This window comes from Struthio camelus, chromosome 1 (assembly GCF_040807025.1).
Source record: "Struthio camelus isolate bStrCam1 chromosome 1, bStrCam1.hap1, whole genome shotgun sequence".
Lineage (NCBI taxonomy): Eukaryota > Metazoa > Chordata > Aves > Struthioniformes > Struthionidae > Struthio > Struthio camelus.
Genome location: NC_090942.1, coordinates 39,483,724 through 40,055,174, shown reverse-complemented (window position 1 = coordinate 40,055,174; position 571,451 = coordinate 39,483,724). Strand labels below are relative to the sequence as shown.

Here is a 571,451-nt window from a genome sequence, read left to right as displayed (position 1 = left end):
TCAAGCTAGGGTGAGGGAAACCGGGGAGGGGGGAGTGTTTTCCACACTATAGAAGGTGCTTTACGGAGTGCACTGCTTTGAATTCTTGATTTGTCGGTTTGAACGTCATTGCTACCAAAAATAGATGTATGAACATTTGCTCGGCTTGGGACAGAGTTGAAATGAACTCGCCTACCTAAGCTCAACCCCTTTTTTGAAATGTGTACAGAACATGCACATTTTCCTTTTTGAAACAGCTGGTAGATGCGTAGACAAACCTCCCTTCATCCCCTGCCATAGCAAAAGACAGAAAAATAAATCTCCCCTTTTCCAATGCCTAGGCAAAAAAGTAAAAAAAAAAAAATCCAGGTCACATTTTCAGTCCTGCTGCCAGGATAAAGACTTTGCCTCTTTCACTGCCACAGATACATGCATAAACAAAGACGTTTCCTGTACTGGTACAAAGAAATAAACAATTTCCCTAACCCCTCCTGTACTGGTACAAAGAAATAAACAATTTCCCTAACCCCTCCTGTCACACAAAGAAAACAATCATACCTTTTCCCGCCCACACCCACCTAATCTTTTCCCTTCACTGCAACAGAAAGCAAGGTCTATCTTCCACAGTGTTCCCCCAGATATACATAGGCACTCCAAATGTCCCTTCCCATTCATTGCCAGGCGTATAAATACTGATTTCTGATTACTTAGTATTTTCCTATCATTTTCACAAGCAGCACATGCATGTGGAAAGCATCTGATGACAAGCATTGTAAGAATATTACTGTTCTTTGTAAGATGCCTTAAATGTTCAAAGACTGGTCCAGAAAAAGACACTTTTCTAGCATAAGGAAGGGGAGGGGGAAGCAAATTGTTCACTTTCAATCCAGATAAGAAAAATGGAAGTTGATACCAATTAATCTTTTCAAAGGGCTAGCAAGAGTTCTGACTGCATCATCATATGAAGTATCTTCTTGGTCAAAGTCACAGATGGCTTCATGCATGTTCTGCCATTTGGTACACCTAAACATCTACACAACAGAAAGCCTGGAAGCATCCTGTTTCAACCCCTTTTCCAGTCAGCTATACCATTCACAGTCTATCTTCCACCGTTTCTTCAAATAATCTTGGAGTACTATGCAAACTGCCTGAAAAATTCAGTTAGTCCATCATGCAATAAGTAATCTGTTAGTTCAGTCGACAGGAACCCATATTGCATTGGAACCTACACAGCTATTCCTATCTGAAACTGTGTACGCTACAATGTTGCAGCACTAGTTCTTAAGCTTTAGAATGGATTTGGGCCTAGAAGTCTCAGATCCTCTCTTTCTCAGTCTTTCTTTCCCCATCTGCAACCCATCCTGACAGCTGCTATCAAGGATATTACTTCTTCAGACCGAAAAAACTGAAACTCAAGAGGAGGGCAAGCCTGTCTTGATTCCAGCTGAATGCAAGACAAGAAACTTCTGTTCAATAGCCTCTTTTTTTTGCAGGATTTAGATTGACAAAGAGGAGGAACATGCTGATACAATTGTACATCTTGGCTGCAAATGGCAATGCCTTTAACAGCCTTCTCTAAAAAACCTTAGGTACAGACCTGCAAAGAAATAAAAAAAAAAGGCAAAGCCTAAATACTCACAGACACAGCAAAGATTAAATTATTTCATGCCAAGCATTACACTCAGGAATCTGAACTATGTCCCACTGAGCGGCCACAAAACTTTCTCCTTTCTGATACTGGCCAACTGAACATATTAGCACTTTCCACAGCAGTCTCCACATAGACGAGACCAACAGAATTCAGTTCCCAGCACAGAAATATATATTAGGCACCTGAGGGCAGAAAATATACGGTGCACAGAAATTAGAGGGCACAGTGAATCCAGGTTTTTCTTGATTTGTTTTCCTGCTCCCTCGGCTTTTATTACCTAGGAGTGTGGCTTGACCCCTCATGACAGAAGATGAGACTTCCCATTCTTGCAAACTGAGTATTCATGAGTGCTTGCAAGGGGCTCTGTAAAGTACTGTCATCAAAGCTTTTGTTTTTTTGAGAGAAATATCTGAAAACTTTTTTTCCAGATGATCTGTTGTCATTTGTGATTTAGGGCACCCCAACAATGCTGCACACTGGAAAGTGCCCACTCAATGGCACTCGATCAGTACTGATTCTGCACCACAGCAGCCACCTAAGGATGGTGGGGAAGAGGTCAGCAGCTGCAAATGCAGGTGCTGCAAGAAGGTTACTTGCTGTGATGGAAAAGCAAGAGAGTATCTTGTTGAGGCATAGGCTGGGCTGTTGCAGATATCATCCTGTCATAAACAGTACATAGCCTTCTCAAACATGACTTAGCAACTGTTGGAACAAATAAATGATTAAATCACAACTATTAAATAAGAAAATTAAAATTCAATTAAAAAAACAGAACTAGAATAATCTAGATTAAAACACCTCATCTGTAAAACCTTACCTAAAAGTAATTCTGCCCACATAATACATTAAAATGCATTATTGAAGATAATATGCTAGTACAGTGAGGAGAGATACAGAGCATGCTGTTTCATGAACCATTCTGTCAAGGCCCTGTCCTGTGACAGAGTCAGAGAGGTGGAAATTAATTCCAAGCAAATTCTGAGCGGCTGCTGAGGTCCATTGTGGCAGGGTGCTTTGGGACCCAGGTCATACCTAATTGTCCTGTTAAAGCAGTGTGCCTCCTTAGCATCACTGTGAAATCTCCCATGCCAGTCCTTTTACCTCTCCAAGGTGGATGCTGGGTAGACGTTAATTACCTGAGGATTTTGGTGTGCACTTGTAGGGCGAGAAAAGTTGGCTTATCGGTCACACAGCATCTCTGCCTCCATCGTATTAGCAGGTGCTCGTGCGGTTGGCTACCAAGGAATTCCTGAGAAGCCATGCATGCCCGAAGCCGAGATGATGACATAGGGGCTCCCATAGCGATGGGCGCAGCGGGTGCTCAGCACCTTGCTGTGCTCTGACCATTCTCAGCTGGCTTAGCAAGCTATTCTGACTGTAGATAGATGCCCATTAGACGGAGCAAATTCAAAGCTACTCTAACGTACAATGGGGATGGAGGAAGTGGGAAAAGGACAAGTAAGACAAGCCTAGAATAGAGAAAGTAAAAATGTGGCTTATTGTTACCTTTTAATCATCCTCCCATACTAAGCAGAGTTCACATAAGGAGGATAATCTATACTCACTCTTGATATTGCCTTTAAATTGTTTTAAGACCTAATCTATTTAAATATGTATGATTTTTCCCATTGTTTTTGTGAAGCAGGCCTTACATTCTCAGCTTGAGACATTGAAACACTTAGCATATGTCTCACCGTCAATCAAACACAGGTCCAAGCCTGTTCTCGCAGCCAGCAATCTGTATTTTAAAAGAAAACCCTTAAGCCCAGTAAGTGGTTGCCTCAGGAGGGCCTGAACGCAGTCAGCACCAGGGTCTCATTAATGTGTTGTAGATAATTTAGGCATGAATAGGACTGAGTACACTACAGTCCAGTCTTTCAGCAGAGCTTGCTAAGCACAGTGCAGGCACTTCAAAACCACACTGTAAGGAAAGCACTAATGCTATCAATGAAGATGGAAAGCACACAGGTCAGGACTCAGCCAGCTCTTGAACACACACTTCGTTTTGTGGTACATATGTAAGGTTTGTGTCTCCTCCCTCTCTCTACCATCCCCAGGAAAAAAAAAATCCCAGTAGAGCATCACCTGTAGCTTAGGGTAAAATAATATTTCAATACAATTATAAAAAATGAGATTATACATTCCAAGCAAGAGTGCAGGGAACTGTTGCCACAGATCAGTTCGATGATACATGTTCATATTGGCATAAGGCTATAGGCAGCTAAACTGGCTTGCCAGGTTCAGATGTTTGTTGATCTTTATTCCAGTGTGTGTTCTGTTTAGGGTAAGCTTGATTTTGAGTTCAAGGGATTGTTCTTGCTGCTGTTTAAGAACATGTAAGCCACCACTTTTATTACAGTACTAAGATAAAACGAAGGATATTTTATTGGTCCATGAGTACACCCTGAAGAGATACTGTGAGATTCTATGAGAGACTGCAAGCATGCAAGTCATTCCTTTATCCTTGCATTATTACAGATGTTTTGTGGGAGATTATCTCACAATGTATTTTTATTTTAGTGATGGCCAATTATACGTTAAGGAAAATGCTTTCCCTTTTCACTAAATCATGCCAATGTTTCTAATTATCTACATTGTATCTTTGCTATATAATTTCTGGATTCGTTTAACATTAATATTCATTAGAACATTAGGCTTATTCTTTTCTGTAAACTCCCAGCATGGGAAGTAACATGAGGAGAAAGGGTCCTATTTTCCTCTCAGATGCAGCAGAAGCAATCCTGATGGAGCCAGTGAAGTAGCGTTAACATAAAATTAGTCTCAGGGAAAAACTAGTGGTAGCTGATTTTTTTCAGTTGCTGACACATCCTTCCACCTGAACTTAGAAAAAAATGAACCTGTGGAACAGGAAAAAGGGAAATGATACCTGTTCCATCAGTTCTTCTTCTTCTGTGGCCTCTTCCCATCCCATCTGTGAAGCCCCAGCTATGCAAACAGGGCACACACGTTATCTGCAATGGCATCATTTAAAACTACTGGTTCTCATGGCACTTGAGTGTTGACCTTTTCTTTAAAAGTCCTATAAAATAACGGTTGCAGAGAGGTTAATATGCAGACGGTAATTAGAATTTCTACCAAAATATTTCAGGGAGAAACCACAAGCTTGTTAAATCCTTTGTCAATATAGAAACTCAGAGTAATCTTTCTTATACCCACTGTGCAGACAACTCACTTTTAAAACCAACTTTTTACACACAGGGCGAGTCCCAGCTATAAAAACCCTTGTAATCTTTGCTCATCCAACTCCACATGTAAAACTGAAAGAATGTTAACATTAAACGGTATACGGGAGTCAGTTACTCTCCACAGCACTGTTTTGTAGAAGCTGAGTTTTAATTCTGCTGGGTGCTGAGAGCTTTCAGCTCCCTTGAATGAGGGAGCCTGGCATCTTCAGGATGCACTGAAATTGTGAAATTACATATGTCACTCACTTGTGATAAAGCTCATTAACATCATTAAAATCACCACCCTACAAAAGTACAAAAGGGAGATATAATTAAAAGATAATGGGTCAGAGGAACCCCGAATTCAGAAAGAACTTAAACCAAGTTCTTTTCCTCACCCAGACTTTCTTTGGGCAGAATTTATTAATAATAAAGCAAAAATGAATCATTAAATTTAAGTCCCAGAGCCTGAATGTTGTATTATTAACTGATGTAATCCACTTTCAGGATTTACATGGAGACTTTTGAGTCAAACCATGAGCCACCCACTGAAAGGCACATTTAAGTCCCCACGCTGGGAAAGAGCTTCCTCATTAAAATATAATCAAGGTTTTTATTAGGGCAACATGAAAAGAATCAAGCTGATATACTGAGTTAAACTGACCCCTGCTCAAGGTGGGAATTGAGGCTGTCAGGAAGCTATGGGGAGTTCTTCAGCTCTCCATTTCACAGGGCATAAGTCCTATGTTCACTTACTGTGGAAAGCCCTCAGGAATCCCAGACCCTGGAGACCAGGGAGAAAGTCTAGAGAAAGGAAGATTTTCCCTTGGTGGAGGAGGATTGGGTTAGAGATCATTTAGGCAAACTTGATACCCATAAGTCCATGGGCCCTAATTGGCTTCACCCATGAGTGCTGAGAGAGTTGGCAGACATCATTGCTACGCAACTCTCGATCATCCTTGAAAGGTCATGGAGATCAGGAGAGGTGCCTGAGGACTGGAAGAAAGCCAATGTCACGCCAGTCTTCAAAAAGGGCAAGAAGGAGGAGCCAGGAAACTACAGGCCTGTCAGCCTCCCCTCCATCCCTGGAAAGGTGATGGAGCAGCTCATCCTGGAGGTCATCTCTAAGCATGTGGAGGACAAGAAGGTGATCGGGAGTAGTCAGCATGGATCCACCAAAGGGAAATCATGCTTAGCCAACCTGATAGCTTTCTGTGATGGGACAACTGACTGGGTAGATGAGGGGAGAGTAGTGGATGTTGTCTACCTGGACTTCAGCAAGGCTTTTGACACTGTCTCCCATCACATCCTCCTAGGTAAGCTCAGGAAGTGTGGGCTGGATGAGTGGACAATGAGGTGATTTGAGAACTGGCTAATTGGCAGGGCTCTACAGGTTGTGATCAGCGGCACAGAGTCTAATTGGAGGCCTGTAGTTAGTGGTATCCCTCAGGGGTCAGTACTGGGTCCGATATTGTTTCACTCATTCATCAATGACCTGGAGGAAGGGACAGAGTGCACCCTCAGCAAGTTTGCTGATGATACTAAACTGGCAGGAGTGGCTGACACACCAGAAGACTGTGCTGCCATTCAGAGGGACCTGGACAGGCTGGTGAGTTGGGCGGAGAGGAACCTCATGAATTCAACAAAATGCAGGGTCCTGCACCTAGGGAGGAATAACCCCAGGCACCAGTACAGGCTGGGGGCTGACCTGCTGGAAAGCAGCTCTGCAGAGGAGGACCTGGGAGTGCTGGTGGACACCAAGTTGAGCATGAGGCAGCAGTGTGCCCTTGTGACCAAGAAGGCAAATGGTCTCCTGGGGTGCATTAGGCAGTGTTGCCAGCAGGTCGAGGGAGGTGATCTCCCCCTCTACTCAGCCCTGGTGAGGCCTCACCTGGAGTACTGTGTCCAATTCTGAGCTCCCCAGTACAAGAGACACATGGAGCTCCTGGAGAGAGTCCAGCGGAGGGCTACAAAGATGGTGAGGGGACTGGAGCATCTCTCCTATGAGGAAAGGCTGAGAGAGCTGGGCCTGTTTAGCCTGGAGAAGAGAAGACTGAGAGGCGGTCTCATCAATGTATACAAACATCTAAAGGGAGGGTGTCAAGAGGATGGGGCCAGACTCTTCTCCATGGTGCCCAGCGATAGGACAAGAGGCAATGGGCACAAACTGAACCACACGAAGTTCCATCTGAACCTGAGAAAAAACTTCTTTATAGTGAAGGTGACAGAGCCCTGGAACAGGTTTCCCAGAGAGGTGGTGGAGTCTCCTTCTATGGAGATATTGAAATACCATCTGGACACAATCCTGGGCAACATGCTTTAGGTGACCCTGCTTGAGTAGAGGGAGCTGGACCAGAGGTCCCTTCCAACCTCAGCCATTCTGTGATTCTGTGAAAGCACAAGACTATATCTGTTGAATAGGCATTGTAAGAGCCCCTACCCAAATTTCCTAAGGATGGTATGTGTGAAAGATACAATACTATTACTTCAATAATGAGCCCTCTTATGCTTTTCTTTTTCTCTTAGGAGTGTAAAAAGTATTTTAAGTGATTGTGGTTGGGCTGATACTTGGTAAGAAGAAGAGATGTGCAAGCATATGCTTACATTGGGAAGGGAAAGTTAAGAGGGTGAACTCCCTTATCCCTACTGCAGTAACCCTTACTGCTGGTCCTTTGGTGTGGAAGTGCCCTAAGCTGCCCAGCCTCTCATTGAGATTGCTGTGCGAGAGGTTGGTGGATGCATGTGTATTCAGATGTGAAGAGGGAGGGAAGAGAAACAGCAAATACGTGGTGTGAAAATGGAATGCAAGCTTTAATCCACTATCAGAATTTGTGATCTTCTAAAATAATAAATGTGCACAATAACATGCAAACAATCTACAATCAATTCAGAAAACTGCAACATAAAATCATTGTATAATTTGGAAAATTAAGTAAATGAAGGAGAATTGCTACAGATGTTCTACAAATAGAGAAAAATTAAAAGGAGGCCCAAGGGAACACCTCAGGATGTGTGCTACCTTACTGGTGAAATTAATCCCAGTGTTTTCAAGAGGATCACTCACATGGTTACATCTGTGATTAGGAGCCAGGCTTTAAATCATGGAATACGTTATTTGCTCAGCAGTGATTTTTTCTTTTCCTTTTAGTTTGCAGAAAGAGGGAGGTTACTAACTAGAGGTTACTTCCTATAAACTGAGATTTGGTTGTGTGTGAAATGCATAATCTTATATATCTGGGATTAGGTCTAATGTATGGCTAGCAGCGAAAAGGTAATCTCTTGTCGCAGAAAGATAGGTGTCAGTGCTCTTTCCAGTACTTGGGGGAGTGTGTTGCAAAATGATGTCAAAGCAGACAAACACAAACCAGCGATACATCTGAGTAATACCTCTGAGATTTCACCCTCCAGCCTACATAGGCTGGTCAGCTCAAGAACATCTGTTGAAGATGTCTGCATAGTCTTAAAAAAAAAAAAGGAGTCACTGCTATCATAGAGTCCCTACTCTGTACAATAAACTAATGGTGAAAGCAGTCTTTTTTTTCAAGCCTTCAACCTCTGAAGGTGCGCAACACACCACAGGCTACTGAAGCTGCAAAGAAGAATTCATGACTCACTGGGCCAGAAAGACAATGAGTTAGAGAAGAGAAGGTAAAGAAGCAAAGAAGAAAAACACTTTCTTTTGCTGTGCAGTTAGGGGAAATCTTGAAGTGTTTTTTTGAATGCTGTATACAACACAGTCATGTTCTGCCTCCCCAGTCATGTAGTGTGCAAAGTCTTTGTCAATATTTGGAATCGGAATAAGATGAGTATTTTCACATAGAGTTTAACTTCAGTTTGTGAAAGTTAATGATTTATTCTGGAAATAGAAAACACACTAAAAAACAGGCAATACATAGCTAAGAGGCAGCAAAGGAAGACAATATATAGTAGGAAAGATAACGTGAAAAAGATTATGGAAAGCCACGTAGAAAGAGTAAAGAGGATGAAGCTGAGAAGCAAAAATATAATCATCTTTTATTTTCTGGCAGTCACTTCCTGGTGGTGTGACCTTTGTCTTTTTCTGTGTCTCCATTCAGTGCTGCTTTCACTTGTGCTCTCCTGTTTTAAGTCAACTTTTCGTCTCTGTCTCCTAGTCTTTGTTTGCTCTCTTAGCATTGTCTTTCAGGCTTTTCTCTCAGTGTCTAAAAAACAATGATGTGTGATGTTACAGTGTGCATGAAGAATGTCTTCTCTAGCCTCCATTTTATGATGCAGTTTCTCCAATATCATTAATTTTCAGCAATGAAAGGAAGACACACAGGAACGTATGAATGCTGCAGCAATGGGTTCAAACACAGATATTAACAACTCACTGTTTCTGCAGTTTATTTCCTGAGAGCATTGTGCTAGTCCTACCCCTCTATGCCCCAAAACTTGTACTCGGGGTACTTCAGCCCACAAGAGCAGCTGTAGCACAAGGAAGCATAGGGAAATAGATACTCAGCTGGTGGTGGCATATGGGTGAGGGAACTTGGCCCCACACCTAGTAAGTAAACAAAAAAATGAAGTTTTCTAAGACAGTGATGTTTTTGAAAGCTCATTAATTTCAAATTAGTCAATTTTCGCTAAATCTTTATGTCATTTTATCCCATTTTTTCATCTGCTTCCAGCTACTTCCTCCCCTTCCCACAACTTGATAGATTTATCCAGTCTGCAACTGCAGGGTCCATTTCTTCCCATATGCTCTTCCACAGTTGTGCTTTTTATAGTCTTGGAGGACTATAAAATGAATGGTCCCCTGACAGCTAGGTGTCTGTGGTTGCAATGACATCTTGGCAATTACCTTTCTGGATAAGATTTTCACCCTACACTTCAATTACTCATTAAGACACAGCAAACCTCTTGTCAGCGTGAGATAACCTGTAGCATGACTGTCTCCGCATTCTCAAAAAGTGCTTTATTTCAAGTTCACATGAAATTCAGAGCCTCTGAATGCGATGGCACCTCAAAATTGCATGATCGAAAGACTGAATTCCTTAACTGCTGGATACATAAAGATTCATTCAGCCAGCAAAAAGGTTCTGTGTGTCTGAAAAAAGTGTATATCTTCTGGAAGTTTTAATGGGATGCCAAATGGACAACAGTCACTAAAATGGAGCTTGAAGAGTATCTGCTAGCTGCTCTGTTTTTGAGAGGTAACACAAGGCCTGCAATGTGAGTTTACAGGACAGATCTGGCTCAGACATCCTCAGCAAACTGGGAAGTACTGCTGAATGTAACAGAGAGACAATATATATTGCTGAAAAGATAGTTAAAACATTTTTTTTCACAGTGAATGCTCCTCTCAGGCTGTTTAATGAGGTAATTCAGGATAAATTTGTGTGACTAACTCATATTTTTGTTTTAGAGATGAAAGTCTGTGTTGGTGAGCTGCCAGAACCATGGGAAGTGAACTGAAGTACTAGGGGCACAGTCCTTGTGGAGGAGGAACGGAATGGAGGAAAAGAGCATACTTCTAAGGATGGCTGCAAATTTTTCTTTTTTTATTATTTTCCTGTTTTGACTTTTAGCAAAAGTTGTAGTTGCTGCTTCCAAGACTTAAAGTGGAAATGCCATATGTCTTTTCTACACAACTTTTCCCAAATCCTGGAAAAAACCTGAATCTTCTGTTCCATCTCTGGTCCAAGGGCTTTCCCATGACATTCAGTCTAAAAGAGGTCTTTCTTTTCAGGCTGAAAGCTAGAATGCAAAGAAGCACCCAAAGAGGAAAATTATTACTTCATATACTTACATATTTATTTTTTAAATGGAAAGATGAACCATCAAAACATATTGATACCTTGAGAAGATAAGGCTTCAGAGTAGATATTCATATATCGCAGCATCAGGAGTGACGTAACAACATCAGCTGCATATAATAGACACCACACGCTGACTTCTAGGGAACTGATAGCAGTGGAGAGGAACTTCTTTGACAGGAAGGCCATTCAAAATGGCCATCATCATACTGGCAGACAGTGAATAATCCTTAGGGGGAAATAGGCATGGCATCTCACTGCTTCATATTCTAGACAAAGTCATAAATGTTTAGAAGTTCACTAGGCAAACTAACACGGAGAGATAAAGAAACTTCCTCCATTTATTTCGGCAAACCCTTATAAGAATTTAAACACTTCCTTTGTTACTGGGGAGTAAAATCCCCCAAAATCTACATGAGAGGATAACTGCAGGATTGACAGAACATCTTAGCCATGAAATATGACAATCTTTGGACAGATATCCAGTTGAGAAGAAACACTGGTTTGAGAAAAAAAGTATATAACCCTAAGCAATCAAATCTCCCACAAGGATGCCCTTTCATTTCCCATCTTCCCCATGCACTGTGATGTGAGGTCTTTGAAACGACGGTAACTGCAAAATAATAACGAGCTAGTGCAGGCTAAGACAGAGAACATGCCCTAGGTAGATGCGGTAGTTCCAGAAACTCTGAGGAAGACATCAACTCACAAAACAGCACCTAGTGCAGCACCTCTGCCTTGAACAGCACATGGAAGAAGAAGATAGACGTAATTCACAAAAATCCAGCTATCTACAGTCAATGAAGTTATCATTACCCTCTGTAAGAACATCTATCAGTTGCATAAAGGTTGTTCATACAATTCACTGATTAAAACAAAATTGCTTTGGCTATTCATCTATAAGCATAAAGCATTTTACAGTGAGCCAGCTACCTTCCTAAACTCTAGGGGGTGGCATGTTTGTTCTCACACATTGCTCTCTCTTTTGATTATTAGATATTTTAATCTGAAGATAATATTGAGGTGCATTTTTCTTTAAGAGCAGATTTAGAATATGACAACTTCTACTTTTGAAAGTAGATTGCTTTAGACACCTCTGGGCCTTGCTCTAAATATAAATCACCCATGCAGTATGTTTGTCAGCTTAGTCCAGACATGTCATACAAGGGTTGGTTGGTTTTTGTTTTTTGGGTTTTTCTTCCTCCTAGACATGAGCAAACCTTACTATAGAAACTTGAAAAACAATCAGACTACTGTCATCTTCACTTCAGAGAAAGAAACAGAAGCACTATGCTTAAGCCCTTCTTTCCCATATGGCTCATAACATGTCAGGACTGCCTTTTTCTTCTCCCAAAGTGAATTTGTGGGTAATTTCTATTTTGATACAGAATCCCAGGGAAGTAGATGTAACATCCTGACATGACTTCACTCACAGCAGAAGAAGGAACTGGTAGGACACTGACTCACAAGAACAAGACGTTATGGCAAATACAGAATTCCCCACACTCTGAGTGGGAATGCTCAGTACTGGCACATGCCTCTCAAAAGGGGAATAATGAACAGCCCTGGGCATCATTTCTAGGAAAACGTAAAATTCTTCAGTTATTGTTTGAAAAAGAAAAGAACTGAATGTGGTCCATACAGGTGGTGACTGAAGAACTACGTTGGTTAGATAACATGAAATCAGTCAGTTATCTCCATGCAGGTACTAGTGCATATAGTGCCACCTGAATTACAGTCCTCGGTAGAAAAGCCAGGGTATAGGACCTGACTTAAAGTCTGTATGGTCAAAGACGCTCACTGAAACAAGGTATCAACATTCCCTTTGCTCAAAGGAAACTTTGGACTTGTTTTGGTGGTCTCTGGATTGTCCCTGCAGAGATGAAACTGCCTCTGAAGTGAACTTTCCAGCTTTGATTAGGGGTATACTGAGGAAGAGCTGGATATCTTATGCTTCTGTTGCTTGCATGTGCTTATATTCCGCGAAATAAAAAGGCCTTTGCTCTTCAGGGCCGTCAGTGTGATGCCTTCAACCTCATCAATTGCATTTAGAAGTACAGGGACAAAAGTAGTAAGGAAAAGGGAAAAAAAATAGCTATGTTTGTTTTGTTTTGTTGATTTCAATCATTGGAAGAGGAAAACAAGAATAAACAGTGACCTTGTGTGCAACCAGTTTTTTAAACAAATGTGATCTGCCTCCAGCTCTAATTAGGACATATGACTTTGTTGTGCTTTTCCCAGTGGTGTGGCATAAAATCAACAGAGGGGTCCCTACCTTAAAAAGCTGCATGATTGAAATCTATTTCAAATCGAGCATATGATGTCTGCTTCTTTGTTGGTTCATAGCACATACATCTGTGTTTGTAAAAAATTCAGGATTATACCTTTAAAGGTTGCATGTTTCCTATGAGACTGACATTAATTTCTGCAGGGCCTTGGGCAAAAATAACGTGAGTGCTGCCAGCCTCCATGGGACTCCCTCCTCAGCAGTGGTGCAGGGAGAGCATCTCTGCACATCTGTGACAAGCCCTAACCTTTCCTCCCACCCTCGCCTGCCTGTGACTTTGCCCCTCAGGCTGTGACTGCCCCATCCTTCCATTTTATGAGGCTGTGCAGTTTTTGATGCTCATATAAGCAGTGCTGGAAGCCAGGAGCGGGGGAAGGATGTGGTAAGGAGAAGGATGCGATGAGGCTGAGGGAAATTAGGGAATTCATTGTCTGCCATGGCCTGCCACTGCCAAGTCAGAGCACAGCGTGGAGAGGGAGCTGGGGACTGAAGTGATAGATGTACGTGCTTGTGGAGCAGAACCTTGGGAACAGGGGCTCTCTGTAGCTAAATAGACTGGGTACTACCTTTAAAGCATCTTATTCCATTTAGTACTAGCAAGGAATCTTTATTGGCTTCTGCACACATTCTCAGAACATATGGGGCGCCCTTTTCAGATGCAGCATGAAAGAACAAGGCAGCCACAAACAACTTCTGCTAAAAGAAATGATGACCTTGACTGCACAAGAAGTGGTTGATATCACAGGCTCTGTAAGCTGTGAGAATGGGCCCATGAGACTCATTCTCACTTTTGACATGAAGGAAATGAGCTCTCTGGAGTTCCTGGAATCTCCAGTCACATGAGAGTGACATACAGAGTTGACAGCTCTGTTTGGTAATTCAAATCTTCCTGTAGGTTTTGTCTTTCCAGATAATCTGTGGAAAAAATACAAAAGCCTCACATCTGGGTAGCAAGATGGTGAAGGGGAAGCAGTTACAGCTGTAGATAAGAACTAGTCAAGACTGCGCTACCTGGTAACTCTGATCTCCTCTATGTTACCATTTCTTTCACCTTGCAGACTTCCCTAATCAGTGCCCTTTTATCAGAGTCTTGTCCTTGTTCTGTATTTGAAGATCAGCTGAGATATCTTCAGTGTAACCAATCTATCAGCTGGATCTAGATTAATCATTCCATTTTCAGCCCACAGGCATTTTTCTTGTTAGACAGCTGAAGAGCGGCTTCCAAATCTAGTCTGCCCCTTCAAAGTTCACCTTGCACAACAGTATCTCAACTGCAAGCTAGAGAAAAGGATGTCAGAAAATACAGCTATTGTCAAAAATGGAGAGAATTACAAAGTACTCAAGAGAGTATTCTATAGCAGAAGCTCTAAATCTAGGAGATGGGTCAAAATGTAAATTATGCCAGCACTCTCAGCATCTACCTAGGACAAGTAGCCATCTGTGTCCTAATTTTCAAAGCTGTTTCAACATGCAGATCCATAGATTTTAAGTTCAGATGGGTCTATGATGATCACCCAGTCTGAAATCCTATATGATACAGGCCTTAGGACTTACTAAAGAAAATTCTTTCCTCAGACCCCACATCAGCGCTTGAAATAGAGCATATCTTCTAAAAAAAAATCATGATTTCAGTGGTGAAGAATTCATCATAAGCTTTGTGTGTTGTACTTCAGTGTTTATTCATATTGTTAAAACATTTTGATTTTATTTCTAGTCTAAATTTGTCTAGCCTCAATATCTAGCAATTAGTTCTTGCCTGAAGCAATTTGTTTCTGATTTGAGAGCCTTCTATTATCAAATTTCTGCTCCTCACATAAGTAATCAAAGGCTCAGGCTCCCCCTGCATACCTATTGCATATTATTTGCATGTGGTCTGTAGTTAGAAAGTAATATTTACAATGCTTAGATTCATTAAAAATAATAAATTTTAGAAGATCAATTAATAAAATAGTACAGAAAGTATTTTTTTTTCAGAATGGACATTAAGACTCCTTGTTCCCAGAGTGCACATCATCAAAATTTGACCATGGCCTGCAATTTGCATTGTGATTACGGCTGTGTAGGACAACCTGACAATCTTCCACTCAATCAAAAAATTGCTTTGTTTCAATGCTAGATAAAAATGGCACATGCAAAAAAAATACAAAAACCACCAACCTCAAACCTCATTAAAACTGCCTGACTTCACCACCCATAGCAGAAAGTGTGTAGCTCAGAAAGCAATGATGAACACAGACCTTATGTCCTAAAGCTATTAGCCATTTATTCCTGAGCATAACTTCATCTATTTTTTTATCTCTTACCTTAATTTCAAGAGAAACCTATGATATTACAGCCAATTTACTCCTGAAATCAGTGCTAACATCTTGCCTTTACATAGAGTACCATTTAGCTGGAAAAGATTCTTTTGTTCAGATACAGTTATGGCAAAAGTAGTAATAATATTTTGTCTGTACGCAGGATGTTTTCACTGCAACTTAGAACCAACTTATTTCATTCTATGCTTCACATTTTTCAGATATGATCCTACTGTACTGCATTTTACTATGTTAGAGATACTATGCTAGTGTTTCTAATCACACCAACATTGTGGATACTACATTAAAATACTCCCAGGCAACAGTGGAAGTACTTCCCAGACTCGATCAGACACCTAAACAGCTAGAAAAATACAAGGCAGAGTAAAAACAGGCCCAGTAGCATTATTTGGGCAACTATGTTAACAGCATCACCCTTCTGAAGTGCCTTTGGATTCTTTTGGATGGAGCACATTATGCTCAGGTGTATGTAACTTAAGAGTGTGAAACTATTTGTTTTCTGGGTGACTCCAAAATGCTTTTGGCGCTATGATGGTAAATTAAAAAGTGAGTGAATCCTCTTGTTTGGTGTTCAGGGCTGAGGTGAAAAATGCGTGAGTTCTATATTGCCCAGATTAGAGTTTACATGTGTGTTTCTTTAAATCAGTGCTTATTGCGCCAATCTTTGTTTATACAGAAATTCAATATCTGTTTAATATCTATTTTATATTATATTTAATATAGCACAGCTGCAATACAAAGCTGTTGAGAGAAAAGTCAAACAAATATGTAATGTACATGATGTAACTGTGTATAATTAGATGATGTATATTCAACAAATTCCAGACAAAGAGAGGCAAGCAAATATTTTTAAACAGTACAAGGCCCACAAAAACACAATTCAGAAACTCAGAATGCGTTTAAGTAGGTAGCGTGACTGTTTTTTTCCATTGCTCTGTTTAGAAAAATCTCTCTGAAGTTTAACACTGAGGTAGTCTTAGGCAAATATAAATACCAGGAGACATAAAAAAAATTTTCCGTAGGTTTATATGAACTAATATCAATCAAAAGGAGCGATAACAACCAATACAGTGAGCATTTCCTCTTCCGTGTTTCCAGAGGCATTTTTTAATGCAGAAAAAAAGAAGAGGGAAATTCAAAGCCAAGTGCTTCACAGGTGAAAAATATATTAACACACCGATATTGCTTGTCAGTGCTTCAGGATCTGAATGGGACCAGATTCCTATGTACACTGAGGACACTTCACATGATTTCACAGAATTGACCGTATTAAGCCCCTTCCTCACAGCAGAAGGGAGGTTAATATAAATGAGAATTAGGCTTGCAATTATCCACAGGAAAATCGGGGGAAATGAATTGAAATAAGATATGCAAAAAAAAAAAAGAAACTAGTCTGCATAATACAAAAATTGCAAATAATTTCACAGCAGTTGCAAAATAATAACACGGTATAGAGTATTCAGGCATTTATTGGGAAACAAAGGAAAATATCCTGATCATTCAAGCTGCTTCTTTTCATATACCCTGGTGGGTGTCAGCAGAGTGCCCAGACCTCAAAGGCCCCAGGAGGTGTGAGATTGCCTGCCACAGCCTCCCGCATCCCAGGGCACAGTTAGCAGCTGGAGCCGAGCGTGCAAAGGTACCAAGTGGGTCTCCAGCGAGGACCTCAAGCTGGGGGCACACCAGGGCCATTGCCCTTCTTACCCAGAGGTACATGGAAGTTGCTTGCCTGGGCTCTGCTGGCTGGTGTTCAGGTAGAGATAGGCTCTGCTCTTCTTCTGTCATTCTGCCTTGTAGTGTTGAGTAGGAAGACCAGCAGTTCTGCTTAGCATTGGATTAGTCCTAGAGACTTGGGCCTGGTGCACTTGTAAATCATCCATATAAGAAGTAGGTGCAGTGTGACCCTAAAATTAGGGAAGCATAGGATAGACATCTGAGTACTGCAGTTCAGAATGGAAAGGATCTTGAAAGCACACTAATGGTATTAGTGATCACCAAGAAATCACTTCAACTTCATATTAACTTCATGTTAAAAACTTCATTATTAACTTTGTTCAGTGAGGGGAACTAGCCGTACCAAGGATAAAGTCTGTCTGACGGAGCTATCACAGATACAGTAATCACAATTCAGCTTTAGGTTAATGGCTGTCAAATCTCAAGACAGATTTGTCTCAAAATTGCTGACTGTGGGTCGTCTTCCTCCTTGGATCTTCTGGTGCCAAAGTCTGTCAAGGTGGATCAGCACAAAATGGCACGGCTACAAGAACTAGCGTGACTGGCTGGAGCGTGATAGTAGATTTGTCTTTGGAAAGAGCCTGTTTGGGTAATAAGTGAAACCAGTTGTATAAAACAAAAATATTTAGCCCTTCTCAGTACGAAGAGGTGGGTATAAACATCTAAAAATGCAGCCTGGTAACTTTATGCAGCTGCTTTCTAGGGAAGGTCACAGTCACAGGCTGTAGATAGATGCAATCTACTGAGAACCGGGTTGTGTCCAAGTTCTTCTGCAGGAAATCATTTTATTTTGATTGTTTCCGGGTTGTTGCACAACACTGCAAAATCCTGCACAGAGGGTACTCTCGATCTGCCTGATATAGAACCAGGGAAGCCTACGCTGGGCATAGTAGTGCTCTCTGCTAACGTCAGCCATCTAAGTGTGATACCTAGTATAAATTAACCTTCTGTTTTCCTCCTCTCATCAAGGAAGAGACATAGGCATTTCATAGGGCATAGTATACTCTGTCTTGGAAGCTTGTCCTAGGAACAAGTCAATCTTTCTTTGTTGATTTAGAAGGGGCCAGGTCTGCTTTCATCTGGCACTCACATTTTAGATAGCTAAAGATGAGTAGAAAAAATCCTCCTCTTCTTCCCCAGTGCCTATTTCTTATTTATGCTGTTTTTTTTTTCACTTTTATCTCCAGCATTTCAATTGGTTAAAATCAGATAACTTCCCTTATAGTGAACAGACTATGCTATTTCTGTTGGCTAGCCCTGAAAGAGCAATCAGTGAGGACAGTTCAAACAGCAGTTTGAAGGAAAAGGTTGTGTTACTTTTGTTTAGGACAGGGGTATTTTCTTGCTTGTGCTTCTTGGATGACATAACATAGATTGTCTGCAAGTAGCTCAAAAATGTTTCCAAATATAGCTCTGCTATTGGCTTGGAGGATGCTCGTGACACTAGAAAACGGTACTGCTTCCAGCAGTATATGGATGACGCAGTGAAATGTCTCCCAGCTGAAAAGTTAGCAGTTCCTCACAGAATTAAATCTTCCAAACTAGAACAAGTTTAGCAATCCTTTTGTAGAATGAAACAGTTCTTAGCATACAGCCTTGATAAAATTGTACATTTTTTAAGCTAATGGGACGTCTTCGACAGGCTAGCCTGGGAGCTTGATATCTGAGTGTATATTTAGCTGCATGGATTTTCTTCAGTAAAGCTGCCAGTTTGTTCATTAACCCTGCATTGGTGAATGAGCAGTGATTTCTTTGACTTTCTATTTTTGCTTAGGAAGCCTCTGCCAAAGTTTCTGAAGATTGTTTTTATCTCTCATCCATGTTTTTCAGGCTAGGCACATTGCATCTACAATTTGAGCTAGGTTTTCTGGGACAACATATCTGGGACGTTTCATTTCATTTACACTCACTCCTCCAGTCTCATTCTCTTGTACAATAACATGTAAATACTTAATAACAGTGCTATATACATAAGCATAATATCATCAGCCATTTCCTTATTGTAATACCCATTTGGTAAAAGCCAGTTCTCCAGGCTAATTAGCCTGTGATCAATATTTAAATGTGCTCCAATTGCAGGCTGCAATGCACATTCATCACTTCTATGCATTGTTTCAGTTCACAGGCTTGTTACTGCTTCAGAGCAGCTGGTCATGCATGATTATAAGCAAATATAGCTCTGCTTTCATCCTGTCTTCAGTCTCGATGTATCTGTCCACTGCTGAAAATGGGTAAAGCAGTTTCATGAAAATTCAAGCACTATCACACGGTGTTAACAAGGCCTTCATAGCACCATCAGGAGGAAATGTGTTGACGCTCTGTTTACAACCATCCACAGTGAGCATCAAGAACTGACTCTCCTTTCGCTCACACCTATTTTATATTGATGAGATTCCACTGACTTTACAGGTACTTTTCCTTGATAGCCATCTGGGAAGAGAATCTGACCCTTTGTTAGCCAGATCTGTCTGTTCTGAGGTTGATTGTTAGCTCAAGATCTCAGACTTTCAGAACATTTTGAATGCCTTTGTGTGTGATTGCTTTAAATGTGCCAGTGTAAGCACAATAGTGTAGCTTTAAACTAAAAAAAAATTTTAGATGTGCAAGTGTAAGCATAATAAAGTGCAAGCATGATACTGATGTGAACAAACTTTTTTTTCATCCCTGAGTGCTTAGGGCTAGCAACCTGATCTGGCCTTTAAATATGGATTAATGGACTGAAATTTGGGCCCCTGATATGTAGTGTTTTTAGACTGAGACTTAAGAGAAATTTTATTTTTTCTTCATGTTTAACAAGTATTCTATTTTTTAAGTATTAACATATGGGTGAGATACCTGTAGAAGTAAGCAGCAAAAATATAAACTCTATGAGGGCATGCCTGGTTTCACTTCCATCACAATCTCTGGCCTCAGAAGCTTCAACATCCATCAAGCCATCCCCAGGTACCTGTTAACCACCAGCCTACTCCCTTTGACTCCTCGGCTGCTCCTGGCCAGACTGGTGGGACTCACTTAACAGATTTAAATACTATTCCCACTCCAGCTTTTACAGTTTCTGTCTTTTCTTCCTGACATCATGTTCTCTGGTCACAAGAAACCATGACTCTCTACTGTCAGTACACTCCTCTCTCTCTTATTTGACTTGACAGAGTCCTTCTACTCCTCTCATGCCTTTGGTTTTCACTCCTCTTCTGTCATCAAGTCTATTCCTCTGCGGATATTCCTCCTCCACTCCTATTCCCCCCCTCTTGCTCCTTTTTTTTTTTTTTTTTTTTCAATCATGACCATCCATGTCTCTGCTGCTGTATGGCTCTGGAGAGAAATCCCACGACCTCATGGATTGCAACTATTTCAGTTTTGTCCTGTCCTCCTCCTGGCCTGTTGTACACCCAGAAGCAATCGCCTGGGCTCTCTGCTCCCACAGCGTCTCCTGTATTGAAGCCTTGCTGAAACACTTCCCAGTCCCTCACTCCTCCCCACAGGTGTCTCTCGACTCTCAATTGAAAATAAATTGGCAGAAGGCAAAGATTGGCAGCTGAACTGTGGTCCCTACCAGCGTGAATTCACTGGCCTCATCTTTTCTGCACTGTGATACGCCTATTATTCTCATCTGACTCATCATGTTCAGATCATCTTCCTTGCACGTTTTCCCAACCTCGTCATCCCTCAGTAAGATCCCTGATATGTGTTTCCCTCCCCTTTCATTCCATCGAGTTAGAGCTCCTTGATTTTGCTGTCAAAGCGCTTCAGCGCGCCCTCTCCTCTTGTGTTTCAGTTTACACCATCTCTCATCAATCTTCGCTAGTGGTGTAGTCAAGAGGAAACGAAGGCCACCAGCTCGTACTTCGAGAAAAAAAGAGGTTTTCTACTTCTCACTGCCCAGCCAGGAATGCTGAGCCGAGGAATTTGCACAGCTCTTAGTGCACCCTTCTGCTCCCGCCTCCAGCAGCCGCAGCCACCGTCACCTCCTCGCCTGCTCCTCCTCCACCCCCCAGCGTTGCCACGCAGGATAGGATGGCTCCCCATGCCTCTGAAACTCCTCACTGCCCTCGGGCCTCGCAACCTGCAATTCAGGATGGCTCAAGGGATGGAAAATGTCTGTTTACATATAAATATGTGCACACACGCATACACATATATATGTATATACATATTTCCGTGTGTGCATGTTATTTCCATGTATTTGTATGCATATGTATGTGCATATGCATATGCAAATGTATGTTTATACACTCTCACATAGAAACAGCTGAAGTCCTGCTTCTCTGCTGTTTACCTCCATAAATGTTAGCGTACTTGCTTGAAGTGCTGATACGGCACACTAGTTTTATCAGCCTATTTAAAGTCTCTGTTGGGGAAAAATTGTGCTTTTGTATGTGAGTGTGTCTGTATGTATGCAGATCAAACTCCTTCTATGTTATGTATCTCTCTCAGTCCTTACATTCTTTGAGCGAAGGCTTGGCTTTTCATATGTGTGGTCAGCCCCAGACAGGCTCCAAACCCTCCTCGTGCTGGCAGAATATAAATATTGTAATAATAAAATGTTCCTAAAAATATGAACCTCAAGAAAAAGTAATGTGGATAGCTTCTGGGATCCCAGCATTTTCAGAACACTCACTAATAGGTGGGGGAAAAAAAAAGCCCAGCTGAATGTACTAACAAGTGTGTTAAAACTGTTTTAGACTTTTTAAACTTAAGCTTTAAAACTGTTACACCTCAGCCAACATGCTGTAATTTCTCACAGGCGCTGCTGTGCTATGGGAAAGGAGGAGAGCACGGATGAGCATTGCTTTGTGCAGGAGGCCGGTGGGTGTTACTCGGTCCTTCAGGCTGCTCGCTCGCAAGATTGCCTCCTTGCCTGCGGCTGGTAAGAGGCAAGTCTCCCTCTCTTGCATTTCTCTCTTTCTGTCTCTCCCACATCACTACGAACCCACTGAAGAGCTCCACCCCTGCGTTCTCACGCTTCTTAATGGGACTATAAACGGCACCTTGTTCTCTGCCAAATACAGTTAGCTGCATAGGTCATTTCAGCCTAACTCTTGTGCCAATCCCATTTTAATTCAGCCAGAATACTGGCAGCAGTCTTTTCCTTTCCTTGGATTGCAAGAATACTGCCCAAAATTTATCTGCTATTTCAGAAACAAGAAATGACTTAATGCTAGAAGCCTGATCTCTAAAGGGATGCCTACAGTGGGGAAATTGCTTGTGTTTCCCCTTTGGCTGCACAGGCTTTGTCTCCACTGGATCATAAGGCAGCAGTGTCAAGGTTTCCTTCCAAATTCCCTTGTGTAGAAACAATTCATATCATGACTGACATTGCTTTTCATTGACCAAAATCTCAAGATAGACTAAGACTTTCCTAGGACAACATATTAGAAGCCTGTACTGGGGACACTTAACTATGAAAGCCAGAGGAAGAAAGAAAACTCTGTCTTAAATAAAGACCAGTTCAGCTCTCCTGGATATAAAGCTTGCAGATACAATCCTGTCATAACTGAAGATTTCCTGCGTCTTCAAAAAAGCCCTGAGAAGCAAATTGACTCATCCCTGTTAGCTGCAGAACAGCCCTGCCATTAACAGAGGTTCTACCTTTTGGCAGTGGCAACTGTATTGTCATGGTTTTGTAACTGAGACCTACTCCTGCCCTCCAAAAACAGCATAGCCAGGGGAACTCCAGGTAACAGGCAGCTGTATGAGTACACAAGTATCTAAGACTTCCAAACTAGCCTGGGCATTGGGCAGGCAATTGTGTGTTTGAACACATGCAGTTGAGGCTGGCACTTCAGTGCCTTGATCACACCACCGAGATGCTCCAGTTCAGCTCCTCTATCCTTACCCACTCCTGCTCATTGCTACGTTTTCTCCCTTTGCATCTGCCATCCCTGTTTTAAATGTGTTGCCAGCCATGAGTGCCCATTGTCTGAGTTTCCTTACAAAGGTCTCTACCTTTCATACAGCCGTTTCATAAGGAGTCCAACCCAGATGGCTGCTGCCCATTCTTTGTAGATCCAATCCACCGTTGCAAGTAATTAAAGAGAATCTGCTAATGGCAGTCGGGGATAGTTCAGATCACCATTTCTCCAATATTTTTAAGTTTTCAAATAATTATCGTTAACTTGTCCAGTCAATTCTCCTTTGTCATTTCTCTACCCTCTCCAGCTTTGTCATGTGCTTCCCTTCTTCAAGATCATTGAAAAGCCCTTGCTGGGGCACCATACTTTCTCACTATTTTTTTGGTATCCAGTTCAGAGCAAGGGATTCTGACTATGACCGAGGCTTGTGGGCATGCTCTTACAATGCAAGAAAGTCAGACAAAGCTGAACTGCTAATAACAATGAACAGTTCAGAGGATCAGAGAGAGCCAGTGGTGGTCTCTGAGTGATATGTTGGAAGTTTTTACTTTCAGATATGAACAATCTGAAGGCACGAAACAGTTACAAAGTAATAATTTCAAGTCATGAAGGGATAGCGCAGTGAGAACTCTAATAAAGCATCTTTCCAGGATTTTTTAACAGCGACGACCCAGCCCAGCCAGGAGGCGGCAGGAATACGCAGGCATTTCTTGTACCCTCAACAGGAAAACACTGTCATCTGCAGGAAGCTGCTGCTGCGAGGAAAGTTAGAAACAGCGCACAAAGATGGCAAATGAAGAAGAAAAAGGATTATTTCAGGTACTGGTGCATTTAAGCTTTCTTCAAGGCTCAAATATGATAAAACATAGATGAGCTTAATTTTTGGACTCTGACAGGCTGCTTCAGATAGAAGCCACCAGTATGACCTTTTTTGAACTCATTGTCTAGCCATATTGCACTCTGTGTACTCTTGAAGTGTTGTATAGGTATGCAATAAATCAAGGAGTCTCAGGTCTTACGCTTGGCTTCAGAACAACTACCCTGGCCTCTCATAGTTCAAATGACTGAAATACAGTTACATTTTAAGGCTCAGCAATAAAGAACCAAAACCTATGTATTGTTTGGATTACAGTGCTGGGTGTTAGAGTCTCGGATTACAGGACTGATATTTTAGCGATACTCTAAAGAAGGCAAGAATTAAGTAAAATGGAAAGAGATTACTGTTCAGTGAGTGTGACTGATAGAATTAACACCAGCAACAAGGAACAGAAACAAATTGGAGTAGGAAAATGGCAGGTTAGAAAGTAATTGGATAAACTGGATGTCTTCAGATTGGCTGGGCATGGTAAAATACGCCCTAGAGTACTTAAGGAATTGGCTGAGACAATCCTGAAGCTGTTTTCAATTGTTCTGAAAGAACTGTGGTATATAAGTGAGGTTCCACGAGATGGAAAAGGGGCAAGCATAATGCCTACTCTGAGAAAGAGGAAAGCAAGCCACTGGACTATCAGACTGGAAAAATGAACAATCAATCAGACTATTTGCGACCATGTCAAAGAATACAAAGTGGTAAGTAACAGCCAGTATGGATTTGAACAGGTCTAATCCAATCCAGACTAAACAATCTAATTTCACCTCATGAAAAGTGATCAGATTCCTGCAGTTTCTCAAGTCACTGTCAGCTGAGGCAAGTAACATATGCTTGGCCCACTCCATTTTCAAAGGAAGTATTTGTGTATAGTTAAATGTATTAATGATTCAGGATTGATTCCGAATTGTTGAGGGGTAAAAGGGTACAAAGAGAACATTTATTTAGATTTTTTTTTAATTTAGGGAAGATTAGCCTAAATGTAGAAGAGCAAAGAGGAAGCGAATACCCTGATCTCCACACGAACTATTAAAAACATAAGAATAGGCAAGATCATAAGACTTAACCTGCAGCAACAACAGCAAAAATCAGTTTATACAGTATAAAACTGTCTTATCTTAAGGATAATTTAGCATTAGACTAGACTGTGCAATTGCCATCATTTGAACTCTTTAAGAACCGTGAGACAAACAACTGCCAGGAATCATACAGCTATTCCTGATCTTTCCAGTGCTATTTTCTGTGGGTTTCTATGATTTAGAAAGTTTCATGGCTTCTTCTAGCACTGGTAAAATAAATAAAACATCTTCTAGTCGAGGAGTAAGGTGCCACGTAGCTTGGGGAAACTGTAGATGTCGAGACAGATTTCCCAAACTGGGTTGCCCTGCCATGTTTCCCAGGTTCAGCTCCCAGCTGTAGGCAGCTCAGCTTCCCAGGCCTTTTTACTGTAATCTCTGCGATGTCTAAATCTGTGGTGTCTCGGCAGCCCCACATCATGCACAGCACTCCAGTTAGAGCCGTTCTCCGATGCTGGTGTTACAATGAACAGGGCTGCAGGTCGAGGGGTTGAATGCCCTGTAACACCTGGGGGATGCAGCACGCCATCAGCTCAGGACAGGCCTCCTCGGATGCACCAGTCATCTCCCCACGTGCCCAGCAAAGGTTGGCTGTCCGAAGCGCTCCTTGTGCGCTGCACAAGTGCTGCTGGTGGAGCAAGGCAGCTCCTGCCAGGCACTGAGCCCTGCGCAGCAGCTCTACATCCTCACATCGCTGTCAGCATCAGCCACTTTAAGACCTCTCGTTAAGCCAACACAGCTAATGAACAATCTGTCATGTAAAGAATAAAGCCAAGACAGCTCTAGAGACTGAGTAAGCAATTTGTTTAGTCCAATATCAATTTTTCCCCCCATTATGAATGACTTTGTCACTCCCCGCCAAGGTTAGTGTACTGTTTTCCATGGAGCAACAGGCTCAGCTGGAGGCAAAGACTCAGACAAGGGATGATAGGAGCCTCTGGGGGACAAGCATAACAGAGAAATGTGTGTGGCAAAAACTTGACCTTTGCATCTATCCTCTATTTTGCTGGGCAAATCTTTGCAACATCAAATCCACTCTACAGGATTAGCTAGAAACAGTCTCTAGAGCTGAAGTGCTTGAATGTCCCACAGGAAATTTCTACTGAAAGCCATGCAACTTGTTTCCTACCAATTTCGACTGGAAATCAGATTGTAAAACAAGTAATCCATTTAAAATTAGTCTTTGCAGATTGGTCTTCCAGCAGAAAATAATAGAAGCAGCAGTAATCCATAGAGAGCAGCAAAGATTCCTATGGAGTCTATTGGAATTTCCATTAAAGAGATGATGACTGCCCTGAATTAGCAAGCACTGTTTGTGGCAGGGAGAAGGTCATTTTACAGATACAACCCTATCAGCTACCATGCAGCTGATTCAAAAAGAGGGGTTAGTGACTGACATTTGGGTGAAAAGTGGCTTCAAGTAAGCTGGATAGAGGTCCTTTACGGGGGAGAAATTGAAAATACCAAACAGAGTGTGCCAAAGAGAAAACCTGAAACAGGCAGTTCTAATCGGCACTGGGCAGAAATAATGACTTGCAGAGAGCATGCAGTACAGAGTGGGGGACATGCCAAGGAGCACATTAATTTTCCATTACTTGAAGCATACCTGCCAAAGGACAGCCTCAGTATCCCCTCCAGGCCCTTATATGTTCCCAGGTAACATTAAACTTTCCCCTCTGAACTTGTTCACTGCCTTTGAGATCCATCTCTTCTTCTTTCCTTCTGTCTTTTAAATTGTTTTCAAAAGCTTTCCCTGAAGGGTGCTCAATCTATCATCAGTGTCATTTATAATATCTACAGGGAATACCAGAGTGCTAACAGCTGCTTCCACTCGTGATAAGCTCCTTCTGCTCATGACCTCTACAGTACATGTGTTGAAATCTAAAATATTTATACATTGGGGTGACACTGTTCTTCTAATTAGTGCAAATGATGTTCCATGTCTTTCACATGATCTCCTCTGAGACAGAATATGTGATCAGATGTAGTAATAAATTGGCTTGCTCTACCTCTGCCTTTCCTTCTCTCTCTCTTCATGCCATGCTTAAAGTCAGCTTTATTCTTGGCTAGAAACCCTTCTATTTAGCACTGTCACATTTACTGAGCATCTTGAAGTAAAACTTGATCATGTTCTCTCCAGGGAAGCAAGCAAATGTCTTTATAGTAACAGTATTGCTAAAGCACGAGGAATAATGCACTACCCTCAACCGTGTTAAGGCTGAAGTCACGCTCTTGAGTTTATTTAGGATGCCACATCTCAGATGTCATTCTTCCAAATGATCTGTACAACACTGAGTAGGCCCAGTTGGAAGGAAAAGCAGCATGAGCTATTATGTTAGGGCTCATGCTTTGGAAGGAGCTCAAAGCCCAGTGTTGATTTGGCATTTCATGAGCTGGAGTTTGATCTTTCTCCCTGGCTGTGACTCAGAGTCTGGCTGAACTCTCTCACTTCTGGCAGATCAGAGCTTTGTTCTTCCTTGGGCCCCTACAAATCGCAAGATCATCCCTGAATAAAATGAACATTTGCTTAACACTGCCTGGTATCATGGGTAATATTAAATTGTCATATAACCCTCCAAAACGCTAAGAGAGAAAATAAGCAGATCTGAAATGGATGCCATTCCAGCTGTTCATTGAAAAGCATTGTGTAAATATGAAATCATTCTGCCAATAACCCTTAGAGGGAGCTAAATATTCTTCCACCCAGATGAGTAAATTGAGGCACAGAGAAGTAAGGTGAGAAGGAGGGGCAATATGGGAAGACAGCTCAGCAGTCTTCCTCCAGTTACCTGCTCTGAGCACCCCACACCATAAGCTCTACCCGTGGGAGCCTCTAGTAGCTCAGTGTGAGGGACAGGAAGGCAAAGTGGGATTTCAATCAGCTTCATCATCTGGGCTCTGGGATGGCACAGCTTAACGCAGCTCTGTAGCCCTTTCAAATTGCAGCAGCTTTCCACTGCCTTCAGAAGGGCAATTCTGGGACGACGGGAAGGGGCTGCCATCCCACGGCAGCGAGGTGCTCTGGAGCCTTGCTGCTCTAGCTCAATGCTATAACAGCACAGAAGGTGCTGCTTGCTGCTTCCAGATCCTCAGTTCTGGTCTGGCATAAGTCTCTGGGTGATCGGGAAGGCTGATTTATAAGCCACACAACTTCAGAAAAGTCCATTTAATGGCTCCAGTCAAAATGGCTAACGTAAGTCAGCCAGAATTTTGTCTATGGTCTCATTTCTATCAAATTTGACCTACTTGGAGATTTCTCAGGAAATTCAGTCAAGCTTTTTGTGTTTCAGATCTTTCAAATCCTGCACTCGTATGTGCTGACTGTGCCTTCAGAAATAAGGTCGTGTGCTACTTTACCAAGGTAGAGGGTAGCAATGTACTTTTTCAGGAATAATGTTTGGGTGATAATAATTTGTCCACAATGCAACATTTAATAAAGTTTTCTAATGATCCTCCGTGTGCCTCAGCGGTCCTGAGGAAAGTTTTCCTTTCATTGCTCTATTCCACTTTTTTTCCCCTCCCTTGACACATCTATCTGTTAGCTTGTGAATTCAGTCCATGTGCAAGAAGCCAGACTAAAATCCCAGACAGACGCACGACGGGCAGCACCAGCGATGGCTTCCTTGCACGCAGCCGTGCTAGGTCGGCTGGAGGACACCGGCTGGAGCGAGCAGCCAGGGCTCAGCCGTGCCTGGCTGACAAGGAGCTGTCGCCGAGGCCATCTGCGCTGAGGCCACGGCAGGCCGGCGGCTCCGGCCAGGCCGACGCGGCTGATCCAGCAACAGCTGGGCCACGGTGGTGACTTTTTGGCTGCTGCCAACCCAGGCCACATTTCATTCGGGTGTCCCGTGGGCGGGTTTGGATGGTGTTACGGCTCTCTTGAGCTGCGACTTTCCCTTTGTCGTATAAATTGGGATTTATTCTGCTTGGTGGGTGGTGCCGGTCCTGGCCCTTCCTGGTGCTGGCTAATAGCGACTTGGCTTTCACCCGGCGAGCCAGAGGCTGAGCTAACCAGCCCTGCAGGTTGTAACCTGCGAATGCCGGCACCTGCGCCAGTACCTGGGAAGTACAAACAGGAGGGTGTGTGCAGCAGCTACTCTAAACCACATCCCTGTTCATCCCTGTTCATCGTACTGCCGGTTGCAAAGGTCACAGAGCGTGCAGATAAACGCTACTTCTCGTTATTCTCCCAGTTACAACAAAAATCCCCCACAAGCAGTCATCCACGCAGAAATGCACGACGGAAAACGCATCCTGTATGAAGCAGCAGCAGCTTTGTGGATTAACTTGACTTTGCGTGTGTGTGTGCACGGGTGTGTATAAGTGCATATGTATACACACATATATATATGTGTGTAACATTTGCTGGAAAATGCTCTTTCCGTTAGAAGTGAAATTATTCATGAATCTGGTTTGAGTTTAGCTAATCGTTCCCGATTAAGAAAGGAAGGGAAGTTTCCAGTAGGTTCAAATATTTTACTTGGACATTTTCAGAAATAAAAGTTTCAGCTTCTTATTTCAGAAGAAAATTTTTGTTCAGTTATCGGTCTATATTTTTTCCTTAAAAAAAGGGGAGAGGAGGGAAGAAAAGGTTTAAAGGGAAGAAAAAGTACACTGAAAAGTAAAAAGGAAGCAACTGACCTAAAACTAAATTTATCAGAAATTCTAAATTTGGCCGTCTGACTGAATGAATCCATCTTTCCTGCAGCCCTTTCTGAGAAGAGATGACGTGTGATCTAGTGATTCAGGGTGAGTCTTTCACTCAAAACTTGTCTGCTGAAGAAATCTCGGCGTACCACAGAGATGAAAGTAGGCCAGTCTGTGTCCTTCAGCTAGGCACCTGAAGCTGTATCACTGAGGATTAAAATCTTCTGGGACTCTCTCCTCCAGGATGGACAGATGGCAACTCCACATAACAATAAAAACATCCTTGCAAAATAAATTAACAGCAATTAGTCACCTCCTGCATATCAGGAGACCCTAATCTAGGCAGCAAGCATTTGATGGGGATTTGCAAGTTATCAAACAAGCTGCTCTTAAGCTAAACTTTTTCTACAACATACGGAGGGTAGACTTTAGGGCTGTGCAAATACAGTACTTTTTTATTTTTGATCCTGAAACTGAATGAGAAAGAAATTACAATTTGGAATGACTTCTAGAATTTCATCTTTTTTTTTTCTCATGGTAACAAGACTAACAAAAAATTATGTATTCACAACAGATCTCAAACGTTTCATTTCACTTCTAGCCACTTGGTAAAAAAGTGATGCAAATACATGGTTCCATTAAGAAAACGCTGTTGATATCCCTCTCTCATCCTAACGTCAACAGTTACAATATCACTCAGGATGTACAGTTCCAATATTTAATTTCCTATCTACCAGATGGTCTTTCAGCCCACTTTCCCTGAACAAGGACTCTTTCTGCGAGGGTGTGCTGTGGCCCCAAGCCCAGCAGGGAGGGTACCCGAGCTGCTGGGACAGGAGCCATGGCCCCGGTGTCCTAAGGACATGCCCAAGCTGTGACGGCAGGAACCTGCCTGGAGCCTGCCCACACAGAGCACTGCAGCCCCAGCATGTCAAGCTCTGCTTTAGGTTTTAAAATAAAACCTTCCTAGGACATGGGTAACTGCTATCAGAAAAGGCAATCTGTGTTTTCTCATTTAAAAATATGGGAAGGAGGCCAAGCACTAAACGTGGGCTTGGGAAAGCAGAGAAGAACAGAGCAATAGTTTAATTCTTGCAGAAAATAACATGATTTTTCAGAAGCAAGCATAGAAGTCAGTGCCCACTATTTTCTGTATTGCTAGCTATCTTTGGGGCCCGCTTCTTCAGGTTTCCACCGATGTCTCTGGACAGAGTATAACTTCTTTGGGACGCTTAGCTTTCCTGCTTCCACTGAGGAATTTCCAGCTGCAGCATCGGGAAGCAGCTCACAGGGGAGCTCCTTAGTGCTGCAGGAGGGAGCTGGACCTGCCAGGATCGCCCACTGCTCCGTGACTGGGCATGCTGCAGAGCTGACCTGGCCTTGTGTCACCCATGAGCTGCCGGGTCTTGACGGAGGCATATTCTCATCTTCTGGCTTTTGGAGCCACCATTACCATGCCTGATACCCGCCTGAAAATGCAGCTTCAGGAGCCCAGCACCTTTGGCAGCCATTTTATTCCTCCACCGTATTCATCTTTCCGTAGCCTCCTCCCTTTCACCCTTTCCAGCCAGACCAAAGCTCTGCCACTGAAACCACCTCCGTTTCAAATATCTGGCTGCACTATACTGATAACCAACTTGGGCTCTCAGAGGCACCTGCATTGGGTTCATCGAGTCCATGCACTGGCTGCAAACCTCTCTGCAGTTTGCACCCTGTGGCCGTACCCAGCCCTCACGGCTTCGGCTGGGCCCTGCCTAGGTTTTACTTTCACATTGCCGGCCAGGTCCTTCCCATGCCATGGTCCCTGCTCGTCTCCATCTCTCTTTCCCGTAAGGGACACGAGGCCGCCCTGCCCTCAGTACCGTCTCTCACGCAGTTGAAGAGCCGCTCTTGCCCCAGGAAGCCCTCCGAAAATCCCTTCCCGAGAGCCAGATCCTTCCTGCGATTGGTCACAGGCAGGACAGTACTGGCAGAAGGCTTTGAATTTGTATTTCTTTCAGCAGGCAAACCGGGATTTTTACTCAACCCTTCTGTGAGAAGTGTCTGCTTTCCTCATATCATAATAATCATAATTACAGCGCTAATTCTGTAAAAATAATGACAACTCTCAAACTTTCTGTCCTGTCTAACAACTGAAAAGTTAATAAGGTTTTTACTTTTGACTGAAACAAACTTTTGACTGGCAATAGCAATACATGTGAAAGCATATTTCCATTTGTGACGTTATCTTTCTTTTAGGGGAAGAGGGGCTGCTTGTGGCTCAGGTGATTTGGATCCTGCCCGTCATAGTGCCCTGACCAAGGGCAATTTTGCACCAACTTCCTTAGCAAAATTCATGAGTGCATGACTTCTCCTCTCCACCTTTCTTCCCTTCCCAGCTCCTGACTATTCAGCCTGCAAACTTGCTGGGATCATTTCTTAGTACAGCGTCTGGCACAAAGGGACTCTGAACTGCACGGATCTAACCTCAGCTGTATCGATAACTAACTAATTAAAGTTTCTTCAGGAAGGAGTTTAGGACCCTAATCATCCTTTTATGGACAGTACTGTGAAACTGCAGTGACTGGAGAATTAGGCTCAGTAATATTAAAAAGCAACCAACCAGACTGAACATATCAAACCGTTTCTGACCTGTTCCACTTTGCCTCCCTTATCTGAACTGCAGGGGTGGAATTTAGCTCCTCTATTTTTATCCCTTTCGCTCAGACGTTGACCTCTTTATTGCAGTCACCCTGCGTTCCCTCTGCGATCAAAGGAGAGAGAGGCGCTTCCAGGGTGCAGTTTGCTTGGCCTACTTTTGGGGGTCTGCTTTAGGGCAAGATGAAAGGCACCCCAGAAATGCCTACCTCTCTTCCCTGACTATAAAGGGAGTCTTGATAGTTATGCCACGTGCCTACCATGACAAACAAAATCCAGCCAAAGTGTCCTGAGATGCAGTTGTTGCACTGTTGTGCACAGACAGCTCTGAATAAATGTGTGTTAATCATAGCATGTGTAGCACGTTGTATGTTATATACAATACACATACATATAAACACATGCATCTATAAAAGCATGTCCCTGCATGCATGTGCGTGTGTATTATTAGTAGGCTAATTGAACAGCTGTAGCTATCATTGCAACATTTTTCTTACATTTCTAGAAGAGAGCTCCTCCTTCAAACCATCCAAAACCTCTAAACCATTCAAAGCAGTATTCTTGCTGCTTAGACCAGAACACAAAGGCTGTCGGTTTGCTAGGACCTCATTCTTGGTGATTCTTTGCATTTCCAGTAGTGTCCCTCCAGTGCTAGTCATAAAGCTGCACCCAGGGAATCTGGCTCATTGTGTTTCTTTAGGTCTTAACAGGACTGCACAGCACAGCACCTTGCGGCGGGGAGGACTGCTGGAATAAGAATTAATGAGTACTTTTAGGAACAGCCATGAATTAATTCCTTACCTGGGCAAAACTCCCACTGAAACCTTTGGGAGCAAGGGCTTGTGTCAGTGTGAGAAACCAGACTTCCCCACTCTTTTGCCCCAAAAGACCAGAATGAGATCTGGAAAATTCAATCTACACCCAAAGTAAAGGTAAAGGATCATATTAAAGCTATATCTCCTAAGTTTAGGAGAACAAGAAACAATTTGGTCTGGATCTCATCCTGGGCTGCTAGCCATTGGTCAATGTGCAGTTGATGGAGATGAGTACTAAAGCATCTGCCCATGCCAAGATGCTCTGGAGCACAGGTAGCAAGGTCACCTGAAGCTGAGACCCATCATATGCAAATTAATAATCCACCCATGCCACTGCATCCGCCTGAAGGATGCCGTTATCCACACACTACCTTGCAGCCTGTCCAAAATTTGAATCGTCACTTACAGGAAGAAAAGTTTTAATAAAACACTCAAAATGGTACATCCTAGGAGAACTAACCTTGCAGAAGACAAGAGGGTTTTTCAGGGGGCAGGCCACATATGCCTTCTTGTGTATGCCCAAACACTAGCTCTCAAGAAAGTTTTTATTTCAAGAAGTTCAAAACACTCTGAAAGGAAGTAATTATTTAAAGTTTTTTTTTTCTTTTAACTTCACTATGTACCTGAGAAGAGCAGGTATCAGTCAGTCCCAGCAGGGGACACGGGACTAATTGCATAGATAAAGGGAGATATATGTTAGTACATATAAACTAGATACGTATGTCCTGGGAGCACATTCTGACATCACTAGTTCATTTACCCGATATACAAGATAATGGAAAAGAATGGAAAGGAATAATCTGCTGCTGCCACTTTTCAGCAACTGCAAGTTATTCAGTCTTGGGCACAAATATTACAGTTGTGCCACTTGGTACAAACACCATTTGGGGACAGATAATTCCTTTTATTTCCTTGAATTGAAATTCCAGTTAAAATTGCTAGTGGTCTTCCTGTCAAAGATTACTTGCTACCTCTGTGGGCAAAACTGTATTTAAACACCCTTCAGAGCCAGTAGCATTTCATTGATTAGATTTATAAAAGGAATATAACCAGGAAAAATATCTTCCTGTCACCTTCTCACCTAGGAAAATAACCTGATAAGCAGATTCTTAAGTGGATCAGTCTTTTGGTAATGGGTCTTACTCTCTGAATGGCAAATGAAAGTATTATGAACAATATCTCTTTTCAGTAATGGATTGCATTAAAAATCCATGGCAAAATATTTTCACTTTATTCTTAAGAGACAGTGGGTTTGTTTTGTTTTATGCTTGATGAAGCCTGCAGCAGCTATCCTGCTCTCCTTTATGCGCTGCAGTCCTGGCACTCTCATGTACCTTTACAAGAAATTGACCCCACTGTACTACATTTCTTATTGAAAGCCCCAGAAATCAGTATGCTCCTGGAGCACTCTCTGAAAACGAGCCCAAACCATTGATCAATTGCCCACTGCATTTAGGAAGTGGGTTTCTCTTTAGGACACATACATCTGGCTTTATGCCTGGTCTGTGGAAGATGAATAGTTGGTATTTCTACCTGAATCACTCTGAAATACTGAGCTGCAGCAAAATCTGTTCCAAGGCAATTCGCGCTTAGGTATTAGGGCCACTGCTTGCTGACTACTGTACAGAGCAGCACCGGTTGGCGCAGAGTAACCCAGTATGCAGAGCTAATAACAAGCAGATATGTCACTTCACTGTCAGATAGATCGTTGGCCGAACACATGCATTTTAAATCACAAAGGTCTCAGTGAAAAACTGTGTGATAAATCCTAGTGATGGGGAGAGCTATGTACTAAGTATTACAGCTGAAAACAGGCAGGACTCTGATTAAACTGGCTAAAGTCCCTAGAAGTTAACAGACGCGCAGAGATGGGCTCTGGGACCTCTGGAGCAGGGTTCATCTTCATTCTGCAGCAGCACTGCAGCTCATGAAGTGTCTTCCAGGGTGACAGGGGATCAGGTAGCTCCTGGCCTGGCATGCTGGGAAAGCAAAGCAGCACCGGGCACCTGCATGGCTGCATCTGTGCCGTGAGCCCAGTGACTGTTGAAGTTTACAGCAGGGCGCTCAGCAGTGCAGGTCATCAGGCCCATGGTGACATTTTCAGGACCATGATATGATCAAGAAGGCGCTCGCTCCACAGCTGTTGCATTCAACACGCATCTATGCAACTGAACCTGCGTGCTCTCATGGAGTGAGCTCTGCGTGAGTGTATAGACAGGTTGCTGCCATCTAGGGAGCTTGGTTGGTGGCTTTACACAGGTGTTTTGGCTTGCCCACCCACTTCCCAACTTAGCACAAGCACGAAAGCAGAAAGGGTGCAACTGGCGGCCTTGGCCGAGCACCAGGGCTGCAGGTCGTGCAGGCTGGGCTGGCTCTCGGGGAAGGCGTGTGAGCAGGAGAAGCAACCCAAAGGAGCCCATGCGGCGCTGTTTCGTTCTTGGAAACAATTAGCCGCTATTAGAACGAACAATACGTTTGTGCGTGAGCCCAGGCAAACGCTTCCCAGAGCAGCGGGGGAACGAGGGCAGGCAGCAGTGTGAGCTGCCTGGTGCCAGCAGCCTGCCCTGACAGACAGCTGATGTAAACACAATCCTCCTGCTGCAATTTAAAAAGCTGTTGAAATATAAATGAAAAGGAGTCACCTTTTAGGGGACTGGACTGGGGTCAAGCTATCAGGATTCACTAAGAGGAAAAGCAACTTTACGGCTGCTCTGACTGCTGCTCAGCTTCCCAGTCAACTTTGCTCACCGAAGCACAAGGATGCCCCACCTATATTAGATAAAATTTGCATGCAGGTACTCTGAGGGCAACTCAGAGGATTTTGCACTGCTCAGAGATTTGCAGCACCTTCAGAGAGCCAGTGTTACGGCCCTTTACAACATCTAAGCAACATGGGGTCCTCAGAGCAAAGGTCGGAGCTGAAGTCTGTTGTTTTCCCAGCGCAGCAAGTGTGATTACGGTTCTTAGCTGGCCATCAGCGACGCAGACTATAGATGGGTGCGTCTGGGTAACAGCTGTTATCACGCCTGGGATCAATACGTGCCCGCCGCAGCTCAGTGTTTGGGGAAGTGCAAGGCGAAGGCACAGAGGGCCGCATGTATGGGATGTGGCCTCTCCTCGTACACCGGTGGTGATAATAGGTTTCTGGTTTATTCTAACAGCTGATGCATTCGGGTTAATCCACTAGAAATCAATCAGATCAGCCGGGAATGGGCATCCAGTGATGACAGATTGAGTTAATGGTCTTTATCGCTGGTTCAATGACAAAGGTCTAAGCCCGGTCTTTCTGCCCTGACACTCAGAACGAAGCACACGTGTGAACGTACAGAGACAGGCGAGGTGAGCACAAAACGTTTGTAGCTTCTCATTTCTTAAGATCTGTTCGTACGAATGGGCTGGCTCTAGCATAAATGCTTTCACTGCCTTGGCTGTAGAAGGTCAGGACCAAGAGTCTAATGTTTCTACCTTCCCCTGCACTGGTAACATTAATGACTTACGAATACCTATTTCCTCATCAAGATACATACCTTTTAATTATAGAGAAGCTCAAGGCTCAATTTTGGCTCCAAATATTTGAAAGCTTTCACATTGTCACGGGTATCTAAATACCAGCAACACCAGAGCTTGGTACTGTTCTATTCTGGGTTTTCATGTTATCTAGTGTTAAGTGGTAAAGCAAAAGTTATTCAAACTAAATGTTTAATTTAATTTTTTCTTCTTGAGCACTTTCGTCTTTGTGAAAAATGGGGTAGAGAAATACAATCTGCATTTTCCACTGTAGGCTTCCACTATGGGCTAACACTCCCCAAAAATGGAAGGGGAAAATTTCTGAGTCCCAGTTGTGGATGTCTTGAATTTTGACTTTTTATGGGAAGTTAGGAAAATCCAACCTCTGTCAGCTTCTGGTGGGTTTTTTTGTTGGACACCCAAGAACATGGACATTCAAAATCACAAGTCATCCCTTAAAGACTGGATCATTTCCATGCTGCTTTACCTGTAGTTTATCCTCACAGCTATTAGCCTTCTCTAAAATAGGCCTTTTCCCATGGATGCATGAAATATCAATGACATTGCTGATATGGAAAAGGTAGCAGGATCAGACCTCAATATTTTCCATCAAATCCTATGAATATTGTGTTTATTAGGTCCCATATGCTCTCCTAATTCCTGCTTTGTTTGTAATCTGTGGCTTATATTTTAGGATTAGGTTTAGAATAGCAAATGACTGTTCAACAAACAACATGCAAAAATGGCCTTGCCTAACAGCTAGAAATGGCTTCTTCTGCTGGGCTTATGAAAAAGTATTTATCCTGCTCAACATCTAAGTAATTAAAACTCTCCACAATGGAAGTTTCAGCCTCCTAATGAACCTCACTTGTTTACAAAAGCATTTCCTGATCTACCCTCCCAAATCGCTCTGCAGCCGTGCAGTAATCTGCGAGAAGCTCCTGACAGCACAAGTTGGCCAGAAGCGTTACCCCAAGTGTCTGCTGCACCTGCCAAAATATTTACCTCCTGCGTCCCCGCAGACTCAGTGCTCCTGTCCTGCTCTGCTATGCCTCCAGCTTCTCTCGTTTTGAACCCCTTTTAAGCATATCCTGAAAATAACCTACTGGGCTCTTGGATACACTGAGAAAGAGCAAGAACACAGTTATCAAACACAGGTGAGATGTGAGAGCATATGAAGCGTTGGTTCATTTACACATCAATTAATTAGTTCATTTTGTCCTCTGCCATGTTCATTGCACACCCCGGCAGCCGTTTAAATGCTGGAGTTTATCCTTTCTCTTCATTGCTTGCAGCAGAATTTTTCTTTGTGCTTGGTTATTTGGATTCACTGCTCTAAGGTCAAAATGGATTTGAACTGTTCAGTGGTCCCATGACCCATTTTCTTCCTTGCCTGGAAGATCCTAGCAGGCAGCCTGAGGGGGCTGCCATCTGTGCCCCTCACAGATCTCAGACAAATCTTCCCCTAAAACAGCCATCACCCTAATAAACAAGAAAGAAGAAAAATGCTAGAATCAAAACTATGCCAGCCACGAAGCCACTGCTTCAAATAAACCCAAATAAACGTGGTTAATTAGGGTGGATCACAACATCAATTTATTAGTCTATAAATTAATAGGAAATTATTTGAGCTGACTAGAAGCTTTCTTGCCGTCCATAATTCTGGAATTCATGACCGAACCTCCTTCTGCTGCAGGGCGGTAATCGGCACGAAACGACTCCCCGTCAAGCAGTTCCCTCCCTGTATACGTTTCTTTTTCCGTTTCCTACCTTCTGCTTCGCCTTGTCTTTCCACCTTCTCAGGTTCCCTCTTTTCTGCTTTTTCCTTGTCCGTCTCTAGAAATTCTTTCCTAGTCCAAAGCAGCTTTAATCTGGAGCCCAAACGCAGACATGTTCTGGAGACTAAGGCTCATACCTGGAACACCGCTAGTTCCAGCAATTATAAAAATCGTTTTCATCTGTGCTGAAAGATATTGAGGGCAAACACGCAGGCCAAACATTTGGCCAGGGAGGACCTTCAGAAAGATCCTCTGCAACGTGGCTGCCTGAAACCTGGGCTCTGCCACAGGCTGGACCTTGCTGCCCACCCGACAGCGGCCGGGGGACATCGCTGCCAGGGGGACGCTCCCCAGACGGGTGCACGGCAGCACCTGCTCTGGTGCACCTTCCCCCAGGGCTGCTCCTGACATTTGGGACTCTCTCCATTTAACTCAAGTCTCGTCCATTGCTTGGCTCTTTTCTGCCGCTGTAGAATAATGAATTATGGAAGAATTCCAGGTTGCACTGAGAATGGACAGATCTGTGGCTTTCAGGGAGAGCAGTAAGAATCTCCACAATAGCCAAAGGCAAGGAAAAAAGGTGCCAGGATGTATTTTTTTTTCAATCTCGTGGTTTTTAAGCAAAACCTGATTGGTTTTCAATCAGTACATTGGAGTAAACCTATCCTTAGACTATTGCCTTTAATGCGATGCTTAGATTTCTTTTAAAGATGTGCACACCTATACACGGCAAGTTTAAGTCCGACGGAGTAACGAGAACGATAATTGAGGAGAATTTGCAAGCTTTCTCCTCGGTTCCCATTTATATTACCGCTTTCCCCAGGCACAAAGCTGCCTGCTTGGACTCTCACCTTAATTTGCAGTTTGAAAGACACTTGATTCCTGCATCAAATCTGTGAGGAGTCTACCGTGGCCTTGTTAAAAAGGAACCACTTGGTATGGGAGCTTCATTTTCTGGTTTGAATATTTGTTGACTTCAAAGCTTTAAACAATGATTAAAGTATTCTAATATCATGTAATTCAGCTGGTGACAGAGGAATTTGGATTAAAATTGAGCTAAGGGATTTTATTATTTTACCCAAAGGACAGACAAATTAAGTTAAATCACAAAGTGTCTGCTGTAGTTAAAAAAAAAAAAAAACAGAAATCAGCCTCATCTTGAAATCTTATAAATTATACATGTAACATGGCAGTAGGGCCTAGTGAATACGTTAACTTTTCATCCTTGTACAGCTAAATGTTGATGCACAAGGGCTGCCCAAAAAATCACATATTTGCAGCGTGACGTAGCAGCAATCGAATTGAGCAGCATTTCTTTTCAGTTATCCCTTTGCTGCCCTCCTCGTGACCCGCGATTAACATTTCCCCTTGTCGTTAGTGGGCGGCAGGATGGAGCGAGGCTCCCCGATGAAAACCCGCCCAGCCGTGCTCCTCAAAGAAGAATCGTAAGGAAGCAGGCAGGGAGGCCGGCGGAGGGTCTGCCCGGGGTTGGGGGCTGGCCGGCAGCCCCGAAGCTTCGTCGGGGGGGAGCTGAGCCCGAGCTGGGCCCCGCGCAGGGCCAGCGCCGCAGCACGGCTTGCGGAGCGGCTCGGCCCTCCCGTAGCGGCAGGTTTGCGGCCAGCACGTGGGGGCCCCGCGCTGGGCTCAGGGCAGTGCCGGACTGCATGGCGCTGTGCCGGTCGGGCTCGCCTCCGGGTCAGCATCCTGGCAGCGAAATGGCCCAGGGAAAGCGTGAGCCCCCCAAGCTCGTTTCCTGGTCCCGTGCATCCGATAAAACCCCAAAGCAACTCGCTCGGACTGTTGCTGTTCTGTGCGACTTTGCTTTGGCTGCACGGCAGGAATGGGCGCTGCGCTGGGAAATCGCACGCTGTTCCTCTCCGCTTCCCCCTCGCTTTTTTCCATAATTTAAAGCCACTGGCTTTTTGCAGCACTTCTATCGCTTGTGAAAGGCTCCTGTTTCTGGCTGGTGGCAGATGGAGTCTCCCTTGCACAAACGAGACGCGGGGATAAAGAGCACCAGCCGCTGTCAGCTGGGACCCTGGCGCCTACCCCAGGTCTAATCCGCTTCAAGGCTGTCGAAATCCAACCTACTGCCCGATTATCCTCCTCACAAACCTTTTTATTATTATTTCCAAAGCTTCCTGCCTTGACTCCCCAGAGGTTTCTGCTCCAGCCTTTCCCATCTCGGCGTGCCTTACCCAGGGCTGAGCAGCGAAGGGCAGCGGCTGCCAGCAGGGCCACCTCTGCACGTGCCACCCCAGCTGGCGAGGTGCCCTGCTGCAGGCCTCCGCACCGGCCGCTTGGCTCCGCAGCACGGCTCTCCACCGCTTCGCTTGTGCTCGATCGGCTGCTTCGGCAGCCACGGTGCTAGCTGAAGGGTAGATAGCTTAGGCAGGAAAAAAATTTAAATCGTTTGCTGGTTATGCTTAGAAGGCAACAGCAGTGGCCCCCCTTGATCAGCTCCAGAACTCAAACTATAGCTATCTAATCTATATATATAATCTATATAGAATCTGCAATCTACATAATCTGTATCTATACATAATCTATAATCTATATAACCTCTTCTATAACTATCTATCACCCATGACCAGGGTATTTGCTCCATATGAATTCAGTCCCTGATTGCCCTACAAGGTGCTCCTAAGGGATGCCTGAACAATTGCATTTGTGTGTTTTATTTCCTTTCTGTGTAGAAAATATATGGAGGCAATGGGAAAGTTTCATACCCAGCAGCCAACCCCTGGGAACCACTTTCAGTCTCAGCTGACCAGGACAGGATTTCAAATAATCGTTATTGCGTTTGTTGAAGGGACGATTAGCACAGCAGATTGCATTCGGTCAGTCTGAGTATTTGTATGCCATGACCCCATGAGTATTAGCACTACTAGCCTCTTTAGGCTGATGAGCTAGATTTCTTCGTATTAAGCATTAATGAAAATATGCTGCATTACTACTGGGAAAGAAGGATTATAGACTTGCTGAGGCTTAATATCGGAAGGCTAAGGTTTAACTTGTATTTTCTTCCTTGGCTAATATTCATATGCAGGAAAGTGAGCTATAACCGTTATACATAAAGTCACTCCTACCTGAGAATCACAAAATCCCAATGGCGATCACACTGCATGCATAAATCTCTATATTGCACAAGCAGCAGGTGCAGATATTTTGCTACAGGCCAAAGGGTAAGAACTTCGATGGGTGCCCCTCTTACCAAAATTCAGACACAGCAGGAATCAGCATCTGAGCCAGTAGCTCTGGATTCCCTTCAAAATCAGTGGAGAGGAATGGACACTTTTAGGACACGGTTCATCCGACCTGTGTTAGAGACCTCCTTTAAGATAATGAGCCCCACAAGTATCAACGTGTCTCCAGTGACCCTAGCGGCACTGTAGTAAGCCCAGGGACAGAGCCCACTGTAAATGTCTGACTTCAGTTAGGTGAACCTCACCCCAGGTGACAAAAGACTTCCAGTCCTGATAGTATAAAACAGGGAGAAGAAAGGAAGGTAGGAAGGGGGGTGAGATTTGTCAACGCTCCTCCAAGGCCTCTTGCGGTTGGTTTGCCCAGCTCCGTTTGTGTCAAACACAACAAGCCTTCAGTGCCCTGAAAAACAGTGTGTTCTCCAGCAGGAGGCAGCAAGAACAGGAGGTGCCACAAAGTCCCTGCTGCTGATGCATTTTTTGTTGTAAACCCCCAGACTGCCCCCCCCCTCCACTCATTGCAGGTAGTTTTCATGAGATTTTAAGCCCAGGCACACCACAGGCAGGAAAGCTGGGTCATGAACTTGGCAGGTATTTGCAGACAACCTCAGGCCTTGCTTCAGGGGCTGCTGTTCAAGATCTCCCCACTGCTGGCTCAAGCAGGACCAGCGTCCTTGGCTTTCTAAGGCTTGGGCAGTACTTGAGCAATTATTATTTTTCCCCTTGGACCCAGCAGCCTTTTTTTAAAATAGGCTTTTAAAAATAAATTCTTCTCTCAGTGCAACTGCTCCGGTCCTCCGATTTGCAGGCCTCGGCCCCTGATCTCACTGTCTCAGGACAGATTCCCCCCTGCCGAATACCTGTAATTGAAGCTTTTGATTTTCCCAGCAGGGCATCATTTCTGCAAATGAGTATAATGAAACTTCAAGAAGTTCACACAGGGATGCAGAGCAGTCATATAGGCAAAGAGCTCTCAAGTGAAATGCTGTGCCAAGAAAGGTTTAATTGAAGTTACCGTACAATACGAAAAAGAAAGAAAGAAAGTAAAAAAACCCTGCAGGAACAGGCTGTTTTCATCTCCCAGCAATGGCACAACAGTGAGCCTACCTCAGTGCTCAGCAAGCTCCCGGCGGCACCGGTTTCTGAGCCGAGGAGCCGAGGCCTGAGCAGTGGCAGGTGCTGACCTGCTCCCTCGCCCCTGCATGCAGCTGCCCACAGAGAGCGGAGCGAGGGAGCAGATCCTCTCGGGATCCTGCAAAAGGATTTTTTAGATATGAAGAAAACACGTGTGCGCACAGGCGCCCTGCTATCAGCTGGGGAGTCACGCCAGGAACGCGAGCGCAGGTAGCAGCGTTGTGATGTTGAGGGACACCTCCTCCCTCAGCAAAGGAAGCGTGTAGGTACCTGCATTGCTTGGAGCGTTCCCTTCAGTGCTTCCTTCAGCGGGGGCCCGAAGGAGCGCGTGAGCTCCTTCCTGGCTTCCTGACTAACGGCATCCAGGGTGACCACAGGGCTTTCTCATCCCAACCTTTGCACTGGTATTTTCCACCTTTCTTATTTCCTATTAACCTTCCTTTCTCTCTTGCTGTTTGCCTCTGCATTTGCTTCTCTTGTCCCAGAGCAGAGCATAGAGCTTCTCACGTGAATGTGAAGTTACTACTTTGTCTTGCATGCATCTTTAATTAGCACCACCCATTTTCTTCACTAGTCCAGAGACCAAACCAGTCCCCTGTCTATGCCTTGTCTTTGCCAAATGGTAGCCTGTCCTGGGGAGATGTCTAGCACAGTGACTTCATGAAGAAGCTGGAGAATTTTAGGAAAGAAGAATAAAGTTAGGAGCTTTCCTATTTTGTTTATTCTTCTGATTTCTTGAAACAAAAATTAACTGAGAGGAAAGAGCTGATACAGCTTCTGCTGGGTTCCCCTATTACTTATATTGCAAATAAGCCTGACTCTCTCACTGTAGGACTATGGATTGAGTTTTTCCCTCAGGCACTTCTGATTCCCATTTACTTCAGGGGGAAGTATTTACCATTTATTGGGTACTTTATCTATTCAAGGTATTTTCAGGATATATTAAGATATTTCCAAGAGTTAACTAGGTGTTGACAGTAGACTGAGCATTTTTCATTGATTTAGAAATGCTAACTGCAGATAGACCCTCGAACCCCAACCATAAAAGAGGCTTATTTGAAACTCACTAAGGGTTTTGATGTTCTTTCTATTAACTTCCGTAGGTTTTAGAGCATGCCCTGCTATATGAGTAACAAAATGGGCCCAGCAGGATTTCAGCCCTACCTTTAGGGAGGGAAAGGGAATGGTGACCAGCAAGGCCACTCAGTCTTCCCTCTGCGGCTCCTTTTTTTACACAGGTTCAACCACCCTTGGGCTATATCTCCCCTTTATGAAAAAAAAAATGGTAAAGCAGGAGATGGACTCTGTGAGTGACAGGCAGGGTAACAAGGTAGAACATGTATAGCAGAGTCATTGTTGAAACTGGCTGCAAACTTTCAATCCAAGTTGCTTTCCAATAGCAACCTGGGCTTTTGGAAGCAACAACATCATGCGTGCAGAAGCACTCTATCAAAAATGTCAGTCTGTTGCCAAATATTTTCCAGCCAAATCTAGGTTTAGTTTTTGACAAAAAAAAAAAAAAAGTTCTCAAGACTAAAATTTATCACTGCAATAGCTCTGCGTAGTTGCTGGAAATGCATACTTACATATGCAGGATTTCTTGCTATGTACAATAGTACAAGTAACTTTGTGAATGCATCAGTAATAAAAATGCCTGTACTGTAACACAAAATTCCTGCAGCAAGCCAGAGGAAGAAGAGCAAATCTGATTGCCCACCAGTAAGTAAGCATTTTATTTTTGTATGAAAATGAGCATTTCCATTCCTAATGACTATGCAAGCAAAAGTGCTGATACAAAAGAGGCTTCTCAGTGCTGGACAGTTGGTAGGGCAGGGAAACTATTTTGCATGAATTAACATTTGTCTGTATGCCTAATATTTTAGATGAATGGAAGGGAAGTACCTTTAAAAAGATGGCCTAGGTATCGTAGCAGTGAAGGACCAGTTCAAAAGCAGGCAATGAGATCTAATTTGTCCTCTTTGTGGCTCACTGTTCGTAATCGCTAGCTCTAATCTTAGCCCTCCCAAAGAGTTGCTATATAGTCATAGGTAAGTCATATAGCATTGAATACTGGCTGAGGGCAACGTGTCCTGCTTGGGCCACTCTTTTATAAGAGCTAGAGAGTCCCAGGTGGGAAGGTGCCTGGCCCAGAGGTGCAGCGAGTGACTGGGAGTGCTGGGCACCTGCCTTATTCGGGACCCTCAGAGAAAACAAATGAACCTCGGGCAGAGACCAGGCTCCTGATGCCTGGAGGCGGCCTCTGGTCCCCAGCAGCACTGGCAGTATTTAAAGGGAGGTCAGTCTCCCCCTTCCCTCCATCTGCACTGTCTCTCGGGAAGCTCTGCCCTGGCTCCTCAGGCAGGAGCAGGGCTGAGCCTCCCTGCTGGAGCCCAGCTGGCAGATAATGCCCTGGCTCACCCTCGCTCACTCCCACCGACCTAGCCCCAAGGAGAGAGACGCTCAACAATTTTGTACCCTAGACCAGTTAAGTGCCTCCAAGAAGGTTTAAGGTGCTGTCTTCAGGCCTCTGATCTGGGATGTCTGTGCTTTAGTTCAGATATGGCATGTGGGAAAAAATACTAAATAAGCAATAACTGCTTCATAGTTATATTAACTGTGCTGGCAAGTTGTATTTTGACTTTAAAATTGATAGTAAACATGTGCAATAAATAAGGGTAATCATGTATTACATGTCCATGAAAGTAGATGGTACCAAGGCTATTAAACAGTATCAATCAGGCACTGAAGATGGTTTATATTTAGCACATCCAGTTTTAGATTAAACAGACTCTGCTCTCAATTACTTGGTAATTACATAGAGGCATAAAGGCATGTACACAAAGCTACAGCAAAGCAACTGTAAGCACTGGCTTGCTTTGCTGTTGGTAAACTTCATTTTGTCAGGATTAATCGGTGAAAAGGCTGGTGATGAACACATGACAAGCACAACATTCAATAATGCTTTAATAAAGTGACAGAAGCAAATGTTTTCCATCAAACCTCTTCAGCACAGGAAATGTGATTAATTAAGCACATTCATCTAATTACTGCATGAATTCTCAGGAGGTAAACCTATACTCCAAGGCAAATATTCTGGGTATGATTCCAGGGGCTGGATTCAATTCTTTCTTTTTTATGTTGCATTTGTATGTAAACATGAAATAAGGTCTCTTTTTAAGGACAGAGCCTACCTTTGATCTGTTTCCAGCATCGGATCAAGGCTCATCCTGATCAGCAGCATTCATCAGAGCTAATGAAAGCTCTTCCTTCCGAATGACTATCTTGCTCCTCTAATACCTCTAGTGTGACAGAGTTATAAAAAAAATGCGACAACTAAAATGCTTATGGAATGATAGCTGTGTTTTAGCAACCTTCTGCCATCCTTTACATGAATAGCATTTGGCTGTACAGTTTTGGAGTAGCTTTTCTAATTCATATCAGGAGATATGTGTTACGAGGGTTCAAACGGTATCCAGAAGAGCATTAACACTCAGCATTGCCTAGGGGACAAGCCTTTTCAAATGCTGGAGCCACAGTATTACTCTCCTTTATCCACATATAGGTACCTATATAAACACTCTCATTTTCAAAAGCACTGAAAACCCAATCGTCTTTGTTGGAGCTGGCAGGAGCACCGAGCACGTGGGTTGCCTGAGCCCAGCGGGTGAAGCCCTGCAGGCAGGGCATTTTGTGACGGTCCCGGGGCCAGTAGCAGCCCAGGTGTCCCATCTCCAGGCCACGGGGCTCCCCAGCCAGAGCCGCTCAAAATTTTTCCTTTGACAACACAAATCCTCACTTTGGCTGGGGGAAGAGAGACAGCAATTGTACAAACAGTTTGGCCCAGGGCTGCTGTCCCAGCCCTGGCACAGCCTCGGGCTGCTGAGGAGACTTACCCAGGGCCCATGCAGTCCCCCTGTACCAGCAAACTGAGGCCAAATCCTCCTATCACCTCAGGTGGGACAAGGCTGAAGGGGACAGGACATGCAACACAAACAGATACGCAGTTGCAGTCATGGCTTTCCATGGCTTTGGGTAGAATCCCTAAATAATTGGTGGAGTGAAACCGGAAAGAGGGAGACCGTGGGAAAAGACATCTTAAATCCCCAGCACCACTACTACCACCACTTCCGCCTCATCCCCCTCTCCCTTCTCCAGGGGAAAACCCATGCCTGGTGTCTATAACCTTAAAAAGATCGTTGCCAGTCTATAAATATCCAGCCATCTATTAACCGCGTAAATACCCACAGTTCAGAGAGCTTTCCTTTCGCTCCATTAATGTAAGTAACATCAACACTGCTCACCATCATGAACCCCACCATATTTGTCTCATTAAACCCAACAGTGCCTTGGTCTTTACCCATGAATTCATTTTAGTGGCTTACAGCAACCTAGTCCACAGTGCATTTAAAGTCAATAGAGAGACTCTCCCTGACTTCTGCAGGCTTGGATCACTTCCAAGGCAAATATTTTCCTACTTAAGTAACTCTAAAACAAGACGATCACACCAACAAAAAAAAACGTGGAATGGTTCTTTTAAAAATATGTTGTTGACAACAGAGAGCAAAGTAATCCTAGCACTGGGGATATATTTTTAAAGTTGCTTCAATCAAATACCTCAGAATAATGAAATACTTGCAAAATAGACCTGTTTGCATTTATGCCATACCTTCCCAGCTATGGCTTGATGGGGGAAGCACTGAGAATGTCTGGTCCAAAGGAAACAACTAAGGAAAGCAAAAGCTTTCTCAGGAAGTCTGGCAACTTGCTAGCTTTCCTGAGGGGGGGAAAGAGGGCGGAGGATGGGGGAAGCCCCATGGTATGAGCAGGCAGGACCTCTCTTTACTGTCATGTAACACTTCAGTATCTGGCTGCCTTATATGATCTAACTCACCGCAGTAGCAGCTCTTATAAAAGAGCTAGAAATCTTCCAAGCATTTCAGGCACAGCCATAAGGACAGAGTAATTAGGTGGATAAAGTAGAGGTGGAGTCACTACAGAAGAAGTTGAGACTCTGTTTGGCCTCCACTTGCTGATGGCAACCTTGGGAGGTTCCCACGCACTGTAAATAGCTCATTGCAGCATTGCTAATGTGCTGCAGGTGTACACAGCAGGAGCAGGTGAATATACCTGTGGGGAGGCATATATCCGAGATGGTTCCCATAATCATCATTACAATGTAATCAGTACTCTACCCTGCACTTTATACTTACCTCATTTCATAACGCTGAGGGACTAATTAGTGCCACTTCAGCACAGGGAGCCCAGACACACCGCGTGTCAGATCAGCCAGCTGACTCATTTTGGCTGTGAGTTGGTTTATGCTGACGATAGCCTGTCCGCGTGATGAGACGCTTTGCGTTACTCACCCAGAAGGGTTGAAGCTGTGTGCTCGGGACAGGCCGATGCTAGTCTGGAAGTACTCAGGGGTGGACGAAGCTTGGAGGAACATCAGTGAGATCCAAGATTGTGCAAGTATCACAAGACATTTAACTACTAGGATTATTGTTTAGGTTGACCATACAACCCAAGAAAGGGGTCACATGGACCCTGGAGAACCTGAAGTCCTCTCTCAGTTCTCAGGAAAAGGAGAGGTCTACCATCAGCTTGTCCACCCTGCCTCATAAATCAAACCCATACATAAGTCTCTCTCATGGTGGTTAAATTGGTGCCTTCCACTGTGGTGGGTGCATGTTTGTTTTGGCTGTGATTTAGGATACCAGATCTCTGCGCATACTGCCGGTATATGCAAACCCTGTGATATCTTTGCCATAAAAATAAGCCAGAACTGCTGCTTACCGTAATGTTGGGCTATTTACTGGTTTGGGTTGTACTCTCTGTCTGGTGGTGGTGGCATTTCATCTGTGGCTAGAGTCTGTAAAGCACTCAGAGCTAACTGTATGGGCTACCAAGGAAACAACCCAACCCTGCATGACAGACCGGCAATCAACACCCCACCAAAGTATAGTGAAGGGGCAAGTGAAACTGTGGGCCATCAGTATGATGTGTGAATAGGACATGCTGAACTTTTTAAACTCATTATGCCGTTCATTCATACACTGTTTTTTCCCCTACCACCAGCGCTCATCTGCCTCCGTATTTGGCTCTACACGTCTCAGTATTTATTTATGGACCATACTGACAGCAGAGGAAGCAGAGAGGGATATGTGGGTGGGCATAATGACAACAGCTCGAGCCACACAATGAAGAGATGAACTGTAAAGCAATTTTGTGGTTTTTCATCAGGTTAGGAAGGGAAATCCCCAAGTTTGCCTCCTGGGAACCGACGTACAACAATGCACAAACAGCTCTAATCTCCCAGCATGCATTTGAGGTGCTGATACCAAGGAAACCAATCTGCCTTTCTCAAAGCCAGCATGGTAAATAATGCTTTGTGATAAATCTTGGGCAAGTACTGTCTGCCTAGGACCTATGTTCTTCCCCTCCTTTGTGGCCAAACCTGGCTTACGAGAAGTTGCCTGTATGTTTAGCTGTCCCCATTAAAGAAACTGAAAAGCATACAGCATCACTGTCAAAAAAATTAGGACCGTGTCCTGTTGAGCATGTAGTAGTATTGGGGGAAAATAATAGGTCAAGCTCTGGAGAACTTGAAAAAATCCAGATGTAGCAGTTGCCCTTCTCCTTCCTGCCAGTTCTGCCAGGGGGAGTTAGGTGCATTCGTGGGTATGAAGGACTGCTTGAGGAGGGGCAGCCTTGGACGTGGCCCTGGCAACATTTCTGAGAAGGGAGACAACCTGCACACTCGGCCAGCAGAGACCAGCAGGTCTCCTGCAGCTGAGACCCAGGGAAAAGTCACTGAGGAAAAGAAGAACCATCAGTGAGGAACGCGAGCATCTGTGTGAAAACCAAAAATATAATACAAGATACCCACCCAGGTCCTGTGGGGCTCTCCTCACTCCTTCCTCACCTACGCAGCTGAAACATGATGCACACTATTACGGGTACAGAGGCCAGGGCTGGCAGCGTGTGGGCCAGACTGTGGCAGCAGCAGGCTCCTGCCCTGGACCCAGCTGAGATCAAACGCCAGTGGGGAGATGAGGCGCTTTGCATTCGGGACCAGAATTCACATTTCACCAATTTGCCTCAGTTTTGCTGACACACCACAAATGCTAGTACAGATCAGTCCTTCATACTAGAGAAAATACCCCCATGCACCTTCTCGAGAGCCTCTGCTCTCAATTGTCCATATCCAACTGCCACAGGCTTTGAAATATACACCAGCATATGGGCAAAATGCCATCTGATGAAAGAGAATAATACACAGGAGGGCTGTGACCTGAAATCAAGCAGAGTGCAGGGCTTTGGAATAACTGGAATATCCAGCAGAGGAAGGATTAATAGACTCTACCCATGCTCTTTCTCAGAGGAGTAAAGCAGCACGTTATTTTCACTGCATTGCTAAAGCATATTACTTGTCAATGGTATCCTATCATTTATATAAAGTGAGAAATGGCTAGAAATGCGTGTGTTTTCAGAGCACTGGTCTGAACGAAATAGAAACAGTTTTTCATTAAAAACAAGTCAGATATGTCTCAGAGTGTCTGAAAACCAGATTTATCCTAAAATTAATTGTGGACTGCCCAGGGCAGACACCTACTTTTTATCTCCTGTTTTGTACAGTGCTGAGCATAACAGGGTCCAGACCTTCGACAGAAGATCTGAGATACTGCAGTAGCAGTAGAATTAATGGACTATAATTTGGCAAGGATTTTGAGAAAGCCACCAGGAGCCCAGCTGACCAAATCCAATGGCACTTTTGAGGACCCTAGTCAACAATGTTAATTCTGATAGACAGTTACAGAATAGTGTCTGCATCTAGTGTAGTGCAAATCCCACATCGCTCAGGGAGTCCTTGCACCGTACAAAAACGAGTAGTAATGTACTTCCCTGTTAATGTCAGAACGTCCATTTGTGGCTCAGGGGATCGCAGATTTCTCATTTAAGTGTCAAACACTGCTGTCTTCAGGCTTTTCTCTGAGAAACCACACACTTCAAGAGACCTGTCTTTCATCTGTAATGCTGATACAAAAGAGGAGTGATTCAGCTGTCACCAGGATCTGTGTGGCATCGCACTCGGGAATGGTAAAAAACAGATGCTAGTTTAGAGAAGTTCAAGGTGGAGCAAATATTTAGTGAACAATTAATAAATACAGAGCTCAGGGTAGCGGGATAAGATATACATGGGGTGAACTACTTTAACATCCTGGGGACTCTTCTGATTCAAAAGGCGACAATGAGTTGTCAGGGCATCCTACACCCATAATTTCAGAAGTGCAGTGATTCATTTCCAGCCCAGCAGCTCAAAGCCGAAGGTGCGCTAAGCTGGCTTCTTGACATTTGAAAGCAGAAGCTGCCTCGACCTGCACAAGAAACAAGAGTAGCCTTTTCAGATTAGAAGGAAAATACTAGTGAAGCTCCAGAGAGCTCAGTATGGGATCTTTCTAATAGCCACAGACTTGGACGATGATGTTGCTGCCAAGTTTAGAAAGGAAAATGGATGAAGTATTAATTTACTCATTGTTTAAGTGCCTCAGCTGATGGTGAAATACTGTTTGGGCTAGACTGCTATAAAGCAAGGATTCTTAGAACAAGGTCATGATACGCAGCATCTAATAGAAGTATCTAATAGAATAAAAAGAGGGTTTTAAATTGCCGCATAAAAATTTCCGAAGCCTTCTGCTAAGCGCATCTGCAAGAATAGGAAACATGAAACTGGGATGCAGTGACCAGGCCCATAGGAGAGAAGGGGACCCTATTGCTCATATCAGATGTATCTCACAAGGGATATAGTACTTAGGCAAAGAGTCTGTTCTCATTTGCAGACCTGCTAGTGATCAGAAGACAGATTTTCTTCGCAACTGGGGCCTTTTCTACTGATTCAATATTTTGCTGTTTTACCTACTGCCAGACCTTAAACTAACTGAAGGCCGATTTCCTGTGAGACCGCAGAGTTGCTTGTGTGTATTAAGCACGAGCTCTGGTGTTACATTGATCTCTTCTGTTTTTTTCTTTTAATTATTTCATAAACAAATTCACTCAGGAGCAGATATCTTGATACCTTCCACAGTGTAGTTTTAAGGCACATGCACTGCCCAAGCCCAATGTCTCTGTACTTTTCATCTATCAATTTTAATTTTTTTGTTCAGCAGAGGACAGCAGAAACTCTATGCTGGAAAGTTAATCCAGCAAATACTACTCCATTGGAGCAGGGCCAGACGGCTCTGCACTGCTTTGCCCCAAGCCCTAGAGAAGGGGCATTTGAAATTTGCCGTTTGAAAATGCGGGTTCACAGCACCATGCACTGCATGGGGACGTTTCGTTCCCCGTCCTGCGGCGCCTGCGGGCCTCCCCTTGGCGAGCCAGACCGCTGCGGGGGGCGGCTCGGCTGTGCCCCTTCGCTGCAGTGCAGCTACACTGCTCAAACGTGGGATGAGAGCATAGGGCTTGCGTATGACACTCCCAGCTTTTCAAGTTCAACTAGTAAACAAAAAATAAAAACCCCCAAAACCAAGAATCTGAACTGTTTTGGCTTACCGAACTGTGGAAATAGATTAAAAAAACAGTATCAGGCATCCAGGAAGATGAATAGCAATGTGCAGACTTCCCGGAGCGCCTGCTGTCCTCCCCGCAAAAGCTGCCCCAGTCTGACATAATACTGTACATTTGTGGTGACTCTTGTTCTTCGCAGAACAGAAAAAACATATGAAAGAAGCGCTACTGGATTTGAAATAAGCTATAAATAAGTTCAGATGACTACCAGTTGTGCGCTGCCTATGCATGAGCAGTTTGTGGCCTCTCTGCTTGTGGCCTGGGCAGGCTGGAGCTGCCGCACTTCCCGTGGGCGTACGGGAGACTGAGGCGCTGGGCTCTCCAGCAACCAGTTTACAACAGGATCTTTTATTGTCATCACTTAACGATATGTTAGCAGTACTTTTGCCCTGGCAATAGGGCTGTTGGTGCCAGCCCTCTCTGTAGAGTTGCCAGCTGACATGCTTCCTTGGCAGCTTTCCCGTTTCACTCCACTTTCTGAGGGCTTCAGGTATCCAAGCTAAGCCTGCCTGCTGTGCTCACATCTCATGCTTTACACTTTTTGTGACTGACCACTAAAAGACACTTGACAGGGTTCCTTATTTTTTTCTGGGAATTGATTTCAGCAGAATTTCACCTATTGCCTCACATATGCATTTATTTAATGTAGCTTAGAACCATATTCCATCTGTTTGGTTTTTTGGCCAAAATAAGAAGTAATTTTTTTTTTTTTTTTTTAGGAATCAGGGTCAGTTCTGCTTTTTCTCTTTCAAATATAGATCTATCTCCAAACTTCAAATAACCAAGTTATCTCATGTTATGGCAAGACGTCACTGGATTGGATTTCTCTCTTCTCCCCTAGTTTGGCTCTTTCCTCCCTGGAGAATAACCCAGGTGTCTCCTGGCCTTTGATAAGAAAGCAAGCTTTAAATCAACAGGTAGCATTTAGGATCTGTGGATCACCGATAACATGACTTTCATGTTGTTTCTAATGATACTGAGAGCCTTGACATTCTGCGGTCTCCTCACGATGCCATAAACCAGCTGGGAGCCTGGGAAGCCACAAGCGATAAGAGGGACTAGTACAAATACAGCACCTGCCTGGGAGTTTTGACGATGTCAGCTCTTAGAGTCATGGTTTTATTGCTCAAAACAGCATGAAAAAGCTGGTCAAAAACCTTCTGACAGCTTTTTCCTTTTTGTAAATATCACTTAATCATAACTGAAATGTCTGAAGACACCACTCTTGAATAAATTTCTTCTGAAAAGCATATAAAAACAAAGTATTGCAATAAGATCACGGTGGAAATCTATCAGAACAGAACATTTCAATCTAACATTTTCAAATGCTTTGGAACTGGAAATGCAATATAAGAAAATCAGAGCTAGAATGAAACAGTTGATTTTAGATGATTCTATCTGATCCAGAACAACACCTACACCCAAATGTAATGTTACCAGAAACTCCAAAATTACATGCTTTATTATGGTTTGAATTTTTAAAAATTTGAAAATCTCAGGAAACAGCTCTCAAGCTGGTCATTCAGTAACCTCTTTGCAAGGAAAATAAAAAAAAACATTTCTCTCTTAGTCATTTTGATTTATTCTATTTTCCTCTTGCACACAGAAGGTTCTTATTTTCCATACTTAACAGTGTATTTAAATTGTAGACGTTTACAAGAAAACTTACAAAAATAAAGATAATTTTAGATAGAGACATAATGTGAGAAAATTGACTTTCCTTAAGAACGGTTTTTTTCTCATCATATTTACTTCAATTACCACGCTAGTAAAATAGAAAAAGTACAGCATGACAACACATTTGAAGTATAGCAGTTTCAAATAATCTCCAAATTACCTCCTCCTCATGGAATTTGCCTTTGTTTTTCAATGCCTAGAGAAGAAAAGAAATTTGACAACATGAGTAAGTGCTAAAACATGATAAAATGAACTTTGAAAAAATGAACTATGATAGCACAATTTGTATGTTACTAAAACCATGGTCTGCTGTACCAAGGGTTTCACAGCAGTAGGATCCGCCACATAACATACCTTAGCCAGGGAGGGTGGTATCTGCTTTTACCCCCAGGATGTCAGCACAGGCTGATGTATTGATCCCGGCTGCCGCAGTGTGGCTTGGGGATCAAATTAGTAGGGGGAAACGAAGCTGATACGTAAGCATGTAATGAATGCTGGAATTTATGAACACTGCGTAGGACCAGGTCACGAAAGGGCTGTTATTACACAGGAAATATACTTCTTGCAAGTTTCAGTACTACTCTTACTGAAGAAAATTAAAAAAATTCAGCGCCCCTATGACATTTTTCATCCCGCCATCCCACTCCGCTGTTTGTGCAAGTTATAGCTGTGTAAGGAAGAGGGGTGATACAGAAACCGAGCCCCTCCAGGAGCTGAGACGATCTGGCTTCACGTGCAGCTGTGTGCAGAGGGACGCATCAGCTGCCCCGTGACAGGCACGTGCCAGGAGCTGGTAGGACGGATGCAGGGAAAAGACGGCAGTGATGCAGCCGGCACACGCCACGTGCAGCCCAGCGCCCGCTGCCCAGCCGGAGCAACCTGCTTCGTGATCCGCTCGGCTCCTGGCTGGTAGGAAGGGGAGGACAGACCCAGCTTTATCCCTGTGGCCTGTTCCCTGTGGTCCTAACAGTACATAAATGGGGAAAACGAGACTATTTTGGATCATAAGCAGTGCTGGTTCTTCTTCCAAGACCCTCCTTTGGTGTTTTTTATTCACTAGGATGGTTCGGCCTGACGTAGAGAAGGAGCATCCAAGTTGTTGGGGCAGAAGGATGGCAGTGGGGAAAAAAACTCAAACTACTGATAAGATGCTAGGCTGAGGAAAGGCATGCTGGGTCTCTCTCTTAGAAATGATTTAAGTCTCCAGGTTACCCCTATGCCACCTCTGTCCTTGCACTAGGGTGATCCCTGGTGCTGCCCATCCCTGCTCCGCTCGCGAGCGCAGAGCAGGAGCGCTGGGCAGCGCGACTGCAGGGGAGCGTGTCAGGTTTTATTTTTCAATGCTTTACAAGATGTACTCTCTCTCCAACGTACCAGCTGCCAGCTCATGGCTTTTCTCATCCGTTCAGTTCACTGCTACTGGAATGATATCCTCCATGCTACCTCGGATCCACATCAGTAGAATTATCCCTGCCTGACAGCTGGGCAGCGGGTCACGTGAAACTCCAGCCGTCCGGCAGTGTTCGTGCTAGGAGCAAGTCCTCAGACTCAGAGCGCCCCATAACTAAAAATTGACTGAAGGGATTTTATTCAGGCTTTGGCAGGAGCTGAAGTGCATGCTTTGAGGCACACAGCAAGCAAGGGAAAATTCAGGTGGAAGACAAAAAAGCCATGCAAACTTATAGCACCAAATACAGACCACCTAGTTTTTCAGCCAATACAGATGCAGCTGCAGAAAGCAAGAAACTAGCTGCTTGCAGATGTTTCAGCAAGTAGGTGAGTGCCTAGATCATGTTTGTGCTGTGAAATGATCATTTGACAAACCTGCTTTCGTATCTATTTCTAGATCACACACAGTAAAAGTGTTAACAAAGGAAAAAAAAACCGATGGTATTTCAATCTGCCTACATACATTTAGAAGGACAATTACAAAATAAATGGACAGTTTATCAAATCCACACTGTTGGACTGATCCCTCTGCTGTTGCTGCACATTCACCATGACATTTGGGACCAGAATTGATTAGCTGTGCCTTACCACTTAAGCACAGTTTGCTTGTCTCACGCTGACCCGTTATTTTCTCAGTAATTTCCTCCGTGTGCCTTAGTCACAAGAAAACAAGCAGAAATCAGCCATTTACTGCCACTACGGAGCACAGATAGCATTCAGGTCCACACACACGTCTTAGTGAGTTAGCTTTTTGAGTGTGTGAACGAAATAAAGGTTTCTAGGGGCAAGTCTTGCACAAAATCGCACTATGGTCCTCATGAAGTTTCATCCCCTACTTGGATCCCGTGGGTCTGTGGTCTCCCACATCTGATCCCACCCTGGCAGCACTGCCACCCCTTCCCCTTGGGGCTCCTCAGCAGCACCTCAGCTCAGGGGTGCAGCTACTGAAACAGGTTTCAATCGAAGCAACGTCAAAGCCAAGAGGTGGCCATTCATATCCACCCATTCTGCTAAAACTTTTTCTTCTTTTGTAGAAGTTCTCGTCCGCGTATCCCCTATGGTGGCCTCCCTCTTCCTCTGTACTTGGCAAATGTGGCCGTTGATGTGTTTGTACTGATCCGGAGTGCCACTGCTGAAGCAGTTTTGCTGGCAAAGCCCTCCTCTGCATCCCTCCAGAAGCTTCACCTTTCCTTCTTTAACAAGTGCTAGCAACAGATCTTAACTTTCAAGGCCCTTCTGAGGTGCTAGCCCACAGTTTAATAAGCATGTAAGGAACGCACAGCTTCTTTAAAAGCCATATACATACATAAGTGCTTCCCTCTGTTGAAGTGAAGACACATCCTGGCATTTATTTTACAGCTAGTTCCCAAGGAAAGGCTTCAGAAGTGGCTTGTTGCCACCAGACTCCAAAGAGGAATATGGTAACTCTCATTTTCACCCTCAATGACAGCACATTTAATAAGCTGCCCCTTTCTCCTTCTCCCCAAATCTGGGGAGATTTGGAAGGCTGGCCACCAAAAATGAACAGCATGAGATGCCATACCCCTCTCAGGCAACTAAGTACCTATCACCATTAAGAATTTTTGGTTATGAACCATCTCTTGGACTAAAGCACCAGAGTCAGACCAATCTCTTCGTGCTGGAAAAAAGGAGACCACAAAGGGCTTCATATCCAGTAGTAAGTGATGACAATAGGTACAGAAGAAGGGAATGACCCAGGCTCAAATCCCACACTCTTCCTGATCTGAAGCAAGGGTTTGAACCCCTATCTCCCTGGAAAATACTCTAATCACTAGACTATTGGATGGATTTTTATTAAGGATAAATTTTCCATGGCAGTTATTTCACTGGCCATGAAAGACATAACTGCATATCAAGCTGTAAGCAAAGTAGAAGGGCTTTACAGCTGGACATTAAACTCATTCAGCTGGAGTGGCAGAGTCAAAAGTCTTTGCCATCCTAGTGAGAAGTGTGCACCACCAAATTGTTTCTGGGAGGTGAGGGACCTTCACCCTCCCAAAAAGAGACACTAACTTTTATGGTAACGCCTCATTTCCTCCATCACAATCAACTTCTTTTTTTTTTTCTCTAGCACAAAGTTTAGATACAAAAAACAAGTCCCTTCCATAATAAAGAAATAATATAATACCTTTCTCCCTGCAAATTCAATATGAAAATACCTTGGCCAGCTAGAACAACCAATCTGAGCATCATGTCCACAGCCACTAGTGACCTTATAAATAACCAGCAGCTCAGTGGAAGTCAAGAAAGACCATGGTGAAGATTCTAATGGTATTTCATTATTATGATATGATTTAATAAGCATAGTGAAGAGCAAAGTTTGGAAAGTTCAGAAAAATTGGGCTCTTCAGCTTATTTGAATTATTCTCATACGTTATGTCCATGCCCCTAGGGTCAGTCCTTCTCTGATCTACGCTCTCCCTCAGAAGTGTCCAGGGAGCATCACTGTGCTTTTTCTCAGCACACCCATCTTTTGGCTTATGGCAAAATCTCTGCACTTGCCTCCCACTGCCAAGGAGAGATCCAGCACTGTCCCCGATCAGATTCTGGACAACACAGATTGGTAGGACTTCTACCTGGTTCATTCAGAAATAAGCAAAGCCATAAAACAGTCATTTTAGCCAGAAAATGACTGGCTGGTTTATCAAGATTGAAAAACCAGAGAGCCAAACTCACCTTTCCACCAAAGGCAGAGGAGGAGGGCAAGGAGAGTGAAACCTACAGAGGCAGAAATTGCCAGCACTATCAATCTCAAGTGTCATCTCCAGTCCCCAGCATCACCCTTCCTATTCCTAGCCCAGCCTTAATCACAATTCCCTTTGCAAAAATAAACTTTAATGAGTGGTTATAAAAGCATAGTAGCCTCAGCTAAAATGCAAGTAGTTTGGCCATTGCTATTCTTAGCCAGCTGGGTAGTCATCTTTCAGGCGGAGAGGCAGAGCTCACAGGCGCTGGCTGCACTAATGCCGCAGGACTCATGTTCCCAGTATAGGGCGACCTCTCCTCCGCACTGCTGGGTGGTGTGACATTACATATCCAGGCACGCCACTTGTCATTTTGGTGTCAGCCAGCTCAGCATTTCTAGCAGGGAGGGAGCAAGGGGGAAACCTGCCAGTTTGCCTTCTAACGTGTCCATCACTGCGCACGAGCTAGGATCCACCAGCGCTAATCATGTTCCCAGGGTCCTGGCAATATCAATGCAAATAAATACTCCAAAAGCAGAGAGTGAAAATAGGAGCAATGCTCAAAGTGCTTGTATCACTGGGTTTGCTTCCTTCCTTTTCTTCCTTTTTTATGTTTGGAAAAAAAAAAAAACTTACACCTGTAAAAATTATTTTCCTTGAAGGCTCAAAACAAAGATGACCTTACCAGAATGGGTCTAAGGGCCAACTTTTCAAAAAACCGCTCTGTATTTGCAGTTCCTGTTTAGAGTGCAGTCATTTCTGCTGACAAAAAGCAGGCTAGAGCCCACAAGCATGCAGCACGCCGCAGCAGATACGGGGCCCTTCTGCCTGCCACCGTCAAGCCTCCCTGCCTGTGAGCAGCCAGCCCAAGGAAGTTTCCCCATTGTTTTAGTTGTCAGCATCCCCAGTGAGGAGGGTGGTAGTTAGGGATCAGGAAATCAGTCCCAGTCCTTAAACAGCCTGCAAAAAGCCAATATATTAAGCAGAACTGCCTGGGAAAATCATTTTCTAGCATCCCTTAACTGTTTAGCAGAGGCAGTTAGTGCCAAGAGTCCTTAATGAGAGGCACTCTGCCCCAAAATCTCAGTGCAGCTTCAGCTATGAAAAAAGCAGACAACAGGAAGACAGAGAGTGCCTTGTTCTGATAGTTTGAAGTGCTAAGATTTTTTTACTTTGAATCATTCAGTTTTATAAAAATACAGAGAGAAATTTAAAAAGGTAACAAATTCTCACTTAACCACATTTCTAATATCCAAGTGGAAAAGTTGCTTATTTTAATAAGAACTAATGCTTTTATGAGATAAAAGATGAACAACAAAGCCATTCAGACAAAATCCAGTTCTTCATAAGGTAAATTTTCCAGCCCATATCTTTGGTCAGTTCTTCTGCAAAGGAAAACAATATGTACGTAAACAAAACTGGTAGATGTAGATAAGCTTAGTCAAATCCTTCATCTTTTATGGAAATAATAATGGCAAAATTGCAGACTCATAATAAAGGGCATTTTTTTGGCAGACTGAAGCAGTAGGCTATACCACAGAGACTCTACTGTCTATTTGAAGGCTGGGAAACATATTAAATAAAACCAGTAAGGTGTTTTCCTCTCTATGCATAAATCAGCATCACTGATCCCAGCGTCTTGAAACTGTTGATGAATTCATCCCTGCAATGGCCCAACTGAAATCCCATTAAATTAAAGGAAAATTTTCAGGACCTGTTGGATCATTCCCCATGCAACAGGGAAATATTATTAATGTTTTATAGACAGCAAACTAACTTGTTCAAGGCTACGGAAGAAACTGTAGAAAACTCCCCAAGATGCAGTCTGGTACATCTAATCCTTCTTTTTGAAGTCCCCGAAATATCTCTCCCAAGATATACAGTAATGTTTCCATGGCCAGTTTACAAAATAACATATTTTGAAACTCCCAGGTCTTTGGGCACAAGGCCTAAAATACTGAACAGCTCTCTTCTCAGCACGGTTACTGAGTGCTGTACGATTTTGAACGGGGTGTGATTTTCCTGGAACGCCCTTTCCCCATTCTAAAATGTGAATAACAATATTTACGTACCTCACAGGTATGACAGCAGAGTTAAGACAGGATTTATTAAGCATTTCAAGGTCCTTGAAGTGCAGGAATTACAGACCTACGTGCTGATATTGTATTAGGTAGAACTTTTTTTTTAGGATAACAAAACAAGTCGCTCTGTGTTATGGCTGAGCAGCAGAACTCAACTAAGATGCTCTGAAAGCATGAAATTCAGCACATTTCTCGCCTAACAAAAGTCTCTTTATCAAAGGATCTTAAAAGGCTGGTTGGCTTTAACCAGAGCATGAGATAAGACAACAGTTATGGGCTATGAGCTTATCTCAGAATTTCCTTGGATTAATGAGGTTAAGTCAGGACTGGAAATGCTTTTGGATGTGGGTGTGCAGAAGTGTGTGCCTGCTGGTCAGGAAAAGAAAACTTCGTGGTAGCTGCCAGTATCTAGCTGACAACCCAGCATACAGGGTATGTTGTGACTGATTCATAGTCTTGCACAATAAGTTTATTTGGGGTTAAAAGAAGGTGGAAAAGAAAAACTCCACTGAAACTGTGTTCTATGAGCCCATGGACAAGGGCCTTAGTTTTGCTGTACATATAGCTGGCAGGCAACGCTGCAGATTTATTTGCAGGGTGTCATTTGAGGTTTGCTCTGACATACACCACAGCATACCCACTGGGGTAATTTTGCTAGGGGTTTGCTCTTTCCAGCTGCCTTTAGCTTTCTTCAGCTGCTCAGGAAAGAAAGATTTCCTAAAGACAACTTATTCTTACATTGCACCATGCTTGAAAATTTCTGGTCTTCTTTCCTTCACTGCTCTCTCTTAAACCTTGACTGACTAAGCAAATAAGTAGGACGCTCAAATATGATCTTATGTACATGCATACCAATGAAAATACATGGCAATTCACCCAAGACCAACACCACCCCGCTCCTGGGAAGACCTGCAGGCTGTGAACTTTGCTTTGCTGAGTGAGTCCGATATCCGCTTATATTACACGCTTGTTGAATGTTTCTCATAAAGCTACATTTGCAGTTATGTAGCATGTAAGAAATCAGTTGTTCTCACTTAGCCTGAGATTCCAGCCAGGCAGACAACATCCGTCAAAAAATGTCTTTGATCTCTGCTTGCTGAATCAGTGATTGAGCCTTGGAGGACTGGGGGGATCCTCTACCGACAGAGAGACTTTCAGAGTCACAAAACCTTCATAAATAAAAGTTAAACACTGGTGATGACACAATCTGTTCATGCTTTATATGCCCAGCATTAAGTACTGCAAAGAAATGTCATTGATGCACGATGATGATTTTGTGGCTTTCCCACAGGAGGCAGCATAGTCAGCTGTGACCACTACCACATCAGTTGCTGCAAATTCCCTCAGGGTAAAAGAACCACGTCTCACAATCTGATGTGGCCATATGGGTTCCACAAGTCTCTCCTGTTACCTGTAGGAGAGACCAATGCCAACAGCATGAGAGAGAAGAGAAGGCAAAACTTGAGCTCCTGATCCCTTTCTTCCTTGTCCTGGGCTGCTAGAAAGACAAGCCTTACTTCTCTTCTCTCCCTTCTTCCCTGATGTGGGCTGCAGTTAATCAGCTGTAAAGATGTTCTTGTGGCCATCTCTCAGGTAATGGCCTGGACCCCTCGTACTGCAAGAGAGACGGGGCAGGATAGTGGTGACAGGGAAGGAAGGATCAACAACGTAACTCCAAAACACACACGTAAGAACCATCTCTTGAGCGTCAGAAAAACAGTCCACGCTCATACGACTAAAGCCATAATGCATGGGCAGCTGAAGTATTACTGTGAGCTAGTCTCAATTGCTGCACTCCCAACTCTTGAGCATTATCATTCTTTCAGCATCGTTTGCAAGCACATATACTAAATAATTTTCTATAAAGTAGCATGTATTTTTGTTTTTTGTTTTTGTTTTTTAAACAAGCCTCTTGTGGACCTTCTGTTGAAATGCACAAGTAATCACTTCTGGCCAACTCCTCTAACAGTTATGACAACAATTATTTGCATTTCTATAACCCTTGTTACTTGAAGGTAGCAGGGGTACAGTCCATGATTGATGGTTAAGAACAGTCCTGTTCAGTAGGTCATGAAGTTCTGCAGGGAAAACATGCCTGAGCCGATCTCAGTCGGACAGAGACAAATCTAAAATTTTAGCAGATCCCATCTTATCTCTGTAAAGCTTCCACATTCTCCCCAATTACTGACAGAGAGAGAAAGTATTTATCCAATGGAAAAAGGGATTCATTTATATTGATTGGCCTTTCACTACTGACATCATACACAATGTGTAACATCAGAGTACACTTCTTACACATCAGTAACTCTTGGCCCTGCTGCAGTCTAAGTGCTCTTCCCTATTTAATTATTCAGGATGTCAGGATGGGCAACCAGCTTAAAAAGAAAACGCAGAATGATCTAAAAAGAAATGAATAGTTTTGTCTTATACAGGAGCCTTGATGCTATTTTTATTTAGAAAGATCCAACTTCAGCAACACTAGCTCAGATGTTTCACTAGATAGAAGCCTATAAAAGAAATCAGTGACATCAACATATAGGTTAATGCCAATTTTTTCTTTAGAAATCAGTCCTGCTTGCTGAAACTGAGATTAGAAACAGAAGTGTGAACTACAAGTTATTTTAATATGTGGAAATGGAAGTGAAGTATGAGGTGGAACAATAAGTTAGTTACTCTAAAAAAAAAAAAACAAGGGAAGGAGATCACTATCTTAGTCTCCTGGTCACGTAATCCCCTAGTTGTTTTAAGCAAATTAAAGCAGGCTGCTTTCTTTCTGTGCATTCTAGTAAAACAGAGTTTTCAGCCAGCAGATATTCAATTTTCCTGGCTAGATTTTGGATTCCGGCCACGTGTGATTAGTGACCTATTTCACTGCAATGAGATCAGCTATGTTTGCAGGACCCTGAATCAGCAGATCTGTCCTTATTCCCAGCACTGTGTGCTGGAGCACGCAGCCAGCCCAGCGTCTGGGAGCGCGTGGCCTAGCCGCCCCTCCGCGCACGGGGCTGCCAAGAGCAGCCTTTGGCCACAACGCAGCCGCGCTGGGACCCATCCGATCAGGACCGTTGGCCTCCACCATACGCAGCAGCTGATGCTGCTGAGCGTGAAGCTCTCTTTGTCTAATTAAAAGGGCCTAAAAATAGAAGGAGCTTGTGCTGTTTCTGGAAATTATAATCCTTCCTGGATAATGATGTTAGAAAAAAATAGAAGGAGCAGAAAGAGCAGCCAGAGAAGGATCCTGGGGCTTTAGCTTCAGACCTGTAACAGTTCTAGTCACAGACACCTGTGGTAGACATTTATGCCCATGGAAAATGTGTATCCTATGCCGGTTTGTCAGCACTGTGCTAACTGGCATTTCCTAATGCGATCTTGAGGTCACCTCCCAAGTCTTTGGCTGCTGTTTGCCACCAGGGCCCAATACAGTGTCTGTGTAAGTTTGCCAGTGCTACTCAGACCTACCCATACCTGGGTGGTCACAGCCTCCTCGGACAGCTGAGGCTGGAGGGGACCATGCTGGTCATCAGGTCCAGCTCCCCACTTGGAGCAGGGACAACGGAGACTGGGTGGTTCAGGCACCAGTTCTGGTGACTCGGGGTTAAGTATGACACGTCCAGGAACTGTCCTCCTGGGAAGAAATCTGTTTTAATTAATATTTTTAAAGATCTTCTTTAAAGATGGATTTAAAAGATATCATATATGTATGGGGCAGTAAAGGAGACCAGAAATCTTCACCCAGCCCCATGCCTGTTGGAGGAGGTGAACAGGGCGGTGGTCAGAATCTGTCCCCAGTGAGCAGCCAAGATCCAGGGATGAGAAAGAAATAAAGAAACACGGTTTCCCCTCCCAGCAGTGAGGAAAAGGACAGAGATGAGCAATAGTTCACTTCCTGCCTTCATTTACTTCTTATCCCGTGGCTGTTGTCACAAAGAGACGCTTCATCTAGATTAGAGCACTGCTCACCTCGTCATTTAAATCCAGGGGAGCGCCTCAGGGATGAAGTGATGTAAGAAGGGCCGAATTTGGTCACGTGGTCTCCAGTGAAAATTACCGCCGTGCATCACCTGAAACATCCTTGCAGCGCTCGTACCGCAGCTTAGCTCAAGGGACGGTGAGGAAGCATCATCACCCGGCAACGTTTGGATTTCGGCCCACCGCGGTTTTGTGACCCAAGCCTCCCTGGCCACGGAGCCTCCATCTCATCCTTTGAGGTTAAAATAATCGACTCTGTTAACAAAGTTCGAAACAGCTCGGATGAATGCTGTTTACCTGACGGGCTTTTACTGGAATCTCGCGGTGAGTTAAAACAATTGATTTCTGTGAATTTCATACAACGATAAAGATAATTTTGTGAAAATCATCTGCCTGACATGGTGCCTTCTTTCCTTCCCCTCTGCGGTTCTTGCTTGTAACCCTTCTTTTCCGCACCCGCCCCGCAGTGATCCTGAGAGGCCATTAAAATGCCAAAGATATGAGTGCGAAGTGTAAAGGGCTGATGTCTCTGCCAGTATAACTTCACAGACGCCAGTAGCCCGGGGAATTTAGCTACGCTAGGAAAGCATCTAAGATGTTTAAGTTCATGCTGCGTCCCCTCAGTGCCGGCGACGTGCTCGTTTGGCTTTCGCAGTGAATGACAAGTTGAAATGCCTGCCCTCAGGCAGGTGACAAGAATATGGGACACTGTGAAAAGCCCAGCTCCTTCAGAAACTACAGGAATGATTTCATTACGTTAAAATCCCCAGGGACTCATTTAAGCAGATACAGCAGTGAGAAAGGCAAAAGCCATTATGTAGCAGAGACGTCGTGGACAGTAAAATATAACCACAGTCGGGCAGCCGGTGAATGCAGCACTGTTTAAGCATTTGAGCTCTCCTGTGCCAGTTCACCTTCCTGCTGCCACAGACCTTGAGGAATGTCCTTGAGTCTCCGCGTGCATTTTACAGATAGCTTTGCAGTGACTGAGCGCTCCGGCTTTCCTTTGGGATCTGGCATTACTGCATTTTAGCAATTTCTTTGTTGTCTGCTGCCTCCAACAGGATTGCTGGAATATTTTCCTCTGTAAGTGGCAAAAGACGGGCAACAGTAAGAACAGCTGCCGTTTTTACTCACAAAGGAGGGCAGAATGACCCTGAGAAAAAAAGTCGAGAGATTTGCAGAAAAGTCAAGTAGAAGTTACCACAACTCCAAATTGGAAAGTATCTCCCTTCACGGTTGTTTAATTATTAACGAAAGCTCTATTTAAATGATAATGAATAACAGCCGCCCCTTAAAAAACAATTGCTTTTTTAAAATAAGACAGTGCTTTCATTCCTCCAAGGGCGTTCTTTTTTTCTATGAAAGAGCGGAGACGGTGGGAGGGGATTGCTGTGGGTCACCTCTCGGGTCGAACCTCCAAGCACGACATAATCTGTCTCCATATCCTTACGCATCTACTAGCACGGCTTCTTTGAACCCCAAGTGCAGAGTCTTAGGCACAAGGTTCCCTAGAACTAATGAAATTTGAGCTTAAGTCTAAACTTACAAGGCAGGTTAGACACATTCCTGGGTGCTAGAAATGTAACAGAGCGGTCCTTACCTTGGAGGGGTGCAACCGCCAAGCACGAGCTCAGGTGTGAAAGGGTTCACGCACACAGACACACAGACACAGACAGACAGACAGACAGACACACACACACACACACACACACACTCACACACACACACAGACGGGGGAAATGGAAGAAAATACTCAAAGCAAGGGAACGTGGGACACTCATCATTTTCCTTGAGGGAGAAAAAGCAAACAGATAAAACAAAAAGGGATTTCTCGGGAGAGGAATATGAGCCCTGGCCCGGGGACAGACTAGGGCAGCCACGAGGCTCAGCCTGAGCCACCACCATCTCTACCGCCCCAGAGCATGGCCCCTTGGCTCGTAAGACCCATCAGCTGCTGCAACGATTTTCTTTCCAAAAAAGTATTACATGGAGACCAGCAAGATCAGCAAGGGGATCTGAAAGGCCCAATGTATGAGTTATTCTTTGTTTCTGTATTCAGCTCTGATTTTCCATTGGGTGAGCAAACTTGAATCTAGAGACACCTACTGATCTCAGTATTAAGGTGCCCAAGAGCTGTATGTTTAGATTAAAACTTTATAATCTCTTAACATAAACTAAGCTAAAAATAGCATTGAGCACGTATTTTTTATCACAGCAAAAGCTATTGCGACAAGCTCCTTTCCACCTGGAATCACACCTTGTTGCTCGCTATTATGTCACATAGTACCAATATTCAGTCAGTACCAAAAACACTTTTTTTCAAGTGAGACAGGAAATGAAGGTTTAACAGCAGCTCCAAAATCTCCAAGAAGTCCACAAAGGAGCATATGCAGAGTAAATGCCATAGCAGACAGATACAAACCAGAGATCGAGCCCAGGGCCCTGATGCCCAGGGAGAGGATGGTGAATGATGGGAATACCCTCTTTTGGGGATAAGCAAAGATTTTTTTCAGTCCCTAGCACAAGCTGAAGACCCCTCAAGGTCTATTCTCACTGCTCCACTCAGCAGATGATGGGGTGTGAAGACAACAGCAGTCACATGCCACATCCTGGCTGTGCTCTGATCCATCGCGCTGGGGGCTGGGGTCCAGGTGAAGAGCCCTTGTAGCAGACATGAAGATTACCGTTTCCCTCGGGTATCTGGGAGAAGGACAACAGTGAAGAGCTGAAGGAAGAGGAGCAAATTCTGCCTGTAAGTGCATATTTATGTGACTAAAGTGGCATGCAATTACATCCATGCAATGAAGAATCAGTCCCCAAATCCAAAGCCTCGAAAACAGCATGACTCTGACCAGAACTGAAGGCTGACCTGCGTTTGTAGAGGGGCTGCCTCAAGCCCCTGAGTCTGGTGTCCTCCAAACTTTCCAATTCAGTTCCAGGAGAGGAAATATTTTATTTCCTACCTACAGCTTTGAGTACACTTGCCTTGTATGTGTCGAACACAGCACAGCAGCAATGAGCCAAGCTGCCAGGTTTTCTCCTGTTATTACTCACTGGGGAAGGGGTAGCCCTCCCAGAGAAGAAAGAAGTGACTGAGGACTGGATGACAAGTATGGCAAGGTCAAAAATGTAAGGAAAAGAGGGCTGATGCTCCAAAATACCTCCAAAGGTGAGAACTTCAGCATCTGACCTACTTATTTAAAACTCAGCCATCTCTGTGGTTAATAGGAGTACGGAAAACTCTGTTCCTCACATCTTTCTGTTCAGCTTAGAGGTGATAGAACATGCGTTTGACACTTTGACAGTCAAGCAATAAAAAGAGTTTATAAAGGAAATGCTGACACAAATGCTGGCAGTGCTACTGGGCACCCCTGAAACAAGGGTGCAGCTTATGAGCTGTTATAGCAATTGAACCAATTCTGGTGAAGGCACATGGCTTCTGCCCACGCACGAGGCACATTCATGCTATCTTTTTGCTACTGTCAGCTTTGTAAAAGCTGCTGACAATATATTTGATCTCAGTGGATCCTAAGCTAGTAGCTAAATGGAAACAGGTAGCTAAAGGCTTGCGAGAAAGGAGCTTCATTGCTGCTACGGCAAAACTCCCAGCATGAAGTCCAAAGCAGTTTTATAGCTTTTCTGCCTTTCTGAATGTCACTGGAGGCACTGACAGTCCCCAGAAAGCCATTAAGAAACCAGCAGGAGAAAGTCAGACAACGCACTCATAGTTGTGAAAAACCTCTCTGCCCTCCACCAGCAGTGAGCTGATCCACTGTCATCAGGACACATTTCCTGACGCTGAAGGTCTCCTGGGAGGTGTCGTGAAGGGAGCTCTCCCCATCTGCCTGCTGCAGGAGAGGTGCTACCAGCTTTATAATGCATAAGCGTCAAAGGTAATAAGCGTTACTTTGTCGGCTATAGATGCAGCTGCTTCAGTACCAGACAGCTGTGTGTCCCCTCCCCAGGTCAGCGCATCCCAGATAGTAGGATGCTGCCTCTGAGAAAGCCAACCCTTTCCCTGGGCAAAGCGGTCCCTGGCCAATGCCCCCGCACAGCACAGAGGAAGGGACTGGCTTCCCTCAGCGCTCCTCATCCCAGCTCTGCTTCATACCCAACCTTCTCCATCCGCTCTTCCTTGTCTCCTTCAGTTTTCTTTCCTTGTAGCAAATCTCCTCAGAGCTCTGTCTTCACCCACCCGGAAAGAGGTAGGGAGCTAAGGCCGCCTTTGCCGCTGGCATACTGTTCACTCCACTTGGCCGTTTTCCCCAGGCCTGTGTATGGTTTGTCTACTGCAAGGGCTACGGGACAGGAACTGTCTGCCGCGCTGTGCTTTTACACTGGGGCGCATAGCCAACCGCTCCTTTTGTGATACACATAATAGGCTTTTCACCAGTACTGGTGCTGGATTAGCAGCTTTGGAAACTTCATTCCCCAGTCATCAGGACCGTCAGCTGTTTTTATTATTTTTGTTGCAGTATACTGGAATTCCAGCCCACACATCAGAGACTGACTTTGTTGCACAGCTTCCCACACCGGCCAAAGACAGTCACCAATTCCTGGGCTGTGTCAGTGGAAGATGTGCCGGAAATTACATGCTCCCTTCAGATCTGACTTTGTTTTTTCCCCAGGAAAAATGGGAAGAAACCACAGATTTTTGGTCATCTCTGTACACATGCAGAGGGCAGGACAATTCAGTGATGAGCTTCGAAAACATCCAGAAATAGGGCATGCTTGCTGCCTCTTAAGGAGAAATTTCAAAACTTCTTCTTAGTAAGTTTTTGGTGTGGCTTGGTCCCACATACAGTAACCTCTCAAGGGCTGCACAGGAGCCGTGGGAGCAGAGGAAAGCTCTGGGATTTACGGCCCTCCCCATGAGTTTGGTGTCCGATGCGAGCCACTGCGCGTTGTACGGGCTGCATGTCAGATCCTACCCACTTTGCACACAGGCCTGTTTCATTAGCAACCGAAGGCAAGTCAGCCTGGGAATAGCCAGCTGTGGAGCCTCAGACGGCCGCACATGAACGCTGTTCCCAGATGTTGGCCTGGGCAAGAAGAAAGTGCGGCTGTGCACCTCCTCAGTAGTCTGCACAGAGAATTCAGGAGGATACTGGGGGCAGGGGTTGAATATACATATGTGCATATATATATCCTAAAGGCTATTTGTGTAAAATGCTATGTCCAAATATTACATTTGAGTACTTCTAATTGCATGAGCAGATTTGTAATAAATTTGTGTAAATAATCCTCATCAACTCTATATATTATTCTGTTATTTAGTAGATTCTGCTCTGTGAATTCACGTTCTGTTTTTCTAAGGAACTGCATGGCACTTTCTCTCCTCTCTCCCTTCTGGGAGCAGAGGACATTGACTTATCCAGGATTTGTGCAAAACATTGCCCTTCGTGATACTGTCTGAAAGCAGCTGGAAAGAAAGAGCATGGCTTGTCATCTGTGAAAGAGCTGGGCTTGAGTGGAGGATGGAGAGAAGTCTGATTTTCTGCAAGCTCCTGGCTCAGCATCTCCTGACCCTTTCCACAGCCACCAGTTTTCAACAGATGTGAGCAGAAAGTTAGTCACTGACGTGAGTTGCAAATATACCCTTGATTTGCCAGTTGGAGAACTGCGATTTGCCAGTTGGAGCACTGCTTCCTGTCCCCAGTCCCAGCCTCCAAACTCACCTCCTGTCCTTCCTATAATAACCCAGGACGGGTTGTAGGGTTTCCTTCCCACATCTGTGCTCCATTTGGGAGGGGTGGGAACCCAAGCTGTGTGTTTGTACAGGGCAAGGAAGGCTGCCATGAGACCTGGGGTCTGCAGGCAAGGAGGAGACAGAAAGCAACCGGGAGGCAAGAACCCAGCAAGGAGGACAAGGCCTTTCCTAGGACACCAGAGATACCCCTGTAATTGAAGCACACAGCCTTCAAAGGAGAATAAACCAAAGCCTACTTCAGAAGGAACTATTAAAAGAAACACACACAACTAACTTTTTTTTTTTTTGTCTTCTCTATATGCCATTTTGGCTAGAAACAAAACCAAGACAGAAAGATGCTGCAGTACCTCCCAAAAGAGAGCTTTGTTACCTTCTCCTAAAGTCCTTGTTTCCTCCGAAAAGGCACACCCTCTAGTCCCCAGTGCATTTCCAGCACCGGAGCAGCGGCGCAGAGAGCACTAGAGGTCGCTCCTTACAGCGAAAAGCCTGAGACAAGCTGCCGCGCGGATGCTGGCAAGCCCTGAGCATGCTGTCCCTGCTCATGGAGGATGACCTAAAAAAAGGACACAAATGCACAGAGAGGTTCAGTAGCCCCAGTAACACGGACAGGGGGGGAAGTACAAGGTTGGGGGTATTGCACCGACTTACTGCAGGCAACCACAGGGCCCTCCACAGCGCATCTCATCCTGAATTGACTGCTAGCTGCTGAGGTAGCATCCAAATAACGATACTTTGTGCCCCTAGTAGCACACAGCTGATTTTCTTGCATTTTTTATTCTGGTGCTGCGCTGCTGACAGAGGCCAGGCCTCATGGCTGAGCCCCACAGCCCTGGCCTTCCCTGGCTCACTCTCCTGTAAGCAGCTGGGACAAGTAGGACACAAGCTGAGGATCACCAGGATTTCTGTTCAAAGCAGGGAGGGACGTTAGAAAAAAGCTGCTGGGAGGCATGAGCCCTCCAGATGTGCATGCCTCCCCACACAGCAGTGCCAGGCTGGCTCCCACAGGCAAGCACCAGAGGTGCCCGTGGTGCCAGGATCTTGCTCCCGCTCTCTGCTCCCACCACCTAACAGAGGAGAGATTTTAAAACTGCTATTTCACAGATGCGGTTCAGCGTTTGGTGTGCACCATTTCCTGGACCCCAAGCTCCTCAGTAAGGTGCAGGTGGCATCCTTGGTCACAGCTGCTTGCCGTGCCCCAGTGCGTGGCCCAGGGCAGAGACACATGCGACACATCATGCAGCCTAAACAGCAAACTTCTCAAAGATGTGGGCATGCTGGAGCAAGGCAACATGCCGTAGTGTTTCCCACACTCTTTTCCTCACAGTGTTCAGTTCTTTCAGTTAAGGAAGGCCTGTGTGCCTGTGTGCCTGTGTGCGTGTGTGTGTGTGTGTGTGTGTGTGTGTGTGTGTGTGTGTGACATAACCTCCCAACACTTTTTCCCGTGGAAGAGCTTGCCATGCTGAAGTCCAGGCTCTACCTCTTTGGCTGGGCCAAGGAGGTGAAAACTCAAGGTAGACATCTAGATATTAGGGCCTCTGCCTGTTCTTTAAATATGACAAATATTTTTTATATCTTGAACCTGCTTCCAAACTTCTCCAGTGCTCTTCCTTTTCTGCTACAAAAGTCCACAAACACAGCTAGAAATGAAGCTTGCCCATCTCAGTATTTTTAGGGCTCCCATCTTGGGGCTATAACAACATCTGGAAGCAACATGCCCCACATCTCACAGCCTGCAGCAGTACTAACTCAGCAGGTTACTGCAAAGGACAGATCCTCCCCATTCCCACACGTTGGCCATGTCCAAACCCCTCCCAGAACAACCCAGGAGCACCTCCTGGACCTTGGAGAGGCAATGCTTACCTCCTACATTGGGAAGGAACCTCACCACAGCCAGGACAAAGCTGTACCTTGCCCCACTCGCAGTGACACAGTTGCACACCCTACAGAGAGAGTGAGCCTTCACCTTTACCCATCTTTGCTCTGCTGCAAAGCCAGGGAGGCAACTCAGGCCAGACTTCCAACTAGCATCAGCCCACGCTGCTCCTCTGGGGCCCTTGGGTGCCCGTAGCTCACAGGCCACATCAAGTGAGAAGGTGAGCATCTGCCTCTGCGGCTGTGTCATGGAACAGGACCAGTTGCCCACCTTTCCCCAGATGCCAGGACACACTGCCATGCCCATGGCCTTATTCCACCCTCGTTTCCCAACCCCTTTCTTGAGATTTGGATCTGTCACGTTTCATATGCTAAGCTTGAAACTCATGCTCTGGTTTTCACCTCACATCTTCCTGCAGCATGGACAGCATCTCATGCACTTGTAGGGCAGTGCCGCACTGTCCGTTTCATCCCTGGACCAGAATCTCTTGCACCATTGTCCCATCCCACCTGCGATTCGCCAGGTGGGACCCCAGGTGCGTGGGGTCCCATAATTGGAAAGAAGACGTAGGACTTGCAAGGCAGATGCTTTTCTGCTCCTGAAAAAGCCCCTCCACAGCAGGGCTCATACGGCCAGCTGTCGTGTGCCCCGGCACGGCATTGCCCCCGTATTAGCGATGAGGATACCCAGGAGGTCTGTCAGCTGTTAATACATCACCAACCGGTATTAGTTTGGCTTCTGTGGGATGGATACTTCTCTCCCAGGAACCTGAGCGCATTTACCCGGGTCACTAAAAGGCCCCCTGGGAGCACAGATTTGCAATCGCTTGACCTGGATTCTAACCACCAGCTACATTTGAAACACTCTGTACGTTTTATTCCTTTTTGAAACAGCACCAGTTCTGTTTTGCAAGATGGCCGATACCAGTGCAATACCACACCTACCACTTTTAATTAAGAGACATTTTCAAGAGGAGATAAAGCAAATTAGAACAGTAATTAACTGAGAAACAACTTGAGTTGTTCTCTTAATTCCCCATGCACTAGGCTGAAATTGTATTCTGGCTTCCTACAAAATAACATGTACCACATCAAAAGTAAATATAATCTAATATTCTAATTGTGTTTTTAGATAAATATCACAGTTGTAAATCATTTTAATGAGCATATGAAAAAGCAGCAAATGTCACATTAACTTTTCATTACCTTTTTAACATCCCTCATGGATAACGCTGTTCGTTTATGGGTACAACAGCCCCCTTTATGATATACCGTAGGTACCTAAAGAGATGAAGTGCTGTAGCTCTGGGGATGGTTAGGGTGGTTTAGAATAAGAAATGGCTATGACTTGTTGATCCACTGTTTGTAAAAATAAAGGTTATGTATTGTAACAAAGAAGATTGGGAAGGAAATGTGGATAATTTTATCCATTAATCAAAAAGAAGAGGCTTTTTAAATTGCTGTTCCCATATGGAAAAGGTTCTTAATCAAAGGAAAAGTGAACAGTAGAAAACTCTGAGGGAAGTAAACTTTTCTTAATCAGCTGTTAACCTAAAGACTCTCCTGTTACAGTCACATGATCAGATACATCCAAAAATTCACAGCAAAGGGAAACTAAGCATCCCAATGGGTGGGAACCTTTTAAGCAACCGTAATTCAATTGCTTTCAGGAGTGTAGCTATACTTTAATGGCTAGCACCGAAACGTTTGGGGAAAAAAGTCAGCAGAATGCCAACACTGACTTCAAATATGGTCAGGATTTGGGTGGCATTTCCAATCTTTTCTTTTAGAGAAAAGTCCCTCTTCAGAGTATTTCTTTGTTAGTAATAGTGTAAATACAAAATGCTGGTGACAGAAAGGTTCTCTGAGTATGGAACTTGGTATGAAACTTCTGATTCTTTAAAATGATGAAAGTAAATATCCCATGAAGCCTCTCTACAACACTACACTTATTATTTCTGTTTTTATGTAGTTTCTTTGCATCTTACTCTAAGATTTATGTTGTAATATTTGTACAGGCAACAGAATTCACCTACAGCTTTCCAGTAGCTGAATCAAGTAAGGGAAATGGTGAAGAAAAACGTTCACTGTATCCTAATTTATTACACTTGACTGAAATGGTTTAGAGCCACGCAACCAGTAATTCTGTGCTTCACAGACAAGACATATTTCCTAGACATAAACTAAATTATTTATATAATGCATAGAGCATACGAACCATCCATTACCCAATACCTCTGAAACAATAGGATGGAAAGCAGCCAGCCTTAATTGATCACCTAACTGTCCAGTTACTCTGTGTGGGCAGTTTATGTCAGATGCTATATAATCACACTTTGAAACATTTTCCAGAAATAAATCCTTCATACAGTGGGAGGCGATTGTCTTTGGAAAAAATATTTATGCGCGGTGATTTTCCAGCTACAGCACGTGGGCAGGACATGAGCCAAGTACTCTTCCCACCAAACAGTGATGTTTAAATTCACATAGAAGCACACCTGACAGATGAGCTGAGTTAACAGGCACTAGGCAATTTTGCTCAGAGAGGTTTACAGCAAGGCCTGGGTCTCTGGGAGACGTCAGAGGAGATTTGGCCTGGCTTAGAAGAATCAGTTATTAAAATTACAGCCAGTTTCCAGTTTAAAACTCGCTGTTGCCGTTGCAGCCCCTTGCTGAGCAGGCAGGTTGATCCCCGCTCTCCGGTGCCATCCCCAGACCCCTTCGCTACCAGCTGAGCAGTAGCGGATATGACCAGACTAACCATCCTGGTAGCTCTGCAGGCAGAGGGGCAACCCTTGCTCCAGGGCAGGATTAGCTAGCTCCATCCCGGCTCCTTTCCTCCTGGGTCCCCTGTTGCACCCAGCGGTACATCCGCCGCCCACACAAGCATCCCATTTTAACTCGGCACAAAGCCCGGGTCAAGCAAAACAACAAGGACGGTGTGCCCTTACGCACTGGCGTAGCCAGTCCCCACGCTCTCCCCACGCTGCAGCCGCAGAGGCTGGGTGCACAGGAGCACCTCACCCATGAATGTCACCCTGCACTCCTGGGCAAAACTAGCTCTAACAACATCAGAGCATAATCTTTTTACCCTGTGTCAGTACAAACTATTACACACCATGCAAACATGGTGATTAATCCATTAATCAAGTAAAAAATTATGAAAACGTTGGAAAATTGTTTGGGGTTTTCCCCTTCCCCTAATTAAGCCCCCAGTCCTGAGAAACTTCTCGCTATAACTTTTCTTGTTTCTTTTTAAGTATCTGTCCCACACAAAGCTTTGTGAAAGCTTTCTTTCATATGTCTCAATTTCCTACTCCACCAAAGCAAATATATTAACATCAAAGACAAGCTGCTGCTTCAGTGTGCAGCCTTCATCTCAATTTTTTTCTATCTGACTAGAATTCTTCCTTTTGAAAAGTCAGCCTTGGAGCATTCCTCAAGCTATGAGGTGCTGAAACGCTTGGCACAATGCAAACTGGGTCGATAGATCAGCATTATATGTTTTAATGGACATATACAGTACATCCATAAGAAGTTTCCATTTTATCTGCTGGGATATTACACTTTTTTTATTTTACTGCATACGCAGGAATGTAGAAAAACTAATTTGTTTCAAACACAAAGGGAAATACTCAGTTGGCCGCAGCAGGAATGTCCATGGGGAAGCAGACTCTTTGTAATACTTCAAATAATTGCCCTTCTGCCCCTTTTCCATGCTGCTCCACAAGATCCGGACAACAGGTCACCTTGACAGGCTGAACAATTCAGTTAAACCTTCTCAATGACAAACTCTTCTTCCCATGTGGGCTGCTAATCCCAGTTTCCCCAGCAGATCCAATCTGAGTGGCAAAGGAGGGGATCTCTGCAGGGCTTTGCGAAAGAGTTCTCCAAATCACTTATGGAAGAAGTTTCCAAATCTGGAAGGGCACTGTTGCAGTATGCTGCTGCAGCCTGCCCTGCTCCCTCGCACACCTATCTTCCAGAGGACATATCTTCTGCAAACAGAGGCTAACAGGGAGCAACTGTATCCATGCTGCGCACAGCGATCATCCTTCAGCCTTCTAGGGCAAAACAAAAGCAGCCTCTGTGGAGTTGGACAATATGGTGTGAAAGACATGCATTTTCCCCACCTGGGCCCCCAGCACCTGGCTCTCTCTGAGCTATCGTCTCTTAAAACCTAGCCCTCCACACCAATGCTTTGCGTGGTACAACACCACTGCCTGTGCTGCAGGCAGCATCTTCCAGTCCTTGGTGAAAGGGGGGCATTTCCCTGCGCTTGTTTGCACATGAGGGTGATGATGGATGGCAGGGACTGGAGAGCTCCCGTGAGAGCATTTCAGCCTTCCCTTCCATGAACCAAAACAAAATTGAATATGCAAAATTCTCCCATGAGTATCACTTTTAGAACAACAGCAAATTTGGAAAAAAACACTGCATATTGCTGAAAGAGATCTGATGGAAGGTCGTATTTAAATCCACCCGCAGAAGAAGTTTCATTTTCATCATGGCATCTTTTAGGGTTCTCCGAAACGTGGTGGCTGCACTGCACCATCTTGTAAGTGCCCATAAAACAGAGCGGGAAGGGACAAAAATAGGCATTTCTCTCAAGGAGAAACAACCAAAATATCCCTACAAGCAAAAACGCACATGAAGCACGAATAACTCCTACTGTTTCCTAACACTATTCCCATAATGATGATTTAGCTTTGAGCAATTACTCTCTGCGGATGTTAACCAGAAAAAGATTGGATGGTGATGAGTCTTTGCCTTAGAAATTTTGAAATACCTAACAACATTTCAAAGGATTTTCAGGAGGTCCAGAAAAAGGCTGCATGAATGTTCCCCTCACCCTCAACGTGATTAACTTATCCTTCACTGAGCTCTAATCTGTCTGTGTGAACATTAGCTTTTTGATTTATCTTGTCTTCAATAATACACAGGCAATTCTCAGCTGCTGCATCTCTTACATCTCCACAGAAGTCCATGCAGCTCTGAAAATTCATAGCAATTCAAATAGTAATCTGCTCTGAGGTCTCTCCAAGCCTTCCTGATAAAAATCCGTGTTTCCTTGCGTTGTTATCCTGCAAGCAACCTGGAAGGTTTTCTGTCAAAGTATCTTTATTTTCTATTTTTAACTTGATCCCCTGAGGACACAGGTCTCAAGCAACTCTGCTCTAAGTCTGCTATTTCCCGCCATGTGCACTTCAGCATCTTTTGAAGCTTTTAGTCATTTCAACCATGTTTGATGGGAGAGGCTTTGAAGATATTACTTTCCTGTGAACTTCATGAAAATAGGCAGCCGGGTTGACCCCAGTGACTGAAAGACAACAGGGATTCAATTATGGTATTAAGCACTAGAGAATCTGCATGATATAGCTACTCTGGCAGCCCCGAGGGCCAGGAAAACAAAGATCCCAACTCAAACCGTTCCCGATACTCCCGTTGCAAGGTACAAAGGCACAGCCAGCTGGTGCTCCTGGCCCCGCTGCTCTTGGAGGATTTGTTTCATTACCCACGTCTCCCACAGTTTCTGTGTCCATTCCTTCTATTTTTAAATCAGTCCATCCTTTCCTATCTTCCTGTCTCTCTCTTTTCCTCATTTTTTTCAATTCTTTCTATGACTAAGTTTTTCCTTTCTTTCCTCATCTGCACATCTATTCTATTCACTTCTTTTATCCTACTAAAAATCATTTTTGCCCCCCGTGCCCCTGATGGCAAGGAGAGGAGATGGTGGTGGTAGGATTCACTTACTCCTCCAAGACCTCTCCTCCACTGATCCTCCCCCTCTATAAAGGTGATTTAATGTAGCACAGGAAACAATGATTATGGAGATTACGTGCAAATATTACAACATCCCTTTTCCCTATATCTTAACTTGGAGGCTTTGCTAAAATGCAGGAAGAGCTCTGCCTTTTCTGGACTTTCCAAGTAGAAAAAGGGATCGCACTGTACAAAATTACAGTTCCACAGCTACGACAAACAAAAGCTTGAAAATGAGAGTTAATAAGGACTACCACTCAAACCACTTGCACACCACTAGGGTACTGAACACAAGATTAGACAGGTCTACACAGACGTGACTTTAAATTCTTGAGCCCAAACTCCTTTTTGGCATGAGAGCAAATGCACCAATTTCCATACAAACTCACCATGCGCCAAGCTCACCCAGATGGCAGGCAATGCTCTGGAGTTAACTCACTTCCCTTCCTCCTCCGCCTCCTCCTCCTCCTCCTCTCCACCATCTCTGTTTAAAAACAGAGAGGTGAAACGCATACAACTTGTAACACATTATTTTTGAATAGCTGCCTTTCAGAAGGAGCTGCCAGCTGAAACCTCACGGCAGCACAGAGATTCAGCTGGTGTTTTCACCCACTCTTGAACTATCGGTTCAAGACTCATGGTGGAAGAGGGGAGGCTGAGAAAGTTGCTTTTCCACCTGTGCGTGCTGGAAGTGAAGAGCAGGTGGATTCCCCGAGGCGCAGTCCTGGCCCCCGTTATACCCTCACGGCATCTCCTACGCTCCCTGCCCCCAGGTCTCAGCACCGCTCGCTCCAAGGAGACAAGAATTTCTGGACACGATTTTACAAGAACTAGAAATGCTTACATGCAGATATAAGTAATTTTGCATTTCTGGAGAGCAAAAGCAAGTTAAAGAAGTCTGAGCAGGCATAATCACTTAACAAACACATACAAATCATTCAAGGAATACTTTTCAAAACATTTCTGGAATCAAAACAATGCAGTAAGCTGATGATGATCTTTTTACCCATTTCCCTACTTTTTAGGCTGAGTTTTTAATAAATACCAGTATACTCTGAATATTCATGTGGGTTTATTTCTCACTGATCGCACAGGAGTAACTGATCAGGAATATGAAAGTTTATGTTGACCATGCGACTGTGGAACGCTTAATTAGCAATAGTTACTTTTGCCAAGTTGAACTTAGTCCTGCCAAAAAATTATAAAAAGTCCTATATTTTCTTAAGTAAGGCATCAAAATATTAATTGTTAAATCAGAGACATTCTTACAAAGCAGAAGTTCACTAGCGGTTCTTATCCATTTCATATTTACTGTCTCTATGTCCTGACAGTACGGGATGATTAACAGATTTCTAAAGGTATCATCTTAGGAAACCCCCCGAGAAATCTTTTTAAACAGGCTCCTTTTGTAATCCAAACCATGTAATTTGCATACTGATATATATTGCAAAATACATTAAACCAGTAGCTGAACATCAACTTATTTCCATTTATCACATCTAGCTGAATGTATACTTATTTCCATTTATCACATTTATCATATCACATTTATATCTGTAACATTACTGGGGTTATAACAAGTTGCCAAATATTTTATCAGTACTCTGTATGACTAAAGCAGATTTACTAATTTCATTGAAAAATTCTTGGTATAAAAACACTTCAGCCACACAACTGTCTTAAAAAACAAAAACAAAACCACCTTCTTTGTCATCTAATATGAAGTCATTCTCATAAATTTCTGATCACATTCCAGTTCAACAAATTAGCACATCGCACTGCTCTCATCCATCCATTACAAATGCCTTCTTCCATGTCAGATGCAACAGCTTTCTACTTCCAACTTGCCAATCCACAAAGTTACCGATCTGCCAGGTCTCTGATTTTGGCAAAAACCCAAATCTCCTGTGCATGCCACCGGTATACCAAAAGTATTTGCATGGTCAGCATACCTCCCTCAGTTTCCTGAGGGCAGCGACAGCCTCTTGACCTCCTCCAAACACTTTAGGATTTCCTTAGCAAGAGGCAGTCCAAGGCTCTGCTCTACACTAAGGGAGCGGCCAGTTCGCTCCCGGCTTTCCTGCTGGTCCTGGCCACGTTCAAAGCATGCTCTCACCAGCCCTACACCAAAGGAACAAAGTGTGGAGCTGGTTAAATCATCTGCACGAGGAAGAAATCCTACCGAGTTACCAAAACAGCTATTGAATATTTAGTGCCTTTGCACATCTCTGGATCTACTGAGTTAGTTATTTGTACTCTGCAAGTGCTCAGAGGACAGAAGATTCAACTGAAAGCCAGGTCATCTCTGTACTAAAAAACAGATTCTGCACTTGAATTGCCCTGCAGATAAGATGATCCCCTTTGCCTAAGAAAGGAGGCAGGATGTAAGCATCCCTCTCCCACATCCCTTCATAGATATGAAAGTCAGACCCTCCATTTCCAGCCCTGCTGCTGCACACTCTCCTCCTGGCAAGCACATGGCTGCAAATCCAGAATGCTTTCCAGGAAGAAATTAGACTGCATGTTCGCTCTGGCATCAGAGAAAAGGGAGAGGAAGGGTTAGCTCTTCACCCCTTTGCTTAGACCTATCTTTTGATGTCTTCCGGGCTCCAGGTCACAACAAGCTCCTAAAGTCAAAGAAAATGGATGCCTAACTACATCTGATCCAAGATTATTTCTAAATTTAATTTTCATCACAATTCTCCTTCCCGTACAGGAATTTTTATACTTTAACAGGGCCCCCCTATCTCTGCGGGAAAGCATTGCCTATATAACTAGTAAAATGTAAGGCCATTAAAAGTAAGAGACTAACTGCCTGACTGCTTATCTCAGTGATAATTTACCCTCTAACTGAAGAGGCATAGAGCTACAAAATGGGAATTTATTTACAGTTCATGCCTGACCTTTTTAATGTCTGGTAAAATCATGTTATGGAACTGTTTGAAAATTGATTGTCCCCATTCAGCAATGCTGACATTTTGTGATTATGGGCTCTGCAAGATCTACTGTGAGGCAGAGAAAGTTCAGAAATTGCTTCCAGGGAACAACAAAGCCCTAATTTTCAGAGTGCTGAAGACTAACAGATCCCTTTTATTGCATATTTTTAATATCTACAGGAAAAAAGAAACACACATAGTCTGCAAAGCTGAAAAAGGAAAGGAGAAAAATACACTTGATTAAATGCAAATCAGAACAGGGCTTCGCTCCCAGCTGGTTGAAGTCAATGGTAAAAAGCGTCATTACTTCAATGCAAGGACGACCAAGTACAAGCACGCTCTGAGACCAGTTTTGTGCCAGTCAGGCCTAGCTGTAGGTGCAAAATAGCTGAGAGCAGTCCTACTGACAGCAGACACTGTCCTCTCATTTCAGATTCCTGCTTCCCTTTTCTCAGACGTTACCAACCTTACTTTGCAACCTTTTCTAGCTAAATTTTCCCCTTTAAAGCATTATGTTTGTTTAAACCCATAAATTTTTGTCCAACATAACAATCGAGCTGCTCTGCTAAAGTGCTCTAAAAATTCGAATTGATATCTATTCACAAAACCCTCTCCACTGAAGAGATTGGGCACCAGACCTCAGCTCTTGGAATATGTGTGTTCGTGATGCATCAGCGTTTCTGAAGGGATGAGCTACGCAGGCTTGCAGCTGCCAGGGGAGAATGCTTACTTAGCTAACCATTTTACCACTGGAGGACATGGGTTTTTCAATACACTTATCTTGCTAAATCATCTTTAATGAAACGAGAAAAAATTCTTTCAGAACTGCAACTACAAATAAAACTAGGAAATAAAAAGATTTGCAGCCTTTCAAAAAGAAAAAAAAAAGAAACAGCCTTCCAAAGGTCCCCTTTTCAGACCCAGTATGCTATCACGGTTGCAAGCAAAATCACAGGGTACTGCAGAAATTACAGCAATATGCAACATGAAATATGTAAAACTCTGCAACTAGAAATGCTGAAAATTGTGCTTTACGTTGTACAGAAGTTCTTTAACACTGTTATGTAGAGCTAGCCAAGCAGTGCAGAAATTTCATTGAGGTATAATGGTCTTTACAGCTGTTCTTTTAAATGTAATGGCTGATCTAACAGAATGATCTTATAAAGCACATTGAGTCATTTGAGGTCCAATGAGCCCAGACTCAGCTGTGCATCCAGTCCATTTACAAGCTGTGATGTTTTAAGTCAGGCTGTTCATGTATAAACTTTCTGCAGGTTTTCAGGAACTCTGAATTGTTCTTTATTTACTTCTAATTTTATGTCGCTACTTGGGATAAGACACTATAAGCATCCTCTCAGAGAAGACTGCATTTGACTCCTCTGATGTTGGCATTTTTAAAATTTTCATCTTTGAGCGCACAGGTGCTGGATCTTCCAGGGAGATTTTGCTCTCCCTGGGTTGGGCACCCGGTGTGTCAGTGTGACTCTGCTGGGTAGCATCACGGCTCTTCAGTGAGTGACTGTGAGGTGCCCAAGAACTGTTCTTAGGTTATGTCAGTATCTACCAAATAACCCAATGCCAGCTTTGCTGTAGAGGGCTCAAAGCAATTGCCTACGTATTATGAGCAGGAAGGGGTACTGGAGATGCCCTGAGGTGTCCCAGCTACCACCAAAGGGCTAGAAGATGTGCTGCAGGGTCAGTGGGAGGCCCAGGCCGATCTACAGCACCTCCATGCAGGCAATCAAACCTTAATCCACATGCTCAAGGGACCTAGAGAGAGGTTCAGCTGAGTTAATATTACTCCTGAGCCACTTGCCCCTCCACTCCATGCAAGCTTCATGGCTGCCCACTGCTTTATTGCCTCCCAGCTCCAGCCAGTGCCATCACAGCATCTCATTTCCAAGCCCTCTTTCATGTCAGTGTAGTCTCCTTAAGCCCTACGGAAAATAAAAAGCCAAAGGCTGCACTGTGCTATAACAGCCATAGCATGACTGAATTAAAATGCAACAGCAGCTAAATAATTATCACTTTACTCCATTAGTCCACAATCATAAAGCAGAGTTATCAGCACTCAGTGACTTTCGGCAATTATTTTAAATGTTTTTTAAATGTGTTAATGGGGAAAATTTATGGAGTGTTTCTAAAGCAGCCTGCTTCTGAAGGACTTATTCATCAACTGTTCATTTATTCCTGTACTAGCATTTGCAAGTCAGCTTTTAAGAAAATGTTGCATATTTCTACTCATAATAAATAGACAGTGTTTTAAAGTATAAACCCCTAATGACTAAACCTTGCATAGAAATGGGAAACATTTTTGGTCATCATTCAAGAAAAATACCTCAAAAGGCAGGGGTTGGTTCTCTTTTTCCAGGAAAATAGAACAAGGATTCGGCTTTTTAGTGCTAGGGAAAGATTCAAACACAACAGGCCACCTGCATACAGACTTTTGTCAATCCATTTAGTCATTCACAGAGTGCCAAACCATCAAAGCTACTGATCTCCATATCTGAGCTGTAAGAAGGACACTGCTGTGTCGCCGCTGTTTTTAAAAAAGTTCCTTCCACTGCTCTGTTAAACGTTAGAGTATGGCAGTGATCACCAGCCTGCAAGAGGTTCTCCAGTTCTGACCCTGAACATACTAAAAGAAATTGAGGTCAATGGGAGAGTAAAGTCTGAGGTTGCCTGCAAAGCATTACTTGCTCAGTAATAGGCCAAGAAAAGCTAAAAATGACATTATGGCTAGTCTCTGACTGCCACATTAGAGGAAGGTACCGACTGCTCAGAAAGCACTTTCAAGTATGTTCAACGCCCAAGTATCTGAAAGTGCACAGGCTTCAATATTTGCTTATTCTCTGTGGTGAGTATCCCTAATGAACCAGTGAACTGTTGGAAAAAGCTCATAAATGAGAATGCATTCAAAAAATAACAATTTAGCAGGCAGCACAGGTATGTAGAAAATTTATTTACAGCCACTTGAGGAGGGTAGAAGAACAAACACTACAATATGGAAATTTTAAGTCAATTCTAAGAGAATTTCTTGACTATTATTTCTTCAAAGATTACAGAGGACAAAAGCAGAAAATAACAAGCAACTGTCTATTGTATAAATGCTCTCTGAGCAACTTATGAAGCAAAACTACAAGGACTGCATTAATAGCGTGTAATCCACACTGGTACTCCCCTACATCATATGCTTTATTATATTCATAACAGTCACTTGTGATCTGAGCAATGCAGAAAACCTTCTGAGAGACCAAAACTATTTCTTTATTTAAACTGAGACATATCATATATCAGATCAATGATGTTCCAGGAATATTTCACAGGCAAAACAATAAATTTAACCTAAAACTTCAGAAAGGAGCCATCTTTTTATGAATCTGAAGTTAGAGTTGCAGTTCTTGCTGCAGCATTAGTGGAAGCAGGACAAATCCCATGGTGCACAGAGCTGCTGGCTATTTGCACTCAACCTTTCACAGGCCCAGGTTCTCCAGAACAGCTCAAGGACCGCTGTTAGCCTAAAGGCGCACAAAAATGCTTTACAGGCCTTCAAAAATATCCTAAGATACAAAATAAGTAGATTTTTTTATTATATGTTCTGTAAAGCCCAAAGCCATTAAAGGATTGACTTAAAATTAAGCATGCGCTTTAAAGAGGAAACATTAGAGAAATTCACACACTATTAGCACCAAGACACCCATGGAAACAGGGGTTAGAGAGAAAGCTTTCTACTAGCTGCTTCCTATACTCTTCATATTCCACCGTCTGCATCCCGCTCTTCCTTACTGGTATAATTCTAGCATGTAAGCATCTAATTCCAGCCCGGATCCCAAATCAGCTACCGCAGAATAGCTCTACCACTGCCTTTTTAACCTAGCCTCCTGGTAAGTGGGAAGATCCTAGGAAAACTTCTCTGTAGAAGGATCACAGGCAGTTTGTAGACTAGTTCCCATCACAGAGAACAGCCAACACTGGGGCAGAAAGGAAAGCGTTTCAGGGAAGCTGACTGAGACTCATTTCAAGCTCCGCTGTGGAAAGAAATAATAAACATTTGCACCTTCCTTCACATCTCATACTTAGCTCTCAGTAAAAAAAACACCAGAGGACAGTTTTCTCCTTACTGTTGCTCTGTCGCTACTTGTGCCAATACTTGTGCTAATAATGCTTTCTGATAGTCCTCAGAAGCACATGGGAAAAGTTCACCTACTCAGAGAGCCAGAAGAGGGGAAAAATAAGCGCACACCCCCCCCCCCAAGAGTCAGACCAATTCAGTGCGATTTTCACTAGGTATCGAGCAAAACACTATGCATTCACAGATGCACTGCGAGGTTGTAAGTAGGCAGACCTGAAGTTCCAGCTCCACAATGAAATATGTTGCCGTTTCCCAAGATCCGCTCACTCTACTCTCCAATAAGTATTTCTTTTTTCTTAATAACAAATATGCGCGGGCAAGATTTTTCTCTCAATCCATACACTGCATTCCCTTTAATTAACCAGTATGCTGAACAAGATGAACACATGCACTTTGATGAGTATAAAAACCAACAGGAACTGCGCTGGTCACAGCTTAGACAAAGGTACCACTCAGCAGCGACCTTACCCCACTCATGCTATAGGAGACAGTTTTGACTTATGACATCACAAGGCTCATTCTTATTTTCTGCTTCCTATTTCTGAAGGAGAGGACTGTTAGTGAGTGAGGGATTATTAGTGAGTGCTCCTTCCAGAGTCTGAGCCCTGCTACACTGGTGAACGACCCAGATGTGTTTCTCAGTTTGAATGAACTTTGTCCGCTGTTTGTTTTCTTTCATCAAACTGTCCTTGAATTGAAGGGGTACAGGCAGAGGGAGGAAATAGCTACTACTGCTTCTTGAACAGGTAAGATACAAACTTATTTTAGACATCTACATTTAATTTGAGCAGCAAAACTACAATGACTAATCTACTTTTTTTTTTTTTTTTTTTTAAAGTGCTTTCATTTCAGGCAAAAATTCAAAGCTACTATTTTAAAAGTGATGGAGGAATTTGTCATCTCACTTCTGCACAGATCAAATGTAGAGAAGTGGTTTCTGGTAATTTAAAGCCTTGCTCAAATCCCATTTTTATTCTTAAATTCAGTTTTTATTCTATAAGCCCACAAATCTCTAATCAGGTTTGACATACGTTACAACATCGTATTACTCTAAGGTCAATGGAAGTCAATCAACTAATTTTTATAAAATACGGAAATTTCACTTTTGGAAAAAAAACTTTCATGTAAAGCACACTGCAACTATTCATAAATACAGTAACATACCAAAATCCATTTTATTTAAAGGTTTGGTAGAAATCTATTCTCCTCCCTCTCAATTTCTAGTGCACCAACAGTTTTGATGAAAATATCAAAATAAAACATCCAGGAGGAATTTTGATTTAGCTGCTCTGAAGATCTGGAGTCTAATATCAACTATTGCTTCTGTGCAGGCATAACACTAATAACAACAGAACACTTTGATTGTATTCCGCTGTCTTGTTGCGGCCGCTGCAGCGGAGAATCCCTATGGCTTCCTCTACCCTTGAATAAATGTTACCTAACAGCTATGACTTGATGCAGCGACTCAGGAAGCTGTTAATTGTAGGCCACATTCAGTATTTCTTCAGAAGCCGTGATTTTGTTCTGGTCACCCTGAAAGCATGTTTGTCATCATTCTTCAGCAAAGATAAAAGCCATGTTCTCTAGTGCATTTTCACATGATCAGTGCTTCATTCTTTCTGCAAAATACACATCTAAAAATTGAATGTTCCATTACGAAGGATTAGAGGAGTAACGCACAGTAATAAATCATTTACCCCATTCACAGCATAGAAAAAAATTTTAGCAGGCTTAAATGCAACTAAAGTAACATGACTAAGTTCTGTGCACCTGAACTTTTAGAGGTAAGATATTTATGTGGATTTAGAAAAGTGCCTGCTGTAAGAATTTTTCCTGTTTTACAGTAGAAATTGCAAGGCACAAAGTCATTACAAATGAAACACTTTGGTCAATCTAAAAAGAAGCTATGTGATATGGATTTGGATCAGGCTATGCTCTTTATCTGAGTATTGTCAGCACCATGTACAAGCAACACTGTGCAACACTAAGGTGGCCTCTGTATCTGGTTGGTTAGGAGGAAGTGGGGCACTATTTCAAACAAGATGCAAGCGAGTTCCCAAAGCTAACCCAATGTGGAAGGAACGTCCTTCTGGCCAGATACACAGACATAAATGACAGCACTGGAAAAAATGAAACAGTGTTTCTCTGCAAGGTGTTGGACATGCAGTGTCTACTGCAGTATCCGTAGGGTATTCATGTTTTAGGTAACAGCTAACATACCAGACAACATGATTCATGATGTTCTGCAATATAGTTGCTGGAAAGCGTGGAAAGCCCTCCCCCTGCCACTTTTTGTGTCAGGAGCCAGGTGTATGTCTGGCAATGTAATCAAGGAGGCACATTTGATACTGCTCCATTGATAAAGCCCACTGACACACAAGAGCAGCACACTACCATCTCTGAGCACGACAGCAGGAGAGAGAAAAACGGAAGGAAACTGCAACAGAGCACTACCTGCAAAATTAACAGGGAGAGAGACACTCAAGTTTACACCTTGAAGGTTTATCTGCACTCAATATAAACAAGTGACTGCAGCAAAAAGCAATACCCCGACAGGGAACGCTCATCTATCCTCAGACTTAAGAGCTGAGTAGCTTTTAGCAACAGCTACAGCACAAGACAAATACTCATTCTATGTTTTATGTCCTGCCTTTTTGTAACTATTTCCAATATTGTAATCAAACACTTAATCCTCAACGTCATTTACCCCTAACTTCAAAGCCTTCTAGTTTTAAGCATTGCGTTCAGGTAAATGGGTAGGTGCTGGATATGCAATTAGGTGGGTGAAAGTCCTGAGGCACTTCTCCAGCAGACATTGCAGAGCTGTTGAGAACTGGGCCCATGCTCTGTACCAGCTTGCAGGCACCCATTAAAGGGCTGGTAGTGACACATGCCACAGAGAAAGATGTCATTTTGTAGGTACTAGCCAGTATCTTATGCAAGCAGCGTGCTGGAGAAAGATAACTCTAAACCGACAAATACACAGGACAGGTTTACCTGGCATTGATCAATAACCACTCCCTTTCCTGGGGGCTCAAGGGAAACGCCGCAGCCAGACCCTGACACTTTCTGGTGCCACCCCTGTGGGTGCACCCAGGATGGACATTTCAGTCCAAGGCTTGAGACTGTTCTCAAAAAACACAGTCATGGGCTTAAGCAAGTGCTTGAGGTAAGAGACTCCCAATTTGTGTGTTTGTTACTTTTGAAATCCTTTTTCCTGTTAAGTTAATCTGTCTTCCTACTTTAAAAGGACATATACTTGGTTTAGAGCAAGCTGGGCGATCATTGCGCATCAGTGGTGACAGTTCCTCGCAGGAAAGCCAGCTGACACCTCCGTCCTAGAAGAGAGCTTCTAACCCCTGGATTCTGCCTTTATTTTGTCTGTTTTGAACAGTTCTGCGTTGGAGGAGAGATTAATACTCGCAGGACAAAAGAGATTATCCCTTTTTCAGAGGTTCAAGTCCCATTCCTCTAGATATTCAGTATTTAAGTACGAGCATTTAAACAAAGCAGCTTGAGGGAGATTCACCCCAGAGTAGTCAACAGCCTCCTGTTTAGACCACTGGTCTGGATCCCTGGTCTGAAACCAGGCAAAGAACAAAAACAAAGTTCAGCTCTACAGAATGAAGGTGATGCTACTGGCCACTACTGGCCTGCAAACTCTTTTTTGGACCAAAATATAGATGTGAAGCACCATGTAATGCATGAAGATATGTGAACCCACAGAAAACAATTATGAGGTAGACTTCATTTCAACTCCTTACCTTATAGACAAAAAAATAGAATAATTGAAAGTTCTATTTGTTTTTAAAGAGTTTTCCAGCAGGAATGATAAGACAGAAATCTCATATCTGTTCTAATATTTCAAGAGTCTGTGCAATAAAACATGGCCTATATTTTCATATAGATATTTTTACAACATTTAATCTTTTTCCATGTGAGTGGCATATTTTCTCTTTCCAGTTTGGAAAAAAAAAAAAATCATGTAATTAAATGGATAAAAGACCCCATGACAGTGGTGTCTCAACTATTAGCAGTATCGTAAAATAAATGACTTTTCCTTTCCCTAGCACCTACACATGACCAATAGCCTTTCTCCTTGTTCAGTTGGGTATGGATAGGGAAGGGCTACATTTCATTCTCAAGGTTTCCCCTGTGGCCTTCAACATTTTAGTTAACTAAAATTTTATTTTAACTCCAAATGTTTTCCCCCCACAAAAAGCACCAAAATCCAGCATTTTCTTCTTTTAAGGCTGACATTAAATCAGCAGTGGGATCCTGACTTGGCAGATGCTACAATACCTCTTATAGTGACATCTGAATGAAAGGCTGGGTCCAGCATTCATAGTTCTCTTTAAAGTGCAATTTGATAAATTCCTATCAATCAGCTCTTTGGATTTTAAAACAGTAGTACTCTGAAGTGATTTTGCAATATCATAGAAAGAAACCTAGCAAGGAAATTGCAGTAATAGCTCTACCGATCGACATTTCCATTACACTAAAGAAAAAATAGCCTTGTTTGATTTTTCTGTGAAAAGCGATTCTTCAACATTGCCAGCCCCAAAATCTGCACGTGGACATAATTCTGGATGGGACAGTCAGTTTCTGCTTACAGTCACACAAAGGGAGAGCTCAGCAGAATAGGACCTGGGGGTCTTGGTGGATAACAAGTTGATCACGAGCCAACAACGTGCTGAGGCGAAGAAGGCCAGTGGCACCTTGGGTTGCATCAAGACAAGCACTGCCAGCAGCGGGTCAAGGAAGGTGATCAGCTCAGCCCTGGTGGGACACACCTGGAGCACTGGCTCCCCACGTGAGAGAGACATCACATACTGGAGCGAGTCCAGCGAAGGGCTGCAAAGATGATTAAGGGCTTGGAGCAGCTCTCATATGAGGAGAGGTTGCAAGGGATGGGACTGTTCAACCTGGAGAATAAAAGGCTCAGGAGGAACTCAGCAGTGTGCATAAATACCTGATGGGAGGGTATTAAAAAAGTCAGAGTCAGACTGCTCTTGGTGAACAGACAAGTGGCAAGGGGCCCACACTGAAATACAATACATTCCATCTAATCATAAAGGGTTTTTTTTTGTTTTTAACTGGAAGGGTGATTGAATGTTGCAACAGCTGGCCAAGAGAGACTGTGGAGTCTCCATCTTCAGAGATATTCAAAAGCTGACTGGAGGCAGCTCTGAGCAACCTGCCGTAGCTGATTGTTTTAAGCAGTAGGGTTGGACTACATGATCTCCAGAGGTCCCTTCCAACCTCAACCATTCTGTGATCCTGTGCAAGTATGGCTATAAATAAGGGTTGAACACCCACTCTACTGTAAGGTAGCTCCTGCAGTCCTAAGCACACCAGGTGCTTTGTGGTCTGCATCTTTTGCCAAAACTTATAATTTCATAAGACAAATTCTCATGAGTAGTGATGTCTCTGTGACTGGCTATTCTGTAGCCTTTGAAGATTCATGACATACCCCCTGTCTGTAGCTGCAGTGGGGCTCCACTTGGGAATCCCTCTGCAGATGTTCTATCAAAGTTGTCTATCATGGAGAAAGAGCACCAATTAATCTCCGGACTCTAACATGGAGCCTGTTTTTTAATCACGCCAGAGTCTAAACAATCACTATATGCTCCAGGCTGAACTTAAAGGGACAACAAATAAAGCAGTGAAGTACCCATTTGCCTATAGGAGAATATTTTTCTTGGCACAGTCATTCCACCTTTGATCTATCAGTCCTCAATTTCAGGGGCTTCTGCAACAGAGAAGCTGGATTCCTAAGCCCACTGGACACTAAAAAAATCACCGCCACTGCAATCAGGGACCTCGTGGCACATTTCAGTTTCCCAGGTGCCCAAGTACACCCTCAGGACAACTGCCAATCTCTTCCTCAAAGATGGCTATGACCTCATTTTACTAAACCCCCAACCTTCTCCACAGGTACCAAAGACATTTTTTTCCTCAGTTTGGCTGCCCAATCAGTATAATGAAACTCAGAGCAGCTGTCCTCAACTATTACTTAGCTTTAAGTTCACTTCTTAAAAAAGAAGCATCTCTTCACTTAAAGTGTCTCTGTCCTATGTTGTATCAATGGGTCTAGTAAAATATTACTTCTTTCCACAAGCCTTGCTTTGCATCAGAAACCTGGCAACAGAGAAAGAAAAAGATAGAAGGGGGGAAAAAGGGAATTTTCCTTATTAACAATCACCATTTCTAGAATGGAGTGCACAAACACAATCTTCATTAATAACATTTACTGCATGGACCTCCAAAGCTGTACACCCTCAACAAGGCAAGGACGCCTGACCTGTAAAACAGCACAGATTCAGGGACTAAGCTGCACTTGTCCGAGAACACTGTAAAGACCTGATACCCTACAGTGCCTCAGCTTAGCTTGTACTGCCCTTATGGGGGCACCATAGAGAATTATTCTTGATATGCAGCTCTGAAGGGATTTTATACTACTGGAGCTTTAGGTGCAGGGTAGCTCCTCATTGGCAGTTCATGGCTGGTTTGTAATTTGGATGGATCAGAAAGCATCCCATTTCACAGTCCCCCACAGCCATACACATGAATTTATACATAAAGTCACGAAACCAGTTATCTACGGCTCCATAACAGCCTCGTACAATCTCATTATCTGGTTTTCTATAATGGCCTTTTTCTGACACTAACTTCCTCCCTAATTCAGGGGAAACTTCCTCCCCCTTAAAAGATAATCTTCATTGTTGAGTCAGTGCTGCACAGTTGATAAAGTGGCCCGGACTGTAATGACTGAGTGAGATAACCTCTGTGGGACAGAGAAGGGGAACAAGTTTTTTGTTTCCAGCTTACACGGTTCCTATACCTACTCTGAGGGTAAAGCAAACAACTGCTTTATAAAGTGCAAGATAACGTGAAAACTATGATTCTAAGCAATAACTAATATGACAGAATTACAGAAGGTGTTAAGCTCTTTTGCTGCCCATTAATACATATCTTGTCCTGAGACACACTACAGTTAAATTCAACATTTAATTTCAATTAGACAAACTTAGACTTTTACCTGCATAGAGAAATCCATAGGATTATGTGTAGGGTAAATGAAAGCAGACTTTCGCTCTCAGCTGTTCCCCTGAGCATGTATTGGCAAGAAACAGCCCCTGAGAGTTCAAGCTGAGCTCTCCAGAAAAGCACAATTCGGGCAGTAGAGTTGTAAAAACTGCAAATAAAGGCCCATTTCAGCTGTAACGATGCAATGTAACCTCTTGGCCATTATCAAAGCAAACTTTTTTCTAGCGCCCGTAATGCAGGCCATGTCAGAGAGGATAACTATTAAATAGCCTGGTTATCTGATCCATTATAGCAATTCTGCTTGCTGCTCCTGAGTGAAAGGAGTAGAGAGCCTGTACAGATGCAATCAAACCAGCATTTATTTTTGTTCCGTTCAGTTCCTAGTTGAACTGCATTCTACTGCTGCCACAGGTTACCAGCCCAAACTGTTTCAAAGTGAATTTCAGTTTTTAGAAAAGAAAAAAAAAAAAGCAAACAGATTTTCTTCCCATTTACATTTAGTATTACACAAACTCAGTGAGAGGTTTTTTTTGTATTGCCATCTAGGCAAAATTTTTTTAAACAAATGGGTTAGGCATATTCTAATATTTATCCTGCCAAACTGGATCTGCACAATGAAAGAATGCATTTGAAGCCTGAAAGTGTTCTTCAGTGCTCTCTCGTACAGCTAAAACTGCCAGTTCAGTCCTTCCTAGTGGAGAGCGCTCAAGCATGGCATTTTTACGGCATTCCCTGTAGCTTTATAAGGCCTTATTTCTCACAGAGACATCTCACACACGCTAATAAATCAAGACCTGGTCGATAATAAGTATAGACCAGTTAACTAATAAATATTTAAAAATAAATACATTTTCCTTTTGAAATTTCTGAAGCTTGAAGATGTGCCAATTAATCATTTCCAGTTCATAGGAGCCAAGGGGCAGCTGTGGTACAGTAAGGGGTGACCGGGCTGGCAAGCAGGGCCCAGCACCCAGACCATCCATTTTTTCCTGTGTTTAGTTCAGTGAAATTTTGGAATCTTCTGACAATGAGATGATATTTAAAGTGACAATATGCATGAGAAAAAGATATGTTTCTATACATTTTGTTGTCACTGTTAACTTAGAACCAGTATGGTTTCAACAAAGTTTCAGCTGGCATTTTACTCAGTGCCATAAAAGTCATCCTTGAAAAGTTGCTCACATCAAAAATTGTCACCATCTTAATAAACCCCATTGTAATTTGGATGCCCTAAATCCAATCAGTTTCTGAAACGTAAAACTTACGGTTGAAACTGTCTCCTGGCAAAAATACTGAGTTAATAGCCACTTAAATAAACTTCAATAAGTTATGTCCAGGTGGTAAGGCAGCTTAATATTGCATTTTGTAATTTCAGTTTTTGAATGTATACAGGTATTATTTTTCCTTTTCATTTTTTTTCTCCTTACATACTTATCAAGGTTATAAATTATAGCCAAAACCTCAATTTTCTTCAGCAGTTCTTCAGCCATGATGTTTCGGTAGATTAGCACTGAGTTTTGCTATGTTTAGATCCCAAGCAAGCATACCTGTAGAAACTAGGCTCTGCACACAGATCACATCATTCTAATCTTTGGCCACATCACCTTCAAAGGCTTTCCCAGTGAGTAAATTCTGCGTTTCTGTTTCATTCTGAAGCTGTTTTTCTCCTTGAGTTGAGTTCTTGCTGAGTTCTCCTTATCATCAGTCATTAACTTCAATTCTGAATGCTAGTTTCCTTACAGTAATTTAAATACTATATTTGGAGTATTTTCACACACCGTGATTTCATGCATACCAATGCGTTTCAACAACGAACCTCCCCTACCTTGAATCCAAAAGAACAATAAAGGCAACACTTAAAAAAAAAAAAAATGAGAGAGAGGGAGAGGGGGCTAGGAAATGAGTGATCCTGTAGACCATATAACCTAAAGAACTGCAAGTAACACGTTTTCTTTGGATGACGATATCCAGAGCACAAGCAGGTATGTGAAACCCCAGGCAATGCCCATTACCTGGCAGTGTCAGCGCTCTGTTCAAGTAGCATCGTTGCCAGCACCCTGTAGAAATGAGCACAATTCCCAGTGAAGTTCTGAACAGCACTTCAAACCACTCAGCTCAGGGCAAGGTGGGACACCATTCAAAATACACGCACCTAACCTAGATGCCTTTGCTGTATAAGCTCTCATTACACTCAGCAGAGATGTAGCCAATGGAGTCTAGAGAACAATTTAGTAGCTTCAACATATGCATCTAGTGTGACCGGGGATGCCCTAAGATATCTTGCCTGCTTGATTTCTAGCTACCAGCCCAGCAGGGTGTAAGCAGCTCATAATCCCACATTAGCCAGCTCCATGTGAAGGTCTAAGGCCATGTCAAGTAGCAGTAGATGACTACTTGGGCAGCTGAACTGAGCAATAGGTGCACACTGAGGTGAATTATTCTTTAGACTCTGCTGACAGTACTGAGTAGGTCTCCATCAGCTGTACTGGGAGCAATATGCCTGATTTGCATGCAGAGCCACCTCAGTTTAGAAGATTTAATGTGGAGGCGATTGCCCAACAGGAGCTGACAACACAGTCTGCATCTTGGCTGAACATGTTCCAACAACTCAAGTCATCTACTTTGAAAGGCTACAGCACATTTGCACATTTTGTTTGAAGCCTTTCCATACAAGAACACACCCTGGACTTGACAAGGAAGGTAGAAAAATCTGGATGAACATCCACAGGTGTGCACAAGTCAAACCTTTTGAGATGTCTAACATTTTCAGTCAGGAAAGTTGTTCTCTGCATTAGACAGGATAGGAGAGAGAAAAGAAAAACAAAAACAAGCAGACCCACCCACAGTACAAGAACCTTTTGATTTAGGTGGAATCCAGAAAAACAAGTTGGAGTACAGAGACGTTTATCGGGGAAGAAAACTGTTGATGCACCATGAAAGACTGACTGCCCTGTACTTTCCTTGTGGAAGTAGCAGCATAAAGAAGTATCAGGGCATAGCAAAAACTCTAGACTCAATGAGACAGGATGACATGGATCACGTCAATGACAAGGATCCCTTTGCAGGTGTAAGCAGGTTTTGAATGAACAGCATTGAGAAAGCTCTGACGATCACCAGCAGGAGGGCAGGGGGCACAAAAGCTGCTCTGAGCCTTGTGGATGAAACCATTTGGCAGTGCAGACTCTCAGCTTAAGCAGGCACTCTAAAAATAACAGAAGGACAGCTGGAGCTGGGCAAGTGAAAGGAATGAGAATCTACTTCTGCTCAAAATAGTCCTTCTGGGATGTATCCTTCTGCTCCAAGTGAAGGTCTCCTTGACTGAAAATGAACAAACTCCTTCAAGCCTTTGGGAAGCTAGTGAAGCTCACATGAGAAACAACCCAGTCTGCTCCAGCACCAAGGTAAGGAGCCATTGGGTTGGTATCAGCCCATTCACAGCCATGCCTTGCCTTTGGCTTCCCTGAAACTTTGGTCAGATACTGACTGCTCTGCTTTCTCGACAAGTCCACACAATGAGATGTACATTGTACCAATACTGGGACACAACGTTCTCCTCAGCAAGACAAAAGCATTCAGAGCCTATTGAAAGCCTTTTTGGTCTGATCCTGAATCCTTGAGTCTAGTTTCTACAAGTGTGCAAGTGACTGCAGCTTTCAGTTTCTGCACAAGCATCATGAGCACTCCCACGAGCCAGTGCTGAGGTGCTATTAAGATGTGTGGGCTAGAAAAAAAATCCCTGTTGTAAGGGCACCTGAGGGCCAAGGTAAAGGCTGGAGACAGGGGGGAAAAAAAACTCTACCCACCCACCCACCCACAAATCGCCACACATAAAAGACTGGAAATGCAGCACTAGTAAAAGGAGAAATAAAGCAGGCTTCAGCCAGATAATCCAAATGCTGTTGTCTCACATAGTGGTGGATGAAAAGGATAGCTGTCACCAAGGGAGGGCTTTAGCCTATGCTCATGCCCGCTCAGGGCTTGGGCCCACCTCTGGCTGCTTGTAAGGGAAAGAAAGCTCCCACTCCAGCCACACCAGCTCAGTTACTGGAGTATGGATGGACAGAGCATTCAAAGCACAAATCTTTTTATTTTAACTCTTCAACGCTAAGTCCAAAGACTTGCTTGCTCTGGAAGGGCCAGCTTTTTTTTTTTTTTTTTTTAAAAAAAGAACAATCCACACATCTATATGGTAGAACTTATATTCAGGGAAATTATGCTTTCCTTTGACTCTTTCCAAATCCCATCCCAAATGGCATCAGATATATCAGCAACTTCGTCTTAATATTTTCAGCATTCAGTGCATAGGCCTGCCCCCGAGCAACCTCAAGAGTGTTGTGAATTCCCAAAGCTGCTGTTAGTTTACATCTCCCTCACATTTCCAGTGACACCTGCTAGGCAGATATCTTTCTCCATTGCTGTTTTAGTTGTGTTGCAGGTTGCAGTTCATCAGACTGGTGTGCATTTTATCATGCATTACTGCAGTTTTCCTCCTTTGGGTCAATATCTTTCCTGAATGGAAACCTCAGTTCTCTAGCATAACAGAATTTTAAGGTTTAGTTTTGCTTTTTTTTTTTTTTAAATATGGTCAAATTTTGTTGGTTGGTTAGCCCATTAAAAGAGCACTACAAATAAGGCACTCATATCTTTTTAAAACTCTGGATATGAAAAGCAAGCCAGTGCATTTTACCAAAACAACTCAATTTTAGCACTTTCAGATAAGAAAGTAATACACTCCTGATAGAGGTAAATGCTGCTGACATATCAGAGTCTGCTTACCAGGATCTGATGCTCAGCTTTGTCCTGTGTTAAGGGACAACATCACCTTTCCAACTGCCTACTAGAAGTGTGGGAGAAAGGGAATGATTAGCAAGGCAGAAAGTATGGAATTATCCTATGAAATCTGCTTTTCGATGAGGGACTCTTCACCTTGCAGGACACAGTTCACTCAAAATATAATTGATAGTCTCTCTAGGCATTTAACTGGAAAAATACAGCTGGAGATCACAGCAGCGGGAGTTTCAAAAACAGATGTTGCGTGAAACATCCTGGGCCATCTGATTTTAAAAACACAGCTTTCAAGCCTTCAGTCAAATCTTTCCAGAAAAAAATTCTGGAAATTGTGGAAAATTCTGCCAGATTGCCCCATAACAAAACCTGCTGCCAGGTCTCTCCAACAAGGCTGACCCACTGGCCAGGAGCAGGGCAATGAGGTGCATGGACCATGCAGCCCAGTGGGGTGCAACGAGCCGGGCTCTCCCAGCAGCTCAGCTGAAGCAGCCAAAGCCAGGCCCAGGGCATCATTTCGGCAGCGCCCAGCAAGGCGGGCTGTACCGCCGGCCAACGCCGTGCTGCCGGAGGAGCGCTGCCCCCACGCCTTCACATCCCTATCTGGGCACGCTTTGCCTCATCGATACACAGTATGGAACTGAAGCGTAAAAATGGCTCGGAAAAGCTTGAAAATTATCCTCGAAGTGAACCAGTCTTAACAGAAAGCTTCAGTACCCCCGTCAAGAAATGAAATGACAATATCCATGTCAAAGCAGCTCCTCAAATGCCCGCCATTTCTTACCTGCAGGGAAATCTCGCCCTTTTTCCCCAGTTTGTTTGGCATTTGTTAATGAGGTTACAGTGCCATCTCCTGGAAGGAAACAAATTGTTGGAATTGCTCCCGAAATTTAGCTGTTTAAATTTCCAATCAACTGTGTTCATACAGGTAGCTAACACACTAGAACCTGTCACGACAGTGCAACACAATGAAATAATAGGGCAGAAAAAAATATGTACATTAACCGCTTCTTTTTGCTAAGTGGACATACTGTAAACTGTTATAATGAACACAGGGAAACGATGGAGAAGTTGCCTTTAGCTATAGCCTAATCCTTTCAGAGGAAACATTTCTGTTCCATTTTTAAGAGGCAATGTCAGATTCCACGTGTAGAGAAGCAGCATCGACAGAGCACAGACCTGACCAAACAGGTCCTTAGTTGATTCAAATGGAAATTTAAGGGTTTCTGATTGAAGTTAGAGGGTATAATCTTTCGAATGCTTTTTGGTTTTAACATTATTATGAAATGAAAATGTCATTTCTCATAATCAAATTGTTTTAGATTTACTTCTGATTTTTTTTTTAAAGATGAATAAGAAATGCATAGTAACAAAACCATTTTCACATAAAAATGCTCATTAGAAATCATTTTTATATAAAATATTACTACATGTTTTTATTTAACATTCAGCATTAAAAAATATTAAAGAATCTTTATTTTTTGAGATGACTAAAGTTACTTCTCCAAGGCTGATGCTGATTACTTACATCCAGGAAGAACTATTGCCTCAAAAATTTGAAGTGTTGAACAATTGAAAACATTTATTAAGAGACTCATCCATTCTCAGCTACACATGTACACCTACAGACACATATCTAGTGGAGATATCCGTGTTAAATTAGAGAGCTGGTTAAATATATATAAATATATATATTTTTATATAGATCTATATATTTTATATATATATATGATTAGCTTAAAGGCTTATCAACAAGCAGGTACTTTAATCCTGCAGCCATATTATCATATTAAAATACTCCTAGGTACTTTGTTATAGTCATGGTGCACTCTAAATACTTGGGATGATACAAGTTATCATGAAGAAACAACAGTTGTTCTAAGAGTTAGATGATTAAATGATTAACATCATTTGTGCACTATCCCATGCAGTGGAATATTTTACCTAGCGTTTAAGTTACCACATCCAACTCTACGAGTAAGAGGAAAAAAATATACACACAGTTACAAGATTAAAACACTTCAGTTATAAAACAACTTTTCTCTACATTAAAAGGTTTTAAGACTTGATATTTAAGGCTCTTCCTGAGAAATCTAAGAAAAATGAAATCAAAAAGTCATAGCTATTTAATGATCCAATCAATGTAACGTAATACTCTTGGGGCATCATGTCTCTCCTCTGGGAAAACGGTAGCGTCTGCAACCACTACAAAATTGTACTTGTAAACCACTGTTAAATGGGTAAGATGGAGCTATAAGAGTAACTCTTTACACAATGCAATATCTTGCTTTTGAACATAGAAATAACTTTTAGCACTGTGCTGTATTTACCAACACAGCCAGGCAGAAACATTTGCGTTTTTCTTTAACAAAGACCAACAACCAGTGAAGACAGACTCCATCGTGAATAGACTATTCTTTGGCCACATGATCAAACAGCTGTAAGAATAGATTTATCAAAGGCACTTCTGATCCTCTTCTCAGATGCTATACTTTTAATTAACCTATTTCCACTGCTTTGTCAAAGAAATAACTGGTCTGCAAAACACAGTGCATTAACTATGACATCTTCGTAGTCGAACATATTATTCTGTATGCAGTCCTCAGACATTTCCTAGGGCTCCTGTTTCTGACAAAGCCAGTGTTACAGAAATGACTTCTGTTTTCATTGCTATAGGCTGAACTCCAGATAAAACAACAGAAAAGCATGTAAGATCTCATCAAGACAAGCAAGACTATTTTTTGTAGTGACATAAAGCAAACATTCACAACAAAAAACTTCACCAGTTTACAACCCCCGAGAGATCACTTTCTGACATGTCCAAGTACCAGACATAGTCTACAACATTAGCAGGCCCCTTTCTGAGGAGGGAGATGTGGTCTATCTCTTTCAAGGCTGATTTTAAAAGCTTGCCAAACAAGTTTGGGGGGGGGGGGGGGAAAGAAAACAAAAAACACAAAAACCAAAATCCATAAGCGTTCTTGCTTTCAAATCATATTTATCCACTAGACCATTTGGTTGCTTGCTTTACTTGATTAGTTAACACAGCCGCATTTCAAAGTTCCCTTTATTGCAATGATTAAAACATTACTATTACTTTTAGCTAAAACATGCTGCGAGAGGAATCTTTTAACATCTTGTAATTTGAGGTGTATTTTCCAAAAAGAGATTGAGGCAAGCAAATTCTGAGAATGAAAATATAATTGTACACTTATTAAAATTACAATTAAAAAAGACACATCAAGAACGAGCGTTGCATCCTTGGAGCAAAGTGCATTGAACTGAAGCAGCCAGTGGCAAACGAACATAAATTCACTATCTCAAGTTCCCCCACATCTCCTCACCTGTTGCAATGTGAAAGGAACAAGGGAGGAATAGGCATGACCAGACTCTTTCTGCATCATCCAGGAATATTGTCCTCATCTTACAACAGCGTATCATGCTTGGCATCCACACCACATAAAGCTCTGGCTCCTCATCGTACATATCTAACAGCTACGCTGAGAAGGAGTTTCCAAGTTCCCATCTTTCTGTAGTACAGAGTGCGCTTTGCTTACATGATCTAGCTAAGCATAGAGATGACATCTGCATTGCAATGTTAGCTTTTGGGTTGTTCTTAAATAAGTATTTCTTTTGAGTCATTCCTGCAGTTTTTAAAGAGCAACTCATTCTCACCTCAATGTCTAATCTCAAAGACATACAGGATTTTACCAGGTCTATTCAATTAGCCTTACAAGCTATTTTTTCCCAGTGTGCACCCCAAAACAGGAAAAAAAAAATACTTTGACCAAAGAAATTTCATAAAATTCTGCTGTATTCTTCTTGCCATTTTCTACAGAACTGCTTAAACCTGATTACAGAGCTGCTCTTGTTCTTCTACAGGTCAAAACAGACACAGAAAAAACTAAACCCAGTCAGTTTCCAACTCTGTTTCTGTCCTCTTCCCAAACCATACTTCAAACTCATTCTCAATCAGAGAGAACTTGGATACAGTTTAAAAACTTCATTTGATAGCTAAGCTATTAAAAATAGTGGAGCAATAAATGCCTTACAATACCAGTATGAAAAGAGAGATCAAATGCTAACCGTTTATCAAACAGTAGAATAATGCAGATTCACATTTTTATGTCATGGCCTTCCCTCACCCTCCTTCTACTTTTATGTTTCCTGAACAAGCCGTATTCAACCATCTAACAGACCTGAAATAACCAACTTGAGGAACCAGAAATTCTACAATTTCAGAAAGTTCTTTTCCTTACACAGCCCTTGGTAATATCCAACTGTTTCAACGTGAATAAATATTCAAATCATTTCTTGAGAAAGCATAATTTCCTCTGCGGGTAAAAATTACTTGATTTTTCTTGTAAAACTCTACATAGATCGACTGAATGCACAAAGCTGAAAGTTGTTCAGTCTCATTACTATTCTTGACTTTTTCTCCTCTGGAAAGATTAAAAAACATTATGAAGGATATTTCTGCAGAACATCAGCTCACTACAGATTTACAGAATTGTATTTTTCCTCTAATTTTAAGAGGTCGAGAGTGAAGGAGTAGAACAGAGCTGAAAAAAATTATCTAGTTTTTAGAAAATGACCTGCAACTTAGGTCACTATGTCTATCTGTATATTCACCAAACATGAACAGTGCATAATTTGCCAAACCAAACAAGCGAATAACGAAGTCTTTAATCTTCTAACCAAGTAAATCACTTTCACATCAGCCACTTAGAAATGCAAACGCTCTTCTACCATTCAGTCCACTTAACAGGCCAAAATTGAGAGTGCAGCAGTTCAGAATATTTTGCTTTGCTTCCCCCGCCTCAGGTACTGAACTCAGCCATCTCATCCATCTGCAACCTCAGTGCTACAGTTCTCTCTAATTCTGATGAGCGCATGGTTTTTGTAAACATGCCAAGATCTGAACTACAGATGTGAGTTTTCAACTCACAGCATTAGGAAAAACAAAAACTCGGTGCAATTCAGTCACTTTTTGGTTAGCATCCTCATCCTAATACAGGCTCACTTTGTATTTAGCAAAAAATACACTAAGTTGTTAGACTTCTTAGTGTGACTTCCAAAAAGAATCAGAATTATGGGAAATACAAGTATTTTTCATTTTCTTACACATCCCAAATTTGTTGTCAAAAGTGGCAGCAGCTGGGAAGGCAAAGGAATCAAAGTAGCATCTCCTATAAATCGCTCAATTAGAGGCAGAACTTGGCCACTAGACTGCTTTGCAGGCACCAAACAAATAGCACCCTCTTACTGGCGAGCTGGTCGAGAGTTACAGCACATAAATTCGTTGCACAGTGAAAGAGTTCAGAGATTTAGGGGACAAGGCACAAATTTACAAGCTATTAGTCATGTTGCTCATGGAACGTATTGCTTCATTTTGTCCTTTAGTATGTTTTTAATAGGCTAATTTGGAAACTTATACTGTTCTTACAAGATATTTTAAATTTCATTAAACTTTAATGTGGGATGTTCACTGCAAGGGTAGAGTGGCGGAACTATGAACTTCCTCAAAATTTGCTTTTGGTTGCATTTAAGCACACAGCATCTCTCAGAGGTCCCAGAAGAAAGTGGATAATTCATGCAGTTTGTAAAAGAATTTTCTTCATGCACAGTGGAATGTAATAAGGATGAAAGATATAAACAGTCTTCCTGAGCATTCTAGCAAATAATCTTTGTAAGGCTCGGAGAAAGAAAGTGATGTCTTCTGGAGGACTTTTTTTGAGATTACACTCAAAGGAAACATTCCTTTAGCAAGATTGCCTAGAGAATCAGGTGGGAATCACAGATCACTCTTCTATTCTTCATCCATACTGTGTGGATAACATTTCCAGACTATAGAGCTGGAACAAAGACGCAAACATTGTTTATATCATGGGAAGGTCAATAAAAGCCCACAAGGGAAAAGCCCACCACAGGTACCAGTTCTCTTTCATTTGCACACAAATTTGAGGCTGCTGAAACTAGTATGTATTAGGCATAAGACGTTTCATAGTCACACTAAGCAAGTTATGTTAGGTATAATTTAATATGCTTATTAATCAAGTAATGGAGTGATAATAAATCTTACTGTTTGAATCTCATGAAAAAAAACAAACATAAACACACTTAAAAAAAACTTCTGGCACAATCATGCTCACTGCTCCAGTATTTTATTTGTACCATGATCCTGAATCATTCTGGGTCTAGAAAAAGGACAACTGTTGATCACAATTACGATCTTTGGTGGCTCATACTGAAAGATTTTCCAGTAGCAGTAGCAACCACAGGTGGTTTCTGGGCAGATGAGATCCCTCATCTGTTGAATCTGAACATAGTCATGAGCAAGCATCAAGTTTTGCTATGCAGCAAAAATTACCCTCTAATGGAGTGATTTGGGAAATGACTACACAGTTAAGGATGAAGCAAACAAGTACAAAACAACTCCTTTATCAGAGAAGAACGTCAACACACAAATAGCAAACGTTTTGGGATCACTTTAGGAAGTACCTGTTTGCTATAAGAGCCTAAGCTACCTTGCTCCTTAGGGAAGACTGCAGAAGGAAGAGGCGAGTAGCTTGCCAGATATCTTCTGCAATTGCAGAGGCCAATCTTCCCAGCAAACAAATAGGGAACTTAAACTCTCTTCTCTGCTAAGGTTTGTCTCTATGTACAGGCAAGTGCTTTACTGATGCAACACTTGATTCATTTGTCTAAAGAAGAGTTAGAGGCTTTCATTTTTGAGTTTTCAGATAAAACAAATGATTCTTTTTTTTTGTCCGTGGCCTACATGAGTGATTGTATGTAGCAGGAGCAGTCAAAATAGTATTTAACATAACCTAAATGCTCAAAAACAACTCTCAGGCACAATGTTTATAGATTGTGAGGCAGGAGCTGAATATGGCTCAAACTAGAAAAGATTTCAAAGGCTTCTTAGAGGGCATATTCTTATTAAAAGGAAATAAACAGAAATAACCTTGTAACTACTGACAAAATTATCGCTTCTATTACAAACAAGTAATATCTGTTCTTTATGGAATTCACAGACATACTGTTGCCTGTCACAAAGTCTATATTCCCCATCACCACAGAAGGTGATAGAAAAAACCTTCCAAAATCATAGAAATATCCCAGCAACCAAGTAATACATTTGAAAGCTTGAGATGTAACTTGCACAATTATCATTTTGAACTTCCTTATCAATTTTTCCTCTCATTTATATTACAGTCATGTATCAGACTACATGAGAGCATTGAACAAAACAAAAACCTGCCAACAGTAAGAAAGTTACCACGTACAAGTTTTTCATTCTGCTGCATAGATACCTCTCCTCATTTTTCCTAAGTAGCAAGTTACAAACAGCAATGCACTGAAAAGTAACAAAGTCTTGAAAGCTGAATAAGAGGTAAACCAGAAATATTTACTTTACATGAAGCAGAAACTCTAAAATTTAAGTAGGTTCTTGGAAGGCAACCCAGCAATATTGCTTTATCAAAAGATGCATCTTCAGGGGAAGCGATACCAATTTTGCAAGTTTGACTCTAATGAAGTGCAAAGTTTACTTTTTAGCAAGCAGTGAGAACGCACACATTCCTATAGGAGAATTACTGTGCTCAAGTTCAGGCATGAACTACAGCTTCCAAGCATCAGCGCAACTCAAAAATCTCATACCATCACACACACACACCCCCCAAAAAAAAAACCCAGCACCTTTCAGAAATCAGGCATAGCTCCAAAGCTTCTGAAACTGTCTATTAAAAGGAAAGCACATCAGTTTAGTAGCTGAACAGTAAGTTTGCAGGATACTGGAAACACTTCCCACTTAAGTTATATAGACAGCATTTGTTTGAAACCAGTGGAACGTACACGGTTCAATACTTGAAGGGTGTTTCTCCTCCCCGCCATAAGTCGTTAGGAGCCCTCAGGAAGGATGGCACCAAAGTAACCATATGATTAAGAGTCCAATACTTCTTCAGTTGAAGAGAAGATAAGCAAAGCTGGAAGTTGAAAGGAAGTCAGCCACACAAGAATGATTTTTAATTATTAAAACAGAAACATTGCGAAAGAGTGAACTGCAAACTTGTTCTACGCCAGGAACATCTTTACTATCCTGAACCAAGTGACACAATTTAGTTCTTAAAGTCTTCAAGCAGCAGTACTGAACTGCCTCCAAGTTGTCAGGAGATAAATCCACATATGAAGGGAAAGAATTTCCTCAGAAAAAAATATATATATAAAAACTGAAAAATTAAAAATTAGTAACTTTAAAACCTTCAGAATAAAAGCCTCTTCAGTATTATCATGTCTCTTTGTCAAAATACCTCTGCAGTACTTTTTTTTTTCCCCTTTGTCTATTTTTAAGGAAGCAGCAGGGAAGAAGAGAAAATACTCAGGTTCTAGGATCACAGAAGTTCATAACGTGCTAATTACTTTTTCCTTTGTTCTGTAATTCCAATTTTACAAAAATTGGATCAAAGGCAGAACATAAAAGAAAGGAGTATTCTCTTTTGATTTTACTTGAGGAAAATATTTGCACTTTCAGATTTCACTTTCTTTTTATCAGTGCTGCATTTCATCTAACATCTGTATTCCACCCACTGTGTGGTTGTGGTTCTCAAACACACTTACTTCTTCCCTGGCTCAGGGTTACGTTCTAAAACACAGTACATAGCCTAAAATAATAGAAACTTTTGTTTCTTTCAGAGGATGAATGATTTTTTTTTTTTTTTTTTTTGGAATGCAGTCTTCTCCTCATCAAAGGTTATGTAGAAGCATTAAAGCTTCATGGCTGGAAAGACTTTAAGAAAGCCTAACTCCCTACCAAGGCAAAATGCCTGATCCTCACAAAAGCAGCTCCTGCTGAGAACATCCCCATTTCACCAACACTGCTCCTGGAAAATTAATCCACCTCCAATCAGAGTTGAAAACTCTGATTTCTCCTCCCTCCAAACTCAGATACAATGAAAAATATATAACTGATACTAATAAAAAGTTCACTTTTAGTGTAAAAGTCCCTTTGGGCTGTGACCCTATTACTGAGGGGCTCTTCTAGAGCACTGAGGCAACGCTCACAATCACAAAGCCTCCCTGTTCACATTTTAATAGTGCAACAAATAAAGCTCACCATGACCCACTGAGGAGGAAACAAGGACAAAAAGTAATGAAGAGACCAGTATCTATGATATTTCCACAATTAGTTTTAAAAAATAGTAACAAAGTACTTTTTATCTGAATCTTAAAGTAGGCAACAAGGAAATAACAAAATACAGGTTTTAGGCTTAACCTTTTGGTGTTCATATGGAACAGGTAAAGGCTAGCTTTCAGTCAGAATGATCAGGGGGTTTTTTGGTTTGTTTTTTTTTCCTTTTTAAACTCTTAAGGCCACAGGTTACTTTGCTTTCAAAGTTTTCCAAGGTAAGAGGATGGAAGGAAATACCACTACATATAAGAACGGGGGCAAAGTCACTACTAGAAATCAGCTCAACAGAGCAGGGTGAACTTGTTCCTAACATGACTGAGTTATATTAAGCCAAATACAATAGTCACATAAATGAACTTTTCATTCACAATTCTAATTTGACTTGATGTCAAAATTATCCTTTCATGCAAGAAAAGTGATGTTGCCTGCATTTGAACCAGATCAACTTCATACAAACAGGAGTTGTACTAGAACTCTTGCTTAGTTCATAAAAATACAATCTGAAATTAGTTCACCTGTTTTATTTTGTCAACTGCTATGCTAGATGTAACATTCTGAAGGAAAATTTGAGTTAATTTACATGATTAAAGTGCAACGTTAAGGTACCTGCAGTTTTCATTCCATAATTTTAGAAGAGACTTCCCTTGCAAAGATGGCACAGTTTTCACGCAAGATCACAGCATACTGGACAACTTTCCCTACTGAAGACATTCATTACTTTTGAAATATAAAAATAGTTAAAGGCAAGAATCTACACTGTGAGGAATGGCCAACCATTTTTACAATTAGGTGCAAGTTCACTAAATTGTCTCAGTTGCCTCTGTGCAAAATCAAGAGGAGCAAATTCTAATCATACTGGGAATCTTTAAACAAAACACAAATTCTGTAAGGATCTCTTAATGAGGGTAATTTCATATTTTAGTTTCAGATATTTACTGTTAAAAGAAGCTAACCGTATTCCTGACATCATCCATAAGAGAATTACGGAACATAATTGCACTAAAAATGCAAGTACACCAGATTTATCAGAATACTGGGATAGACAGGGGGGAACACAAACCCCCTCAAAACAAGCAACACAGTAAAGTCAGTGGAATTTCAGCTCCTAACCTAGTTAGATTCGGTAAATCCTAATAAATCATTTCAGTAATTGTGCTGCAGTTATGACCCTTGCAAGCCTGTCTTCCTGCCTTAAGACTGCTGAAATATCCAACAGCTACTTGGAGAGAATACTTTTGGGATGCGTTCAGTTTACATGGAAGACTTAATTTTTATGTTTCCACCTGCTTCACCAGTGGTCTAAGCAAAAACTACCCTCTCCTGCGAGAAAGCATGCACTATATAATATACATCTCAGCCTTCTCTTTTGTCCTTAAGCTTGCTCTCCTGCGAGGTATTATAGAACAAAACAAAAATTACTTGTACCCACAACATAGGTATTGTGTTAATTCACAAACACACGCAAGTCTCTCAACTATGCAAGTATCCTGTTTACCATCATTACCTACCCAATTTACATTTTAGCCTCACATTTCATGTTTATCATACCATTCTCACACCTAACTTTAGGTCTATAAAACATTCTAATGCTCTCTGAGAACTTAACACAAAAGTATCAAGATTAGTTTGACAACTAATTAGCACAGCAGATTCTTAATTAGGAGGTTTGTATATTGCTGTAATTGAAGTAGATGAGTTCTACAGCAGGGAAAAATGCACCTAATTCACAGTGATTTTCTCACCATATGGTTTCTCTCTAGAGTCACCCATACTTTTCCATGACATTTAAATATATTGGTACAGTTAATCTCATTTATTTCTGCTACTAGAAGACAACTGTTACATTAGTTTGAAAACTTTGTAGACAGACAAAGCTACAATTTCAAAAGTTTCTACAGCATTAAAATTGGTAATATGGAATGAGATCATAAACATCTTAGTTCAGGTCCTTTTATTAAAGTAAAACGCACCAATGCCTCTCCTGCTTTCCCCAAGCTGCAAGTGTGTAAGACGAAGAATTTGCCCCTAAAAATCCCAGTGCTTACGGAAAACTATCTCAGAGGTCAAAAAAACACATGTTTTTGTTTAATCCTGTAGCAGCATATGCCACATATTTGTGTAACAGGTTTCCAAAATATCAGACTACCTAATAAAATATCAGTTAACTAGGGAAAAAAAAAATAATATCTGATACAAAAAAAAAAAAAAAGGCCAAGACAACTATGCAACTGTGTTAACCAAGCAATGACAAGCCTTAATTTGAGGCAGTGGTTCCCAACCTTCTGCTATTAAGGGACAGTGAGGCACTTGCCAGCTATCACATTTTGTTCCACATTCAGCATACCCAGCATATTTACAGTAGACTTTGTCTTGTAGTATTTGTTAGCTGTCTAACATTTCTCCTTCTTTGCAGTCTTAACAACCATTCCCTGTTCTCTCTCTCACCAAAAGGTCATAAGACACTTGCAGCACTGCAACTTACTGGTGGTTCCCTGTGCTAGAAAACACTTTGATAAGCACAGAATGATGGTCTAACAATACTTGTCTAGGTAACACTGCATATTAGTGCCTTATAGAAAGCTGCAGGATGAGGAGCAGGAGGTAGAAGCCACTTGAAACCTTTTAATACTTTTAACAAAAGCAGAGTTAACCCACAGTTCAGCAGCCATCCAGCAGCTATTGTTCTTCTCTGCTTATTTTACCTCCATCCCATCCTATTTTCCTCCGATCTTCTGGTTTGTCCACCTCAATTCCAAAGGATCCAGCCTGCGAGTTTGAAATACCTTGATACTGCAGGGGCTGTTTCTATTTACTATAAGTACATCTGCAGACCACAGCACTGGCATTCAAAAAAGCCAAGTTAAAACAGCCAACCTCCATTCATTCCTTTCTGTATGAATGTTCTGTATGTCAAAATACCTGAAAACTGCACTGATACAGCAGCACTTATTTTAACTTGCATTACAAATAAACTGCACATGCTGTTTTACAGACAATATATATTTGTAAACTTGCTCATGCAAAATTAGTGTGCACAACAGGGATGTTTGTTTTCTAATCCCCACACTTTTAAAAAGGACATTTATGTCTGCTTTTTTGAACTGTGCCCAAACCCTCTCTTTAATATAAGAAATCTTGCACAGAATTTGTCTGCCAGTCAAATCAATTTATGAAGCTGAAATAAAAAAGAAAAAAGTTATACAAAAACATTGTGCACCTGGAGGGTTGATTCCCACCCACCCCTCCTCCTTTTTGCTTTACAAGTAGAAAGAGTGAATAAAAGAAAAAAAAAAATCATGGTCACAAAATTTTAACATTTTAATCCTAAACATTACAGGGCAAATGGATGTTGGAACCTATTTCCACACACCATGAATCAACTTTTTATTCCCAAATGTGGCCAAATCCACTAAAACAAGAGTGGTTAACAAACTCTGGATTATGCAAATACATTTCTGGAATAAATGCTAGAAAAGCAACAATGGGAAAAGCCAACTGTCTCCGTAAAGGTAAATAAAGTGGAACAATGTGTAGATTAGATACTTTTCTGTTTCTTACTCATAACCTGTCAATTCAGTGCATCATATGGTTCAACATAATGGTCCCCATTTTAGACAAACATTTAACTAGTGTCCATTGATTCCAAGTTAGTGGATGATGAATCTTTTTGGATACTTTCAAAGATGGCTGCCAGCTCAGGGTTAGAGCTTATTTGTGACTGAAATTCACTCATTAATGGACTCTTCTCTGCTTCTGGAATGGTTAGAAGCGCTGCTACTGCCCTCATAGCAGATCTTTTCAGTTCATCTTGCTTTTCAAACTCCTGTTTCACTGAATTTGCCTTTACCTAGGGGGAAAAATTAAAATATGTATGAAACTTTTCCTCAACCCTTTCTCTACGCTCATCTTAAAAATACACATATATACCTTAAAGACCTGTTTCGTTCCATACGACCACTTTGGACAGCTTTCAAAATGGCTTATGCGCTAAATCTAAGCGGCATTAAACGGGGGGAAAATAATATTAACAGCAACTAATCAATCTACCTAGAAGACTTACCACCACCAGTATACAAACTGACTGAAACTTGAAAATTGCAAGTTAAGCAGAAAAAGATGAGCTATCAAGTCAACTATCAAATCAAAACAATTATAGCAGCCAAATTCCAACTAATAAGGTCAGTATAAACATTACAATGTTATCACAATAGTTCTAGGATTCCAGAGTACAAAAATTTCAGCAAAAATGTTTACCTTTATTAGAATAACTGGTTAACCTTTTGTTCTAAGTCTGAGATATTTCAATGATACAAATATAATTTATCATTAAAAGCAGTCCAACTTCTTAATCTCAAATGTAACTGAGATAACAGTAATGGAAAAGAAAGGTAAAGCAGGCATTAAATCACTATCAGAATGTAGATGTATCCAGACATGAGTAGTAAGGGAGTAGGGGGTGGAATGAGAAACAACTGTGTCCCAATAATCTTTTAATCATTCACATGAAGGGGGAAGGGGAAAAGAAAGCACTGATTGACATTGCACACATCCTTCAGCAATCAAATGCTTGTCTGCAATAACATTGTCATCAAAAGTCAAAAAGAAAGTGAGTATTCCATTTTTAATGTTCATAACAAAATCTAAGACTTACAAGCTGCCCAAGTGGCAGTTAGATTTATAAGGAACTAAAGAAATACCAACCAAAAAGATTAGATAATTTAAAAACCTAATAAATGTACACTTTTTTCTATGTGTAACTTATTTAAAATATTTAATACATGTGTAAGGCTCCAAATATTTACATTATACTGCCTATTGCAGCTTATAAACCATTGTTCAGGAAACAGCAGTGATACAGCTAGGTCCTCAGCAGTATACTTCATATACAAGTTCATTTATACTTCTATGAAATAACAATACAAAACAATTCATGAATAGAAGTTTTAAATTTAAAGTAATACCTTCGTTGTACATGTAGCACGCAAAGGTTCAACAAGTCTATCCAACCTCTGTAGCACTGCACTTGGACAAAGGGTGGACAGTCTCACCAGCATTAAAAAGGTTAGCATCTAGTTTGAGAGAAAAACAGTTCAAGAATCAGTTAAGCTCAACACTGGCAGATATTCCCTAGAATACTACGCAACCTTTTTAATAGTAACGTTTTAAGAAAAATGACAAATACACTGAAATATTTAAGCATATGAAATACTCTTACCATTTCAATCTATTCAATATTTAAAATATTTTCACTTATTTACTGCTTAGAGAGAGAAAAGTGACACCTAACCTTAATGTCATAGTGATCCTTCAAGCCATCTTCAACATGGTTTAAGAATTCAAAAATATCTAGTCTATCCAAACAGCTATCCAAAAGGGTATACATGCACTCAAAAGCTGCTTTTCTTATGTCCAACCCGTCATCAACTGTATGCTTAAATGGTCCCATTTCCACCTGTCAGCAAATAAAAACAAAGTTAAAAAACAGTATAGTCAGAAAAACTGGGAGCCTATTTACATATTTTTAACCTTGTTTTTCTCAGTTAACATACCTCTCTGATTAGCTCCTTTCTGACTTTTGTTTCATTGTAAAGGTGAGGAAGCACAGTATCTAACAGGTCCCTTATTAAGGATGGTTTATTGTGTGCAGCCGAGTTAAATGTCACTAGGGCTACCCTCCTGACGTTGAGATCTGGGTCTTCCAGTGTTTTCAGAAAATCACCTGCAATCGCGTACAGAAATAAATCAACCAATGAGGATTTTTCTTCCTACTTTAAAAATATTCTTGCTTAGTTTTAACCTTTCAACAAGGTGTTTTTAACGCAAGAGTTACTTTAACGCAACAGAGACTAATACCTGCTATTTTAGCAAGACTACACAAATATATGTATTTACATTCCTACAAAAAATACTAATATATTTGAGTTATATAATATTTCACGTAACAAAAAAGAAATAGAAAAGCAGCTTCAAAGTAAATGGCTCTCACTTAACGCTATTTCAACCAAATGCTTGTCTATTCGGTTTTTAAGGTATAGTCCATAAATTAGTGAAAATTATATTTAACAGCTACGAAACAATAGCTTTCTTCTTCTCCATTAAAGTCTCTCAGAAAATGCTTTAGAAAAGCAACGTCAAATTCTGCAGTTTAAGAATTAAAGAACCTCTCTCAAGGAAACTATCAATATTGCTTTTTAACTCCTAAATTGGCGTATATTAAAGAGTTCCTAAATTGCCAGAAGATAAGCCCACTCAATATACATTAACATAGGAACACCTCTATCATTCCACACTCAGCACACTTTTCAGATCCCTTAGAGTTCTGCAACACTGCTTTGGTAAAACAAACGCCTGCAGGAATATATTGTATTTTTGCCCATGTCTGTGATGTTTTACTAGCAACTTCTGCGATGACAAAAAATTTAAAAAGGAGAAAAACAGCGTTTAAACATCAAAATGACTATTATATACACAAAGGTACTAGGTAACAAAACTAAAGATGACTGAGTTTTTTGAACTAGTAAATGCTAATAGTTTTTTTGATTGGAAAGCCAAAGAATTTGCCCAGAAACCAAAGGGGTAAGCCAGCTACAGTGCAGGGGGGGGGGGGGGGGGGGGCCAGGTGAAAAAACTCAGATACATCCAATTCTTTAAATTGTTAAAAATATTTCAGCTCAGTGATGAAAAGTAACATACAGGAACTGGCATCATTCTTCAATAAATAGAAACCTTGCTCTCTACAATACTGTATGTTTTAAAAGATTGATCTTTCCCCGCATTAAACTGAGTGTGGTATACACAATTTTACAGATGTTTAAACCCGTAATCAATCCACTATAAAACATTCACCATAGCATATTAGACAAATCTACAATACAGTTATGTCATACAAATGAGAACATATGCACGGATCAAAAAGCCACAGCATTACAACTCTTTGTCGCATTAGCGCTCTACTGAAAGCTCTGATCGCCTTATCCGTATACAAAAAAAAATATGCTTCCAATAACTTTCAAATCACAAAGCATTACAGAATCACAAATATCTAAGTTTACTATTCGTCACTTGGCAACACTCAGAATTCACATACGCTTATGTATTTTGAGTGACCGAATGTCACAAATATTCCCAAGTCCACCGCAGTGGGTGAAGAGACGGTACTCCTTACACCAAACTGATACAGGGTGGGAGAGAGGGAAGGAGAGAGGAAGAAAAACAGCCTTTGGGAACCTTCTACTGTCATAGCTTCACTACGCACTACTTTTAAATTCCGAGTAGTAAAAATATGTGATAAATAAGCTGGAGTTTCAATAGAGATAACTGGCTATTATCCTAAATGAGGAATCATTTTGTAACTGTTCCCACCAATAGCTATCACTAATAGCTATCTAATTCTTCTGAAAAAGCAATGAACAGATTTTAATTGTAATTCTATTGCTTGAAAATTTAGAAGCTGTCACTAAAAAAAAAAAGAACTTACCTATGCAGTTCTTCAACAGTGGGTCTATGGGTTGTGGATGGTCAGAAATAGTGAATTTAACAGCCGTAACCACTGAACTTCGAGCATATGACGATCCTAATTTGAAATATAATTAGGGATAGCATTTAATATTAAAATAGAACAACAGAGAACTTAAACCATATACAATTTTCTTTAAAAAATCTGATATTCTTTAGGATTCTTAAGAGTCAGTTAATTATTACTAGTACTATAATATGTTTCTTCCACACACGTACCAGTGTTACATTTTAAACAGAAAAAAAAACATTTAAAATAAACATTTGTCTTCTAGAGAAAACACAAGCAATGAATCTATTAGAACGGATTTTTTAAGTCATCAAGAACAGGTCTACAGATTCCACTCTTATAGCAGAAGTAGATGAAGAAAATATTTATGTCAATACAGGTCATGATATGAAACTGATTCACAAATTATGCACAATGATCCTTCAACCTTCCTAATCCTTATATACTTGAGAATTTCAATCTGAAAATTGGAAGCGGTGCAATTTATTCCAACATGTCAATATGTTGCAATTGCTCTGTCAAGTAGTGCTGTCCCCTTGTCCCTCATGTTGCCCCTCTGAATTTTACAAATCTTTGTTAAATAGAACATAAGTTGAAATACCATCATCTCAAAGCAAAATATAAAAGCAATTCATGTTACATAACGCTAACTTCCTCAAGGAAAAAGGGAAGTGCAATGGCTAGAAAGCACATCCAGTGAAAACCAGGTGGAAGAACTCAAATTTTACACTTACCTAATTAAGCTTCACATTGTTTTTGAGGGAAAAAAAAAAACCCTTCATTTCTGAAGTATCACAAAATTTATAAAACCAGACAAATTTATTAATAGGGAACACAACTATCTGCTACAATATATACATCAGTTACCACTCACCTGATGCCAAGTATCCCTTGAGTCGCGGAAGCAGAGTCTCCGGATCTATTAAAGTAAGCTTGCCCAAACATTCAGCAACAACATTCCTTGTACCCTCTTCTGCACATTCACAGTGTTTCAGAAGTAAGGCCCAGATGTTCTCAACATATGGTTTGAGACCAACCACTGATGCAGAGCTAATTATTTCTTTCAAGGAATGAAGAAGAAGGTATTGCCTCTTAGGTTGACTGGTTATTTCTTGTAAGACAAACGGCAGATATTCAGGAAGATTGCCAACACTAATACTGCCTAATGCATAAGATGCTGCCGACTTGACTTCTTCACTAGGAGAGGAGAATGCTTCTAATATTACAGATTTCAGCTCAATTTGTCCACTTAAGTCAATGTGATGCCCAACTTCCCCAAGAGAAAGCAAAGCCAAAAGCCGAATGGAATCCGTGGACCTGGAGTTCTTGACATCTTGAATGAACTGACCTACAACAGCTGGTCCTTCCTTAGGGCAAGCTCGAGTAAGGGCAGCTACACATTTGGCAATAGAATAGTAAGACTGCTTGTGAGTAAGTGCTGTGCTCTGCGAGTACACTGGACCCGTTAACATGCGTAGTAAATCCATATAGCCTAAGTTATTTGTCCCAGTCACAACCAAAGCTTGGAAAAATTCTAGCATGGCACTAAGTGCTCCACCCTGGAGTAGAGGCGATCTCACCAGCCCAATAAGTTCGTTGAGAATGGACCCACTGATCTTCGAGAGGGAGGATGGATATACTTTAGCCAGTGTTGTAAGAAAACTGATGGCCATCTGTGATACATGCATATCACTTTCACTAATGAGAGGTGGAAGCTCATCCAGGACAGCATCAATCATGGCAGCTGTCAAGCTGTCACTGTAATTTTTAATTAAAATATCTAGAGCAGAAAGAGTGCCCAGTTTCAAAGCTCGCTGGTTTTTTCTCAAAAAAGAGGCAAGAATAGGAACTCCTTCCCCAAGGATTGGTCTTAAATCTATCTTCAAAGGAGAACCAGCAATCAGTGTCATGGCCTTCACTGTAGTTAACCGAGTGATCTCATTCTTCAGTCTCTCTAGGAAGATCTGAAGTGTACTGGGCAAGTCTGTGCCGAGGCTGTCACCAAGGCTACAAATGATTTGACCCATGCAAGATATTGCCCTCTCTTTTACCTCCTGATCAATGTCAGCAGCCTTTAATCTCTTGATTGTACAAGTAAATAAATCTTTGATGTAAGGAGTAGCATCAAAGGAAGAAGGCTGGTCTAAAGGACGAATGACCTTCACAAGTTGTTGTGTAACCAAAAGAGCCTCTGATGTTATCTTGTAAAAGGGGTCACCAACACAAGCTACTACTGGAGGTACCAATGCTTGAACATGAGGATGAAAGACTTGGGGAGAATGATTACAGAGGATCACATACAAACAGGACAAAGCATCTATCTTCAGATTAGAAGAACTTGATTTGTCATTAAGTGAAAAAATTATTCCTGTAAGAGAAAAGAAAAAATTTATTTTTAGACTGTATTTATTCTCTTAGAACACTTTAAAATTTATGAAGGATGGCAGCTATACTGATGTTTTCTGCTCGCAGCCTTTCCCAAATGCCTCCCAGCCCCCTTTCCGCTATTTTATTCAAACAGTTAGTCTTCAAAGCTCCTCTACACAGAGGAGCCACAGAATGGACCAAATGATGGTTTGTGATGCCTTTTCCTAACTATAAAGGAATTCTGAAGTCTGATCTTGTCAAAATTTACTTTTCCTTGTTACTTCAATATTCAGTATTTTAGGTCCCAAAAGGTAAAGCACGGGCAATATTTTGCTTAGCTGAGAAAAAAAACAAAGGCAGAGTTTGATACTGCAATTAGAGGTAAATCAGCTTTTTTTAAGCTCAGAAGGAAAAAAACAATCTTACAAACAATCTTACTTGTTTTCAAGATTAATGGAAACATGCCATTTAAATATTTATATGGATTCACACAGTGGCTGATTATTTTGCCAGTTTCTTTAAATAGAAGCAATACTTCAAAGCTGTTATAAAGAACATAGTCAAGATTAAAGGTTTAGAAACTTCACATCCAAGTTACTTTTTAAGTTAACAGTATGCTTACCATACCTGGTACAAGTACAGGAATATGTTGTGTTAGGGCTCCAGGTAACACGTTTACTAGCTCAGTCAGCATGTTAAAGCAACACTGTCGAGTCTTCACACTTTTCTCCTTCATCTGTTTGTGCAAGGCTTTAACTATGTTGGGAACCTGTAATCATCACATTTCTGTTAATTGGTTCAATAGCTGACATTTCTTTCATCATAGATCATGGGGGGAGGGGGACACATACACCTCTATTTCCAATTTCTCTGCAGAACCAAAGAAGTTTGCATAAACATTGTGAAATGAAGCTTCAAATCAGTTACTATCTCAAAAAGCATTACAGTAATTTAATTTTAAAAGATGCGCTAAAAAAGCAAAATTAGATTTGCATCTATAAAACAATTGTACAGAGGAACATTTGAAAAGTCACCGTAATAATTTGCTCAGGAAAGGAGAAATTTTTTTTCAGCACTATCCCTCTTTTCTTTCTTTAAATACAACACATTGTAACAAATCAGGTTTTACCTTGATCATTAGATTTTATTTCTATATTACTGAAAGCAAAAAATAGTAAGTTTACTCTGATAACCTGGCTAAACTATGACATATAAGTTTTAGAGGTGAAAATAAACAACTAAGGTCAGGGCACAGTTTCAGTGCGTCTTCCAAACATATGAAATCTTGACAAATAACCTGACTCTGAAGCATCGTCAAAGGTGTCTCTCCTTGCTCCATTGCATCAGGATCACAAAGCCAACTCTGCACAGGTCGAGTTTGTTTTAAAAGAGAAAGATATGCATGAAAAACATCTGCTTTTACATTCTCTTCACGCTCTTTGAATCTGGCTATTAATGCAGGAGATACAGTTTTGTAGAATTCTGGAAGCATTTCATGTCGCGTGCTAACCACAGCATCCAGACATTTAGCAGCTGCACGCCTCACTTTCCAGCTCATATCATCATCATCACTATATTCATCATCGCTCCCTAGAAAAAATAAATTATGCATATGTTCAAGTCTAGACAATCAAAGCATCAAGTTTTATTTTAAACAATTAATAAAAATACACTTAGGTTCTTTGTGTAAGGCATACGCTTCTCTACCTATTTCTTTCGTTAAGTGTGTTAAAAAAACACACCTAAAAAGCCTTGTAAACTGCCTAAATTTTAAGACCAATTTTCTCTGCTAATTTTCCTCACACTAGTCCTACACATCTATTAATTTAAACTGCAAAAGGGATAGAGTGTTTCCCCACCATATTTACAGCCTGACTACTGATTTAAAGCATATTCCTCTTTATTTACCATATAAGCAACAAGGTAACAATAATTACTAGTTGATCAAGATTCAACAAATTGTTTGTTTCTTTCTAGGAAGAAATCAAATCATACCATTATGCCCCCACCAAATAACAGCGAGTATACAGTAAGCAATGCAAACTTTTACTTTTTATAAGCTAAAGCAATAGTATATGGCTCACTGATTCTCAAAGTAACGAGAACATTGTTCTGGGTCCAGATTGCTTGTGTGTCCACGTTTTTATAAAACATTTTTCTCCCACAGGAAAACATTAAGAGTGTTTTGTAATTCTAAATCGTTTCCAATTTTAAGCATCGGGCAACGATATTTTCCGGTGAAAAGCAGCAAAGAGCTCTTTCCCATGCTGAATATGTAGCTTCCATTCATGAACTGAATTTCTTCTCACTCAGTTATACCACCCTACGTGCTTCTGCCTTTTTACATCTAATTTTTTCCATCTTTCAATGTTAAATATTTATCTTGTACTTTATATTCACCCTTGGAATTCCTCACCGCAGATACATGCTGAAAACTAGACCACCATGCTGTACTCTTATTCTGAGAGGCGAGTTCATAAGGTATGTTTAAAAGCAGTACAAGAATTGAACATACAAGCATACAAGTCATTCAAACGCTAGCACTCAGTAGCGACACCAGCCATTTCAATTTCCTTAAATCGGTGCAGGTTAAAAATCACAAGCTCTTCCTCTCCTCAAAACCAAAAAAGAATATACCTTGATCATCATCATCACCACCATCAGCATCCATAGCATTTTCATCTTCATCTTCATCATCATAATTATAGTTAGGATCATAGGTAAGATATTTTAGACAAATGTTTATAATAGTAGATACATGAGGATAAACTTCTTTAGGACACCTGCATAGTACAAAAATAAGTAATTTCCAGATTACCTTAAAGAATTAAGGAAGTCTTTTAGGCAGAAATACATGTCACTTACTGTACTTTTGGACTTTAGCCAAGTGAAGTACTGTCAATGCATCCATTACTATGAATTTTGGGAGTTTTGTTTGGTTAGTTTCTTTTAGAATTCAATTCCAACAGAAATTCAGTTCGCTCTCAAACTTAGAATACAAATACGTTAGATCACAATGAATACAGATAAATATATTAGAAATGAGGACTGGAAAAAAAACATGAATTTTACCTTGACAGACAAACGCTAATAAATACAAACACAGTTTTTTGGCTACTTGGCAGTCATACAATCCCTTTCTCCTCATATCAGTTTCTAAACTACTGTCATAATTCTTGCCATTAGCAACATCAGAGGTCAGCAAAAAATAAAGTCTTTAAAAAAAAAAAAAGAGACTAAAACAAAAAAAAATCCCACACATGGCAGCACAATGAAGCATACCCTGTCCTGCCTATAAGTTCAAGAAATTAAGGTCAGAAAGGCAGAAAGTACAATGCTACCATGTAACCTGATGTACTATACAGAAAGACTGCAGAAGCTCAAGATATGCCTTCAGATAACAAGTATTTGTCACAGCTATTGGACAATAAATATTGTCTTTATTAAAAGATTTCCCCTCTTCCCCCCAACACGCACAAGCAGCTCTGGCACAGGAGAGTTTCCAAAGCACAGATATAACACATTGCTTAACAGTTAAATTGTAAGATAGAGTTAAAGGAACAGTTCCAGCTCAAAGCCTGCAAAAATACTTGGTACAAAGGAGACCACCTCTTCTATGAGGAAGTTGCTTTAATCCCCCTCAGTTACTCAAAAAGCAGCAATGGACATTTATATCCAAATGGCACACTATCATATCCTAAGAAAGCCCAAAACAGGCACCTGAGAATAACTTACCTCCTAACAAAGGATTCAAAGGCTTGAATGCAATACTCTCTTAGTTCGTCATCATCTACGTTACAAAACTTTACAACCAAAGGAATTATTTTCTCAAGATATTCACCTGATAAAAGAAAATTAGCAAAGTAATTACTCTCATCTAAAAACTTTTAACATTACAGATAAACTACATATATTTTCTTACCTATTCTATGACCTGCTTGCCTACTGATAGCAGCGATACACTGTATATAGGTCCTAGTTGTTGACATGGAATCATTTTTAGACAGCTCTGTCAACAGATGTTCAATGAGGTCAACAAAAACTATATTGCCACAACTCATAACCAGGTGACCAAGAGCAATGATGGTTCTTTTCCTCACAGCAAGCCTGGGGCTAGTCAGCTGGGGGAGCAGACAGGTCAGAATTGAAGGATGGAAGTTAACAAGCAGTCCTCCTTGCCTTAAAACAGACAAAACACAAACTCAAACCAATTGAATCTAGATTACTTTGTTCATATACTCTACAAGAGTTTCTTTAAATATTCCCAAAGCATCGCACAAATTCCAATTACAGTATTTAAGCTTGTAGAACTTTTCAAAATAAGAAATGAGTTTACAATATATCTTCAAGGAAAAAAAAACATTAAAATAAGCTTAAAACTACAGTTCAAGCGGTAACAGTAATCAGTCTATTAACCAACCGATCTTCCAGGCATTCACTTTTTTTTTTCCTTTAAAGTTCAACCTATACTTACAACAAAATCTTACCATACCATCTCACATAACTTACAGAAAGCAACTTCAGTTTAATATTTGGAGAATTACAGTTCAAAGTTTATGCACCATTTCCTACTTCACCAGCGTTTTGCAAGAGGGACGTTTACCTGCTCAGCATATCAGCCATGATATCCAACGCCTCTAATTGAACAGACACATCTTCCTGCTTGGCTATAGCACTAGTGAGACGTCCTGTGATCTTTTTGCAAACGTTAGCCGCTAATGCAGAACCTGAAAGTACAACAAAACCTCAGCACTGTCATAATACAGAAGCACAGGGATCATCTTTGCAACTATAGGAAACTACCTGGTTTTAACTTGAAGAAACTTTCCTCCCACCAAAATAAGCTTGAACAACCAGTTCCTTTTGCTAATGTAAAGTATGCTGTACATTACAACCGAAAGAGTATGTGGAAACATACCAAGGAGGGGTTTGTAATGGTCCCACATAAGGTGCATCTAACAAAGGACACTGCTTTTGGCAAGGCAAGCAATGGGGAAAAAAAAATGCCAAGATAAGCCTAGAATAATAAATGAAAGCACTATAGGTAAAAAAAACAAATGAATAACTAAAAGTTACAGGAAAGCACAGAAGTAGTCGTCTCTAAAGAACAGCTGCGTAATGAAACAGCAAGATAAAGTGATGTCATACAAAAAGTTACTTAAGTCTACCTGAAATAATACGGAAACATTTGAGGAAGGGAGGGGGAATACATATACATATATATATATATGTAAAATATATATTTTATATATATATATACACACACACACACTCAAACTATTTTAAAATTCAAGTATTAAGTAAAAACATTTTCACAACTGCAAAGTTTTTGTCCCAGAACTGCCTAATATTGTTCAAATAGTTATGTGAATTGAAGCAACTCATCTGTCATAATAATAGCTACCCCACAACTAGCTCTCATCTTCATTTGCATGAATATTGTTCAATAGCGGAATCTTTTTAGCGATTTGACCATTTATAAAATCTTCAAATGAAAGATTTTCATGAATTTACTTGTGCTTTGTGAGTCTGAGAGCTTTGAAATTTACATTTGCAATTAACATAAGTTATTTCCTATAATAAAATAAATTTATATATTTATGGCATATTCCCAAATATAAGCCCGAAAACAATTTCACAGTAAAAATTACATAGCAATTGGACAGTACAAACATATCGTAGAGGCTAACAAAACAGACAACAATATAACATTGAATTGACAGTAAGAAGTAACGTTTAGGTTCCTTTTGTATTAGGAATACTGATTATATTGAAGATTTTGCTACAGCTATTCTTAAGCTTTACATCCATCCTCAAGATCTACTTCTGTGTTGTGTAGGCCAAAAAAGAATAAAAGCTTAAATGGATTTTTTTTTTTAAAAAAAAAAAAAAATCAATTCCTATATGCATCCCACTTCTACTTGATATAAACATGACTGACTTGTGGGCTTTCAATAAAGGATGTAGAAATCTGAGTAGTTTGGTAACCTAAACTTCAGAGCATCTAAAAACTCTGCATTTCCAAAGCCTTTTCAGTCACTTTTCCATTCTCTTTCCTACCTTGCATTATGATACCTGAACAGCACTTTAGTTAAATAAAAAAAAAAAAAAAAAAAAGTAATGTTATTAACTGATGAGCTGTTCATCATTGCTACCTCTCTTGGAGGAAAAATTGCCTTCATTTACAAATTGTAGGTAAATATTTCACTAATTCAACAGGCATTTGTTAGAAAAACAAGGTAAATTCCTAAACATTTACCAGAAACTGAGACAAGAAATCAGATCATTAAAGAAAAATACCAGAGTTACACTCAATTTAAAAACATTATCAAAAAGCAAGATGAGATTTGACTAATACTAGTCTAGAAATGCTCTACCAGACAATTATTAAAGTAGGAGTTTTTACACTCAACTTGCTACACCAACATTCCTATATTGCAAGTTTTTCACATTAATGTGATGCTACAGGAAAAAAAATATATATATATATATATAAAATTAGTAAATCTGGAAGTACAGTCATGGAAGTCACCAAAAGAATATTTCTACCATACATTTTTCCTCTGATAGAAACCAATTCAAATGTTAAATGAACTACATTTCCTTCACTAAAGGACCCTGCTTCTTACATTTTTAGAATTAGTAACAAAAAGAGATAAAACTAATACTTGACACTCCGAGTACAAAATGCCTTACCACTGGAAGCCGGGGGGAGTTCTCCGATCACAGTTTTAAGGCCAATGCTTGAAATGTCACGTAACTGTTCCTTATCTGAAAGCATGTTTGTACAGAGGGTATCTACAATGGTCTCCACTTGATACTCCTTCACTTTACTCACCAAAGGGCCGAGACTGTATAAACAGAACACAAGGGCATTACATCTGCAGTTTTATTTGAAATCCCTTATTTTATTTCACTATTTGCATTGATTTCATAAACTTTATACTGCTACCAAAGGTAATCTTAAGTAGGAACTTTTTGTAAACTGAAAACCTTCAACAGATTAGGCTAACATCCTTTCTCAGTAAATCTAGTGATAAAATACTGTTTTAATATATCTGCTTTTTATCTCCTAATGGAAAGTTTTTGCATGATTGTTCTGCTTCATAGTCTCCAAACCTAAGCGCCTCTTCCTTCTCACTTAATGCTGAGATTGACAACAAAGTTACCCAGACACCAACTCCAGTCTACACGCTTAACCATCAGCGCCTACTTAGCTCACAAACGAGCAACCTACCTTCTTTATTACTGCATCTTTATTCGAGACAAGGTTTGGGTCCAATATGATGTACCCAGGCACTTATTCTGTACCTTAGAGTGCATTAAAAGGATGCAAATGATAAAACATAAAACAATGAAATGGCATGCCCTCTTTCACACGGGCTCCAAACACAGCAGACTAAGGTTCCCTCTTTTCCTCAAAGCTGAGTTTTTAGTCACTCCAGCTGTTCTCAGGATTATGGCAATTTTGTATTCCCTTGTCACCTGCTCCTATTTGTTGAAAAGACTGAAACTGCAGAACGTCCTAGTAGAGTCCAGTTCATTGGTAAGAAACACAGCATCCTCCTAGCCCTATCACTTTCAGTGTCTCCCTTTTGTTACTGCTATGTTCCAAAAGGGAAGTTATACAAAAACAGCAGCACCTTATTTTGTCCCTATTTTCTCCCTTTCAGAACTAGTAAGCAAGTCTTCCACTTCATTCTTCATACTCCAGGAAAGACACGGCCCTCAGTTTTACTGACCTTCATAGTAAAGCATATGCATCACGTTTCAGCTACAAACCAAATTCTGTCCTGTTACAGATCAGAAGATTTGGAGGATCTTGCAGATTTTATGTAATGATACATGAGACAATTTCCAGCTTGACTTACATATTCTACATTTAGCTTGCAGTGCTGGAACCACTGGCTATCGTAATGACCAACATGTGTCTCACTGGCCTTGGATCCCTGCATCCATCTGTTGCTCTTTATATTGCTATTGGAAGGATGATCAAGCATCACCCATGTTTTTGCTGTGTTACATCCTACTGTATTTAATTACTAAATAATGTATGACTAAGTCTATTAGCTGCTGTGCAATAAAGGTAGTTAGAAAAAAGTTCATTACTTCATAAAATCTCCTTTGTACTTAAGTAATCAGAAATAAAAAAACAATTTTTTTTTCTATACTGTAAGACAGATACTGTCAGCAGTTGGCCGCAATCACCCAAGCTTTATCAGGAAAACCAGAAATACTGCCTGGAACTTCATCCACCAGTGAAAAACCTCCAAAAGAACTCAAAGAACTTACTCTTTCCCCCACTATGTCTCCAACCTTTCACTCCATATTTGCTTATCTAATTCCTCCCTGTATTTTTAAAACACCTCCCTTCAGATAAAGCATCTCAGATAGGAGAAATTAATTTTGAGAGACTTTCAGTTACTTGCTCTTTTCACGTTCAAATATACTACATGAAGCACAAGCGCATCAAATTCTGGAGAGTGAGCACTGACTATAAGCTGGATCCCTATCGCTTCTCATAGAAAGGAACAGTATAGTTAACCAGCTACTCTGAAAGACATAGCTCCCTTGTTTTTAAAACTTCTGCTCTCTGTATTCTGATCTTGCCAGCTACATTCTCTCTTTACATCTCCGTGGTGACATCTATAATACTATTATCCCAATGATGAAGCATGTTTACTAATGAGACTTGTCAACACTAGAGGTGAGATGTGGCATGAAGCTAAAGTTAATAAGCTCTACCAGGCTTCAGTCCTGCACTGATCCATACAGAATCAAGGGTAGGAGGACAAGAAGCTGCTAACAGCCAAACAGGAGAAAAAGCAGAGGCCTAAGGCAAGAAAGGAGACAACAATAGTGAGGATCATCTACAGAAAAAGCAGGAATCATGAACTTGAAGTGTAGCCCACTAGCAGAATTAACAGAAACACAGAAGCATCTCCAGCAAGCTACCATTTGTTCTTATTTCCATCTGAATTACAGACATAACGGATACCATTCTGACTTGGTCTTGTGCACAGACCTTCCCCTACTTATGTTCTGCAGCTGCTCCAGGTGTCCCACTGAAGAAATTCTATGGTCCGATTCTGAACAGCACCTCAATGCTTTTCCTCCCAAGACACACACTTCAAGTCACACATATCAGCACAAATTCAACTAAGTCCAAAGTAAGAAAGCACTGCAGGTTTTCAAGAGATTCTACACGTGTGTCCTCAGTGCAAGCTTTGAGGAGCAGTAAAGCGTGAGGGCTTTAAGCAAGCTCTTCATATAAAAACAATCTGGTTAGATTTGAAGAGTTCAAAGACATTTGTTAGCTTATTAATTTTAGGAAGCATTTTTGAAAAGCTTAAGCTTTGCTGCTGATTTTTGTGGAAATCAGGGCCCACCTTGCAGTACAGGAGTCCAAGTGGGCCCATGCAATGGTTCCATCAGATTTGTGCTCTTCTGCTGAGAGGACAGAGTGCTTAAGCCACTTCAAAGGCTGCAATAACAGGTGAAGCCTCCTACTGCAGCTGACAGCGCTAGACACTACTGACAAGAAGTCCTAGTTGCTTCTGTGGCCTACAGAGGAGGGTCTGAGATTTCTATCTGCCCTTCAACATTGTACACATTGGATACAGTGCACTAACCTACAAATCAAAACCACAAAACTGAAACGTATGGAAATCCATGCATAAACAAATACAAAAGCAGCAGCATCTTAAAGTCAATCACAAACCGGTTATATTAGAACTGCATTAGAATGTCATGCTTCCACATAAACTTTTGTTTTTTCCATACTGATCTTTCATACCGTATACATCTGCTTTTCACTACAACTTGTTACCACAAAGCTAAGAAACTACATTGATCTCTATAAGGGTTAGCAAACACCAACCGGGGAGAACTGAAATCAAACTGAAACCCTATAGGAAAACTGAACGAACCAACTTATCAAAATAAAATAGCTGTAAGCGTGTAATAGTTGTAATTTTGTTTTGAAGCAAAATCAAGTTTGCAAATCTATGCTACTGTTTACTAAAAATACGTCAGCTTTTTGAGGCTGCAAAGCAAGCTTACCCCTGCTCAATCGATTAGGACCATATGGTCAAGACCTTATTAAAGCATCTGAAATATGCTTAAGTTTAGCAAGCAGATAGTGATATTTGAAAAATAGATTAGGATAGTTAACAATAAAACAACTTTCAAACTAGAAGCATGTCTACTTTAACTCCTTTGTCAAGTGTAAACGCAGCAGCCTGTCCAAAGATGGACTATCTTTCTGTGTTCAGAAAAAAATAGTAATATATGGAAAGTTGGAATATATTAATTTGCACTTCAGTTTTCACTGACTGGGAAGCAAATACCAATTATCACACTTTTAAAACTGTTCAGTCACAAGTTATTTTGATATACATAGACAGAACTTTTTTTTTTTCCAAATTAGCCTTTCAAAACAAACATTCCACAAAAAATGACCCAGATCAAATAATGACACTAGAAAAAGGTGGGACAACCTCAAATTTTGCTGTACAATATAATAGAGTTGCTACTTCATGGTACAAAGCTGAATCCTGGTTAACAAATATCAGTATGCAGTTCTGGTAAACTTAAGAAATTCAATACATTATATCTTAACTGTATCAGATTACTGGAAAGAAACTATGTGGAGGCAAAGTATTTTCTTTCAGATCTTAGTGATCACACCGGAAAAAAAATGTACTTGTTTTTATTTTATTCCATAAGATTCTGATAGTGATTACCTCTCAAGTGTGAGCCTCACATAATCCCAGTGCTTTTTTTTTTTTTTTTTTTTAGTCCACTGCCCAAGCAAGGGAAATCTATAGGCAAGCAGAAATTCTGTCTGAGCTAGCAAGATACTAAGCTGCCCATAGACTATTATTCTGAAAGCAGATACTCCAAAATTCAAGTCAAGTTATGCTACTCAGGCAAAAGCTTACTTTAAGCTTAACATTACCTATTTAAATCTTTTTCATTCTCACATTATTGTGTTAGAGAAACCAACAAGTATTTCAAGACAGAAAAATCATTCTTGAGTCTTTACAGACTAAAGAAGAAAGTGACTTTCTGGCCTGCGCTTACAGTATGTATTGAGAAAGAAGCATACAACGCACAAGAAGACATGCAAAGTGGTCTTTCTTGTTTTACCGGAAATGGCTCTGCAGTTTAAGTCTAACCTCCTAAGAACACAGTTGGCTCCTTGGTTCACTACTGGCTAATAAAACTGTCAGCCAGTTGCAGAGGAACACACAGGTTCCCATTCAGAGGGAAAGGCTTAAGGCTACGGTATTCATTCAACACAAAAGTACTAACATTAGCTTAGGAGCTTAGTTCTGTACTCACCAAGAATGACCGCACAGAAAGCCCCATAGTTTTTGTACTTTCCTGATCTGCTGCAGAAAAAAACCCTGGTTGCTGCATTGTTTTAGTAGTGGACATCTGAGGATGTGTAGCTTAATTCTAAAGTGCTGTCAACAAGGAAATGTTACTTTGTATTAATTTTATTGGTTGACCTAGGTGCCTTGCATCAGCTCCATTTTTCAAGGTGACAGACTATAACAAACCAATTTCTGAATGAGGACATAGTTAAAATTCCAGGGACTTTGTTCATTTTGAAATTGTGATTCCTCCTTCTAGACAGGGCTATTGCCCTTGCAGCTGCATATGGAAAAAAGGGGTACAATCTGGTCAGAGTTTAGAAGCATCTATGGGGTAACTTCAAAATCATGTGTTCCACATTCCTCTGAATCTCAATCTTCTATTCTGCCTCAGGGTCAAGTTTTCCACTCCTCTTGTCCCAAAGGCTCCCAAAAACACTCTGAATTCCCCAAACCTGTCAATTTCTTGCTTTAGAGTTCCTCAGAGTCATTCCAAAGCTGTCTCTCCACCATACAGCCCACATCACAGGACTACCCTAGACCCCCAAATCATTCCATCACCTCTATCCTCCACTCCTGAAAAAAAGAATAGTGTTCCAACAGCTCAAGCTAAACCAACAAACACAGTTCTTGAAGGGAGCCAGTTTGGAGGACTAGGCTCAGACTCAGAAACCTGCAAGTCAGTGACTCAAGCAGAACTCAAGAAGCTCAGAACTCTGAGTTTCACTCTGGAAAAAATGGCACATATAGCTTTAAACAGAAGAACAAAACCCACACATCTTAGCTACCCCAAAATCTGCTATACGTGCCCCAATGCTGCTACCTTTCTTCCAAGTCCGAGAGTTGACAGCAGTTAGAGCTAATTATACCCTGGAAAAGTTCAACAGAAGCAACAGACAGCAAGCAAGAGGGCAAACAGGAGAAGGACATATCATCTAAAGCAAGCCTTTCAATTTAACCACAAAGTATAACTTACAATATAATATTAACCAGAGTGAGATTCAGCTATTTGGTACCAGCTACCTGTCAGTAAAGTTGTGAACTTCTCTTTAAATAGCTAAGCTTATAATGTCTTACTCCCTTGAACTGAAAACAGTGTTTATGCTTGAGGCATAGCAATTAGATAAATATCCAGCAATACAAAATTCCCAAGACAATCACACCTACCACTTTCAACACCTTTCTTCACAAACCATGACCTGCTTGGTTTCCTTCTCTCCTTACCCACCAGAACTCTACTCATGTTCTAAACCCTTAAAATTCCCTTTGGGAATTTTTAAGAAAAAAAAAAACAAAACAAAACAGTGAAAGCAAAACATACTTACCAAGACAAATTTTGCAATCCCATACACAACTAATTCAGTTTTGTTAACGCACAAAACTTCAAACTAATTTGAGATTGAGGTCAACTCCCCAAGTTAGGCCATAGATACCCGAGATTACAGTATTATAATCACCCAAACTCCATGAATTCAAGAAGGCTGCACTTTACTCCTCACTTTGCAGTGTAATTGACAAATCTCTTAAAAATAATTACATAAAAAACAAACTGTGGTACATTTCTAGAAGATAATGCAGAGAAATAATTGGAAGAGAACTCTGAACTGACATACTGACTAGTCTCTAAAGAAAGGCAGAAAAGAAGCCCTTTAAGTGGACAGAAGCAAAGATGTAATGGAAGGTTTCTCGCTTGTTCCATATACACATGTAGACACACAGAAACGAACAGCTCTAACAGAGTATCCTTTGTTAAGTACAGCCAAACCTCAGGTCCTAACCTGGCACTGCCCTTTAATTTAGGAAAGGGCCACTGTACCAGAATCTAAAGCAAGCCATCTCCCATAGCTACTAATCTTCCAAGAACTGAGAGAGTAGGGGTTCAGAAGACCATAACAATAATCCTAGCCTGGTTATGTTACTGTTTCAATCATTTTAATTAATACTGCAACCTTATTTAAATATTTTTGGGAAAAGTATTGATACCAGTAGGGAGTATTTACCCACACAGCTAAATTCCTAATAAATGTGTACAGGAGCATTTCCCAAGGTATAGATTACTACCCACAATAATAATATTTCAAATACCTCAAGCCATCCCCGACTACTTGCCTAAAAGTTAAAATGCTTTCTCCAGCTACTCAAAAAGTTCACAAGTCTCTCCACAACCTGATTCCAGCCAAACGTTCCTCTTTCAGTGTTTTATTGAGGCATCACTAGTTTCTCTTCAAATACACACCACTTATTCAGCGGCCATTTACAGCACTGTTGCACTATTCTATTCTTAGTGCACAGTAAACCCTTTTTGTAAGTGACAGAAGCGACCACAATTCGAAAATATGACAACAGTCCATAGTAATCCAAAGAGAAGAAATTCTTTGTGTGTTCCAGTCAGACTAAGGTCTGGAAAGGTGCGAGAACAGAATCTATAGAAGCCATTTCACATTCATAATGCTGCATGCTCCAATGGAAGCACTACAAACAGAAGCATTAGGAAATAGAAAAAAGCACATGTACTGCTAAGCAAGCGCATTCATATGAAACTGAATAAAAGTATCATATTAAAAGCACGACAAGCCTTCAAAGTAGCAGTTCTGAAAGTTAGCAAATTCACTTGCTATTAATCAGAAGCAATCTAGTTTGGTAGGCTTCCAGGCTGCAGTCTCATCTCTCTCTTCAGTGCTAGAAAGAGTAAGTATTTAAATTCACAGTTTGGAATGACTTCTACAGTTCAAGTAAAATGAATCTTCCATATCCTAAAGATCTGCAGCTGACACCCATCCCATCATACAACAAATGACTTGGACGCACTAGAAGTAGACATCCAAAAAAAGTTGTTCCATAAGTAAAAGCATCTGAAATGCAGATAAGGATTTTTTTTGTTTTAAAACTGAGCTATTAAACACACATTTAAATCAAAAGAATTTAGTGGCTGTTCATTTTTCAAAGGAAATCTATGAGCAACTAAAATAACTAGAGCAAAGGCTGGTCAATTAGATTCATCTCAAAGAAAAACTCAAGATCTTGCTGAGATTTTAAGGATCAAATCGCTGAAATGACAAAAATTGCTCAAACACCTGAAATTAGTTTCTAGAAAGTCGTAAACAAGATTATTGTCCTACGCATTAAATTTATTAGTTCAACAAAGTTGATATATCAATTGTGAGAAAGGGAAGAGTGCCTCAAGCTTTTCTGGATTTCTTACTGGATCTTATAACCAGTAAATGTCACTCTTAGATCTCATTATTAGTCTCAGTTTGTGAACAGAACTCATCAGAAGAGAATAAACCATAAATTCCTTTTATGAAATTAGTTCTGAATACAAAGGATTTGCACTTAAGTATGTATTGCTTGTATTTAAAGACAGTTTAAATATTGTTTCAAGTGCTCTTTGATCTTTTTCTTTTCACTAGTTAATTACACTTACGAATAATTTGTGCCCAGTTTCTCTTAAATCAATATCAAAAGCACATTCAACTTTCTGTGGAAGTAAAGAGCAACTGTAACACACTATCTAATTTAAGTTACATACATTTGAAAATAAAGGTGTACATAGTATACTCTCCTTACTGGCAAGGACATAATTCATCTTATAACTAAATATACCATTTAAAATACACTGGTTTCAGGTTATCAAACAAGTACGTTTACTTCAACGGAAGAGCTAAAATGTACAAGTGGAAAAAATATATTTGACTCAAATCACCCATATAGTGTGGTGTGCATCAGCCTGTTACCACAGCATCCAAAATGCTTTAAAGCCACTGAACCAGATCAGTCACGCAACTGCCCATATGTGCATCATCCTGTTCACATTAATGACTCATCACAGCAACAGAGTTCTCTATATTGAACTACTGCCCAGCACAGTCACACTGATAATGCAGATAAACTACAGAATTGCATGGGAGGAATCACTGAAAATAGTTCATTCAATTCTACATTATAGTTGTTTTTCTAACAGGTTTCAGTAAGCAGTAATTACTTCAGTGTGAAGTAATAAAAATTCGTAGGTATAGATCTGAACGACAGAGCATCACACCAGAGGTGTCTGGTTCACACTTAAACTGCAGCGCCAAATTTATGAATCAATTAATGAACAAATTGGGTCAACAGAGAAAATACTCCACAAAACACTACCAATAGGTAGATTTTGACAAATAGTATGATTTGTCTAATCCAGATGCCTGTAGTCCTGGATAGAGCTACAGGCAGAGTAACTACTGCCACCCCAAAGGAACACAGGGATACCATGCCAGACTAGATGAATAGTCTTAAACAACAAGCGCTGAAAGAATATCCGAGAGTATCTTCTAAATCAGATGACTGTAAAACAGCCTCTGACTGTCACGTAGACAAAAAACAACTCCTCCAGACAAGTCGTAAAACATAAAGAGCATGTAAAATTTTAAAAGTATTCTTGAAGACAGACAAGGTGGACTGCAGTTACTGAGCTATTTTGCACCTACTGCCCGCACAACAAACGTTGAAAGAACATACTCCTTTCTCTTCTGCAGGGTCAAAATTCAGACCACACACACTTTTACTCCAACCCTAATAAAGCAGTTCATTAATTTTCACTTTTATTCAGAACTGAATAGCATAACCATTTTGCAATGAGCTGCCACAATATCCATAAACTCCCAAGTTGACTTCTGCTAAGCAAGAAAAAGTACGTTTTATCCTATCCAAAAGACATACAATACAGCTGAGAGGTTCAAGAAAAAAAAAAATCGCTAGCGCATTTCAAAGAAAGAGTAAGAAACAAGTTCTTCAGTATTTTAACAAGTAGATCACTTCGTACCCAAAATATGAAACTGAGTAGAGGGTAGGACAAAACTAGGAACTTTGCTTACTTGTTACTACACTTGCCTACGAGTCACCATTATCTTTAGACAGCTCTGAGCTACTTTAAATTTGTAGTACAAATCATCTGCTTTGTTCAATTAACTCAAGAATCAAATCTTAAAAGAGTAAGCCTCCCTCAAGAGATTCTCACCTGTTCAAGCAGTGATCAGTAATACTACCATTCACATTTGTGTTTCCATGGATTTATCTGGAAGAGGAAGTTCTTCTAACAAACAGTGAATCTTTTTTCCTCTCCCCCAAGGAAAAAAAAAAAAAATTCTATCTCAAAAAAGAATCACAGGTACATTAAAAAAAGCAACAAGAAAGGATTTTAAAAGCCCATATGATAGAGAATCTACCCTTGAATGGGAATCAGCTATCAGTATCAGAACTAAGTTCCTGCTGATAGTATCTAGAGACCACCAGAGCATCCAAACTAAGGAATTCATCTTAAAAACAACATGTTTTCCCCAGCTCAAAGTGCCAACAAATCCATAATAAAAATATACAAGTAAAGAATGGCAACACAAAACAAAAATTTAGAAAACTAAATTGGTTGAATTTAACTTTCCACAACATCAAGCTTTCTCCCGGCATAGTGGTAGGTGGAAGGCTTCATATCACCTTAAACTTAGAAAAAATACAAGTTAACAGAGCTTTAACCCCTCCTCATCCTTCACTCCTACCAGTGTTTCTTCCAATGTTTCTGCCAATGATTGCAAGAGGAGCAGATTCAGAGAAGTAAGTCTCTAAACCAGTTGACTGCAAAATCACATAACCAAGAGTGCAAGAAAGGGGACAAAGAGGGTGAAAACACAGGACTGCAGCAGCATTACCTTAGACTGGTTTAAAATTGTCATGGAACAGTACTCTGAGTATAAGCCTCAAGAAAAGAGGATCATTGTAGGGCATTTTTGGGCTCTCAACGCCTATCTGCAAGTGACTGGGATTCCAATCAACTTGATACATTCAAGAATTCCTGCACTCTAGATTAATGCTCATGATTTATCTGAAAACTGTTCCATTGCATTTCTTGTCCCCTTACACTTAATTTAATGCTGTTCCTTAACATTATTTGACTTTTACTAAAAGTACTCCAAACTTCAGATTGATTCTGTCATTTTAATTAAATCTAAATATTTTACCAGTGTGTCAAAGTGAACCTTAAAATAGAAGAATGGTTAATAAGGTGAGGAAAAAAAAAAGGACACATGCACATACACAAAACAGCCATCTATATTTTCTCATTCTCTTTTTGTGCAGTCTCTTTGAAGTACAAGTAACATTTATTAGAACAGCAGGGCCAAAATTCTAACCTGGTATTAAAGACTTTCATATATACATACTGTGTCTATTTGCATTTTGGGACACTCCCTAATCTGAACTTCAGGCTATATATTAAAGATGAGTACCGCACATATGTTGCGACCTAACTTTTCCACAAAGTTTTATTTCACAGAAAGTTCTAGGCCTGACCCAAGTTTCATAAGTAGCAATTTAATACTTTTTATGCATGTGTTTCATCTGACTGAGCAGAAGCTATTTGTTTCAAAGGAGTAGAACTTGATCTGTACCACAAGGAACACAGACATTTCTAAAATTCAAATTCAAAAGTTGTTCAATCATTAGACAATTGTTTATAACATCGAAAAAGAACACGTACCATTTGACAGCTAAGTTTTGCACCTCACCATTTTTATCTTCCAGTAATTTCAGAATCATCTTCACCACCTTTCTTTCGCTGTCATCATCCAACTTGATAGAATCTTTCTGTAGTTCAGTCATCAAGTCATTAGTAGCCATAAACCTGACAAAAGATAGTCAGATTATTATTAAAAGGATATGGGTCGTTCACAGCACTCTGCAATTCAAGATTCTTGGTTTCCACCATTTGTGATCAAATGAATCATATTCAATCTTGGATTACAGTTACCTGCTCTGTGATGCAACCATCACTGACTTCAATTTTACTGTAAACAGGGAGAAAAATTGCATTTAATAATTTTAGTTAGGCCACTGTCTTTCCTTGAGGAGGACAACTACATATTTCCACTGTTTCATTATGTTAGAGCAAAGATCCAATTTATTTCCACAAAGAAAAACTGAGACCTACCCAGATTTGAAGTAGTCCTTTCATTAGCTACATTGATTTTGTAAGAAACAGATTTGTGGGTGGGTTTTTGCATGTTCCACCCCCACCGCGGGGAAGGGGGAGGGGCAGGCAAACAAACATAAAACCAGTGGAAGCCTTCCTCTGATTTTATTTAAAAGTAACTTTTAAGCAAGAAAAATTATTTTTTCAAGCTTTCTCCCACAAAATCTACAAGCCAAATATTAATAAAGGGAAAAAATTAAGTTATATTTATGCGTTTTTCACATTTTTTTCCCCTGCGCAGATTTGTTTGTTTATAGTCTAGACAATGGTTAATCAAGCTTATCCAGTTCTCAGTCCAAGGGTGCCATACTAAAGACCAAGATTAATTCTTGGGAGATCAAGAGAATAAAATCAGCTTTCCCATCAGCTAATTTACCATTTAATACCACTGTCACATTCACCAAACCAAATCCAAAATCTAAAAACACAGTGAGAAATGACTTTCCAAAAATAGTTTTTATGCCTTTCACTTCTTTTTCTTCCCAATCTGCTTCTGTTCTCTTGTTCTTTCCTGAATGCCCTTTCTTCTCAGGAAAAGTGATACAGATGTATTACTCAATTACAAATCCCACGGGCTTCACTACCAATCCCAGCTCCCATTCAGACACAAAAATAGTCTGTAATTAAACAGTTACGGTTGACATTTGGACTTCAGACACATCAGCCTCAAGCAGACATCACTTAAGCTCAGGTCATACTTGGAAGGTTATCTCTACAGCCTGACATGCTAGATAGATACTCTTTACTGAAAATGAAAGCCAAGCCTCTGCATAACCTTAGCATGCATCACAAATACCAGATGCCTACCCTCACACAACAGACCCCAACTCATGCTATCTTTTAATACTGTAATTCCAGTCCAATAGACTCAAGGTGTTTCTAACTAAGATAAGTTAAGGCACCCCCCCCACACCTTTTTTTCACTCCAACAGTCTCTGAAGCAAGTCTGTAATCTGACAGGAACCAGACGTGTGCATAAACAGACGATGAATGTGAATGGCATCAGCTTTAAACACAGCAAGGAAAAAAGCTACTTAATAAGTAAAGGTAATGGACAGATAGGACAGGCATAAGGACACGCACAAAGTCACATGGTATTAGAACATCTAAAAAATGTCTCCATGTTACAGCTATCTTTACCTCCTTTTCTTAAATCTGCTTAATATCCTCCCCTCACTTCCTCAGTCAACAGCTACCATTTCCTACCTTTATCAGTCCACTGATCACCTATTTGTGGCAATTCTCTAAACTAAGCAGAGCTTGCACGTCCTCAGCCCATCAGCAGCTTCTACACTCAACTACAACTGCCTCCTCCTGACAGGCTCCTCCATTTAAAAAAAAAAAAAAAAAAGCTGGAACTTAGAACTATGATTTTGACTAGTCTACATGAGGTCTGTAGTCACAACTGCTTCCTCCTCAAACGTGCTTATCCTTACATACATATTTCCCTATAGGTATCCTTATATAGGCAGCAGCATACAGGTGGTGCATATCAGTAGCTTTTAATACCTTACACTCAGCACTCATTCTCTTGGTCCAGCAAGGAGTATAGACTCAGTATAGACTGCAACCTGGCATTGAAGCCGTGTGACACACACACACAAAAAAAACCCTACTTCCCCCACAGCCACAAAGTAAATTACCATCTTACATTATTGCTCATTTTAGAATTGAAGGCTGGGCTTCCAGGCAACAAACACCACTTACAATGGCATCAGACAATTTAGCATATCCAAAAAAAAATGGAAGACTAAGTTGTACAGTAAAATACTTACTTGACCTGTGACTTGCAGTCAGTTCCCTGATATCAGGAAGTTCACTACACTATCCCTCTTCAGATATATGTGGTCTATGAATAAAAGCACTTATAGTTACTAGTGCTGAGAATAACTATTTTATTCATTACGCCAATACATGATATATGTAAAGCTTTCATAAAAATTGTTACCACATAACAGCCAGTTTATAAAGGCCTACACTAAAAAAAGTTCTAAAGTATTTGAGAATTCCAAAGCTGTTCAAAGCTCCTAGAGCAGGTAATTTCTAAAGTGTGTTCTCCTAAAGCACTTACAATATAAGGTTTAACTACGTACACCTGGGGAAAAAAGTGCTTGCTACCTCAATTTCATTTGGCAGGTGTGACCTACCTCTCTTGCACAAAGTTTTAAACTCATTAAAACTAGTATTTAGTGGCAAATTGATTAGAGCTTTTTGTAAGTCATCTTCCTCATAAATACAAAATGCAAATCTCACTTAATCACATTGTTAAAATTAAAAAAAAAACTTCAATAAAACTTATTAGAAAAAAAGTTTGAATCCATTTGCAATACAACTTAAATGGGTCAGGTAATACTGTACTGCATCTTTTTAGACTAACTGATTTTTTTTTTACTTCTAAAGTTCCTAGTCTAAAATCTCCAGATAACTACTCCAGCTATCATCAAACAAATCATGCTACTACAATTTGAAAGAGATTCACATAAAAAAAAAGAGTCATCAATTTATCACACCTGTGTCCAATGCAACAATAGCTTTGTCAAAAGCAAACAAGATATTTGTTGACTGATTTGAAAAGTCACCTCTATTTTTTAGATTTTAGTATATTGACAGGAAAGTTGTTTGGATGTACATATAGTCCTTAACTACAAACTAAGCACTGTAGCCTGCAGTAATGCAACAAAACCCAAGAACATTTTATGCCTTTTCCCCGTTAGTGTTGATGTACCTACTTTGATAGATAAGACCTACAAATGAGAATTTCTGGATGCACATACTATGAAGAAAGTAATTTAATTATTTTTAACCTAATGTGTTAAGAAGTTTTTTCCTAGAACTACTGTATAAACATATGGTCTTAGCTGTTTTTTTTTTTTTTTAGAAAAATGCAATACTATTTCATTCTCTAATATTTAATGTCTGCACTTTATCTGCTGTAAAATAAACAAATGACCCAAGGTGATAAATCCTAAACTCAAGAAAAAAAATATCCAGTTCCCATAAGAGTCAGAAATCTAGTTATGTTAAATTAAGATACATAGACTATCAGAGACCGCAGCAGATTGTGCGAGTCCCAGGGGCACAAAACCCTTCTGCCTCCAGGATGGAGCACCCAGGAGCCACGGGAGCTTGAGAAGTTCAAGCCTACCGTGCTGGGCGGCCCTCCCTGCTCCCATTCACAGAATCCCAGGATCGGTATTTTTGGAGGTTGGAAGGGACCCCTGGAGCACACGCCTCATCTAACCCCGCTCAGATCAGAGCCAGCTCCCGCGGCTGCTCGGGCCTTGAGCATCCCCCAAGAACGGTGACCTGAAGCCAACCGCTGACCTCCTCGCCTGACACGGCGCAGACCGGCCAACCCGGCCACCGCCCGGCTCCTCCGGGCTCCTGGGCCCCTCGGCCGGAGCCCGACCCGCTCGGGACGCCCCGTCCTCCGCGAGCAGCGAGCAGACGCCCACCCGGCGGCAGCTCCTCCCCGGCGGGGCAGGAACCCGCGCCCGGCCCCGGAGAGCCGCCGGGGCGCCCCTTCCCCCACCGCGAGGCGGGCGCAGCCCGGGCTCCCGGCCCCGGAGGGCCGCCGGCACCTGCCGCCGGCCTGACCGCGGCGGCGCCAGGCCCGGGAGGCGGCCGTGGGGGGGGGGGGGCAGGGCAGGGCGGCGAGGGGAGCGGCGGGGCCAGGGCGGGCGGCGGGGCGCGGGGGACGGCTCGTACCTGAAGTCCTTGTCGCTGGACGTCATTTTCTCCAGCAGGTTGGAGATGTGGTACGAGGCGCTCGCCATGTTGACGGACCCGGCCGCGGGGGGGAGGGGAAGAGGCGGAGGAGGCGGCGTCTTCTCGGCCTCGCCGGCTCCACCTCGCCCGCTTGGGGGGTCCGGGGCGGCGGCGACGGCGGGGGGGAAGGGGGGGGGCGAGCGCGGCGGCGGCGGCGCGAGACCCGGCGGGGGGAGGGGGGGCAGTACGCGCACCGCCGCCTGCTGCTGACACGGCGCGGGGGCGGGGCGGGGCGGGCACCCGCGGCGGCGGCTCGCGCTCGACGCCGGGTCAAAGGTCGAGAGGGCCCTGGCGCCCGCCGCGCTGCCGGCGCTCCTGATTGGCTCGCTGGGCCCGGCGGGCGGGGCCCCCGTCTCCCGACGGCAGAGCGGACGTGGCGCCAGAGCGTGCGCGGGAAGTTCAGGACGCCGTTGGAGAGAGGCGGGAGGGGGAAGGAGGCGGGGGAAGAGCAGGGAGAGGCTATCGAGGACTACGGTTCCCGGCGTGCACTGCGCCCGCGGCGCAGCCGAGGCTATTGGCGGTGCACGTCGGGGAATGTAGTTGGGGTGGTCGGAGTCCCGTCGCGGCGCGTTGCCCGCTGGGATGCGGAGCCTCGCTGTGATGCGGGCGCCGGGCGCGGTGCGGTGTGGCGGTTGGGCGGTGTTTGCGCAGGGGTGGTGGCGAGGCGGGGCGGCTCCCTGCCTGTGGCTGAAGGGAAGCCGTAACTAAAGGTCTCCTTCATCGCGTTTGGCCTAAGTAGACGTCCACATGTAAAGGGTTTGGTAGCGCTGCGAGCACACTGCGGTGCTCTGCCTGAGGCAGCGAGTGTCCTGCTTTTGCTCCGTGGCTGTTAGTGACCCGCAGCCTGCCCTGGTATTTATGGAGGCTGCAGCCCTTTCCCTTTCCAGCTCTCTGCTAACTGTGCACCGTTTCCCGTAGTAGCTGAAAATGTCGGCTGGAAGCCAGAAGTGTTCTTATCGAAAGTGCAATTTTCTTACGTAGATAAAGGGTATGTTTCTCTCTGTTATGGTTGCAGAAAGGAGCAAAAAAAAATGATCCGGGTGCTGTCAGAGGTCTTTGAAGCCAACAGGCACAGTGAGAGAACTTAAGATTTTTCCCTTTTTCTATTCACGTGACTTCAAAGCCCAGCTCAGTAACGAGAAGAGCCTGGCAGCAGCACCCAGCTGACAATTATCCAGGAAAAGGAAGTCTTTCTGGAAACAGGTGCAGATTCCTCCCTTCAGCTGTGTGCTTTGGCTCAGGCTGGGTGGTCAGGGTGCAATGCTTGAGCTATTGTGGTATGTGTCTGTTGTATGTGACTAGCATGTTGTGTGACAGTCCTCCTGCATGTTGGGAAAACTGAAGCGGTGGTACCAGTAACCATGTAAAATGAACTCCCTTTGCTTATTGTTTTTGTCTGTCTCATCACTGTTCGTGTCACTCACTACTTTTCAGTGCCTAACCCTTGACCTGTGTAAGCCTGGATATGAAGTGGTAGAACTGGAGGAAATATTTCCACGTGCTGTCAAGTCAGCCTGCCAGGGTACAACCCACTTAAGGTTCATACAAAAAAAAAAAAGAGAACCTGAAATAATCTTAATCCTCTGAGTTACATGTATACATGGAAAAACTCCTGAGGAAAAGCTTTTTGAGCCTTTTTCTATATTAAAAAGTTTTGAACTAAAAAGAACATTTTTTTAGAATAAGCATGTCTTAGATGCAGCTTGCAGGCAGCCATTCGCAGGAGCAGAAGGAAAGCGTGCGCTCTTTCCTCAGTCCGTGGCTAGAAATCATGTATGTCTCCTGCACAGCCTGTCACCCATTCAGAATGTACAAGCAACTATTTTGGAAGCCACAGATACTGACTTGTTTACTTCTCTTTATCACTTTTTTTTTGTGTTTGTTCTTGTTAGGCTTTCAGGTTCTCATGCCCATCCCTCTTCCTTAGAGGTTCCTCCAGGATGGGAGAAAGATATAAATGAAGCCATGATATAATGATCATATCTTCTGTCTACTCAAAGGGAATCTTGGAAAATATATATATATATTTATATTAAAAGCAGGAACTTCGTCTTAACCTCCGTGTCTGAGATGTAAATACAACCAATGGTCTCTAGCACATTCAGGGTGTTATACAATCTTGAACACTTTTTAAATGGTTTTAGCATCTTTTAACAACATCCTTCCTAGGCTGGTATATACATCTCAGCAACTGCCAGCTTAGCCCGCCACTACTTAAACCTGGTTTCATGTTACTAGCAGAAACATAGGCTGTCATGGAGACAGTCAAAGTATTTTTTGTTCAAGTGCATTTATTACAGTTGGAAGTTAGCTATAGTAGATGCAATGTTCCAGAGGAAGTTAGACACAGCAGAGGCTAATTGAGAAGAGATTTTTTCCAGCTGATAGCAAACTTCACAGACAGAGTGGTACTCCTGATCTTTTCCCTGTAGACACGCATATTAGAGGCGCTTCGTTCATTCACAAAGATAGCTGAAAGCTTAATTAAATGCTGGAACCTGAAAGGATTTATCTTGCTTTACACTTGCAAATATATTCCCAAAATGCTGAAGATGAGAGAAGAACAGAGTTAGCTGAGAGATGTATTCACAGCAGTAGAATTTCAACCCTCATCAGTTTGTCCTTTCACTTCACATGGGAGTTCTAAGCCCACCGATCAGAAGAGGAAGGCAGAAATATGCTGCATGTTCACATATCAGCTTATAAGGAGCTATACCACACAGCTCTACCAGGCTTACAGGGAATCCTTTCGGATGACAAATTTAAAGCTGGTTATCAGTTTTTACAGCTGGTTTGGGGGAAATAAAAGGAAAATAGCTGTTCAAATGCAGCTCACTGCTCTAAACAGATATTTTGAGCCAGAGATCCTTACCATCTTGGTTTATCACCTAGATAGGTGACTGACTTTGTAGCTCTGAGTTTGAATCTTGAAAAAGCTATTTAGAAAGCAAGTTTTTAAAAGCTCTTGGCTAATTATTGTAACAAACCACAGATGGTATCAAAAAAGTGATCTAGATTTAAATGTGAAAGGGACATAGAAAGGAATGGTATGGCATCTTTAAATTGAAGCAAACAAAGTGAAAGAGCAAAATAGCCTTCAGTAGAACGATTGTATGGGTGAATGTGTGTCTTAAGGCATTAAGTTTAATGCCTAAGGTTCATTATATAAAATATCACCCAAAAGGTGGAGTTGGGTTAGCTAGAGAACGAAAACCCTTGAATATCTTGACTTTAAAATCTTAGCGATAACATTGATCTGTTTAGAGTTTTTAAATTCCCTTATTTTCCATTTTCCTTATTTTTAAAGTGAGATGGCATTCCATAGCAAATAATAACGATTTCCAAACTAGGCCACATTTGGAATAACGTGAATCGTCAACTGTCTTACACCTTATAAGCCAAAATACTTAAGTTTTTCTTTTTACTTGTGAAAGTTAAATGAGAATCTCAAAACATCTTTCCAAAAGCGCTTTAAAGTGTTGGCGTTAATCGTTTTGATTCTTGCTTAAGACTACTTCATTTCAGGACAGTTGAACGTACCATCTATCTCATTTATGAGTGATTTCTACACATTTACAGAGGAGTAATACGTATAGCGGTACATTAACTGTCCTTTCCTTCCTCACCTGGATAAATCCCTTTTGCAAAGCAAAGGAATCTGTTTGTCAGTCTGATTGTTCCATGAGCTTTAAAATGAGAAGGATCGGGAAAACAGCACTGAAAATAATATATGCATCCAGTTAGGAAATGGACTGAAGCAATTGTCAAATAGGCTGAAATTGCTTCTGTAAAAGAACAGAGCTCTACTGGCATCCTCAACATAAGAGTAAGTTTCAGGAAACATAATATCTCAAAAGAGTATAACAGTCTTTTGGTTACAAGCAAAAACACAAAAATGCTAAAAGAAATCTACATTCTGGTTACTAAATGCTGCACAGCTATTTGCAGCATTCATGGTCAAAATTTTTCAAATATATGCTGTCCCTCCAAAATTAAAATGAATCCTTCAAATAAAATCCAATATGAAATGTGAGCCAGAAATTTATTTTCCCCGATTTTTATCATTGTATTATTTTCAGGTCAAATGAATTCAGTTTACAGACAAAAGATTTTTTTCTTCGTTACTACCTCTTCTGAAAATCAAGCCCGCTTGCTTTTCTTTCCAGTTGACCATTTGCACTTCCGCTCCTTATCACAGCTCTAAATTTGAAATTCCTTCAGGGCAAATTATGTTTCCCTTTAGATGAGCACACCCCAACTTTCTTCATATAACAGCCTCAGCAGGTCTTGTATTAGAGATGCTTGCCTCAAGTAAGCTTCCAGGTGTCTGTTTAATTAGAATTTCAGATGCCGAACAGTACTGTTTATGTTTAGAAGCAATATAAGCACAATTTTTTTTTGAAGTGTTTTGACTATTCAGCCTGACTAGAACCAGAGATAGCTGTGCTTTGGGTTCTATTTATGCTGGATCCCGCAAATCAGGAGAGCCTTGACCATACCGATAATTTAGAAATTTCTATGTTAATCCATTGGCTAATTACAATATGAGCCAATGTTTGTCAAAGCTGATGTAAGAGCTAGTCTGTTTAATTATGTAGCATTCTAGCGCATTGCTTTTATTTTGTTGATTCTTGCTTAAGACTGCTTCATTTCAGGACAATAGAACGTACTATCTATCTCATGTAGGAGGCTATCAGTAACAGTCAGGAAAGATGACAAAATACAAAATAATTATTCCTTCACGAATCAGGGTGAATATAGAGGGCTAAAACTAAATAGGAATGCATTAGTCCATGGAACGGAGCGCAACCTTTGCAGAGTCTGGCTTCTTGGAGCAAAATTGACTCATCCAGAGGATCGTCTAAGGTAAAGTGACTCAGTGACACTCTGCTCTTGGAGCAGATGATGCCAGTTGCCAGCCTACATCACTCAGACAGCGCATGTTGTTCACTGCCTGTCAGGATGCGTCTCTGTTGGCTGCCACAAACTGACTCATATTTGGGGCTTTTTCATGCTCTGTGGATGTTTCACTAAAGGGCTGTGTTAGTCTTTAACTTACCTGCTAGAGCTGAAAAGCCTCTTAATAAATTGTGTATTCTTTTCTTTTAAATTTGCTCTTTGAGAAATAAACTCTGATTAATAGTAATAACTTATTATATGCTGTCGTCCAAATTCTCACATCAGAAGACTCTAAAAACATCCTTTGACTTCCATACGCACATCGGCAGATAAAAATTCTCCAACAGTTTCCATACACAGTTCACAGCAATTCTTAGACCGGACATGTAATATCTCTACTGTTCAGGTCCCACTGAACAGAAACTCACACTTGCCAGTCTTCATTAGATGCTCTTCTGAGACTGAGAACCTCTACTTCTGATCAACTCAAAATTTCTTTGATTTTCTTACCTAACTGAAGAAGTGTATGTAATGCATAGGAAATAGTTATTATCCACGCAACGTTGTCAGAGCAGTACTGACTTTAGCACTGATTAGAAGTCATCTATGTAGTTTCCTTTTGTTCCTTATTTTTGCAAAGACAACAGTGGTACAGCACTGTAACAGACTGAAAAATTGCTATAAGACTACTTTTGCCATTTCCACCCACAAAACTGCCACTTCTTCCTTCAAAATCTTTAATCATAGGATGCTTTGAATTTAAACCTTTAAAAGGATGGCTGCTAAGATCTAACCCCCAGAACATATTAATCTGCTAACCTGTGAGAAAGCTGCAAACTTCCTTGTGCCTGTTAGGGTTTTACCCAGACTTGGATAACTCAGCCTAGTTCATCTGAGTCAAGAGCAAGTTTCTTTTTTAGTACTGGAGGCAATGCTGCTGAAGGGGATGGAGTTTCTGGAGTCTTCAAGTTTTCTAACTGGCCTGCATATAGGTTGTGGTACCACAGAAGAGACAATGGTCCCTTCAGCTCCGTGCTGAAGGGCTTTGTGGAGGTCAGCTGCCACTTGAACAGAAACAAGAGTTATTTTTAGATATAAATATTCTGACCATAACCTATTGAACCTTGAGGCCTGGTTTGTTTCAGAATGATTTTGCTCTTTGATATAATTAAGTAAGTACATGTTTGTGTGTTAAAATTAGTTAACAGAGAGACATAGGTGTGAAAGTTTTCCAAATGCATTTTAATAGGCAATTCATATCACACTAGGATTAGCAGCTATACATTATAATAGTAGGATATAGTCTAAGGTTAGGACAAATACTAGACTGTGTATGTTTGAACTTATCAGAGCCACTGTTAGAATTCTTAAACCCTCCGGCTATGTACAGTTCCTGTTCTATTCATAATGAATATGTATAAAATTGAATAGGACTGCCAAGTACTGGTGGCTCATTTGTGAATTTGTGTATATGAATGGCAAACACAAAACAGTATCAAAAGAAGCAAGAATACTAGCCAAGAATCTTATATATCTCATATGCATTATTCAAGCGGGAATAGACTCTTAAAGAAAGCATCTGCAATTAGTTATAATACTTTTGAAATAATTACATGCCAGTTAGAAATACATCTATCGAAAAGAAGATGTTTAAATTTCAGAACAGTGTTAGAAATACCTCCTGTTGTTTTATTATCTCTCTGGGAGTTAACGATGCCAATAGTTCTCACTGAGAGAATGCATTTTTTAATAACTTCTATCAAAAAAGTCAACCCATGCTGCTATAGTTTGATACAGAGGAATGGCATTTCAAAAAAAAAAAAAACCCAAACAGTTCTACAGAACTTTTCAGTCTTTCCATGCATTTAAATGTTGACCTCTGTTGTTTATGTCAGAAACAACATCCTCTGCCTGTCACAGTCAAGGCGACCTGTTTGATATTTAATTTGTTATCACTTCTGTGGTAGTGCCAGTTGAAGGGCATAATTGTATCTCTGCATTCAGCTGGAATGATACAAGATCAGGACTTTGTTCTGTTATCATGCAGTAATGCCAAAATTAGACATTTCTATAAGATTTTTATGTTACCAGCCAGTTCTTCAGAGAGCCTGAAACTAATATATTCTAAAAGCAATGCCATTTGGAAGGATGAGATATAGAGAGACAATTGTCTGCTCATATATCACAAGATAAAGATGATTTTGTCTTGCAGTGATTTGTAAGAAGGTCCTCAAACTCTGTTCTCACAAAATTGTGGAGGCAGTGCTTTCTTTGGCAGTAGAAGGAAATCAGCTTGTTTCTTCATTGTCTTGCACCTGATGTCGTCATTTATGCCGGTGCATATTCAGCGTACAAAGGCTGATACAGTGACATTTTGCAGTCCCTTTGTGCTGATGTGAATAATGGCACCGTCTGCAGCCACGACGGACGTGGGGGGAGGAGTGGTGCAGTTTTGCAGCCCTTGCTCAATCGCACAGTTGTGAAAGTGGGATGCAAAGACAGAACCACTGCGAAAGAAGAGATTGGTATCTCCCAGGCTCTCCCTCCAAACCTGTCCTGCTAAGAAGCAGAGAAGCAGATCTGGAACCACCTACTGCAAGCTGCTATCCTTGCCCTCGTTGTATGTGGCTGAAGACTGTTGTCTTTTTGAGATACAGGATGCTTTTGCTTGCACGTTTGCTGTGTGAATAAACCACAGATGCTCACTGCTGTCAGTGCCTTTTCTCATGTTGCTCCCATTGCTTGCTATGGTATCTTTTTCCCTCTATTTTTTTACATGGTGTAAAGAGTGTGCAATGTCATTTTGGGAATCCAGCAAAGGCCAAGAAGCAACATGAGATTTGTATTATGTTAAATTTACGCAGCATCAGCAGCTGAGGCTGAAAAAGAACTTTCGTTATCCCTTAGCAGTGTAGAGTCTCAGGCCTCTAGCTGACAAGCTGTGATACTATCTTGGAGGAATAGTGCATATATACTTCAAGGTCAGCTTGTAAATACAGCTATTTTATTGCAATGGAAATAACCAATTTTAGTAAAAGTTCAAGATCAGGACGTTACTAGAAGGGTAGGAATACCTATGGGAGTCATTTTTTTCTGTTCAGAGCTATTTGTCTACAAACTTGAAGCAAAGAGTTCTTGTTTCAAGAAGCCAGCTCCAAAATTACATTTCTTTGTGGTGACTCATCTAGCAGTGCAGTAGTGCAATACCTGCAGGGCAATTAAAGTAGATTGGCAGTGGTCCATGGTGTTTCATACTTGTGGGAGAATGGTGAATTGTGTAACGTGGTTGGGATTTGTGAGCCATCTTCTTTTATTCAAGGCTGGCTTAAATACAGCAAAGCACTTAAGCACATTGCTTAATTTTACACCAATCAGATTATTCTTATGGCCTCAAGTTAAGCATGTGCTTATGTACTTTGCTGGAACGAGACATTACTGTATACTGCAGGTATATCAAGCAGGGAGAAAATTTGCATAAGACCTGAGACACAGTAATCTTTCTTCATTACTATGTTTATTTTATGCATTTTAGAAATTGGGAAAAAAATAATTTTTTCAATTTTCTTAGTGAGAGCCCACTCCTGCAAAGTTCTGAGCCCAAGTTAGCGCTAAACAATGTCGATGTCATTTTCAGAATCAGGCAGGGTAAAAACTGTGAGGGCTGTTTGAATGCAGCATTACATCCGTTTGGTTCTCTTTTATTAGCAACTTCCTGGATGTCCAGGTAGATAATTCAGAGCAAATTTGCTCCTTTGAATGATTAGAAACTGAACTGGAGTGAAAATCCATGTTCACATCAATTGCTAAACGCTGACCAAATGAGCAAATATTATGCTGAACCATGTTCTAATTTGTGGGAGGATAGAAATTGACACTCCAAGTATTTGTCTTTCAAGATAAAATGTTGGGTCATGCATGTCCGGTGTTAGAAGAGACAAGAGCTACATGTTGGAGTTATGCATACATTTCCCGCTAAATAAGACGTTTCATGCAAAATTGCTCTGTTTGTAGTTTCAGCCTTGAGGTAACTTTTGCACCTGCTGCTCAAAGATTAAACTATGTTGAAAAGAAACTGACTTTTGAAGTCACGTTTGTTATCAAATGACAATTTTATTTATTTGTGCAGCTAGAGCTACAGAATTGAAAAATCTTTCTCTTCATTTTGAGGTTTGCTGTGGATCCTCATCATACAATAATTTCCTGGAGTCAGTGAAAATTCTGAAGCTTCAAGCTTTATAGCAGTAAAAAAGAAAAAGAGAGCATATTTCTTCCTGGATTTCTCTACAATAATATACCTGTATTATTAATACAACTGTGTGAGTAATCCTATATTCACCTAAATGGCACTTAGGTACGCCAAGAAGGCAGTGGCTGAATACTTCATTCTTTCACAGTCATCTGTAATGACTACTTTACTCCCTCACAGAATCACGGAATCATGGAATCACAGAATGGTTGAGGTTGGAAGGGACTTCTGGAGATCATCTAGTCCATCCCTCCTGTTAAACCTAGATGACGTTGACCAGGATCAGCTTTTGAGTATCTCCAAGGATGGAGAACACAACCTCCCTGGGCAACCTATGCCAATGCTCTGTCACCCTCACAGTAAAGAAATTTTTCCTCATGTTTGGATGGACCTTCCTGTGTTTCAATTTGTGCTCGTTACCTCTCGTCCCTCCCCCCTTTTAATGACATTGTTACCTAGTCTTTATGTCAAGTGCAAAATCAATATTCTTCATGTATGTACAATGTACCATAAGAGCAATAAGAAAGTGAGAACTGTGGCTACTTTTGAGAAATAAGGTTTATGCATACAGGTGTTGCCCAGTATATGTTTTCTAGAATATTTGTAGAAGCTTTTAATGTGGATATTCTTGACGTAGAATAATATTCCCATAGAGAGATACTGGATGAGAACTACAGTTCTTTAACTTTGTGCAGGTCATATTCCAAAATAATTCATGTACATAAGCTCAGTGACATTCAACTGTAATAAATTATAGAATTCCCTACATTCACAGTTTTTACTTTAGAGGATTAGCCATTAGTAATATATCTGCATGGCTTGGAAATTTTTTAGTAGGAAAAAGCTGACTAATCAGAGCCATTGACAAAAAGGTGAAGGAATAACAGCTGAATGTACGCCACCATTCTCAACAAACTGATATGAACAGGCCAATCCGTAAGTGTTGCTTCCTTAGTGATACTTTTAGTTTTGACATCCCAAGATCATTTACTTAAGCTACTCCTTCTTCTTTGGAGCTGGCAATTGGTGGCATATACAGTCAGGTAAGCCTCAGCTTTTCGTACTTTTTTCCATCAGGGAGTAAAATTCCTGTGTAAACATAATCAGGCGATGATTCAAAATGGAACCTAGTAATTTAATTTTATATGTTGTTAGACCCCTCAGTCTTGGTATACATTCACAGTTACTTCTAATTGAAGTCCCCCAAACTTGCTATCTCATGATTATGTGTTTTGTTTACCAGTAATTCTCATGAAAATCTATGCAAGCTGTTTAAAATGAATTTTTAGAGTGATCTCAATTCACATGTTATCTTAAGAGCCATCTCAAAGTATGTTTAATATAAATGCCTAAAGAACAGCAAGACTACACTTCTAGGAGTGGGAGCAAAATAGGGGTTCAACAAAAACTATTCTCCGGTTGCACTGGAGAAAGGACGTCAAGTTATGTAAGAATTATCAGAGTATTTTCAGTGATTAGGGAATACAAACAAACAGCAAAAGAAATGAATGCTGCCCAAAGTACTGAATGATACCAAGAACTAATGGAGGCAATCAGCCTCTCTTTCTTCCAAAGAGCAACCTTTTATAGTAGAGGAAGAAAAATGCAGCAATCATAACCTATAATACAATGATGGAAGGTGCAATATTCCGTTACAGTTCGTATTTCATTTGTCTGCGATGATCAACAAGTTCAACAATAGCTGAAATCAAATTGTTAGAGGCAGTTATTGTTTCAGCTGCCATTACTTCTTCATTACATGCCATCAGTGAATATTTTCAAGCAGCAGATCCAGTCTTTAACTTAGCTGTGTTCACCTGATGCACCAAGACACATTTCGAAAGGAAGTGCTGAAAGAATGTGTAATAAGCACTGATTTAAACATGCAGAAGAGTTAAAGAAAATAACAAAACCAGTGTGCACTGAATTACAAGCAGGAAATAGCTTCTTTTTGCTAGTAGGGCTACATAAAAATAAAGACTCATAGCAATAGATGTATTTCAAGTCCAATTGATGCTGACAAGAGTTAAGGTTCCCAATATGTAAAGTTGAATCACACTGTGTGGCAGTTGTGATAGTTTTTCTCTTGACCATAAAAATATTGTGATTCCAGCAATAAAAACAATTTCAGTCAAATGCTGCAGCTTTGTTCTTATCCCTTCAAACCAAACTCAAGGAACTGATGGCACAGAAGATATGGAAATTATGCATCACATCAATGCAGAATGATCTAATTTGCTCTGATGCAGAAGTCCTGAAGAAATATGCTGTTAAGGCGATCCAATCAGCCAGGGTTTATTCTTTTCCTGTTCTCGTTCAGAAAGAAAAAGAATAATTTGGAAAATAGAGCTATGCCCTCCAGAGAGTTACCTTATCATAAAATCAGTCACAAATGGAATGCAGAAATCTCTCAGGGAAAATAGACATTGAATCCACCCTGGTGTTGTTATCTTCATTTCAGAGCTGCTGTAATGACGTTTTAGAGGTATTCATAATGAGCCTGCAAAAAGGAGTAGTATGGAAGTCTCGCTTCAGTTTCATACATGACTTTCAACAACAGCTCTCAGACTGAGACATTCCTCTCTAATGGTAGCAAGCAAACCTCTACCTCAATAACTGTGTCAAAAAAATCTTGCTGACATAAATAGAGTGTACCAGAATGCCTTCAGACTTCATTTGACCAAATGCAAAGGTACTGAAGTGTGTTGTTGCTGTCTGATTCTCCTAGTACAACCAAGTATGAAGGTGTAGAAGGCTCGGTGTGTTTGCAGTTGGGTACGGCCTCCTTTACACCTAGGATAGCGATTCAAATCGACAGAAAGTGGATACAGGACTCGATGTGTTCACTGAATACAGTGGTTCAGTTCTGTTGCCATCTCCGCTATCGTGGACTTAGTGTCAGAGTTCCTGGTAAACAGGTATTATATCACATACAAAATGTCTCACAATAATTGCCACTCTTATAAGCCCCAGAGAGAAGAAGATTTAGCATAAACTGGAGAAGACATGAGGAAAAAAACTCTCATTAATTCTTTAGGCCGTTCCCCGTTGGGCGACAGATCTACATTAAGGAATTTGGCCAGAAATAACAAAAGGAAGCTTGTAATGCTACTTCCCACCTACAGCTTTTAGTAACAGCTTTTTGCTTAGTCAGACTTGGTTAATTTTGTTTCAGTATTCTTCCTGAACATTAGAAAGGCATTTTCAGGCCTGCACAGAATCATTAAATGTCAGCAAAAACTAGCAACTAAGGAAATTAAAGAAGTCTATTTTTCCACTCAAGAAAAAACATTTCAGATTTGCATTCTACTTGATTCTCTCTTGGTAATAATTTATTCTTTAATTTTGTGCAACAGGTCATTACCCTGCTTAACAACCCTAAGTCTAGATGTTTTTCCTTTAGAGAAATGTAGTGAAAATGAAGAGGGGAAAATACCAGTTCTTTCTTCCACTAAATCGTCTATAATAGTTCAGGAGAATATGTGGCTAGGATTTTTCTCTCCCTGTGGCTAACGGTAGTTTAGCCATTAACTATGAGGGATCCAGATTTGGGACCCTTACTATGTTTGTGTATAGACCCATCTGATGAGTCTGATTATATTCTGATCAATATTATCTAAATATTGTGACCACGGTTGGGAAGTTTAAAGGATATTTCAACTTTCATTGTCTTTTGACAGTAGGCAGAAAGTGTCATTGCAAATTTGTTTGTCCATCTTGGTCTTTTTACCTAATCAGAAACAAGAGGAAAAACTTTTGAGAGGAGAATTCAGTTTTTGCATCTCTATCTCCCATGTTTTAGCTGCCACATAAACCAGGTAGGTGTTTAAAAGACAGATCCTGCAAGGAAAGCGAAAGTTTGAGCTACTCCTAAAAGCCTAATGCCAATTCAAAACCCCTCCTAAGTTTTGCCTGTCTGTAATTTGAATTGATACTTTACTAGGAGTTACTACTCTTAAAATATAGTAAGTTCTTCTATGTCTTTGTCAATGTGTTCAGTATTGTTCTCATTTATAGCAATGTTAGTTTCAAACACATAGCCTGGAGGCTAAGGCCAAAGCCTTTCTAGCTATAGAAGCAAATGTATTACTAATTTCACTTGAGCAATTACAGAAATCCATCTCTTTGCCAGAGATGCTCAATGAGAGAGATGTCAGCCAGGATTAATTAAAGAGTTTGTCTGCCAGACATTCTTTAAGTCTGCTTTTTCTCTAGTCTTATTTTTACTTTTTGGCATGTAGTGGTATTTCCATACTTATTAAATCCACACTGATAATTACATGCAAAAGAGCAATTAGCAGCAGACAATTTTAGGACAAAGAATTTATAATTTGAACTGTTTACCATTCAGAGATGACTGGAAGTGATGACAACTTGTTTCCAGTCCATTGGACTTCTCAGTTACAAGACTGATGGGGCCCTATAAATAGATGCAAAACTGCACCAACTCAAACGTGATTTCAGTGATGTTGTTACTGTGGAGCTTCCAGTGGAGGTGGCCATTTTTAATTCTGTTTCTCCAGTCTAGCTTCATATTAAACATTAAATCATACCTATACAGTAGACAGCTACCTAAATGGCATGCAGTGCCTCAGATGTTTTCCTAAATCCAAAACCTAATTCCATTGATAATCACTGTACATGAATGACCTGTCCATATGCTGCCTCCTGTTTTTACTGCAGAATGGTTCGAGTTTCATGAGTTAGCCTAAATTGTATTTCTTAGTCACAGAAACCCAATGGAAACTGAGCTCTATGGAGGTTTTCTAGGCTTCTTTTTTATATTTGTTTTATATTTGTTTTAATGGCAACTTTAATTCTCTGCCTGCAGGAACATAGTTTCTATGTTCCAAAAATAATATTGCCATTTCAAGCACAATCACTGGACTAACAAACACAGAACCCCAATCAATTAATACATACGTAAAAGATGGAAAAGAATAGATGAGTATTAAGACTGCAAGAGCAGGGCCTGTTCAGCCTGGAGAAGAGAAGATTGAGAGGCGATCTCATCAACGTGTACAAGTATCTGAAGGGGGAGTGTCAAGAGGATGAGGCCAGTCTCTTCTCCGTGGTGCTCAGCAGCAGGACAAGAGGCAACGGGCAGAAACTGAAACACAGGAAGTTCCATCTGAACCTGAGAAAAAACTTCTTCACTGTGAGGGTGACAGAGCATTGGAACAGGTTGCCCAGAGAGGTGGTGGAGTCTCCTTCCCTGGAGATATTCAAAAGCCGTCTGGACGTGATCCTGGGCAATATGCTCTAGGTGACCCTGCTTGAGCAGGGAGGTTGGACTAGATGATCTCCAGAGGTCCCTTCCAACCTAAACGATTCTGTGATTCTGTGATTCTGTGATTCTGTGATTACAGAGCACATCCTGAGTGAGAAGCTCAAGCAAAGTATTTGAATACTTGTTTGGTTATGGACTCACCAGGAACCAGAATCTCTCACTTTTTTGATAGCCATTTCAGCTTGAAATGTTTCAGTCAATTTACATATAAACAAGAAGATGCACAGGCACTACCTGTTTTATAAGAACTATCATCGGCTTCCCTTGCCCTCTCTGATATCCATCAGAGAAAAGATTTGAAACTGGTGCTAGGTAACCAAAAAGAAGAGGAACATCTGGAAAAGAGAGGACAGCCACACAGGCTTTGAGGTGTGGTTTAATTCTAGCGTTTGGATGTTTTAGGCTGTTGCTCTTCTGCCTTGTTTACATTGCAGTTATGCAAAGTCAGTTCTCCTGTGTAGACCTTGCTGCCAATTGTGAGATTTGATGGTCAGCCAACCCACCAAAAACTACAGAAAAGCCACTACATTGATCATTGAAATCTAGTTATCTCCTCAAAGAAATTTGGGAGCTGTTTATATAGTAATACTACAGAAAGAAAAGACTGAAATAAGGAACCATGTTCAGCGATCCCTTTAAGATGGGCAGGTGACAAAATATAGCCATGACAATTTGAATGCCATCGCTCCTGTGAAAAGCCACATGGATTTTAGCTGTCTATGTCAACTTGAAGACTTGCAGTGTCATAGTGCCCTTTCAAATACTGTTTTAGGGCTGATATGAAAGGGAGTCTGCTATCTACTGATGAACTATTTTCTTTCAGATGCACCTGCTATATCTTTCCAACTAGTTTTGACATAAGCAAAACTCATTTCGCTTACAAGATCTCATGTGACCACAGCGCAGCACGTATGCTTTGTAATAGTTCAGAATTCAGCAGAAGAAAATATGCCCATTTTTTATTTTAAATATCCAGCCTTGAGCATGCATTTGATTCATTATGAGCAAGTATACTGATGTTTTTAACAGGAAATCAGGGAAGAGGGTCTGTTTTGAGGCTGTGGTATTTTTTATATTTATTTGCATGTGTAAACACTTTTTCAGTCCAACTGACATAACAGGAAACTCTTGTCTGCTTTACAGTGCAAGTACGAGCATAATGAAAAACATCCTGCAGCCTTTATGATGAGTATGCACAACTGTGGCTCCATAATGAGCTTCTCAGTCAAAATAAGGAGCCTGGGAATCTTATGCGTGGCTATACTTGTTGCGTCAAAGTCCTATAGATCATTGCCTGCATTGTCCTTACCAGTAGTTTTACAACATCAAAAGTGTCTGCAGCCTTCAAACGTATGATCTATTTCATGACTATAAGTGTGGCCACCTGATTTAATTCCTCAAAATCTATGTTCAGTTTTAGTTGTCTAACCGTAACTCAAAACAGAATAATCCAGCAAGCTATTCAGACAAGTTTGTTCTAAAGAGAAAGTGTGTTTCTTTAATAAAAAATTAGAGAGAACCATGCAATAAGACAGTTTAAAAAGTTTGCACCTCCACAGAAGCTAGCAAAGCATAGTTAGACAGGCATTACTCATTTATTTTATAATGGAGGCTCTTGATCTAGGATGGAGGGTCCCCTCTAGCAGAGATCTCTGCCCCAAAGAGATTACCGTCTGTGTATACAACACAGACGCACAAAACTTCTCAAAACAACAAAGGATGATTTGGGCATTGAAATGTTATGACTTCCCTGTCCTAGGCTGGGAAAAATCAGCCTTAATAGATTGCAAGAGCGCATCTGGCATGTGGGGGGGCTAACAAGCCTTTCCCTGCTTAGTGGGGAGATGCCTGTCTCTCTGCAGAGCTCATTCTTCCCTGCCCGGCTGCCTGCACAGTAATAACAAGGAACAAAATCCATTCAGAGATTGATACCAGCTTATGCTAGACAATGTCCCCTCCTGTTTCCAATAAACATGGCTGTTCAAATAGATTATAGTGTCTCGGCGCATTCACTGCCCCCCCAGCCTGCCTTAGATGTCCTTTAGCTGCTCCTTTGTGATGGTAATGAAACTAAACAGCATTTCAAAGCAGGCTTTGATTAGCATGATAACCGTGTAGTAGCCTGATGACCAGCATGGAATGATTAGCCTTCCAACACCAACACTTAGGAAGAAAAGTTATACAATGTGTTAAAATACGTGCACGTATGTAGGTATGTGTATGTGTTTGTATTTACATAATACATACAATTATGACTCAGGTATCATGGAAACCTGGCAATTGATATTCCCCATAGAACAGTGTTTTCTTGATGCATAGGGTAATTACACCAATTTACCACAATTTGCCTGGGTACGGCATATGCATTTAAATAGGGGAGGGGAGGTGGGATTGTAGCAGAGCTCGGTAATTAGTCTTATTCTGAAGAGCATCATCACCCACTAGTCAAGCTACTGGTGATGGTACATTTGGAAAAAGTGTACGTGGCGGGGGCTAGAGAAAAAGCAGTATCTCAAGACCAGTGTAGCACTGCCAGTATGCACACCAAGGGCTGAAACTACAATGCCAGGGCATGGCTAAAATCATTTTCCAAATCAGATGACTTTGGACTAGATCTTTAGCTGCAGCAAAGAGGGGCTGCCCCATCAAAATCAACAGAGATGCATGAGTTCCTGTTAAGAATATCCTCCTTTCTCCTTTATAACATTCATTCCTTTCTTCTGAAAAATAAATGTAAGACAAAAGTATATTTCTGGGCTGTATTTACCTGACAGGGTCATGGTTTTAAGAAGTTACAACCACACCACGTGATGGGATGAGTAATTGTGGAGTCTGTTGGCTATTTCACAGTAGTCAGAGTTTATGATGCATGACTGATCTCCTCTCTTCTCTTTTCTTTTTTAATTTAAACTTTCAGTTTTCCTTTTTAATCCTTTGGAGCATGAGCATGAACAATTGCCCTGATTGAAATATGTTTTCCCTGGAATTCATTTTTGTAATGTCTGTATATATTTTGGCAGCACTTCAAGATGCTGCAGGTTAAGCAATTATATGACAAGTGGCATTTTGGTAGTCCACAAGTACTTAAATGCCATAATGTGGAGATGCACCAGGCCATCTGTGTTAGCAATGTATGTATGTGACAACCCAAGCAGAAAGTAAGAGGTGAGCAGGCACATTATAGAGGCAACACAAGATGGACTCAGCAGCATCATGAAGCTGATCATTGTAAAAAGCAATGTGTCTTGTTTGTAAATGCATTCAGACCTAGGGGCTGTGGTTACTATAGAATATCAGAAAGCTTTACAAAGAGGTTTAACGGCTTTATTTCTAGAAACAGCATGGAGTCAGTACACTTTGCCAATGCTTTCTGGTTTATTTATTGTGTGACTTGTTACAAAATTCAGTAACTGGACATTAAAATAGCAGATGAAGTTCAGTGTAAATTAATGTAGGTCCATTTCCATGGGCTAAAGCAGTCTTAACTTCACAGGTGAAATAATGGGCTCTAATACGATCATTACCACTCAGGAGTTAGATCTAGGGGTTATAGTATATGTGTTTTCAGGCAAAATTTTTGCTAGATGCTCAGAACAAGCCAGCAGGATACTAGGAGTTATTTGAAATAGAGAAGGAAATGGAGACTAGCTGAACGCTGCTGAGTAAATTATGAATGTAGAGGGGCCTGGATGAACTGCTGCATGGGTACAGGTGGGGACTGACTGGCTGGTGGCAGCTCTGCAGGAAAGGACAAGGAGCTTCTGCCTGGCAGTCAACTAAAACATGAGCCCATAATGCACTGTGCCAGTGGTGAAGGCTGACAGCACACTGGGCAGTATCACTAGAAGCGCAGTGATCAAGAGATTTACCCCTTTACTGAGCCCTTGTTAGCCCACAACGGGAATAATGTGTCCAGTTTGGGGCCCCACGATGCAAGAAAGACTTCAATAAACTAAACTGAGTTCAGCACAGGGCTACCATGATGGTCAGGGCTGGAGCACTTGGCCTGTGGGGAGAGGCTGAGGAACCGGGGCTCATTCAGCCTGAAAAAGAGACGGCTTCAGGGGACCTCACAGCAGTACCTACTAACCAGTACCTACAGGGCAGTTACTGAGCAAATAGAGCCAGGCTCTTCCCTGCGGTGCACGGTGGCAGAACAAGGGACAACGATCATAAAGTGAAACACTGGTAGGTCTAACTGGTTATAAAGAAAAATATTTTCCTTATGAAAATAATGAGATGTTGGAACAGGGGCCCAGGGAGGATTCTGTCTCCATCTGTGGAGGTTTTCAAGACCCAGCTGGATAAAGCCCTGAGCAACAGGGGCTGACCTCGTAGCTGACCTTGCTTTGAGCAGGCCCTTGCACTAGAGACCTTCTGAGGTCCCTTCCAACCTGAATTATCCTGTGATCCTGTGTTTCACATAATGCATAGCTAGGCTATGCAATTGCAGGGTGCTTCAGACACCAAAGATTAATGTGGGTTTAAGGAGAAGCTGGACAGGTCCACCAAAAAGTAAATCCATTCAAGTTTACTAAATATGCAGAAGATGCCTGAACCACAAATGTTTGGAGGCTCAGGAAATATTAAGAGGAAAACTCTAGGTCTGCCATAATCTCATATTCTTCCTTGGGCAGCAGTTTATGGCCGATCTCAGAGACAGATTATAGGGGTGGCTGTCCATCTCCCAAACCATTACACCACTTTACAGTCTGGAGAGATGGCAGAGAGAAGCCTCATGAAGTGCAACAAAGGGAAGTGCAGGGTCCTGCACCTGGGGAGGAATAAACCCATGCACCGGTACAGGCTGGGGGCTGACCTGCTGGAGAGCAGCTCTGCAGAGAAGGACCTGGGAGTCCTGGTGGACAACGAGTTGAGCATGAGGCAGCAGTGTGCCCTTGTGGCCCAGAAGGCCAATGGTATCCTGGGGTGCATCAGAAAGTGACGTGACACCCAGCAGGTCGAGGGAGGTGATCCTTCCCCTCCACTCAGCCCCGATGAGGCCTCACCTGGTCCAGTTCCGGGCTCCCCAGTACAAGAGAGATATGGAGCTCCTGGAGCGAGTCCAGCAAAAGGCTATATAGGTGATGAAGGAACTGGAGCATCTCTCAGAGAGCTGGGCCTATTTAGCCTGGAGAAGAGAAGACTGAAGGGGATCTTATGAATGCATATAAATATAAATATCTGATGAAAGTATAGGGTATAGAGAGGTTGGGGCCAAACTCTTTTCAGTGGTGCCCAGGGACAGGACAAGAGGAAACCGGCACAAACTGCAACACAGGAAGTTCCATCCGAACATAAGGAAAAACTTCTTTCCAGTGAGGGTGATTGAGCCCTGGAACAGGTTGCCCAGGGAGACTGGGGACACCTTCCATGGAGATACTCAAAAGCCATCTGGACAGGGTCCTGGGCAGCCTGCTCTAGGTGACCCTGTTTGAGTGGGGGGGTTGGACTAGATGATCTGCAGAGCTCCCTTCCAACCTCAACTATTCTGTGATTCTTACGTTTGTATTTCTTTGAAATATGCCATCAGCATAATCTACCATTTCAAGCCTAAAATTTTGCATAGCCTCTAATTACAGAGAAGTGCAGTTTTTAGAATGTGATCCACAGTCTTGGAAGGAATAGTAAAATAATGAGGTTTTTTCAGAATATTTTTCAGTCAATTTTTATAATGACAGTATTTGGGGAGAAATTGAAGATTGTAGTTTTGTTGCCAGAAAGTACCAGAAATGTTGTAAAGAGATCTATTTTTATTTAATTTTTTACTTTTTCAAAAGTTCAACTAGTTCATTGCAATCCGCCTCTCAAGGTCATCCATCTGAATCAATGATCTTCCTAGCTCCTCCAGTTTTGATTTTTGAATAAAATTGTAATTACCAGCCTTTTAAGCACCAGCTGTTCCATTGAAACATGATACTGGTGGTGTACTCAGTCCTGGTGGAAAATATCTTTGTGCTGCTCTTCACTGAAGCCTCCTAGCTGATAGCAAGCAACATTTATGGTCATAGAATTAAAGGGGCCACGACCAGATCCTTAATTTCGAATCCTTTATGGGTACAGTTACCTCTCTCCTGTGAATTATCCTGTTCAAACATATTGTTAAGCTATCTCTGTACTCATTTCTTAAAAAACGACAGGAAAAAGGAAAATATAATATAATACGTAAAGGAATAATCTGTTAGTTCATCTGCCAAACCCTGAGCGCCTATCACTGCACAGAAACAGAAACGCTTTGGGGAAATATTTATCTCTGATTATTTAACAGCACCAGAAGTGTGTACAGTCTTTATCAACAGGAGAACAAGATTAAAATTTAAGGTGAAGGTTACAGTCTACATATGGTAGGATACAGTGCCGGAGAGGAAATCAGTGATGAAGAGGAAAGCTAAAGAAGTGCATTTAAGGCAGGATTTGAAGGAGAATTGAAAGGCTGATTGGCACAGGAAGTGGCATGGGAAAATAAAAGCAAGAAGTAGAATTTGTCTTGGCAGGAAAGAAATGTTCCACTATTAGAAATGCCTGCAGGCCAGGAAGAAAAAAAAAAAAATCCTATGCTGAGATTTAGCACAGATTTTCCGACTGCTTTAAAGCTCAGGCCTTATACAAAATATCTTCCTAATACACATATTGTTTTAGCTGTACAGAACATTTCTGTCTGACAGAAATGACACTGGTGACCGGACAGTCCAGACACTGGTGCTTATTTATTCTTTCAAACCAAGATTATGCAGCTTCCAGTGTGGACGGGTGAGACGAGAGGAGCAGTTAGGTGCCGGCGTGCTCCCCCGGGCGCCGCAGCCCTGTCTCCCTGCCAGCGGCTCCTGCCACGTCCTGGCGCTACTCCGGGCTGTCCGTGCTGGGGGGGGAACCTGCCATGCCAATCACAAAATCTGAAGCACTGCAGTAGTACTGGTTGATTAGGTATTGCCATATTTTACCTCATTAATTGCCTGGCCTCTGTTCTCTCCAGAGCCAGGAAAATGTCCATGCTGTGACAAGTCTTTACTTATGAGGACACTTATCCCTCTGCAGCGTGCTGTCTGGGATCGCAGTGTCTGGCAAGTCCGTGCTCTCTGCAAATCTTTCACTTACACAACAGACCTTAAGCAATACTCCTGTATTCAGCACTTCTGCCAGTCAGACCATTAACTCATAAGGTCCCAGTTCAAGAAGGCCTGTATGCACATAATTAAATCTATCTTTTCCTAAGATAGCACTTAGCATGCAATTATGATGCCTAGACCTGGCCTGAAGAAAGGTTTCTTCCTGAGTTAGAGCTATGTGAATACTTGCAGGAAAAAGGCAGTACATGAGGAACAGTGAAGGAATGCTAAGAACTAATTTATTTTTTTCTTCTGTATGGCATAGAAATTAAAATTAGAAAGGGAGGGAAAAGTAATGCATGTATATTTCATTGGGAAATAGTAATACTAGTAAAATGGTGCCAGTCGTCCTACCCCTGCCTTTCTCTGACTGCAGATATTTGTGACAGGGGTTGTATTTTACTACTTTTGTGTACAGCACCTCCTACCACAGCAGTCCCTGATCCCCCTCAAGACCTTTAGGCACTCCCACAGGACAGGTGAAATAATTGGTAACAATTATGGAACGTTACATCTAACAGGAGGACTCTTAACTGCTCTTCGTAAGATTATTTCTGACAAGGGACAACGGGAAATTCAGAATGACCACATGAATTAATAAACAAAGGCATACAGGCTAGAGAGCTCAGGTTATTTCATAAAAGGTCGTGTGAAAGACAGTTGTTTTATCACTTCAACATTTGTACTTGCTTTAAACAGTATCTTCAGGGTTTTGCATGACGGTAACTGAGACTGAATGGACAGTCTTTATTTCAGACCGTGATGTTAGTTCCTCACATCACCAGAAGGAGCCGCTACAGAGTAGTCTGAGCACTTCTGATTTCTATTTCTGCACTGCGCCTGGCGCCAGCCAGTCAGCAGGAGGCCATTTAATCACAGCGTTGGATTGAATTGGTGTGCTAGTAAAGCATCAAAGACTATATCTAAATGAAATGCAATCATTAGATACAGTCATGGCATTTAAAGGCTATGTAAGAAAAAAATGTCTGTTTGCTCTAAATTAAAAAGGGAATCTGTTCTTCCGGAAGTTAGAGGCTTCTGCTGCGGAGCAAGCAAAATGTACAGCATGGATTTGGTGTTATGTGAATGTTAGGGTTGGTGATAGACATGCAATCCCAGTCTGTTGGCAGGGATTCACAAGCAGGCAAAGGCTGCTGCAACTGTGTATGCTCCCATATGCTGCCATGTTTCAAGACTAATCTGACTAATCTGCAAGCAGGAAGAAAATAGTTTGTCATGGCATGGCAAATTCTTGGCTTCACAGCCAGAAATGCTGGTGAGGTTTGCAGTTAGCATCAAATATGTTGTGCTAGCTTTTGTCATATGGACACTGGACTGAGGCCGCTCAACAGATCCCATACAGGTTACCAGTGGTCCTCAGAGGCTAGCAGTCCTTGGCCACTGGTAGCTGATAGCTGGTATTGGAAGCAGAGAGAGTTCAAGTTGAAAGATCTCCATATGCTGCTACCTGTGCTCTAGGCTAGCCATCTTCCATCAGAACTTAAATATACAGAAAAACGTAGACCCCCAAATTAGCAACATTGACAATTCATTAATTCCTATTGACAGTATAATATTTTTTCCTCATATGTCATTATTTGTTAGCAGGAATCCCTTTTTTTTATCTCTGAGATTACAATCTTAGAGAAACAAGAAAGGATTCCTCCTGTCACCTTCTACGACAAAAGTTGATCACAGTTATACTATTTGTTCATGCTTCTCCTTGAACAGATTTCACACTTTTTTACCTCCTGTTCCAATTGGTTATTTGGTAGCTGAATGCTTTTATCTCTGGAGGTGGCTCTCCCAGATGTCTAGAAGAACTCTTTTCCTCCAGAGTCTCAGTTTATGCGTTACTTACAAACGCAATACACAATTCCTACTCCTACTCAGTAGGAGTAGAACTCCTACTTCTGCAATCTATTAAGCTTGCAGAATGACTGATCAAGCTATTGGCTCAATTTACTACCTGGTCATTTAGTTAATAAGGTAAATCTTGACACTAAGATTTTCCCTGGTGGATCGGTGAAGTGATGAAAGCTGAATAGGGTATTTTCTCACACTAAGATAACCAGGGAAAGGACATCACTAGACATCTCTTCCAGTAGGTAGTTTAAGTGATACTCCGAAGCTTCATTTTTATCAGCTATTAATATCCATGAAAAATAACTGCATATCGGAATGGCAGTATTTATACTCACTCTGCCTTAGTGTAAATAGCTATACAAAGTACACAGCAGCTATGAATTGACCCCAGTGTCCCCCTAAGTGTGTTTTACTGGTGAATGATTTTGCATGAGATATTGTCTACAAATGGCTAGCAAGTGAAATACTCTGTTCTAATAATAGAAATCTGTAGTGGAACTGACCTACCCTAAGAATCACCTTTGACTTTCTTTTTAAAAGGAATTTGATTCCATCTGCTGGACTAATTCATTCCTCATTAGCAAGAAGACAATAGGAAAATTACTCTTGGAGGGACATGAAGGAAAAAAATGGAGTTAAACATAAAATATATCCTTGGGTAAGATTATAGCTGATCTCTTAATAGTAAGGAAGTGATACAATTTTCAAGTTGTCTTTAATTCCTCAGAACTGAATGGAATCAAGTTAAAACCACTGGATTCCATCTTAATATACCTTTAGTCTCTCTTCATACAGAAGGTACCATCAATTGCTGAAAATGGTGCAATAAATTCATTAAATATGCTACATGACATGACTTTTGTAGCATATTTTTATTATATTTGCCTAGTTTACACATCATTCCTTTTCCTGTTCAGAAGTTTGCAAATGACTAAGAAATCCAGACAACAGCCACTCTTCAAATAACTTTCCCCATTTTATTACGTATTATCAATAATCCTATGGATCATTGTGGATTCAAGTCCCTTTTGAGGAAAAAAAAATACAATGTTCTGTAATATTTTAATTGAATGTAACAACTGAAAAATGAGTGGGATCTTTTACTCACTTAGCTTTTGGTTTAATGATAAAAGACCTTAAAATTAATCTTAAATGTTTTCATGGAAAATGAAAGAACCTAAATGACTGTAACATTCAATCCACTGGCTATTTGTTTCTTAATGAGGTTTAATTAGATATAATCACCTTCTTTCATTTCCACTTCTCCTGCCTTCTAAAAAATTGGCATTATAAAAAAATTGTTTACCTGTTTGGTCAGGAATAATTTTCAGCTAATCAAAGACGTGTTTATTCAGTCTAAATTTCTGAATAATAAAGGTACTGAACTATTCTGCAATAAAGGTCCTTGAACTACTGTTCTAAAAACCACCGAGCTTCCTCTTTGGTAGAAATTTCCTCACCATTCTCGGTGACTTCTAAACTGAATGACTATTATATAACATTAAATCTATCAACGTTGAAGTTGTTGCCAGTAGCTTTTGTGCATCACATCTCAAAGTAACCAAAATAAATTCACCTGCCAATCATCTCATGCATATTTGTTTCTGTTTACCTGGATGGTCAGTTTTCTTGTATACATCTTTTTTAAGAAATTCCCATTAATGCAATAGAAACCATGAAATGGCAGGGCTTAGGTAAAGGAAATTTGCTAAGACTTGAATTTAAAAGATATTCTGCCTTTAGGCAGAATCAACAACATTCTCTTTCTTATATCCAGTCTTCTGATGTGATAATGCTCCAGCAAAACCTCACCCAACTCTGTACAAGATTAATAGTTTCTATTATGAACTTTAGTTCTAGAAAGGGGAAAAAAAAATCTCACATCATTTTTAGACCTTTGTGGAAGTCTCTGTACCAAATGGAAAGGAACTCCCTTATCTGCTTAGGAGACTGATGTGAGAAAAAGCAATATTGCCTGTAGATATATTATCTGAATGAAATACCTGCCTTCCAATAATGTGAGAAAAGGATGATATGGCCATGATATCCATATGCCTGTAAAGCTCTGCATTTTGCTGATATCTTTATTTACACACCAAGCAGAAAGATGAATCTTCCAGATTCTAAAAAAAAAAAAAAAAAGAAAAAGATGCAGTGAAGTGGTTGAGAACTGGTTGTGGCACTTTTTTTTCCACCACTCTCTTAAATTAGTCTAAAAGTCTTATGCTTGCTTGTTAGACTTATAAATACAGACTGCTTCCACTTCTGCTCTGGCTGGTTTCCACAATACTGACTGGCTTGAAAGGATGAGAAAGAGAAAGCATGCTGACAATGCCTGTACTTTCTGTGAATGGATTTCTCTTATTGTAGCCTTTAGATCATACAAATTTCAGCTCTGAAGCATTTACTTGTATAGCCATTACCTCACAGACAGTTTCTCTATCTGCCCCAAATCCTTTCCACCTCCTCCTTTATCTTAGGGTTGCTGTTGCACCACATCTTCTGGGTGAAGAGAGAGAAACAAAAATAAGTGTCTATGCCAATGTCTTCTGGATGCAAAAGGACTCAGCAGCTAAACCCTGCAGTTATCTGTTGGGAAAATGTTTGCCACATTCATTTAGTTAAGAAAGGCTGAGTACCTTTCCTACACTGGGGCTTTAAGTATCTCCTAATTAAGCGATGGAGGATTTGTGCACTTAACCCTTTTTGTGCTGAAACCGCTGAGGATATGGTTCACTTCACAGTTGAGATACCTAAATGCCCATGTCTACACATGGATGTCTACATGTGGGTTTGAAGTGCCCATTACAGACAGTGGAGATCCAGCCAGTGGAGCCCAGAGTGACCCTGCTTGAGCAGGGAGTGGAGCCCAGAGTGCATTTCAGCTGGCCAGCACAGGCAGGCTTGAGCCAGTTGCCCACACATAGGTACCTAGGGCTATCTGAGGTGTATCCGAGACAACCACACCATGATGGTGTGTACAATGCAGGACCTCCAGGTGACCCATGTCCTCCCAAAGCAGAAGTGGAAGGCCAGGAGTAGGCCAGGATGCTAGTGCATCTCAAATACCACTAGCCACCTTGGCTTTGCAACTTCCTAGCTATCTGCTCTGAAATAAGCCGTATTTCCTTCTCGCGGCTCCTCTGACTCCGTTGACTGTCACATGAGCTTAGATACATGGCTCACCTGCTGACACTTACATGTAGGTATCTACATTTAGGTATCACAATCTGGAGCTGAATTCCCTGCGAGACTCAGCACTGGGCTCCCACTTTAACCCCTTTGCACCAGACTAGTATATGCAATCTATTTTCAAAGGCTTGCACTGTAGCAATACCTATAGGGCAGAGGGTTCTGGAGAGCTTCCTGACTAGCTGTAACAATAGGAAACTGCATTCACTAGGAGGCCTGGAAGAATGACGTAGAGGAGGCTGGTTGTGAAACATACAGATTTAGAGCACCCCAAGTGCATAGCCACTGCTTGGGACTATAATCAGGCCTTAGGGCAGCTGAGCATAAATCAGACACGAGCATATCCTCACAAACTGGAAGCCCACTGATGCAAGTTAGAAGCATCTCCAATATAGGTTGGTCCTAAACATTTGGTGGGATTAATTAGCCACTTTTGGCTGTTTTTTCCCCATATTACTCCTTAGCCCCTGCACCAACTATCACTTGCAGGATCCGAAGACTGGACCATTGCTCTTCAATGAATGTTATCTACATCACTAGGCATATCAGTACCTAACTTGTCTGATGATTAGGAAAACCATAAATATAAAAATAAGCTCTTTAACCCAATACATTTAGAACTGTGTATCCTAAATTGGAAAGTATTTGTTGAATACCTTGGATAACTTTTGAGAATATATTTACATTTCCCTTTCACGCAACTTATCATCAAAGAAATTGGTGAGAAATAGCACCAAGGCTTCTCTTGTGACATGAGTAATTTCTCTGGCTGTATTTACACCATCACTCACAGACATCCAGACTGGCTTTGTAGGAGTTAACCTGATCAGGAAGTGCAAGAGTCTATTGTGTGGAAACACTCAGAGCCAGTTTAGATCTGGAAATGTGTAGCTGCACGGCACGGCTCTGCCCCTGAGCTAATAAGCTCAGCAAACATACCTGAACCACCCAGAGAGTAGGGCTACTACATCCGCACAGTGTTGAGCTGAGGCATGGCGACTTGCCGGCTCTGGTTAGCTGTAACTCAGCTGAGCCATTACTTGGCAGAAATTTGCCTTTCATGTCTAAGCATAAGCATGTAGAAGAGTTTAAAGTGTGAGTTTTCTCTTTTCTTTACTTCAGCTCATCTGAGTCAGACCCTGTGTAATAATGCATATATTCAAGATAGACTTAACTGCCCTTGTGCCAAACTGTGCCAAACTTTAACATATTCCCTGGTTAAGTCATTTTTAGACCCAGATGTTTTCCTCCACTCTAATGTCTGGATGCACAAAAGACTGATGTAATCATATTCACTCCTAACTATTTGGCATTTTTTTGTTAGTATTTGAAACAAACTCTCTTTGCTACACTCAGGTTTCTTCTATTGTTAATTGATGTAGCACTATTTCTGGGAAGGCTCTATCTTTCAGCATGGACATGTGGTTTTTGAAATTCCTTACTTCATGTGGCAGACTTAACTGATGTGATCCATTTATTCCCCCTCCAGCACATTATCTCCAGTGTGTAAAATGAATTATTACCTCTGCTCCAGTGTAACGATACATTATGCTCAAGAGGAGACGTAAGACTTACTTGCCCACAGAATGTTCTTCCATGATGTCTGGATGCCTCTAATTATACTCGCTTCACTAATTGGTCATTGGTCATATTGTTCTACAGCTATTAATAATTTTATACATACCTTAAAAATTTTACTGGACGGAGTTCCAAAGGACTTCAGAGTTTGAGGGTGAAACTCATTCCCATGCAGCTTATTTACTGGCCCAGGGAATACAATTTTCACAGGTGATTTATTGAAGTATGGCCCAGCCATTCAGTGTCTGCACAGGAGCTTTTCATCCTGATTGCATAAACTCTGTGTAAAACCTAGTTGCTGTCTCGCAGAAGGTGTCCCATCAATTTTGAATAGTACTATTTAAGTGAGTAAAGTGAGCAGCTCGTGGCATTTATGTGAGAATCACTTTGCCCAGCACCAAACTAGGAACCACTTCTGACATGAAATATAGCAGCTATTTAACATCTCAAAAGTACTCTGGAAAGTTTAAGAGGAGGTGTGAAAAATACTGTATTCCTCTGAAATTGCAGCAGTGTAGTAGACAAGAATATAAGCATCCTGTCTGAAAGTGAGACTTTATGATGTTAATTTGTAGCAAATATATTTGTAGTAACTATATTCCAGTCCCTCCTAAACTCATGCTGTGATGTGCTTCCGTGAGTGAGCCAGCAGAGAACCTTATACCTACTGAATCAGCAGCTGTGTTTCCAACAGCATATGGGTTTTCCCCCATAAGTACTGAGGCAGCCCAATCCTGCTTAGGTTGTGATATCTGATTAGATCACAGCTTGAGGCTTACACTATAACTGCTATCAACTTAATTATTTTGCCTCTTATTCAACACTCTGCAGCTTTTCCACTGTTCCCTCTCCCACTATTCATTTCCTGTCTTTCCAATTAGAAAACAAAATCATCCAAAAGCTATCCAGCACTGAATAAAAGGCCATGAAATCATCACTCTTGCTTATTCTTTCAGGTTTCTGATTTTGAAGAAAACAGAGGTTAATACATACTGGTTAACATATGGCTACCCTTAGGCTAATACTCTTTTGTTTTGATGATGATGGTAAGGTGGCTGAGGAGAACTTTTTTTCGTATTTCCCTGGCTATTGCGTAGGTTTGTTTGTAAATGGGTATACGGATTTGATATTAATCACATTATTGCACCTGTTCAATTAGAAGAGCAATATACGTTTTGCAGAAGTCACTAACAATTTGGGAAGGGTGGACCTTGCCTGGGCCATTTACAGCTACCTGCCTATCTATTCCATCTGCCTTCCCATCTGCTGTGTATTCCTTGCTTTGTCTTTTTCATCTATGCTCCTTTTTCTTTTTTTACCCCCAATAATGTCATCCAAAATGGGACTGTTTTTTACTGGATCTCCCTCTTGTATTAACAAAAACTCAAGGGAGAAAAGGCCGGAACAGCGTTCTGGTCTTGGAGACATATGCTAAATTGGAAACCATCAGCAGTGTGAGGCACATTAAGCCTAAATTATATGTCAAGACCCCTGATTTATGCAGCAGGACCACACTGAATTTTACACTGACATTTATTGTTCACAGAACTACTTTATTTCCTTCAGTTTCATAGGCACATTTGTAAATTCATACCAGATATTAAAAGTACCAGAAACAGAAAGCAATCACCTGGGCCTGCTGTTTACTTGCACTCTAGCCTAGCACGGGAATATCCTGATGATGGGGCCTAGGACTTCTTCAGGAGAAGAGCCTGGTCCTCAGGCAGTGCTAGGCGTCCCTAACCTACAGGAGCAGTGATCTGTAATGATTAGCTGTGTGTGGGAGCAGGCTTTCTCTTTTCTACAGATGCTAAGTTGTGGAGAAGAGTCCAGCTTTGCCCAGGAAAAGACCTTCCCCTTTTCCAGTTGCATTTACCCTACAGACCTTGAGGCTGAGTGGCAGGAGGAGGCAGCTAACGGCCGGGGTAGGCATATAGACAGTGGAGAATCATTTTAGTCCTACTGAGGACGTTTGCCAATTTTACATTTCAAGAGAAACTCCTATTCTTACCTGAAGTTCATGGAGGCAACAGCTTTAGGAAGCTCTGGGCGTGCATGGAGTCCCTATCAGCTGGCTTCACACCTGAGCACGTAATGGAGGCTGTACAGACATTTTGATCTGATTTTTTTTTAAGGTAGGGTATCCTGGTGAGGTGACCATTCTGATTGTATGAGATCTATCTTCAGACTTTTAAATCACTCACCATCGAGCGTTTCCCCATTTGCAGGAAGTTGCAGCCACACACACTGAGAGTGTGTCCTGTTCGTATTGGTGACTACATATGAAAATGCCAAGCCTTTCTCTAAAACACTTTTACCAGCAAAATTGCTCAAGCTATAAGTCACTTAATCTTTTGAAATATATGCAAATATATATGAGATCAGGAGAAAGACAGTGATATATTCTCGAAGGCCAAACTCTCTGCATACAGACATTGCTTTCTTCTGTGTCTCTTTCTTATGAAACCCATTTTGCTAACCATGACCTACCCTTTCAAATCCACATAGACTGTCACTAGCTACTTGGTCCTTGCCAACATGTTCTAGCTTGTTGCTGGCCAGTGACAGCAAATCTCCCTCAGTACCAGTGTCAGATATAAAAGAATTCCTCGGTTTTTCCTGGGAGGTCTGCATTTTTGAGAAGAATTTTATGAGCCTATTTCTGGTTCTCATTTTTACTCCTCTTTGAGACCATTATTTTCAACAATCTTGTCTTTTTAATGCTCATTCCAATGGAGCAGTATAAATATTTTATCTTCAATGTATTCCAGCAGAAGCACAGTGAACATTAGCTGCCTATAAGGGTTAAACCATTAGTGAAAAGGATGCCTGAAAAATTGAAAGTGTGGCTCTTAGCCAAGAGAGATCAGTATATTCTGAGCATGCACTTTCTGCCTTAGGAGTGGCAAATCATGTTGCCTGCATCCAATGTGATGTAGCTTCTGAAAAATGCAACCTCAGAGGCAAATTCTGTACTTTCCTATTCAGCAAAATACTCACTGACTGCAGATGTGAATTAAGGGCGTTATTTACTTACAAAATTATCATTACATCTGAAATCCTAAATTGACACTAGGAAAAAAAAAGAAACGGTAAACTTTACAACAAGTCAGGTTCCAGTTTCAAAATATCATATGGTATCTATAAAACAGGTATCCATTCTAATGTAAGCTTTTTAGAAGGCATTTATTAGACTAATATATTAAGCGCTATCTGCTGTATCTTAAAGGTTTTCAATCATTCTTTTTTTTTCTATTCTGAATAGTAAAAGCAGTAGTGAAGGCAGTAGCCTGATGCGTTGATGGAGCTGCTAATCCTGAAGTATTCCAATAGCCTCGATATGGATAAGAACTGCTAACCAAGATGTTTGGAAGTGAATCTGTCATTCAACAGTACATATTTTAAGGATAATTAAACAGCAGTTAGCCTTTCTATTTTAAAAGAAAATAAAGATTCCACGTTTTTTTCTTTACAAACTCATTTTTCTTTATAATCTCTATCTACATATTGCACATTTTTCTACTTGCAAACTTCACTCTAATTCACCAGCACTGTATATCCATTCTGTGTGTAGTTTGCATGGCTGTAAATATCTGCACAAGAGCAAGGAACAGAGAGTCAGCTTTGACAAATCTAGGCTATATTAAGCCTATATTCAGAATTCTTTGCAAGAAGAAACATTCAGAGCCCCAGTGCTAATATTGCTTCGAGGTACAGGAATTTATGACGGCTCACAGTGCTCATGGGCTGCTACCACAGGGAAGCTTTCCTGGGGCTTCTATTTTCTCCTGATGTTAGGCAGATTATACGAAAAGCAAAACACACCACTAAGCCCTGACTCCTGTACTGTATAACACCCATGCACTTGCTGCCCGCATCACCTGCTCGTGTTAAATAAAACCCACCTTGAGCCCTTCTGCATTGCATGCAGATGCAACACCAGTGCCTCCAGTCCCGCAGCTTTGGTTTTAGCATCAGCATCAAGGGTGAGCCTCTCCTCAGCTCCCATGGTGTCCTTTCGGCAGCACCAGACAGCCAGGGACTACCAGGAGGGCACCAACCCCAGGGGCCAGCAGGGCTGAAGGGATAGATGCTGAAAGGTTGCCAGGCATGAGTGCATCCTCACAGAGACAGGCGAGGTGGTGAAGAGAGGAGGAGGAGGCAGAGGAAGTTGAGGAAGGCTACCGTAATCCTCCCAGACCTTTCCACCAAAAAATCCCCTCTCCATGTGCTTGCTCTGACTCGCGAGTCCTTTGGCCTCTTCAGCTTCCAGGTTCCCGCCTGGCTTTCCCAGAGCTTCTTTCCCATTTGTGCCCTGGCGGCTGAAAATACAGCTTGCAAAGTCAAACATATCCAAAATCGGCAAGGGTTTGAAGGCCAGATTCACAGCAGTAACAAAGATAGCATAATTTCAGGATGTTTAGGATTATTTATTCCAAATCTGCATCTTGCTGTAAACTCTGCATTTGATTGCCTACCTGCAACATAATTCAGAAATTACTTTTTGAAATGCTTGGAAAGCTTATACAGCACGAAGAAGAACTTGGTGCAGAATGAGAACATTATATTCCCAAATACTGTAGTATTATCCTGCAGCGGCCCCCTTTTGCTTACTTTTCAGTTATTTTTATAATCATTTAAAGGTGATTCATATTTAACCACATTCATTTGTCTTTCCTGATAAAAGACACTGAATTTGTCTTGCATATGAAATTACTTTGATTTTCTCTGCATAAAAGTTCTTTATATATTCAAGTATTATAGGACAAGCTCACACATGAATATGGCAGGCTCTAAAACATCTAAATTCTGCATTCCTTCACTGACATGCAGCCTATTGTTCATAAAAGAAAAATCCAGTATATTGTAAAGAACATGGAAAGTTCAGCTGTGCATACAGTTATGGGGGAGGTGTTTATTTATACGTCTTTCATATATTTAAATTATACACCTAATATGTAGAGTGTGATTATTTTGAAATATGCAAAATGCCAGTCATTCACTATCAGTATACATTTTCAAGATTTTCTACGAATCAGGATTTTCTGTGGATCTGTGGATACGTTTCCTCTTGTTCAAGTAAAGCAGGAAGAACCCATTTGCTGACACTTTGCAAAATACCCAATAATTTTCCCCCAAATGTTCTATCTTTGCTCTCTTTTCCTCTCCCTTAAATTTTCTGGCACAAACAGAAGCATATAGGCCGCTCATATAGAGCATGTAAGTACAATTTTTTTTCCTGAAATTTGATTATATACTCTTGGTATATCAGCACTCCATGGAGAAACATCCTGTATATTCATGCATTGGCTTAGGAAAATTATCATTCTTATTGGTTCCAGCTGTTCAGTAACAGTATATACTTATCCACAAACAAACTGTAATCACTTTGGGCTTATAATTCATCATTCTTTAGAACCTAAATACAAACATTTTTTTTTTCTCCTACACCAAACAAGATTTGCAAGTTTGGCAAATATTAACAAAAGAGTGAAAGAAACTGTACTACGATATGGAAATTAAACCTCCAGAACTAAAATCCCAGCAACAACAGTTTTGCAAGATGTTTTACGTATACCTCTATTTTCTCATTTACTTCATTTTGTTATGTACTCTGAGAGTCAGAGCATTTTCTGTAGACTTCCTGGAGACCTGTGTTTCTTTGCCATATGTAACAAGGCCCCAAACTGGCCCAAAGTCCAAGAGGAACCCGTCCCCATCTCCTCTTGAGACTGAGCATCCCAAGTGCACCAAGACAGCTTTCTGCTTTTAAATGCAGTATTTTATTTGAACAGAAACTACAGGTGTGAACTTTTTAAAATAGAAAGCTGTTGCCTAAGACAAAATGTTGGTGCAGAGGGTTGTAACCAGTTTCCCTGGTTCCCTCACCAAGTGCTTTTTTGCAGTGTAAGGTTTATCCTTTGGGCTTGCTCCTGGTCCCGCAGAGACCTCCTGGGCTGCAAGAAATCCCGTAAAACCTCCTCTGGTCCCTAAAAGAAGTTTTCCATCCATCCCCTGGCATGTCTGGACCTGCTGACCACTGCGCAGGGGTCTTGGTGGGACTGCAGGCTCCCTCAGGGCAGGCTGTGCTGTTCTCTGCCTCCCGGGCACCCTTCAAGCCTCTCTCCCTCCTCCCCTTTAGGGAAGGGGAGATCTGCTTTACTTTCTTCCTGCAAAGGGAGTTGCTCACACCTAAAACACCATGCTGCTGGCAGCACATGGCAAGCAGAAGCCTTTTTTTTATCACCCATCCACCCCGTATTAAAGAGAGACACCATCACTGTGAGCAGTGGAGAACAAGGATCATCCAGCACATCTTGAAGCAAGCACAATGGTATGTTCATGACACGAGAGTAGGCAGAATTACACATGTACTAAACAGGCAACTACTTTCTGCCAGCTGCCTTTTATTCAAAAACAGAATTCACAACTGGTGTAAAATACCACAAAGAAAATATGTTGCACGTAGCAAAGAAGAAGATGGAATCAGATGTACTCTGAACACTTACCATACTGAAGCTTTTTATCATGGCAGGATGCTTACTTTTTTCCTTTCATGCAGTTATGGTTCCTGCGTGAATTAGGAATTGCAACCAATGCTTTTACAGCAGCACCTCAAAGAAAGATTCATTGTTTTAGTCATGGTAAAGCAGACCCAACATTTCAGGCTTATTCCCAAATACATCATAGCTTACCACTTCAGGAGAAAGATAGCGCTAATGTCTCCGTAGTGAATGGCAAAGCTCCCAAAAATTTATAGCAAGCTTGTGCACCCTGTATTTAAACACGAGCAGCAACATCCTTTGGAACCCTTCTGTATTTAAATGCGGACAGTGATTGTTTACCCACTGACCACAAATGCTCCTTACACGTCTAGGCACAGGAGCTGCTGTGCAAGCCTTAGCCTTAGATGCTCACGTTTGAAAACTGATGTCCAAGTGCCATTGGTAGAAGTCCACTGGGCAGAGGCAGTGAAAACAGAGTAAATATACTATGCACAGTGGATGTTTTTCTGTGATTTTGAATCCTGTGTGAAATAAGCCAAGCTGCGTTACAAATCACTCTCACATGGGACTGGCACTCTCTGATCCTGCAAGAGGCGGTCACGGCGCCAGCAGACCCTCTGCTAGGCTCAGTGCCTGCTGTTCTTGTTGAACCGAGCGGAGGCTAGACGGAGGCAACCTTGGGGAAGTGATCCAGCTCCTACAGTGACAGCAGCATTACTGTTATTTCACTCCATTAACAACAACCTCCGCTCATCTTTCAGGAGTGCAAGGGAGATCAGGATCTTCTGTCTCCAGGCTCCAAAGACGCATCTCTGTGTTAGCATTCTGCTGGGCATGAAGGAACAAGGACAACGACACCTAAGCAGACTGGGATCCTCTGCCTGATGGCTGCTTCCTGCTGACCCTATGAATTTCATTTTTGAAGCTAATAGTATGGCAGAGGCGGTGCTTGCATGAGAATTGTACAAGGGCAGCTCTGAGTTACCTGTCTCTGCGCTGTAGCAAGCACCCAGATAAGTATCATCTGCAACACTACTCAAGCTGATTTGAGTTAAAATACTGCTGTGCAAATAAAAAGGCATATCCTGCGTTCGTGCTTTGGGAGCTGTCTGGGAAGATGTTACAGACCTTGTCAGGGCAGTTTGATCTGCCAGTTTGGAGTAGAGCACTGATCCTACAAGCTGGGGGCTGCAGTGGCCACGGGTGAGCAGTCGGAAAGATCTGTGCTGTGCCTCAGCCCCGCACGGATCTCCTGGGATCTCCTGGCTTGCGACACGGACCTTCATGTACAGTTAGGAAAAGCTGCGGTGGGTTAAGGGGTGGCACGAGAAGATCTCCTCCCTCAAAGGCCTTGCACACTAAACTGTAACACAGGATTTGTCTCAGAAGCTTGAGAGTCTTATTCCTTTGGGATATTTGAACTGGGGTGGAGTATATTCCCTCAGAAAATAGCCAGTGAGATACAAGCCAGGCAGTCATTGGGGTAGACTGAAACATTGCATTTGAATTCTCTTTAATTGTTTTTGTTGATCTACACACAGCCACAAAGGGTTAGCTGCAGTTTCTAGGCTGGTTCTATTAGAGTTTATCTAATGAGACATTTTACTGCATTATAAAACTGCAGGTTCCCTTGTTTGTGAAGTCTCAACTTCTTTACTTATTTGTTGAGATGCTACCATTACACTGTTTTGGGGTCTACAATATGTTCAATAGCTCACAAGTGTGCATCAAACTTTTTTTTTTTGAGCCACTCTTTGTTGTTATAAAGGGTTTGATAGAGTTACGTCATTTTTGTACAGGAGCCTTGTATGAGGGAAAGCAATGAATAGCCTGGAAAATAAAAAGCCCTTTCCCAGACAGCAAAATATCATGCTGCCCTCACATTGTATCACAGTGAAAATTACTAGCTAGGGAATTTTATTAAAATATGATTTGATATTGATCTGCTTATTATATTACACAAGAGAAAGCTCAAAGAGATGTGCTTGCTTTGGCTGCCACAGAGGTGCCATTTTCTCTGACAACCATGCATTGCTTGATTATCATTATCCTGCATTTCTTCATTTTCCAGGTACTGTTAAAACAAATAATCAAACACCTAAGGAGGTTTCCAGCACCCCAGGGCTGTGCTATGCGGCCAGCTGGCTCTTCTCCTCCTCGCCGTTCTCACGGGGAGCTGAGGACTCTCAGCTCCTCGCAGGACTCGCTCTCCACCAAGACTCAAGCAAGTACTCCCCAGCAGTTCCAGTTTCTCAGAAACACACTGCTATTTTAATGCTGTTGGACGTATTTTTTCCCCAAAACATTTAGTCTCTCTCATGGCAACAGCTACTTATAGTTCCAGATTTGTTTTCCCAACCTTCCTTTCAAAAAGATGGCAAAAAGCTGACAGAGAAAAGTTTAAATTTATTCCCTTTAAACGAAAGGTTCACATTATTTCATTTTTAATGACTATGAACAGTTATACCACTAGTTGGTGAATGACTTTGTATTTGCCACCTAAGTCTAAGTTATTATTTTATAATTCATATGATTATATTACTGTTATTGCAACCATCTTCTTTTTAGCAATGAATATAACAAGTGAAGAAAGGCAATTAAATGTTCAAGTCAAAATCACACGTATAATAAGTACAACATTCGTTATAAGCTCTTTAGCAGGGGTATGACAACAAGGGGAGGCACAGAAGAGTTAGCATTCCCGATACATACTTTAAAATCAAGAAGTAAGCTAAAAATAATCATATTTAAATGGGTAACAGAGAGATTCAATGGTCCAATTTGCTACGTCCAATTAACTTCAGTAGGTTTGCACAACTGCAAACCCATTTGAACAACTGAAAGTTCAAATTCTTGATATAAACAGTTGAGTGTTTTATTGTCTGAGCCAGGGCTAGTGGAAAGGTTATTAAGACCCTAAACAAATGTACCACAATTAATTTTTATTTTTTGTTATTATCATTTGTTTGAGTTCAGAGATCTGTTTTACTATATTTGTACAATGCTGGAAGTAAAATGCAGTGGATCCAAAAATAGATACTTCCCAAGTGTAATTGGATGATTGCATACTTTGGTATGGGGTAAGAAGCTCATCTCCGCAAGCACGGAGGAGCACAGAGAGACGATGGCATGAGGGGGGACCCGAATAACCTCTGAGAGCCAGCAGCCCATCAGGGGGCTCAGCCCCAGGAGCGTGGAGGGAGGCACACTGGCAGCGGGGACCCGAAATTACCCCGCAGGAAAGGGGGGCCCCGGTCGGCTCCTGCCAGGGCTGTCCCGAGGCAGCACCAGCCCCATGGCCAGGGGGAGCCCAGCACGGTGAGGCCATGAGGGTGGCCCTGGGCACCTTTCTGGGGGAGGTGTGTCACTGCCGAGGGGTTTGGGGCATGCTATGGGATGCTGGAGAAGAGCATTTCGAGCTTGTGCAAGACTTATGAGGGGATGTTTAGGGGAGGAACCAGAGGTGGGGAAAGGGAGGGATGTAGGTGATTCGGGGAGGAAGAAACATGGGAAAATAGAGGCATAAGGGGATCAAAAGGGGCCAGTTGCATGCAAATGGGACGCGTCTGTGCACTTGTCTGGCCTTGCCCTGCGCCGGTGTGTCCTGTCATTTTAAATGCCTTTCTGACTGTTTCCCTGTGCAAGGGATTCTGTGCCGCGTGTGTGCATGTGCGCATGTCACACGCTCAGCCTTGCTGCTGGGTGGCCCTAGTGACAAGGAGCTGTGGCAGCCTGGCCCCGTGGGGCGACTGGGGTCGGCATCCTTACCTAACCCCTACCATAGTCTCCTTCTTTTTTCCAAAGTAGGAGTGTGAATTTCTAAACGTCACTGTGAGTATTGCTCTACAGAGAACTTGCTGCATTTCCTGATCCAGCAAAGCACTTTTCACTCCACTGGTGGAAGGAACCATATGGTTAAACTTATGGTTTGCCGTACATCCTCTTCTGGATCAGGACTCCTTGTATTGGATAACAGCAACAATTAATAATAAACGGCACATATTCCTTTTAGAAGGCTCATGCCAAAGTATTTATTATGCCTCTCTAATCTCAATATTCTTTGAATGTTTTAAAAAAATTATGTAAGAAAACGATCTTTTCTGCTTTAAAGTAGAATTGTAAAGTTTCCTTTCCTTCACTGGTGCAAGGGTTACAAACATATTCTGTAAGATCATAACTTTATCTCAAATACCCTAAGAAAAGCCTCTCTCCGATCAGCTCAGTCTTATTGTAGGAATTTGAGTCCTAACTGAGCTTCGGCTTTTTGGCTGCTTGCTAAAGTAGGTAGAAAATAACATTATTTTCTTTAAGATTTGAGGTAAAATTTGGAAATTGTTCAGCCACCTAGGAAGCTGAGGTCCCATTCTTCACAGATACTGGGAGTATGTCTACACTGTAAGGTGCATTCACATTATTCACATTTTGACTCACCTGCTTCTGCCTGCACATCAGCCTAATTTTTCATACCCCTAGTGCAGAACCCACTCATTTTGAGAGCTCTTCCTCACTCATGTTACAGTTACAAAGATTTGGCATTAGGGATGGTGAGGTGTTTGGCATCTCAAAACTTGCATCCATTCCAGAAAATATTTTGTGGATTATTGTGTAAAACTGAGTCCATCTTTTCTGGCCCCTTAAAGTGTTAATGGCTTTAACTGAGCTATACCCTTACTTGAGGCACTTCTGAGTCTGCACATTGGTTGTTTTCCTTGCTTCCAGATCCCTGCTGTTCGCTCTGGCTGCCCAGAGCTCATGCAACAAGGAAAACATTGTGTGATATGCTGGAGACCATAACTATTTTTGAATTGTGGAAGTTGGTAGAAATCAGACTGGATAAACTGGCAGCAAATGAGAATTCTCACATGCTGCAGTTGCTTTGGATCCCGCACTGATGAGGACTTCTGGTGTAAGGTGTGTTCAGCAGGTGTCGGATCACATTAGCGCAGAGACCTGAGACGATGAGCGGTGGCTCCAGATCTTCCATCTTCTCAAGCTTACCCTAAACCTCTAGGAATAGGACACTTATGCCCTGCAGCAGAAACAGGTGCACCATAGAGCTAGCTACACCAAATTGCTGCAAGTTCATGACTGGTTCAGTACTGGCAAGTCATTATTGTGGCTTATGTGTGGATAATGGGTATAACTAATGTGCCTGAAATAGCAGCTGGCTTTCCGATAATGGGCTTCCCAAAGTGTGCGGAGTGTCATTAATAGTATTCATGTCTGCAGGTTGCTTGCCAGAAAAGACAAGTAAATACATTTATCACAATTCAACAGAGACAAGCATCAAAATGGAAGACAGGAAAGGCATGAAGAAAGCACATCCACCTTGGGAATTTCAGGGGCCAGACTTAGTCTGTCTTGCATGGGATGTTCTCTTGCACTGCGTGCTGGAAAGGGGAGAGACTTGAGTGAACACTGACAGACAGCTGAACCAGGAGCACAGACTTGCTGAAAGCACAACTGGCACCCTCTAAATCTCTATGCCTCTACCCAGACAGTGTGCTGAAAACAGACAGAGCAAGAACCCCAAGAAAAATCAGATTCACAAGGAGTTTAGCACTTAATACAGCCACTGGGGCTTACAAACTGTGCAGCCCATGACAGCACTTTAATGATGCTCTTGGTATAAATCCAAATCATTCCACCAGTGTGACCGTGCCACGACAGTATTTGCAAATATATATGCTCAGACTACCTGTAACTCTTATCTTTCTTTATGGAAGGACTGTCAGTTATATGTTTGGACTGTCTCTCATTCTCTCTGTCCCTCCATGCAATCTACCTTGGGTGACATGAGACCAGAGGAGAAAAAGGAAATACATGATTTCTCCCTAAAACTGAAGCAAAACCCCATTTCACTACATGTAGTGTCCTTGACAAAAACAATCTCGTTGGTCACAATTTGGAAATCATTCCTTGTAATGCTTGCAACAACAAATATGATGAGTGGCAGTCACCAGAGTCTGGGTTTGATTCCTACTGGTCCAGGTCTTCTTCAGTCTTTTCCCTAAGCCATCCTAAACTGATCTTCAGAAAATTATCCCGGGATGCCTCACAGCCCATTCTTTTGTGCAGGCTGATCCTGAGCTTTAACCTCCTTGCCCTGTTCCCAAAACTGCACCGTCTGCTGCTGGCTTTATTGCGCTCCCCGCTGCAAAACTCGGCCTGCTGAGAAGTATGTTTTAAAGGATAAAAGTCTTTTCTGTTCTCACAACAAAATTAAATAGAATTCTGGTACCTTCCTCCACGCAGGCGGCAGAGTGCTAGGTGCTGGGTACTAAGCTGTTTGGTGCAACGGTGCAACTGAGCTGGTTGTGATCAGCAGGACGATGTCCAGCTGGAGGACAGTCACTAGTGGTGTCCCCCAGGGGTGGATACTGGAGCCAGTACTATTTAACATCTTCATTAATGACCTGGGTGATGGGACAGAGCGCACCCTCAGCAAGTTTGCAGATGATATAAAACTGGGAGGAGCATCTGATACAACCAGCTGGTTGTGCTGCCATTCAGAGGGACCTTGACAAGCTGGAGAAATGGCAGAGAGGAACCTCATGAAGTTCAACAAAGAGACAGGCCCGTTCCTGCACCCGAGGAAGAATGCACCCCATGCACCAGCACACGCTGGGGGCTGACTAGCTGGAAAGTAGCTCTGCAAAAAAGGACCTGGGGGTCCTGGTGGACACCAAGTTGGCCATCAGCTAGCAATGATGTGCCCTGTGGCAAAGGCGGCCGACAGCCTCCTGAGCTGCATTAGGATGAGCATTGCCAGCAGGTTGAGGGAGGTGATCTTTCCCCTCTACTCAGGCCTGGTGAGGCCACATCTGAAGTGCAGGGCCAGTGTGGTCTCCCTAGTATGAGAGAGACATGGACACACTGAACCGAGTCCAGTGAAGGGCTGTGAAGTTGATTAAGGGCTTGGAGCATCTGACTTATAAGGAGAAGCTGTGAGAGCTGAGACTGTTCAGCCTGGAATTCAGATTCAGGAAGAATCTGATCAGTGTGTATAAGTACGTGATGGGGGATAAAAAGAAGATGGAGCCAAACTTTTCTCAGTGGTATCCAGTGAAAGGACAAGAGGCAATGGGCACACATTGAAAACTAGTAAATTCCATTTAAACATAAGAAAAAACTTTTTAACTGAGAGGTTGCTTGAACACTGGAACAAATTGTCCACACTCCTCACAAGGCTGAGGAGTCTCCATCCTTGGAGGTATTCAAAACATGACTAGACAAGGCCCTGAGCAACCTGCTGTAGTTGATCCTGCTTTGAGCAGGGGGGATGGACTAGACAGTCTCCAGAGGTCCCTTCCAACTGCAGGAATTCTGTCATTCTGTTTTTCCTGGAACAGGACTTATGGAAAAGATAGGTTAAACGCCAAGCAGGTTGGCAAGGCCAGGGTTTGCAACACAACATATGCTACATCCCCATTACCAGATAGGGGAATGCCAGCAGATGTCAGTATGTGATGTCATTTCAAGATTTTTAGTATTGTCAGTAATTTTGGCATGTTGGAAATGTAGATATATTGGTTAGGGGCTTAAGTTACATCAAAAATCTTGGGTACTTCCAGCTACTTTTGAATGTTTTTCCCCTTATCTGTTTCAGCTGCTTACTTACAGAGATAGCTGCTGCAAAGAAGAAAGCTTTAAGCACTTCAACTTTTAAAGTCTCTTTCTGGTTAATGATTAATATGATCAGTGATCAATATCAGCATAAAAAGCCAGCAATTGCCTGAATTGTTAATATTCATATAACTTGCTTTTTTCCTTACAATGGTAATTCTGTAGTCCTTTGCAAATGATTTACAAAGCTCATTTTTGTGTAAACAAAACTGTTTTGAGGACTAGTTAGAATATTTTGTTTTAGTAACACATGAAAAGCAAAATTTCAAACATGGGTACTTAGACCAGTCCAGATATTACAGCCTCAGCATGCTGGGAAACCGTGTCTCTCTGTTTTTAGGCTAGGTTACAGAAATAGGAAAAGTGAAGCAAGCAGCACCTTAAAGTCTGTTGTGGTTTACATGTCTGCTTGGCACAGTGATGCTGGCAAGACCAAGGTTTTACAGATTTTCTTCCACTATCTAGAAGCTTGCTGTTACAGTTCAAGGCTCTGAGTTAGAATCTTACAACTGATGTTAAATTGTCCCTTCTGAGGGAAATGGAGAAAAGTTTCCTGCTTCCTCAAACATTAAATGCCCTAATGGCTAAATCCAAAGGCACAAAGACACCTAACACGGGCAACAGGTAGAATGCAAGTTCCTAAAACCACAAATACCACCCATAAATCTCCCATCTAGTCTTTTTGTTATTTGGAGGGCTGTATCTACCACAGTTCTTATTTAGAGTCACTTAGGTACCTAATTTGCTGATATTGAGCATAAACAGAATTGCCACCAACTTGCTGAACTAATTGTGTTCATCTGACTCTTAAATGTATTTGGGGTTGACAGATGAGGTAACCAGAGTGTTGGTCTCTTGAAGGGCCTGGTTGCATGGGCAGACTCAGACCTGCACGTCTCCTGCTGCGGTCGGCCACTGGATGGGAGCGGGAGATTCACAGGGCCACAGAACGAGTAAGCAGAGGAAACGTCTGCATTGCACAAGCATTGGGAAGGTACTCTCCAGGGAGGCTGATCTTCTAGCAACAAACACCTATAGGTCTGCAACAGAGTGTGCTGCTAGTTTTTGTTAACATTTATTAATAAAAGTGTTAAAAGGCATCTAAAAAAATCAATTGTTGGCATACCCTTTATGTCTCATCTGTGAACTTTTGGATCTGATGTTCAGCAAATGTGACAAATAGCTTTCAAGATAAGCCACCTTTTTAATAAAAGGAAAATAAAGAAAGAAAAAATTCAAGAGCAGTGTGCAGGGAAGATAATGCTGTACAGAATGCATCTCCAGCTTGCCCAGTGTCTAAGAAGATTGGTATCACGCGTCTAATGAAACATTTTGTACGCATTTATGCAACCCTCACTACTAGGAATGTATTGGTGCCCAGTCCATTTAAATGGATCAGCACCCACCCTTCCTTCCCCATAGAAGGCCCAGGCAAATACCACTGAGCACCAGGTATAATGTGGCAGGCTCAAGCACTTTCCCTCTACTCAGAATCATATGGAAGTTTTCTGGAACTGTAATGATCACAGACTATAGAAGTTCCAAGACACTATTATTACCAGAGTTATTTTAAAAGGTCCTTTCAGATTCTTGTTTGCAGGAGAGATTCTCCCAGCACTTTCTTAAGCTCTTTTGATCATGAACGTGCATGTGAACATGGATAGTCAGTGTCAGTCGCTGGGGGAAAAAAACCCAAAGTTTACAGACCTAAAAGCTTGGACATCTCTTGTAATTTAGAGGTAATTGTCAGCACACATTTGCAGTTACTGAAAAAAAAATCCAAACAGTCCTCCATAACTGAACCCTCAGTTCCATCCAAGAGCATAGTTCTCCTATCTAGCTTTTAGAGAGTAAATAAGAACAGGAAATCAAGAAATGAATCTCTTCTTTAGAACATTTCACAGACTAAAACCTTTCCTTGGGAAAATGTTACTTCTTTCGCTTTTGATGAATTCTGGGGTGTTATTGTACATGCTCCAGATGACCTCCACGCTGCAGTATCAAGCAAGAAGAAAGGATGCCTCCTGAAAATCAAGATCCAATCCTTTTAAAATTCTCTAGGGGAAAAAATGTAGACAGAAGAGAACTGGCAGGAAGTTATATGCTAGTGGTGTGATATATTCACCATAAAACACACATCTAAATCAGGTGATGGCTTTTTTCCATTACTAGCATTTGAATACACAGAAGCAGTTGTTCAGTGTAAAACAGCTCATGTGAGTAACAGAATGCAATTAAATTAAGTGAGGCATCCATGCAAGCTTTTACTGTAGCACATAAATGGGGAGTTTGAAAGAGCATCACTGCCTACAAGAACTTATTTGTAAAGTTTTGCATATGACAGAGAGAAGCATACATAGTCCACTCAATGGTACAAATATTGCCAGCTGTTTGATATGCAGTATACATATTCCTGAAAAGTCAGCAACATTACAAAGAATAGTTCTTTCCCCCTCTTTTTTAAACACACTTTTGGAGCAAATCCAAAACAGCAACTGGGATTTTATGGACCCTGAAGAATCCCGCACTCAGTCCTACAGAGTCTCGCTTTAAAACTGATGGCACTATTAAAAAGAATGGCTAGAAAATGGCTTATTGTGGACTGAAGAGTACAGCAATCTACTACATTTTTCTGACCTGCAATTTTGCAGAACACCAATGCTGGCAAAAAGTTGACCGGAGGATCAGAACTACAATGTTATGGCTCAAGGTTTGTTCTTTCATTCATAATGGAAAGGCTAGGAGCAAAAGTTAGGCATCAGTGTAGTAGATAAGATTTAGTAAGTGGATGATACAAAATCATCTGAAGTTTTGTTTCATTTCATAACACTTAAAAGCCCAAGTTTGCTTTAAGAAATGGCATAGGTTAGGAGAGTAAGTGCCAAAGTAATTTTTAAAAGTAGCAATATGGCTTCTAAAACGCTTCATTGCTTTGAAAAATGTTTCATTGTTGTGTCTACTGCAGAAACTATTCCCAGAGCTTTTAGCTTGTGATCGTTCTGCAGGGCGACTGCTGCATCGGAGCAGTGGCGGTGCACTGCACATTTGATTCCTGACCCTGTCAGTTCCTGTGAATCTGCCGTGGGCATTTCAATTGCTCTGCCTGCGTTCCCTAAAGGCATCTTCTGGAAGCTTTGCCCTGCAAGCAAAGCAGCTGGTTGGAGATCGTGGTTGCAGAACGCTCAGAAATTCACACGCACACTCAGATTTTTCTTTAGACATACCGGGAAGAAAAATAACACCAGGTAAGTCAAGGGAGTATGAAAGGAAGGAGAATCGTGTCTCTTCTTGAACGAAGGATATGAGACCCTGGTTCAAGGATACAGTAAATCCAAATTTAGTGCCTCTAATAACGAAGCAAAAACACCAGTGGCCACGTGACTCAAACTTCACATAAAGTCAGCCTACTAGTTCTAATTCGGTAAAACACTACTGTTTTGTTAACACCGTGCCACCAGTGTTTAGTCTAGAGCGGGTATCACCTCTCCTCTCACAGTCAGCAAGAGAGCTACCAGCAAAACCAGCTCCTCACTCCCTACCCTGGCGAGCACGCCTACCCCTGCCTGGGATCCAGCCGGAGCAGCGCTCAGCCGTCCAGCCGCACGTGAATACGGTACTGCTGATCACAGGACCGCGGCCCCAGGACGGGCAAAGAAAAGCCAGCAGCTACAGCTCTGGTCAACGGGGTTTTAATCAGGGGGTTTTCACGAGCGTCGAGGAACACGCTCTGCTTGAAGCACCATGCACAAAGTCGACGCAGAGAAACGCTGCGTCAGGAAACTGTCAATTATGCTTACTACAAAAATTAAACAGGGGAAACCCTTCAGGCTTTCGTCCAAAGGAAGGGCTCGCGTGTAGCTGTTTGACCACGTGAAGTTCCACAATTTCTATAAACATGAGGAAGTGACAGGCAACACAACAACAAACACAACATAACTGTTAGGCGCAGAGAAGCTCGTGTAATATTCCGCCCCCAGAAGTGCCTTTAAAAAAATAACGCTTCACATATATTACTGTCATCGCTTTAAAATGACATTCAAACCTGACACGCTGAATTTTTATGGAGTTGTTTGGTTCCCCCCCCGCTCCCCCCGAAGAAGAAACGGAATATTTAACCGCCGCGGCATGAAGTCTCCCGTCAGAAGACTGCGGCGCCAGAAACCACGTTCTAGAGGTGGGATCCGAGGCCCTTTTGGTCAAAGGGGTCGTGAGGAGCTGGCCGCAGCCATGCCCGAAACGCCACCTGTCACACCGGCGGCCGAGGCCGCTCGCGCTGCCAGCCCGGTGCTCTCCGGCGGCCCGTGCCGCTCCCTGCGAGGCGGCGCCTGCTTTAACCCCTCGTTTCCCGCCTGCCTGGGCGGGGTAACGGCCGCGGGTCAGCGGGCAACGGCCGCCGGGCCGGGCTCCGTCGTGCGGCGGCGGCTCGGGGCAGTCCCACCTGCAGGCGGCGGGGAGGGCCGGGGGCGGCCACCGCCGCGCACCTCCCCCTCCCGCAGCCCCTCCCCTCGCCCCTCTCGGCTGTCCCCGGCTGAACCGGGCGAGCCCGCCCCGCTCTTTCTCTGCTCCGTCCCTCAAGCGCGGGGAGCGCCGCCGCCACCTTCCCTCCCTCCCTTCCCTCCCTGCCTGCCTGCCTGCCGCGGCGCGGCCGCCGCCCCTCGAGCCGCCGCCGCCGCCGCCGCCGCCTCGCCCCCGAGCGCGGGTCGCCGCCGCTGCCGCCTCGCCCTGCCATGAGCCCGCCGCCGCCGCAGCGCTGAGGGAGCGGGGGGCGTGCGGGAGCCATGCCGGGCTGGAAGAAGAACATCCCCATCTGCCTGCAAGCCGAGCAGGAGCGAGGTGAGCGCCGGCGCCGGGGTAGGCACCGGCGCCCGCGGGCAGGCGAGGCCGGGCGCGGCGCGGCCCGCTTGCCCCCCTTGCTGCCCCTGGGCCGGCGGCACGGAGGCGGCCGGCCCGCGGGGGCGCGGGCCACTCGGCGCCTTCCATCTTGCTCCGCCGCCTCGGCGGGAGCGGCGGCGGTGGGGAGCCGCCAGCCGGCGCCTCGGGGCGGGCAGGGCCGCCCCCGCGCCGGCGGCAACTAACTTTTCTCCCCGGTGCCGCCGCTACCGCAGCGGCCGCCGCCTGCCTCAAGGCCTCGCTGGCGGTGGCCGGGGGGCGCCTGTGTGAGGGAGGGGGGGAGAGTCCCGAGGGAGGGGTGTCACGGAGTGGGGGGGGCCGCGCCGCGCGTGGGCCCGGCCCGGCGCCCGCGGGGGGGGCCACAGGTGTCCGGCGTGGAGCCGCGGGTGTGGCGCGGCCCGCGGGGCCGGGCAGACGCTGCCGTGCACGTCCATCCATCTGTCCGTCCATCCATCTATCCATCCATGCATCCCTCCCTTCTCCTCCGGAGCCAGGAGGCATCCGCCTCGGCTCCCCGAATCCTGGCTGAGAAATCGGCACGGTAAGAAAGCGAAGCGTGGATGGTTTCCGGTCACTTCTGAAAGTAAGCAGGCTGTTTGTGTTAAATAAAACAGTAACTTTGTCATTTCCACCGAGAGGACCTCCGCCGTCGGAGAGTACCGCCTCACGGCTTTGTCGGCAGGCTGTGGGTCAAAGAAACAAAGCCAAGTACGGTGCTAACATTGGGGAACTTTAAGGTATACCAGTCGTCTTAAATCCTTGCTGTACCCCTTCTTAATTCCATGCTCCTGTATGGGATTATGAAGTAGCGCTTCCATTTTTGATGGCTTTCCTATACGGTGTCTAGCTCTATTGCTAGGACCAAAAATTCACCAAATGTTAAAAATGAGGAGATTTGGTTTGCTCTTTGGAAAAGTATCCTGCTCTTGCATGGGAGATGGAGGTCTGTTTCAGAACTAGTGTGCTGCTTCTTACAAGTAAATCCTCTTCTTACTGAGAAGTTGTTTGCCAGCATATGACATAAAAATAGTAACTGCAGTGAGAGCAGGTATTTCAGCTGTGAGAGGCTGGATTTTTAGCCTTTCCTTCCAGTGTATACAATCAATACCAAAAGCTATGGTCATATTTTTTTATGTCAAAAAAATCCATCTGCATAGTTGAGAAATCACAGAAATAGGGGATATGACAGTTGTCAAAGTGTATCATGCTTTTAGAGATGGGGAAACTTTAAAAATGATGTAATCCGGGTATGTCGGAAACTGGAAGGACTTCTTCCTCTCATTCTTCATAAAGGTTGTGTCATAAGCTGTATCGTGCAGGATTGTCTTTATTAGAAGTAAACAATGGTAATGCTTTTGCTTTGATGGGTTTTGATGCCAGTTAAAATACTGATTTGTGAACAGTTCTTATTTATTCATATTTTTTGTTTACTTTCTTGCATCTTCATTATGAAGTGGGATAGATTTATATTTTAAAACTCTTATCACTGATGCTTTCCTTCTGTATATTTCCACTGATGTGAATGAAAAACCCTTCTGCATCTAAAGTAAGCCATTTCTTTCTAAAATGTGTTTCACTATATGTTGCTCAAGTTTAGCTAGTAATTTAGCAGAATTCCAGTTTACTGCAACTTTTCCCTTTAGACTTAAGAAAAATATTAAATGGTCAAAATAGTTAATCCATGTTGAATTGAATTGTCTTTGAGTATGTGGAATAGATTAAATAAAGCTTTCAAAGTAGCCAGAAAAATGGCCAGTGCCATAATGAAATGAAGGTGCATCTTTAGCTAATGCAGGAGTTTAGTGTGGCATTGAGTTAAAAGGCAATTACAGATACAGTTAAATTCTGGTTCAAAGCCAGCTGTGCTAACATCCCCCTCTGCTGTTTCTAGAAAATATTTCCATTCAGTTATTCTGCAGAATGATTTACATACATGATGCTATCAGAAGACCTTTGTGAATGTAAATGCTGCTAACTGAAACTATCACTGAAGCCATCTTTTTATACAGGCAGTTTCTATAATTTGGATATGGAATAATATTGGATATAATATATTTAATAATTGTATAGGTGTTGCATATACATGCTCACATAGTATATAAAAAAGCCATTTATCCATCCACCTCAAATGTCTGTATGTATTGGATATAATACATGCAGAGAATATAAAATATTTTAAAACATGCAAGAAACATTTCACGCATGTGTATTTTTGTGCATTTTTTTTTGTATTCTATGCCTCTGTAATCTGATTGTTTAAACCAGTATTTTCTTCTAGTGAGAGGAGCTAGTCTTTATTCTGTCCCGTGAACACTAGCAGCACTGACCAGTGGTGATTTTGTGGTCCTGTATAACAATACCAAACTGCTTAGTTAATGTGGTGCTGAAGTTTCTCCATAGTGGATAATTGCAAAGCAAACTGTAAAAAAGCAACCCCTCCCCGCCCCGCAAAAAGCAAGTAGTTAAATAATCCTGGTTATCTGTGTGCTTCTTGCTGACTTTGTTCTTCAATCTCAGCCTTAATATGTCCTCAGTCCACGCCTCTTCCCTGTCATAGCAAACGGTTCAAGTACAGCCTGCATTGCAAGCCTTGCTGGAGACATTGTAGTAGCAGGTTCAAACCAGAAAAGAAGCGTAGTGCTGGAGGAGGTGTGGAAAGCGGGAAGGAAAGGATTTCCCCTGGGTGACCTGTGTGTGGTTTCCTACAGACCATCTTTCGCCAGGCTTTTCTTCCTCAAATCTCACAGACTTCCTTTCAGCATCTGCTTGGGAGCTTGGCTTACTGCACGTGTGCGTTTATGGAGTTGCTCAGGCCTCTTTGCCCTTAGCTGTGGAAAGGGGAGGAACTGTGGGAGCTGAGAAGTAATGGCTTGAGAGGAAGGCAAGTTGATTAGAGAGGATCTGTTAGAGGGCTGTGTGGGAGTCCACATGTGTGGAGTCAAGTGTATCCCTGAGGAATAGCTGCATGAAAGGTTTCCTTGGTACTGATATCCTTATCTCCATCCAAGCAAATACAGCATTGCTTTGGGAAGCATTTCAAATGCTGTTGTGTCACCCTCATGCTCAGTCTGTCTAGTACGTCAAAACTAGATAGCGGTGCTAGTGCCAGCAGCCTGTTTCTGGCATTTGAGTTTGACTCTAAGAATTCTCTGCAGAACTTTATTGTTTGGATGTGAAGAGTTGTCCTGCAGACTGTGATATCTTGGTGCAGACGCAGTGGGTTTTCTCCGAGCGAGGTTATTTTAGTATATCAGTATCCTTGTTTGCCCCTTCCTTGCTTCAGAGCCGCGTGTCTGTGTTGAACAGCCCACCTCATAAAGTCCTTAGCTCAGCTTGTCTTTGTGGTCCCTACGAGTCAGTTGCTGAAAACACAATGGTATCAGAGTAGAGGTTATCCAAAACCAGCACCTTGCTGATGGTAGTTGGCTCTTTTTACTAAAGTAGTGCAACAGGGACGTGAGCAACACTGTTGGTTCACCTTGGCAAAAATCGATACCCTGAGTGAAGGAGAATAACATGGGTTAAATGTTTCAAGCTTTGCCAGTGTCAGACAGAGTGCATGCATTCGTTCATGGTTTAGAATCTGTGAGATCAAATTCATGTTGTTACTGAGAAGGTTGTTGCACTTTGGAAGAGAACTAATGACGTTTCAAAAAGAGTATTTTTAGATATCTTCACCACAAAAATTATGCGGAATACATCTAATTAAAAAAATCATGTACATTTTTGAGAGACGGAAGTCCTATTTAAAAATGAAATGGATAGCTGTTTTTTGCGCAAACTGCGGCACAGCCGTTGAGTTCCTACTCCTGCTTCCGTAGTCAAGCAGTATTCTGCAGTGGCTTTGGTATTTCTGGATTCCACTACCAAGATTATCTTCTCCTTTACAGGACAGGAATTGTGCTCTGTGTTGAGTAATGTAACTGTAGCATATGGCTGATACAGTAAACCCCATCATTTCAGAAATGACATGTTAAGACTCACTAGTGTAAGACTGTGTTATTAACATTCAGGGCATGTTTCCCCCCCAGATTTTCTGCCTAAGCTGCTAAATCAAATCTTGTTATAAACTACCTAAAACACTTTTTGAGGTGACATCTGAGCAAATACATTGAGAATAAAAATGTTTCTGGAATTAATTTTATGCAATATCCCTTCCAATCAAGTTAAATGAAGGCATTTTATGGAACTCCTGTTTCAACCTTATAGCTGATCAAGTTTGACAGGAACACAGAAAAAAACCTATATTCGCATGTCTTATGTGTTCACAAGATATTTTCTATATCTTATTTGCTTGGTATCCCTTAATATGTATAGTTATCAACTTTAATAATGTGTCCGAGTATATTTTTGTCTTGATAAAAATAGATAAAAGATGTTAAGCCTTCCACGGTAGTTCTACCTCTCTTCTCAGCAGTGTAGCCCACTTACGTTGAGAAAGAAGGAAAGACTATATTTTTATTTTCTGTTCTTCCATCCATCTCCACAGTTCTTACAAGTCAGGGAAATTAGGTGAACTTTAAAATTTTAAACTCTGGACTTAAGGAATGAGAAATACGTAAATACAAAAACAGCATCTTCTCATGGAAGATGTTCTGGCAACAAGATTTTGTCTCTTAGGTTACTGCTCTGTGAACTTGCCTGCTGATTTTAAGCTGGGAGAGAATCAGTTTTTCAGATAAGTGAGAGATATGGGCCCGTGATTGAATTTAATCATGTTGTTGTGGCTTAGTAATTCACATCTGATCAACCAAGAGGCCACTTTAACTGAGAGGATATGCTTCAGACTCTTTCCCATTGCAAGTTAAAATGTACGAGTTTAAATTTCAACAAAACAGGATGAGAATAACTGTTTACTGTCTTTAGCTAGGGCCTGGTAAGGAAAGAGGAATCTTCTTCTTGAGCGTGAGTGGATCCACAGAAACTAAAGAAAGTGCAAGTTAGAGACCTAGTGTTTGCATTTAGTTGACTATGCTTTGTGAACTCTGGGGTATCAGGAAAGTTTGGGATTGGAAGTTTTTTGCAAAGGCTGTCTGTATTTCTTTCTCTGTTTTCTCACATCTTTCACATGCCTCCTGAAAAGTTAAAGTATGAACCAGAAGGCAGTAGACGTTTGGTGAGGAAACGATGTGCTTTGACTGCAGTGGCAGCCCCTAAGAATCAGGACTGGTGTTGGGGGTGAACAGCTGGATTTCAGCTCTGGAGGGTGAGGTGCTTGAAAGGATGGTCTCTACCCCAGCAGTGAAGGCAGTGCAAAGACTGAATTTAGAGTCCAGGTCACCTGGAAGCTGAATTCCTTGATTCTTTGGTATCTAGAGAGTGAGTAATTGGAGCACTTGGTCAGTTATCCTATGCAAAGCATAGTTGCTTAAATTTACAGTGAAAAAGTCATGAGTAACAGTGGTAAGGACAAAAATGGAAGGAAATGTCACCATATCTTAGCTGCTGTCATAACAAAAGGAGCTGGCTTAACTGTAGCTGCTTTTTTTGTCCTCTAGTAGCTACTGAAAATGTAACCAAACTTCAAACTGGCAAACCCTGATAACAAAAGGTGCACTAATAACAAAACACAACAGATATGTATTTTGTCCTTGTTAGGGCTTCTGCTTCTTTTCCTCTCAGTCTGACTGAACTGAATCTTGGACAGCTGATCTTTTTCCATTTGATAAACTGAGTGCTGGTGAAGATCATTTGCTGCTGTGGCCAGGCTGGATAAGATGAAACGATAAAGCTGGTTTTCATCATCATGCAAACGACAGACACTGTGGCAATTTCTTCGTTCTTTCTCTTAAAACCAGATGGGACCAGGAGGGTTCTGACATACGGACGGAAGAGGCAATAATTGCTCCCTAGTGTCCTTTTAGCATGAGAGAAACCAAAGATAAGCAAACAGCATCTACATCTCTTGTGATCTACCACAACCAAGTTAATAGCATTTTGTGATCTGTAGTATTAAAATAATTTGATAACTGTCACAGAATCTTCATGATGATGTGGTCTTCACTGATTGCCAAGAAATGGTCATGTAGTGTGTCTGGGCCATAACCAAATTTTTTCCCCATTTAGAAAGAAGATGTGAAATGCTGCTGCAAATAAACTATTTTTATTTTTGCAGAGGCAAACATCTTTTCCTAGTGTTCATCAAAAATGGAGAGTTAGATTTGGTCTGGGAATTTGCCAGCGATGAGTGATGATTTATTGATCTGGCAACAAAAACTCATTTCCCTCAAAGAACAGCAATATGTTGAATTTGAAGCACTAACAATAGTTGCCACTAATGGGCCCAGTTGATTTGCAGGTGCCTGTGAGCCATGAAGGAGATAAGCCCTAAACATGAGTTTTTGATCAAAGAGTTTCCTGTGCGCTGATACTTTAGAGAAAGACATAAGCTGAAGCACAGAAGTTTCAGCGTTAGATCCCTTAGTAATTTGGAGGAAGACAGGTTTTTTTTGAATCTCAACACATACCTATTTATCCCTACTGTGGACAGTTTTTACGTGACTCAAGATCAACTGAGTTACCGCTGCTCAAGGTTCTTCATGAAGAACTGTCAAGACAGTTTGTTGCTCTAAAGAGGCTGAATTAGGCAAGGCTTGATGGTACACGTTTTCCAAATTGCTCATCTCTAATCCCTGTTTAGTCATGCGAGTGTTTATCAGAAAGGATTCAGTAAGTCAACACTTTTCTGAAAGAGTCTTATGATTGTGTATGTGAAATTCTGCAGTATTTGGATTTTATTCCTAAGTCATTTGAAGTTATGCATATTGAAATGTCCTAGCACCATTTATACTGGCATGTGCAACAGCAGATTAATCAGATGCCTCAGCATCCTATGTGGGGGTAGGACAATCAGTTGTTCAGCCTTTAAGTCTGGCAAGATGAGCGTGACACTGTAAAATTCAGGGAAGAGTAGTAACATTTATGTTGAATGCAAGTAATCTTGATTACTTTATCACCCCACTGATTTTTCTTCCCTTTCTCTTCCAATTGGCACGCACTGTACTAAGTAACTGGGCAGTACAAACTGCTCTGGCATGTCCTGCAGTACAAGGTAGCCAGGTTTTATTGTTCTGAATCATGCTAATCATCTAATGTTTTGAAAAAGTCATTATCAGTGCTAATTTTATTGTTCACTGATTTGCATCCTTAGTTAGAGCAATGTACTATCAAGTTCTTTGCTTACTACAGTGATATTTTAAGAGATCACATGAAGGAAAAAAACAGGTTAAGCAGGGACTGGCCACTTAGGTGCTGATGCATATTTCATATGGAAGTTTGTTGTCTTGTCTCTCCTTGCAAATGACCACAGGAGTCAAGGCGGGTGTGACTGACACAATCTCAAGTCTTTTTTGTGCAGGGTAGGAACATTCTTCCATTTCTTACTCTCTGTGAAAATGACTGCTGGAAAGATTCTGCAACTGTACAGAGAAAGCTGCAAAGAATATTTTAATAGTTTTACTGTCCTCTTTACATATTGGACCGTCTAGAGAATTCCACAGTAGTCTTACTAAGTTTTAACTTTTCCCTGAAATATATTTACTTTTGAGTGAGTTAAGAAATTACATTAAGAACAAAGCACAGTGATGACCGCTAAAAATAAGTGTCAGCAAAAACATATTCGTACGTTGCTTTATCACTGGGGCCAGACTGAATTTGCACTGCCACAGTTTTGTGGGACATGAGTATTGTCTGAATACTGAGTGTGAGCACTTTCCTTATTAGCAGACAGTACTTTGAATATGGTAAAGTATTGTCAGAACATGTTATCTGAGTAACTCTCTCTAGCTTAGGAAGAGGCTCAATGTAAAATGCTTTCTTTTGTTTAATGAGCTGTCTTAAGAAGATTCCTGCTAGGTAAATATACGGTGAGACATGATCTCTCTGTCATGTGGTTTCAGTGAGAATGGAAACCAACATAATTACATTTAACAAACAAAATGAAGAACACCACAACAGTTGCAGGAGCATGTATTTAAGTGAGCCAAATCTGAGATCAATTTTCATGTTTCAAGCTTTTTGTTTCTATGGATATCAATTAGCAAGATACAGATGATAGCAGCTCTTCGACAGTTGCCTGTGATGCGGTCCAGATGTTCCATGGTCCGAAGCTTGTTTGTTGTTTAGGCTCTTCTACAGCAGGAGAAAGTGAAAAACAGTAACCAGTGATTTTTATTTATTTTGCACAGTAACAGCTAACAATATGCTAAAACCTTTTACAGTGGCCAACGATGTCTGAGGGATAAATATGGCCTACACAGGTGGGAGGAGTGCATTGGATCCTCAGGGGTACACAGCGACTCTCTGTGTGGTTCAGAGCAACAGTGTTTGCTGAGAAGAGGCCCTGTTGGAACTTACTGTTAAAATATGAGTTACACACCAGTGCACTAGTTTCTTGTCTATTTGGATTATGATGTCTGTGGACCAAATCCTTTGTCCTTTGTATTGTTATGGCAAAGATGAGTTCACAGTGCTGCTTCTGTCTTCTCCTGTTGTTGTCAGCTCCTACTCTCTAACGATCAATAATGAACTGGTGATCAGAGGTATGGCCTCTGACCTGAGAAATTTTTTGGCATCTGAGCTAAGCCAAGACTTTCAACAAGTGAATTGCGTCAACCCCCCTGCTATACTCTGTATTCTCAAAATCTGTCTGCAAACTGGCAGAACTAGAAGGTCTTATTTCATCCTCACTTGTGCCCACACTTGTGCTGGGCGGTGTTGGGGCCTAAGTTTGAGGTAAGGCTGTTGCGGAATAAACCGAACACTTTGCTACTCAGACAAAAGCTTAATTTCAGTGAAGTCTTCAGCTTGTTTTCATTTTAGGAATGGATTATTTGCACAACAGCTGGGCAGAAACTAGAGTGATTGTCACATAGAAAATACTACCAGAGAACCAGGGAGAGAAATCCACTGCAAGAGTGCCAGCATGCAGCTCTGCTGAGTTCCGGAGATTGTTACTTGTGCCGGCAAATCTACCTGAGCCCTAGTATCTGTCAGTGGAGGCCGTTTCTTAGTCCAGGGTCTCCTCAGAAAAGTCAGAGGAAACTCCTGCCCAATAATACAGTGCCTCCTTCACCTCTGTGCTAGTTTTATTCCTACTTATTTTTAATTTTTCTCGTGTTTTTTATAGAAAATGTAATGTTTTGAATGTGGTGAGAAGATTTGGGCATAGAGCCTTTCAAAGTAACTGATATGTTTGATAAAGTTTCCGATTTTATGGGGATATACCTGTAAATTACTTGATTTTTTTTTTTTTGGTAATACTAACCTTTCGCAAACCAAACAAAAAATATGTAAGATGTAAGTTTTAACTGAGCTTTGTTATGAAAGGTTCTGCATACGTCATGATTTGGTAGGACCAATGAAATGAATCTCCTCTCATAAAAAAATGTATTTTGAAATTATAATTTGTAGTGCTTTTAACTTCACCTCTTACTAGTACTGATGAATTTGTTTACAAAATGTGCAGGAGGCAGATAAACTTGCAGAATTTGCATCTCAGAAGTGAAGCAGTTGATTAAATGCTTTGGGCTGAGGTGTGGGTGCATATGTGGAGAGGGTGAGGAGTCTATGGATATGAAAAAAGGAAATGGATAACATATAAGAATAATTCAGTAGCTTTATACTTGTAGCTTTTGTGAAGTCAATAACTTATTTAACACTTCAAGAATGTAATTAGTAGCAAAAAATCTGAGACTACCTCCACACACCTTGAGCGCAAAGTGTTAAGACATGATTGGCCTTTTTTTATGTGTGTGTTCACATTTGCTTATTGAACAAGTAAATATTGTGGCAAGTTTTCATGTTGTCTTAGTTTGAATAGGCGAATAGTATAGTAAACTTTAGTATTCACAAGTATTCCCATCATTAGTAATGATGACAATGATCAATAGTAATGATGACAAAAATGGGGCACTAACTCAGGCTTTTCTATGGTCTCTAAAATAGTCTCTTCTCTTTGTTGTATTTTAATATCCTAACCGTAAAGTTTTTGAAATCCCGTCTGCTGGAGCTGTTACTTCGACTTGTCCACAGATTCAGGCATGCGCTGGTATCTGTGTTTGTGTTTGTAAAATAAGGCAAAGCAAAAAAAAAAAAGATGAAAATCAGGGATGCTATAAGTTGTGTTAGTTCGTTGTTCTGCTTAGACGAATTTTAGATTTGTGTTCACTGTTACTTAAAAATTTAGGATGCCAGTGATTCTCACTTTTCAGAAGATTTTAATATTGAAAAGAGCCTTAATTTTCAGATAATTTACCATCTACCATTAAATATCAAATTTTCAAACCAAAGGAAAAGAAGAAGGTTCAGCTACTGTCTCTGTATTGTATTTTTGACTTTTGACAAAGATCTGAGTAGTAGGTAAGTAATGAGTGAAGCCACATTTCTGTGCTTATGTTTCTTTTTTGTAACCTAATTGAAGTATTTTTAAAAAGCATAATGTCATAGAATTTTAAGATGACTTCCTCAGATAAATAGCTTAATGTAGGAAACATCTTTTCAGCTGAGTCGTGAAGGACTAGGTCATCTGAAAAAAACTTGTCTTTCAGCCTATAACATACATCAGGCTAGTTTTGACATTTCTTTCTACTTCCACCAAACCTTACTTTTTATTGATTGTGATCTTATCAGAGTGGGCAATAGTTACAAAAAAAAAAGAGCCAGAAAAAACTAGGATATTTAATGTTTTTCTTTTTTTTTTTTTTTTTTTACTGCAAAGAAAGAAGTCAGCATAAAAGTAATTGTATGATGGGCCTGTTTCCTGAAACTGAACAACTTCTTGGTTTTTAGGATGATACTCTAGAGAAAAGTATTAAAAAGTCTTTAATTGACTTGTTTCAAGTGTTGCTTATTATTTCCATTGTGCTAGCTGCTTGAAATAATTGCATAAAGCGTCTTTTGCCTGTAATTTCTGCAGTTTGCTCTCAGTTATTAAAATGAAGGTTCAGTATATTCACATGAAACTTTTAAATGTTGTAAGTGGCAAATTCTGAATTTATGCAGTTACTTGACTGTATTGTTATTTTCTGAGAAAAGCTTATACGGAAATAAATAGAACTGTGTTACTTTTTCATAAATTAGATTGTAGATTATTCCTACGCAATTATGATAGTCAGGGTGGTAAAGTTAAGCACATGTTTAAGCTTTGGCAAGGTTAAAGATAAATCTTTTCATTATTTTTAAAAATATACCTCTTATGGCACGCTATACAAGCAAAGAACTACACATAGGAAGTACAGGTGCAGGTCTGTTCTTGGAATTGTTCTGAAATCATGATTTTTAATAGTATTCTTTAAAGAGAATAATTTTTAGTCTATTGTAATGAATCAGAGTGGGTATTCTAGTTTAAACACATAAATTATCTCACTTGCATGTCGATTCCAGTAAGTAGTAGTAATGAAATAATCATCTTTTTGCCATCAATCGATAATTTATTAAGGATTAAAAGAAAAACAAAAATTTGACATGAGTTGATAATATCTCAGAGTGATTTATCAGCAGGATACGAACATGAAAGGCGTGAGCTAGCAAAATGTCCTGCACTGAGGCCCTCATCCAGCAAAGTACTTAAGAACACACTTGCATGCTTTTCTGGATCATATCTTGGCACTCAGTAAGCTGTTAGGCTCTAACCATATGACTCGAAAAGCGCATGGTGTAAATTTATTTGATGCTGATCTTTAAAAGATCTCTAAGTCAAGGCCACTGACTCCTTTGCTGGCTAAGCGTGTGGATACTTGAGGATGAACAATCCTTTTGAAGTCATTGTGCTTAAATTTGGGCATATGCTTAACTCCATCAAAGGATACTTGTAAAAAGAAACTATGTATTTTGTTTAATTAAAAGATCACTCTTGTGATATGTGATATTATCTGTTGGGGGGGGGGGGAAGAGAAACCCAGTAAAAGGGATATAAAATATTAATCATTTTTTGCTCTCTCTTCTTAATTAAAAGCTTTTTTTTGTTTCCACAGAGAATATATAAAATGTATTTTTCTTGTCGAGTATCCCTTTAGTTATTCCTCATATTCATTATTGGAAGAAAAGTTAAATGTATTTAACTGTGAAATGATTTATATTCGTTTGCTGGTGGAAAAATGTAGTTTAGTTTCCTTTGATTGAAAAATGTCGCATCATGAATGAACATGAAGTGTAAAAAATGTATACCTAGAGCTGGCAGTTTTATTACCAACAGCGACACAAACCAATTACTAGAACAGGTCTGAGATCTCAGTGCATTTTCAGATTTGCCTAACTCATAATCACAAAAATACTGTTACATGTCATAACAAGAGGAAAAAAATCTTTTGCAGAGTGAAGACTTTCAGAGTTGGATTTTTTTTCCAAAATTATTGTTTCTTTGGCTGCTAAGAAACACAATTTCTCCTATTGCCTACTTATATGTAATAGCCCTAGAAGCAGAAGTTATCACTGCACAAAATAGGGTAAAATTCTGGACAGTTTTTACTTCATTCTTTTGGGAGTTGGAGTGTGGCTTTAGATGAGATGAGTGGATTAAGTGTTGAGAAAGAGGAAAGAGGCATTTAACACTTAGGGGCTGTTATTGTGGATTCATGTTGAAAGATGTGCGGAGGAAGACTAGCAACAATTTTTGCTTTGTACCTTAATTCCTGGGTAGTTTAAAATACATATGGTTTTAGATAATCCTTACTACTTTGATTTTTGTATCCTACTCTCTTTTTTACGAACTTTTGATGTATTGTCTGTGCTTTGAAAATTCTTTACCCCCAGGAGGTGTTTCTCCAGTCGAAGTAGAAAAAGAAATTTAAAAATTTCCAAAGAAAACCATAAAACACCACCAGACAAATCTTAATGTTGTCTGCTCTGTCCGCTGGAGAGAACTTTTGAGTTGTGTAGTGCTTTTCATCTTCAGCAGTGGTTTATAAACCTTTGTCTTCCTTCATTACAGCCAGGTGGGTACTACCTTGTGAGAAAACTGAGGTGGTGGTGTGGCTCCTGCAAGATCAGAGTAGATGTCTGCTTTGCTGTTTGAACTCTGTCTTGTTCTTTAGTCAGTGGAACACTTAGCGCAAGCTGTGGTCGTTTCTGTGTGCAGAAAGTCCATGAGATTTCTCTTTAACGGTTGATTAGAAAATGCAACTAGAAAAACAAGAGACACTTCTTTTAACGGGAAAGAACCTGTGTTTGTGTGAATAAAATGCATGAGAAGGATTTTAAGTCCGTTTGCTTGTTCTTAGAATGAGGAGGCCAATGTCAGACAGAAATTCTGTTTCTGAGTTCTAATACATGGAGTTATCTGAATAACAATAAAAAGCTGAGTAAACGGAATAATACTCTGTGATATGATGCTGCTGTAAATCTTTTCTAGTGCTCTATAGCTTTCTAGTCAATGAAAAAAAAAAGTTCTCTGTAACAGGTAGTACTCATATACATTTGTTTCTAAACAGACGTCTGTATTGCAGTAGTAAGGATCATAGGTGTATAAATTATTAAAGTATATGCATATTTTTCTGTGCATGCTAGTTTCCAGCTCTACTGGTGCATCTTAATGTGTTGAAAATTTTCCTGCAAAAAAGTCTGTAAGGAATGTCTTTTGAACACAAATGCCCAATCAGAGGAGAGAGACATTTGTCTTGTAAAGAAAATGCCATCTATCCCCTTGCACTGAGATGCTGCATAAAAAGCAGACAAGAATAAAAGCACTTTGCTTGTTTGCTCTTCCGAGGAGCAAGTTTATGATCCCCTGTTGCAGGGTTTGGGGGCTGATAATCTATGAGCCCAGGTGCACAGAAGAGATAGAAGAGAGATAAATTTCTTCTTTGCATGTGAAGTGCTTGCATTTAATCTCGTAAAAATCTATTGAGCTAATATTAGAGATGTGAAGAACAAGATAGAGATGTACAGAAGAATAGTACCATGTTTGTTTTCATCAGATTAATTTAGCTAGTGATGTTCACCTTCCCTCCTACTGTCACTGTAATTTGGACAACACTGGAGGTGGTTTCTGGGGTGAGTATCAGGCAACTTAAGGTTTGACTGGTGGAGCTTACCTAAGGTTTATGCTTTATTGAACTTCTAGGGTTGTGTTTTCTACGGTGAGGTACTTAAATACCTTGGCTCTTTCCCAATACTGTGTAACACAAAGCAGTTGCCATTCATTTTCTGTCTGACCTGAGCAGGTACTACTCACTGTCCACATAACCACCCTTCAGCTTTCTTTAAGCTATATGTATCCTCTGCTATTAAAAAAAAAAAAAAAAAAAGCTGAAGGCTGAGCCTAATATAAACATATTTACTTTCCTTCCTTTCCTATCAGAATCATGCTCTGCTTCCTTCTAAAACTAGCTTTGTTTGGAGTGCGTTTTTATGTAATTAAGCCTTTTTGTGATATTTCAAGGTTGCAATGAATTAGGGAAGTTACAGAAACTATTTGGATCTGCAAGGCAAAGTGTAACATCGGTGAAAAAACGCGCGTAGGTAAACAGATAGAATATATTACCAAGGAAGCTTTTTTGAATTGGCATCAGTGAGAAATCTAGACTAATTAATGTTTCTTCATAACGTATTTTTTAATAAAGTATGAAAAAATTAAAAATTGCAAAAAATAAACAGTAAGCGGAGATTGTGCTGAGGTGTGCAAAGATATGAGGTAATCAAGGAAATACTAATAAGATGTCACCTTGATTAGAGAAAAGCATGACTTAAAGGTCTAGTAGTTCCTTCATCTGCTTCTTTACATACAGTCTGGAATGTGTAAACATAATTCGTGATTCAGACCATGACTTGTTTTGAAAAAGTATTTGTAATTTTTGTTCATGAAAAGTCAAATTAGAATATTTAAATTTAAGAATTAGTAAAAATTCTTGGGATTAAGTTGTTTCAAACTGCTTTAATGCCATTCTACAAAGGTGTTTTGAGATTTTTTTGTTGTAAATTATTTCAATAGACGTCAGAATATATGTTTTTACGTTTGATTATTTCTAGCTATATTAAAATGAGGTATTTCTAAAAACTGCAATTTTTTTTTCCAGTAACGTAGGTAACCTGATTAAGCTCCTAGTGTATCTGTAATATTTTGTATTTCCATGTGTTATGTTAACCTTGATGTCTTCATACGTCAGTATGGTTCTTGTGTTTTTCGTGGTTTCATAATGTTTCATTGTTTGATTCCTTTAACAATCTTGAACTATCTTGTTTTGTTTGTTTTTAGCTTTAAGAAAAGGAATGAGAGAATAGTGTTCAAACAGGAACATTCTGATTTCCATATTTGTTGAGGCAGGGGTCCTTCTGATCTGCTGCCTTGGCTCTGACTGTTTGGTACTCGCTGTTTAAAGGCAACAAACTCTGTAGCAGTGAAATGCAGGGTGACCTTCTTCTTGAGGATATTAGAAATTTATTTTTGCCCTGAAGTTTGAGAATCTGCATCACATTTAAAGCTTCTGTTTATATTTTATTTCTTACTATTATAAAGTGGATATCTTTTGTCATCTGTATAAATGCCTGATTTGATCCTGTCATCTCATGTCTCAACAGTATTCAATGGGAATGAAAGTCACAGTCTAATTGTGCATTGTGTGGAAAAAAGGTTCATGTTATTACCTGATAATTTTGATTAATGTTTTCTTTTTCTTGAGCATGGGTAAACAGAATTACCCACTTGGATATGGCCTCACCTTTATTTATCTCTGTCACTGTTGTCAGTGTTCTTTGCTGCAGAGGCCTTCTTTACTGAGTCCTGAGACACCATGTTACTTGCCTCTCGTTTACATCTGTGTAGTTAGTCTGTGTCTTCACTGATGCTGGAAGACTTGAGCCAAAGACACAGTTCCCGATTCAGATGTACCTTTGCTGTATACTGGCAGTTCTGCATCCCACTATTCATAAATCTAACCTCTTTCTAGCTTTTGGAGCTGCTGTTGCTCTTTGAGGAGAGGTCTCCATAGGATTGCCCATAGGCCCTCTACCATTGTATTAACCTTCCATTCATTCTCCCTAGATACCCTAACATGGGGAATAAGCAGGAAGAGTTAGAGATCTGTGTGCGGTCGCAGGGCCATGATCTCATTGCAGTGACAGAGACATGGTGGGATAGTTCACATGACTGGGATGCTGTCATGGATGGCTATGTGCTTTTTAGGAAAGACAGGCCAGGAAGGCGAGGTGGTGGAGTTGCTCTTTATGTGAGGGAGCAGCTAGAATGTATGGAGCTCTGCCTCGGGGTGGATGAAGAGCAAGTGGAGAGCCTATGGGTAAGGATTAAAGGGCAGGGTAACATGGGTGACACTGTTGTGGGGGTCTACTACAGGCCACCTGACCAGGAGGAAGTCGTCGATGAGGCCTTCTACAGACAGCTGGAAGAAGCCTCACGATCACAGGCCCTGGTTCTCATGGGAGACTTCAACCACCCTGACATCTGTTGGCAAGACAGCACAGCAAGGCACAAACAGTCAAAGAGGTTCCTGCAAAGCATTGATGATAATTTCTTGACTCAGGTGGTGGAGACGCCAACGAGGAGAGGTGCAATGCTAGACCTTGTACTAACGAACAAAGAAGGTCTAGTTGGAGATGTGAAGGTTGGGGGCAGCCTTGGCTGCAGTGACCATGAGATGGTGGAGTTGAGGATCCTACGAGGAGGGAGCAGAGCAATGAGTAGGATTGCAACGCTGGACTTCAGGAGAGCTGACTTTGGCCTCTTGAGGGACCTACTTAGGGGAATCTCATGGGGTAGGGCCCTAGAAGGAAGAGGGGTCCAAGAAAGCTGGTTAATATTCAAGCGTCACTTCCTCCAGGCTCAGGATCAGTGCGTCCCTCTGAGGAAGAAGTCCAGCAAAGCGGGCAGGAGACCTGCCTGGATGAGCAAGGAACTCCTGGCAAAACTCCAGCAGAAGAAGGAAGTGTACAGAATGTGGAAAAGGGGACAGGCCACTTGGGAGGAATACAGGGACGTTGTCAGAGCGTGCAGGGATGCGACAAGGAAGGCTAAGGCCCAGTTGGAATTAAATCTGGCAAGGCATGTCAAGGACAACAGGAAGGCCTTCTTCAAATACATCAATAGCAAAAGGAAGACTAGGGAAAACGTGGGCCCGCTGCTGAATGGGGCGGGTGCCCTGGTGACAAAAGATACAGAGAAGGCAGAGTTGCTGAATGCTGCCTTTGCTTCAGTCTTCCCTGCTAAGGCCAGCCCTCAGGAATTCCAGACCTTGGAGACAAGAGAGGAAGGCTGGAGAAAGGAAGACTCTCCCTTGGTTGAGGAGGATCAGGTTAGAGGTCTTTTGTCCAAACTTGACATCCATAAATCCATGGGCCCCGATGGGATGCACCCACGAGTGCTGAGGGAGCTGGCGGATGTTATTGCTAGGCCACTCTCCATCATCTTGGAAAGGTCCTGGAGATCAGGAGAGGTGCCTGAGGACTGGGAGAAAGCCAATGTCACTCCAGTCTTCAAAAAGGGTAAGAAGGAGGAGCCAGGAAACTCCAGGCCTGTCGCCTCCCCTCCATCCCTGGAAAGGTGATGGAACAGCTCCTCCTGGAGGTCATCACTAAGCATGTGGAGGACAAGAAGGTGATCAGGAGTAGTCAGCATGGATTCACCAAAGGGAAATCATGCTTGACCAATCTGATAGCCTTCTATGACAGAATGACTGGCTGGGTAGATGAGAGGAGAGTAGTGAATGTTGTCTACCTGGACTTCAGCAAGGCTTTTGACACTGTCTCCCATCACATCCTCCTAGGTAAGCTCAGGAAGTGTGGGCTGGATGAGTGGACGGTGAGGTGGATTGAGAACTGGCTGGATGGCCGAGCTCAGAGGGTTGTGGTGAATGGTGCAGAGTCAAGTTGGAGGCCTGTAGCTAGTGGTGTCCCCCAGGGGTCAGTCCTGGGCCCAGTCTTGTTCAATATATTCATCAATGACCTTGAGGAAGGGACAGAGTGCACCCTCAGCAAGTTTGCTGATGATACTAAACTGGGGGGAGAGGCTAACACAGCAGAAGGCTGTGCTGCCATTCAGAGGGACCTGGACAGGCTGGAGAGTTGGGCAGAGAGGAACCTCATGAAGTTCCACAAAGGCAAGTGCAAGGTCCTGCACCTAGGGAGGAATAATCCCATGCACCAGTACAGGCTGGGGGTTGACCTGTTGGAAAGTAGCTCTGCCGAGAAGGACCTGGGAGTGCTGGTGGACAACAAGTTAAACATGAGGCAGCAGTGTGCCCTTGTGGCCAAGAAGGCCAATGGTCTCCTGGGGTGCATTAGGCAGAGTGTTGCCAGCAGGTGGAGGGAGGTGATTCTGCCCCTCTATTCAGCCCTGGTGAGGCCTCACCTGGAGTACTGTGTCCAGTTCTGGGCTCCCCAGTACAAGAGAGACATGGCGCTACTGGAGGGAGTCCAGTGGAGGGCTCCAAAGAGGATGAGGGGACTGGAGCATCTCTCCTATGAGGAAAGGCTGAGAGAGCTGGGCCTGTTCAGCCTGGAGAAGAGAAGATTGAGAGGTGATCTCATAAATGTGTGCAAGTATCTGAAGGGGGAGTGTCAAGAGGATGAGGCCAGTCTCTTCTCCGTGGTGCCCAGCAACAGGACAAGAGGCAACGGGCAGAAACTGAACCACAGGAAGTTCCATCTGAACCTGAGAAAAAACTTCTTCACTGTGAGGGTGACAGAGCATTGGAACAGGTTGCCCAGAGAGGTGGTGGAGTCTCCTTCCCTGGAGATATTCAAAACTCGCCTGGCACGCGATCCTGGGCAATATGCTCTAGGTGACCCTGCTTGAGCAGGGAGGTTGGACTAGATGATCTCCAGAGGTCCCTTCCAACCTAAACGATTCTGTGATTCTGTGATTTCCCATAGTCTGCCCTTGTCTTCATTATTCTTTAGTAGTTTTTACGTTCTTGCACTATCAGGAAACGTTTTCATCTCATTGAACATCCCTCCTTCGTGTTCATCTTCAGTGTTTTGCTGTACTTTTTTCTTTTTTGAAAGATCACTTTTCTGTAGTTGAAACACATTTTTAATCCTTCCTGGTTCATAAAGGTCACTGAAAACTGGTCATGTAGTTGTGGGGAGTCGGATCTTGTCCAATTAACGTTTCTTTGAATTCAGGTAGTCCAGTGATACTGCTGACCATATCTGCATTTTTTCCACTGAGTTACATATGCCTGCTTTTGTGTGCACCTTGCCACCTTCACAAAGAAGAGGATTTATTTTGGTAAACTAACTTTTTTGCATTCTTTGCACTAAAGGTTGGTTATTCCTTTCTGTAGAATGAAAAATAGTGTGGTGTTGTTGTTTTTTAATTTATTTCAACAAATTAACTTGCCTGTGGAGAAGATGGAAAAGAAGGAGGCAGGAGAAAAGGGAAGCATTTCTGTCCATGTAACAGAGAGCTTGGAAAACCTAGGGTTTTCTAACTGATGCTGAGGGCTCCAGGCTTCCTGATTCCTTGCTGTTGAGCTACCACAGCCATAGCTGCAGCTTTTTAAGCTCTGGGGCTGGGAACTGGGAAGTCTTGAAAACCCAAAGCATTTTGACATCTACAAGCAAGAAACTGGAAACTTCTAAGGCCTCAGTACCTAGCCGTTGTGCATGGTGGTCCTGAAACCATGGATCCAGCAGCTCAGCATGAGAGTGATTAGAATGCATACGTAGTCTTTTAAGGTAATACTTTCTGTATGCTGAGGTTATGTTTTCCCTTGAAACACTTCAGTTTTGGCAGATCAGTAGTTTATTGAAAAGTTCGTAACTCTAATTGTAAAGATCAATAATAAATGAAGTTAATCTTACTGGCAAGATAAGGGCTTACTATTTAAACCCAGAGGTCTAACTACAGTGGTGCTGTAGAGAGAAGAATGTAACAAATTTAAATATCATCCGATTGTATCAGAAGAACCTACAACATTAATGATGGGAGCAGTAACTTCTAAGAGGAAGACCAAGTATAAAAGACCGTTACCATTTTAGAAATTGGAATAGTTGGGGTCATCCGCTTCAGTGATCTTTTTCACTGGGAGCGGGGTAGATGATTTGATGTGCCTTGGAATGACTCCTGGCAGAAAACCATAAACTGATCTGGCTGTTATGCTGTCAGCAGACACATGTGGTATGAATGGTGGCAGTAAGAGTGTGTACAGCTTTTTGTAAAGCCACTCTTTTTTGTCTTTTCCTTTAATTTGAGGTTAACTGCTATGAAGATTGCCTGTATTCTGTGGTGGACGGAGCTGAGCTGCTCTGGCAGCGTTCCTGGTTTGTGTGCTGCTTTGGAGCAGCAGGGTGGAAGTACTGTGGTAGCCACAGTATTAAAAGTTTAAAAAACTTTGTCAGTAATTATTTATGGAAATGAATAATAGATCAATATAGTAGCTTGCATTTATTCTGATTTTACTCTGCAGTTGGTTTCCTCTCTGGTCTGAATTGTAGCAAGAAGGAGCACGGCCAGTAGTCCAGGGCAGTGATCTCTGTGTTTCACCAATTTAGCAGGGAAGGAGCATGGATCCTGTTGTTAACTCCTAGAAACAGGAGGAGTTTCCAGCAACAGCTAAAAAGCTTCCCAAACAATTGCAGCTGTTGATTTACTTTCTGACATAAGTTTTTTTTCCAACTGATATGCTTTGTCCTTGCTTTTTCCTTTCCTCTTGTTAATAGCACAGGCTTTCTGAACCTTTTCTCCATCTCACCTGCCCTTGTCTTTTTTTCTTCTCTATCCTTCTTACCTTTCTTTTTTCCCCTTTCTGCCATATTTTATCCTTTCTTCAGATCCTGCTTGTTATCGGATTGCCTCTTTAGATGCATATCATAAACTAATTTATACTGCAGTCATGGCAAAACCAAGCTAAAATATGTACCCAGATAGCAAGTATAACTTATGACTTTTTTCCTGCCAGTACAAAAGTGTATGAGCAGACAGCTGCATCTGCATACAATCAAGAGAAAATAGGCCTGAAAGGGACGTGAAAAGGTCGTTTTGTCCAGTGTTACTCAACCTGTGGTTCATGAATCATTGCTGGTCCATAAATCATTATGAAATGGTCCATGAAACAATTATTAAATGCTCCAGGCACAGACACACTCCCACGCGTTTGGCAGGATTGTGTCAGAGTATGTGGGCAGGCATAGCCGGCAGTTGGCTCCCAGCTGCTTTCCAAGCCTCATTAAAATGTTTATTGCTGTACAATTCTGAATTTATCAAAGCTGTGTGGTTTTAACTAGATATTAGGCATCCCTCCTCTCAACTTCCAACGATCCTAAAACAGCAGTGAAATGCAGTATAAGCCGTGAGGTTTTTCTCAGGTGGTCATGTTGTACTTGAGTGAAGAAAGGGGAAGCACTGGTCCTTGTCCATCACCTGGCAAGAAAAAAGCCCCAGTGAGTTAATTTCTATACATGCAAAAGTCTGCTTGTACAAACAGTGGATTTAGGCAGCATCTAAAAGGATACGCAGGTATTTTTCAAGCATCTGACTGCACTGGCACTCCACAGAGAGACTGTCCCATGAAGGGCTCCAAAATCCTGAGACCTGCTATGTTTCATCCTAAAAGACCTCCCTTGTATGCAGACGCTTTCTTTCACGTGTATAAAACCAAGTTGGAGTTTCATTAGGCATGTGGCATAGTATCTTAACATCTGTAATGCTAACGGTCTTACCATTTATAATTCCTTCGTCGTCTTTTCACTTGCAAATGTGTAAGTGCCCTGCACTAAATATCTGTCTGTCAGCTACTTACCAGTAAGGTTTCAAGGCTGGAGCTGTATCTCCCAGGCACAGGCATGGTTCTTAAGACTGAGTCTTTTGGCTTGACTGAGTATGAACTGTTTCAGGCCAACGTACGTTTGCAGTTGTGAATTTATTTGTTTGACCAACTTTGCTTAACAAGGAAAAACTAAAATATTTTTGGGAAGATTGCAGAAGGATAGAAGGTCTTTGGGATGCAGAGGCATCTGAGAAGCAGTTTTGGACTGTGTAAAGCTGCCACAGGAAATGCCATAAGACCTTTAAAATAAACACTGATATGTACACTCCTATGTTCCAGACTTCAAATTCCAAGTCTTCCCCCCATTTAAAAAAAAAAAAAAAAAAGAGAAGCCAGCAGTTCTTGGGCTAATATTTAGACTTGATAAAGATATGAATCATTAGAAATTAATAATATGGTGTCTCAAGTTTATTTGTGCCATCTTTATAGCTGTACCATTTTTAAAAATGGTACACTTCATCAGTTCTCTGTGAAGGCCATGGACATACAGTACCTAAGTTTTTCTGTGCACGTTGCTATTAGGAGGTCAGAATTAGCAATATGTATTTGTGGTTGATGACCAGTGGCTTGGCATGTCAGTGAATTCCATTTTCAGTAAATCCTTATAAAAAGGATTCTCATCATGGTGATAGTGTTTACAATTGTGTATGGTGAAATAGCTTTTTCTGTTGTGCTCAGTCTCCTCCAAAGCAAAGAGAAAGGTCAGGTTCATGATGGACCTGTGTGGAGACTTGTCTGCTTGTAGTCACCCCACAGCGCAGATATGTGTCAGGCAGAATTGATGTGGCCACCTCTTACGTCTCTGCAGTACCTTTCTGTAACCTACAGGGCGGACTGTAGCTGTTTAGAACAGACCTGATTAATCATGTGATATTGTACTGAGGATTCCATTACTTAGACGTTAAAAGAAGATTATTAAGGCTGGACGGTCAAGAATTTAGAAGTTAGGACACATCAGAATTGAAGTTGAACAGCAGATTGCCTAAGTTAGTCCCCTTGTATACTTGCATTACGATAGTTTTTCTGTGAGTTTATATATATCCATTATGATAGTTTTTGATTCTCCTTATGTATTACATAGATTGCCCCTTTAATGAGTAGAAGTCAACTATATTTTTTCCGTATCCAACATGTAGCACTGAGCATTATTTGTTACACTGAAACCTCCTTTGAGGAAAGAATTGCTGCATGTTTTTTTCAGTATTTTATGTGACTCTTACTGCTACTTGTACTGAATGCTTAGTCCTTCTGTATGTTGTTTCTTCACCTGCAGGCTCTCTCAAGAGTGTTTTTTTATTTTTTATTAAATATCTATTAATTTTCAATACCTTCTGAGACAACAAAGGTCTGTATTTTTAGAATACTTAACATTACGTGGCTCTAACTTCAGCTGCTGCTGGTAAGCATATCTGGAGTCTCATTTTCAGAAATTGAGTAGAACTCAATGTTTTACAAAAAAGGAAAGAGGAAAAAGTTGGTTTAAATGGCTTACTAATAACTCTTAAGACTTGCAAAGGACCTCCTGGGACATCCTGCTGATTTTGGTTGTCATTCAAAAAGATGTTAAATTCCATTTTAAAATCAGATAATGTTTCTTTATTCGTTAACCTGATTGAAGTCTCTTCTGGAATCTGCTAAATCTAGTAGAAATTTCTCATTTCTGCTCCAAGTTTAGTCATAGCAGCCTCCTGCTTGGTGCTGTACTTGCAGTGGCCTCTGCCTCACGCAGTTCTTTTCCCCTCTGTAACGTACCCTTGCACAGTAATTGATAGCTAGAACCTCTGTCCTCTCTGAGCCTTTGTTTTGTTAAACAAGACAAGCTCTTCTAGTCTTAAGTTAGGATCCTCTTCTGATCATTGTTTTCTGCACAGGCAGCAATTTGAGTAGCGGTGGCTGAGGATGTGTGTACCAATGAAACCTTACGAGGGGCCTGCAGACGTCCTTTTTCTCACAGCTGCAAAATTCTCTAGTAGAGGCAGTTCCTTAGGGAAGAGTTCAAGTTACTTACCAACAGGAACGGTTTTTCCTCTTAAAAATCAATAAAAGATGTTTGCATTAACTTGTAGTTGAAGCAGACTAAGAATATGTGTCCATACCTTGATAGCAGAAAGGTACTTCCTTCCTTATGGCTCAACATCTTGAGAGCAGGTGCCACATCAAGTGGTGAAATGTTGGAATTCAGTGTGATTCTTGAAGGTATGTACTATCACCTGCTCTTCCAGCGTTGACTCCTGTCTTTGAACAGAAGCTTGCCCCTGTCTGAGTTAGCCTGGTTACACCCTTAACTCCAGCATGTTCCCTTTACCATATCATCCTCATTTCAGACTTCTCTTCTCCTTGGTTAGCTCACCTGTAGTTCAGAAAAGAAATCCATTTTTCTGAAGTCACTCCATTTCAGCCTTGTAGTTCTTGATACCATCTTTCTTCTATGACCTTCGATCTCCCTTCTCCCTTCCTCATTCTCTGACCACTACTTTTCTTTGTTCTCCTGTTTGTACTTCCCAGCCCTTCTTCTCCCCCCCAGCCCATTCTTTTTCAGATCTGCTTCCTGACTTTTCTCAACCCTGTTTTTTGCTAGTCCCAGTTTAGGTTCTCATTTGATCAGGGATTTTTCCTTCCCCACAGCTGTCAGGTCACTGTCCCGAGCCTTACCTTTGGGTTCCTTGTGCAATCCACAGAGTTCTCGGGTTGCCTCTGTCCTGGTTCCCAGCTTTCTTACTTGAGGAAATTGCTGTCTCCTCTGACTTGCAGTCTGGTTCCTCATATATACTGTCTAGCTGCCATTGGTGAGATTATAGTAGTGTATATGCTTTAATGTCTGCTTTCTAGTGACCAGTTGCATCTGGATCTGCATTGGTAGTAATCGTTATAGGGAAGGTCCAGTTTTGTTCTTGTAGCCTTGGAGTGGGGCATGATTCTGCGATCTGTTTCAGGATCTGTAGACCAGGGCCACTACTTGCTATGGGCATGCATCAGATCACTGAGAAACTAGATGGTAAATTCCTATGTTTCTTATAAGCGTGTCCAGATACCTTGTTTTGTAATTGGTTTTATACTGTAGTAAAATTTGGGTAACTTCAACAGACCTACCAAGTAACACCTTTGTGATGCAAATTTGAAGTCCTTTCCCTGAAGTATGTAAGTGGGAGGATGTTTCAAAGAAAAAAACATTGGAAATTTTGAAAAGTACAACTCTGTGTATATTCATTTCAATTTCAAGCATGATATAAACCTTCCAAATATTTGATCCATTTGGTTGAAACAACAACAGTAGCAACAACAATCACCCAGAGGCATATTATTAGCACAGATTTCAGTCCAGTTAAGATTTGGCAAGGAAATAAATACCTGCAGAAGTTATATACTGTGAATAACTGGCAACTGTAATAGTAGATAGTACCAATAATGAAAGAATTGCAGTAGAAAATAGTGCCTGCTGAGTAGCTAAAGGCTGATGTTCATGGTATTGGAGAGAAATTGGAGAGAATATAGTCAACTAGTGCAAATTCTGTCTCCGTTTTTTTTTTCCTACTTGGTGAGGGGTCTATCCCCTTCTTGCAAGAAGAGGGAAAAATTGAACAGTAATAAGAGGGAAAACTGCCATGAACAAATCCAGGTATTCTTGCCCTTCTTTCTTAGCAGGTATCCTTACCTTACTCCTTCAAGGACTGAGATTTATCTGATGGGGGAAAAAGTACTTTCTGACAAAGGCCAAAAATGTAATTAAAATTCCTGACATCCAAAATGAGCAGGAGATGAAGAGCCCTTTTAGTAAGTATTTCCCCTTAGGACGCACGGAGAAACCTGGCATTACTTTCCACTCTGCTTTGGGAGGATATAATTAAAGTCGAATGGGAGCTTCTGAATAAAACAGGCAATGCATGAAACTTTACAGAGTTGAAGAAGAAAATTCCATTTCATATTCATTTCCCCAAAGTGTAGGGAGCAGAGGTTTTGCTCACAAAAGAAACTGTTATACCAACTGTATGAACATGGAAGTTTTTTCTAGGGAATAAATAGATAAATAGAAATTCTGAGGAGAAATCATGTGGTATCAGCTGTACTCCAGACATCATTAGTTTCTCCATTTTTTCAGGGCTCTACGTCTGGAGTTCACAGCTACAGCTCACCAGAATGAGCGTGTCTCTCAGCACTACTGCTATCATTCAAGTGTTTCACAAATTGGGCCTTTGTAAACGCACGTGTTCTTGGAAGTATATGCCCCATGAGAGGGCTCTCAGACATGTCAAGGTGTGCTCTAGAGCGGGACAGGACTTTGTTGCTTGATCCCAACCTAAAAGCAGTAGTATTTACTGGCAGTGAACTTGCATCATGACAGGTGATTGAATCTTGATATTGGCTTAAATGGAAGTAAAAATCTGCTCTTAAAATGGAGGGAGACTTTTATCTTGGCTGCCTGAAGAAAGGGAGCTTATTAAATGTAACTGTGATTTCTTTCTTTGACTTCCGGCCTATACTCAATCATGTTTTTGAATAGAGGTGGAAAACTCATAGAGAAGTTCCAACAAATTTCAGACAAATTGCAAGGTGACAGAGAGAGGCACAAATTTATACCCTGTTAGGGTAGTCATGAGTATAACATGTTTTATTTGTCATGACTGACATTTCTGGCATGTGTGGGCTAGCAGTCAGCCTCTCTGTAGCTCTGGGCTGGCTGTAGCACGTGCCCCCTTGCCCTGTGGGGATGTTAAAAGGGACATAGGGTTGAGCTGGGGGTGTAATATGGGGGGAAGCGTCAGTAAAAGGGAAAGCCACCAGGTGAAACGTGGGGGATTTGAGGAGGGACTTTCTCCATCAGTGGAAAACCAAACCCCACTGTTTCTACTGCCCCTGTAACCACTGGCTGTTACCTCCTACACCAGCTGTCCTGCTACTTCCAGTTGTACGTTCTGTCTTCAGTGCAGATCTCTGAGAGGGAAATGTCTTTCCTGTTGTTTGGTTTGAGTTTTGATCTTTCTTATTTTTTTCATTATTGTTTTTCAGTTTAGCTCCTATTTAAAAGCAGAGAGTGAATTCACCTACTAATAGACCAATTGTGTTGTATTTGTTCTGCATACAAAAACTGTGAAAAGGATGATAGAATAAAGTCAAACGTGTTAGAAAATGGCAGAAGTCAGATGGTTCTGAGTGCATGTTATATACATTCCTTAATTACTGTAAGTATGTGGGGGGTTTTTGTTTCTCTTTTCCCTTACCCCCCTCCACACACTTTAGGATTCAGTGCACAGGATGAATAGTGATTACTTCCTGAGCAGTTACTTAACATCTTTTTATTTTTCCTTCTCATTGTTCAGGATGTGGCCAGTACCTCATTTTCTACAGCAAGCTATTCAAATGCTCTTCTCTGAATTCAAAGAAGACTCTGGTGTCTGGTTTTGTGCTCTGCTCTCCTTCTCACCTAAGTTGCTCACACATTGATTCCCAGTTTTCCCAGCTTTCTCCTCCTTTACTGCTCTTGGGCACCTTGGTCCAGGCTTTACATTCAGTTTTTGTTTGTCTCTTGACTGCCGTGTATTTAAATTGGTGGATTTCCCTTCCATATAGTGCGGTGGTATTAAAGGTGTCATTGACAGAACAGTAAAGACTGGATCCCTGTTGTCATTTTAAGTTCCTGATCCATTTTCAACCACTGATTACATTTTCTGTCTTTGCCCATGTAGTCCTAGGGTGACTGGGACAGGTAGCCCGTTCCAGGCTTGGGTTCCCACGCTGACTTTTGTGCGCCTGCTCCGAAAAACATTCACAGAGTGGATGGACCTTTAAGAAATGTTACTGGTTAAACTCCTCTAGAGCCTTAGTGGACCTGTACAAATTATGATCTGTGAGACCTGTGAGGTCTGAGGATCTGTCGGGTGTTGCCACATTGAGTAGATTTTCCAGAGAGTTCAAAATCCTCTCTCTGAGATTGCCTCTCTCATAGATTTCAAGTCCCTGAACTCAAAATGGAATATCTGAAATTTTCAAATGAAAAGGTTGCCAGAAAAAAGTTTAGTGTTATATAACATGTTCTGTTTCTCTTGGAATGTCTATTTTATATTAAAAAATGACATAAAGCATTATTTGTCATTTTTAAGTCTGAACACAGCATTATGAGAAATTTTAACTTGAACAGCTAAAAAAAAAGACAGACACCTGAAGGCAATGTCAGTTTAATAATTGGCACTGATATTAACTGTAAAATATGTATTACTTACATTTTTTGAAAGTTTTTGCTCTGAAACGAAGATTAGATTGGTTGTTTCTGCCACCTGAGGAGGTGACACCTGTGATATCAGTTCTGGATTGTAGAGGTAGGGATAAGATGCAGCTGGCATGTCATTTCTCAGAATGTAAATGAGCAATAAGATGTTTCCCTTAACAGCAACATTAATAGACGTTATATAGATTGCTGCTTGCATGAGTCAAAGCAATGCGCTTGACAACACTTGCTATAAAATTACTTTCAAAGCTAGTTTCATTTTTCCTGATGGATTTGTTCAAATACTATTTTTATTTTCTGGAATGTGATCTTTTAGTTTTTCCAGAAACAGAGGGCTCTGCTGGGAAGTTGAAATAATCAAGAGCTTCATAAATGACTAGTGATATTGCTGGAGGGAAACTGCAAGATACAGCTAATGATAATGAAAATACCTATTTTGGCTTTTGTAGTCTTTTTTTTTTTTTTTTTTTAATCATACCTTTTATCTGAGTGGCTGAAAGCATTCTACAATATTGCAAACTAAAGCAAAATTTTCCAGGGTAGTCTTTACACCCACTACTCTGATGTAAGGCAGTTAAGCATTCCAGCATCGTAGAAGAAAAAAAAATACACGTTTCATAAGATTCTTCAGAAAAACATGTTCATCAAAATTGTCTCTTCAATTCTAAACTGCTTTATAAAGTGGTATTTTTTTTTGTTGTTGCCTTATTTTGTGCAACACAATTTTGGATGGGTAGTTTTCTTTCAAAACCAGCATTTATTCAGAAATTGGAGGAGGTGCAAAAAGAAAACAAACTTTTCTTCTTTTACAACTCCTGACCAATTTGAAAATTTTGAGACACTGTAATTTTACTTAATTAGTTAAATGAATGAAAGTAAAGAAAACAGAAAAAGATCATACTGCTGTCAAAACTTAGTTTAGCATTTCTGGAAACTATAATTATAAAGATATAGAAAACTTGTCATTGAAAAATATAGACTATCTTTGAAAAATACAGCAGATGTATTTAGTAACGTTTTTAATTTAAACAGGTATAGTGGGTTGAGGACTCAACATAGACTGTCTTAATTTCATAGTTATTTTTAAATAGTTGTAAAAATGCTCTTTGTTTAAATGGAATACTCAGAAAATTTAAGAAATACACAGCTTGATTTTTTGTGAAGCGCTTGCTTCCACCTGTTGATGTTGAGGAATGGAACACTTGAAAATTTGCTGTAATCCTGGGGGAGGGCGCTGCTGTGGAATACAGCTAGTTTGAAGCATACACGAGTATTTTTGTACGAGCGCTGTCTGCTGGCTTTAGCTTTGGCTGTCATCTTTGCTTACGCCTGAGACTAGAAGAGCTGCAAACTCAGCTGGACTTGGGTTTGTATTTATAGACTACAACTGGATTGCCGTGTTCTTGGACTGGCAGCCAATTGTGCACTTCTGCGTAGTTTACAGGGCAAGTTATTTATTTTTCTTAGAATTTTATGTTTGTGGCTGTTAAATAACAGATCCTGTTTTTAACATTTGCATCTCTCCTTTGGGCAGAGGCTCTATTCTAAATCCTAAGACCATAGCTTCTGCTAGATTTCCTTTCACCTGTCAGTCTTTGCTTCTGCTAGGATGTGCTTCAGAAATTCAAATTTTGATTCTTCTCCTTTCCTTCAGGAAAAATAGCTTTAATGAAATTTAATTTTTGTAATTTCCATTATACTATTAAAGACAACACTCTAGAATAATAACTTTCTAATTCTTCCCTATCTTTTGTAGTCTTCCTCTTGTAGTAGGAGAAAGATTGATAATGTTGCTCTTCTGGTAGCTTTCAGTTTAAGAACTTGAAGTTAATCTCTATGTCATCTAAAAATACAGACCTCAAGCTTTTAAACACAATTGTGTGAGGGTAGGCTTATTTCTAGTCCCCTCCCCTTTTTTTTAATACTGACTTTAACTGCTAACATGTGGCAGGAGTTTATATAGGCTGCTCTATGGAAATGAGAGGCAGAAACATGTCTCATCAGTGGATGTTCCTTTATGTTTTATGTGTAATGGTATGTTGAATGAATTAGTTTCAGGTGTGGCTAGGAAAATCTCATTATTCTTGCATTCTTTTTATGTAGTTTGAAAAGACGATACATATGTCTTCAAGTGACTTGGAAAGAAGAGGTTTGTGTGGTATCAGCAAAGATGAGCAGAAGCAACGCCATTCTCCTAATCGCATGTAACATTCATCAGGAACACTATCCGAGAGTAGAATCTTATTAAAGCACCAGCTAGCGCTCCACATTGGTATGACTTATTCTTACATCTTCTGAGATCAACTGCTTATCATTTACAGAGACTGACCTAATCTCAAGGATAAAATGGTTCATTAATTCCTAGCTCTTTCTGCCATCACACTTGTTAATGCTGGAAATTGCAATTGAAGTATTAAAACATTTTAGTATCATTGGGTAGATTTCCTGCTTCTGGTCAATATTTGGTTACAGTGAGTGTAAGAAGAATATTCCAGGACACAGCTTCTAAAACTGTGCTTAGGCACTTCTTTTTTCTTTTTTTGTTTTATTTTGTTTTGTTTTTGTTTTTTAATTTAGACATACTGTTAGTAATTTGTGAAGAATACAACTGATTGAATTTTTTTATGCTAAAACTGCAACATAAATGGGATTCTGACTATATATACATATGCACACACACTAATATGCAGATGTACAGATAACAATTATTTATTTGGCAAAAAGCAGCTTGTCAGATGTATTTTTTGTTTTTAGCTGGAAAAAAAAAGAATTTGGAATTCTATATTAGGAAGCTGCATCTGTGTTTCAGGATGGTGTGCACTTGCTATGTCTTACAGCAGTGACACTGCACTAAGGCTTTTAATAAGGGTGGTTAGCTGGGCCTCGGTGCCATGCCAACCACAACAGCTGACCTCAAGCACAATGGAACAAATTTTTGTCTTCCTGTAGTATTCAGTGTAGGAACACATGTTGTTATTGTGCATCATGGCATTTGTAGTTCAGGTATTTCATAGCCTTTGACCTGTACGGTCTAGATTTCTTAGCTGATTGTGTCTACAGTGGAGCCCTATGGTTTAACAGTATTATGATATACCATGGAGGTTAAGTCATGAAACTGCAGTGTATCGGGTGAAATGTAGTCTACTTAGGGCATCTGGCAAAGAATAGGGATGTGAAACATCCAACTTACAGCTTACCCTCAAGGTTTAACACTATTCTTTCTCTTTTCAAATTGAAGAGCATGCATTTTTGGTTTTAAACAAACAAACAAATTTTGAGACCAGCTTCGTGTAGATACTTACTTTAGATAAAAGAAATCTTGTGATGGCAGATGTCAGCCATTGGTCATATTCAAAGGCGGGACCTTACCAAACCGATTACAGAGATGAAGTACTATAAATTTCGCAGGAATAGACTCAAGGTTTGTAAATGTCAAGTATCTCACAGAAGAGATGCTGGGATTCTGGGCCTGCCTGGAAATTCATTTTTCCCAGTTGTCCATCAGATCCTTGGTGTGGTGAGCTTCAGATCTTACCAGATACCTTTTTCTTCAGTCAGGTTTGGACAGATCATTTTGTTCTGCTTTTCTTTAAAATTATTCAGATTCAGTCAAAGTTTTATGATGAGTAGATCGTTAGTGTGTATTTCAAATACATTTTAATGCTCCTTGGCCTTAACTTTTGTGAGCTGGAAAGGACTGAATTTATTGAGATCTATTATTATGTATGCTTATTACTATCCTGTGCACTAGAGCTCTTACTTTACCAGACTCAATGTCCATTTGGTGAAATCCATTGTGGATCAGTAACACTTGTCCTGTAGACTTGTTCTTTGAATACTATTGTTATTGACAGTGAGTTCTGTGAGTGCATGTTTTCTGTTTCAAATACTTTATTTGCATATTTACTTGCAGGTATTTGAATTGTCTGACTTATTGAAGTTGAGTTTGGAGTTGCTGATTCTGTGTCTTTGGTCTAGACTCTGTCCTTTTAAATAAAAGTAACAGAGTGCTGTCATGACAACGCTGTTGCTGTCTCCAGTATGGGAGAATAGTCTCTGCTGCTTCTGAAAGTTTTTGCCTGAGGTGGCTTAGGTATAATTGTAACGTTTTAGATAATTGTTTGAAGTTTCTACTGTGCTTTCCCCCTATTTTCCTACCTGTTGAGAACCATTTAAAATTCATTGAACGAAATTCCATCTTATAAGCTCCCCTTTCTCCTCTTTGTTAGTGACATTGTGGTATATTATTGGGTTTCTAACTGTTTCTTGAAACAGATGCAGTTAGTGTCATCATGCTTGACTAGGGTGGCTGTGTTATGGGAAGCGAAGGAGGTAGATCCCCCTACCTGTTGGTACAGATTGGACTTCCTCGGTCACACAGGAGGTGGGCCTCAGAGGAAGCAGATGTTTTGATGGAATTAATCCGTCAGAATTTTTGGTTTCACTGCTGATAGAGTCAGCTGATATACCTTCAGCCATCTCTGTAGTGTCAGTTTGCATCTTATTGTCCAGTAGGAGCTGCCCTGCAAGGGCTGTAGGCAGTACTGAGGTTTCAAATCGCTCACAGGAAAGTCTGAGCTATCGTATTACTGTGCGGTTGGTATTGGAGAGCTCTCAGAGCTGGACCCTCTGCTCTGTGTCTGGAGGTGGAAAAAGGATGCCCGTGCATCTTTCTTGGCCTTTATCTGCTGGTTGTGTAGAGCAGGACATTGCCGTGCTCTGGTTCTGTGCTGCTGTGCTCTCATTGCAGGTCTAGTTAAATTGGCACAATTTTCCCATTTTTCCAGCAGCCTTTTCCCGTTCCTCACTGGAGGGGGCTAGCCCTCCTTGTTGCGGCCATTTCTATGTGGACGTTTTCTCTAACCTCGGTCTGTGAAATGATCCAGATTAAAAAGAAGCTGCTGCAAGACTGACAAAAGGGGAGAAGTTTAAAACAGATCTGTCCATGGAAGAACAAAAGCATCAGCATTATGTGGAGCTGTCCTTTGTTTTTTTTAAATATAAATAAGAGCAGAATGTAGGAATTACTCCTATTGAATTGGGCCTGAATCCAGTCTAACCCGATATCCTTTCTGGCAGTGGCCAGAAATGACTGGCCAGGGAAGATGACAGCAACAGGGCAAGCAGGTGGTGACCCCCTACCCCTCTTTTTTTATTCTCTTTTCTGAGGAACTCCTAATGTGCTGCTGGCTTGTTTTCATTGGTGCTGACCATTTAGCTGATAGTTTCCACATATACATATCAATTACAATCCCTTAATTACGCTCCTGAGTGGTAGGAGTCAAATCAGAGCCCATTATTTCTTCTGTGATGTTAGGATTGTTTTTCTCCCTGTGCAAAGCCTTTCATAAATGTGCGCTTTTAACTTTTTTTTTCCCCAGGCAGCCCATATCTTTACTTCCTTGAAGAATTTAAATATTACCACCAAACTTTGCACCTTACTGTTCAACTTCTTTTCTATGTTGAATGTTGAATTTTATGAATTTTCTGTGAATCAATGTTGAATAATACAAGTCTTAACATAGGTCTCTGCAGAACTCCACTGATGACTTCCCTCTACTATGCGAGTTGATCACCAGCCTTCTTTCTGTATTTGTAGCAACTTATTTATGCAAGGATAAGTCAAGTATTGTTTTTATTTAATAAATTCAGAGGCTGTCTGTCTTTATTGTCAAATTTTTTATGTGGTGTAATTTTAGGCTTGTCTTTCATAGTCTTAATACACTTTTTTGTCAGAATTTATATACATATCAGTTTTATCCTGTTGCTTATAATAACCTACTCACCCTATGTCCTAAATAAATCCTACCTTTCCTTCAGTGTAAGGAGGTTTCTGTGCACCTCTTTTAATCAAATTAAATATCTTTAGCTGTTCAGTCTTTTCTTTATAAATTCAATGCTTCCTTTTTTTCTGTCTGAGAGACTTCCCTCCAGTTTTATTTGAAACTGAGTATCTTGTTGCATGTGTGTACAAGAAATGTTTCTTATCTCAGCACTATACAGTGCCCCACTTTAGTTTTTCAACAAGTCTGAAGTTCCCTATTTATTTGTTTTTGAGTGTTAATATTATTTACTCTGATATTGACCCTTGTTTTCCTTAGGGACAAAACTCACGGGCTGAGTATGCTAATTGCAAAAGGGCATTGCTTTTTGTTTAGAAAATTATTATAGTAAGATTGATATCTACAAAATGAAGTAATTCATGTGATCTTTCATACTCACATTAACCATAGTCATTTTTGCAGAGTTTTTCCTTCCTCTTGGTTTTTACAAGTGTCCGTCTTGAGAAAAGTAGATTTAAAAATGATTTGATGAGTCTTTAGCATTGTCATTTTCTTCTTTATGAACATACTTACTGTTGATCTTTTTCCCGTAATTATGTCTGTAAAACTTGTCATTTTGAATTACTGGTATATGAAAATATGCCTCCTCTTCCTTTCCTGTGTGTTTTCTTCAAATTTGAAGAATATTCATGGCCAATATTTTTGTATTTCTGTAGCATGTCTGTGACTTCTCATCAGTCCTTTCTAAAGTCCTGCTCATTCCATTGCAGGAATAGGAACAGTGCAGGGTGAATCACCTCATGAGTTAACGTGCTGTTTGCAGTGGCTGGTACCAAAGGTTTGAATGGGTTAAAGTCCTTTGGGCAACTCAACATTCATATAGGAGATTTTTCTTTTTTCCTAACCTCAGGCTACTGGTGATCAGTTTGTATCCTAGAGTTCTTTTTTGGCAGAGGTGGAGAGGAAAATGCTTGCTCTTTGCCAGAATCAAGCTGGGGATTTAACACATTCTGTTATAGGGATCCTATAAAACTCTGCCTGGGGCTCTGGAAATAATCGCTGATTAAACTCAGCCTAGGCATCCTGTGAGGGGTGGCCGAGTATATGTCCTTTTGTTTTGCCAACAGAAACTTTGCAGCCCTCCCAATCTGGTTACTGCACTTGCAGCATATGTCACCTAAGTGCCACAACTGCATGCTCATCTGTTTGTTTATTTCTAGCAGAGGTTAAGAGTATGTCCTGATATTATATGTGCTGTGCTATGTTTGGGATACAGTAGTGTTTAGACATAAAGAAACCTGCATCTCTGGTTACTAGTCTTCACATCTGTGCCTAGTCCCTCAGAATTGATATATCTTGGTTTAGTAAACCAGAACGTTTCTTTCTGAGGTCACTGAGTGCTGGGTTTTCTTCCTCTAGACCAACCTTGTCTGTCTCATCTTTGCATCTTGCAAATACTAAGTTCTTCCCTGCAGGCCCTTTAGAGCTCTGTTCCAAAACGGGGAATTTCCTGCAGGCTGTCCTCATAGGTGGCCTCATGGGCCTGGGCAGCTGGTGTCACCTTGCAGCTTTGGGCAGCTCTTTTTGTAGGTAGTGCTGAACCTGTGAATACTGAGATCAGGGATCCCGATCTTCTGTGTCCTGGTGTAGTCAATGAAAAATATTTGCTAGAATGGCAGTTATTGCTTGAAAGCTTTAAGCAAGACCTGAACTCTCATTGTGCTAAGCAGTGGGCCTTGCGTGCGAAAAGAGCTTGTTCTTTTTGCCTATTCTTTACCTGTCCTGTATAAGCAGTTTGCAAGAAGTTTTACTATTCCCTTTTTAAAGATAGGTATTTGAAGCAAAGGGTGGCCTAGTACTGTATAACTTTAGACTGGGAGTCTATGGGAGGGAAGTGGATTAAGCCTAGGTGTTCAGCACTGTAGTGCATGGCTTAATCATAAGCCCAGCCTCCCTTATGACTCCATTATTGAAAAAGGGTGTAAAATATTAGAATAACCTTTAACTAAAAGTTAAAGATGTTACTGCAATTTAAAAGGCAATAAAATACTGAATTTCCTATATCTCTTTTAAAAAATATTTTAGCAGAATTAGATGCAGCTATACTAAACATAAGATGTTGTTTACCAAATATGAGCATTTGTTACAGGCTAAATTAGAAAGAGCTTGAGGTGGTGGTGTGCATCTCCAGGCTTGGTAGAGGAGCTGTGCTTTATTCACAAGGCAGAAAGACTGCAGCTACACAAGATGTAGTATGATCTGTCTCTGGGGAAATTAGTCCACTCATCTCATCAGGAATCGATTCTGGCAAGCGACTGGTAAATGTTAAGACACATTATTGTCTTTCTAAAGTACTCTTTTTCTTTTCCTCTCTCTATGTGTGTGTGTGTGTGTGTGTGTGTGTCTATATACATATAGATATGTATGGTGCTTTGTGATTCTAAACATACTGCAAGCTACTGGTAAATTCAGAAATAAGGAATGTACATCAGTTATAAAATTGAACTGATTGTTGCAGCAGTAGGAATGTAAGGTATGAAGCAACGATGTGAATCGCTTAGTTGGAAAGGAAGAAATACCTAGATGCAAAACGCATTTTGACAAATGATGAATGTAAGTCTAGCAGTCTGAATGTAGCGTAGGCTAAGACCCAGCTCTTTGCCTTTTTAAAGTTTTCTGAGTTGTGAAGCTGTCGTTCTGTTCTGTGATTTTGGTACATCATCGATGCTTAAATTTTTATTCTGTGGTTTAGGATATTGCCAAAAGCATTGAAAAAACTGTTCTCCCAAATTAATTACCTTTTGTTTGTTGAATCTGTAGTGTAGAATACAAATGTCAGTTTTATTCAGACATAAGGAAAGATTCGTCTCCAGGCCATAACTGATTTTATTCTGGCTTAACAAGTCATATATTTCCACTCGACCTGAAAGAGGATTCTTTAAAAAATGATTGCTTCAGGCCATATATAACCTCATCATTTGCAGCAGTGCAATTTAACGGATTTAACGTAAACTACTTGAAGCTGTTTGATGATACGTTTGACCTAAGCATAGGAAAAAAAATTTGCTTGGCCTCCAGTTAAAATAAAATATAAAATAGAAGTCAACAGATATGAAATATCTTCCAATGGCCACGCATGCCTGCCATGCCCCGAGGGACTCAGCTGCGTGGCTGCCCCCTCCTCTCGCTGCAGGTCTGTGCCCTCGCCCTCTCCCTGCTTGACCGAGGCAACGGCCGCATCTTCCTCGTGGCACGGCATGAGGAAGCCTTGGGGCAGCCCCCAGGGCCAGATGCCCTGTGCTGGCTCTGTTCACCCGGACTTAGCGCTTCATGAATGAGTGCACTGATACCAAACAGCTTTGTTTTATGGCAGTTTTAAAGTAGCGTTTATCCCTTAGCAATAGCGACACAGCATGTCAAAGACAGAAGACTGGAGTCCGAGTTTATTTTCTTTTTTCCCTTAACAGTGCCTCTCGTTCAGATCTGTTGTCCTTTCTCCATCTCCTTATGCCAGTTTGGAAAGCTTTGTAGGAGTTGGTGGAAGCCAAGACTGCTGTGCAGGCTGTTATGGGCCTTCCTAGCTATGTTTACCAGCATAGTTCCTCTCAAATTAAGTCAGTGCACGCACATGATAATCAGGTGGCATATAAAACTTGTACATTAAATTTGTACATTATTATAAGAGGCTTTGTGAACACATAAGATTTCTGGAAGACTCCAAATGTCTAACTTTAGTTGCTTGCTGTCGTACAAAACCTTACAAGCATCCTTAGCATTGTTAAAGCAGATTAATTCTGAGAGTAAATGGACTGTGGACAATGAAATTTTTTGTTACTACAAGAGAGTATGAATTCTTCATCAAGATTTAGTAAAATGGGGTGACTGTATGATGTTGGGGTTTGCTGGAGATTGCCTTTGGGGAGCAACAGCTTCACTGTCATAGATGTGTGCAAAGGATCTGACCAACTTCCCTTTAATATCATTGTTTACATGCTTTTTAGGATAGAGGAGGAGTGTTTTGAGTCAGTTTTAATTGCACTGAAATGAAGGTGGAAAGGAGGGAAAGAGAGAGAGAGAGATCAGTATATTTGAAAAAATCATGTGATGAGCTATGGACTTGTTAGATACTTATTTATCATGCAGCTTTGAATGCCTCATATGCCTTGCTTGTTATTGTGTCTCTTTAAGTCTTCATCGTTTGGTAGCGTCTTTGAACATCCACTTTGTAAAATCAGTCTGGAAGTGAAATGTCCTCCTACACCACTTATGAAAATTTTTTCCAGAATTAATTCGTTTGTTAGGAAGGGTAGGAATTTGTTTTTTGGGCTTTTGTTGTTGTGGGTTTTTTCGTTAAGTACGAGGGTTAAGGGTCATCATTTTATGCCATTTGGAATGGGAGATATTCTTCTTCCAGCGGGATGCACAATATTTGCCTACCCTTGAAAGAGTCCAGATGTTGGATATAAAAGCTGCAGTCTTTTATATTCAGAAAAGCTATTTTAGGATATTCTTAGAGGTTTTAAAAATGTATTAGCTATAATTTTTCTTTCTTTGCGAATCCTGTACTGTTGAACTTGTAGTAGAATGAAATGCTCTGCTTCACAGGTGGAGAGAAAGGAAAATATATGGTCGCAATAAAATATTGAAAGCTCTCTAAACCATTCCTCAAGTAATTTTTCAGTAAAAATATGTGATGTCTATAGAATACGTGGTTTACTGAACTGTAAACATTTCTTTTGGATCAGGTCTCAAATGAGATGAGCTGCATAGCTCACGTGAACAATGAGGTCATCCCATCTTACTGTTAATTTGAAAAGGCTATAGTTGGTACCGTAGCACGCAAGCATTCATTGCACTTCCACTTTTGATCTCTGTTTTTTCTGAATTGGTAATTTAAAAAAAAATTTCATTTTGTACTGTAAAGATGATTCATTCTGCAGCAGTAAGCTGTGCGTATATATTATTCATGACTTTAAAATGTTTGTTTTAAATATTTCATTTTGTTAATAGTGCAACATACTCAGCTTTGTCTGAATTCTGCCCCTTCCTGGTATCCTTCATGGACTGAACAGCAGTAGTAGAAGTTGTGGTACTTAGTAGTGTATGCTGTTTTTAGATGAACTTTAATGACTTTTGTGCATTCCTTCGGTTTTCTCCGAGTTGGCACGATCTCTAACCTTTTAAGCTACTTTAGGAAAAGTCAGGATGATTTACATCTCAGAGCACTTGGGTTTTAACAGTGTTACTGGAACAAGGAAAATCTTAGACAGCTGAGTCAACATACCCCACCAAAAAGGACTATCAGTTGTGTAATGCTGGAATGCCGTCCATGACTTCATACTTTGTAATGTGGAGAAATCAAATAAGCAAACATACTGCCTAATACATATTAATTTTTCCGGCGCTATTTAGCACAGATTTCAAAAGGGTTTAGAATCCTGTAGCATTTTTTACTTTTTAAGACACTTTACGCAAATGGCAGCAATGATACAGCAAACTATCCAAACAAGCTGTGTTTTGTGTTGCGTATCTCCTACTTGCTTTCATGTGTTCACTTTCTCACTACTGAATTCACAGTATCTCAGTTTATTTGGGTGAACTCTACAATACCTGGTGTGACTTGAGGTCCCCTTTTACTTGTACGTAATTAACATAAAACCTCACGCTGAAAGTATACAGTAAGTGTCACACCCCAAAAAAGAGTTAACTGTAAAAGCTGATCATGTTTGTAAAGCACGTTAAGCTCCTCCAGTGAAAGGTACCATAGAAATTCAAAGTATTAAGCCAGTAGTTTAATTATAAGATAAGAAGTAATTGAAATTTTCCAGTGCGGTTGCATGTAGAAGACAGTCTGGTGATTTGCTTTGTAATATTTAGGTCAGTGAATTGAGATGTTTTTCTGAATCCTTTATGAATATTCTCTCATTTAAGTGCATTGCTCGGAGGTGTCTGATACATTTATTTAGCTGACTGATACGGCAATTTAAAAATGCCACATTTCAAGGAGGCAGAGAAGTGCTGTATAGAAACCTTTGAAATAACCAACCTTCATCCTTCAAAATGACAGTTATTGTGCTATAATAATTGTAGAAGTACTGAATTTGCTGCAATTGATTTTTTTGAACAGTATACCGCTCGTCTGATACGCAGCGCGTCGGGAATTCTAATCTCCGTGTCCCTCTTGTGGCTTTTGATTTGGTGCAGATTTCCCTTGAGAGATTTTTCCTTGCCTTATGTATATCTCTACAAAAAAAACGAACATTTTATCATAGACAGTAAATCCCACTCTGTGGCACTTACTGTGCTGTCAAATAGAACAATTCATAATTTGAAATCAGTATTTTTTTTTTATATGACGTTAGATTGCCTGTCTCCTGAAAACTTCTATACTACTTCCATTTACCAAAAATTATAGCCTGTAACAGTCGTATGATATTTTTCACTTTGACTTGTCCAAGTCAGCTCTTGATTTAATATTATAGTACCTCTTTCCCTGATATACCAGTTGTGAAATTGGGAACCTGTGGAAGAGTCCACACGTCCCTCTGGCCTTTTCCTAAGGTGTCCTCGTCACCAGTAACGCCGTGGAAGGGCTGCAGCGTGGGGCAGGGAGGGATCCTGCTGGAGCACGGAGATCCTCCTGGCCGCCTGCAGCTTGCCGGGTGCCGCAGCCCTTCTCCGGCCCTCCGCTGTGCCCCGCAGCTCGACCAAGGGGAGAGTCTGTGCCCTGTCCTGAATATGTGGCAGGGGCGGCGTCTCTGCAGCGTGTTGCTTTTGTCATCACTTTGTACATAGGTATCCATAGCTTTAATTAAAGAAAAATTTTGCTTTAAAATTGCTGATGAGACAACAGGACTTTTCTCTCCCCCCCCCCCCTTTTTTTTTTTAATTTAGGCTAGAATCCCTCATAATACACTTTTCTTGTAGTGTTTCCTTTTCAGGGTGGGGAAAAAAAGGCGATGGTATTTTTATTTCCAAGTTTTCCTTTTCAAATTTAAGAACTTCATGTTGGTGTTAGAAAAAGTGGTTAAAACTTGGAAATATTTTTCCAGGTTTTTTGCACAATAGTTCTCTTCCCTGAAGGGGGAATTCTCTGCCCGCGTCTTTCCTTTAGTGTGCTTAATTCCCCTGCTATTTTCAGGAGCTGCCGTGGAGGAAGAGCTCTGTGCTGTGGTGCACAGATGGGAGTCTTGCTCGCAGAGGTGTCCCGCATGGGTGTTGCTTTGAAAGGTGCCTTTGCAAGAAAGCTGCCGAGTCTCTCAGCTGGTGATTGGGCTGTCCTTTTCCCCAATAAAACCTGATCTTTAAGATGTTACAACCTTGAGTTTAAAGGATGCAAAATTTTAGGGAGACCTGAATTTGATAGAGCTGCTTCCTGGAAGCAGAACACTCCTGTGATTACGTAATGTGAAGAGCGTTCCTTTTTAAAAATACAATCTGGGCAGAAGATTCAAATTCTAAAGCTTAAATTTGAGAACCAGGCTTAGTTTGACTACTTGAAAGTTGTCTGTACAGTTACAGGGATTTAAAGATAAATTTAAATTTTGAAATGGAATACTGCTAAATCTTTGGACTTTTGAAGAATTAAACGAATTTATTTTGTATTCCAGAAAGTGAAATCATAGGACTGAGTGGCGTAGTCTTGTCTGGCATCTTTGTATGGATGCCAAAGGCTTTAAAAATGAATAACTTTTGCTGCGGAGTCATCAGTAGTGCATTTTAAAAAATTGGGCCTGATTGTGGCCGTTTCTTTGTGTGGCTGCAAGGGAACATGTGGAAAATAGTGCCTTCTCCCTTCCTTGGTGCTAGGAGGTGGTGGTATTGCAAGGCTGGGAGCACGCTACGCAGCTGTGTGTGTGTGTGCGCGCGCGCCTGTCTTGCCTGGGAATGACCATGGCCTCCGTTTTCCCCAACTGTACCCAAGTGTGCTTGTCCTGGGGAGCATATGCTGCAAAATTTACAAACCTGTGGCTGTTCGTTATGGAAAGACTGCAAGGGGCATTAATCCTTTGAAATGTGGTGTGCAGTGTAGGGGGCCCTGCAGGCGAGGGGGAACAGCTTGCCTCTGGGTTCGTACAGCTGCGATCCCAGCTGTGACTCTCAACGGTGATCACGAGCGTGGAACCTTGTCGCTTTGCAGTGAAAAACAAAATTTCCCCAGCAAAAGGCAGGGGAAGTCTGAATTTTCCCCCTTCGTTTCTGTGGCCGTCGGTCTCCCCTCGTGCCACCCTGGCGCCACCTCGGCACGGTTGCTCCCTCGCCGAGGCCAGCAGCCCCGCGCCAACCCCCTTTCCATCGGCGCAGTGCCTTCGGGGCCTCGTTGCCGCGGTTTGGCAGCTGTGGCTGCCCTCCGAGCCCCTAAAGCGAGGCGTGAAGCGTGGGGGGCGAGTTAGCGCACCTCGGACAGGCACTGAGTAACACTGATACCTTTATGGGAGTTTGGTAGGCTCAGCTCTAGGAAGGAAGGTGCATATCTTTGGCAGTAGGTGCTCGTTTTCCCAGTGTTTCAATAACCTGTGCTAAGAATTTGTAGAGCCAAAAGTAAGTTGTCTCTGCCTAACTGAGGGATAGCAGGCTGCTTGGGCTAGCTGTGCTTCCCTTGTTGCCTGTGCTAACGCCACGCAAATTAAAACCCCTTGCTCTTTAGCATAGTAGATGGGGAGCAGGTTACTTGCATTACAGTATAGTAGTATAGAGAACAGAGAGGCCACACAGCTTCTATTTTGTTGAATACTGCGTTTAGCAATGCAGTGGGGTTTTTTTTTCTTTTTTCTTTTTTTTTTTTGCTTTATGTCTTTATAAGGGATTGAAAATAAATTATTAGCAAAGTCTATTTCTGCAAATTATTACAATTTTAAGATGGAATCAAGTATAAGAACATGAGCGAAGCCCACACTTTAAAAAGGAAATAGATTAAACAAATATTTAAGTTCCAGATTTAGTTGTTGTCAAAGAGTGAGTTGACAGTGTATTTTTTAAATTAACAGAGTAAAATTGCTTTGACTGTCTCTTCTGGTTCTTTTTCATCCCTATATTTTGCTTTGAATGACAAATTATCCATTATTGCCCATGTGTTTGAATTATTTGTTTACATACTCTTTTTTTTTTTTTTTTTTAATTTTGTGATGGTCTTATGTCAGTAGGAATTCAGGCAGGAGCTGAAATTTTACTGCCAGTGTATACAAATTAATACTATCATGTTTCATAGACTGTGAAGTTTGGATTGTATCTAGTAAAATGGGTAAATGGTTTTTATAAATAATTAGTCTTCTGCTTAATTACAAGGCTAGATTCTTCAGTACATTTGTCATGTGGTAGATGTAGACGATGATGCTGGTTTTAATTGAATGGGGGAAGTAATCAGCTTTTTTTAAAAAAAAAATTGTAGTCGATACTGCCTCATCATACACACTGTAGCTGATGAGTTTAATTTGTTATTTACAGAGTTATTGATTAAAAGTCAGAATTCCTTGAGAGAGACGAAGTTATTTGGAAGCTTACACTGCTGCTAAACTTGACTGTAGCATTGAAAACAGTTTCCTAAGTGTTACTGTTGCTTAATAGTTCAGTTAGAAGTAATAAAGCCAGTTTGAATTTAATATAACCTAGTGTTTCACTATTTACAATAGACCCTCTCTATTTTGACTTCACATTCAATTTATTTGCAAAGTAGCTTCTGCTCTTCACAGAATACTGGAAACCTATAATGCAATGTGTAATTGCTTATAGATGTTTCATCTCAAGTATTTCATTTGTTAAAATCAACTTTTTTTCCCCTAAGGTTTAAGAGTTCTTGCTGAAAGACCTATGGGCTGGGAAATGGCTCAGTCTCTCGAAAGGCTTACTATTTGCGTTATGGAAACTCATAAAAGGTTTGCAGCGATGTGTGTATCGCCAAAAGGCAGGCAGAATTCAAGACCTTCTTGCCACAAGGAGAAATTGCCAGTGGTGTCTGTGGCACCCCTCTGCTTATAAAGCATGCCACAAGCCTCGTTTCGTTAGTCACGGAGGGAATCGAACAGCGAGAGCGACTCCCTCACACTCGTACCAACATCCTTCAGAGGCGCCGGCTCCAAAGCTCTCCTGGGTTTCTCTCAGAGTGTCAGTTGTTTCAGTCACTGTATGTGACTGTAGAAGTTGCGCTACCACATACTTTCTCCTGTGTCTTTTGTAGGTAATCAAATTTAATTATTACATACCTTCTGTATATTGCCATCTCTCTTCTATATTTTTCCTCATCTGGATGATGATGGGGTATAGGCCTTTTGGATATCTGTTTACAAAGCTAGCTAAACCACATATTGCTGTTATTTAAAATTAAATTAAATAGCTATACTTGCCATTTCTGTAATAAACACCTAAAATACAGTCTTCCTTTCTGATATAATTTCATTTAAAGGTGTATTTTTAAAAATTGTTTGCTTTATTAAGATAAAAATTTGAAAATGTAGCTTTATTGGGAATAAAGCTTTATTATTTGAGAATAATTCAGTGAGTTTTTTTAGTTTGTTTTTTTTGTGCTGACTACTGGTAATCATGAAGTTTTGCTTTGGCAAAATTTGCCTGTCTTTAGAAAATGATGCAGTAGTGTATATAGGTTTTTGTGGATTGAAACCCCAGTAAGGAAAAATGAAAAGAACCAACCTGAAAATAGTATTTTATAAGTTTACTGTTTGGGTAAGCTTGTGTTGTGTTATTGATTTATGTTTTCCCCTTGTTTTTTTAATGAAAAATATTTATTCAAAGTACCTCTTCGTATTTTTCCACGTTACAGTACTACTGTGTGTAATTTCCTTCTTTATTTGGTGAATGTCTGATCTAATATGCATTTGATCGTAAACTTCAGCTTAAAAAGAAAGAAAAGCGGTTGTATGTCAGTGCTGATAAAAGACACATATGTAACATACCAGAAAAACATAATCCTGGCATCAAAAGAGCAAGCTTCCCTGAATGCTTGAGACCTGATGCGCAGGAGATATTTTCTAGTGGTGATATTTAGAGCTCTGTTTCAGCAGCGTGTGGCGTTCTTTAGCCCTCCGAGTTTGCAATTGGGTTAAAATGAAGTGGTGTTTTTGTGGAGACTGTTATCAAAACCTCACAAATAGAAGTGAGAGCAATTCACAGATCCTGTTCCTCTGGCCTGGGCTCCAATGGAAGGCGGCGTGCAGGCGAGAGATTGCCATAGTCAAAAGGCTATACTTTATGCCTCTCCATTATTCTTGTATTAAAACCTTCTAGTACCAAACCAAATTACTGTCATCCCTCTTTTGGTGGACCTGTGTGGCTCTAGCACGTAGAGGGAACCCTTCTGTTTTCCAGTGCTGTTACCCTGGCTGGCTCACCTTGGTTTGGTATTCATGTCCTTTTTCCTATAGGAGCATGTGATTGAGGCAAACCTATACTGTTTCTTTAATTTAAAAAAAAAAAAAAAAGGAGGGGGGGATTTCTGCCCCCAGAGTGCAAAACATGTACAACAAAGGAATAATAGGGTGAGAAAAAAGACCTGTATACATAAATCTACACTGCTTTTCTTTTTCCCCTCCCCAAACTTTTGAAATTTCCCCAGAACTTAGCAGTACCACCATTTCTGGCTCTCCAAAGGTGCTTGCTGTCATTTCTTCCTCCCTTTTCTTGCTACGACCTCCCCCACGTCTCAGCTTGTGATAAGTCGCTCTATTTCCATTACTAAGTCCAGTAATGTTTTGATGGCAGTGTTCCCTTTCATCCTTGGTTTGCATCTGGGGGAATGAATTTTGCTAGGCAGGGGCAATTCACCAGTTGCTGGGTGCCTTCATTGCCTTAAGGATCCTTTCTGTTGTTTAGATTGTCCCTTATCTTTGTTTATCTCCTCCTCCTGCACAACATCTTCCTTTGGCATAACTTTTTGGAACTGGGAAGAATAATAATAAACTGAAGCACATATGGCATTTGTAAAGACAACATATTTCACCTCTCTTATTGTCTTGAAGCCCCAAAGTAGTGCATGCTTGGAGGCAGCCAGTCCTTGGAGAATGGCAAAACTACAGCCTTAAGAAGGAGACTTATCCTTTATCTTTTTTGTTGGTGCTTTAATCAATATCTAAAAATCCTCAGCAAATTTTGATTTTTTTTTTCTTTTGAAATTATACAGGTATCCCAGCCACCTTTCCAAAAAACACTTAAGGCTCAGCTTTCATCACCCTGTTATTAAAGTATACCCATTAACACGAATGCAAGCAACACAATACAATAATAAAAGAACAAGAGAGCCTTCACTTTCATACCATGCCTTGCAGTGTAGAGTTATTTGAGTGCTCTTTCCACCTCTGCTAACAGGCCCACCCCAGAGAAGCCAGTTGCCCCTTTTATGCTCTGTTTGTGGCCCATGTAGGGTCCTGATAAAAAGCAGCCTCTAGCTTCTTCTGGTCTCTGCTTATCTGGACACAGTGCAAAGAGTTTGTACCTGAAATCCTGCTGTGAGATGGTAGCACTCTTTTCCACCAGAGCAGATTTGAGGCAGACTGTAGCTGAACTAGTCTATCTGTAAAACCATGTGCATTTGCTTCCACAGTGCACTGTTTATGGATGTGATGCACTGACAGTGATGCCCCATGGAGAAGGCTATGTACATTGCAGTTTCAATTTAAGATCTCAAATGTGGTTTCAGAAACTGAGTTTCACGGGAACGAGTGCATGAGAAGAAACGTGCTGGCAGCAGGAGTCAGGCGCTTCGCTGAGGCTGGCGGCCAGCCTGGGAGGTGGCATTCGGGGAAGCCCTGGGCAGGGCTGGCAGGGGCAGGGCCGTGGTGGCAGTGTGCAGGATCTGCCACCGCTCTTCTCATCTGAGTGATCGCTCAGGTGAGTGACCTGCCACAAGCATATCCTATGTGTTTCATACTAGTAAAGAAACAAACTCTTCTAAAGCAGATGGAAAAGGCTCTCAGCAAAACTGGGTAAGAGAAAGAGAACTGGACCGTAGCACAGCAACCCGTGACTGGAAAAGTTCCCCTGGTTCTGATTAAGCTGCCATAACTTGTCGTTTCCTTGGTGCCATCCTGGGCACAAAGCCTCCTCCTGTTACTCCCTCTGAGAAGCAAGACAAATAGCCCAGGTGCCCTCAGATCCCTGCAGGAACAGTGCTGACCTTTTATATTTCTTAGTATGTCATTTTCTGAAGCTCCAAACACCTGAATCCCTGAACTTTATTTCTACCTGGTAGGTAAAGCTCACAGACGCATTGAAGCTGTTTCTGAACTTATATATTCTTTACTTGATGCAAAATTATGCCATTTGCAGCAAAAGCAAGATGCACACTTGCTGTTTAAGTGCTTTTACAGGCGCTTATTCCCATTTTTTATGCATCAAGTTCCTTACAGCTCTAGGTCAAATTTCTGTGAGCATCCAGAATCTTTGCCTGCAAATTTAATGTGCTTTTTCTGTATTAAGCGTGCTTCTCTCTTATTCTCTACTGCTCAAGATTCCCCTCTCTCCGTTCTTCTTCCCATCTGCCTTAAATTTGTATGTCTTAACACCAACAAGAAAATCCTAGCTTTGCTTGTGGAGGATTTCCAGTGTCCCCTATTCTGCCAGCCTCTAGCTACACTGGGGAAAAATTTTTTTTTTTCTTCTCAGAACCTTATCACTCCACTCTTCAGCATGGGACTAGATTTATGGACTTTGACAGTCTTTACGATAGCACTTACTAACGGTCTCTGTCTAGTAATGCTAATGGGCTCCTTAGTGCACAAAAAACCAAAAAAAAAAAAACAACACAGCAATTGTAAGGCAGTTGGTTCTCTGAGCATCAAAACTAATGAGGCCTAGCTTCATTAGTTGTCTGCTGGCCCCTAAGTTCCCCCTTGCCAACATCCTGTCCATAGCAAGAACTCCTGTTCTCCCAGCCGTATCCTTAAATCGTGTCCGTTGGACCAGAGACAGCAGTAGCTTTGGTGAGTCAGGAGCATCATCCCTAATGACTGGCAATCTGCTCCTGCTGAGCTGAGTATTTAGTGAATGAACTCTGCAGTTCCTCTTCTGCTCTGTGGAGGCGCTAGTTAGTGGCATTTCTAGCAGCTGATTTTCATTAAATTTGTAGGAGCATAATTATTTTCAAGATTTTTATCCCTTTGAAGTTTGGCTGAAATCAGCCAACAGATTTAAAGAGTGAGTGGGCAGATAATGTGATCAAATAAGCTTCATTTCCTTAGGAAACCGTATAAATAATTTTAAAAAGTTTTTTTATGGAGCTCTTAAATTGAGTAATTCAACTCATGCCCCAGCGACTGCAAAAAGTTACGGTACTTGGAGATGCTAACTGGTGAGTGTAGTGGAAGATTGCCTTTAACATGAAAGGTTTATTTCCTAAATGAGTAAGATTTGTTGACCTCTTTCATCTTTCTTCACTTCGAGTCTGAGTAGCTAGTGATGCACCAAACAGTGGGAATGCTGTGCTGTACAAGGGTGGAAAATCAGATGACTTTTTTTTTTAAGGGCTGGTGCATTGTAAAAACCTTCACCCAGCCAAATACTACCTTTTCTGTCAGTCAGAGGACGTTGCTAATTTGCAGCGTATCCCTATAGATAGTGTATAATTGAGAGTTTAGAGGAAACTTCATCAGTGGATAAAAATCTTAAGACTGGATGCATACAGCAAATCTTACTGGCAGAACTTGGGAAGCTTTGGGAGCAGGCTGGAGCGCAAGCCTTCCAGGGACTGTGCAGCTCGCACTTGAGAGGGAAAGTCTTCCTGTAACATTTCTGTACTGTGTCTGATAGAAAATGACATAACCTTCCTTTCATCAGCTGAAAGAAGTCAGCCACAATAAAAATGTTTCCCTAGTGAAAATTGTTTTGTAAGAACAGACTGAGGGGGAAAGAAAAAATCGCTTTCATGTGTGTTTATCCTCTAGAATATCCTCAGTGTCCTGGTTTGCTCAGTTCAGTAATCACAAGAATTATTCTTTCTACTTTGTTACTTAGGGCCAAGTTACTTTGCAAACATAAATTGCTTAGTTTCATACAGCTGTCGTCTTATCTGTATGCTAGGACATACCAACAAACCCCCCCCCCCCAACCCTTGTATACACCTATCTGTCTGCAGTGTAAGAGTTGCTGCATACAGATTTATATTGGTCATTTTTCTCACGAGGCCTTTCACTCATGATTCCATTTGCAGGCTCATGCAAATTCACTCTTTTCAGTTAAAGGCATGGCTACACAAATAACTTGCTCTGACATAAGCTAGGTAAAGCATTATGGTATGGTGGTTACTTAAGGGTAATCAAGTGTCAATTGTCTGTGTGAATAAATTTGTCCCATCTGGTAAAATGCAGGATAACTATATCTTGCTTTCCAGTGGAGTTACTGTGGTGTATATCATACATTGCAAAGTCTTGTTTTCTTCGTAGTAAGTTGTTTTTGTAGGTCTAGTGCAAGTGTATTTTGGAATATCCATGCCCTGAGATGCTTGTGGTCTGTGGGTTCTCTGTGACAGCATGGACAAGCTGCCATGGGAAGCCAGGCTTTTGGATGGAGACTGCAGCCAGTATATGACACTTTATTTTGACCTTGTATGCCTGTGGACAATTTAACTTCACCTATTATTTCTTTCTTCCTTGAGGGCAAAGCCGTTTGCATCTCTTGGGACATGAAGTCAGCTTCTGAGAGCTTGCATTAACAGCCAAATCGAGGCTAAAGTTGAAGTGAAACAAAATAATGTGTTTATGAACTGCAGAGAACAAATGTAAAGAGAAAAAAACTAAGCTCAATTTGCTCCTATTTTCTGACTGGATAAGGTCACCTTAATAGTAGTTAGAGTATCAGGCTTGGCACTCATCTATCTATAACAATACTGATACATATAAGGTGTGGTGTAAATTTAAGATGTGCTGGCTACCCTAACCCTGTTAGTTAGCTACCCTGGCTTTTCTGTGCGTGCTGCATTTCCCTGAGAGTTAAGGCTATGGATCCTTATTCAGGGAAACAGAGCTTGAGACAGAAAACCAGAACAGTTTGTACTGTGGCAGCTGCATACAAATATTTAGGCCATGCCTATTTAAAAATCAGAAGCAAGCAGGCAGTTCATTGAAAGGAAGGCACTTGAAAAAAAGCGTGAGAAAATTGCTCCTCATTTGCCCAAGGACAAGGTCCTGGATGTCTTAGGAATGGTGCCATCTGTTCACAGCTTTTTAAATGGAAGCGATTGGGTCTGCAATAGTTAAGCTGCTCGTGCCCATGCCAGGATGGTGTTTGTATCCCAGTTTTGGCAGAGAGGAAGCTACCTCATTGCTGAGCGACTCTGCCTGCGCTGGTCTGAAATGGTGTCCTCCCGAGTGCCCCTAGGCAGAGGATATTGCACAGTTATCTGGCCCACGGGGCAGCCTTGCGGAGGAGCTGCCCAAGGAAGCCCGCAGAGCCGCGAGTGTGCTGGCATGCGGGACTGGGCACTCGCCAGAGGGGAGGCAGGGCAGCAGGCGGGTGGCCCACCTCCGGAGGCCAGGTGGGCAGTACGCGGTGTGCTCAAACCAGGGAGTCTGTGCAGGGTCACCTGGTATGTTCTCGCCCTGGCTGGCTCCCATGCGTAGGCAAAAGTTCGAGGTGGGGAAAGTAGAGCCTTATAGCTGCTGTCAGGCTCTTGTTTTCTCTGTCCCTTGACTATTCCTTTTCTTCTCTTGGATATAGCCTTACAGCCTCATAGAGGAATACTTCATAAGCTCATTGGCAATGTGTCAAAACGCTCTTGGTTACTTTTTTTGTCCTTTTTTAGCATTTTTAGCATTCATTTTGGATGCATAATTACACTAATGTTTGTGCACGGTATCTCTGTTGTGTTACAGTTCACGTGCTTGTAGTTGAGGCATTTCGGAGAGATTTGACCTGCTTCAGATTTTATTTTTCCTTCTGAGTTGCAGAAAACCATGTTTTATCATTTAGTTGGGTGTTGTCACTGGGCAGAGCTTCCCTTGCAAAGAGATTTGGAAGTCTGGAGTCTGTCGCTCTGGGCTGTACGCTCAACGTGAAGCACCCACTGGTCCTCAGCGCACACGGGTTCCCATGTCCTTCGGAGGGCATCTGCTGCCCAGAGGTAACAATCTTGTAGATTTGCCAAACTTGGCAGAGAAAATTAAGCCAAGTGTGTTGAGGAGTAGTTCACCTGCAGAATTCCTATTTTTGTTGTGTCCTCTAGCTGTGGTCTTGAATTAGGCCATGAATGATTGTCAACCATATGAACTTTAAATAAAAAAGCAAAAGCTTAAGAGACTGTTCTTGAAACTTCTTTTTATAAACTCCTGTATCTCAAAAATATAATTTTGATTGTTTTGCTAAAATTGGAATTTAACTTCTAAACAAGTTGCTCTACCAAATGTCTGGGAAATTCGGAGCAGTGTAATTACAATCAGTGGTGAGCATAAAGTCCATCTCTTCGTTGCCTTTCAGGTCACTTGGCCTGGAAATACAGTCCATTCAAAATGAGAATATCAGAAAGCAGCTGATGGTCCTACTCTATCCGCATGCTCCCCTTGTGCAGTTTAAGATGGGTAGGATACTCCACTGGACCAGAGTGGAAGTAGTTCATGCCTTTTCAGTCTCTGATCTGACAGTTAGGTAGCATAATCAGTTTTAGAAAGCTTTTACTTGCATAATTTCTAGATGTGAAGCTCCTCTAAATTGCATTCAGATGAGCTAATGGTGGTTTACCCAAAGAGAGCAGTACCAGTTTTCTCACCAGGTAGGAGGTACTCAGAGAAGAGGGGTGGGGGAGCGTGAGATAAGACTGCAGGACTGAATACGAAGTGTGTATAAGTATCATTCAATTCTGCTTTGATCCTTTTTTATTATTATTTCTGCCTGTCATATATTAAATATATGGTAATTGCATATTTGGAAATGCAATCTATTTTAATATCCTGTATGATCTTCTCTTTGGAGAAGAAGAGAAAAGGTAATGTTGTTAGCATTTTGCTGATTGGATTTCAGATCCAGGAGTTAGGGATATTGCCATAGAATCAAAGGTAGCAAGTAGTTTAGGCAATAATGAAACAAAATATTCAGGATTTTCGTATTGTGAGTTTCCTCTGGGTGTTGCCTTTATGCAATAAAGCTGAACAGAAATAAAAAGGAGTCTAAAACTTCATTGTTTAACTACTGCAACATGGTAGAGTTTAAGTTTATTAAGGTATTTAAGCCTGTATCTGTGTTCAAGCATGAGAAAATAATGACACCATTTGGTGCGTGTAGTAGAGACATAACATTTTGTTCAGTAATTTTTTTCATCTTAAGCAAAATTCAGTTTTCCAGTAGACAATCTAATTTTCCATTAGGCAGAACTTTAAGGTGTGCTCAAAATTATTTTGGATTGAAACAAACCCTTCTTTCCTGTAAACTTAAAAGGGATGAAAATAGGATAGCCTACATTTCATCAAGTCATTGCTTGTCTTAGAAAACTGTGGGATAATGCATACATCTTTCCTACTCTTCTGCTGTGCTTTATTTTTGCTTGTAGAGACTCACATGTGATGCCAGGCATTTCCCTTGGCTTGGCTGGCAGAGTCACTGATGATGCGTCACTGGTACGTTGGTGAATGCAGCTGTGCCTCGGTGGGCCGTGGGGAATGGGAGCTTGCTCCTGCCAGTTGCATTGCGGAATTGTAGCTCAGCAGTTTTCTTAAATAAATGAATAAATCTGAATTTTCCTTCAGTCCTACCAAGATAGTCTTTTCATGTTTGTAATTGCAAACTTAAAAGCTTAGAGGAAAACTAGCCATATTGGAGAAGTAGCCCTGCCTTCGGAAATTGTGTTGGAAGTCACTGTTATTGTCAGCACTTGTGTATTCATTGGTGCCTAGGAACTTCCAATATCTAACAAATATCAGATAATCTTCCAGGCAGTGGCCTAAAACTAAAGTTCTCGCCCTCCTTTTTCCCCTTTAAAGTCTAGTCAACACATGAACACTTTTTCAGGCAAACTGTGTCACCTTGTGTGGGATAGGTATAAAAGTAAGCAGTTAAAAGTTTAATTTATGTAGCTGGTTAGAGAAAGGACACTTTGCAAGGGGTTAGATGTTTGCAGTCCTGTCAATGTTTAGCAGGATTCTCTTTTTTATGGCCTTTTGCTAACCTTTGCCTCAAAATCTTGCCTCTCTTCCGCTCATATCTCCACTTGAGTTCTGTTTAAACTCAGTGGCACGCTTTTGCCATTTAATATGTTAAATTTTCATGTATAGTAAGTGCATCTAACTTCATTACTCTGCTCTTTCTCCTGCAGTGTATTACATCATTTTTAGTGTTGCTGTTCAGATTATCACATAAATTTTACAGTAAAATGCCCATGCTCCCATGTTACTGAGGAGATCTGAGCTGACCTGTTAATTCTTACATTACTGAAAACTGCATTTCTTCTTACCTTAATGGAGAGAAATCATCCGATGGCCTTATCGTAGTTCATTGTTATTTATAGTACACTAGCGAAGATTTAACTCCTGTAAGAGAGCAAACGCTGAAATTAATCAAAGAGAGATTAGAATACTGCATTGATAGAGCATACTTAGGATGGGAGATATTTCTTCCTTGTAAAAAGTTAAGTGTAATTGCTTGTTTTTTCATATCTAGCTTTTTTTTGCTTTATTTTTGTGGGTTGATTTCATGACCATGATGAGAGGTAGCGTGCATTAAGTAAACTTAATAATAAGTAGGTAGAAAAGCATACATATTATTAATTTGGACAAATCAGTGTTTTGGTAGCAAAGAACCTTGGAGTTTCATTTACTGCAGTTCACATAGGTGCAAGATATAAATAAGCTTTTAAATTCTCATTGCCTTAGGTAGGCAGGCACTAGAGAGCCGTATCCAGGGTTTGGATGGGGGGGAAATTGTGGGTGCTGTTGATCACAACTACCCGTGACCTGCCTCAGGTTGCCTTTCAGTGCTTGGCATGGTAGCTCAGTGTTATCAGTTGAGTATTTGAAAGTGATGGGAAGCCTTTAGGTAGTGCACCAGAGCCAGTCAGTGGGGTACGCCTCTCTGGCTTTCTCTTTGAAGTGGTGAGATATTGAAGATAGAACTCAATGCTTGCCCTTCACCCTCAAAAAAGATGAATGGTAACTTCATAGATATAAATGTAAATTCTAATTCTGTGGTAAGATTAAAAAGGGTTAATTGATACTGTGTTTGTAGGGTGCTGTAAATTATTTTCCATAGATAAGTGTAGAGTTAAGGGCATAGGCACAAAATCCTAAGAAAAGCATTTTGTATGTTGTGGCATGTAAGAATAAAAAGGATGGAGAAAACTGTAACAAATATTCCTGCAAAAACAGCTCCTGCAGTTCAGGCCTGTGGCTGCTGTCCTCACTTCTTCTAAAACACTATCCTGCATCCAGCCTTCTGATCAACAGCACTACCTTACTGGAAAAACTCTGAAACAAGATTTCTCCACTGCTGCTTTCTGTGCTTCTCTAGAAACATTTTACTTCTAAGGCATCCTCTTCAGAGCTGATGTGACAACTCCAGCCCGTCCCTGGAGAGCCTCGTCCTAGCAGCCCCACTGGTTACAAATTATAAAATATGCTGCCCCCGCGTGTGCTACTACCTGCAGTGGGTCCAGGGTTTTTTGCAGAAAGTAGCTTCTGGCCCCCGAGCTCCAGAGGGTCCGTGTGTGTTTTGAAATCCCACAGCTACTTGCACTCCTTAGGCACCGCTTTTTCATAGCCTTCCCCCAGAAGGATGCGGAAAGGGAGGGCCAGCCAGGACGGTCTCAGGAAGCGACTCCTGGATGGCTGGTTGGAGGAGTGGGCTTGGCTGCGCTTCCTTGCTCTGTTTCCCAAAAAGAGAGAGCGGGGCTGTGATGCCCCAGTGCTGCTGGGCATGATGTGAGGCGGGTACGGCTGCAGCCTTCCAGGGAAGAGCAGAAAAGCTTTTGCTCCCTGTGGCTGAGCGACCTGGTATACAGGCTGACAGTGCTGTATTCAGGAAAGACAGTCAAACCTAGCAGGCATGTTTTCAGGTCTTCAGTATTTCAAAGGTGATTCTTTTCATTTAATTTGCATATTGTAATGCAGGTTTTCTTTCTTTATCTGGGTTATCCTCCCTCCCATGTTTCCCTCAGATAACTGAGAAAGTGTTTTGCGTGTCGGGTGAGGTGAAGTGAGATCCACACTGAGAACAAGAACTGTCCTGTGCACTGTAAAGGTTAGCAGGGAAGATGGTGGATATAAGAAGGATGGAGTACTCCATCCAGCCCTAGATTATATCATTTCAGCTTCTCTGTATTGTTTTCTTCTTCGCAACTTCTTATGAAGGGTCTTTTGTATTGTGTTTGTGTATAATTCTCCTTGCTATCAGTGGAAGTGAAACATATGAATTGACAGGAAACTGGATCTCTGACCTAAGTAAGTCTATATCATGCATTTATGAATACATAAGGAAAATTATGTGTTGCACTGTATAATAATATATAAAATATATGTAGACTATATAGACATTTATTTTTAAAGCCAAAAGAAAGCTTTATGAGTGAATAAAAAAAATCTGTTTGCCTCTAATAGTAAATTGCCTTAGAAGACTTTTTTCCAAATGAAGCTAAGTTAGTTTATATCAGTTCTTACCAAATAGTATGTTTTCCCTAAGTAGAAGTCATATCATGAAATCTCAAATTGGGATAATTTGATACTGCTGAACCAGAAATGGTCTGAGCAATAAATTAAACCTGACAAATCTGTCATAAACTGTAAGTTTTAATGGAAGCTTAATCTAAGCTTTCATGACTTTGTCAAAACCGATAATGTATCAACAGCTAGTTCTGAAACTGGGCGGTATCATGATGCAAAATTACAAAGGTTAACAGATTTTTAAGACCTGGCTGTGAAGTTTTATACGTTTTAAAATGTCTTTAGCAGAAGGCGTATTTTTGATCGCTTAATGAGAAAAGCATATTTGTTAAAAAGTTTGTTAGAAAATACTGTTTTGTCATAAGTTTCATAAAATAATTTCTTTCTTGAAATACGCTACTTAATGTTTTAACTGATGATTTCATAGAATTTTGGCATGAAGGAAGGAAGGAGCCTTTTCCTCAAATGTCTTGTTGCTCTCCTTTCAATTTGTGTGACATGTTTGTGCCTCTTATTTGAGAGGCCTTGCTGAAGTGCAGTAATCATAATACAGGTTTGGGGAGTCTGAATGAATTGCTAAGATATTAATCAATCACCCTTGATCTTTTCTCCTTGTACCCACTGTGTTCAACTCTTTCCCCAGTGGCAGTACAATCCCTTTCTCTTCTCCCTGTGCACCTGTAACATCTATTTCTAATGAAACGTCAATGCGCCCTCACAATAGCTAAGGCAGAAAAAATGTAATTTCAGCAGAATAAGACTATTTAAACATTGCTTCATGATTCTTGTTTCACAGATGGTAAGTACATAGGATCAAAGGCATTTCTGATTGCCAGTATAGAGACAGTGGGGATATTGCAGCTTTGTAACACTCACATTAATACAAATATTTTGTTAAAAGAATATTGTAGAATTGTGAAATAGCTTTATAAGAATCTTTGTTCCTTAAAATTCAGTTGTGTTTCACATCTGTACAATATGTTTGACTTCAGAGAGGACTGTGCCCAGTCAAGTCAAAGGAATAAACTATGCCAGTAAATAACTTTTTTTTTTTTAAACACTATGAGCCACCTCAAAAGAGAAAACAAACCCTTCCCCAAAAAGAACAAGCGAACAAAACTCATGTTTCATCATGATTCAAGAATTTGAAAGAAAAATATAGTAACTGAAGTTTAGTATCAGCCTTAGTAAATTTGATGTGATTCTCTAATTAGTGGAAGTGTAATTGGTACTCAGCTCTTATTATATGGGAGGAATTTTAAAGTTAAGCCAATCCTGATTTTAAAAAACTATCCTGTAAATTTAGCTGTGAAAGTTATCTGACTATTGCCCTCTTTTTTTTCCTATTAATTAAAGGAAAGGAGTAGAAAAAAATTGAAGTAGCAAAAGTTAAACTTTTCTGTTAAAGTAGAAGCAAAAAAATCGTCCAACTCTTCTTGCATACCTTAAGGAGTAGTGTTTTAGTTCTCTATACAGATTAACTTTGTGAATGTTTAAAACAGCATATAATTGCTAACTATTCTTATAATATATACTGTGGTAATTGTTTTATGGGTTTTGTGACGCAGAAGATAAATGCACTATGCCCATCTTGAATCCAAAATCAGTCTGTGCATATTGGAAAGCAAGGCATATTATAAATTTAATAGAATTATCCATGAATATTGACTATCTGTGTATTTTCTAATAAGATTGTAAGCATTCTTCCCCTCCTCCCATAAATCTTCAGAAAACTTTCATTTATTGACAGTGATCCATTTGCTTAAGGTTGCAAGTAGCAGATGTAGTTATCTCTGTCTTTGCAAAGTTCACTTCAGCTCTGGGTATGATTATTTTATGAGAGAGGTGCTATTGTGTGCATGTTTTTTCCAGTTGATATTTGACCTGAAGCCATAATAACTTTTTTTAAAAAAAAAAAAAAGTTTGAGCTTTCTCTGCCTAAAGATTGCTTGTAGCGTATTAAAACAGCCACATACAATTTTTTTTTAGGGGAAACCAGGACTTGAGGTAGTGCAACAAATCATAACTCCTTATTGATGGTGATAATAAATGCTTAAAAAAAAAGAAACTTAAATGGATTTTTCTCTTTTTTCTCTCTTAAAAAAACCCCCAAAACAAACAAACCTTCAACTGTCACCTCCATCCTCTTTGTCTTTTCACCTTCCACTTCAAATGGACCAAGGATAACTGTAACTACCAAAACACCTCATTGAACTATGACTAAACAGATATGTTACTACTTCGTGTGTGCCTGTTCTGCAGATGCATTGGTTAAATTCTGGACTATGTAAGAGGAAATGAAATCATGCTGGCTTTCAACTGCCTTTGCAGTCTTCTGGTGTTGGGACTGGAGCATTCCCAGCGCATGTCTTCCCCGTGGGCTTCACGTTGAGTTTCCCAGGGCTGTCTGCAGCGCTGCCTGACGACTGTGCTGTGGCCCTGGCACAGAGCTGCCTCCCAGCAGGCTTGTGAGCACCTCTTTGTAGGATTGTCACCATATGGTTGTCCAATGCAATATCCGCGCTAGTTCACTCCTCACACAATTGGTAAAGGGTCTGCTAGAATGTCATTATGTTGCATTAGCCCAATTTCTAGTATGTAAGGCCAAAGCTTGCACGAAGGTCACTCCTGACAGGTCATATTTGTTGATACATATTTTATGGCTTTTTAAATGAGAACACTTCAACTTGATAAATGTGCTTATTTCAGTGTTTGGTAGCTCAAACAAATCTAATTTGTTATATTTCATATATTCATAAATGTCATATATGTTCTATTTCATAATAGGTATTATCTTCTAAGCAGGGCTCTGAGCCCTGGGGCCCCTGCTCATATGTGCACTTACCTTGGATACTTTAAAATTATCTGATGTCATTTGATCATGATTCCTAGTCATGTGCCCTGCAGGAGCCAATGTGAAATTTTTCTCGCCAGCTGGGCACCGCAGTGGACAGGAGGTACCGGTGGGGCAGCGGGTGGAAGAGCGCTGCTCTGTGGGGTTGCAGCTCCATGAGGCTATGAGGAAAGTCCAGAAAGCAGAGACAGGAGCAAGAGCCTAAGGTTTATCAGAGATGCTCTGCACTTCTTAAAATTGGTTTCTACTCTTAGTTAAGAAACGCCAAGAGCTTAACGGAATTAGACTGGTATTTTTTTGGAGCAAGACTTCATCTTCATGGGCAGATGGGACCAACCCCTTAGACCTGGATTTTTCTTTTTATTTGATGCCAACCAGTCATGCTTGGATAATATAAAGTATTAGAGAAGCTTGTTTCAAAAGTAACTGATACAATGTCCTTGCGCCCTCAAATCCCTTCCCACATGCCCCTCTGCTTTCCCGACACACTCCTCTTCTGTTCTGAGTAGCTCTCCCAGGTCTGCACCGACCTCGTTCATGGGAAAGCTGTCTGGGAGCTGGTTGGGAGCAGCGGGTTTCGTTTGCTTGGCAGGTGTCCGCGGGGTTGGATGGGCAGCTGCTGCCAGACATATTGTATCACTCGTGCTGCCAGCTTGCCTGCCACTGGGCCGCCAGCAACCAGGGCAGGTGACGCTGAGAAAGGCATCTCATGAGGTCTGCTTTAAAGCATCAGTACCTTCTATCTTAACTTGCAGTTCAGCTTCACACTTGAGGGAAAAATGTATTAAAACTATCGTGACATACTAACTACTGGTAATTAATGTATGCGGTAAGATGTAGGACAAAACGGAGTGTAACATGAGACAAACTAAACGAGGCCTCCTCTAGCACTGTGATTGTGCTTCCTGTTGGCCAGGTGAGCAAAGACTTTAAGCCAAATATATTTATTCTTGTAAATTGATGCAAATACCCTGTTACTTTACATTAGCTTCTGACTTGACCTGTGGCTTTTTCTGAGATGGAAAACATGATTTAACTTAAGTCAAGAAATAGCAATGGGAACTCCAGGCTGTAGTAAGAGGTTGTGCAGCTCTGGCGACAAAGGCTGGGATTCCTGAGGATGGCATGACAGCTGTTACTGTTGCTTTGGTGGTTGGTTGGTTTTCTTATGGTAAAACTTATTGAAACATGCTCTCCCTACGTGCTGAGGAGGGGAAAGGATGATATGATGTATACCGGTCATAGTTACTTTACTGCAGCCTATGGAACAGGTCCATTGCTGAGAGTCTTTAGAGATAAGTTGTATTTTTCTAATTCTAAAAAGGCAATGATGCTTACTTACTTCCTTTCAAATTGTAAATCCCAGTTACGGTGTGAGTAGAAGTAAGAATAAAAGGCAATACAGATGTTTTTCTAATTAATGCATAAGAATTTTTTCTTCAGCGCATAAGTCTAGTCAGGTGATTTGTGGAACAAACTGTAAAATTGATACATGTCAGACAGCTGGCATGTGCTTAACTTTTAGTTTACACTTGGTATTTTATGCATGACAAGGAATAGGTGATTGTGATTGAAAAGCCTTTCAAAAATGCCAGCAAAAATTGCAGGTTTGCAAAGTTCCGATGGTAAGGGGGTGATTTATGTATCATAATTAATGTTTTCTCCAACTCTTTAATGATCATCATTTCTAACAGACGTATTTTACATTTTATTTCAGGCCTGTAAATCTGGTAATTGTAAGGTAGGAAGTTAAATGTTGAAGTGGAAAGGGATTTGAGTGGCAACGGGCTGCTTGATACATGTCCTATTCGCCTGTTTGAGAGCCTGTGAAATTCAATGAAAATGTTATAGAAATTAATTTGATTTTTTTTGGTCACCTACTTTGATTACAGAGGATTTAATCAAAATTTTTACAGTATCTGTTCATAATATCAGTTGGTTCAGGGGTCAGCTCAAGGCTTTTTTTTTTTTTTTTTTCCTCCCCTAACCTTGGCTGATAGGGACATGAATGAATAACCTTTTCCATCTGACGTTGCTATGACAGACTCTAGAGGAACTTATGTCAACTCCAAACTTTGAGCTTTGCAGTGTTTGAGAGGAGGTTTGGTAAGAGACGAAGGAGGTATCTAGAAGTCTGCTGAAGAATAAGATGAGTTTTGCTATTTTGAGAACATCTAGATTTGTATATTTTTTTTCTTTTATATTTCATGAAATTCCAATTCTAAAGACTGGAAATGATTTAAAGATTATTCAAACTTATCTGAAGATAGTTTTCTCTTTTCTAAGACTGTTTTACTGTATACAAACAAATGAATGTTGTCAAACAGAAAAAATTGTCCCAAGAATTATAGCACAAAGATACTGTTCTTGACAGGACTGAAACAATGCATTTCTGTATATGCAGAATCATACATCATTGCTGTAGATTTTTTTTTTTCAATAGCTTTTGGAAATATTGTTGACATGAAAAGTTTTGGATTAAACCTCAGCCTATGGTTGGACTATCAGCAATAATAGTTTACTAAATGGTATTTAATGTGACACAGTTTTGAAGGGATGAGCTTAATGCTTCAAGCTTAACTGTTAAGCAAGCAGAAACAAATTTTAAACAGCCTAGTATCAGTACAGGTAGAATACTGCTACTAATAGCAATAAGAGAAGCAGAATTAATTCATAACTGGAGATCTTTACAGAATTTAAACAAAAAATTAAATAACAATTTGACAAGTGATTGTCTTGGAACTTCATTAGGTGATTTTCCTCCCCACCTCTGTGAAAAAAATCCCCAAGAATTCCAGTTAATATGCCAACGCATCGCTGATTTGATAAAAGAAACAATAACATATCTTGAGATAAAGAAGCAGAACAAATGTCTAACTGATCTGTTTGAAAATGCTCACTAAATATTACTGATGAATATAATGAGTAAATAATCTGGTAAAAATGAGTGAGAGATGCCACTAATATAAGACAAAATTAAGCAAGTAATTGAGGAACTTAGTAATTAGATCCTCATCAACTGATGACTTCACTAATAAGTTCTTAAAAATCAAATGTAGATTTACTGGCTCTGCTGCTACTGAACTTTTTTATTTTTTCTTTAGCTAACTTAGATGCACATCCATGATGTAACCTGATGATTGTACTAATTTGACAGTTGTAACAATAATTTGTTACAAATTAATAATACTTCAGATAATTTAAATAATAATTATAATATTTTAAATAAAATAATATGCTAATACAAAAAAATGCTGTTTTTTTTTTTAAAAGAAAAATAATCATAACATCCCATAAAGGTTTGTCTGCAGTTTTCTGGGAGCAAGTTACTTTGTGCTGAGAGAGCTATCCAAGAGAAAAGGAATGAATTGCTCTCATGAGTGGCCAGTTTTTCTTTGTGGACTAATAAAGAGGCTGTAGCATGACTCACTTAGCCGGATGTGTGACCTGGATGAATTGCACACCAGCTCTCCTAGAGCTTGTCTCTTGAGGAACCTTACGTGGCTGGTTTACTTGCTGCGTAGCTAGCACACTTTCAGCACTGAATCCCACGCAAACCACGGCAGCTGCAGCCATTTCCACTGAAAACTTAAATGATGGTAGGGCCTTATTTGTGTATAGATTAGATTAGATAGATGATTTATATAGTGTAGTGGTTAGAGTGCTTGTTCTGAAAGGAGAAACTTTGATTCAGTGCCTTTGTGAACCTCAGAGGGGCTCACGAGAGTGATTTTACTCTAAGGTGAGATGCTAAATTGCAGCAGTCATTCTCATCTCCTGCTGGGGAAGCTAAGCTGAAAAGAAACATATGCATGGAAGAGCATAACTCCTCTAATCTAATGATTTAGAGAATTCAGTTGAAGGAAAAAAAAAAGTGTCAAGTTATTTTTTCTTCAGAACTTCTTTTATCTGATTTTAAATGGCAGCTAGGCAAACTGTATAAGAAGTGTGGAGAGCTTCGTATCAGATATCCCTACTCCTAGAAGACTTTTCCTATCACTAAGCTACAAAATTGGACCCTTGCTTGTATTATCTCTTTGTCACCCCATAAATCTAGCATTCTTTAAAGTGGGCCTGGTGTCAGTAGAAAGGGTGAGGTGTGCCTATTGCCTTGTCTGCTTTGCAGCCTCTTCTTCCCTGCTTTATTTATGTTATAACCTGGTGGTCACGACCCTCTTGTTGTGCTAAGCAGGGAGTTGACCCATGTCTTAAAGTGCTCTAACCCTTACACCATTGTGTAAAATGTGACCCTTTTCTTGTATTTAAGAAACAAAAACCATTAAAAAAAACACTCCAAGCTCCCAAAAGTGACTTGAGCACTTGAAATCAGGAAGGATGTGGGGTCATGAAGCCCAAGTGCATGTGGGTGTCCAACTCAAGGCTGTAGAGCAGCACCTGACCCCAGCCACAGGAGCAGTTTCAGTAACTGCGGGCAGTGCCGGCAGCGTACCCGGCTCCCTGTCACTTGCTGGGTCCTGTAGTTTTCGTGCTGAGACAGCAAACTCATTTCATGTATTAGAGAGCTTAGGCACGTAACGCAAGACTGTGGATTCTCCTCTTGGAGCCAGACTCTTGAAAGTTGTAGACCTTCAGTACTGCGACATCGGTGTCTGGGGATGCAGTCCCGTCCTCTCTCTGAACTTCAGTGTCATTGAATGGGAATATTCCCATTTCTTTCTTTAGGTTTTTAAACAAGCTCTGGGAGAGTCATGCTTAAACAGAATTCATTGCTGAAGAGGCAGGCTTGCCACACAGCACTGCAGCATGCATATCTTTCTGGAAATCTTACTGTGGAGAATGAAGCAAAGTGTTTAGAATTAGATGGAGTATCTTTGTTCTGGATGTTAAGGTGATTGACAGTTGTTTTTAACATTTTAGCAGAACCAACCCATCAGTTACCACAGTTAACCAGTGAATGGACTTGATATGTGTGCTGTGTGTACATACTTATGTTTGCATGTATATTAAAATTATAACAATTTTCCACTTTCATCTTGCACAAAAAAGAGAAAATTCTGACACACTAATTCCTTTAGAAAGTTTTCTTCCATTTTCATATCTGCTATACTTGCCTCTGCTGACAAGTGTCCTCAGGAAAAGAACAGTGTTAGGAAATGTCTAATTGTGATGTTTCCATGACACGACAAGAAATCAGAACCTATACGATCGATAGGCCTTGGTGTAGACTGGTTGTTGAATAGTCAGATGCTAATGTTGTCCTGATGGAAAAGCAAAGAGTTAAACTGGGTGTCCCCATAAACAGTAATATGACTTAACCCTTTTGCATAACCTGGGGGGGACAGAAACAGTCACTGTCCAAAAACACTATAGTTGTACTTTCAGTCTATTATCTGCTTGACTGTGTGTGATTCTCAGCAGATCTGGGAAATTTAACATCAAAAGATATCACCAGTCAGGGTGACTTGCGTGATTTGACAGTCTCTTTCTTCCCCTTTTCCCCAAGATACGTGAAGGAACATCTGATCGTTTTGATCCCAGTTTCCTAGGCTAAGAAAGTAAAAAATATAGAATAAACTCTTGAGTCCTTCAGGGCTTACAGGTTTAGACACCTTGTTGCCTTGAGGGATTTCCATGGCCATTTATCTAATTTGGGAGTCTCCTGGCAAATCCAAAGTGGAACATGGATGATACATTGTAATCAGCAAACTAAACTCCGCGTTTGGGTAGTACTGATGATGCGTAACTATCTTCAACGAAATTGTACCAATTTTAATAGTTAAAGCAGAATTTAGTGTTACAGCTAAATCAGTTGCGTGGCTAATGTGTATTGCAATAAAATCCATCCAGGTTTTGGCTCAAAAGAGTACTGCTCTACTAATCAGAGTAAAACCACTTCTGTTACTGATACAGTAACAGGAGTGATTTTATAGCAGATAGCAACTGACTGTGCAGAGGTTAAAGCTGAGGAAAATGTGATGCTATCTGTTTTATGAACAAATAGCTTTTGGCTACCCATTTCTGGATAGTGGGCAAAACACTCCCTACCCCGAAATCACAAGGTGCAGCACTGTGACCATGCAGAGTGCGAGGGACTGTGCTGCACTGCTGCTTGTGGCAGGTTTTGCTCTGCTCTCTGCTTTTTTAAAGCTGTCTCTTTCTTTCCCCATCCCCACATCTTACTGTGCTTCTTTAAATATGAAAACATGCTTTTATGGTGTCATTTACATTATTTTGTATAATCTTTTATGGATTATTCCATGCATTCCAGTTTCTGTTACTCTCAGTAGTAGAGGGTAGCATACAGTCACATTTCAAAGTAGTGACATTCTGCTCATAACTGTACTGGGAAAAGCAAGAAGAGTCTTTGGGGAACTAGCATTGGGTTTATCTTATTTTAGTGTCAGAAGACATGAGTAGGTTAGCAGTAATTCGAATGCCTTTTCTCACTGGTATCTGACAGAATTGGAAGTGGAAACTGTCAGCCTCCTGATTGTTTGGTTATGTAGAACCACCAGCAAAACCAAACCAAAATGGGTATGATTGGATTATGTATGTGTGTATATTTTGCTTGGAGATATTTTTATGAAGTATATAGGGGAAGAAGTTCAGTTTCTGCTTTAGATCTTAGTGTTTTGGAGACCGAGCTGGAAAAGTACTGACCCTCTGCTAAACCTGGACTCACGTTTTTGATGCTGTTACGGGTTACAAAGGTCATTTTTGAGGCTGATCAAAATATTTAAAAATGAAGTGCTTTTAAATTAAGAAATAGAAATATTTGGCAAAATGATTTGGTTTTTCAGTGTTTTACCTGAATTAAAACAAAAACATACACTGTTATCTTGGAATATTCTCTATTGATAGAATTTCTATTTTTGGATCAGCTCTGGTTTGTCTATACAAAACATGTTAGAAATGGTTCGTCCTATTGGTAATAGGAAGGTAGAAATCTATGTCACTGCTGTTAACATAAACTGTTGTGCTGGGGACTCAAGATTGCAGTCTAACAGAGTGAGGAAATAATTGCTAGACCTGCAGGTCAGTGCTATATGTAGAGTTAATATACATCTGGAGAAGAATTTACAGTTAAAAAAAATGTTACCAGTCAGGAATACCTTTGCACTTGGAGTATAAAAAGGCAGCTTTGCTTTTGCTATCTCCTAGCATTTACAGTGAGTGATTTCTCAAGTATTTGCATTTGACTTAAATTTCTTCCTTTTCTGTGTAAACGCATAAAAAAAAGTTTTAAGAAAAGAGAGATAGTATTGCTGTTAACTGATATATGTTGTCTGAAACATACCTGTATATTAAAAAACAGATTTTTGAAAGTGAACGTAAGTAAAATAAGATCCCTTTAAATGTCACTTTTGAAAGTTCTCTGGTCTATGCAGTCTATGCAGTAAAGGCGGTCTATGCAGTGCATTTTAAGTATTATATTTTGTACTTTGCTTACTTACAAATACAAATGAATGTTTTCTTTCACCTGTCAATAAGACTTAAACCTGTGCTCCATTATAATAAAAATAAATGTTAATAAACACAAATTACTGCATGGTATGCACTGCACTATTACTGCTGAATTACTGCTGAATTACTGATGATAGACTTGGTCTAGATGAGTCTATTTTCCCTGTAAACTCTGTTTTAGTAATCTTCATGGAAATGGAAAAACTTCAGATTTTCAAGACAAAAATAGTTTTTCACCTAGTAGAAATCAGTAGATTTTCCTGGGAAAAGGTGTTAATAGTGACATTTACTTCCTCTTTACGAAAGCCTAAGTGAATGAGTTTTATTATGCAGGAACCCAACTAAGCTGAAATTGTCCATAACTCAATCCTAATTCACCAGCAGGTGGGCAACTAACTATCTTCTGCAGCTTTATATTCTTGCCTTGGAGCCCAGACTGGCAATGTGGTTCCATGGGACTTTCTTTGGGAGGAATATTGCAGCAAAGGGTTGGAACGGAGACACTCAGCACTTAGCTTCTCAAGTGACTTTGTTTCTGAAGACTAAACCAGAAGGATGTCACACATGATTGCCAAATTCAGGACTGCTATGCGTCTGTGCGCTAGTTTGAAAAGTGACTTCTAAAATTACATTTTATATGCACGACTAAAGAATAATGTGAAAATTGATGCTGATTTTTGACCTTAAAATATGGAGTTTTGTAATTAGAATTTCTCATACAAGTATTTTGGCAAAATAAATAACTAACTTGGAGGACTGAAACAGCAGTGAGGAGTAGACTATATTTTCTGTTTAAAAAACAAACAAAAACACTTAAACTCAAAAACAACCCTCTTATGAGTTAACAGAATTTTTATTTCTGTAGGTTTGATCATGGGTTTTTTGGTACTTATTTTTCCCTAACAGTCCTCTTTCAAGCTAATAGACTTGAGCAAATAATATTTTGTACAGCAAAGAATCATAAATCTTCTGACTTTGACTGTTTTAGAACATTAAGTGAGAGATTAAGAGTAAAAAATCAAAGCGGCAGTTGAGCTTATTCGTAGACAGTTTCCCTGAAAGTGCTGCATTGTCCCCCAAAGCCATTTCCATACAGTACAAAATACTAATTTATGTTCTTTATCTGAACGTCTAATGTGCATCTCCTGCCTTAGTCACTAGTGACTTGTATGGAATTGGTTGGCCACATTGGGCTGACTCTTCGTTTCAGTGGGGAGCGACAGACGATGTGGGAAGAAGGGGAAACGTAAGGCACAGAACAAAAAACAGACTATGTGATTACCTCGTTTCCAAAAGGACAAATGAAGTCCCATCAGAATTGCAGGAAATCATGTTTTAGTTGTTGCTGCTTTGTGCAAGCTGAGGACTTCACAGTAGATCCAGGGGTATTTTGCAGTCATATCTGAGCTGAAATGATTAAGCAAAGTACTATCTAAAACTATTTTAGAGTTTTTCATTTATTATTAGTGTGTTCACTGAATCGGTGGTGCAGGTTTGGGGTTAACATACTAGGCAAAGGATGTAACTAATGAACTTTCTAAATAAGTTGCCAGCAGAATTCATCAGCAGTTTCTTCCATCGCTTGATTTAAAGGAGGAATGTTATTTGTTGACACCAGTGGTTAATTATTATCTACAAGCCATGAAAGGGAACAATTCAGATGGATTACTTTCAGGTTAATCTGTGTTACAATGTTTGCAGCTGTACTCTGTATCAGTAAAAGTGTGATTTTTTTTTATAGTTTTAGAGTAGAGAGATTTTGGCATGTCAAGTTACTGATTGAACTAGGCTTCCCCTTTCAAGAGCTTGTGAGTCGGGATGAATTGCTCTTTCCCAAGTCCTGCTAGTGTTCACATAGTCTTACAAGACCAACTACAGTTAGTTCCTGCAAAAATGAATGGGAAAATAGAAAAGGTAAAAACATGACTACTGGAGAGCATATGCAAAGTGGGCTATAAAAATTCAATGTTTATTACACTCACATTTGAAAATCTTATAAGCTGATTTCTGCTGAAAGTAGAGGCAGCTCTGAATACCTGTCAGCAGAGCAAAATGTAGAGTACATGGGACTTTGTGCTCACAGGCACTGTGCAGCAGCCAGTGACTTTGGAGAAACGTAGGCCTGGTGAAATCGTAGCCCACACAGTCATCTCTAAGTAATATATCTGTAGCTGCATTACACAACTAAGAATGATAGAAATTTTATTAACAGAAACTCAGGCTTCTGAATGGAAACAGCAATGCATTTTGAAAAATTTACTTGAAAAGTTATCTTCATGAAGTTGAGATGAAGTTATCTTCATCTCAAAGGAACTGAAATGTATCACTTTTAGAATTTATTGTACACAAATTAGTTTAGTTTTCAAATTGGGCTGCTGAGGTCCAAAATGGATAGCAAGGCACAACTTGCTAGGTGTATCTTTGCTCTTCATCATTTTCATTTATCGATTTTATAGAGTAAAGGAAGTACGCTACATTGTCTAGAGTATTAGTAGTTTCTGGGTTCGTTCAAAACTGGAAATTAGTTTCTTGTTGCACTTGAAATTTGTCTGTATAACTTCTGCTGATGCTGACTTGAGAGCACCATGGAGTCTTTGCTTCTTGCTGAGACAATATATGTCAAGACTTGGAAGAAACAGAGACTTAACTGTAGTATTTTCAACAGAATAATTTAGGTTTATCCATTTTCCTTGGTTAACTCACAAATTAGCTATTCAGAATGTTTTACTGCTCCAAAATTCTGTAGAGAACATTAATTTGTAAGCAGCATCAGTAGTTTAGCAGCATACATTTCACAGTTGGCAGGACTGGTGTGACTTGGGAGAAATATTTGTACCCTTCTATAGTTAATTTCACCACATGTTCATTTTGTAATCGATGAACTATCACAGCAGGGCAAATCAGATACATTTAATAAGACAGCAGCATCTTTTATCGCTTCAAAACTTTTTCTTCATGCCTGCTGCATGCATTGCTATGTTGACTGGAGAATTCCAGCTTCTTCCTCTTTGCAAAGCTGAGTATTGATGCAGTTGTTATTATTTAGATAGTTGCGAGAGTTCAGCTGTAGTGTTAACTCTCTGCAGCATCGCCAAAGCCAAGCCTTCAAAAAATCACATCGTAAAATTTTGCTATTTGAAATTTACCTTCCAGTTTCTAGGCGTGAGCCATATTTTTCAGTATTTCTGTGACCATAAGAATGACAGCTTGAAGCTCTCCTGATCAGAATATAATTTCGCCACAAGCAAAATTCTTAAGAAGCATCTGCAATACTGAGGCACACAGCCTCCTGGGCTAACCTCCTTGAAGTGTACGTGCATGTGGCACATTTCAGTTCATTTAATAATGAAAGAAGCTGAAATTGGTTTATAGCAATATATTGTTAAATTCTCCATTCATTTGATGGAAAGTGTTAAGTTTCTAGGAACTAGTTTTCAGGAGACTGAAAGAAAGTGGCTTCATGCATATGATTTTAAATAGAAAACAACATATATACTATTGTGGTACTCAGTTTCAGCAGTAAGAACATGTTGGAGAAAAGGGAGTGTGACTGATATTTCCAAAATTTCTTTGTATTGTAGCACAGTGGTAGAAATTAGGTCTGAGTGCTGCAGCAGGCCTTGCTGGTGCCTGGGCTTGCTGTGCAGGTGCCTGCCTGCCTTGGGCAGCAGCCTGCTCCGTACACCCTTGCAGGCCTGCAAGGGGCCACTGCATTCAACAGCTGGCTGTGCTTCCTTGGCTCTCGTACAGTAAGTCATGGAGATGGGGGTTGAGAAGGACTGTGAGACCTCCAGTATTTTTAACGTGCGCTTGTGTGAATAAGCGGTATCTGGAGAATATTTTGCTGTGTTAGTGGCTCTTACTAGCCAATCCAGTGGTCTCTCTAGTGGCAAATCAGAAGTAACACATCTGCTCTCTAGTCCAAAGTGAGCTTTGTAGCCACTTGAAAGGCAGATAGATCTGTTTAAGGTCTCCAAGGAAAGGTAAAATTCTTATTGGCAATAATAAGGAAACCTTGAGAGTCTGTCAGGGTCATTTGATAAGGGCAGGATGCAGTAGGAATATGTACAAATAATGCAAGTTCCTCTTGCTATATGATTCATTTCAGTGCAGGCTCTGATGAAATAGTTCTGTTGAGATATACTACCCCAAAGATGTACTATGAACATTTCATTGGCTCTCTTCAGGTCCCCAAGGACACCGCTTTTTTTGTTTTGTTTTGTTTTTAATTCCCATTTTACCTTGAAAAATTTATTAAAAAAAAAAAAAAGCAAGCATATGCTGGAGAAAGCTGAACTCTGAAAATTGGCAGCTTCCTTACAGTCTATGGCATCATTTGTTGCTAATGAGGGAATGCAAGAAAGAGTGCATATTAATATTTTATTGAAGAAGATTCATGTAAACTCCAGCTGTGACCACAAAAATCTTTTTTTTCTGAGAGAAATAAAAGCAGTGTTTCCCTGTGGTCTTATTTGATTTCTTTATTCAGCAGCCTCCCATATGTTAGCATACATCTGCGTAGTCTTTTGTATACTTGCATAATAGAAAATGCAGTGCTCCGTCTTATATTGATATAAAATGTCAGTGATAAAATTGTGTATTGTCAGACTGCCTATGCTCAAAGTTTTTAAATAATCAGCATGAGGTTTTCTTTGTTATTTTGGTGGTTAGAACAAGTGTACATAAACGCATGTACACCAGATGGCACTCTGCTGTAACCATAGGATGAGAGTTTTGGGTAGAAAAATGTGTTCGTTTGCAGTTTGTACATATATTCTGAATCCATACTTTCCCATAAAAATGATAGAAGATTAGAAGGCCAAGGTGTTTTAAAGCAGAATTGTGCAAGCTTTTGTAGCATATGTGTTAAGTAAAGCGTTGATCCTTCTTCAGTTATGATGTTCAGTGCTGTGTTTCCAGCGATGATCTCTTTTGCTTTCAGTTTGACTCTAGTGCTAGATGTTTAAAAGCTTAGATGTTATTGAAAAACAGTAAAAAACAAAGCAACACACAGGGCTCTCTTCCTCTACACCAAAGTGGATTGAAATGCACAGAAGGTTTAATTAAGAGAATTTCCACATGAACTGCTTCACCTGTATAGGAATTGCCAGGAGACAGTGTGGAGAATTTATGGTAAATGGTTAAAGATTGTGCTAGAACTACTTTTAATGTGCAGTTCTGAATAGCTTATTTTACTTTGTTTTTTCTTTCTCCTTACCACTGGTAAAAACAGTCACAAAGACAGCTCTGTAGCATCCCTGGCCAACCCAATGGTATGCTGATACTTGTTTTAGTACTAGTTGCCTAAAACCCCCATAACAATTTGTCAAACATAAGCTAACCAGGATGTTAAGTTCTTCCTAGCTTTGGAGATGCATGGTAGCTAGACTGGACGTGACTGTGTTAGTGACTGACTTACTAAATGCATCTAGCATGTGTTTTTAAAGATGAAAATATACAATAAATTACAATAATACAGAGCAAGGATAAGCTGAGATGTGTCAAAATTTTCAGACAATCCAGTGGGCTGTGGCAGACCAATAAGAGAAAATTATGGCCCTGTGGTCTGCTGAAATTTCTCCCCTCTAATTTAAAGTCTTTGGATCTAAGAAGTGTCGTAACAGTGTGTGAAAAAGAAATGTCATCATACATGTCTCAAAACATATAAAACTTTAAATAGCCATTTCTTGAATCTTAGCCAGAAATGAGTAAGGAGCCTACACAGACTTTGAATTATGTTTCTGCTGCTAACACTGTTAAGCAAACAGGATGCCACAGTGGGTGATGACAGTGGTTTCTGCATAACTTGCAGAAGAATCATGTGTTGTGCACAATAGTACATCTGTCTAGTGGTCAGAAAATCAAAGTCCACTCCTGGAAAAAAGCTTTTTTTTTTTGCTACAAAGTGCACGTGGCAAAAAGCTTGGCCAGAAAGCCACGGGGAGATTTAGGGTTACTGAGGCTCTAGAAATATGCCGTAAGTGTGAATTTAATCAGCAAACAAGAAGCAAGTACAGCTGTGGGAAAATACACTGTTTTGTGAAGGTGGTGTCATCTGTCCTTCAGTCCCTTTCCTCCCACACCTCCAATTTGTGGAGAAGAAACAAACCTACCACAGACTGATCACACTGCCCAATTCAGAGAGAATGGTAAGTGCGCTGTGGGTAGGTAAGGAGTGACAACCCTCAAACTGTCGTCTGGTTTTCCCCCCACCCCACCATATGTATTGAAGAGGCTTGATAAAGCTGGATAGCTTTTCACTGGAGGTAGGAAGAAATTATTCAGTGTCACTGTGATTCTGTAAGTCTGTCATTTTGTTGGAATTTGCCCCTTCAACTAAGTGTACCTAAGTGTCAACTAAGTGCCTAGCTCTTGCAGCGTGTCGCGCTGACAGCATTTAAGTTTTCTTTGTTGTTCATGCCTCAAAATTGGGGAAATTAGGTCGATGTTATGTGTGTCCCATACGAAAGACAGAAGTTAGAGGGTTCGGATACCTTAGAATAATTTCAGTTCAGGGCCTTCTGAGGAGATCTGGAGCTTAGGAAGCAAAGTCGGAAGGAGAGAGGAGTCGTCGGCCCCTGCAGAGCTGTTGGCCCCACACAGAAGGCGGCAGCCGGTCTGAACGCTGTTAAATTTACCCATTCACATCCTTTTGGTGGGTCAGGAGCAGGCTTCCTGCTTGTATCTCTGATTAGGGTATAATCTGTTGTGGAGGGCTATAATCTGTAGTGTGCTCAATGAAGTCCTACACAGCTGTAATTCTTAAATTCACTTTAAAGTAGTATTTATTAAATTTACTAATGTGCAAATACAATCATGTTTCCTAGCATCCTTGTTTAGTATTATAAGCGGAATTTTCAGCGTGTCAGTGGAAGGTATCTGATTCTTATATGTTGAAACATGCAGGAGTTAAAAAAGACATTAACGGATTTGTTTGCCTTGCCTCCTTGCCCTTATCAGAAGCAGAATTTTGAAGTGGGAATAAAACCAAAAATGTGACAAATGCGAGCAATTAACTGTTCATTGTCAATAACCATGGAGTGGTGCAGAGAAGAAATACCTGCCATACCTAGAGAGCTGCAAGAATGACTTCTTCTATACATGTTAGAGTGCTGCTGAAGAGACTGAATCAGGCTACGTTTACAGTGAGCTTCATGGCCTTTCTTGTTAACTGAAGTTGTGTGTGATGTTAATCGTGAAGCACTTTTGAGGACTCTCCGTTACAAAATGGCAGTGATATACCAGAGTGACTTCTTATGTGTAAATCTATTAGTAAATTAATCGACTGTGCGTGATCCTGACAAAGGACACTAAAATGTTTTATTGGTTTCCTGTTCCTTGGATTGATTACCAGGGCTCTTTGAATATATTCCTGTGAGTTCTGTTGCTTGACAGTTTATTACGGTAATAGTTAAATGACATTTTTCTAGTTCAGCATTCTTTTCCACAGATGATTTGTTGCAATAACTGAGAGTGGTTCCCTTTTACAAAATGGACCTAGTTCTCTAGAGAAGGAAATGTACTGATAGTGCTGGTGGTCTGCAATATCTTAATAGAAAACTTGTTTTATTTGCAATTACTTCAGGCTTTAAATCATGAATTAAGGATTTTTCAATAAGCACAATAATATTGAAGAAGTACTTGTTCCAGATATTTTTAGGCCTTATAAAAGGGGAGGAGGGAAGGGAAGGAAAAACATGAAGAAAAATCTAAATTTTATATAAATGCTCCAAGTATGTGAAATTTAAATGACTTTATTCCCCATTTGAATCCACAAAAGTTCTGATCAAATGAAATTAATAGGAAACTTTGTCCAGCACCTACAGTACTTACGGTGGGTTTCTAGTCATGTTATTTATACAGGGTAAATCACTGGATGATTTTGCTATCCTCTGTTAGTATTTAAATTGATTCATGGGTTACCAGGTGCTTTCAAAGACTGTTGCTTTGTCTTTGAATGTCCTTAGATTATTTAAATTACAGGATCTACAGTGCATGTTCATGTAAATGGATAATATAAAGAATTTTTTTTTGAAGTGCATTCTCCACTGATGAATTAGTATTTGTAAATCCTGCTCTCACAGCCCTTCCAGGACTGAAGAGGGCTGCTAACTTTCTTAAATGGAGATTTCCGTTAATCTGATATTGCTGCAGGAGTTCAATCTTTGGCACTCGTGCTCTGTACAAGGGCCATCATAGTAGCCAGACGATGCCCTCTCCATGCACACGCGGTGAGGTGGCTCCTCTCCAAGGGGTGGTGGTTCTGGTGTCTCCAAGCGTTATGCTGGCACATGCAACTGCTTCATCCGCTTTGTGCAAGTGCATCTTTTCCCTTTAGTCTGCAGATGCTCCTTGGGGAGCAGAAAAATAGGGGAGTTTAAAAAAAAAAAAAAAAAAGGTACCTGTCAGCTATTGTTTGCTTAGATCTTTTCTTCTCCGCCTCCCACTGCTCCTTCCGGCGGAACTAAGTGGTGTGATTTTGGAGTTCCCCAACAGTCCGTTGTACCAGTGCTGTAAAAGGGACCAGATCCAGCTGTGGGGTTTCAAGGGCTTTGAGCAGCTGGCTGTGACTGCTGCTGCAGCCCAAAGGCTCCTCTAGGCTTGTGGGAACCTCTCTAAAGCAGGGAGAGTTTCAGGGAGAGGGCTTCCTTACAAGCCCCTTTCTCTTGCATTTGATATATGAGCAGGCAACCTCAGCTGTTATTTTATTAATTAACTGTATTTCATTAAGAGTAGCATTCTTTGTTCACATGAAGCAGTGAATATTGAATAGTGAGTTAAAAAATAGTAAATGGAATTATTTCTGTTAACCATTTAATGGGGACAGGTCGTTTATACCCATGCAACTCTGTTTCTTTGTTCAGTGCTTTTTCTCTTTTGAAGTAGTAGTGATACATAATAAATTAGGTCAGTCACATTACAAATCAGCTGTGAAGCAAGGCACAATTTGCTCGGGCAGGAAAACTGTGCTGTGGGCTGAAGACATCTCATGCTTGTTCTGAGTGAAAAAATAAGTTTTTTAGTGATGTTTGATTTAAAAACTCTGTACCCTTCCTGCCCCCCTAGTTTTTTTTTCCCCAAAGCTTTTCATAGCATTTTAATAGCCATTTCAAAGTGAAATGACTGTTCAGATGGAAGCCATGTAGATTGAGTATATATAGTGTGTAATATATTATTTGAAATCTATGGAGCGATTCAAAAAATCCTGGCTCATAACATCCTAACAGTTATGTGAATATAACCGTTATCTGTCCCACCTTCATTTTCTTTTGATTTGAATTCAGGTTTGTGAGACTTGCATGACATTGATCCTTTCTGTGGGCAAGGCACAATTTCATAATTCAAGGGAGACAGCTGCTGTAACCATCACGCCAGCTGTCCTTACAGATGCTCAAAATTCTGCAGCTTCTCAAAGACGTGTATATGTCCCCAGGGTAAACCATTTTTCCAAGGGGTGATGTATGAAGTATCTCATAAGGGTCACTATGCTAGCAGTTCAGTGTGTGTGTACTGCATGCAGTGCTGCTTTTCTAGACAAAAAACAGTTCTGCGTTTCAGGTATTTATGTTTCCTCATCCTATGTAAGACTCCTATCCATCTGCTACTGCTATTAAGTTAAGTAATAAAAAATTATTTGGCTCTAGAAGCATGCACATAGTAAAAATGGCCAAGCAGGGCTTAAAGTTCTGTCCAAATTACATGCTTACAGATTTGGTTTCCCTGTTCACCAACCTACAAAGGAGTTGCTTCATGTACAAAACATCCTTGACAGCCTCTTGCGTCTGCCTGACAAAGGCTCATCCCGTAAAGCTCTGCCTGTGGTTTAATGGGGGAACTGCTACACTCCACTGTGGTTCAGTTAGTTAAGTTAGCAAGCTTAATTTTCCAGTTAAACCACTTCTGTCCTTGCACCCAGAGCTTTGCCCAGTGTGCTGAGACCCTCTGAGTTCAGCTAGTTTCATCATTGCTTGTGGTAGCTCCTTGTATGATTTGTGGGTCACTAAAGAGGTCGAAAGACTTCTTGGCACTGAAGAGCACCTGGCATTCAGACTAGGTCTAAGGACTTAAATGGGCTATATTACTTCAGCTGGTTATTCTGTCTGTATTCAACGAATCATCTTTCCTTGTCTTAAACCAGTAATATCCAAAACCCAAGGAAGGTTTTAAAGCATTTCTTTTGCCATGAAAGAATAGCCTGATAAGTAATAGATGGCCTAAAATAAGGAAGGAGGAATGTTTTAAATCTGAATCCATAACCCATGCATTTTACTACTACTTTTTGCCTACAAAGAAAGTGTCAATCACAAGAGTCTATTAATAATGAATGCCTCTAGAGACCAACGTTCTTTAAAAGGAAGACTTGAAACAACTCATAGCTAGAATGATTCTTTTTTTCTCCCCTACACCTGCATACTATGATGTTGAAAAGAAATAAATACAGATTGTATTTCAGTTTGTCCTATTTGAAGTGAAGACAGTAATTCTGGTAGTGAGGCTGAGCATGAATTTTTAACAGCATCCTTTTCTATAATTTAGGTTAGCCTATTTCTTGTATCCTCCTCCTACTAATAATTTGGTGTCACTATGCCTCCTCTTGGTATAACCACTTACCTCATGAGTACCTCCTGGGAACAGCCAGAAATCATTTTGCCCTGCTGTCTGCCGGCACTGCAGAATGGTGCACGCAGGAAGCAGGAAGGTGATGTGATAGTCTGGGTAATGCTCTGCCTGGAAAACACAATGGGAAAAACGAGAAAGTCTATTTCTAATAAGCTCCCAAATTGTAAAAAGGATTATTTTGGAAATGTAACTAGAAAATTGACTGCTTTTGTATTTTTCTAAGTGTTATGTCTAGCTCCACCCATGTATGCTTTACAAATGTAGAATTTTCACTTGGGCGTTCTTGTAGTGGAATAAATTGTGCACCTCAATGACAGTTACAGAAATTGGTTACCAAAATATATTTCTCCTTCAAAAAGGATTCTGAATGATGAGTCATTTCTTCAGGAAAACATGTTTTCATTTTTTCTTCTCCTTGACTGAAATAATTCAAAAAAGTAGTAATTTTGCAGGAAAGGGGAAGGAACATATGACACAACTCAAGTTAGAGTTTAATAAAATTAAAAAGTATATTTTATAGAATCTGTTCATTATTTATAATGGGGGCAAAACTTGTCAGGCAGTGCATGGTCTTTAATAAGTAGAGCTTTGATTTTCTTCTATACTTCATTAGGAAGTTGTAACTGTCAGGTGAATTTTTGCTCATTATTTGCAGTTTAGACACTGATTCTAAATGTAGAAACAGTTTCTTAAGAGGAAAAAATATCTAAGTGATGAGCAAAGGTTAAATTAAGACTGGTAAATCATGTCCTCAGAATGCTTTTCATCTTAAGACCAATGAAAGATAAGGGGACACGTTTTGAAAGATGATCATCCCGAAAGATACTATTTTATTAATCAGACTTCATACTTATGACAGTTCTGCAGTTGGTGAAAGCAAAGTGTAAAACTAGGGAATGAAAAAGTATATTCTGTTTTATTCTGGAAATAAAGCAAATTTTGCCTAGACCTATAAGTGGCCTGGAGCAAGAGTGTTAATGTCCAAATCACAGTCCCTGAAATCCATGCTGTTTAGCATCTCATTTTGATGCATTATAGACCTAAGGAGCATGCCAGAAAGTTTGGCTATACCAGTGAATCCAAGATTTTCTTAAAGGCTTGTGACTGTTCTTCTCAAAGGTATTCTTTTTTAATATATGTCAAATCATATAGTTCTTCCAAGAATGGAAATAATCAGTCTTTTGTTGTGAAACAGGATGTGAAATGAGCCGCTTCTGAAAATAAACACCTCAATTTTGCTTCAGTTGATCCTAGTTCTCAGCAGCTGTTTATGTCTCTAGGCAAAATCATTAAGATAATTCACTTTGATTTCCTATATAACACACCTTTTTTAGAGTTGCACCATTTGATTCCATCATTACCCTAGGACTTAATATGTCTGCCATGATATGCATCCACCGTATGCTCTGAGCAGTGATCTGTGGGCTTGTGACCTTCTTTGCTGCTTGCACTTGTGGTTTTATAACAGAGGGATGTGTTGCGTGTGCTGCTTTGAGTTTGAGAGCAGGGCTGCAATCTGCCCCAGGTGTGGGGCTGGAAGAGCAAGAGGGTTTAGAGTCTACACAGAGCAGACTTGAACTTGAGCTGGGATCGCAGCACATGTTTGTCTGTCCTTGTAGGTGTGCTAACTAGGGATCTCTTTTTGCCAAATTAGATCTGTGAGCAAACTGTCACTATGCATCTGCATTAGACTCAGCAGACAGGCCAAGGTCTTTGAATCCCTGTGCATTACCAGAGATCAGGCAAATAGGAATAAAATTTAGAGAAGAATTTAAAACAAAAATTGATTTGTAAATCTTTATGTGAGTGTTGCGTTTCCTCATGTTCCACAGAATTCAGTGGCATTCAAATAAAATATTTTTGATGAGCCTCCAGAAGCTGTTGAACTAGCATTTTGGAAACAGGTGCCAGCACTGCTGGCATGGGTCAACCACAAGAAAAGTGCAAGGTGCGTTGAACTTAGTTTGCTTTATGAGACTAAGCTTATGCTCTGAAAGACCTGCCTAAGCTGCCCTTTGGAAGGCCTCTCGTGTACAGGAGGCAGTGCAGCTGCGAAATTTTCAGGCTGGCATCACTGAGTTATCATCCATCTGCCTTACAAAGGCAAACCCTCTTTGTCATAATAATAGATCATAATCACTTGTTACTGATGTTTATCAATTCCTGCGTGCTGAAAGAACAAAATGACTATAGATGTTGTCACTGTGGATTAGATTTGTAGAGAGAGACTTTATTACTGATTAGTGTGATATTCACCTAATGGAGCAGCCTTTTGCCTGAAGTTGCTTTTCATGATTGGCTTTCCTAAGAGCTGATCTTGTTTCTGCACTAAGCCACGTCTCAGTACTGGAGAGCTGCGTTTTTGTTCAAATAATTTCTCATAAAGCCTAAAAAATGTTTCTTAAGCAAGTATTTTCTTGTTTGCTTTGCTCTGGGTGCTTGTTTTATGGCTGTAACTAGCCTTTAGATAGATATTTAAGGCAGCGGGCAAGAAGGCATTTGTGGTATTATTGCCACAGGCATAGAGAAAAAACCCTTCGACTCCTCACTTGAGTTCTTTGTGAGGGAAGGGAAGGTGAAAAACTAGCAGGGCTGAAACTGCTTTCCTAACTCCATCTATTGGTTTCTACAGCAGATACAGCATAAAGTAAAGAGAAAGCGTGTGCGTGTATTTGACCTTTATGCCATGCGATGTGTGATGGAAGCGATGTAATGGCGTTCCTTTAAAATTTCATAACATCACCACTTTGAGCAGAAATGTGCAGATTTCTGAAAGCAGTAAATGCGTTCTCCTATAAGGTGTCACACCCCTTATCAAATAAAGGAAAGCCGCACTTGACAGACCCAGGGGCACATAGTTCCCTCTTCAAGGAATCCCCCGTTTGAGCACCCCAGATTTAAGGATTTCCACAGACACTGAACAAACAACTAAAATTAGATTTTTGACAAAGTGATATCCTAACGTCATGCTGCCTCTGCATCGTGTGCTTTGACAGGCTCCCTGTGCAGGACATCTGAGCGTCCGTTAAGCACGCGGTCTCCAACATGTCGTTGTTCCCCCTTAGCTGTTTAGTGCACCTCAGCAGGCCTGTTGATACCTTTAGAGAAAATGCTGCTGCTGATGTGCTGAGGATACTGCCAACAAAGCTGCATAATAATTTTAATTTTAATAATACGAAGGCCCTAGAGATTCAGTTCTGTTGCTAGTCTCCATGGCTTTAGCAAAGTGCCACCTCTGTATTAGCTGTGGCTTGAGAGCTGTCTTAGCATTACTTACTTGCAGTGTTTTACTTGGAATTTAGGACTTTAAGTAGCATCCTTGCCACAAGATGAGGTTGCCTCACTCTTCTAGAATAATTTTCATCTCAGTTCACCCCACCAGTTTGGAATTTATATGTCTCTCCCCAAAGCGTTAACTGGAAGATTTCTGGCTACATATGTGTGGAGGTAAACTGTTTTGATACCGGTATTTTCTCCGACTCATGGAAAGCTGATAGCGCAGAGCTCTTTCCCCAGTGGAAAGCTCACTCGAAGCTGTGGCAGAAGAGCTTTCAAATGTGTCTTAGCGGTTGTTTCCTGTGCATCAAGGTGGTTAAGAGCAAACTTTCTGTATGAGTTATAGCTGAAAGACACTCAGCGTGGGTGGATGGGTGGGTGCGTCCTACGTGAACGTGGGCTGATTTTGTCGTCTGAAAATGTAAACACCTTGCCCTAAGATTTTCTATCTGTGGTCTCTGAAAAGTACAAGCATGAGCAGGTGTGTACATATTGAGTATGGCCTGTTTGTGAGAGATGGACTAACATATGACCAGGTCACAACTTGAATAAATACTTGTGGTTTGTTGTGTCCTCACAAGCCTGTAATGAGCTGTGACCTGCTGGCTTTGAGGGAGAGAGTCCAGGATTGCATTTTGGTCTTTTGTGGTGAGGGGAAGGCTTGTACCTCGCTGTCTGAAATTCTTGGCTCTGAGAGTAAAAGGTGCTATATGGAAACCCCTTTTAAAATCTCTGCTATTTATTTTCTTTACTGAGGATTTTCTTTCCAACCCCTCCTCCAAATTTTGCAGGTACTCAAGAAATACACCAGATGTGAGAAGGAAGCAGAGAGAGGGAAGCCAGGTTGTTTGTACAGGTTATAATAGCAGACATCTGAGAAAAATGAGGAGGACTGAGAAGAAGAGCTTTTCTTCTTTCATCTTGTGAAATAAATGGAGTTAGTGGAGGCTGCTTGGAGCCGCATAAGTAATTTTGCTTATGGCTGTGGGACGGAAAGGGAGAACTGCTTTGGAGTAGGGGACGGTATAGTGCAGCAGTGTCAGCTGTTGGGTGCAAAGGAAGATAGTTGGGTTTAGCATTATGCAGTTTTTTACACATATATGTACATGTGCACGCACAAGTATATTTATCTAATAAATAAAAAAACTGAGAAATCAAGCACATTAGTTTTGCTCATTCAAGGCCTCATTCTGCTTCGGTTGATGACAGATCCCAGGATCTGGCCTTTAAACAGCCTTGCTTGTATCCTGTACTTTCTCTGACAGCCTCTATCCAGATTTTTTGGGTAAAGCTGTAGTCTTAAGTTTTTATCACCTTTATTGTACTACTAGAAGGACTGAGCTTCTTTTGTAGACCTCCGGTTTAATTGTCTGTAAGCCATAACTTTAAAAATCCATGTTCCAGATGTGTTTTGACAGGCCAACAGAGGGGCGTCTGGGATTCTTTTGGATTCCAGGGTTAATCGCACTGAACCTAAGAGATCATCACTTGTCAAGTATAAGAATTTATTAAAGCTAAGTGCTTCTACACGTATGACAGATGCTGGACAACACTAAACAATTAACACTAGACAACCTACGAGTATAACAAAGCTAAAAAGTATAGTAAAGCTAGAAATATAACAGAACTAAAAACAGAATACACATATCAGAGCTCTGTGGTTAAGCTATGGATGCACAGTACAATGACTGTTCTCACCCTTTCCTTGTCCTTGGGGGCCACCCTTCTGGTATAGTTTTCCCTGGGTTATTTTCACCATGCTTGAGCTGTGCCAAGATGATTCAGGTTCTCCCTGGCAGTTGGCATCAGAGGTGTCCCTGCTGATGGGTGGTTTTTCGTGTCTGCAGGCCAGCTGACGGTGAGTCCGACTCCACACAGAGGTATGTGGCTTGCTTTCTTGTATCCTTCCCAGGCTCAGCTCAATATCTAGCTCAGGTCAATATCTAGTCGATCAGTGCCAGACCACAGTTACACAATAGAACAGATGGCCTCAGTCGGTAACAGTATGGATACCAACAGGATGGTCAACAGCATGGTCAACAGGTAACAGTACGAATATCAGGTATCAACGAATATCAGCATGGACGTTCAACAGATAACAGTACACGTGTTCAACAGATAAGCCAGTGCAAAATTTCACAGTACCTAGGTGGTTTACATTGCGAGTCTGCGGTATCACTTCTCCTTTGCTGACTAGATTTGCTCTGCACTCAAGGGGTCATTGGAGGGCTACCGCAACCCCACAGTGTGCACCTGGGGTTCCTTGGGCAGCACGCCGGAGCAAGCCCCTCTTCTGTGGGCTGCACCATGCTGAGCCCCACCCTTGCCTGTGCGGCTCCTATCACAAAAGAGAAATTTCTGGAAGCCAAACAAGGTTGTTTGAAAAGCTAAGAAAAAGACGTATTTTCTTTCTCTCCATTCCACATAAAAAATACACCCCACAAAACCTTGAAAACAGTACCAATACATTTTTTTTCTAGTAACTTTAAAAGCAGAGTGAGGGATTACTGATTTTTCCATCTGCAAAGTTTAATGCTGCTGATGTGTTAGGTTTGGAGGGTGAAAAATAAGGTATAGCTGGTATTGTTAACTCAACCTTTCCTTTAATGGCTTTTCAGCTTTGTATAGAAGACTGGGTCTATTAAATAGATCCTGTGTGCTGTGATGAAATGCTGTTAGGAAAACAATTGAGGTGATAATCTGAGATAAGCAACTGGAAGTTTCGATGCTGATCTGAAGATATTAAGTCTTTCCGTGATGCAGGTCTTCACCTCCTTTCCCTCAGCAGTTGATTTCTTCCTGAAGACAAGTTTCTGCTGCTTTGTGAATGCTTGCTCCATGGATCTGTTTTGGAGAGTCTGTGCCTCCCGTGCTGTATTTCCTTTACGTGGATAGTAACCTGGCACGCTCGTGGCCTTACTGTAACAGCAAAGCAGACTAGGGGGCTGGTCTAGGAAACCTGTGGGTCACGTGGCAGAACCTTCCTGGGAAGTGGTAACGCCAGAGCCTCTCTCGTCTTTGCTCTCCTTTAACCGTCAAGGTGGGTTTTGCCTCCTGTATCGCTTGTGTCCCTTTAATATATTTCGGCTAGTTCATGTGTTCTCCCACCACTGCACCTTTTTTCTTTGTCTGTACGTGCAACTCCCTCCAATCCCTAAAGGGATGTGTGTTCGTGTTCCCGGGGTATATATGCAGGTTCTTCCCCTTCCCTCTTTACCTTCCCTGTTTTATCCCTTCCCTGCTCTGCTGACTGTAAGATTAAAGAAAGTGCCCGAGTCCAGAAGGGCACTGGGGAACATTCAGGCACAAGCTCCTGTCTGCTTGCAAAGGGCTCTTGGAGTGACAGGACTTTTATTTATTTTTTTGAGCCAGCTGCTGTGATTTCCTTGATACCACACTTAAGAGCGCATTGCACAGTCCTGGCCAAGGGCCTTTGGCAAGTATGAACCAGAGGCAAAAAGGGTATGAAATGCTGAATGCTTGTATTATGCAAGGTGGTGGCAGCCCACCAAAAATGTTCTGAATACAGCTCCTGTCACGAGGAATCTAAAGCAAAAACGCTGTACCCAGGAGACTCTCCAAAGACTCTGTCTTGGCCTCTTGCTTTCTGCTCTGAGTGGGACCGTGGAAATGACAGCAGCAACGTGCTTCTCCGCAGGCTACTGGCCGTGTGATTTGCCAGGGCTGACAAAATGTGACTTGGCAAAATGTGACAGCTACAGATACTTGTATCGAGTTTGCTGCACAGTGCATGTTACCAGTAAGTAGACACACCAAACCATGCTGCTAGATCTCAGTAGGTAAACAGAGTGAAAGGAGTATGAATAAAGTATTGGTGATATGACAGTTGCTTACATATATGTGAAGTTACAGCATGTTCTAGAACACTGTTAACATGATGGAGGCAAGCATGTAATTTTAATAGAAGTTCATGTTTACAGATCCCCACAAACTGTCCCACCCCCATTTTCCTTCTTTTCTGCATTCTTGAAGAACTCTTCTGGTGTCTGACTCCAGTCTTGACAGAAACTGGTCTCAACTTTTTATTTGCATTTCTGTTACTGTCTTGCTACCCTGGAACCTTTGATCCCCAGTAGAGACACCCAGTCAAACTAGCAAACTAAACACTTAAGGCATACGTAGTAAGAGCAACAGTGAAGCCAACTGGGTTAAAAGGCAAACATTGGCAAACCAGAGCACTTAAAGAATAATTGTGCAAGGGAAAGGAAAAAGTGAAATGTTAACCCAGCAGTGGTGAAGCCCTTTCTTCACATGCATTGGCACTGGTGTGATGCTATTCTGATGCATCAATAGAAGTTTTTCTGGGTAATATCGGAAAGCATGTGCTTGCTATTGGAGTTTAAACTGGTTATGCGTATACTAAAATGAAATGGCATCAGGCGTTCCAGTTAAGTTTAATGAATTCTAACTTAGACCATTTGTAGTTGGAAGTTAGGTGCAACAGGTAACAGTACAATTGCCCATTAAAAAAAACCAAAAACTAAAAAAACCCAAACCCACATGATGTCTTTCCAAAATTTACCTTTCTGATTGTAACTGCAAGCTTTTTTGGTCAGTTTGAGCTGTGAAATATTTCTGTGTAGTTCTAGGGGTTAGACTAATGGTCATATTCCCCGCTTGCATCGTTGAAATTATGAAAGAATGAGAGTGGCGTTATTAAAACCATGTTAGGGGTCTCTGAGATTGTTGCCTGTTGAAGTATCATCACTGAAGGCTTATTAAGTGACAATGCTCCTATTTTCTTGCTATAGCAGATTCTTTCATGCCATTAGTTTTACCTGGTTCTTTTTTTTCTGTTTTCTTAAAGCATCCTCCAGGATTTTTGTGTATTGTGTCTAAACTCAAAGGATTTATCAGCACTTTTGTCTTTTCGAAGCAGAAAAATTACAGTTTCTACAAAGCTTGAAAGTGTCTCCTAGTACATTTATTTTAAATATTTTCTTATTTTGTTTTTTTTCCATCAAGAAAACAAATTTTTTATATGAGAAGGGGGGGTTACACTGAGCAAACAAATGCCAGAGGATCAGTTATCAATACTGGAATGTTTGTTTTGAGAGCTGCTCAATTTGAGCAGAATCTGTCTGGCCTCATGTAACGTCTTGTTCAGTGGCTTTGTGACCTGACTCTTTATGGCTGTGCTCATCTCGTGGCTTGAACATGTCTTCCTCGTACTATGCAGTTTCACGTTCAGTGTAATATTAAGCTAGTCCCACAATTATGGTCTATCATGGGAAGTACAGCCAAAGGAAAAACAGGACGTGAAACCCCAGCTCCCGATCTGTATGTGGCTGACCTGTATGGATCCCGTTTGGTGCTGAAGTACGTGAAGGGCAATGCTCAGTTTGGAGAAGGAGGCAAATAAAGGCTGATGAACTGAAGAGGACAAGAGGCAGCGGAGAAAGCAAAACGCTTCCGAGCTGACAAAGAAAATGCCCATGCTGTCATTAGGCCCACTTGAGGAGTTATTGCCTTTTCTTAGATTATATAGAAGACACTGAGTAACTACAGTTACTCCTACTAAATAAAGCTGTTGTTTGAAAATATCACCCAGATGTCTTAGAATTTAAAATTGCTTTATGGAAAAAATTAATGTACAGTCTTGATTTTAAATCTTAATATTACATTTTTCTGTTGGATACAGTCTGTACTTTTTTTTTTTTTGTCAGCTCTGATTTTTCTGTTTTATGCTCTTTATCTTTCAGAAGATGGGCTCTTGATTTTTTTTTCTGCCTCTAAGCTAACTTTCTGCAGAGTGCAGCTATCTAATAGTTGGTTCTGATATTGCTTAGTATTTTTTTTTAATTCTGCATTTATTTTTTAAGTGTGGAGGCCTGATTACTACAAATTTAACTGCCAGCATGCATTTTAGTTAATATATTAATGGATGCTCTGTGAGATGATGGTTGGAACTTTAGGCCTGTAAGAGAAACTGGAACTGGAACTTGTGCAAAAGATTTATTTTTGGGAGTGAATCTCTCCAACAGTGATACAATGAGTAATCTCTTGATGGAAAAAAATAGTCTGTTGATATAATCTGGAAGATGACTTGCTGTGATTTTATTTTTGTCCGTTTCGTGTGACTTCTGGTGGAGCTGGAGGATCTTTTAATTTAAAGCCTATTTTTAATTTGACAGTAATTTTAGGAAAGCATCTTTTAGTATTTGTCACTTTTTTCAGCATCAGGAGGGGACAGATTGTCTCATCTTTGTTTCTAGGGAGACCTACTGCTCCTGTCCAAGTGGGTGATTAATTCTGTGTGTGGGCTAAGCGGATCTCTTGGCTGGCAGTGAATGAAGAGATTGTTTGGTCCACCATTCAACAAATATTAAATATTTATATTTAAAGCTGTCTTGAAGGAATTTGGCTTGATATTTCTAAGTTTAATGTTGAATATTTTAGCTCTAAAGCAATTTCTGGTTGATAAGTTAAGCTCATGTTCATGGGGATACTAATGCATAAGTTGTCCATGCACTGTGCGTTGTTTCAGGATAGGGGAGATGAGTTGAGAGCCATGGATTTTTCAGACTTGGTCTGTTGCTGGCATATGCTGCAATAGAAGCATAGAAGGCTGGTTCACTTCTGTCTTAGAATAATCTAAGGATTCCTGGACCAAGGACCAAGTCCATAATAATATTGTCAACTAGCACTGCTGCTTAAGAGTGAAATTTTTATTTAGAAATTCCTTATAATCCAGCAGAAAGTGTTTTTACCCATTGATAACTGGATTTGCGTGCTCCATCACAAAAATCTGTTGTTGGTGTGCTTGCTGCACTCACAGTACTGGGGTTTGACTGAGGCCTTCATTGACAAGCCTTACCCACAGTAAATTGCCTGTAAACCTATATTATGTGAATTCTGATTCTTTTGCATCTTTATTCTTGGTTAGACAACTATTTGACTTTTGGGGCTGAACCTTGTCCCCACTGCATTACAATTTAATATACTTTTGCAAGTTCGTTAGGCGTGCTTTGGCTGAAGGCTTTTTCTCAGTAAGCCACATGCTGCTTTTTGTCATTGCTTTCTCTTTCCGTGCCTGTTTTTGAGGTCAGAAAAGTTAAAATTGGCTCTTTTATGTGATTACCTGAATCTACAAGTATATGCCACCATTCTTGACTAGCCACTCCTGGTACCCAGGACAGCCCTGCCACACTGTATGAAAAGCTGTCCAAATAATTGTCACTTCATTCATGCAATCTGAGCCGATTCCAAACACTTAACTGTAGGATGTTGTTTTATGTTTGTACATTTTTTTGTTTTCTTTTTCTTTTTTTAACCTCAGTTACTCCTGGAATCAGAATAAAATCTTTTGACTTGATATCTAGAGTTATATATGGCCTTGCTGACTAGGGAGTGGTTGTGACAGCTTCTGACTCTGTAATCCAGGCAGTACTTACGCTGTTCAGGTCATCACACCTTTACCTACTGCTTCAGAGAGACTTCTTTCTTCTTAATAGCCTGAAACTCCTGTCCATAAATTAAGGGTATTTGCATATATTCCTTTGCTTGTTCTTAGCCATCAAGACTTTTTTTTTTTTTTAAACGATGCTTAGTATTTTTTAAGCATACTTAGTATTTCTTGCCTTTTTTAGGGTGTTGTTGTATTAGGACCAAAGACAGGATGGATGTACCCATGTGATAGAATTACATTTAACAAGATGAAAAACAGCAGATCAAGACTGAAAGCATGAAATAATCTGTGAAGAGGAGAAAAAGAGCAGTATAACTTTCAAACAAATATTTTTCCTATACTATACACTTTTTTCCTTGATAGATTAATTCCCTCTGACAGACTTGGCAAGTGAGCAAGTGTCTCCAAGGCAGACACTGAAGCTGCTTCATGAATTCATGTTATAGCTTCTCTGATACAGTTGCTTTGCTCAGATGGTATTTTTAGCTTTGTTCACACCTTGCTTTAACATTGTTGTGAGTAAAGACCATTTTTGTTACCAAGGCGCAGGTTATTTTTTTACATCATTGTTGCTGTCATGTCCTTGAAGGAATGTTTGCAGGAACTAGGCTTCCTGCAAGGGAGATCTCTTTGACTTTAGAAATATTTAGCCAAGAATCTAATTCCAAAATCTAGATCTCTCATGTTGATTTTTTTTTTTTTTTAAGGCAGTCCCTTGCTTGGAGCTGTGTAAAATGTTCAAATTCCTAATAATAAAAAGCTCTTAATTCAATATATATTTATATGATTGATATTTATTTAGACTGTATTTTTGGTCACACAGCTTTCCTCACAGAATGTATTTTTTGACAAAACATTGTAAGTTGAAAGAATTAAGGTCCTTCACAGATCTTTGCCTGTTTTTAGTTTTGTGTCCTGTGTACCATTAAAAGGCAAGTGTCCTGGTCCTGGAGGGTACTAAGCAGTAAGCTAAAAGCATAGGAAAAGATTTTAGCCAGATGGAAGTTCAGAAAAAAGAACTTTTTTTTTTCCTTTGCGGTGTCAGTAGCATAGTAATGTGCTTCCTATAAGCAGTATCATCCTAGGACCTGTAATCCCCATTGGGCCACCACCTTGGTACCTCCAGTCCTTCTGCTGTCCTCTGAAAACTCCCAGCAGAGCTGAGTCACGGGCACAGTAACAGCACAGCAGAACGTCCTGAACCGTCTCCTGAGAGAGCAGAGCACGTAAGTGTTCTGGGGAGGGGAAGAGGCGGGTATTAGACATGAAAGAAGGATCGAAATGTAAACTGGTAGGAGATGAAGAGTGATGTGTGAGTTCAGTGATGCAGATCCCCGCTTTCAAAGTCATTTTAGGTGGTGGTCATTCAGATCCTGGTCAAAGCCAAATAATTTAAAAAATTCCACGTGTTCTTTTTCAGTGCATTAAGTGTTCTCTCCGAGCAGTGGATTACTGATTGTGTCCTTAAATGACAGACGCCTGCAACTTATAGTTGAATAGTCATTTCTCCACTGAGCAGGTGCAGACTTTTTCAGCAACAGCCCATCCTTTTCTTGGTAAAACCCTGGTCCTTACTTAGGCCTCCGTCAGGCATGGCTAGGTGCTTGCCTGCGTGCCCATGGAGCTCAGCAGAGGTGCGGTGATTTGCCCTGTTTGCTTATGGTGGAATCAAAAAGGTCACATTAACTGTCTTCAGTCACATGAACTCCCTCCTGATTTTACCTGGAGTTGCTCTTACAGAGCAAGAACTAGGGGAGAAGAGAGAAAGAACCAGCTCCAAAGACAAAAAAGCTTGAGAAATTTGAATAAGGCAGCTTTAATAGAGCTTTATGGAAAAAAGTCATCTACTCAAGAGGATCTGATAATGGGGAATTTCAGGTCCTTTTTCAAAGAGTAGGTTGAATTGTCTGTGTCAGCTGCAGTGGCAACAGAGAAAGAATAAGAGAAAATTAATTTAATATTGTAGGTTTCAGTGCTCCTTCCAAAATAAGGACAGGCTAGTAATGGGTGAACGTCTTTTCAAGTGGCAGATGGCCACATTAAAACTACAGCTGTGCCACTGTTTTAAAATTTCTATAAGGCATACGGGAGGAGAGGACAGCTGCTTCTGGCATGGGTGCTAGCCCTCTCACAAGGAATGTTATTTTTAACCAGGACTGGATCCCTGAGCTGGTTCGTGGTATGATATCGTAGTGGGTTCAGTAGGAGAGCGGCGTCAAGTAGTGGGGCAGGAGCCACTGAGAGAGCACGTGGAGATGGGGCGAGAGCAGGCAGAGGCTGCTTCACCTCGCTCTGGCACCGGCAGCGATGCTGGTGAAATTTCAGGGCTGGATTCAGGCCGAGTTAGGAGCTGCTTCCTTGCATGGAGGCAAGACAGGGTGCTCAGCAGCATCTCCCAGTTCCTGCTGAGTTTTCATCAGCACGCCTAACCTTTAACTTGGAAAACAGAAACACAGCTGCTTGCCATCCTGCTTTGAAAGATTGCTTATCTCTGCACTAAAGGACTTTGAGCTGGAGACAGAGTTTTCCTGAACTCAAAACAGCTATAATAGTGAGTGCAGATGCAAAGAGTACAGTTCTTGCAGTGTCTGGAATATTTACGCAGGCATTATAGTCTGGCTGCGTAAATTTAAAAATGAACTTATAGGAAAAGTGAACTTTAGTTTGTGTTTCTTGAGCATGATCTACCATCAGTTGTCTTGAGGAAAAAATACATGCGGGAATAAAGTTAAGGTAACAAGGAAAGGGGAGATGCTTTATCTATTTATAAAGATGAATGTAAGTATATTAAACACACGTATCTATGTTGATCTGGGTAGTGAGGTGGGGGAGAATGCATGTGGGGCATGGTAGAAAGCAGAAATCAGAGGCAGTGGAGAGTATAGGGAGGTAGCAGCAAGACACAGAATGAAACTGGCTGTGCTAAACCAAGGATGTTTAGGTGCTCAGCCTGGCCATGCTCCTGGAAGAAATGGCTGAAACGGAGTTTGTCGTCGCAGAGCCTTCAGCTTCTCTCCTGCACTGAGGCAATACAAGGTGTTCAGCAGCTCTTCTCGGTTCCTGCTGTGTTTCTCCTCGCACATTTAACCTCTAAACGGGAAAGAAAAGCAGTGTGCCGTAGCACCACTGGAAACGGTGTGGCCAATTGCAAGAGTAAACCTGAGGCTGAAAGAGAAGAAAGATTGCTGGAGGATAAGGAAAAGATGAGGATGATCGAGAAAGTCTGGAGAACTGAAAGAGGAAAAAAAAAGGCAAGATATCTATAGTCAAACAAAGAACAAGTGGCACGAGCAACCCACGAAAGACAGCACAAACAGATTTAGTACATGAAGTGTTAAAAATACTGAAAAGTTGAATAGAAAGAAGATTGGGAACTATGACAATTTAAATGATTGTGTCTGAACATGACAAAAGCCCTTCTTACAACACATGAACTTACTTTTAATATTTATGCTTGTTTGTTTATTAGCATTCGTATTCCTTTTTAGGTAGGGTTAACTTTCAGTGCTTTGTGTCTCAGGTAGCTTTTAACCTTTTTGCCTCTCAAGGCACCAAGTAGATAGGTGTTCATTTTAATGTTATTTGGAGCCTTTTATTCTTTTCAGTGTGGATAACTTTATACTTTCAACATTGTTTAAAAGATACTGTTCAATGATTTTGAAGTTGCAAGTGTTTGACGTCTTCATAATAGCACTGCAGAATATAAAAACTGATGGATCAAGATTCTTATGTCTGAAAAATGAGAACAACAACAAACCCTCTGATCTACCTCATACCTCTGCAATGCAGAGCTAGCCACAAAGTACCTTTGTCTGATGACACTTCTTTTTTTACACTCTTGAATATCTGTTTAGTAGTCCGGGCAGTTTCTTGGGATTTTTTATGAGCACGTGATCTACCTACATTTTACTGTTGTTAATTTAATCTCATGATTCTTTTCATACTTCTCCTGGTTTAGTAGGAAGTTTAGCCAGGACACAAAAACTCACTAATTAACAAGGATGTGTAATTAAAGAGAGTTTTAAATGCTGTGTTCAGAAGAGAAGAAGTGGTATTAGCTTAATCCCTTTCCTAAGTCACTGCGACAGAATCCTCTCTTGCATACGTCTTAAACATTGTATTCTTTGGGATCAGGTTACGCCAATTTTGACAGCAGCAGTCTTCTTGAATTTCTTATTTGCTAAGGAATATACTTAAAAATTAAGACAGTCATTGGTGCCATCCATCTGCCACATCCTGGAAAACAGTGATTTCACTAGAATGAACAGCATAAAAATGTAATTCTTCTTTTTGTCAGTTGCACAGTTGTTTATTAATGTAAAAAAAATTTTAGAAAAACAACAAATTTTGTGATAATTGTCATTATTGACAAAGACTGGGTACTCTGGCTTTTTGCATCATCATGTCAGTAAGTAAACATCATGATCAAATAGTGCAGAAAAATTTTGTAGCAGTTTCTTCTTTTTATGAAAGCATCAACAGTACAAAGAAAAACACCTCTGGAATTTTACATCTGGAAATAGCATGTTTCCCTTGAAGTTTAAACACAAATTCCTCTTTGCTAACTATTCTTGCATCTGCCAAACATCTTACCACTCCTCTCAAATTGTAATGTTCTGAGTAGTTTGTTTATTGTTCTGTGAAGTTGTGACTGTTACATAATTCTTTGAATTTGTTACAGAAATTTTAAACTAAAGATGTAACTGCTCTTTGAGTGAACAGAGTTATATTTAGGAGAGTTAATTTTTTTAATGAGGAAGCATTCACTCTTTTTTTTTTGGCTATTAAATTTTATTACTGATGTCATTAATACATTACATAGTAATGATGAAATCTTTGCCTCAGATGTGGGGAAGTGAGATAAAAATGACTCATGGTTAGTGTAGTCTCAGCCAAGACTCCTGAATTTTTGATTTGTATTACACGTGCATTTGCTCTTGTTTCCTTGGTAACAAACTTATTTATGTGTTACAAAAGCAAACTTTTACCTTAGTAGAAGTAAAAAAAAGTTAACTTCAGTTAAACATGGAGCTATCAGAATCTTAACTACATCTTAATCTTTTATAATGTAGATTTCATGTTTCTGCCAGATAACTGGCAAAGGACTCTGTGTTTACGGCTTCAGATGCTTTTATATAGATTCTGGGGGCATATAGGCATATATTTGCCTAATTTTGAATTGCAGCTGAATTGTTCATTTCTTTAAAGATACATGCACACGTGCAAGTTTAAAGATCAGACCAGTTTCTGCCTGTAGTCTATGTGGGTAATATGTATATATACACGTATTTTATATAGTTGAATCACCAAAAATATTTATAATTACTGTATAAAGGAGACACCAAAAATAGATGTTTACAGGCAGACTGAGATTTCAAGCTTCTCAAAAAAAATGAGCATTCTGTTGTTTTCTATATGAAAACCAGATTTTATTGCCTGCATATGAGATGCATCTAAAAGAACTTATATTGTCAAGTTTGAGAATTGTGCTGGCGTATTTGGTGTAAATTTAATTTTAATACTGAAAAGATTTTTGCACGTTTAGTCAGAATAAATGGAATATTGGCTTTTAAAAATGAGCTATGACAAAAGTGTCTCAAATAAAAAGGCACTGCTGGCCAATAGTCCACCTATTTTTCATAGCACTTAAAAAGTCTAGAAATCATGCTTAGAACAATCTGGTAATGGATTATTGAGAACTACACAGCCAGAATGGCAGCATGCATTAGTTTTCCTTGTAATAACACAAAAGTTATGTTACTTATTTGTTTTGAATTTTACAAAAGTGGTCATGTAAGGTGGTAGTTGTGTTTTTCCTTACATGAAATATGATAAAAACCAGTGACCTTGATCATGCAGGCAATAGCTATTCTGGTAAGCTGATAAAATCAGTCACATTAGATAACTGATGTTACTGTGGTTTCTCACACAACTAATGGATGAATGAAAATATTTCTAAGCTCTTTCATTGTTATTTACGGCAGGCTTTTTAACCTAGTATATTTATAAACAAGTTATTCATGATGAGGAAAAAACATTACCTCTTCCACTTCAATGTTGATCTCCAGTTTAAAGAGGCCTTTTTATTTTGCTTCTGAGCAGACAAAACAACATCTAGATATGAGAGAGAAGGTTAGAGAACCTTCTGACTTAAGAATATCCTTTTTCTTTATTAAAAGAAATCAGCTTAGCATTTAGTTCTTTTCCATGCATTATTGCTGCCTCCACATATTATCTGTGGCCATTAGACGCTCTGAAATACCGTAAATAGGGCAGCATGTGGCCTATATGATCATATATGCAGCCTGAAATAGGTTTTAGAAAGCTCATAGGTGATCAACTGACAGGTTTTTCGTTCTGCCTTGGGAATCTTACTGGAAGATCCCAAAGTAAATTCCCTATATAATACAGCTGCTCTTCCTCTGTCTTTGAGTGCCTGCAGCAGCACAAAAGTTAAGAAGAGATTTTAAAATTTCTTGCAATCACTGCACCCTGTATATTCCGCTGTCACTGCACGCTGCAAGGCCAGTATTCAGGAGAGATTCCAGCTCTGGCTGTCGGCAGAGTGCTTATGAGCCTCTCTGGACGTTTCAGAGAGGACAAGCAAGTATTTGAAAATGTAATTTTATATGCTGACTAAGGTAACTTTCTCCATTCTCTTTTTTACTGTTTCTAATGTGGCTTGGTATCTAAAATTAATTTCTGAATGTATCAGTAGTAAATTTCTAAGCATGTAAGATTGTATTTCTATTTATAGTTACAATGTGTTAACTAAAATAAACTAGGTAGGCACTGTACATGTAGGAGAGACAGAAACACTTATTCTTTAGGAAGATTTCTTAGTACCTTTCAGTCTTCAGAACTGCAGAACAAAAGGCTGGAATGAGCCGCTGGAGACTGTTTAGTCCAGCTCTTAGCCTAAGGCACTGTCTCTGTCATTCCTCACAGAGGTTGTATCGCAAGGAATTCTAAAGTATTTTAGGCAGCAAGGAACTGCTGAAGGTCATCTGGTCCAACCCACTGCTCGAGGCAGGGCCAACTTCGAAGACAAATCCAACTTCGAAGCTAGGTCAGGTTGCTCAGGGCACTACCCAGTTGAGTTTTGAATATCTCTAAAGATGGAAATTCTTCTCTGGGCAACCTTCAATGTTTTACCACGCTTTTTATAAGGTTGTTCCCACCCCCCTGCCCTGATCTAATTGGAATAATTGGAATTTCCTGTGCTGCAACTTGTGTCCATTGCTTCTCTTCCTTTCACAGTGCACCTCTGAGAATAAAGGGTCTGGCTCTGTCTTCACCATAACTTTGAAAACAGCAATTAGATTCCCCTTTAACCTTCTCTCTCAAGACTGAACAAAGCCCCAGCTCCTTCAGCTTCTCCTTGTATATAGTATGCTCCAGTGCCCAATCATGTTGGTGGCCCTCCTCACTTCAGTTTGGCCATCTCCTTTTCTGTACCAGGGAGCCCAAAATGAGGCTGCAGATGTAGTCTCACAGATGCTGAATAGCAGAGAACAATCATTTTGTTTTATCTCCTGCCTATGCTTTTACTGATACAGCCTAGTATGCAGTTGATTTTCATTTCTACAAGGATGTGCCACTGACTAATATTCAACTTGTTGTCTAGCAGGCCCTACTAAGTCCTCTTCTGCAGAGCTGCTTTCCCTTCCAGTTGGTGCCCAGCCTGTACTGTTGAGTGGGATTATTCCATCTCAGGTGCAGGACTTGGTGTCTGCCTTTGTTGAATTTCTTGGGATTTTTGTCAGACCATTCCACACTTTACCACTCTTTTCTGCAGCATATTTTACCCTATGTTCCACCTGAATCTTCATTTCTGAGATGTAAGCTCGTAATTTCTGTAGGTAGGGGAAAGAGGTTTTCTCTTTCTTTCCTGCAGTCTTTAACATTTTTGTACTCTTATTTATTCTGTTTCTACCTCAGTCTTCTCCGCTTTATCTAGATGGCCTCAATTCATTTAATGCTTTTTCAGATTAAATTTAAAACATCTTTAGTCATTTTCTCTTCATGCCTCTCCATTTCGTTTTGGAGGTGGGGGAGGAACTGTGACATCTTAACTGGACAGACGTCTTCAGTTGAGACTTACCAGTGTAGAGGAGAGTGGAGAAATAACTTTGTGTCTAGCAGGCTATAGTCCTATTAAATATATCTTTATTTTTGCCTAGATTGCACATTTTGGACGTTATGGAGTTGGGTTCAGCTTCAGAATGACTGTGATCTCAGATGGTTTTCAGGGAACATCCACCTAACCACTTGTGCTTCATCTTCAGTTTATATAGTTGAATATTCCGCTTGACTGGAATATCTTGCATTTGTCCCTATTGAATGACATCCTGTTTTGTTTCAGACAGTTACTTCAGTTTGGTTATTTTATAGTCTAATCTGATCATCCAGAGGGCTTGCAGTCCCTCTAAGACTGGTGATGTCTTAGGATTTATTCATGAGCTAGATATATATGTATTGAAAGAAGGTAAGATATTGAATAGCAGTGGATCCCAAAAAATCCAAGTGATTTGCTTTTCTGTTTGGATATTGGATCAGTAATTAGAAATCTTGATATAGCTTTCCAATCAATTTTGCATTCACTGTGAGATAGGCGAACTCTCTTTAAAAGAGTGATGTGTCTTGCTTACTTCTGAGAATGTTACGTGATATCTGTTGTGTCCTCTCTGTCCACATGGTTTGCTGTCTTGCTATTGATTTGACATGATTTGCTCATCAGAAATCCAGGTTGGCTGTTTTTCCTTTTTTTTTTTTTCCCAGGTGCCTTCAAACCGTTTATTGCATGTATTTATTTTGTATTCTATATTTTCCATGAATGAAAGTTTAATGCCAACTGTATAAAGATCTCTCTCCCTCCTTCTCTCCTTCCCTCCCTCCTGCTTTGTTTTTCCTTGGAAGAGTGTAGTTGACCTTTTCTAGTTGCCTTATATCTCCTTGAGTTCTCGAAGATGTTTACTAATAGCTTTGAGATTGTTTATCACAAGCCAAGCCATAGCTTCACCAGTTGCAATGGCGGGGAAGATCTACTTTATGCAAATATAGTGTAATTACCAACAGTTGTTGAGTTTTATGACCGAGACATCAGGGCTTGTCACCTATCTTACATGCAAGTGCCATGGGCTCTTGTAAATAATCACAAATGACTGGCTCTTAGTTTTAGGTCCAATTTTAAACTAATGTAAGAGTTTAAATCATATAGACCGTAATTGTGAGGATGAAAATTAGTTAGTTCTCTTTGTCCTTAATGGATGTTGATATGCTCTTTAAAAAATAAATACACATGAGTTTGGAAGAAGGCCTGCATGTGGTTTGAATTTGTAATTCCTCCCTTGCAGTCGGGCCATTAATTTAATGCATTGAAAATTTTTAAGTAAATTTATACATGCGTTAGCATAACCCTGTTTCTAGACAACCCCCTGCAACTCGGTGCTGCTATTTTAATATTGTTTCAAATACTGTGACCTCATTTTTTGCAGCGTTCGCTACAAGTTAACTTGCTAATAGCCCAGGAAAATCCTTGAAACTAACATCTTCCTTTGGTGAATAACGGTCGGTCCATTTATATCACCACCACTCCTGATGGTGGTGATAATGGCCAGCTTAGTCCAAGCGTTTTGAGTTCAGACTGTTCATCGGGAAGAGAAAGTGGGTGGATGAGTGAGAACCAGAAAGAATGGGGCGCGATGAGGCAGTGCCCCAAGCAGTGTTGCAGCCATTTCGTGGTTGCAGGGCCCTGGTGCCTACAGGAATGCTCACGGTGACCCTCGGCTCTTCTTCGCTGACACCAAGCAAAGTCCAGCTCTGGTACCTCAGTTCTGAGTTGCTGAAGAAAAGCTCATTTCTCCTGGAAATCTGGAATGTTTTTTCACCTCACATTTTGCGAATAGGCGTATGTTTTGGTTTTCCTGTATTTTTCCCTCTACTTAGAAATATAACCTTATTTTAAATGGTGTCCCAGTCCATGTGCTAGCTTTTGTTGTACAAAGGTTGTAGGACTGTGAAGTCAAATAAGTTACTTGATGGACAGCACAATGTTGCCTGCATCAGACTTAAAAATCTTAACATAGCTTTCAAAAAACATACAAGTGAGGAAAAATTTGGGGGGGAGGGAGGAAGTGGAAGGGGTTAGTAGAGAAGGGTCTGCCTTTATGTGGACTTTGCTTTTTGACTTGTAGAATGTCTTTACATTACATTTTCAAGCTTTTACCCTAAATTTTGAAGGCCTTGAACTTGTTCTTGAAATGTAAGTTCTGGTTCTCATTTACTTTACTCCATGAGCTGGTGTTAAAGCAGCTTTTAAAATATTATCAGGCACACAATACATTCTTGGAGCTGGCAGCAAGGCTTTCAAGTTAATATTCAGTAACATGTTTTTCCTTTTCCCTCTTGCAAGTGGCATCAGAAGGGACTCTAGGTAGACTGGCTGCACTGACTTACAAGAGCTGTCTTATTACATCTAATTAAAATCCTCATTTGATAAACTTAAATGTGACTCTTTTTTTTTTATCTTTCCCTCAAGAGGTCATTAAATATGCTATGTAAAATAAAAGACATAGCTGCTCATGAATCTGTAATGCATGCATTAATATAGAATTTGATTTTCACCTAACCAGCGTATATTCTATTAAAGAATATAGAATAGTTTTCCTAAAACAGATGGTTATTCTTTCTCCAAAATTAGTGACACAAATTCTTCCATTCCTATGTTTTTGTTACAAAATATGGCATTGTGACAGTCTTCAGTTCTGTGACACATAAGCACCATATTACAGAGCTGTCACTTCCTAAAGACAGAACTGCAAAGCATGTGTTTTCTCCTCCAACTCTCTGTTTTATTTTTCCCTTACCTGTCAAATCTCAGCTTTTAGATTTTTTGCTAATTTTTAACAGTTGATGACACCAAGAACACAGGAAATAAAATAAGGGTTTCTTTTCCCTTTCTCCTCTTTGCATATTTGTGATTTTCTTTAGGAACCTCTTAGAGGTTCCTCTCAATCCTGAATTTAGGACCTGTCAGAAAAACTCCTTGAAAGTCGATGAAGGTTTTCCCATTGGCCTTAATAGATTATAGTGTTCAGAGAATTCATTTTTAAAGGAAATAGTAATCATCATCATTGTAAATTAAAAACACTATTACTGAACAGGAGAGAGCCTGCCCAAAGATTTTACCTCTTTGTCTAAAATCAAACCGTGGAAAATACAGATAGATGGAACTGTCCCATGACTGGGGAATAAAAGGAAGCGTGAGTCAACATGCTGGGCAGTGGTCTCGCTCTCTTAGAATGGGTTGCTCCGAATGAGAATTGAGACAGCAGTGTAAAGAGACTGAAGGGAAGTAAAGTGTGTGGGAGAAACTATTTCCAAACCTGTGTCGAATAAAGCTTACTTTTATTGTCAGAACAGTCTTGATGGTTTCAGAGTAACTATTTGCAGCATGTGAAATTAATTATTTTGATATATGTTTGTAGGACAGAGATGGTAGATGTTTCAGAATGGAATCATTTGAGACAAAAAGAACATGCTTAGCAACACCCAAGTACTACTTCAAATTAACATTAATTTGCTTTTTATTTTCATTTTCTTGAAATATGCAAAATGTATATTTTCAAACATCCTTGTTTGTTTACAGTAGTTTACAACTCATTGGAGTTTTAAGTCCTTTTCAGTTCTGCAATTCTTATTTAATTAGACTTCGCATTTGGCACTTGCACTGAAATGAATATTTATTCTCTGCAAAAATGTGGTTAAATGTATTCACTGAGATTTGGAGTGGCAGTGAATTATGATATCTTATAACTGAACAGAATTCTTAAGCTATATAAATCATTAAAAAGTTAGCGGTCGTATATATTTAGTTATTTATTTTGTGTTGCTAGTCTCGTGCAGTATTTCAAATGCAGCAGCAGTATCAGAAAATAATACATATCCCTTGAGTAAATAGAGTTGTGATTTTTCCTTTAGATATGTAGACACAATCCATGTAAAAAAACTCGATGAACAGAATCCTATGTGTGCTTACTATGAAAGTTAGTCAACCCTTCACACAAAGCCACAAATTTCCAGTGGCTTCATAAAATGAGATTTTCTAGTAGTTTTGTAGATTTATTAGAACGTCCCTAAAAATAGCGCCCAGGTTTACTTTTTTATGGTTTTGCACTAAAATAATGCTAGGAGTACTAATTATGAAGAAAATTACCTTTAGCTTCCGTATTATCTGGGCATTTTTAATTTCAAAACGGAGTTTTTGTGATGTAGTTCAGACACATGGTGCGTTAATGCAGTTTTAGTGACTCTTACTGATGATGCAGGTTGTAAAGTTGTTGTAAAGTGGGTGAGTAGTCATTCCCCCTGAAATTAGAGCAAATGTGACCTAACTTTGCAGTCCTGCAAAATCAGTAACAAAGTGACTAGCAAATTAAGCCAATTCATCCATCTGTGAAATATTTCAAGGTCAAACCTTTATTGGCTACAAGATTTCTAACTAAAAAGACAGAGGATGACAGTACTTACAGTTTGGTAATGTTTGCTTACTGACCGTGAAATGAAATTTAACAGTGTGGCATGTCTACATTTGTAAATTTATTGTGGTTGTTTAGACTTCTTGGAAAATGAAATGTCAAACTATCACCCTTAGTTTCCAGAATGCGTTTTTGGGCCCAACAGACGAGTTCACTTTTTCTACCGGTGCGGGATTATTTTCATTTCACCAGTATTTTTCTTAAGTAAAACAAAACTTTGTGGCACAACGATGTCTGAAGTTAGCATGTGGCAATACCAATGCAAATGTAAGAGTCTGGTGCAGCAACTGCAGATTATCATCGTGCTCCGTGCCACCCGGAGTCATGCTCAGCTCGGTGGGACAGCTTGTGAGGGTGGGCTCCTAGAAGTTTTTGCAGATTGAGGCCCTGAATTATAGAAGTACAAAAAGGTTGTGATCACCAGTTGAGTAGGTAGTACATGGAATAATGTACAGGCAAACCAATTCCAAGAGTAGAGAGTAGGGTGGTAAACTGTAAATATCTGAAAAACCTCTTTGGTTAGAGTATTGCTGTTGCAGCCAAAATTTTAAGGGTTAAACTCAGACCTATTTTTTTTTTTAAGGAGAAAAAAGAATTGCAAATTCCAAAGAGTTTATTAAAGAATTTTAAATGTCAGTCAGTATCATCTGATACGGTCTGCACAAAGATGATATAAAACCTAGGGGGAATGCTTTCATGACCATCTATATACAGTTGTTTTAATGGCTTGTTCTGAACAATATTCTAATGGATGAGCGTTCAAAATATCCATATTTAACAAGCCAGCTTATAAAATTCACATGCAAACTAAATTTTACTATTTTAGAAATGTTGTCTATATGTGTAGAATGAGCATATAAAACAGTGAATATGGTTCTCAGTTGGAATATCTGCAATAAATTACAAAGCTCTTCCGGATAGTGAGGTTAGCTGTGTCTGTTTTGTACACTGGCTCTCAATAATTTGTCTAGCCTGATGTAAAATTTGCTTAATTTTTTTGTTTTATCCTTGGGTTAATGTTGGTGAAGGCCGAAGTCTTTGAGTAGCTTGGTCTCTTGTATGTATTTTGAAGTAATTAATTATGAGCTCTGTCACTTTATGTGTGCATTAGGAAACACGGAGCTTGCTTGAGCAGTGTATTCATCTTTTGTATCTTTCCTCATTGACAAAGAGGAACGCTATATACTTCTTGATAGGCGCTTTTTGATTTAGATGTCTAAATGCAGCATACGAAGCTCCAGCTCCAAGAGCTGCAGTAGCAAATTGCTGCAAGGAAAACCTGTAGACCAAGAAAGAAACCACGCAGGGAGATAGCACTCTGGCTGAAGAGAACAGGGCAGGGAGAGTGAAGGTGGAAGCGTGCATTACACCAGGGAATAATATAGATGTTTTAGGGAGCGCTTCCGGAGAACACCTTTGTAAGCGTTTGTATTTACCAGTGATAAAGAGGGTGACAAGAAAATAATGAAGTAAATTCTGAAGTACAAAGCAACATCCAAGGGGAGTTTGAAAAGTTAGGGTTAGACTTTGAATTCAAAGTCACTGCTAAGCACCACAGGAGGTAAATTCTCAAATAATCTTTGATTTGGGAACTGTTAACTTTCAAAGAGAAGAAACCTCAATTATCCTATGACTCCTAAAATGTATATTAAGGTCAATGATCTCAGTCCTTTACAAACAGAAACAGAAGTAGTTTTATATCCTGTATCATTACCCTGTGAAAGGTGAAACACTGTGCAAGTCATCAAATAATATTTAGGCCCACAGTTTATATATTATTAAGCTGCTATTGTAACAATGAATTGCCAGCAGTTCTGAAATGCATCTGAAATAGCAAAATTCATGGCAGAGGTGGATAGAGTTTTACAAGCTCAAAATGTAATGAATTTCTTCCTGTGGTTTACCTCTTAACATTAATAACCAAGAACACAAGTCTCACTGAGGAGAAGTGAACAGCCAGTTCTGAAGTTTGTGTATTTGCTTTGTCTGGATTTTCTTTCTCAACCACACAGCAACATTATAAGGCAGATTTTTCCTTTTTCTCTTGACTGCAGAGAAGGTGGACTTGCGATAGGAAACAAATTATAACCTGAACAAATTAGAACCTGTTCTGTGCCCTTGGAACGGGGACGGAAGGGGGGAAGCCAAACCTCATCCGTAAAGAGGTGTCAGTAACTCTCGCTTGCCAACCTGCCGTTTGGCATGAGGGAGACGAAGTACCACAGTAATGTTCAATGGGCCTTGCTATTGTACAGAGGTCTTGCGGACGGAAAGTGTGATCCTTCAGTTCTGCGGACAGGTTTACTTGGGTCTCGTTAACGCAATGTTACATGTGAAGTTGTCCTTTTGCCTTTCAAGTTTCTCTGCTGCGCTGTTCTCTTTTTACCTGATAGGCTTCGCAAGTACGGATCTACTTAAAACACAGGATTCAAAAAGAAAGAGGCAAAAATGAGGTGTGGCGGGTATTTAGAGAAGGAGAATGGTTAATTTATCAGACCTGAATTTATCCAGATTTTTCATTACCCTCCTGCTGGCCTGTGCCCCAGGCATCCGAATGATGGCCTAAATATGCATAAAGTTTTACATACACTTAACACCCAAATTCACATGATCATAATACAGTGTGTGTCTATAGTTGTCTCTTTTGACTGTTGAGCAGAATTTTCTTCTTGTGTGAGCTCACCTGCAGTAAGATCTTTCTATTTATCCACTCTTGACCCTGACATAACAGAGAGGGCTCAGGATATAAATCACCTTCCAGATTCCTGGTTTTTGTTTTTAACAGAGGGGCTTTTTCATTGCTCTAGTTTCCTAGTTGCAGTCTTCCCTGTCAAGTTTCCTTCCTGTTGCCTCTATTCCTTCTAACCACTTCTTCAGTTTGTTAAACAAATGACAAAAGTTTCTTGTCGCAATAATTGATTTTTCATCAAACATGTACAGTGCATCACAGGTGGTTGTTTTCAGTAATGAAACTGAGTAGATTTTCACTGCCACCAAATGTTTACTGTTATTAAATGTTAGTAAGAAAGGAGATGGAGCATCTGTGATGGTGCTGCTGAGGGAGCACAGAAATGCCTGTGCACCAAGGAGTTCATAAAGCTGCGTGTCATATATCTCTGATACAGAGAATTGATAATCAGACAGAAGATGGGTAGAGAGGAGGATTTCTTTCAAATGGCATCTGGCGGTTAGTGCACTGTTACGTATCGCACTAGTTCTTAGTGTTTTGAGATTCCTCCTATGGAAGTAGGGTGAGATAATCCGTGGCAATATTGGTGTGTTTGTACTTAGAGCTCACTGCACTGTGGGGCTGTGGCCATGGAGGACGAGGGAAGGGTCTCAGTGAGTAGGATAGGAAGCATCTGCAGGAGGATGCGTAGGAGGCCAGAAACTGCATGTTGTTTCTTCACAAACATTGTTGCTAATGCCATAAGGTAAAAGAAGTTAAAACTATTTAATGTCGCATAATAAAAAGTTTCTTGCCTAAACTTTTACGTAGGAGGGAACATCCATTGAGGGATTCTGCTGTGGCATACCTTAATTCCCAGGCTTTAGCTTCAGCACTTCCACTGCCAGTTAACTATGGATGGATAAATCCCACCCCCTTCCATGCTGCTTGGTGGCAGAGCATACCTCCTGCATACTGTGAAATATACTCCACAGATGACAAAATATTTTGATGCTTTTGTGTAAGGACCTTCATTTCATATATATGCTAGGTATTTTTGTTCTAGAGAGCTGTAATTTAAGCCATGCATTATTCTTCCTTTCCAGTGTTCTGCATATGCTTTAATTGTGTTTCAAACTGAAATCTGCAGTTTTTGAAGACTGAAAAATTAGGGAAATATGATTTGTTTTACCCAGTAAGGAGGATGCTTTGCTCCATATGCATTTCATAGTGGATTTGAGATATACTTTATGTATAAAATGGACACAAGCACAGTATGCAGAATTGTGGGAGTATTCCCTGTGGCCATTTGCTACTGTGCTTCAGAAAGATGGGAAATACCTTTAATTCAGACCTCTCAAAGATTGTATTCTAGTTTTAGTATTTTAAAATATCAATCTACTGTTTCAGCCCTTGGGGGTTTTAGACATGGTTAGAGTAGGACTCTGTTTGTCTTTGCTTTTAGAGTGACTATTGGTGTCACAAAACGTTAAGCAAACTCAAACTTTTTTGTGCCTAATTTTATCCAAGCTGTGGGTATTTCTTTGACACTGGTCAAGCTAGCATTTGTTTTCTGCATATTTGTGTATTATAACTAGTAGCTTATTTAAAGCCAAATACGCTAGGCAGCAGAGAGGGAAAAAATAAAATGTGTATAAACTGTTTCAGCTGAACTGAGGAGGAAAAAACAAAGAAAAAGAAAAGCTTCTTTTCCCCGAAGCATACATTCTGCATCAAATTCAACTTGACTACTGACCCTTTTAAAACAGTGCTACAAAAATTTCTCAGCCTTCTCAATATACAAGATACAATGCTCTTGAATTAAACACTCCCCCCCATTCCCCACTAGATGAATGTAGCCTCTTCCTATGTCCTTTGTGTTCTCCTTTATCTTTATTCCTTTATTGGAATTCACAGTTTTATTTACACACTTATTTGTGAGGGAGTATTTGTGAAAAGCAAAGTCATTGGGAATGTTAAAATGAATAAATAACTCCTCTAAGTATTTATTGGAAGTTGTAAGTCTCTTTTGAAAATTGGTGTGTTCATTTGCAAAAAAAAAAAAAAAAAAAAAAAGATTTGCTAGTTAATTAACAATTAGCTGACGGAAAAGCTGTAATCCTGCTTATAAGTCTTATATTCTTTAATTCAGGAAAGAAGAAAACAATGCTCTGTGACTTGGTTAGAGCAATGAAAGACAAGCATATAGAAGTGACCGCTCGTGAAACGGAGTGCAATGTATTAAAATCGGAACATGCTGATTATTTAATGGATAAAAAGTACTCCATTTTAAAAATAATAGTAGTGGAGTAGCCGTATTCTGTCACCATGCAAATATTTCATCGCACTTCTCATGCAGCAATATTCCAGAGATGCTGGACGGGTTATTCTGCAAAGTGTTTTTCTACTGTGAAATGAGAGAGAAGTGCGGTGTGGTACTTGTATGTCCCATGCTTACAGTGGTCTCAAAGCTTCTTTGTGGAAGAAGATGCAACTTGTATTGAGAAGCTTGTTCAAGACAGAGGGGTTTCAGATGGTGCTATAATAGCTCGGGGCATGGTAGGCTGCTAGTTTCTCCTCCCAATATTGTATTTGTACATGAAACTGCTTGTGCATATATGGGCCACGTGTGCTTACAGTACTTCTTAACAGATTGAGAAACACAGACATTTGATAATTTTCAAATAGATAAGGTCATGATTTACACTAAGGTATTCAGGGCAAATTCTGAGTGGAAAATTGCAGCCTTAACGTGAGGACTTATGACATTTAAATGAACATCTGCTCTTGAAAAACTGGAAGGTCAGGCAAGATGACACAGTAAAACGAATAAGGAGAACTGTTTTTGGAAGATCCTTTCTCTGTTATTGCTGGTCTCCACAAACAACAACATCAGATTATCAAAAACACATCCCACAGTGGAAAGAGAGCTAGAAAAGAAAATGTCCATTCTTCTCTCTTGAGGTTGCAATATCTTTTTGGGTTCTGGGGAGGAGGAAAGAGGGAAAAATAGCCCTATTTCCTGTGTTCAGACAACTTCCATAAGCTGTTTATATTCATCTTTATTTTTGCATTTATAGTTCTGTGTTTTGTCCCAAGAGGTAACCTGACACAGGTCTCTCCCGCTGCCTTTCTGCGTTCCCTTGCATGGTCACGTCCTGGAGAGAGTGCTCCTTCCCGCCATGCAAAGCCCCAGAGAAGCAAGGGGAGATACAGGTGGGAACCTCCAGCTAAGATGTTTTCTTTTAAACACTAGAACACAATGATGAATGGAAGAGAAAATAGTGGCTTAAAACAGTTAACACTTCGTACCAATTCCCTTCTGTATTTATGGTACTAAACCGTAGAGGCCTATTTCATACTTAGAATTCTGATTTCAAAGTACCAGGTTTGCAAGCCCACTCAGATAGAAATCCTTGATAAATATTTACTACCTTAAGGGCTTATCCATGGATACCAAAACATTTTCCCTATTATTTTCCCCAAATATTGGAAGAAGTGCTGCAGAAAACAAGTATGTCGCTTGTGAAATTTTACCTAGATAACTGCACATCTAATTCTGTGCAAGTAAGAAGTTGGATGTATGCATTTTACAGGTACATTTACATTTACATGTAAAACCAATCTTTGCTATGGATACAAAGGCAAGCCTAAACACTGATATCTATCTTCAGTAGAAGCGGCCTATTTTGGTTCTGCAGAAGCATTTACACCCCAGCTTAACTATTGGAAAAGGACAGTGTCGGGCTGGTATATTTGATTACTGACATGAAGTCTTTTCCAGTAAGTCACTAACCTGAGTCAGGTCAAGTTTGATAGAGGTTCCTGGTAACTTACGTTAAACAAATTAATTATCAGAACGGATAAAGCAATATTATTATCCACCTGCTGTCACCTGGCAAAATTTTTTAACATGATGTTGGAGGCAGCATGGCTATCCTTGCGTTTTCTAAGCAAACCACTTTGGAAATATCAACAGAGCAGTTGCTTTGTTTGGAGTAGATGTATTCCTGGAGAAAGGATGAGCCAAAGAATTTTAGTCATATTTACATTGCAACTTTTGTTGTGGCATTGACCGCAAGAAAACTGATCCCCAAATTCTAATGCAGAGAAAGCCTCAGAATATCAGCTGACACCTTATTTTATGCTCTTTGGGTGCAATTATCCTATTCTCTTTGTCACTATGGGATGAAATGCGCTGTCATATCTGATGTTTTGCATGTTAAAAAATTCAATGTCAATCTTTGTTTCTTCCTCTGCTCCCCCCATAAAATCAGGATGCCTTTCTAGAGGTGTTGTATGCATCTAGTATGTTCCTGCTTTTTGTCAGTCTCTTGGGATACTTTTTATTCATTTTCAAGCAGAGGGTTGCAGGATCTGTGTTCATTTTCATCAAGGAGCGAATTGTTCACCACAAGGAGCTACAGAAGAGGGAATGCTGAGCAGCAGAAAAGCTGGTTTTTTTTTTTAACTACGGTAAACCATGTCTGTGACACTGAATTCTCTGCTTATACATTTGTAAGTAGGACTATTATAAAATATTTATAGGTGTGGCATAAGGATTAGCTAATGAATGTCTCCAGTGTTCTCAACAAAGCGGTAAAGGTAGTATGTAATGCATATGCAACATAAGTTTTGTTCAGAAAGCTTTATAGTATGGCAAAACACATGATACTCATGACTATTATAATATATAGAACCATTGTCTACAGTTGAGATGTTTTCTTCTTTTTAGATTACCCTAAATACCAAAATATTTTAGGGAGGGGAAAATCCTGTCATGAACTCATGTTGTTCTAGATTTAAAAAACAACCAACCAGCCCAAATCCTGACATTCTTTATCTCTGCACTTTAAGTTCATAGAAAAGGAAAGAGGTGCATAAATGAGGAGCTGCTCAGGCTGGCAGCCTGTGGGCTAGAAGCGGTGGGTAGCACCCGCTCCTGCACCTCTGGGGTGAGAGATGGGGCCTGGCCTTTACTGGCAGTGGTAGTTGCTGGGACACAGGGAAGAGCAGCAGAGCATGAACTCCCCCGTGCTTATGCAAAGAGTTGCGCTAGTGCTCCCTCTCAGCCCTTTCCTGCTTTACAAGATATGTGGGAGCCATTACCTTGACCGCTGACAATAATACAGTTTAGTGCCCTTTTTTTGCTTTACTAAATGAGCAATATAAGCGTGCCCAATGAATCCTTCCCTAGTGGTGCACTTTGCAAGCCTAGGCGAGAGGGGGGAAGATCTTTTGTGCAAGGTAAAGATGTGTTTTTCCAAAAACTCAGAACTCACCCAAAAGAAAATTGATTTTCCTCTAGAAAATGGTGAGGCAATTGGTATGCTACAACTGGTGCTTACTGTGCTAGCTGAAAGAATTTGGTTGCTACCTTGCCTCCTTATTTAGTTTGCTTGCCTTGCAATGGAAAGGCCTGAAATCTGTTTGGGGACTGGCTTTCTTCAGGCTGTGTTTAGGACTGTGGAATCCACATCTCAAACACAAGCTTCTGTTACAACAGCATGTTTAACAGCAGCGGTACTGGAGAAAGGTATATTTACTTGGCAAAAGCTAAGCATATGCCAGATTTCAGTTTTCATCTCTCATTTACGGGGCAGTTTAAAACAGGGTAAGTTTTCCACTTTTCTCCTTTTTTTTTTTAAGTAGCTGTATCACTTTGACTCGACATTTATAATTTAACTTTAGAAAACATTGACTGCAAGACTTCTGTCTTAAAGATGAATGTTTCTGACCTACAGGCAACTTTCTTACCTAAAAGTAAGGTAAGTCCCTCACACAAGTGTCAGGGAGAACGCTCTGTGGGAGTAAATATGGCATCAAAATATCATTTCCATTTCCAGAGAGGAGACTGCTGTCTCTGCTCTAGGCTAAGTTGCTGTTTTCAGTGTTTCGTGATGCTAACAATGTTTTTGCTGCTTGGTAGCAAAGCACAGAAAAGACATCTGAATGGAAACCTTGAGAATATACAGCCCTCCATTCGTAGGGGTCCATATCAAAAGATTTTGTGTGTGTGTGTGTGTGTAATATCCCTGTAAGTTCTTATCCTTTGAAAGTTATAAGCTGTGTGATAAAAACAGGAATGTAACAAAACACAGCTAACTTCCTTATAAAAGTTAACCACACTAAAAATAGTTCTGGTAGTGACCTCAGGGTGTGTGCGTCAAGCAATGATAGTGGCTGCATCTTCACAGTGGAAAAACGGGCTGCTGAGGTCGAGGAAGATTAGAGTACATTCCTGTGGAGAGCTTGCTAGGTACATTCAGGATTTTTGTCAGCTTCACCAGCTAAAATGGGTGTGTTCCTGCAACTGTCTTATTTTAAAATAGCTGGGATGCTGGAACAGTCCCCAAAAGAGTTTGCCTGCCTGCTTTCATTGTGTGTAACACCCTCAGACAGCAGATCCAGCTTACTGTACTGCTTCTACATGTTGCAAAACTAGAAAATTCCAACTACAATATGATCAATATCTTCATGCTTCTATTGAAGCGGTGATAAATTGCAATCCTAGCTTTTGCTTTACTTCTTATGCCCTTTTCTAAGTTGCGTTGCTTTGCTCTTTGCAAACTAGTGAATCACCAGAAACTAATGCCACCTGTGCGTGGTTTTCATTTTCCAGGTGATGATCCTGTAAAATCAATTTTACGGGAAGACTCTATGACTTTCTCGTATTCATAGGCGGGAAATGGCATTTCCTGAGAGCGTGGATGCAGGTGACCATGCTCGGTGCATGGTTTGACGGAGGTGATGGATCGATTCTGGACTTGTGCCAGCCACCAGGAGATGTCCTGCTGGCATAGACACCTCCCTTGGTTTGCTGGACTGCAATTACAAAGCAAACTCTGTGGTAAATGGCAGCGTGATAGAATTTGAGCAGATACTGCTTTTGTTCTTGCGAGGGAGGGAAACTTCATCAGAAATGCCCATGAAATTCCAGTCTTATCTTCGGGAATGCTTGTGGAATTCAGACGAGTAGTAAGAAAACGTCCTGGGCACCTTTTCAGGCTTTCTACTAGCGTCACTCAGTGCAAAGGATAGTTTCTCTTGCTTTAGCTTAATTTTAAAGTTCTTAAAACTCGGCTAGGATTTTAAATGAGTATTGCATGGTGTGCTTATGATGTTGCTTCCTTTGTTTGCCTATCACCATATAGCCTCGCCAGCTCCATAAGAAACCTGTCTGTGAAGTGTATTTTAATATTTAGATCTAACAGTGATTAGAATATACTAATGCCCAATGGGTATATGTGTCATTTTTTAGCAGCTGCCGAGCTTTCTCCCTGCTGCTCCAATTAACACATTCAGCACACACTTGTCGGTGAGTGGGCTGTGTGTATGGGTTAAACCACTTTGCTATTTATTCATGCAGCACATGTGATGCCAAAAATGGATTAGCGAGTTTCCTGTTCTTAGAACAAACGAACTCAAACGAGGTCCTGAGCTTGTGCCCGTTTAAATGCTAGGATAGGATTTAACTGGCAATCGGAAACCTATTTTGCCTCGAGATGTGGTTCAGTCCATTGACTAACATGAATCCCCGCCTCCCAGCCCTCTTCAAATGATGGAGACATAGGATAGGGAGATTTCAGTGCTGGGTTTCCTCTTGCTGGCAGGCAGGCAGATCTCTTCAACTTTCTTCTATTTTGTTTAATAACTGCTTGAGATGTAGAGATTCACTTCTCACTACAATATTTTCCTCCTTTATCTATTTTCATGTTGAAATATTCCAGCTAGTAGATTTGATAAAGCCCCCCCCATCCTTTTTAAAGGGAAAAAGAATATGCTTTCTATTCATAGCTGAGATAAGGAAGGGTTTTTTTTTTTTTTCATGGTGCCGGAGTGGCTGGTCAAAAGGTGTAGCTCTGCCTGCGTGTTTGCTGTTAATTTGTGCTCGGACAGCTGTCTGTGAAGCCAAGGGCGAAGGGGCTGCGAGTTGGTGCCGCTGCCGAGGAGATGGAGCGCTTCTTGGGCTTTGTCAAGCAGATAAGAAGATCGAGAAGAAGAAAAGGCAAAAAGTACCGGCCAGAGGAGGATTACCATGAGGGTTATGAGGATGTTTATTATTATGCCTCGGAGCATTTTCGAAGTAAGTATTTTGCATAACCTCATTTACCTTTGGCTGTGAGAAATATTATGCTTTTAGGATTATTAAAAAAAAAAAAAAAAAAAAAGAACGGCAAACCCAAACAGTATTTCTCACACGGTGGCATCTGAGCCTGGTGCAAGTATTAAAACATTACCTTCCCATTGTAGATTTATCTGTCTGTGACTGCCAGCAAGGAATAAAAAACAGTTGAAGTGGCACAGTCGCTCTCTCAAAGTAAGCGCGGTCTGTAGACCTGTTTAATATTTCAGGTGCAGTTAACTGAGTCTTACTGTTGCAAACCCTTTGGTAAAATCCTTTGTTTTGAAAACGGGTGCAATGGGCCCTTGTCGAATGCCTTCGTAAAGCCGCGCTGTGGATATTTCTAAAGCAATAGAAAGGCAGTGATCGCTCATTCATAAGTTCAAGTTGACAATTGCTGTTGGTTGCTGAGTGCGAGTCGGTCCCTTGAGCCCACGCTGTGACCGGCTCTTTTCAGCAGAAGGTAACTCAAGTGGGCTGCTTTGTCGCTGCACGTTCAGGATCACTTATACAGAATTAAGTAGCTGTTTTTGTTTGTTTGCAGTCAGATGACTGCAGCAGTTTGCTATAAACCTAAATAAACTGCCTGTTCTTAAGTCCCCTTGCAAAATGTGTATGGTAAATTGCAGCACACTAAGATTTATTCCCTGTACCTGTCAGGCTTATGAGCGCATGGTCAGCCTTTGACTTCTCCCCATGGGTTGGAAATGCCCAGAAATGCCTGCAGGGACAATGTGAGGGAAGCTACACTCAGATGTTGCTGAGTTTATTATGCAGCTTTGTCAGTGCAAGGTAGCGACAGTAGAATCAGTCATGCACAAAAATTATCTTTTTAAAAGGTTTCTGCTGTTGTGACCAGTGATTTGGGAGCTTTGCCTTTTGTTCAGCAGCTGAAGTTTGATGTACTTTTTGTTGTATGTACCATTGGCTGTCAGTTTCTTTTTGTATCATTGGGCTTCACTTCCATTTTGCTGAAATAAATCATGAAAACATTACATTTGTTCTAAGACAATAAATGTGATTGTGCTTTAGAGCAACAGAGTACTGCCATTATGTGGAAAATTATGAAGCAAGAGATTTTCTTTTGGTTTTCTCCAAGTGCACCATGCTTGCCTTATCTCCAGAAGTAAACTAATATAGAGAGTTTGGTTGTTTACGGGGACTCTCCACAATAAAATCCTTGCTGTTTTCTGTTTTTAAGAAAATTTACAATGCTGATCATCTTAGAATTTATCAATGCTATTCAGACTGAGATCCCTTAAGAAAAGGTCTATTCTGGGGAGCGATACTGTTTTAGCAGATTATGTATTACCATGGAATATGCTATTACAAGAACTGAAAAATTTAAATCTACTTAGCACTGAAGAATGTGAAAATGTTTCAAGTTAATGGAAGAACGCAACTTCTTTTGCTTTAGTACGCAAATCAAATGAATATGTCAAAACAGTCTGTCAGAATATTTCACTAGCTGATTGTTCTTGAAGGTCTTTTAAATAAGAAAGCAAAAACCCTCCAAAACCTGTCATATGTAATAAGGATTTCTTGAATGTTGATTAATAAATTATTGCTCTTGACTTAATGTGAGGGACTAAGATGGAGCCAAATGTCTAATATTTGTTTTAATTTTTATTTTACTCATAAAATAAAAGAATATTTTTTCTCTCACATTTGAGCCTGTGGAGATTCTGAGTATTTTAGAGTGGAAGAATCTGTGTCAAATTTTGTAACTGACCTTGAATGTTGCTTATATTAGTGATCATAGTCCCCAGACTAAATAATCCAAATAACGTCCAGCCCTATAGAGTTGGACACAAGTAGTTTGCAACTTCTGGCAGTTACTTAAATGTGTCACAGGAGATTGAGCCCTAGAGATTTATTTGTTCATCAATCATCAGGAAGAGAAGAGGCTTTTATAGAGCTACCACATCAAATACAATGGCTCCTCAAATGCCTTTTCTGCCTGTGCTGTGTGTGGCGCTGTTTTGGTTGGATAGGGGCAGTACCTACTTAAATTGATGTACGCAATGTCAAGAGATGTTGCTGGTGCTCCTGTAAATGCTATCGTTAAGCTGCGTTTCATGTAGTTGGAACAATGAAGCGATTCGTGTTTAATTTAACGATGATCTGGCATTATGCTGCTTACAGTTCAAATTTAGAGTAATCGCAGACTTTCTAAAAGCTATTCCTTTTGCATTCATGTGTTTAGAAGTGTGCATGCTTGAGAATAGGATCCACTTTATTGGTATGATTTTCAGAATATCAGAACTAATGAAATCAGAGACTTGTTCACTCAGCTGAACAGAACAGGAGCTTTTTTTTTTTTTAGGATGTTTCCTTTCCCTATAGTGTTGTCCATCCCTCCTCAAGGGTCGTCTTGTATGAGTTACATATCCAGTTAGCTACTGCATTTGAAGATTGTCTGAGCCAATCACTTTATGGGCTTGTTATTCTCTCTTCCCCCCTTTTATAATATTGCCTAGAACGGAGACAGAATTAATGTCAGTATAGAAGCTACATTAGAACAATCAGAGGATCAAACAGAAAGAAAACAGCATTAAAAATAGAATAGGCCCCTAGGGATCACAGGAAAAAGATGACTTTATTGTGTCCTCGGCCCGATTGTGCTTGAATATTGTAGCTCATGTTGTTAGATATACTGTCTTCACTCCTCTGAAGTTTTGTCATGGCAGACCAAATTAGCTATCCTCAGCTATCTGACTTCTCCTGAGAGTTTATTTCAGTGCTACATAATACTAGAATAACTAAAATAATAATCTTGTTACACAAAAATATATTGACAATAGTAGTGCAGGTGTCATATTCATTTCACTGAGACTTTACACTGCAAACATAATGTGTATTGAAATTGCTGCCTAAGCTACTCAGACAAGTTGGTGCTCATTGCATAAAATGCTTTAACATGTGTTATATTTATCTTGTGCAGCATTATGGCACTACCATTCAACCTGTTTCTTTTAATGAGGCTTTGCATGAAAAAGGTCCTTGTTATACTACCAAGGCTGTTTCTGAACGGTAGGAATGTGTAGCAGAGCTGCCTGGAGCATTTCCAAAAATGACATATGTCCTTTCACTGAAGTCCAAGTGTTTTGCCAAGACCTTTGAGTTTCAACCCAGTCTTCAGCAGGAAGGTGTTGTGATCCAGCCTGATCTGGTCAACTCTGGCCAAGATTACAAAACAAACAAAAAGCCCCTACTTCCTCATCCTTCCCCCACATCTGATTTCAACATCAGGCTTTATTTCACGAAACATTTAAAAGATTTTAGTTTTGTTCCAATGGAATGAAAACAGGTTTTGGAATCTCACAGGTTATAGCAAAATATAATTGTCACAATCTGTCCATGCAGTTCCAGAGAGCATTACTTGGAACGCTCACTGTTAAATTTTGTCTCATTTATGTTGCTTCTGGTTTCTGTCAATCATTTTTCCCTGAAAGATGCTCAGTTTTCATCTGTTTTTCTTCTATTTTTCCTCCCAGCATGATGTGAGCAGCATATTTCATTGGCATCAAGGTGTCATTTTCTAAGCTGATATAATGAGAATATTAAAAAGGCTGATCACAAAAACAGTGTTCAAGGAGTTCTCTTGGTAAACTCCCTCTGACCCATCAGTTCCCTTTCTTTTAACCCTGTCCATTAACACGTTCCATTTAGTCACTTTCTTACTTTAATTTTACTAACAATTTTCTTCTGTCCTTTGTCTAGGTCTAGAATGTATTCTTTGACAAGAACATTGATATTTTAGACAAAGCGGTCTGACAGAGTATATATTTTTAAAGTGTTTTTCCCTTTTTTAATTAGTGTTTATTTAATTATTTTTTTTCTTTAGAGCATGTTTTGAAGTATATTGAAATATATTGAGGTTACACCAATGCAGCTCTGTTTCCTTAGGTTAGATTTTCATATCACTAAATGCTTAGTTTACTTTTATCTAGTTATATGAGACTATATCTGATGTGATAGGTTTTTAAAAATTCTTTTAAAATTTATTGCTAGAGCCATGGCTCCTTGTGTTAATTCCCGAGTACTTGTGCGCAAATCGCCTGGTCCCTCAGTTTCAGAACATTCATCTCTTGGAATCTGCGTTCAAAGTGGAGGTGATAATTTTTTTTCTCCTTCTTCCCATTATTGTGCCATCACTGTCCCTGTGTCATCATTGGATGATGAGGGTAAGATATTTGACTTCCTTCATGTTCCCCTACTCCTCCTCTAAAAAATTAAGATCAAAGAAAAACTGAGAGTTTTGTATAGCTGGAAATTAAAGATGTCCTCTTTACTGATTTGAAATCTGGGAACAATTAGTTACAATGAATATTCAGTTTATGCAGCACCATTTGAGATTATGTCAGCAGAAAAGCTCCACTTACTCAGATTGTGCATTATTCTTCAAGATGACTCAGTGTTATGATGCAGAAACTCCCTCAGCTGCCGAAATCTTACTAACAAATGTCTTTGCGTTTCATAACCCGAGTCACTTGAAAACTATATTAAATATTGATAGAACAGACCTGTTACTGAACTAGTGCTAAGACAAAACACTGAGGAAAGTGATATGTCTGTGACTTTAGTACTGTGGTCAGTAGCAGCATCATTCTTACTTGTTAAGAACATTTTCCCCTTTTCCTTTCATAGATTGGTACAAATATCTCCTTTGCTGTAGTCTCTTTTTTTGGATTTGATTGGAGTTGGTCTGCTGTACAGAGCTGTAAAAGAGTTAATGGTTTTATGAATAATGTGGCGACAAGGGGATTGATCATCTCTAGCTCAGGCTGTATAGATGTTAATTGATCACAAGGCTGCGAGATGCGTGACAACCGCTTCACATTGTACAAACTGCGCCTGTTGCTGTCTGTGTGGTTTAATTGCCCGTCTCATGGTGCTTTTGTGGGCGGGGGGGGGCTGTTTTTTCTCCCATCCCAGGTACTGCCATGTGAGTACAGCAGAATCTCAGCTGCAATTGACATTAAGGGTAATAAATCTCTTGCAGGCTACAAGAAAAAAGGCTTGATCACCTGAGCAGAGAACATGGCTGACCTTGAAACCACACTGGAAATAATTTTTTAAAATTATTTCAGATGACTAAAATTTAATAATAAAGCTCCTTATTTGCTTCTCCCTACTGTCTGTTTTATGGTTTTTGAACCCCAGCGATTGGCATTAGTACATCACTAATCATTATTCGTTAATTGTTATTTCTGTCTGTTTTCCATAAGTCTTTTTGTTCTGAGGTCAGACGGTAGAAGAGCCCTGGCAAAACTGGCTTAGGTCGAATGGGATATGATCCCCATATCCATAGATACTCTATCATCACAGACCTATTGTCCAGTTGTCAGTTTGGAGACCAGGCATGGTGGAAAAATAAGACCCCTGTATTTCAGCTTTACTGCTAGGATAGACAGTATCAACTTTCCCATTCAGAGATTTGTGAATAAAAGAAAAGTCACTATGTTGTTGCCTCTCTGCATCTGCTTGCGTGCTAAAACTTCCTTTCTGCAGGTGCTGATTGTCATTTTTTTTCACTGGATAAAGTTCGGGCACTTTCGATTCAGATGTAGTACCCTTATGCTGATACTGGATTGATTTTGCATTTTCAAGTGTGTTAGGTTCTGGGGTGTGTGTGTGGTTTTTTGTTTTTTTTTCTTTCTTTAACAGGTGGTTATTGCATCGAGTGCAGTTTTGTATTTGTGAAAACCATGCTGTTAACTTGCAAAGTGTTGCTTGACTTCTGATGAACTGTGTATGTGTGCTGAGGTGACCCCATTTATTTTCAATCTTGAGTTTGTCACAGTCTAGTGAATGTATCCTTACTAGAAGAACTCAAGGGCAGAAGAATTGCACGCTATCCTCATTTTATAGTCAGTGAACTTGTAGGAATGGGTTATAAAAGGGAAAATGCTGAAACTTTTGAGTATTTTTAAAAGCATGCCATGAAATGATTTACATCTTCCAAGCCCTAAAGAAATAGGCGTATATTAGAATCTTAGTTCACTCCTTTCCTGTTTTATATTAATTAAGAACTTGTAGCTCTTGGGATGGGGCTGATGTTTGTAGATGCTTAAGCTGTTTGAATAGTAACCTTAGCTGCGTTATGTTGTTTGTATAAATTCAAAGATAATGTAATTGTTTTCTTTACTTGTGCGCTATAGCTGTATTCAGTTAGAGTTTGTCAGTGAGGCACCTGAGAACGTGCTGTGGCAGGACGGGAGCAGTGGGCTTGTTCTAGTCAGGAAGGTCTGTGCAGAAGTGCTACTTTTGGTGAAACATTTTTAGTCTTCTGTGAAACGGGAAATACAGAAATTACACATTTTTCTAAAACAGTGGTGCAACAGCCGGTTTTAGTTTGTTGGCAAAAGGATTACTTTTTAAATTACCCTTTATGGCTCCCCTACAAGTGGCTCTCGGACTCCTGGGGCAGTGTTGACCACAGACTGTAAAATATCGCTTTAGAGTTACTTGAGGGCAAACTGTTTTATTTATTTTAAGACACTAAAGTAAGGAGATGTGAGTTGTGTAACTCTTTGCATGAAGTATGAATACTTCTCCCTGCTAGCAATTATGAATGTAGAATTTCTCCGTTACTACGCTTGCTTTCACTTTCCAGTCCTATTCCTTGCTGTTTTCTCAAAGTAAAGATGCTGATTGTCCATGCTTGAGAAACGTGTTCACTGTAGGCCACCTTGCTCTTCTTATAATGAATGGCTTCTGGTGTTAGACTGCACCTCTGGTGCTTTAGAGAGATGGGCACGGTTTCTATTTGAGTCTAGCTAGCATATATGTTAGTCATGTTCAGACAGTGAAATTTAAAGGGACCTGGACAGCCGTTTGGTTTCTTACTTCCTGAAATAGACGTGTAAGTTAATGTGTTTGTCATAGATGCATCAATTTGTATCATGGTCCTGTAGTGGTAAGATTATTTTCTGTACTTGGATACTGTGAAATGAATGAGACATCAGGCTTTATGAGCTAAGGTTAAAGAGGCAGGCAGAAGAACTACTAAGGCCTCTTTTAATAATGATCTTCTACTCCAATGAAAAACTTAAAAATAATTAGTGGAACTAAGAACGAAATAATATAGCCCCTTGCTGATAAGGTTGTAAACATTATTGAATTATTACTGTATTTTTTTCAATAGGGCATACAGATGGCTCTAATTAGTGATCAACTTGAATATAAACCCCTGTTTACTTTGAAAAGTAGTTGTACAAGGCAAATTTTGTAGTTGTCATCACGTTTGCAGAAATTATTAGGCAACTTTTTGTTTAATGTTTCTCAGCAGAAAATAGCAGGCCTGGGGGAGAGGTTTAGAGGTGCAGACACAGAAGGGTAATGCTGTGGTTGGGTGGAGGAGTCTGTGAAGCACAGAATCACAGAATCGTTTAGGTTGGAAGGGACCTCTGGAGATCATCTAGTCCAACCTCCCTGCTCAAGCAGGGTCACCTAGAGCATATTGCCCAGGATCACATGATTAGTTTAGTCCCTTCCAGAGTCTGAGATTGAACTCGGGTTTCCTGAGCTCCACCTTGCTCCTTTCCTCATGAGAAATCTGTGAAATCCTTGGTTTAGGAAATATCCTTGTTCCCAATAAAAGGAAGCAACTTACTCTTAACTCCCTTACATCAGAGGGTAGAGTCTGCTGGGGATCGATCGCAAGCTTGCAGCCTTGCTGATGGCCTGTGCGTCTGAACACTGCACAATTTTCTGGGAGGGTTTTCTAGTTTCCTTCTTAAACCTAGGAAACTTTATACAAATCAGCAAAAAACATTGTTGCAGTTGTGAAGACAATGCTCAAAATTTAAAAGGCACTGGAATTAAGGTGAGTATAGAAGCCTAAGTCAGCCTCTTTTATTAAAGAGTCCTTCATTAGAGGGCTACCTGCTAATTTTTCCTGGTACTTCTGATGCGTTCAGTGCAGAGAACTGACTGTGCAGGGTTCTGGTTAAGTGCAGCAAATGTTGGTATACGTGTGCATGTTTGTATACATAAAACATAAAGTGTAAGTACTCTGAAAAATTCAGATAAAAGCCATCTAAGGCTTGAATCTTTCAATTATTACCTACTTCTAATCATAATCTCTCCATGCTCTAGTTTTCTACCTGTAAAATGAAGTTAATGGTACCTCTCCTTCACAGATATACTATGAAAGCAAATTTTTGTTTGCTAAGGTCTCAAATACTACAGTGATGAGCACCACGGAAAAATCCCGGAAGAAATTAATATCTGCCCTGAGAAAGGGGCTTGAATAATGTGTAGGAACTAAGGCATGGAATTACAGTTTGAGCAATGAGGGAAAAAAACAAGCTCTTGAGTAATTTTTTGTGTAGTTAAAATCGTTTATTTTGGGCATTAAATGAGGCAAGGTCATGTAAAAATTAGGAGATCAGATAATTAAAGTTTGTGTTGTAATGCATCTGCAGAAGCAGGCTAAATTAAGGGTTGATAAGAATTCCTGAATCTGGCAGTCCCTGACCTTGCATCTTGTGTGCCTCTCTAACGTTTTGTGTGTGTGCATGTAGTGGAGAATATGGAACAGCAATTTCTGGTTCTTTAGTATGTGGTGGAAATTTCATTACAGCAGGTCATGGACATCCTCCCTGACTGCAATACTTGCTCCCCTCCAGGCAAGGAGGCCAGGGAGGACTGTGTCCTCAGGCCTGCTCTGCCTCCAGCTGAGTGCCAAGGGAAAAGCACGCCTGAAGCAGTGTGGCCAGAGTGCTGGAAGAGGCATGGAGCACTGAAATCGCTTTGGGCATTGGAGGATTCTGTTCTCCAGGTGTCAAAATTAGGCTTGTAAATTTAGCTCCAGTGCTTTTATGATCTGTGCGTGTGCATGTGGGTGTGGAGCTGAGGAGGGCAAAGAAGAAAGAGAAGAGGATGTTTGTGGGATAGTGAGAAGTCTCCTTGGAGATCTTCAGAACTTGACAGGACAAGGCTGGGAGCAACCTGATGTAACTTTGAAGTTGCATCCAACTTCGAAGCTGGCCCTGCGCTGAACAGGGGATTCAGGCCAGCTGGTCTCTGGAGAGCACATCCAACCGAAGTTATTCTGTGATTTCATGAAAAGGAGATCTGGTTGGAGAACAAAGAAAAACTGCAAAAGGAGAATCAGAAAGGGGAAAACAGATGGAAACAACTCTGGGGAAAATACTGTTTGAGTGAAACCACAAGAAAGAAAGTGAAACCAAAAGTAGACAAGTTCTATGTGAAGTAGTAACTTGGTAAATGATGTTTTCAAACTTGTACTCAAATGCTCCCTTTGGGTGTGTTTAACAAGCACTGTGGTTGTTCAGGTCGACGTTGTTTTGATAACACTGCCCCTCCCCAAGCAGGGGAAAGGCCTCACTCAGCAATGCAACTTATTCTAGCAACTGGTAGTAACTTTATTTAAAAAAAAAATGACTTGCACTCTATTACAAATGAATACAGTAAATAAGAGAGGTTGCACAAATATCTTCATATTTTAAAGATGCAGTGGTATTAGCTTTTTTTCTCTTGGCTAACTTATTTTGTAAGTTAGAGTAGGAAATAGTTTGAAGGCCTGATGGCATTACCTGTTGTCCATTTGTAGAAGCCCGGTTGCAGTTGTATTGAACCAGTAGTCCTTTGCATGGATGAGTCACAGCACAAGCAGGGGCTTGCGGTGCCGGCTGTGTTAGTGCTGGGTGCTCGGAAGTCAAAAAGGATGTCTGCCACGTTGCCTGATAGGGACGTTGAATCTGACAGCCTGTTTGTTGGGGGGGGGAAATGGGAAGATGTCTATGAAGGACAGTTGGGATGGAGCCTGGATCTGTGGCAGAGTGCTTGCAGCACAGCCAGTGCTCGGGTCAGTCATCAGGAAATCTAAATATGTCCAGCGGCATTTACAATTCAGAAAGCAAGAACACACATTTTCCATTGGGTAGTAGTAGAATTTGCTATGGCATGTCATTAAAATGTTATGTTTAGTTTCCTTGCAAAAAGAAGGAGGGGTGACTTTTGAAGTGGAGAGAGCGAAGCTGTTCAGACTGGTGGTTATAACTGTGCATGAATAATTAAATCAGGTGGAAGGCAGTAAGATCAGGGAACTGATGGCCTCTTTGAAATCCCTACGGATTTAGTGACAGCTCGGTAGTCTCTGAAATGCTCCTGCTGCAACTCAGCCACGTTTCACCTGAAGTTCCCAGAGAAGGTACTCGGGAGTTGCCAGTGTTTTTAAATCTGTTACCACCCTCTCTGCCACATCCTGCTTGGAGAAAAATAAAAAAAAGTCCTCTGGAGCGTAGGGCGTCAATGTTTTGCTTACATTTTTCTTGGTACTCTGCAAGCAATTAAAAAAAAATTATATATATATATCGTTAAACACCTGGGGTATTTTGATAACATTCCTCTGCTCCCCCAATCACCGCGTGCCTCTCTGCTGGTTTGTTCGGGCCTGGAGTTGCTGGTGCCACGTGGCGAGCAAGGGGGACGAGCAGGTTGTCTACTGAGCAGAGCACAGCTGTCCCTTTAAAATGTTACCCCTCTGGAGTGTAGCACGAGGAATTTAGAAAACCTTGAACGTTATCATTTGGTAACGGGTTGCTTGATTTGTGTTTTGCCATTTGCAGTTGTGGGTAGATGGCAAGCGGTGCCCCCGTCTAAGTTTGCTTTGCTTTTTCACTCCTTCCGCGCGCTTGGGCTGTGACAGAGCATCCGCAGGGCCGCGCGGGTGTAAGAGGGATTCTGGGTCACACGCCGCCTTTCCAGAGCCTGAGCAAAACTGCGGAAGGTCGTTCTAGCTTCAGCCCAGAGGGCTGGCGGTCTGCTGTGTTTTATGGATAATTGGACTTTTTGCAATCACATGTCCATTCGGAGCAGATTGTTTTCTTTATAGTAGATAATGATAGAATTTTATTAGCTCTTGCTTTTAGAGTCTTAAGAAAATGTAGTGCTGCTAGAATAGTTACTCAGAGGTTTGCATCTTTATAAGGAGAAGAGAAGAGTGAGGTAATACACCATTCTGTTGTGTGACAATAACTTAAATTTCATTTCCAAAAAGTGCTCAAACCCTCTATCTTTCTCACAATATTTCATTTTTAAGATGGTATTTAAAATTCTGTGAAAACAATTCTTTGGAATGAATTTTTACATAGCTTGAATATGTTGGTGTTTTACCCAGTGATAAATTGTCAGTGGATTTGCAGGTGAGGAAAATGTAGTTTCGGTTAGTGATCTCTCATTTTCTGATAAAAGTGAAGCGTGTCTTATATGATTAATCATTAATGGATGATAAGCAGCAGCAGCAGCTTTATGGCCTTAGATAATGTAAACTACCACCAACCGAAATGGGGATGCATACGCATAAGGAGACAAATCTAACTTGATTTTTGAGTCACCTACGGAAGGTAATTATTAAACACTATCCCTTATGATTTTTTTTCTTTTCTAAGCATTTAAAAGTGCTTCTGTAAATACTGCTCATGTTTTGTTCATAGCAATTTATCTCTTTAAATTCAGAACTAAATTCAACTTAAAAAAGAATCTGAGAAATCAGCAGTATCTAAAAATCTGCAATAGTTGGACGAACTGTCGTGCATCAGTCGTTTGGTTCCTGTAGCAGTGATCGGAAATACTGATCTGAGAAGCAGCGGTCAGCTTGTTCGTCTGTCTGTCAAGCCCATCGTTTCAGCTTTTGCCATTTGTCTGTAACTGAAGTCTAGTTTAATGTGGTAAGTAGGACCACCGCGTGGAGGGAGGGAAGGGTTAGGCGATGCTATCGAAATTGGAGCACGCATGTTTTGGTATTGCTTCCAGTGCCATTGAGCTTCCTGTGTCCTGCTGTACACCCCCCCCCCTTTTTTGTTTGCTTTACTGATGTATTTATTTTCTCAACTCTCTACTTCTTGAACTGCACCTTGGGCAATTGAATGACCTGTGGGTTTTTTTTGTGGTGTTTGTTTATTTTGCCAAAGTGGAAATTTCATGTATTTTCTGAATTTTAAGTCTGGAACCCTTTTATCTGTATGTATTCTAAAGGCCTTTAAAGTACTTGAAGTGCACTTAAATTTATCATATGCAGTGCCCTGTGAATTTGCAATTTAGGAGAGACTGTTCACTGCCTTTTTGTCCTTAAATAGTTCAGCAATCCCATTACAAAGGAGAGGAAAGTAGCACAGCCCATTTGCAGTCCCTTACCTCCCTTGCTTGCATGCGGGTTTATGTTTCCACATTCTGACTTAAAAAGATGGGTACAGAGGTTTGCGTGTCTCTTAGGAATTTTCCACCTTACTTTGTATTAATTCCTATTTGTGGTATGTATTTTTCTTTTAAGAAGCACAGGTTACTAGTACTGTTGCAGTCTGTGCTGCTCTTTCTGCTTATTTACGTATTGGAAGTGAAGTGCGTATGCTGCTCTGGGAGAGAAAGAAGGATGATAGTTTGTTGATGTGGCAGAATAGTCCGGAGTTTGAAATGTATACGGCCTGTCTTCAGGCTTGACCCGAGGCAGCTGGGGAGGCCTTAATTTAAGGCTAAAACAAAACAAAACAAAAAAAAGTAAATAGGAAGCTGTCCAGCGAAGAAGTACAGGAAGCGAAGGTCAGATAGGCTTCGGATCTGCAAGTTCGGCTCTTTTGTTCAGAGTTTGTGGCCTCAGATTTTAATGTGCTTTTTCAGTACATCACCGAATGAGAAACATTTAATTATTTATTTGTAACTGCTGAGTGGAAAACGAAGCTGGCTCTTCCAAAAACACGACTGCAGCGTATACACTCTTCTTGCTGTTGGTGTTCTAGCAGAAAGATTTGTGGAGTTTACCGAGAGCTTTTTGCAAGGTTTTGTATCGTCTTGGTTGTGCCTTGCTGTAGGCCAGCTGGAGACTTGATCCTGCAGACGCTTGGCATGTAACTTCGCACGCTTGAGTGGTCCCAGGGGACTGTGTGAGGTTAGTCGTGATCATCAGGGGTCTGTAGCAGTGAACCCTAAAGCAAATGATGCGTGCAGGTGGAATGAAATACAAGTTCTCTAGCAGTTAGCAGTTTATCCCAAATGTTTGCGTCATTTGTGTCCTCTTTCTGTACTCTCCGTTTCACTCTCTGGCAAGTATAAAGAAGATGTTTTGACCGAAAGTTCGACATCCTTGGATTGTCTGCTCTATGGCAATTTGTAAGCGCGCACATTACTTTCATTTTGCTTCACAGGTGAAATTGTTCAGACTCCAGAAACAAAGCGAGTTGATTAGTTCTGCATTGTATCATTTCAATGCCTGATTTCAGCCTTGTTCATTAAAGCTGAAGTGGAAAACGCAGGCCTGAAGGACCTCTGTTGACAGCAACCATTAGCCTGGAGCACAGAGTTCAATAATCATTGATGAATGCAGTTTACTGCTGATTTGTGTTCTTTGAAAAAGTTAATTATTCATGCCAATACCTCTTATATAAGTCTTTTCTTAGAATTAAATAGTTTTTTAAATGGCAATAATAATATTTTAAACTGTAACACTGGCAAAAAAAAGAAAAGAAGTGTATTATTTAGCACTGACCCCAAGACACTGATCCACTGAAGCAAAAGTAGATAGATATAGTGTAGTAAATATTAAATGCATGAGATAGTCTGTCAAGTATAGTGATTATTTTATTCCCTTGGATGAAAATGGTTTCAGGTGGAGCTTTAGAGAAAACTTTACTGCTGCTTTTTACCGTATGGAATTCAATTATTTTTAGAGGTTTCAAGAGCAGGAATGCATGCTTCCTTTGGTACAGCGGCCAGTGGTGAGACTGTAATTGGGATTGGAAATAATCACTGGTTCTTTTGGACAAGGGCTAAGCACGAGAGGATGCTTTGGTTGGCTGTAAAGCTTGGAAGTGGGAAAAGAAGCTGTATTTTTATTTTGACCTCTCTGTTATAGCATCTGAGTATTTTTTTTTTTTCCCTTTGGATATGCGAAAAGAAAGACCTAAAGAACTTGCAACAACGTGGACTTCTGAGATGCAGTCCCTGTGGAGTAAATCATTTAATTCTGGAGTTTAGGGTTGCAACACAAAGAACAGGATATAAAGCTTTACTCTCTGTTCGTATATGCAGGTAGACTTAAATTATTTCCAGAACTGAGTGACTGCTTTTGCTATGTAAAAGTAAGAATGGTGCTCTGAGGGGAGGGTATTCAGCATTCCCTCCTGTGAGTCTGTATTGTGAGAGGAATTACTAGAAAAAACACTTGATGTGGAAATTTAGGCTTAAGAGTGTGTGTGTGTAGTTATGTGATTTGGGAAACATTAATTTCGAGCAGACTCTTACTTCAAGAACTAAACATATGAAAGCGTTTGCCATGTTAAAATTCCCATATGCTCTTCTTGTGTAGATAAGTTGCATTTCCAAGCAGCAAGCATGTTTGAAGTGTTGAAGAAAAAATGAGCAACTTCTGTAACAGGCAAGGTTCCTATATCCTCAAGGGTTATGACCACTACAAACATCTCTGGTTTTGTCTGTAGATTATTTCCTCAGCTCTGTATCTTTGCCATAAGGAATTGGAAAATAAGAACTTAATCAACTTGAAAACATTCTCCCATATTGTAGATGTTGTCAACTTCTCCCTCCCAGGCCTGTACACCACCAGCTGCCTATTTGCCCCTTGGAATAAATGCTTCTGTGCTAATGATCTGATGGACAGTACTTGGCATGTGTGGATATCGACAATTTCTTTAAGTAATATTACTAATATCTAATAAATAGTAATACAAATCTTACTCTGTCAGTTCTTTAAGAATGTTTTCAAGTGCTGGAGAGAGCTGAATATTTTTTTAATTCCATTTACTATCTCTCTATTTCTGCTGTTTGGATCTTTAGCCAGGAGTAAGAGCATAGGTACTGTGTGAGCAAGGTGAAAGGTCCTTGTCCCTTCTGCCCTCAACTCTGGGGGGATCCCTTCATTTTCTTGCCTTTCCCTGCTCTTGTGCGAGGGCTGCCATGTCCTGTAGAAGCGAGAGGAAACCCCCTTGAAACACTTGCTTGGCAGTTTGCACTGGAGGAGGAGGTTTTTCAAGGATTCCATGCCCACCTCTGCTCATTAGCAGTACCCAGAAGTGATGTTTTCCTCGGTACACCTTAGCACCAAATCTGCCATCAGCCCTTCTTGTCACCTGAAAAAAGTGGTTTATTCTCGCTTCAACATAATGAGGAACTACAGGGTCATGAACATCAGATATAGTCCTAGTGAAGACAAAACATTTTGTGGTTACTCTTTGTGCTTCGGTTTATCTTGACATGCTGATGCATTTTGAAGGCTAAGAACAGTTTTGTCTACATTAGGATTTTATGAAGTATTAATTAGCACAGAGTGAAAATACTTTATCTCCTTGTGAGGATGTCACTTCAGAAAGTCTCTTTGCTGCAGGGCAGGAATGAGATTGTCCTTTGTTCTTTCCTTTTCAGGCTAGAGGAAGCCAAAATATAGGTTAAGGTGCAGCCTATACATGCAAATGGGTAGAAAGAGAGATGGGTTTTCTCACCTCTGTGTGCTGTTTTCTGTACAGACAAGAGTGTCTCAATCTCAAGATTGTAAATCTGCTTTGGGGAAAAGTTTGTGACTTTTGGATAACCTTTAACTTGAGAAGCCATTCAGATATGAATAATTGCAGAATTATTTTATAATGTCAGTCACTCTACTATTTGTTTTTCAAGTATGCTAAGGCTTCAAGCTCTCTGAGAATGCTGTCAGCGGTTTTTAATGAAAAACTTAGTTTTACTCAACCTCCATGGGGAGAAGGGAGGGAGCACCATTGCTCCAGAGGATGAAAAAGACTTGATTTTTACATCCTTGCTGTATTTAATTGGAGACATAGAGAGTGGGGGGGGGGAATGTGAGAGAACAGGATTTGTTTCTACTAAAATTAAACTAAGTGGCTCACATATGCCCTTAGGAAGACTGATGCATAGTATGAGATCAAATTATAGGGTTGGAGCGCGACTGTTGCAGGCATGAATAGTGCCAAGCAGAAGGATAGAGCTTCCCCCGATATTCCAGCTATTTCATGCCTTGGTTCGATCATGGACTGTGTTAGACCCAGAGTTAGCCATTTTTCTACATTTTCTATTGCGTAAACTTCAAGATCTGTCAGCTCTTACTTTATGAGAAATTTGGCCCGTTGTTGAAATTTTTGGCCATCTGCCCTCATGTGCTTTATATCTCTCTGATGGCTGGCCTTTAGCTGTCTCAGTGTCTGGATTTGCACGGTGGGAATCAACGGCCTGTCTTTTTTTAGGTATATCTGAGTTGCAGTGGTTAAGGTGGTTGTAGGGGTGGTGGGGCTTCACCTCCTTCTGAGCAAAGGAAGGAAATCCTTCTCAGCCGCATGGTAGCTGCAGAGCAAGGTTATTTTCTTTGCCTCTGCCCAGTTAAGGCTCTTACTCGGTTCCTTTCCAAAACAGCTTTTTCCTGAAAGCCCCTGTTAGATGGTGGGCACTGACGATGCCACAGCTCCCATTTTATTCTTTTTGGGTCAAAGCAGATCCCATGCTTACTCACCTAATTGGTGAAATTTTCTTGAAAATGAGGAAAGAGTTCATGATAAAATGTTGACAGGAAAAATAAAGTACCACTGAAAATGGTGAGGAAAAAACAAAAATTTTGTTTTCTGCAAAATATATTTACTTCTTTACAATCATAAAATGCTCATATCTGAGTCTTTTTTCTTGTCTTACCTTGACAATGGTTAGATCGCTGTCATTTCTATAAAATGACTTTTTTTTCCCCAACAGAAATTCCTACTGAATTAAGGGAAACACAAAATTTGCAATTATATTTGCCTTAGTCAGATATATCCCATGTTTTGATTTGCCAGTGTTCCTGTTACTAAATTGTACTGAGTGATTGATCAGCCTGAATAAGTTGTATTCTTCTGCATGTTTTTGTGCCTGAGTAGATTTTTTTTGTTCCATTGGTTGTTTTGAATATTTGAATTGTCTTCTTGAGCAATCTTAATTCTTTTTAATTTTGAAAATATTTAGGCATATTAGATGAAATTAAGTGTGGATTCAGTGATTGCATAAAGCTAAGATGCTCTTTTTGAAAGCTTAATGTCCGACTATATAGGGAATACTAAAAATGCATAAATCTGTTGAACAGAGAATGACTTTATAACTTTAGGGGAAACCAGTTTGGGTGGGTGGATGAAGTGTATTTAGAGGCCTTAAATAATGTAGTTGTTTCCAAGTAACCAGCACCAACTGCCAAGAGTAAAGTTAATTTGCTAATGGGAGTACTGGAACCTTTGAAAGTCATTCCAAGTACCAAGTATGTTTCAGAGATTTAATAATTAATCAAAGTGACTATATTAAATGTCAGTGAATATGCCCGTGCTTTGCTATCATACCTCTCTCTTCACATGCGTTTCCAGGCTCTTTACGATAACACAGCAAGATCTGTAATGTAATAGTAAGGCTGGTGCACCAGAAGCTGTAATCCCTCCTCAGTGTTCTTGCTGCACATCGTTAAGCCTGGACTTTCCATATAAATGATGACAGAGAGGGGTGTCTTAAGTGGAATTACGTGTTAAGCTGTACCACCTCTTGACTGGAGATTGCTTCCCCCCTCCCCCAACCCTTTTCAGAAAACCCAAATATGTAGGGCCAGGTCTTCAACACCCGCTGTCATGTCCCCAGTGCTTCACTGCGCTGCTGTGATGGAACTGCCACTGTTGCAAGGAAAATGCCTGGATTGCAGAGAGCGGCCTTTAGCATAGTGAGGTTGGCTGGCAGAATGCGGCCCGGGGGGTTCTGGCTCCTAAGGGGGCATCCTGTATGTTAGCTGCATGTTTAACTATTCATGAGGTGGTTCAAGTTATGCTTGTGCTGAATGGGGCCTGGTGAACTGCAGAGCCAGATTTGCTGAGGAGGGCATAAAAATAATATTGTATCTTCTTATACGCATGGGCGCACGTGTTGTTTGAGGCGCAGCATCAGAGGGAGTGAGTGACACAAGAAACTTCTACTAGCTACATGCAGTACAGAGAATATGTTCTGAAATTGTAATTTGTCGCATGTCTTTTCATGACCACAGTCACGGAAAAAGAAAGAAATCTTTTGCACTAATAGAGGTTTCCTTATAGTTGTGTCCCATTACTAGTAGCTCTGTGCTCCAGTGAGTTACAGGGGTGTGTGGGTATACACGCACACACATACTTGAGATACTTTAAGGAAAGTCTTTCAGCATTTAGGGAAGGAAAAAAATCACTCAGCTGCAAAAAAAATGCACCCCATGCAGGAGAGTGTGCTGTCTAGAGTGGCTTGCAGCCTCACTAGAGCAAGCATTAAATCAGTGAGCGTTTGTTCCAGCTTCTTTTTCATGCTGTTTTTGGGAGAGACAAATATTTGATATGCTTTATCATATGCATTATGATAAAGCAGGTATGTTAGCGGACAAAATCTGCATAACGGAGCAGGCTTATAGCCACGCGGCAGTTAGGGCTGAAGGGACTCTAGAAGATGTGGTTAGGTGATGGGGGTCCCACACGCGCACGGGTCAGGCCAGTGCGCAAGGATGGATGCAGCGGGTAGCAGGGACACTGCAAGGGAAGATCCGGACCGCAGGTAGCTGAAGAGGGCTGTGACCCTGCTCATGCGGTGATTTCCTTGAGGACTAGAGTCACTCAAGGTAAGGTGCCATGGCATGTGCATTTTGGTATTCCCCATAGCTTCTCGTGCCAGAGGTAGCAGCCACGCAGCTTGAAAAGCTGGGAAACAAAGAAAACTTGAAGTTTTACGTGACCAAAGTTATGTTAAGTCCAGCATCAGAAAAGACAACAGCCTAAAAATGGGGGGGAGGGGGGGAGAAAAAACAGTTTGAGGCAGTAGGATCTAGGATGGCTGTGACTTGTTTTCTGAGCTCTCTCTTGACCTCTCACAAGCTATATGTTTCTTTAGAAAAAGTGTCTGCCTGTGAATCTTTGCCTGTAACCTGATATGAGGGGTGTTTACTTATTATGAAGAAAATAGTGCAGAACTTATGTAGACGTAAGACAGAGGACAGCCAGCTCGTGAGAGGCAGGATGTAAAATAGCAAAGAAAGGGGGGGAAAAGAAAAGGGGGGGAAGAAAATGAACTTTTTTGCATTGACATACTATAGATTGCAATGCATGCATGTTAACTTAAATTCTCATACTTAAGTGGCTACTAAAAGCTGTCATTTAAAAATCTTGCACAACACAACCATTAATTAGACTTAGTGGAAGTGATGGAAATTAAGTAGGAAAACCTCCTTGTTCTATAATATGGCCTGAATCAGATGCTTTTGGAGTAGATAAGAGTTATTCCATTTACTTCTGTAAAGATCATAGTTAATCCAGCTAGTCAATACACTAAAACAATGAAAGAATTACTTTTATTGTACAGCAATGTCTCCTCTCTCCCCTCAAGCTTTGTTCATAATGTCGGTTTTCCTGGGTTTCACAAAGCTGCTTTGCTTATAGAGAGTACAGATTACTTTGTAATTTGTATTACTTAACTCTAATAAAAATTTAACAGAGAAATAGATGTAATATAGCTAAACAGTTTATGTATGGTGTAATATACGCAGTCTGAATTATAAATGCACAGTAGGGCAAGGGACTTTTTCAACAAAAATGCTGATTAGTTCTTTGATTGAAGGCTGACTTTGTTTCAGGAAGCATATCTACGAGATCTGTTTTCTCAAAAGAGAGGATCTGGGGTTTTTTTAACGCCTCTTTCCGTGCAGGTCTCTGCAGTATAGTAAGAGTGGGTATCCAGGGAGCTCTCGTCAGTGCTTGGCTCAATGCTGAGTGAGTTATTGTGGCTGTAAGAGTGAGCTCCCACCTTTCCTTCTTCCAGGGGACCCTGGAGCTGCTTTTCCTTTGGGCCTGGGCCCATATCTGCTGGTAGAGGGATGGGGACCAAAAGTGGGCTGCTGTCTTTGGGCCGAGCCAGCCGATCTTTGCCCAAGACCCCGTAGGAAGCGGCAGCTGGGACACACCAGCTGGCTGGATGTGTAGTTCTGCTGAGCTACAGATGGGACAGTATTGAATGTAGGGCAGGATTTTAACAATACACCTATTATGAAGAACTAGTGTAGAGCCTGAGAAATAAGAAGAAACCAGACTTTTTTTTTTTTAAACTTAAAGTGACACAGAAAAGAACATTACTATTCATTTCACTATATTCCCTATGGTCTTAAACTTTGGCTGTTACATATGAGCCGTAGTGATGGACACTGTAAGCAGGTTTGCAGAAATCAAGGCTTTGGTGTGTAATAAGGAAGTCTTTCTAGATGTAGCAGGAATTTTCACTGCTGCTTGTACACAAATCTAAATAAAATCATCCAATAAAGAGTGAAAAGCAAGCGTTTGCTATGTGTATATATCTCTCTAATTAAAAGTAGACTCTGGAGAGATTTATAAAAAATGCAGAACAATGCAGAGGGTGATTGTAATGTCAGTGGGCCAGATTTAATGGAATGCAGTACAGTCAGTGTGTGCTACCGAAGATTATTGTTTTATCTGTGAAGCTGTGCTTTTCAGTGGAGGCTTTGAAAGTGTTTTGTGAATGTGGGAAATATTTCCCTCCTTTTACAGAGAAATGTCTAAACTCTGGGTGTAGCAAAAAAACACATCAAAAAATGATATAATTAAATAGTGCAGTTTAACAAATCTGAAATGGAAATTGTAGCTTTTTTTGAAAACAGCCTTACTCTGCTAAAATTTCCTATAATGCAAAGAACCCATAACGCAAAGATGTTCAGAATCTTTAATCCTGCTGTGCTGAAATCTGGGGATAACATCAGATATGTGGACTCTATCTTATTTTTGTAGTGTGGTTCTAACCTGGAAAGTAGTGATGTAAAATAGCCCTTCTTACTCGATTTTTCATATGATTCTAAGCTAGTAGAATATCAGGGGAAAAAAAATGTTTAGCTTCCCTGCAGGATTCAATTTTATATTATTTATTTTACTGCTATGAGGAGTACAGTAGATAGTCATAGATTCTCTGGTACAAATTAAAGGTTTGGAGAAAAAAATGCAGCTGCTACATTTGTTTTTTTGTACATGTGTTTTTCCCTGTTCTTACCTGGTTTCATTCCGTATGATAGGTTATGTAAAGGACTGTAATAAAGCTCACTGATTTTTTTTTCCTATCACTTCTTCAGCAGTTGGCATGTTGCCTCCTTTCCCCTGTGAAAGTCCTCGTAGAGCTCCTAGGTTTGTTCAGGATTACCTAAATTGTTCTGCATAAACAGGTTATTTTCTATCTTTATAGAATATTATTTCATTTCTTCTTCATGCCTTTTGCTGACCTTCCATTATTGCAGTCTTGACAAACAAAGGAACTGTGGAAACTGAAGCTCTCATGTGTATGTATTTGGGTTATCACAATCCCAAATTCACTCTTAGCTGTTGAACTGTTCAAATTTTATATGAAATATTTTAAAGTACTAGTAGCAAAATAGGGCAAAAACTGAATGCAAGGAGAAGCAAAACAAATACCACTGTCCTGGTTTTAGAAAAACATGCCATGTTGTAATTTACCTTCTTGCTTTTATTAGGGATCAGATATTAACCATTTAATAAAATGGAGACAAGATTTTCAGAGTAGTAAAGCAGGGATGCAAATACTGAAGAGCATTGTTTTGTTCTCCTCTCACCTGTAATATTTGCTTTATATAATTTTCTTTTATAACCACTAATTAATTTTCCTTGTTTTTGTCAGCCTTTGCTGTAAAATTGGGAGAAAGTTTAAAAAAAAAATTTAAAATAGAGAAAAAAGGTCTCTATAATATTGGAAAGTGTGGAAGGCAAACTTAAAGTAGATTTGGAATATCAAACTATTTTATTTTTAAATAATTGAGTTTAGATATGTCTTCTTGAGGAAACGTTGGCACAAGAAATTTCATTCTGCCAGTACAGTAGTGATGGTTACATGGGAGCCAAGCACAGTCCAGAGTGTAAGGCTGTGCTAAGCAAGGTCTCAGCGATGTGGGTGTCCGTATGGCTTTTCAGCTTAGTTTTGCTTTCCATCCACTCCAGCAGATGTATTCAATGACTGACCAGAGCAAAGTGAGCACAGCTCTGTTTGCTCCCATTCATGTAATGGTATCCTGGGTTTCCCTTTGAATCTGACCCTTTCTTCCTGTTACTTTTTCCATAAATTTTATATAATACCTCAATATATTTTTTATACGCACACACACTAATATATATATATATATATATAAAAGGACAAAATATATTTTAAAAGGTATAAAGACAGAGAGAGTGGCAGCAGTGACTGGCTGGCATCCACAGGCCTTGAAAAGCACAATGATGTGTTTGTTGCACTGAAGCATGAAGCTAAAGGCATCGCTTGAGTCTTGACTGCCGCACAAGACGATGGGTTTGCCCTGGAAACATGTCAGAAAGCCTTGAGACGTGCTTGTGTCAGGAAATCCTCTGGGGTGAATTTCATTTCCCCCTAGTGTTTTTCCTTTCACTCACCTTAGTTCCCACTTCCCAAATTTCAGGTAGAGGAGCAGAGAGGGGAGATGGGTTGCCAGGGTTGCTCAAGCAGCCAGTGAGCATGGTATTCACCTGCGGTCTAGAAATGGCTTTCTTACCACAGTGCATGTTAGCAGCCCTGGCTCCATGGGGTCATGTTTTTCATTTTCCAGGTCAAACTATGCAGTAAACCTATAAAACAAATTAAATCCCTTTTCCACTGAGTGTAAGAAGCTTTCAGGACATCCTTTCTCTCCTCATCTCCTTAAAGATCTTACAAAATGTTTAGATGACTTCATCCTAGCCCTGCTGAGCAGTTGTTCTAGAAGTGATCCAAATCGGAGAAATGTTTCCAGAAGTGATTGGTCCTTTGCACTGTGCCCTGCCGGAAGCGTGGCGGCGGCTGCTGCTGCCCAAAACAGCAAAACTGCCTCAATGGGGGAGAAAACCACACACCCACACCCACATTTATCTACCTGTAGATGTAGGTAGATAAATATGGAATCGTAGCTGTAGGTAGATAAATATGGAATCAGTTTTTAATTCTCTAGAAGATTGACATTGTTTTCAAAGTACTCCCCATAAAAATTACAAACTGTGCTATTCTAACTTCGTTCTCCAGGTTTTGCATCAGTCACATATCCAAACGAGAGCCATCAGTCGGTCAGTTGTTTTATAGGCTGCAGAGAACATGGCCTGCTTTGTAGGACCAATGCTTGATAAAATGCAGGTAGTGTGTTACAGAAACATTGAAGTTATACGTAAAACTTCATGTGGCACATAGCCTACATTATGCTAAAGGCTGCAGTGTATTGGGGTGTGCATTGAAAAGGGGAAAGAAATTAGGGACAGTAGCACTGAACTTGTGTGACTTGCTTTTAAAATGTAAATATGGGTAACAGAGACTAAAACAGAAATTCCTCTGCAGTAGCAAGGGTGGGGGGAAGGTTGCTTATTAGTTTTTGTTTGCTTTTTCCCACTGTAGTCTTTGGATGCCACAACTGCCAAAGCCCCAGTTTGTCCATGCTTGGAAGAACTGATTCCCTCTTGAACATCCTTCTTCCCCTCCAGTGACCTTTTGTTGTACTTGACCTAATTTTCAGGATTTTCCCCCATCAGTAACAAACATCCTCCTGAACTTGCCAACCTATGAAAAACAGCTATGGCCACCCACTTTAAAGACAGTGTGTAGCTGGGTACCACAGAAAGTACATCCCAGTAGTCCCTACTGAATAATAAGTAAATCTCTATTGAGTAATAGATCATCTCCTGTCCAAGTTAATTGTGACAGCAGTACCCACAGAGGAGCTCTCTGCAGTAATCTTTGGAAGAGGAACTTTCCTTAAACTACATGCTCAGAACTGCTAATAGTGAAGATGATAAGGCTGTTTGGAAGGGGAAAAGGTGAGGAAGCTATCAGCTGAAATGGTGTCTTTGTACTTTTTATTTTCTTTCTGGAGATATTGCAAGCCTGTGCTTTGACAAGATGCCGTGAGAAACAACTGAAATAGTTGTGAACTCTAAATCAAAAGAAACTTTGACATTTCGGGTTGACACCGAGAATCAAATGAAATGTCTTTGTGAGTAGACGCAAATGTCATTGTGAGCCAGAGCTTGGTTCTGTGATAGGTATGGTTATTTATCCGTTTCTGTTGCAGAATCACTAGGCTCATGCTTTGGCGGAGGGAGTATCAGTGGCCAGGTTAGATGGACAGGGAAGTCTGTCAGTAGCTCCTTCATTTATGCCTGCAATAGACATGCTGTAGAAAATATTTATAGTGGACTAAAGAGCCTTCTAATAATCGGCTTTCAGAATTGCCAGAATTTTAATAACTACTCTCTCTCCTCTGATATTAAATATCTCCCTATGTAAGAGGGATATTGTGAAATGTAAACGCAAGCTTTTACTTTCAAAGTACAGATGATATAAACAAGTACAAGATTTTGGAGGGATTTTTTTTGTTTTTATTCCTTATGATTCAGAACAGTAGACTGGCTCAAATGGCACTGTGGAATTTGTTCTGACATAGTCACAAGCCTTTCTGAAAACTCCATCACCTGAATGCACAGAGAAAAACACTTCTACCTGGTCATTTAGGAAAGCATCGCTACACTTTCTGTACCATTTTCCCTCAGAATAGCTCTTTCCCATCAAATTAGAGACAAAAGCTTTGGCACCTGTTTATAACTGTTCAGCTGCTGTGACAGAGTTGTGCTCTGCTTCGTGTGCTGTCTCTTTCTTTTCATGGCCCCAGGATCACAATCAGGATCAGTCCTTTTCACCTACCTCTGTTCTAAGAGCAAACAGCCTCAGTGAAGAAACTGTTAACAAAGGGAAAAAATAAAGTTCAAGACTTGGTTATTCTTTCGCTGACGTATTTCCTACCTATTCCTTCCTCTTCATGTGTAAGATGCCATGGTAAAATCTCCAGGCCTTTCTCAGGAAGAGACTAAGAAATGGATGGACAGAGGATTGCCGAGACAGTTTCTTCGAAGAAACTATCAAACGTGCACTTTCTAGTGGTGGTTGTTGGCCTGGCAACAGGATTGGATCCGTTGCCCCATTGAAGTTTGCCCACTTTGTCAGGAAAGGCAAGCTTCTTAAACAGAGCTCTCCGCTAGTCTGTTGAAGTGACCTTCATACTCTTGATATATGTGGGACTCAGGAGCTGTTCTCATGTGCTGAAAAGGACTTGGAATATTTCTCCTAAGTTAGCCAAATGGTAGACTAGTATGTGACTGAACTCAGGAGATCTTAAAAGGGGTTAACCCCCAAAGAGGGCTGAAGGTGTGCTGTATGCTCTGAGGTGCAGTAGATGAACCTGTGCTTCCCCTATCATCTTTCTATTTGAGACACTAAAATGCAGTGCAAGTAATAAGCCTGCTGTTGTAGAAAGAACTCATGTAGGTTTGATCTTCATGTACCTAAAGTTCAAGACAAAGCTGTTGCAGCCCAGCAGTTTAATTTTTAAATTGATCCGGGGAAGAAAGATTGTTCCAGGTATTCCCAGTAGAATCGTCTTAGCTAAATCCCAGCAACAAAGAAAGGTAAGATTAAACTTAAACTACTCGATATACTTCATGTGATATGAACACATGGTTGTCTGTCAAAGATACTAAGAAATTATTGTTGTGGCTGAAAGGGTTAAAATATGAAAGCATGCGATTTTGGATCCAATTTTAGCAGGACCTGTTTTAGTCAGAGTATTCACTTGCTCATGCGTTAGAAAGCTTGCCTGCAAGGATGGGGCATCATGTGGACTTCTACTGTGATGACATTGAGAACATACACTCCTTCTAGTCATTGGATGCAGTAGAGGGTTGTACTAATTTAATGCATTCTACCGCTGGTTGGCAAATGACAGCATATGGCAAATTATACTGAAATCCACAGGGTTTCCAGGATCTGAGCCTGCCCTAAAAGCATGAGTGATGTATGCTATTTTCTATGTTGCCCAACAGTTGAGAGGGTCAAAATGGTTTGAATATTTTTAATGAGAAAGGGTCCAAATCTGTTTGCATTTCTGTCAAAAAACCTTCATCAGAAAAGAGAAATGCCACTCCAGTAAACCAGATACAGTATTATCCACTGGGTTCTCTTGATGGGGTTCAAGTCACCAGCTGCAAACAGGGAGAGACCCAAGTCAGGACTCGGCCAGGCATCTCGGTGGTAGCTCACTAACTCTTTACACAAACTGCACCAGGAGTATGACTCAGAAATCAGTTTGGTGAGCTAATATCAGAAAAGGAAATGCCCGCTAAAAGAGGAACGATCTTTTTGAAATATGGAGCAGAAGAGATTTTTTTTTCCTCATTCCCTCTAGACTGGTCATCCCTAGGCAATATCTCATTGCGGTGTGTTGCCCGTAAACTCTTAACTATGTTACTCAAACCTAGAGGATATTAACTATTGAAAACTAAGGCTGACAGAGAAAGAAAAGTTTGATTTTGTGTATAGGATATCACTTGTACAGTGATACAAGTTATTATTATTGTATCAAAGACCAGTGAAAAGTGAGAATATCAGCTTTAGGGTACAGAGTAGGCACAGTGTTGTTATTTGTGATGCGAATTAAAATCTGCCCTTCTGACTTCCACAGGAGAAACAGAAAATAATTGGAAGACCTGTTGGCTTGATTGCTAGAACTACTTACCAAATCCCCAAAGTATTTCTTATGTCCGGTTTGCATATACTGCCTTGCTTTCATCTGACATAAGGAGGGTGAGCTACACCTTTAGATTACTATCTATCTGTCTTCTTTCTTTGTTAATCTCATCCAGTTCTCACTTGGTACTGAAGTGCTATTGCAGGCCATTAAAAGCATTAGCTATGATCCCGTTACTAATACTGAAACATCTATTAGCATCACAGGGATACTTAAAAATTGCTAATTTAGTAAGTGCTCTAGATGAAACACCTCTAGAAATGAATCATCACTGGAGATGTGATTATGCAGTTAAAAATTGATTCAGGCCAAGAAGGCGAAGAGAGGTTCTCCCTTATGTGAGAGCAGTGGGAATGCATGGAGCTTTGCCTTGGGATGGATGATGAACCAGTTGAGAGTTTATGGTTCAGGATTAGAGAGCAGATCAATGTCGGTGACGTTGTGGTGGGTGTCTGCTACAGCCCACCTGATCAGGAAGAAGTAGCTGAGGCCTTCTTCAGACAACTGGAAGAAGCCTCATATTTGCAGGCCCTGGTCCTCCTGGGGGACTTTAACCACACCGATATCAGCTGGAAGGGCAACAGAGCAGGGCAGAAGCAATCGAAGAGGTTTCTGGAGTACGTTAACAACTTCCTAACTCAGGTGATCAGTGAGGTGAAGAGGGGAGGCACTCTGCTGAACTTCATACTTACAAACAAGGACAGATCAGGGATGTGAAGGTTGGGGACAGCCTTGGCTGCAATGACCTTGAGATAGTGGAGTTCAGTATCCTGAGAGGACTTAAGACAATTAGCAGAGTCACAAGCATGGACTTCAGGAGAGCAGACTTCAGCCTGTTAAGGAACCTACTTGGAAGAATTCCTGCGTATGTGGTCCTAGAGAGAAGAGAGGATCAGGAGATATGGTTAATTTTTCAAGAATCATCTCTTCCAAGGTCGAGCATGATCTACCCCAATGCACAGGAAATCAAGGAAAGGTGACAGGAGACCTGCATGGATGAACAAGGTGCTTCTGACTAAACTCAAATACATAAAGGAAGTGTAACAGAGGTGGAAGCAGGGACCTGGAAGGAATGTAGGCAAATCGTCTGAGTGTACTGGAACAGAGTTAGGAAAGCCAAAGTTCATCCTGAGGTGAATTGGCATAGGACAAGAAGGGCAACAAGGAAGGCTTCTAGAGGTATACCTGCAGCAAGAGGAAGATGAGGGAAAATGTGGGCCATCTGCTGAATGGAACAGGGGACCTGGTGACAGGGGACACAGTAAATGCCGAGGTACTCAATGCCTTCTTTCACTCAATTTTTGCTAGTAGGAATTGTCTTCAGGAATTCAAGGAACTTGAGGCCAGAGGAAAGTCTGAAGCAATGAGGATGCACCCTTTGTAGAAGTGGATTAAGGTAGGGAACATTTAAACTAATTGGGCATATGCAAATCCATGGGAACTGATGGAATGCACCCATGAGTACTGAGGGAGCTGGCTGATGTCACTGCAAGACCACTCTTTGTTATCTTTGAAAGGTCACAGCATTCAGGAGAGGTTCCTGAGGACTGGAAGAAAGCAAATGTCACCCCTGTCTTCAAGAAGGGCAAGAAGCAGGATCTGGGAAACTACAGGCTTCTCAGCCTCCTCACCTCAGTTCCTGGAAAGGTGGTGGAGTAAACAATCCTGGAAGCCTTTTCCAAACATGTTAAGGACAAGAAGGTGATTAGGAGTAGTCAGTATGGATTTATGAAAGAGAAATCATACCTGACCCTCCTTGATAGCTTTCTGTGATGAGATGACAGCTCAGTGGATGAGGAGAGAGGAGTGGATATTCTTTATCTTGACTTTAGCAAGGCTTTTGACATTGTCCTCTATAAAATCCTCATAGAGAAACTGATGAAATATGGGTTAGGTAAGTGGACTGTGAGATGGATTGAAAACCGGTTGAACTGCCAGGCTCAAAGGGTTGTTATCAGTAACACGATGTCCAGGTAGAGGCCAGTCACTAGCGACGTCCCCCAGGGGTGAGTACTGGGGCCAGTACTATTTAACGTCTTCATTAATGACCTGGGTGATGGGACGGAGCGCACCCTCAGCAAGTTTGCAGATGATACAAAATTGGAAGGAGCAACTGATAAACCAGCTGGTTGTGCTGCCATTCAGAGGGACCTCAACAAGCTGGAGAAATGGGCAGAGAGGAACCTCATATAGTTCAATAAAAGGAAATGCCAGTTCCTGCACCTGAGGAGGAATAATCCCTTGTACCAGTACAGGCCATTGAGCTGGAAAGCAGCTTTGCAGGACCTGGGGGTCCTGGTGGACAACAAATTGGACATGAGGCAGCAGCGTGCCCTCTTGGCAAAAAAAAGCTGAAAGCCTCCTGGGCTGCGTCAGGACGAGTGTTGCCAGCAGCAGGTTGAGGGAGGTGATCTTTCCCCCTCTGCTGAGCCCTGGTGAGGCAACATCCGGAGCGTGGGAACCAGTGCTGGGCTTCCCAGCATGAGAAACATAGACATACTGGAGCAAGTCTGATGAAGGGCTGCAAAGACAATGAAGGACTTGGAGCTTGTTCAGCCTCGAGAAGAGATGGCTTGGGAGGATCTGATCAGTGTGTTTAAGGACCTGATGTGGAGAGTAGAGAAGATGGAGCGAGACTCACTGGTGCCCAGTGAAAGAATAAGGGCAATACACACAAACTGACTATCAGGAAATTCCATGTAAACATAAGAAAAAACATTTTTTTCTATGAGGTTGATTAAACACAGGAACAGGGTGTCCGGAGAGGCTATGGAATCTCCATCCGTATAGCAACTTGCTATAGCTGACCCTGCTTTGAGCAGGAGGTTGGAGTAGGCAGTCTCCAAAGGGCCCTTCCAACCCCAGCTAGTCTGTGATTCTGTGAACTGCTGCATTTTAATATTGCTGAATGAATCTTCCAAGAAGAGAAGGTTGATTAAGAAAAATCATTTTTTGGGGGGCAGTATGAATAACTAATGGGCCGGGCTGGCAGTGTTCAGAAGAAAGACATAGCTAAGTCTTGATAAAATGTTACTTTCTCTAAAGTTTGTCACTGTGTAACAGTGACACTTTAAATGAGATCCATTAATTAAAGTTCTCATTTTCATGTTTCATCATCGAATCCCTGGGAATAAGTAGACACTGAGAGTTGGATTACCACAGTAAGATATAAACAAATACACAGCAAGCAGACACCTTAATAGTATGACTACGCACGGTTGTGTTTGTAACAATTATAGAGTGCCTAGTGAAGGACAAAGAAGTTATTAATCATTGCAAGTAGCAAATTTATCTTGGTTTTTGCAAACAAACTGAAAATAAATGTTTAGCAGAAAATGGGTTGATTTTTTTCATTTTACTGTTGTGCTGATTTGTGTTAAGCATGCTGTCATTATTTTAGCAGTTTGTCAAAAAAGGAATGAGTACATCCTAAATATTATCTGGAAGAATATAAAATTCAGTAGTCTTGTGGCTGAAGTAAATGAAGATACCTTGTGCTGGTGGGTGTTGCAAACAGAAAAGGCATAATAACGTCTAGCTAAAACTTACTTTTCAGTTGGCTTTACGTATATTAGCTTGCTGCCCTAATGATTTTTTTATTTTTTGCTGATTATTTGTTTTGGTTTTACATAGCCCTTTCTCTTTCAAAGCAGAGAGGTACAGGAGAAAGCAATGCTCTAATTCAGGTCATAAAGTGGTCTGTGTTTTTCTGGTTAACACAAAGTCTTTTTTTACTGTGTCCGTTCAGTAACTCAGTCTTGTCTTATGTAGATCACAAATTGGATACAGATGATAAACTCCTGGATAAAGTATAACATTAGCAAATGTTAACACTTCTGATGCTTTATTTTTCTGTATTGTATTAGGTCTCGTTTCTATGATACGAGATTTCTGATGATATTCCTTCGGTAAATAGCTCACTTAAAAGCTGTCTGGTATTTTTCTTCATTTATCTGCCTTCATGGTATGAACTCTTCTGAAAAGATCAGAGTAAAAGAACGTATTTGTTTAAAATGTTTGTGATTGTGGTACTTTATCTAATATTCTGTGGTTAAAACGCACATGAAATAGCAATTGTAAAAACATATGTAATGTAGTCAGAAGAATACCACCAACCCAGGACTTCGTACGCCAAAGTACTCTTGACTGAGCTTGGGAGAGTATGGCTCGTATGTTTATTGAATGTGACTGGCCTCCAGTTGAATCTTAGTGCAACATCAGCGGCTAGAATATGCATCGATGCAGAGTTTAAGAAGTAACAGACTTGAAAATTTGTTATGTGTTGTTAATGAACCTCTTGGAAAATGAAGACTGGGCGTTTGTTTCAACTTATAACTGGTTTCTGTGTTTTGAGAAATTAGAAAAGCAGAAAAGCCATTTTCTGTTGTCAGCCTGCCTTGCACATCTGCACCCTCATCTTGGTGCAATGAGTAGTTGAAGCTCTAAGTAGCAAGCTACCCATTGGAGCCAGCGTTTGTCTTGTTAGGGAGTATAAGCTCCTGCTATGCTACTTTATAATTTATGTCACTTGAATAGAAAAGAAGACTTAGCAAGTTTTAGGGAAAAATGTAAAACAAACCCTTTGGTAATCTGAGAGCATAATGCGTGCTTAGCAGATGGCAATGTCATTTTTGATTTGTATATAATTATTATTCAGTTTTAGGTGGTGCTTATGTTCCTTGCTCCTGATGAGAAGATTCATTTGTACACATCATTATTATCTCTTTTGACATGTGCGTTAGTGGCATTAATCTGTGTTTTATTTTCTGCAGCAGTAATAATGGGGTTGTCTTTCCCCAGCTTTATTATGTTGTCATGCTTTCTGAAGTTGTCCTCATAATACAAAGGAGAAGTATAGCATAGGGATACGTTCTGAGCTAAGTAACAGTTAGCATGTGGTGAGGCAGCTTGTCTTCTAATCTTTCCTTCTTCCTCCTTGCCAAGTTGTGATGTGCTTTGCTTGTTGGCAGGCGCGCAGACAAATAGTTCTTTTTCAAATAGTGCACTTCAAATATAGCTGATTAAACCTGTGTAAAAAGGGGTCAGCAATAGAAGCTTTATGCTTTTAATAGGAACCTTTAAATCACTTTTGCCGTTTATTCTAGAAATGCAAAAGATTATTGGGGACAGTTAAAGGTTTATTCATTTTAGCAGGACTAAAATAGCTTTATTACTTTCAAAACAAATAAAATGACTCACTTCTCTGAAATCATCCGAATGGTGTTTTTCAGGAGTCTTGTGATACTGTTTGCTTTGTTGGAAGTTGCTAATTGGCGTTGTCGGCTCGCCGAGGAAACTTCGGGCACACCGAATGTGTGACATGTACTAGCAAGCATGCTGGCATCTGCGTAGTATTTTCTTTTATTGTCTTCTGCTTGATTTGCTGTTTTTTTTCTGTTACATACTTTGTGTATTGAGAGTGTTCTTCTGTCTCTAGTTAGAAGCTATTTGGGGAAATTCTGTAAATACATAATATTCAAACTTGAGCATCTGATTGTAACACCAGTATTGACAAACACCCAAAAGCAAACATAAATGGAGGATTGAGGTGTCACCTGGAGTATTTCATCTTCTCTACTTGTGCTTTTTAGCCTGATTTATTTTGATTATATACTGTATTTGAGGAAGATGTTGTGGTATCTGCACAGTAGCCATATAAGATAAATGTATCAATATCAAAAGCTGAAGGATTGAAATTCATTCTTTTATCTATATTTCTAGCTTTGTTATTCTTTTTCCTCAGTCTCTTTTTCCTCCACCTTATGTGCATAGAGTTTATTCTCTGTCATATGAAGCCTCCAATCTTTACATATGAGTCAGTCTGAATCATGGACCATTATTTTGGGAGTAAATATTTATAAGTAAATATTTTGGGAGTTTATTTGGGGAATGAAGGGTGGAGGGAACTTTCCCATTTCGTTGAAATGTTGCTGGGAACGTTACCCAATGCGTACTGGAATTCAAAAAATGAAGGCTCTGAGGTTGTGACTGTTAAATTTCATTCAGTGCTGAAGGTTTTCCATTCGTGCTGATAGCTACAGGTCTGTGAGCAGAGGCCAAGCAGGGGGGAATCTAGCTCATATGTGATCTCCGATCATATTTTTTGGTTCCCTTTAGGGAAGGAGACCATAGAGTGGTTTCTCTGGCCCTACTCATTAGTGTATTTACATGAGTTGGCAAGGAAAAGCTTTTGCCGTTAGAACGGGATATGCCATACGTTCTCTTTCCACTGAAGAAATTGAGGCCAAACCTTCTCCTAAATTTAAATGATGCTTAAGATTATCCAGAGTTCAAGTGAACTGAAAAAGCAATTCAGTATGTTTTATCTTGTTTTGATGTGCTGCTTTTTGCTATTCTCTAGTAAGGTTCCCAAAGCTTCCAGGCATGGTTGTTCTGAAAATTAAAACATAATCTCATTGTACTTTTATTTTTTGCAGCACAGTGCAAATGTGAGAAAATGTCTTAGCTTTTTTTCTTTTCTCAGTCTGAACGAAAGCCTTTTGCTTTGCATGCATTTAATCTGCAAACAAATAAGTCTAATCACTTGTTCATCCATGTGTTAAAGTGTGCAGCATTCTTTAATGTGTCTGCAGTTCTGAAATTACATGACTGTTTTAAATTTGTGATAAACACCTTTTTATGTTGTGACTACTTAGGAGCAGAGATGCTGAGCTATTTCCATCTATGACATAACGCTCGTGACTTCAGTATTATCACACCAGGAGTAGATATCTCCTTACGTTATTGCATAACCTCAGTTGCTGGAGTCTTTGCTTGACAACATTTATAGCAGCTGTTACTGCCTTTATTTACTTTTTATCACTGGTATTTTGCTTTATTGGAATGATAATTGGATTTCTTGGAGGCACAAGCAGTTCACGTTTAGGGGAGTTTCTAAAAAATGCTCAGTAGCTTTCTAGTGTGTGAGAGAAAACTCTTCCCATTGCATAGAAAGCATCTATCAAAACCTTCCTCCAAAAAAAAGTCAACAAACCACAAACAAGAATAGTAGGATTTTGTACTGAATGGAGTATTGCATGTTATGACTTAAAAGGTAAAAAATCATTTCTCTAGATGAAAGTAGGACTTTTAGTTTTCTAGGTAATGTAACACCATTTTAAGCAATTGCCTTAAAGACCATTTTGTTGTTTTTTTCCTGCAACATGCTTGAATAACTAGCAGAATAATTCACCAGGCTGTTTTTTTGTTTTTTGTTAGTAAAAATGCTGCTGTTATAAAGATCACAGCAGACTATAATTATTTACTATCATAATGAATGTCTACAATCAGTCAGGTCTTTTAGACATTGTCAGAAATAAGAGATGATACAGGGGGTTCTTTCTCTTGATAGGTAAATTTTGTGTTAGTATGCTGTCATGTGAATGCAAATAAAGTACATAGTACTTAGAGAAAATAATCATTATGGGGAAACAGATGAACAACAGGAAAACAAGCCTAAAAGTCTCCTCTTAGGAAAAAAGAGGATGAGAGGCATTGCAGGAATAAATTTTCAAGGGCCAAAAAGAATGCATGTGAATTGTTCAGGGCGAAGGTACCTGCAAGTTGGCTCTGTGCTGGGAAGCATTAGTAGGGTGCATGTGTTGTGAGTACAGTGCTCGGCTGAAGTGTGTTTGTGTGGGACAACTGCACAATGTAGCAGTCCTGGACATGCTCAGCTTACCACCTTTACATTGTTTGTGTAGAAGCCTACATTTGTATGAAAAAGCCTGGACAGCAATGCAGTCATGCACTGTCATCATTACTGTTTCTGGTGATTATTAGAGGAGAGTATAGGTTTCAGTCAAGGTCAAGAGCCCAGCTGTGATAAGCCCTGTGTAGGTAATTAAAAGACAATTCCTGACCTAAATGGATTCTTAATACAGGTTATAGCACTGAGGTAAAGAAGCAAATGGGGAAGGATAGCAGAGAACCACTGTCCTCATAAAGATACACAGTTCAAGTTTTCAGCTATAGTTTTGGTACTGTTCATAGACAGCTGATCGTATAGTGAGGATTGTGTTTCAGTCAGTCATTGCATGCCTTTATGGGTATAGATTGCATATGTTGTTAAAGAATTGTACCAACTGTCAGCATCTCTCAGGTCTCTCATTTTTGTAGGAAAACTGTTGAACGAGTTGTGTTAAAGCTGCACAGATAGCCTGAGATTCCCTTGCTGAAAGCTTTGATGGGAGACTCGTACCAGTTGTGAGCTAGCTCTTCATAACAGTAATAGGGAAATATGTCCCTTTTGATAAATTTTCTCCCAATGCATTGGCAGGTTTTTTTATTGCTGTAAATTCTGGTGCCTAAAATCAAGTACCAATAAACATCAGTAAAATCAATGCTAACTGAAGATCTGCTGTGTCTTTGAAGTTCAGGCCATTTTGATTTTGTCCGCTAGAATTTAACACTCCAATTTTAGTCACCCGAGTTTGACAGCTTGGACAGTATTTCTTAACCCAAATCTCTGATGTATTTTAAGTCTTTAGAAACAATACTTTTGAATAACAGCAGTATTTTAATGTAAGCTGATAAGAATAAAATGAAATCTCTTCTTAACACAGTATCCCCCGTGCGCTATTTCTCCCATTGTTTGGAATCAAAGGGCTTCCTCTTGGACCCTGCTGACTCAGCTGTTGGCTCTGGTGCACTTCTTAGGGCTCCCTTCAGTGAAAGGGTGCATCAGAGGCACACTTTCCCCCAGCTGTTTCTTGGTAACTGTAAAGAGGTAATTATTGAGAAGAAGAGAAGCTTCTTTTTCGCAACTGGTGATTTGTTTCGTGCATACACACTTTCAATTGTGTAAACCAGAGATAGCCAGTCAGTCTGCTCGCTGAATCCAATTCCCAAGGTAGTATCAAGCCTTGGTAGTACAAGGTGGCCAAGTCAAATGCAGCAACTGGTTTGTGTGAGCTGTGACGCAGGAGATGAACCAGCAGATACACGAAACTCCTAGTATTCCTCACTTTTCCTGTTTAAAGCATACAGGCAGAGTGGGAAGAGGGAGCGAGCAAGGTTGTGGCTGGCCTGGAGGCTCTTCAGAGGGATGATCTGAGCTGTGAGCAGGGGAGGACCTCAGTCTGGCCTTGGCTGGATTTGCACCAGGTAGAAAGCTGAAGAGCTATGAAGACTTTTACAGCAGTTTCCCTGCTTGGGGCTCCACACTGCAGTAGAGAGACACAGACTGGGGTGAGGGGCAGTACCACGGGCAGAGGTTTGCAGCCTGCAGGAGTACCTGCAGCAGGGCTTGGGTATGTGCAACTGGGCTGGTTTGGATCTGCGTTTGAACTGAGGATCACCATCACCCCTTAGCAGTCTGGGAGAGAGGTGCCTCCTGCTTTAGGATGCACTAAGATGCTACAGGTACGGTGTGCCTGGGCCATTGCCCCAGAAGAGCATATGCAAGGCAAGGGAGGCACTCATTACCTCAAGAAAGATTAAGGCGATTTTCTATGAAGGACTCGGGTTGTTTCTGAAGAGTAGCTGTGGTGTCTTACTAAATTGTCCACGCTTGTGTGTGGTTTGTAGACAGATGCCTATGGAATAATAACAACAGAGCATGCAAGGATAGATGATACTTTGCTTTCTCAGTGTGACGTGCCACTAGAGGAGCACCTGGGATTCTTTTGGATTCTGGGGTTAGTTGCACTGAACTCGATATAATCATTTGTCAGATAAAAGAATTTATTAGAGCTAAGTGGTTCTACACGTATGATGGACACTGGGCAACACTAAACAATTAACAGTAGACAATCTGCAAGTATAACAAAGCTAACAGGTATAGTAAAGAGCCATAGTCAGAGCTCCGTAGTTAAGCCACGGATGCACAGTACAATGACTGTTCTCAGATGCACGATACAATGACCGCTGTCACCCTTTCCTTGTCCTTATGCATCACCCCTCTGGTGTAGTTTTCCCTGGATTATTCTCACCATGCTCGAGCTGCACCAAAGTGATTCAGGTTCTCCCTGGCAGTTGGCATCAGGAGCATCCCCGCTGATGGGTGGGTTTTCGGGTCCGCAGGCCAGCTGACGTTGAGTCTGAGTCCACGCAGAGGTATGTGGCTTGCTTTTTTTTTTTTTTTTTTAAATCCTTCTCGGGCTAGATTCATTATTCAGTCAATCAATGCCAGACCACAGTTGGACAATAGAACGGATGGCCTCAGTTGGTAACAGCGTGGGTACCAACAGGGTGGTCAACAGAATGCTCAGCAGTATGGTCAGCAGCTATCAGTACGCACATTCAACAGACAATCCAGTAGGAAATTCCACAGTACCGAGATGCTTACGGTGTGAGTCTGCAGTGTCACTTCTTTGCTGACTAGATTTGCTCCCCACTCAAGGGGTCACTGGAGGGCTACAGCAACCCCACAGTGTGGTGACTCTGGCCATGGTGCAGTGAGGTTCCTAAACCCTTGGGGAGCATGCCAGAGCAAACCTCTCTTACCTGTGTGGTGTCTATCATCCAATCTCAATTTTTTTTTCCATTTTTGGGGTCTCTTTGGAAGTGATTTTGTGCTTAATAACTATCAGCATATCTCTGTTCCATGGACTCATCCATTCTCCTCTTGAAAAACTTTAAGCAGCTACAGCATCCTTGTGCAATAAATCTCCCTCCTCTGCTGTCTTTTGCAGGGAGTCACGGTGCGGTTTTGTTCACCTTTTGTTTTTATCCTTGGAACAGAGGGCTGGCTGCTTTGGGGGAGATGGGGAAGGATTTATATACAGCGCAAACCTGCTTCTTAATCTGCGTTGAGGTCTCTAGCATGTTAGAGTGATGGGGTGGCCAGTCTAAGCTCTGGAGCCCTTTGTGGCTGCCTCTCAGGAGCTGGATTTGATCCATCAGACTCTCACTGGTTGCGAGCTAGTCAACTGCAGTGACTCCAGCCTGACTGTCTGTAGTCAAGCATTTCTGTGCTATATCTCTTACCAGTATTTTCTATTGTACAGAATTTTCCACTTTTCAAGACGTTTCCCTGCTCTCAATTACTTTAAATTGTAAAAAAAATCTCAATATATTGGTCGAGCTGCAAAAACCTGGCACCCAAATTGTGATATCCTGATTCAATTTATACAGTTTCCTCCATGACCATGTATGAATGGGGATTTTTATGGAAGGTATAAAGCTGTAAAATGGATGTTGCATTTAATGCTATTTTCAGACTTTGGATAGGTTCATTTTTGTAATGGGCCAATATCCTCTCACATGGTTGATTTTTAGAACAAAATTCACTGACGATTGGATGTTTCCAATCCAATTCACTGTTGATTGGATGTGGTATGGGGATCCACAGTTAAAAGGAAAAATGGATCTAATAGAGAAATAAATATGGAGCATGGAAAGCCTCTAAATATTTTGGCTAACCAATCTTCAGGCTTAGAAGACCCATCATAAAGCTTTGCTGTGCATAAAGCAAAGTTAAACATGGCTTTAATACAAGGTCCACAGTGATAAGGTGTTTTACTTTTTGTTTGTTGTTGTTCAGTACAGTAGAAAGTCATTTAATTTAAGCAATTGAAAATCATTTTAGATTTAGCAACGCGTTGAGATAAACGATAGTCTTTAAAAGCCTTATTTTGCTGGAGAATAACCATCCATAACAATTAAAGATACTTTAAAAAAAAAAAAAAAGAGCTTTCAGAGAGGCACAACAGAAATTCAGCTTACAGAATTGGTAATAAGTTGGGATTTTTGGTTATATGCAGTCCTGCACTGAGGGTCTCACTGGAACTTCAAAAATGTGATGCAAACTGGATAGTATTAAAGAAGTTGTCTGGCTTTTTTTTCTGTTACCGTTCCCTGACTAGGTTGTCATTTCCTGTATGATTTATACTTTGCTCTCCCTGTTCTTTGTTGTTTTTCCTTATCAAGTGAAAAGTATCATAGTTCATTTGATTTTAATTTTGAGTATCTCATAACTCCTTGTATACAGTTTATGTATTGTGTTTCTTCAAGGAAAAAAAAAGAAAATAACATGACTCATTGAGTGATGCTGACTCCAAATTGAGCCTTGAGATAAACGCATTGGCATCTGTAACCATGGTGCGCCTTGTGCTCGTTGGTCAGGCCTGTGCTTGGCCCCGTACTGTTTGCTTTTGTGTACTACTTGGCATTTCATTATACTAGGTTGTATAAATATCTGTAATTATGTTTATTGCTGTGTTAATTAACTGTTCATATACATACAGTTTTCAGTTTTAATGAATCCCTTGAGTTTTTGGGTCACCCACTAGGATTTCCAGTGGGGAGCTGGGATGGAGGAAATGCCCGTGGGAACATCCTATCTAAGCCAGCTGCAAATAACCTTCCCGTACCCAGCAGCAGCCACAAGGAGCTTTGGTCATTCTGCTTCATAACTGGTGCTAGTAGGAAAAGCCGTCATGATGTATCGTTGTGTCTAGCTAATAGTTTGCATCGGAAACTACCTTGATGACAGGCAAAAATATATGGAAATGTCTGTATTTTAGAAAATAAGGAAAATTATATAAAAGAAAAATTATATAAAAGCTAGCGTATATATCTTACACGTTTCTTCAGTTTTCACCGTGCTTTCTAAAGTTTCTCTCAGACCTGAGTCTTTCCTTAGTCTTACAGTCAGTAGAAACTTTTCCAAATTCTTCCTTGAGCAATGCATGTGGTTGCTAATCAAAAGGTTCATTGCTTTTACTCACAGCAAGATCAGTAGTCTTTATTACCTGGTCAAAAGTTGACTTTTTCCCGCATGGTTTCACCCCAGGCTAAATTTGCAGTGCCACGATAATGGTTATATTTGACTGTGTACTTAATTTTTTTTTCCTTTGGAAGGGTTGTTTAGTTTGACCAGCTATTGATTCAGTGTGAATGGCACAAATGTAGATTATGTGTAGGTATAGACTTTCTAAGTGAAAGATTATCTTGAAATATTAGTACAATTGTAAATTTTCATCGTCTGATTTAATAACTCATCAAAGTGTAATTTCTTTTTTTCCCCCTTTTCTTCCCCTACGCTGTCACTTCAATTTATATGTCTGATTTTTTTTAGAACTTGTTAATGTAAATCAATTGTTTTCAGTATTTTGAGAATTACTATTTCCATGAATAGCTTAGCGATATCTTTGTATATCTTCTTTCTCCACTTCCAGGATGCTCCCTGCTACGTTTATGGAACTCCTACACATTGTAACTGTGTTTAGGTGTATGAGAATATGTATTCAGTTTGGATTTTTTTTTATCTTTTCCACAGAGTTGTGGGGAAAAAATCCTTCTAGTTTACTCATCACATAAGGTAGCTCCGTTCCCCTCTCTTCTCACAGTTCCTTGTAATGTACTTGCTGTGTTTGTAAATTCTTGTGTTTTCCATACACCTAGGTCACCTTGATGAAATTATTGAAATGAATTTTTTAAATATCCTGTCAGTTATCTTGAAAGATATTAGCATGTTACTGTTTTTTATTTCACTATCAGATCTAGAAAACTAACTACACATATTATAATGGTTTTCAGCACTTTCTAAAAAAATAAAAAGTTGAGATTTTATAGCAGTTATTGCTGGAGAGATTGTGCATCTTTGTGCTTTATTTTGTTACGGAGTCAAATTAATCCCTTTTTCAAATCATCTTGTTTATTATTTTGTCCTTTTCAGCCTGACGGAAAATGTCTAAGTTCTGTTTCAATTTTTCAGAGTGCTTGATCTTTGTAAATAAGGCATTAATGCAATTTTTGTCTCCTCTTTTTGCAAGGGTTAGCTTCTTTGATTTAAGTTTTAACTTTGGGAAGCCAAAGAGAGAAAAAACATGGAAAATATCTCTCTCAAGAAAATGAGTGTTTGGTAAGTTAGTTATGTTCAATTACAGAATTATAAAAAAATTAAATGTCTTTTCAAAAAGAATTACTGTCTAATATACAATATTACAATTAAAGTCTTATGAAAATAAGAGAAGACAGCAATGGGTACACCGTTGCAGTTTTTTTAGAAAGATGGAAAAGTTTGCAGGTCGAAATTTGTCCTGTATTCCAGAGCCATGGAATTGTTTGGCAGTTTTTTGCAACAGCAGTGCAACAGCCTTTTTTATTTAATTCGCCTTATGCTTAAAGCATTGTGTTAGAAAGTAGTAGAAACACAAGTTAAAACCTTGCTGTTTTACGCTTCTGCAGGAAAACAGTCAGTATGTGACGGTTCAGTTGTGAGCTTTCCAGCGTATTTGGGCCATGGGTGAGCTCAGGCCAGAGCTGTCTGATAGTTTCTTTGTTCTTGTCTGTCTGTCTGTATCCATTTGTTGTCTCCTGTCTTACCTTACACTGTAGGCTCTTTGGGTCTTATACTTTCTGAACTACACACGCTGTATTCTTACTTTATTACTTAGCATAATAGGTTCTGGAGCATAATTTGAATTCTTAGTAATAATTAATGTTTTAAAACATGTTTGGCCTCTTGGTTAGTAAAAATTAATGTTTTAAAAGAGTGCTGTTTAATCAGGTGTACTCCACCTTGAGATGTGGCTTTCCAGAATTAACCTTCATATGAATCCCAGCTCTCTTCTTTTCCGAGAAGCAGTTTGGGAGTGCTCAGAGTGGTCTCTGGGTTATGTGATTTGGATTGGGCTTTCACCACCCGAACTTGCCCTCGTTATTTTTGTGAGGACATCAGGGGATTTTTGGGCAAAGAGCCTACCAGAAATACAGCTGTCAGGAGTGGGCTGTGGGATTTGTTCTAGCAGAGTATATTGTTTTGTCTTAGACCTGTCCCTAACTGATTTGCTGAGGGTCACACAGCTGTGGTGGAGCTAGGACTAGAGCTCAGCCTCTGTATCAGCTGTATCTTGTTCATTTGCCTTTAATGTACAGAAAGAAGAGAAAATTAAAATAGGCTTCAGGAACTGGAGAGAGGAGTTTAAAACAAATCTAGGCTGGCTGGTATAGGAGTGGTATGTCTTAGAGTACAGAGAGAAAAAGAGCGGAGAGGAGTAAAAGATGCATAAGTGAGAAGAGGATGGGACGAGCATCATGGGAGACAGTAGAGGTGCAAGATGTAGACAGAGCTTAAACCACAATGACTGGAGCAGTCAGTGGCATCTGAATGGCAACTAAGAAGCAGTGAGATATTTTTTGCGTGGAGGGCAATGCCTTAATAACATCTTTGTAAATGAAGGATGAGTATTCATTTTGTGTGTGCTGTGAGTGAGAATCCTTCATTTCAGAAGGCAGAGTGTGCCCATCTCCAGAGCCATCTGAAAGCTGCCATGCATCAGATTAAGAGCTGAACGAGAATAATAAATATAAGCTATCTCACGAGTAGGAATATATACGCACACAGTCTACATATTTCAGCAAACGTGTGACTGGAGAAGAAATACTGTTTTTCCAGGATCTTATAGCAGAGGATAAGTTGCTGTTTACTATGCGATAGTTTCAGTCTACATGTGATACCAGGGTGGCTTACAGTGTATCCACCACCAGGTTTGCAAGAAAGTAAGTAGACCATGCTCTCTGAAGGTCAGCAATGTGAGAAATAGTTTAGCTTGTCTGGGACTTTTAAGAAGTGTATCGTCTTGTATATTTTACTAGGAGGTTTATTTCTATAATCCTTAAGGCTTAAAAAGTAAATATTCAAATGTTCAGTTATTTTAAAGTGGGTATAGATATTCAGGTGAGTTCCACGAAACTACCTCTGACTGACCCGTGTCCTGCTTGTGGGGATACTGTAAGAGCTGTGTTTCCACTTACAGGTCCCAAATCCTAACACTTCCAAATTTTCCACATAAGAATTAAATATAAAACGTCCCCAAAGGGGAAAAAAGTCAATTTGCAGGCCCAGAGTTTGCATTATTAATTTATATTTTATAACGCAATAGTGTCTAAAGCCACAAATAGGTCTCTACCTATGGGTGGAGCTAAAGGCTCTGCTGATGTACGAAATGGCAGTCCATGCTTAAGAGAGTTGATTAGCTAAAAGGCAACACATAGCAGCTTTATGTAGCTGTGATTCTGCGTTGCCAAGTTGATGCATAATGAAAGTTTCCTCTCCTGAGGATTCTGTGAGCCTCAGTGCAGCTACAGGAAGGAGGTCGCTATTGCTGAGCATGTGTGGGAAAGCTCTAGGCATGAGCAGTGATAACCACTGACCTCCCTGTTAGAGCAGAAGATTCACGAGTAGAAGTTGGGAAAGAAATGTCATAGATAGGACTGTGGATTTAGGTCCCCTGGAACCACGGGCGGGGGAGACGATTTGACATAGAAAACTTTTTTCTGTGAAAATCAGAATACAAGGCCCGAATGATTTCCTTCCAGAAATGCAATTCTGGGCTGCGTTTTCACTCTGGAAATGCTGAAAGGCATGTTTGTGATGGGAGAGGTGCTTCCCAGCATATCCACAGCATCTGGCTGAAGTGAAGCTGGCTCCGTTGGCCAGCTGTGGCTGCTCAGTTCCCCCAGGTGGTGATGGGCAGCCCTGAAGCAGGAACTGTATTGGTTTCACACTGTTGCTGCCAGGTTTGTGCTGTTGCCAGCTCCCCAGCAGTCCTTCTATGCATGCTCTTCCAGAACCAGTAACCCAGTTTTCCGAGGTAATAGTTTCACATTGTAAACCCAAAAGTAAAAATTTAGAATCATCTGATCTGACCTTGTGCAGTAACAGAGGATGTAGGTTTTCCCTGGAAGGAGTTTCAGGCAAGGGAGCCGCCAGGTTTGGAAGTTGTGGCGTTCCTGGTGCTGGGGTGGTCTGCGTGCACCAGAGCTGTCACCAAGGAAGTCACGCAGGCAGGCTGCTGACTGAGCAGCCCCTTACAGGGTAGAATAAATGGCAGATTGGCAGACAGGCTCCAAAAGCTTACTCTGTACTTTGTACTTTGCTGGAAGAGTCAGCCAAGCTGAGATGCTTAATTTCCATAGATTGGCATTTTCTGATGGAAAATATTCCATCATTAAATTTCTTACCAAACATGTTGTTGTTAATTTATCCTTTCCCCATCTCACCGTCACAGAAAATGAAGAGAACTGGGCTTGGAAGGAAAACAAAAGTGCCATTGTACCTAATGCATGCCAGGCACAGTGGCAGAACTATTACAAAATATGCTGTTTTTTCCCCTCTTCTCGTCCTTGTCTCAAGAAAGATCAAGGGGAGAAATTCCTTTTCAGTGGCTGTGGTAGAAGATAATTCCTTCTCGCCATTGGTACTACCCACAGTGCTCTGCCTGCAACGTGCTGGCTTTGGCTTGGCCTGGCCATCCCACAGACTTTCCAAACATGATGAATGAGGGAGGCACAGGAGAGATTCAGGGAGCAGGACTGAGACAAGGCTGCACAATGTGAGATGGGATGATTTGGGACTGGGTAGGGAGGAGGAGAGACCAGAAAAGAGAACGTTCTCCATAAATGGGTAATCATCATGAAGAGAACTGGGAAGAGGTAAAATGAGAATGGCACAGGGAAAGATATGCTATGGTATAATAAGAAAGGAAGCATGCAGGGGGGCAGAAAGGAGAAGAGAGCAACAGGAGCGAAAGAAATATAGTAAGTTGCATTACAAAAAGAAGAAAATAAATCAGTTGCTGTTGAACGTAATAATAGCACGCTATTTTTAAATACAAGGCCTTGAAGAAAGAGAATCTATGTTTGGAGAACCAAGTTTTATCATTGTTTATTATGATGATTTTGTTCAGACCTATAAATAAATAATTTTATTTGACAGAAATGAACAGCTTCTTTCAGGCTGAGGCATGTCTGCCAGGTTTCACTGCAAACACATTTTCAGAGTTGAGTTATAATCTCCTGGAAATATATAAAAATGAAAATGCTGACACAGCTTTAGCCATGATAATGAGAATATGCCTCAAAAATCAAAGGAAAGATTTTATTGCATTGCATCTTAGGGATTCCAGTGCATACAACATAGACTCTCTAGGGTTAAGGTAGGATTTTGACTTCTTCATTTATTAAAGGGGAGAAGAAGAGCAGTTCTTTGTCGTATCATGCTTGCTCGTTGAATAATAAGTTCTCATTCTTACTAGTTCTTCTCTTCCCTCTTCTTCTTCCTTTTCCCACCCTTCCTCCCAATCTGAAAGGAATTAGCCAGCCCTGTAGGCTTCTGTTTCATACGCGTGTCCTCCAGTGCACTTTATCATAATGGTATTAGTGCTTCAGTTTCCAGGCTAATTGCTCTTGAGATGGCATATAGGTCATCATGTAATCATTTGCTTTGTCTTCCTCCAGAAGTGCTGAAAAACATTTGTTGCTGTGCTGTGGGTTTCAAGCGTCTTTTGAAGGTTTGTAACAAATCAATGTTGTCTTTCTGCATCTGCAGCAGGGTTTTTTGCTCTTTGCCAGACAGAAATAGCAGGTGGTTCCCCTTATAGGAATAATTTATGGAAGTTAATCTTTTGCATTCTTGGTTTTGCTCTTGCCTCATAAACCCAAGTTCAGGCAGTAGTCAGCTCTTTTAAACTTTGTGCTGAGAAGTATCCTCAGAAATATACATTGGAGAAACAGCTTTCTACAACTGCTGAAGAGTTAAAATCATTGCTTAGCTCAAACGAGAAAGAGCTTTGTGTCTATGTTAGGAGCTAGAGCACAGCTGAATCAGGGCATGTATAATTGAATATACTTTTTATTTCAACTTCATTCTCTCTCACTTATGAGGAAAACTGGATTTCCCTAGTCTAGCATGAACACTTGTATGAATGAACTGGAACAATGTAAAATTTCTTAATTTAACAGGCTTTTAAGAAAATCAATGCTAGGCACTAATGTTAGACGGATATTTTCTTTTTTATTACTAAAAGAAGCTTGCAGAATGATGTTACCCTCACCACTGTTTTGCTAACAGCGTAAGGGCTGTATATGCGAGGTTGCCGGTTCACCTATTCAGTCATTTTACAGCAGTTTCACCTGGCTGTAGCTCCACTAACTAGACTTTTCCTAATTCTCACAACATGCATGATGTGCTGATTCAGAGCTTACGGCTGCCGGCCCCGGCCCCGCGGGACGGTAGCGACGTTTCTGCCGCTGCCCTCCTCCAGGGAGGACTTCCCTGGAGTGACGTCAGGAATGGCTCTGAAACAACTAGTGCCGTACAGCTTCAGGGAAAATGAGCAAATTTTACCTGTCTTACCCACCGAGGTCTATTTGTGTCATTGCCACAAGAATTCTTCATAATTTTGCACGGTAGAATGCATCGGCTGTCAGGCCCAGCTCTAATATTGTAGTTTTTATTAAATAAAATCAGAGTTTGTGGTAAGATACCATCCATCACTGTTGTAAAGCCTTTTACCTGAGGAAAAGGATATGGGAGGACGGAAGGAAAGAAATGAAGGAGAGGAACTCACATGGCCAGTGTTTAGGACTTTTTAGTTGGCATGTTTGCTGATGTGTCCTCTCCTGAAGATAGTTAGGCTTGATGAATCTTTATTATCGCACTAAACCTGCTTCCAAGTAACAGGAAGGAAACTGAAAGTGCTGGTGAGAATGAAAGAAAAAAAGAGGTTGAAGGTGCAGATGGTTTCAAGTCAGGAGTGTTTGTTGAAGTTTACTTTAGAGCACTTAAAAATTAGCTAACGCAATCTTCGAATCATTAGTGTTTTATTTTCAAAAACTCATGGAAAGAGAAGGAGGGGAGGATCTGAGAGAACTAGAGAGGGGCAGAGATGGATGCCCTCTCTCACAGGGAAAGAGGAGAGGTCCTTGACAGCTATAGACCAGACACTAACAAGTCAGAATAAATTATTAAATAATTTGCAAGTACCTAGAGAGTAACTCGAGAATACCCAAATGGATTTGTCAAGAGCAAATTGTATCAAACTACTCTTATTTCCAACTTTGACAGAATAACTGGTGGAAAGGATGAGAAAAAAATATTACATGTGATCCGTTGTGACATTAGGAAGGCTTTTGACACTATTTCACATGACATTGTACTATGTAAATGAGGGAAACAGTCTAAATGAAATCTCAATAAAGTGACTTCTGACGTGGCTGAAAGGCTGCAGCTAAGGCTTGGTTATCAATGACTTGATAGTCCAAGTGGTGGGAGTCAGTTTTCTGAAGGGGTCTGTCGTGTACTTTAATCTGTTCAATATTTTTTTCTATAAAGATTTGGATGATCAACGTGAACACACTTAACAAAAATTGTGGCCGACACTCAACTGGGAGAGGTTGTGAACGTTTTGGAGACAGGGCAGAATCTAAATTTAAACTATTCTAGATAAATTAGAATAAGGATCTGAAATCAGTAACGTTAGAATTCAGCCAGGTGAAATGTGGAACGCCTCAGCTGGGAGAGAAAAATCAAATGTACAAATGTAAAACAGGAAATGCCAAGCTGAGCGGCTATACTGCAGACCAGTATCAGTGTTCATTTTTAGTGGATGACTAAAAAGGTAGTTAGGTAGTTCAATGGTACAATCCCATTGCACAGAACATGAATCTTGCTTTGAGTGTTTTAAAAAGACTGTACGCCCTCGGTGAAGGCGCTGTGGAATGCTGTGCCCAGTTTTTGGGTGCCATACTAAGAAAGAGGTGAGCAAAATGGCCAGAATACAGAGGAGCAGGAAGGAGGATTGTTTTAAAAACACGATGTGAGATGGGATTGAAGGAATTACTTTTTTTTAGTTGAGCTGAGGAATTCTCCTTTTTTCTGGACTCAAGTCACATAAAATTCCACTACTCAAATCATATAATACAGTATGTCGAGATGCAAGGTGAGACAGAGTTAGCACCATCTGAAATTACAGGCTATGAAGCAGAACAAACTGAAAAGTACTTCAAAGAGCTGTACAGTTCATGGAAAAACTTAGGAAAGCTTTGGGATTTGAATGTTTTCTTAGCAAGGGAATTGAAATTCTTAATTCAACACTGCTACTTCTACTACTTCTCCCCCACTGGAATTAATAGGACTGCGCCTAACCTTACTATTTGAACAACCCCTAATTACACTGTCACAGGGAGAGTTTGTCTTCCAGGCTCTCCCACAAGTCAGTGCAGTGCTCCCTTTTGCTCTTCCTGCAGAGGAGCCAGTCCCAGCCTTTGTCTTGCCAGTTATGCTCACTTCAGACACATACTTCTTTCCAACTTCTCTTTTAGTCCCCCCCATCCCTCCAGAAAATAATTGCAACTAAGATTCCCCCAAATTGCCATTGTGTTTATATTCTTTAGAGCTCAGCTCTTCTGTCATGAGTCCTGGTGCTACCAGTTATCATAGGTGAGCCAAACCCAGGAGCTGAGCGTGTTTTTGCCTGAGAAGTTCCTCAAGCTGCAGCTTGTTTGTAATCAGGATCCCCAATGAGTCGGTCGGTGAGCTGTTTTCAATCAGGGCAGCTCTTAGGGTGTACTCAATTCACTTTCTTGGACAACTGCACTTGCTCTTTCCAATCTGCCATCCTCCGTGGAGGATGTAGCCTTGACCAACAGCTCTGGCTGATGATGCCTATGGGCCTAAAGATGGCAAATTGCCAATCTGATCATTGGTCAGCTTGCCAGGTCACCTCTGTTGCCGGAGGAAGTGATGGTGAAAAGTCCCCGGTTGACACGTGTGCTTTCAGTCCCACCTGCAATTCCCTCTCTTGCAGAGCAGCACAGTAGGCACAGCAGCTCTGTGCACCTCAGCTCTGCTATGTCATGTGCAGAAAACTGTCATCTAATAGCAGCTGGGCCTTTGGTGGTATTAATTGGCTATGGTTTGTACAGTAAGTCTGTGCTAAACTTGGGTTTTTTGGTTCTGCTTGGCCTGAGGTCTCTCAGAGCATCTTTCCTTCTGAGGTTGGAATCGTAGCTTATCACATGCTGAAACTTCCATATGCTACTCAAATGCGTTGTAGTAATTACTGTGTTAATAAATTAAGTGAAGAATGTATGGACAAAACCTATAAATACATCTAATAAGAGAGAACTGGAGTGACTAATGATTTAAAAAGAGAAAAATGAAAATTTATGTACAGTATAATATCTAAGCAGATTTTTCTCCTCTTATTCCATATAAGAAATATTCCTACACCATTTAATCTATTTGTAGAATTTCTGTTCTGTTGCAAACAATACCTTGATGCTTATGAAATAGCTGTGGCACATTTTAAGGTCCTGAGATGACTACAAACTATAGCCACAAGCTATAGTTACAAGTATGTTCTGTAAGAGAGCACAAGGGTGAAGGCTCTAAATATCTGTTTGCTGGACTCTTAAAGCGCTTCTGAGCTAGCTGTGATCGAGGCTACTACAGTTTAGCGTTCTGAAAGTTGATGTCCCCTTCACCCACCAGAGCGTTAGGGTTTGGTTCAAAACTTACTGAAGTCTGCCGCTGACCCACATAGGATCACACAAAAGTAAGAAATCTCTTGATTCTTTGAGTTACAAAATGAGAGAGCTCTCTTTCCTTGTGTGCGACATGCACAAGACAGATGAGGAGAAGGCATGAAGGAGACTTTTTTAAATTCACTGTAACCAGCCCTTTTTCTTTAATAGCACACAGCTTAGGTTGTTTTGTTTTGTTTTAATCTCGGAGTTGGTAGCAGATCGCTGGTGTACAGCGTGTTGTTGTATCAGGTAAGGGTGAGAGCGAGGTCCCACGGGAGCACTTGCAGTCCGTGGAGGAGACGGGTTTAGTGTTGCTTTCCTGGCCATGAATGCCAGTTCGTTTCAGGGGCTCGGCAGAAATAGCAGAGACGGGGAGATAGGATCGGCTGAGGGTTTTCAAGAAGGTATTTTCTTGGCCTTTTCATTCAGGTGGCATTTGGTCACACACAAAACGAAAGTGGCAAGTGAGTTTCCTTACATAGCAGGTCTGCCCGGGGGGCTGCGTTGTGCCCATTTCCCCCCGCCCCAGAAAAGAAGCTGCTTTCTTTGAAGTGAACTTTCTGCAAACGTTAGTAAACCGGCGTGAGATGAACCGCTGCCGTCCAGCGATGTGTGCTGACGGTGGTGTTTGCTGAGTTCCAGCCAGGTGCAGCTGTGCAGCCCACTGACTGCGGGGGGGTTAAACGGCGTTTCTGGGGGCCTCCAGAACCTGATTACTGACTGCGCAGGTCGGGAGGGAAGAGGGAAGGGCTGATACCCACAGCTAGAAATTAAGGAAAATGATCATATTTGAGACAAAAATTGGGAGACAGTAAGCAGAGATTCCCTGTGATGCCATTTCGTAGTGAATTTCAGAAGGCAAGCTGATATTAAATATCATTTGACAAATGCGCTCTGCTGCGTGAGCTGCCCTTGAGATGCTCACTGTTTACCAGTGTGGTTTATTATAGCTGATGGCAACGCAGGTGTCTTTCCAAGAGAGCTATAACATTGCCCAGAATTTACCTTTAGTTCCTAGATCGGATTTCTTCAGATTATTAAGCGCACAGTTGCAGTCCTGTTTCCTTATAAGCGAATTGCCCGCACTTAAGGCTTCATCCAGATGCTTAGCTCTGAAGGGTCTGGCCCTCAGCCTCCCAGCACAGGCGTAGCTGAACAGAAGCAGCGGTCAATGAAAGCTGCTGCGGTGTGGCGTGAAAAATCTCTCTTTCTGCTCTCTTGTCTAAGCAGTCGGTCTGGTTGCTTTCTGCCTCTGCAGGGCCTGTATTAGTGTCCTCGGAGGGGCAGCGACTTTGGGACGCTCGCCTTCGCCTTTCCTGGGAGCCCAGCTGCGCAGGCTGTCTGCGGAGAGGCTGAACTTTTCTTGCTGGGGTTGTTCCAGTAGCAGCCAATGTTAAATGTAAGGCTTGAACTTTCAAACTCCGGTTCCTGTGCTGGCAACGTCAAGTTGACGGACTGTCAGCCCCAGTGAGCTTCGCTGGGAGCAGCGCGGTCTGGCACGCGGAAAGTTCACTCCACATTGCCTTTGCAGAACTTTTTTCCTCTTCTTTTTTTTTTTTTTAATGTCACAATTCCTGGCTGAGTATAACTGACTGTTTTAAAAGATAAGTGAACTTCTTTCGGGTCCCTACAGCCAAGTTCACTCCATCCCATAGATTGCCTGAGGGTGTGTTGTGCAGGGTGGGGGGTTGGTTTTGTTCAAGATTTCATGTCGCTATCTCTTAAGTTTACACCTAGGCTTTATGACTCTGTCTTTTGGCCTAATGGTGTGGCTTTCAGGACCAGTCCTTATATACCCTGTGAAACATATATACATCTTACGCTCTGTATAGTACTGAATTATTAACGTCTAACAAAATAATCCAGATTTGTTTCTACTTACTAAGTTACCTCCTTGAACTAAATTTAAATTAGGGAAGCATCTTAGATCTCGGACCAGCTTACCTCTACGTTAGGCCTCCCTCCTTCAGTCTTCCCTGCTCCCCCAGTCTGCCTCTTTCTGTTCATTAATCATCTTTCGTTTGCTTGATGCCGCTCCTGGAATCTGTGGAGGTTTTGCAGCACTGATGTGTTGAAATGAAAACGGTCTCTGCTCTTTGTGAGCAAATGGACTTTTCAAATCCTGGATAAAGGCAGGCGAGAAATCACTTTGTGTTGTTAGTCAGAGGGCAAAGCAGGGTTAATAATTTCGTTTCCACCAAAGAGGATGGATTTCTTATGCTCTTTGACATGAGCAGAAAGAGGAAGGGAATTCTGGTTATATGCCATTCTCCCGATTTTAAAATCAATGTTCTCGTCTCTTCTCTTTCCCCCGAACGACGCAGGCTTAATTACATTCTTCAATTAGGTACATAGGATTTATTTGCATTATCAGTTATAATTAAAGAAAAATCCATGGTAATTACTGCCTAATATGCATTATCATTATATGTAAATGTCGAACTCTTGCAGACAGCCTTACAGAGTCAATTAAAAAAAGGATCTGCTTAAGATTAAATTATTCAGACTTTTTCAGCTCCACAAGTATGAATCATTTTGGCAATACACTTTTTGGATTTAAAAGATGACTGAGCTTGACGAGACAAGTTGTCATTTATAATGCATGTTCTGTTTTCCCCACACTCTGCTTTTCATCATTCCTGAGTGTTTCTTCTGCAAAGCTGCGATGACATCTTGGTACAGATTTTTTATCGACTTGAAAATTAACATTTACTAGAACCACATCCTGATTTCTTTTATGCTACACCAAGAGGCCATCTGTAATAAAAGCACATTTTTGAAATCGTGAACATGTATGTAGTCAGCTTCCTTTGTAAATGACTAAGTATCTTCAGGTTTAGGAGTCACCATTACACAAAGATGTTGTTCTCATACTGAGAATAAGATTTTAATTAAATCTGCATGTAGCATTGAGACAGCGCTGATGACTGGAGCATGCTGCCCTCTGCCTACAGAATGTAAGAAATATATTTTGTTTCTATCTTCAGTGCTTAAGATAAACCGTTGTGAAGCTCACATGCAGGTACCTTGGTGTGTCTTGGGAATTGCACCCCATTATACAAGGCTCTTTGCAACACACCTTGTAAAATCCCTGCTTTTAAGAGGATTTGGGTTCTCACCCGGTTGCTAAGTGAAGTTCAATTGAAATGAACTAATGAAATACTAGAGTCATAGTTTCTGTGAGGAGTGCCATCTTTTGGTTGTGACAAAGAAGAATTCCCCTTGCCCACCTGTAGCATGTCTGGGTAGAAATTGAAGAGCACAGTGTACTTTCTGAAAGAAATTTGAAAATAACTTCAGCATTGCAGCATTTTTTTAGCGTGCGTTTGTTTTTTGTTTTTTAGATAAAGCTTTCTGGGGTGATGGACACTGTCTAAAATCCAGTTCTTTTCTGTTTTTTCTAGTGAAAGCCTTTATGAAGAAATGTGCACTGTTCAGACAGTTTTAATGAAAAATTCAAGTTGAGTTCCAGACATAAACATTTTAATCAAGCACAAAACCAACAAGACAGTGTTTTTTGCTCTAATTGTTTGAAAGAACAAGAAGTAATTCTGTATTTTCTCTGCTTTTTATGCATGCTTTCTGCTTCTTCATGTTGGGATCTTATGTTGTATACTTTTTCTGTGACTATGTAAAGAAAAGAAAATTATTTTTTTTCCTCTCTTTCTCTCTTGCTTTTTTTTTTTCCTTTTCCAAAACTGAAATTCTCATGTGATTTAAAGGAATCCAGGAACCAAATCTACTATCTCTGGCGAAACTGCAGTTCTTTTTATTATAACCCTATTTATATTTTACTTAAGAATATAGAGTTGTAAGACTCATGGCGAAAACTTCAGTTTGGTGAAGTCATCACCCAATTTATGATTATTAAAATGTGGTTATAGTTGCAGGCTCATGATTTGAAGAAGTAGAAAATGCTAACATCTGAATACCATTTTTACCATGTGTGCAGGTCACCAGGGTGCAGAGGAACATCTGTGTGCATTGTAATTGTAGCTGTGGTCCCAGATCAATGTCCTTCTCACCAAGGCTTGTGCACCTGGCGAGGAGTTAGCAGGCTAACTTGTGCATTTTCAGAAGTGGTGGACTTTCTCTGTAGGCTGAAGCTGACAGAAGGACTAAGCAAGGAGTCGCTCCATCTGACGTTGTCTGCAGTGCTTTCAGGTGGGAATTGGTACAAATCTTAATCCCCTAAATTGAGTGGGTTTGAATTCTTGTTCACTGGTCATGCTTGTGGAAACACCTCTCCAAAAAAAAGGCATCCCCCCCATGCATCTCAATGCATGCACGTTGTCTCATGCTCCCTTTCAAGCTGTGTGAAGTGTAGAGAGAGAGAGAGAGATTCCTCTCTTTTGACTGCAGAAGTTTGATTTATTTTTCTCGTGGAAACTTGTGGCATTCTCTCTTTTTAATACGTTTGTCTGGAGCTGGGGCAGAGGCCGTGTGGCACATTGGAGCCATGCAGGAGCTGGGGCTATGGGGCCTCGGGCTCGTCCTTGAGCAGTGGTAGCTGTTGCAATCGCCATCGTGAGCCCTGACCTGCGCAAGGATGAGATGGGAGAGGAAACATTAGAGGGATTTACACGCGTAATGCCCTCATTCGACTTACCTCCCCAGACTCGTCTAAATTTGTCCGTGAAACAATGCTTCAATAGATGCTTGCATTTCTGCAAATAGTACTAGGGCAGCCAAGGCTTAAAATCCATTCCTGTTTTTGTATTATTTTGGAGTAATAAGTCATTTCCATGGAATTTTATGATGTCAGTCATCCCTCGCAAAGTCTTAAAGAAATCCTCATCCATGATTCACAGGTTGGAAATGAGAGGGGTTGTGAGATTTTCTTGTTAAATAGTCAATACATAGGATAAGTAATCAACCTGTCTCTGTAATTCATATAGCCAAAAATGTAGCAGGTTGGTCCACATCTCGCAGCTAGTCTTGCTGGTACCTTTTTTCCCCTCAATTCAAACAGGGAGTAAAGGCGGACAGATGATACAGCTGAAAGTGCTTTGCAGTGATTCAGGCTCACTCATGCATACCTTTCCTCTTCCCTTTAAAGTTTCAGAGTAAAATGCAAGTAGCGATTTTCTTTTTAGCAAATTCCTTAAATATTTTACATGAAACTCAGTGTATTATTTCATGAATCTTAAAATAAATAATGTAAGACTGACTTTAATGATAAAATCTGAAAGATTATATGGAAGGCAAAGCAGAGAGTTCCTGGTTTCCTTTCTGTGAACATTAAGTGCAAACTGCAGTTAAAATGGATACTGGACACTTATTACAGGATTCTCTTATCTGTGGAATTTGCTAGGAAACTTTTTTAGATTACAAGTTATTTTGGTGGTAAACGTGCACTGCAAAACAATCGTTCAGAATCACTAGGTAAAATAGGGCTTATTATACTCTGTAGATTTGACACGTGTTTTTCGTGTTCTGTATTGTCTTTCAAAGCGTTGAAGAGTCTTACTGAATTTACTCTTTTTTGTCTTTTTCACTGCCTCCTAAAGTGGCCTTAGGAGACTGAGGCTGTCCTTTCAAAAGTTTGGTCAGACGTTGTAAAGCCAGCAAAAATGCAAGAATTGTTTTCAATAGGAAAGTGCCAGCTCTTACCAGTAGAGGGAGTCAATTAACACCAATTTGGGACTTCACATCATTACAAAGGAAATGTCCAGAAGTGTGTAGTATTTGTGTTTATGTACAGGTCTGTGGGTGTCTGAGCAACCTGTATGCATATGTGTGCCCTTGCCCTTTCCATATTCTGAAGACATTTATTTTAAATTCCTAAAATCCTTATATGGAATGATAGTTATGAATCAAAAAAGACGATTAAATATGTCAGTGTAATTGTGTTATTCCCACTTTTTTTTAAAAAGGGGGAGGAGATTTGATTAATTATCACCTCGTTGCTGATGCATCAGTCATGAAGGCTGTTTTCACTGTTTTGCTGTAAATTTGATGTGTGTGTCTGAGGGTTTAGCAAAATAAGATCTGTTTTCTGTGTTGCTCATTTCTGTTCACAGAAAATCTCTATAAATAGAGGTTTTGAGAGGTTATTTAAAAAAAAAAAATCGTGCAGGTCCTGATCTTTAAAAAAATAATATCACAGTAAGGCCTGATGCCAAACTTCTAGGCATTAAAAGCTGCCACCTTTAATATTCACCTCAATTTTCCTCTCCCTAGTAATACTTGTAAACTTCTGGGGCAGTCATTGCTAGTTATTGCTTTATAAATCACAGACTCAGGAAATGGTTGAGGTTGGAAGGGACCTTTAGAGATCATCTAGTCCACCCTCCTGCTCAGGTAGGGTCACCTAGAGCACGTTGCCCAGGATTGTGTCCAGATGGCTTTTGAACATCTCCAGGGAAGGAGACCACCACCTCTCTGGGCAACCTGTTCCAGTGCTCAGGCACCCTTACAGTGAAGAAGTTTTTCCTCATATTCAGACAGAGCTTCTTGTGTTTAGTTTGTGCCCGCTGCCTCTTGTCCTGTCGCTGGGCACCGCTGAGAAGAGTCTGACCCCATCCTCTTGACACCTTCCCTTCAGATACTTACACGCATTGACCAGATCCCCCCTGTCTTCTCTTCTCCAGGCTGAACAGGCCCAGCTCTCTCAGCTTTTCCTCATAGGAGAGATGCTCCAGTCCCTTCATTGTCTTAGTAGCCCTTTGCTGCACTCCCTCCAGGAGCTCCTCGTCTCTCTTGTACTGGGGAGCCCAGAACTGGACACAGTACCCCAGGTGAGGCCTCACCAGGGCTGAGTAGAGGGGCAGGTTCACCTCCCTTGACCTGCTGGCAACGCTCTGCCTAATGCACCCCAGGATACCATTGGCCTTCTTGGCCGCAAGGGCACATTGCTGGCTCATGGTCAACTTGTTGTCCACCAGCACTCCCAGGTCCTTCTCTGCAGAGCTGCTTTGAGTTCCCAACCTGTACTGGTGCATGGGATTATTCCTGCCTAGGTGCAGGACCTTGCACTTGCCTTTGTTGAACTTCATGAGGTTCCTCTCCGCCCACCTCTCCAGCCTGTCCAGGTCCCTCTGAATGGCAGCACAGTCTTCTGGTGTGTTAGCCTCTCCCCCCAGTTTAGTATCATCAGCAAACTTGCTGAGGAGACACTCTATACCTTCATCCAGGTCATTGATGAATGAGTTAAGCAATACTGGACATCTTAAATGCTTGCATTTCTGCCGCTTAAGGTGACCTGTGTTGGTAGTGTGACAGATAAGGGAGAACAAGAGGTTCTCTTTAGGACAAAATACGTGCTTCCAGTTGCCGCTGAAGTTGCAAGTCTGCCTCATGCCTGCAAAGCAGCTTAGAAGCGCATGCTGCGGAGCAAAGCGAGCTGGGCTGTTTCCACTGAAATAGCAAATTAGAAGGTAGCACTGGGCTGCCAGGGCAGGGTACAGAGTCAGGTATTTCGCTGTTATTAATTGGCATTAGGAGGTGCGTTTGCAGTAGCAGAGGACTGCATCCTGGCACCCAAGAGGTTCTGTCAAAGCATATTTTTCACTTATTCCTAACACCTAGATTGAGCATCTCCGTCTCCTCCAAAGTGAAGGATCATTTGCAGGTTGATCAGCTGAGGGAGATTTTTTTGTTCCCAGTCTGCTGGACAAAACTGCCTGTAACTGATGGATGGGATCATCTCTGTTCTACCTTCTAGTCTTAAGAAAAACATGCTGCATGCTGCTTTTAGAGAAATTACCCCTTAGCTGAAAAGTTGCCTTTGTTCCACGTTTCTCTCTTTACACTTTGTCTCCTGTTTGTTTGTTTGTTTCCTGAGGTATTTGGGAACAAGCTGTCTCATTTCAAAAAGAACCCTAGAATGCTTCTTTGGTATGAATAAAACAGTCTTCCTTATGTTGTGTCTGAGAATATTCCCATTTATCTTTAAATAATTCAAACTAATGTTTTTTGTTTCATGCAATCTGTTTCCCAGTCAGTACACTGGCATCTGATTGAATGTACCACTTCAGATTCAGTGGTGCTCTCCTCAGGCACATAGTGACCTGGATCTAGGGGAGCTAAGACATGGTTTTTGCCCAGTCTTCCACGCGACTTTGAGAAATCCGTTCTGTGGAGGTAGCGGCCGTGTCTACCGTAGGAGAAAATCTCATGTGTCTGCAAGGAACAAACCAACTCCTAGGTGGTTTTGAAAGCCAGTTCATGCTCACAGCAGATCTGAAGCATTTCCAAACTTCTCCATTTCCTTTTGCAAACTTGGAGTAATTTGAGGGGTTCAGTCTTACCTTTCCAGTAAACACTGTCCAGATGCATTTGCATCCTGTGGTCCCTCAACAGACTGAAAGTGAGAAAGAGAAGGACTTGATCATAGGGGAAAAGCTTCATTTAGGCAACTTGCAGAAGCCACTCGAAAGAGAACAGTAGACTCGACTTGAAATGAGGAAGTGTTCCCCCAAAGCTCATTCTGAGGGATGAAATATAATATAGCTGACTTCCCTGAAAGGTTGCCTCTCACACCTTGCATAAAAGGGTGAAGGAAGCATAAGCTTTATCAGGGATTTTTATTTGCGGCAGGTTCAGCATTGCTCTGATGCTGAGTATGTATACTGCAGAATATCTTAAGCTAAAGGTAAGAAGGGAAGCTTTTTAAATCACTTACAAAATCAAAACCTTCCTTTATGGCACTTGTTTAATACCTAATATAGCAGAGGAGTATGGGAAACAGCTCTTAACCTTGAGAATCCACTTGAGAAAAGGCTGTGAAGAGGATTTATATGGTGACAAATTTAACAATCCACTGAATCCTTTTTTCTCTTGAGATGTGAACTGTGATAGCAGTTCAATAGAGAGACATAAAAGATCCAAAAAAATTTTTTTCATTAATAATTTTTAGAAAAGATGTGTTTCTCTTTTTGTGGCCAAGTTTAGAAAGTAGTGGGAGGGTTATTTTTTGGTATAGTAAAATTTGCAAGAGTTCTGGTTTTTTTTAGTGTTTGAGTTTTCTATTGAGTTTGTTTTGTGGCTCTCTTTCCAGAATAGCTGGATAAAAAAGGGAAAGAAGGAATTGTGTATTTTGTCACCTATGCCAGGGAGAAACTTTAAATGTTATGCAAAGAATGGAACAAAAAGAGCACTGATTTTGAAAAAGAAACAAAACCCTTTTCATAGTATTTCAACACTAAAAAGAAAGAAAGAGTAGAGCAGATTTCTAAAATGCAGTAGCTTTTTGTGAAGGGTATGTGAGACGGGTCCTCTACTTAATTCTGATTCTTAGATCCCATTGATCGAAGGCAAGACCTCTTCTTATTAACAAAATGATTCATTAGCTTTTTCATAAAATAACTTCCTGTATCTGACACCACTCTGTGTTTAGATTTTGAACAGGCTATTTATGTGCATCATATTGTATCTTTCTTTGCACTGTTATTGTAACTTCTAATTGAAGCTGCCTTTTATTACATTAGTTCTTAGTGCTATTTTGCTGTATCTCATTTGCTTGTAATTAGATATGTCCCATCGGTGAAACGCAGTTTTCTTTGTGCTTGTAGAACGCACAGCACAAGCTATACACGAGTCCTTTCATAGGACTGTAGCATTCATTAAAAGTAAGGATCAGAAACGGGTGCCCCCAAGGCAGGATTTTGCAGTGTTTTTGAGCGCTTAAGGCAAGTATACTGTGACGGGGGCAGAACTGGCAAGGAATGAAAAGAGGAGAAACTTCTCCCTATGAGCCTAAGAAATCGGGGTGAATATTACTGGGGTTATGTGATTCCTGTTCATCGTGTATCATGCTACTAGTGCGACTCAGGAAGAAAAAGGGGAGAAAAAACTTTTTCAGTGTCTCAGTCTCTTTGTTGAAGGTATCTGAAATGAACTTGTTGGTCTCAGCATAACGTTAAATAGAGAGGAAAGGATGTTATACAAACCATCACTCAACTCCATTGCTAATGGCAGTGTTTTCTTCCAGAGCCAGAGGCTGGGCTCGCTCACAGCCTGAATAATCTTGTCCTGGAGACAGGAGAACGTCAGCCGTGCACTAACAGTAGCTCAGTATGGTGAAGCGTTCCTTCAGGTCTTTGGAAACGCAGTGTATGATTGCGCTTATCGTAACTGGATTGATAGACTTGAATACAAGTCTGTCCACCAAAGTGCTGTTTTAAATAAAAGGCCAGAATTTTAATATTGACAATATTTTGGAGCTAACAGGAAGTGACTTTTGTTACTAACAGCTGTAATAAATGTACCACTCCAGTAAAAACATATAACAGGTATATTCAAGGATGCACTAAGATAAAACTAAGCTGTTATTTATTACCACACTGAAGCTTGAAGTATTTAGTTCAGTTGTAATTTTTTTTCTGATAGTTAGACATAAATTTCCAAGGGGCCTTATACAAAGGGTGTAGAGTTGCTTCTTAATTAGTATTGAGCCTTCTGGGAAAGGACTGCTGACTCACTATACATAACTCACTGTACAACTGCTTTGTCATTTGTCATATGCCACTAAGCAACTCTTAGATATTAGAAGCCATCCATCAGTGCCTAGCTCTGCTGGATCCAAACTGGCAGCTTACAAATGAAAGCCTCCCGCTATCAAAGTCACTCTCCTGAGCTATTCAGTCCCTTGAAACAGAAGTTTCATTTGGAATAAGCTGAATATTAATGTCTCTGATAAGAAAACCTGCCTTTGTTGTTCACTCTACTATTTTCTGTTCTGTCTTTGTTTCTGTTCAGAATGGCTGGATGCTCTTCTTTTGGTCAGGGCTGTCCGAAGGGTTGAACTCCAGTCTCCGTGCATTCATTTGAACAAAGTGTTACCCCTCTTCCGACTCCTCTTTGGCTAAAAGAGCTGGAACAGAGAAGAGGGGCCCCAGAGTCCTGGATCCAGCCAAGGCAAATCCAGAGTGGTGGATGTATGGCATCAGGGCAAGAACGACTGATACGTGCGTGTGGCTTTTGGAGGGGGAGGGCGTACTGTGAACCACCATGGCAATTTTAGCAAGAGGTCCTGCTCGCGGATTGCTCGCTGAGAAGTGGGCTGCATTTTAGGCAGGTTTCTCAGGGCTGTCTTGTTTCTGCCAAAGCCCCAGCCCTCAGCACCCCCCTCTCAGCAGCATGCAGGATCAGTTTAAAGCCCTTTTCAGTCACTCTCTGCTCCATAATCTGGGAGCTCTGTGGGAAGGGGTTTTGTATGGTTTTTAAAGGCACCTCTTCAGGCTCACCCCATGTCTCCCTAGTCATTATAACTTGGGCATGCTGAAAGCCTTAAATACAAAATCTGAATGAGACATCTGCTGTGGTTCTCATCATGTCAATGCTTTCCTCGTGCTGAAACCTATTACATTACAGCTGTAGTTTATAAATGCAACCCTTTAAGGAAAAATGTCAGTGAATATATTTCTTCATATGGGCTTCCAGACATTACATCAAAGAATAGAGCGGGTAGTTCCTATGGAAGTAAGTGACAGAAGGAGCTTCAGCTTATCGCCACTCTGATTTTAAAGGGATACTCTCAGTGTGAGGTTTTTTTCCCCCTGAGTTGTATTAAAAAAAGTAATTGAAAACATGCAGTGTTGATAGGGGACCCAGATGCTTTATTTAAAGGGTCTTGTGCATCACAGCTGAGGTTGATAAGTGTATTTATCAGCAAAGGAGAAAGTGAAAACTAACTAGGAAAGAACTGGTGAAATGCATATAAACAAAATACTGCAAAATTCACAGGATGAACAAACTGGAAATTACTTAGTTTTACTCACTACTGATGATAAGATCTTGAAGTAGGAAGTTCAGTATTTGCAGAGTTCCAGGTAATTCTTCCAGTGTCTGCCCCATCTCCTTGCAAAAGGAAAGGAGGTTTGTGTATAACGCGAATGTAGAAACATGCCAAATCTGCCAACTTAAAATAAACTCAGGAAAAAAGAGTGGCCAGTGACAAGTGCAGCACCACTCCCTCAACAAAAGGTTGTTGCACGTTTATCTCTGAGACCCTCTAAGTGAAGAGTCTTTGATCATCTTTTTTTGTGGATTCACAGACTTCGAATGCACAGCCCGAAATGAGCGTGTCAATGGAAGATGTGCTGCCTCTATGTGTGGGAAGCTGTGTGCATGTGGATTTTACTTTTTTGAAGTTACTCACTTGTTTTGGAGAACATTTAGAAGCCTCCCAGCAGCCTCCTGTGAAGTGACATCAATAGCTGTGTACTTGTTTTTAGCACCAGGAAGACGTGAAGTGGCATAAATGAAACACCTCTTTCAGGAGAATGCTGTGCTTCTCATTTAAAAAACAAAACAAAACAAAACTCTGGACTGTGGCATGTTGTTATGGCCGTAGCAGGATGCGAGTGCAGTGGGTGCTGGCATTATGACAGGCTTAAGGAAGGTATTTCCATTCTTGGAGGCGTTTCATATTCAAAGAATGCAAGGAGAGATCTGCTGTGCGTGTTTTTTACACTGTATTCCTTTAAATTATGCTAACATTGTGCACCTTAGCGTCCTGCAGCCTCACCTTAGCCTGCAGTGTACGCTGAGCAGCACTGCAGGAGCCAGCAGCCGTGGTGCTGTGCTGCTGCAGCAGCAGCAGAGCTCTCCACCAGCAATAGCGTTTGCTCTGGAAACATGGGCTGTCTCAGTTGCGTTTGCTCTCAGTAGGGCTTCTCCCTCCCCGTGAGCAACTTCGCTGCTCACCTGACTCTAAATGCCTCAATCGCGTATTAACACGCTGCACCGTTAGGGGTTTCCCTCCGTGACCTAGCACGTGAGTCTGGGGTGGGAAGCAGCTTGAGCCCCAGTTCCGGCCAAATGTAGGATGAATCTTTAATGCCTTCTGCTTGAGCTGCATTGCGTTTTCATGCATCACAGAAAATGCTGCATTCAATCTTTATTTAGGTTTTCTTACCAGGTGTGAAATGTGCTGATGACAAGATCTGCAGTTACCTGAGATTTTTAAACGATGGAGGTAGATGGCTGTGATCTTCTGTCATCTGACATGATTTTTACCTCTCTGTTTTTGTGCCCTGGTGAAAATGATGGGAATTCAGATGGTAATGAGATGGCATCCAGATGCACAGCACACACACACAGGCACAAAATATTGATTTAAATATGCCCTGACAAGCTGGTCAGGCAGCAATCTCAAGGAAAGGAAACTTCTGAAGTGAAAGAGAAATAATGATAGTAATGAAGAGGCAGAACATTGATTTTAATATGTAGCAGCAGTATGAAGTTCTGGGCATGATGAATCAGAAGGGGAAAGCTGGCACAAGAGCGGGCTGTGATTTGTTGCATACATTTGTTTCCATTTTTATCCATTAGTAGCACCGTTAGCATTCAGATGCAGCTGCGAGATTGGGAATGGGAGGAGGGGGAGGGGATCTTGAGTTTTTAAAGCTTTGATAGGTGGTGAATTTATATCAGCTAGCTTTCTAATTTCCTGCTAAAATGCCTGGGCCCCTTTCTCCTTGCCTTATTTTTAAAATAAATAAATAAATGGCACTGTTGCCGCTCAGTTTCTGCATTCCAAGCAGCAGCTCCAGAGCGTTTCCATCACCTCAGCAGTTTTATGGACCTTTCCTGTAAGGCAGTGGGTCTTAGAGGTTGGTGCAGTGCCATTAGCATATGCCTCTGCAAAATATTTCATCCTTTTGCGACTCCCTTTTGATCAATTAAGTTTATGTAGCTCTTTCCAAATAAGTTGGTAGAGGAAATCTGTACAAAGCCGCCTTTTTGTGGTACCAAGTTTATTTTCTTTGCTGAAGTACAACAGCTGACATGATGCAGACTTAAATGCGTGCTGGAGAAAAAAAGGCAAGTACTTTACAGTGATTTCTGAACAAGCCTGTTTTTATAAAGGCTGTAACCCGTGAACAAATACAAAGACGTTCAAGCATACAGTGTTGCCAAATTTCTGTCTTTGGCAGGAAACACACTGTTCTCTGATATCTCGGATACAGTCTATTTGTGCTATTCCAGGTAGAGTTTGACCTTTATTTTTAACTGAAAACCAGCTCCATGCCATGGAATATGTTAGTATGTGCACTTAAGAAGGGGGGAAGGGGGAAAAGTGGACTTGGCTACTATCTTCTCTTGATTTCATGCTGATTTCTAGAAAATCCGGTAATGAAGTAAATATTGCATAAGTATTAAAGAGGAAAAGGAATTTCAGTGTTTGAAGATAATGCAGCCGTAGTTAATAAGCAGTATGAGTTTCTAAATAGTAAACTACCACAGTTTGGAAAATAATGTGAAATTAAGGGGAAAAAAATTAGTACTTGATGCAATACTTTGAGATGTGTGTGGCTTTTTTAAGCATTTGGCGAATTTGAAACACTGATGATACCTCAAAATGAGCTGTTTAAGAACAGCCCCCAGGGACTGACTCAAGGACAGCAAAGGCAATAGTGACTTATCAATCTTACTAACTGTTAATAAAATTAGCAGATGAAATTAGAATAGGAGATCTAAATAGTAACAAGGATGGAGAAGTGTTTAACTAGTCTTTAAAAGAACTAGAAATATGTGTAGTTTGCAACTCAGTATAATTTAACTTGGCAAATTAGTGCATCTGTGGGGAAATAATCCAAAATATGATGATACAGTATGAAAGGAAAGGTGGGAAAGTAGTGTTGCACAGAGGGACTGACAAATGTGGACAAATGGCACTTAAGTTTGCTATGCAAAAGTAGCAGCAAATTTTGCAAAAGAAACTGTGTGTCATAGGCACGCGGATGTAGCTCTCCCCACTTACGTGTCTCTCTGTTAGACTGCACCAAGACTATGCAATTAAATTATGGCTGCTTCCCTTTCTGAAACATTACAGCAAACAGATAGGGTTCAGTAAAAAGCAGCAGATGAATTTCAGGCCTGGATTATGAGAACAGATAAAAATTCATGTGCATTGCCTATTTGTATCTAATTGATAATTAATAGAAGAGCTCAAAAATCTGGGGAGGATAGAGATAAACTTAAAGGAAAATATTGGAAGGTTAATATTGTAGTAGAAAAGTGTGGAAATTAAGGGGAAAAAATAGGATCAATTTTTAAGAACATTTCCCTTCGCTGACATTTATTGAACCTTGTGAAACATCTGCAAAATATTTGACAAGGTGAACCCAAGTGCTAGCTTTCAGAGCAGTCTTGTGGTGGCGGAGAGGTTAGGCTTTGGGTGGTGTAACGCATCTTTCTCATCTCTGAATTCAGACTGCTCATCTGTATTTTCACGTTCGTGCAATCTGTAACTTTTCTTAGCTTTGTGACACCAGCATGAGAGGTTTACAGATTGTCAGGAATTCTTCAGGGTGATTTGTTTGCTTTATTTAAAATATATATGCAGATTCTAAAGCAAAATTACTAGCTGGTTATTGGAAATATAATGCAGCACCTGAAGTTTGGTGTGTGTTGATAAACTATTGCTTAATATGTGACAATGCAAAAGAAGTAACAGTGAGAGCTTTTTTATATAAACATGTCAAAACAGTGTTAGAAAACAATGACTTGTTACTATTAAGTTATAAGTTTACAGTCCTGGAAGGATTCATTCCTTAGAGAGAGATATTCGGTGCTTAGTTTTTTAAGTTATCCTTTTAATTTTCTGAGAGAAACATTTGTTTTGCTGACTAGCAGATCTGAATTTTCTCTTGTGCTTTTCTTGGATGTATTATTTTGCCTCTGTGTTTAGCTGCTTGCAGTTTGTTGCTGATCATTATTGTATAAGATGCCATGTTTACCTTAGGAGAGTGTAGGTTTGCTCTGAGGAAAAAAGGAGGATAAAAACTGACCAATACGTATACAGACTTTCAAATGTGAAAGTTAACTGGCCAGGCTTCGAGCTTTTTTGAAGAGTATTTTAGAAGGAGCTGTTAAAAATATAATGAATAGCAGTAGGACACCACTGAAACACTAATGATCCGTGGAGGAATGGTACTAAAACAAGCTTGAAGTTATCACGCTTTTGCTTTTAACACTTACATTACGAAGACTTCAACCCCTTTTCTAGGAACGTTTCCTTCATTTGTTTTGTTACCATGTTTTGCTATCAGGAAACTGTAAAGTTTATCCTAATCAAACATGCAGTAGATGTTCTCTTCTCTTGATGTAAATAATATGCTTTGTGCTACTTTGCACGTTTGTTTTTGCATTTTTTGGCTGTGGATTCCTGCCCTCCTTTTTTGGAAAAAGGGGATAGGGTACATATGTACGTATGGATAGGTACATATGTACATAAAAATACACACACTCACCTACACAGTGGTTTGCTCAGTCTTGAAATGTTGGCACTTTGGGAATGTGGAGCACTTTGGGGGCTTGTACTTTGATGCAGAAGCTTTCGAGCACTCAAATTTTTATTTCCTATGGAAGTTCTTTGCACACTGTTCAATGAAGTCACAGCACAAATTTCTTATTGATAAGATATTATGCTTGCCAAGCCTTTCACTGCCCAGGGCATTTTTATTGCTCAAGTCACGCCTGGTACTCTTCTCTGCACCCTCTCCAGTTTTTCAACATTTTAAAAACAAAAGAACAATTCCAAACCAAATAAAAACCCAATGTAGATACTAGAATTGAATACTGAGTTCTAGTATAGGTCTTACTACACAAGCCTTATAGAAAAGATCTTCTCTGTGCTTCTGCTCCAGCTTCCCCTACTTACACAGGCAATGATTGAATTTAAGCCTTTGCCACAGTTGCTGTTCATTTACTTATCCTTAATGATCAGCTAAATCCTTTTTAGAATCATCATTTTGCGAGATATGCCCTGGCTGTGCAGGTATGGTTTATGCTCTTTGTTCTCAGGTTCCATATTTGGATGCCTTAAGAAGTAGTTTCTTTGGATGAGCAAAGTTCCCAGCACTCGCACAGATTACATTGTGTGACTTTTCACAAACTATGATGATAAAGGTATTCAGTAACAAACACTGGCTCTTTTACAGTGTGCAGCATTGGGAGACACCCAAGCTAGCTCTAGTTTGGCTGCCAGAGTCTGGCTGTAGTAACACAGACTCTATTTAAACTAACTCACTTTATTTCTGAGCCTGGAGCTAGACTGAGTTCAAAGTGTACTGTGTGGTGCAGCAGTCCCTACTGTGAGGTAGGTACCTGCAGTGAAATACGACGTGAGTCTCAGCAGAATCTCGGCTCTTGCTTGCTTTTGTGAGTGTAGGTGAGAGGTTTAAGTAGCTTTTAAATAAGTATAGTTCAAGTGGTGATCCAAGATGCCTTAGTTATATTTTTTAAATTCAAGCATCGCCTAAAAGGAAGGCTTGAGTTTTAATGGCTGTAGAGGAGCATGAGTGATACTGGCCACTTTTTGTCATATGATGTTGACAACTGTACAACAATATGGCACGCTTCCTTGAGCTGTAACATCAAAGTATTTTCATGGACATTTGAGAATTGTGCCTCCTTAAATAGGGGTGTAGTTTCAGAAGTTGCCAATGGATGTTAGGCTTCAAATTTGAGGCCAACTAAAGCCAAGTTTTTGTTCCTAATTTTACTTCAGAGCACAAAACTAGAGAGAATAGCTTGGTCATTGAGTCATGGGCTGTCATGCAATAGAAACTTAGCCCAGAGCAGTCTGTAGGACGTTGACTCTGCACATCTCCGTTCCCAGGAGGCCGCAGAATGTATCATATGAACTTTGTAAAATGCCAGCAACTGCAGCCGTAATAAGATACTGGAAAGGTTTAGCAGTGCTCCTAGATGATGCTAGGGGAGCAGAGCATGTTTATGCTGCAGAGGGATCCGGGGAGGCATAGAAGGACCTTCTTCTGACTTGGCAGGAAAATTCCGTTCTTGACCGCAAGTCTGCTATGTCTTTCCTGTTCCCTCTGTGTTAAATCAGACTGCAGACCATGATGCTTTTCATTCTTCTTTAAGGTGACTGACTGTCAGTGCTCAGAAGATTGTAAAATTTCCAAAGGAGCCAATTTTGGAACCCCAGAATGAAAAAATTCTGGCAGATAAACAGCAGTAGTCCAGGGTGCATTTATTAGAGTCTGTTGCAGACAAACAGATCAAAATGTAGCGATCATGTCATCTTGCAGAAATCAACAAACTGGAAACTGCAAAGATTCATATCACAAGCTGACATTATCACCAGCATCTTGTCTCATAGTTCTTCTTGTGGAATTGTCAGGCTTCATCTTAACATTACTGAATGTCCATCTGGTTGCTGCCAGTTTGGTATCTTCTGAGTGCCTTGCACGTCTGTTGTTATTTCGTAGTAGCCATGATAGGGCCAGGGCAGTGCTACACAGCTTTGGGCATTAGAGCATAACGTGGGTGTGCGAGCAAGGAAACGCTCGCATCCCTCAGCTCTGTCAAACAAACACATTGCAATCAAAAGAGTCAGCACCCACTGATGAACTGGAGTCCTGCTTTTCCCTTGTTGCTTGTTTTTCCCTATCCTGTATACTGGATGACTTTTTCTAGATTTGTTCATTATCTTTGTTTTACAGGCACACCAATTCATCTTCTCAGATGAAATACTGTGGCAGCCAGTGTGGCTGGGGAAGGTGCAGCGGTCAGTGCTGGAGCTGGCTGTTGCTCAGGTAGCAACCAAACATCCAGCATGTGGCCTAATTTCAGTATAGAAACCCGCTCACTCTTGGAAAAGGAATTACAATGCCACCATGTCTCCTTGCAGACAGGTAGAAATATAATTGTTCTCAGTGAATCAGCATTTCCCTTCCAATACTGCCAGGGCTTTATGACATGGTGGTCACGAGGTATTGTCAGCTGAAACTCTGCGCTCGGGAGTTTACGCCCTCTCTTCTTTGTAATGCATCTCTTCAGCTATAGTCTTTATGGCTGTCCTTTTTCAGTGTATCTTCACTATAAAGGCTTGCCTGTAAAAACTTTCTGAGTTAATTCCTAAAAGTCTCCTGTAATACATAAATGACCTTATGTTTTATTCTAGTCTCATCCCTCCAAATACACGTTCTGTTTTCTACTGTGATATTTCAATTTCATGGCTGCTAAATAAGTTGATAAAAAGAATGGAAACAAAGCAATATAGCTAGAGGAAGGTATAATTATTGCAGTTCTTTTTCAAGTAGTTTCGGTGGCATTAGTGTAATCTTTTCATTTTTGAATGAGAGCAGAACCAGCTGTTTTCTGCTAAGTGTAAGAGGTTCTCACTGCTTCCAGTATGGTAATATTGAGGAATGTTTAGCTGTCTTTTTTTTTTTTTTTTTTTTTTTTTTTTGAAGACTGGCGTAGCAATAGGAAGGTCATCCTTGTGGCTAATTGAAAAAGCCTCCATAAAGTACAAAGCTCTATAGAAATTGTAATTACAGGAGTCTTTAATGTCCACATGTATTGCAGCATGTGGAAACTACTTGTAAGACAGAGTCATCCTTTAGTTTTGAGATTACATTAAATCCCAGAGCCTGTAATTATATGCGTGTTGCTGGCAGGAGCCCACAGTGGGTTGATTGTGTTCATTGAACGGTGTTGTTATTTGTTGTTTCTCTCCATAAGGTCTACAGTCGTATTGGAAAGTGCTGCGCAGTTTGCGATACCTATTCGTCTTACTAATTCTTCTGCTTGCAGGGCACACAAGTTATCTTGGTTGTGATTTATTTCATTATATTTTGAAAAATTATAGCTTTACAAATTATCCATTTGGAAGATAGAAGGACAAATTACTAGTAACACTCCTGAAAGAAAGCACCCTTTTCTTTCATCATAAACTAAGCCAAGAAGATGAGGCATTGGCACACAGACGTACTAGAAATGAAGGTGTAGCTGAGGCGGTTCACAGACTGTAAGTTTCTTGAAGAGACTTTGTTCTGAATTCTCAGCTAGTTGCGGTTATACCTGAAATTACCTTTGAGAGACTGGAATATAATTGTGCTACTAAAAGTTTCTAATTTTTGTAGTACATGCAGTGTCTTCGTATTTTATAATTGCCTTAAGTCCTTTATTTTTAAACAAAGATTTGCGGTTAGGAAAGCCTTAGAAAAGCTGAACAGTCTGTTTTGCCAGCAATTGAAATGAGGTTAGGAATGAAAAGTCTGAGCTGTGCTACATATCTCAAAGGTCTTTTGAGGATAATTTCTCCGTGAAGAGACATCTCTCAAACTCTCTGTATCAACACAGTTTTACTGAAAAGGACAGTTTTAATTTTTGCCAGTAATTCATATGGACTGGTAAGATGTAGCGTTGTTGTGAAGCTCTTGCATGGGACTGCTGTAAAGGATAACGTAGGGAATGGTGTTCCCTACGTTACGCTAGAGGGTAGTGTGTACTGGAGAGTTATTTTCTATAGGAAAGGTATATGTTCTGTTACCTTTAATACTACATTATACATTTTATGAAATATGTTGTAAAATGAGACTTCTATTTTTAAAATTAATTAAACTATGATTCTTTAGCTATATTATAAAATGCTTTAGCAAAAAGACATCCGAGAATATGGCAACACTGACTGATTTTGCCACCAATTGTTTACTGAACCAAAAACGCTTGCATTGCTGGGAGCTTATAAAGTAGGAGTTTTCTATCCAGAAAGCCCCTTAAATTATTTTTTACAAATTTGTTCGTATGCAGTTTAGCTATCATATTCGAATAATGCCACAGCAGTGGTGTTTTGGCAGCTTTATTCTTATCATCTGTTATCAGCCTCAGCATAAATATAACCTTGCTTTCCAACATGCCGTGCCCTCTACATGAAATGTCCTCCAAGAATGATCCTCTGAAGCCAGCTCACCTTTTACTTCTTTTAATGATCTATAACTCCTTCTGCTGCACAGTCTACCTAAAATTGTCCAACAGTGTTCTAAAACTGCTTAATATAGCTAGGCAATAGCTGCTATTATTGGTTTAATAAAAACATAAATTAAAATATCCTCCAAATGAAACTGGCAAGTTGTCTGTATTGATAATCTTTGTACTTGGGAACAATAAGATTCTTTATTACTGCTTCCTTTTTATTCCCTCTCTCTATAGCAAAGTGGAAACTTTGTGATAAAACAGTATCCATTGGAAAATGCGTGATTGACTAAGCCTACTGTTTCGTGGGAATACATCTGCTGTCCTTGTGATGAAAAATGTTAAGATTTTGTTCTGTTAAGACTGAAATTTGTTACTTTGCTAGTTATTCATCGATATGAGAATATATAAAGAAAATAGTTAAATGTTTCACTTTTCAAAACAGAAGTATTCATAAGGGCATTTATTATTTTCAGAACTAAATCAATTAACTTTTTTCATATGCTGTGAAGTAATGTGGTAGTGCTTGCGATATCTTTTCATAGTGATGGAATAAAATATTCAGTCGTGCGAAATCTTAATGCAAGATATGGTAAGATGGAAAAGTGTTTTTGATCACGTGAGAATTGTGGGTGTTTGAATGTGATTTGGAGGACCAAGATCAAAAAAGTCACTTTTCTTGTATATAGAGTAATGATCCTATTCTGGAAGCATGTTTTTGGCTTTTATGCACTTTTATTTCCTTAAGTGCTTATAACATTGAGTTATTCAGTTGTGTATAGAGGCACCAGATTTGCATTACGTTGCATTATGGTAAATCACTGCATTTACCTGGCTGAATTCTATGAATGCACATTACGCTGTAGAGCGTTGCCAGTTATTTTTTTTCAATGAGTTCCTCCATATTCAAATATCAAAGCAAAAAGAGAAATTCCATGTGGTTTGCAGTTTCAGCATTCTGGATTCAAAATATTTTATCTCTCTTTTCTTATCTAGATGGATCCATTTGATACCAGTGTGTCTTCCTGACACACTAACCATTTGGTATCTGTTTTTCTGGTTGCCATGAGGAGGCTGCAGTTCAAGTACTTTATTGTCGTCTTTGAGCCCTGTGGGTTAGCTTCCTAAAGGGACTAGCTCCTCAGCATGTATCTCTTTGATCGAATGAGGCACAACGTGAGGGTAGTCTGTGGTGTGTTCCCTACAGGGTAGTGACTGGCAGCCTTGACCCCGTAAAGAAAATACGGGCATGCCACATCTGAAAACAATTCTAATGGGTCATTGCTGCAGCTCGCAGGGACAAAGCCTTCCCAAGGTAAAAGGACAGAGGGAAATCTAACTGGTTTTGAGATGCTGCTCACTGTGTGAAAGGAATTATATGATGTGGTGTGTGAGTGGACTTTGATCAGGAACTACCTTCTGGTTATATATTCTTGTTAAACAGAAGGGTGTATTTCAGTTAAATTTTCTGGATAGAAAATGCATCATTTTTGGTGAACTAAAACTTTTCCAAAACACAAATTTATATTGTGCTAAAGCTATATTTTTCATTGAATACTGTATTTTCACAGAAGTTTCCTGGTTGCTTATAAATGCCACACTATCTAAAGGTTAAAAAGTTCATGACACAGGTTTTCTATCCTGTGGGGAATTTTAATAGATTTTTTTCAATACTTTTTTTATTCTTTTGACTAGTGTGATCTGATAGAGATCGACCAGAAGATGATGTGAAATCGGATACGTATACTGTCTGTTTTGTCATATGGAAATAAGCTTCTTTCAGATAGTGACCTTCTACTGAATATTTGTGAATATAAACTTAGTTGATAAAATATTTATGTATTATATATATTTTAGAGTTAATAAATAACCATTCAGACTGCTAAAGAAAAGGAGTGCAGCAATAAAAGTGATATAAATTAAAGCTATTGTCCAAAAGGATGAAAAAAGAGGTTTTTACAGATATGCCTTGAGAAAACAGTAAAATTTGTAGATATGTTAATTAATAAGGAAGCAAAGCAAACAGTAAAGATTTTAAGGCATGTTATAGACTATAAGTAATCTTTCAGTATATCTGAAGATTTCTAGCATCTCTTGATATTACATAACCTACATCTTTTCCTCCTCCTTTTTTCTTCCTCCTCCCCCTTTCTTTCTCCTGAATGACCAGTCAAGTCTATCTGCAAGGCTAAATAACTGGTATCTCAGAAAAACCTGGCTGACTTTTGGAGACTTCAGACAACAGTGGATATTTAATAGTCACAACATGCTTAATTTGGTAAAATATTCTGTACGGTTAAGAATATCTAAGATGTACTTAAATTCATTCCAGACTCAGGACTTTGGAAAAGAACAGTTCTGGCAATCCTGGCGGTTGCTGTCCTGCAAGAAGGTGGTAAAACCGTGAACGACATGAGTAAATATGTTAGAAATTGTTCCAATAACTGGTTTGTCTTTCCTGAGCTATTAAAAAATAGAAAAAAAAAACAGTAGATACAATATATCATTCCCTTCAGTGAAGTACTTGAAGTATGAAGTCTTTGAATTTCTCAAGCAAGATTTCATAAGACAAATTTGCACATGACCTCCTTTGACAAGGATTGAAAAATTGTCCAAAGAAGCATAAGCAACAGTAATGGTATTGGCTTGGTTGGAAGTGGCTATTGCTCTGCTTCAGAGGCTATTTAGCATTTATACCAATAATCTAGAAGCAATATTAAACAATAGAATAAGCTTTTTGGATCAAGGACTATGTGTTTTCTCTCTTAGTAAAACTTTGTCTTACCCAAGTCTGCTGCTGTTTTCCCATATGCATTACTGTTTCCATATTGTTATTACAGTTTTATACGATTTTACATAATCAGGTTGGGGCGCAGCGTGTACTTAAACACAGGCTTAATTTTTTTCTTGTGTCTAAGCTCTATGTTTTGCCATCTCCTAGCTGCCTAAATGCCTCTACTGAGGCAGCTGAGCTGCAGATGCAACCTAAGGCATGGAGTGAGGCCCCAAAGGCAAGCAGTCAGCAGTTCTTTCTCGTGGTGTAGGTACAGCCTCTTGCAGTTCTCTGACATCCTTGAGGATTTCTGCTGTGCAAAACTGGGCTCTGAAGGAGAAAAGACAGAAGTCAGTACTAGAATGAAGAGCTGTTCACCAGAAAATGCCCCCTTTTGAAGGGGAGGGAGGAAGACTGTAAGCTCACCCAGCTCTGAAGCTGGCAAGTAACGCAAGGTTTGTCTCCAAAGAGATAGGAGCTGAGACCCATCTGCCTGTTGTACGTGCTGCTGATCCTATGCTGTCTTCCGTGTCTGTTGATCAGGAAGCGTCAAAGAGCCAATGTTAGGCAGCTAAACTGTTATCTAGCAGTATGTTTTGGCTACTCCTCAGGTAATGAGAGGTGCTTAATCAGGTCCATCTGTGCCTGCCAAGCTTTGTGGCATCAAGGGCAGGCATCTGGCAGGTGAAAAAAAGGACTAGTATCCAGCATCCATATTATTCCACACAAAAGGATCAGCAAGTTCAGTTTCTGCACCTTAAGCCTGCAAGAGCCATGGTGGAGTGGGCCTGTGTGCTGATGTCGTAGCCTTGTGATTGTCTCTGAATCAACTTTTCCAGGGAAAAAAAGAGAGAAAGGAAATTTGATACAGGCTGATATTAATTGGTATTATTTATGTCAATTCCTGTTACCTGAGCAGGACAGGACCTGAGCAATTCCTGTTACCTGAGCAAGAAAGAATGATGGCAAGTTTTCTCTTCAAAAATCATAGTGGCAGTGTTGACCGGCAGTGAGCCAGTTATTCTTTTCTTGATTTCGTCTTTACAGTGGGACAAGAATATATGACACCCCCCTCCACACATATACACGTGATAGTCCAATATTTTCCATTTTCTTTCTGGACTGCTGCATTATGCTGGCATAAACCTCCACATTCTTGCCTTGGTGCCCCCCTCCTTGCATGTCCTGTCCATCCCTTGTCAGGAGTGTGTAGTTATGGGGCTGGAGGGATCAGCCCACCACTTCAGGCACATCTGGTTTTCCACTGGCTGGGTTTTACAGCTGTTCGGAACAAGAAATTCTTCAAGAGGTGATAACAAGGTTGGAGAACAGATGACTCGATCGCCCCTATCTGGTTTTAATGACAGGGAAATAAAATCAATTTCTACTGGGCCTGTCTAGGCAATTGCAATTATGCTGATGGAATGTTTCACCTCTGCCTTTGAAATATGACTGTTGCTATAACCAGTAAGACAGAAATAAGAAAAACAATTACTAAATAGTGAATTGGAATACGTTAAGAAAGGCGATGCTGATTCAGTGCAGACTGGGCAGGGAGAACGAAGCTGTTGCAAGTATTAGCGAAGTCCTTATCTTCTCCTAAGTTGAAGTTGCTGAAGTAAAAAATGTACACCCTAACACTAGATGATAATATTATATTTGTGGGTAAAAGGTGCCATAAACTAAACTGACCAATTTTGAAACAGGGGCAAGTGAATGAAACATAGAATATAGGAAGACAACATTAAATATTTTATCACCGAAAGGGAGCAGAAGTCTTGACAAAGAAATTATTATGTAATGAAATTATTACAGAAATTATTATGTAATCTATGTAATGATTTAAAGGAGATTATCTGACACAGCTCTTGGTTCTTGTGCAAAAATTTGACCTAACAAACTTCATTTAACTTGGTTTTGTTTGTTCACTCTTTTTTTAGCATCAATGTGGAGTTTTGTCTATTAGTAATTTTTGACTGGTGAAGATGGGATGGGGCTCTTGCTAGGCAGTGGGTTCCACTTCGTTGTTTTCTGAATGAATTGTTAAAGGCAGGTTAATTTGATGTGTGACTAGAGATAAGAGACTATAAGACACTTGGTGAGCTGAAGAAGTCTTAGAAAATAGTGCAAATGGCCCAATGTTTGCGTGGGTCAGTTAAGAAATACATTTTAAGATGCATAAAATCGCGTCTCTAGTGAGGGGAGAAAACCTGATTCACTGTTATGTTTTCTTCACAGCATCATTTTATTTATTTTGATGTGATCAAATGCTTCATGGTCCTGCCCACATACAACAATCTATCACTTTCCTTCTACTCTCTCCCTCCCGCTGTGGTCTTTGCTTCAGCTGCTGTAATTTACTTGTCTATAATTGTCAGAAAGCTTTTCTGATGATAGAGTCAGCCTTTTCTTACTGTAAGATTGCATCTTAAATATGCTTTGATTAGAAAGTATTTAATTTTAAATGGGTTCCTTCTCACCTAGAGCTAAGATTTCTGGTGTCTTGTCCTATTTATTCAGAGGGAACTGTAAGGCACATGAAAGGCGTGAGGAAAAAGAGAGGAAAAAATCGCTACGTTTGCTGAAATGTACGGCCCTTTGCCTGGTGGGGAAACCACAGCTCTGTGCTCAGTGGGGGAATGTGAGAGATCGTAGAATGGCTCCCTGTAATCCCGGTGTCTGTTTTATGCTGTTGGATGCTTTGTAGCTTTTAAAGAAATACTGCTTTTTAAGCCATTGACCTCGTCATGCAGGTGGTGGTGGTAGTAGTAGTAGTGAATGACACAGCTTTGCTGGATGACATGAAGCTGATCTCTGCATCAGCCAAGAGGAATTAAGCTTTGTCACTCCCCACTGGGGCTACCTTTCTTGTGGTATGCGCGCGAGGAATTCGTCTGCTTGTGCTGCATTCACCAGAGCAGAGCCCCGAGCACCCTTTCGCAGGGAAGGCAGGCAGCAGCAAGAATGATAGCTGTCTCTTTTAAATGCCGTTGTCAAATTCTGAGGAGACTTGCTAAAGGTAACGTGCTTTCCTTGTTATTCCTTCAGTGGCTCTGTGGCAGCATTGCATAAACACAGCTACCGCTTTTACTTTTAAATACGACTGTCCTTACAATTTACCGTCAGGCAACAAAGACCTCTGGCTACAGAAAGGTGTAGGGGGGCTCTTGCGGTTAAAATCCTTAAGCGTCCCACGCTGTGTTCAGGTTAGAAAAAATCCGATAGGTTTGTGTTTTCTTTCTTCTTTTTTTTTATTGCTGAAGAGAGGATTGTTTTAAGTCAAGCGCTAAAGTTATTATGGGATGTAATTGTTTTGCGTTTGTGCTGACTGCTCAGAGGAGTCTCGAATGGGTTAGTGCATGCCTTATGTTACTGGGAGCAACTGACAGTGCTGCACAAGACCTCTGTCAAGGATGAGTTTCTGTTGTTTTGTGTATAGTATCTATAGTCTTTCATAGGCTATTTCTATGCCTGCTTTAGATGCCAGAGCCAAAAAATGTTGTATGCGATGAAGTACGGATAGCAGCGTGTGTTTTTGCGGGGCTGCACTAGTGTGTCGCGCTTGGGAAGTTAATTTGCCTGTTAGAGAAGTGTGTGTTTCATGCTACTGCAAATCTTTGTCGTCTCTGGTTTTATCACTCAGAACTTGAAAATACTACTTGAATCTTGCTGTGAGCCCTGTCCTGATTATTAAAGCAGCTATGAAAAAACCTATTTGATGAGACACTTTCCCCCTTCAGAAATGAACATAATGTAGTTTTTTAAAAATACTTTATCTTTAAAAGTGTGTGTTAATATTTGCTGATAGTTTTTCCCCTTCTCTCTGTAAAAAGGTTTTTTGGTTTGTTTTGGGGTTTTGGCTTGTTGTTCTTTTGGTGGCAGCTCCCAACATTATAGCACCGGTGTATGTTTGCAAATGAGAAGCTTCTATATTTTAGTGTTGGTACTGGGAAACAGTTAATGGCCATTACTGTGGAGCTGTTAACACATCCCTATGTAAATGAAACTATTTATACCAGCCTAGCTTGAATCTTTGATTATTCAGCATTATAGCTCAAAATCGATTAGAATTTTACTTTGCAGAAGCATGAAAGAATAAGGTGCTAAAACAATGAGCTCAGGAGTAGGAAAAGAGAAAAATATCAGAATCAAACTTATATAATGCATATTCCTATTCTTTTAGATTGCCGTATGAGGCCACCTTCTTTAATACAAGTATGAAATTAAATATTTATTAACCATCCTTTCCTCTACAGATTTGCTTCTCTTTCAAATCTATGCTGGGTAATGCCTATTTTTTCTCATATGTGTAAAAGGTTTCTATTTTGGTAGATTTATTTTACGTTTATCAGATTGAAAGTCAGTGTTTTCTGTCACTGCTTTTGAGTGGAGTAACCTTTTTGTCTCCTGGTGTCCAAGAGAGATTTGGGCACAGCAATTTTCTGTCTCACTGATGAGAGTTGTTCCCCTTAAGTACAGTTTCCTCTGGAATAATCAATATTCTTATACATCATAGCCATCTTAATTTTTTCACCCTCCCATCATTCAACAGAACTCTTTTTTTTTTCCTTTGAAATAATCATAACTTCCTTTGGGACTCCTCGCTCCTCCCACTCCCTCCCAATAGGCATGGACATGAAACTATAGATTTTTTTTTAAAATTAGTGTGCGTTATGCTTGTCTTACTATTAACAGTTCATAAAAAAACCCTAGAGGTATGTTTGTATATTCTTCTGTAAGCCTTCTGCATGCCAGGTTTGAGTTGCTGTCCTAATTCATATGTTGCTGAATTTTCACTATTTTGGGTAAAACCTTTGTTGTCTCCACTAACTCCTCGATTCCTTGGCCCTGGTTTCTTGGCCCTCAGTCTTCTCTTGCTATATCTGATAGTAGCTTCCTTTCTGTTGTAGATTGCATAGATTTTTGGGTTTGGTGCTTTCATTTGTGAAAGTAATTTTCCTTTTTTTGAGTCCTTTTCCTCAAAATTCTGTCTCTGCTAGTGTCTGGTCTTCTACACTAATGCTGCACCTTTTTGCAGGCCCCAGAAATCATCTCTTTACTCTCTTTCAGGCCTTTCCACAGTCAAAAGAAATAAGTATGCTACACACTTGGTTAGTGTCTTGTATTTTTAATAAATGTTATACATGCAGCTAACTGAACATCAAAAAGTGGAACTCTGTTTTCATTAATTTGTGCATGTCATTCTTCCTGCCTGTCTTGATAAACTAAGCTTGTAACTTCATTTCTTGTCCTTTCAGATAAGGATGTAAACTGATGTCTCATCTGGGCGTCTGGAGGCTCTCCAAATGCATTTTTTCCCGACAGAGAGATGTTCAGGCAATATTATGTTTCAGAACAATTACACTTCCGTCTTCTTGTGCTTCATCTTAACCTTTTAAAGCAAAAGGCAGAGCTCTGTCTCTTTGGAGTGTTACACAGTTAAATTTTTATCTGAAAAAAAAAAAAATTTCTCTGAAAGCAGAATCTTGAAGTGTTCTCCATGTATTTCAAAGCAAAAATACCACATAATTTTGTGCACTACAGCGTTCACTCTAAAACCTGCTCTCTGGCCCACTGCTTCTCTTCTTTCCCTTAGGCGTTGAAGTCAGAACCTGCTGCGTTAAAACACGTGAACTTGCACATCTTTTGCCCTAAACTTCAATATTGTCTGTGGACGTGAGCACTTCACTTCCTTCCGTGTCCAATATCCTCAAACTCCCGCCAGTTCAAGGGCACATCCACAATGCCCCAGTCTTAGTTTAATATATCAGAGTTTCTCATCTCCAGCCATACCTCCCTTTATCTCCTTTTCCCATCAGGTCCCTCGCTGAAGGCTGAGAACCTCTTGATTCAGTGCGTGTGCATTGCCGCCACCACCAGTCTTTCAGACTTCTGAAGGGGGCCAACAGCATCCCTGCTTCCCTAAATACTCCTCCTGATTTCCCCCATTTGATGCAGCCTCTCCAGTTCAAAGTCACTCGGTCTTTATACATTTTAAAATCTGCCTGAGCTTTTCCTCACCATTTTCCACTGAATTAGTTTCACTGCTTCCCTTCCTGGTCCTTCTTCACCTCTGCAGCTGGCCAGCACATTCCTTTCAGGCCATATTGGCTCTTTTGATACAATGGCTGCTGTGTCTGCTAAGGTTGCTGTACATTAAAGTCTTTGTCTGTATTTTCGTTGCATCAGCTCTCCCTTCTAGCAAAATATGTGGCAAACAAGAAGCGCACAATAATTATTCCTGAAAGAGATTTAATATACTACAAGATTAGTTCCTTTAAGGTATATTACTCTTTTTAGTACCTCAATTGAGTGAGTCCTTATTTTGGAGGTCAGTACATTTTCAACAAAGAAATAGCATGTTACCAAGCATACGTGAAGCTCCATGTTTCTATCTATTAATAAGCAACTGTGGAAGAGAAGAATTTTTTTGTTTGATGATGCAACTTTCAAGAAGGATGCCTTGTGAGACAGTTGTCTTGTACATGCTGAGGTATGATGTGAATTTAGATCATAATCTGTCTATCTGGTCAAGAATCAAACACACATGTCCTTTTCTCTGCAACAATGTGTTCTTTCTGTGATACTTTTCAGTTACAGGTTTTTTTAATATCAGCCAAAATGGTTATGGTGAGTGGGAGTTTGTGCTGTAGTTACCTGTTTCTTCATGCATAAATTTCTGATGCTTTTACATTTGAGCTGAAATATTTCAGGCTTAGTCTCTGTTTATCTGTGGTTATCTATATGTATTTGGGGTGGTATATATGTATGGGTTGTTTCAGCAATGTTGAAGTAAGAGTGGCTGAGCAGTTCTGAAGTGAAAAGGTATCTTCTCTACCATATTCTCTACCAGCTACTAAGGTTTGCACTGAGAAGAGGCTTTTTCATTTTTAATCTATTCTGTTAATTTTTTATCTCTTTCCCACCCCAAAAGAGCAAGGTAAGCCAAAGAACTGTTACTAAGAATCTGAAACAGTAGCCATTTCTGTGGCACTTGCTATGAGAAGACTGGGCTCACAGAGAATGCTAACTTATATTTGGACCAGTTAAATATAAGGAAGTGTCACATTTGAAGTTGTAAACACAAATCTACTCTTTATAAAGCTGCTTGAATTGCAGAGTGTTGCATTGTACAGTTGAGAAATACTGGAATTTTTTCCTCTAAGTTTATTTCTGTTGCACTTTGGGCACTGAGCAGTTGCCGTGCATACCAAGGAATCTGTGATACTCACTTAAATTGAATTTACCTAGTGAATCAAATTTGAAAATTTTATAATAATAATGATAAGTATAACAGTGTGGTGTAATAGTGAGAAGTTGCAGAAATATGTAAGCTAGTTGGGTTTACAGCTAAAATAACCACTTTGTGGTTAAAAAATTACCTTACAAACAGTGCATTACAAAGCCCTGGCTGTTAATGTATGTATGGACAAGTTAAGTTTTTGCTTAATTAGTCCCAGGAACAGGTCTGTTAGGAAGCTGTGCTACTGCGTTTGTCTGCTGTGTAAAGGTGCTTACAAAAATATATTTCTTGTTAGAGGCAGGAATGCATATTTTTTAATATACCCAGATCAGTAAAGTTATTTTGGATGGTATTATAATGGAAACAGAATAAGAGCTCTCAGATAAAGACATCAGCTGCTGTTACGCAGTGGATAGTATAAGGAGCTGAGCAGTCTGCCTTTCACCTGTCAAAGCTTTATAGTGTATCTTCAGGATAATTTATCACATACTGCACATACAGATCCTTTCTGCAGACAGATTTTTTTCTGCTCCCAGTATGTTCCCAAGGCTGTGAGATAAAGCAGACCTGAAAAGCAATATGGTACACTCCAATTTATAAGATGGTCAGCTATCTAAAAACTTGTTAGGGGCTAAAGTATCAAAGGATAAACTCTGAATGTAGTAGAGAGCTGGATTCAGACTATATTTTGCTTTCTGCACAAGCAACTAAAACAGGAGCAAACCCAGAAATTTTTCAAAAGGGTAAAATTAAAATGGTGTTGAGGGCTTCAGAAGGAGGCTATCCAGTGTCTTATTCCGCACTTTCCAGTGTTCCAGAGAATCAGGTTACTCTAACTGTTAACAGCAAATTGTGAGCATGTGTATTATTTTCAAAAGAAATTCCAACTATTCTTTTGCTGTTTATAAAAAAAAAACTAGTTTACACTAGTAGAATTGAGTCAACAGCTTATTTTGAATGAAGTAAAAATCTCAGGAAACAATATCTGTGAGGACTTTTGAACATAGGTTAGGTCCTTGTCTTTCTAAAATTAGTCCTGAATATTCAGGAAATTTTTAAATGTGCTGACAGGTTTTATAAATAGATAGTACATGTAGATAAACTGGCCTTGTGCATTCGGTTGGGGTTTTGGAAACGTGCTTTGAGGTTTTCATTCTCAACACACAGCTATCCAAAGTGTCCACGTTTCCAAATTTGTTCCATTATATTTCTAAAAATTGCTTCTGGTTTTACTTGGACTTTTTCTTGGTGAAAGAATGAAGAGTGGAAGCAAATTTTGGAAACCTCCTTTTCAGCTAGCATGTAGGTACTTTAGGGTCAGCTCATGCGTTGCAGTCCTTGCTCAACAATGGCCATTGGCAGATCATTCATAAGAAGATAAAAGAAAGTCCGTAGAGGAGAGTGATAGACAAGTCTACCAACAAAGGAAGTTTCCTTTTTAACATTACTCTTTATTTGCAGTGAAGTAAAAAGAATCCTATTCCTTGGGAATTGTTTTTTTTTTTTGTTGTTAAAAAATTCTTATGGAAAGCATGTTTTTCAGATAAGGAAACATAGCCGTGCTGTATGTCACCCAACTGGTCATTGGCAGTCTGGGTTAATACTCAGGCCCCCAAAGTCCTGTGTGTGCATTAATGGTTAGGAAAAGTTACAGAAGGCGGTGGAGACTATGGTAGAAGTGAAAAGACTGCATGATTATTTTGCTTCTGGATTTTTTTGTTCCCCATCCGGTCTTTCTGATTTGCACTTAGAATGCCTTTAGCCTAAGCGTTTTTAAGAATGCTTAAATGGAAATGGAAGTTTCTGCCTTATGATAGCTGAAGGAGAGGGACAGAGATTAATTTTTCTTAGGAAGATGTTCCTTCTGTAATTGCTGTTTAGGATTTCCAGCACTGCGTATGTATAGAACAAAAAGAAGCAGATTTATTATATTTAATGAGCATTAGTCATTTGCAATATTGTCTTTTTGTTCAAAAGAATTCTTTGATCATATTGTTGTAAGAAATAATAAAGAGAGGAAAAAAGAATTTTTTCTTCTTCAGTAAGCTGATCATAGTTCAGAAGTTCAAGCAACATTTCTTCACCACTAATATATTCAATAAATGTGAAACTATTTATTAATTATTCAGGGCACTCTAAAGTACAGTGGTACAGTGGCATACTAACCAATCTGTGTGAAACTCTTGACAGAAATACAGACATAAAAATACTTCCCAAATCAAGCATGTAACACTTAAAGTAGTAGCACTGCTGCAGTGCCAGTGATCTAAGAATGTGCATATGGCAGGAATTCAGGAGAGAAATTATATTTCTTTTTAGTTAGGCTGATGTAATTTGGTGTAGAAGCCTGTCAGGTGTGGAAAAGGAACCACAAGCAATTATATAAAGAGATGGTAAGTGGCTATTAGCTTTCTGACATCGATCAGGTATTAGTAGCTGGTATCTGATGTAACAGGTATGGTATCTGTCACATGTATTAGGTTTAGCAATCATTTGAGTTTGCACTCCCAGCATGTTTGCACTTATGGGAATTGGGTCAGTTACACAGGTTCTCTGCTGAGAACTTCTTGCAGGGTTTCAGCATGTATCTCTGACTTTGTACCGTGGTCCCCATCTGTAACATGGGGATAACAGTACTCCTCACAAAAGTATTCTGAGGAAACAAGAAAAAAAAAAGGATGATTATATTGTAGTTTGTAGGCTCTCCAAAAATTAACGATGAATTTAAGTTACTCAGAATAGTTGTTTATTGATAAATGGTGCCAGTTTTAATATGACTGCAGATGACTCATTTGCGCCATAAATGCTGGAACCCCAGTGATGGCTCAGAGGTGTGATCACATGCGCATCTTTTCAGGAATGTATCAGCATTGGCACAGGATAGAAGTGCTTTACAAATGTTTCATGAGTTTATCTTCAGTGCCATTGTCGTTTTTAACAGTTTTAACAGGTTACGGGACAGAAAGTCAAAAATACTCAAGCATTTCGTGTCCGTTAGGAGCTGCGAGGAGGTGCGTGCCTAGAGTGTGCAGAAGGTCCAGAGCAGACTGGAGCCAGACTTGTCGCTGGTGTCACAGTGCCTGCTTTATCAATGACCTTGTCCAAGCCTTTGAAGCTGTAAAATGTTTTTGTTTCAAAGATTGGGAGCACTTATTAGGCACAGGAGGATAGATTTGGATAATTTTGCCAGCGTGCAAAATTTACCCTTCCTTGCTTTTCTCCTAAGCCAGACGAGTCCTGAGCGAGAGCGTTCCATCTTTCTTCAACCCAGACTAGCTCTTCTAATTACTTCAAATGCCTGATTCCAGTGAAGGGTGTCCCCAGAACTGCTCAAATTAAGGTGAAACATGAGTTTAAAAGGGAAGGGGGACCACCGATAGCATGGAGCTGAGGAGGGAAGACTATGATTTTCATGGGCCTTTGCTGTACAGTCCCGCTGCCAGGGCCACTTGCCAAACTGGGCGAGCGGGAGACGCATCTGGGCAGGTGCCTGGAGGCCTCCCCTGCGAGAGGAGGGCAGGGCGAATGGGAACAGGAAAGAAGAGAAAGGAAGAGAGGGGAAATGAGGGGATGACAGCTGAGGGGAAGGAGGGGCATGAGGGAGGGCCGAGGTAACGCAGCCGGGAGGATGGTGGTTGCCAGCGAGGCTCTGGAGGGGGTGGCGTGACTCAAAGAGAAACGGTAACCCAAGCTGTTAAGGATTAAATGGTGGAGCTTAAAAACTGATCTAAATGTTAATGTTTTACTGCCCATAAAGTTAAAGTCTACAGTTACTCAGTAGCACTTCCTTAGAAATTTTAGGAGCGTAATGCAAGGGGAGGTGGAAGGTGGAAACAGGCCCTAGTTCCTCACATTGCCAGGCCTGGTAGCAAGGGGAGCCAAACTCTTTAACGGGTTTCATATAAATGCTCAGTGTGGGGTTCTGCAAGATCTGAGATACTCCATGGAATAAGCGCCTTTTGGGCAGGTTTCAGTGTTTCAGCTTAATCTGCCTCCCATAACGGCTCTGGAGAGGAAAGCCTGGTCTGCGTTTCTGAGTCGCTGCTGCGGTTGTAGTGCCAGTGTGTTTCTGTCAACGTAGGTTGCACCACTTCTCCAAATAGCTAGAAGTCAGTCAACGAGAGGTAACCTGATTTCTGCTGGGGTAACTGCATTCCCGCTCAGCAGTTTTGCTAGCCTGGCAAAGTCTGCCAGTGGCTGTGGAGTTTCCATGCCCTGGTCCCCTGCACATCGCTGTACGATGGAGCTAGGTGTGACACATGCACAGATAGTCTTCTTGTGGAAGACTATCCGGAAATACCAAATTCAGTTGAGTTGCTAGCAAGAAGAGTGGATTTTTTTTTTCCTTAGGGGAACATCTAGATGTTGACTTTTGAAGTAATTGGAAGAATTGAATATAAAACTCTTTAAAGTGTTAGGAGCATAAACGGATGGGACCTTCTGCACCGTCAAACTGAGCCTCTTGTTACCCCAGGCATCATGTCGTTCTGTCACTCTCACAAGTGTATCGAGTGCTGTTTTAAAGATGCTTGCCTTTTTTGTCTCCATTCTTCCTTTGGAAGGTTGCTTTAGAATATCATTCCTCTCATATTTAGTAGCCTTTAAAAACTCTTATCTTCCACATGTTTTGCCCCGGGCAAAGGTTTAAAAAAAGGCTTCCACCTAAAGTGAAGAAATTCTGGAAGTTATGATTACAGAGAAAGGGAAAGTATTACGTATGTCTCTGTTGCAACATCTCTGTTGCAACATCCTATTACTTGGACCTATGTCCAGTTTTTATTAATGCTTTTGGGTATGGTGTATTTATTAGAAAAGGAGGCTTTCCAGGAAGTGTATTGGGGCATAAAAGCTACTAAAGAGTAGTGGATTGAATACAAAGATGCAACAGCAGGCATATGGGGGGGGGGGGGGGAGGATTAACATATCATTTGACTGACTTACTCTACCTCAGCTTCTCAGTGTAGAATAGAGAAAGATGTTTAGCAAATAGCAGCTATTCAGTTGACTGAACTACCATAACATATTAGTAAATGTCACAGATTAAAATATAGTTTAAATCCACAATACTTCTCAAGGAAACATTTACACTTTTGATGAACTAGGATTTGACAGCCGTGTCTGCCAGATGAAACCGTTTCCCATGTTTAGATTTCTTTTTCGGACATCAAGCATGCGTTGTGATCCATCAGAGCCCAGTGCAGATTTGTGAAGTACTGGGGGCACATTTTTCTCACCTATACCACCAGCTGCTTATTATTAACAAAGATGAAATTTCCTGCCACCTTATGAGGCTTCAGTTAATATATCAATCGTCCTTTCAGCAGCCAAAAGGAGTGCTCATTTGATTATTTTAAGTTTTCCAGGGACACAGTGAATGACTTTTTTTCTTTAATAATATGCCTGTATGCATGCACATAAATTTCTGTACGCCTAAGATCTTTTGATGTCGTTGTAGCACCTGTAGTCAATACTCAATTTTGCTGAAACTAGACGTAAATTATTCACAGTTACTGTTCCATTGAGCTAAATCTAGTTAGTAACTGGGAGAAAACATAAAATGCTGAGTAAATAGGTATTTTTAAAAGTAAAATTGCCAGACAAAAAATTCTTGAAAATCAAAAGAAATAGTGCATTTCAAAGAGTAATAGACATAAACCTTAGAATTGATTACTGTTTTCTCAGCGAACAAAAAAGAATAGAGAAAGCAGGAATTCCATGTTAGGTTTTATTTTGCCAGTTTAAAAAAATTGCAAAGAAGTGAGCTTTCGGTGAGGGAGAGGGAAAGAATTTGATGCAGAATTCCTTGGGATGTTTAGCAGCCCAGAAGATGGTCTTGTCACATCTCATCTCCCTTTTCACTCTAGAGCTGTGTAACACAGTGATAAATGTGCCTGGTTGCCACTTTTATGCAACATTGTGGAGTTCCCAAGGCAGCAGGGAAGCATTCCAGATGCCAGCAGGAGCAAGTGGAAGTTAGGTTGTGCATTAAGAAGCCTTTGAACTCTCTTTGTAGAAGAATACAATTCCCTCTTCTGCACTCCTGTATTATGGCCTATGTCAGGATGGTTCAGGTAAGGCCACCAAACCAGCAGCATCAGGAGTTTCTATGAACGTGAGTCCGAGCTTCACCTCTTATGTGCATATGCCATGTAATATTGAGTAGCAGCTGCTCTGTGTTGGCTGACAGCTGCATTGAGATAGTAACTTTACCCCTGGGAATGAGACTGACTTCTCTTTTGTTGCGTCTGTGACAGTAAAACAGTGTGGAGATCTCCTTTGCCCAGTGACAGAAAATCTACATCCTCACTTAGTCCCTAGAGAAGTATGGGTGCTCGTTCTGGTCATGCTGTAAAGTCTGTCCATGTTCTTTGTGAGAGTCACAGTTTAAATGGACTGAGAGTTCAGGCTGATTGAATTGGGATGCAGTATACTCAGTATTGAGCTTTGTAGCTGCCTCCAAGATTTTAATTTAGCCATGGGTCAAATAGTAGGTAATAGTTCTATCCAAGTCAATTGCTTCTTTCAAGTGCGTGTTTCAGATCTGCTCTGTTCTGTACTGCTTTTCTTTGCCTTTTTTCTTTCTTTTTATTTGGGGGGGGCGGTCCAAAAGGAGCACTGGTGGATTTGCAAATAAATATCTAGATAGAAGAGGTAACAAAAGCAGTAGTGAATCCAGATTGTCTGTTCTTCGTGGTTCCCCAGCAGTTTAGGTAAATGATCTCCAAAGCTTTTCTGGATTCTGGCGTTGGATGGCAGGGGAGGTTGGAGGTTCTTGAATGGTAGAAGCCATTCACACATGGACTACGTATGTTTTGAAATGGTTTGCATGTTGTAGCTGTACAGATGCCACAGTCTGAGAACCCGAGATTGATGTGCTGAGGCAACAGTTAAATTTGCCAGTAGTTCCAGCGATGACCTGGGTAGGTGAATTAAGTGCATCCAGGGAACAGCAGGGGTGTATAGGTGACTTTTAAGTTAATGTGGCAGATTCTTATTTCTGCTACATTTACTTTTAAAATAGAGAATTTCCTAGTTGGTTATACCAGGAAGAATTAATAAAATACAAAAAGTCAGGCCTATAAAAAGGGGAAGTATGCTAGCAGCACCAATTCTGCGTTTGGTGATTTTCTTTCTGGTGAAAGTTTAAAGTCAAGTAGTTAAATGCCCATTATGAATAAAAGAATCCTTTTTTTTTTTTTTTTTTTGTCTATGAATTCTAAACTGGTGCAATTCTAAACCTGCATGGTCTTGATACTGCTAAAAAACGATGGATAGCTGCAATCTTGCTAGGGAGAAATAGGTCCATTTCCATAGTATTGCCCCACAAAGAGTTCCATTCAGTACTAATGTGCTTTCTGTTCATTCACTGCTTGAGAAGTTTCTCTGTTTCAAGTACTGATCAGGAATTTACTCTGAAGCAAAAAGATTATTGTAATGAGCTTTTCTCCCCTCTTGTATTTAATCATAATTAGTCATAGAGTAATGAAGTGAGCAAAATTTCCTCTGATATTTTCACAGCGAATGCTACTATCCACGTTACCATAAAATGGGACTAAGAGAGGAGTGATATTATTAGCAGGAAGGAGATTACCTTTATTTTGATTTAGAAATAGAGAATAGGGCAAGCTAAACAGCAAAGAAGAGGAATACAGCTCTGAGCACTGACATTTTAGAAGGAAGAGGTTTTGGTAGGCCAGTGATACTGCTGAGCAAGCATTAGGTTCTAAAGTTTTCTTGAGGCTTCAGGAATACCTTATTTGAACTGCTTTAAATAGAAAAAATGATTTCAGTGAGGTTTTCCTTTTTTTTCCCTCACTAAACAAATATTTCCATTAAGGGACTTAAGAGTGCACATAGATCATTGAAGTCCTAGAGAAGTTCAATACAGCCTAAACAAATAAGCTCACAAGCCTGTATTTACTGCACTGTATAAAATCACAGTTCATCAGCTGATCGTGGGCTAGCTGCCCATCAGCAACAATGGCAAAGTCGTTCAGAGTAGCCTCTCCCTCACTAAAAGAGCGATACTGGCTGGCATTTACAGTGGATTCTCCTAATTTGCCTAGTTTGTCCCACAGGGATTTTGCAAACCTGTACTGTAAGCAATACCAGCTTGATAGCGTGTTTTGACCATTGTGTTTTCAGGCATTGGAGTCACTTATTAGCTCAATAAGTTTTTCAGATTTCCTTCTACTTTATCAGTATGGTTTTCTACTTCTGAAGCTGACAAATAATAGATTTGTCAGCTATCTGTTTGTAGTATTTTGCTATATTTTGCTAGGGAATCAGAATATGATTTAATTTTCCTTCTTGAATATTAATACTTGATGTCCATTGTGGTTGTTTGTGAGTTACAAAAGAAAAAGAATACAATAATTTGAACTAAACTCATCATGTTACTTAACTAAAAACAAAATATCTTTTCATATAATCTATTGAAGGTCTATGCCACCAGTTATTGGGACATCTAATGCCCTGATATCTGGAGCTTATGCCTTAACAGATGGAGACAGAAAAATATTTGCTGATGTCGAAAGAATTATGGTGAATAGCGAAAGGATGGACATGACACAGCCTTTGTTCAGAAACAAGCTTTAGGACTGGCAGACTTAGGTAAATGTTTGCTACAAAGCTGAGGATGTGATACCAAGTACCTCTTGCAAAATTATCATTAATAGTGTACAAACTCAGATGGCAAATGACATCGAGAATATCCTTTATGCAATCTGAGTGAGGATGTCAACTTGGCAAAGCTGCATTAAATTACGAAACTAAGTACAGATTCAGCAGTCTGAGTTAAACTATTAGGAGTTAGAATAGTTTAGCTAAGAATTAGACTAAACAAATGTTATTCTACATGTGGTCTGTGGACTACCTGATAGTCCATGTACTGCTTTTGAGGGGTCTATGAATGAAACCAAGAAAAGCAAACCTAAGTTCAGCACTTAGTTTTCACTATCGTGGAAATATTAAAGCATCTGCAAATCATAAGAAGTTGAAAAAGCATAGAGAATGTGTGGGTGTAGGAGCATATATGGTGTATACACTCAAGCATGCAAAGACCATTGTACTGAAACTGGATTAAAGATAATGCAGTAATTCAAATTTCAAACAATTGCGGTGAAAGAAAAGGTTTGCAGAACATCAGGCAGGAATAATTCTGAATTTTAATTTCCTTAAAGGAGTGAGATAAACGTAAAATCTAGAACGGTCATGTTTTCTGAAACCAGTCGCATGTGAATTGTTACACATCTGTGTAGAAAAGGATCAAATCAGAATTTGATTCCTCTGCCTGGATGAATTTTTACTACATAGATCAATCCTTATTTTTAAAAAATACTGTAATATGACAATCAATCAGTGTAGCAGGACACATGAATAGTCTCAAAGTCCCGTTCTTTATTTGAGATCTAAAATTTCAAGAATAAGAAAGTAATCATGGTTGTTCAGATTTGGATGATCAAGTAAAGTAAAGTAATTCAGGAGGTAACTTTACAGTGTATAGGAAGCGATTAATAAAGTTGCGTTCACTCCATAGACATCTTAACAGCAAAACAACAAATTATAGTTAATGTTCCTTCTTCAAGAGAATATTCTGCAAAACATAGACACTACATATTTTATAAAGTGGAGATCTAAATTATGGATCTGGAAAATTCAGTCATGTGTAAGGAACCGTCTCAAAAACTCATCTTTTCCTGAAAAAATGGTGAGGGGAAAAAACAGGATTGTGTATACACTGTCAGGGTCTTTTTTTGTTTTAGGTGCTAAGATAAACAAAATTAGTCCCACTATTTCAAAAGTAACTGTGTCTTAAACAGGAAGAATAAACAGAATTAGATTGTGTGAGTGAAAGAGAGAGAAATGGTCAGAGGGAAGCCTGCTCATCCTTGGGTACAATCGAGGTGTCATCAGGAATATTCCAGTGCAGAGGGAGTGAGTGCAGCTCATACCCACATTATTATCCATGCAGCTGAAATACAAAAAATTTATGGTAATCTATTCTTTCTGCTGAATTTCGTTATAAGGTTTTTTATTCTTGGTAAGCTTCTCCTGCAAAGGGGAATAGTCTTCCTGTAAATGTAGATTTTGTGACATGAATCCACGGGGACTGTCTGTCTGACTTGGAGTTACCAATGGATTCAGCATATTAGTGGAGCAGTTGCTCATCTAATACCACCTCCCTGAATTGTGAACTACATTAAGATTTTGTTCTTGGCCTACTTCTCTTCAGTGCTTTGTTTGTAGTATCTGTAGCAATGAACACATCCAAATCTGTTTCTCTTTCTGATCTGATTCGGAGCTTAGTGTACAGCATTCTGTGTAATATTTCAAAAAAGTTTTTAAAGCAGAAATTTTAGGTGCACAAGCTGGATGTCTGAATCCATACTAAATTCAAGCCTTGGATATAAGACGGGAGAACGAAATCATGCTCTGAAGCCTTTTATTTAGGAAGAGCCTTCAAGGATGCGACTGTAGAGCTTTTCAGATGCTGGTTTATGTGTGTGCCACAGTGGGACTGTCATATCTGATCAGCAGCATGGCTGTGCTAGTACGGGGGCTGCTAGCTAATCTGAATCCCTTTTTGTGGGGGCAAATGTGTCTACAGCAGTCTGGGTCACCAAAATGCCTTGGGAACTAGCTCTCTATGCTGCCTGGACCCCATCTGTACTCGTGCAGCAGGATGCAGGGGGAGCCACTGTGATGTCCCACCTGCAAACCCCCAGTGTGTCCCTGCTTTCCTCTGGCCCCCAGCGTATGTGGTGCTATGGGAGCGTGGTTATCCTCCTTACAATGATCTTTCTTATGCAGGAGTTGGCCCAGATAAGTTGGTTATCTCTGGTATACAGACTTACTTTCACGGCTTTGACAGATGCAGATATTGACTGCTGTTTGTTTTCATTGTTGGGAATCTTAGGTTTTTTTCAGAATTCAAAATTGAAGATTGAATGAGAACCCTATTAAATTTATCTGTTGCCCGTTCTTTTCATGGAATAGCATGTTAGCGTACTAGAAATCCCCATGTTTTAAACGTTACTGCTTTTGAAGCAGAAACAGCGGTCCGTGTGATGAGGACAATCAGGCCCAAGGTATTTCAGTACTTATATATCACTGATTGTTTTCCTGCATTGGTTTTTAAATTCATCTGCCTCTTGTACACTTCTCAACACTTTTATGTCTGTAGCACCCTTTGCAAAAGCTGCCGTAGTACTGAAGGAGTTAAAGAGAAGGCAAAAGTTCACCTGGCCCTGCTCTGCTACCCCTAGGCTGGCTGGTGGGGCTCAAGTTCTAAGAGGGCAAAAGCTGGAGGAGCACGTCTGGTCCAAATCCACTGTCTCACTTGAAGCTCAGGAACCTTAGCTGGGTGTGATGGCCTGTGACAGGGCAAGTCGTGAAATATCGGTGAGAATAAAATATTAAACAGAAGAGATAATCTCGATGCAGGGAGAGTAAAGAGAAAATTTCCTTAAACTGCAGAGGCAGCAGAAGTAGCTGGAAAATAAGTGAAGAAGCAGTCCATGCAGCATTGCAAAAAATAGAAAAAAGGCAATGGGAGCTTTGGGAGACCACCTAGTGTGGAGATTGTTGAGTCTGTCCTCTTCAGCTTTGAGGAGGTAGCTAATATAAGGATATTGGTGTAATCACTTTGTTTAGGTCCTCTTCGGGAAGTGTCCAAGCATCATATAAAGCCACAACAAGTAAACATAAATGAGCTCCAATACCACCATAACGAAAGCTATGTCAGCAGAGCTAGTTTGATGCTGGAAGTCAAATGTTAGGAGTTGAAGCAGAACTGTCTTCCTGAGAAATACCTCCAGAGAAGTTGACTGAAAAGTTATGCGTCCAGAAACATGGAGAAAACCATAGACTGAATGTGTCTGGAGTAATTTCCGCAAGAACCTGCGGTGGAAGTCTTAATCTGGATCTAGTAATTTAAACTGGAGTCTGACTGAAACAGCAGAAAGATGGGTGGCCTTTCTGGAGGCCAGCACGGCTGGTGAGGATCAGAACGGACTTTGACTTGGTGATTCTCACCTGAAGCAGGGCTGAACTTCTCCAGGGGTTTGGCTGGAGAACCATATCACTATCTGCAGTGAAGGTAGGTGGAGGACGGAGCAGCTACCCAGCAGCTCATGCTGGGAGAGCATTTCTGCTCCTTCTATCAAGCCTATTGCACTCTGGACAGGTCAGAAATAATAGCTTGGATTTTGGAGAGGTGGTAACTGACTTTCTTTTTCTCTAGATGATCCCTAGAGCGTTTCCAGCTGTAACACTACAGGTTTCAGTATAATGTAGACAAGATGGAAAATGCAATTTTTTTAAATTATACTCAGTACTCTTGATTCTTTAAATGATCTGCTGTCCTTTGTCTTGTATTGATTCCCTGTTCCCTAACATGTCAAATTATTGAAGGTCACATGCTGTAACTTAGCATGGCTTAATAAATATTTAGTGGATATTTTAACAAGTTGTTAATACATAGTTACATTGTACAAGGGTCAGAAAGTTGATTTATGATAACGGTTTATAATGCTTTAAAACACTTTTGTACCAATGTGAACAGCTATCTGTCAGCTATTTAACTCTTGAAAAGTAAGTGCAAATACTGTCATAATGCAAGGTATGACTTTATTTAAAGTAACTTATGCTTTGATCTTTTGTTCTGAAGTCCTTGATTTTGGAAGATCCATTTCTGTGAAATTCTACAATATTTTTTATTGGAAACTGGTAGTGCTTGACTGTTTTAGGAACGTAAATTATTATTTGTTTGAGAAATGTGGGCCATAATTTAATTTCTGGTTTTATATTCTGGCAAACCATAGTTTGTTGCAACCATTAGGTGAATAATCATATTAACATGACTATAGTACAGTGTTCTCAGGAATGAAAGATACTGTGAAACAAAATACATGTCATACCTCTGCTACCTATATATATATTTTTTTTAATCTTTGTGCTCCACACGAATCATATGCCTTTCTGACTTAAATCCTAAGCTGTCAATCTTCAAACCTTAGTAATTACACTTTTTCATAAATTTTTATTCAGAACATATTCCAACACTTTTAGGTAGCTGTACTTTAAATTGTTAATGTTCTTTCTAGATAATAATTTGAGCAGCCATTGAGAACTTGTAGTCATTACTTTATGCATTGAAGTACATAAAATACATAAAGTTCATCCTTCCATTACAACAAGTTTTCTGGCTGTAAGCCATACATTTTTGGCTGAAACTCTCCAATTATAGGAAACTGGTAACTTGATTTTTTTGGGGACTGATCCAGATCTGTACTCCTAATGCTCAGCCGAGTTGAATGTATTTTCTGTTCAAACTTACTCAGCTCCCTCGATAGAGATGATTTTTACTCAGTGGTACATCCTTTAATGTGTTTTTCATTTTGTACTTGGTTTTAAATGGTATTCACTATCGTAGCTGAGAAAAAAATTATAAAAGAGAATGATCCACTGATGAGAGAATCTGGGTTTTGGAGTCTGAAAGTTTATTTTTAGCTTCCCTAACAATAGGGAATTATTACATCTTGTTTTGAGAAGGGAACAGCTAGGAGAATTGTGGCAATATTTCATTTTAAAGATGGGCAAAAATCTTCTATTTTATCTGGTAGTACTTTTATGAATGCCTATGTGTCATCAGGACTACAGAACATGTCTTACTGCTGCACAGTTTATTGCTCCGAGTCAGTTATTTGGCAGAGAGCTGCTGGGGTTTGGTAAGCATTTAACACCTGGTGATTCTCTCTCCATGCCTTCCTTCTGTGGCCAAGATCTTCTCTGCTTAATTTTGTAAGGATTTTTTGGAAATTACTTGTTCTTTTGTTACTGGAGGGTACTTCAGAGTAAAAGGTTCTTGTAACTTTCCCAAATCCTGACATAACATCACGGCAACAATTAATTAAAAATAGGAGAATGCTTTGTTTTTTGTGTATATGCCAGCAATAGTACCCTTTACATGTATTTTTTTCTTGGTTGCGATGCAGAAGATATCTCGTGTTAGCAGATGTTACTTTTATATTGTAAAACTGGTTGATATTTGTCCCTTAAGGCAAATGTGGGTTGTGTATTAAAGGTTAAAGGATAGCAGTTTCTACATACACCACACGCTCGTTTCTTCTCTACAGTCACTTTCTCCCTACTCAAAATAACCTTGAATTAAGGAGCAGGAGTAGGTCCCATTCACTGTTTGCATATGTGAACTGTGAAGCCCCCCGTGTATTGGACAAAATAAGGGAAAAGCATGATTAAGTGCTGTGATCAGGCCAAGTCCTCACCTCATCCTCGGCAGTTGTCGTAGACTCTCAGTTAATTTCCGGTCTCCTCTCTTCTTCCCTGGGGATACTAGCACAAAGATGTGGCTACAGCCCCAGCTTAGTGGGAGCGTGGGGAAAATAATATTATGCTTGTCTTGTTTCTTTACTCTTTTGTTACACATGTAGTGTGTGGGCTTCCGGGCTCTTTTTTCACCCGTTTGGAGATGGGGTCTTGCAGGAAGACCAGATTCATTCTCTTGAGTGAAACTGGAGCTGACTTGGCCTCTGAATTGAAGGAAAGATTTGTACAACCATGATGATTGAAGAAGTATAAAGAAGATACTTCTGTTAGGTTATTAGAGCGTTATAAAGATTAGGGAGGAAACATTACTCCGTCATACTTAATGATAGTTTGCTTTTGACCTAAGGAGCAATGATTTCACCTCGGGACTTGAATGTGAGGCTTTTGTGCTTTAATGCAGAGGATGGACCCTTGGTCAGTAGTTCTCACCTGTTCCCTCTGAGACTCTGAATTTACCTCATCACAGGAAATAAAAAAGGTAAGAATGAATCTGATGAGGATGGACAGTGTGTCATGTTGCCTGAGCCTGCTGCTTGCTTAGCACTGTGATTTTGGGCAACCAAGAAGGGTTGAGTAACCCTTTATCTTGATTCTGAGTCCCGACATATCTTTATGAATGAGTAAGCAAAGGCCAAGCAGCAGCAGCTATAAGGAGAGGGAATCTGAGTGACAGATGCTAACTGAGAACACACAGGTTTCTCCTAACTCATGATTTTGTGCTTGAACCACTAGAATTTGTGTCTCTATTCAAACGCATCGTTGCTGTTGAATTTGCTTCTCGTATCCTCTTTCGGTTTACTAGACATCTTATTTGTCGAAGATGAGTTAAATGTTTCAAGAATTAGTCTTTCTCCAGTTGTGAATAGCCATTCAATACAGACATATCACACAGTATAAAATAATGACATTTTCACACACGTGCTGAAAAAAAGCATTTTTCATATATAAATTGCACAATTTTATTTTGGCATATATCATCCAGGAGAACAACATTTCAAGATAGATATTTTCCCAAGCAGAGAATAGACTCAAAGTCATGTTAATGCTGTATCATTTTTCTAAATGCGCCTTTAAGTGCTGCTGTGGATTTCCAGTGCCTTTGGTCAAATTTAGATATAAGTGGAAAACTCTATTAAGCGCTCAAGTAGTTTGTTACAGCTTTACTTTCCTGGTGATGTGTATACTTGTTCTTTCATCCCAGAACTTTAAACTCCATTTCCATTTATTTGCTACCTCCGAATTCTTTGCCCAGTGCATGGTCCCTATCTCATATACTAACTTTGTGATTTGTGTATTACAGTTAAGCCAAGAGTTGAAAGAGTGGTGACATCAACTAACAAATTGCTGCAATAATCTTTTTAAGGACAGATACAAAAAGGGCAATAACTGGAAATGAGGGTGATGGGAAAGATACACTGCGTTAAATTACACTATGCTGGTAGTTTTACCGTTTCTAAAAGGATACATGCACAGATGCATCAATTTAATAGAACAGTGCAAAGATGCACTTCTTTTCGTTTTGTACTTGTCACTTTGTCGCATTGCTATGATTGCCTTGGTCAGTTTGTCAATTCTTTGGTTTTCTGAAACACTTTCAGAATGTGCAGCAAGCTACTTCTTCAAAAATGCAAAGCTCTTTTTTTTTCTAGCTTTGAAGTAAGCTCAGCTTTTTTATTCAGTCTGCTCTGTAGTATACAGAGGGGAAATACCTCTGATTAATTCTTCCTAAAGATACAACCTCTTAATTGAAGTACCAAATGTAGTACTGTAAGCTTCTAGGACTGATTTCAAGAAAATAGAAATACATAAACGCAATTGAAAAGTAATGCTGAACATTTTTGTATTTTATGTAGTTTTATAAGTAACTTCATAAAAAGAAGCAATTGTTTAATGGCCTAAACCCTGGAAAATTACTTTCTTGGTGGAAAAAATTTTGATAGATGCCGGATGTGCTCTTGTACTTTCTACATCTGCACATTAAAATGTGAATTTTCACCTTGGATTGTATAGAAAACCTTTTAATAGAATTGAAGTTAAATTAGGTGTGACAGTTGATCATGGTTAATCACTAGGTATTCACTGAAATAGTTTTGGTTTTAATGTTAAAATCATAATCGGTAAGAATTCATGCATGCAGTCTTATAAGGGGAAACATCAGTTTTTTTTAATAAACTCTGAAAAATAGGAAGCATGTCATGTTAATGGATGCTTTTGTATTTTATTTGAAGGTTAATAGTGACCTTTCTTCTGTTACTTTAAAAATATGTAGGGGGGGGGGGGAGTTTCTTAGAATTACAGAATAATTATGATTGAAAGAAGACTGGCAACTCAAACCGCTCAGAAAGTACTAACTCCATGAGGGAGTTTTTTCGTAGCTTCCTAATGTGGCTGGATGTAGATACCAAGGGTAAAGGAGAATTATTGAGCTGGATACAGGTGTAATTGGAAACAAGCTACTATGACAGGAACTGATAAACTCTCCCTGTGCTTAACTTCAGAATAAGCAAAATAATAGGTGAAGTACTAAGCGGATCAGTCTTTTTACTAGTAGATCTTGGCATAGGACTTGACACTGGAAGATTTTTCCTGCTTCTGTGATTCTCAAGTTTGCAAGCACTTAAGGAAATGCAAAAAATGTGTCGTTTCCTTACATGCATAGGTGGTTATACTGCCACACACACAAAACATTACTATTCCTTTTTGAGGAAAATACTAAATTATAAAATATAAAATTAGGACAGTTCAGTTTTAAGTAAAAAATGCCAAAAGTGTTTAACCTGGGAGGCTGTACTGCGCAATTAAGAATGCGTCATATAATGCTTTCAGGTGAAGTTCTAGTAGAGGTTGAAAGAATTCCCAGCCTTATGAAGAAACTGAGTTTCTTAGGTTCAAGGAAAGGTTCAAAGGTTTAGATGAAATATTTAAAACAAGATCACATTCTTTTTTATAGGTGGTTCTTAACTTTTACTTAATATGTCTATATCTTCATTATCTTCTATTCATTAACAAGAGCAAATTAGCCATCCTGCATATTTACGTGTATCAATTCTTTCAAAAGTTAATTTAGATATGCATAATGTTATCCATATTTTGCATATATATTAGTCTTCTGGGTTTGATTCTGAATGGGCCTGCATAGGTATTTGCAAAATTGCACGCCAGTGAAAATACTGCTGCAGCTTGCATCTTAATAGAAATACTAGAACGCATTGGAAAAATCACATTAAAATGAGTATTAAGAATGTTGTTATTAAAGGATAAGATTCTGAATTTTTTCAGGAACACGTTTTGTTGTCTTTCCCCCTTCGTGCCTCTAGAATTATGTTGATAGTGTGACTCCGATAACGGTGTTAACTGTGAAATGCAGGTCATTATCCAGATTAGGCTGGCAGCCTGTTGCATCGTTATCACCTGTCAATCTTACATGCTTGGTAAGTTATGAAGCACTGGGAGAGATGTAGCCATATTTTTTGGTATTTCTTTAAGGCTTCTCAAGGATATTCTAATAGGCTGAAACAAATATTTCTAATCCTGCACATAGGGTTTTGGTTTGGCAGTATATGTAAGCATGCAACCATGAGTTTCCATCACCAGAAATGATTAATTATGGTAGTTGAAATTGTTCTCATGGAAATGTAATTATTGACAGCAAAAACAAGCACGTCATTATGCATTCTGTCTTTGTCAGTAGCTTTGCAGTGTTACGCTTACACACTGTTATGACCATCCTCTATATTTATTAAAAACCTAGGTACCATGTTTATGGGAATTTTAAAACAGTGAACGGGTACTTTTAGCAGAGTCGTGTAGAGATACACACACACGGAGTGCACATGTGTTGTAAGTACTGTGTGTTTCTCAGCATCCCAACAGATGAAACTTCGTAAAGGCAAAATCGGTCTCAAGAGAGTCAAACTAAAATGGAAGCACTTCGAAGAAATTATTTTCTGACACCGTAGTTATACTCTGAGGTATCCGAACAGGAGCAGGTGCTGAGCCATACATTGTTTGACGGATGGCAAGTGTCTTATTCCCCAGCCCTCACCAGCCCCCTTCCCCCATCTAGGTATGTGTATCAGGTCCAACCGCAATAGCTTAGAAACCAGTGCATCTTCAAATTCAGGTAGTAAAAAAAAAAATTACTAATGTATATAGATTATAGCTAGATTTGGCAAAAAAAAAATTTAGTGTGAAATTCAGTAGAAGTTCCAATTTTAGTGCTTCTGCAAATCATAATTCAATTTGCAAATATTCTGTGCTATTTCCTTTTCCACAATTTCTTGAAACAAACTCCTTTTTAAACAAATGGTAGGAATTTTACAATAATTTTAGTGAATTCAGGTTTTGAAACTTTCTACTCAAAAGGCCTCAAGTTTCACACTTCTCTGCAAAACTTCGGGAGGCTGAGACGTGTTGCCCTTAAAGATTTATTGTTGCTTTTAATTGAGATCGACGGTTCTGTGAACGGAAAAACAAGCCTTGGCCTAACCTCTTTTCTTAACACTGTTACATTTTCGTTCTTTCATTTTTTTTTTTCAAGTCCTTTATGAGAATCTTCATAATACATCCAGTGATTCCAAAAAGGAAGCTTGTTTGCAAGGACTATAAACCTTTGGGGCCTGTGGCTCTAAGTCTGTTTTAGTGCAACGTTCTGGAAATTCTAGTGATAAAGAAATGTTAGTGATGAGAATTTTTGCATATTCCTTCATATTAAGAAGTAATTAATAAATTTAATAATTTAATTCATAAAATCATTCTGACAGCTTTTGAGTATTCCAAAAATCAGGCTCATGTCTAAGTATGTTAGTCTACTTACTACAAATACAAGCATAGTAGTAAGTAGACTGAGATACAGTACTAAGTAGACTTATATTTGGTCTAATTGATGTAATATTAGAAACCTAAACCATGTTTAAGACTTAGACATGCAACGGCTGTTGTTTAGCTGGAAGTTGCTGCATCAGAAATTTGTCATTTTGAATGAACTTCTCAAATATGATAAATGCTAGAGAAAAGTTCTCAAATCATGAGTACGTCTTGTATTCAGCAAGAAGAGTATGACAGCTGGCAGGTGAAATCTAACTGTTTTCTTTGAGATTTAGAAACGTATGTGTCTATGTTACTTTTGAAAATGTTACATCAGTCATTTAGGGCTAGATCTGCACTTAGACGCCTAGAAAATGAGTGCATCTCTAGCATACTTTACCCTAAACCAGAACGCAGGCTCTTGCATTAGATGTCCGTACTGCCTAAACAGTGTATGAAGAGAATTGAACATCACAGGATGAGATCTCAGCTGGACAAGGAAGTGAGCAAGAGATGGCACATGACTGGTGCACAGCTTGCATTTTTTCTTGAATTAGCTCACAGGTAATGCTGAGAGCGGGATAACTTGACAGGACTGCAGGACAGGGTTTATTTCAGCTCTACAATCTGCTTATTCCTCTTGTGAAAGCACTATGTCCCTTTTTTAAAACTCAAGTGGGATGAGGAAAGAAGTCACTCTTTGAAAATATCTCTTTGCGTGCCCTCTCCCCGTTCCCAGTGTGATAGTACATTTCAGCAGTACATGAGAACTTAGGTGCCACTCTTCCTCTAATTCTGGAAGATTCAAACTCAGACTTTTTGCTTCCGCATCGCAGAGTAGGTCTCTGACCCACACCATTACAAGCTTAGGAAGCTGTGGAAGGACATACTCTTTTCCTTCTCATAGAGGTGCACAGTGATGGCATCTGTACAGCAGAGAATTGAAAACGTATTGGAGAGAGAAGATGAGAGAAAGCAGAACAAGAAGAGAAACCATACTCTTGCAGATTACAGAAACGTGCCTTCCTGGGAATGGGGATTCTCAGCATCTACTAGGAGTATTTCTGTGTTCTACATGAAAGATGCAGATGAAACCAAGTTGTGAGCTGTGATTATAAAGTTCTAGGTGTCCTGTCCCTGAGACGCTGCCTCACAGTGGATCACAGTCCCTGATGCCTAACAGTGGATCACATTTTCTCTGGTGTGCAGTTTGTCCAATCCACGATGAATGTTCCTTAAAAATCCTTTAAAATCTGCTTCAACTAACTTTCCAGGCAGTGAGGGAAAAAAAAATCTCTGAGTAAACCCAAGGATGCGGTAGCCTTGTTCAGGGAGAGGAATGCCTGTTTTCTGAATTCTGATCAGAATGTCTCCAGCTGTTTAGTCCTGTCAAAAACAAGATATAGGAATCATCCTTTCAGATATTCTGGGACCTCTCTTGACATGGAAGTTGTGCTCTGCTCTACGTATGGAATATGTTGTGCCTTTAGACGTAGGTGGCAGGAGAGCAAGGACTTCTAGGGTCATGTTCTGGGAATCTGGAGACCTAAGGGCCATCATGAAGTTTCGATGTTGGTAGCTAAAGTCTTTGTTCAATCTATCCCTTAGGCTGTTTTGAATCTTACTACTGATACTTCATATTCTGTGTCACAATAGAAACAAGCATGTTTGCAGTTGGCATTTGGCTTTATAGAACATGGCAGATGCAGACTGACTCTCTGGATGGTTTAAAGTTTATTGTTGATCTTCTTTTTAAATGTTGTGTGTGGAGATTTAGCTGCCAGCATTCAGCTGTCTGGGACAAGGTACAACAGAAATTGTGTCCTTGCCCATTTAAAAACACCTGCAAGGCATTTCTGAGTGTATATTTGCATAATGAAACATAAAGGTATATCTGTGGCATGGTTTCGAAAGAAGCTGGTTGTAATACATTAAAACTGAAAATTACATAGTAAATTTAGACACAGATGCATCTCCAGCTCAGCGTAGCATTTGAGTACGCACTTAACTTTATGGGTTTGTTTAAATATCACTGGCTTTGGTGCGTTTGAGTACTGTGCTGAATTATGAAATTCTTTAGCTAGTTTCTTGGAAATATTTTTCATGTTGTTACAGTAGTATTGTTCCGGTAGATTCTGGCAGATTTCAGCAATCACTGGAAAAGGGTATTTAGGTTAGCAGAAGCTTTTTTAACCTCCTGTCTTCCTAATTTTTTTCTTTAAGTGTCAGACACTTTTTGTTATTACATAGTTATGATTTTCACTGTGACATATTTTATTAATGCACAATAGTCTCAAGAGGAGAAAAACCCAAGTGTTCTGTGTCAGAAAAAAGAGTGGTATTAAATGATGTACCTTAACAATCAGGACTTTTTAATGCATTTTATGCACATATTTCTGGATGTGAAATTGTTTGCTTGACCTCTTAGTATCCATAAACAGATGGAACAATCAAAGAGCATTGGGAAAACCTTCTGAATGTTATTAGAACAGTATTTGGATACCTTCACCTGTTGTAGGTGGGACAGTATAGGAGTCATAAAATCCAATATATGAGCTTATTACCTAGCTTTCCAATCATGCAGAGCTATTTACAGTGTGTGCATTTCTGATTCTTACTATAATGACTATTAGGAATAATCTCAAAACATTGTAATAAGTTCAAACCCAGTGAAAGGAAAAGGAAATGTATGCATGTATTATAAATGTATTTTTAAAATACAGTATATTTTCTTCTAGTTGAAAACCTGTGCCTATTATTTAGTTTTCCTTTGCTTTTATATGGAAAATGATGAATCAATAAATGTGAAATTATGTTTTCTAACAAACAATAATACTTTTGCACCTGTCACAGTTACCATATGTCCTTCTTATAAAATAATCTCTCCATCCCTAAGAGTAGTAATCAACCCATTCTTGCACCTTTGCAAAGGCACTGAGTGCTTGTGGTTTCCCTTCACCCTATTGGACGCCACTGATACTCAGCATTTATGAGAACAATGCACATAGTAGTAGCAATCGTTGCAAACTAGGCATCTGGGTATAACTAAAGATGTGAGAAAATACCAAGTTAGCCATGGCATGTATATGGTTGAGGTCAGGCTGCTTGAGAACATACATACGGTGACGGGAAATTAAACAACAGCTCGCCCAGTCACATCCCCTCTGTTATCATTGGTTAGGACTTTGTGCCAACTATCAGATTTTTAATAGGGCTGCAGGATTTGGCCCATGTGTTTTGTTGGTGCAAAGAGGTATTTTGTTCCTTTTTCTCTGATGTTTTCATGTGTCATGTGTAATTTCCGTTTGTTTCATTTAGGTTTGGGGGATATATTGCTACTTCTGGAAGTGATGCTGTAACACTGTTTACAGTTCACTGGAATAATTGTTTGCAAGAGCTGTGCAAACTGCTCTGTACCTCTTCTAATTCCCACTGGCTTGATTAACAACACGTTCACTCTTACACTGGCTGAAAAAGTGATAATTACCTCAGATTTCAGGCATAAAGCTGGGAAAATTCTTTTCTGACAAGTCATAAATTTGCTGAGAAGTAGAGCTTGATAGGGATCAGAATTACTTGCATTTTCAAGGATGATTGTTGCCAGTAGTCTTGACTGAAAGAGAAAGATGATTTCCCCAGATGCTGCCGTGTCTTGTTTCAGCACTTTCAGGATTAGATCCTTACTCTTTCATTTCAAAATATTTGGAGCTTTGTACTTGAAAATTGATCCTACCTTAAAGAAAGGCTGTTTTTAAGGTTTGAATAGCTTGCAAATAGAATGAACCATTTTGTTTTGGATTGCAGGTAATGTTTCAGGTTGACCCAGAATGAGTTTTATTGTTTTTATTATTATTGTATTATTTTGCAGGAATATCTATTTAATTAAAGTTCGGACTGTTTGTCCCCCCCTTTTTTACTTACTTTGTTTAATTTGAGGGCTTAAATCTCTGTCATTAGCCCAGTTTTACTCTAGAGTTTGTATGAAAAGTCACTTGAAAGTTTGCAACAAAATGTGTGCAATATATTTGTAAGAATATGTACAATATCTCCACATAAAACAGACAGTCCCATCAAAATATATTATGGGAATACTGCATTTTACCAAACAGCTGTTTTATGTTGGCAGTTTCATAAACAAGTTCCATAAAAGTCAGATCTAAGAGAAGATTCATCACAGCCTACCGTTTTCTAGAGAGAGTTGCAAACCAAGAATTTGTGATTCTGGCCTAAATCTGCATTTTTAGAAGCTAAAGGGAGGAGGTGTGAGGTTTGCCGTCTGGGGAGAGAGCTGTGCCCCCCCACTGTGCAAAGTGCGACCATCCATCCTGAGCTCTGGCCTGGGCAGCTGGGAGCTGCAGTGGCCTCAGATCTCCAAATCAGGCACAAAGAGAGACTGCGGAGAAGATACCAATAGTAGGTGACATTGCAGCTGGAGTGAAGACTTTTAGGCTCTTGTTCTTTCCCTTTCTTTTTGCCAAACTGGCTTCATAAAAGGCAGGTGTTACAATAGATGCCTTGATTGTAAAGCAATGAAAAAGAATTATTTCAAGTCAAGATGGCAGGAAAGAGTTAAAGTTAAGGAGAGTTATATTCCTCTGCTGTTGGTGTAAGCAGATGTGTGTTGCTATTTATACTGTTTATTCTAAACATACTGTTTATACTGTTTATTCTAAACGTAGAATAAACAGGCCATCCTTACGTTTCTTTAGCAACGTGAGACGTAAGTAAACTAAAGGTGTAGGCACAGCCTTATGAGATGGTACACTTGAGCACTTTTCATGCTGCATCACCCACCATCAGCTGAGCCAGGACAGCTGTAGTCCTCGGGTTCAGAATCTAAAATGTGGTCAAAAAATAATGAAGTCTCATAGTCTTTACAGTCGTATGGAAAATGAGAATTGGTCTCCTCCATCTTGAGTGAAAGCTGAAGTAACGCTCTGAAAGGACAGATCAGTCTGTATTCGTTCAATTGAGTAGTAATTCTGAAGGTTAAAATGATCACACAGAATATCAGTTTTTAACTGGATCCCTTCTGATCAGAGAGCCTTTGAAGCAAAAGGGATAATCCAATTTTGTAGGTCTGTACAATGGACTGGGAGTGTAACTTCACTGCGTTACTGCCTGTGTGCAAGTTTTAGATGTGGAGGCTATTGTAAAGTGAGTACTTTCTTCTCTGCTCTTTTTGAGCTCTTCCTACATGTAGCAGTGTCCTCAGAGCTTTTGTGAGTAAAGTTGTGATGGCTTGGGTTGTTTAACCTATTTACTTAATAAGCCTATTTATTTAAAAGCTGAAACTATCAGCTTTTCTTCCAGATGTTTGAGTTAGGTGGACACAATTTCTGTTCTAGTAATTAGAGGTTATTGTGCAGCTAGCCAGCTCATGTAAAATGCTCCTAACCACACCGTGTTAACTTAACAGTAAATAATTTCCTTTATAACAACGTCCGCGCGCAGAACGGTTCAGATCAACAGGCAAGTGAAGTTATTAGTGGGTAGGTTGGAGATGTGTTTGCTGTGTATTCTACTTTCTGGTTGTCTCACATAATTTTTGTGCATGCATGTGCTTGTCAGATGAAGTATTCTGCCACTGAGAGCGCATGAAAATCTTTTTTAAAAAAAAAAAAAAAAAAGCCATAGCGTACCAATTAGGTAGCTGCCAAATGACTGTATGCCAACTGTATGTGTTTGGGAATGCCAGTGGGTGATGTGTGGGCAATGCAGTTTCTGTTCTGCCATTTTACATCCCTAAATGTGATAACCGTATTTCAAACTGCAGGTCTTCATTTCTGAGCACAAGGCACTACATGCAGGTAGTACATACTTGAGAGGTGACATGAATTGTTTATTTCTTGCAGTTAAGAAAAATAAAAGTGCAATAAATATTTTATGATATTCTACCAGCGCCAGGAAATTCCTGCCACCTACAGAAATAAATTTTTTGAAACAGAAATAGTTATGTGTCAAGAATTAATGTGCAAGTTTTGGACCTATCTCTCCCACGTATCTTTGTTGTACATGCCTGGAGTTGGACAGCTTTGGACAACTTAATTATGTTAGAAACTGAAACGGCTTAGAAACTCTCAGAAAAAAAATGGGGAATCATTCTGCTGTAGCATCTTGTAAAGCCATGTTTTGAAGCAATTATAGCAGTGGTGGTTCGATTTTGTAGCAAAAGATAAGCACACTCCTGCACGCACCATTATTTGTGTAACCCCATTAGTGTAAAGAATTAGTCATTTGCAAGCGTTGAAGAACATTTGGCTGGAAGAGACATTTATCTCCTCTGTGTTCCCAGCCAGGCTGTGAGAAATAAATAGTTACAGATTTCCTTGAAGAAAAGGGAGTAAGCCCCTTTCACGTGCGTTTGCCCTTGACTATACCAGTGTTTCCTCACCCAGGGGACACAGCATGTTCCTAGGGGTGACTTAATAGGATCTTATTCCTGCTTTTTTCCAGAAGTGAAACCTGTTTCTTCCAGCCTGCTTTTCTCCTTTGGTCTTGGTCTCTGACTTGTTACGGCTCTCTCTTGCTTATTTTTGGGTTCACAGGGGAAGATGCTGGCAATTCATTCTGTATCACTTCCCAGGTATTACATGAGAGTTACACCCAGAATCATTTGTATTCCACAGCAAGTTGACCTAGCCCTGGGTCCACTTATACCATGGCAAGTGTGGCGTATGTAGCATAATACAGCACTAGTTTCTTTATTGTATTTATGCTTTCCATGAAACTGGAGGAGTCCTTTGTTACGACTGTAAAGTTCTTGTCCTTGAAAGTGAACAGGTTTATTATGAATTTTCTGCCAAAATCATTTTGGAGTTTTATGGGGAGTTTGGGGATTTTTGTAGAGCCTCCTTCCGTGGTACTTCCTGTGCACCTGGTATGAATTTGTGGATTTGCTCATTTGAGTGTTGCTGGCTGACCATGCAGTCAGCGCTTTCCCAAACTGAAATGTGTGTCCCATTCACACAGTCGTTTTGTAAATCTGCTTTGATAACTCCCATCACCTTCTGGCCAAATCTCATCCTTTACACGCAGCTCTTCCACTTGCCCGGCAGCAGGTTATAAACCTGTAAGGCACCTGCCCCTGGTGATCTAACCAGCCCGGCATTACAAGTCGTTCTTCTTCAGTGCTGGGAGCACTGTCGGTCTAGTACTTGCTTGGCCTGGGGTTGCGGGAGCCATGTCGCAGCCCGTGCTGTGCCTTTGGCTGCGTGGTGGGAGGTGTGCGGCGTTCAGCGCTGCTCTCAACAGCACGGGCCCGTGGCCTTGCGCAGGGCAGCTGCCGGTCGGCATGCTCACCCAGCAGCGAAGGTGCTTCGTGTTTCCTAAGGACTTGGAGCCCGACGTGCCTCAGCTTCTTCCCAGAGGTGATGTGGCGGGATCACTGCGCTCTAGGAGGCATGGCCAGGGGCAGTTTTTCGTTCTGCTCATCTCCCTTTTCTGTGCCTCTTGGAGATCTCTTAAACAGATGTTATCAGCTGCTGGCTTTACGTCTGTGCTGCTTCTTGGCATCTCTAATGAATTACAGTGCAGCTTTACCTGCTTTACAGTGTTTCAGGACCCATGCCTCATCTTAAGATAACTTTCTTTGCTTTTTCGGGTCTGTTTTTAGCTCTGGCAATTCCTGCACTGCACCATTCTGTATCTGTGGCTTTCATAGCTCTGCAGTTCAACAGTGACTTTGTACTTTTAATGAAAACCACTTATTTTCATGGGTCATACCCACTGCATATCCCTGGAACTAGCCACATGATTCCAGTTAATGCTGCTGTTTATCACTGTTTGCTGTAGTTTCTTTCCATAGACCAGTCAGATTGACATTGGAACATAAAGCCTGCCGTTATCTTGTAGTATGACTTGTGTAACACAAGCCTCTGATTTCCCTGAATTAGAAAATTAGTCCTATTTAAACTTACGCATCTAGTAGATAAATATTGATCTTGATTTTAAAAAATATTTAGAAACGTTTAGGACTGACATACTTACAAAAATATTACTGAAAATCAATATGAACAGCTTCTCGGCTAGCTGTTGAATCAAACTCATCTGGACCTGCTGATTTTAAATTGCCTGTCTTTGTTAACGTTGTTTAACGTCTTTCTAAGTTACCGTTAGATTAGAAATACATTGTTAGTATCATCATGACATACTATTTCATTCAGCATTTTCTCAACTGTAGAACAGAAATGTTGTGTTCACTGCTTCTTTTTTGCATTGTATTAGTGAACTATATGACAATTATGAATTTTTCCAAAAATACTGGAGAGAGATTGTATTGTTTTTTATTCTGCTAGTCATAGACTTTTCCTTGAATCGTTTTACTTCTCGTAGCAGTTCTCTATAGCTGATTATTTATGGTTTCTGTGGACTACCGTCTACTTCCACTTTCTTCCATATTAATGAAATATCAGTGGCTTGTTAGAGCAGTGAGAGCGTTTCTAGGTGGTATGTCATCCATTTGCCCCTCTCTCTATGCTCTTTCCAAAAAAAAGTTATAATGACTCATTTTGATACTCTAATCATGCTTATCTTCCCACCCTGATAGTTTCTATTATCATTAGCTTGAATTTTCCCAATATATGAATCATTCTGACAAGTACTGTCTACCATCCAGATGTCTAGTTTTGATGTAGACACAATTTCTTCTCCCATTTTTAGGAAATTCAGTTAAATTTGTTCCTCATATCTTGATTTTTGTGCTAGATACTCATTTGTTCTCTGTAGTCGCTCTTCCTTTTGTTAATAGTTTGGTCATCCTATCCTGTTATCATCCTGACCGATGATGGCTCCCTTCCTGCTGAGAAGGAGGGCATCCAAGCTGTCAGGCCTTTTCCCTGAAGCAGACTGGCGATACTCCCACACAGCTAAACCCTCTAAGGGCTGCTGACGCGTCTGGTCACTGGAGTGACCTTGGACAAAGGGAAGCCGAATGGTGTTTCAAGATCGTATGGCAATTTGGCAGGGTGCGCAATGGGGAACAGATGTTGTATTTTGATATTCTTCCCAGTACTTTCCTCGGCAGGCCGACATCATTTCCAGTTTATCTGAGTTGGGCGCACACCAGCTGGCATTCATCCAGATGCCCATCTCTGCCTGATGTTCCCCTAAGTAGGAGGTGAAAGTGCTGGACGCTTATGAGAGTGACGTGTCTGTGAACAGTCATCCCATCAGAGGCATTTGCAGCCACCCAGACCTTGCTGGGGGATGGTAGTTTGCAGCAACGGGGACTGGCACTGGGAGCACAACAGGCACCCTTGCAGCATCCCAGGAAGCAGCCAGGTCCTGTGCCAGGGCTGTCTCCTGCGAGGTCTGTGCAAGGAAAGCCCTAACCTGCGTCACCGCTGATTTTGGCAAGATGCGTCCCAAAGAGACGCAATGAGATGCTGCTTATCTGACTGTGGAACAACTCACTCGTATGGCTTGTAATATCAAGCGTTTTATCTTGGTCCACTGCCATATTTGTGAGATCTAGAAAAATCAGATGTCAAATGATGCTAGAAATGGCCAGCCACCCCTTGTTGTGCTCACTTTACCAAGACTGCAGAGGTTAGAGTTTAGCTGTTACCTCACAAGATTCAGTTTACATAAAGCCTGTTTGTTTTTGTAGTGCAAGGTTGTGCACCAAAACAATAAGCTCTCCTATTCAGGTCTGTGTTTCTTGTGAGTAGATAATCTCCAACTTCAGGGAGTTTTTATTAAAATACCCCGATTGCTACAGATTCTACTGCTGTACTGTTGCCTTTGAGTGGTTTGTCAACTCTCTTAAAGAGGACCTGAAAAAAAGAAGTCCTACGTCTGTCAGACTTCCCTCTCAAGTGATTGTCAGCAGCCAACATGTTTAATAATTGCATAATTTGCAATTTCATGTAAATCTGCATTTTTGGATTGAAAGAAGTGTTCTGTGCAACCCTCCTGTCCTCTGGCTGGCAGTAGGCAGCAACGATAAAGTAGAGCAGGGTGTAGACAAAGGAAAAGCTGGCTCAGCATGGGTCTCTACAGAGATAAAGTCCTTGGCCAAAAGGGCTGGAAGTAACCTGAATAGACACACTGGTAACAGAAATGGAGGAAGGGGGAACCATAGAAACATAAATTGCTACCTATACATTGCTGTGTAATGTACTGACTTGACAGTTCACAGGCTTCGCACCCTCCAAACTTGCGAGGAACCAGGGGAGGTAAGAAGGGCTGTTTACAGTACAGGATATGGACCTGTGCAACCTAGTATAAAATTACCCGTATCTGTTCATGGTCATGTTGTTTTATCTTTGAATGGAAATAATCTTGATTGCTGCAATCTCTGCGCTCTCCAGAACAATGACTTCAGCATTTGGTGTCTGGAGCCTACAACTCAAAAGGATATTGTGGCGATTTAATTTCTTCTTGCTTCAGAGAAGGAAATTTGAATGAATGGCTAAAATTTCATTAAAAAGTGATATTCCCTTTATATCATTCCTTGCCTACTGTATTCTGTAATATGCCTTCCTTGCTTTAATTTTAAGATCTGATGCTCCCTGAGGCTGAGCAATTGGTACAGCCTTTGGGAACATGCATGTTAGCAATCTTTCTGTCAGGCTCTGGGGTAAGCCTAAAGAGCGTCCATCTCCCCGACAGGAGGGGCAGCGTCAGACACCTCCAAGCCCTGTGGTTAGAGGACAGAGGAGGTGACCTGTGTCTGTACAAGATGCTGTTTGAAATCGCAGGAAAAGTCTGAGTGTGTAGTCGCAGTGCTCGGGGGAGAGGGCTCACTGAGGAATCGCTGAGATTACTGTGCAGGAGAAAGGGCAACAGGAAAAAGAAAAAAGTAGGAAGAGATTGTCTGTAACAGTGTGAGTAGCTGTAGGCTTTCTGTTTAGTTGGAGTAATAATAATAAAAAACCAAACCTCAGACTGCTTTTTCAATTAACCGTGGAAGCATTTAGTTGTACCCCACAGTCATAGCAAGTGGAAGCTTTAAACTTAATAGCTTTATAGAAAAGCCAATAGAGAAATTAGCAAATTGACTCTAATGCCACAAGTCATCTCCCAGTACCTTCCGTTCTGCATTTTTCTCCAGGACAAGGACAGAGCCCAGCCTTGAGTGATTTGAGGAGTGCAGTGCTTCATACCTGAAGACACTGAAATCTGTCTCTCCTCTTTTTCCTACATCCAGAACTCTTGATCCCCAATTCCTCTGAAGAGCAGCATGGTTCAGGTGCTTCCCCCAAGGCCAGAGTCTACCCTGCAGCACCAAGCTTGGTGCTCACTGTGCAGCTCATGACCTCCCCTGGCAGAGCCTGTGACTGCATATCTGACGAGTTAGCGGTGCATAGCTTCACTGTTGAAGGTGAGCAGCGCTACCTGCCAAACTTCTTAATTCATAGCCAGCTTGCACGCTGGCATGAACACCAGCTAACTCTATCTGCATTCAGGCCAGGCTAATGTGTTGCCTGGTTGGAAGGCTATGGTAGATGAAAAGAAGGGAAAGTGGGATAGACATATTTGGGCCTAGTAAATAAGATCTAATAATACAGATTTGTGAATGCTGTCTTGTTTAGAGTTAGTTCACAGTGACTTTGTGACTTTACAGTTCACTTTGTGACTGTGTTCATCTAATGTAAGAGTGGGATTGTTGGTAAAGCAAGTCAGAAAAAAACACAAAGTTCTGCTAGGGTGGGCAGTTACAAGACACTGGCCTATTTTCGTGTTGCAAACTGAAAATTATGTAGTTAGGAACCTTGAGCCCAAAGAAATACAGAGCTTCCCCGAGGTCTCTGTAGATGAGATGAGGCAGTGGTGCAGAGTTGTGGGGTAGCTTGGAAGAACCAGCGGAGAAGGAAGAGGTGCTAAAAAATACCTGGAGCAGTTTGGCTTTTTCCTGGTTTCCAGGAAATGCTAAGCTGTAATGGAAAACAGACATCAACAAACTCCATTGCTTTTTTCAGATCTGTTTTCTCTAACAGCTTTTGATTCTAAATAAATATATTAACACCTGGACCTTTTGAAAAAAACAGCGGTTAGCCTGATCGCCTGGGGAGCTACATTCAAAGACCAACATAGAGAATTTGGGCAGTCTCCCTCCTTCATGCTCTCATTCCTGGGAAGAGATGGTAGCTAGATGCCAGAGATGAAGGCAAGGATGAGGAGTATCTTTGAAGAGAGGTCAGAGATACAGTTATCTGTGGTAAGTTTAGCAGGAAATTTTTAAAAATACTGCTTTTTCCCAAAAGCATTCTTTGCAATGGAAATCATCTGCCTTCATAGTGTCAAATTGTCCCTGCTGCCTTTTTTTGGAGTATGTTCTAGGTAGTAGTTGTAATAGCAAATGTGCCCACCGAGGAGGCTGGGGAGGGTCATGTCACCTGGGAATGTCACCTGTCACTGGGCAAAAAATGATGCCTCTTTTTGGTACTTGAAATTCTAGTCCAAATAAGCCGTAAACTCAATCTCTTGCCTGGGCTTATGTGGCTCCACACATTTGAAAAAAATATCCGGTGGCATAAAATGCAGCAGTCCAGTTGAAACAGGGGTCACTACGAAGACGTGTTTTATTCTGCGCAAGGCCTTCTTTTTCGATACGGTTCAAGATCTCTGCCCTCCTTTTCAAAGCCCTTCTAGGAAGATGCATGTAATTGGCTGCAGGATCGTTCCTGCTCCTCACTGTGACTCTTCCCACATCTGACATCAGGAAAATGTCAGGACACAGCAGCCACATCTGACATCAGGAAAATGCTCAATAATGAGGAGAGTCGAAACAGCACCTACACCTTTCAGAATGTAGACTATTCTTTATTGTTTATCAGCTCTTAAATTCACTGGTTTTCATATTTAGCAGAAGCTAAAATTCACGTATGACTGGCAATGAATTGCAAAGAACACCTGAATGGGGAAGAAGTCTTTAAATGTTAGTGTAGCTTAGGGTGAGGAAGAGAAAAAGCCACCACCATGGTGGGATTTATCTGTAGCTCTCTATCTATGCACGTGTACATGCGTAGACTGCAGTCTCTTCTCTGTCAGGACTTTGATGTACTTAAATATACCTCAATCTGTTTTAACCTATGTGTGAACACACATCACATCTCCTAAGAGAAGGGATGATAGCCTACACGTCTGGGCATTTCCAGCTAGTCTGAACATTCATGTCAATATGCTGTGGATGCTCTATCACAGCCTTTCCACGTCAAGGTGCTATTATTCTGAATTTGGTATTGTCTCGTTTCATAGATTTCTATGAGCTGTATGAGAACAAATGTTACAGAATTCTATTCAAAATGGACTGAAACAATGAATGTACAACTTTCAGAACCCATTTTTGGATTCGTAAAGAGAAATTTTACGATTTTTCCCTTGCACACAGCCATGTTCACTGCGATTTGCTGGTGCATTCAGTGGTTACTGACTACAGTAATGGTCTGTTTTATCCCAGGTGTATTTGGGAGTTTAGGAATAAGTTTCCAGCTTTTAGAAATTTGATCAGAAATGACGGTATGTTTGTGATTTTTAAAAATATTTTATGTTTTTCTAATACATTTTTTGTTATTTTGAGAAATTGTGATATGACATAGCCCTGCAGAAAAATGTATTCATGGTAAGTATATTTCTTGATTTTTCACAATGCTCTTACAGGGCAAAAAGCTATCCGTATACCTGAATACCACCAAAAACAGCGCACGCAATCCCACTTCAGGAAAGCAGCCCCAAACAGGACAGCATTCAACTAACGTTTAAATTTTTAAAGAATCCTTAAAATCCCTTTTGTCTTGTGTTGGGCTTTAATAAGCACAAACGATCCCTTAAATTGACATACTCTCCCGAGCAGAGCCTTGAAGAAAAATGGTAGTTTTACAATGGTACTTTTACTAAAGTTATAGTGTCCAGTCTGACTGCACTATATATATTATCCTGGCAATGTCAATGGACTGAATAATGCTTTTGTGCTTTACTTACTTATTTTAACTTCTAATTTACTTTGAATGAATCTATTGCTAAACAATAATGGAAGCATTTTATTCTTCATCACCATTTTTATTGAGAAAAAGAACATAAAGTAACTTATATTGTTTGCATGTATATGGATCTTGAGATGAACTTGAGGAATAGGCCTTGTTTCATCTTTGTAGTCATTTCATTCGATTTTTAATTAACTTTTTACATATACGTCTCAACATACTTCTATTTTATCCTAGGAGCAATGGGAACAATCATGAGGCTAATCTAGTCCCTGAAAAAAATCACAACGTTAGAAATGAAAAATTTTACAGAATAGTGGTGGCTAAAGCAATAATTTCCATGCCAATACTTTATATTCGCTTTATTTTGTCTTTAGATTGTCATTGACACTTTTATATTTTTATTCCATCCATATAATGCTAGTAGTAATCACCGTCATTGTGAGAGTGTTAAAGAAAGTACCTGAGCCAAAAGTTCCTGCGTGTTTGAAAAAGTATTGAAAGTTTTGTTTCCTTATTTTCAGTTCCCACTCAGCTTATTTGAGCTGGTCCTTATGATAGAAAAAACATACATCTCTAACCAGCTCCCTTGCTCATTCGCCTCTCCCAAGGAGGCGCGTTAGACCAGCAGCACAAGAGACAGCTCAGGGAGGGAATGAAGCAAGTTTATTAATTCCTACTGTGATACTGGTGCCTTGGTGTCTTTTGTCAAATCGGCTTGTCTAGGGTTCTCTTTTTTTCTGTTAGGAGCAGAAATTCAAAGCTGAGGACTTGTAACTTCTCTCTGATTTTAAAACAGGCTGCTTCAATTCATTTGCCTAAATGTTGCTAGTGAATATGTCTTACTGTAATTAGCAAAGAAAGTCTAATGCGGGATAGAAGCTTGGGAGAGGATTTAGCCAAAGTTGAGGAGTGGGATCAGTCTTTTCTCACTCATCCCTCCACACTGTTCCTCCTTTTCTTTATCTGCAACCTGATTTGATTTTCTTTTTCTCTATTCTTCCTCTTCTTCATGTGATGCCCAGCATCCTATGGATAGCATATCTTTATTTTTCTGTTATGTTTTCTCATCTTCTCATGAGGACGACCTCATCTTCTTTATTTTTCCCTTCTGTTCTGCACGTGCTGTTACAGTATAAAATCACTGTGAAGCAGAGGAGCGTGGACCCGAGCAAGCAGGCAGAATTAATACTGTTCTGAAACGTGCAAAAAAGCACGGCTCTGTTATCATCCCTTGTCTGGCCCTACACAAATACACCTAATAGGAGCTGCTTTAATGGAGCTGTTCAATGGAAGCTCATTTGAGGGAAAGAGCAACATTTTTAATATTAGTTCTGAGAAAGCACAGGTTCAAACCATCTACAGTCCATACCACCAGCTCAGTGCCATACAGCTTCCTCACGGACAGCTCTGCTCAGGTTTATTCTCTGCCTGGAAACGTCAGGTGACTGGAAAGTTTGAACACCCACAAACCTCATAGACAAGAATGAGCTGCTTATTGTTTATTATCTTAAGGTAGTAAGACAGGAATAGTAATGGAATTTTTGTAGAGTACGAGAGACAAGAGAAGAGGAAAGCATTAGCAAAATGTTTTATGGACTTGACAAAGAACTCAAGCGGGTCCTATATTATGTGTAGTGAAAGGTAGTTGTGTCTTGTGGAAGATGATTTTGGTATGTTTTAATGTGTGAGTATTTTTGAAAGTGACTGATGGCAATCCAGGTTATTTTTTGAGATAAATCTGCCCAGACCTCTTCCCCCTACCGAGCAAGGCTTTCAGACTATACAGTCAGGTCTTATTTGGCCAGAAGATAGATTTTTTTTTTCTTTTGCAGACAAAACTCCAAATCAGTTGAGCAGAAACAGAATAGGAAGAAAAATTGATCTCCCTTGCTTACAGTGGGAATCCCTTCTACCAGGCTTAGCTTCAAACTAGCAACTCAGACTTTCTTCATAGCTGCCAACTCTGCAAGGGCCTTTCTAGGTCCCAAGGTCCTTCTACCCTGTGCTTGTGCAGCACATTTCCTGCTGACTCTCCTTAGCAGTCTCTGCTTCCTTGTCTCTTCCATGCGCTTCGCCCTGCCCCACTGATGCCTCCTTCCCCATCGCCTGCTCAGTCACTTCCAGAGCAGAAGCAACCCTCCCTTCCTCCAGAGGATTGCACCTCACCCCGTGGCTCCTGTTCTGGAGGATGGGCTGTGTAAACCGAGGGCACGTGAACCAAGTGCTGTCCAGAGTGGTCATCAGAGGAATTAAGAGCTCTTGTTCTTGACAGTCAGCAGTTGTTATGCTAATTCCTTTTATGAAATGTTTGCAGAAGTATTTACATTTCTAGCCAGCCAAAAACACATGCATCCTCGCAACTTGGTAAGACCTAGAAGGCAGAATGCATTGGCTGTGGAGTGCAAAAACGTGCTGTTTTCAGGCTCTTGGAGTGGCTCAGGACAGCTGGCTGTGCCCGGTAGGCTGAATGACTTCAATCTTTTTTTGTTTCATTACTCAGTGTTTAATTACTTGATAGGAATTTTCCATAGTCAGATTGCAGTGCAGAATAAAGTGGTCATTTTTCTTGGTGACCTTGCAAGAAGTGCCAGGCTGTGGTCTGTGATCTCTCAGGGCTTGGTAGACAACAGGTTAAAAGCCACTGCTGTTAGCCAGTAATTCCTATGTGTCTCAGTGGTTTAGCTGGCTGTTCTTGTGGTCTTGATGAGGGTGTTTAACTCTCTGACTCTGCAGTAAAGTACTTATTTCATGCAATACAGAAATCATAAGGTAGAATGATTGGAACCTTTTGAAATACCAGTAGTTGTTGGAAATGCCTTAAAGATCTAACTCCTACTGTCACCTACCTGACATCTTGCCCTGCTTATTGATATAGATCCTGTCATCTGTGTTTTCTTGTTGATTTGGTCAAAAAAAAATCCAGCTGTGCCTGCAGCTGGATCTTCTGGTTGATGGGGGTGGTAGTGCTGGCTACATGAATGCCGCTTGGCATGGTAAATAAAATGTCACTTTCTTCTAGATGTCGCAGCAAGTAGTAACGTTTTGCTCTGTTATTGCTTAGGAATTATAGCTTTGATATTATCTATCGTTTCTAGATCTTTTGCGTTTCTCTCTTCCTTTCTAATGCCAGACTACACTGATGTGTATTATATTCTGCACCAGACTATCTTTTTAGAGACTTTAGATGATGAAGAATGTAACATCTTTGTGAAATGATGGCCTATTTGGTTTAGTATTTGCTTTTCTTCAGGTGCATACTACAGATGTGTTCCATGGACTGCCTTGCTATGTGGATGTTAACGTATTTGGTACTTGCTCGGGTACTTGTAAGTCTCATACGCTGCATCTTATCAGTTGCCTATGTTCTATTAAGGCAGCTAAAATCTGCTTCCATCCCCTCTGTCCTTTGTTTTAAAAATCTGGATAGGGCATAGGCTGTCTTTGATAGAACGATCTCTGCTCTGACATTCGTCATTTTGTTGGTCTGCCAAAACGTGGGCTTGTTTGACCTTCAAAATGTGGCAGGTCCTGTCAGTTTATCTGAGATTCTACCTTGAATACCGTGTTTCTGTAGAATCCTTTCTCTGATTTTGTGTCAAGTTTGAGTTATTTTTAATGCAAGATGTTTGCTATTATTTGTATCTGTTTTCTGCTGGCTGTTTTGAAATTATTTTACAAATTGAATAAGCTTGCCATTAAACACGTACGCACACAAAATATCGTGATGGATCTGGAAGTGTTTGTAATAGATTGCTAATGTGGAAAAAGAGTTAATAATTACCTCACCAGTACCTTAGTGTTTGGACTAAAAGCAGATGTTCTTGCTCTGCTTTTGGTTACTGTTTGCACAGGTAGAAGATGGTAGGTGTCTTCCCCATGAGTGCTCCTAAGAGATCATTATCAGTATATATGCTGGCAGAAGGAGGGAATATATAGTTTTATTTCCCTCAAAGGAAAAATCAGAAAGCTTTAAAAGAATCTACCAGCAGTATCAGACAGTGCTGCTGCTTTTTAAGCTTTAAGCAGTCAGTCTGCAGGGAAAATCTCCGTAGAGATTGTGCTGAGTAAGCATGGGAACACTTGGGGTGTAAGGAAGTTCCCATTAACATCTGTAAGTACAGTAGAGGTGTCATGCAGGACATGCCACAGCTCAGGTGACCAGTAAATATTTCTCCTCTTGCAATTTAAGCCTAGATGTAATTGCAGATCATACCACATATCCCCTTTTGTTAATATACAGTGAAATGCTGCCTACCGAGAAGCTGGTGGTCTTTTCTCCCAAGGACGTATGGCAGCGGGCAGCCACGGCAGTCAGAAGCACGGTCGCTTAGCTTGAGCCCTAAGATGTGCCTTGGCACTTTCACCTGATCACCTATCGCTGTCTTCCCAACCTAGCAAAATCCCACCTGGATGGGCTAACTGAGGCAAGGGTAGGGAATAAAAGGTAAAATTAAAGATCACTGAGATATTTAAAAAATAAGTATCTCTTCATGAAAATACCTTTTCCACAAGGTGTGGCATTAATGCAGTCTGCTGCGTGCATCCCCTTTCTCTTCTTTGTTGGCTGTAAAGAAACCGAATGTCCCCTCCTGACTCTTGTGATGATGACCCCACCAGGGAAGAGAGGACGCGTGATGCCACCCCGAGTTTGCGTGTCCTGCCCTGCGAGTCCACTGTGGCTGGGTGGCTCCGGCCTGACAGACGGTGTCCGACCAGGTGGGATCTGCCTGGGATCTGCCTGATCCCAGGTGGGATCTTGGCTGCTGCCATGGTTCAGATCTCACTCCTTCACTCGGCTCTCGTCGACATAAAGATCGTAGAAATTTTTATCATCTCCTTGTCGTTGCTGTTCCTCTGCCAGGTTTGGCTGAAATTGTTTTGAGGGATGCTGCTTTAGCATTCACTAGTATTGAACAAAGTAATTGAATATCCTAATTACTGGAATTTCATAAGGAAACCTGTTTTTAGATTTTTTTTTTTCAAAGAGCTGAGGTATGGCCCCCTCACACGATGTCAGCATGCTGCACTGCGTCAGCGCGATAGGATGTTCACAAACAAGCGTACAGAAACAACAACAACCACCTTCCTACAGGTCAGGATGTAACTCTTAACGTAACAAGGCACAGGACATTCAGAACAAAAACTGCGGCTTGAAGATCTGCAAATGTTTCCTATCAGTGAGATCTCTGTCACTTTGGAATTTCCTTTTAAAGGAGAAGGTTTAGAGCCCCATCATTCAGAATGAGAGTGTCTGCAGAAGTTTTATGTAGAGAAAAATCCTGAACTTTCTTCATAGAAGAAGAACGATTTACATCCTTAGTTTCTTTAAGCTTTTTCACTTTCCTAGTTTCTTCAATGTCTAACTGCTCTGTTTAAGCCTCACGTATTTCACTTACATGTGATGCCTGTATCATTCCCAGAAACAATAAGCAGAAGCTTGAGACAACAGAGAGAAACTCACTTTGAATCCTGTAATTATGTAATGATTCACTGATGATTCTGTTCCATGGCATTTGAGTTTAATCCCTTAACAAATATTTGATGCTTTATAAACAAAAAGACATATATATCGGATTTGAAGTAGTCTGTGTTTGGGGTATTATTTAAATAGGATTACTTCTTTATTAGATAATCCACTGAAGCAAATTTCACCATATGTTAGTATCTCCTGAGACATATTTTCCGCATTCAGCAGATATGGCATGTTTTTAGATGGATGGTCTTAGAAAGTTCTGAATTTTCCTGAACAGAATAGCTTTGGGAGGAGATGTGCAGACTTAGCCATCTAGGAAATCAAGTATTTCTATTCAGGTGCCTAAATATGGACTTAGAAAATTAATACAAACAAACAAATTATACAAACAAATTTGAAGGATGTGGTGTGTATATTCAGATCATTTTTCAGATGGTCAGGCTTGCTGAGGTGCTGTGAATGTCAATAGGAAAGGGATTCTCAGTAATGCACAATGACAGCATCCCAGTTCTCTTGCTTCACGATTAAAACTGAGCTGCTACTATAATAAGTAACCGTATAATTCAGAAAACAGGGCATTACATTTACATGAAGTATAATAAAATCAAATAAATTTTCATGTTACAGAGACAGCACAGTTTTTCATTGGATGCCGTGACTGTTCAGTTTAAGTTTCTAGGAAAACCAAAGGATAGTTCTGCTCAACATGGGAAGTAAATTGCCAGAGCAGCAATTTTAACTATTTATTCTCATAATTCTTATATGTGCACACTGACAAATGTAACCTGTGGAAGCATTTGAAGCTGTATGTTTTCTTAATAAAGACTACTGGAGAGCACTGATCTCTGAGTTTGATAAGAAGGGATTAATATTAAATGCATTCATATCTGTGCTACTTGGAGCATAGTTCACTAATGACTGTTCTACGTACACCTCTTAGGAAATTCTATAAATTTCTGAATGCTCCTTTGAAGAGCAACATTGCCATTTAAAAAAATAGTCTTGTTTGAAGCCATTGAAGCCACAGCTGTAAGAAGAACATGCAAAATTGTTATTCCTATGCACTAGCAGGAAAAATTGATGCTTTGTTTCATGGTTGGATTTCCTGTAACAAGTCCGAAAGGGCTAGCATATGGACAGAGCAAATTGTTGACATTTTGTTGTTTCATAAAGCGTATACATTCAAAATCTGTACGTTATACATCTGTTGAAAGTGCTTAGCCAATTTTATCTCTTTTTTCCTACTGTTTATAGTCCATCACACTCTGATGCAGTTGTGGTGACGTTGTGGCAACCATGAATGTTCCAGGATGTTAATATTCCTCTAGGCTTCTAAAAGCAAGTCTTCTACAACGTCCTCCTTTCCCAGGAAAAAGACCTTCTCCTAAATATTTTTCTCACTAGCGTTCACAATAGAAGTTACTAAGGGTAAAAGTTACGTCAGGCTAAAAACATGTGTGCCAAATCTCCCATCAACAGCCGAAGTAAGATTCCCACTGTTCAGCACTTCTCAGCAAATGAAGAAATTTGTGGCACCATAACTTATTCTTGCCAGTGTGCTTCATCCACTTCAAGTGTATTCAACACTTGTACAATACACTTATATTTTGATTTAATATAAAACATTATCAGAGTTTTAGAATTTCGAGTGGACTTCATAAGCTTCAGTTATACAGAGAAGAATTCTATAGATGATATTTTTCTTGGTATGATTTAGTTATCAGAAAGTCAGTTAATTTTGTGAGAGAATTTATGCTGGTATCTGTCTCCTGATTGTGACTGTTATTAGTGACACTGTTTGGGGTACTGCAAAAATATTTGCAAGTTATTTTAATCAGTTCTCATTCAGAATTATTTGGTCTTTGAGGTCAGGTAAAAAGATTTGTCCATTGTCCTTAATAGAACTCCTCCTAGATGGAAGCAGTAGAGCAGTGGGAATAGTAGAATTGGATCACCAAGCTCCACTTTCCTCCTTCATGTATTTTTTCTTCCCATTGTTTTAGATCAACCTGAAAATTACATCTTTCAGAATTTTTAACAGTTCAGAGGAAATATGTTGGGAAATTTTCACTAGAAACAAAGACCTGGAAATGAGGAGATACGTTTATGTGAGGACATAAGTATTTTTTTTAAAGAGTCATGGTCCTGATGATTTTGTCTGTCCTTTAGACTTGTTTCATGCTGCGGTACTCTCAGGAAATCTTGAGTTCAGAATCCCTGTTCTGCCTGATGCAGTGCATGTCTTTGAATTGATTGTAGAGGAGATAGCTTTAAACTCTGTTTTTAGTCACTTCCATCCCCATTTGGTATTCTTTAAAGGGTATCAGACTGGTATCAGTGTCTTCTCCCAGACAGCCACTACAGTACCGTTCTGGCATGAGATTTTCCAGTCTCTCTTGGTTTTTGCATTTTACTCTCCTATTTCACTTTGCGTGCAATACTACAAACACTGATCAGAAGGAGAGAGTGAGTGAGACTGAATGACTGTGTACCTGCAAGTCTGAGTACTCATCTATGAATGTGCGACCAGGGTTCAACTCCCTGCTCCAATAAATATTTAAGCTTTCTTACAGAATCAAACAGCTTTAACAGAAAGGTCTGACATTAGAGGAGAGGGAATTGCAGTAGGACTGGTCCTAAAAGTTGAACTGAGACCCTGTGCAAGCTGTCCTTCACTTCTGAGCTTCTGTAAACCACAGACATCAGTGAATGGGTCTTTTTATGAATGTCTCTAGCTGCAAGCTGTGGACAAAGCCAAGGATGCTGTAGCTCAAAATTTGCTGACTGTCATAGATATCATATTGTGCTGAATATGATGCTTTAGGCTAAGCTAATGTCAACTAAAGGTTAAAAAAAAAAAACAGATTTCAGACACAAGAGGTGCGAGAACCTGTCATACTTTGTGCTGTACCAGTAGGATTCATAAAAATCTGTTGCTTACAGCAAAAAATATTCTTCTTTGTAGGATTCAGGAATGCCACAACTCTGTGAATGGGATGTTTCAGATCTAGGAATGCCTGAAGCAATAAATGTGAGGCTGGTGCTTTTAATTTTTGAGTAACTAATCTTCTTGGGGATGTTCTTCTTTCAGCAGTAGTCATCATCTTGACAACTCGGTATGTTATTATTCTTTGTCTTTGTATAGGTATATGATTCTCTACTGTTCTGAGCGATATGCTATCTCAAAAAGTATAAGCCACAACACATACAGTCAATCTCGCTCCTCCCATGCTCTGGGCCAGCTGAAGGTGTAATATGCATCCTTGTGGAGCCGTGGGACAAATATTAGTTGGAAATGCTTTAAGAAAGACACAGTCAGGGTTGTAAGATTTCAGATTTCACTTGCTTGGATTCTGAAGACTACTCAAGAGCTACACGGTTATGGCTACATGGTTAAACCTCGGAAAAGGTTTAAGTTCAGTTCTCCTTTGGCCAAAGGTTGGCTTACCCTATCATGGGACATTCATAAGGCAGTTGTAATAGAAATCTGAAAGAAGGAAATTTTCTGTTCTTGCTCATGATGTTTCCACATACACTCTTCAAAAAATTTAATATAGCTTCCAAACTCCTGAATATTAAAAAAGGAACAACAGACTCCCTGAGTTTGAAATGCCTCAGTGGGTTTGTTGCCCCGTTATTTCCTCTGCCCCAGTGGGAACAGGCTTTGCAGCAGAGAAGCAGGTGCGAGCGGTGAAGCAGAATTGAGGAGGAATCGTTGTGTGGGAGAGGCAGGATATGATGGTGAAGGATCTTCACCTTGCCTCTCCATGTAGGAGGGCTGCAGAGGTAGCTGCTGCGTTGCTCGGTAGCTGTTCCCAGTGGCGCAGGAAGAGGCTTCCCCTTCGTATCGGCTAGGGTGCAGTTGTGCATAGTTGCATTCTAGGGCCCCATGATGCTGCACGCGTTTGCTGGGTCCAGTAGCTGTTGCCTGGACGTGCTTCAGTAGCGTTAAAGGGACCATTCTCTAAGCAGTTGTGAAGACTTCCAGAGTGGGAGCGCTCTTGCACCTTACTGCATCTGTAAACAACATTCCTGTGTCAATAGCTTTCACAGCTATCTTGAGAGACACACAAATGGTTCAGTGGTCATAAACCACTTGATACTTTGAATACCTGGACTTGACTGTAGAGGAAGTATCTGTAGGCTTTCCTTTTATTCAGTCTTGTATGTCCCCCGTTGGTATCCTTTAAAGGATATGAAATTGAAAATAGCGAATATCTAAAGATTTCATGTGGTTGTTTTGCTAGCACAGTACCAAGCACTTATATATATATATATGCATTGTCCAGTGTATAATCATTATAGGATTAGATTATTATTTTTTGTTACAGCGTACAGCGCCCTTTTCCTTGGACTGAGGCTGTCCTTTATATTAGGAGCAACATACCGCCACATAAATGTGTCACAGGATGGTCCCCAACTCAAAGAATGAATCATTCAGTTACAGCATAGAGATCCCAGCTGGTTAGAAGTAGATAGGAAAGCACAAAAGAAAAAGGTTTATCTGCCTCACGGACGATAGCTAAAGGCAATAAGCCTACAGTAATAGCTGTAAGCAACAGGTCCACTTGCCTATCCACTTGATCATTATCTTTACAGTCTTTAATTAGGAGAACTGTTTGCAGAGCTGTGAAAGGATGATGTGCTGGGCACAGTTATCATTATTTGGGGCTGTCGGTTTAGTGAAGAGGAGGAAAGCAAGAAAACAGGAAGATCATTTTGCCTCTCTGGTTAAGAACCTCAGTCATCTGCGTGACTTTACCTTGGAGATAATTGCTTCTTTCTGCCAGGGAAGATGTGGATTAACACGTTAGGCAACTCATTCAGTATTGTCCATTTGCAGCTGCAGAATATATGCAAACTGTGAATTTTCATACCTGGGGAAATGAACCCTTCGTATTAATAGTGCAAGAGGGTTTGTTTCTGTAGTCACCGAGCTAAGAGATCTGCTGTTGCTGCAGTCACCTTTATGTGACCTAATGACTTGCTAGAAACTGTTTACCCTGGGCTGTCTCATCTCTTAGGCAGAGGAGATTAGAAAAAAAAAATCGGTGATGTAATTAATGCAGTTCAACAACTGTATCTGTATAGCTACGCTATTTCCACTGTAGTAAACATGGACTGCTGCAGTGTGATTCCTCCAGAAGTAGAAAAAAAATTGGTGCATTAAGTGGCACATTCTGCAGCTCCATGTGTACGTGTTCCAGGTGAATGTGTTTTGTCTCAGTGACAAAGACCTTTAGCCTGCAAATCCCTTATGGGCTATGACTCTCTCCCTGTTAATGATCAGATTATATTAGCATTAGGGGTGTAGCTAGATGAAATCATGCTTCTGAATCTAGCCTATATCTCCCACTGCTATATTGTGTGGCTTCTAAAATACATCGCATCTTCAACTAATTTTGAATTATTGTCTCACTTTGGAGGAATGCTTTGTACCCTTTTACTCCTTAACGTTTTCAGGGTGTTGGCTGGCTGGAACAAGTCTCGTTACTAGGGAATCTATTGGCTTTGTAGTGGGGGAAACTGACAGTAAGAAGCACTCACTCAAGTCTCTGAAGGTTATTGCTATCATGACACATTTTTGCATGCATGAAGACCCTCTCTGCCAAATATAGAAAGAGGATGATGGGGAAATCAGTAAAGAGTTATTTGATTATTAAATTCTTGTGGCCACACACACAACTTTCCTAATACAGACAAGTAGAATTTTTTCCCTTTTTGAGAGCATGAATGGTGTGTGGCATTTCAGTGCTGTCAGGGGTTTCTTGTCTCTCTAGTTTACGCTGAGGTTTAGGATGGCATGTCTTTGTGCATCTCTCTGCTCTTTATATTATTTTTTTGTTTCAAATAAGGGTGACATTAGCAGTCTTTCCCTCGTTAGTTATATTCGCATTCCTTTGTTTCTCGGAATCCTTTGCACTGATTTCTAGTTATCTTGGAATGTGAATTTACTGCAGTTAAACGGGCATTAAAAAGACAATTCTTTCTTGTCCTGTGAACTCCCAGCAAAGTGAAGCTTCTCAGTCCACCCCATGATACAATGACTTACTGTTATTTCCCCATAATAATTGGACATATCTTGCATTAACAGAGGTTCAAAAGTTATGAAGCAACTTTCTGGTCCTCTTTATTTGCTGTGAAAATCTCTAGACAGATTAAGAAAATCTCTAGACAGATTACATGACTACATTACCTAAACAACATAAACCTCATAAATATCTGAAAAGTTTTAAATCCTAATATACTTCAAATAAAATACTAGCTTACCCACATGTACGCTCTCAGTTACCTTTCATATCTGCCAGTTGTTGAGTACAAAATATTAGATTTCTGCTCAGACTCCCTGTTAAGTAATTTGAATGTGCGGTCACCTTCCGTTGTTGCTACCAGTAACCAGTAAGGTTTGCAGGATTACCCTTTATTCTGAACTCCAGATACCGTACCACAGACTATAGTGCAATATTGGGAAAAGCCTATTCTAGCAAAAGACTAACTGATTTACTCCTTTGCTTAGTGACAAGGATTCAGTGAAAAAGATGTGGTTGTGAAAATCCTCCTTTCCTTTTTTGCCCTCTCTCCAATCTGATGAAAATAATTGATCTATCATAAGTCTGGCTGGGAGAGAACTGCTTTGTTCCATGAAGTGATGCATTTTTCATCAGTAGGGCACACATTCGGATATGGCCCAAATTGGCCGTAACCAAAAGTCGTCACCATCCATTAGTTCCTGAGAAATTATTTTACATTTCCTGCCCACTTTTTAATAGAAAAATGCGTGTCTCACAATATCTGCTGTCACATTTGGCCCCTGCAAATAAGTAGTAGTGAATGGGACATCTAGGCTGCCTGTTATTGATGAATCCTATTTGTTGATATCGCTACGAGTTAGCAAGGCTGTTTGGAGATCCTTGTCTTTAGTTCTAGCTGAGCTGTGCCTCTTCTGTGCAAGAAAAATCAATCCAGCTTCCTTCAGAAGCTCTAGTTCACTCTCTCTTTGTTTTCTTTAATGAGGGGACATATATCGTGCTTTTGCAATAATATTTGCTTTTCCACTTTCTTTCAAGTGGAAGAATAGATATTTAGGTGTATACCTTTTTCTTAATTTGTGTTGCGGAATCTCTGTCAGTATTCTTTCATCTTTTCTTTGAGTCTGTGGTAGCATACAGTCCAGTCCAGCCTGCTATCTTTCACCTCATAACAATGCAGTCCTAAAGCAATGGAAGTTCATTTTACCATAGAAAAAGCAATGATATCTGGCTGTTGAAATGTTTTACCAATATGTGTTCCTCGTGAGTTGCTGCGTTATCTCTGAAGTGTGTAGCTGTACAACAATCTTTTGCCCTTTTTTGTGTTCATTAAGCTTTTTTTTACTCCAGCTGGCTAACACAGCAGAGTTCATTGCAGAAGCTCTGGTTTTAAAAGCTGACCAGCTCTTCTAGTCACTTCCATCTGAAACCTGCTTTTAAATTATGCTGACCAAACCCTTGTCTCACTTGAATAAAAATGGAGAACCATCCTTGATGCACGTTTCAAAAGGCATCTGAAACTTCACAAGTAAACAGTGTAATCTGCAAAAGGGGCACGTAATGTCAAGAGCTGGTCAGCTGAAAAGAAAAAACGATTCCTCCCAGATTTGATGAGATTCTTCTGGATTTCATAATGCTATACCAGATAACACAGTCTTTGATTCCTTTACTCATTGATCTGTATTTAAGCATGTCTGCGTGCATACACTGAAAACTGAGTGGTCCTTCACAATCGAAAGGAAAAGCATTTGATAAGGATTTGGAAGGATTTGATGATACATTAAAGTGCTTGAGCACTTGATTAAAGGCCAAGCAGAGCAGAAGCCTAATTTCTTATGATTACTTTCTTTTGATTGAAGTAATAAAATACATGGTATTATTTTTTCTCTCTTACTCACTTTTCTCTCCCAAGTCTATAGCCTATCATTTTTAAAGCTATAGTGTGGTTGATATTTTTTCCTACTGTTCACGCTGCTGCTAAGAGGGGAGAAGTGACTTGCTTCTGCCTAATGCTGCCTTTAAATGGTGACTCATCAGCTCATCCCACCGTGAGTGGTCTCTGATGCACTGAGATTGGTCAATAGGTGATCCACGTAGCGTCCTAGCTAAACGCAGACTGTCACAGTGCCATTATTTAATATAAATGGGCATGGCCAATTAGGCAATGGTTTTCTGATGTTCTCTCTGATCAGTTCTTATGACAGAAGAGGAACCACCTCCTGACAAATCCCAAGTGAAAAGGAGTGCATCTTTACAGCTAGAATATGCAAAAGCTTCTGGAAGTTTTCCTCTGCTGAGTGGTATCTTTCTTACTGGAGTCTTTGACATGAGGATGAAGCTTCTTAACATAAGAAGAAGGAAAATTTCCATGGTTATGTTAAAACTAAAAAGTCCTCTGTGTAAGCAGCCTGTCATCAACAAAGCATCATCTGCAAACTTGAGTTATACTCCTCCTTTTCTGTACTATTATTCAAGAGCCTGTGTCACTGAGTGTAAGAGATGTCCATCCTAGTCTACCATCCTCCATCTATCATCCTAGCTTTTGTACTCTGACTTGCTAGTTCAGACAGTAATTAGATAAAATTAGGTTGCTTTTAACATTGTTTAACAGTAACCAAGACTGTTGCTTGTTTCTGTTTAGATGAGAGTCCTTACACGAAATCTGCAAACCAGGCAAGGCCACCTGACGGAGCACTGTCCCTGAGGAGACAGAGCATTCCAGGTAAGAGTTGCTCTGCTTTTTATAGCACATAACTTGTTTGTGAACAGCAAGGAATCAAAATCAAACTAGTTATAAAAAGCAAATGAATTATAGTTATTACCAAATAATTTGTAAGGGAGGTTCTATCAGAGCTGTGATGAGCTTCTATACTTAGGTCATCTAGCACTTTTGTTACAAAGGACAGTCCTCTGTGTTTTGCAGTACATTTGAGATATTTGGTTCACGTTTTCAGGCACCATGAAATGTTGTTTTTTCTGGTTGTAATGGTAATAGGGAGGTTGGCTGATGTTTTCCCGTGCTCATCAGACAGGCTCAGAAACTGAGCAAAGCAAAATTCTATCAAAATTATCATCTTCACATGATTTTTCCGCAATATATATGCTATGCCTATGTTTTCTGTCATTCTGTCACACAAAGCTGGACCGCTAGATCAACAGTCTTAAATCTGTGTGCCTTTTAATTGCTTCAAAGGAGTCTTCAAAACATGCCCATGAAAATTAAGTTCACATATATTGCATAGCAATATAAAGGGGTTTTCACCTCAAATAAAATTTTAGGGATCTACTAAAAAAAAAAAAAAGTGGTCTAGGTTGTACACAGGCAGAATAACTGCTGTTGCCATTCTCACCTCAACCACAGTAACCTCTAACCCAAAGAGAAGAAGCATTGCAATAGAAATCAGAAAGTGGAAGGTGATGTCACCCTTCTTCCCATGAGTATTATTAATGTTCTGTGCACCCCACAGCCTTATTCTGAACAAAATCACATATCCCACTGAGAGACTGTGGATACTGGGGATGGAATCCAGACCTCGACCATTACCAGCCTTGGATCTTATCCCGAAGACTATAGTGTTTCTGAGGGGCCAAAGTACAAATTTTAGAGGTGATTTGTGTGTATGTATACAGGAGAGGAAGAGAGAGTTGAATGGACAATTTACTGTTGCTCAAACTGAACATTTTTGTCTGTTTAAAGTATCCTAGCTATTTAAAGGTTGTTATTTTGATGGTACAGTCATGAAAATCATGACAGTCTCAAAAGGACGCAACTACAGTTTTTGTGCCTCTATCCAGTAGGCATCTATTATTGTGAAGGAATCTTGAATTATACAAATACCGACCATTTTTTCTCCCAAGCCAAAAAAATCAAGATTCACTGTTTCTCTAAGTGTATAGAAACTTCTGTATGGGTACATCTTCAGATAATGCTTTAGTTCATGGGTCACTAACCTTTAACGTATTAAGTATCTTTTTTTTTTTAATCTTTTGGAATTTTTCACCATGAACTTTGTTTTCTTCTCTATTTCGTCTATAAATTGATATTCACTGTGGTCACTGTATTTATGAAATATTTTTGCTATAGTCTGAATGCAGACTGAAGCTGATGGCTTCAAATAACATTATGAGAACTCCTGAAGATTTTTAGCTGTGTTCTTTAAAGTGAAGGATTGATGAAAGTGAATTTTTTCTTTGGATCGTTCCGTAAGATTAGGAATATCAAGGGCTGAGTTGTCTTATGGCCATTTATTATGAATTAAAAAAAAACTTGCTGCATATTCTGGAATCTTTGAGGAGTATTACAGATAAATCTTTCCTGTGTTTGGTATATGAGCCAAGGTTTCTTCAGAGAGATAATGCTAATAAGCATTTTGTGAGATATGCACTTTTTCAGTTCAGTTTTCAGCCGGTTCAGGTGCTCTGAAAAACTGATCTAAGCTTATGTATGCTCTTCAGCTTTTAGTATTATGAAGGCCTTTATGTTAATGCATTCTTGCATCTTCAAAGTAATTCTGATGGAGCTGGTCCTTTTTTTAAAAAAAAACAGTAATTATAACTTCATGCCATGACAAGTTTACGTTCTAGCACAGTGGATGTTGTAGGTTTAGAGACAGAAGTAAGTTTATAAATCTAAGCATTTTCAGAAGCAATCTGAACTTTTAAGAGTTGATTGAATTTTCTGCAAATAGCCCCTAAGTTTTTATATCACTTGGGCCCTTATAAAATTTGACCACACATTTCTTGGGTAAACTAGCACCTTGTGAATATTATCTACTCTTACTTGTCTGTGGACAGTTTATCTGCCTTCTGGATTAGTCTTGCCGTGGATGCAGACACCTCACAGTTAGCTAGCTTAGGACTCGGAGGAGTATTAACTAGTTTGGGACAGGAGGTAGTACAGCTGCTTCTGCTTTTGCTCAGAGACAGGATCTGGCTTCTGACAATATGTCGCTCAGCTTTTGAAGTGGAAGATTTGATACAATGATTCTAAAAAATTCTTGTAGACCCGGATGGAGAGATGTCAGCTGGAATAAGAGTCAGTAATCCTTAGACGGAGAGCATACACTATATGCAAAGTGTTCATTTCTATTTCCCCCAGATGGTACACCTGCTAAAACATGACATTCCTGAAACACTGTGGTTTTTTTCAACCTTGAAGTGTGGCAGTGCCTTTGACAATCTTTGACAGTCCACTTGGCACTCTAGCAGTTCTGAGACACAGGCAGCAGATGTCCTTTTCCCAAGGAGCACTCTGGCCATTACAGCCAAGAGAGAACTTTTCTTTTTCTAAAACGGTACATCATCCTATACTGAGCTTTGCACAGGTTCAAACAATCTGTGCAAAAAGGCTGGTGCAAGGCAGGATGTGTGATCTAAATCTTCCAGCACAGCATGTGATCATGTCACCTCCGTGTGGCTGGTGGAGGTTCCTGCTCCTGATTTCTGAATTTGCTTGAAAGGTTTCCAGTGCTCTTTCCTTTGGCCAGTTATCAAAAAGAGGAGTTTTTATTGTTATGGGACTTGAGGGCCCATAACCCCAAGAGGCTATTTTTATCTTTCCATGGAAACTGCTCTGAAAGTGCAATATTGATTAGCAAAAACTGACTGAATGTACAAACAAATAATGTAACTCTGTAGAGGTTGCATGGATCTCAGGCTTGATTTATTTTACAGGAAAATTTGTCAAAATAATCATTTTTATAATTATAAGTCAAAAAAGCAGGTACTGTAAAATCAGTGCACTGAGTTTAATTCCTTTCATCCCTAGAAGCAGGAAATGGATTAAACATCTCTCTGGAAGCACAGCTTGCCTGCTTCGGATGCAGAATGCATTATTCGTGTGATGAGGGTACATGTCATATTTATCATGTCTTCACATGGCACAAAATCAACAAACAACAGATCCTTTCAAAGGGATTTACAGAATTACTGAAATTAATGATAGTGAGTTCAAATTATATGCATTAATATAACTGACGTTTAAAACTTGGACTTAATTTTGCACGTGTTGTTGTTGTAGTGATAGATATGCATATGATTGTTTAAAGCATTATTTAGCTTTACAATCACAATTTATTTATTGCAAAAGTGAGGTTTGAGGTAACATCAGCATTAACAAGCAGCCTGCAAAGTAAGAAATGGATGGACTATTTCCCCTCTGAACCTTCAAATGTAGACTGTCACCCAGTGCATAATGAAACCTAATTGTCACTCAGTACATAGAGTAGGTTGTAGAAGCTGTGTCCAGTCCCTCATTCAGGAAACCATCGCTGTCAGACTAGTACTTAGGCATATACGTGAAAGCAGTGTATTCAAAAATTCCCAAGAAAGACCCCTTCCCCCAAAATCACAGATGTAGTTGACTCCTGTCATTTAAAAATATATATTTAATACTCACGTTTGTTACCTAAGCCCTTGATTCTTTAGGTTTAGATGGCCCGACTTCCTGCTGAGCTCCTGGGGCTAATGTCTCCTGTTGGCCAGCCAAGGTGCAACACGGTGCCTGGCTAAGACGAGGCAGGAGGTCAGCGGTACCCGAGTGAAAGATGTGATTCTTATGGATGCTTATTTCTGCAGGAGCTTTAAAAAGGGCATAAAATATTCTGACGCTAGTGATAAAATGTCAAGAGCTGAAGACACTGTTAAAGAGGCATTTTGAAATCAATGAGACTTTAACATATGCTTAAAGATAACTGTTGTAAATGCTGTCGTGGATGTAGACAGGCCTGAGTAATTGTTCCTATGCTTTCCAGACTAAAATCCAATGCCTTCTTGTCTGTTTAAACAGCAGGAGAAATCTGTCAACACTAATGCTGGAACTAATGAACAAATTGTTCATTTCATGTATTTACTTGTTTATTTTTCAATTCACTGGCTGAAAACTTGGGGAATGGAGAGGAAAGAAATGACCTAACACAAGCAGAAAAATAATTTGTCTGTCAAACAAAAGAAGACACCATAGATTTGGGGTTGATTAAAATGTTTCAAAAAACCAGAAACAAAGGTTCCATTTCATTTTTAGTCCAATTTTGTAAATGCTTTCTATTGAATCTTAAAAGCTGCTATTACTAAAAAATCGTTAAAAATGAATAATCAAGACCCACTATTTTTAAAGAGCTGAAATGTTTCAGCTTCTCGGTGTTTTATTTTTGTTGGCTGAAATAATTAACAGATTTCAGTTACATTCTGCAAATAGTTTTGCGTGGGTCAAAAGTATATTTTTTAGGGAAAAGCTAATTTGTACCCAGTCTATTTGATATTAAATAAAAACTCTAGGTTTTGCTTCTTGCAGCTACTGAGTCAAGATGCCTAAACTTTGGTAGACTTCTAGAAATGTGAAGTTTTATTGCTTGAAGTGTTCAAGGGCTTGAAACAACTATAATGGAAAATGTAGTCTGGAACAGCTATTTGAACTATTTGTGAATGTAAGGATTTAGTTTAGCTAGGAGGATTGTAGTCATGTAGCTGTCTCTCCCATAAGTAAATTCTCATTCAAAGAACCAGCCCCAAGTAACTAGGCCACATAGCAGGAATATGTCTCAAACAGAGGAAATCTCCTTTCTCTGGGGTAGAAGAGTAATACCACTGCTTTAGCTTCTGCACGGCTCAACACACCTAGTAAAAGCTCCACGTTCTGGTCCCTTGTTGCGTTGTCTTTGATCCACTGCTGTTTTGCTTCTTGCAAAACCCTTGTGCTCCAGCCCTGCTCTGGGACCTGCAGGAGCTGTTACACCTTTCCCAATCTCGTGCCAGCAACCCCTCTACTCCACAGCGATACTTGATCTGCAGAATAGGCAAATTGTCTGTGTCTGCAGTGGGAGTCCGTGCCACCCTTTATGGAGCAGAGGAAAGACCAAACATGCTGAAACCTGGATGTTCTAAATTATTCACGTGACGGGTTCTCCACCACCGGGGGCCTGCCTTTCTCTCTAAGCAGTTTTTTAATGTGTCGTTTGCAAGTTTTATAGGCAGTTGCACAGGTACATTAACAGGTCAGTTGTTAAATTAGGTCACCCTACTTTGAAAGAAAATTGTCAAGACTTTGAAGTCTGAAATTAAACTGACCAGATTTTTCAGTTCCTTTGTACATGCATGAATACTGCACCTTCTTTCCAATTTACCTGATTCCTTGAAGCATGCTGTAATACAGGTTTCCTTCTTCAGCACACTGTTTGATCTCAAAAACAGAGCTAGCCATTGAGTTGGAGGGAAAACATAAAATGAAGGCACAGCCCAGAGTGCATCTTCTTCAGTGGCTCAAGCTCTGATATCGCCGGTATTATTAGCAAGTTTGCAGCTTCATTTTTTGAGGAGTTTGATAACAGAATTTTAGTATGAAAGTGAAATGTTAAGCATAATTTTAGGGTAGGCTGAATTCTGGACTACTGAGCTGAAAGGGAACACATGAAAGCTAAGAAATGTTCTTAAAATGTCTTGCAAGGAAAGTAGTTATGGAGCTGGTACTAAAAAAATAATTACTCTATGATGTAGTGTCCTAGATAATGGCTTAGGACAAAAAAAATCCTAGGAGAAATCATGAAACAATAAATTATTGTAATAATAATAACATTTAATGTTCGGGGAATTTTTAGTCTCTGTAGTGTTAAATACACAGTGTATGTCAGTTGAAAGGAGTTAAACAATTTTCTTCAGGCCATTGGCTCTAAACATGTCCAGGTGCTATTTATCTGTTCACAAAAACACAGAAGTATGCCTTTCTTTCTCCTCCCTGACCCATAGCCTACGAGGCAGCAAATGTTCATACTGAGTCTCAGGCTACACCAAATGTGACACTCCCGATGGATTTGTCTCCTGCCCACAACTAATAAACTAGTATGTAGGTCAGCTGGAAGCCCAAGAAATTTAAAGGCCAATTTCCTTTCTTCGCTATGGTTTGTATTTTTGGTTACACGTGGAAACGTCTGTTTGATCTTGACAAGAAAAATATGATGCTATTAAAAAACAACCCAAGGCTACGAAGAATTAAGAGAATAATTACGATTGTTAAAATATATATAATGCCAGGATCCAATACAGGATACAGTTAGGCTTAGAACATGTGATCCAGCCTGTGACACGCTTGAGTTGCTAATACAAAATTGTATTAGCCGAAATTAACATTTGTATATGACATGCTACCATTGAAATGAGAAAAAGCACTCAACAGCCTAGTATAATGCTCGAAAAGCTATGGTGCATTATTTTTATTCTACAAGATAATCTTGGAAATGAGGGAGAAATGTAGAAAGTAATGCAAAGGGACTGTAGGAATTGAAAAATAATCCACATGGATTAAAAAAATTACACTGTTCTGATGTGATCCGAGGATGGAAGTTTCATTAAATGACATTGTTTAGGATAGAAGATGACTCACAGGTGATTCTTCTTGTAGCTCAGCTATTAAAATGTGAACCAGTTTCACAATGACTGACAGATTCAATGGCGAGATGATCCATCTCCAGTGGGTGGATGTTTACCTATGTGCAAACACATCTCCAGGGGGGTTTCCTGTTTTCCTCTGAGTTTACTATTGCTGTTGCAAGAGAGTATGTTTGTGTCTGTGTTCAAAAACAGCAGTTCTCATACATCCACTTAACGTGGTTCAAAGCCTTCTAAGCGCATCCTTCAGACGCCAGTATCAGCAAAACTGCAGAAGACCTAAATGATCCCATCTTTTTTTTTTTTTTTTTTTTTTTTTGGACTGAGTTCTGTTAACTTCAGCTGGGCCATTTACATGATTTTCTGCAGGACAGCTACCCTCTCAAGCTGCATTGCTTGACTTGTGAAGGCCCTAGATCATCTTATTCAGTCTCCTCAAAAGCCGCCTGCCTTGCTTTTGGCTTCCACTTCCCTCAGATTTCATGGATGCAGTGCTGTCTTGCCTTGTACTTCATTCCTTACTAAAATGTTAAATAGTCTTCAGTGAATAACTGACTATGTTGTCTGCAAATTGAAAGCATGATTTGCCTGAGGAAACCTGACACAAAATCGTCCCCTTCCTTTTCCATTGTTCTCATTATGGAAAAGGGAATCTGTAACAGAAGTGAAATTTGAAAATAATGTATATATCAGTAAATGCAGGGTTAGAAAGTCAAAATATGCATCTACAAAAGCTCTGTTTTTCTCAATTTGCATTTGTCTCATTGACACTTACTTTTATTGCGTACTTTTTTTAAACAGCATAGAATCCTCAGATTTTCCTCTGAAGAGATTTTTAGCATTCAGCAATCCATTAGCAATAACCTTTGCAGTCACAATTATTATACTAAGTATCTTGGGTGATTACTGACAGAAGCAAGTGTTTTGACCTGTGAAATGCAGATCACAGACTAGTAAGCTTTTCTGCACTTGAAGTGTTTATTATATCTGCAAAGTCATTTGCTGATGTTCATGTTTGATGAGAGGCTGCATTTGCCTTATCGCTTACAATCGTCCCTGTTCGCTGTGTGTTTGTTTAACCTGCTGGAGGTTTTTCAAATGGGTGTGAAGCATCTGCTACATGTTTTTTACTTCTCATCAACGCTGGAAATTCCTGAATTTGCTTTCAGGTATTTAATGCTGAAAGAAATAACATTTCTTCCTCTTCCCACTCTCCCTTCCACCAAAATTACTTTGCTGGTACAATTTTATGCAAGTATGTCATTCATGTAAATGTTTCATACACAGATAAACCCAAAAGAGATTTAGCTCTCATGGAAAATAAAAACACCCACTCTGGGTTCTCTCATAAACAAGATTGCTGCTGATTTCTTTATACATTTTATTTACAGATCAGCAATTACCCAAGAATGGAAGCACTAAGACTTTAAGAACACGATACCTGCTCTGCCGTGTCTTAGACACAGTCCCTATTCTGTTGATACTGAAAAGGATTAAAAGAGAGAACAGTCTAATTTCACTCCTTTCACTAGAAACGAGAGGAAAATATGCCTTAAAGGCAATATTGTACCCTAAGGAATATGTACTTCTTGAAATATCCAAATGGTGTGAGAAGGCCATGATGAGGTCTGAAACGTTAAGTATCTTTAAAATGTTTTCACCTTCATATAAAGGTTGAATATGGGCACAGACAATAGCGGAATTTGTTGCTGTCGTTTCCAAACGCCTTCGTTCATGGAATCTCAGTTTAGTTGCGTTTATGGATATCTGGATTTAGTTGCACATAATTTTACCAAACTTTAGTGCCTTCAAAATAAAATTTCTGAAATGATTTCTACTGCAGTTTTTCCCAGCAAAATAATTTAGGTATATGTAGTATGATGAGGATAAAATGCCACATACTAGTATCTATAATAACTTCAAAAAACTCTCACAGCTGTTTAGCCCTTGCACACACGTACTTTGGGACAGAGATGGCAATTTGAAGACAGTCATTCAGTATTGAACAAACCAGCCTCTGCAGTCTTTAAGCTGTCATTTGCACCTACTTACTCAATTGACCATTTGTTATTTGGAAGGACAAGTCCCTAGCGCTTGCTTTGCTGTCGCTGTGGCACCACAGGGTTTCTGAATGGAGCCTGGGACCTGAAAATAAGCTGGGGAGCAGTAGGGCATCTCCTGCGGTTGGGAGCCTATCTCTTGGCAGTTTTCCTGCACCACTTCCGGCTGCTTTCCGAGCCCTCAAGGGGAAAGCATCCTTCATCTTCTAATGGTTGGTTTCATTCATTTCAATCCCATTGTTAGTAACATCAGATGAAAAATTTCTCCTCCTCTAAAGGCCTCAATTAGAAGAGGGAGCAGGCTGCGGAGGCCATGTGAGGAGAGAAATGCCAGGGAAAGCCAAACAGAAGCAAAGATGGTAAAGACTAGGCTGAAAGAGAAATATAGAAACACATTTTCTGAAAGACAAACTTAATAGGCTGGGTGAGTTCTGAAATTGAGAAGAATACCATACACTCATTAAAAATCATGGTAAGAGGACAAGCACAGAGAGAGCTGTAGCCATGTGATTGTATAACTGGTCAAAGACCTTTTCTAGATGAACACAGCTCATCAGTCCCAATATTCTCTGCAGTCCTCCAAAAGATGTGAAACTCTTAAGGACATGTGTCTTTCTTAGCCTTTTCTGTCGCTGTTCCCCATGGAGAAGAACAGCCTGTTACAACTACCACAACTGCCTTGTTTTAGGTAACTGAGAAGGTAAATCTTGATATTCAACCCTTTGGAGACCGATATTTTTCCCCATGATAGGATGGCTGGGTTTTCATTGGGTAGGGGGTGAGGGGAATGTCTTTATAAGTATGGATATTAGACTATGTGAGAGAAAAGTCCATATAAGGATACTAAGGTTCCCTGAGCTACTCAAAAGTGAGGAAATGTTGTGCTGAAAATTATTCAGGCCCTATCTTTTTCTCTTGAGTAAGAATCTATTTAGATATTCTCATCTAGAGTATTATTAGCCCAGTATTGGGGCAGAAATTTGGATTCAGCAGAAAAAAACTAATTTCTGCTTAACCTCTGCTTTTTTAGTTAAGAAGATCCTTCTGGTCCTCAGAGAGAAGTCCAGACTAAGCAGCAAAGCTATGGATGTAGACTGTGTCAGCATAAGTCAAAAAGGGAGTGAACAAGTTAATGGAGAAGACATTCATAAATAAATGCTTGCCAAGACTGAGCAGCAATGTATGCTCTAATATGACAGTACCGGATGCTGGGGAGCTGTGACAGGACTGGACTGTGCAAAGCGGCCAGGCTCCCATTCGCTCACTGAACATTGCTTCCCAAGACAGAACAGGGCTAGAGAGATTGTTGGTCTGACCTAGCAGGGCATTTCCTGTCTGTTTAAATCCCTATGTCCCACAGTGTTTTAGGCAGAACCCTATAATAAACAAAAGAAATCTTTGTGTATTCCTTTACGGTTTGAGTAATTTGATAATCTGAGAAGCTGAGGATATTATTAATCATTTGCCTACTTGAGTTTTCTGCAGTTGGTAGATTCCTGTATCTTATAGATAATTAACTTGCTTTTTTAATGGCATTCCTAAGGTATTTTCTAATACCTCTTTAAAGGAGTTAATGCATGCTTTCCATCTGGTTTTTTGAATCTCCAGTTCGGTTTCTACAATAATTATACATTTGGACCATGAAGATAGCAAGGGAATAATATATCACCTACCAAGATAACAGCGCTGTCACACCAGAATGTGCTATTCCGAATCTGGATAATAGCTTACCTCTTCTTTTCAATTGTATCGGGTAGGTCAAAGCTACTAGCTCTCCCTTGACTTGTGCACCCAAATCTAGGGTTTTTTGCAGGGACAGTCATAAAATTATATGTCTGTTTTGCCAGCATGGAGTGATTTAACATGTGTTTCATGTTGATGGAGAAAGAGTTATTTGTTTGCTTGTTTTATAAAAAGCATTTTCAGGCTTTCTGTTCACTTTTTAGAACCAGATGAGTAAAATATATTTTCGTGCATTTGTGTCTTCCTCATCACATCCCTGAGTATGTGGGGCAGACAGAGATAGACGTTTGTGCCTCATAGCGTGGAACAGGGGAGTTGCACATGTCTATTTTATCTAAGAGCCATAAGACCACAAGTGAAATATCATTACAAACTAGCCTTTGTTACCTTTTATATTTGAATGTGTAGTGGTAAGGATGAAGAGCTCACCCTTTCAGTTTTAGCGTAATCTGTGAGTTTACATGGAGTTAATGGGCCAGAAGAGACCTTGGTGACTATCTAAACCAAACATATAACTTCCCTGATTTACTTGTATTTCAACTCGTGTTTGAATTATACTTCAGAGGGACATCCAATCTATTTAAAGTTGCCAGTGATAGAAAATCCATCACTGCCTTTTGCGGCTAATTAGCTGCACTGCTTTTATTTCCAGCTTGAATGCGTGTAGTTTCAGCTTCCCCTTGTTTGTGATAAATTAGGAAGTCTTCTTTCATCAAAATTCAGTTCATCCCTTATAGGTACTTATGCTGTTTTGAAGACACCTTTATTTTCTCTTTGTTGAAGGAACAAGATTGTGCTTCTGGGGTCCTCTGCTCCCAGGCCTGGTTCTTTAACTGTCCTTATGGCTTTTCTGTGGTTTTTCTATCCTCTCTTTGGTTATTAATATTTGTATTGCATTGTGTCACAAGAACGGGATGAGGCATCCAGGTGATGATCACTACTTTGCTAAATACAAAGGTGCACCAAATACTTCTGTGCAAAACTGTCTTTTTTAGATAATCGTAGAATGAATTAATTATTTGGCCAATGAGAGTTTTGATCACCTAATCAGGATTTTTTTCTCTCCACATTGATTTCATAATAAATTTACTAGGTATATGGTATATTTACCAGGCATCTTTTTTTTGATATATAGGTACACACATTCTTTCATATCTCTGTGTTACAAGAGTAGGAGACTTTATTAACTTCTTTAGTGAAATACAGGCTAGTAGAATGCAGATGTTTATCTTTTTTATTTATTATCCTTGTCCAAATTGCAGATATCATTCACACTTCATACCTGCATGATCTTGGGAATCCACTAATGTTGTGGATGTTATGTGTTAAGAAACACATAACAAAGGCCAGTTAGGGAAAATCTCACTTATTAACAAAACTGAAAAGGCGGCAGGAAAGCAAAAAAATGAGTACTTTAATAGGAGGAAAGAGCAATGTGCTGAAATCAAGAGATTTCAGTGTTCTCATTCACAGAAAACGTTCCTGGAAGGACACTGTGAATATCGATCCAAGTAGGAACAAGTGCCAGCCTGCAATGCTAATTGATTTTATCAGTGGAGCAAAGCCAGCCCAGCTTAATAGTTAACCATGAGGCAAGATCCTGGCAAGGCCACCTTCTTCCTCTATCAGATGACATTGTGACCCTAAATACTTGTCAGATAAATGATATAGAAAATGAACATTGACCTCTGTGGTAGGAAAAAACCAATGACTTAGAAGAGTGAGGGACGCATGCTACAGCTGGATTTTAGATAATCCTTGACAAATCATGAGTGATCATAGCACTCGTAACACACTGTGAGTATTGAGTCCCAAAATATTTCTTCTCTAAACAAAAACGAGTAGTAAAAGTTAGTAGAGGTCATATACGAAAATCTTGCCATTAGATCAAGACTGCAATAAAATGGACCACAGCTATCAAAAATACCTAAGGCTGCAATAGAATTGAAATTAATAATACTTTTTGAAAATAACTTGCATGGAACATATTTACTTGGGAATAAACATATGTACTTTTCCAAAAAATAAAAAAAAAAAAGTGATTGAGCTCTAGCCAAAATACAAGTCATTATTTAAGTGACTGAAAATTTAAAAGTGCAGTAAGTGTATTTGAAAGACATTACAAACTTGTGGCTACAAAATCAAATACCTAGAAAGGAATTTCCATAATATCATGATAAATATGGTGCCAAATTCTAATGAGACTATTAAAATCCAAGAGCTTTATTCCTCAGCTGCTAACAAAAGGTAATGGTGCAATAGAAAGTAGATGGGAACGTCGTAAAAATCATGGGCCTCGACCTATTTAATTCCATAGCACAGAAAATAATAGACAAATTGTTAAGTTGAGAATACATTTTATAGTCCCAGTGTTCCATAGGTAGAAGAATGAAGTAGAGTTTAGAACATTTTATACGCTGATCCAATGCACATTTTAATATATCTGTAACCCCATTAAAAATCATTGCCCAGGAGTCAATACTTGGGGATCAAAAGACTGTTGGGCATCATTTTATATTTATTTTCATAAAGCATTTATGTTTGAAAAATAAAACATAAACTCAAAACTATACAAAATACTGTTGTTAGCAGTTAGCGTAGGGCATCTCTATAGCCATTGTAAGTTGGAAGATTGGGAACTGACATGCAAGCTGCTTCTGAAGTAAAAGTCATCACCTGTCCAGGATCTTTACCAGGCAAAAACATGATGAACCTACAGATCTTCTATCGTGGTCTGAAGATCACCTGCTCCAGGCAGTAAACCAAGGAGGAAATCAAATTACAGAGCAGAGAATGTTGTTCCTAGCGTTCTGTAAGATGTATAAATTTGATCTTTCCTGGAAAATGTTTCTGGCGAAGCTGTGTTCGTTCAAAGTTTGAATTTTGCAATATTTCTAAATGAGCAAAGCTTCGGTATAGACAAAGTGACATTAACATGGAAGTGCTGTCTCTCTTCCTTTGCTTGACAAACTGGTCTGAATTTTGTTGTCTTTTTTTCTGTTATGACTTCATCTGTACTGAGGAGTTTGACGTTTTATCCATATTTATAGAGTCATGTTGGGGACATTTTTTAAATGTAAATCTGCTGTTAGTAGAAAAGGCTTTTTGGGGTGGAGATAGACCTGCAAGACATTTAGTGGAGTGAGCTTAGACGAAAAATAGAGTAGATGAACATATTTTACAAATGCCAAGGTAAGATCGGGGCAAATGTGTCTCTTGGGTAATTGTATTCAGGCAGAGACCACCTTTCCCATCTACTTTTAGTCAGAGAATTCCTGGAGGAAGTGACCTTCGGCATAGCTTAAATTGCGGGATTTAAAGTAGAGCCTGTCTAGAAAGGTTAGTCTTTAACAGAGTACTCTTGTACCTTTCCAGCTGAGATAAATAGCTCTGTGCAATATTAGATACCATCAGTAACCTCTCCTGCTATCCTACAAAGGATGTGTACTTAATCTTGGGAAATCTCAGACTGTGCCTACAGGTGATGCTAACCCTTCTGTCCATTTTAATGAACTGATTATTGTGTATTTATGAATCAAAATAACTCATAACATGCCCGACTTTGATGGCATGAATCTTAGCTCCATAAGGTACACTAAAGCTGCTGTGAGACGCCTCCGTTAACTGGGCTATGGTAGGTGATGTTATAAAAACAGCAGAAATGCTGAACATGCCTACTACATGTTTGGCAAAGGGTGACCTTTATATGTGTGTCCAGACTATAGAACAGGCTATAAGTTAGGAAAAAAACCAAGTTGTTAAATTTTAGTACTTGATACAGGTTGAGGACTGGGGCCATATCCTCGCAGATTTCAGGAATTCTGTCTGCAAAAATTTAGTCTGGAATCAGATTTCTGGTTAATTTATTTGCCAGGAACCAGTGGGTTAAAAGGAAAAAAAAATGAGACTGTTGTTACTGTCAATGCATTCATCTGACATAGAAAAATGAAAAGAGGGGAAATTAGATTTTTATATTTTTAAAGTCTAAATCTTTTTTCTTTTTACATTAAAACAGCAAAAAATGAGAGATAAGTAGTCAAAGTAGTTTAGGTTAATGCATTTGAAGCTATATTTGGGACAGGCAAGCAATGTATGGTTTACATGATAGTGGCTAGTAAGCCACAGTAATTAGGTTGTTTTAGTCATGTGAGTAAACCTACCACATTTTCCAAAGCAGTTTAGCAGTACAGTAATACAAAGAGAAAGGATTTGAGCACCAGTCTTTTCAGGTGAAATTAATGGCAACTGCAGATGCTCTGCGTCTGATGTAGATGGAAATTTGCCAGTGATGCAGACCTCAGCTGAAAAGGGTCGATTTATTAAACTTGCGATGGTTCATAAATCCATTGATGAAATATAACTGAATTCGCATGAATTCTGGCCTGGGGACCTCAGCCTTTCCAGGTTCCTGAGTATGCGGCATAGGACGCGACTGGGAGCAGGCTGATGCCAGCAGCAGTGAAACAGAAGGACATCAGCCTCAGTGAGCGGTTGCTGAAGTACCAGGGAACGTACTTCAGTTGGGCAACACCGCACGTGGGTGTATCTGGAGCAAAAAGCAGTCTCTGAGTGTTCTTGTTTGTGTAACTTGCACCAAACCGGAGCCTTATCGAATGTAAAAATAGAAACAATTTTCCCCATGGTTTTTCCTCTAGTTTTGGTTAGCAAATCATACTGTAAACAATAATAAAATATCTCTGTGCAGAGTTTCATAAGCTTAAAATTATTTAGGATTTAAATATTTCGTAAAAGGAAAATAAAGCTGTCATTACATCGTTTAACAGAAGAGGAAGGGAGGAACGGGGACAGTCTGTGAGGTGGAGGGTTTACGTGGAGTTCAGCAACCCAAGAAGGTGTCCCCAAGCAGGCACCTCACTTCTCTTTAAGAACAGCCTTGATGAAGTACCATGTCCATCTCTGACAACCTCATTCTAAAACAGACAGATAAGTACTTTCAACGGGCATGCTTTCAGTTATGTTAGCAATAGGTTTCCTGTATTTGCATCCCTGTTGAGATTCTGTACGCTGCATGCAAGAGGGGGAAAAATCCCTTTTGCTTCCAGTTAAAGACATCATTGTAGCTTCTGTGTAGGTTAGCCGAATCTTTAGCTGTTTCATTCTATTTGAAGATTTAAGTTCGTTCTTCAGTTCGTAGACACACTTCTTTCTCTTTCTTTGTCTTAACCCTGGTCACTGAGGGAAAGCCATTAAAATGGACACAGTAATCAAGACGTGAATTTAAAGCCGATAAGAACCAGAATATATAACTATACTATGTCATAGTATTTTTGGAGAGGCAGGTAAGTGTAATCATCTTTGTTCCTTTTCACCTGAAGTTTCCAGAGGGTAAGAGGAAATGATAAAAAGGAGTCCAGAAACTCTCCTGTGAAGCACCCATCACATTTTGGAGTTTAACAAGAGGAAAGTCTTTCTTCCTGTGGCCTGCTGTAATGAGAATGCTCCAGGATAGTGTAAGCCTCTTGCACTGATTATCTTATTCAGATTTTTGCTGAGAGCCGAATGTAGCTTCTTAAAGTGTCCTGAAGTTGCAAAATGTTCTTGTTGTCCCGCAGACTAACACGTACAATATTAATGTGTGCTAATACGGTGCCACGATAATTCTGTGGCATACACTGGCAATTTAGATGACAAAAGAATTCACTTAGGTACATTCTTGCAGCTTTGCATTTTACTATTTCACTGCAGTGATTTGTTCACCAGCGTTGACTACGTAATAAGTTAGTTCATGCAAATGAATTCATCTATCTTCATTCCTCTTTGCCATTAGTTCATTATGCATACATTAATCCCTAGGGAATAAGTAGAGATTGATTAGAGAGGTACAGTGCACAGGTTAGCAGACACAAGGGCTGACTTACTCCTTTTACTTTTTTTTTTCCCCCAGATTGCAAACTTCTTTGTCAGAAATGGTAAATCCCTATGGGTTTGAAATGCTTATTGGCAGCTAAAGTCATCATCATTCCTGTGATTCAGCAAATTTTAGTATAAGCCAGTAGTTTAATTTGTAGTTCTTAAACCTGCCTTTCCTTTGGCCTTGACAGTGTCTTTTCAGAGTTTTTTCTTTGTTCCAAATGTCGAATAAGTTAATGATCCTTTTGTTACAGGTATTTTTTTCTGCCCTAAACACCTGAATGATTTTAGTGCCTCCTACTTCTCAGTTGCATATGTATTCACCCCAAACCATCTTTGTAACTTTAATTTTATATCAGGATTAAGTATAGAAAAAAGTCAGGTCATTATCAGATCACCTTTTATTTTATAAAATATTCATAGCTGTGCATTCCTTCCGCCTATTTTTGAGCTACCATCTTCCTGAAGTGGGCTTTTCTGGGTTGCGGTTTTCCACAAAGCTGGAGGGTAAGCAAACCCAAAAGATACCAGCGATCCCTAAGCACGAAGGGCGATAGGTAACATTGGCAGGAAGTGTTCGCTCTCGTTTTCCAAGGAGTCTCCACACAGAGACTCTGATGAACACCATTGTCATGCTGAATCTCACTACTACAGTGGAGAAAGAGTGACGGTGTGTATATCTTTCAGCTGTGTATGTCCTACAAACAAACAGGTAAATACCCCTAAAAACTTAAAATATCTGCTCATTAATCAGAGTGCAAGGACAAGTCCTATTAGCCCATCCTTCCAAGTGGCATGTTTGCTACTTACAGTTTCAATCTTCATCGTGTGTTTGAAAATTCTCCATCAATTATTTGAGTGGCTGTTACAACAGTTTATGCAAGAATGTGTGATGCCGTTACTGGATTCTTTTCCAGTTCTTATTACTTCAATTCTGCCATGTTACTAATGATCTCTAGGTCATAAAAAGGAAGACTGGTGTTCTGTATTAACTAAAATGTTATAAAGTAACTGTAAACCTTCACAGGGCACCCAAAAATATCTTCATAAAAATAAACGATGACCCAAATTGGAGCGTGGAACGTAATGGCAGTATTGCTAAAACTCACCTGGTAGCTGTGGGTCAAAAGGATGTTGAAACACTGAATACAACTGGAACATGTATTGCATGGGGAGAATATAAGCAGTTCAGGCAGTTCTTAATCTAAAATGGAAAGAAGATTAAGAGGCAACTTGATCACTGTTTACAGTTATGTATCTGCAGGGAGATTCTGAATGTAATAGCGGTGTTATAATGAGGTCTTGGGATTGAAAGCTTATCTGCTCAAATTCAGATAGAGATTACCAGTGCAGGTAGTAGATTTTCCATCACCTAATGCTTTCAAAGCCATGTTGGATATCTCTGTAAAAGATATTCTGTAACTGCAGATATAACTATATTATCTTTTCAGTTTGCATCCCTCAGGAGATCAGGGGAAGAATTGTTCCTGATGGTTCCTTCTTGCCTTGAAATTCATGAATGTAATCAGTCCTGCCTGATCCTTGCAGATAACTGTAGAAAACAGAAAAACTTGAATAGTCTGACCACATTTTTGTGAACAGTATCACCTCAGTACGAATAAACACTAACAATCAAGAGTTCTCCTCATGCTAATTTTTCATTAAAGGAAATAGAGGAGATTGAAAGTGAATCCAGTAGAACTATGGGAATACATTTTACACATCAAAATGCCACATCAGCGTCAAAGCTCTGTGCTGTTCTACAACAGAGTCCTGTCACCCATGCATAGCTCTGCCTTCTCGTTTAACAGTAATTATTCTAACAGAGGAGGATTACTGAACGCTCCCCCACCCCAATCCAATTCGGACAGAAGTGTAGAGAAACTAATGCTGTCATGAGCTCCATCCTTTCTTCATTGATAGCATCCAACAGAGTCGTGTAAAGGTGAAATACTGCTGCTTCGTTCTTATTTGAGTTAAGATTTGGTTGCTTATAGCCTAGAGCAAAATTTTCAAAGGGAGTCACTTGTTTTATGTGGCCTAATTGTGAGGTACATACTTGAGATGCCTATGGATCCAGCTCAGAAGTATCTTCTACCCTTCTCCCTCCTAAGCAGAAGACTGACATCATGCAGGAGGAAAGATGTTCGAGCTTTGGAAAGCCCTGAAGTGTGCACTGAGGAGTTTGTGAGGCTGAGACCATCAAGTGTTTCATCAGAGTATTTGCTCTGTCCTGCCCAGCAGTGTCCTTGTTTCGGAAAGCTCTGCCTTGACAGTTTAGTGGGCTGCTTTGTGCAAGTACATTTTCAGGAATTTAACTACCAGCACAGATCTGTGGGAGCAGACTAATTGCTAGAAACTTACTGAAACTTAGCTAGTGCCTCAACTGGAGCAGGTCCTTATCAGAAGATAAGACAATTGTTCATTACAGATCTTCAGACAATGCAGGTAAAGCAGCCTGTAGAGAGAGAAATATATATAGGTATATACACACACACACATAAATATATATATTTACATATATGTGTTGATATTCTCTCAAAGAATGCCAGCAGTGAAAATGTTACAAATTCACAACAAGCTCAAGGAATAAATATGCTGTAACTAGAATGCATCATTGCGTGAGTTTATAGTTCTCACTGCCTCTTTATTCCCATCATGTTACAAGGTGGCACTTTAGGGAAAAATAATCTTTTTTGCAGGAACCAATGCAAAAAAAAAAAAGTTTTATATTGTAAGTGATTCCACTAAATCTGCATCTTCTTACCATACTTTGTTAAAGTATTCCTATTTACTGAAGCCAGATGTTTTAGTATTTTATAATTTTACTAATAATTTTTTCTGTAATTGAATTTTTCTGCCAAGATTTGCTCAGGGATTGCAAGTAGTAATTCTGTAATTCTGACACATTAAACATATCTTGTCTTCTGAATCCATTTTAATTAAAATCTGTTGATTGTTCTTCAATATACTTACAAGAATTCAAGCTCGTAATCTGATTCCTTACCTATATCAAGAGATTGTAAAACTTTGATCTTGCGTGTTTCCAATTTCCTTCAAAGTAGATGTTCTGCATTGCATTACATTCTACCTTTATGGACATCTACAGACGTTGAGCAAACAGGAAGCATATGAGCAAAAAAGGACAAAAGCAATTCTAAAATAAGAAACTCCTGAAATGGCAGAGACAATTTTAAATAGTATCTCAGTGTGTGCTTTCCCACTGTCATGCTTTTCCCACACAGTCCAAAACTCGGTGGACTGAAAAAATGAATTCTGTTTGCACGTATTTTCTTACTGATTGCATTACTTTTATTGCCCTACAAGCCTTGTTATCAGCCATCTCAAGAAAAGGTTGGGAGAGAGCAGGGTTGGTTATGATTCTGGCTGTGTGTGGCCTGATACTTTTGGTCCTTGATATTGGGTGCAAAACAAACAATAGAAGAATTAAGAAGTGGTCACTGCCAAAAATTCCTAATAGCCCTAGATGTTAAAAGAATCAGATGCCATCATTTGTACTAGTATAACTCAAGCTAATCTCTGTGTATGCGTATTATCTACTGAAGTAATATGATGAATCATTTCTGACTTTTAGGGCTTGGAATTTCTTGGTATTTTGCGTATTGACATAGATTTTCTGTATGTTATTTTCTGCCATTATTGTGCAACTAAATCATGTGAACGAAAGCAAACTGAAAAAGAAACAGATTTCAAAGTTGCATTTCCTTATTTAATTTCCATGAGCAGAACCACCCAGAGGACCAAAAGCCTATTGTTCCCTCACCAACGCTGTCTTGGCATGGAGGAGCTTCTAGCCACTTGACTGTCCAGCTCCCACCCTAGCCTACAGCGCAGCTGCAGGTAGCCCTGAAAAAAACCCTCTGCTTTTGGGGCGGCTGTTTCCATATGCCACTTTTCCCCATGAGCTCAGAGCAGCCTTTTCTTGCATCCTCATATGACGTCCTCCCTCCTAAGTTCTCTGGATAGGTATCATTCTTACAACTGCTGTATGAATCTGCATCTCTATCAAAACTGATTTTATTCTATGGCATGCCAGGCCATTTTTGCGCTTTCTGACAAATGTTTTTACCACTCCCCTCTGGAGAGATGGGTCAGGAAAACAGGATGTTGACTCTTGAAGGAGTGCCTTTGGTTCTTCTGGTTACTACCAAAAATGAAATGTAATTCTCCAGCCGCTGACTGTGGGTTTCTCTCTATCACAGTCAAGAAGAACAGTTATTTTTGTAGAAGCAATCTTACTTGTAAGCCTTGCTGAACATTTCACTCCTTAAACCTAATTCCTGAAGTTAACTGTCGCATATGCTGAATGTTTCTTCCATTTGAAGGCTGCAAAACACTTCTGCTAACAAATTGATTAGTTTCTTGTCGTTAAGAATGAAGAGGCATTATCAAATTTATGAAGTGTAGTGTTTATGTCTGATGTAAAATTGAGGAAGTTCCCTGCTATATGCCTCAGTTTTGATTTAGAGAGAGCTGGCTGCCAAGGTATCTGTTTCTGTGCCCACGACTTGGAAAAATGTAGCTGACACCAAATGATGCAAGAGCTAAGCTCTTTTTGGACAGGAAGAAACCCAACCCAGATAGAAGCTATGTTGCCGTGTCCTGTAATCTTGGCATTTTCAATGAGTTATTTAATCACATCCTGTATAGTGTGGCCTGTGGTTGATTAAAAAATATCATTGTTTGGTTTTCGATGTCATATGCCTTGGCCAGGCAGCAGTCATATGTTTTCCAGTTCATAAATGTTGGTGGAAGGTGTTCTTTTTTTTTAAATAACATTTCTGCAGTGGCAAAGTCATCTTGTAGACTCTCTTATACTTGCAAAAAAAAATAGAAGATTATGCAATGCACTCTATAGAAATGGTTATAGTGTATACCACCAAGATAGCTGTCAATGTGAACTGTAAGTCTATGTTAGGAGGTTTTTTGCAAGTTGCTGAGTCGTCGTCATCTCCCTTGCTTTTACAGAAACAGTATATATGTATAAAATTTACCTGAGTTAGCACAGTCACATTACCCTGGCACCCTACACAAGGCAGTTTGCCTTGGTATTGTTTTAAATTTACAGTCCTGATGGTTACTGCAATATGTTGTGCCTTGCAGACATGCTCACACACATCATACCAGATTGTATTGTGCTGTGAATTGTCAGGCTCTGATTTAGTATTGGTTTGGGCTTGTCTGTCTGCAGGCTTGAGGACACTGCACAGAGAAGGTTACTGTCCACTTTGTGTTTTCAAATTTTCTTCACCAGTGTTTTTCTGTTTGTTTATTCTTACTAAAAGTTTGGGTATTTTAGAAGTTAGTGATACCCAGCCAGGAGAAGAGCAACAAGAAATGGAGTGTTCATGATCTCCTGACTTCCCTCTTGTCAGAGTAAGGAAAATACACCCACCCACAGGACTGGAAACATTTAGGAGATGTGATATCCCCAGTAAAACAAAGTGCTATCTGTTTCTTAAGAATTGACTTTATCTTTATGTGATTTCTTATTCAGCTCTAAGCTGCCTACTGGAATGTAAAACAAAATGTTTCCTCTGCAGAATTTCTGCTGACGTATGGGGAAAAACCATACACGGATTGCATTGACCATATTTTTAACTGACTTAACGATTACGTACTTATTGATTATGTATGTCGTTCGGTGGGAAATGATCAATAACAGCAAGTAGTATTTTATTTTTAGATTAAGTTTCATTTATGCCCTGTCCTGGCAGCAATGATCATTCACTAGGTGGACGATACAGGCGTTTAACCTAGTCAGGTATGTCGCGGTTACTCCACATGCAGATTTTAGGTGTTTTCTTACTAAAACCAAAATTTCGCTGAAAGGAACAAAAAGAATACACAAAATACCTGGGAGGAAGGAGAATGTTTTTATGAAGGTAGATGTTTTTGAATAATACTTTGATATTTAAATTAAGATACAAAATTGTAGGAATATAGAAAATAGATGCTAAAATTTTTGATTAGGTGCTCACTCAGCTTTTAAGCTTTCAAGCTTTTTGTTCTGTGAAATATTCTCCTGTATTCTAATTTTTAATTTTCTCTTTTGAAGAAGTGAATGTATTCCAGGTTCAGAAATCTCATGAGTCGATTTATTTTCCATGTATTTTATTCATTAAAACATGCTATTTACATACATCAAAAAGCAAGACATTACAAAATGTCTGATTATATTTAAAATTCTAGCAGTTGAACAGTATATTTGCCTTCCTCGTGATACTATGCTCCTTGAAGAAAAATTGATTTGACATAGTGTTTCTTGGATTTCATTTACCTGCTATTTGTTCCATTTATTCATCTTCTTGCAGTGAGATTTACCCACTCTTGTAATTGAGCACCTGTTTGTCTTTGAAGTTTTCTTGTCCCCTGTTGAGTATCCCTGCAGTCTTCTATGTTGCAGGGCGAATCGTAATCTTCTTACATCAGTTTGGCATTACTGAAGATCAGGCACAAACACCTCTGGTTTTGCAGCAGTAGACCTAAGAGAAGCGTTCAGACCAAGAATTAAGAAAAAAATAACAGCGTATTGTTTTTGTCAGAGTTCAGCAGCTATGTATGCTCTACCTTACAGGACCCTTACAGAACCAGCTTCTAAAATAAGCTCTTTGGGACAGAAACTTCCTTTTCCATTTTGTGTGTGCATATGTATATGTATATACACACATGTTTGTTCTCCCTGTAGTGAGCCGATCTCCAGTGCTGAGTGGAATTCCTGAGTCCCATATTTGAGATAGGTGGGTACCAGCAAGCCATAAGTGATGGGGAGCTGCTTGACAACCTGGGATGGCAGTGGCCCGGGGCAGCCTTGAGTGAGGATCCCACCACCCTGCCAGGATGTGACACCTTCCCCAGGCACAGGGGAGGCTCTGTGATTCCCTGAGTGCCATGGGAGTGTGAAACTTCTCAAATGCATTTCTAAAACTGAAGTGAAAATGGTATGGATTTGGGCTCTTTATAGACTCGGAGCCATCTTTTCTCTACTCAGTTTCAGTTTAGAGTAATCAGTTTGGTTCATATCACAGAGCTGTATTGCGGGTGTAGTGTTCCAATATTTGATAGGTAAGACATTGTTGTGGAGTAGGTAGACAATGTTTCTTAAGCTCATATTTTATATTCTGTCTGCCATGAAGCAAAAGACTTGTAGATTCCATTCCTATATTACTCATAAATTATAGGATGTCTGGAAGTAACCGTCTGGAAGCAACTTCTTTGCCTTCCTTTCTGATGCCAACTATGCTAATGTTATTAGCAATGTGGGAGTACATGTAGGAGAGAACAGGCCCCAGAGACATCCAATTAATTAAGCATTTGCTGCTTGGCATCAGTAATGAATTATGAGTGAGGTGATACATGAAGTAGATTGATTTTTTTACTCACAAAGAGTAACATAGCTTTGTCTTAACTAGAGAACAGAGACTGACCTTGCATTAGTTGGGGAAAAGAGCATACAGATGTGATTGCTTGTTAGATTGGACTTTGTAGAGCTGAAGTCCCAGGATTGTTCTGATATTGGATATTCTGATAACACTCCAGTGGGATTAGTCTGTAATCATAATGTAGAAGCGATACAGATGAACAAACACGTAATCTATAGCATGCAAGAACAATAATCATATATGACTTGAGAAAGCAAAGATGAAAGATGGAGAGACTAGGCTATCAAATGGGCATGTTTAAGAGAGTTCTGGGGGTAACAGCCTGTAATATGTAAAACCAGCTTAGATAGTTTTGTTTGTTCATGTTATGGTCATATACAAAAAAAGCTACAAAATCTTTCCAGGGGGTAAGCCTAATGAAACTGTTGTATATTCCTAGATGACCTTATCTGTCAGTTAGCAATGAACGTTTCACGTCACCACCCCCTTTTCAGCACTGGTACATCTTTTCACGTCTGCATACCTAGAGGGAGTGCTCAGAGGTCAGTGTCCTGTTGGCAGAGGTATACAGAAAATTGTCACAATAATGGGCCAGAAGGAGCTACCCTGGTCATTAACTTCCATGCCAGCAATTGCAGGGAGCTGTATAATCATTAGCTAGTTTAAAACGGTGCACGGATCATCTGTTTCATGTGTCACTTCAGGCGGCGAAGTACTTCCCAACGTCTGACTGCAAACTCCTAACCTACATAAAAGATCACAACATTATTATGCTGTGGGAAAAGATTAGGATGCGCAGGGCCTTGCTGATCTCCTCTCTACCTGTGCTCGCAAAGTATCTGTTAAATCAAATTCCCAGGTGGTCCTCAGAAACAGACTGTGCTACCGAGAAGTACAAGGGAAGGCCTCAATTTGAGGGTGAGGAGGAGAGAGATTTTCTTCCTAACTCCAGATCTCACGATTGATTAAACTCTGCATATACAAGTGGGACACACCAGCCAAGCACCTGAGAATGTAATGTGCATCTTGGGTGCAAGTGTATGGTATTTTTGGTTCCAGTAAGTACCGTGCCTAGCTCTTGTAATTACTATGAGTACTTGCAGGATTCTCTAAAACTGAAAGCAGTGTTTCGTTCTGTAGCATCCCCTATGACTGTACAACATGTCTGCACTGTCAGACATAGATAATCACATCTGCTCTTTTTGAACTCTCATAACAGCCAGATGTAAGCGAGCGTTATCCTGGCAGCTCTATAGCTTCCAAATGTTGCTTGAAACAGATCTATTAGCTGGTAGAGTCATAACTGGTATCCTGTTAGCCAAGTTGGAGAAGGCACCAGGTAGCTATGTTATTGTCTGCATTTAGTTGGGCAGATGCACGTTCTGAACAGCCTCATAGTCTCTTGTAATTTCTCTTACTAGAAATACACCTTCCATTTTCAAAATACTCACTTCAAATTTTAGGAAAACCCGTGACCCACTACACTGCAGAATTTTGTCTTAGTAGAAGCTGTGTAAGCATAGGCGAATTCTTGCCCAAGTGCTTAAGTTGTGCTGTGTAATGGTAAAAATGCAAATAACCGAAATGAGGCCATCATCAGCCAGAGTGGAAGGAAGAGTCTGCTACCTAGAGAAGAAAGGGACCATTAATGGTACATCTCCAAAAGACTGAGCAGTTAACTCTGTTAGAGTAGTTAGCAGGGCAGTAGTTGGCAGGGCAGTAGAGAAGCCTGCTAAGGCTTCTGATTATGGGGTATTTCACCAGGGCTGAAAGCTCTTCTGAACGCCTTCCTCTGCCTGGCACCATTGCCTCTGTATTGCTCAGGTTCATCAGTTCTGATTCAGTCCCGCTGTTCTTTATCCTGAGGTCAAGATGTGTTAGGTCATCTTCTGAGTGACATGGAAAGGGATTAATAGAGCCTCACTGCTGTTTGTATAGTGCTTATTTTAGACTCTTTGGTGCTTACTGGCAAACATATGAATGTATGTAGGGAACTTGCTGGTTTTTGGGGTATCGTGGTGCCACTGTGGGATTGCTAGTTCACTGCAGTGCGGTGCTGTTTTATTTGTGTCTGAATGGTTCACCTAAAAGCTGATTCTTCCAGCATGTCATCATTTTCTGGGTGACTCTTTACAACTGCATGTATTTTTTCAGAATTTCTGGGTGGCTTGGTGGTTTTGGTAGGTTTTTTCTAACTGGAAACACAGGATCGTCCTATGGCTTTCCCAACATTTGGGAGCCACGCTGGAGCTATGCATATGTACATTGCCAACTCCAGCCATGTGCAATAAGGCTAACTCTTTTAGAGAGCTCCAGGCTTTCTGTTGCAGGGGCTCTGGATTTATTGAGGCCTGTGAGATTAGGCTGTCATTTTCAGAGAATGCTAAATGGGTATATTGCAAGAGAGGCTCAGTAAAATATCATATATGCAGTAGATCTGGGGTTTCCTAGAAAGCATATGAGGGAAATGTTATACACCACTAGGACTATGAAAGCCCTTCACTTATTTTATACTTGGTTTGCAGAGATTTCAATGAGCTTGACAGTGGAGATCTATTTGTGTAAGGGAAAATTGTTAAATTCTGATACGTTTAATCTCTGTTAGGAATCTAGTTATGTTCAGTTGTTCTGATTAGAACTGACATCTACTAGTGGCCTCCAAGCAAGTCTGAATCTAAAATTCTCTTGCACCATTATATCACTATATCCTTTACCCTCCAATTTAGTTAATCAGTTGAAGGACTTGGTAAAACATAGGCTTCAGAGGGAAAAGCAGAAAATGACGAAAGATAGCTTTTTAAAAATGTGAAACAACTACCTTTACTGTAAGTTTTGCCAAACTTTGTATTTATTGGCTCTGTGTAGTATACATTGGTATATTTTTTAACAACCTCTTAGAGAACATATGTCTCAGATTTATCTATATGCAGATCCTGGTGGACAAAACTTGTGAATTGTAACATCAAGACTCTCCAGATGTACACATTATTCCGTATTAACATACACAGTGATTTTCTTGGGAAGTAGATGACATTTAAGTGACATCACAGATGTTGCTTTTCTCAAATGTTAATAACGCTAATAATTTTCTTTCAACAGAGGAATTCAAGGGCTCAACAATAGTTGAATTAATGAAAAAAGAAGGCACCACCCTGGGGCTCACAGTTTCGGGTGGAATTGACAAGGATGGGAAGCCAAGAGTGTCGAACCTTCGCCAAGGAGGAATTGCTGCTAGGTAACCACATCTCCAGCCACAAAATGCATTATAATATGCGATTGCTTCAGAAATGCATCCTGCGTCAGAAAGGTCACTAACAAATACGTGACTGGAAGCGTCTGTAACGGCAGCCCATCAGACCAGAAAAGCTCAGAGAAACATTTCAGCAACAGCTGGTCCACCTCTTCCCTTGAGGCTACTTTGACAAAAAAGAGAAATACCAATAGGATATTTTAAAATTATATTAAGACGAAATAAATTTCTTCTAAGAGATTTAAATTTTATTTCTGTATTTTTTGTCCTTGAGCAAAAACTTAAGAGAAAAGGAAAAATATTGAGCAGAAAAATACAATTGAAAACCTACCCGTAATACTATCATAATTTTATTAAAAAACTGTCCATTGCCAGGTTTTAAGATTAAAAAACATCTAAAATCATAGCTACCTTGCTCATTACAACAGTGGAAACTGAAAAGCTGTTACTCGTGAGAGAAACAGGTCAAGAGATGAAGGTTAAACCAAATAATTCGAAGTAACTGGGCGGAACAGATGGTTTTGGGCTGTGGCCATCTTGTTGTGGTGTTAGCTGTGAAGGCAACTGTAGTCTAGAATACTGTTCTGGCAACATCCCAAAAAGAGAGAGAGAGAGAGAGAAAGAAAGGTGGGGACATGAAGATGTTTTCCCAGCTCCTTTGCCCAAATCAGTTAAATCATCCAAATCGTGTACGCTATAGCTGTTTTTGTACATCAGAAATTAGTAATGCAACAATGTTCTTCTTTTAATACATTTAATAGATTAGGTTAGGTTAAGATCTTGAAGTGCCATTAACTTCTTGAAAGATCAGTTTGAATTTAGATGATTGGAAGAATTATTTCTTGTCATCACTAACATGCGATTTAAAGGATTCTACTACTTTGGTCCAGTAGATCTGTGTTTAACAAAAGAAAAGGAATATGTACCTTTTCCTAGGAGTGACCAGCTGGATGTAGGTGACTACATCAAGTCTGTGAATGGAATCAACCTGACCAAATTTCGCCATGATGAGATCATCAGCCTACTCAAGAACGTTGGCGAGAGGGTTGTTTTAGAAGTGGAGTATGAGCTCCCTCCAGTCTGTAAGTAATAGCAGAGCAAACTGAAATCCATGCAGAATAGTGAATGCATGTTGTGAACAGTGAAATGGGAGTGGTTGGTGGTCTCTGTTTTTGCTAGTGGTTGTTTTTGTGTATATTTTTCCTCTGGCTTATTGCTGAGTGTGGAAGTGGTAAGAAAGAACTCGCAATGCAGGGTGATGCTAAATGCAGCCATTGAAAGCTGAATCTCGCCAACTTTCACTATTTTTTCATAAATTGGAATACTGGAAATTAGATTGGATAAATCCCAAGGCAGCAGAATCCTTCTTACTATAAGAGGATTTTCTGAGATGTTAACAAAGCCTATGAGTTCTACCTCTCTCTGCCTTTGCTTTCCTTCTCTCTTCTTGTGGCACCCTCCTACCCTCCCAGATAAATAACATCCTTTGTTATTTTTCCAGTCTTTTCTGACATCAGTTTTAAGCCACATATCATTTCTAGAGCAGAAGATGCAGTGAGATGGGTTCTGGGTTTTGTAAAACTGGAAGAATTGTGCAACTGAAAGAAGGACCTCTCACTTGTCTTCAAGATACAAGTTTATGCTGACACCAAAGTCACACAGTGCTACTAAATTTTTTCCTCACCTCTTTCTTTTGTCCATTCACCGCTCCCCTTTCTATTTACGTTCAAGCATCTGTCAATGTGTGCCCCTAAGAGAGAGTCAGGGGGAATTTAACTGTCAGGTATGAAGTAGAAGTAATGATGAGTTGTAAACCTGGAGCCAAAAGTAAATGGCTGGGTGGCTCCCTGGCACAAAGGCTGCTGTTTGTGCTGCACCAGCCACCTTTTCAAAGAGTGCACGCGCCTTATGCTGCTCACTAGAGGGGAGAAGATGTGGTGCCCAGTGGTATTTAGCAGAAAAACCTGCAGAGCCAGCTAAAAACTTCTTGTCTCCTTAAATAAAGCCTTTCATCACAATAGGAGCCAAATGATCCATCCACCTCTTCATATTTCCCAGCACTTTGATGATGCTCAGGAGAACAGGATGAACTCCCCACTGTTTTCCAGCAGCTGGAGAGTTAGTCTAATTACATATTTTGTTGCTGTTATGACCTTCTGACAACTGCCTTAATGCTTTAAATGTTCTTTGCTGTTTGCTTGTGATTAGGTAACTTCATGTTCAAACCAAAATAAGTGAGTTAATAAAGTCAGTTGGGTTCAGAATTATTTTAATACAGATGTAGTTATTTGTAGAATTATTTGTTTTGCTTTTAATCACGTGTGCTTTCTTCAGTTTCACCACTGTTGACCTATGTGCTGCGCTTGTCAACTGAAATAGGTTTTTGACAGGCTAGAGTACTGTAAGTCATAATCTTTTATTTAACTCCTTGGAATTTCTGACCCTTTTGTACAAGCACAGCTAATACTGTTGTAGATTAATAACAGTCCAGATGTTTCCATCAACTTCTAATGGACACTGTAAACACAGTTTCAGGATGTCATGTTTCTGTGTCCGGGCACCTCTGGCCCTGCTCCATACCTAATGAAATTCTACTGTTGTTCTCACAGTTGCCCCCTGAGAGAGAGGACAGCTGTAGTTTCAGAGTGAGGAAATGGCAATTAATTTAATAATGATGGATTAAAAATCTGGCTGAGAGCTAGTAATCTCACTCTCCCTAGTACTGCCTTCTCTATCTAACGGTGTTCACAGAAGGAGCACCTAGCTTCTGTTTCAGCGTGAACCACTTCAACATTTCAGACTAAAACATGAGCCATGTCTCCACTGCCTCTGCCTCTTCATGTTGTTCATGGTGAAGGACCTCCTTCACCTCCCAGGCCGACGCTGTGGTGGTCGTGCAGCTGGCTGAATGTTTTTTGCTCAAGTGGAAGATACGGTGCTGGACCACAAACTTCTCCTGTCCCAGGCAGGCTGTTCAAGCCACCCTAAATGGATTAGCAAGCCACATGTTCATTTTGAGCTTGGCCGCTTTCAGTTTATAGCAGTGAAGGCAAGGGCTGAGCTCTCCTCCCTGCAGTTTGGTCCTTTCTTGTCCCTACAGAGTTTCTGCCCAAGAAGGAACCATATAGCCTTAAATAACACAGTCCTAGTCTTTTGGCTGTAGCAGAATCATTGCCAGTCCAATACAAAGCAATGCTTTGGAGGGTCATCTTTAGCCCTTTTTCCTAAGGAAAGGAGATTTTATGATTTCACTGGTTGTTTGCCTGGCTGCCTATAGTAACTTTTGAAACCTTAGGCCATTGTCAGCCAAGGTTAACAGGGGATTAAAAGGCTCCAAAATAGTTATATTCCTGCACATCTCATGGAAAGTGACACCAGGGTACAAGAGAGAGTCCCAAACTGGACCCTGTGCAGAGGGAGAGACAGCCTGAACTGACCTGTCAGTCAAGTGTCAAACACTTGTTGTGTTTGGGGCCAGGGATGGGGCAGTCAGCACGCGCCTCCCCAGCTGTGCCCAGGAGGGTATCATAACAGGACTGGGGAAACTGGTTATTGCAGGCAGGAGCTTTAAGGGACATAAGTCTTCATTAGTTCTGCTGCTAACATAACATATGTTTTATACAGTTTTTATATGTTTTGTGCTGTTTCCAGTATCTTACTGGAAGCTTAGAAGTGTGTGTGTTTGTGCGTGATTTTGCCCAGTGTACTTTCCCCTCTGGAAAAGTGAGCTATTACACTCTGCCAAGATTTTTCTGTAAAAGCTAACAGTAAACTAACTGCCAGTTTCTTAACAGCAGTGTTTTCAGATACTAAAAAATGGTTTATCACACTCAAATGTATTGGCTTGTGCATTAAGCTTCTCACCTCCTAACCCAGCTATGCACCACTCCTGTAGTGCTTACAGAGAAAAATTTACTCCACTAGAAGCCAAAGATATTTTAAGCTAACTTACCATAGATGAGAAAGTGTATTGTGTTTTAAAAAAGGAGAAATTAGTAGATCCTTAGGATACAAAATACTGGTTTTCATCTTAATCTAGTAATCTGAGATTAGATACACACACTAAAAATCTTGACCTTCTTGACTTTAAGCAATACAAATAAATGTTTTCATGGCTGAACAACCAACTCCATAGGTATCTTTGAGAATTTAATTTATCTTTTTTCTCTTTTATTGTATATTTCCACCTTGCATCCTTTCTAGCACTTTTCTATAACCTTATGAAAAACAAAATTATTCAGAAATTTAAACAGTAAGACTCCGATCTCTCAGCTGTTGTACGAGTCTGTAATTCTTTTTTGGAAAGATGGGCAATCTGCTATTTACATCTGCAAATATCTGGCCCAAAATGCTCTCAAACAGAACATGAGTTGTAGTTAATTACAGGTCTTTAAGCTGACTGTTCTGTACTGGAGTCGTTCCAATTTTTGACCAGAAATACTAAATCTAGCTTAGTTTAGAAATGGTGCAAATCTGTACATATAATTAGAAAAATAACAATAATTAGAGTATAATTCATTTTTTTAAATCTTTTAGCTGTACAAGGATCAGGTGTCATCTTTAGAACTGTGGAAGTTACTTTGCATAAAGAGGGGAACACTTTCGGATTTGTAATAAGAGGTGAGTGATCATTAAATGTGAGCAGTCTGTATTTCTAAATCAGCGAAAGAAGTGGTAAGTTTTTATGGTACTAAGGAATTATATTCCAAGATTTATGGCTTACAGTTTATAAAAAAATTATATGATTTATGTATTCCGCTGTACATTAATGTATTGCTTTTATGAATTACTCTAATTTTTGTTTATGGAACACCGGTAATTAATCCAGTATATGAAGAACATAACAAACTTAACTTCATGTAACATTAGATTCTGCTGCCAGTGAAGTCAACAGGAAGCTTTTATATTCAGTAGGGTTGTAGCTTTTAAAAAAGATACTCACATGTAGCATTTGGATAAATTATCTATTGAACTTTGATTTATAATTTAATAATGTTGGCAGTCTGAATTGCAGAACAGAAGTATTAGCACTGATTTAGAGAACAGAAGAAAACATGCAGCTGTTAAATAACATAGCCAGGTGATGAATTATGGAAGGTGTACCAGGTTCTTCAGGGGAAACTGTACTGTTTAATGGAATATATAAATTCTCTAGTGGCCACTCATTATTCTGAGTATAGATAAAATACAGATGCTTTTTTTGTTGCTGTGCAACAAACAGTGCAGGACAGTTAGTTTTCACATAGAGATCAGATTTGGAGAGAAGAGGTTCTAAGAAAGGAATACACCTTTTATAAGTATTACTCTGTAGAAACGTTATGTTAGGAATCATCTGTGCCACACAGTAGGTCAAATTATTTCAGACATAAATCAGTGGAAGTTAATTTTAGTGGCTTGATGCTTTTTTGGTCTTTTTAGCCCATCTATAAGTATACGTATTGCAAGCTTTAGACTTGCCTCTTGGAAATGAGCTTTCATAAAAAGCATAAAACGAAGGTGTGCTTTCTTTCACTTTTCCTTTTCTAGGTGGAGCACATGATGACAGAAATAAATCTCGTCCTGTTGTAATAACATGTGTTAGACCTGGAGGGCCTGCTGACAGGTACAATTGATCTTTCTCTGTATTGCGAGTGAAAGAAAAATGGAGAAAGGTGAATTATTTGGGATACTAGTTAAGATTTGGAGTGAAGTAGATATATTCAAACCTGTTTGTTTGAAATTCATGATTTATGCATTTAATTGTTCTAATAATAATTGTAGTGGGCAACCATAGATGCTCAGCACATCGTGATGTGGGATGAATTTTAATTAACAGACTAAGTTACATGCTTCAAGGCTGCCTATTAAGCACTTCAAAAAATTAACCCAAAATAATTAGAAACAGGACCATCTGTACAATAGGTCAGAGCACAATTTTTGTGGCCTTCAGGCAGGCAGCGTAGCTGTTACTTACACTGTTTATACTCTCACACCACAATCTTATCTCTTGCACTGCAGAAAAATAGCTTGATGTGTTTGAGTAGTGGGATTGTGTTGTTATTTTAAGACATTTATTTGTATCTCCTTGTGAATTCACACACGACTTCCCAGAACAACTTCTGAGTGCAGATTTATGGTTGGGCCCAATGAACGTACTTTCATGTAATAGCCTCTTGTATCTATATAAATAAAGAATGTTCAATTTATTTATATATGTGAATTATATTTTCAAAAATGGCATTTGTGTTCTTAAATTGTTAAAGAAACTTAACGGACAATTTCTCTAAAATAGGTGGATATTCTGTAGCTTATGGCATTTTTGCCTTTGGCAACATTAATTGAAAAGCAAATGTTTTAGATAGCTTTTGTCTTTTGTCCCTCCCCTTCTCCTTCACCCTTCTTCCCTCCTTGTTTTTCTTCCTGATATTTGGGCTGGCAATGTTGGTACTTTGTTTTCTATTCTAACTCTGAATGTGTTATGAGATACACCTAGGAGACAGTGCACATTTATAGCCAAATTGTTTTCAGATAGAAAGAAAAGAAAAAGGGAATCATCCAAATAAGGGATATTTTGAAGAAAACTAGTAAATGAGTCATTCATAGTTAGCAATCTGTTTCTTCGCCCATCTGTTTGTATCTCATGTTTGTTTTTAAGAAGATATCTGTCTGTGAGGAGGTGTGTATGGATATGTGAAAGAGGAGGTGTGGGTATCTGACAGGGCAGAAGCAAAGCATATGTTGTAGCAGAAGCTATACCTAGTTCGATTTAACATGACTTGATTATTTAGCTATGTTAAGCTGTTTTCCAATCACTGACTTTCCAATTAAAGCAATTTCCTTTCCACTGTGCCCTCTAAACGTTCCCAGTGTCACAGTAAATGTTAAGTTAAGAGGGATGGGCTGTGGAAAGGGAGTGAGAGAATCACTTGGCATAAATGCTATTATCTCCAAGTCACTTTATCTTACGTTAATAAAGATCGTTCCTTTAACCTCCCTTCAGAGAGGGCACAATCAAACCCGGAGACAGGTTGCTGAGTGTTGATGGGATCCGACTCCTTGGAACAACACATGCAGAAGCTATGAGCATTCTCAAACAATGCGGACAGGAGGCAACTCTGCTGGTTGAATATGATGTCTCAGTAATGGGTATGTTGAAAAGTGGAGCTTCAGTTCTGGGAACCGTTTGTGAGGTTTTGCTGTCCATTTCTGAAAAACTCTTTTAGAACTGAACATGACCTGTTATGCTCCTAGTAGCACCTATATTCCCATCTGCACCATATCATTAATCTTCTCAGGTTCGTAAAGAGGTGAGCAGTATTTTACTGTAATTTAGCATCCTGACATTACATGGTTTGTAGCGTGGAACAATACTGTGGATTCTACCAAAATAACTTTTCCAGTGACTAGTTTGCAGTAAAGGTTAATAAAGTGTAAGCATTTCTGTGTCACATTAAAGAGGGGTTTTCTTGCTCTAGGAGGAATCCTTGTGCCTTTCTCCAATGCTGCTAGGTGGCCAAGCCATTATAAAAAAACCCACAAAACTGCCACAGGGAAAAGAGTGGGGAGGATAAACAGTTTTAAAAAATTTAGAGGTGGCAAACCATCACTTTAAAAATGAGCTTAGAGTTTATATAAACTTCAGTTGGACTCACTGAAGATCTTGGAAGATTTTTGGAAAGGCAAGCGGAGCAGATCACAACAGCGTTTCCATTTGCCTTTGGAAGGTGTCTTTCCATTTTTGCAGGATAGTGAAAATGCATGGCAGCAAGAAATAGGAATGCTCACCAATCAGACTAAAGCATTTCTTCTCTGTTCGGAGCTCTTTCTCTTCTTTTCCTCCCCAGTTCCACAGTCAGATTCCTAGCCTGGCAAGAAAGCAGCCTCTTAGGAATTTGTGAAATAGCGCTATCAAAAGTCAAAGCCTTGGAAAAGATTAACATTTAGAAGAATAATGTCAGAAACTTGTTTATTCTGTAGCAGTCCTCTTTGTTCTTCTCCAGGAGATAAGATTTTTTTCTGTTATAATATACCTCTTTGTTTACTTATGCTATCAAGTATGAGTGATGGGTTTGCACACCTGCTGCACGTTCATGTAAGGTCCATGTCCAGAAATGTGGTAACAGCTCAGCATCTGAACAGGAGCCTCCCATGTAGAAAATGGAAATGAAGGTGGTCTTGTGACTTGGAGAGGACTAGAATTTAGGTGTTTTTATTTCTTATTTTCTTCTTGATGATAGTGGATAGCCAAATACTCTCTAACATTAAACTTTAAACCAGAGTCTTTACATTCCACTGTCTTGAAGAGAAGTTGGGAATGTGCTTGCCCAGATCTCATTGGAAAGAACCTCCAGCTTTAGATAGCTGAAGTTTCTAGCTGGGCTGTCATCTCAGAGAAAACCCCCATCCCCATTCTCCTGTGTACCCAAGGAAGGGAGTCACCCTTCCTTCCACTGAGGATCTTTTAGAAATCCTCATAGGTTTCCATACGAACAAAAGTGAGAAGCTCTATGATGCTCTAAATTGTAGGTTGCTCAAGGCAGGAACAATTTTTTCCAAGGTATCTGGAGTGAGCTCAGTGCAGGAGGACCCAGATCCTACTTGAAGCCCAGAGACTTACAGCAGTATAGGCAGTACCTTCCATTTGGACTCCTGATGTCATCCTCTCTCTGAAAAAACTCTGCTGTCTCCCTTTTGCTCTCAGTATCAGGTCTGAATTTATTTTTCTTGCCTTCGTGGCACTGAACCCGTTATCCCGTGGAAGCATCAGACTAAGGAGGTGGAAGAACCTGAGACTTGTGTAAGTCAGAAGGAAAGAAAGGAAAGGGAATCAAACCCTGAGAAGTGTGTAGGACGGTAGCAGCAGTGTCAGCGAGAAGAACAGGAAGGAGGGATCCGGTACATTCTCTCTCTAATACATTATGATTTTGTTCGATTTTTATCTAGCCTGCAGTGGTTTTCAGCTTTTTCCAATTTGTGCACCCTGCAAAGTTTTCTAGTGATGGTGTGGAAAATGTTAAGGGAAGAGTTGCTTTGCTTTTTGCAGTTCCGTTACGAGTAGACCGTGGCCCAAAGGTTGAAAATCACTCATCCTGATCTATTGATTGCTGGGCCAGGAAAATGGTGCTAATTTAGATCTTTGTTTACTTCTGTTCAAGGGCAGTGAAGTCAAAGTTGTGAGTGATACAGAAGGGAGTATATGAGCCATGAACAGAAATTTAAGAATTACAAAAATGTTACCCTGTTACTCACAAGACAAACTATTTTTAATGCCACCTCGGAGTGGATGACAATAGGGTAAAACATTAGGAACTGGCACGGGATAAGGTGATTTATCAGTACTGATGCCTGAAACTACTTTAGTAGTTTAGCCTTTTGAGAGTGAGGCAACAATCTGGAAATTATGTAGAAATTTGGTCCTTTTTAAAGGGTCCTACTGGTATAAACTTTCAATAGAATATCTTACTCCTGGAGATACAACTGTACCATTACTTGCTTTAATATATTCTCTTCTCCTAGCAGATTGTTATGTCCTATAAAGTAGCATTTCACATGACCAGAGCTGGAAAGAACCATAAAATATATTGTGATAGCATGAAATTGGAAATTAATTTAAGAAGATTATACTAGATGAAGAAAATAATCCTGAACTATTTTTTCAGCTAAAATTTCCACAGTCCTGTAGTGTATAACTGACTTTTTATGCTCTTCTAAGCATAAGGCATTTCAAAAGTGCTATGTCTCTCTAAGTTCTCTTCCTTCATCTGAAATTTTCAAGTCAGTTGGGAAATTTGCACATTTTATTGGTCCTGGAGCTTAGACAAACTAAGGTGAAAAACCATCAACGGGTTCTGTGCAGGGTACTCAAGTGTGTATATAATGTAGGATATGGGGCTAGTCCCATTAAACTCTCTGGAGTTACACTTGTGCTTGCTTAAACACATACTGAAGTATCAGCTCAGTATGGGTCCTAGGAAATAAACTTGCCAATTCTGCCTCTTGGAAGAGACGTTGTTAGCTTATTTTTTTTCTGCTAGAAATGTTTCTAGTTGGGTATATGCAGCGTACTACTGTGTAGTTTCAAAGTAAGAGTTTGAAAATATCAAGATAGTTGCTGAAGCAAATAGAAAAACAGAATTTATGAGAAAATCTCTTATAACCAGTTAAGAGTTATATTTTAAGTTGTAGGGGTAGCAGTCTTCCATATATTTTTCTCTTTCCCAAAACACTTCCTCCAGTCATGAAGCAATATATAGTTATAATATAATATAATTATTATGATATATAGCATATAGAATATAGAACATATTACAATATAGTTTGATGGATGTTTATACTCCTTGGTGAGGTTAGAGGAGACTACCTGTATTTTTTAATTTTGTGAGGCATTAATAATGCTGCATTTCGGTGCCTGCAGCAGAGATGGATGTGATGACTTGCCCTAAACCCAACTGTGTGAAAGTAATGAAAACTTTGTGAGCTTTATCACTTTTCTTTGTAATCCTTACACCAGCCAGGGTCCAACCATTACAGTAACATGGGCTGCCTGTTTTCAGCTAGCAGTGGGAGAGATCTGCATATTGCAGCCCTTTCTGTGGCATGGGAGTACATCTACACCCCTCACATTGGAGGGGAAGGAGGAGAGGCAGGATGGTGGTTGGCAGTCGAGTACCACCAGAGTAATTTTGTAGCCTGGATTTTTCTTGTGGCAACCAACCATTAAGTATTAATTTACAAGCTATAAACTTAGTTTGGAAAGTTGTTGTTTTCACTCTCTGAAGCAGATGATGGGCTGGGTGAAGTATCGTGGTGAGCTGCAGATTATAGGTTTGGCATCCTCACCTTACATGAAGTTATGGGCTAGGAGAGTGATAGCACTTTCCCGTCAATGCTGACTTTAAAATGGGAAAGGGAAAAGTATGAGGCAAGTCAATTGACTTTTGAGATAACACGCGCAGGACATTTTCCCAGAGATGCGTACAACGGATCTTCTTTCTCTGAAATCTGTACGTCTGTTACAAGAAGACTTGTTTTCAAGTAGAAAGACCGTTTCTAAACAGAAAACTGCCATGTTAGACTGAAGTCATTAATAGCATTGTTCAGGCATAGACATCTTACACTGTAGTTAGCCAGATGAATTTCATAACACCTTAATTCACAGAGCATGTTAGCACTATATCACACTGCCATAAGAAATTGAGGCTTCTCAGTGAGAAATTATATTTAAAGCGCAGATGAAAAATCATACGAGAATGACTTAAGAATATGAAATGAGATGCTAAGAAGAAGTTTTAAACAGAAATTCGTGCTGCCCCATCTAAAAGGAGAAATAAAAGTTTATCATTACATTTATTTGGAGCCAGAGAAGATACAGTTTCCTTTCAGGTTTTCCAGAAACTCCCATGATGCTACTGGGTTGTCTATTGTCTCCATAATTGAGATTGCGTTTGGATTCCAATTTACATCTGTAACTTTGGTCAGTAAAATAAGTTCTGTATGGGTAGTCTTTCATATTTTTTGGAGTATTCAGAAATGTTCAAAGGTAGTTGCTACTTTGAGTTTTAATTCTAGCCAATAACATTTTTGTGTAGCTCTAGTTCACAAATTGCTCAAAGGCTCAACAGCAGCAATCTACTTTTTAAATCTCAGAGGTTTTTGCTAGGGTAATCTTTGAGGCAAAGATACTGTAGTTAAGCAAAACTATTAGCTGCTGCCAGCACTGTGGCACAAAAGTATTTGCTGGCTTGTTGCACCTGAGAGAGAATGAAAAATCTTTGCATCTCATCTCTTCACTGGATGTCTCTGAGCACAGGCCACGGGGGCCCGTAGTCCTCTGGAATGAAGGAACGTATTCCTCATTCTAATTCCATATGTTTCTCTGGTTTATTTAACAAGTCCATCTTTAGCAATTTATTAGGGCCAAAGTAATTTTACTGGAATGTGGCACCCTGTAATTGTTCTCTGCAAAGCAAAGATTGTCAGCTTGTTTTTTAGTTCCAAGCCACCAGAGTCACCCCGACATAGAACCACTCAGCTTTAGCCAGAGGAGCACCCTAAATTTTCTAGACTTTACACTTATCATCAATGCAACTTTATAGAACGGGAATTATTCATGCAATTATTTGCAAGTTAATCAGATAGCAGTTTGACAAACACTGTCCACCCAAAAGAACCCAAAAGACAGTAACAATTTTATGAGAATGCATTTACGGAAATCTGCCTCACCCTTTAATAATTCTGCCTGGCAAAAAGAGCACCAGGGAACAAAAGCTTGCCTACTTTAAATATCAGGTGATATTGTGATCCAGTGTACGCTTTCAATAATTTGAGCAAGACAAGAAATACAAGAGAAAGAACCTCATGGGCTGCCTCTTAAGTTTCATAAAGCAGTACAAAGCAAGAGCATACAGAGTGGTGGAGAGCTTTAAAAGGCACTGAGTTTTACAAGACCAGGGAACAAGAACTCCAGAGACTTCAAGGACAAACTCAAGATCCTCATAAATCTTATAAATATTGCAAGACCTTAGAAGTTGAAGGAAAGTCAGGAAACCTGTAGGACTCTACGCTGCCTTTTTCTTTCTGTTTTTATAAACTTAACATTAACTTTTCTTTGGTCTGTTAAAATCCTTTGACAGAAAGGGTAGGCAGTATACGCCAGCATTTGACTGAGACTTGCAAGTCCCTTGACAGTCACAGAGTAATAGACCTGCATCTCTTGAAATTCTAAATATGACTTAGTTACTTAAACCTTTAAAGAACATTTTCTCTCGTATGGCGCTTCAGAGACAAACCAAATCAAATTTATGTGGAAAGCAAAGGTCATACATAATGGCTGTAGTAGCTGAAGTGTTACTCTGCTTTAAATACAGCTGCACAAACACACATACACAGATTATGCTAGAAGGCGTTATTGAAGTTAAGGAGTTGAGTATGCCAGTTAGGAAGTGTCAGACTGTCTGCTCAGTCTCTGTCCTGCAAGGTGCACATGTAAATTGTGATACAATCTTCCATTGCACAATCATATGCTTTTCTTTCCACTAGACCCATAATTTAGAGCACAGGGGGGATAATAATGCACTTAATGCAGCAATTCATTATGTATTTTCTTGCCATCATTCAGTATGTGACCACAGGCTATGGAAGGCACTATCCAGATCCTTGTCTGAATGCAAAGTTATTAATTTCCTGGTGTTTTTTCCTGAGGCCCTAATCATCCCACAGTTTGAGCGTTTCAGGCAATATGCAGGTCTCAAGAAGTAAACCTCAGTGTCCCAAGGTCATTCCAAAGTTATCTTTCTTAAGGCAGATGATGTAGGCATATCTCTAACAGTTCCAGAAATATCCACTAACAGATATATCACTAGGAAAACCACATGGGGTTTTTCGTCTCTCCTGGAGGCCGATGCATGATTCACATTCACCCTGTGCAAACTAAGCAGATGCTTAGGTCTACATGCTGTGATGTGTTAGCTTTTCACCTTACTGTACGGTTTACTTGTTTATCAAACATAGTCCTTGTGCCTTCTGCCATCAGTGCCTGTCTGCATCAGGGACATCAGTATGAACTGACAATCAGATGCTGATATATACCGTACGTAACTCCTCTCTATATTGTGCTAACTTGTTATGATTTCATGTAGAGAAAGATGTATGGTTTGGGATGTGACTTATCCTTGGCATCAAAAGAGGCTTTTTCCCATCGAAATGTCTAAAACTTGTAATTTCGTTTTTGCTCTCTAGTTTTCTGTTTTTCAGGACTGCCTTTTTACGCTAGCAAGGCGGTTATTCCCTTTAACCCTTCATCTCTCATGCTGCCACTAAACATAATTCATATTGACTTCACTGAGTCTCGCCTTTGCGAGTCAGGCATCAGTTCCTACCTGCTTCTCTGCTTTAATCTACTCCATTTACATGCTTTAAAAGGGAGATAATACCTTTACATCACCTTTTTGAGGTGAATGGAAAAGAAAACCCAGTTTTTTGGGCTGTCGAATTCAAAAGCCAGTTCCTGATTTGTCAGTACTTTGTTTGATCAAGAGGTGCTCCCTCTGGTTTCACCTGTAACTGATAGTGATCAGTAGTTCTGCAAATCGGATCCCAGGTTATCAAGTTGAGTAGAAACAATAAAATGGTTTCAATTTAGTGACCAGTTCAGTTTAAATGTCTGATTCAGCCTTTACAGGAATTGTCGCAGGGAGAAAGCGAATTTAGTGCTTCAAAGTAGCACTGAGTTGACTTCTCCATGCTACATGACCTTCTCTTCTTTCTTGCAATCTCCTGTTTACCTGTTCCAAAACTCCCACCCAACTCATTCCCTTCTAGCACCTACAAAGCCTGTAATGTCTGTCTTATGGATAGGACGCTCTTTTTGCCATGAGTACTGCTGAGTACCAAAAGAAGGGTGGAATGGGGCCACTAAAAAAATAGTGCGTAACCATGTAGTGAACTGTGTCACTGTATTGCACAAGCAACTGTCAGTTTGTTGCTTCCAAACATTTGTGTGAGCTTACAGCCTTAAAAGTGTTGACACATTTTTAGGTACCATTACCTAGGTTTGTCTTTGGGGAAGGAGTTGGGGACAAAAAACATTGCATAGTTGCATCATGTCCATACCCAAATAGTTCCTCGAAAGAGCAGGAACCATTAAGCTGCCTACTAGCTGATCAATCAGACCACCTGATCAGCACAGTACGTTATATCCTCTCTGGGGACCAGGCAGAAAAGACTTGAGAACACATTTGACCAGTGGGTTTCAGAGATGTTTGCTGATAGTGGAGAAATGTGAAAGTTCAGGATCCTGTGTTGCTTTCTGCCCCTTCCTCTCCATTTCATGCAAGTGTGACACTTTTTTCCTCTATTCTTTTTTCAAATCCCATTTCCTTGTTCCATTCCTGTCTTTCCTCCCACAGCTGCTTGAATATCTTTTTTCCTACTGACCTAGTTTGAATTTTCTTTTTAGAAAGTCCAAAATTCCCAACCTGCTATTCCCTCTCCTTCCAGCCCATTCTTTTCTTCTATCTTTTGCCAAAAAAGGCTAAGGTAATTTCCTACCACATTTCTCTCTTTCTCACTGCTGATTTCTGATTTTCATGGCTGTCCCTCTTTAGACCCTTCTCCTTGTCCATGTCCTTTAGCAAACCCTTCCCAAACTTCTTGTACTCCAGCTTCTTTTCAGACTTATCACCTGCTTAGCTTTCTTCCCTGAGTTCCTTTCCTTCTTGCCCAAGAAGTCCTAATGTCCCTTTCTCCTGGCTCTTCTCTTGAGTCTCTGTGCCAGATGTATCAGGGGCTAATGACACACACTAAAAATGAATTGGCATTCATGGCCCCTTCTTTCATCTCCCATTTTCAGTTGTTTTGCTTATTCATTCCCAGGATCCTCTCTCAGTGCTTTTGTAATAAGACTTAGAGAAAAGCTTGTGATGCTTCCAAATGTAAGTGTGTCCCCTGGATTTGTCTCCTAGATATGCCTTCATCCCTTCCAATGAAAACTCATCCAGCCAAAAGCACAACCTTGGTTCCACAAGATATCGTGTATAATTTCAAGCTCTAGCAGAGCACAAGAGCTTTTCAATATAAAGCCTATAGAATTTTTTGTGTGGGGAGAAAACAATATGGTTTCCCCTAATGATGTTAGGGGACACAGGTGACCTGCTTCAGCTGAAATAACTAAGGGAAGAAAAAAAAATACAGCCTGAGAGAGGTAGTCATCATTTTAAAAGTTCATATCAGAAGTTTAAAGTGTGGCCAAGCTGTAAGCAATTAAAATCAAGATGTTTTAATGAGAAAAGTCAGACATCCTGAACGTAAAGCAGAACTGTGATTCCCAAATATAGTATTTGCCCTATAGCATTTTAGAATTTCTTTTATCTGCCTGGTTATGATCTGTTGTTCTGATTTGGTAGGCAGAAACAGAGGGAGGAGTCATCATGTTTTACAAGTATTGCATAGATCTTACGGATATTTCTTTCTTTATAAACTTCTTGATCAGCCCTAAAGAGAAATAAAGAGAGCTTAGCAGAACGATAAAAGTTACAAATGACTCTAACAGGCCCAATTAACATTTCTCTCTAGTGCTTTTGAAACCATGGCATCATTAAAAGCGGCTTAATAATTGCTTTGTATGGGAGAAGAAATTGTAAAGGTGAAATGAGATGTTCCTATAACTGAAAAATAAAAACACAATTTCATTTTCAGAAATAACTAGCAAAAAGGAGGATTTACTCTCTTCCAAGTACCACTTCTTATATAAAAATATTCTATTCTTTATTTAATGAGCACTGAAAGTGACAGAGAAATTTGCCTTGGAATACTTGTCAGGAAAGTGGAACCTAACCTTATATGCAGCTAGTCTAAATAGTGTACAATTAAAAAATATCTATCTGAAATATCTACTGTATTTCATGATGGGCATCCATTAAAATAGAGCTTTGCTAGTCCATCTTCCTACATCCTCACAAAATATGTGATCTGAATTTTTTAGATGCTAATTCAAGTTTTTGGATCCTCAATGGAAGCAGCTTTTGCCTATAAAAAATACGCTAGTCTCCTTCTTAAAGCAAAAAGGGAGGAGAGGAAGTTTGTAATAACCTGTCTTTTTTGCCATCCAGCCTCCAGGCAAGTGGAGGGAAGGAGCCAATAACCCTTGAGTAATATTTTTTGAAAAGGAGGTATCTTACTGGTTTGTTGTAATTAACGCTTTTTTCTCTGTATTTAGAAAAAGGTGGGGAAAAGATTGATCAAATCTTTATACTTTGCACAAGGACTATCCGGATGTGCTATGAGGTGCAATGTGAAAGAGAATTACCATCTCTGCTACGTGCACATACCTATGGTCAGCTGGAAATTAGTCAAGAGGTGTTTCATTAAGTTGGCATATGTGTTACTTAGGCTGCTAGCCAGAAGCAAACTAATGAGGATAATGAAGTACCCTGATTTGTGCTGATCTGGAAAAAAAAAAAGATCAAGTGGTTGAAAATTCAGAGTGCAACTGTTAAAAGTTTTACAGATAGGATGACAATCCAGTTAATTCAAATTAAAAATGTCAGCCTTGGATTTAGCCTAGTGGCATTGCAGTTGACCAGGAAACTAAGGAATAAGGGACAGATTAGATTTTTTTTTATATTAGAAAGGGCTAAGGGCCCCAGCAACCCCAGCAGCTGCATCTAAAAGAGCCCATCTCTGAGGAAACAGCTGCAGCAAAAGCGCCGTTCCTGTCCATGTTCCAGGGAGAGGACAACACTAAATGTCTCCCAAGACTTTCTCTAATGGAGGTGTGTAAGAAAATCCAAAGTCGAACTAGTCTATCCCCTTGGCTTTTTTTCATCAGTATGACACAAAGTCCAGACTGTGCACGATGGATTAGGCCAAGGGGAGAAAACCCAGGAATCATTTGGCTCATTTCCTGGAACAACTTTACTAGGCATAAACTGAGCGGTTAAATTTGGACGCAGTAGGACAGCTTCTCATCCCGCTTACATTAATGTTCATTCTGCGTTTTACAGAACACTTGTGCTAAAAAAAGAGTGAATTTTAAGGATGAATATTTGTTGTAATTTTGCCAAAATTTGAATTGTCTCAATTAATGACATCTTGTTGTAAAACTGGTATGGGTAAGATCTGGAGCAGATCCTGTGAGATTGCACCATCTAGTATTTAGCACGTGGGAGACGTGTACTGTCCAGAGGAGGCAGAACTAAGGCTTGTCTCTCAGATTTCAGTGTTTTTTGTGAATTGGAAATGTAGGTAGGAAAAAAAATTAACATCCGAGCTGAACAAGTTTATCTTGAAATCAACCTAGGTACTTAGAATAATTGCACCAGTGCCATTTCTTACAATGTGATTTTATTACATGGAATTATATTTCTGAGGCTGCTATTCAGCTGTATGACAAGTGAAATGGTATGTTGTCTGTGCATTTGCTGTTCAAACCACACTCCCCTACAGTAATTTAAAACATATATATATATATATATATATATATATATATATATAAAATAACCTATCTTTGCATCTTTTTCCTAGATTCAGGCTTACCATGCTTGATTCATTTAAAGAGATTATTTTATAGCCTATGAACTCTCTCTTTATCAGAGTGGTTTGGGGAAATAGCATTGATAAAAACTATTCTCCATGTTAGTCTATGTTCAGCCAAAAAATCCTTTTTTTTCTTGTTTTTAATCCATTCATTGGTGACTTAGACTATTGGTGTTTGAGCCTCTCTGAGAACTTTTGTCATGTTGCTGTTACAGTGTAGATGGTGGAGGACCCTAACAAGATGATGTTTCCATGATAATTGAACATGCATTCAAAGTAAACCAAACGCAAGCGCCTGACTACAGGTTTCATTTAAATCTTACCTTTTCTTCCTGGGGGAGGAGAAGAGGGGTGGGTGGGAGTTTATGAAGAGTGTTTTTCCAGACCATTCCCAAGTATCATCTTAAACTGCAATTCTGACACTAGCAGAGTAAGTCATGGCTCACTGCAGTCAGGAGAAGCGTGCTGAGCCGTACTGAAGAGATGAGCAATAAACAAAGGGCATGACAGCTTCCCGAGGTTACGGCAGGTAGTGCTGTGGCAAGCTGAGGCTTCTTCCTCCTCCTTTTCTGCCTCCAGACTTCTCTTCCCTGACTGATAAAACTGCATTTTCACGTGCAGAACCCACACCACTGTGAAAGCACTTCTTGAAAACCGATCATGTGATGACCGTGGCCCTCACGTTACCTGCACGAAATTGGAAGCAGAGCGGAGGAAATTGGCTATAGGGCATCAGGCAATGAGGCTCCAGGGAGAAAGGAGAGAGAGAGAATGGGGAAACAGAGATGGGTACTCTAATGAGGAAAAAAGGAGTTTCTAGGCCAAGGTTCCTCTTGTACTGCACACAAGCTTCTATAACCCATATTGCCTCTGAATTACAGGGTTGTTTTCACTTTATTCTCTTTTTGTCAGATAATCCAGAGGTTACATACATGAAGAAATGGTATATGTACAACTTGAGGCAGAGCTTTGGGAATTGTTTCCTGTGACATAGAAAGTTCTTCCACACTTTAAAAACTCCTAGCTGAGTTTTTCTTTATCCTTTATTTTATATGCAAAGCTATTGCTGATTCAGATCATCTTGCCTGAGTTCTTGATTGATATCTGAAGGCCTCAAGCAGCTTTAAAAAAAATAACCTGGATTGCAGAGACACTGAGCCTGTGGTTTTCCTACTGTGGTTAATACATTTCTAGCACAACACTCCCCATAGCTGCAAAGAAAATATTAAAAAAAAAAAAAAAATCTCTCTGCAGTGTCTCCTGCCATTTTTTTGGCTCAGAAAGGCCACCAGTAACTTTGTAACTAGCTATTCATATTCACATTTAACTTCCTTGCTTTAAAAGATATGCTTAAGTTGAGTATTAAATGCCCTGGAAATTGCATTTTTAGCTAAACGTTTTATCTTGATTGTTGAATACGCTCTGCTAAGTGATTCTCTACACTGAATATAGTAGTTTTTGCATACATATGAAACTGCATTTAATCCCTAGCTACTGCAGCGTAGTGTTCTGTCCTCTGAAGTATTTAAGATGAGAACAGGAACTATTGATCCTTCAGTCGGCCATCTGTCCCCTTTCATGAATTTAGCCAAGACTTGGTGTGAGGCTATTTGACTTGAGAGAAAGACTCAATTCACTGATTTCAGCTGGGATTTAAAATAGTACCCAAAAGAGAAAAATGCAGTTCGTCTCTACATTAGAAGAGCTTTGCCCTTAGGCAAATAAACAGCAAAGCTGTGCCTCTGTGTCCCCTCCTCCCTTCTCACCAAATGGAGACACAGTTTATACCAGCAATAATGTCCCCTGCCAGCATAACAGTCTTCTAGGTTAGGCGCTGGTTGCACCACTAAACAGTGTTTTATTTCATTGCCAGTGTAAGCATATCTACTTCAGGGATTCTACAACCAACTCAACTCTGAAGTGTAGACGGGGCCCGTGCTACAAAGACCTAACTCTGATGTGCGTTGTTTAAAAACGATGCTGTTTATGCTGTGTGAATTGCACCCAGTTACTACACAGTCCTCTCCTTTGTGCTAATGAAAAGAGAACATGCCAGAGCCGTAGGTCTTATTTTGTTGGGGTTTTTTTCTCCCCTTTGCTCAGATCTTTCTTTTCCAGAACTGTAGGGTTAACTTTAGCACAGAGTATCTATGTATGAAATTATTTTGTGACAAGTCTTATAGTCCGTCCCAGCTTGGACCTAAATCATAGCAAAAGTCTTCGCCCTAGAGCCTGCTAGAAAAACTGCTAGATTAACAGGCACCCTGGCTTTCATTAGATTAACTTTTTGGCTTTCATGTAACAGACCAGATTTGAGCTGTTAGCCTTTGACGTTATAAATCAGCGGGAGGCGTCAGTGCTGCTGCTCTGTCTCGTTCAGTGCCTTCTGCTGTTCTGTTGTGGGCTAGGGAACACAGGAGAAGTATCAGCTGGCTGCTGTGTTTACACTAGAAACAGCTGCAAAGGAAAAGCAAAAAAGAAAAGATGTGTCCTTTCTGTACTTCTTTGTACCCATTGCAGGAGAAATGGGCTCGTAGGCTTCTCAGAGACTTCTGTAAACTACCTCACAGTTAAACCCAATTAATAACAACTATAAAAACTTCCAGTAGTTTATGCTAAGGTTTGTCATATGACCCCTTCCCCCAGCTTACTGCCTCGGTCTGAATTTCTTTTTAGCATTTTCAACTAAATTGTTCTGCCATTTCCAAGAATAAGTTTAGAGAAAGTTGTTTGACGTATGATGAGAAAGTTGGAGAATCTTTTCTTTGTGAAGATGTGCCTTTCTGAAGTAGTGGAACACAGACTCGGTATTTGGTAGGTAGTGGTTGAAGGAGAGCAGACTTCTCTTCAGGAAAGTTTATTTTGCTTGTCCCAGTGAAAATCTACCGAGATTTAGCAATATTTGAAAGTCTTTGAAAAGATACAGCTCAGTGTGCTCAGAAGAGAGAGCTTTTTGTGATTACTTTCCCAAAAGATTTTGTGTATCTTGGGAACGCTGTTTCTTGACTTTGCAAAGTTCCCTTCATTTCAACTCTTCAGAGGTGGGAAATGCCAGAATTAAAGGTGCCATGCAGCCTTAGTCAGACTCCTTGGAGCATATGCTTCATGATACAGATTTTAACTGGAATGACTGAGTACATTTTTCCTTCATCAGTCACCTGCTGAATCTTACTAAATGATCTGAAAAATAGTCAATTGAGAGAAATGTTCTAAAGAACAGCTCATCTCATCCTGGTATAGATGCCTGAAGTAGGGCTGGTGAAACACATTCTGTAAGTGCCAGCTTCTCTGTGATGATTGCAGAAGGAGTTCAGACCTTTAGCTCAGGTGTAGCTACTTCAGGTCTATTCTGTAGGTAGATGCCTGCGTTTTGGTGCAGTGAATCCCAGCGTAGGTGTCTCAGATTGGCCACTCCGGACTCATGAATGCTCTTGACCTTTATTTTGTTGATCGTGATTTGTTAATCTATACAGTGGGAAAATATCAGACTTTTACTCTAAAGGTTGTTGTTAGATAAAATCAGTAATAAACTTGTGTTGTAGTGAATGTTCAGAGGCTGCACCATGCAGTAGTCTCCCCCGCCCCATAGGCTGAGATAAGGATACGAATAGTGTTTTGTAAGGGATGAGCATGAGGAACGCAGAGAACAGTGCTGCTACTCATAAGATAGTCACTATCTACCTTCTGCATGGAGCTGTTGAGGAAAGAACATGTGATTATGTAACTGAAGATGGTATCATAAGATGGGAGGTAAAAATAGATTCATCCAGGCAATCTTCATTCTGGGGTTCCTTAAGTTTGAAGTGCTCTATGCCTGCATAACAGCCATAATAGTCTCCTTCTAATGTCATCCTGTTTGTAAATAAAGGCTGTTCTGTCATGGTTTTTTGATGTGTATGTAGTGATTTATATATGATGTTCCATTTATTTTAATCATCTCCTAGCTCATCTGGGTTTTCACAAACAGCTTGGATAAGCACAGACTTTCTGTTTAGGTCAGCTCAGCAGTTATGAGCTGAATAGCCGCCTTCTGAGCACAGTGACATCTAAGTTTTCAAAGGCTTATAGCTTAGCTAAATTTGGGTGGATTTTCACTGGTCCAAAAAAAAAAGAAGGAAGCATGCCTGGAAAAAGGTTTCTCCTTTCTCCCCAACTGCTGTCTACTGAAATGCAATTCTGTGTACCTCGCAAGCACTGGAGCATTTTCACAGAGAAAAAGTGGTCAGTGAGTGGCATGAGAGGCCTGAGCGTTCCCTTGAGCTTGCAGCAAGAGCTGGTCTGGCAGGAGGTAAGCGGCTTGTGCAGTGGCAAAGGAGGAGCCGTGTGGAGGAGCCCCACCAGAGGTTAACGTGACAGCAAGCTGGGAGGGTAAAAACAGAGGAAACAGGTAAAAGAATATACTTCCAGGTGCTGGAACACTGTCAGTTATGGGGTGCATGAGTTTCTGGAGTTTATTGCTTGCTTGTGATTTTGGGAAAAGAAAAAAAGAAGGGAATTGTTTTTGGTGAAAATGGACACTGCAAAGAACAGAGGTTATTGAGAGCTTCTTGTTTTGCTTAAATATGTGAATACGCCCAGTAGTCCTGTTTCTGCATTACTTGGAAAAAGGGCTGCTGTAACAGGGAAGGGAAAAGTTTAAAAATGTAGACAGAAGGCAACCAATACTAGGTTATTCATGCAACGTGGGATGAAAAAACTTAGGTTCAGAACAGCTTCCAAGAAGTATGATTCCTGTGTTTGGTTTGAGCTACTGCTCAGACGATACTAAAGCAGGTAGAGAGGGCAGTTAATAAACTTTCCTGATTTATTTCTTGATTCATCCCACCAAAGTCTCATTTCAAGAGTGGCTGGCATTCAATGGCAAATATTCAATGCACTTTCTAGCAACCCCAGACAGCTGCAAAACTCTCACTCTGCGCCTTCATGCATAAATATCAAGGTCGTATCTCAGCCCGTCTTCCACGTGGTAACACTTTATTCAGCATTTGTGCCAGTACACCAATTATTTATAACACAGCTGTGCTAGAGCACAGATTATTGAAAAGAAAGCAATGGTTGGGGGAAGAAAGTGATACTGATAGTACTAATTTGTAGCAACAGAAATTCATATTCTCTGTTATAGACAACAGTAAAGAGGTCTCAGTCTAATGTTTTTTCCTGGTTCATACTCATCTAATTGGCCCTACAGAGACGTTTTTCAGACAAGTCTGAAACCTCCTGCCTGGTGGCCAAGCCAAATCTATTGATTTCAATGATAGCAGAGGGCACACCCAAAGTCAGCTTTCCAAAACAGAGACTGTGCTTAGCTTGTGTGCAGAGACCAGTAAAGCGTGTGAATAATGAGTAACTGTAAGCCTGTGAGACCACATGGCTCAGTACAGAGGACCTTTAGCAAAGTCTCATCATGCAACTCAAATACACCAAGCAGCACAGCCACATCTGTGTAGGGCTGTACTTGGATCAGTTGCTTCCTGAGAAGACACCTTTGCTCTGAAGCTTTTGGGATTATCCAATATGTCATTATCCTGGTAGAGCCCTGGGCAGATGAGAACTTTGTAAGCTCAACACAGACTGAAAGTCTGACTGTTCAGTGCTCATTCCCATCTGCCCAGTGCTGGCAGCTATAGAGGCATTGTGTTCTCTGGACTTTTGAAGAGAATTCAGTCCCTCTCTAATTATTACTGTTCCTGTTAAATGGAAACTTAGGGTCATTACAGCAAATAGACATGATTTATGGGTACTGCAGCACTCTATATTACAGTGTGTACTTACAGGCATACTTTCAAGGCTGGCAGACATAAAATTTGACACACCAGCTGTGTCTTAGTTTGCAGGCAGAGATGTAAATTGTGTTGTCCTTTGTTGGACTATTATTGGTCTATTTGTTGTGATCAGTCAGGTACAGAATCTTACAAGAACTTGGGTGTTTTGAAGAGATCGACATTCTTGTATATATTAGTTTTGTATATTTTAGTCTTACTTGCAAGAAAAAATAAGTATTGAGAAGCTCTTTTGTAAATATATACATATATATGTGCCTTGTACAATAGAGAAAAGAGAATTTTGTGTTGCAGTATTTCAGCAGAGGAGTTCAAGTATTATTTGCACTGTTGCAAGGGTCTTTCTTATTTAGGGGATGGTTTGCAAAAGTTACAGTATTCCTGAATCCATTTCAGTAATCAAATGCAAAGCAGAATTCCATTGCTGTTGACTTCTGTAAACATTTCGCATCAATCTAATAGTACATAGTGTTTTGGGGCCGTTTGCAGGAGCCATTCTTCAGTAAAAAGGTGTCCGAGGCACAGGTTGCCAAACTAACTGTAAAGTTGTGCTTATAATATGCAGGCGCAAGTTCTGTGCTGCCATGTGCTGCCATCATCAGATTTGAGTTTCCAGTGTTTTTTTAAAGTGCCCCCTGAATTTACTATGAAGCGTTCGTTTTTTCAGGTAACAAAGGGAAGAATTTGCAGAGCCTGAGCTTCTTTGCAGGCCAGCCTCAATGAGGCAGATCCAGGATCTCCTGCACAGGCTCCGTAAACTGTCACCTCTCTGTTGTTAATAGATAAGTTGGGTTTTAGATTGACAGGGCATGTGAAGAGAAAGACGTGGATAAATGAAGAGATTGAGCTGTAACACAACCTTTGAGCAGAGGAGATGCCTAGAAGAAAATGAAAGATGTCTGAGCATGGAAGAGTGTTAGTAGGAGGAAAGAGTGTCCCAAGAATTGAGGAAAGTGCTTTAAGCATCAGGGTGTTAGGCAGGCTTTGTTGTCTGAACATGAGAGAAAAGTCTGAGACAAAAAGTCCACAAGAGGATTCTGAATACATCCACACCCACACTGTTTTAAGCACTTGGAAGGCAGGGAGAGTTTTTCAGCATGGTTGACAGACATTTCTGAACTGAGAAGGGTGACAGTTGAGGCTTCAAGGTATGAAATTAGGTAAAGGTGGTTCCTGAGCTTTTGATTTGAAGAGCTTTGGCTGAATTAGAGGCATATAAATGAACTCCTTGAATTAGATGAGAAAAGGAAAATGGAAAGACTGTCCCAGTCTTTTGACAGGAGTATGAAATTGCTTGTGTTGGGAGGAAGGCGATGGGAGAGACGTTTGTTTGGAGAATGTCTCCATTTTCTATTCTGAGGTGGAGAGATCCCTCTGATTTCGCTGTCACCCATCCTGCTGGCATCCTCTTGAAATTATTCCTGTTTCTCATTTTTAAAATCTGATTAATATATAGGTAAGGGTGTGAAATGCCATTGGTGGCTTTTTTTCTTATTACCAGTTACATCCTTTTATTTGGACACTCTCAGTTTTCTTTCAGTTGCTAGTCTAGTTTAGCTAGGGTCTGTGCAGCAGCAGTGCCATGCTAACGCTTGCAGTAAGGAAAAAGAAGGTGTTTTGTTTTGTTTTGTTTTTTACTGTTCTTGCTGCTGTAATTCCAACTGAGCTGGGTAGAGTTAGAACCACTATTACTCCCTCTATAGCCTGCCTGAAGCACACAGATACTCCACGAACAAGGGAACATTGGGAGCGCACATATTTTATGATAGGCTAAAGTTGGGCCTCTGAGACTGCCACTGACCCTTTGAACAAGAATGCTATTTAATTTTTCAATAGTTGTTCTATTATTAAAGGAACTGCCACCCTCACTCCCTGGACATTGTTTACAATGTGTAATGCCAGCTTATTCCATTCCAAAATATATTTTGGGGTAGCCTCACACACCATTAAGCTTATTAATATTTTCTGTATTCCAACTCTCAAGAGAGAATTAGAACCATTGACAATGATTTTTAGCTTTTCAGCCATCATTATCAGAGCTTGCTAGCTGGCATTGATTCTTGTTTTCCCCTAAGCTCTGAACTGAAGAAAGGTTACTCTGCTAAATGAAGCATGAACAAAAGCCAGGGTGCAAAGGTTATATGATATTAGTAGAACAGAATGCCAAGGCCAGTACTGTACATCAGTACTGTGCATGTGGTTTACTGATGACCTTTACAGACACTGAAGTATGAGGAATAGAATAATACTCCTCAGAATGAGTGCCAATGGCCCTGCCCAACGGTAGAGCCTCTTGAATGTTGTTCCTCTGCCCTTTATACACTGCAGAGGTTTTCTTCCTTTCTCTCTTCCTTTCTCTCTTGAAACCATTGACCCGTGATCCTAGTCTCATTTTTTAATTAGATCATTTAAAAAAAAAAATCTGTAACTAATATTCCCTTTTTTGCAGACGGGGATTAGGGATATGTTAAGATCAAATAAGCTTTGAAGTACAAGGAAAGGGAATTACATAAATAAGTATCCTCCCACCCCAGAAATTTAGTACTTAAGTAACCATCAGTCAGCTGTACTTGAGAAAGGGAGACTTAGATCATCATCTAGTTGTTCTTAAATATGAATGAGTCAAAATGCCCCTACCAAGGAAAGTAAAAACATTAGCCGGGTAGAATAAGGCAGATTTTAGGATATGGTTCATGTGGCTTGGTACCTCACATAGCAATGAAAAACAGTGGCCAAAGCAGGCTTTGTCATCTCTTTGCTTCTATGACCTGCAGGACTGCAAACCTGGGGAAGGAAGAGGAAAAGTGTTAGCAAAGAGAGGCGTGGAGAAAGGACAGAGATGGAGAAAAGCTTTGCCACTCCCAGCAGCTCTTTCTCTTACACAGTAAAAATAACTAGCCGTTTCTGTCTTAGGCTCTGTTTTCCCTAGAGACCATGGAAAAGGCAGTTGACTTGAGGTGGTTGACCACCTATCACTAGATCAGTCTCAGAAAAACATGAGAAGGGAAATAGTGAGGTCATGGCATGACAAACAGATGATTGTGAGTGTCACTGTGGCAGGTAGAGTATGATGATACCACTAGGACTGTGAGAAGCTAGGACAACTTTTAGTGCATCAGTCTTCTTACAGAGATTGTGTTTTAATGGACATGAAGAATGGTCTTTCTGAGTTGGTGCTCATTTTAAAACAATAGTCCTTAAGAATACAATAAGCAAACCACAGGGAAGATGACCAGATTCATTTAAGTGTGGTTCAAGTTACTGTCTGACAGTAATGAATAGTGTGTAGGTTAATGAAGAAAAGCAGATGTGAAGGAGCATAGAATCCCTGTGTACTTTTATGTTGCTCCGCTGTCAGCTGAGAAGTGCTGTAGAAAGACTTACAAAATGGTCTATGTGGAGAGTGTCACTGCTAGAGCCACTGGTCTTAGAAACATGACTCATCCAGTCTCTGCATGCTTTACGTAGGCACAAATTTGTACAACTGGCCATGGATTTTAAGTGCCCAGTAAGAAATGTATTGACTCTAATTTTTGCATTTTAGCTCTCTAGCTTTCCAAAGGAATGGCAAATACTCAAAGCTCCTGATAGTAAACCTATGGTATCTCTGACATTAGACACCTAGAATCTCGTGCCATTTCTGACAAACCTGGTTTTAATATTTCAACTCCTGCTGCTTAATACAGAAAACAGGGGTACTAATGCCTAGCACTGGTTCTGAACAGACTGATGGAGCTATGCCTAATGCACTTTCCCCAGCCAGCAGTTATTCTGTAAATACTCTGTTGTGACTGACTGAGACTGAGGAATTGGAGATGAAGGCCCAGACCCGGCAGCAGGAGCCGGGGCTGCTGTCGTCCCCATTCCGTGCTTTATACACCACACTCTCAGCAGCAGTTTTATAAATGCCTTCCACTTATGCACTGAGTGTTGACAGTGGCATGCTGGTTGTCTTAACTTTTCTAGAGACTAAGAACTGAGTGCAATAGCGTGTTTTGTTTTGGACCTTTTCTATAAAACACACTTGCACACATACACACAGACATGCACGCACACACTCTTTCTTAAAGCGAGCACGTTCAAAGAAATAGCCTTGCATTGCTGCGTATAAGGACTTCTGACGGTCATTTTATGAGAGTTCAGCCAGCAGGCTCCTTGGGGAGCAGTCAGTGACTGTCCCGCATGCCTCAGAGCTGCAGTGCGTAGGAGCGCTGTTTGAGCTGCAGGCAGCCGAGCAAGGTGGTGCTGGAGAAGAAGCACTGATTTCTGTGCATCAAAAAAGAGCACAGCGAAGGCAGAGAAAAAAGCAAGAGTGAAGTGTAGGGAATGTGGATGTCACTGAGCGACTCAAACTGATTTCTCTAAACTGGCTTGCTTCCTCTTCCTGTAAATGTTCCAACCTTTTGCTCTCAAAGGAGGGAGGGTCAAAGAATATTTTCAGGTTTTTTCCGAGTTCTCCAACAGTCTTCCTTAACTTCACCAAAATACATCTCTGTGACACACCCGGGTACCGCTTGTTTTTGTGGAGGGGAGGGTGTTGGTTGGTTGGTTGGTTTACTTGGATGGCATAAACAGGCTGGGGGAGCATTGCCAGGAAACGCAGACTGTCACATCCATCTCCTATCCCATGGGTTTAGTGGTCATAGTAGTGATGGCAAGGAAGGGGGACCATGCCTTTTTAGGAGGGAAGAAAATTTCTCAATATGCTGTAATAGCTTTAGACAGCTGGTGAGTGGACTGGAGGGCAAACGCAGTTCACAAGCAGTCATTTCTGTGGGCTTCTAACCTGCAGATGGCATGGTGAGATGATCATTAGCCTTTCTCTGAGGAAGGGCATGTCAGGGAAGCTATATTTTGGGCAATATGTTGATAGCCCTGTGCTGGTGCTCAGTGTCATATTCGTAACAAATATTATGTAAATAACTGTGGTGTAGCCAAAACTGCGGCCATCTCTCCTCTTTTTGTGATGTTTCCTGTCATTTATAAACGTGCAGCACTATTTGTGTTGTTTGCAGTGTTTTGGGACTATGTATCCGGTCTTTATTTGGATATTGGCACTGGAAATTGTGGTTTAGGTATAGGAGCTGTTTTTTCTTCTTTTAGGAGGGCTATAGAAAGTTAGCCAGCTCTCATATCACATGTGCTTAATGAGGCATACTGCTCTGAAAATGTAATCTGGGTGTCCCATTGCTGTAATTATCTTTTATGCTTTCGTGACTAGTCTGCACATGAGACACACAGGTGCAGGGTCTAAAAATTAGGGATACAGAAAGAGAAAGAAGGTAAAGATTCAGGTGTACTGAGAGGAACTAAATGAACAAAAGGAATTAACTGCTCCTAGCTATGAGAGAAGCTGCTGTACTTGCTATCTGTGGGCTGCAAAGATTTTATATGAAGGGAACCAGCAAAGATGTGAGAAGCAGGAGGAGACACTTTTGATCAAAAGGAATTATTTCTGTGAAAACTTGGCTTCTAATATAACACGAGCAAGACACATTTAGGTCTGTTAATGCATTGCTACAAATGCATTAAAACTCTGCGTTGAGAGAATTAAAGGATTTGAGTCAATACATTTATTGACTAGTCTAAACCAGCACAGACTTGCTGTATTTTTTTACTGCATTCAGTCTGAGATTCACAGTAACAACAGAGAGGGCTGCATGGGCCTTCTTTATACAGTTTTAAAGTGAAAAAATTGTTAGCTCGTGGACATGTAATAGGGAAGAAGCTCAGCAGCAGGAAAATTACTGTGAGAGAGTAAAGTATCTACTTGCTTGTCACTGGCACTACTGCTAGAAGATACATCAGCATCCAGGCAAGATCAATAGTAATCTTTGTGGAGCTGTATGTTTCAACTGTTTCAGCTGGCTTTTTAAGCTCAAAATCTGTTTCGGCCTCCTTCCTCCGTACTTGTCTCTTTAAAACCATTCAAAAAATTATATGTACCTAGTGTTGCCATGACTTCAGGATAAAGTAGCAAAGCACCCAAAACCTTCCAGTTAGAGAAGGGAGAAGGTGCAAGGCACACACAGTAGCAGCAGGGTTCAAAGATCCTGCAGGAACATGCTCATAGTTTATTGGCACTTTTCACCTTGCAGTACAAGGCTAGAGGGAGGAAATAAAAAAATAGCCTCCTAAGCTAATAAAGCTAGGTTTCCTATGGATTTAGTGCCATTGCTGGTTGGAAGCTATGACTGAAGTTTTTCCCATTTTAGGGCATTTATAAGTACCATTTCCCATGTAGGTTCTCTGCTAATTCAAGTAGCTCACTTTTTGGCCTTCCCCCATGGGAATCCCAGAGAGGTTCTCTGTCCTCCACCAGCCACCAGTTGTTGAGCTGGATTCAACAATTAAGCGATGAGGAGAGGCATGGATAAGCAGGTACATACATCTAGAAGTGTATAAACAGACACAGGTAATATGATCACACGTGCTTCATTTCCATTGGAACTAAATCCACTAAAACAAATTTTTTCAACCTAGAGATTCATATATGATTACCTTACGGGGGCAGAGGTGACACAGCTTATTTTATCCGAAACTTTTTATGTATCATATTTTTACATAGTAGTGTATTCAGAATAAATATCCTTGTTGCCAGTGATCAGAGCTGTCGAGTAGAAAAGGTGCCTTGCTATCTAACTGAAGAAATGTATTAGCATGCGGAAAGTAGTGCTTCCTCTGGGAGGTTTAATCAAGCCTTGCGTACTGATTGAGATGCAGTGCTCAGAAGTGAGAAAACTGATTAACAAAATCAAAAATCTAGAGCGTTTTTCACGCAAAGGTTCATCAGTATATCTTATGTAATTACCTAGCCAATAAATCAGCACCGTGTAAGTGCTTCAGTCATGGTATAAATATCTTAATGACCAAAACATCTTCACACATGAATAATTTATACCTGTATGATTCATTTTTCATACCCGTGCTTTCCTTCAACATGATAAACCAATCCTTCTCTGTCAGGGAATGTGTGCTTGATTATTGCTCTCTGATTTCTCTTTCTTGTGTTTATTTTCCACAGTTAGACACACTCCATTTCTTCTCTTCTGGTTCCTCTAATGTAGTTATCTTACTTATTCATCCTGTCTGCCTTGGTTTGCCTTCACAGTGCATCTTAACAGGCACCTGGGAAATAATGCTAGGGCATAAGCTGATAGCGCATTTCTCGAGTAACTTTGTGTGCTTTGGAGCAGTATCTTGAAAGATTGACCCATTCTCAACAGATTATATTTGCATTTAGTTTCCGCTCCTCTTCTCAAAGCATTACACAGAAGGAACTTGTGATGGACCAATAAAAAGTTAAACTTAATCATTTTCAGAATCCATGTCAGTTCAAACTTTTGTCACAATGCTTGTGACTAATATTCTTTGAGTCTTCTTCCCATACATACATTTGTAAATATGAACTTGTTTGTAGCCCCGGAAATCACCAGAATATTCAGGAAGAAAATAATTAATTTCTCAGCAGAGGAGCGGGAATCAGGAATTCTTAAAATCTGCTCTGCAGCACGTACTTATTTGGCTGTATGCAAGTCACTGCATTCATCTTGCCTAACTTACACACTTACTCAAGACATCTAAGACAAGAGTTTGATTGCCATAACCACCTCCTTTAGTTGCTAGAGAAAGACAGGTAGCTGCTGAGGGCAGGTCACCCAGCTTTAAATCCATTTACAGCGTGATGCTCCAGGCAGAAATGCTTCTGGGTGGCCTCTCTTTTGGGATCACAGCTGAAGGCTCAGTTCAGATTTGCAGAGCAGCTAATTTCAGTAATGACTGTGGAAGTTCAGCCTTTGAAAATTCAGTCCTAGCTGGGCACAAAACCGAGTCATTCAAAACTAATGAGCTCTTTCAAAAATACCAGATCTCATTCTCAGACCCTCATGAGTGTAACTGCAAAAAGACAAAAAGAATATAACAATTATTTCAAGTTGGGGGAAGAGAGGAGTTCTATAATAAATAACTGATGCTTTATTGGCATTATATGTTATTCCACCTAGCACCTTTTTCATTTCCTTTCTATATTCAGTTTACCTACTCTTAGTCTCCAACTGGGAGAAACTGGTGTTAATTCATGTGAATGTGTTGATTCAGAGCCTCCAACAGTTAATAAAGTTCTAATTCTATTTGTGATGTCATCATATAACTTATTACTTTTGTATAATAATACAGTATTTCAGTATCTTTCTCTTATGTAACAGAAATTCATTTTCTGATGAGTTATCTCCTGCCTACATACTTTGAAGCCTAGCTGCTCTTCTCTTACAACTTTAGTCTCGGGGACTTCGAAGAGACATCATAGTTGAACATTTTATTAGTACCCTCATAGCAGGCTCCAGTATGCTGTGACTACACATCCCTGCTATTCACTAGCAGGACACTTGGTAACTTGTCTCCAGCATATGTTTCCCTATTCATCTTTCTGATTGTAAGCACCTCTAAGGGCTTCTGATATCACTTGCTTTGCCTCAGTCTTTTTATCGTATCTTATTCCACTTAGATCAGTTGTTGATAGATGGGTATCAGTTAGGAATACTCATGTAGTCTCCAGCATGTACTTCACCCTTCTCATTGCCTGCTTTATTTTGGCACTTAGGAAGCAGTTGATCTTTTACTGACTGTTTCCTTTGTTCTGTCTAGCACATGTCTGTCTTGGGCATCATTCCGCAACACAGTCATCAGTCAGGACTGTTGCTGCCTGCTTTTTTCTACTTTCTTTTTTCCGGTTTTGGTCATTTGCTCTCTTTGGCCTGTTCTAAGGCAGTGCTTTATCCAGTGATAGGATATTACTGGAATCTTCTGAACTGCCTCACACACGTTTCTCTTCAGCTTTTGATAGTTCTAGCGCTCATGCCCTGCACACTTCCCCATTTTCTCCCAAATTGTCCTCTCTTTTTGTGAAGGATTTCTGGTAGGCCCTTTTCTTCGCCTTCGTCATTTAATTATTATAGCTGAGATTCACAGACCTTCCACTTCTTTTCTGGAAATGAATCTAACATCTTTCTGTAACCTGTTCACCTCCTAGGAACCTTCATTTTCCCGATTTCAGATCCTTTTCCACTTTTTTATTAGTTTTGTTTCTTCAGCATGCCTATTTTAAATTCCAGGTGATTTTTAGCTTCAGTTGTTCATGGAGGTGGTTCTCTAACATACTCTGGTTCCCTGCGATGGTTTATCTGTGATTCTGACATACGCAGAAGCCCCCAGACATCCCAAATTCACGAGCCTCCTCTTGCTTTTATCTGTTTCACCTTTAAGAGTTAATGCTGGAGACCTAAACTGATGCCATCCTAGAATTTCTTTATGTGGCATGTCGTCTGGCTGGAGAAAAAGAAGACCCGTGGAGATTTTATGTGGGAAAATATGAAAAGTGCATAAATACCACATTGGTATAATACTGATTTTTTGTTGTCTAATTTTAACAGATTCAGTAGCAACAGCATCTGGGCCACTGCTCGTTGAAGTTGCCAAAACTCCTGGTGCTGCTCTTGGGGTTGCACTAACTACCTCGATGTGCTGCAACAAACAGGTCATTGTCATAGACAAAATCAAATCTGCCAGCATTGCAGACAGGTGAGTGCGACAGAAGGCTGACACTTCAGCTCCACACATCCATTTTATTTCTATTTTTTGTTTGGTTTGGTTTTAAAGAAACTCTTCCCTTTACTTTTTAGATGAGTTTGACTAAACCAGACGCGCTCAAGGTTGCTAGGTCTTAAAATTAGCACTTTGTTGAATCGTTGTTCCAGACTGCAGAGTTAAAGGATTCCAGGGCACCATTTGCTTTCGCTTATTCACGTACTGTTCAATTATATAAGGCAGCCCCAGCGTAATAAGTGTCTGTCTGTTTGCACTATGCAACTCAGAAACTTAGAGGTCTGCTCTGACTATTAAATGTAATGCTCCAGCAGAGATTAGTATTAAAAAAAATAATACCCCGCTGGAATTCTTAAAGTAAGCCCACAATATGGAACAGCTGTCAAGGGAAGTAAATCTTGAGGCTTTTCAACCTTGAAGTGTTCTTTTAGTATACGTCGTTCATTCTTGTGGCGCAGAGAAATGGAACTCCTTGTATTTGGATTTTTATTAATATTTTAGAATATCACTGAGGTATTAGGAAGAGTGTCTTCTGTATTTTGAAGTGATTTTGCAGTACTTGATAAGGAAAATTCCCTTTTCAACTCCATTTGAACTTCCTTCTACTGTATTAAGATCGGATTATATTTAAAATTGAGGGAAAAAAATGTTAAATATTTTTCCCTGAAGGTCTAAACCTCTGTACCAGAGCTGTGGGATCTTTTCTGGGGTGCGTGCGTGTGTGTGTTTTTATGTGTATATACATATGAAATATATATCTGTATACACATCTCTATCTAAAAATTTCCTTTAATGTTATATTTCAGCAGCAAATTTCTCCTGCATGTCCCCAGGCACCCTACCTTGTAACTCCTCTTTGGCAATGGTGCTTTTGGAAGCACCCACTTGTAGCAGTGAGTCTACAGCTCCTCTGTGGGCTTTTCCCTACAGTAGAACCTTTGAGAGTGACGGCCATTGATCCAGGGGTGTTCTCCAGTTCAATGGTGCAGGATGCTTTAATTTTCTCCCTCTGTTTTTTCCCGTTTCGCAGGGGGTAACCAATTAAAGGAGCTGTCCACTTGACTGGTACGTCGGGATGCTGACTGCTGTGTTTGCATTTCTCAACTCATCCAGTAGCCAGTCTCTTGAGTGCAGCAAGATTTAGCAGATAGCCCCCTCCCCACCCCACTCCTCAAGTCACCATGCTAGCCCTGGTTTCATTATTTGTTTGACTACTGCATAATTTCATCATCATTTACAGCTTTTGTACTAATAAATGTTTGAACTATAAATAACTCAAAAAATGATGAACTGGGTGCTTGTGTGAGGGGTACGTGACCAAGTTATTTGAGTCTCCTTAAGCTCTTCTCATTTTATTCTGCTGCCATTCGCATATATTTTGGTAGTCAGCTATCCCATTCCAGTTCTGTGAGTGATGTCTTCACATATGGTGTATTAACTGAATTATTTTTAAGGTTGGTACTAATAGAATTAAAGCCTGACCAGTGACAATGCTTACAAAACACAAATCTCTCTCTCGCAAAAAGAACAAGCTCATTGTTGTCATGACCCGTTTGAAGGCAGTAAAACTTGTTTTCTAAGCAAAGAGCGTGCCTGATCATACTGAGTTTTTCCTCTTTTATACAGATGTGGTGCATTACATGTAGGAGACCATATTCTGTCTATTGATGGCACCAGCATGGAGTACTGTACGTTGGCAGAAGCAACGCAGTTCTTGGCTAATGCAGCGGATAATGTCAAACTTGAGATCCTGCCTCACCACCAGACACGTCTAGCACTGAAGGGACCAGAACACGGTAAGATCTGTGGCACCAAATTCTACTTTCTTTTTCTCTCTTTTGCTCTGCCTGCCTTGTTCAATGGCCTAGAAAACTGATATCATGGCAGTTCTATCTGTAAAGGTTGTTTCAGCTCCCCGGGTTACGCTTCTGAAATCATTGAGAAGCTCAGGGTTTTGTTGGCCTTAATGCAACCTCAGAGATTCCTGCGGATAAAGAGGGAAAGGTTTTACTGAGAAACAGCTCTGCACACTTGTAGATGTACATAAAGACACCTGTTGGTTCTGGTGTTGCAGTCATTGGGGGACAGCCAGGTACTTCAGTAAATGATTCTCTGATTTCCTTCTTAACCTTAGAAGGGAGGAGGAAGGGACACTACTAACTTTTAAGCATATTCACTTGATAGTCTATTATGACCGCATCAGTAATACACCTGTTTTCTCTTACAATACTTTAACAAAACTTTATTTTCTCCTGCCAACGGCTTTATTATTTATTGCCATCATCTTCTAAAATGCTTTCCAGAGTGCTTTATGGGTTCATTGTCAGCGCTTATGAAAAAGGTTTTTCGGGGCCAGTTCCCTGGATCCCTGCCCTTTTGCACTGTGTTATTTCTTTATTTCATAACAACATGCTTGAAGAGAATGTCTTAATATTTGAAGATGGGGGCTGCCTGTCTTGTTTTGTAAATAATCCTGAAAAGGTGGCTAATTTAAAGTATTCAAAAATTCCATCTAAAATCTCCTGTGGTGATGAATGGCAAAGAAATAACAAAGGTAATCAAAGATGTACAGGACAGATGTTATCTATGTTGCAGCATGAGCCAGTGGTGCGTTTTCATAGGCCTGTGATACTGTGATCTTGCCTCCTTGAGACCAAGACAAGATTTCAGAGGCCTAGAAACTTGAGGGATAAAAAATGTTCTTGGACATGTAGCTAAGATGCAGGCTGTCCCTGGATGTGTAACTGAGCTTTGCTCTAATCAGTTTGTCAGAGTGGGGAATATTGACCTCTTGGCTGAGAAGATGACAGTGAATGAAGAGTAACTTTTAAGATACCATGTTCTTCAGCTGAGCCTCTTTCGTGTTTCTGCGTAAGCTGTTTAGAGGGGAGACAGAGCAAGGAGTGATACTGCAGAAGTAGCATGAGATGGAGATCAAAATTTTCAATATATTTCCATACTTTTTAGCTGTGTCAGTATGTTGCAAACAGATGTTTCATTTTTGTGAAGAAAAGATATCACACAATTAACTTTTGGTTGATGAAATAACTTTTGAAGAGTGTTTCTATTGGGAAGATGAGTAGCAAGGCCAAAGTTTTCTCATGTAAATGATTGTGTTATTTCAAGCAGTTTTCCTTCTTAACCAAAATATAAACCAAATTGATGCTGTTAATATGCTAGTCACATTCACCCAGTATAGATGCTTTGATAAACCAATGCTCTTGCCATGGTGGCGTGGGGAATTGGCTGTTATAAAATAACATCAATGGAATTCTGTGAAAACTACATAAGTGCATCTTTTGGGGAAAAATCTCCTGAAGGCAATAAAGCTGCTTTCTTAAGTATGCCATAATAACTGGAATGTTTACAGCCCTTCCCAGCACCTTACCAGATGGTGCTGCTCAAAAATCATGACCAATTCAAGATGTAACATGCTTTATTGAGGCAAGTGTACTCTTGGAAACAACCCTTCATCAGGTGTCATATGGTCTGTATGCTACAAAATTTGAAAAGCTCTGAATGAGTCATTAAGGCTGTATCTCTTAAGCTCAGTTATTGGTCTTCCTGGAACATGTTACGAATTTAAAATGGGCAGGAAAGTCGCTACATAGAAGAAATAGGAATTTAAGCCCTAAAATAAAATGGAGAGCGCTATAAAAGATCCTTTTTTTCCATGTTTTTTTTTTCCTTACACTGTACTGCTGTCATCCATTTCTCTTGCTACCCCATTAATTTTATGTTTGCTGTACACGATTCTGGGTTGGAATAGCTCAAATTGCCAGTAAATTACTACTGTTACACATGATAGGATTTTCTTTTAGAGAACTTTTGTTGAATTGGGATTATTCTTCTACAAGCTGAGCAAACTGAATTTGTGAAAATTTCTACTTTGTAGGACATTTTTTTCCCTGCCTTCAGTGTGAAAATAAAACATTAAAAAAATCAAAGGCTACCAGATAATTTCCTGCTGGAAGCAGTCTTTCTAATTAAACAGTGCTCATAGCAACCAGAAAATAATGAAAATCCACCTGGCCACATTATTCTTATCAGATTTTAATTTTTACACCATAGTCAATGTTCAGAAGTCTTGCTGTCTGTGTATGTAAGCAAAGGGAGCGTTCCATTTGAAAAGATGTGATAAGTCTGCAAAATATATATTGCCATATCAGGTTCCTACTTTTTTTATTTCTGTTTTTTTTTTCTGGCTCCATAGTCTAGATTGATGGATAAGATTTTCTTAAGTCTTTGAGGTCACTCGTGCTGGTGTCTGTTAAGTGAGAGGTTCAGATACTTGCGTGCTGTGCCAGTGTTGCACATCGCCATTCCCATGTGGGTGACCCTCACCTGGTTTCTGAAGTGTTTGAGAAAAAAAGAATAATAATAATTCATTTGATGTAAGGATGAGCCAGGGGCAGCGGGGGTGACTGCGGTGCAGGAGGGGGCGGCGGGGCTGGCGAGCAGGGCCGGGGCAGCAGTGGGGAGGCAGCGGGCTGCCAAGGCACTGGGGGCCCTTGCAGCGTTCTCCTCATCTTTCCCCTTCCCTCTGTAAAATGAAAAGAAGTAAAATTACAGTTTTTCTTCTGGCACTAAGTAGTGCTTGGTGCAGTGACCCCGGTTTTCCACCTTCTTTTCCCTCATGGGGTAAGACATGAACGTGAGGCAGGTCTAACCCAACCTACCAGATTTCCAGCTACTGTTCAAGAGTGGCACGTGCTCATTCCGTGCCCACAGCCATCACGGGTAGGATAGGGAGAATAAATAGATAATGCTACTCATGGGCCAAAAGCAGTGAACTGTGTAAAAAAAGTAGCAAATTATCTTTTAGTAAGCTAAAAAATGTTTGATAGTACAGGTGAATCCCTCACGTTTTTAATACTAAAATTGAGTGACTAGTTCCCAGCTTGTTGCGTGCTGCTATGTTCAGCAAGGACAAGGCTATACGCTGAATTTAATGATGACTAGACTGTATTTAATGAAGGGTGACTTCCATCAATTTCCCTTAATATTTGACACAACAACTGAAATACTTTCCATTTTCTTGGTAAATACTGGCCTTCACTTTTGACATATTCCAGACTTTACCTACTTAGGATTAGCAATCAAATATGGTCTCAAGTTTTATCCAGAAAACGATTGTTTTAAAAAACTTGAAATTGCACATCAAAATAATAAATAGGAATGCTAAATTTTTGCTTTGTCTTTATTAATCAGGCTTCAAGATAGAGTTTTTCTGCTGCTGGTGCAGAGTAGTTTATTGCACAGAATAGTATAACGCCAGCAATAAATGCTGGCAAAATTAAAATGTCAGTGGAGTAAACTGAAATATAAACATCTCCATTGTAGGCAGTGTGATGTATAGTATCTGATTTTATTTTTTAATGTAAATGAATGCACTTACTAACCTTCAATTAGTAGTCATATAAAATGTCAGTATTTTCTAGGAAGGTTTACAACCTTAGCTCCTAAAGCCAGAAAGAGATTAGAAATTGATTCAGTACTAATCTTTTATTGCTGAGAAAAAGTAATATTTCTGCTCCTCAAGTTAGCATCCCCTGGTAAGAAGACAAGATGAGGTTATTTATTATTTTATTTTATTTAATTTTCAAATTGTTGTCATTTTTTGATTTTTTTTATTATTATTTATGCAATTCAGTTACCTTTCCCTCTCCTCTGGTCCCTTTGTTTTCTGATTTTCCATCGTCCCTTCATGCGGGCGGTGAAGGTTCGAAGAAGCAACAGGCAACTTACCTGGGATTCGTGTGCCAACAGCCACAGCAGCCTCCTCACCTATCACCATTTTAACACCTACCACCCTCACCGTTGCAGGATGTCAGCCTTGAAATTCCAGAAAACACCTCCTCAAAAAAGCCTTTGTAATGTTCCACACTTTTTCCTGCTGACATATTTTGTCTTCTTGTTATTCTTATTCTTGTTCTTCTTCCTGCTCTTCCCTCTCTTCTTCTTTCACTCATGCTTTTCTCATTTCAGGCACTAAAACCTTTTCAGTTTTATGGATGCTACACTTTTTCACAACCATGCCAAGGTTATTTCTGACATTCTATGCCTTTTTGTTTCTATAACGAGACAATCTTTGTAGAAAGGAAAAGGCTCAAAAATCTTCAATGAACCAGTCCTTCTGCCATTTGAGTAGACCATTAGATTTGAGTACTGCATATGAAATGATCTTTGAATGCAAAGCACAGTTTTAAATCTCTTGTCAGAAATTACCTACTATAAAAAGGCATTTCTAAAATCAGTGTATCTAGAGATATTGATCTGCATTGATTCATGGATATGTATCAAAAATCTGAATTTAACATACTTTACCTAAAGTAAGATGTATATTATGAATGTATTTTTTATATCTATCTCCAGTATTTTTGCTAGTTCCCAGCAGGTATTTTCATGAAATGCTGGCTCTACTTTTACCTAGGGTCACCTGTGTGGTTTAACATCTTTATTATCAGCAATGCACAAACCATTCCTGTGCATCATGCACATCGTTTGATTCATTGATGAGTTGCAGGCACGTGCCGCACTCTGCCGAGAAGACTGAGTGCTGTGTGCCAAGTGTTCGATTTCTTACAGCAGCTTTGGTGTCTTCATCCTTCTCTCCTACCTCCATGAGTGCATACAGCCTGAGTTCCCTGAACATGGGGACCTTACCTCGCAGCCTCTACTCCACCAGCCCGCGCGGGACAATGATGAGGCGGAGGATGAAAAAGAAGGACTTCAAAAGCTCCTGTAGGTGGTAACAGCAACCGCTTGAAATGTGCAATGGATGGGCGGACGCGGGGAAAGGTGTAGCAGAAAGGTACAAGGTACCTTACTTAATATATACTAGTCAGAAGAGAGAACAATTGGAGTTTCTGTTAGATGTGAGGAAGCATCAGCATAAAAGTGTTTATCTAGTGCTAAAGTGAGATGAGTAGAGGCCATATGGCTTAAAGGTCTCATCGGAAACATATAATGCCCTAATTTCAGTGCTGCAAGGGGTTGTAACACTGTTACTAAAGTGATTTTCAAATTCCTTTTTTGACTCTCCCTTTTTACATCAGGGAGTAAAATTCGTAGCTGACTAGTCAAAAATAGGAGTATTGGTAGGCTCAGCTATCACATAACAGAAGAGCTTGCCGCTCTACCTCCTATGTAGTTTTAATGTTTGTATCTATACCGTAACCTGTAAAAACATTTTTGTAGAGTGACAAATAACAGTGAAGACTAAGCAGCCTTGTTTCTGGCCAATCTCCAGGGTTCAAAGCATGGGTTTCCCATGTGTCAGTAATTTCCCAAGCCAGAGTGGGTATATTTCAGTCTGCTCCACTTTGTACATTATTTTTCACTGGACCAGAGAGAGTATGGCTGTACCAGTGCACAGTTTCCCAGACTCCATGGAAGTGCCTTCTCTCCTTTTGGCTTGTCTGTTTTCCCATGATCACCAGGGTCAGCAGCAGCTCAGTTCCTCCAGAGCAGGGGGGTGAGAACTGGCTGCGTAACCACCTGCTCCAGCTAATAATGCCCACAGATCCACTCTGGAAAGACTGATCTTGCTGCAAACTACACTGCTGCTGCCCCATATTAAAGATTTCCCATGATCATAGCAAAATCAGAGCAAAACGGCAACCTCCCACCAAGGCCAGTCACTAAGGAATCGAGAGGGAACATTTGAGAGAGGAAATGAGGTTTTGCTTTCTTGCAGAAGTTTTTGTTGCTTGCTTGTTCTTGCTTATTTCTTTTGTAAAGCAAATATTTTTACATAACTTTTGCCCGTAAGTACGTTTTTGCTTTTAATCTGATCAGCCATTTATCACAACTCATCTGTTGACATGCTGGCTTCTAATACATTCTTTCGTGTCACAGGGAGATGATGTGCTGTCCATACTAGGCATCAGCAGAGGCCCAGCTCTTACATGTTCTCACGTGCACATGAGAAACAGTAGTCGTGTTACACTAATTGATTTGAATAATAAAATAATACCTGAGGCAAAAAAATAGTTCTTAGATTGTGACATATTATAGGACCGTTCTGTACAACAAAAGACTGTTAATTCTGGAAGCAATTTTAATATAGTTACAGATCTAGGAGAGAGTTGTTACTTGCGTTATTTTGTTTTTCAAATATTTTTCATTCAGCAAAGCATAGCCATACAATTTGCCAACACACAGAGGTCCAGATTTTGGACCCTTACGTCCAAAGATTTATATTAGATTTAAGTGGGACAGTCACATAAGCACTGCAGCCCACCTAAAAGAGATTCCTAAAATGAGAAGGCACTGGGGATGATGATCTGCTGTGGAAGAATTATTAAACAAATCGCTACCTACAAAGTATCAGGCTGCGGCTTGGTAGTGGGTAGTTTATCCCACATTTGGCTGATCGTGAGGTGTTGAGCTTTCCAAAATATGGGGAACTCGCCCCATCCCTCAGTCTGCCTGTGGTTTACTACCAGCAGTGACTGCATTAGCAACCCTGAATCAGAGCTGGCTTGAGAGGAACTGGCTACTAGCTGGCTAGCCAGGTTTGCTCACCCTTTTCCATGAGCTGGCTCTTCAGCCCGAATAAGGTGCCTCACTTCTTTTGCTAGACTTCTACCTCCACTTGTGACTGTAGTAATAGTCAACTTAAAGATACCGAAGAGACTGAATGTGTGACAAATAACCGTGGTACAGAATGGCTGTTGCTGTACCCTGCCACTGCCCAGCAGCAGGACTTGGCAAACTTTGCCCTCTCCCTCTGTGGGAGGCTCGTGAGAAGCAGGTAGCACTGTTGTCCTTTTCACAGAAAGAGAGCAGCCTATTGTCTTAATTTTAGTGATCCTTTTCTTAGCCCAGTTGGATTGTTTAAGGGTTTTTGTTTAATGTAACTTTTAATAAATCTTTTGGGATGTTACTTGGGAAGAAAAGGATGTTTCAATGAAGGGTGCTATAAAGTTTTCAGTGCCAATTATTCAGGCAAACCTGCAAAACTTAATGTGATCATCCCAAAACTCATGCTGATGAAGTGTGATGATATAGGGCCTTTTATGGCCGTGAGTTTGCAGTCATTGCATTACTTATGCAGATCTTTCCAAACATGTGGCTGTAAAACTTAAAGGCATGCCTGCTATCATGTGCTTTATTTATGCCACTTGTTTTCCATCTGTAATCTTCCTCTGCTTTTTCACTTTTAAAATATGGTACTTATTGTGGAAAAGCTTATATTATTTGGTTAACGTTTAAATCCTTAAGTATTTTGTAATAGGTCCATGTTAGTACTTAAAAGTGAGAGATGATTTTATACCAGCTTACATGATCGTTATTGTGGCTGCATGTCTGGTAGCAATTAGAGAGTCTCAGGCATGCACGGATGTGGTTTTCTCAGCACATCGGAGTTAGCTGCTACCAGCAGGAGCAGCGAAACATTTTGCATTTTCCAAGGTTCACAGTGGAGGATTGCAGGCATAATAATCCATACACTTAGCTTTAAATACATCTTGTTCTGCTTCTCTCATATCTACAGGAATAAAACAAACAAATATAAAGCCTTCAAATTGAAGATCACAGATTTACGTGCTACATAGGGTATAGCACACCGGTCCCCACGGTTGTTGCTATCTTACAGTTGGATGCAAAATATACAAGTATGCTAAGATGTACACCTAGCATTAGCAAACAGAGTTCACTGGAGCCATATACACATTCATGCACCCATTCTAATGCAATGAGATTCCTGGCAAAAGGTTGCTTCGGTGGTTGTAAAGCTTCAGACCCATCAAGCAGCCAAAAAATGGCACAGTGTTTCTTGCTGCAATCATCAGTGAGTTGCAAACCCCAGTGAGTTTTAAGTGATGTTTTGGGGTCCCTGTGACATTTTATAGAGCCTTAGCAGAGAGCTCTTACTGCATGGTTTGGAAAGGATATTTTCATCTCTGCTTTTTAGTTCCTGTTTCCGGTTTGGTTTTTTGTGGGAGTGGGAGTAGTTCCCAGTGATCACTTGTAAGTGTCCACATAATCAAAATATTTGCCGGAGTTAGTATTAAATCTCACAAGTATTAACCTAATTTGACAGTATGAATTAAAACTTTAACTGCCCTGGAACTTAAAATAAATGTTTTAAGACCTTTGAGATTTCTGAGTAGGGCATTATAAAAACAGTAAGAAAGTTAGCGAGTTATCTAGATGCCTGCTGCAGAGAAGGAATGGACACCTAAGTGAGGGGAGAAATGCAGCTAGCAAGTAGAGTGATTGTTGCATGACCTTAGAGAGAGGAAGAATGGAGCTTTACTGAGCTTTGACACTCTGAGTTTAGAAATTTCTAGAGGGTGGATTCTGGGATCTGATATTACTAGCTTTGAATTTATCTGACCTACCCATATTTTAAGCCGTTGAAGTGCTGCGAGCTGGAAAGACCTGTTTTTCACGTGCGGCACTAAAGCTGGTGGCCATATCTAAGAACAGATTATTAGCATTTACATTTGGGTATGAGCTTATCTTGCTCAGTGCTTGTAGAGGAAACAGTAAGAATGAAGCTGTTGAATCAGTACACAGTTCCTACAAAGGAGAGTGAAAAAAGAAATGAGTGAGAATTCACAATAATTTAGAAAAGACAATGGGTTTCAGAGTCAATTGTACTACTGAATGAAGGTTTACTGGGAGAAAACAGAAACTCATGAGTTTTTCTTGGCAAGTGAAACTTTTGCAACAGAATTGTTATTGAATTTTTATCACTGAATGTGCCACATTAGTCAGATTTTAGACTAACCATGGCAGAAGAAAGGCCCCAAAGTGAAGGAAATACTTCTACAACCCCCAGGGAAACCTCTGAGATCTTTGTACAGCTGTGCTAATAATATCTGTAATGTAAAAGCAAGGGCTAATTTTTCCCACACTTAAAATATTCCATATTTAAACTACCCCTTTAGATAGCAATAGCTTTAGCTATTGCAGGCAGAAACAGGTCTTGAAGGAATTTAGAGGTGGAGAAAGTAATAAGATAGATTTTCTGAATCCTAGGCACTGGAGGAATATCATTACAATACTGTACCATTACTTTCCTGGTCTGAATAGGAATTGAAAAAAAATCTAGTTTTCTGTCTATGACATAGTACTGTGTTTTACTGGGTGCATGTAAACAATGATAAAATACACTTTTAGGTGGAGATCAAAGAACCAAAGGTGCAGTCTGCTCCTTTCATAGGTAGTTGCACTGAATCCCAAATTCTATTTTTATCTTATTCTGTAGTGCAGCTGATTCAGAATGGGAGTGAGAATACAGGAATCCTGAAAATACAGAGGTAGCTGTCTGTGTGTCTCACAGGAAGGGTTCTTCAGTCTCTTTAAGGGAACCCACAGAACTTTTTAACTTTTTTTCCCCACAATTTCTTTAGACATATGGGTTGATAAAACAGAAAAGTTAGTTCAACATACATTACCCAGTTAGCCTGACATAATTGTTGTCAGGTAGTAAGCATGTACAAGGTGATAAGAAGAAGTCATCCTTCTTTCGTGCAAGCAAGCCTGGACGTGCGCTCTGTTGCTAACGAGTACATTACTGTGAGATGTTCAGAAGAGCCCACGGGAATCAGCCTGAAAAACAGATGAGGTTGTGCCTCCAGCCCCCTTAGTTCCTTTGAAAATTCTGCTCGTCCATGCCTAGAACTTAGTGCAAGTAGAATTCAGGGGCGTGCTGAGGTTTTTGGGGTGGGGGTAGAGGGGGTCAAGCGGATTTATTTTACACAGTAAATGAACTCTCTTTTTGAGTTATACCATACAACCAGATGTTTTCTGTTGTCTTATGTGTCGTAACTGTTTGTACATCGTTTGTAAATTTAGCATAAATAGAATTTGAGAGAGATGTTTCCATAAGTAGGTTTATTGTACAGATCAATTTTATTGAAGAGCAATGAAATTTCTGCTGCCTGTGTATGAATGTCTTTCCCCCTGGTCTGCTCTGTTTTATAGTGTCTTTAGCCTCTAGCACTGTTGGTTTGGCTGGGCAGGTCGTCCACACAGAAACCACAGAAGTAGTGCTGACAGCTGACCCCATTGTAGGGTTTGGGATACAGCTCCAGGGTAGCGTGTTCGCTACAGAGACCTTGTCTTCTCCACCTCTCATTTCCTATATTGAGTCTGACAGTCCGGCAGAAAGGTGAGGTTCTTTCAGATGATTGCTAAGTACATTTTGGTGAGCGTTCCTCAGGGTACTTTGGGCTGGTTGTTTTGAATTGATAAATTGCAGAGCCATGCTCAACAGAAGTGTGGCATGTAATAAACTATCTGTTCTGACAATCATACTTCATATTCTTGATCAGCTATAAGAAGAACGACAAGCACCAGTGTCTTGATCATGCGGAGTCCTCCAGCAGGAGACTGGAAGCTACATTCATTAAAAAGAAAAAAAAAAATCAACTACATCTCTGAAGTCAAGATAGTAATAATTCAGTGTGCCACTGGGGGAAGCCATGTCCTGTTCTGCTCCGTTTTAGTATATGTGAAATCTTAGGAAATAACAGAGTTTTGATTTACTAGCTATTTCATTGCGACATTTCAATTGCACTTATATGCTTATATATGTTTTTAATCATGGCATGAGTGCATATAGAGCAGCAGTAGTGGCACAGGCAACTGCTAGCTGCCACTGCAGAGCTACAACATCTGTAGCCCAGGGTCAGAGACAGCGGCGATGTCCACAGGTGGGCTGGAGGCGCAAGGGCTGTGCCCCTCTTCCCGGGTCGCACAACCATGCTGGGAGTGTTGCTGGTGCAGAGGGGCTGCAGGGGCTTGTGTCACCCTTTAGTAAATCTGTGCCTGGGCAAACTCTTGAACTTCCACGTCACTCTTCTCTTTTAAGGCTAGGTTGGATGTGTGTAATAGTACTGGTTCGGGTAACATGCATGTCTAAAGATTGTTTCGTGTCGTTGTGTACCAAGGTGTGGGGTCCTGCAAATAGGAGACAGAATAGTGGCAATAAACGGTATCCCAACAGAAGACAGCACGTTTGATGAGGCCAATCAGCTGCTCAGAGACTCCTCTATCACCAACAAGGTCACTCTGGAAATAGAGTTTGATGTTGCAGGTATGAACATACTGTTATTCTGTCTTACAAGAGAAAGGAAGGAATAAATCCCAAGTATATTGTGCGTGTTAGGCATCCAAGGTGAGGACTTTCCTCTCCCATTAAGTTGTCAAGTGAGCTATTTGAAGAGGGTGCCTTGTTGTGCAGCTTTCTCATTGCACTTAGCCCTGCAGCGTGCTTCAGAACCCAAAGAGAAGTGACAAGTCCTGTAGAAAGGTCTGGTGACAAAGTCTCTCCTCTGAGTTATTTCTGGGTGTATTTCTGCCCTGAGATAGGAATATTTTGCTGAGTCAAGACAAATCCTCTACAGGGAAGCTAATGAAATGTTTTACTATGCAGAAAAGCATTATAAAAGAGCAAATAAGCAGAAAATTCTGAAGAGTTTTACTTGCAGTACTTTAAACCAACAAGCTAAATAAAACAGTAGAAATTGAATTAATAAAAGCTAATAAAAATAATGTTGTTTATGTTGCTGGGGAATCTTTAGTATTACTAATGGCTTTCCCCCATTTCGTCTGTAATGTGTTTAAGTATATAGAATACACCTATAAAGTCACAAATTGTGTAAATCAAGTGAGCACACGTTCTGTATGTGCCTTACCCACCCCACTATGTAAATAGGAAAAACGTTTAAGACTTCTGTGCTGACCTGGCAATAGCTCCTTTGAAGTCAGAACAGTGTCAGATGTGCTGTATTTATTTCACACAGTATGACTATTCGAAATGGCATTATAAGTCATTATGTCAAAAGCAGGCAAAAAGTTTTTAGTGTAATAATTCTAAGCGATGTTTTAGTATGTACGCGTCTAGTAAAACGTAAAAAAATTGGCCAAATAACGTACATGCGTTTGTATACGTAGGAAATGGATTATTAAAAAGTAAGAAAACAGAATAATGAGAAAGTAGCGTTTAAATGTGCCTGGAGTCACAAAGGACAATGAGGTTTGTATTTCAATCTCCAAATTTGTTTGTGTTCCTCCCATTTGCTTCATGAGAGCAGACTCACGCTCATGGTTACACTCTCCTGTCAGGTATATATTTATATGTTTGCACTGCTGTAATTTCAGCTTGATCCTCTTCCGGCCAAAGCCCAAACCTTGGGTCACAGTAATGCCAAATGTCAGGATTCAAATGCAGTGCTGTTTGTTCAAGTGTTTTTTGCCTCAGCCAGCACCAGACACATCTTCATTAGTAATGTTTTGATTCTTTTTCTTCCCAGGAGATGTAAAATCCATGGCACTTACCTCACTGGACATTTCAAACTATATTAGACCTACTACAACAAAGGCCTGAAATCCTTAAGACTTGATTTTCTGTCCTTTTAATTAAAATCTATCTGCCAGCGCTAAAATTTTCATGTGTGCTCACAGAAATTGCACGAGCTAAAAACTTGCAGTCTCAGCTGGCTGGTGGCCCATGCAATCTCCATAAATTCAGTTAAGCCTTAAAAAAATTGAGTTACCGTGAAATTACCAATAAAGGTATAAATCACATTTCGTATAGCCTCCTTCTTTCACTTCGGCACCCATGTTTCGTTTGTGGCTATGCTGCTGATGTGATTTCATCAATTTACACATCCAGTTCCGTGTACTTGGAATTGCTGTGTCTTATAAACTGTCTAACGTTTTTAATATTTTTTTATAGAATCAGTTATACCAAGCAGTGGAACATTTCATGTAAAACTACCAAAGAAGCATAACGTGGAACTTGGCATCACCATAAGTTGTAAGTGAAAGTGCTTATTTTTAAGACCACATTTACAGGATAATCTAGAGATAAGTAGATCCTGTAGTTACAGACTCACATTAGTTTTGGTTTAAACTTCTATTTCCTTTTCTCTAGAATGGGATGGTTAGCAGTGCTCTGTCTCTTAGTGAAATACCATCCTGTAACAGATTTATATTCCCTCTTTAGCCAGTTAAAGAAGCCAGCAGTTTGCCAGGCCTAAAAATTGACTTATTCCTTCGTGTGTAGTACATATTTAACTCCTATTGAGGTTAATTTTTTTAAAGAAGTCAGTGATGTTAGGTACATACAAAAGTACTTCCATAACTAGGGAAGCTGCGAATAGCCTGTCATGGCCTCTGTCACGAACGTTACCCATTTCAGAGTGGGGCTCTGAACTGCAGAAGTCAAGAATCCAAGAGTTCTCGCAGGCAGAAGGATCCTCTTATATGGGATTATTTTCTGTACCAGAGCTTGAAAATACTTCCTCAGTCAGTATTTAAAAATAATTCTGTCCAATTACTTTTTACATCTTTCTGGTCTTAATTGCAAGGAGCTGTGGAATTGCACAGCTGGAATTGTCACGTAGTGCAGAGGCATGCGCTACGCCGGGCAGACCTGTGTGTGCTGGGGGGGCGGGTGATGAAACCGCCTGTTCCTTCTCTCAGCCTTGTTGCTGAAATACTTGCACTCGAAAACTGTCAGTGTCCACCAGAAAGTAGAGGGTGGTCTTAAATGTACAGGTGGCATAGGAATATCCTCTTTCACGGAGGTTTTCAGGTTGCTGAAGAAGATAGATGACAAGGGCATGTATTTATCTAAGGCCAGAATCTGGCCTTGCTGGAATTAGCATTCTGTTATGGTTGTGGCCTTTCTTAGAGTATTAGCCTTTTTTGGAATTATGTCTTGGAGGGAGGTTGTGCTTTGACTGATGTTCTCAAAGCTTCCACCAGCACAGTGAAATAAAATTAATTAAAAGTACAGCAGGGACTCAGTGCTAAGAATTACATCTGAGGAACAAATGAGAGACACTGCAGACCTGTTTCCTTGTGCTGCTACTTGAATGAGGGATTGTTGGACTCTGTAAAAAACGGTGCTTGAAGCAAAATCATAGGTCTAGATATATTTGTGCAAATGAAAAGAGTGGAAAACGAGAAAACCTGGGGAGAGGCTGTTCTGTTTGAACAGTATCTTAGAATCAGTAATGATCTGCAGGATTATGGTAGAAATATTGTCTTCCTAGTAATTTAGTTAATACTGTTTTTTGAAATTCGGATACCTTGTACTTTTTTGTCTGGTGGGAATAAACTTCGAGTGGAAAGCGAGTGTGCTTGGTGTGTAGTATTTAGCACTCTTTCAAATCCTACAGACCTTTCTCTCTTGCAGCGTAATTTCCTTTGGTTACTGCGTTATGTTCGGAGGAACACCTAGCTGGTGTTAGCTCTGCTCTTCTGAATATACTGCAGTATTTTTCATATGTAAATTAAATTATCTATTATATATAATAATCCCACTTGTGAATAGTATTTAATACATATGAACTGTATCTAACATTGTTTAACTCTTTATTTGGTTTTAAAGGATTTATACTATTAATGGGAAGTTTGCAAATTTGCTTGGTAGAAGTCTTGAATTGCTTCTTTTTGTGCTTACTTTTCACTACTTTACTCTGTTCTATCTAAATAACTCCCTAAATGAGCAGTGTGATTGGAAGAATATGAGTGGTTTTATGTTCATTTTGTCAAATTTTTGTCAGGACATTTTATCACATTAGCAAGCCTTTTATTACTATTGATATTGTCAGAGAGCTATATCATTTCTTTTAAAAAACAAGCGGAATACTAAGTTGTAACTCAGCAGAGTTGGTATGACGAGGCTTCAGGCGGAAATGACATAGGAGATCAGGTTAATTCACTCCTGAGCTTGATCTGGATAAGTGCTAGAGACCTGTTTCATCATCTTGCTTTTCAAGGTTGTGGAGTTAATAGTGAGTGAGAAAGTACTGTCTCTATAAAAACATTACAGAGAGCACCTGTTTCGCTTTACATATCCCCAGTTTTGTTTGGTGTTTGGATGACAGAGTCAAGAGACAGGCAAGACGGACACTTTTTGTCAGAAGGGAAATGCAGGCCTTCCCTCAGGTTGGCACTTCAGCGTATGCTTGATTTTAAGTCCAGGAGTTATTTAAGTCAGATGTTAAGAGGCAGACATCCTCAAAATGGAATTTATTTCTCTTTCTTTGTGTTACCTTCTTTGGTAATAAACACCAGGTTGGCTTGCATGGAATTACAGCCAGGTGCTTGAAGGCCTGGATATATCCAGGTGGCACAAAACAGTAAAGACACTTAAGCTAATTCATGGTCCTTGGAAAACATGAAGTCGAGTAGAGGAAAATATTAAGTTTGCCTTAGTTTCAGATGTATTAATTCAACCAACCCCTTCCCCCAAAAAACCCTTCGACAGCAGAAACCCCTAGAAAGGAAGGCAGATAAAACTTTCATGAGGATCATTGTAAATCTGGGGCACTGCGCTTCACAGCTTCTCACAGTATAGTGGCCTTGCCGGTGCCGCCTTAACACATGCTGAACTTTTATCATCCTTTGGCCTTCCCTTATCCCTGCAATATCTGTCTTAAGATTGACCCATCTCCCCCTTGATATCTGCTTGCACTCAATAAAGAGCCTACTGCAAAGTTTGCAAAGATAAGCGACTATATATTTCATGATGCAGCTGCCACCATCTTCACCCCCACTTACCTGGCTGGAGCAATTAGAATGTCTCAGGTTTTAAAATTGGGTCATTCAAATAAAGCATGACACAGCAGTGCATGTATATGTGTCTCATTACCTTTCCAGAAAAGAACCGTTGCATCCAAGGAGGACAGCTTTCTAGTGCTGGTGCTCAAATCTGTTATAATTTATTTGCCAGCTGTATTGATTTTAGACCATGTAATGGAATATAGATTTTTTTTTAAGATCAGTTTTTGTGACACTGACTACTTAATCATAGACTGATATTTTTTAAGTACATTAAATGATGTCCAAAAATTTACTTACTATTACGGTCTGGTAATTGTAGTTGCCAGCTCTTTTTTTTCCCCTTCTTTCTTTCTTAAGTAAGATTCTGATATCCTTACTATAATGAACTGCAGCATCTTGCTTCATAAGTATTCTCTCTGAAGCTAATGGGACTACTCAAGGAATAAAGCTGTAAAGCTGGCTGGCAAGAATATCAGAATCTCACCCAGACTGTCATCAGTTTTTCTAAGTCATTTTAACTAGCAGCTAAACTATATTCTGCTTTACTGCTTTTGTATCTTATCAGAAAGAAACCTTGTAAATATCTGAAGATATTTAACACCGGCTATGGGAGGTGACTTTCTGAAACTTGTTTCTGTATATTTTGGAATTCCATGTAGCAAAATTCATTTTGCAGCGTTACAGGTAACCATTTTCAAGACAGGGTCTGAGACAGAACCAGCAAATTTCTCAGCTGCTTTGAATAAACCACTGCTTAAAGAACAAAAGAACTACTTCAGTCCACTTTTAATAAGTTCTTCTCTCTGTTTAATAAGCACACTATTTAAAAAAAAAAAAAAAAAAAGCCCAGTGGCTGGTAAAAGACGTTGTGAGTCAGTGGACTGGCTTTCTGTAAAAAGTGTTTCTTAATCCGTGAGCATTTTCCCCTGAAGTTTGTTCAGAATTTGATCAAACTCCAAAACTTGAAGCCAGAGCCCCATAAGTGGGTTTTGGCTGCTAGGTGAGATGTTCACCCAAAATCTGTCAAACTGCTAACTCTTTTTTAGTCACATTGTTTTTTAATTTGGGTTGGCAATGAAATAAGAAAGGCAATTTGGTTTTTTGTTTTCCTGATACAACAGCTGATCTGCAGAACTCACAATGCATCACTGAACTTGCTTTCCTTTGAGGGAGGTCTTTACTAGTAAAAGTAGGGTGGAGGCCTGGGACTAAGACTTAGAATCGTGGAATAATTTAAAGAGTAACTAAAGGAGTCTCTGGAGGTAATTTGGCCCAATCCCCTGCTCAGAGCAGGGCCAACTTAGATCAGGTTGTTCAGGGCTGCCTTCAGTTGAGTTTTGAAAATCTCCAAGGATAGAGATTGCCCAACCTCTCTGGACCCTCACCCTTCCTGAGACTAGACCTGTATCCAGGATCTAACTTACACCAATTTTTAGTACGAGCAAATCTTGGAGAAGTATCTCCCATCTTCCTTCCCTCACTGCCCCCAATGTGATTCTATCGCCTGGATCCGTGTGGTGAATCTCAGGCTTTTATGCCTGTTTGTCGTCTTTGGAGGTTTGCTATTTGATAGGGACTGTTTTTTTTAATGGCCTTTTAAAAACAAAACTCAGAAGTTATGTGTAAAAATGGAGAGTTAAGGCTGTACAATGTCATTTCAAACGTATTGTGTTAGTTAATTAGGATACATTTTTGAATTACACAGTCAAATAGTTCTCACTGGGACTCTTGCTTCCCTGCCCTCTTGGGAGAGATGAAACTGGGCTGTGTAGCAAAGAGGACTGTTGTCTCCAGCGCTCCTGCTTCCTTTTTGAGATTGCGTGGAGGTTGCATAACGAATAAGGTGGAGGACTGCAGAAAGCGAAAGGAGGTGATCTCATGCTCAAGATACTTTAATGCTACCCTGGAGAAATTAGTTTTATCCTTGTCCGTGCAACAGAGCTATGCTGAGGTGCTAGTCATTCCACAGGGGAAAAAAAAGCAAAAAACAAAAACGTATTTTCCACAGGTGGCTGCTTGATTTTCTAGGGAAACATTGAAATCCTAAGGTCACATTTGCAGAAACGCTGAGCATTTGCAGCTATGGCTGAAAATGCCAGTGGTTGTGTTTTGAACACACAAGGTATTATTCGTTACAAACTACTGTGAAAAATTAGGGCATGAGTATCTCAAATTGCTCACCCCAAGTTGTCATACTTTGACCTAAATGCTCCCATGTTTCGTTTCCTCATCTGTGAAATAAGAATAATAGTCCTCAATCTTCTTGTGGGGGACAGAGCCTGTTCACTAATGTTTGGGAAGCAATCTTAGGCTACCGTGATGTGCAGTGCAAAAGCTCAAGAGAAAATTAATGATTTTATCTCTGCAACAGAGCTTGAATAGTCGCGGTAAGTACGTCACGGACGTTGAACAACAAGATTAAAACAAAGCGTGGACTATCTGCTTATTAAGGGCCTGCCAATATGAAGGGAGTTTATTTCACACTGAGCTTTGTTTGCTGCCTAAGAAAAGGCTTTCCTCCACCAGACACGATTAATAGCATGGAATAACTCACCAAAAAGTGCTGGTTCAGGTTTACTCAGTTTGAAACTCAGTTCATGTATGATATCCTATCCTTGCGACCGCACAGACTGTATGGATGTCTCATTTTGGTATCTGCATTTTGGTCCTTTTTTGATTCCTTCTCCGTTCCAGTACCTTTATTGCGCTGTTCCCCTACCTAGTTTGTTTGCACTTGCACTTTTGGAACAATAAAGGATTGTTTTCGTTAGTTCTGTTAATTGTTGTGAAGCAGCTCAATAAAAAAGATCTGAGTATCCAAATCTCCAAGCGTCGGTATTGAACAGCAGGTGACGCATAACAGCAGAGACTTAGGTGTAACCCAGAGGGTAAAAACACAGCACTTTTTTTAATAGAAAGTTCGTGAAAACGATACTTAAAAATTCAAAGAATATACTAATTGGTGAAACAAACCCAAAGTTTTAGTAAATCATGAAACTGTCATATAATTTAGATGTGTTCCATGTATGAAAGTACGAGAAAGAAGCTGTGAAAATTGTACAGCTTGCAAAAAGTTATTTTCTATTCTCTAAGTTGGAACATATGCATTTTCTGAAAGCATGGTTTTTTAGATAAGCTTCTCAAAGTTCTTGAAAATCTTTGTACCTCTGTCTTCTGGGTTTTCAAGACACTGCATTTGAAATACAGTTATTTAGCAGTAGTTAAACAGTTCCTTTGTCATTCAAAAGCTTTCTTGGCCAGGGCAGCCAGGGTTAACCAGGGTCTTTTAGAATATTGTATTGGAAGTGTCATTACTGTTAATGCACCTTGTGGTTGCTGTAGGAGAAGATCTGTCTTTTTCTACCAAACAGAAGAATCATGAGCTGCTAAAGTGACTGACGTCAAGATTTTGTAGGTGATCCTACCCTAACACTGGAAGCTTTTTGGTGGTTGTCAGTCCGGCGTTGGAGCCTAATGGAGAAGCACCTTCTGTGCATGGGTGCAGAGGCCTCGGTAGGCACAGCGTAGAAATGCCTCAGAGCAGCTGAAGAGCCCTATGTGGGCAAAGCCATTAGTATTTTCAGGAGAGCTGAGACCTTACGGCACATGGCAATGTTTTAATATTTGCATGCTCTTCTATAGCAACGCTCCCAAGAGTCAATCTGCATTTACCACATTGACTACCTCCTGACCACAGCAGCTGGAGGCAGTAGACTTCCTGATGGCAGAGAGCAGGCACTGCACCTCTCTCTAAAAACGTATCTTTTGTTATCCTCAAGTTCTGCCCACTGCAGATCTTCAGCAGAGTTTTCTTCTGTAAGCAAACACATGAAATGCCCTAAAATTTTGTACTGAATGAAGCTACTCCAAGAAATGCTCTTTCGGAAGCAGTCAGTCCTTGTCATCATCTTCCTTGTGGTTTTTGGGGGTAGTTAACCGCTTCCCTTAAGCCAAAGCCAAGCAAAATTGCTTAGTAGCATTGTAAGTGGCTTGCAGAGCTGTCCAACAGAAACACATCAAATACTTCTGCACAAATCATTAAATACTTGCAATGACTGGCATTGTGGAGCAGAGCTTCCTTTTAACCATGACGGACAAATAACAAGTTGGAAATTATGTCAGATACCTCCCGAAAGAGATGAGTTAGGTGTGCAAGGAGAGAACTGGTGGGGTTTTAGTAATCTGACCCTTGCTGGCATTGCAGCGGTTTCCGTGTGTCTCCCCAGTACAGAGTGGGAAAAAGTCCACAGTACTTAAGGCCATGCAGCAGTATAGAGGAGCAAGTTCCTCATCAAACGGGCTACCGGTTTGCTTCAGAGGAAGCAGTCACAGTGAAGCAAGGATCTGTGTGATGTAAGCTACATCTGTGCAGATGTGGTAACTGCATCTCAACCACTGTGCCACAGTTGTCCACAGCATCTCATTTGTTGTAAAGCAGTTGTCTCCTTTCTCATCCAGGGAGCACTATCTTCATACCTCCGTCTTAAGCACAGAAGGAGACAGGAGTGGATGTAAAGGATGTGGCCAAGCCTGCTCTGTAGAAATGTTGCCAAAGTAGCTCTGTTGGTCAGGATTATGGTAAAAGGTGTTTTATGTTTGACAGAAATATTCTGGCAAAAGCTCCACGTCAGTAGTTGCGCTGAAAGGTTCTGCTAACAAAAGTCTCCCCACACGTGTCGTACCTACATAGCATATTATGATGTATCACTGCAGCTGTGCTATGATAGCTTTGCGTGGGTCAGCCCTGGCCTAACCCATAGCACGAACTTGTCAAGTTGAATTCATTTTGCACCAGTCACCTCAGTTCAGACATTTTCTAGTTTTTTGCAAGCAGCAGAGTTTGCAATATTAATGCTTTTGTTTGTTTGTTTTTATTTATGTATGTTTAATGTAGGGGGGGAGAATTACAATACAGACATATAATGTGTGTGAAATATTGATGTACATACATAATTAGCACATGTGAATATATACAAATAAAAACAGATACTTATGTGTATTCTTCATTGCAGCTCCATCCAGTAGAAAACCAGGGGACCCTCTGGTTATTTCTGATATCAAGAAAGGAAGTGTTGCTCACAGGTGAGACATTCAAGCTCCCAGTAGAAACGTGTTTCCAGTGTATAGCCGGTCAGACTCAACTCAAACAGAGGGAGCATGTGAGAGACTTCTTTTATTTTGTGCGCACTAGTTACAAGTGAAGTGGCCACTGTATTAAGGGAAAATTGTTTAGAAAAGAGCATCTAAGTTCTGTGCTTGTATTCATGTCTTCTAAAATACCTTGCTTTAATGTTATTAGTATTTCATGTTAGCCTGTTTGTTTTTTCACAGAACTGGGACACTAGAACTGGGTGATAAGTTGCTTGCAATAGATAACATTCGACTGGACAATTGCTCAATGGAGGATGCTGTCCAGATCCTTCAGCACTGTGAGGACCTTGTAAAGCTAAAGATCCGCAAAGATGAAGATAATTCTGGTATTAGCTATGAGCCTATAACAAAATAAGTATATTTTCAAGTTTTTTAGAATGCAGGTTATTCTTTTGCATTTAGACTTTGGAGAAATGATTTTATTAAACGTTACTGATTTTTGCTAACGCTAGTTAAAAATGTCAAAGTAAAAAAATGTTAACGATTTATAAATTTTTTAGTTGCCTCAGTGGCTGTATTGTCTGCAAGAGCAATGCTGCAAAAGGAGTTCTTCTCTTTTCTGGAAAGGCAGTTTTCCTTCGGATGTAGCCATATAAGGTTGCTCTTTCTCTTGAAAGCATATTGAAATTTTCTCTGCTTTTAAGACTGGAATCATGGATAGCAAAGCATGGTCCATAGGCCTCAGTTCTCCAGCAGAGTGGTGAAGTGCGTGCTTAATCCATAATCATGTAAACTTGACTTCAGTATGACTGTTCACATGCTTAAAGGTAAGTAGTACTTTACATACTGTGCTGGATGGCTGATGGGGGAGCAATGTATGATCAGCCTAGTGGATGTACTGAAGTTGCCATTATTTTGCCCACTTACTTATACCTATTAATATTCCTGGTTCTTCCCAATTATAGATTCCATAGAAACAAAATTTTACCTGGAGATACTAAAGCAAGTTCTTATTATGCATTCTAGTGACAAAGAAAGTCAGATAATTATAACTACCATTATTACTGCTCTTTATATTATAGTATAAAACAAAGGCATGAACTGTGGATTCTCTTGTCATAAGCGTTACACCGTCTCACGCTTGCATTCAGCAGAAGGGTACTGCCTGTTGCACCTTATTATTTAAAAAGATTAATCCAAGTGTAACTGTTGAAATGGTGGTTAGAATTGCACTAGAATGCTTTTAACTGATACAAATCTTTTCTACTTCTGAAAGCAAGCAGAAGGTATCTCCTCAGTATAATCCATACAAGGCAAAGGCGGACACACTTAGCACTGGGTTAAAATTGGCTTTCAGAAATCAGTTTTGATCCGGCAAGGCGAATGGTTATTGTGGGCGTGGATATTGTTGTTAGGCCCCCAGCAGCTAGCATTTGCTAAGTATGGTTGGGACGTCTTGGACAAAGGCTGGCCTCGCTGGCCATGGGCTGTGCAAGCAAAGGACACCTGACTGACAGTTGCTTTGTAAAACTGGAGGGGCCGTCATTGAAATGTTCATGGCAGCCCAGGATCCCTCTTCTACCTCCTTCCCACCATTTGGAGGTTCCCACCTCAGTAGTACCTCTGTGGAGAAATTACCAGGAGCCTGCAGAAGAGGGGCACAAGCAGAGCCTTGTAGAAGAGATAACAACTTCTCTCACGCTTCTAAACACTGTTGTGGGTTTTTCTCAACCCATGGGCCTCTTTCCAGGACAGCTTTTGTTTCCATTGAAGTTGATACGCATTTTCTGTTATCTCCACTGCAATGTGGATTTTAGTCTTTATCCCCGTGGAATAACATTTTTGATCTCTTAAGTACTGCACACCAGAATAGCTGGCACAGATTTTAGTCATGTGGGATTCTTATTCCCTGGAATACAAATGCATATTGCTTGTTTTACAGTTACAGTATTTATGTATCAAGTACCTCTGTATCAAGATTCTCATACAGCTACGGTGACTTATCCAGATAGGACTGAGGTCACTGAACCTACTCAAACGTAGATGGACAACTCAGGAACCTACTGAACAAGGTTCTGTATACAAATGGTTCTTTTAGCAGTTGAATAACTGCCAAAGCATGATTAAAAATGTTTAAAGCAGATTCCAGACGTTTGAAGTCTAAAATGAGTGTGTCCCCTGAAATTATAAAAAAAATTAGGAACAGTGGCAAAGCAGTAGCAAAGGTATAACAAAAAGTGCACCGCAATTAAAATCAATTTTAATTATATTTGCCAGTTATGAATACCTGACTGATTTTTCTCACAAAAAGAGCAACTGTGCTTTTTAACTTAGCAGAACAAATCATTAATAAATTCACCGAGAAAAGAAAAGCCTGATGCTAACAGATGAGTAAGCGTGGAGCACTCCACAACAGTTTCTAAATTACAGAATGAGGTTAAGTTTTTAGCTTTTTAACCTCTCACAACATCCTTTTTTGAAGAGGGCAGGGAGGAGGAGTTTCTTCCTCCCTAGGTTCTCATTCCCTCTGTCTTTCAAACTCTTTCTTTTGATGTTTATTTTAATGTATTGTAAGCTGCTTCTAGCTGTTCCTTCAGCCTTCTGTTTTTCCTTCCTCCACTCTCTCTCCTACTCCTCCCTGTGCCTCACAATTGAATGTAGCTCAAAGCTGTGTTCCTCGTAGGCAAACCCGCAAGTAAAGCCAGCAGCAGAGTAATATATATAAAGTGCTGCTTCAGGCTTTGCACTTTAGTCTGTATTGATGACATCTTACTCTGAAAAGCAAGAGACCAGTAGAGAGAGCAGAGGCATTGCAGCACAGAGGATCTACTCTTATTAAATGTGGTTTCAAAGAATTGTCCACAATTATGTTACTTTGAGAAAAGAAAGAGGGAAAATCTCACAAAACATGAGACCCCAAAACATGCGATAATTTGATTGTATTCCTTCCGCAGATGGAAATAATGTTTTCAGCAGAAAGTACTGTTCTCCGTTTTTTTTCCTGACAGCTTCCCATTCTGAGGCTAATTTTATCTCCTGATTAACCTAATGGCTGCCACCTTTTTTAAAATATCAGAGTTCTTAGCTTTCATGGCAAAACTGGCTTTCATTATGAATTCAGGCTGCATGTTCTTGAATAGCAAGCCTTCCTGCTGCCTGGCAGAAACACTGAAGATAATAATGTAGCAATTTGACATTTGTTACGTTCCATCATTAATTTTGTTAACGAGAGCTACCCAGAAGAAACACATAAGGTACCGATCTCTTTTTCAGTTCATTCACTAAGTTCTATAAACTTTCAACTGTAATGCGTCAGGGCTGCTGCATGATTAACATCATCTTATTCACTTGCCGTTGATAACAGAAACATCAGAATTGTGTCGACACTTAGCTGATACCAGCTATTGCGTTTTCAATTAGTCTGGTGGTTTACTTTTCATCATTCTGTTGAAGTGCTGCAACGTGTGAATGCCACAACTGTCTATGTAAATATTATCAATGTTAGATGTCAAAGGATTTGTCGTTGATCCATAATTGGTCTAAAAGGCAACCAAGAACTGCCACTCTTTCTGCTGTACAGCGGCAGCTTCCTTGCTAGCCCACTGTATGCCCATCAGTGGCTCCAGCAGGCTCTTGGGCATTTCTTGGAAACAGAATTTCTTGTCAGGTAAAGCATAGTCTGTGTGAACCCTTGAACCCTATCGAGAGCCAAGACCCTGTTGATAATATCGCAAGTAGGAATACAAGGCCAACACGACATGTGAGAGACCTGGTGTTCCTTGCCGAATAAGTACTGCTAATTCTCCTTCTGTCTTTTCATTTTATATGTGTATGATTTCCTTTATTTGGATAGCAAGTAGGAAACAGGAGGGAGTAGAGGTGGCAGGAAGCTATAGACTTTAAGTTCGCTGCAAATTGAAAAGAGACAAAATAGCTTAGAAGATAGTAATGTCCCTCCAGCTCTGCTAAAGTATTATCTTCGGCATTAGAAGAAAGCAACTCTTTGAACCTTTGCTGGAGATGCAAGTTTCTTTTTTCCTTTTAAAATTGTACTAGCTGCATGAACAAAAATGGAAACATTAGATATCCTACCTTGTCTCAGGTTAGTGCAAGTAGCATTTGCTGAATGGGCATCCTAGATGTTTTCCGCACTCGTTGAGCCGTTCAAAATGACATTACACAAAGTTCTAGGAAAAGTTGCCTGCCAGGCCAGACACCCTGGCTGAGTACCAGTATCGTAAGACGGGCAAGGACCATTTGTTATTTTGATCTGAGCAGAAATCTGAAAATCTGACATTTAAAACCTTAAAATACCCCCTCAGAACTAAAAGATATTGCAGTTGGTTGCTCTCTTGCTCTGATACTTGTGAGTAATAGGTAAAGAGCATGCAGTGTATGAATACAGCAGCCTTTCTTTTTGCTACAACACCTGTTAATATATTGTTTAAGGAAAAATACATTGCATTTAGCGTTAGCCATTCATGCACTCTTCTCCATTTCTGGTGGTTGTTTGGTGAGACCACGATTTCAAAATAATACAAATGAAATCAAAACTAATGCAGTCGTTGTTTAGCTTAGCTGATAAACACAGAATTCAGGAGCTATTTTTGATTACATCTGTTATGAAAACTCAAAACTTGTCCATCAGAAACATGGAATATATTCCAGATTTTCTTAGTAAAACAGCTGTTTGTCTTATGATGACATCTGACTTTTCCCACTGTTATTTTAAATAAGTTTGTTTTTGAAACTTTTGAATTCTCCTTGGTTTTAAATGCCCTCCATTCAGTTTGAGGAAGAGAAGAACAGTTGTATTTGTACAATAGTAGTAACATGTCTCTTCTCTAATAAAATAACCTGAAGTTACATTTTAATATCTAGCTATCAAGATTTTAAACAGAAAAAAACTAAAAGGAGGGGAGTTTTGCTGTTGATTTCAATATAATCCTATTTTGGCATAGAAAGAGATTGCATGAGAGAGATTTGTTTTTTGAAAATAAACCAGCATAATATGATTAAGAAGTATATCTGAAATGTAATCCTTTGAAAATGTTGTTTGATTACTGGTCACTAGTCTGAATGCGTTATTTTTTTCATTCCTTCTTTCATAAGAAACCAATTGCATCCCCTTGGCATTTATTGCAGATGAACAGGAGAGCTCTGGAGCAATTATTTATACTGTTGAGCTCAAGCGCTATGGTGGGCCTCTTGGAATTACGATCTCTGGTACTGAAGAGCCCTTTGATCCCATCATCATTTCCAGCCTTACAAAAGGAGGATTAGCTGAAAGGTAAATTGGAAAACAAATTGTTATGCAGCGTTCTTTTTGTCAAGATAAAGATTTCTTTCATTCACATGAACATAACAATTTTCATGATTTAGCAATATATTTTTTATGTTTCTCCAAATCTGAGTTTACAGTCTTTTTTCTGTCATTTTATGATCATCGGTTGCCAAGTTCAGGAGCATGAGGGATATCTTAACAGGATGTTCTTAAACAAGTTGTACCAAACAGAGCAAAGGATTGTGATCACTTGGTATGATCCATCCTGAAAGCCATATTAGTGAAACAGCTGGTTACTGGCTCATGTTGCCATTGTCTGTTCTGTTGCAAGACTTCTAGAAACATTGCATTTGTTTCAGAATTTATTGAGCTGTCTGAGATTACACTTAAACAGATGGGCAGCAATGAATATCATCCGTAGGTGATTAACTCAACTACTGCAGTAAAGCAGAAATCTGCATTTCCATGCCTCAGCTCTGCTATTGTCACTGCAACAAAGGTGACTTGCTTTAAGCATCTCTAACACTAGAAGTACTCTAACACAGCTGTAAATGCAAAATGAAATGAAGAAAGGGACACTTTCCTGTGTCTAAATATGCAAAGAAACTGCCTTTGTTGCTTTTTATGCTCCTCTTTTCACTCTTTTACTTCTCTCTTGCTGTAGAACTGGGGCAATTCACATAGGAGACAGAATCCTAGCAATAAATAGCAGCAGCCTGAAAGGAAAACCTTTGAGTGAAGCCATTCATTTATTACAGATGGCAGGAGAAACTGTCACCTTGAAAATCAAGAAGCAGACAGATGGTGAGTATAGCCCAAGTAGCATGAGTGCTCTTTGATGAGTGTGTTTCTACACAGTAACAAGCATTTAGGCCATCCCTGGAAAAAATGTCATGTAAGTAGTGAAAAGCACATTCTTCGAACTGTACTAAAGCTATGACTACCTCCTCCCTTCTTTTTTATAATCCTATTCAGCTACCAGTCCCAAGAAGTTTTCTGTCCCCGGTCACATAAGTGAACTGAGCGATGCTGAAGATGAGACCTCTACTGCCCAGAAATCTGGCAAACTCTCAGACATCTATTCCACTACAGTCCCAAGCGTTGACAGCGCAGTAGAGTCGTGGGATGGCTCTGGTATTGATACCAGCTTTGGAAGTCAAGGTACTATCAAGAACGTAACCAGCGTTTAAAGCAGAAATTACCATGGTTGACCTTTATGGTTGACCTTTATGGTTGACCTTCCTTTGCCTTAGAGAGAACCTTATCTGTACCAACTTTAAACTGTATGACATGCTGGTGTCTCATTATGACCACGCACTTTGCCAGGCAGCATAATTCCTTACACTTGGCTGGCCTCAGATTCATTTTTTATGACAATGTGATGTGTTTTGAAGCATTTATCAGTACATTACAGGCGTTTGCTAGCTTTGCTGACATCTGAATAGCCCAGTCCATAGCTCATCCACAACTAAATGAGTTTATCCTTCAAATATAGATTAATGCAAGGCAGAGAACACACTGACGATGTTCATGAATTTGAACATTTGATGGCCACTTGCTGTAATTTTTAACTGACAGCAGAAAAAATTTATTTTAAACTGCTGAAGAGGGAACATTATACATTACTTATGATTTGTTAATCTTTTGCTTCTTCCTCATTCCTGTGACATGAATGTCTAACTCTCAGCCCTCAGAAGCCATCCTTCTGTTTACAGAGATGATTTTAATTAACACTAACTTTTATACTTCTGTTTGACTCTTACTTAATAGGATTTTCAAATAATTTCATTGTAGTTCATATGGGAGAAGACAGATTTATTTAGACAGTGGAGGACACAGACATCTTGTAATATTCTAGATAACAAGAAAAGTAGCTTCCAAACAGCTTAAGTGTTTTATTTAACCCTCTTTAAAATGGTTATTTCCATAGTAATACAGGTGTGTCCAGTACCTTGCAGATGTTTGAATAGACAGATCCTTGCCTCGGATAATTTTTTCTTGCTCACTGTGGTTTCGTGTGTTCTTTCAGCGCTATCTTTATCTTTCCATTTCTGTCCGTTGCCTTCCAGGAGCATGGGCTCATGGTGGGCTGAGTTGTACCCTCACAACAGAGCTGAAACAACAGAGCCCTGCCCAGCAGGTGCCCATATAGACTGAAGTTCTGTGCTGATTATGTTCATGGCTTTTCTTTAATGTGTCCATTCAGTGAAACACTGGCACTTTCTTCTGGAAATCCTTTGATACCTGCTGAGCTCCATGAAATCAGAAAGTAGCTGGTGTCACTGCTAACAGCCAGCTTTTGAAGTTGTTTAATTTTCAAATATTTCTTACGCTTACTGCTTATACTTTGGTACCAACTTTCCTTTAAACAAGACAGTCTCAATACATTTAGTTATAACTCCCTTTTTCTACATTTTACTTCTACCTTACTGCTACATAATACATTTCCTTTGCTAGTTGATGTACTGAGTTAAACTCACCCTGTAATTTGTATTTCATTGGAGTTACAGTTGGGATGAATTTGTCCCCTTTTCTGTTCTTACCCATTTTGGTCAGCTGATCAAATAAATCATGTTAAGATTTCCTTATGATTTTTAGAAGTAAAGGAGGAGTACTGCTGAGAAAGTACCAGAATAATAGTTCTGTTTCCTGTGTGAATCGATGGTGTTTGGACTAAGTCTGTTCCGCTGTGGAAATGGTTGAGGCCCAGATTGCTTTCCTAAATCCTAACTCTATGAACAAACTACCAAACTAAACCAATATCTATCTCAAAAGAGGTCTTCTTTTAAATCCCTTTAAAAAAATCAGCCCAGACTTGGCTGGGTACATGCCACTTCTGTTAAACAGCCTGAGTGTAATCAAATTTGTGCCTTATCTCTTGCCGTGGTACTAACGTGACCCACATTTCTATTAAAGTTCGTTCTGTCTTGACCTGTCAAGTCGAGTTTGGCTTCTCTCCAAACCTTTCTTGGCATAAGCACAGGCTAAGCAAATTGAGGAGTATGGGGAATGCTTCTGGAGCACCAGATAATGCTTTATCCTATTAGTTACTGATTTAATGCTGGTGAGCAGTATTTTCTCTCCCACTTGAATTACCGCCACATTTTGCACCTGTGTCTAATGTGGCTGCCTTACTCACCCGGAGCCCTCTCACACAGCATTCGTGTTTTCACAACCAAAACCCTTCCTAGAACTTGTGAGTTAGTATCTGCCGGTTAGCTGGGGAAAAGCACGTAACTCTCTAGTTACATGGGATTTGCGGGAGATAGATAGGTTTCGACTGATTTATGGAAGTGAACTGGCCTCATTAGAGAGGTGACAGTAGAGATATTTGTTAGTCATCAGCAAAATAGAGCTTCCTAATCCAACATGCACATCAGGGAACTCCACCTACAGAGACTAGAAAAGGAATATGTCAAGATCAGACAAATGTACAGCAGCTCCACAGCACTGGGTTTTGCTCACCAGAATTCCCCAGCGTCAAGCTGTAACAAGTCAATCCATATGTTCTTCTTCGTACATCACTTGGAAACCAGGCTGTGTCAGGCTCTTAGCTGGAATCCAAATTACACTTAATTAAGTATAAGAAGTACTAGTGAACTAATATCAAGGTTGCTTGTATGATAAAAGCTCCCAGAACTAAATGCTTCAGCTCTCAAGGCTGCCTGATGCCGCTTACACAGCACTGAAGCATTTGGAAATGCCTGACAGAGAAATCACTTTCCGCTAGGTGAACTTTCCAAGGATGTACGCTGGTCCTAGGCACGTGTGCTTATCATGAGCCAGGCCTTTCCTCATCTCTTAGAGCCCGAGACAAAAAGCCAGGGTTTGCAGTTGCTCTGCTAAGAGCAAGTCCCCCTTGCCCAAAGGGGCCCAGTACGTGGATTCCCGTGTTGGCCTTTTGCAGGGCAGAGCAGCCATGCAGAGCAGCGCAGGGCTGTGGTTGCACAGTCTTCACCTGTACGGATGAGTCCTGGCCTCGATGTTGCTGAGACAGCCGCCCTCCTTCCTGCTGTGGGATTAATCCAGTTAACGCTCGTTCAGGAGTCTCTGCACCGTGCTGACTTTTGAATCTCAGTAGCCATAATATGGATAACTAGTATTGTGTACAATCAGAGCAGGAACTGGCTCCTTGTGCCACACACCTCCCACATATCCTATCGGAGCCTGTTCTCGGGAGCCCAGTGGAGCTGCTGCGCTGGTCAGAGACCTTGGCTACACCTGCGCATCTGCTGTCAGCGTTAAATTACAGCTCTGAAGGGTGAGGGTCCTCATCACAGATTCGTTACATTTGTTGGAAAAGATCACTTGACCATTGACAAAATACTTCATGTGTGTATGCTGCGGTGTCCCACCTATGTTAAGCGGTCAGAGTGATGCTCGTGCATGTCAGTGGTACGCTAACTTGCATTGTTTATAAAGCGCTCGGTGCTTCTGAAATGAAAACTGCATTATGAATGCCAGCAATCTCGAAAAAGCAGATATAACTTAGACTATTTCTGGCACTGGCATTTTAAACCGAATCTCAATGATCGAATTATTTTAAAAAGTTAACCTAAGCTGTTTAGTTAGGACTTTTTATTATCTGATTGTAACAAGCAGGTTTCAATCATATTTATAAAAGTACAGTGATAGCTCTTCTTGTTAGAATCAACATTGTATGCTGTTACTTCGGTCAAGGGACGAAACACGTTAGTCTGATAATGTGCCAGGACACGTTGTGGTGCTTTTGTTTCATTTCCCTTACCAAGGAGAGGATGCTCTATGCGGCTAGATTTCGTTTGTGCGACAGTGCACCTCGGACATGGTTTCTTACAGAAAACTGGTCACATTTTTGTTGCAGTTAGTTAGAAAAAAGTATTGAGACATTAAGCAGACACAGTTCTAAAATGTAGAAAAGTTGTTGAGTGCAAGGATCACAGAGTGTCTCCCTCAGATATCCACTTGAATAGAGCGATTGAGCAAACTTTGGATACAAAGGATGCTCACCCCCATTTCCTGGCCTTTTTAACGGCCTAATGCTTGAACTCCACTTGGCTACGATACAGCTGAGCTTCCTGTATATTCAGTGCTTGCAACCATCAAGAAATGCCACGAGGGTGCAGTTGATAGCCCAAAAACCAGAATATTTTTTATTAGAAGTGTTACATTTAGACATGTAAAGTGCAGGGAGCTATCACTCTTTCAAACCGTCTCTGCAGCACACCTCAGGCTTCAAGAAGAGACACTCACTTGGCACGGCAGGACGCTGAGCTCCCTGCAGACGCCCTTTGCATAATCTCTGTGTTAAGCTTTTGCATGATTGAGGCCAGCTATTCTGATATTCTTGTTCCTGACCTAGATCTAGATGGCTGTATCACTGCAAAGTCGTTTTACTTTAGCTGTTAGATGACACTAGTTTTTAGCTGCGCTGCTTCCAAATTTGCATCAGTGACCAAGAGGCAGAAAAAACTTTGTTGTTAGTCAACTAAAAAGTCAAATTATTTTTAATGCACTGTTGAAAGCTCTCTTTTAATAGGTCTGAAGCACATTTTCCTTAATAGGTTATGTTTAATTTTGGACATACTAATTTCAACATACATGATTTATTCACGAATATTCAATGTTTGATGTCAAATTGGAAGAAGAAAATTCTAAAAATGTCAAGCAGGAGCAGCTGAGATACAAAGCATAGGAAAACTGTGTTGGAGATATTCAAGATTTGATTTTTCAAGTGACTTTCACAGGAGCAGCTCTCAGAACACAGCTAATTTAGGGCATAATTTAGGTCATTTATTCTTCTGAAGATCTGACTGCTTCTGCAAAAAAAAAGTAGCAATTGTGAATCAGTATGCAAGTTCTAGAGAATCCAGCTCTGAAGATGTGACTTTCTGTCATTACAACACATACAGTGCTGTAAATATATAATTCATCTTTTTAGGAACCAGCTTTCAGGCTTCAGGATACAACTTCAACACCTATGAATGGAGGAGTCCTAAACAGAGGGGCAGTTTGTCCCCTCCAAGTAGACCACGAAACCACCCATTTCATGACACAGGTTTGAGTGATGATGAATGGGACCGATCCACAGCAAGTGGGTGAGTTTATGTATAAGTTTCCATTTTCTGATTTGCAGCTGCAGCTATATTTCAGAAGTGAACACTTGCTGTCTGGAATGAAATTACATTTTTCTGAGCCAGCTGTAACAGCTCTTCCTTTAAATATGAGATATAGCATTTATAGTTCATGAAACTTATTAGGGTAGGTTAGTGACATTTATGGAAGCTTATGATGCCAAAAGCAAAACGTTTATTTATTTGAGTTACTTCAGAGAAAAAAACATAGCATTTCTCTCTTCAGAATAAACCAAAAAAAATTGGAACTTTCCCCTGGATAAGCTTCAAAAAAAAATTTGCTCTATTTTCCACCCCCAAAACATAACCCTACAAATAAAGAGGCCAAAGATAGCTTGTGCATTCATCTCTCATCTTCATTTTGGCTTGGGCAAGGAAGCAGAATTTCCAATGTTCTTCCATTTATGTTCAAAAATTCTGCAGTGATTCTGTTGCAGAGCAAAGCAAGCCAGGTAGCAATGTCTTGTCCAAAGCTATACTAGTTTGCCATACACTCCTCTTTTGAGAAGTAAATCTCCTTTTCCATGAATTTATCTGCAGGCAAAAGTAGGAACTTACTGAGGGGAAAATACTTGGAGATGGTGAAAGATCCAAAAAGCCAAAAATCCTTATTGTAAGGATCATCCAACAGTGGAACAGCTGTAGAGACCTGGGTAGCTCCTGGCAAAGAACAGTTCTTCCTCAGCTGTGGGAAGATAGGCATCACGTTTTAAAAGATTTCAGTGCTTTTTGTACCTGTCCTCAGAGCTTCCAGGCATGCATGTGCTGCGTTAGAACCAAAGTTTCTTGATCTAATGGCCCACTGAGCCTGAAATCTCAGTCTGTGACAAATTCAAGTTTAATACTGAAGAAAACCTTTCTGGTTCCTGTATAAATATACTGGACAGGTGTATCTATGAAGTCTGGTCTGTTGCGTTGGAAATGCAATCAGGTAAGGGTTTAGATGACACTGCTGCTTTTCAGAAGCTAATTAACAAATCCTCTGATCCACCAGATAGCCCAGTGGTGTTTTTTTCAGCAGACAAGTCTGGCAAGATGTTAGCTGAGATCTGGGCAAGTGTCTGAGCTCAGTCCTTATCCGGCTCCTTTGGCCCTTACTGAGCAGAAGCATGCTAAAAGATTTCACAAGCTAAAGTGGACAGTATTTAGTAAAGGAAATGATTATAGTTTTCCTCATACTTCCTGTTCTTAATAAGTTAATATCTTTAATTTAACAGCAGTATTTTTATCCACACTTCAAGCCTATATTTAGCTTCTCAAAAAAGATGCAGCCGTAGATTCCAAAACACCAACTCTTTTGGAGCTACGTAAGCTGTAGGCTAAAAAAGATGATTAGCAATGAACTAGGAAGCTGAATGACAAAAGCCAGAATTTCCTGAAAATAAAAAGCATGTGTTCTACTACCATTTTAAAGCAGAATTCAGTAGAAAGTATGCCCATTAAAGAGTTTTGTTCTACTTCCCAATGTGGTTACACCTGAGATGTACAGCATAAATGAAAATGATGTTTATTTGAACACAGTATCTGTAAAATGGATTATGCCAAGCACAACTGCTGGTGCTCCTATACCAAGTGCTGGAGTATGTGAGAAGGGCATGTCTGCTCTTCCAGCCTGTCAGAGGGATCTCCTGAGAACTGTCTCTTCTCTGCCTCCAGCTAAGCATCCTGTCTTCTTCTCTAGCACTAAAAAGTAGTTTTTTCTTACCTTTATTTTGTGTAGCACAGCTTCTAAGAGTGTGTGGCAACAGAAAGAGACTGAAACACTGGGAGAGAATCAAGAAAACCATTCAAAGCAAACTTCCGTAGAAAGATCAGGAGGAGAGAGCATCAGGAGCGTCAAGAAAGAGGGCAAGCAGTGGAAAGGTGCCTCTGGCGGGCAAAGGAAAGGTGGGGGACAGCTGGAAGAGTGGAATACTTCCAGGTAGGCCAACTAAGAGTGCACAGGAGCGACATCCAGCTGGGATGGGCTGGGGAGGGGGGAAGGAGACAAAGGAAAAAACAGTTGAAATGAGAAAAAGGAGAAAAACAGGGTACAGAAAATGCATCACTAACATGCCAGTGAGTGACAATGAAATTTCAATTGCCAAGTCAAGTATTTGGTTGCTTCAAGAATTTAACTCAAATTTGCCCAATAGTTTCAAAAGGAGCTAGAAGCTACTTTTTTTCAAGGCCACGCTCTCATAGTAGCATAAGATGATATAATTATCCATGGACCATAAGGTCCCATTTTGTAACCAAAGGCTAGCCACTCTCATCTGGCTAAAGGGATTTGAGCCATCCTTTCTACCTGCCAAAGGTACACCCTAGCTGAAAGACTGTGCAGCTGCAAACCCAAAACCTTCCTGCTGTGTATCAGTGAAACCAGAGAGCTTAAACCACTCTGTAGCCTGGTGTTTACCTACCACTGTCAAGCAGGACAAGTGGGTTCTGGTTCCTGCTCCAGGGAAAATTTTTGCCTGTTAAAACATTACCACCAGGAAAGAATGAGTCTGCCAGATCCTAGAGGATACTATAGCCTCCTGGTGAAAAAAAAAGAAATTTGAGTCTCTCATACATCAATAAGAACAAGATCATAGGCACTTGTATCTCCAAATCTGCCCCCTACCTCTCCTTTAGCAGTTTTGTGAATCTAAATTTCTGATGGCTTTTTCAATGAGCACAAGAAAACCAAATATATTCACTATAGGTCGAACAGAATATTTCACATGACGCAAAATTAATCTTTCAGTTATTGTTTCAGGAAAAAAACCTGTAGATGAGAAAGGATTTTGGATTTTTTTTTCTGATACAGTAGCTCAGCTACAGATTGTTTTATTGATGTGACTGTAATGGAGGTGCGAAAGTCAAGCATTTCACACACCAAGAGACAAGATTCAGCGAAAAGGGGAAAGAAGAGGTGAGAGCAGAGAGAGGAATTGCTCCAGCTATAAAGAGGTCGAGACTTGCAGGCATCACGATTTCAGATTTCATAGGAGTCAGAGAAGGAACGGACCTCTTATCCTAGGAAATCCAGTCTTTGCTGTCACAGACAGTTGCCTCAAATAATCTTGTTCATTAACTCAATCCCCGTTTTATGTTATATTTTAATATTATCATATAGTATATAGAAAGGTATTGAATTAGATAAATTTGTCTATGTTCAACATTGGCTCTTAAAAAAACTACTTCAGTTTACTGAAAGAGCTAATTTCAGAAGTCAAGGATCCTTCTAAAATCCTGTTTTAAATACTTTCTTATCTTGCCTGGGAGGAATTGCATCTGTGTTCTGAGTAGGTATTCTCACCATTGCTCTATATATTGCGATATCTTAGAAGAGACACGGATGCTAGATGGAGAATCATTGCAAAAAGAGATTGAAATGGCTGGCCGTTGTCTGCTTGACTGACCGTAACTGTAAGAAAGCATCTCTGAGGAAAAGTATTGTGTGTGTCCTCCGTCGGGCTGGGCAATTCCCCTATTTAAAAGCTGTTATGTTAACAGTGTTACATTCATGCTTTTCTTAGTAGTACATCATTTGTCAAGCAAGGCCACAGATGCTTCCATAATGGTGTTTACTCTGTCATTATGCTGTTAAGCGCCACTAGCTGCAATCTGTGGGCAGCTGCTCCAATGCAACAGCTTGCTGCCACCAAAAGGGCCAATTCTCATTCTTTCCTTGCCTCATCCTTCCCCTTTGCCTTCCACGTGATCAGCCCCGTCCCTTGCAGCAGCTCTGATGCTTGTGTGAACCTTCATTGAGCTGATTCCCCCTGCTAAGAGAGCAAAAAATTCCTGCTCCCTGCCTACATACACTGTGATGGTATCATTTTGGGTTGTGTTTCAGCAGCCCATAATTGGCATTTTTTATCACACCTCTCTTGCTGGGCATCTTTCCTAGGCCTCACTGTCACTAACATTTTGTTCAAGAGTGCTAATAATAAGGCTTCAATGCTTTTATGAAATATCAGGCACCTAAGTCTACATGCAGGAGAGTGTCATCCCCAAAAGTTTCTCTGTATTTGTGCATAAAGTGACTGGAACGGTTTATACGATGGAAGTCAGCTGGAGTTAAATTAATAATGATAAATGCAACTTAGACTAAAGGAGTGACCTAAAAGTACCAGGATCCCTCTTTGGCATACACAAATTTGCAAGATGCTTCTTGCAGAAACGAGGGCTCTTTTCATATTCCCCAGGAGAAGTCCGTGAGGTTGAAAGGTGTAATTACAAATAATTCATTGCACGGAGCAGCTCTGCACATTGCTACTAGTTGGTTCGTTAATTTTCATAGAGAGGTCCCAGTTTTAATCCAGTAAGAAATGTATATTAGATTGTTCTTGGAATCCATTTACCTCCGCACGGAATAAGACACCGCTCAGAATCCTGCCAGCTGCTAGCGACGGCCGGTTTCTGAGAAGACCTGTCTGCCGCGCGCTCTGCATGTCCATCCAGCCTCCCCGGCCAGCGACTCTCCCACCAACCTACCGTAATGTGCTGTCGTTCAAGTTGCAATCTCTGGCCAGGCACGTGTGTAAATTTTATCTTTCACGGAAAAAAAAAAAATCCATCTCTTTTAACCTCTCACTGTAAATCTAGCTTTGCAGGTACCCATGATAACACCGAGGCTGACCAGGAGGAAAATTTCTGGTCTCAGGCTCTGGAGGATTTAGAGACCTGTGGCCAGTCAGGAATTCTGAGGGAACTAGAGGTAGAACAATCTTAACCTTTCTTTCCAATTATAGAGAAATACAATGGTTTTGGTTTGTTTTACATTCATTTTATTTTCTCCTTTTTTTCTTTTAATTTGCACTAATCACACCAATTCATTTAAAAGCTTTAACCCCTCTCCACAGGACAAGGCTGACAGGCGTCTGTGTTTGAGAAACATGACTCTCTTGGTACCTACCCTTTACGTTTATATTTTCGCTTGTGCAGCTGCCTCCCCTGCCCCTAACCAGAGCTATTTTCTTTTGTACAATGTAGCTGAAACTATGTAAACTTGTTCCCCCCAGAGCTTCTGACTTGCAGCTTCTGCCGTGCATACCGTTGATGCTGTCTGCACAGGCAGCAAATGGCGCAGAACTTTTTAAGCGGGTGTAGTTTTCCTGCAGCAATGCATTTCATTTTCTTACAGCCGCTTTATGCAGCTTTTCTTAGCATGTTAGAGGTTGTCTCTTACACGGAAACTTAATTTGATTAAGATGAACATAAAAGAAAATCATCTTTTCAGAAAGTTTAACTATAATCTTACCACTCAGCAAAAAAGATGCCAATGTGAAAAACGTTCGTTATATAGCAGTTTCTTCGCTATGCAACAAATTTTCGCATTTTGTCCTGAAGTTAATTGCAGATTTAACCACGCTTCATGTTAGATCATGGTGGGGAGAAGGGAACAGAGTAGCTAAGAGACTTTTATTTTTTCTAATCAGGTTTTCTCTAAGTTCTTTAATCATCACAATTAAGACTGTACTGACGCTTAAAGTTGTGAAATAGAAGGTCCTAAAAATATTTTCTTTTATGTTCTTTTAAATTCCTGGAGCTGCAAAACTGGCAGAATCTCATTTTCATTTTTATGTTATATAAAGTCCTTTAGCAGCCAGGAGGAATGTGAATGGCATAACTGGGTGAAATTTTTTCAGTTCAAATTAATTGTACATCCTCAGATTTATGGCTTCTGTATTGCATGTGTGGGTAGCAAAATGTGATTCTTGTGTATTTGTTATTGCAAACCACAGAAATGTAGGAGAAAAATTTGATGTTTGGTTTGCTTAATTCCAAAGTTAGATATGGCAAGGTACTGCAGGCTTCCCCTTGCAGTTTTCATTATTCAGAGCACAATAAAAGGATGTGGACAGAGATAATTCAGGGTGACCAAAATTCAGTTACTTTGACATGTTGAATTTTCCTCAGCTTTTTGTAGAAGTGAAATTCAGGATTGTAGATGCTATATCATTTATAGCATCACCTTGTAGCACGAACCACAACTCTGAAAAGAAAGCAAGACTCTCATTCGGTGTGACAGGGTGCCGAGAATGGCGATGCCTCTATTTTGTGAAGTACCATTGCGTAGTTGAGGACTGTTTCTCATTTTTCATTTCAAGGTTTTCAGACAAACAGCAGAGAAAACTGTTGTTTGCCAAGTCCTCCTGCTGCTCCTGCTCCATCAGACAGTACTATCAGTCTTTCCTGAGCACAAGAGAAACTCTTAAAGCTGCAATATTTTATCTCATAATGAAAGTAGTGCTGGAGCTGGGAGAGAGAAGAGTGACTTAGACACACACGCATGGTCATCCGAATCAGAAGCAAATACTACTTTGCCCTTTTTTGCCCCTAATTTTTCCTCCTTCAGTTCTCATTTTCAAGGACGTTGCCTGTGCCTATCCCAGTCAGAGTTCAAGTTATGGCCTTTTGGCTTGTCCATTGATACCAGGGAGAATAAACAGGAAATTCCCTTCCTCAGTGTCCCCTGCCCTGGCAGTGGCAGCAGTCCGTATCGCTGCACAGTGACTGAACCAAAGTGCATTTGCTCACATTCCCCAGGGCCGAAATTCTTTGCAGCGCAGGCGTCTCTGTCCCGTGTGCGGATGTTTTTTGCGTCAGTCCGTTCGACCCACTGGATTAAATGACTTGTCATTTTCTTACAAGTTTTCACCCTCCGTGGCTTCTCTCATAGAACTGAAAAGGTTTGTTGTTACGGAGACTAACGCTAGCGGTGAGACAGGGTTTATGTCTCTGAAGTATTGGCAGGGCTAGCTAAGGCGGGTAGTCGTGCAACAGGAGTGTTATGCAGAGTTTCTTGTCAGGCAACGTGACTCTCTGCACTGCGTTTTCTCGTGACCTGTGAAGGTATCCGGGCACGGTCTCAGCCAGCGCTCACTCTGCCTTCACGTCCTGCTGACTCACGTTTTTTCACCTTGAACGTTCACTCTGTATTGTAAATGCCTTCACATAGATCCAATTCCAACAAACGCACATACGCCGCACACGGTTTAGATGTCACTTCATTTACATGGAAAATATTCTCAAAAGAAGCAGTTATACTATATGCTCTTCAGTCTGCCAGGGGACTAGCTTACCAAGCATAGCTGCTTTAGGGCTCAGTATTTTAGCCGAAAATGCCGTTTGAAAACTTTTGCCCATAGGATTTTTGCTGTTGTGTTTTGTTGTGGTTCTTTATTTTATAGTGATTTGCGAGCAGATTGAACATCTGTGCTCTTGCCTTTTGCTGTGCCCTGAGTGATTGTTTTAACAGAGAAGTTTTTGTTACTGCTGTACATTAACCACTTACTTAACCCATGTCCTATGTTAAAAAATTAACCTGTTCATTAATGCTCTAGGCCACAATTATGTCAGGAAGTACAATGAGTTTGAATCATGAAAACCCACAGCCTCGTAGCCAGCTGGGAAGACAAGCCAGCTTCCAGGAAAGAAGTACTGTAAGGCCACATTACAGTCAAGCTACCCGTAGCAACACATTGCCATCAGATGTGGGGAGAAAGTCCATGGTTCTGAGAAAAATTAAGCAAGAAATGAAAGAAATCATGTCACCAACTCCTGTGGAGTTACACAAGGTCCGTATTTTTTCTTCTGACAGTATTGAAATAATATAATATATGCCGCATGGGGAATCTAATTATATGGCAGTACAGTAAGTACTTTTTATAATGACTCCAAAGATGTAATTTTGGGGCTGTGTGTATTAGTTCTTACAAACACATTAATGATATATTCTTATGGGGGAAACAAACTGAATAAGATATATCCTCATCTCCTATTTTCTTTTACCAGAAAACCTCAAAAGGGAATGCTCCTTTTGCAAGGAGGATCCACTGGTAATTTGAGTTGACAATAGCAATAACTCTTCTCTGCCAAATGTGTTCATTAAGAAAGCAAAGTTTAATTTCTAGAAAATACATTTCTTTAGGAAATTACTCAGGAGGGTTGGTGGCTCCCACTGGTCCTTTTTCAAATTAACACTCATTTTGAATCAAATACATGATACTTGTATGTACATAATATAGAATGTTACTTCAGATTAGCTATTGCTTCTCTTCTAACTCCTTTGCTCTAAATAGGATAAATAACTTTCAGTCTACACAACTTTTCGTTGCTTTAGACTTTGTTGGAGTCACCTGGTAATTTGAAGGTGGCTGTACACCAAAAGGCAGTTACTGAATGGTATTTCTACATATGCACAGCATAGGCCACATCAGTTTAAGTCTTTAGTCCAGTGAGGCCATAATGGCAACCAGTTTCCAAAACTTTGAAGAACATGATAATGCTGTTCTCCGTGATGGGAATGAACATCCCATTTGCTGCACCCACTTTTCATCTTAAAGGTTTGGGATCTTCCTTTCCATTGGGATACAGCTAAGACAAAGCCAGAAGCTTGGAGAAATTTCCTTTAAGAGATGAAAAGTCATCATTCTCAAGGGAATTGGTTTACTTTTTAATCTCTGTAGGTTTGATTCAGTTTAGCTCATGCGTTGAAACTTAAGGCCTTACTGAGTATGTGCTAAATGAATGTTCCTAGAAGACACTGGGGAGTGGATTTTCCATATGGAAAATGAATTAATTGCCAGTTTAAACAATCAAGAGGATATGTCACAATCCTGGTTTAAGCTATTTGTATGTCCAGCTTGATGTGAAGTGATTAATGGAGTTGGTTACTGTGCTCTTTTTTCCTGAGTAGCTAGTAAATGTGAGATATACAATGAAACTATGCTGGTAGGCATTTCATGGTGTGCTCACATTCAGCAAAGGCACCGTTTTCTCCTGTGGAATATAAAACCTATCTTTCAGAATGGTTGTTCAAACAAACTCCTTGCTGGAAAGGAAGAATGAGATTTGTATTAATGACTATTCTATTCTAGATGCTAGTTCTTAGAGTCTTGGGTAGTAAAAAATAGCCTGTCCTTGAGCTTTCTCTCTCTTTGGTTGCCATTTTGTTTTATGATTGCCATGACCTTCTGTTTTAGTAGTTTTCACTGCTTATTCAGACAACATATCCACGTTCCTGCTATCTGCTGAAGTGATGCTGAGTTTCTTTGTACTGTCTGCTTTGTCATCAAGAGTCATTTTCTTCTCTAAAAATCTAAAAGTCGAGCCTGCACCATATTTTCCAATTCTTACAGTCTTTTGAGAAAAATAGAAGACCAGTGACTGGATCTTACAGTCAGATCCAGCACAGTGTGCTTGAATCTCTGTAGTGATACACGCAGGATGAAGGTCTTAACTCAAATATCTTGTGTTGTTTTTTTATTCCTGCCCGTCTTGCTAAATTCTTATTTGTTGGTTTTCTTACTGGTTCTTGTGTAGCAACGTATCTGTTACTTTTCCCCCTTAATTTTTGCCATTAGACTGTTTCTCATGGACAGCTTATCCAGTCATAGTTTTCCAAAACAGCTGCAGTTCCATGAGTGTGACTTCACTTCACCATCTGAGAAAAGCCTGGATTTAAGTGTTCTCCGTAACAGATCTTGCTGGCAAATGTGCTCTGCCTTCTGCAGGCAGATGCCTGAATCAGCTGGACCACAGACATCAGGACATCTAATTAAATAATACCTGTTTTGGAAAACTGTGATGGTATAAGCGCTCCTTGAAATGCAAGCTAACACACAACTTGCCTGTGACTTACTTCAGCAAGGCATTTAAGCATGTCCTTAACTTTAAACTGCTGAGCATTCCCAGTGTCTTCAGTAGGACTGTACCTGCGCGTATGTACTTGGTCAATGGGATGAGTCTGAATGCTTGGTAAATCAGGATCTATGCACCCTCTGGATCACAGTTTGTACATTAGTTAATTACAGCAAGATGGACCAACAGGAGGAGATGTTCCACTGGTTTTTCATAATCTGGTTATAAGAGAAAAAGGGTATACGATTCTATTGAAGAAAGAGCCACACGTTTGAAAAAGAAATGCATTAATAACTTGTCCAAGTATACAAGAAATGAGATAGATACACCGAGAATGAGATGGAATAAAACTACTGAGGCCATAACCACAAATGAGTAAGTCCAGGGGACCAGCGTGCTGAGCACATTTTCTTACTAGCTTGTCCTTCCCCGATGTGCATCTCTCAGAAAGGGCGTAACACAGCCCGGGGCGTTATTTTGCTTAATGCTATAAACTTTGCAGTAAGTTACCCTGTGTTCCTCACTGCTATTTTTTACTTTACTGCACTACTTTCATCAAATATTTACTTCAACCTTTTTTGTCCTGAGGAAGGTAGGATTGATATCTTAACGGTGTCATATAAATGTTTTAAAACTTTTGTTCTAGGTAGTTTAATAAGTAACATTTAATTTAGCTGGATAGCATATTGCTACATCAGTACCTGAATTTAATTAATGCCTTTAATTGACTTGCTCTACCACGGTAAACATATGGATTAATATTTTTCTAAAAATCATAGGGGACCATTTTTCAAACGTTTCATATAGCAAGCATTCCCCTGAGAGCAAAAATATGCACTATGCATTAGATAATTTTTCAACATTTTTATTGCAAGTAGTCATTAACCTAAAATTACAGTTGGTTAAAATACCTGAATAGCTGATCTATGCAAGATGTATGAGTTTAAATTAAGCATTTTCTCATCTGTTTGAGACAGCAGAAAGCCATAGAAACAGACTCAAAACTCGTAAGCTTCCATTTAATATTTGTGAATATTTAATTGCTTATGAAATATGAATTAGATTTTAATTTCAGCTTTTGTTCCTTTTAGTCTCCTGATGCAAATTTTAAAGTCTTGACAAATCTTCTACAAGCTAGTATTGAGATCAAAACTTCCAAACACTTATCATCAGAAATACCAATAAAACATAGCAGGATTTAGGTGTTAACATGAATTACCTACAATCTCATACCCTTCAGATAGATAGGCTGTTTTAGCAGCAAGGGAATATGAGAAACCTGTGTGAACAGGCTTTGCCCATACCCATTATGCAATAAAAAGCAGGGTATTTCTGAGAGCAGGGGTTTTTTTCTCTTAGGTTCCCTTTTAAGAATAACTGCTGCCATAAAAAGAGATAGCCCCATCTAAAAAATGTAACAGCAGTAGTAAATCACAGCTTCATTGCTTAAATTAATGAATATCAGTTTCTTTAATTTCCAAGTTCTTCTTAAATAAATCAGAAGTCAAGAGAGGATAGCTTTAAAGGGAAACAGGTTTTAAAAATCTCTTATGATCTGTGGATCTTAAGAGACACAAGAAAGAGAATGTAATTAACAATACTTAGAAGTTCTGGTTGCCAGATAGTGACTGGTTCCCTTCCAGAACGCCCAGTCCATACCAGTGCGAAAAGTCTTATTTGGATGAGTGGGAGGGAGGGCCCTACAAGACTTTGGATGCTCACTCTCAAGTTATGCTTCCCGCCTTGCCTCTGCTCCTGCTCTCCTGCAAGTGTCGTTCCTCACTGCTACAGCCAAATGCCACTCCGTGTCCCTTATCACTTGCAGCACACCGTTTTTTGACTCACAAGCTGGACATGTGTTTCCCCCAGCCATGATCATAGATGAGGTGGGCCCCTGCGCTGACGAGGAATGACGCTTCCTGTAGATCTGTAGGACAGAATGTATGTATTTTGTTTGCTAATGCACCACTTCATAGAAGTAGGGAAAAAGCAACACTGTCCTGAAATATACACACATGGGGCATACAGAATCAGTCTCCACTTTAGCTTGGCTTTGATGAGGTCTTGACTGTAACAGAGTGAGTGTCCTGTTTGGCGTCTGAAAATTAAAGGAGGCTGTTCACCAGCTGAACAAGTCCAGAGGAAAAGCAGTAAGACATAGCTGCAAAGGAGGAGGGAATGAACATAAAGGAGGAGGGAATGAAGGGGTTCCTTGTTCACAAGGGTAGCAATGGACTTAAATCTCAGCAAGGGAGATTTGGTTTAGACATAAGGAAAACATCTGAAGCCCTGGAAGGGATTACTTGGATAGACTGTGGCATCTCCATTACTGCAACACAGCAAGACAGATAAACCCCTCTCAGTAATGGGTTAGATGCAGTTGATCCTGCTTTGGGGCAAGAGTACAGTCTAGGTGGCCTCAGAGAATCCCCTGTTCCATATGGGTTTCTAGTTGCTCTGAGGATGGATTCAGCTCAACTCCAGTGCCTGAAAGAGGAGGAAGGGGGAAGGAAAAGGAATGAGTGGAAAGGGGAAGTTCCTCTAAATATTGTACCATCTGTACTAGAACCGCGTATATTAAGTCTCAACTCTTAAGCACTGAGTCACATTTTTACATTTACTTTCTGTCAAGGCTTCTTTAAGAAGCAGCTGACATGAAAACACTCCTGTCGTTTGTGTTGGTGTGGAAGAAGTTATCATCTCATTTAAAGAGAGCTTGTGTCTCGGTCCATTGCTAATTATTTTTCATTCTTGCCACAAAACGCACGCAAATCTGTTGACAAAATATATCTCCCTCCTTTATTTTTTAATTCATAGTCTTGCCTGAACATTAGTCTTGTGGCAGTCTCATAACAGCTTCAAACATACTTGAGAGCAAAACCCTCTTAGGCGTACTACCATATCACAAACAAAAGCTTCTGTTGATAAACTGTTAGAAGTTCCCTGGAGTCCTGCTGGCACATCAGCTGTCACTTCAAACCACAGTAATTCTCAGATGAATTATACTGACTCTGCAGACAGGTTTGTCAGCAGCTGAACTGCCCTTTCACTCTGCAAATTCATGCTGCTATGGAAGAAAGTTCAGCGACAGGTTGGTGGGGGGAAGATGGGAGCGGGGAGGACGAGAGCATGCTTAAACACAGCAGTCACTGGGAAGTTCAAAGCTGCACATCACATCCAAAAAGAGAATCAGTCACTGCAAAAGAAAAGGCCTTTTGCTTAGGTAATGGGGTTTTAGGTGTGGCTTTCTGCTGTGCTGAACTGTACAGAGGGAGGAAAAACAAGGGACGAGGAGGAACTGGTGCACGGTAAGGGATGACTGCTGCGTGAGATGGACTCACCTCAGTTCAGGGATGCAAACGCTGCCCACTTCACAGATGAAAAGGGGTAGCGCTGCAGCAGCTGGCGTTACCTCTTACTTCTCTCCACTGCTGCCGAGCATAACTATCGACAAGCTTGCTAGTGAGTCGTGTTTCATTGTGGTGAGAGCATTGTTGGTGTACTACTAAAGCCAAGTAAATTTAAGAAAAGCGCAGAGAACAGAAAAAAAAAACCTCTCTGTGCCTGCTGTTGATCTCTCCAAAGCCTTTAGTACTGTTTTCAGACAACTTTGTCCGTACTTGCTCATCTTTGTGCAGTGACAGTTAAGGCTAAATGCCAGAAGCTTTCTGAGAGCAGCAGCAACCAATGTGGTACTCCATCTCTGCTGTGCCTGAGTATTTTTTTATGAAACATAGACAAAATCCTAGGCAGCCTGGTCTGAATTAAGAAGGGTTGACTTTGCTTTGAGGGATCAGAAAAAACAAAAAGGAATTGAGTAGTATATAGCTGGCTCTGGAGCAGTCAGAGGTCTGGGCCAGTAACCTGCTCCCCACTGACGACTGCATTAGTGGCTGGCACACGCAGGAGGGGGCAGCACACGGGTTATTGCTCGTACTGCCAAGCAGTTTGCACATGATTAGCCCAAAGAAACAGAGATCCTGAGCAACCTTACCCTGGTGGAGCCACGGACAATGCAGTAGTCAAGTCTACAGACAATTTTTTGTTACCTTACCAAAAGCCAGTGCAGCACCTGAGTGATAAAGCATCGTACAGTATGACAGAGGCATCTGAAATCAAAAGTAAATGTTTAACATGAAGGTACCGTTACCAGTTATGTGTGTCTGCAAAAAGTCAGGCCATTTATACTTGTAACATCAGGTGTCTCAAGTCAATTCCACAGACATCATTGTCTTTGTAGCCTTGAATGGTATCACATAGCAGGATAAAATCTCAAATAGCAAGGCTCAAAACAGTATTCCTGCAGCCGAGCATCTCTGAGTCGAGTGTATGAGGCATATCGGCCTGTCAAGATACAGTGAGTGACAAGGCAGGGACCTGCAGAGCATTTTGAGGACATGTACAGCTGGGCTACAAGGTCCCTGTTGATGCTAGGAAAAACTTCAAACGAGTTGGAGTTATGTTGTATGGCATAACAGGTGCCACGTGAAAGCAGCTGCAGTGGCTCTAATTACATCTGCAGCAGCTTTGACTACTGATAACGCTGCAAATTGCATTAATTCTTCATCAGTGAAAGTACCATTACTGAATCTTCACGCCAGACATGAACAGAGAATCCTATCCTTACGTTTACTGGGAACGACCTATTGCCATGCCAAGCCATTACAGTTACAGAGCACTCTTAACATTGGGAGCTTTATCAGGCAAGGTATGTTTTGAACCAGTATTTTGAACCCAAAATGAAATAAATTGTAGCAATAAAAGCACAATTTTCATTGCGTAGCTGTATCTGCACACACATTTCTCTGTCAGCATCGGTGCGTCAGTCAGCGGTCACACCACTGACCTGCACAATTTACTGCCTAGCTCTGCACTCTTGATGTGAGAGAAGTAAGAAAAAAAAGAAAAAAAAATCAGACCTAAACCTAAGCATCTCACAAACCTACCAAGTTTCTAAATACTTTTCTGTGAAATAACTGAGTTCACACCACAACCTATAAAGGACTCATTCTCTGAATACCTTAAAAACCTTCACCTAAAATAGTTTTATTTATATTTAGTTCCTGCTTTTGAATGCCTCTCTCTTGACTATATACCTGTCTCCAGCTGTACCAGTGTCACACAATTGCCTTTCCTCATCATTTCCTTCTGGCAGGGGCTTTCTGACAGAAACTTATTTGTACTTTCGTAAAAGAGTGTGTTATAGCTGTTTCACTGACCACTTCGGAGATTAGGCCTTACAGCGTGGACCATTGCTTGGCCAAGAAAATGAAGGGCTGCGTAGAGGTGCCTGTAGCACTTACACCTGTGGAAGCTGCAGAAGACAGGCCACACGAGCACTTTGCTTGCAAAGCCAGGGCTTCGCCACGGCACCCCCTGCCTTGGCCACTGGGATCCCCCAACCGCCAAGTCTTGTTAACAGCACTCGGGCCCTTGCAAATGACCTGAGACTGTTAGGGGTCATTAAGCGCTTCCCCGTGGGAAGGTTATACAAGTAGCTTTCAGTTGATTTCTTACCTTTGCAATACAAGGCTTGTCCTTTTTTTTTTTGTTTGTTTGTTTTTGTTTATTTGTTTGTAAGCTTGAAACTTAAGTGTGAGTTCAGCTGTTATTTACAGCCTTTCTTTTAGTGACTCAGGCTAGATTTGGGGATATTAATTATTTTGACGGAGTCTAAAACAGACTGGGTGAGTCACATTAGACACGCAGTTAACCCCTCCAAAAACCTAAAACTGAAGGCACGCGCTTAAGCAAAGCAAAACATAATTGGAAGACCAGACTAATCCTTTTACTCAGATACCCTGGCAACTAGAGAAGGGTCTCAAAAATCACACTGCAAAGGATGGGATTTAAAAAAAAAAAAAAAATCCAGCTGACCAGCAGAAGTGAAGAGCAGCTTATTACTGAAGCGTGAGGAGGCTTCTGAGAATATTGTTCTCAGGTCAAAATGCAGGGAGGGAGGAGGGAGGCAGAGAGCAGGGAAACAATTTTCAGAAAAGACTAGAAATACCAAATAGTAGGTAAGTGATCGTTCTAAAGCAAAATACACCTACAAAGAAAGGCTGCCTAGCGCTTGTAGCAACGTAGCAGTGTGGACAAACCCCCCCCGCCCTTATCATGTCAAATTACGTCCACAGGTAACTTTGTACAAGGACTCTGATGGAGAGGATTTTGGGTTCAGCGTCTCTGATGGTTTATTGGAAAAAGGAGTTTATGTTAAAAACATTCGTCCAGCTGGACCTGGGGATCTGGGTGGTTTAAAACCATATGACAGACTTCTACAGGTAAGGGTTCTACCACTGCCGAGGTTTAGTGGGAATGACGTGGGATACAGATTGCTGCTAAATTTGTAAGCACACTGCATGGTGTTTTGGTATCCGTGTACACAGATGTGAGTGTAGCACTCTGCATAAAGTTGTGCTGTCACTCACTTGGAACAACTTTATCAATCATCTTCATTGCTGATCATATTTTAAATGTCAGGACTTTATATGTGTATCTGCTAGGAAAGGATGTATATGGTGGTGGTTGGGGCAGGGGGGCAGGGAAAGAAGAGAGAGTACTTTGCACCACAGGCCACGTAAAGCACTTATTTCCTGAGTAAGAAACGTTAGGACCTCGTGTTGATTTGTGGGTTTTATGCACTGGTATGAGGCTAGATTTTGCTATAAAGTTTTATTTATAGAAACAGATTTCAGAACATTAGATATGTCAGAACACCACAGGAGACATACAAATGCTCATGGGAAAGTTAGAATTTCCCATGGCATTTTCAGCCATATTTGCATTTTTCACTTTCTTGACACAGACGTTAAAGCTGTTTTGGCACTTAATCCAAGTTGTTGATCGCCCCGCTTCTAATCCGTGTAATCCCTGAGCCCCACACTTACCAGAGTACCAAGTTAGACTACGGGAGGAAAAAAAAAGCTTTATCAACCAGTCCAATAAAAATATTTTATGTATTACTTAAAACCAGCAAAAAGCTACTAAAGATTTAGAGATGATCTGTTGAATTTAAATTAATGAACATTGTGAAAGTGAGGAAAAAGCTGTGTGCTGTTAAATATGTCATTTATGGCGTAGACATTGTGACAGCTGACAGCAGGTGTCCCCAGTGCAAATAGAAAACTAACTATGGCCTTCAGACCAGACATTATGGTCTTTTTAACCATGGTGAACATTTCTCTGCCTGGTATAGGTAAATGAGGTTTCAGTCATAAGTCCAGAGGATAGGCCTGTTTCCTTTCGCTCATGCCATCTCATTTTGTCTTCCTAAAATGGTAACAAAAATGAATCTTCTGATCTTTCAGGTGAACCATGTTCGTACCAGAGACTTTGACTGTTGCCTAGTTGTGCCCCTCATCGCAGAATCTGGCAATAAGCTGGAACTGGTTATTAGCAGAAACCCACTGGCAACGCAGAAAGGAAGCTCAGAACAACAGACTTCAGCAAGTGGGGAATGGAGCGATCAAAACAATGCCTTCCTTCAACAGACTGGACATGCTGTTAATACAGAGACACGGGATCCTACAAATACATTATAGCAGAAAATCATTTCAGTGGGACATTTGGTAATGAAAGACAATTATGGTGCTAAATCCCTTTAAGACTCCTCTGAGACTGAGGCTCAGATGTCATATGGCACTAAAAAGCACAGGAGGATCAGTCTGTCCGTCTCAAGGCTTATATAAATTCATGCTCACATTTGAAAGACTTTTAATTCATAGTTAAGTCATTCCATTCTAAGCAACCTACCATTAGCAACAGTGAACAAAAAAACATAAAGGCCTTTTTTTTACCCCCCAAAAAGAAAACAGGGAGACGTTTAAACATGATTTAGATATTCCTTCCCCTCAAACAGCTGCTGTGGTTTGAGGGGAAAGCATGGAATTAACCTCTCCTAACAGTGGTATCTAGGTTATATTGTTTTTAAAAACATTTTTAACAGCCAATGACTGGCTGATGAATGAGTAAGAACGGCATGCTGCACCTTGTTTTCTTGTAAATTAGGTAGAACTGGAATTTTGGGGAACATTATTCCACTGGCAGAAAGGGCATACTCTTCAGATAAAGCACTGTTTAGACATTTTAACAAAATTCACATAGGAAGCTGCAGTATGTGGTGAACATTATTCCTCAACTGTGGTAAATTTTTATTAGAACATATGTTATTCCCTATGCAATGAAATATTTAATGATATTAAAACCTATAAGGTTTTTTTTTTTAAGCAGAGACTTTTTAGACAGTGGGATAAGACATCTGAAGAAGGATTACTGACAAGAATAAAACCGAAATGAGTTTAGACAAATTAGGTTTTAAAGAAAATGGATTTTTTAAACTATATCCAAGATTGATATGAAAGCTCTTTAATGATCCATAAAACTCTAAACTTGTAGTGTTACATAGGAGCTCTCTTTATAAGTCAAACAGTTTCTTGAGGGGACTAAAGTCCATTTAAATAAGCTTTGTTTTCAGCCTTCTTTATGATAAACGTAGCCCCTGCAACACGTTTTTAGAATTTAAAATTGTAAATACATTTTACAAACACATCACATGAATTCTCTCCTCCCCCCACCCCAAAGCAATAAATACTGCCAGTTGCTTTATAAGCTCACCAGCACCTGCTTTGGTTTATTCCAGTATTCACGTTGTCATGGTAATTATTGTTATTGGTGAATATAAAGATACTGGATTTGTACATTTGTAGAGTCTCCATATCCAAGCAATCACCTTACAGAGTTTTCCGGTCAATTTAAACTGTCTAACTGTATCCCTATTGCTATTTCCCGTACATGAGCAAGCTCACCTGCCCTGCACATACAAGTACATCTGATTTCTATTTCAGCACTGCCAGAAATGACATCCAATGCTGAATCATGTAAAAATAATGTTCATGAGTCACTTAAATAAGTATTTTTATTTGTAACAAATAAGTATTAAACTGTAAAGTATTTTTGTACAAATTTAATACTTTAATAGCATGATATTTATCGTCTATGTATGTTTTTTGAAATTCAAACTGTTGCAAATATTTGTATGGAAAAACTGTATAAATTGAAATAAACAGTGATTTAAAGACATTAACAATGAGGTAATATTTTTCTACTTTAAATTGTTTCCACACATGTAGAAATACAGTTTTAACAAAAAATACCATATTTACATTTGTGGTACCCTTTGCTGCAAAAAAAATTTTATTATGGCAAGAGAAAGAGAGAGAATGTAAGCCATCCAAATTTTAGTAGAGCCTGTCTGAAGTTTGAGTAAAACATTCAGGTTATTTAATCTTGAAAATTACAATACATATCAAGTAATGCAATACAGGAAAAAAAAAAAAAAAAAGGCTGCAAGTGGTACATTATTTCATCTCTGACTTGGAATTTTGTTTTTGTTACCAAGACCATTAGCAGCCTACAATTTCATTGGGTAGAAACAGCAATGGCAAGTTTTAAATCTCTTAAGGTACCACAGGGAAAATTTTTCTTTGCAGGTCAGTGATTGCTACTTGCTTGTTCATTTATAACAAGACTGAAATTCATGATCTGGCCAAGCTTCATGCCCATAGTTCTGCCACATTAGACCCAACTGAAGTCCCCTTTGTACACCATCTGTTTTTTGGCTCAAGAGCACACTGTAGCTTTGGAAAGGGAGTAATAGCTTCTAATCAGTGCTGTGGCATTATGAACTACATAGAACTTGGTACAGATAGAATGTTTAAACCAAGAAATTCCCATGTATTATTCAAGGGAACATCTGGCTCCTAATAGTCCTGTAAGTTAATTTTTTGCCAAAATAAAAGAATGGTATGATTTTTGATGACTAACACCCCAACGAATCTTCTACTAAAAACAGGTAACTGAAAATATAAAAGGCTCACTTTAAAACAAGCTGTCCTTCAAAGAAACTGGAAATAGAGGAAAGCTGTTGAAAATCTCTGCATATCTAGTTTCTCCATTCCAGAAACTTTATTTTAAAGCTGTAGAAAACAAGTGTATTCATTAAGACGACAGCTGATTGTTAGCTTTTGAAAAGCTTCCTAGCAGTTACATGTTCCAAAGTTAGATTCTTGAGTCTGGAAGACCCAAGTGGGGAATCGTGTTCAGTTGTCTGTCAAAACAAAATAAACATGTTATCAAAGTTGGAACCAGAACTAAAATACAGTAACATCTTCAGAAGAAAACTCTTCCCCCATGACAGACCTCAGAAATTAGATATACAGTAAATGTCAATTCTCCCTATTCTTTTTTTTAAACAGAAAAAGTTCTGTTAATAATAAGCATGTTTGATTGTACAAAAAATGTATCTACTTCAACAATGAAGTTACATTTAAATATTTCACAACAGGTCATCTCTAGAAAGTTGACATGTGTGCACAAAAAGACCAAGCTAATATAGTCTAAGCTAGTCAACAGTCACTGGAATTAGTAACAAAGATGTGCAAGTTTACTGCTACTGGCATTATAATTTATTTTCTTCCCTATAAGCCATATATTACCCTGGGAAGACATCTGCCAAACTTGATTGCTTCACAGATTACTGGTCAGCTTACTAACACCTTGAAAATTATTACATAAATTAAAAAAAACAACACATAATAGTATCCAGGCCACTTGCACTGCTGGAAAAAAAAAAAAAAAAGAGTGCAATAATTTGTTTTATATTTTCTCAGCAAAGAGATAATTACCAAGGATGTTTTCATAACATCTTCTGAATTCTCTCTTGGACTTCTTTGCCTTTTATATGGACTTATCTGCTGTGAATTATTGGTCTGCTCTTCATTAAGAACTGCAGACCCTTCCTGTTTAATCAAATCAGTTACAGGTTCGGATGGGTCAGGAGCATCTTGAGTTACAGAAACAGGCTGAGTCTCAAGTTCTTGATTTTGCCAGCTCTTCTTCAGGGGAGGGCAAGCTTGTTTTGGACAGCTGTTCATTTCTGCAATTGTCTCCCTCAAATATTTCTGTAAGCGAGTTTTTCTGGGAATGTTCTTGTTAGTGACTGCTTTCTTGAGGTGCAACTCTTCAGCTATAACATAGACCCGGCAGCGTCCTCTGGTCACAGCCGTGTACACGTGCTGCCAGTGCTGACGGCCTGGATTCCCAACTACGTAGACAACAGTTTTTTCCTCAGAACCCTGAAATATGTATAAGAACTTCTTACAAAATTAAAATCTCCAATAATAAAAAAAGAGCTTACAAGTGAAAGGAAATCAGAGAGAACTGGGGACACTCTAGAGAGTATCTTCTGTTCTGCATTCAAGGAATTTTCAAGAGAGCCTCTGCAACTTTCATGTGAAAATACAGTGCATTACTGAGATAAAGTCATGGTAAAGTTTTACCAGCTCATAACACTTCCTACCTGAAACGTGTGAATGGTTCTGGCCCACGCATGTTTTATGTGACATAGCTTCTTCAATGCTTTATACACCACGGTAAATGTGGTGCCGTACGTGCTGCTGATGGTCAGTAAGCGTTGTTTATTAACTTCTGCATCCTAAAGACAGCACAAGAACATTCAGCAGTAAGCTCATATCCACAGTATGATCAATGTCTATACATCTACATGTGTCTATATGCTCCCTCTCCCTGGAAGTTAAAATAGCTGCAACACTGGCCAAGTGAAATAGTTTCAGAAGATGCTGAACCCAAAGATTGCGGTCTTTCAGTGACTAGCTTTGAGGAAACTTGTTTCACAGTACAGCTTACCCTGTTTTAAAAAGTTAAAAAAGGAAGTTTTAACCCCCAGAAAACTTAGATTATCTTAGGGCAAGGTGACATATTACAAAAAAGCCCATTTAACAACTTGTTGCTACAAATGGGGGACAGTCCGCTCTCTCCCACCAACTCTTTGTGCTTCCCCCTTGTCCAGCACAAATACTAGTATTCGCTGGACCCTTTGCTGTGTCAATTCAACTTACTCATCCCAACAGAAAAATAAAGGTTTAGAGGCTGGTTAAGTTTCTGTCAGCTTACTTTTCTGCCAAGGGAGGACTCAGGCTGTCACATTAGCTTTATTTAAAGACTGTATTTTTACCTCTATCCAAAAGATTTGAGATGCAGTATTTAGCAAGTTTATGACAAAAAAAAAATTCACAGCACAAACCAAGAGCAGACCAACTGAAACAGGTTTTACAAGAACTCCCAGAGATGTTTTTTGTTCAATTCTCTATTGTGTTCTGTCTCTTTTTTGCAAAAGGGTAGCCTTTCACATAACAGTTTGGCAGAACTAAGTATCTATTATGGACTAAAATTTTAAAATGTGAATTCTTTTGGTTTGAGATTCAGCAAGGATTGCATCAGATACTACTATTTTTTATGCAAGTTTCTGCATAAACTACTTACATCTGTTATGAAAAATATATCTCCATTGCAAAGTCGTTTGCCCTCCTCAGTAGTCTCTACACCAAGGGCGGGTTTTCCACTTTTGCATTCATGGCGATCAGAATACTTGCTGAAACTTTGACCTGGCAAGAGATCCTTGAGATAGGTATTTCGCATGCAGCAAATCTTGTCATCAGTTTGAAACACAAGTCGTCTTTTATGGTCTCTAGGTCAGGAAAAACAAAAGGGAGAAATGGATACAAAGTATGCATACGCAGTCACTGAGTATTTCTTCTCCTTCCACTGAATGAATCCAGTATACTTGGGCCAGATTAAAAACCTTAAAAACGTTCAAAACACTTAAGACAACTCTTAAATTTAACAGGTGTTTGTCTAACTTTTAGAAAACTTTTTGGTAAAAAAAACAGTAGTATGGAACAGTACTGAAATGCTGCTTCCAAAAATATTTCAGAATCTACTTAGAAATCGTATAGTGGGAAGAATAATCTTGAAATTCACATATCGACAAGTAATTTAAATGAAATGCGAACAGTTAGTTTATAGTATTTCTGTTCAAAGTCCAGGCTGAAACTAAACGACCCACCAAAGAAAAATTCTTTATAGTAAAAATGATCTGTAACATAATCAATTAGATCTATATGAAACTCTAAAACCAATTTTACAATTTTATTTGAGGTTGCTGGCCTTTTGCATGACACTTTCAAAAATCAAACTAGATTGGTGAAGGGAAAAATTGCAAAATACTGGCTCACCTGGTTAAATGGTTGGAATAGTGTTGGCAACAAAGTTCATTTATTAGATCACAGTCTTGCCTAAAACGTACAAAATATGAACAAGTAAAAAAATCCATCATGCACTTAAAGAATACAAGACATAAAACAATTACAAGCAATGTCACATTAGTATCAATTACAATGTAACGGAAAAAAACATCTTTTAGTTCTGATGATCTTCCACCAATAATTAAAAACAATATTTGGATTCAGAATTTAAAAGACAGCAGTAAAGCAATAGTTTTGTTTAAATACTGTACAGAAAGTGAGGCAAAGATGTTTGTGATGCAGACCTAGATTAGCCGAATTTACTTTGAAGATAAATAGCAAAACTAGAGGAAAAACTGAAGCCTGGATATATTTTTTTTCTGTCTATTGGAACTAGATAGGCGATGTGGTCATTATATATATTTTTGTTCAAAAAAACAAGAATTTAATTTTTTAAAGGTAGATTAAGTACCTTTAAATATACTACAGAAAAATCTTAAATGGAAATTGTAAATAGCAGTATAGTACCTGCAAAAGCAGATTGGAGAAATTCAACTGACTTCAGAATTAGTCAGAGTTCACAACAAACAGGTGAACTTACTAAACTTTATAGACCAGTTTATTTGTACACTAGTAACCTAGTTTTAGTGGCTTTTTTAATTGCTAAGAAAAGGTCCTTCACAAGTAAAAGCAAAAAGTTGTTCTTCTTTTCAGTACCCTTTTCAGTGTAACACTATGGACTGTAGTACTATCAAACATACATTTATCCTTTCAGCATTTCTATGAAACCTCCCGTACTATTTATGCTCCTGCAACAGTTCACATTATCAGTAATTCCCAATATTTCCTGTCCTTTTTGGAAGTACGTTAGAGCTATACATCTCACCTATTCCTTCTTAAATGACTTATACTGTGCTTCCAAATATCCAGGATGTAGGCATTTACCACTAACAGGAGCACTAATGCACATCAGAATATATGACTACACCTGGCCCTCATCAGATGATGAAACACAAGTATCTTCTGTCACTGATGAACATCCACCTGCTCCGGTGACAGAAGTATGCATAGGCAGCAGGTTGTATGCTCCCACCCATGCACCCTGGAATTCTCCCCTTCCAGGATGGAGCATGTTTGAATACTGACCACATAATCTCATCTGGAATCTCTCTCATGGGGGTAAGACGCATTACTTTGTATTTTGTGGCTTACCCTGCAGTCAAGCCCTCACCTTTCCCTTCCAAAGAAGTCTGCACTATTAGCAAACACCACAGCACAAGCTCTCAGAGAATCCAGTACAGGAGTGACCACTTATGCCTATCCTTAATACAAACAGTACAGATGAACATGAATACAAAGGCAAAAAGCATGGTGCAAAATAACATTATGCTTACAGAAAAATAAAGTAACTCTCCATGCAGAAACAGGAGGCAACCAGAAGGCACAGGAAAAGACACAGGCCTGTTTTTTCCTCTAGCATTTTTAACTCTATTGCCACTGGTCTCTCCAACTCAATGCATTCAGACGTTTTTAGATCATGGCTACTAGCAAGGATTTTTCCAATGTCTGCCTACATGCTCTGTTACCTTCTAAAAGCAATGAACTGTGATTGTCTGGCATCCTGCAGTCCTGGTCCTTTTTTAAGTAAAGTCTTTATGGCAGTCTGCAAATCTGATTTAAAAGACATAAAAGATAAGGTATAAAAATATGCAGAACAAACAATTTTAGAGAGAATAATATAATTCAGTATGAAATTGCCTTGGCTCATTTCTTCCTTCAATGCCATTTCGACTTGTTTAAAAGAAACAAAACAAAAACAAAACACAAAAAAAAAACAAATCACACATATATACTTCCCCCTAAAAGCATCATTGCAGCTATCCCACAATTAAAATCTGGGAAGACAAGAGTAATATAGACAGACAGAAACTCTTATTTCTTTTTGTTAAACAGCTGACTATTTCATGCAAAATAATGTTTTGATACAGCACATCAAAGAAGCACTGGATAAATTATTTTTAAGCCATGGAACTATGCATTTAGATTGTGCAAAAGAAAATCATTTTAAGTATTCTGTTTGCTAAATAAGTTATTTTAGTAAGGTGAAGTCATAATAGTCACGCTTATATTTTTCCACATTGCACTTCAATGCATATATGCATTTTCAATGCATATAAAGTGGAGGCACCTATCCAATGAAGGTCAAAAGACGAACCCCAACTCCAAAGCATTTTGAAAGAAATATCAGTGTCTCCTCTCCTAATAGCCTTCCTCTGCTTCTATTTTCTTGATTTGATTCCAGAGTTGAAAGCACACACCTGTCCCAACCCTACCCTGGAACAGTTGCTGTTTACCCAAAATACTTCACCTCTGAAAAAATTAATCTTTTAAGGGTTAACAGCTCAGCTGTTACAACAAAAAAGGCTGATCATATTTGATGACACTGGTCTAAGCTGCAACAGTCCCATTTCAAAATGTACCTGGTAAGCCGAAACCCTACGGAGTATCCTCTGCCCTTACAGGTTTTGCTGTGTCCACTCACATAATGCAAAAGGTAAACTACGAATCTAGTATTTATTTTTAAACCAAAACCAAACAACTGACTAAGACCTTTCAAAAATATTCATTCCAGCCAAACAGTTTATGTTTTACAGAAGGGGAAATCAAGATCATAAACTGAATATACACACATACTGTCACAGCCCCCACCAGAAGGCAAAGCAATAAAAATGAATTTCTTCTCAGGGCTTGGCATTGTCAGTTCTTCATTCCAACCAGAAACTTTTAGCACCTCATCAAACTCAGGAAACTTCCGATGAGAGATTCTTGACAACAGGAGTGGTGGGAAAACAGAAAAGGAAAATGATTTTCAGTTAAAAAATTCCAGTGTACCAGGCTCTGCATCAGCCTGAATTTTACCACTTACAAGTGCTTCCTCATCTACTACAAACTATATACACTGAAAATTCTTTTTCTGAGCATAACCTAAATTCACAGGAAAAAAAATGGTAATTTATTCTCCAAACCCTTCAGCACTACAGTAGACATTCAGGGTTATTCCTCATGGGAGGAGTCTGGAGTAACATAGAAGTGCTACCAAAAAACAGGTGGGGAAGGGGTTTGTAAACATTAGTTGTAATTCTGGACATCTTGCAAAGATTCAGATTATCCTAAAATTTCCACTGATATCAAAGAGAGAAGCAATTATAAATAATTTCAGAATACCGTAAGCATTTTGTGCACGCAATCAGGTTCTGCACAGCAACTGAGCACCAGTTAGACACAAAGCCCTCACTCTGCAAGCTGGTTCCACACATGCAAAATTCCACTGTCACAAGCTGCAGGATTCATGACTTAGGACATCTTAACGATTCATGTGTTTAATGATTCATTAACCCTAATCCGGTTAACTCTTACTCTTGGAAGTGGTCCAACTATCTCCACTGAAACAGGCTCTGGCAATTAGAAAACACAATTCACTTGGCCACAACTAAAGGTATTTGATAGTGAAGGGCTTATTTTGCAAAATACCCCATACAGCACTCAAGAATATCCCAGCATATTTCTGGATTTTTTAAGGTATTCTCCAATACAAATACTCCAGGCAGAGTCTCAGCCTTTTCTTTTTTTTTAAATCAGTGCTATCGGTTTTGAGTAAGAGCCTGTAACAGAAACAGTACTAGAAAGTTAAATCATGATGCACTACTGTTTTGCAGATAAAGGACTAGAAGAACTACAAGAATGCTTCTTATATACATAAGGAAATCCTACCTTGTTGCATTGTCTACAATTAGTTGTGATTCAGCTCTGTGATTAGTTCGCAGTTCCACAGATAATCCTTTGGATTTTAGACCCTCAAAGATATCAGCTAGCATATTACCAGGATCTATGCTTGGGAGCTGTCTAGTATCACCTAAACAAAACATAAATTAATATTTGTGAGGAGCAACAACAGAATATCTCTGAAAACATCTTTAAAAAAAAAATCACTGAAAGTAATAAATACTCATAGTGTAAGACACAGCAATCATATGCTTCCCCAATATAAATTACGTGAAATGAAACTTTCAAGAATCCCTAAGCTTCTTAGAATCAAATTATAGTGTAGTTTAAGGCCTTTATATTCTTCACTGAATAATGCTTTGCTAGTAGGTGCAAATGACTCTGTATGATGAACACTGATACTGATCACCTTATCCAAACATATTTTAAAAGCTACAGACCTAAAATTGAATGCCAAAAAAGTAACCTCCAAGACAGCAGAAGTGAAAGATCTGATTTTACACTTGTTTTCCTTTCTAAATTAAAAACAAGTAGATCCTAACATTAAGATCCTCATGAAACAATTTCTCTTCTAACATCTGACTCATATGTTAACAACAACTTCTTTAAAGCTTGAAGGAATGAGAAAAATTTCCAAGTCACAAGACATTATAAGAAGCTACTAAATGGGAGTCACAGTACTTTCAGAAACAGACAAAGCACTAACAAATAACAGAAAATAATACCACACTGACAGCTAAAGTAGACTGGACTCCTCAACTGTTTTCCATCTCATCCGACCTGACTATATGCATGAGCAGATATCCAAAAACAGAACAATGTGACATTCTCGGGATTTTAGAGACTCAGCAAGAACAGTGGTAGCTCTGATGCTTACACTGTATATTGTGTATTACTAAATATACACATATATAATACATATATTATATACATAATGCATATGCATAATGTTATTAAATATACATATATATAATGTAATCCTAATTGTGTATTTTTCACTTACCAAGAATAATAAGTTTGGCAAGCTGAGCATGCTCACATAAGAGCTTTAAAACTAAACTAAGAATATGTACTGACACCAAGCTTCCTTCATCCACAACCAGAATTGTCACAGTAGAAAACTTCCACGGCAGTCCTTGCTGACTCTGCTTCCATGATTTAAAACTATAGATGATCTAGAAAGAAATTAAAATAATTTGAGTTCTATAACTAATCGACTGTAAACAACTGTCTTACCACGGTAGCCCAAGTATGGTCTCTTCTAATGTTGTATTTAGAGGTATTATCCGAAGTTCTGAACTTAAACCTGTACAGAATCAGAAGGCTCAATCATTCGGTCTTATTTCTTTCCTCAGCGAACACATTTCTAGCTGAGATGATCAACACTCACTTATACAAACGCACCAAAAAAACCCACAAAAAATAAAACACAACTCAAATACGAAGCCTTAACGCAGGAAGAGCTGCATGGGCTCTTTGAGAACCTCTACCTGTCAAATTCTGAATCTTATGTGTAGTAGAAATTTCACTTTTCCACTATCTGACACGGGAAGAAATTGCTCTTACTCTAAATACACGGTAACCTTCCTGTAAGCAGGGAATCCCTTAAACCTATTTCAGCGATTATCGTAACTGTTAGCTATCCAAGCTCCATCTCGCCCTCCCAGCACTGCTGAACCCATGTCACGTCCTTGCTGCTCAAGTCACACCTTGCTCTGCTTCCTTTTATTTACAGCCCCAGAAGACTGTTTATAAGGATTATCCCACCAGCTCTGAGAAACAACTGGCAGGCCACAAAGCAGGGCTACTCCATTTCTTTCCTCCAAGCACCCGACAGGAGATAAGGTGAGCCATTAAGTTGCTCAGTAACATAACTGATAAACAGCCTAATAAACGGCCACCATTGCATGGGGAAGGGGTACAGGCAACCACCCAGTCCCCAACACAGGTAAGATAAGCCTACAGGATGCTTTGTATAATTGTTGTTTTTATTTACACAAGCTGTTCCATCCCTTGTTATGGTTTAACAAAGTCCCATCCTGATGAATGCATATTAAGTTAATAAGGATGCCCTCCGTGGGGCCCCATCAGGATAAGGGAACCCGGCCAGGCTTCCCCTCACTCAGGTTTGAAACCATTGGTGGACGGATACCACAGGCCGGCAGCAGCTGCCGCTGTCAATCACAGCGCATGTTCTGGAATATTTAAATAAGGGATCAGAAACAGACCAATTAGAACGAGGATCCAAAACTGACCAATGGTAGAGCTGATATGAAGCAGGCTAGGCCCTATAAAAGGAGCACCAGTTGCCGTGCTTTGGCTTGGTGGTGGCGTCAGTGAGAAGAGAAGAGTGCTGTTGGAGAAGACCTTGGTCACCCTTTTAAGGGCTCAAAGAGGCCAAGCAGCCTTTTGGAAGGATAAGGGCTGATATGGGATCATCCTCTCTGAAGCTGCTGGACAGCCAACGGCGGGACGCAGACCGGTGAATCAGCGCTCCTCGAGACCTGCCCTGCCCCTTGATTTGGGATATCGAATCAAGTTTGTCAGGATCCTTTCGGCCACCCCTTCACCTTTATACCATGGACACATGAGTCATTACGGCTCTGTACTGAGAGCCGGCACACCCACCAGTGTGGCCTGCTGATACTACGGTTCTGTACCAAGAGACAGCACACTCACCACCGTGGCCTGCTGATACCACGATTGTGTTGAAAACTGACATGCCTACCCAGCGTGGTCAGATCGGGCACCTCACCCTGCACCCTTACAGCACAATACCACCTATGTCATCATCTGGCGTTGCCCCATGCAATACTGGGTTACCTCTTTGTTGTACTTCCTATTAACTTTTTTGTGTTATTAACTGGAAGCTTCCTGTGCATATTTGTAAATAGTTTAACAAGGCATAATACATTGTATTATTATCTGCTATCAATTAAGAAGTGATGTTGTAAATCCGTTCATGAAGTAAGGAAACCTATACCGCTACTCCGAACTTGTTCTCAGTTCACGGGTTCAGCTAAACAAAATAACTTTCTTTTTAAAGGAAAAAATGTTTTTTTCAATCGCGTAGCCGTCCAGAAACCACGAACCCCTCCAACCTGCTTGTGGCACATTCTGTTACCTAGGACGATGGAAACTTAAATTTATTAGCAAACAGTTTGCTTTCTACTTTTTTCTAAAAGTTGTTGCAAGATACATACCCACATATACAGTACTTAGGAAAACACTGCATGAATAAAATCTGTCTCATTGCTCAACCCCAGCCTATGGTCTCTTCACAAATGTCCTGGAATCAATATGCAACAGGGCACTGGAGAACAGCTCTGCAATCTAGGGAAGATCTCTGCAGTTAATTTTAAATGCTGTAGATTATTCAGAGTTCCAAAAAACTGGTAAGATAAAAAGATCGGATGCCCTAGAAAGGCACAAACTTGAGAAGTGCATAAGAAGTAGGAAAAAAAAAAAAAAGCTGCAGCAAATAATGCATTTTAGATGATTGGATTATGATTCCTGAAAGCGTAATACTGATTTTCAAATGCTGACAGGCCGTACCTTAAAATTATCATTAATAGCCAAAAGTATCATAAAAAAGGTCAATGATAAGCTTTTTCCAAAACAAGAATGACATTAGAAGATGATTAAAAAAAAAATCCTTACCTGATGCAGGGTATATGCAGGAAATCTAGTTTTTTCACTCAAAAGGCTTGCTGCCCTCCCCGTAGGTGCAGTAAATAATACATTCAAAAGATTTTTCGTGCAAGTAGTTTCTGACTCCCAGTGATGATTAAAAGTATTCCATTCCTCAGACACATCCAGGTCTCCCTCAAAATCCTTAGAAGCAGCTTCTACTTCTATTTCCACCTGCTTTAAGTGACGAAAAAGGCAGCTAACTATTGTACTCTTCCCACAACCACCTTTTCCGCTTATGATTGTGACAGGATTAGAACAAATCTTTTCTATAGCAATCACCTGATCTAGGTCTACCTCTGCTTTACTTTGGGTACCAGATGTAGACTTCACTTCCTCTTTAAGGAAGCTATTTTCAAAATCATGATTTCCTGAACTATTTTCCTTCATGTGCTCCATTTCATGAGCCTGGGTGACATTCCTTTTAATATCTGTTATTTCTCTTGATGTCTCACAAACATTAACACTAAGTATCTGTCGCACATCAACATCTAGTTGCCACGTGTGGTTTGATAAAAGGTCACCGACATACATTGCAATGTCTTTTTCAGAGTAGTAAAGATGAGGCAGAAACACCATTTTTTTCTCCCTAATCACTATATGCTGATCTTTCAAAAATTCAAGAGATTGCCAAGCATGCTCAATAGACATATCTTTAGACACAAAACGAGTTAATTCATCTTGATCTTCATAAGTATGTCCCATTTCTCTACATTGTTTCTTGAGCCGATCATACAGAATTAATGCATTCTTCTGCAATTCGGGAATCTTCCAGAGGAGACGTTTGCACTGATGGAAGGCTGCCCATGTTGCTTCACAATAAGAAAGGTTCAGTTCCCTATAGGTAATCTTCTCCCCAAAAGCAATAAAAGCAAAGATAGATTTTTATATTTCAGAAGATATTAGCATCTTGCTGAATAACATTCCTGCCACTAAATACAAATTGCAATTCACTGGGTAGAAGTCCACAAAAATACATACATTTTTTATAATGTACAAAGTTCTAATGCTTTTCAAGCCATATGATAGCAAGATACTTCAAAATGAGACGGAACGATAACTCCTCTGTCTTCCTTCCTTACAATACTGAAACTTTAAAATCAAAAGCCTTGAACAGAAATTGGGTATTACAGAGAACTTGTGCGTCTGATTTGATGCACGCTTAACTATCACAATTTCAAATAAAGACACAAACTACTGTAGAAACAGAGCATAGGTAAGGCATTAGCCAGAATACTGTATCCAATTTTAGACAGGGTACTTCACGGAAGAGATGAAATTTACCAAGACTAGAGGAATAAAGTGAAAGACTGAGATGTACAGAAGAGACGAACTACTGCCGGGGGTGGGGAGAAGAATTGGGCTTGCTGAGCCTAAGAGAGAAATGACTGTCTTCAAGTAGTAAACAACTGCAAGGAGAATATAGGTCTTGCTATAGGGAACAAGAGATAAAAAAGTTTAAATTGCAACAAGGAATAGTCAAACTAGACATTAGGAAAAGCTTTGTAATGCAAAGGATGCGAAACACTGGAAGAGACAAGTTAGAACATTAGGCACTGTGATAGTACTGGTAGGCTGAGGCAAAGGAATTAACTACCCATATTTCTGCACTACTAAGCTTTAGCTCACATCTGAGTACTAAGTTGAGCTGCAGCAGCACAGTTGCACAGCAAGTGTTCGTGTTAGCAAACTAAGAAGAGAAGGAAAGCAGCAACTGCAAGTCCCATTATAAAAAAAAGAGAGAACCACCAGAGCAGAGGACCTCTTATTAAGTCACTAGGATTTACTTTGCTATGAAAGCACACGCACTACTTACAGATACTGTTATATGGGCTGAAAAACAGAACATTTCCTTTGCTCACATAAAATTAAAAAGTACAATTTCAAATTAGGTTTTTGGTTTTGGCCTGATTACCTCTATTTAATTGTCTATTCCTTGTAGAAAAGACTAAACAAAAGTTTGTAACACGACCACTTTTAAAATCTTTTGAGACTGAGTTATTTTAGATCAGCTGAGAAATAAACTTTAAGATTGAGCATAGTAAATCATCCTTTTGCAAATTAACTAAAGCTTATTTACTACAAATGCCCAGTTCATAAAGTGAACATAACTGAAAGAACAGCATTATGGTCTAATGAAGATCAAAGGTAAAAAACGTCATATTTCTTACCCTATTTAATATTACTTACCTTGCTGAATCCAAGTTTCCATGGCTCATTCTTTAATATCTCATTCAATTCTGTTAGCCTGTCATCTTGGAAATGTTCTTTCTCACCATCTGCATCATTGTTATTTTCAGTATCTTTTTGCCAACATACTTCCTCCAAAAGACAGCAAAAATGGCGTGGCAGAAGAACTGGCAAGAACTCCATGACCATTGGAAAATTCATAGCTACCAATACTGCCTTTCCTGCAACTGTATGCACCATAAACCAAGAAAGTTTTAAATAATATACAAAGCCATTTGCAAAGGCAACTTACATAGACTTTGGCTATTATCCTTCTCCCTCCTCCATATCCAAAGCATACCTAATATCTTTCAATTTCTTACTCCTTGCAATTCTTTTAGAAATATTTTTAAATGAACCCTGAACTGCCTTGGAGAAAAAAACGACAAACAAATAAAACCAGTAACTAAAATACTCATTCGGAAAATATATATATGGTTTAAACTGTATACTCAATAACATTTTGTAGAAAGTCAGTTCAGACTTCACCATGCCTGCTTCTCTTATCTAAAGGTAATTTTCACACAAATGTACAAAAGAACATTTGCAATCCAAAATAAGAAAACAAACTTGTAATTCTATAATATCAGATCAGCACTTAGGAAAACAGTGCTCTGCCACTGGCCTTCTGAATGACCCTGAATTTAGGCTACCATTCTCCCTCTATGTGTACCAGTCTTGGAATCTGTAAAATGGGGATGATGAAACTGATTTTCTCCATAAAGCACTTTAAAAATGGATGGTAAAAAAAGTGAGAACTTTTTAAAGTTTTATCTTTTAGTATGCAAGAAAAAACTTTTAATGAAGTGCAATTTTTAATGAAGTGCTAAGGAAGCTTCAGAAGTTCAAACACCCACTTTTCTCAGTTAAGTACTTTTTCTTATAACTGTACTACCTACAGAAAGGCAAATATGAAACTTTTCTTTTTCCTTAGAAGCAAATGCTCAATTTTAAAGAGAACCACCAATACACACTAGTGCTAAACAAAAATATCACAAACTTCTTGACTGTGGAACAATTAATGACAAAAAAAAAAAAAAAGGGTGACAACAGTAGTAGCAGCAACATGGTATACAGGGCGGTAATTGCTTCCATTGCCCAATGAGAGAAAGGAGAAGAAGAAAGCCTAATTTGCAGCAAAGCAATTTAAGTTAGGTATTAGGAAAAATCTTCAAAATGCCACAGCAGAGAATCTCCACACGCTGTGCACGCTTCTTCACTGGAAGTTTTATGAACAGATTAAACAAGCCTTTATCAGAAATGATCTATATATCCCATTAAAAGGCAGAGAACTAAATCAGTGTTTTAGCACTACAGGTTACAATCCCTTTGTAGTCATGAAAAGGCTTAAGGGAGTATATTAAGAGTGGTTAAGAATTTTTTTAATATTACCAAAAAAAAATGTCTACAGAATTGTGAAAATACACTTTTCCTCTCTTTACACATTTGATTCGCAGTAAAGTCAGCTCAAGTCTAGCAGAAGCTATGAGCTCTGGCTCAGTGCCTTTCCTGTCAGATATGAATTGACTCTAAAACAGTCACTTCCATCTTTAGACCTGATGCTGCCCAGTAATCCAGGTATTCTGTGATTGGAAAACTTAATTTGCTTGCACGTAATACTAGGCCCAACCTGACTCTGGATTTATGCACAGCTGCTGCAAAGTTCAAAAGACCTCCTGGATTTCAGAGTACTGAGTCCCATGGTACTGATACCTTAGTGCATAGAGCACCAACCTAGAACTGACCATGTCTACTTTAGTAAGTAATGTGGCATAACAGAAACAGACCTTTAGAGCAAAACAAAACAGCTGTTGTTGAGGGCATGACTCAGACATCCTGACTACACCCATTTCAGGGTGTTTTGCTTCAGACTAGCTATAGTTTGGCCTCACAGACTGACTGCCATTAGTGGTACATTAGGTGTGCTACTGGAGCACATCTTGTGGTTAGCTTCATCCAGTCCTTATTCCTCAGAGGCTGCTCCACAATATGAATCAAAGCATAACCGGGGAAAAGAGGGACATTTGCCTCAAAAGCACACTCCTGATCCAATCTGTAACACTAATGTAGTTATACCAACTGAGTCCAGGACAGGATCCTCAGTGGTTTCACACTAGCGCAACATGGGGACACTCCAGTGTTTCTGCACCGTGCTACCTAGCCCTTCCAATCCAATGAGCAGGCTGCAGATAAACTTTGACAGCTAATTCAACACAGCTCATTCAGATTGAACTGAGCTCACTAGCCCATGCTCTGCACTGCAGAGAACTAGCTACACCATTTCTGAACACTACTTGCCCTAAAAAGTCATACTGCCTTGTTTAAGAGCTGAAACCATTTGGTAAGCCTTTGTTGCATTGCAGTAAACCATACAAAGCCAACATCAGTGTCTTTGCATCTGTAGCACAGATAATTCTAGTTAGTCAACCCACAGATTTCAGATAAGTCCTTATACAGTTGCAAATATATTTGCAACGGTAAGCACACCTTTCATGGGTTAGCAATCTCCCACTGTCCTCAAATTTAAAAAAATGCAAGAATCTTCGCACATTAAAAAAAAAATCATTTAAATATATCCTTCACACAAAGACACGTTATCTTGAAAATAGTATCTTAAAAATAGAACTCTTTAGTTTATAAAACTATCAAAACAGCACACATATACCTACAAGATTTCAAAACATACTGAAAGATATCAAAATCCTTGGTGTCTCCTTGTTTCTTCCCTTTCTCTAAGTATGAAACTTGGAACTGTTTTAGTTTTTCTTCAAGTTTTCTAAAACTCAGCATAGGCTGCCTAGGAAGCCAAGTAAAAAACTCTTGCTTTAAAAAATCAGGAACACCACATTCCTTAAGAAAGAGTGAAAAGACTTGTTGGTTGCTTTCCTCTATATCAGTCCGCAGAAAATATGATGGATATCCTTGCACAAAGTACTTCGACCCCATTTTCTTAACTTTAACGTTAACTGTCCACCAAGGGCCCACTAATGGAAAACGTCCAACTACTTCATACTCCTTTTTGGATTCTTCTTCTTGTATAGTAACTGAAATTTAAAAAGAAAAATAAACCACTGTTACTACTAACTGGAAAGACAAAAAGTTCAGTTTGATTTTGGTTGTTCATGCCTATTTTTATCTTTTGTATTATAACTTATATTAATAAGAGTAAACAAGCATAGGTTTTCATAAAATTCCTAATGTCAGTTTTTACAGTAATATCTAAAAACAGAAACACAACCAATCTCAGAAACAAGCATTAAAACCGACTGTGCCTCTCTAAGTGTCAGAAGCACATAATAATACTTGGTTATAAATATTTATCAAGCCAATTAAAGACACTGATGTGTGCTTTAATATTACACCATTTATGCCACGTTACATTTTTAGCGGAGTTTTTCAAGGATTTTGTCACACAGAGTATTGCACCAGGGTGCCTCCATGCTCTTCAGATACATTTGTATGCCAAACATATCCTGCAACTGAAATAGCCAAAGTTATAAGCAATTAACAGTTTCAACATAATAATAATAATAATAATGATAATAATACAAAAAAGCCTCTAACACTTTGGATGGTCTGGTGTGCCTCTGCTTTCCCTTCCTCCCTCCCTCACACATTAGCAGGACCTCTTTCTCACCAGAGTCACAGCAGAAATTAGGCCTACACTACAGTTCCACCTTTATTTTCTCCTAGTTACCTAGCTGAAGTTAGCTATTTCGAAACATCTTTCAGATAAAATACTTATACTAGGCAGAAGTTGGTCCAGGGTCACCTGCCTTTTTAAGCACTAAGCAACAGAAATTAGGGGATCAATAAGTTTAACTGCCATCACTCTTAACATGTCATAAAAGCAGAATATATATTTATATACATGAAGTATTATTTTATATATGTTTCTAATATGTGTGTGTGTGTATATATATATATACACACATAAATATATATATATATATATATATATATATATATAACTTTTTGTATGAAATTAATTTGAATGGAAGATGTTCATGCTTTCCTACGTTTGTAAAACACAGCCAGGTGGTAATGCACTTCTTTCTACTATCCATTTACTGTCTACTTCAGATTTTTTTTTTCACCCTGGTACAAACTCAACAGAGCTGCCCGTAAGTCCAGTAACCGGGGGTGGGGAGGCCCCAATTAAATTTACTCGAAGACTCTACATTTAAAAAAAGAAGAAGTTGTTGTTCCCTGCCCTCTAGGACGAGGCCGTTAGGAGCCGGGCCGTTACCGGCGGCCAAGAAGCTGCCCTCACACCCCGCTACCCCGACGCGCAGCGCCGCCCACGGAAGCGGCTGCAAGCCCCGCCAAGCCCCGACGCTGCTCCCGGGCGCCGGCGGCTGCCTGAGCCGGGGCCGCCGCGCCGAGGGGAGGACGACGAGGAGGACGAGGACGATGGGGAGAGGGAGGCGGAGGCGTCCTCCTCCCACCGCCCGGCCCCGCTCCAGCCGCCCCTCACCGGCTCGGCGCGGGGGCAGCGCGGCGGCCAGCTCCGGCCCGTCGCCGCTCAGCCCCGAAGCCGCCAGGAGCGCGGCCTCCGCGAAGCGCGGCTCCTCCTCGGGCTCCTCCTCTCCCTCCTCTTCGCCCTCCTCGGCCTCGGCCTGCCGCGGCGGCGGCAGCAGCACCCCCCGCAGCTGCAGCAGGCAGACCCGCCGCCCGCCGGGGCTCGCCATGGCGCCGCGGGGAGGGCAGGACGAGGCGGGGCTCGCGGGCGCCTTCCTCCGCGGGCGAGGGAGCGTCTGCGAGTGCGGGGCGGGCCCCGGTGCCGGCCGGGAGGGCGGGTGTGTCGCCATGTCGCGGCGGGGGGCCGCGGAGGGGGTGCCGCCATGTCGCGGCGGGGGGCCGTGGCGATGGTTCCGCCATGTCGCGGCGGGGGGCCGCGGAGGGGGTGCCGCCATGTCGCGGCGGGGGGCCGTGGCGATGGTTCCGCCATGTCGCGGCGGGGGGCCGCGGAGGGGGTGCCGCCATGTCGCGGCGGGGGGCCGTGGCGATGGTTCCGCCATGTCGCGGCGGGGGGCCGCGGAGGGGGTGCCGCCATGTCGCGGCGGGGGGCCGTGGCTCTCCCGGCGGCTCTCATGAAGCGCCTTGTGGATGGCGACGTCAGGAAAAAAAAAAAAAGATGAGTTGTGACAAGGGACTCAGGACACTGGTTTTCTGTGCACCTGGGAGAAAGAGAGATTAAGAACTGTGTGTAGGCGCCTCCGTAGCCTCTCAGAGGCATAAGAGTTAAGCGCTAAAATCCTCAGCAGGTCAGAGCCCTAAACCTGAGCCCTCTCCCTACGAAATACGTTACCTTGATATCCAACTGCTAAAAACTGTGCTTTTATACATTTAGATGATAGTTCCATGTCTTTATATAATTTAGATTACAGAACCGTCTGATCAGCTCTCCAGTATATCATATGTGGTTTCACCCAGTTGCCGCCCAAAACGGTGTAATGCTAAGCATAACTTGAATATAGGTAAAACATTTTCCTGGAGGCCCAGACTTGAAACCACCGATGGATCTTCTACTTCCCTTGGTTGCGATCCAGACAGTTGATAGAGCTGGCTAGTCTTCACTACGGCTCACCTGAAACCATCGAACATATTTCCATATTTTCCATATTCCATATTTCCATAGTTCCATAGTTCCATATTTTCTGGTAGACCATTGACGAAAATATCATGGCATACCAAAGTATTATATATTTAGTACTGATCTGTCCTGAAGCCCACCAGAAAGTCTCCTATTCACTGATGATTCCACATTAGCAAATTTTTTTAGTATCTCTTATAAACTTTCCTTGAACCTGTTAGTAGCTAATATGTACTAACATACTAATGTGCCATGTTATTTTGTAGCACTACCTTTTTTTAACAAAATGTCAGTTTATTTCTACATGCTTGTCCTGATCAGCTAATACACCTTTTCATGACAGAATTAAATCAGGTTTGTTTGACAAGGTTTATTTTCAAAAAATGAAAGTCGTTTTGATTACACTCTTGTGTTTTCATAGGCCCACTTTTTAATTTTTTAAACTCCAGTTCCATTTCAGTTCCTCCTTTTTGCTTTGGACCGATGTTGCGTTAACTGAACTGCAGGTCATTAGGGATGTCTTGCTTCCCCTTTTGAATACTGGCACACAGGTTAAAGGAGAGGCCGAAGGAACAGGTACTGATGCAAAGATTGGTGAATCTTTCTGTTTGAAAGTAAGTAACTGGGTGTTTTTGTACTCCAAACCAGAGTGCACTGTCAAAAATACGTGGTCCAGTCTAGACACAGCAGCAGGGAACTGCATCTGAGCTCATCTATTCAGTTTCTGAGAAACTGTCTGCAGGGTAGATAATGCCCTTCAAAACAGTAATCCATGGTTTTTGGTACATATGCTTAGAAACAACAACATAGAACAAATTCATCAATATACAAAATTTCATTTTTGTCTAAGCTAAAAAAGATCCAACCCTTTTTCACATTGTTTCCTGATTCCTTTCTATGTATGACCCAGGACCCCCCCCCCCATGCCTACCTTAAAAAGGGTGACCTTCTATTCTCCTTCTTCCTTCCTGCAAAAATCACAAGAGTGCCTCCAACTCCATCATACACAGGAGCACTCTGCACTAGAGTGGTTCACTCCCTCTTCTCCATTTCTGGAAATGCTACCTACAGTACTGTGTCAAGTCGTATCTATAAAAAGGAAGAGATATGTAAATGCAACTTTTATGATTTTAAAATCAGCTACAAAGCATGCAGACATAGAGTTATGAAATAGTTATTATCAGATCTTGTGTGAATTAACTTGAAAGAATGGCATTTTTTCTCCAGCCTGAATTAACACATAATAAAATAACTCCTTTACACAGCAAGTTGAAAATGCACATGACCTATAAAAGAGAGACATGAGAGGGGACACAGATTCATATTAATTTAGAAAATTTAAACTATCAGCATGCTTAACAATGTTATATAGAGAAACATTCGAAACAGTTCTTTTAAGATTTTTTTTTTTCACATGAAACACATAGTGTCATACTAACTATGTATTTGTTTGCGTAAATGAAGCTGAAGTGTTTGAATCTCCCAGTCTGTTCTGAAAAGAATAGCTGGGACGCAAACATAATATCAACTTCAGCAAGCCTGACTCTGGAATTTTCTAGCCTTTCTGCAATCCATACTGTAAATACCGAATTCCTGTACGGTGTCTTACATTTCCTTACATTTTTGTCATTTCAGTAAGGAAATATTCTATCTAGTTTGTGAAGAGGTAAACTGAGGGTCAGATACTTAGAAGTATCCTAATTATGAAAGCCTTTCTGTGCACCCAGCTTAAAATAGGTAGGCCTTGATTTTCAAAGATGTGATTGTTGGCTGCTTTTGTTAAGTAGGACAGTTTTCCTAAAGCTGGGTAGTCAAACACTGAGAAATATAAATTGGAGGATCCTTTTCAGCATTTGGCACTACATGATTTGTTTGCCTCCATAGCAAAGCCGAATTTAAGGTTCCCTTCTGCTTGGTTCTCCTTTCTCCCCTTTACTCCATGCTGCTATTCATGCATTTAGAAAGTGGGAGCTTAAGTAAATCCCTGATCCTATGAAGGCAGTGGCAAAACTTTTAACTTAAATACAAGAAGGATTTTACCCATGAAAGTAATTTAATCAGAGTGAGAAATATAAAAATAAATGAGCAGTTCTATAGATTTAGAAATTTACAGCACGTATGTGCAAGAAGACATTAACAACTAGATGAATATAAGGCCAGGAGATTCAGTCAAAAATTACTCTGTCATGAAGGTTTTAAATCATAGTTGGAGAAATACTTTGAAATCTTAGATCAGCTTTGGGGACTGGCTTTCTATCCATCATATCTCACTTCAAATTCCACACTAGAAGCCGAGAAAGCACAGCAAAAGGAAAACATACTTTGACAACCCTATGATTTTACCTCCTAATGGACTAACTATATTATCACTGCCATGATAATTCATGATTCTTAGAGTATAATCTGACATGACACTAAAGAAGTTATTACTCTGCTGTCCATGGGGAAAAATCTATCTCTAAATCTATCTTGAACTCAATATTGCTGCATTCGGCTGAAAAAAATCTGAAGACCCAAAAGGAAATAGTCACAATGAACAAGGAGAGATGATTCATGCTGTCTCTTACTACTTTGTGTCTTGACACACAGTAGCTACTTTTTCACTTAATCAAAAGAAAGCAACCATAAATCTTCATGTTTTAAATGGATATTTGAAGTCTCACTTTGAATACAATTTTCAGAACATTCTGGCAGGTCCCATTTATACTGAAGAGTTATGTTAATGCCAGTGTCTAGAATTAGCTGAGAAGACTTGCTACCTTTCTTAGCGTTGTCCCTTGACAGACAACAGTGTTGTCCCCCCTTTAGAGGGACACCTGACAATTCCCAGTTCCAGCTGGCAAAAGTTAGAACTGTTCTAGCTAAGCTTGGCACAACATTAGCCAGCAGCTTTTCTTAAAGTGAACTATTAAAGCTTCCCAACTTCAAATCACTGGGATACGACTGTCAGAGGGAAGGAGCCCAGTTGTTTTGATATTCTAGACAATGAACTTGATAAGAGTTAAAAAGGATCATCTTTGAATCTTACCAGAATAAGGGGAATCCCTCAATCTCAAATTCATTTGGGAGTTCACTGCTCCCCAATACTCTGCTGAGGTTCAAGGGATTCCTGTCTGCCAGACTCCAAAAGTAGGCCTATGAGATGGCTGCTCAGGAGCATTACCTAGGAGCCCACAGAGCATGAAAGTACCTACCACAGCAGGAGACAGGAGTAGCAGAGAGAGGTTTAAACTCGCATTCTTCCTGAGATGGAAAGGTTTCCTTTTGCTCCCTTTGATTTTTCAGGATGCCACAGAGGAAACATCTCCACAGCAATACTTATGAAGAAGGGAAATTATGGACTGCAGCACCCCAGCCTAGCTGACTTTCAAGGTGAGAAATGTAAGTGCAGGATCTGAACAATGTCAAGTCGTCCTCACTGTTAGGAAGGATCTTCCTGGAAGCAGGAGGCCCAGAAGTTGACAGCTATCACTAGCATGGCCTAGCACTAGGAGATGGCGGTTTTGAAGGTCCAGGGATCCCATAAACAGATGCCAACAAATGGAAGCTTTTGGAGGGTGGTGGACAGTGGAAAGGAGTTGTAAATTGACGGCAGGTAAATTAAAGTTGTGACTTACCAGAGTTTCTCATGTGAAATCTCTTCACAGCTGGATGACATTTCTATAGGTAAGGCAGAAAGTGGTAATTCCACAGATACTGTTTTTTCCCCAGACAGTGAATTGCAGAAGATGCCCAAAAGGCCTTGAATGAGATATATTTGTCTCACAAGTTCTGTTAAGTATTGAACTAGCAAAGCCTGAGTCATATGTGACTATTAAGGGAAAAAAAAGTTCAGGGTTGTTATAGGAACTTTGTATTACAGTGGGCTTAACTGTTGCCTGAAATGATTCTTTCAGAGGTTTTCTGAATACTTGAGGGTTGAAGGACAGATCCCTTTGGCCAGGACAAATATGATGATTTGACTTGGAACTCTGCCCATATAAACCATAACCTTCACAATAACATTGAACTGTGTTGGAAAGCGTGCTTGACACTATCAGAGCATTACGAAACAAGACAAGTTCTTTGCATTTAATTTAAAATTCTGACACAGGACTGGTCTCCACCAAAGGCTACAAGAATCTAAAAACTGATGCAATCTTTTCATTAACCAAAAAACTGACAAACCATTGATGCAGTATGAAGAGCGAATGCTTTAAAATAGCTGTCATAAAATCCCACTTAAAGAGATCGATTTCTAACAAGTAGGTAAAAAGTAAGCATGTTAAGTAATGTCATAAAGCTTGTTCTCTATAGTGAAATCCCTTTACGGAAAAGTTTAGCAGTGACTTTTTTGTGCCTTGGCTGCTGGTTCTTGTTTTTATATGTTTGTATATAGTCTCTCAGCATGTCCTCATTCTTTTGTCCGTAAGAAACATGAGACAGAAACTGCTCCAACATTCCCTCCAGGCACGTGGAATTTAAAATAGAAGCCAGAATCTTGGTGTCAAATAGCAAGTGATCAGCTGTGATTGGATTTAATCAAACCCTTAATATGTGTGGTTGCTCTCTTCCCATGCCCAGGCTGCTAACTACGGATCTAGTACAATGCGTAGAGTAAGGCCACACCTATCTTATTCTTTGATATTAATGCAGCCATCCTAAGTTTCCTCCAGCTGTTCAGAAGGGCTTTGTCAGCATGTCGCAGCAGCATCAGTGTCCTGCATGAAAATACTAAGTATAGCGCGTATGAGAAACGATAGTATTACCTCTTTTGAGTGAACAGGAGGGAATAGCTTGATTCAAGGACCTATGGATTTTAAGTAAGACTGAGTATTCCCGGGGGTGGTTTTGCCATGAGTATGCTGAGATTTGTTGCATTGCTGAGAGTTTTCCTGTCCTCTTGCCTAAGATCTTGGAAATTTGTTATTATAGGAATGTTTAAGTTTTCTTTTTAAAAGCAGTAAGTTTCTAGTCTCAACATTGCCACGATCCTAAATACACTCTGACAAGCCCTTACATGTATTTTTGAAGATATGGTTCTTTATAGCTGTTTATTTGCTATTCAAAGGCATACTGGATTTATTGTTTTAAAAGCAAATTGAAAAATATCTTCTTCAGCATTGCAAGTTTAGCCCCTCTCCCCCCCCCCCAAAAAAAAAAAACGGTGGCAGGAAGAGTAATCTCTTTTCCCTTCCTTCCCAAGACCACAAAATGTTGGCAGCATCCGACACATCTTTCACCTTTACGGAAGGGGTGACCTTATCTGTAAGGTGAGGCTAGCTTTAACTTAATTACATTGTTGCAGAGTGTTTAAAAGCCTGGTGTTACGTGTTTCTTTTCTTTCTCTGTCTGCAAGGAAGACAAAGTAACCCAAGCACAAAAACCTTTCTGGATAGAATGGCTGCTGCTACAGGCTTTAAAAATATGTAACTATTTTTATAATTACATGTATATGTGTACAAAAAGTTCTATTTTAATATGTTATATTTATGCAACTTGCTCCATGTCATGCTCAATGCTTGCAGGCTTGTGTCTCTCAGGAGAGAAATCCAGAACTGCTAAAAAATTCTCTAGCAACAGATAAAACCTCCTTTAGCAGTGTTTTGTAGAGAATAATACTTGGCAGTGCTGTTTCTAAAAGAATCTATGTCTTGGTGGCTTATGAAAAGACTGCATTATCCCAATGTGTTTCATTAATGAAAAGTCTAAGGACAACCAGAAAAACAAACAAACAAACAAATAAACAACCCCCTGCAAACCCAACAACAGAAAATCAGAGACCAGCCTTTCTATGACTTCCCCGAAATCCCGCAGTGCTGTTTGGTAATGAAAGTAATGAAAGTTTGGGTATCTGTAATGACCATGTTAATATTTTGTTTTGCTTGTTTCTCCACTATCCTGTCACAATTAATGGTTTGGATGCGTAGTAGTTTCTGAGTTGCAAAAGTCAGCATTTTTGCAGGAGAAACCGAGACTCTGTTAAATTATGTTTATAATTTACAGAGCTTTGTTGCTTTGTAACGGTGTAATCTCTACATTTCCGGTGTCACCAAAAATCTAGGTAATAAACTCAGAATGGAAAGAAACCTCAGAAGAAGAAAACTCCTTGGTTTTTTAGTCTGTCAAACAGAAGGATATTGGTAAATATGTTTTAAACATTATTGTGTACTGCTCATGTTTGCTTTTTGAGATTATTTGTCTGTGATAATAGGGAGGTATGGATGGGAGTATTTCCTTCAGGACTTCACTGAAGTCATATATTCTGTGCTCATATATTAGACATATTTTATATATTTTTATAATTCGTGTTCTGCACTCAGTAACATTCTTCCTATTTTCTTAAACAGAAGGGTCACCCTACTGCCAGCTGTATGACACCCTGAGACTGGCAGGATGTGATTCTGGATCCAGTTTATATCTATATTTGCAAACTAACCAGGGCCAGAACAGAGGCTCAAGCAGAAGCGTACTGACACCCACATAGCGCACCACCGCGTGCACCCTGGCATGCTTTGGACTACGCTAACAAGCACTATTGCAGAAGATGTCCAGGCTGTGAGGTGCATTCCTCTCCTTCTTGGAGGCGCTCAAGTTTGGCTGCTCAAGGGCAGCTCGCTGATGCGGCTGAGGTAGGTGGAAGAGAGTTGAGCCATTCAGACACAAACTGGTTCAAGTCACTTGTCTTAGGAGGCCAAGAGCAGATCCTGGCCATTTTCTTTTCTAATTCAGAGGTAGCCATTAAAGCTTTCCAGGAGAAGCTATTTACCTGTATACAGTTCTGCGGCTTTCCATCTATTTTCCACCAAAGGCCACTGCTCACACTAGCTATATGAAGCCTTGCTTGATATTTGGATGTGGAAAATATTTGTAGACACTTTCCCCCGTTTAATTTTTAGCTGGAGCTTTTTTTTAACTGAGGGCTAAATAAAAATGAGTAAAGATTTTTACAGTTTGAGATTTGAGCCAGTTCCCACAGGGTCCTTTGAGAGCCTTTCCAATTATTTCTCTTCAGCTGGGCTCCTGGGTTTAGCTATTAATCTTTCTTCATAAATAAATCACTGTTGTGCACTAACTCTTTTTTGTTACTGTTCCTCCATTTTTTTCTGTATATTCCTGGGAATATAGTTAATGTAATATTCTTCTGGCAGTCTTATAAGCATAATGAGCAGATGGAAATGTTAGGATTACAGCTAAAAACTGCTTAAATGCAACTGTTAGTCTTCTGTTATAACAACAAAATTAATGAACACAAAGATCCTTCTCATTAATTTTCATTCTTTTTCCTAAAATAGCCATTCCCAACAGATATTCCACAAAATGGAAAGTGTCCCAAGGAGGATTTACAGAAGAGAAAGGACAGGGTGGGAGGAGAGAAAGGACACTAATACAGCCCAATATTACAGGAGAGCATGTTACAGTTCTCTCATCCATCCCACAACTACCTCCATTCTGGATAGATAACAGACTATAAACCCTGCTTTATTTTTGTGTAAGGCACTCAGATGTGAAGGTTTTGAGGACAACACAGAAAAGTGACAAGATCTTGTTGATCGGTGCTCTCAAGCAGCAATGGGCATAGAGGTCAGGAGGATTTTAAACCCACTGGGATTTAATGGCAGTATGCACTTTTCTCTGTGACCAGCTTCCATCCTACATAAACCACCTGGAGAAGGCAAGTAGTTCTGACAACAGGGATGTTAGCTCTGGCAGCCCTGAACTTATTAAAAAGCTAAAATGCTAAAAAGAATATTACTATGCTGGTTCATACTTCCAGTATGGATCAGAAGATACTCATGGAAAATGAATGCATTGGCTATCAATAGCCAAATTTGCTAATGAACTTCTATTAGCATGGGAGTGATAGAAAGAATAAAGCTCCCTTTGGAGCCTTCCGGTTAAAAATGTAAGAGATACTATAGTACAAATGTACTGTGTGTTATGAGATTGATAGAGTACTGTAGCTAATATTCTTTCACTTGGAAATGTTAGATCTTTAGTGATCACTACAAACCAGGACTTTGTCATACCTGAGAAATGACATTATAAGATAATTTTTCACAGCTTCAAGGATTTTTCAGTTTTAACTGAATGTAGCAATTCCTTTGGGACTCTGAAACTGGAACATGTTTTCTTTACTAATGTATTTGTTTCCCTTTTACTGATACACAGTGATCTTAACAGGTAGTGGGTTGCACAATCTGTTTTTTGTAGGGCTGTTTCCTAGTTTTTGGTCCTTGTACTTTTTGCAGTGAGCTTTTTATTTCCTCTGAAGCGTAAGATTTGACATGACGCATGGCAAATAGATGGAGTTGAAGTGGAAGGGTGAGTCTAATGTAGAGCTCTAACATTTGCAACCTAGCCAAGATTTCTCTCATAAATGATAGAAGAGTTAGCACTGGTGGCCACTGGGTGTAGGAGTCTCCTCCCAGTAGCTTCCACCACTCGGCGCTCCAGGGTAGATGTTGTAGAGTACGGCAGAGCAACCCAGGCAAACTGAGGGACTGCTTCCAACTGTATGATGAACTATTTGAAAAGATGAAAAATTATGGAAGACTTGGGGGAAAGATGCAAGCATTAGAAAGGAAAAAAAGGTCCTTTCTTTCTGAGGATGCAGAAGGAAAGAGTAGAATATCAACATTAAATAAAGAAAAGGATGTCAGACTTTCCATAACAGTTTTTCAAGGAAAAAAAAAAAACAGCACTGAAAATCTCCAGCCTTAATGGGCAACACTGTCCCATCAGAGCTCGTTTAGCAATTAGCTCCTGGAAAAAGTTTTGATTAATAATTATAAGCATGTTTTCTTTCATCTACAGATTTCCAGGAAGAAAGGCAAAACACTGAATGAAGGAACTGCTAAATCCCACATCTTATGAAGCTAGTAATGAATCATGTTTTCTCTTTTATTATATTAGCACAACTCACAGAAAATGTTCAGAATGCTGCAAGCAGCAATGGTGCACATATTGTAGAGGGTGAGATCTTTACGTCCAAAAATATTTTTTTAATAATAAGATCCTAGAAAAGCATATTTTAAATTGTAAAACATAGGAAATCATTTACTAACATGATATACAGTGGCAAAGGTTTTCTAACAAATAATGGAATAATTTTGTTCTTCCTGCTTCTGTGTGTATGAGCCTACTCTTATAACAGCTGCCCCGACAATAACACAATTTTTTTGTATTAGCATGATAGTCTTTAAAAGTGCAAACTATTCTCATCTAATTACTCTCAGAGAGCTGTTTCCATGATGTATACTTGGTACCATATTCATGTTTTGGGGTTTAATGAAGAACAAAATTTACTACTTGTTGACTTATTCATTTGTACGCAAGTGAAACTCCTGAATTCTCTACAGAATATCAATAGGTACACCACTTCTATTTTATCTGTGTTTTTGTTACTAATGAAGGTATAGTCAGTGGTAATTTCAGAGCCCAGGTAGGGTTTCCAGACTGTTGATCAGAATGAAACTTTGAATTTGTCAGTATATTGAACCTAATACTGAATTAATGAAAGACAACAAGCATGCAAACTCACCAGCTCATTCTTCTACAACAGATTTCACAGTAGACCTCAAGCCCAAATTTCATGTCCACATTCTGAGCTGTGCCAGTATATTCCAGGCTACCAAGCCTGAAAGAGTAAGCTGTTTGTGAAAAAAGGATCGTTCAGTGATAGTAAGACACTCTCAGTAGGATTCAGGATGTTTACCCTCTAAGAGAGATAGTACAGGTCAGGAACAGAACAGGCTTTTTTTCTTTTTTATTAGATATCATGATTCATTCATGGTTCTTTCTTTACTTCTAAGACCTTGATATGCTGATATTTTGGTAAATATTGCTATTCTACCTCATTGTGAACCACACTTTTGTCCAGTTGCCATGGCAGAAAAATTTGAAAAATTTTGGAGCTATGAAGTTGGACTGTGGTCAGATGACCAGAGGTTATCACAGCCCACTTTTTCTCCTGCTCTGTCAGTCTCTACCCCAATGGATCAGGAGAAAAGCCGTCAGAGTGCTCATCTGCTCCCGTGCAGAGTGAGTCAGTCTAGTTTTGTATCTTTCATCAGCAGTTTAAACTAAATTACCTGCTCTCACAATGACACAGATGAGGTGCAGCCATGCCAAATGCCATTAGGAGAGCAGATAGAAGAGTTTGGAGGTGACACCTTGCTAAATTCTTTCATCTTGATTTAAAAGAGACTGTCTGATCAGAGCCTACATTCAGGGCATTTTGGCTGTCTCCCTGACTTGTGATACAATTTAGGAGAGAACCCAAATTAATTTGAAACAGCTCTGAGAACAGCAGTTTTAAAATACTCCTTGACTGTACCCTATTTGTATCTTCTGTTATGCAAGCATTAGTTTTCTTCATTCTGATATCAGAGTTTTGAACTATCTTCAGGAAATAAGCTATCACCTCAAGGTAAATCACACAGCTTCTTATTAACGCTGCTCTATTGGAGCATCAAAATCAGTGCTAAGCAGTCTCACAAGTGAAGGAAATGATGAGTCATTATTAAATTTATGAAGAGCCAATTCATAAAACCTATATAATCACTTTTTCTGAGCTGACTTAGGAAAATCCTTTAAAGCTGCCTCATTCTTCTTGGCATCTACAGTAGCTCAGTGTGATAGCAAAGATTTACCTTTCCCCAGACAACTTCCCAGAGCCCTTGCTTTTCAGCTGACAGTGAGGAAAGAGCTTGTAGCAGTGCGTTTCCAATTAGAACTAGATTAAAAACTTCTAAGGCACCTGAGTTTAAGTAGAGGTTAGACACATGAATTCAAAATTACGGCTCTAAGCCCCTCTGTAGTCCCCTCCCTCCAGAAGTATCTAAACTCCCTGGATGCCTAACTTATTTGCCTTAAAGCTTGCCAGGTGCCTCCACACGTGGATCAAGTCCAAATGGCCCAAAGCCTGATGAGGATCCGGAACCAGGGTGCTTTTCCTCCTATACTCCCCATGGTCTCTGCTCTAGCAGGCCCTCTGAGCTTATGCTTAATATCCAGCTTAGCTTAGGGGCCTAGTAAAAGTAACAACTCATGGGTAGAGAAGAAAAGAAAGCTAGATCAAAGACTGACATTGCCTGCTGAGTTAGTCCAGAGTATTGGGGGGCCTGGGGTCTCGTCCTGTGACAGCAGCTCCTTGGACATCTCCAATGGCTATTTCATGCCAAAGCAATTCCTCATGCCTCTCTCCTGGGCCGCAGGCTCCTCATCAATGCGTGCGCGTAACTCCAGTGTTTCAGGCCATCCACGGCCCCTGATATGCTGTGTTGCCTGCCACGTCTCCACTCCGTGCATAGGCTGGCCATGATTCCTGCCCAGAGCACCTGCCTCAAAACCAGGCTAGGTCAGAGTGCAGGGCTCCAGCTTTGCTTTCTGTGCCCAAAATCTAAGGCCCCTGGGCGTAGCTCTAGCTCCTAGCAGGTCACTCTTTAAAATGGCAGAAAGGTCTGAGGGCTCAGAGAGCCTTGCTTCTGCCACTGAGTTTCTCCTGAGCAGGAGTGAAATCCTGGCCAGAAGTTGTAGAAGCAGTGTGCTGAGAAGAGTCTTCAAAATTGCCAAAAGCATTTACTTTATATACTCATTTTTGAGACACTGAGATGTATTTTTTGTCTTAGAAACACTATAAGAGACCAGAGCAACATTTCTGAATTTTCCATAGCTTTGAAATACTTCTCAGTTTCAAGAGAAGCATGAGAATGTATTACCTTGTTAGCATCTATATTGTTGACATTTTTAATGACCATCCCTTACATTTCTGTCTTCCACTGAGTAACAAATGACCATACAATATTAGGGACAATGGGAAGACTCCTGTGGCAGTACCAGGGAATCAGGATATTAGTGACTCTGACACCCTACTGGCCTGGGCACAGAACTAATGTCCTCACTTTTTAACAGAAATCATGGCTATTCCCCTAGGAACCTTCGTTAATCTGCAGACCTTCTAGACTGGCTATGCTCTTGAAATACCCTGTATGTATTTTTTACATTAGTGACCACCGTCACGTAATCAAAACACCTAATGAGGACTAAATATATTCATGTTAAATAGAGAATAGTGCAAACAACAAGCCTAAATATGCTAGAATGATTGTTTTACCTGATTCTCTGGATTTACTGGTTCTCTGTTAGAAAGCGGTGAAAACCACTTTCCTCATTCATAAGTGATATATCTCTTCTCATCTTCCTTTGCAATATCTGTAAGTTTTGTTCCATTCTCACGCTTGACTTTACAGATTCTTCCTTGTCACTGACTTTATATATAGGGTTTTTCCTTTCCTTTGATTTAAAATAGTGGTTGTAAGAGCTCAGCAGTTGCCAGGGTTGTTCTTTCGTTTAAGCCATCAGATTCACTTTGTTATATTAATAAATGAGAGGCAATTTTCTTCAAAATGCTTTCCTCAGACTTCTGATATCTCAGTGACAATTTCTGCTAAAATTTTCAGAGGTTGTGGAGATGAACAAAACTCACAATTGCTCTATACTCTGTAAGTAGAGCAGGTCTTAGAGCAGATCTCTGTTTGAAACATGGTGACCACCTACATCACACATTTAACGAAGTGCAACTTTTATTTTAAGGAACTTCCAATACATTTTATGGTCCTCTGCTATGGAGAGAATACAGAATAAGGTCTGGTTGCTTATTGTCTTCTAGTAGAAGAACGTATTACTGGAGGTTTTTCTTGTTTTCACTGACATAACAAAGCAATGACTAGCAGTCAATGCCTGAGGAGAAAGTTACAAAAAGCATAAATTTTTAAACTAGTGGAAAGAGAGCAATTTAAGGATAAAGCATGCTTGTTTCACTTGGTTAATGGAGGAAAAATGCTATATTTCTTCTTGTTCAGATTTCTTTTTGTTTGGCTTTCTTTTGGAGTATATCAATTTTATTTTTCAGCATTTTTTTGCTTTCCTTTGTAGGCATTCTGAGGAATGCATGCCCTTCAAAACAACTGGCACGACACAGCACTAGCAATGAACAAGAATAGAACTTTAGGACCTTAAATAACTTTCACGTTGAGTTCAGTGATCTTAATTTTTATCCAGTAGATGTAAATGCCATGTTCAATTTTATTTTTTGCTTCTTTAATGCAAATATGAATATTGCCATTATCCGTAAAGCCAAAAAGATCTGGCAAGACAAAACTGCTCCTGGGCTTGATGGTCATGGCTGTGTTTCAGCTTCCATTAAACAAATGGTAAGCGACTTAAAAAATTAAAAACAAAGTTGAATATTTCATAGTGGCTTTACTAAATGGGACTGTTCTGTCTCTCTCATTAAAGTATACAGAAAGTGACCCCTCGTGGTAGGCAGAGATGTGCTATATTAGACAGATGTCCATCTGCTGGTTTGCAGAAACCCTTGTGCTGCTGCTGCAGCCTTTCTCTGGCAATGGTACAATGAGCTGCCTATGTGGGGGGAGCGCAGTGACAAAGAAGTGACACTGGGACCTGTGAAAGCATGGATGTCATAAGAAGTTAAACAACAACTGCCCTATAGCCTCAGCGTCACATCTGTAATGAATGGCCATAAACCCACCAATTTCCCTTTGCTCCTGCTTCAGCATATTTGTTAGGACAATTAAGCTACTCTAGACAATTATGTTTCAAGGAGATAACATGTTTTCTCCAGACGTTTCTCTCTGTTTATAATAAATCTGACATGAATCCTGTTCATTTTGCTAAAGAGCAGTTCCCCCTCTTGCAGCACTTGGTTGTGTGACATGGCAACACTTTCACTCTCCTGCTGGGATGACCACGCTCCCTCTGGAAATGAAGTGCAGGCAGGGCTGGTGGCTGCTGGCACTGTGGGAAAGCCTGGCTGCGCTGGGTTCAAGCCAAGGAGTTTGTTTCTAACTGATCTCCATGAGTGGCCTTTGCACTTCCTTCACCTTTCTGTAGCCTCCTAGAGCATGCCAAGGGGATATTTTATCCACTTCAGGTTCAAGTCAGTTCCTTCTCCTCCTCCTCCTCTCCTCAGACCAGAAAGGGGCTCCTGTGCTAAGCATATGGCCTTTCTTTTGTGTGTCTGCAAGAGCTTCACATATCCTCCCCTTCCCTCCCTAGACCTTGAGAAGCCGTGGATCTTACCGTGATCATCATCACTGACATGGAGGATTGCATGGGTTTGAATAGGAGGAGCTGAGAGAGTGGACAAATTCTTTTTTTTCATTACATTTTCATGACAAAAAAATTGCCACAGTTTTCAAGTTCCACTTCTTAATTTCTTCCCGCTATTGGGGAACGTTAACTGTTTGATGCCCTAGTCTCTGATGCAATGAGCCCTTCTGGTACTCTGGGGAAGTACGAAAGGTGGAGTGGTCCCAGATACAATGAGCCTATTTGGTACTTCGGGGATATTTGCAAGGTGGCGGAGTGATTATGGCTTGCTGGTCAGTGGGGCTTGGCAGTGTCTGCTTTGCCTGACTTGCATGGTCACAAGCAAGACAGGGGCCATGTTGCATGTGTAGTTTGGGAAAGACAAATAGTTGCAACAAAGAGAATAGGAGCTGCAGGGGCAAAGATACAGTCGGTTTGCAAAATGGAGGATGTGTCAGTGGCTGATGGACCTGGTAACAGAGGTGATGCCTCTTTATGAAAGCAGAGGGGAGTCCAATGAGATATGTAGCAATGCTGTTCAGCATCTGGTCCCTCCTGAGCTGCTCTGTAACGGAGGAAAGCACTGAATGAACTGAGGTATCTCTGCTATGTAAAGCGATAGCCATAGTAGAGAAGTCGCTGTGCCTTAAATCCCGTTTTATCTTTTTTGTGGACTCCACAAGCTCCATCATTAAATAAATAGCCCAGTAAAGACCTTCTGGGAGGTTAGGGATTAACAATGTTCTGAGGATGCTCCCATTCTCTGTGTGCGTTTTCATATGTATGCAAGCTCGTACTGAAACTGCTCTGCTAAAAAAGAGCTTATTGCTAAAATAGACTGCATTATATTTGATAAAAAATTCACAAAACACAGCTCATAAAATGCTGCAGAATATGTCTTGAATGATACAAAGCTGTGAACTGTATCTCATAAAATACTCTGAAACCTGCATCTTAAAGCAGAGAATAGATCAAACTCTGCAGCAAATGAATTTGGATGACACCTGGTTTTCACAGTGCTGGGTTTTATTATTGGAATCTGCTGTGCTGGTAGAGATGTGAGAAGTGGAAGGGAAGGGAGGGGTAAGGAAAGCATGGATTACCATCTCGTGTGATGTTCCCAGCCAGGGAATATTTATGTACACACAGGAACAGGGTGCTACTAGCCCTCCCAGCACAGTTACCATTTTGGGCAAGAAGCAAAAATGTAGGAACGCTACCCCCCTCTCGGTTGCGCAAGGCATTTCTCAGCTCCATGGAAGGAGGCAAACACTATGCCTACCTTCTAGTCTTTCAGTAATACATATGTGGATTTGTCTTATTATTTGTAACATGTCACAAGGAAAAAGCTGGCTCAGGTTCCTTCCTTGGAGCTCTCGAGATGGATGGATGCCTGCCATCATGTTCATGGATGGCTTTTATTTGACGGAAGATCCTGTTGTGTGGGCAAGACCTGCACCTTACAGGATCATAGATCCTGATATGTTCCATACCTCTGTAGCTCTCAGTGCTGGTCATAGTAAAATTCAGTTTGCTGTTGACATTCAGAATCCTATCTATGGGATTACTCTTATAATGAGCACGCATTCAAAGAGCTCTGATTTGTGGTCTTTAAGGTATTATCAACTCATTAGTCTTGCTACACTATTATTATTGTAGGTGACCCATTTCAGCCTTTGCCTTGGCAAAAGCTTCCTATTCCAGCGCTACAAGAAACCTTTGCAAAGAGCCTCCAAGGAAGCAAACCTCTGGACTGAAGTGGTGTCTCACATCAGATTCATCCTCCATACCCTTCCCTCCCCTTCTCCCACACTCCCCCTTGGTTTACTTTTCTCTCTCTTCTCTATCATACAAGCCACTCTCAAAAACAGGGCCCAGGGCTATCAAGCTTCAGAGATCCTGGCACTTCCCCTTTTCTCTCCCTATCCTTTGCTTTTTACCTATGAGTGATCTTCTGTCCCTGGATCTGCATGGGGAAGCATCTGCAGTGAGGACCATAACCTTCTCACGTGCAATACCAGAGTCTTTTTGCCTGCAAGATCTTTGCTTGCTTCCAGATCAAAGACGCCAGCACTGCCAGCTACCTGGATCTGCTGGCCAGCAGGACCCTGCATGGAAAAGCCACAATGCTGTGCTGCAGAAAAGCAGGGGGGTGCCTCAAAGGGCCCTCCTATATGGTGGCAGGTGGCAGCGGTCCGGCAGTGCAGCCCTCTCCACTCGCCTGCCCCACACCCTTGCATGGGAAGCAAGTAGTACAGTGCAGTGATGCTGCCACTACTGATGGCTTTGGAAAGAGGCACATGAGCCCTTACCCTTCCCTGATGTCAAATGCGTCTCTGCAGAGATGTTTCATTTCCATGGCGTTTTACTAAGCAGATCTCCGCAATGTCTCTTCTTGTAAGTGGGCTCTGACTCTTCTCTCACACCATACACATTATAAAGAAAAGTAATAACGAAGGATATGTAAGTGCATTTTTAACGTACTCTGGACATATTTTAGTCACTTGCAACAAAAGGGAGAGACAGTACCATATGACAGTTGGGTGTTAAGCACACCAACTATGACGCATGGCTAGAACACGGCTAGCCTAAATCATCAGCCAACATGTCAACGACACATCACATAACATAGCATATCTTGGTATAAATCTCGATCCCTTATGCAGGACCTTCTGCATGCTCATCTCTCCCAATAGCGCTAGTGTTCGTGTAGCAGCCTAGACACTACCTCTCCAGAATTTTTTAACACAGCCTGTTATTGAGGCTGTTACAAACATTTCAAGGCAAAGACAGGATATTAATCTATGATGCAGCATTTCAGCAACAAAAAAAAGGAAAATATCCATGAGGAGAAAATATTAACATGTAAATGGACTTCATTTTGATCAAAATGATGGCAGAGAAAAGGTGTATATAGTAGAACAAAAAGTGGTTTTGACATTCAAATGTGCACCTCAGGCAATACAAAGGAAAAATAAGTACAGTTTTGCAGGTTTTCTTCTTTGAATACAGTAGCAACTGTCTCAGGGAAAATGGGCAGAGATTAACTTTCCTAAAGACATCTCGCACCTGCACAGTATTTAGAGGAGTTATTCAAATGCATGAGCCAGCTAATTGCTGATTCATGGCTAATATGAAAATGTGAGAGGCTGGTATTTCTCTCAGAATGAAAACAGGGACACTTCACTGGACTCATGACATCTAAGTCAAAGACTTACAGCTGTTCTCTGAGAAGATGAGCTTCTGAG

General features: G+C 40.4%; 3 protein-coding genes and 1 long non-coding RNA gene across 9 annotated transcripts; 2 read left to right on the top strand and 2 right to left on the bottom strand.

Moving 5' to 3' along the window:
* Positions 1 to 108,631: 108,631 nt before the first annotated feature.
* Positions 108,632 to 137,516, bottom strand: CAND1 (cullin associated and neddylation dissociated 1). Its single transcript, XM_068935004.1, has 15 exons — positions 137,319 to 137,516; positions 133,119 to 133,262; positions 121,926 to 122,080; positions 119,833 to 119,956; positions 119,152 to 119,408; positions 118,965 to 119,070; positions 117,867 to 118,012; positions 116,527 to 116,819; positions 115,857 to 115,998; positions 113,737 to 115,230; positions 112,815 to 112,910; positions 110,887 to 111,056; positions 110,625 to 110,789; positions 110,299 to 110,406; positions 108,632 to 109,184 (listed from the first exon to the last, which is right to left on the bottom strand). Exons 1-15 carry the CDS (start codon positions 137,384 to 137,386, stop codon positions 108,960 to 108,962), a joined length of 3,693 nt encoding a protein of 1,230 aa, XP_068791105.1. The 5' UTR covers positions 137,387 to 137,516; the 3' UTR covers positions 108,632 to 108,959.
* Positions 137,517 to 184,355: 46,839 nt separating this feature from the next.
* GRIP1 (glutamate receptor interacting protein 1) lies at positions 184,356 to 533,486 on the top strand. Of its 6 annotated transcripts, none has more exons than XM_068934961.1 (25): positions 184,356 to 184,520; positions 421,609 to 421,689; positions 448,522 to 448,657; positions 449,609 to 449,754; positions 453,209 to 453,292; positions 454,199 to 454,274; positions 455,652 to 455,797; positions 481,893 to 482,040; positions 483,691 to 483,860; positions 488,653 to 488,808; positions 494,005 to 494,191; positions 494,973 to 495,118; positions 496,763 to 496,843; positions 504,615 to 504,684; positions 504,934 to 505,079; positions 509,839 to 509,983; positions 510,642 to 510,781; positions 510,953 to 511,138; positions 515,898 to 516,054; positions 517,811 to 518,011; positions 520,666 to 520,777; positions 520,923 to 520,967; positions 523,407 to 523,640; positions 531,843 to 531,989; positions 533,016 to 533,486. In XM_068934961.1, exons 1-25 carry the CDS (start codon positions 184,466 to 184,468, stop codon positions 533,247 to 533,249), a joined length of 3,429 nt encoding a protein of 1,142 aa, XP_068791062.1. In that variant the 5' UTR covers positions 184,356 to 184,465; the 3' UTR covers positions 533,250 to 533,486. The 6 variants fall into 6 exon arrangements, with proteins under 6 accessions (XP_068791062.1, XP_009670037.1, XP_009670036.1 ...); XM_009671742.2 differs by lacking the exon at positions 184,356 to 184,520 and adding an exon at positions 294,294 to 294,774 and having other exon boundaries at positions 488,656 to 488,808; XM_009671741.2 differs by lacking the exon at positions 184,356 to 184,520 and adding an exon at positions 294,294 to 294,774.
* A 2,161-nt stretch (positions 533,487 to 535,647) lies between these two features.
* HELB (DNA helicase B) lies at positions 535,648 to 553,220 on the bottom strand. The gene is made up of 13 exons (XM_068934994.1): positions 552,988 to 553,220; positions 551,180 to 551,554; positions 548,472 to 548,698; positions 546,252 to 547,130; positions 543,595 to 543,766; positions 542,580 to 542,721; positions 541,503 to 541,633; positions 540,395 to 540,479; positions 538,800 to 538,859; positions 538,048 to 538,252; positions 537,065 to 537,199; positions 536,391 to 536,840; positions 535,648 to 535,813 (listed from the first exon to the last, which is right to left on the bottom strand). The coding sequence occupies exons 1-13, from the start codon at positions 553,199 to 553,201 to the stop codon at positions 535,724 to 535,726; spliced, it is 3,165 nt and encodes a 1,054-aa protein (XP_068791095.1). The 5' UTR covers positions 553,202 to 553,220; the 3' UTR covers positions 535,648 to 535,723.
* Positions 553,221 to 556,474: 3,254 nt separating this feature from the next.
* Positions 556,475 to 563,328, top strand: LOC138065764 (uncharacterized). Its single transcript, XR_011138837.1, has 5 exons — positions 556,475 to 557,478; positions 560,150 to 560,228; positions 560,436 to 560,717; positions 561,583 to 561,760; positions 562,903 to 563,328. It is a non-coding gene; the product is annotated as an uncharacterized lncRNA (long non-coding RNA).
* Positions 563,329 to 571,451: the final 8,123 nt, after the last annotated feature.

What these genes read in the sequence shown, in the direction of transcription:
- GRIP1 (XM_009671741.2), top strand. Translation starts at nt 294,642, where the DNA reads ATGGAGCGCTTCTTGGGCTTTGTCAAGCAGATAAGAAGATCGAGAAGA. An exon ending in GTATGAGCTCCCTCCAGTCT is followed by an intron (nt 449,755 to 453,208) that starts GTAAGTAATAGC and finishes TAAATCTTTTAG; the next exon opens with CTGTACAAGGATCAGGTGTC. An exon ending in ATATGATGTCTCAGTAATGG is followed by an intron (nt 455,798 to 481,892) that starts GTATGTTGAAAA and finishes TAATTTTAACAG; the next exon opens with ATTCAGTAGCAACAGCATCT.
- HELB (XM_068934994.1), bottom strand. Translation starts at nt 553,201, where the DNA reads ATGGCGAGCCCCGGCGGGCGGCGGGTCTGCCTGCTGCAGCTGCGGGGG. An exon ending in CTGCATATACCCTGCATCAG is followed by an intron (nt 543,767 to 546,251) that starts GTAAGGATTTTT and finishes ATTTCTTTCTAG; the next exon opens with ATCATCTATAGTTTTAAATC. An exon ending in TTCTGGTGGGGGCTGTGACA is followed by an intron (nt 540,480 to 541,502) that starts GTATGTGTGTAT and finishes CTTTTAAATCAG; the next exon opens with ATTTGCAGACTGCCATAAAG.
- CAND1 (XM_068935004.1), bottom strand. Translation starts at nt 137,386, where the DNA reads ATGGCGAGCGCCTCGTACCACATCTCCAACCTGCTGGAGAAAATGACG. An exon ending in TGACGATGCTTCAGAGTCAG is followed by an intron (nt 115,999 to 116,526) that starts GTTATTTGTCAA and finishes TGATGATTACAG; the next exon opens with GTTCCCAACATAGTTAAAGC. An exon ending in TATTCCTGTACTTGTACCAG is followed by an intron (nt 115,231 to 115,856) that starts GTATGGTAAGCA and finishes TTTCTCTTACAG; the next exon opens with GAATAATTTTTTCACTTAAT.